Source organism: Staurois parvus, unplaced genomic scaffold, assembly GCF_062004578.1.
Source record: "Staurois parvus isolate SC_StPar_1 unplaced genomic scaffold, SC_StPar_1.0 ptg000071l, whole genome shotgun sequence".
Lineage (NCBI taxonomy): Eukaryota > Metazoa > Chordata > Amphibia > Anura > Ranidae > Staurois > Staurois parvus.
Genome location: NW_028317867.1, coordinates 5,072,659 through 5,649,374, shown reverse-complemented (window position 1 = coordinate 5,649,374; position 576,716 = coordinate 5,072,659). Strand labels below are relative to the sequence as shown.

Sequence of the window (576,716 nt, the reverse complement as noted above, 5' to 3'; positions counted from 1 at the left end):
AATTTCACTCTCCGTTCCTCCTAAGACCTCCTGCTCTCTAGTAGCCTTGTCATCTACTCCCATGCTCACCTATAGGACTTCTCCCAAGCCTCTCCCATCCTATGGAATTCCCTACACCAGTCTGTCCGACTATCTCCTACTCTGTCCATTTTTAGGCAATCCCTGAAAACTTTTCTCTTCAGAGAAGCCTATCCTGCCTCCACCTAACAACTGTATATGTATTTTCTCCATCTGCTCATCCCCCCCAGTTATTACCTTTTGTATCACTTGACCCTCCTCTTGTAGATTGTAAGCTCTAATGAGCATGGCACTCTGATTCCTCCTGTATTCAACTGTATTGTAGCTGTACTGTTTGCCCTAACATTGTAAAGTGTTGCACAAACTGTTGGCGCTGCATAAACCCTGTATAATAATAATAATACAAAAATAATAATAACCTCCAACCAAATCTCATAATAAGCTATTTTGCAAATTGTTTTGGATGGATTGTTTAGAGAAAATAAATCTTGTTCCCTGAAAATTTGATCCCCTAGCAAAAAATATTATACACAATTACATCAATCTTGAAAATGAGTTACAACTGTCAGTACCACAGTTTCTGCCCCTTTTAGCTAAAAAACACACACCCCCTAAAACACATAATCTAATTTAATGTGTTTACTAGCAACTGTAGCACTCCTTCAAGGAAATACAATTGCTAGTTAGCTTCCAGTTGTATAATAAGGTCAGACTCTGGCTAATTATGTCTTTGTTTTTTACAGTACCTAGAGGTATCCAGATGGAAACAGATGCCCTTAAATGGATTTCAGGTTAATTGTACATAAAGCTGTAGACATCAAATTAGTAAACTGGGTTTATGTCTTCAGGAAGACACAGCTTACAGTGAGCTGATTACTGTGATGACATTATGTGTCCATTTATATATACAGTACCTTTTGCTTTAAATGGCGTTCAGTAAGATTAATCAAGGATAAGAGAGTTTTGGAGCTGGCCTAAAGGTTTACAACTTTCCCTTGCCATTGCTTTAACTGAACTGAAACTTAAAATTTTGTTAACACAGAAAATACAATTCTCTTGGACCTACAGGTGAAACTCAGAAAATTAGAATATCATTCAAAAGTTAATTTATTTCAGTAATGCAACTTAAAAGGTGAAACTAATATATGAGAGACTCATTGCATGCAAAGCAAGACAGTTTAAGCTGTGATTTGTCATAATTTTGATGATTATGGCTTACAGCTCATGAAAACCCCAAATCCACAATCTCAGAAAATTAGAATATTGTGAAAAGGTGCAATATTCTAGGCTCAAAGTATCCCACTCTAATCAGCTAATTAAGCCATAACACCTGCAAAGGGTTCCTGAGCCTTTAAATAGTCTCTCAGTCTGGTTCAGTAGGAATCACAATCATGGGAAAGACTTCTGACCTGACAGTTGTGCAGAAAACCATCATTGACACCCTCCATAAGGAGGGAAAGCCTCAAAAGGTAATTGCAAAAGAAGTAGGATGTTCCCAAAGTGCTGTATCAAAGCACATTAATAGAAAGTTATGTGGAAGGGAAAAGTGTGGAAGAAAAAGGTGCACAAGCAGCAGGGATGACTGCAGCCTGGAGAGGATTGTCAGGAAAAGGCCATTCAAAAGTGTTGGGGACTTTCACAAGGAGTGGACTGAGGCTGGAGTCAGTGCATCAAGAGCCACCACACACAGACGGATCCTGGATATGGGCTTCAAATGTCATATTCCTTTTGTCAAGCCGCTCCTGAACAACAAACAACGTCAGAAGCGTCTTACCTGGGCTAAAGAAAAACAGACCTGCATCTCATTTGTAAACCAAGGACCCAGAGTATGGAGGAAGAATGGAGAGGCACACAATGTAAGATGATTGAAGTCCAGTGTGAAGTTTCCACAGTCTGTGTTGATTTGGGGAGCCATGTCATCTGCTGGTGTTGGTCCACTGTGTTTCATTAGGTCCAGGGTCAACACAGCCGTCTACCAGGATATTTTGGAGCACTTCATGCTTCCTTCCACAGACGAGCTTTATGGGGATGCCGACTTCATTTTCCAGCAGGACTTGGCACCTGCCCACACTGCCAAAAGCACCAAAACCTGGTTCAATGACCGTGGGATTACTGTGCTTGATTGGCCAGCGAACTCACCTGACCTGAACCCCATAGAGAATCTATGGGGCTTTGCATAGAGAAAGATGAGAGACATGAGCCCGAACAATGCAGATGAGCTGAAGGCCGCTATTGAAGCATCCTGGTCTTCCATAACACCTCAGCAGTGCCACAGGCTGATAGCTTCCATGCCACGCCACACTGAGGCAGTAATTGCTGCAAAAGGAGCCCAAACCAAGTACTGAGTACATATGCATGCTTTTTTTTCAGAGGTCCGATATTGTTCTATGTACAATCCTTGTTTTATTGATTGCATGGAATATTCTAATTTTCTGAGATTGTGGATTTGGGGTTTTCATGAGCTGTAAGCCATAATCATCACAATTATGACAAATCACGGCTTGAACTATCTTGCTTTGCATGTAATGAGTCTATCTCATATATTAGTTTCACCTTTTAAGTTGCATTACTGAAATAAATGAACTTTTGCACGATATTCTAATTTTTTGAGTTTCACCTGTAGTATATACATTAGAAGAACCTAAAGTAGTTTTGAGCTTAAAAAGTGAATATTTGCTATCTTATAAGGACATCTAGAAGTGTTAAAGGATAAGTTCACCTTTCATAACATGTTACACCCATATTCAGGGTGTAACTTGTAACATGTTACGAATGGACCAGCCTCCGATCTTCCCCTCTCCCCGTTGTGACAGCTAGTGAGGATTTTCTCCTCCCCACTAGCTGTCACAATTAAAAAAAACAAGTCCATGCAGGGCTCTGCTGATCTCTGGTGCAATGCTTTAGAGGCTCCAGAAAGAAAAAAAAATAAATGCACAATTGTTTACCTACAAAAAAATTAGCATTTATTATTTTTTGTAAAAAGGGGGAAATTATTCTTTCCACAAGCAAATACCTATATGTCTTGTGAGCCAAGCTATGTCTACTAAATAACCACCCTAAAACACAAATTATTCTTTAATTGTGTCCAAGCAGTATTTGGAAAACTCTGACTTTTGTCTTAAATCCCACTTAAAAAAAGCAAGGCACTACCTGCTGTGTAGTCTAAAAGCTGCATATACACAGTGTAGAATCTGCTGACTTGAAGGGGCTACCTAATAATAACTTGATCAATGCTTGTATTGTATTAAGTGAAGCAATGAGACCCCGACACCCCTGAGGATACATGAGCAAATTATCAACAATAATGAAAGGGTCACTGCAATAAACAGATACTGAAGATGCTTTAAATTGCTTATAAACCCTATCAATAAACTTCTCTTATTTGCTACTTTTTGATTTGTTGAATAAACTTTTGAAAGGATTGTTTTTCAAAAGGAATGTGCCATATAAGGAAAAGATCCGCCACCCTAGGTTCAATAGTGTTCTTTATTAATATTCAGAATTTATGCTCAAAAATGACATGCTTTCAACCACACTTTCTTATAGATGTGGGCATTACATATTTCATAGCTGTTCCTATCATAATATCAGGAAGTAGTTTAGTTTTAGTGTCAACTGAAAGCATTTTAATATGAAGTACTATGCTAACTCTCAGGGGCATCCCTAGGGTTGGTGTCACCCGGTGCTATAACAGTTGGTGACACCCCCTCCGACGATCCACGCAGGATAGTTCAGATCTGCAGATTGAGCATAATGGATCGGAGTCCGATCCATTATGCCCCCCAATTCGCAGATCCGATCCATCCTGCGAGGATCGTCGGCATGCAACCTATACGGGGTGACACCGGACCCGCTCCACGAAAAGGTAAGTTGTAAAAAAAGCCGACGATCCCCGCAGGACGGATCCAATCAGCAGGTGCGGCGCAGACCCCCCGCACCTGCCTCGGGATGCCACTGCTAACTGTAATGTGAGAAATGTGATCTATCTTGTCACATTGTGCCATGCACTAGTTGAAATTTGCAGTATATAGGATGTACAAGTTACAAAAGCCTATGAAAGGTACCAACGGAATCTCATGGGGCCCCTACTGACCCCGAGCTCTCGGGCAGTGCCCGAGTGCTTGAATGGTCAGTCCGCCCCTGACCTCTACTTATCTCATCCTCCCTCCATAACCCCTTCTTGTGCATATGCAGAGAGAAAAGGAAGTTATCATCCCACAATCTTTCTGGCAAAATCAACAGATGTTTATTGTAATATTGAGTTTTAGCAGCAAGAATAATATTGACTGAACTTTTACTTACAGTGATGAACAGAAGTATTTGAACACCCTGCTATTTTGCAAGTTCTCCCACTTAGAAATCATGGAGGGGTCTGAAATTCACATTGTAGGTGCATTCCCACTCTGAGAGACAGAATTAAAAGTAAAATTCAGGAAATCACATTGTATGATTTTTAAAGAATGTATTTGTCTTGCACTGCTGAACATAAGTATTTGAACACCAGAGAAAATCAGTGTTAATATTTGGTACAGAAGCCTTTGTTTGCAATTACAGAGGTCAAACGTTTCCTGTAGTCCTTGACCAGGTTTGCACACACTGCAACAGGGATTTTGGCCCACTCCTCCACACAGATCTCCTCTAGATCTGTCAGGTTTCGGGGCTGTCGCTGAGCAACACGGAGTTTCAGCTCCCTCAAAGATGTTCTATTGGATTTAGGTCTGAAGACTGGCTAGGCCACTCCAGAACCTTGATATGCTTCTTACGGAACCACTTCTTGGTTATCCTGGCTGTGTGCTTCGGGTCGATGTCATGTTGGAAGACCCAGCCACGACCCATCTTCAATGCTCTGACTGAGGGAAGGAGGTTGTTGCTCAAAATCTCACAATAAATGGCCCCATTCATCCTCTGCTTAATACAATGCAGTCGTCCTGTCCCCTTTGCAGAAAAGCACCCCCAAAGCATAATGTTACCACCCCCATGCTTCACAGTAGCGATGGTGTTCTTGGGATGCAACTCATCCTTCTTTTTCCTCCAAACACGACGAGTGAAATTTAGATCAAAATGTTCTACTTTGGTCTCATCTGACCACATGACTTTCTTCCATGCCTCCTCTGGATCATCCAGATGGTCATTGGCAAACTTCAGACAGGCCTGGACATGTGATGACTTGAGCAGGGGAACCTTCCGTGCAATGCATGATTTGAAACCATGACGGCGTAGTGTTCTACCGACAGTGACCTTTGAAACTGTGGTCCCAGCTCTCTTCATGTCATTGACCAGCTCCTCCCTTGTAGTTCTGGGCTGATTCCTCACCTTTCTTATCATCAGTGATACCCCACGAGGTGAGATCTTGCATGGAGCCCCAGTCTGAGGGAGACTGACAGTCGTCTTTAGCCTCTTCCATTTTCTAACAATTGCTCCAACAGTTGATCTGTTTTCACCAAGCTGCTTGGCAATTGCCCCGTAGCCCTTTCCAGCCTTGTGGAGGTCCACAATTTTGTCTCTGGTGTCTTTTGACAGCTCTTTGATCTTGCCCATGGTAGTAGTTGGCGTCTGACTGACTGTGGGTGGACAGGTGTCTTTAAAGAGCTCAGACAGGTGCTACTAAGTTAGATTAATGACTGGAGTAGAGGTGGACTTTTTAAAGGCACAGTAACAGGTCTTTGAGAGCCAGAATTCTTGCTGTTTCTTAGGTGTTCAAATACTTATGTTCAGCAGTGCAAGACAAATAAATTCTTTAAAAATCATACAATGTGATTTCCTGAATTTTGTTTTAAATTCCGTCTCTCAGAGTGGGAATGCACCTTCAATGTGAATTTCAGACCCCTCCATGATTTCTAAGTGGGAGAACTTGCAAAATTGCAGGGTGTTCAAATACTTCTGTTCCTCACTGTACATAGCACACTCCCTCAGACAAAACCTTTTGACAGCCCAATTCTATATTAAAGCAGACCTTGCAGTATAATGCAAGGCCCAATTATTAGATCAGACCCACTGCAAAATTGCTGCATGATAGTACTTAAAGTACTTCAAGACGGACACTTTCACCCCCTTCCTGCCCAGGCCAATTTTCAGCTTTCAGTGCTATCACACAATGAATGACAATTGCGCGGTCATGCAACACTGTACCCATATGAATTTTTTAGCATTTTTTTGAGACAGATAATACTTTATTTTGGTGGTATTTATTCACCACTGGGATTTTTATTTTTTTGCTATATAAATGAAAAAGTCCGAAATTTATTTTAAAAAAAGTGTTTTTCTTATAAAATTTAGCAAATAAATAATCTTTCTTCATAAATCTTGGCCAAAATGTGTTCAGCTATCTTTTTAGTAAAAAAACAAATAACCCAAATTAGTTTATAACCAAAAATTATAATTTTTCACAATTTATTTTTTACATTATTTTTTTTTTATATTATTATTTATGGGGTTTTTTTGGGGTTTTTTTTAACATACTGTCACCCTAGCAGTACAGTGTCATCATAGTGACACTGAGCTACTTGTGGGGGGTGATGAAGAATTTTTTTTCTTTTTTTAAACTGATTTCTTTTACACCCATAAAAGCTGTAAAAGCAATAATTTCTATTTCTCTCTGGCTGCATTCCTGCAGCCATTAAGAAATACTGTGCGAGCTGTGATTGGTCACAGCTTGTCACATGGTACAAGGCTCTTGTGAATAGCCTTGTACCATGTGATTTCACAAGTAGTAAGCAATGATTTCAGGAAGTGACATCTTGTTTGCTACTGCTCGTGTGATCACTGATTGGCCAATCAGTGATCACATGAATCGGGACCTCACACAGAGGTCCCATACAGCGATCAGTCACAGCGGGCACCGGATCATGGTGCTGCGCGCTCCCAGGGAGCGTGCACAGGCAGTGAATGCGGGTGATGTTTAGAAACGTCAACCCGCTTTGGCAGTGCTCCTGTCTGGCCATTTATAGACATGGGCCAGATATATTTGTATGCAGGGGTACCTTTTTTAATGTTATCACTGTCCCTTATGGCATGTGCTATGTGGTAGCCCTGGGCCCAGTGCCTTTATAAGGTGGGAGGAGAAGTTTAGTAAAGTTTATGAACAGCCACCACAATGCCTGATTATTGTCTATTTATGAAAGAGAAGCCAAGTAATATATTTAAAAGGATCCAAACAGCAGCACAGCTGAAGGAATAGAGTGCAGAGCTGAAGAAATACTTTACTATGTAAAGTGAAAACTTGGAGCTGGTGATGGTAAGGAGAAGTGTTTGTCCTCCGGGTGGGGTGAGAAAAATTCCCCATCAATGCATCATGTGCCAGGTGGCTTGGGCCCCATGTCTCATGGGCCTTCAGCGTTCAGCTAGATCTACAGATCCCTGACCTGTAATCATTTGATAGTGTGCTTCAGGCATGTGGGGAGTTAACAGGGATGTAGATCAGAGACTGGAGTGAAGAGGGTCTAGGACCCGCCATCGTGCATGTGTGTGGCAGACATGAGGTCTGTCTTGAGCATCAGGACTGGGAAGTAGTTCACAGCTTACTTGCAGGGTGACTCATTTATTGTAGGGCCTAACTGGTAGGGTCAGCAATCTGAAGTAGCAAGGGGGTACCTACACACTTAACCTGCCTCCATCTTCAACCATCAGCATCTAGGTGAGGGTGACAGCAAGATCCTGCAACTGATGAGAGCTCCAAATCTCATAAGAAAGTGCTCTTGCAATGGACTAGAGTGTCTTCTCACAAGATTTGGGGATGTCATGCCTTGCAATGCAGAAGACAGGGATTATGTAAAAAATCCAACTTTTTTCCTTACAAGTATATTTTTTTTTATCATGCAGCAATTCTTATAAGGAAAGGGGGTCTGACTCTAATACGCAGACATTATACTGCAAAGTCCACTTTAGACATTCTTCTAACAAGGGCAACCTTATCTTGGAATTCTGTTCTAAAATGGTTAGTAACAGTAGGAATAGGTTTATTTATATATCCGCCAATCTTCTTTTTTGATCTTTAAGCAGAACACTGCAAAAACGTCTTTACATGTCCTTGTTTCTGATTTCCTACCTTCAATGAATATGTCATCTATTTTCTGGTTTACTCAGTAGTTACTCTGAAATAGCCTATTTATTTTCAAATCAAAGTTAATTCTCTTTAGTTTCCTGTTTGTAAGACCAGTGGTTGCTATGCCTCCTATTCCTCCAGCCACTGGTCTTAGCACATCCCTTCTGTAGTTCTCCAGGAAGCAGTGATGTAATTCAGTCCTACTTGCAGTGGTGGGAGACTCTCAGACACATTCAACATGTACAGACCTTGTGTACCTGCCCACATTTACTACAACTCCCTGTGGTTGATGGGAACTGTAGTTTCCTTTTACTGCAGAGAGAAAGAAGAGGATATGATATAATCCCTGCTGTTACACCTCTTCCTTGGCAGAACAGATACTTTTATCTTTTGAATTACAGAGATGAGGTCATGAAAATTCAATTAGACTGTCCTCCTAAATGGTACGGTTTTTCAAAACTGTATTAACTGTTTGGTGTTTTGTGTAGGGGGGGGTGTACCAATGGGTGATTTTTTGCCTCTGCCAGAGTTCTTCTTTAAGCATTAATACGGGTCTCTTGGAGGCAAAAAAACACAATTGTAGCCCTACTCGTACCTTAGGCTGTTTTTTTGGACCAGAAGAGGATTTCTGTTGGAAAGAGAAAGACGGAATATACCACTTGCTAATTATAACAGATGGATAACAAAATCTCCTGGGCAATTGTGGCCAATGATATATTACAAGGAAATAGAAAAATAGGAACATAAGGCCCACAAATCCTGTTCCTGTGTCACAATATTGACATCCTGCTTATTGATAAGATATGTCACCCAGCACTTCAGTATCCAAAAACAGTGCTCTCCAGGTATATGGTCACATTCATGGAAATGGTGGACCCTAGTAATAGAGTGGGATCTTCCAGGCACATAAAGGACTTTTCTGTGGTGCTTTTTCCTGGGGTAGAACTTTAGTTTAAAAAAGTTAGTAAAGATGACAAGTTTACTTTAAAATGTATTTGAAGCCTTTAGTTTTTTTAACTTTGGATAGCATTACATAGTTACATAATTAGTAAGGTTGAATAAAGACACAAGTCCATCCAGTTTAACCTGTGTGGGTGTGTGTTTTTATGTCAATACAATTTCCCACATCTCTGCATATTGCATACACTAAGATGCCCATCTAAGAGGTTTTTTTAATTGACATTGCCTGATAACACCATCAACTGTAGAAGAGAGTTCCACATCCTTACCCCTCTGCCAGTAAAGAACCCCTTACGCAGACTACGGTTAAACCACTTCTCTTTTGACTTTGAGTTTTTGAGATTAACATTGAGTGCCAATGTGTCCTCTTAACTGACCTGAGACTGAAAAGTTTTCTGTAATAAAGAACAAAAAACAGCGCACCAGCCTTGCGCATTACCTCAGCGACAAGAATTTTATTGAAGGATAAAACAGATGTATACTCACAAACGTCACCATTTCATAAGCATGTGTTATCCAATACTGGACAATCAGACCAGAGTCATGTGCGAGTCCCAATTGGAGGAAGACCCTATAGAATGGCTGACGCTTTTCGAAGGGGGAGCTCCTCTCCCTCAGAACCATTTTGACCAAATGTCAGCCTCCCTTATAAAAAATGCCTTCACTTATCTAGATAACAGCTCACTTCCTCATAGAATAATACTATTCCCCACATTGGCGTTTTTTATCAATCAGCTGATACATTCCAGTCACTAAGCTGTCCAGAAAAACTAGGAATAATGGCCTGGCCATAACTTGGCTAAGTTCTTTGAGGACTCTTGGGTGTCATGTGGTCCTGGTGATTTATTTATGTTGTTTTTCAAGGCTTTTTTGGACATTGACTTCTGTTAGCCACAAGGGTACATTCTGTGTCATGTTACTAACAATACGGTGAAGGTACATGTCCCTAACGGGACACAAACTGCAAACAAATAGATATGTATTTTAACCGTTCCAACCCCATTCAAAATTAGAAAAGTTCTCAAGTTTTCACTTTAAATACACTTTTAAATTGAAAGTGATTATAATTCTGCTGGTAATTATCACAAAAAACATTGCATACAAAACATGTGTTTGCCAATTGATAATGAATCAAGCTCTAATTACATGTCATATTGAGTGACAATTATAATAGAACTAAATGCTTTGATGTATTAAGTAGAATATGGTTTACCAAGGTCACAGAGTCAGCAAAAAAGCTCAGTTTTTCTCCTTAAACACCAGAAATATGTGCTAGTATTCAGTGCAGCTGCATATTTCTATCTGAAATCTATTCATATTATGCACATACATTATGTGATTTGCTGGGCACTTAAACGCTTTGCAACAGCACACTTGATTTATTGAATTAGTGTCTAGGCATTGCTTTTACCTTATTGATTTCTCTCTGGATCACTGGGGAGCAATAAATTAGATTAGGAGCTCACTCTTACCATACTGTGCCCTTGTTTCTCACAGCTCCAATATGCAGCCCCAGCTTTGTCAGATTAGATTATTTTTGCACCTAATTTGCCACATCCCCATCATTTATATCTACACAGATATAGAGATAACCCTTTTCAGTTCCACACCAGTTAAAGCAATGTTTGTGAAAGCAAGCAAAAGCAAAGGACAATAAAATTAATTTCCAGCAGGTAAAGATAGGAGATAAGCACGTGCACGTATATTCAGGTAAAAATGCTGTTTGTCAGGAGATCTCTTAACATACACACTCAGTGCTTCTGCTCTACCTTTGCAAGTCAAAAGCCCACTCAGTAAACAAAATAAATAGTGATTGCGCAATATATATAAAAAGCCAAGTTATAAAGGACAGGTGATATTAATTAAAAGTCCATGACCATTATATCGAGTCTATAGATGGTGTCATGAATCCATGAAACTGGAAAAACTGGAAGGACTAGAAGGTGCTGGCAGCATCTGCAATTCTCATCCAAAAATCACGTTCTGGGTACCCTTGCTGAGCAACCATGTAAAACAAAGTAACAGAAGAGAGAAACTCCACTATCTCTAATTGAGATAGTGGCACTTTTTACAAGTTATTTGTTTTACAAGTCAAAAGCTCACCTTAGCAGGAAATCCTAGATGAGGGAAGGAACCCATTAAAATGGACATAACTGACTACAGCATGATGTAGTCCACATTAAACCTGATGTAATGCAGAATAAAGGGTATCTATAGCCAAAACTTTTTTTTTTTACTGTTGGATAGAGTGGGTGTCAGGAACCATAAACCGAGTGGAGACAGAAAGTGCAGTTAAAATCACACCTTTAATGAAATAGCAAAGATTACACAGTTCAGGAATGTAGTCAAAACAGAAGCCAGATTTGGTTGCCAGAGCGAGTGATCAGATGAGCCAAGGCCAGGAAACTAGAAGTCAGCATAGCCAGGAGCCAAAAATCAGGAACAGGAACTAAAAGAGAAGTCAGTCAGACTGAGTTGTACACAGGAACACAGGCAGGAACATACTGGAGATCATAGACCATGCAATGACAAGGAGGAAATGAGCTAAGCTGCTTAAAGGGCTGGCTGAAGGCTGGACTAATGAGGCAGGTACTGGTATCCAGGTGAGTCTCTGTGGAGACAATGAGTAGTTGGTAATTAACTGACAGCTGAGCAGCTTAAGAGCACTGAAAGAAAAAGCTGCTCATTAAGAAGCAGGACCCCAGCCCTGACAGTACCCCCTCCTTAATGACCCCTCCCCCTCAGGGGGCACCAGGCTTGAGGGGAAAATGGAAATGGCAAGCAAAGAAATGGCAGGAGTATGAGTATGAAGATGAAACTCAAGAGCATTCCTTTGGTGTCAGGGCAGGGCTGTGGAACGGACAGGTAGGCCTAGTGGCAGGGTAACGCTCTGACTGACGAAAACCACCACCAACAGACCGAAGTCCCTCAGGGCGCGGAGTCTAAGTCCCAGGCTGCCCTTCACCAGGGCCCCTGATGGTGGGGATGGACTTGACGCAGCCAGGAACCAGGTCGCGGCCCCCGAGACACCCCGGCTGCGGTAATGGCCGCCTCCAATGGCGTGTAGCTGGTAGGAATGACAATAGCGTAGTCAGGCAGGCCGGGTTGACAACAACGGGACAAAATGGTACAGAACAGTAGACAAGAATCACAGGTCACGGGCCGAGTTCAGCAACAGAGGGTCAGATCAAAGGAAAACACAGAGAATGGTCTAGTCACAAGCCGAGTCAGATACCTGAAGAGTCACGAGAGTATACACAGAGCTGTAGCAACACAAAGACACAAGACACAAGTGCAAAGAGCATGTGCGGATCACAGGCTTATATGTACTCAGCCACACCCCTCTGGGGGATGGACCTCAGAGACCTGAAGGCATAAAAGACTCCCACCATGCTCTTCAGAAACCCAAGATGGACGCCAGCACATGAAGCTGCACAATCTCTGGGAAAAGGTAGGACCTTGACATTTGGACCGTAATTCCTCCAGTGGACTAGATATTGTATGCGTCCACAAAGCCTACAGGAGTCAGTGATAGATTGTATCTCATATTCCTCATTATTTTCAACCTGAAACAGATGAGGGTGGTACCGATGTGCTATAGCGGTTACACACCAAAGGTTTTAATAAGGAAACATGGAATATGTCAGAAATACGCACGTTGGAAGGAAGATCTAGTGCGTATGCCACTGGGTTAACCCTACGGAGTATGTGGAAAGGCCCAATATACCGAGGCACCAGTTTTAGTGAGGGAACATGGAGTTGGAGGTTACAGGAAGACAGCCAGACCCTCTCCCCAACTTAGTAGGAGGGTGCAGGTAGGCGTCGGTGGTCAGGATGGAGTTTGTACCTATCTCTGTAGTGTTTCAAGGATTCTTAGATCTACAACCAAAGATGTTCCTCTAATGCAGAAATTCCCTGTGGAACAAATGTATCAGGCAACATGGATGGCTGGAACCCATAGTTTGGATAAATGGATATAATTGGGAGGCTTCATTGATGGCAAACTCCACCCAAGGTAAAAGATCCAACCAGTTGTTATGGTGGTCAGAAATAAAGCAAGATAGGAACTGTTCCAAGGCTTGGTTGGCCCGTTCGGCAGCCCCATTGGACTGCGTGTGATATGCTGAGGAGAAGAAAAGCTGAATTCCCAACTGTGCACAAAAGGCTCCCCAAAACTTGGATACAAACTGGCTACCCCTGTCCTAGACGGTAACTTTAGATAACCCATGTAACCAAAAGACCTCCCGGACGAATATTGATGACAGTTTTCTGGATGTAGGCAATTTCTTTAGTGGAATACAATATGACATTTTCAAAAATCGGTCAACCACTATAAGAATAACTGCATTGCCCTGGGAGTTAGGTAAATCCACAATAATATCAATAGGCAAGTGGGTCCAAGGCCTCTCTCCACTGGGTATGGGTTGTAGAAGGCCTACTGGAATGTGTTGGGTTGTTTTATTTTGATCACACACAGGACAAGCAGCTACAAAGGTGGTTACATCAGCACAGAGACTAAGCCACCAGAATTGTTGAGACTTAGGCCATTTGAGTAGATTTTTTCCTGGGTGCCCTGCTGCTTTGGAAGAATGGTAGGTCTAGAGCAAAGCAGTACAGAGATTCTCAGGGACAAAGCAGCAGTCATGAGGTTTTCCAGGAGGAGAATGGATCTGAGAAGCCAGAATTCTTTCACCCAAAGATGAAGTGAGAATAGTGTTAAGAGTGGCCAAAATGTAGTCCAGAGGTATCACAGGTGTAGAAGCAGACTCCATTTTGGAAGAGGAGGAAAACTGCTGAGATAATGAATCTGTCCTTATGTCAGGGATCGCGGCTCCGGAATCCGGGATCGCGGCGTCTTCCCCCACGCATGCGCACTGGCGGCAGATCACGCCGGGACACAAGCACTAGGTCCCGGCGAGCCGCCATCCAATGACAGCCGGGGCGCGTCCTAGCCAGCCAATGACAGTGCAGGGCGCACTATTTAAAGATGCCCTGCACTGTCACAGATTGCCGCAAGGTCTATCTGTGATCCTGAGTTCCTGTACCCATTCTAGTGACCCTGATTGACCCTGACTACGCTGCCTTCTCCTGTGATTGACCCGGATTGCCCTGACTACGCTGCCTTCTCCTGTGATTGACCCGGATTGCCCTGACTACGCTGCCTTCTCCTGTGATTGACCCGGATTGCCCTGACTACTCTGCCTTCTCCTATTCTGACACCTGGCTTGCCTGACCATTCTACGGACTGATTACCCTGCTGATCCAGCGTGTGACCTGACTACTCTTTGCCTGCCGATTCGGTACCCCGCTGTCCCCACGGGACCACGATCCGTTACCACCCTGCTAGGACCGCCGTCCTCTTCACATCTGGCTCTCCCAGTACCTGCATACGTCCCCGGAGGCTTCCTCAGCCACTGGTGGGCCTGCTCAGAGGTCGTGACCTGGCCCGGGACTGTTACAAGTCCATCCCCACCATCAGGGGCCCTGGTGAAAGCACAGCCCGGGCTTAGACCCCACGCTCTGGGTAGGTCCGTCAGTTGGCAGCCTGAGGCACCACCTGGTGGATCATAACACCTTATATTCTTTGTACCGGGTAAGAATGAGATTATGTAATTGAAGCTTGATGGAAAAAAGGCCCACAGAGCCCTTCTAAGAGATAAGCGTTTAGCCTTAGACAAGAATGTGAGATTCTCTTGGTCAGTCAAAATGAAGACAGGCACAGTAGTACACTTGAGGAGATGCCTCCATTTTTTAAGAGCTAAAATGAAGGCTAATAATTCTCTGTCCCCAATTATATAATTGCATTCTGCTGGAGACAATTTTTTAGAAAAGAAGCCACAAGGATAAACATTTTACCTGTTCACATTGAAATTCGCACTTTTCCAACTTGCAAAACAGGTTGTTCTCCCTCAGCCTCTGTAGTACATGAGAGTAGTCTGTATGCTGCCTCTCTAGGAATGTTGAATATATGAGATCACTATTGAACTAAACCACCACACATTGCTGCAGGATATCTTGGAGGACATTGTTAATAAATTCCTGGAAACCTGCAGGAGCATTGCAGAGATCAAAGGACATTAGGAGGTATTCATACTCTCCTCTACTAGTATTAAATGCACTTTAACATTCGTGGCCCCATTTTATCCTTACGAGATTGTATGCCCCTCTCAAATCGAGCTTAGTGAAGACCATTGGTCCCTTGAGGCGGACAAATAATTCCGTTATCAGTGGGATTGAATAGGCATTTTAATAGTAATGTGATTAAGACCTCTATAATCAATACAGGGTCTCAGTTCACCACTCTTCTTCTTCACAAAAAAAAAAACAGCACCGGCAGGAGAAGTGGATTTGCAGATGAACCCCAGAGATAGTGAATCCGCAACATACTCCTCCATAGCCTTATCCTCCAAGACAGACAGTGGGTAAACCCGGCCACAAGGAGGAATGGCACCAAGTTGATGATCAACTCTGCAGTAATAAGGCTGATGTGGTGGCAAAATACTGGCCTGAACTTTGTCAAAGACATCAGAGAATTCCCGATAGTTCTCTGGCAAAAAGAGACTGAAGACCCTACTCACGTTCTGAAAACAAGCATTAGTGCATTGTGGTGACCATGACAGAACCTCGGCTCTATGCCAATCAAATGAAGGATCATGCTTCTGTAACCAAGGATAACCAATGACAACTGGGTAATGAGGTGAGGAAATTACTTGGTATCTCATGGTGAAGAGCCCCTACAGCTATGGTCAAGGGAGTGGTTTCATGGGTCACATAGACAGGCTATAGAGGTCTCCCACCAATAGCCTCAATGGCAAGTGGAGAGGAAAGAGGATGCAGTGGTATTGAGTGCTTCAACTCGAAGGCACTATCTATGAACAAGCCTGCAGCCCCAGAATTGATTAGTGTCGATGGAAAATTCAGACCAGGAAAGGGTAATTGGAACTAGAAGGCTTATCTTTAAGGAAAGCTTGAGATGCAAAGACACCACCTAAGGTCTGTCCCCTACAGGACCTCAGATGAAGGCGTTTCCTGGACAGGTTGCACAAGATTTCAAAAAGTGATTTGCTTGGCCACAGCAAAGGCTCAATCTCTCCCTTTTCCTAAGGGCCCTCTCTTCGGCAGAGAGATGTGTGAAGCCCAGCTGCATGGGCTCTACTTAACTGGAGGACTCGGGCCGAGGAGGCATAAGAGGTGAGGGAGGCATGGGTGGGAATGCAAAGCTCTGAGCCAAATGTACAGGAGGCTTCTGCAACACTCTTTAAAGGAAGTTCTCTCTGGGAGTCTGGTATCAATGAGAATGGAAAACGAGATCAATTCCTCAAGATTCTTAGGTTATATCTCAGGCTGTAATCTCATCTTTAATGTTATCAGAGAAGCCATGGGAAAAAGCAGCCACGAGAGCCTTATTGTTCCAACCAACCTCTGCTGCCAGAGTATGGAATTCAATAGCGTAGTTGCCAACAGTTCTTGTACTCTGTTTAGTGACCATGAGGCTCTTGGCAGCAGAGGTGGAGTGAACGGGAATATCAAATACCCTTTTAAAGGAGGCCACAAACTCAGGGTAATTCTGGACAATGGGTTTTTGTGTCTCCCATAGAGGGTTTGCCCAAGCCAAGGCTTTGTCAGAATGCAAAGACATATTGAAGTCTACTTTGCTTCTGGCCGTAGAGAACCCCTGGAGCAGCATCTCAAAATATATTCCAACCTGGTTGAGAAACTCTCTGCAGTGAGCTGAATCCCCTCCAAACCACTGAGGAAGTGAAGCAGAACCAGTCATACCTTTTACAGTGGTAGTATGAGAGGCAGCTGCCTGAACCGAGATAGGAGCAGCAGCAGGGATGGCTTGCAACACTGATTGTACCAGAGCAGCTGGGGTAGGAGGATCCAGATGAGCAGTCCAGATTAGGAGCATTTGTAATGATATGGCAAACTGATCGAAGCGGTGGTCCTGCTTGTCCAATCTGGAAAAAATGTTATGACTAGGTGGATTGCCTGCATCTTCTGAATTCATGGCCCTAATGTCAAATGTCAAAGTGTAAATGTCAGGGACCATAAACCAGGCAGAGACAGAAAGAGCAGTTTAAAATCACACCTTTAATGAAATAGAAAAAAATAACACAGTTCAGGAACTTAGTCAAAACAGAAGCCAGGGTTTGGATGCCAGAGTGAGTAATCAGAGGAGCCAGGGTCAGGAAACCAAAAGTCAGCATAGTCAGGAGCCAAAAATCAGGAGCAGGAATTGAACGGGAAGTCAGCCAGTTGTACACAGGAACATAGGCAAGAACACACTGGAGATCATAGACCATGCAAGGGCAAGGAAGAAATGAGCTAAGCTAAAATAGTAAAAGGGCTGGCTATAGGCTGGACTAATGAGGTAGGAAATGGTATCCAGGTGAGTCACTGTGGAGACAAAAAGTGGCTGGTAATTAACCAACAGCTGAGCAGCTTCTGAGCAGTGAAAGGGGAGAGCTGCTTGTTAAGTAGCAAGAGACCAGCCCTGACAGTGGTGAACAGCTAGAACAGGTTTTGCTGCCATTGGAGAATATATTGGAGAGATTTCTTCACTTCCTGTATGTTAAAAAGGTTTTCACCAAAACAGGAAGGGAGAGGAAGTCTTTTTAACAGCAGATTTTTTTCTTTTTAAGTGGTATTAAATCCAAAAACAAAATTATTTTATTGCAGTTTGCCAGTCCTTAAATGCAGTTGCTACATTACTTTTCTTACCTGGTGATCCTGCCAGAAACACGTCCTGTCTTAGGATGTCTCCTTTCTGGATGGAGGAGCAATATAGACTCATTTGGATAGAAGTATTGTCAATCTGTGTAGGGCAACATTAAATGCACTAGGAAATTTAGATGGATTTGATTAATACATTAAAACTGAACTCCAGCTAACACTTTTAAGCAGTCACATCAACCTTTTTTTCCTTTTACATAAATAAATAAAAGCTGACCATTGTAAGCACCCCTCTCAGTGTTAAATTTTTTGTCTCAACCCTCTAACATCCACTTTGACTGGAAAGCTTGGTCTATTAAAGGTAGTTGAAAAATAACAGACTTACGGGTATCATGTATATGGTTTTCACCAGTTCTTATAATACATATTCAATACCTGGCCCCTATGTGGGCAATTTATGTTGCAATCTTGTTCTTGTCGAACTACAATAAAAGCATTGCAACAGAAAAATAACAAACTTACTGTCAGCTGCCCGGGTGAAAATAAAGGAAAAACGCCATAAAGGCTAAGTTCATCTTTTTCAGAAAATAGCTTATTCAGTCAGGGGTCCCCAGTAGATATTAATAACCTGTGCAGCTTTGTAAAATTTTCAATATTATTATTGTCATGACTGTAGGCCATTGGGTCCTCTCAGAAGCCTGGCTTTAAAACTCCCAGTTAGCAACACCTACATCCTGGCTTGTTGTTTGGTCATGAAAACCACTATTTTTCACTCCTGCAATTCTGGTTGCATGCATACAATAGTTTTCAGGATCTAGCAACAAGAGAGGAGGTGGGGGTTGCTAACTAGGAGTTTTTAAGCTAAGCTCCTGGGGGGACCCAAATGGCCTAAAGGTATAACAAAAATAATTTGAAACATTTTACAAAACTGTGCAGTGTTATTTACATTTTTTACAGGGCCCTTTAACTGCATCGGCTATTTTCTAGTAAAAGTGAACTTTGCCTTTAAAAAAAGAAAATGAATGCAGCCACCAGATCTAAGAATTGATAAACTGAAGTCTATTAGATTTATTAAGGTTTAAAATTCCTATCAATAGGAAGGCTAGAAACTCTATCAACATTTTTGTGTTGCCCCTTTACCCTTTGCAAATTTTCCCTCACTGCCTGTCTTGTAAAATCATTTTCCCAGAAAACAGAGGTTGTAACCTTTTTTATTCTATCCAAAATTTAAAAAGATAAAACTAAGAAAATACTGCAATACATTTTAGGTCAGCAAATATGGACTGTCATATTTACATTTCTATCTGTGTCCATGTTGCAGAGAACTCCCCTTAATTCCTTTCCCAGTGGCAATGTTGTCACTGAGACAGGAAATGACAGAAATCTATTCAACAGGAATGGAATCGGAATAAAGACATTTTTTAGTAGAGTTAGTGAGGGGTTATTACTACGGCTAAAATGGAACTGTGTTTGAATCATTTGTGCAGTATAAAAAGATTACAAATTGAATCATTGTGAAAACAAATTCTAAATATATTGTTTTACTTTTCATTTTTCACAGTAAGTATATTATATCAGAAGTTGCATATAATAATTCAAATAACAGTTATTTAGTTCAGGTATTTCCAGTGAAGGGTAATGTTAATGCTACAGTCTACAAAGACATTTTAGACAATTGTACACTTTTAACCTTGTAACAAAAGTTTTGGGAAGGTCCTTTTCCATCCCCTATACACAAAGACAAGTCCAGTAAGACTAGAAATAAGCACGAGTTTGGTCCAAACGTGGGTTCAAACCCGACCCCGGGAGGAAGCTGTCTCTCCCTTCCACTGCTGCCAGGGCATTCACTGACCTACAGCTGTACGTATTGAAGAGGATAGGGATGCTGGTGAAATCCTTGACCATGTGGCTATGTTTGGTCAATGATGTCACAAGTCAATTTTGGTCCCAGAATACTCTGGCTGTAGTTGATTGGATGGAAATGGATGGCAATGGGTGAGAGTGACAACCTTTCTGGGGTTTGTCTGAACCCAGGTTTGAACCAAACATTTGCTCTTCCTAAATAAAGACATGGTTTGATGAGACTAGTGTTAAGAAACTCAAGTTGTTTTCTTAGAGTCCCGACCTCAGCTGTAGTAAATACATTTGGGATTTTTGGAATGCTGACTACAAGCTGGGTGTTCTCATTCTTCATCAGTATCTGACCTCACAAATGCTCTTTCTGCTGAATGGGCACAAATTCTCACAGACACCCTCCAAAATCTTGTAAGAAACCTTTCTTGAAAACTGGAGGCTGTTATACACATGAAGTGGGAGGGGAAAGTTTACATTAATATCCATGGTTTTAGAAAGGGATGTCCACAAGTCTAATTTAGATGTCATGGTCAAGTGTTCACAAGCTTTTGTCGTCTAATGTATATTATAAAGCCAGGCTGTACACATGTGTTTTGACTGCATTTTGAGGTATAACTTTAATTTCAGTTTAACCGGCTGTGGTCTCATCTGGATGTAGCATCATGTGCATACATGGGGTTCATCTTGAGTAATAGTGCTTTTGAACCATACCATTCACTTACACTGACTGTCTTTTTTTTGTCATTGCTTTACAAATTAAAGATTTTCCAAGTTGAATAATAACACAGATTTGTTATTATGAAATATGAGTTGTCAGTTATTATTTCTAAAGAAAATCTAGGCTAAGGGAAATACCAGTATGTAGACTCACCGGTTTGTGAAAATACTAATTGCCTGGCTGTCTCTGTTTTCACTGACCCAATAGTGAGGTCAGAACTTCTGAGTTGCACACTTGGTCCAGGTCAGTACTCAGAAATTATTTTTAACACAAGGTCAGCAAAGCCAACCTACATATTTTACTTACTATAGATTTCCTTGAACTAAATTAAATGACAATAAAAATTACAATAATTAGAAAATGAAAAAATATCGAACACTGAAATTGCATGAATTGTAAAATTTGATTTATAATCCCTATTTACCTGCTCCTGTGCAGTGTGTTATGTATATTGGGAAATCTGATGAGCCATGGAGATCAACTCTAGTGAATGTGCATTTATTTTATGGATGCACATGTTTGATTAAAATCAGCATAAGGTATGCACATGGTATCACCTAGGATTGACAGCAAGGAAAATGAGCTTACATCCTTAGTAAATCAGGCCCTTAATCTAGGCACTGAGTGCTGTTTATACAGTAATTGGCTTATAGTTTTTTTTTCTAAGAGATAGAGCATGCCCTGGAAACAAAAACTACATCTTTCTTCCCACCCAATGCTTAGCAAGTGATAGAATTAGGAAAGCAATCAGTTAAAAGCTGGTGATAATAAAATTAAATCCATGCAACCCATGTCTGTGACATCATTATCTCTAGGCATGTTCCTTTATGCTCTCTCCTAACTACATGACAGAGACCCACCCTGCCTAACTGGGCTCAAGATCCTAATGTGATTTCCTAGCAAGTAGTGAGAAATGGAAGTACAGTGACATGCTCCAGACAGCCGTGCTCTGAATACATTAACCTGAAAAAGGTAGGGTAACCTTTGCAGAATTTAATATATATAAATATTTGTTATATTAATTATGTTATGTGCATAAAGATATTGTTATTAGATGCATTTACTAAGCAGCACAATATCACTGCTGTGATAGAATGGATGCAGTGTTACTCTTAGCTATACATGCATTTGAGAACTACTGATTCAAAATTAAAGCAGAATGTTTTAACAATGGCAAACCATGGCTCAATACCAGCAGCCACAGAACTATAAGATGCAGCATGATACAAACTATGTCTGGTATATTCACATCAGCTGAATAGACACATACAAAGACTACTTCTGTGCTTAAAGGTTGTTTTCTGCTCCTAGATATTGTTGTTTGCACTTGATGTAGCAATATGTCTAGAGAGGAGTGGCTCAATAGAACTTTCAGTTAGTTATTGCTAGTTTTGTATATAATCATGCTGTAATAGATGAAAAAAGAAACTTGCCAAGCGTTGACAGATGGAGAAAAGAGAAGATGTTATACACTTTGAACTCATAATCATTTTTAATGTAGGATAGAGAATTAAAGGCAAGATAAGACTGGCTATTTTGAGTAAAAAGCATATTTTTACAAATCAGCCTGGCTGGGTACAAGCATTGCATGCTGTTTTCGAGTGATGATTACAAAGCAATCAAAGTTCCACACATCCTTTCCCAGCATATTTTACAAATCAGCATTACAGACAATCCTGTTTATAAATTCACACTGTGTCCAGGCTCTTGGAGTAGCATACTGAACAGGTGTAATTGGACATATGACAAATTACTCTTATGTCTGGAATCTGGGTTGGAATTCAGTTTTATGATAAGTCTGCTGTACATATGTTATGAGCAATACCAAAAGAGCAGAGCATTTTCAAATACTAACCTAGCCTACTTTTCTGTACTTTGGTTAAATACATAAATTGGCATGATATATAAGATTTAGGGCTGTCAAAGTACAGACAGTGGATACAATAACATTGGAGTAACGAGGTAAAGCAATGTGTGAAGTTGTAGTCTGTGCCTGTATAGATGACGTGGTGCCTTCTATTCTAGCATGTATTGATCAGTCTATTATGCCTGTCTCTCCCAAGAGATGCATTAATGTATCAGACTAATTGAATAGGTTGAACCATGTCATTCACTTACACTGACTTAATTATTGCTGGTTTTTGAGGTTTTGGACTCTGGAAAATCGCCAGTTTAAAGATAGAACCTTTTTTGTATGGTTTATTTTAATGTTTTTTCTCCCTGCTTTATTTTATTGTGTATATTATAATAAAACTGTAAAAATCTCAATGATTGCTCCAGGTATAAACATTAGACGAAATGAAAAAAGTAGTTTTTATACATAGCAAACAATAAGATACTTGTCAATTTTTTCTATTCTAAAATTGGCAGTAGGCATTTGTTGAGTTGCAAAAGGCTGTGTCTGCTTATGCCTTACCTACTTATTCAATATAGCCTGCCTAATACTCTAGTAATGTAGCGTAAGTATTACTGCATATACTCTGCAATTAAAATAGCCCATCATATTACCTGAAATTGTGAAAAAGACTTGCAATATAATTTCTCCATGGGATCTTGTGTCTCCCATGGCAAGTCTGATGGGGTTCATAAACAGACTAACAAGTCTTCTTTCCAACAGCCTCATAGGGTAGAAACTGGCCACGGAGAAGCAGAGCTATGGTTTCTTTCGAAATGTATTTTGAAATATACATTTAATGTTGTAAATATGTGAAGATGTAATGCTTGTATGTACAGCTGATGATAGTATTTTTTATTTTAAAAAATGTACCCTCAGCATGAACAGTGAGATATAACGAGCAGCACAGTGGCTAAACTATATGTATACATGGCTACCCTTAGGCTCATTGACATACTCCCATGTTGACTGAGTATGTGTATGAATATTTCTAGTGATGTTAGATTGTGAGTTCTCTCATGATAAAGGGTTTGATTTGAATGGCTTTATACACTCAGTGAAGAACTGTGTAATGTATTAGTGCTATAAACTGTACATGTGGGAAATTAATATGTTCTACAATTTAAAAGTTGGAATCAGGTAATATTACAAAGTCTGCCTTCTGGCCATCAGTACTTTACTGTTTTCCCTATAAAAACTCAGCATTCACAGCATGGCACAAGAAATATAAAATAGACAAAAAAAAACCCAAAATTCTCTGGCATGCTTTTCTGGTGTGGAGAAAGTTCAGAACCTACCCCTGGGATCATGTAGACTGAATGGAATGCAGTTTTAGTTTAAATTATATATATTGCCAAAAGTATTGGGACGCCCCTCCAAATGGATTCATGTGTTCAAATCATCTCCATTGCCACAGGTGTTTAAAGTCAAACATCACTTCCTGACATCCTTGTTTACTACTTGTGAATTATGTGAATGATTACAGAGGTCACATGGTACAAGGCCATTCACAACAGCCTTGTACCATGTGATAAGCTGTCACCAATTACAGCTCTCACAGTATTTCTCAATGGCAGCAGGAATGCAGCCAGAGATTTGGAGACATGATTGGTTTTACAGCCTTTATGGTGTAAAAGCAATCACAGTGTAAAAAAAAAATCTTGATCACCCCCAACAAGTAGTACAGTGTCACTATGTGTCACTTTTAAGGGGAACACCACCTCCCAAAAATGGTGGGGAAAGTGCGTGGGGTTCCCCCTAAAATCCATACCAAGCCCTTAAGGCCTGGTAGGACTTTTAAGAGGAACCCCACCCCCCAAAAATGGGGCCACACTAATATCCCACCAGTGATCCGAGCACAGGCCTGGCAAGGCAGGAAAGGGGAGACAAACAAATGCCTCCCCCCCTTCCCTGTGGCTTACCAGACCACCTGCCCTTGGCATTGGGACAGTGTCCCATGCCGATGGGGACAAGGGCCTCTTCCCCACAACCCTGGCCTAGTGGTTGTGGGGGTCTGCGAGCAGGGGAGCTCATTAGCATCAGGGTACCCTTTTAAAAACACCCCCTGCTTGTGATTGAGTAAGGGGTACTTGTACCCCTACCCATTCACTAAAGGGTTAAATATAGTTAAAAATAAAGAGACCAGCTTTTTTAAAAAATCCTTTATTGAGCAAAAAAAACAAAACAAATATTTTTGACAAGTCCTTAATTTAAAAAAAAAGCCAAAAAAAGGTTCAATAGTTTTAATCCATCACGACGATGCCGACTCACGGAAAAAAAAAAAGATGTCCGTCGACCCGTCCACACCCACGGAGCACTGCCAGCAATGTGACATTTGACCTGTGGTTAGGTGCATTGCTTTGACCAATCACAATGCACTGTGAATACGTATCACACAAACGGCTGCTGTTCAAGTCAAACTTATGTTGGACTCGAACATCCAACCCATCACTACTGCCCTTACACGCACATGAACTTTAATGGCATCCCAGTCTTAGTCCATAGGGTTCAATATTGAGTTGACCCACCCTTTGCAGCTATAACAGCTTCAACTCTTCTGGGAAGGCTGCCCACAAAATTTAGGAGTGTGTCTATGGGAATGTTTGACCATTCTTCCAAAAGCACATTTGTGATGTCAGGCACTGATGCCGGATGAGAAGGCCTGGCTTAGTCTCTAATTCATTCCAAAGGTTTTCTATTGGGTTGAGGTTAAGACTCTGTGTAGGCCAGTCAAGTTCCTCCACCCCAAACTCGCTCATCCATGTCTTTACGGACCTTACTTTTTGCACTGGTGCGCAGTCATGTTGAAACAGGAAGGGGCCATCCCCAAACTGTTCCCACAAAGCTGGGAGTATGAAATTGTCCAAAATGTCTTGGTATGCTGATGCCGTAAGAGTTCCCTTCACTGGAACTAAGGGGCCAAGCCCAACCTCTGAAAAATAACCTCACATCAAAATCCCCCTTCCACCAAACTTTACACTTGGCACAATGCAGTCAGGCAAGTACCATTCTCCTGGCAACCACCAAACCCAGACATGTCCATCGGATTGCCAGATAGAGAAGCGTGATTTGTCACTCCAGAGAACACGTCTTCACTGCTCTAGAGTTCAGTGCTGGCGTGCTTTACACCACTGCATCCGATGCTTTGCATTGCACTTGGGGATGTGAGGCTTGGATGCAGCTGCTTGGCAATGGAAACCCACTTCATAATCTCTACAGAGATTTGAACACTTGATTCCAATGATTTGGAGGGGTGTACCAATACTTTTTGGCAATATAGTGTGTGATATATATATATATATATATATATATATATATATATATATGCACATTGAGAGAGAGAGAGAGAGCACTTTACCTTTACCAGTGGTGGCCCACCCTTTATGGTACCGACTAACTGGCAAAGCATGATTGTGGTTTCAATATTAAAATAGGGTCTAGATGTATGCCAGGGAACTACAGACCAGCTAGCCTAACATCATTAAGTAGCAGGGTGTATAAGGGAATGCTTGGGGACTCAACTGAAAAAATGGTCATAGAAAAAGATAATATTAGTACCAGTCAACATAAATTTATGAAAGCCCGCTTATTTCAGACCAACAGTCTACATAAAAGTAAGCAGTAGTTGGATGTACCAACTTCAAATGTGTTGAAACATATTGCTAAATGAAAGGCACTGCTGGCCAGGATGTTAAAATAGTAAACCTGAATCTCAGCAACCCTTGGAACTTGCATGTTCCTTGCTCAGTATCTCCCCAGGGATAAAAGAAAACCCAAGGACAGCACTACGGGAGTGCCAACATTTTATCTCAGCTCTGTGCAGGCTTGAGAGAAGATCAGGAGTCCAATCACCCAAAAAGTAAAATAGATTTATGGGGCTGATTGATGTACATTGCACCCACTGTGATACCATTATATGACATTTTGAAAAGGTCGTTTTTAACTGTTATAAAATAGAAAATGCTTGCATAGCAATGATAAACTGACTTATTTAATAAAAATGCAGAATGTTCCATTAAATTAAAAAGAAATAATTGAAAGAACGCTCCTTCTTTTGTTGTAGCCCACTTTAATTAGTCAGAATACACGGCTTTATTTCAGACTATGCATCGCCATATAGAATTTGAAATGAAAAGGGAATCTTCTTTCCAGATTTGTAATAAAAAAAGGAACCAGGCTAATTTCCTGTGCAGAGTACATACTATTGTAAGCATTCTTAAAGTAATTGGTAATAAAGCTAGGTGAATATATTAAGCTCCTAAATTAATGAATATATCATAAATATATTTTCCATAACTCCTGAGTATGTAATTGCTCAGTAAATAAGAGATAGAATGGTGTAATACTGATGCACTCTATAAATATGGAAAAGTTAAAATTAGCAAAGGTTTACATACAAAATTAATGAGATTAAAAGGGTCAACATAAACTGACCAAACTTTTTCTTTTACTATGTAGGTGAGTATGTTTGGTTCAAGTAATAATGAACATTCAGAACTGATAAAAATCAAGAGTGTGTTCACAGAAATTGTTCAAGTGTATCTATGACTCAAATGAACAATCATATATTATTTTCCACATTCAATTTCAATTATTTTTAGCCTACCCCTATTAATCTGAAGGATCATAACATTTTAAAGAATTCTCTTAAAGTATTACACAGATTTATTCCTGGAATTCAGCGACATTGTATATTTACTATGCCCTGTTTATATGCACTTGCTGTGTCACACATTTCACAAAGCCTGATTTTTGAACTACAGGAGTAGGAATATTGTTAGAAGAAAGGATGCTGCTCTTTCCGCACATGAAGTCCGGTCTATGGAATGGCCTCAGCCGTAGCACCGGCCACACCCTCAGACACGTTTCACCCCACCCTCCAGGGCTTGGTCACGATTCCTCTGTGACCAAACCCCAGTGGGCCTGGTGAAATGCATCAGAGGGCGTGGCCGGCACGATGTCTTAGGCCATTCCATAGACCAGACTTCATGAGCGGATAGAGTGGCGTCCTTTCTTCTAACAATATTCTCAATGACTGGAAGCATTTTTGGATACCGCTCTCCCTTCTTCTGCCAGATAGGTGACTATAGACTGTATTTCAGCTTGGAGCGGCGCCAGTAAGTTTTTTTGTGTCAGTATACAGGAGTAGGAATGATTTGAATGTACCTGGGTTCAGTTCAAGCAAAGCTTGGTGAATATTATATAAGTTTAGATACTGATTCCTAAAACCTGTGAAATCAATGTTGAATCCATAAAATCAGTAATATCAATTTCCTTAGATACTGGGCTATGGATTGCCAATAAAGTGATGGGGGAATGGGCACTGACCTGGACGATATGTACTAATGGAAAAAAAAGTTTTAAAAATGAAATTTGACCAGGCTGTTAGGAATGGACTGGCCAGCAATGGTGGGACTCACCTGCCTTTTGATCTGCAGTACCAGGGCTGGCCAGCGGGTGCTCCCAGCAATCAGAGACTCAACCTTTCAGCCAGCTAACACCTGGAACTGATGATACTGGTGTATTTAAGGGATGGCCAGACTTGCAGACTCTGCCTTGGTGTTGTGTTTGTCCTGGGCCCTGTATCTGTCCTGCATCCTGTTTCTGTTCCTTTGCTGACTTCTCCTGCTCTGATCCTGGCTTGTGACCCTGACCATCCCTCTGTCTGACCCTCTGTACTATGCTGCTTGCTACCTGCTGAACCTGGCCTGTGACCCCGACCATTCTCCGCTTGCTCCCCCTGTACCTACCTGCCCAATTGATATTGACCCGGCCTGCCTGACGACGCTTGCTTGTATATACTGTTATCTGTGGGTGGTTTGGTTTGGTTTGTTTGCACCGTATTATGTTTTAGTATTGCACTGCGTTTATGTTTGTATTGTTAGTGTTAATAAATTACATTGTTAATCACATATCTGAAGTCTGCGTTTCCCTGCTTCAGTCACACACCTCTGGTCATACCTGGGAGCCCTGACATTACACCAAGGCCAATCCTGACCAGAAGTGGCTGCACAGGGAAGCCATCTTGGCTTGTTGATGGGAAGGATGGATCTTGAGGAGGTTGAGTATTTATATCTGCTAGTGTTTGATGACAGGGAGTATGCTTATCAAACTCTGAAGGAGTATACCCGGGATGAATTGCTAGAATGTATACGGCTCGCTCATGTTCTAGTAGATCAGGGCACAGTGTTCTCTGAGGTGCAGCCATTGATTGAGGTTTGTGCAGAGTTGGTTTCATCTGGTTCCCCCGAACGCAGGGATGAATTTTTGCCACCATTTAGAGCAGACCAGGTAGAGTCCCTGGTGTGGTTATTAGAGGATGATGTGGGTTACTTTCTGGAGCGTTATTCCACATGTTCACCACAGACACTAAGAGATTGTATAAACGCAGTGCAGTCATTGACCAGACAGACTTTGTGTAAGCTCAGCTTTGTTCAACCCATACTGCAGACATGGACAGATTTGTTGCACCCAGCCTCAGTCAGCTTACAAAGACCCAGTCCTGCTTCTAACTCTACTCCTGTATTCCCACCAGCTCCTCCAGTTACAGCCCAGTATACTTGGCTATCTACCGCATGTCAGTACCCTGTTCCCACTCGCTGCACCTATCCTGCCTTTAACCCTGTAAAAAAGCCCTCTGTAGCAACTGCTCCCTCTCCTGTTCCATCCTCCAGTTCTTCTCTGTCTCCAGCTGCTCCATTCGTTTGCAGACCTGCGTTTACTTGCAGTGCTCCAGTAGTTAAAACCAGAAAAAAGCGAAAATTCTTTCCAACCAATACCATCCTGCCAGTATCCAAACTTGTGAGCCTGCCTTCCGTGGTTCAGACTGATGCCTGTACGCAGCCTGATGCCTCTACTCGGCCTGAAGCCTCTACTCGGCCTGAAGCCTCTACTCGGCCTGAAGCCTCTACTCGGCCTGATGCCTCTACTCGGCCTGATGCCTCTACTCGGCCTGATGCCTCTACTCGGCCTGAAGCCTCTACGCGGCCTGAAGCCTCTCCTCAGCCTGAAGCCTCTACGCGGCCTGAAGCCTCTACGCGGCCTGAAGCCTCTACTCGGCCTGATGCCTGTACTCGGCCTGATGCCTCTCTTCAGCCTGAAGCCTCTACTCGGCCTGATGCCTCTACTCGGCCTGATGCCTCTACTCGGCCTAATGCCTCTACCCAGCATGATGAACTGATCCAGCCTGACGATCCTATTAGGCCAGTTGACTCGATGCCCGCTGTTGATCCAGATGATCCGGTACCTGATCCGGTGCCCGCTGTCGTGCCAATTGACTCAGAGCCCGCTGTCGTACCTGGTGACTCGGTGCCCACTGCCTTGCCAGATGACGCGGTGCCCGCTGGCAAGCCAAATGACCTGATGCCTGGTGACCTAGTGTCCGCTGTCATACCTGATGACCCGATGCCCGCTGTCGAGCCAGACAATCCGGTACCTGATGACCCGGTGCCCACTGTCGTGCCTGTTGACTCGGAGACCACTGCCTTGCCAGATGACGCGGTGCCCGCTGTTGAGCCAAATGACCTGATGCCTGGTGACCCGATGCCCGCTGTCCAGTCAGACGATCCAATGTCTGACCCAGTGCCCGCGGTCATACCAGTTGACTCGGAGCCCACTGCCTTGCCAGATGACGCGGTGCCCGCTGTCGAGCCAAATGACCTGATGCCTGGTGACCCGATGCCCGCTGTCCAGCCAGACGATTCAATGTCTGCCCTGGTGCCCGCGGTCATGCCAGTTGACTCGGAGCCCACTGCCTTGCCAGATGACGCGGTGCTCGCTGTCGAGCCAAATGACTTGATGCCTGGTGACCCGATGCCCGCTGTCCGGTCAGACGATCCAATGTCTGACCCAGTGCCCGCGGTCATACCAGTTGACTCGGAGCCCACTGCCTTGCCAGATGACGCGGTGCCCGCTGTCGAGCCAAATGACCTGATGCCTGGTGACCCGATGCCCGCTGTCCAGCCAGACCATCCAATGTCTGACCCAGTGCCTGCGGTCATACCAGTTGACTCTGAGCCCACTGTCGTGCCTGGTGTCTCGGTGCCCGCCGCTCCGCCTGGGGGCCCGAGACCTGTTGCTCCGCTTGGGGGTCCGGCGCCCGCCGCTCCGCCTGAGGGCCCGAGACCTGTCGCTCCATCTGGGGGTCCGGCGCCCGCCGCTCCGCCTGAGGGCCCGAGACCTGTTGCTCCTCCTGGGGGTCCGGCGCCCGCCGCTCCGCCTGAGGGCCCGAGACCTGTCGCTCCTCCTGGGGGTCCGGCGCCCGCCGCTCCGCCTGAGGGCCCGAGACCTGTCGCTCCGCCTGGGGGTCCGGCGCCCGCCGCTCCGCCTGAGGGCCCGAGACCTGTTGCTCCTCCTGGGGGTCCGGCGCCCGCCGCTCCGCCTGAGGGCCCGAGACCTGTCGCTCCGCCTGGGGGTCCGGCGCCTGCCGCTCCGCCTGAGGGCCCGAGACCTGTCGCTCCACCTGGGGGTCCGGCGCCCGCCGCTCCGCCTGAGGGCCCGAGACCTGTCGCTCCTCCTGGGGGTCCGGCGCCCGCCGCTCCGCCTGAGGGCCCGAGACCTGTCGCTCCGCCTGGGGGTCCGGCGCCTGCCGCTCCGCCTGAGGGCCCGAGACCTGTCGCTCCACCTGGGGGTCTGGCGCCCGCCGCTCCGCCTGAGGGCCCGAGACCTGTCGCTCCATCTGGAGGTCCGGCGCCCGTCGCCCCGCCTGGGGGCACGATGCCCGTCGCCCCGCCTGGGGGCCCGATGCCCGTCGCCCCGCCTGGGGGCCCGATGCCCGTCGCCCCGCCTGGGGGCCCGATGCCCGTCGCCCCGCTTGGGGGCACGATGCCCGTCGCCCCGCCTGGGGGCCCGGTGCCCGTCGCCCCGCCTGGGGGCCCGGTGCCCGTCGCCCCGCCTGGGGGCGCGGTGCCTGCCGCCCCGCCCGGGGGCCCGGTGCCTGTCGCCCCGCCCGGGGGCCCGGTGCCTGTCGCCCCGCCCGGGGGCCCGGTGCCTGTCGCCCCGCCCGGGGGCCCGGTGCCTGTCGCCCCGCCCGGGGGCCCGGTGCCTGCCGCTCCGCCCGGGGGCCCGGTGCCTGCCGCTCCGCCCGGGGGCCCGGTGCCTGCTGCTCCGCCCGGGGGCCCGGTGCCTGTCGCCCCGCCCGGGGGCCCGGTGCCTGCGGCTCCGCCCGGGGGCCCGGTGCCTGTCGCCCCGCCCGGGGGCCCGGTGCCTGTCGCCCCGCCCGGGGGCCCGGTGCCTGTCGCCCCGCCCGGGGGCCCGGTGCCTGTCGCCCCGCCCGGGGGCCCGGTGCCTGCTGCTCCGCCCGGGGGCCCGGTGCCTGCTGCTCCGCCCGGGGGCCCGGTGCCTGCTGCTCCGCCCGGGGGCCCGGTGCCTGTTGCTCCGCCCGGGGGCCCGGTGCCTGCTGCTCCGCCCGGGGGCCCGGTGCCTGCTGCTCCGCCCGGTGGCCCGCTGCCTGCTGCTTCGCCTGGTAATCCGATGTGCCTCTGCCCGGAGTCCTGCCCGATGTGCCTCTGCCCGGAGTCCTGCCCGATGTGCCTCTGCCCGGAGTCCTGCCCGATGTGCCTCTGCCCGGAGTCCTGCCCGATGTGCCTCTGCCCGGAGTCCTGCCCGATGTGCCTCTGCCCGGAGTCCTGCCCGATGTGCCTCTGCCCGGAGTCCTGCCCGATGTGCCTCTGCCCGGAGTCCTGCCCGATGTGCCTCTGCCTGGAGTCCTGCCCGATGTGCCTCTGCCTGGAGTCCTGCCTGATGTGCCTCTGCCCGGTGTGCCTCTGCCCGGAGTCCTGCCCGATGTGCCTCTGCCTCTTTGATATCCCGCCAGTTGCCAGACCCGGGCGGTGGAACATTTTGCCCAGCTAGGACTGTTTGGAGCGTCCTGAGGCCGCTCCTTGAGGGGGGGGTACTGTTAGGAATGGACTGGCCAGCAATGGTGGGACTCACCTGCCTTTTGATCTGCAGTACCAGGGCTGGCCAGCGGGTGCTCCCAGCAATCAGAGACTCAACCTTTCAGCCAGCTAACACCTGGAACTGATGATACTGGTGTATTTAAGGGATGGCCAGACTTGCAGACTCTGCCTTGGTGTTGTGTTTGTCCTGGGCCCTGTATCTGTCCTACATCCTGTTTCTGTTCCTTTGCTGACTTCTCCTGCTCTGATCCTGGCTTGTGACCCTGACCATCCCTCTGTCTGACCCTCTGTACTATGCTGCTTGCTACCTGCTGAACCTGGCCTGTGACCCCGACCATTCTCCGCTTGCTCCCCCTGTACCTACCTGCCCAATTGATATTGACCCGGCCTGCCTGACGACGCTTGCTTGTATATACTGTTATTTGTGGGTGGTTTGGTTTGGTTTGTTTGCACCGTATTATGTTTTAGTATTGCACTGCGTTTATGTTTGTATTGTTAGTGTTAATAAATTACATTGTTAATCACATATCTGAAGTCTGCGTTTCCCTGCTTCAGTCACACACCTCTGGTCATACCTGGGAGCCCTGACACAGGCACAGCAATTCTAATAATGTTCAATGTAAAACATTTACACTACCCAATCCCTTTGGATAACCTGTCTTGGGGTTCCCTAAACCTACTGGTGAAGTAGCACATCTATAGGATGTTTACAAGTGTTTGGGTTTTTTTTTATTTTGTAAGGATGCAACCCTTGTACCAAGCCTCTTCTTGGTGTTCCCATACATAACAAGGAATTTGCTTTGGGTCTCTACTGCTGAATCCTGGATTTATAAAACACTACCTGTATTACAATGCATGTAAATGTAAAACTCTTCCAGGCTTAGATTTGACCAGCCATAAGGAGATGGGATTGGCATCCATGCCTTATAAAAAATTATTCATTAGTAGTCAGTAGAGAGATAGTTTCTGAGCTCAGTACAGAAGATAATTTGGCATAGCCCAGAAGAAAATGTTTGTAGGCACCAGAACTGCACCCTCAACAACTGAAAAGTCACTATGAAAAAGAGGAGAAGGCAGTTAACCTGAGATGTCATAGCAGAGGTTATTAGAGGTGAGTGAATTGAGACTCAATGTCTGAAATTTAAATTAGAAAGCACCAAAGACTGAAGTGAATATTATTCAATTTGCTTCATCCCACTAGTATTTAATTTGGCAAACCCTTTTAAAAGCAAAAATGTGTTCTGGCATGAAAACCCTGGCAGAATGTTTTTTTTTGTTAAAACGTTAGTATGTGGGAAGATCTGAAAATGAAAGATAGACCTAATGTGATTATTTTTGTGACACTTGCCCTTGTATGAGCTGCTGAATTTTGTGAGATATCCTGCTTTCCTAATGGTTACCTGCTCTGCAGCTGCCCCCAACAACACATGACCCACCAGTAGTGACAACCAGGTTCCAACTCATTCTAAGTTAAAAAGATTTATTTGCTCAATAATTCAGGTAGAGCGGGTTAGGGGAACACAGCAACATTACATATATCCCAAATATGTGCAAGACAGGTGCATATGTTTGTAAGCATTGATTTTGTTATGCCCATTGCAATACTAATAACAACTCTTTTGGATTAAAAATACATATAAACCAGGCATTTGGATAACAGAAAGCGGATAGTGGCCCTTTAAGAGCAGCCTTCTCCATAGTAGCAAAGTTGATGGCTATAATTTTTTAGTTGCACCCTCCCTTGATTCTATACAGTATAGTCACAGATATCTGGAATAGTTTTACAATAATCTCCTCAGATGTTCTAGATGGACAGCTATCTTCCTATTTTCTAGGCCTCTACTACAGGCTAACATTGATTCCTTTGGTTTCTTAGGTTTCTTTAGACCAGTGGTTCCCAACCACCAAGCTGATTAAGAATATCTGCACAGCCTTATGAAGCCGTGCAAGTCAATTTCATAGTCTAGAAACTCAAATGGGCAGTGCACATTATTATTTAATATAGATATTTACTGTATATTGTTCAGTTCCAGAGCTGCAGATAACCATTATCTTTACGTGTTTACTAGGGATGAACAGGCAATTTCCCTTGAAAAAAAAGCGAGTATAAATGATTTAGAAATATAGCCATGATCCCCATCTTTATGCCACATAGCTTTATTCTCTGAATTACTAGATTGTTAAAGTGGTTCTAAAACTGCATTTCCTGCATTAAGATAAAAAAATTTTTCACTTGCTCTTCTCCCCCCACTGCCCATAAACACCTGCCTCCTGCAGTACCTGATTTATAAGTGTGCTAAAGGGGCAACTGCCCTTGACCCCCCTGAAAGAAGGCCCCCCATACAAAAATAATATAAAACAATCTAAAAAAATTATATATATGTATATATATATATATATATATATATCAGGGGCAGACTGACCATTTGGAAACTCGGGCACTGCCCGAGGGCCCAGGGTCAGTAGGGAGCCCCATGAGATGCCCTTGGTACATTTTTCATAGGCTTTTTTGAGTTTGGGCAAGAACACAGGGGCCCCATGATCCCCTATTGTCCGGGGGCCCCATGAGTTGTCAGTCAACCCCTGATATATATATTTATTTATATATATATAATGTATAATACAATAATATAACATATTCTATATATAGGAAACAATGCTTTCTTTTATTATATGTATCTTGGGAAATAATATTTTGCCTGCCATCATCTGTAAAAGTTTTGTCCCTGGACTGGTATATTGTATCATTTTTAAAAATAAATACTGATCAAGCGAATCACACATAGGGGTTGATTTACTAAAGGCAAATAGACTGCCAGTCCTGTTGCACTCTTTTTTCTTATTAACTGTAAATGTGGTAAAGCTTCACTTTGTAAAGAATACCCAATCACGGAAAATTTCAAAATGCATTTTTGTTTGCACATGATTGGATGATGGAAATAAGCAGAGCTTTACCACATTCACTAAGCTCTGGGGGAAATGAGTGCAACTACACTTGCAAAGTGCACAGTCTTTGTTGCCTTTAGTAAATCAACCCCAAAAAGTTCTTACACTCCTGATGAAGGTGGCCTATGACTGTGTGTGTATTAATGGATTATCGGTGATCTGAGTGTGAGGTATGACAATGATGCAGCCTGCAGTATCTATATTTAAAGAGGAAAAGCACATAAATTTGTATTGCAGAATTACCATTATTAACATATAGAATACTAAACAGAGAAAATGAGTTTCATAACAAACACAAATCTGAACAAAGATAGTATAAACAAAGTGTAACTAACTTGTATTTAAAGAGGAGAGCAAAAAACACATGTTGCTAACTTGCATTCTGAGTTTAATGTGAACTGGTTGGTATAGTTACATAGTTACATAGTTAGTCTGGCTGTAATAAGACGCAATTCTATCCAGTTCAACCATAAAAAAAATTAAAAAAAGTATAGTCTTGTGAAGTCACACTAAAATCATTAGAGCTCCCTCATCAGTCTAATATTGGCATTACTGGGAGGTTTGTTCATTTACTTCCTGCATGTGCTTGTACACAACTGACCTCAGAATGATGTTGTGTCATGCATTTTGAAAATGTGTGACTGTCTTTGAGAATATAAACCTACTCTGTGTATGAGGGGCCCCCTGAAACTGAAGAGGCCTGGGCCCCCCTAAGGTATAAATCTGTCCCTGCCCATCTGCAGCACCATTCCATTGACTTCTTCCTAACAGGACACACAGGCTGCAGTAGAAGCCATAGGAAGGAGTGGGGGGCGTGGCTGAGCCGCAATGTGTGTGTCTATGGATGGGTGCCCCATAACACACAGCTTGCTTTGGGGGCACTCGTTGTAAGGAGTGGACAGCAGCACAGGACGAAGAGGTAAGAGACTGGTTCTGTACAATATCAAAGCACAGAGCAGGTAAATATAACCTCTTTTTTATTTTAATTGCATTTAGAATCACTTTAATTGCAGATCTTTTTATTAAATATGTTTGATATAACTATCAATAATGTAAGACATCCTGTGATTATGTCAAAAGGGGCAAGAAGAAAAAAATGATATCCATAGATAATCTAAGAAAGAAAATTACTTTGGGGAATAATAAAGAAAGAAAATGTCAATGTAACATGCTGTCCATTTATCAGTTTTAATTTATATTTTAATAATTTATTGTTGCATTCACTGGTGTTTTTTAATCTGAATCCAGCTTTACAAATCATGCTGCTATGGTTGGGTACAGTTGATTTTCTATGAGACTGAAAAACTAAGTCAGAAACATTTTCATTTATCTATTTTTTTTTGCTGTGTCTGTTACTTTTTTCTTGGACGGGTTCCTTTTTAAAGTAGAACTACAGCCAATACTTTTTCTTAGTTACTGTTGAGACCTCCATCAGGTTTTTTAATTGCTTTTTTTGTGTTTCCCTGTTGGGGAGACTCCATCTTTCTTCCTGTTTCAGAAGACAAAGGAAATCCAAGATTTTGCAATAGTGAACAGGGACACTTGACATTGTGACAGCTGTCATATGTATGATTTCTTTTCACTTTAGAGAGAGATTTCCTCTGACTTTCTGTTGTTTCTGTGATAAAAACTGACTGAGGCTTTAGCCTTTGCCCACTTCATGCAAGACCTACAAAAAAACTAAGTGCATAGTCTATTACATTGGGATGTGCACCCCAAAGCTCAAACACGCATGCATGTGTGTGTGTATATCTATAATAGTGTTGTTTTTTGCTTGTGCCCCACCATTCCCCTTCCCAAGGCAATCCTGCACACTTCAAAACCTGGTGCCACTTAATGGATAATGATTGCTGAGTGGACTATGTCAGTAGAGCAGAGGATGGCATCAGTAGAGCAGTGGAGGGTGTCAGTAGTTTTTATTTTTATAAAAACAATTTCTTATGTTTTACAATTTTATTTTTATTTATTTTTTAAATTTTTTTAGGAGCCTTGCTGGGGGGCATTGGTGAAATGTTAGAGATCTAAACAGACCCATGATGTCTCACTTTAGAAACAGAGATTCCCCAGTCCCTTTCGCTGCAGCCTCAGTTTCAATAGACAGTGAATGAATGGAAAGTGCTCTGTGTTGAAAAGCTACCTGATCATTCACAAACTGAAGCATGGTAAACACAGTTTGAATGGACACAGGAGCGATCGGTACTGATCACTCACTATGTTCATTCAGAAAAGGAAGGGGCAGGTAAATAGCATATTTTCTGGCCCTTTCGCCACTTTTCATCTTTATACAATCCCCTGCAGCAGCCAGCGGTAGAGGAGAGGAGAGGAGGGGAAGTCGGCAGTGCTATAGGAAGGAGGAAAAGGCTTGAGGAACAGGGGAACACACAGTAGGGCCTTGGCAGCAGAAAGAAAAGGAATAAGGACAGGAGGGTGGCAAGGGTGGCTTATACTGGTACCAATTCCTTATATTTTACTACTGTGACAGCTGACTGCTAGCAGGAGGGAGAGGAAGAGAAGCCTACTGTCAGCTGCTGCAGGAAGAAGATAAAGATCGGTTCCAGTAAATGCCACCCCCACCTCCTCTCCTGTCCAGGTTCCAGGGGTCAGCAAGGAAGGATCATGGTCTACCTGTCACCTGCCAGTGGTTGGCTGGTAGATCACAATCTATGGATTGTCAACCCCAGGACTAGGGTGTGCCCAGGCACGTCCAGCACACCCCATGTACACGCCTGTGACAATGTGGTTCAAATTTACTTGAATGCAGTTGGACAGGATGCAAATTAACAGTCTTTATATATAGACAATCATGTTTTCCCCTTAATTCAGTCCAAAAACCCATATGGGGTGACTAATGTCTGTTAAAAAATAACAGCCCTGATGGTTGATGGTTGGGTATTTGAAGCAAATCCAAAATAAGTGAGACAATTATTTTATCATGTATCTGGTATACCCTTAATGTACAGGAAAAGCCCTTTTTGGTAGGGAATAGCTAAGGCTGTTTGTCTTTCATAGATTTCTCTTCACTTCCAGTCTCCAGAGAAACAGCAGAAAGTAAGCTAAAATCTCTTCAAAGCAAGAGGACATACCCTTTAAACAGTTATCACTAGAACAGGTGCCCTCATTGGAAGATTTCTACTCACCACTTGTTTCTGTGACAATCAAAAAATGTTGGATTTCCCGAGACTTTTTGTATCAGAAGCAATGGTTACCAGGATCAATAGACAGTGGGGACACAGACAGAGATTTTAACACTATTCAAACTAAGACTAAGCTTCATGGGCAGAGTGAAACACATTGGGATGTGGCCTGATTGGAGCCCAGACTGAGGATGTGATACACCTTTTTACGGGGTTTTGCAGAGATGTGCGACTTCCAGGACTTTTCCATAAGAAAAAATTACTTTAATGCACTTTACAGTAATGTAAATTTGAACTAATGTGACAAGAGGGTTTTTAAGGTATGTATATGAAGAGAAGTGCAGCACAACTCTAATCAGTATACACAAAGTATCAATACACATGTGACTTAAATGAATATCCTTTAAATTTTCAATTATTCATGTAAATGCTATGTGTTATAAAGTACAAAACAACGTCCATCTGAAAGTGCTGAACAGAATAAATGCATATAGTCCAAGTTCATAATAAAAGAGCATAAAATCTTCCACCTTGTGACCATGTGTTTTTATCCAATATCCACCATTAGTGCTCCATCATCAGACACAGCATCTGCTCAGCTGTAAAAATTCACCTATAGTATAAATAGGTAACCATGCACCGTGCCCTTTTGGGCTTAAATAATCTTCTCCAGATTTCACCAAATGAAACAACAGCACACCTCCTCTCCTTAGAGCTCCAGGTGCAGAATGTAGCTTCTCCGATATGTATAGTATTATTGCTCAAAGACAATATCTTGGTTGGATGTCATAACACATAACAGTGTTTAGCTGCAACAGGGAGGGAATTATTTTGGTTCACATATAGTTATTGGTAGTGCAAAGAATATTTTGATTTAATTAGGATTTTTTAGGTGTCACTTTGTTGGTTCTTCAAATAGTCAACAAAGTATGTCTAAAGAATAAATTGCATTTACAATATTAATGTAAAAATGTTTTAGATACTTCTTTGTAGACTGCAAAAGGATGCAGCACGCAAATGTATCTGCACAAATTTGCTGAGATCTGACAATGTATTTTGTAATCACTGCTTAGTAGTGCTGCATAATGATTGTGCTTTACTGTTGCTCTGTTTAATGCAAATTTATTGGTTTGTACATTCTAGTTGAAGCGATAACAATGTGTGTGGTAAATCTTGTCAGCAGTTTTTCTCTCAAGAGATACTGCTGAATGCATTCATATACAGCTTCTAATCATCTTAAAAGTCTGCAGATCTTTAAAACACTAATTTCAATAGGGAATTGAAAGCAGTAAAAGTATAGCACAACCAAATTGTTATCAGGTAACATTCCAACCTTATCTGCAACGTAAAATGTGTACTTACTAAAAACACAATTGTTCCCTTCTAAAATGAATTACAGACCTATGCCCAGCAACTGGTAGAATCACTTTGTGTATATAATCTACTATCAGTATGCCAATTGTTATATTTTTTCTATTTCTTTTGAAAAAAAAATGGTTAAGTGTCAGAATATAATTGTAAATAAGATTTAAGTTTTTGATATTTCTCAATAATGTACAATTCGTAAAATGGAAATAGATAAATAATAAAAAAACAAATCTACTATTAGTCTTAAAGGGCATCTATGCCAGCATTCCAGGCAGTATTGATCATGTGATGCTAATAATAGTGATGGAGCTTACCTGCTCCCCTCTCCTTCCACACAATTCTATTTGTCATTGAGGCAGTCCATCACACAAAGGGGCCAGTATACTCATGCACCCCAAAAGGTAGGGTGTATGAGCTTTGTAATTTGTTTGTGCTGACCAAGCTCTCTCCCCTTCATGTACATTATTTTTGTTCAATCATTTTGATGAAATGACTTAATAAACACAGTCTAAGCAGGAAGATAGAGGAGCAGCCGCTATGGAATCTGGCCTGTAAGCATGTTACACGAAAGCCCAAGCGCGGAGTGCGAAGAAACGAGCAAAGAGGTACCTGCTGTTCAAGGAATACAAGCCTTTATAACATTTTCCTAACATGTTCACTTTAAAGAGTTAGTTTGTATAATTACAGTATTTAAATGCTAGTGGCATTCTCTGGTGAGTTTACTGACAAATACCATGCAAACAGTAAAAGATCCCATTGCGGTAGGTCCGGTTTAAGAAATACAGCTTTCAGTGTCTGGTTAATTTACTGCAGGTATACAGAAAAAAAAAACATTTAATGAAAGACTTCAGTGTGTGTAAAGAAAGTGGGATGAGGGAAGTTAAAGCGTCTCTGGAAAAAATGAGTTGTTCTGTACTTACGATTATGACTAACTCTACAAGCTTGACCTTCCTCTTGGAATAAGCCATAACTGATGTAATGAAGGGGCTGCAGAGGTCAGATTGCTGGACTATATTGTCACAGCCTTTTCCAAAACTGTGGTCTAAACATATATTTAACATTCTATTAAACTAGCTGGTTTCCATCAGTAATTTAGTAAAAGATCAAATCAGCAACTTATACAGATCTTTCTTGGATACTTCATCTGGCAACAGACCTGTGGGTTTTCCGATCTGTGGAAATTACAGTGTTGTTTTATTTTATATTTCTGTAGATATGGAAAACAACTAATGGAAATTTGTGACCTAATGAATTGAATCTGAATGTTTTATTGATAGCATTTGTTGGTTGTTTTCTCCCCTTCCTAGTTATGTCTTTTGATTTGCGGTTTTGTCTGCCAAGAAAAGTGTCCTTTTAACCCTTTGATGATGAATTTCACTTAAAGAGGTCCAGGAAAAAATTTGTTTTCAATCACAGCATCTTTTCAACAACCATTAGATAACAATATTCAGTTGATAGTTTACTTGCCAGTATGAAGACATTTGAGGTATGACTAATAGGTTTCCCAAACAAATGGGTAACACGTGTACCTTCAATATAATTTTAGCAGTTATCCTTTTCACTCAGCAGCAGGCTTTCATGGCAGAGTGAGTAAAGCTGGCCTTATGTGAATTGAAAATTTGTCAGATCAGCAGGGACAGGCTGGGATTCAATCCAAGTATGGGCAGGCTGAATGTACTCAAGTCAATCCATCAACTGACTTGGGTATAACCAGCCAGCTAGCAGTAAACTTTGTTCTCTGCTGGATGGGAAGGCTCCCACCCATGGTGGAAGGAAAGAAAATCGAATCTATGAGCTGCTTTAGAAAGAAAGAGCAATAAAGAGGGACTTTCCCTGGAATTCATAAAGAGCATTGTAGACACTCTTTAGACTTCTGGCACACCTCTGCACCACAAATGTTGTTGCTTGTGACAGATTCATGTAGTTATCAGGAACAGGCACATGAATTTATTGCGGGGGGCAATCAGCACTGAGACCCTCAGTGTAGCTTGGTAATGCTGTGTTTTACAGTGGGAGAAAGAAAGTGGGCATAAGACAGTGGGAAGATTCCATAGCTGCTTTTGAACTGAATTATCACTATGGAATCCACCCTCCACTGTCCTCTGTCAGGTGGACCTGATGAGGAACTAATCTCTTAGAGGTCCTCATCAGGTCCACCCTCTACTGTCCTCTGTCAATTACAAGACAGGCGGACCTGATGGGAAACTATTCTCTTACAGTTCCTCATAAGACTCCGCCCACTGACAGTGAGCCTCTGACCAATGTTATCGGTTGTAGGATGCTGTTTGCCCATTCCGCTGACATCAGGTAAATTTCTGTCATTTTCCAAATAGGGCCATTGTATGCTTTCAGCTGTTTGGCAGGGAAAGTCCCAAGTGGCAGCTAAATGCTTCACTGGTTGCTTAGATACCTGTGGCTGCTAGCTTCATAGAAACCAAGGAGCCCTGTGTGTAAAGCTGTCACATTCATGATACTTTCCTATCACATACATACACTGCTCTGAGCATTGGCATCTCAATGTATGCCAGCTCAGAGATGGTCTTAATTACTTCCAGGTTGCTTATCTGTGAACTGGTGGCAATTCTTTTTAATCTCTTTCAGCCATAGTGACATATTCTTAAACTGGTGGAAATGTCAACTACCTGAATCCAGTGCATGTTTCAGATCTCCTAACACAATGACTGTGCTCTACTGTTGCTCTGTTTTAATGCAAATATACTGGTTTGCACATTCTAGTTGAAGCGATAACAATGTATGTGGTGGTGTAGTTTTCTGCTTGAGTGCGTCTGATGCTGGAGTGTGAGATGCAGTTGAACACAGCAGTTTAACTAAAGCAGGGTAACCCAAGCAGCAGGGAGATACAATAAAGAACTCTACTGCATGCTGGATGGACTGCAAGCAAACACCCTGGGAAACATTTCCTATAAGTCTGAGTCCCACTCCATGTACCTTTTAATATGCCACCTCTACTACTCCTTTTCATATTACTATCCTGTTTTCCCAAAATCTCATCTCTTTACCCCTCTGCTCCACTTCAAAGCTTACCCTCACTGCTACCATCTCCCTACTACTGCTCTCATCACATCCTGCTGATACTTTACTCACCTGCTGACCCAAACACCAGGACTGGAAGGCATGTACACTCCTATACATCCCGCTCCCATCTTACTTTCCTCACCCTCCTTCTTCTCCTAACCTCTGGGGATATCTCCCCAAAACCCTGGTCCTCCACTATCTCACCCCAACACCAGGCACCCTCTTTCCTCCAGGAATAGCCACAATCCACTCAATTTAATATTAGTCCCCTTGCTCGCAAAAACCACCCTCCCTTTTTCATGTGCAGTCTGGAATGCCTGCTCTGTCTGTAATAAACTCACCTCTGTCCATGACCTTTTTGTCTTAACCTACTAGCTTTTACAGAAACCTGGCTTCAAGCCAGATTCGTCTTCTTCCGCAGCACTTTCCTATGGAGGCCTTCTCTGGACCAACTCACCCAGACCCAGTGATTGGAAAGGAGGTGGAAGTGGTTTGCTTCTATCCCAACTGAGCACCTTTCAAGTCCTCCCTAACCCTCCCTCTCTACCTTTCTCTTCTTTCGAGACTCACTGCATTCTGCTGTTTTCTCCTATTTCTCTGAGGATTGCAGTGATCTATCAGCCTCTTGGACCGGTGTCCCGCTTTCTTGAAGATTTCTCTACCTGGCTACCCTACTTTCTCTCCTCTGAACTACCCACTATCATTCTTGGAGATTTTAACATCCCCATTAATGTGAACAACCCGGCTACATCCCAACTCTTCAACCTAACCTCATCTTTTGCCTTAACACAATGGACACAGTCCTCCATTCACTCTGATGGGAATACATTAGACCTTGTTTTCTCCCATCGTTGTACTCCCTACAACCTCACAAACACCCCCTTTCCTCTCTCTGATCATAATCTCATCACCTTCACAGTGTCCTTGTCTTCAAACACCTATCCCTCCAAGCAGCAAACAGTTACCTGCAGAAACCTACACAACTTGAACCCTGCTCTTTTCCACTCTGCAACTGTCCGCCTCTATCACAGAATCTCTCCCCTGTCCTGCCCTGACCTGGCCACTGCTGTCTACAACAGCTTGCCTTCATCCACACTAGACTCACTTGCTCCTCTAACAACACGAAGCATCAGGCCCTGACCATTACAACCTTTGCAGACTGACCACACCAGAAATCTTAAACGACATAGTCGTGCGCTGGAGCGATTGTGGTGTAAAACCAAATCTCACCAAGCTTTCACCCTATATAAATCTGCTTTCTTAACATACAATTCCTCCCTCCATGCTGCCAGCAAGCCTACTTTGTCACTCTCATCAATAGCTTGTCATCCAGTCCTCGTCGTCTCTTCTCCACTTTTAACTCTCTACTTTCTCCACCTCCACCCAGTACCTCACTCATTGCTTACGAGATTGCAAATCATTTCAAAAACAAGATTGATGCAATTCGTAGGGGCATCTCTACTGCACAGACATCCATCCCAATTAGCATACCTTATACTAAACCTCCCTCAACACTTTCCTCTTTTGACCTTGCTACTACTGAAGAGGTCACTAAGGTTTTCTCAGGAGCCCGTCTCACTACCTGCCCCCTGGATCCTGTCACCTCACAACTGCTACGGTCATCCTCTTCTTCCATCCTATGCTCCCTCACTCACATCTTCAATCTCTCCCTCTCTAATGGTGCCTTCCCCTCCCCTCTAAAGCATGCACACATCACTCCCATACTTAAAAAGCCCTCTCTGAACCCCACCAAACTGAACAACTTAAGACCCATCTCCCTGCTCCCATTTACCTCTAAACTCTTAGAACGCTTAGTCTACAATCGCCTGAGCTCCTACCTCACTGACAACGACCTTCTTGACCCTTTACAGTCTGGCTTTTGCTCACTACACTCCACTGAAACTGCCCTACTAAAACTCACTAATGATCTACTAACTGCTAAAACCAATGGCCATTATTCTGTACTCTTACTACTTGACCTCTCTGCGGCTTTTGATACTGTTGACCATCCCCTCCTCAAAAAAATCCACTCTCTTGGCCTCCTAGACTCTGGTTCTCCTCCTACCTATCGCAGTGCTCCTTCAGAGGTACCTATAATTCTGGCTTTTCTTCTCTATTCCCTCTTTCTGTAGGAGTCCCTCAAGGTTCTGCCCTTAGACCCCTACTCTTCTCCAACTACACCTCCTCCCTTGGTCACTTGATAAACTCCCATGGCTTTAAGTACCATCTCTATGCTGATGATGCACAAGTCTATCTTTATACTCCTCACCTCACCCCTTCAGTCTCCTCTTGCATTACTAACCTACTAAGCGACATACTGGCATGGATGTCACTCCACTTCCTCAAACTTAATCTTTCCAAAACTGAGCTCTTAGTATTCCCTTCAGCCCGTGCCCCCTCCCCTGACTTCTCCATCAAGATCAATAACAAAACCATCATTTCTTCCCCTCATGCCAGGGTGCTAGGTGTAATCCTAAACTTCCATCTGTCCGTTCAGCCCCAAATCCAATCGCTGTCCAAATCTTGTAAACTTCACCTTGCAACATCTCCAAGATATGCCCGTTCTTAACCTCTACAACTTATTCACTCCCTTGTTATCTCTCGCCTTGACTATTGTAACTCCCTCCTCATTGGCCTACCTCATTGCAGGCTATCCCCTCTACAGTCTATCATGAATGCTGCCACCAGACTCATCCACCTTACTAACCATTCTGTATCTGTCACCCCTCTCTGCCAATCCCTCCACTGGCTTCCCATTGCCCAACGGACAAAAATTCAAAACATTAACAATAACATATAAAGCCATTTTTTAACTCTGCCCCAAATTACATCACCAATCTTGTCTGCAAATATCACCCAAACCGTACTCTCCGCTCCTTCCATGACCTCCTGCTCTCTAGCTCCCTTGTCTGCTCCTCCCATCCTCTGGAACTCTCTACACCAATTTATCAGACTATCGCCTACTCTGCTCACTTTTAGGCGATCTCTGAAAACCTATCTCTTCAGGGAAGCCTATCCTGCCTTCCGCTAACAATGGAATCTTCTATTCCTCCTACCACTCCATGTCCCAAAGTTATTACCTTTTGTACCACTAGCCCCTCCCTCTTAGATTGTAAGCTCCAATGAGCAGGGCCCTCCTAACCCTCTTGTATTGAACTGTATTGTTGCTGTATTGTCTCCCGTTATATTGTAAAGCACTGAGCAAACTGTTGGTGCTATATAAATCCTGTATAATAATACTGCTGAATGCATTCATATACAGCTTCTAATCATCATAAAAAGTCTGCAGATCTGTAATACAGTAATTACAATATGTAATTGAATGCAGTAAAAGTATAGCACAACCAAATTTTTATCAGGTAAACATTCCAACATTATCTACAATGTAAAATGTGTACTCACTGAAAACACAATTGTTCCCTTCTAAAATGAATTACAGACCTATGCTCAGCAACTGGTAGGATCGCTTTGTGACTATAAACTACTATTAGTATGCCAATCGTTACATTTTTTTCTACTTCTTTTGAAAAAAATGGTTTCTCTTGCTCTTTAGAATTCTGGCACACTTCTGCACCACAAATGTTATTGCTTGTGACAGATTCATGTAGTTATCAGGAACAGGCACATTAATTTATTGTTGGGGAAAACCGGGACTGAGGCCCTCGGTGTAGCTTGGTAATGCTGTGTTTTCTCAAGTGGCAGCTGAATGGGGCTGGAATACTTCACTGGTTGCTAAGATGCCTGTGGCTGCCATCTTCATGGAAACCAAGTAGTCCTGTGTGTGAAGTTGTTGCATTCATGACACTTTCCTATCACATACATACCCCACTCTGAGCATTGGCGTCTCTGTATGTTAGCTCAAAGATGGTCCTAATTACTTCCAGTTTGCTTATCTGTGAACTGGTGGCAATTCTTTTTTAATCTGTTTTAGTCTTAGTGGCACATTCTTAAAGTGGGGGAAATAACACCTACCTGAATCCGGTGCATGTTTGGGATCTTCTAACACAATGACTGTGCTTTACTATTGCTCTGTTTTAATGCAAATTTACTGGTTTGCACATTCTAACAAAGTTGTTGCAAGACGTTTTTGAATTAGGGGCAGGCCATTTTAAGGTGCCATACCTCCAGAAAGGTGTTGGAACTGCTTTATTGAATTCCCTTATTGTATCTGTCAGCCTACATATAGAAAGACCGACAGAAATCATGGCACTCATCCCCATATGTAGGTGAGAAACCTAAGTGACACATACTGTATATACCAGGGGTTAAAATTTCAAGTCCAGACCTACTAGCCAGTCACAAAACGTACTCTCCACCAGTTGCCCCATCCAACCTTGCCCAGATCTGCCCCCAACCCCACCCCCACCCCGCCCCCAACCACGCCCCTTAAAGCTTAAGAAATTACATTTTGCTTTAGAATAAAGAGTCCAAAATATAAAACTGTACACAGTAATGTATATCCCAGCTCCCCTGTACTTCAGTATAGTGATATGACATGTATACAGTAATCATTACTGTATACATGTTATCACTATAATGGAGTACATGGGAGCTGGGATATACATTACTGTATACATGTCATATCACTATAATGGAGTACAGGGGAGCTGGGATATACATTACTGTCTACATGTCATATCACTATAATGGAGTACAGGGGAGCTGGGATATACATTACTGTCTACATGTCATATCACTATAATGGAGTACAGGGGAGCTGGGATATACATTACTGTATACATGTCATATCACTATAATGGAGTACAGGGGAGCTGGGATATACATTACTGTCTACATGTCATATCACTATAATGGAGTACAGGGGAGCTGGGATATACATTACTGTATACATGTCATATCACTATAATGGAGTACAGGGGAGCTGGGATATACATTACTGTATACATGTCATATCACTATAATGGAGTACAGGGGAGCTGGGATATACATTACTGTATACATGTCATATCACTATAATGGAGTACAGGGGAGCTGGGATATACATTACTGAGTAATGTATATCCCAGCTCCCCTGTACTCCATTATAGTGATATGATATGTTGTATACAGTACTTACTCCCAGTCCCTCTGAGTCCCGTGCGGCGGTGGAGAGGGTGTCTCCTCTCAGCAGAGGAGAGCGAACCTCTCCTGCACCTGTCCCCTCAGCGGCGCAGAAGCTGGAAACCGGAAGTTGTAAACCGGAACTCGGCTTCACAATGAGGCTTGGAGCGCAGGTGCAGTCGCTCCATGCTTCATCTGTGCTCGCCGCTCGCCACAGAGGAATTTATCCTCGCATTTGGCGAGCGGGCGAGCGGCTTTTTCAAGCCCTGGTATATACCATCCACAACCCTTCCAACCAGTGCCTGACTATACATACAAACCTACATCAAGGTTACACCCACCTTCTGCAACATGTATACATAAAAATACTATATTTGATTTCCCTTTTCATACAATGACCAATCCCTTCTTTAAATCTGTCAGGATATCTATAAAAAAAAAATCTGGTTTCCTATGTACTTCCAGGTACCTAGAAGTGTTAAAGCTGGGAAATTTAAGAGATACAGAGCTCTTCTGCGATCATGAGCTGTTAAGTTTAAACTAACTATGTAGGTTGTTAGCAGCCATTGTTTGTGTTAGGCAATTCTTCTGTTGATCCTTTCTCAACACTTGCTGGTGATCCAATTTATATATTAGCCGGCAGCGAAATTATTCCCCTGAGCGTAAGAAGTGAACTGCCTTCCCTGGAAAGAGCTAAGGCAGCAGTCTTGATGATGTTTCCACCATTCTACCTAATTGCTCTTAGGCTCTTGAGGTTTATGTGCCTATGACCTCTGAGATCTCTGTTTCTTTTCTCCTGATATTAGCACTGTGAAAATCATTTAAAAAAAGTGAGTCTACTGACGTTATTTAGAGAAATGACATATGTGATTATTTGTAATGGATTAAAAAGAGTTGTCTCTAAGATGAGCAACCTCAAAGCACATGCTTTGTGTATATATGTGGTATTAATAACATACACATATTAATACAGTATATGTATGTAGAAGTTACTGACTCATGATCTGATGAGGACAGAAAATATTTTGACCCAAACCCTGTGGTTATGAATGGATAATATTTCACTACACACAGCTGACTCCATGTAAGCTTCTTCCAAGCCAGAACTGACAGGTACATAAAACAGTGGAATTCAAGTCAGGTTTGTATTTATGTTAATGCACTCATGTGCTTGTGCTTATAACCACCATTTCTGTAGTAGCAGTCAAGGATAACACCTTGCATAATATATTTACTTAATTATGCTTTGTTTGACCAGACACTTATAAAACAGAGCATCTAACCTGAAATGTTAAAATCACATGCAACAATCTTTTCTTTCTTGTGAGCTCCTAGGACTTTGTAGTGAAGTAAAAGCTCTACACGTAAATACTGTGTCCCATTCAACATTCAATAAAGCCTATAATAGTGTCTCTGGTTTTAATTTCCATAATTATAAACACATGCCATGGGTGGTAACACAAGGGGTGTAGCCTCTGTGAAAGGGTGTCATCATTCAAATAGGCTTAGCACTAACTACTCCCCTGTCAGTAACAAATGTTGATACAGTACAATATACTGTAAAATATGCCCTGTATAACAACTCCATGCATGTATAAATAAACACATAAATACACTCTCCAAACTGATAATAATGTACAATGTATTTGCCAAAGAACTGTGCTTTTATAATAGGGGCATCACATCCGATATATAAAAACCTTTAATGAGGGCAAACAAGAGCATACTCTTAAGGTACCCAACCAAACCTTATATAAATGCTGAATTTTGAATGTTCAGCATGATTTTAGCACAGTGGCAGTGTTTTGTACCTCATTGTCATGTAAAAGCAATTCATTTTTATTAATATCACAATAAAGTATAGTAAGATTACATTTCTCATAGTACAAATACAAAGATAAGGAGTATCTCCAACAATCAGAAACTCTCTCATTATCATCCTAAAGGAGCCCTATGCATCAGCTAATCCCCACCAGATTAATGCAAGTAGTCTTTGGTACACTTTTTAGCTGTGTATTTGTACAGCTAAAATGGATTCTGGCACTCCAACCCCAATACTTGCCTACCATTATGCACTTTGAAAATGATTTAACTAACTTTCCTTAACTGGATCAAAAAATAACACAACCATTATACTACTAATTAGTCATTTTTCTGACCAGGGACCATAACTGGGACACTTTATGGCATTGTTTGATGTAGGTCCCCTAGTTGGGTTTGGCCAATAGGGGTCTCCCTTTCTAGATGAAGCAGCATATAAATAGGGGAGTTGGAGGTAGTAAAGTGTGAGCGGTAGTAAATATAGATGACCGTGTGCTATTGATTAAGGTTCTCCTAAAAATCTAAGGGCTTCACTGTGAAATATCTTGTAGCATACAGGACGACAGCTTTCTCCTTTGGAGAACATCAGAATTCCTCTTCCTTTGAGTGGGCCAAACCAGGATATTTGGAGGACTATTTGTTGAAAATTGTTGCAGAGTGGGCAGAGAGAGGGATTATGCAAGTTTGCAGAGTTTCCTGTTTGTTCTACTAAGCTGTGTTACACAAGTTCATGTTAGTAAAGCAAGAAAAATAAGAACATGGAGTCAGTCTCTTCCTTGCCAATTATGGTGCATGGCCTATGTCTGTGGAACCTTTTGTGGAGCATGGTTCAGTGACAGGCTGTAGTTGAGTCCTTTTGAGTTTGTAGAAATGGTTCCACAGTCCAAGCTGCCTCAAGACCTGGTGTGTGGTATGACCTTGGAGGAGAGTTCTAACATTTCTGGAAATTTTGAAGTCATGGGAAAAAACATTTATTTCCAGGAAAAATGGAAATGTTTGGAAAAATTGGAAAATATTCAGCGTGGAATAGTTTTATAAACTGAAAGTCATTTTGTTAAGCTGGAAACGTGAAAAGCAGAATATATAAAAAATAGCATGCTTGAAAAAAAAAGAACAGCCTATTCAGTGAATAAATTATGTTTGCTTTTTAAAGTTTGTGATGGTCCAGAAGCAACAGAAAGCATTTCTGGAATGAGAGCTTTGCATAAATTGACAGTGTTATATAAGTACCTGTAATGAATAAATAAATGTAACACCCTTCTAGATAGGTGCCATGATGTAGATAGTTGAGTATAGCATAATATGGTCTTCTGCTTAACAGGAGATTGTTAAGCAATTGTAGCTCTTCTGTTTAGCAGAGAGAGCAACAAAATCTGCCTAACTAGACTCACATGCTGCTGCATCTGGGTGAAGCTTCATCTGTATCCAGGTAACCAAGGAAGGTTCTGGGTGGATAATATGAACCATGCAGATGAGCACTCTGAATATGGATGCAGCTCCAGCGAATTAAAGGGAGTGGTGCCCTGAGCATGGGATAGATTATATTCACTGAGCACATGGGATCTGGGTTCTTCTTCCTCTGCTCCTGAGAAGGGAGTTCCAGCCAGGGAGCTGGCTACCTCCCCTGGCTCATGCTGCCAGGAGACCTGGAGTGGGCAATCCGAGGGCCAAATGCTGAAACCCAGGGTGCTTCTGAGAGCTGACTGAAGGGGATGTCTACAGATCCTGTCTGGTTTCATGAAGGAAGGTGACATGCAGCAAGGGCATTGTGAGTACACACCATATAAAGGGATCCTGGGACTTGCGCTGCTAACTCCCTCAGGAAGTATATAGTCAGCTACTGGGTGTAAGCTAGAAGGACACCGGCTGGTGTCTGGAAAAGCAACTGTCCATCTAGTTCTCCATTTTTACAGAAGGACTTTGCTCTATTCTTTGTACAGTCTGCTACACAGTTCTACTAAGGAAACTCACAAATCCAAGTGGAGAAAGCTGTCCTCAAATGTGAACAGTTCAGTTTGGAGTATCCCACTACTGTATATCCGTTCTCTATCCCAGTTCTAAAACAAAATAAAAACAAAAAAGAAAATTATAGCCCCTAGACTGATTATTGGAGCAGCGAGTGGAAGTTGTGTACACCTGGCTATAGAAAATACTGTGTGCTTGGCTGTAGGGGAAAATTTAGGGGAGAGCCTGGGCAAAATACCAGTGACACTACATAAACAAATAGCAAATTGCAGCTTTGCTCTCAGCAGAAATTGTACTATGGAAATGTCTCCAAACTCTAGATGCTGGAGGAAAAGAAAACCTAATTTACTGACCAGACTATAGGTAAACATTATGCTATGATGGTGGAGACATTAATAGTTATTCAAAGGTTATTCAAAGGTTTTAAATATATACTGATTTGTCAGACAAATGTACCTTCTTACTTGTCAATTAAGGTCTGAGAGGAGGACAGAAACTATCATCTACTGTTTCCCAACAATCACCAAACTGTAGGAGGTACAAGATGGAGCCCACAAGCAAACTATACTGGAGCCTTTCCCCTGCAGTGCACCCTAGTAGCAGAACTGCATTGAGAAGTACAGTGTTACTTGAACTGTTGTCCAGGATTTGCTGTTTTTTTCCCAATATTTCTGCTTTTTTTCAAGGCCGCCCCACCTCTACCCTGGCGAGACCAGATTGGAAATCACAGGAGGTGAGACCCTGGTAACAATGTTAATCTAGTACATCAGGGGGTTCCCTTATAGGTCCATACACTGTAAACAGTGAGATGGTGCTTAGGATTACATCTTCTATGTGCTTAGGAGAGAAGTTCCTGACATATGCTCCCTAGTACAGGATCTAGTTTATCAACAATTGCTAAAGGATATTAAAAATAATTTTTAGCAAAGATTCAAACAACATTTATCCTAATAATGTGATAAATAATGTGATAATATGTTAAAGTGGTGTTTACCTTCTTGCATTCTACACATGAAAATTAAAAACCTTCTGTGTGCTGCTCCCCCTACCAGCCCCCCTAATACTTACCTGAGCCCTATCTCAATCCAGTGATGTGCACGAGAGTCTTGGCTCTCCCAGAACTCCCTCTCCGCATTGGCTGAGACAGAAGCAGGAGCCATTGGCTCCAACTGCTGTTCTTTTAATCACAGCCAGTGAGCCAATGGGGGGGGGGGGATGTGAGCAGCAGCTCTATGTACTCTATGTATCTTATGAACACAGAGAGCTGAGCTCGAGAGCGAGCACACACCAGTGCCCAATAGCAAGCTGCACTGGTCAAAGGGGAGGAGCCAGGAGAAGGGGATGGGGCTGTTCTGTGCAAAACCACTGCACATAGCAGGTAAGTATGAAATGTTTGTTTTTTGTTTTTTAAAGACGAACATTTAATACCACTTTAAGGTGTCAAGCAACTACAAGGAACAATTCCGATTAATATTTATTAGCATTGCAACAAAAAAATTATTTTCCACTTTCTGTCCTAAGACACAACAGGAAATAAGAAAACATTTCTCCAGAGTAAGGGAAAATAATTCCCTCTCAGACAGCTGTCATTTGGATAAGTGTTTTCTGCACTTTCAGGGAGTTAAGCATACTACAAAAGCCAGAAATACATCTAAATCTCAGAAGTCAACTGTCAGCTTTCAGATAAAAGTGAACTGGCAGCTGTACAGATAAGAGACCACTTCCATGGACCCCTGGAATATGTGTGACCCCCACGCCATGTTTCACGGGCTTCATTATTCCACATTTCAAGACCCTTGTGGCAGGTGTTGCCAGTAGAGGGGAGGCACACCAAGGAACATCTATGCACTGATTCACCATAGCTGGTAAAAAACATGAAGTGACATGTACTAAGTCATTTCTGGTTTTGACTGTCACACTATGTGCTTTATTAGCTTCAGTGGCGTACAAGGGAGACATCAGGGGTCTAATAGATCCCTGATGTCTTATTAAAGAGAAAGTGTCACTATTAATAAGAGTTCTATTGGTCTCCCATGTGATAGCAATAAAATTAAATGGAAAAAGTGTAAAAAATATTAAAGGTACACCCAAGCATTTAAAAAAAATTATAAATTTTGATCCCCCTGCTCCAATATACACAAACATACTGTACGTACATAAACACACACATCAGAAGTGTCTACATATGAAAATGTTGATTGGGCTACACATGTTACTACACATGTCACATATCTTCATGCATCCAGGAGTAAGAGCAACAATTCTAGGGCCATTTATAATGTTTAACTCTAAACTAATAACCTGTAAGAGCTTTTAACCACTTGCCTACTGGGCACTTCTACCCCCTTCCTGTCCAGGCCAATTTTCAGCTTTCAGCGCTGTTGCATTTTGAATGACAATTGCGTGGTCATGCAACACTGTACCCATATGAAATTTTTATAATTGTTTTCACACAAATAGAGCTTTATTTTGGTGATATTTAATGGCCACTGGGGGTTTTATTTTTGCACTATAAATGAAAAAAGAGCAAAAAATTTGAAAAAAAAGGTTCTTTGTTTCTATTATACAATTTTGCAAACAGGCAATTTTTCTCCTTCACTGATGTGCGTTGATGAGGCTGCACAGATAGGCAGCACTGATGGGCACTGATGAGGTGGCGCTGATGAGGAGCAACTGGTGGACATTGATGAGAAGGCACTGATGATGCACTGATATGCAGAACTGATGGGCACTGATAGACGGCACTGATGGGTGGCACTGACTGATAGCACCGACTGGAGGCACTGACCGGCGGCACTGCTGGGCACTAACGGGCAGCACTGCTGGGCAGCACTGATGGACGACACTGCTGGGCACTGACGAGTGGCACTGCTGGGCAGCTCTGATGAGCGACACTGCTGGGCAGCACTGATGGGCAACACTGCTGGGCAGCAATGGGCGGCACTTCTGGGTGACACTGCTGGGGATTGATGGATGGCATTGCTGGGCACTGATGGGTGGCACTGATAATTAGGACACTGATAATCAGGGCACTGATCTCCCGTCACATCTGCTAGAAAGTGCAGCCGATAACTGGCGACTGTGTTTACAGATCTGTTGTGTCATTGGACACAGCTGATCACATGGTAAAAGGTCGCTATGATTGGCCTTTTACCTTATCACATGATCAGCTGTGTCCTTAGGACACAGCAATCACCGACGGCTCCAGGTGCGTGCCGCAGGGAGCGGGATCTGGGAGGATGTCCATGAACACCCTCCCAGAACTAGACAACCTCGCTGTAGCGGTCTTTCAGCTATAGTACGGTTGGGAAGTGGTTAAAGTTGGCCTATTGAAATATCTGGGTACTGAAAAAACACACAATTTTAAAGAATATGTTATTTCATATTTCGGATACCTGTCTGGTGTGCCATGAATTTGTGTTAAAAAGTATCCTGTTCTCATTGTATTGCTTCCTTTGTGGGAAATACCTGGTGATTCTGCCAGCCCCCCTGCTTTCATATTTCAAACTGACAGTGCTAGGCATGAGAGCACATCCATCTCAGCGTGTTCAGTATTCTGGCTCTTCTGGGAGAACAGCTTGTCTGGCTACGCTGGTGCAGTGGGTCCTGGGTTCCTCCTGGTGCACAACAATGCCGGCCTCATGTGGCGAAAATATGCAGGCAGTTCCTGGAGGACGAAGGAATTGATACCACTGAATGGCCCCCCTGCTCGCCTGACCTAAATTGCCATTGCCTTCTTATTGTGTTACTTAAAAATTGGAACTATGACCAGTTTATTCCCCAAGGTCTCTAGTTTCAGAAAATGTATACCGTTTCAGGGTTTTACTTAATCATCAGGCCTTAAGTGATTATTTTAACACTTGTACAAAAAATACAAAAAAATGCTGTGGTGGCGAAAGGGCTGAAAGCAAGCAAGGCCATTTGAATCAAGTTTAGGGCAGAAAAATAATTGGAGAGGAAATCTTACTGGAACTACTGTGAAATTTGTAACTGAATTGATTATTGGCAAACCATTGTGGAGGACATACTGTACTTATAATTTGTCTTTTTCCAGAACAAGTGCATATAATAACAATGTTGTATTGCACCTGGTAAATCAATAAAAATGTCATATAGTATCAGTATATTACTTATAGTCACATCTGAAAAATCCTCCTCCACCTGTTGAAAACATTTTCCCACTTGAATTCATTGTTTTGAATCTAAAACATAATACACATACTCTTTTCTTTCTTCAAATTGGAATAGTGTTTAATTCACTTAACTTTTAACTTAGACAAAACTCTTCAACTCAGCTAGAAAGTAGGAAACTCAAAAACATGATTCCCACTGCTAACCAGTGAAGGTTATACAGTACTAGTCCTACAACCACCAACCTACTTTTTCAAACTGTCACAGCTACTAAGCACTTTCTAACACACTGTAGCCTGGCCTCAGAATCCCATTAAATGGCAATGGGTATTACCATCATGAAAGGATTTTAACTGAGACATTCTCCAAAGCAGTGCATGTATCCTTCACAGTATGGCTATGATCAGGGGCGGACTGACCATTTGGAAACTCGGGCACTGCCCGAGGGCCCAGGGTCAGTAGGGGGCCCCATGAGATGCCCCTGGTACCTTTTTCATAGGCTTTTTTGAGTGTGGGAAAGGACACAGGGGCCCCATGATCCCTTATTGCCCGGGGGCCCCATGAGTTGTCAGTCCGCCCCTGGCTATGATAAGGCTGGCTCATTTTGCACCTCTAGTCCAAGCCCTCCTGAATGTGATAACAGGTGATGTACGGGCATTACAGAGGCATAAGGGATGAAATACTCCGCAGAACAGCACTTGGTAAGCACACAAAGTATTCAAAGACAAACAAATTACACTCAAACACTCAAAACAAAGATCAGACTTGTCCATGTCCTCATCGTCTCAATTTGTCAAATACAGCTGTGAAAGCTGAACACAACAAAAAAGGGACAGAAAGAAGATCGACTCATTTGAGCTTTGGTGCTGGTGATGTCACTAGAAGCCCAAATTATGAAGTTACAACTCTCTTATTTTGGTCACACTGTTAGAAGAAAGAGATCACTAGAGAGGGAAATAATGTTTGGGAAGATTGAAGGCACCAGGCGAAGAGGGAGACCAACTGCTAGATGGTTGGACATATTGACTACAGCTGTGGAGATGACATTGGAAGATCTCACCAGACTAGCTCAAAACCAACTTATTTTTTGATCTCTCATTCAAGTCGCTAGGACTTGAACCTGAGTTGACAAAAAAAAAATTTTTTTTGTCTGGGCAGCTAATGGATTTCATTAGAATCTGTTTCTTTATTTATGAACAGTCATGAGGGAAAATGTCAGTTATAGCTTCATGACTGTAAACTAATATAATTTAGTGTATTTGCTAAAATTAGAAGCTGTCTTTGGCTATATTTATCAGCAGTTAAACACTATGTATAGCTCTCTTTGTAAAACTCCTCAGGCTACTGGATCACTGTGGTGCCCCCTATGTGGTAACTGAAATAAAAAGGCTATACTATGTTTAGGAGTGCAAGACAATATTTTTTTAAAACATTATGCATAATTGGTAGAAGACCAATTTATAGAATATAGTATAGATTTCTCACAGTAATCCATTGTTTTATTGTCATGTATCAAGCATCACAACATTGAGCATCAAAATAAATTAGCAAACTTTGCTGTGTCATAAAACATAAATATTCAGTTCATACTACTTGTCTTAGTAAGAGGATACTGAGTCTTGTTACAAGTAGCTTCACAGAAGCTCACACAGATCACACAGAAATGTGGTCTCATAATAAAAGCTTACTAGATCCCTTTTCTTTTGTGTCAAGGAGGCCAATAGACATATCTGATCTGATACCAATCTTGTTATCTCCTCTGGAAGGGGATTTTCAGTAATACCATGAAAGCAGTAAAACTGCACAGCACCCATAATGAGAGTGGCAGTACGCAAAGGGGTTGAGTTACTAAAACTGGAGCTTACAAAATCTGGTACAGCTCTGTATAGTAACCAATCAGCTTCTAGGTTTATTGTCAAAGCTTAATTGAACAAGATGAAGCTAGATGCTGATTGGCTACCATGCACAGCTGCACCAGATTTTGCACTCTCCAGTTTTAGTAAATCAACCTCACAGAGTCCTTAAAGGTCAATACACCAACTGCCGTATATCAATGACTGACATCAAGAATGGTCATCCAGACACAATACTTGCTCAATGGTCATATAACCTTAACTGTTGTTGCATGTTGCCAAATAAATTTTCCAAGCTGGCTTAGAACCTGGTTCAGTTTTCAGTATGTGTTCTTCCTGTTAGTGCCAGTTTAGTAAATGTAATATTTTTAAATTAGCTTTAGAGCTCTTGTATAATTCACATTATTTGCAATTTTTCCATTTCATTATTGGAGTATGGAAAAACATTTGAGCACTGGTTTATTCAACTAACAATGTTCTATTGAATCTCTTCTAACTGCAATCTTCAACAGATAGACATGCACATTTTATAATATTATTATACCTCACATTTCACCTCTACAGAAAAGGAACACTTTTATTCCTGAATACATATGTAGGTTTCTTCAACATTACTTTGTTTTGCCACCCTAGATAAAGTGTATTTATATTTGAAAAATTATATTTTAATATACTTATTTTTAAGGTATTCAAAGCAACTAGATAATTTTATTAAAAGGTAGCATTGTTCTAATGTTTCATTGCCTTGGACCTTTATATATAATGTATATAAAAACCTGGAGAAATTACTGCCCCAAAGAACTGTTTTGAAATAAAAACGGCATTGTTTGATTAACATGGGCTACGTTAAACATTTAGATTTTCCCTGAAGCAGTGAAAACAACCTTTATCATTGACAATCTTGCCATTTTGAAAGGCCACTTTTCTATATTTTGAACAATCGTGGCAGTCAATGTAAGGCATTTTGGAAATATGAGAAAGAAAAAGGTTTACTAAGCAAAAATCTGCAGAATAATTCTCTGTTCAGGAATACCAGGAGAAGGTTGACACTTGCCAAAAAAAATACTTAGCTAAAAAAAAAAAAAAAAAAGAGGAAGAAAGCATCACTTAGGTATGAATAGAATATTTATGTCCTGTAAAACCAGCTCAAAATCTTGAAAGTTTCATCTTGAAAATGAATCTGATCTTCCTAATGAAAGCTAATTTGTTTTGCTGCATCACAAAATGTGATATCTATGTCATAAAAGAAAAACGCCATTTACTAATTTCTTTATTCTTTTTTATAAATATTGTTGTGCTTGCATTTTTCTTTATAGTGATCACATATGAAACTTTTATGATACAGGTTTTTAAATAGTTAAATTGACTGTTCTCTTTGCAAGGGACTTATGCCCAGAGATTAGTGAATAAAGTGAATTATCCTATCCAATTTGCAAGTAAATATATGCTGTTTTCTTTTTTTTGTTTGCATATGAATAGGTATTCTTTGCAAAGTTCAATTTCATCACATCCATTAAGCTTTGGGGAAAATTCCTATGTAAAGAAAACAGTATTTTTACCTTTAGTAAATCAGCCCTACTGGACCTTTGCTAAGGTGAATGGGGTTGGCAGTGGTATCCATGATAGACTGAAGGTGACATAGCTTGCATGGCCCAATGAGGAAGGAGTTTTCATAATCAAGGTAAAAGTGAGTGAATTATTATTGTGGTGGTGTCATTGGTTAACTAGGGGCATATTTTGGATATATTTTGGAGGTGAAGGTGGCAAGATTTGGATGAAAACCAAACTAAAAGGAATTGAAAGGGTTTGTGTTGTGCTGCGAAAGGTGCAGTAGGTGGTAGGTAGTAGGTGGTTGTAGAAAAGGCTTTCTAGATGTTTGTAAATAAACAGGAGCAAGGAAATGGGTCTTAGGTCATTTAGACTGTTGGGGTCCTGCGAGTGCTTTTTAAGTATGACCAGTGCATATTTCAGAGGGGAAGGGAAGATGCCAGCACAGTGCGAGACTGAAGATGTTAGTGAAGATAGTGATGCGCAGAACAAGAGTAACCAGAGTAGTTGTAATAGAATAAGGGTCCAGGGGGCAAATGGTGAGATTAAAAAATGTAGCAGCCACCATTGGCAGTGAATGAATTAGTGGGTGGAGACAAAATAAAGAGTTTAAGGTAGAAAAGAACTGCTGAGGCCAGAGTTGTAATGATCAGGGGCCTAATTCTGTATGTAGAAAGGAGGGCAAACATGGTCAGGAAGGGAAGAGTGACCTGCTGTAGACAGAAGTGGCCAAATCAGGGAAGGACCAGGGTGAGATGTTGTAGAGATAGTCAGTAGCAGAATGGAGAAAAGAAAAATTTAAATGGTGAAGGTTTGTACAGGTTACTGTTTGATGGTTGGAGGGATAGGTTGTTAAGCACAAAATTAATGTGAAACTGGTAAGGTTGTGATTAGAGAGAGAAAAATGAGTGCTGGAGAGGTTTCAAAGAGTGCACATGTGGGAGAATACAAGTTCAAGAGTGTTGCCATCAGAGTGAGTAAGAGTGTGTGTCCATTGTATTAGGTCAAACAATATATATATTTTTTTTATCCTGACTGTCAAGTACCTTGATAGAAAACCTAAGATGATGAAGGTAGCCTCTTTAATTGTTCCAGTCTAAGCACCTGTGGGTAGGAGGACAGGGAGTGCAAGTTCAAAAGTGTGACACAAGTGCTGGTGGAGAGCGATGTCTCTGAAACTTAGGAATCTTGTTGTCAAGTGCTAAGAGTGGCAAAAGATGATGATCACTAATGAGAGGAATAGAACAGGTTATGGTCAGAAACAGCAGGGCAAAATGCTGCTGGTATTGCAGGCAGAGTCATGGACAAGCCTAGTCATCAACCTGTAGCCAAGAAAGTGTGAAGGCAGCAGGCAGTCATTGTAAATAGAGAACAAGCTGGGCTCAACACAGGAGCAGGTGAACAGAGAGAGGAGAATGACATATGAGTTAGGTAGCAAGCTGGACCAGTAACAGGAATCGGGATCAAATGCAAAATTGCTGGTCACAGGGATACAGCTGAAGAGCTCTCAGCACTGGGTTCTTGCATGCCTCAGCCTTAAATAGCCTGCTTAGTGCCACAGCTAGCAATTCATGTGCACACATGCCCTGGTGTAATCTGCAAGATGCATGCATGGACATTCCTATGAGCAGAACTATTTACATGTGCAAGTGTTCATGCTGGACTGCAGCTTTGTTGGTTGACTTGAGCTTCCTCACACTAACATACTATATAACTACGATTCCCATGTTTTAAGAGTTTGTGTACACATTGCTTGTAGGATTCAGCCAAACGCACAACAACAGTGGATGATTACAAGCTTTGATCTTGTATATACTGTATATATAAAGCTGGCTTCCTGTTTTTTGGGCAGCTTCACACATACATACCACATTTTATTCAACTCTGTGGTGGGTGACCTCTCTACAAATATGATTTATATACACCAGATATAACAGCAAGGATATGATACTTTTTCTTTATGCATCTTCAAGGCTTATTAGCAAATTCCCTGCACTGCACAAGCAGCAAACAGAAACTCCAATGGACAGTAATACAGGCCTGGTTCAAACAAGATAACAGACTAACTTCCTCTAAGCATTTAGCTTCAGTATAACATATCTTAAGGTAATTCTAAAGGCTTGTTTTTTAAGAAAAAATAACAAACATGTCTATACTTACCTGCTGTGTGCAGTGGTTTTGCGCAGAGCAGCCTGGATCCTCCTCTTCTTGGGTCCCCCCATAGGCTCTCCTGGCTCCTCCCTCGAGTGGCCCCACAGCAAGCAGCATGCTATGGGGGCAATCACTGCTCCATATGTCCATTCACACATAGAGCTGTGGCTCGGCCCACTCCCTCTCTCTTCTCATTGGCTCACTGGCTGTGATCGACTACAGTGGGAGCCAATGGCTCCTGCTTCTGCCTCAGCCAATGAAAAGAGAGAGTCCTGGCATAGCCAAGACTCCAGTGCACATCGCTGGATTGAGAGGAGGTTTAGGTGAGTATTAGAGGGGGCTGGAGGGAAGGCTGCACACATAAGGTTTTTTACCTTCATGCATAGAATGCATGAAGGTAAAAAACCTTGATCCTTTAGAACCACTTTAAACTACAGGGTGTATAACAGCCAAACTGCTTCATTGTATGTGTGTAAATGTTGGGAATGCCATTTTAGCAGAAATATTGTAGCTTGGCAGCGAATTGACTTACAGCCTCACTTCAAGGACATTCCTCCCTATTGTCTGTACAAGCTTATTGTCACTCTACTTCTCCTTAGTGATCCATTCTGTTTTGCAAGTCACATGTATGCTTTTCTGTCCAAAGTTAAACTAACCTACAAAACATGTCAACAATGCCTGATGATGAACATTTCCCTATCAGAAGGCAGGAATACCTCCACAAACCTTGAGTGTTTTCTCCCCCAGCTACAGGCTGCAGAATGGTAAAGGCAGGTTCCTTTAGCTGTTTGTACTAACATACTTGAAATGCTTCTCAATACGGTGGAATAATCCAATAAGGGTATTGAAATGGACCTTGCATGGAACAATAGAACATGCACAGTGAAAGATATGAAAATAAATCTAAAGACAAATTAAAATAATACTTGCCTTACAACCTTGCCTACAGACGTGCTTACCTAGGGAAGGTGACATCACTGGGCCTTCTTGGGGGATCCTTGGAAAGCAAAGGATCCCAAATACCATGAGAATAAGCTTTTGTATTGCATCAGTTGACCATTCCTCCTTTCTCAACCAGCCCCTGAAACGTATTGCCATTGGCTATAGAGTCCCTGGGTTTGACAGCTGCTGACAGTTCTTTCCTCATGGCAGCTCCTCAATGCCCAGTTTGACTTCCTGCACTGCTTCACTGCTGATACTTTGCTCATGGCTTCCACCTGGATAGGACTGGCTCATGGTGGCTACACATCCTGCTATTACTCACCTGTCACCTTGGACTTTTTGGGAGTGAATTTTATTGCACATCATTTATGGCTTTACAATAAACTGAGCTACACTATCGGCAGCTTGGCGCCTCTCTTTCCCTTCCTTTCTTCTGTTGCAGTGCTTTGGATCCCAGCCCTCCAGAGAAGGCAGTATCTCACAGAAGTGAGTACACCCCTCACATTTTTGTAAATATTTTATTATATCTTTTCATGTGACAACACTGAAGAAATGACACTTTGCTACCATGTAAAGTAGTGAGTGTACAGCTTGTATAATAGTGTAAATGTGCTTTCCCCTCAAAATAACTCAACACACAGCCATTAATGTCTAAACCGCTGGCAACAAAAGCGCGTAAAACACCTCTAAGTGAAAATGTCCAAATTGGTTTCAAAGTGTCAATATTTTGTGTGGCCACCATTATTTTCCAGCACTGCCTTAACCCTCTTGGGCATGGAGTTCACCAGAGCTTCACAGGTTGCCACTGGAGTCCTCTTCCACTCCTCCATGATGACATAATGGAGCTGGTAGATGTTAGAAACCTTGCAATCCTTCACCTTCTGTTTGAGGATGCCCCACAGATGCTCAATAGGGTTTAGGTCTAGAGATATGCTTAGCCAGTCCATCACCTTTACCCTCAGCTTCTTTAGCAAGGCAGTGGTCGTCTTGGAGGTGTGTTTGGGGTTGTTATCATGTTGGAATACTGCCCTGCGGCCCAGTCACTGAAGGAAGGGGATCATGTTCTGCTTCACTATGTCACAGTACATGTTGGCATTCATGGTTCCCTCAATGAACTGTAGCTCCCCAGTGCTGGCAGCACTCATGCAGCCCCAGACCATGACACTCCCACCACCATGTTTGGCTGTAGGCAAGACACATTTGTCTTTGTACTCCTCACCTGGTTGCCACCACACACGCTTGACACCATCTGAACCAAATACGTTTATCTTGGTCTCATCAGATCACAGGACATGGTTCCAGTAATCCATGTCTGCTTGTCTTCAGCAAACTGTTTGCGGGCTTTCTTGTGCATCATCTTTAGAAGAGGCTTCTTTCTGGGACGACAGCCTTGCAGACCAATTTGATGCAGGGTGCAGCGTATGGACTGACCACTGACAGGCTGACCCCCCACCCCTTCAACCTCTGCAGCAATGCTGGCAGCACTCATACGTCTAATTCCCAAAGACAACCTCTGGATAGGATGCTGAGCACATGCACTCAACTTCTTTGGTCGACCATGGCGAGGCCTGTTCTGAGTTGAACCTGTCCTGTTAAACCGCTGTATGGTCTGCAGCTCAGTTTCAGGGTCTTGGCAATCTTTTTATAGCCTAGGCCATCTTTATGTAGAGCAACAATTCTTTTTTTTCGTATCCTCAGAAGTTCTTTGTCATGAGGTGCCATGATGAACTTCCAGTGACCAGTATGAGTAAGTGAGAGCAATAACACCAAATTTAAACACACCTGCTCCCCATTCACAACTGAGACCTTGTAACACTAATGAGTCACATGACATCGGGGAGGGAACACAGCTAATTGGGCCCAATTTGGACATTTTCACTTAGGGGTGTACTCACTTTTGTTGCCATTGGTTTAGACATTAATGGCTGTGTGTTGAGTTATTTTGAGGGGACAACAAATTTACACAGTTATACAAGCTGTACACTCACTACTTTACATTGTAGCAAAGTGTCATTTCTTCAGTGTTGTCACATGAAAAGATATAATAAAATATTTACAAACATGTGAGGGGTTTACTCACTTCTGTGAGATACTGTATATACTTTTTTACCTGTATTTATACTTAGAGTCTTACATGCTAATATCCAGTAGGATTTAGACCATCCTAATTACCTTTATATTGATAGATATATACAAACCTACCCCCGATGCATGATCCAATCCGATTTGATATGATTACTGCTTAGTGACAGCAAAGGTAGTGCTTAGTGAAAGTGCTTTTTTTCTGTTGGACCCTGTCTTAAACTGGAATGTCTTAATTTAAAATTTGTGTTATTTTTGGTGGAGGCTGTAGCTAGCTTGAATGTGTTTGCAATTGTCTGTGCACTACAGGCTTCTCCTTAACCTCCCTAGCGGTATGATTATGTCAGTATTTCTGTACTCAAAGCGGTACATTTTTTTGCATGTAAATATGTTGTTTTTTTATTGTAGGCCTGTAATTCTTAGGAATAACTGAAATCTGTCTGAACAAGAGTCTAATAAACATCCCGGGTATGATAAAATTTGAAACACGATATCATAAATTATAATATAATACATAATCATAAAAATAATAATATAATAATAATAAATTTAATTCAATAATGTAATCAAACCAAAAACACTGAAATTTGACATAGAGCGCCAAGTTCGCACATCGCTGAGCTTAGTCGCAAAATCGTTTTCAGTGTCTGATGTCGAATTTCCCCACGAATCATTATCATTCAATTCTGCAAGTGGTTCTAATTTACTATCGCTGTTTTCTAGCTGGTCTAAAACCGCTTTTGACCTAAAGGGACACTCTTTGGACGCCATGGACGTTTCTCAGTTTCCAGGCAGAAAGAACAGTAAAAATGCAGGCAGGGCGCAGGACAAAGCACTAGGGACAAAATGTATGTGAAATGGTTTGATACAGTAATGTAATACTATAAGATTTTAGTGTATTGAGTGAATGTCACTTTTATAATTTTTGAATATCCCGCCGGTTCCATCCCCCGTACGTACCGTACATCCTGACACTCACAGGGAACGGAACCCGGAAGATGGATGCCGGCATTGGCCGGAAGAGATGGCCAGGGACACTGCAGAGGACATCGCGGGAGCAAAGGACAAGGTAAGTGATCGAGGGAGCCCGGAGCAGCGCCGCATGGTAAGCCTGAGTGTAGCTCGGGGTTACCGCTTTTGGTACTGAAACTTAACCCTGAGCTACACTCGGGAATACCACCAGGGAGGTTAAGACCTTGGTCATTTCCGCCTACTGTTATTGAGTTGTCACCAGTAGTTAGTGTGAGAGATACCAATGTATGTATTATGAATATGTATCTGCCTTAGTCAATCACTAAGGGTTTTTGTCCCATGGTGTGAGCTAAGGAGGACGATAAACATTTGGTACAGACATCTAGAAGGCCTTTCCCTGAGCTTCTGTTGGTGAGGATGCCACAGTGAAAGAAACTTCTTCCTTGGGCTTTACTCTAGCTTGGAGCCTGTATTAAATACTTAAGGGATTTCAGCTGCCCTGCTGGAGAGTACATCCAGAGAGAGTGGAGCAGAAAGATGACTACCTGAATGGAGAAACTTAGGAGAAGGCTTCTCACATAGGTTCAAGGGCCTAGTGACTATTTTGAGAAAGAGGAAGATACAAATCGGCTTTTAGCAGTAGACAGTGACTGGTCTGATAAGGTTTATATAATTAGTATGGCTTCCCTTAATAGACCAGCAACAACCTAACTGCTCCTAGTAATTCTGAGCTATTATTTCTATTTTTTTGTATCATGTGCCACTAATCATCCTCCATCCAGAGTTTATTGAGCAAAAATTAACCTTTAAAGTACAAAAGTGACTGGAGCCCAATTTTCCTTTTGCCCAACAATAATCCAAGGATTTTGTCCTGAAAGTTGAAATGCTAACATACCATACCATCTAGTGGATCATCCTGAAACACCCAGAGAGTGGCGCAGTGATTTTAATTTTCACAGATTGAAAGTCTACAGGTTCAGAAAATGTCCTTGTTACTGGTTGTCATGTACCTGGTTAGTGAGCCTGACATGCAGAGGAAGGCCTCTCATACAGCTCTGGCCCAGGGGCCACTGATAGTGGAACAGTAACCACGAGAGGTATGTGTGTCTGTGATCAGTCCAGTGATCTGCGTGGGTAGCTGGAAGGATGCCAGGAGCAGAGCAGCCGGTGGCAGGGAGATGTCACAGCAGGGAAGGCTGGTAAGAGGCAGATGAGCCAGATGAACTGGACTGAGGAGCTGTAGCAAGCTGGATGAGCAGGATGCAGGGTCAGACAAGTAGGGTTGGCAACAGACAGGCAGATCAGACATAAATGGCAGAGAAGATAGAAGTTGGGTCACAGGCCAGTGTCAGCAAGCAGATCAGGCAGAGGAAGTCGGCAGATGCAGAATCCAAAGAAGAAGTTGATGCCAGGGTAGGTAGTAGACAAGCAGAGTCAGGAGCATGCTGGGTCAAGATCAGAATTCATACACAGGAATCAGGGTAGACACAGACAAAAGCTGTAGACCGAACAGCAATTAGCCAGTGCAGTAACTCTGATTAAATTGGCCATTTGGAGCCAGCCTTGGTGACAGGCTCGCTCCCAGATGTACGAGTGTGCATGCACATGAGCAAGTGCTGCCCATATTTGTGCACATATGCCCGGCCAGTTGCCGGTCTGCGCTTGTGTGAATGTTTGCTCCAAGAAACTTTATTTGGGCTATAGGCAAGCTCTTCCTTACATTGGTAGTAAACTATGTCAAAGGTTCTGACACTGCCAAAAAAGGATTTAAAGTTGTACATAGAATGAGGCTTCTGGATCATTTGCTAAAGGAGGTAATAAAGGTCAAGAAAATATGTGAATGTATATTCTTAAAGTACAGTATATGTATAGCCAAAACCTTTTGTTTAGTTTTGGATATAATAGGGCATGATTAGAACCCCTGTCAATTTATTATTGCTGTCTCTGATAAGGAGACTCACCCACCCTCACTACTTCTCTTTGTGACCATTATCACTGAGACAAGAAATTATGGGAAACCCAAAAATTGTCAATTGTCACCAGAACTAGAGGTTTAACTACACGACATATGTCAAATCTTTCTCATCAGTCCTTCGCTTAAAAGGACATGATATAAGAAACATACCATAAATATAGGTATAAATAGGTTATATATTTAAAAATATTGAAGAAATAAAATAACTAGTAGGAAAAAATAAATCTAATAAATTTCAAGGAAGCTACTACATTTAGAGAGAGAACAAACACTCTTTGACGCCATGTATTGAAGAAAAATGTTTATAATATTATCACACTAGCAGATACCAACTTTTTCTACAGCAATTATCAAATAAATCTGGTGGTTATATTTCTGTGTGTTATTTCTTTTTCTATGCTTACATCTGAACATTTAAGCAGCCTGTCTGGATTTAATCAAAACCAAATGAGGATCCAAGTTCTCAGCCTAGACCAGAGCAGTCAGAAGGAAGTAATTCAACGGAGACATAAGAGTGAAAAAAAAAAGATAATAGTTGACAGTTTTACAAAGCCTGGAGACAGAGAGGTTATCCGGAAAACTTGCTGTACATATTACAGGACTTAGAACAGTGTCAGCTCAATTCTAGAGGGATCATTAAAAGGACGTTTCCCGGTACATTTCGACAACTCAAGCTGGTGGTCTCATCGAGAGGTAACGTTGTAAGCTGATGTATTAAATGATTCATGAAATATTCTTTTTCTATGTGTTGAAATATTTGTGCTTTGATAACTCCGAAAAAAGGGGATGTAGTAAAGCAATGTATATGTTTATATACATCTGTTCCTGTCTCCACTATGTAAGAGATGAGAACACAAGATATGCTAGCATATTATAAAAAAAACTTCTAGAATAGAAGAACTTGAATATTTTCGAAAACAGAACACTGTGTAAAAGTCTATTATATAAAAATATTTGAGCTGGACAGTAGAGAGTCTAAGAATCATTTTTTTTTCTTTTTCATGCTCTGCTGTTTCAGACTCGTAGGCGTAAGCACCACAGTCTCCTAAATCAAACCTCTAGACTCAGCAGAGAATATTTTTTTCTCTTATTTTCTTTTTGCAGATTCCATATTTAGTTCCTAGTTTTTCCATCCTTGCTGTTCTCTTTTAGTACATATTCCAGTACATATTTCTTCAAGGCAGGAAATACTTTCTAAGCAATCTCGACCTACTTGTTGAGGGCCCCTTTTTCTTTAAAACATCCTTCTGATTAAAAAGACAGAAGGTACTGGGGTGAATGAGCTTTAGAGGTTGCAACTTGATTTAAAGTCTTTTCCATTTAGGAAGGGTGTTTACTCAGTCAGTAGGAAAATGCTTTCTGCACAACAGCAATCTGTCGTAACACTTGCAAGCTTTCTCTAGGCAGCTAATAGGATCCTTTGCCTGTCCTAAGATCGTCATGCACCATTGTACATACTGTAGGTAAGACTATTGTGCAATCTTTCCACAAATGTTCTGCTAATGCTTATTGCTCATAACAATCTGTAACTAATTCATAACTTTCATGAAAAATACCTTGCTTGTTCCATGTGCACACTGTAAACTGTGTAGTGAATAATGTGGTCTAACATATTAAAAAAGGAAAGGAATCTAGGATCTTTAAAGAGATCTAAGAGTGCATAATTAAAGGGAGAAGTAAGCTTTGCTTTAAGTATATGCTTCCCAAAGAACATGAAGATGTGCAAACATTGTTATTACATTTTCAATATTTTATGTTCAAGGAGAACCATTTAAAGTATAGCTCTACCTTTTTTGCACCTTTCTGGATTATGGTAAACTGCAAGGAATGGATGAAAAATAGTAAACTTTGTAAATACCTACCTTTAAATTAAATATTTAGTATTACTTTATTCATTGTTCCCCATTGGTGATGTAATGAAACAAAATTTCCTTCAATGTGATTGGACTGTTGACTATTGTGGACCATAAAAAACTTTACAAGGAAATTATGAACTTGACTGTTGAAGAGTCGGTATAGAATTAGTAGAACAAAATAGGTTTGGTGTGCTATATCAGGATCTCATATAATCATTTGTGATGATTAATGAGAAAGATGCTCTATCCAATGCCAGACTTGCCTGGATCTCTGTGACTCAAATGCTTGCATACCAAGGTTGAAATAGATGAAAAAAAAATTCCTGAAATCAACATATCAGAAAAAGGTGAATAATATGAAAGACATAACTCCAGGTCTGTTTTGCTTCTTCATAGATCATTTGCTCTTTGGATGGTTTATTAAAATATGCATTGTAATACATTCATTCCAATTTGATAGTTCTTATAGGAGGCTAACGCTGGCAATACATAGGCAAATAAGACTATCCAACACTTCTTTGCGGCACACAGTCAACTTTCTAACAGGTTTAGCAATTCACAATAATGGCCAAATCCGGCTGAAACAGACCATCAGCCCCTGCAGCAAATGTTATGTTTTTTGCTCCCTGTTTGGTCAGTAAGTCAATGTTAGCCTCAAGACTGGAAGACCATGTAAAACCAGTTATTAGCAAAAAAAAAGTAAAAGTAAAACAATGCTTCTCAGACATTTATCTAGTTGTGTATAAGCATTCTATTGGCTTGTTCACAAGGTTTGTCAATATCTATTTTTGGTTTTGACAGTTTTGCAGAAAAATGAATACTGTTTTTCCAGAATAGCTTTGCACAACAGTGGCCCACGTATGTGAATGAAGGCATGTTATACTAATACATCTTAGAAACAATTGCTCCCCAATGCTATGGACACACCTCTCTGCCTGTACTTTATTGCCCCATTTTGTAAATGTACGAAGTATACAAGATCAATTAGTGCAATAATGCTAAGAAACCCCAGCACTGTATACTTCCCTTTCTGTTATCATAAAAGCATAGACAAGCTTTGTGTACGACGTACATACTAACACACGTCAAATAATGTTCGTGAAGATTCTCATTTATCTAGGTCTTGGTATATCTGGCAGCAGTTAGTTACATTCAACTGGACTTGTACTGTAATGCTGATGTTGTTACAAGAGGTAGTAGAAGTTCTAGGTCCTCATGCACACTGGATGTCTAATAACGCTGGTAGCTGTGTAAAGTCACATTAAAAACATAAGTTTTTCAGGTTTTTTTAGCGTTTTTGCATCAGCGTTTAGTGGCATTTTGCTGTGTTTAGCTGCGTTTTCCCTCATTTGCATCTTTTTTACAAGAAAATTGTTTTTTTGGTTAAAAAAGGTCCAAAAACTCCGGTTTGTGGCGTTTTACTGTGTTTTAATGCAATTTTCAGCGTTACAGCTAAAAAATTCCTCTAGAAATCCACTGGTCCTGGGTTTTTTTTCAGCCAAAAAACGTTGATTACAGTCTATATGTGCACGGACACATAGGATAACATGCTGGGGGGTTTACTAGCTGTAGAAAAAAAACGTCAAAAGCCAAAAACAGCCGCTGTAAAAACATTGTGTCCATGAGGAGTAATGAGTGTCTATTGATACAGGTTATAGTAACCAGTAGCTTATTCACCTTAAAGGATAAGATCACCTTTGGGAACATGTTACATGTTCCACCCATATTTAAGGTGGAACGTGTAACATATTCGCATAGCCACAGCTGCCGCCCGCCACCCCCCTCCCTCGGACAGACAGTACAGGGGAAAGTCACCCTGTACTATCTGTCAAATGTGAAAACTGCATGGCCGTGCTGGGTTCCGCCCACACAGCCACATTATTCATTCATTAACTTCTGTGAAGGAATGAACTGCAAGTCCAAACAGCCTTAGCAGCTGTGGGCTTGTAGTTTTCAATGGGCTATTTAATTGAAGCTTCCTGTCAGAATATCTGCTTGTTTGTATATCCCGTACGGCAAGCAGATATTCTGACAGGCCTGCAGAAGACCTGCATGGCATCAGAGATCTGCTGATCACAGGTGCAATGCTTCCCAGGCTCCTGTAGACAAAAATAAAAAATGCACATTTTTTACCTACAAAAAGGTGAACTTATCCTTTAATCCAACCACTATGGCTCATGTAATTTATCTTTTACGATCCTAGGTGTCCTAGAACATGATGGGAGATGTGAAGGTTTGTGAAACCACCAATGGTTCTATTTCCATAATTTCCAATCACCATAGTGCTATGTAGTAAATACATTAAACCTGTCGTAGGCTACACTGCACCATAGCTGGATTATTGAAATAGAACATTGTGGAGGACAGCTCAGGACTGAAGTTAAGTATTGCAGCCTGAACTGTTATTTTGCTTTTTTTTTTTTACTAAACCCACAGGTAACATTTAAAAATTGAGCCATTATTGCAACTTGCAAGCTGATTGGAGATTTTTTGCCTTCATCTCTGTGCGATATAGAAAACATGCCTCTCAAAGGATATATGCTGGAGGACCAGTCACAAAATTCAGCCATTCAGATTACAAATAACTGGCTCTAAAAGTAGACCTATTATTTTTACAAACCAGTGGACCAAAATGCACAGTTGACTATAGTAATTTAAATGTTGCTGCCCAGTAATAAGGCATCTTATTATATCTTATATTTCAGATTTGAGTAGAAGTAAAATACGTATATACCAGGGGCGGACTGACCATTTGGAAACTCGGGCACTGCCTGAGGGCCCGGGGTCAGTAGGGGGACCCATGAGATGCCCCTGGTAACTTTTTCATAGGCTTTTTTGAGTTTGGGCAAGGACACAGGGGCCCCATGATCCCTTATTGCCCGGGGGCCCCATGAGTTGTCCGTCCGCCCCTGGTATATACCTTATCTTTTCGTTAGGAAGGTACTGTGCTGTACTCATCTACTTTTCTGCCACAACAATGCAGTTCAAAAAATGTTTTTTCTTGAAGTGTACTATGCCCAGACTCCAGACAATGAAGTATTTAAATATTTTAACAAGCAGTATAACAACTGTAAATTGTATGCATAGCCAATTTTTTAAATTTTTATTTTGGTAGGGACAGATTAAAACCCCTGTCAGGGTATTTTTGCTGTCTCTGTACCACTAGGGAAAATTTCCTTCAATTCCTGTTCCAGAGACACAACAGGATGTTAGGGGAAATCTCCCAAAGTGAAGGTAATTTCCCTCAGATGTCTCAATCAGAGTGACAATAGTCACTAGCATACATAGAGGGCTGAATCTTCCCAAAGGGGCCACAGACAGCACAGAAAATTTGATAGAAGGTCTAGCTCTTCCACATTCTATCTAAAACTAAAAAAAAGGTTTTATCTATAGATGCACTTTAAAACATGCAATCACTATCCTCCCTGGCTGCTTGCGCTTGTAGTCACTGATCCTCAACTATCACAACAGAGGCACTGAAGTTGGGTTTCAATCAGACTCTAGGAGCATGGAAAAACCTGCTGTCTATTTACATTAGAGGGTTGACTGCCAAGATTCTGCCCTTGATAGAAAAGAAAAGGGAAAGGAAATTTGATCTCTCTGCCTCTGTTGAGAACTTTGAAGATTAATTGTTCCCTAATGCCTAAAGCTACAGAGGTAACTTAGGGCTCTTTAGGTGCTTTTGACAAATATGCCAATACTTTATTGTGCATAATCTGGGCACAGGTTTGTTTTAAACCTTCAACATTTTAAACAGCAGTTTGCCACAGATTTTATATGTTTTATCAATGGGATCTTCTCAGATTACTTCCTAAGAGTACTGAAATGGTTTTAAACACAAAACAGGTCTAAGTGATTACTTCAACCAACAGTGCCATTTAAATACAGATGGAGTCAGTTGGAATGAGTCCTACTACTGACTTATGGTTCTCTTCAAGAATCCAGAGTCAAATTCCCACTTCTGTTCATGGAGTTTATGGAGAGCTGAAGGGCAAAAAGCTCACTGTTCATAAAGCAAATATAAGATTCTGAGTATAACCAAGAGGGGTTAGCAGCTTTGTTAAGTTTCTATGCTGTCTATGTCTCTGTTGAAGATATTTCTGGATCTTTCCTTTCTCAAAGGAAATTTTGAGAATTTTCTCCAACAGGGACACAGTCAAAAACAGCTTTTTTAGTAGAGTGGGTTGAGGTTACAACTTCTTCCAAAGTATTTTTTCTGCACTGTCCCAGTTTCAATTATTAGCCCCATCTTTGTAATACCATCACAGGAACAGGAAGTAAGGGACAATTTTGCCATCATGATCACAGACAAGGAAAGCAATTTTTTTCCACAAATAAAAGAAAACAATTTTGGCTGGGCTAGACTTTTAACTCTCCAATATCAATCAAAAAGATATAGACTTAGTTTGGAGTGTTTGTTTATTACTCCGCAGCAAATCCTTCCCTGGAAACAAGCAAGATGATGAAATGCAGTTAAATTCCTTCTATATTTCTTTTGTGATATTTAGGGAGCCAGTGTTTAGCTGGATCTTTCTTCCTGTGCAGTCATGTCTAAAATGTAACTTACTATAGATACAGACTGAAGTTGCTGTTACTTTCTCTTAATTTACTGAAGTTGCTGTTACTGTTTTCTGATTTATTTTATTGATGTATAGCTATCTGTCCATTAAAGGGACAGTTTGTTTTAAAGAATAACTAAAAATGGCCATAGATGGATCAAATCTTGAATCTCGACCAGTTCAGCAGAAACCGGCCGAGATTTGATCCATCTGTGGGTGGGTTAATTGTACTCAAGTTGATCCATTGACTTGGGTACAGCCAGCATGTTGTATTTGTAGCATGAGATTATTGCCAGTGGCTGTAGCTGCTAGCAATAGTCATTGTGTTTTTCGGGCATAGACAGTTCCCCATTCTACCCCGCCAAGAGAACACAATAGCTCTGGGGAAGAATTCCCCATAAAGCTGACTGAGTTGATGGGGGAATCAAGCTATTTTTTTTCCTGCAACCCATGACTACAGGAAAGAAAATTGCATAATCTGTGACCTGCCTAAAGGTTCTTGTTTGGCAGTCTAACAAGTACCACATTCGGTTATAAATGTGATGAACAAGTTTCAATAAATAAGCAAAAACATATGTTAACTTCTTGACTAAACAAATCCTCCTTCATTTGTGTCTCACAGACGCCCCCTCCCAGATACTACAGCTCACTGTGGGAGGGTATCAGCAACAGATACAGTGCTGTCAATCCAGAAGGCAGTAGACAGGACTAGGTGTGGCCAGGTGCTAACTGACAAATGAAAAGCTTGTGAATCAGCAGTGACAATACTGATAGCCACTCACTCTGCAATATTTTCTGCTCCCCTTGTAGTGTAAACAGGCACAGTCTACATGAGAGTGGCAACTCACTCTTAAATCAGGAGCAGTGCAGAATCATTGACGCACCATAACAGGGTGCACTGTCAAATTCAACAGATATTATGGGACTTTTCAGGGGGACAGAGAAAGCTGTAAACACAAATGCACTTCTAAATAGCTGCTTCAACACATATTTCTTTTAATGGGAGGCCATAGTTATATTGGCTATTATAGCAGAAGGTTTTTACCTAAATGTATTTTCTGCATTAAGGGGAAAAAAAAAAAATCTGTGCTGCACCTCCCCCCTTATATTTACTTGAGCCTGATCTTGATCCAGTGATGTGCACAACAGCAGAGGCTCTCTGCCTCCTCAGAAAATCACAGCCAGTGAGTAGGAAGTGGGGGCAGGGTTGATCTTCGATCTATGTATCCTGTAGGCACACAGAGTGGGGTTCAGGAGCAACTCCGCACAGGTGCCCCCCACAGTTTGTTATGGTGGGCACTCAGTGGGGAGGAGGGTCTAGAAGTGCCAGCAGGGGACTTGAGAAGAAAAGGATCAGGGCTGCTCTTTGCAAAACCGTTGCAAAGAGCAGGTAAGAATGACGTGTGTTATTAAAAAAAAAAGAAAAACCTTTGCAATAACTATAGGTGAATAAATATTTTGAGTCATTAAAGTTTACCTACAGGATATTTAAATTGGTAACTGCTCATTGTTCCAATATACACATTCATAGATTCTCCCCTTCTGATTATCACCATGTCGAATGTCATTATTTGTCTTGAAAACAGTTTTTAAGATAATCAGAAATACAATAAAGTGCAATCACTATAAAGCACTGCTACTAGGCCAGAAGAGCGATAGACAGATAGACAGATAGACAGACAGACAGATACATACATACATACATTCAGGGCTTTTTTTCTCAGAGGAAAGGTGGTGGAACTCCCCCACCCAAACCTGGCCACGCCCCCATCAAACCCTAGGACCACCCCTTTAGAGAACAGGAATGCAAGTAAAATTTGGGAGGGGCTTCCGATGACATCATTTCCCGTACATACCATATAAGGGAAATGATGTCATCGGACCCCCGGCTGCCTCTTGCATGATCTGCATGAAACACATGCATAGATATAAAATGACTAATGTACTGACACCAGAAACACATGCATAGATATAAAATGACTAATGTACTGACACCAGAAACACATGCATAGATATAAAATGAATACCGTACTGACACCAGAAACACACGCATAGATATAAAATCAGTACCGTACTGACACCAGAAACACATGCATAGATATAAAATGACTAATGTACTGACACCAGAAACACATGCATAGATATAAAATCAGTACCGTACTGATACCAGAAACACACGCATAGATATAAAATCAGTACCGTACTGACACCAGAAACACATGCATAGATATAAAATCAGTACCGTACTGACACCAGAAACACACGCATAGATATAAAATCAGTACCGTACTGACACCAGGAACACATGCATAGATATAAAATCATGGCAGGCCGTTTGTAAACGTCCAGCATAGATATAAAATCAGTCTAGCATGCATGTGTACCCTGTCTGGTAGATGTGCCTGCTCCTACAGGCTCCCCTAGGGTTGCCACCTTTTCCTCCAAAAAATACCGTCCATCACTGAATTTATCTTTCCTGTTCCTCATGCACAGGAGGGGCGCTCTCGATCGGCGCCGCTGAGCGCTGAGCAATTGCGTTCTGAAATAGTTTAGGTGGGCTCAGGTGGGTGAGGATAGTTTAGGTGGGCTCAGATAGTTTAGGTGGGCACAGGTGGTTGGGATAGTTTAGGTGGGCACAGGCTGGGGAGAGAGTAAAAATTTAGAGCAATACATGATACTGCAGTCAGTGACAGGGAGCCGAGCGCAGCTTACCTACTCCAAGCTGTACGGCCCCTGCGTCCACGCTGTCACTGCCGTTGATGTCGCCGCGCCGCCCCCGATGTTTACACGCCGGCGGGGGGGGGGCGGTGAAGCGTGCATAGTGTCCTCGCCCATCGTCCGCGCCCCCGATGTTTACACGCTGGCGGTAGAGGGGGGGGGGGTGAAGCGTGCATGTCCCCGCTCACCGGCTGTGAGCAGCGGCAGTGACAGGTGCCGGGCACGCGCAAGCATGACATAAACAAGCCGCGTCCGGCACCTGTCACTTTCGCTGCTCTGCATAGCTTGTCAGCTCTGCAGAGGCAGTCGGTGAGCGGGGACAAGAAGAAAAAGGTGGCGGAACGCAGTACCGCCGCGTTCCGGCAGAAAGAAAGCCCTGCATACATTTATAATGTGTTTATCTTTCAGGATACCAGCCAGCCAAAGATAGATCGAAATATGGCCAATTCCTGCTGAACTGGCTGAATTTCAATCCATCTATGGGCAGGCTGGTCAACCTGTTGTTTTTTTTCTCTTTGGTCTTCCTCTTTGATTCCTGGCACCTGTATTTTTTCATTGTTTGTTTCCCCAGTCATTTCTCTTTCCCCACCTTGTGTCAATCCCCTTGTTTGTTAAACAAGGTGAGACTTTTTTAAAGTGTATTTGAAGCTTCTTTTTTTTTTTACCCCTGCAATGCTTGCAGCAAAGTCCACTATTAGTAAACAGCAACTTTGCTTCAACTTATGAGTATCACTACTTCAGTCTTGAACAAAAAAATCTTTGTAATTTTTGTGCTGTAACAAATAGTTTATTGAAATGTAAAAAATGGTGGCTTCCAGAGCTGATATAGTCAATGACGATCAGACAGTTCAAAAATGTATCTAAAGCCAAACCCTTTCCCTTTCATTTTGATTAGGGTAGAGAATAGTTAGCAGCCTTGTCAAGTGTTTATTGCTGTCTGTGTTCCCACTGGAGAAATTAACTGTCTCTATGAGTTCTAGTAACCATTGTCACCAGACTAAAAGTGAGTAATAAAACAAAATTTTGAGTTGTCATCACAAGGGGGAACACTTGTTGAAAAGACAACTGTCTATGAGAGATTTCCTCTTCCTCCTTTTGTGTCGATGGGTCAAGAAATGAAGAAAATTCTCCGGTACAGTATATGACACAGATGGCAAAAATAAAATAACAACAGTGTTTTTATCCCTTCCCATAAGACAGAAGTCAAACCAAAAATACCAAGATAAAAATGAATTGCCCTTTAAAAGTTAAAATTAAAACAGCTTTTTTGCTGCAGTACTCACCTTCAATCTAGAGATTTCCCATACAATATTTTTTTTCTGCCACTAGATGTCCCCATACTGATGGCCAGCATCATTCACCCCACTTTATCTGAGCACAGGTTGTCCTGGACAGGGGCGGACTGACCATTCGAGCACTCGGGCACTGCCCGAGGGCCCGGGATCAGTAGGGGGCCCCATGAGATGCCCCTGGTACCTTTCATTCGCTTTTTCATAGGCTTTTTTTGGGTGTGGGCTAGGACACAGGGGCCCCACTGATCCCCTATTGCCCGGGGGCCCCATGAGTTGTCAGTCCACCCCTGGTCCTGGACCTGCCCCACCATGTGTGAAAGTGAAAGGAGAAGCAGCAAAGGAATAGGCTCATTTCTCACCCTATCAGCATGCTTATTGTCAGCACATGACTGGATTAGCTCTTCTTTCTTTCCCACTCCAGCTCTGCTATACAGGGACTGTAAGGGGCTCATACCAAGTCATATTTTCTTTTAAAATACACTTGATGATGTATTAATGATTACAGAGCTGCATTCATTTGTGTCTTATATATCTGCCTAGAGTTCAGCTTTTACTAGAAACATTTTAGATATACTTTAACTCAATCAAAATGAAGACCCAATTATTTTTATTTAACAATTTTCCATTAGCTATTGATAGCATTTATTGTTGTGTACCTAAGATGGCAGAGATATGCAATGTCATGTGGATCTCTGGCTTATAAATGGGCTCATATACCCTTACCAGATATCTCAAGCCAAACTGTTGCTGAAATCTAGAACATCCAGCTCATGCAGTGAATTTAGAGGTCTCGTCATTCCAATTATATGTAATATCAAGAGGCATCCTTCTAGTTAACAAATTTTATATTGAAAAGTAATTGAGAAATTATCCTATACGTAGTTATGCCTCCCCTCCTAGACTACTGCAAGAGCTTGTAAAATGTAATGGGAACAAAACACTTAATAAATATTACAATGTAGATGACCAACCAGTCTTACAGTAGCAAATTTCCTGAGAAGGTGGAGTAGGTTTTCTAAAGTGTATATTTCCTTGCTGGTAAACAGATATAACAGTAAAACCAAAAATTAAAATGTTCCTTCTTTGTTTTGGATGAAAATAAATCGTATCTGCATTGCATTGTTAAGCATCAATAAAAACGTGTATCCTGAATTCAACTGTTGGAGAGATGCCCTATGAGCCTTTCCAAACATCAACAGAATCCCTTCATTATATCTACTTGCCTTCTGCATAAATAAAGATTTTGTGAACCTCTAACATTTGTTATCAATCCAACATCTCCTGCATGCAAGAAATACACCAATAATGGCTCCAGAACTTTCTTCCAAATAAAATACAGTTTCGTTTCCTGAAGACAGTCCTTTCTATCTGCTAATTAAAGCAGAAGAACATAAAAGAATGCTTTGTTTGGAATATGTTAGAAGACAACATCTAAAGGGCCAGTGCAGCAATGGGCAAACTACGGCCCGGCGGACCTTTTAATCCGGCCCGCGGAGCGTGATACTGTCAGGATGGCTGTCAGGATGTGTGTAGGCGGGGCAGCGTGACGAATGTGAGGGGAGCTAGGCTCCTCTCACAGTCCGCCCTGAAGACCGGAACGGCGCGGGAACACGGCGAGAGGAACGCGCGGAGCAAAGGTAAGTAAATTGACACAGGGGGGACTTGGCTTACTACTTGGGGGGGAATAGTACTATGGGGGATGAAATACTATATGAGGGATGAATTAATATGGGGGATGAATTAATATGGGGAATGAATTACTATAGGGGGGATGAATTACTATAGGGGGGATGAATTACTATATGGGGGATGAATTACTATGGGGGATGAATTACTATATGGGGGATGAATTACTATGGAGGATGAATTACTATGGGGGATGAATTACTATGGGGAATGAATTACTATATGGGGGATGAATTACTATGGGGGATGAATTACTATGGGGGATGAATTACTATATGGGGGATTAATTACTATGGGGGATGAATTACTATGGGGGATGAATTACTATATGGGGGATTAATTACTATGGGAGATGAATTACTATGGGGGATGAATTACTATGGGGGATGAATTACTATGGGGGATGAATTACTATGTCTACTCTTGGTCCGGCCCCCGGGTCCAATATATGAACCCATTGCGGCCCTCAAGTCAAAAAAGTTAAAATACAGGTTTTGTGTGCTGACCTTTTAAAGTTTAGTACTTCAGTTCACAAACTCTATTTGTCCTGGTGGCCATTGTCACCAGAATGTATAACAACAAATTATGGGAAATTCAAAATGTTATCTGATCACTGGAGCAGGAATAGAGGTAATATTTCCAAAGGTGACACTTGTTGCGGTGACAAGGGTTTCATTATTTGGTGCTTTCCTCTCACATCTTGTTTCTATTGAACAGGAGGTATCTATGGAACAGTATGCGAAAGGAAATTTCCCCAATGGGACATCAATGGTAAAAATCACCTGACAGGACAGTTTTTCCTACACTATCCAAAATATAGATATAATTTAACTATGGTTTTCTCCTCATATTGCACTCAACCAGCTTCGCTATTGTGTTGTAAATCATTAGCAAATCTGTGATTGTTTGTGAATTCAGTTAGGCTGAAAGGCTTTTTGGCTTTTCAGTGATATATGACATATTGGCAAGTATTGCTGCCCATTTAGATAATCATATTTTAGTTGGGCTGGCCACTGGCAAAGTGGGCCATCCACAGTATTCAGGACTGATCACAGGGGAAAATTGATTGCAGCCTAATTGTGTTGATGGAAGAAATATGAGACAGAAAGGCAGCTAATCATAAACCACTGGAAGAATATGCCATGCAATGACAACTGAACAAAAGTTTGAAGATGGGTTACAGGAAGCAGAATGGCAGATGACTGAAAATCAGGGAGGCATAGAGAAGGTGAAAAAGAAGATGTTAATGGCAGTGACAGCTGATTATGGAACATAATGGCTTGTAGTTTCAAAAAAGCAAGTGTGACTTTAAAAAATTACTTTACCCACCAGGCCCTTGCTATTATCTCATATAACAGTTGTTTAGCTCAATAGTAGTGCATACCATTGAGTCCAGACCACTGGACTCTTTCAGGGCTTTTCTGCCCACTTTTATTTAAAACAGAAAAAGTTCACAAACAGCTTCCCATGCAGGGGTTTCCATCATCAATTCAACGTAAGAACAATATTCAACTTCCTTGCTCTCTTTGCAGCTCTACCGGCATCGTGCCTTGGTCCTCCAGACTATCTAACACACTTCCCAGTGCTTGAGCACAAATGCTGTACCTCTCTCTGTGTCTTTCTTGCAATTCCCTGCTGCTCTGTCTCTATTTCTCAGGCTCGGGCCTCTGTCTGTCCTGTCCTGGACAGCACGGTGCAGACATGCACATCTCTGCTCCCTTGCATACACACGTACTCCCGGGAGGGTGAAGCATTGAACTCTAATCCTGTCTCTCCTAAAAAGCTAGCACACACCTGTGCTATCAGTGTGCCTGTTTTCTGCAAAACCTGGCCTAGACTGCCTTATTACTCAGTGGCATTGCCTCACCCTGCCACACATCTTAAAACACATTTAAGGTCAAGATTTAAAATCATATATTTATCTCCACGTTGTATTTTAATTACTTCTAGCCTAGTCCTATTACTCTGAACAATCTTGAAATTTGTAAACTTACTTTTGAAGATTCCTACACATTTACTTCCTTGAATTCTGTAGCACAAATGCATTATGCTTTGGGGATGATCACTGCTGTGTCACACATTTCACGGAGCCTGCCTTGTGAACTACAAATCTGCTGAGAGGAGGAGTTTCAGGAGATGGAGTCAGTACAGGAGTCACTGTTTGCAGGTAGCATGGTACCATGGAATATGTAAACTTGAGAGTAAACAGCAGAGCAGAATTTGGCAAAGCATGAAGGGTATTTAGGAAGTTGTGGAATGAGATGACCAGCAGACAGGCAGCACTCACAAAATGAAAAGATAATTATTTTCAAGTACGCTTGTAATGGATTGTAAAAAATAATTATTGCTTGTATTGCTTTGACAGTGGTGATGTTATCAAATTAAACTGTAAGCTGTGGCAATAGAACGTCTTTTATTCAAATTGTCGAGTTCAAGTGCATGCCTAAAATTGTTTTGCAGCTCCATCTTTTTGTCCACCAACTTGTAAAGTGCTGAGCAAACTGTTGTCGCTATATAAATCCTGTATTATAATAATAATACTATCTCTTCAGGGAAGCCTATCCTGCTTTCAGCTAATAACCAAATCTTCTATTCCTCCTATCAGTTAATCCCCCACAGTTATTACCTTTTGTACCACCAGCCCCTCCCTCTTAGATTGTAAGCTCCAAGGAGCAGGACCCTCCTAACCCTCTTGTATTGAACTGTATCGTTTGGTATATTGTTCCCCTTTATATTGTAAAGCATTGAGCAAACTGTTGGCACTATATACAGTCAGGTCCATAAATATTGGGACATTGACACAATTCTAACATTTTTGGCTCTATACACCACCACAATGGATTTGAAATGAAACTAACAAGATGTGCTTTAACTGCAGGTTGTCAGCTTTAATTTGAGGGTATTTACATCCAAATCAGGTGAACAGTGTAGGAATTACAACAGTTTGCATATGTGCCTCCCACTTGTTAAGGGACCAAAAGTAATGGGACAATTGGCTTCTCAGCTGTTCCATTGCCAGGTGTGTGTTATTCCCTCATTATCCCAATTACAATGAGCAGATAAAAGGTCCAGAGTTCATTTCAAGTGTGCTATTTGCATTTGGAATCTGTTGCTGTCAACTCTCAAGATGAGATCCAAAGAGCTGTCACTATCAGTGAAGCAAGCCATCATTTGGCTGAAAAAACAAAACAAACCCATCAGAGAGATAGCAAAAACATCAGGCATAGCCAAAACAACTGTTTGGAACATTCTTAAAAAGAAGGAATGCACCGGTGGGCTCAGCAACACCAAAAGACCAGGAACACCACGGAAAACAACTATGGTGGATGAGCGAAGAATTCTTTCCCTGGTGAAGAAAACACCCTTCACAACAGTTGGCCAGATCAAGAACACTCTCCAGGAGGTAGGTGTATGTGTGTCAAAGTCAACAATCAAGAGAAGACTTCACCAGAGTGAATACAGAGGGTTCACCACAAGATGTAAACCATTGGTGAGCCTCAAAAACAGGAAGGCCAGATTAGAGTTTGCCAAACGACATCTAAAAAAGCCTTCACAGTTCTGGAACAACATCCTATGGACAGATGAGACCAAGATCAACTTGTACCAGAGTGATGGGAAGAGAAGAGTATAGAGAAGGAAAGGAACTGCTCATGATCCTAAGCATACCACCTCATCAGTGAAGCATGGTGGTGGTAGTGTCACGGCGTGGGCATGTATGACTGCCAGTGGAACTGGTTGTCTTGTATTTATTGATGATGTGACTGCTGACACAAGCAGCAGGATGAATTCTGAAGTGTTTCGGGCAATATTATCTGCTCATATTCAGCCAAATGCTTCAGAACTCATTGGACGCCGCTTCACAGTGCAGATGGACAATGACCCAAAGCATACTGCAAAAGCAACCAAAGAGTTTTTTAAGGGAAAGAAGTGGAATATTATGCAATGGCCAAGTCAATCAAATTAAAGCTGACAGTCTGCAGTTAAAGCACATCTTGTTCGTTTCATTTCAAATCCATTGTGGTGGTGTATAGAGCCAAAAATTTTAGAATTGTGTCGATGTCCCAATATTTATGGACCTGACTGTAAATCCTGTATAATAATAATAATAATTATATTAACTCCAAAATTCCAAATGGAATATTATCTGCATCATTTTCAACCATCCAATGAGTGGTTAAACTTTGAACAGTTGTCTGGTACATCCTTCTAGCAGTTTCAATCTGTTTCCTGGGAGCTGTTTTTTTTTTTTTTTGCTGTACACTCTTGCTCTGTTTTGCGTTCCTGCAGCTCTTTAGCTCTCACTGCAAGGTCCTCTCACATTCCCCTTCAATTCAAAACACATTCACTAGCATTCCCTTTATGTCCCCATGAGTGATGGGGACATAATGGTAACACATTACATTGTTGAATTAAAGGTCAAAGAGTCTGTTAACCACAACTGTAAGCTCTTTCTTAGATTAACCTTTTTAACTATGCTTCCCCTGACCTTGCTCAAATTCCACTTTCTGTGACCTATAACAAACAGAAAGAGATGTTCAAAGACAGTATTCCACCAACCCAAGTGGACAAATAACAATATTTTTTAGATTTAGTCAAACATAGAAATGTATTAAACTCTTCACACCGGGGCCTCTTAAGGGGTTTCAGGAGGCGGGGTGGGGTTTTAAGGTCATGTGACCGCCGTGATTCCTGTCACTGCGATCACATGATCAGAAAAGGTCCCGATCACAAGGGGAGATTGGGACCTTTCCGTGAGACACCGACATATGTGCTGGGAGCAGGCAGGACAATCGGTCTCAGCACATATGTGTTTTCAAATGGTACGCAAATATGCGGCCACTTGGCATCAAGGCCCAGCCGCTGAGAGGCCACATATTTGCGTACAGTCGGCGACAAGGGGTTAAAATACAAATGTCAATATTTATTACAAACATAGTTAAAAGACTAAAAGGTCAATGTAATATTATCATACTTAGTTTACATAAAAACATGGAACATACTGTAGGTCCCTATTTGACTCACTGCCAAATAGTACTGGATTTTTGACACACCACATCCAGTGTCTTTGACTGATGATTCTACTTGGTGGTTACCGGGCACTGGTCTTACAGTCCCTGTAGGTGTACGATGTGTCGGGGGGAGGGGTGCCCCTTCTTACAGAGCACCTGGATGACAGAAGAGAGCAGCCTTATAAATCTGCTACTGGTTTAATGACCTTGAATGGTAGAATATTGGATATATATGGTCTTTTTTACTATGTTTGTAATAAAGATTGCCATTTGTCTTTTAATACATTTGCAGGTTTGACTCCACCTAAAAAGTCCCATTGGGGGGTTCTCTTTCTGTTTGTTATTCATCCACTTGGGTTGTTGGAATACTTTCTTTGAACATTTTGCCCTGTATCAGCTTAAATGTTAATGTTTAGTTGTGGATACCTCTGGCTATACTCCTAACTACTCTTCTGTCTCATTCTTGGCACCATACAGTTTAAGCTACACAGGCTGAGCACTATATTTTCCCTGACTAATCCTTTAGCTCTGTATTGCTGCCCTGGCCCATTTTTGGAATATTGATCCACTTGCTTCCCATAACTTGCTACTTTGTGGTTATAGTCATCCCACCGAGCTCTACAGCTTCCTGCTGATGTAGCGTGAGACAAGAGTACCAGTAAATGCATAAGAATTGTTCAATTGATGACAATAAGAGAAAACATGGTGACAAAGAGATGAGCTCTTCACCATGCTGCTTCTCCTATCATAGTCCACTAATGGGCTGAGATGGGTCATGGAATACTTGAGCTCAGAGGAAATGGGTTGAATGTTGCTGGCCATCATACAGAGAACATTTAGCAGTAGAACAAAAACTATTGCAGGGGAAATCTCTGGACTGAGGCTGTTTTGTTATTTTATCTTGTTATTTTTAGCTGCAATACATAGTCTTGACCAGCGGTAAAGGAGCTTTAAAATAAGCCATCCTTGACCTCTCTAGCTGCTTGTAATACAGAGTTTCTCTACCTTTTCAATGCAGAGGAACCCTTGACATAACTTTCCGATCTCAGGGAACCCCTGCTTAAAATGACTATATCTACAATTCATGATACATCAGTGTGATAGTCAGATGTAGGAATGCTCCTTATACTTGTGGTCTTTGGGAATAATTACCCCCTTACAGATTGCTAAAAAGTTCAATGGTGTCAGTGTGAACTTACCTGAGGGACAAAAATTGCTGATTAGTCAAGGAACAAGGAGCCCCTAGCAACCTCTTGAGGAACCCTAGGGTTCCATGGAACCATTATTGAGAAACCCTGTTGTAATATGAAGTAACTCATTCTTAAAAATACTCAGCTATCACAACAAAGACTTTGAAGTTGGTCTACAGGCAGTTTCTAACAGCTTAGAAATAGTGTTGAGCCAAACATACTAGGGTTTGGTTCTCGGCAGTTTCAGAAAATGTTACTGAAGTTTTGATGCCGAACCTGAACCCTGAGTTAATGAGAGAGGAATCTTAATCCATGATAACCATTTTCTAGGCTAATATAATAGGCAAGGGATTGTTAAACAAATTACACTGGGCTGCGCACATATAACAAAGTAAGAATTTTTTTTTTAGTTACACTTGATAAGGAGCAGCAATTTTTATAATTCATAAATTAACACATTAAAAAAGCAAAATTGCTTTAAATAATGGGCTCTGGGCTGCTTCGGTCTACTTCTAAACCTATACCAGACCTTTATCCTAGATGAGGTTCTATTAAAGATTTTAGTCGTGGACCCCAACAAAAAGTGTGGGTTTCCCCCTAACAAGGATGTCAAGGGAGACAGTGTGCTGCCCCCCCCCCCCCCCACAATTTCAATACCAGACCCTTTGGGATCTTTAAGGATTGTAAGGTAGTAGCCTACACAAAAATCCAGAAAAACAAGTGTGGTCCCCTCACAATCCACACTAGACCCTTATCCATACATGCAGCCTGGCTGCCCAAGAAAAGAGGGAGGTGAGCGTATGAGCGTATACCCTCCTTTTGAATCATACCAGGCCAGATGTCCTTAAAGTGTCATTGAACCCACATCATTCAAAACTGGCAGTACATGCTGTATTGTTTTTGTCACTCAAGAAATAAATTCTTGTATTCTGCAATAAACCTGATTGATCCTGCTGTTCACTGTCTCTCCCTATTTGTCTGTGTCTCTATTGCAGCTTGAGATTATGTAGATCAGCCATTGACACATCTACTGAGCATGCTCCAGTTTTAGTCAATTTCTTAGCTGTTCATTATCTCTTTTTTCTTATCTGTGCAGCCCACATGATTATAATGTAGCAGATATAAGAAGCGCCACATGATTATAATGACATGAATGTGGGCAGTATACACTCTAGATAAATTACATGCCCACTCCCTCCCTCTTCCTCCATTCCCTCTAAACAGCTATACAATTTAGGAGCTATTATATGTTGATTGATGGAGGCTTCACCTCCTTGTATTTCTAAGCACATACAAACAATAAACACAGGCTTGAGGAGCGTGAAACAGGTTGTGATCAGCAACACCTTCCCCTACATAGTCCACTGCATGTTTTTTGCACAACAATAATACGTTTCTCCTGCTGATGTTTTCCTGCAGACAGGCTGAAAAAGAGCTGGGTCACATGATAGCTGCATATTGATTATGAAAAAGGATACTTCAATTTTTTTTAAATTAAAATAAATACAGTGTCATTATCCATATACATAAAGAGAAGGGATAATATAAAATAAAAAGTGTGTGTTTAGTATCTCTTTAACATGGGGGGTACCTTGCCAGGGGGAAATCCCATGCAAAGTTAATGAGGACAAGGGGCCTCTTCCCCACAACCCTCCTCCAGTGTTTGTAGGGAGCTTATCAGAATCTGGAAGCCCCCTTTAAACATAAGGGGGCCCGTAGATACCAGCCCCCTTATGTGAATGAATAAGGGGTGCATATTACATAAAAACCTAATGGTGTAAAAGGGAGGGGGCACAAATTCCAGTGTGTTAGTAATGCTGCTGTTTAATGTTTAATTTCCTGCTGCAGCCAGAGGTTCACCTATTTAGTTTGCCCAATTGCCGAATAACCACACCAGCAAAATTCAGTCCAAACATGGGTTCAGACCAAACCCAGAGTTCCTCCCTATTCAGAAACACCTGCTGTTTGTTTATATTAGAAGGCAGAGAGGCTACCAAATAGTCACTTGTAATAAAAAGTAATAACAAAGGAATTAAGATTTCAGCCCTTCTGCTGTGTACTTTGAAGCCAAATTTTTGCACAATGCCTGTAGCTACAAAGATGAATTAGTGCATGCTTTAGGCCTGGCTGGAGGAGAGTAAACATAGGCAGTTGAGTGACTGTACTGGTTCATGTCCGCCAACCTAAACAGTGTTAAGGCAGCCAAAAGGTTGACTTGGTTGTGATGCTTTGCTTCAGGACACAGCAAACATTATACAGGAAGTCATGTTTGGCAGGTGGGACCACAATTGAATGTCAATAGGACCAAACACACATGGTTGTGGTGTGGTACCTTGGGCTTGTACTTGTAAAACAGATGTTCAGAAGATGAGATTTTGCCACTGTGATGCTTGTCAAATGCCTATGAAAAACAATCCATCATAGATCATCTTTCAGAGGGTAATGCACACCACTGCAAGTGTAAATGAGCCCTTAAAGTAATTTTACTGCTTGTTCAGAATATGTAAATACAGTTCTTTATTGTGCGTAGTCCAGGCACAGGTTCAGTATTTTTTTTTTTTGTTTGAAAGGTGTATTCCCTTACAACTTATAGATGTTTAATGAATCACAAAATCTGCGATTGTTCAGCCTGCAAAAAATTACAAACAATTGCCAATTTTAGCAAAATTCTTCTTTACATTTAAAAATGGTTTTACTTCACAGCACATTTCCATTTTATTTCATGCTAAAAATGGCAAGCCAAACATGTGATGGCAGTATGGTGGCCCAGTACTGTTTATGCTACTATAGCAATTTGTTCTTGTTTCCGTGGCATATGATCTAACAGCGTCTTGCTTCCAACATAATAATGCTTAACATATGCTTTCAGAGATTTTCTTTGGATGTGTATGATGACAGGATTTGATATTACAGAGAAGAGTAGCAAGGCAAGAATTGTGGGTGGTTAATCGCAGCAAACCTTTGTACCTCACATTTCACTGGAGGATTCAGAATTCATTCAGGATTATGACAGCTATATTAAGAACCAGGTCATTGCTATAAAAGCAGAGACAGCATAGGGAGGCATACAACTGTTCAAGTGAACTCCAGGCATATACATTTTTATAATTTAAGTGCAAATTCACAGAGCACCATGCGACTGGTGAATCATTCACAAACTACAGTACAAGGTGTTTTGCACTTAATCAATAATACAAAAGTCTGTGTCTCCTTTAAAAGGACATTAATCATAAATTATAACAATTTTGTAAATCAATATAAATAAATTTCACATAAAATATGCGTAATTTTAGGACAGCCTTTCTCAACCTGCTCATAATTACTGTATCTGCAGCTCACAGTACATTAATGTGAACAGTTAGATGAGACTGAGATTTAGGAATAAATAAACAAATAGGAAATTGGCACATGTGCCTTTTGTAGTCATCAAGTCTATATGACATAAATATTACTGTAGATGAAATAAGGTCAGAAAGGAGATGTAAACAGTGAAAAATGTATTCCTTCCTTGGCAGTCAATGAAAAAGTGACCCCTTAGGGCTCATTCACACTTGAATGTTTTACCAACGCTTGCCAAACGCCCCAATAGCGTTTGGCAAGCGTTGGTCCGGCGTTTGCGGAATGTTTTTTAACCCTCGGCAAATGCTCCACAAACGCCGCATGCGCGGTTTAGCGGCAGTTGCTAGGCATTTGCCCCACAAACACCTATAATGAAGTTTGAATGGTGTTACCGCTCCGCAATCGCCCCGCAACCATGTCGCAACCGCACTGCAAACGCCGTCCGGGCATTTGCGGAGCGGCAACATAGACTAGAATAGGAGGCTTCAACGCCTCCTGACTCGACCAGAGGCGTCTGTTTTGCCGTGACACAACGCGACGCTAATGCTCCCATTAGAACAGCACCATGTGCTGCAATGTGCAGAATTGTCAGAGGCGTTTGGGAAGCGGTAAAAACGCTTCCCAAACGCCTCTCTGCTGCCTGCACACAACGCTAGTGTGAACATAGCCTTACAGCAATGGTGTTTGGGAAAAAAGCCCCCTTAGATGGTGGAGTGTCACCTTGCATTGGTTGTCAGTGTAGAAAGGCCCGTGTATAATTGAGAGAAGGACCCCTTTACATTGGTGGTCATTAGGAGAAGGATCCCTTTATACCAGTGTTTCTCAACTCCAGTCCTCATGGACCCCCAACAGGTCATGTTTTCAGGATTTCCATTATTTTGCACAGGTGATTTGATCAGTTTCACTGCCTTAGTAATTACCACAGCTGTTTCATCTGAGGGAAATCCTGAAAACATGACCTGTTGGGGGTCCATGAGGACTGGAGTTGAGAAACACTGCTTTATACTAACGGTCACTGGGAAAAGGACCTCAGTACACACCGATGGTATGTCAAAGGAATTTACAGTGCAGTTCAGTGGAAAAAAAAAAAACTTCCATTGGTGGTCAGTAGGAAGAATGATCCTTACATTGGTGGAGCCACTGGGGATGTTTAAAACTGAAGCGAACAAAATCTGGTGCAGCTTTGCATAGAAACCAATCAGCTTCCAGGTTTCATTGTCAAAGCTTAGGGCACATTTACACTGCAACGCAGAGCAGCAAAAACAATTCACCACTCCACCCGCTCTGTGTTGCCGGCTGTGCTAGGGAGCAGTGTGATATGTGATTAACCATTTGAATACCGGGCAATTTTACACCTTCCTGCCCAGGCCAGTTTTCAGGTTTCAGCGCTCTCACACTTTGAATGACAATTGCGTGGTCATACAACATTGTACCCAAACTAAAATTTTAGCATTTTCTTCACACAACTAGAGCTTTCTTTTGGTGGCATTTAATCACCGCTGGGGTTTTTATTTTTTGCTAAATTAACAAAAAAAGACCAAATATTTTGAAAAAAACACATTTTTCTCTGTTTCTGTTATAAAAGTTTGCAAATAAATAATTGTTCTTCATAAATTTAGGCCAATATGTATTCTGCTACATGTCTTTCTTCATAAGAGGCATGGCAAGTTTTTTGAAGTTGTATTTTTTTTGTCATAATTTTTTGGACAATGAAAAAATTTCAAAAAATTAGTTTCACTATTTTTTTTTTACATATTGTCACCAGTGCAGTACAGCATCATCATATAACTGGCATGGTGGTGATCAGGGACACTGAGTGGTGACAGTATGAAAAAAAAAATATATATATATATATATTTTTTTTTAATAATTTTTTTTTTATATTACATTTGTTTTCTTTTTTTTAAGATTTTTTTTTTCATATTTCACTATGACCAAAGTAGTACATTGTGAAAGTGAGCAGTACATTGGGAAGTGAGCAGTATTTTTTTTTTTTTACACAATTTGCTTATAGCAAAGAATTACTTTGCTAAAAGCAAGCATTTACCTGAATGAAATCAATTCATTCAGGGTTTTTTTTTTTTGTGCTTAGCTGTGATTTGGCTACAGCTAATCACATGACATGTGCATGTGATAAGCTGTGACCATTCACAGCTAGACACTAGTATACAATGGATGGCATGAATGAAGCCATCCATTGTATACAACCGTCATGTGACCTGCTGTGATTGGTCACAGCAGATCACATGGTACCAGCAACGGGGGCCGATACTCAGATCTGTCATCGGCCCCCGTTGCCGGTACCATGTAACCTGCTGTGACCAATCACAGCAGGTCACATGACAGTTGTATACAATGGATGGCTTCATAGGGAGCCATCTATTGGGCATTCCCTGCAATTGTCTATAGTATTCTAGACAGAAAACAGGAAGTTTCACTCGCACATCACTCCAGAGCCATTTTAGCTTCCAGAAGAACTCACCAGTGAAGGCTTCCTTTCTCCCTTGATACACATATGCTTGTAGGTTCTTTCATTGTGTTTTTCAAAGTCACATACATAGCTAGATTGCATTTCAGTATATTTAAAGCGAGTTGTAGATATCAGTTTGAAAGAAATGTGTTCATTGTATGCATTTGTGAGAGACCTGTTTCCAAGCATATTGTACTTTCAGTTTGTGTAATTTTATTGCAGTTTTACAGAACTATTCACAGAAGAAAATTTAGTATTGGAAAGAAACACAATGCTTATGTAACTTTTGTTAGCTGTTTTCTAACTGTTAGTAGGACAGAATGCTTGTTTTTTTAGTTGAACAAGTCTAATAGTGTTTTTGTTGTTTATGCCTCATATTTTTAGAGTGAACTTGTCTCATGTGAAACAACTTACAATATTGCATAGCAGACTGGAATAATTGAGACATTAGTTTTAAAAGTGCAGAAACATTTTGAAGACCCCTCATATATTTCTAATTTATGATGACAGTACCAAGTAGTTAGTATATATGAGCCAATTGTTTGGCTGCCTTTTATTAAAATTTGCAATTAAGTGGCAGAGAGATGAGTAGTTAGAACACAGTGTATCTAGATTTTTCTAAAGCATTTGATACAATGCTACATAAACATATGAATAAATTAATCCTTATATAAGTGAAAAAAATAACCATCAATGCATTATCAGTAAGTTGCAAGAGCTTGACATATAAAACTCATAACAGCGTAATAAATACAAAGCATGCTCTATAAATTCAGTCCATGTACAGTCCTTGTGACCAACACCAACATAGTACGAAAGTGCCCATGCTCCAGGTTTGCTTCATCCCATCCACTGTCACCTAAGTGCTCTCAAAAACTCTCACCTCCAGTTTACTGTTAAACTGCGTTTATTCAGAGTATCTCCACTTGTTAACCTTCTTCTCCTCCAACAACTAGGGTCTCTCCGCTTTCCCTCTTCCTTATACCAGTACTCCAATATATGGTTCCTTATGAACTCCTACAGCCTCATATGTGCAACGTTACCTCGCCCATATGTGAAACGAATACGCCTCATATAGTGTAATATACACTGCTCAAAAAAATTAAAGGAACACTTTTTAATCAGAGTAAAGCATCAAGTCAATTAAACTCATGGGATATTGATCTAGTCAGTTAGGTAGCAGAGGGGGTTGTGAATCAGTTTCAGCTGCTTTGATGTTAATGAAATTAACAATAGGTGCACTAGATGAGCACAAATTAGATGATCCTCAAAGCAGGAATGGTTTTACAGGTGGAGGCCACTGACAAGTTTTCCATCCTCATCTCTTCTGACTGTTTTTCACTAGTTTTGAATTTGGCTAGGGTCAGTGTCATTACTAGTAGCATGAGGCAATACCTGGACCCTACAGAGGTTGCACAGGCAGTCCAACTCCTCCAGGATGCCACATCACTACACGCCATTGCCAGAAGGTTTGCTGTGTCTCCCAGCACAGTCTCAAGAGCATGGAGGAGATTCCAGGAGACAGTCAGTTACTCTAGGAGAGTTGGACAGGGCCATAGAAGGTCCTTAACCCATCAGCAGGATCGGTATCTTCTCCTTTGTGCAAGGAGAAACAGGATGAGCATTGCCAGAGCCCTACAAAATGACCTTCAGCAGGCCACTGGTGTGAATGTCTCTGACCAATCAATCAGAAACATACTTCATGAGGGTGGCCTGAGGGCCCGACATCCTCTGGTGGGCCCTGTGCTCATTACCCAGCACCAGAGAGCTTGATTGGTATTTGCCATTGAACACCAGAATTGGCAGGTCCGACACTGGCTCCCTGTGCTTTTCACAGATGAAATTAGTTTACCCTGAGCACGTGACAGACGTAAAAAGTTCTGGAGAAGCCGTGGAGAACGTTATGCTGCCTGTATCATCAATCATTCAGCATGACTATTTTAGTGGTGGGTCAGTGATGGTCTGGGGAGGCATATCCATGGAGGGATGCACAGACCTCTACAGGCTAGGCAATGGCAAACTGACTGCCAGTAGATATCGGGATGAAATCCTTGGGTCCGTTGTCAGACCCTATGCTGGTGCAGTGGATCCTGGGTTCCTCCTGGTGCACATCAATGCCCGGCCTCATGTGGCAAGAGTATGCAGGCAGTTCCTGGAGGATGAAGGAATTGATACCATTGAATGGCCCCCACGCTCGCCTGATCTAAATCCAATAGAACACATCTGTGATATAATGTTTCAATCCACCCGACGAGGCCAGGTTGCACCTCAGACTGTCCAGGAGCTCAATGATTGGTCCAGAGTGGTCCAGATCTGGGAGGAAATACCCCAGGACACCATCCGTTGTCTCATTAGGAGCATGCTCCGACATTGTCAGGCATGCATACAAGCACGTGGGGGCCATACAAACTACTGAGTACCATATTGAGTTCCTGCAATGAAATTTCAGCAAAATGGACTAGCCTTCTACATCATTTTTTCACTTTGATTTTTGGGGTGTCTTTGAATCCAGTCCTCTGTAGTTTGATCATTTTCATTTCCATCAAACGATGGGGCATCTTTACATTCCTAACACATTACCCAGGCCATATCAGTATAGATATCCAGTATGATATTTTTCCCCATTGAGATCTGATGTGTTTTCAAAGTGTTCCTTTAATTTTTTTGAGTAGTGTATTTAAAAAGAACTTTACTAAGGTTTATAATGCACTTACATGTAATATAGTACACATCGCTTTAAAATCAGAGGTTCACAATAGCGCTTCTGTATGTTGTCACTTCTGGTTACGTCTGGCTCCACTTACGCTTGACAAATTGCATCACTGACACGTGACTTCATCAGGGGATCCCTGAAGTCACGTGTCTGTGACGCAACGCATCGGGCGTAAGTGGAGGCAGACGTAACCAGAAGTGATGACATACGGAAGCACCATTGTGATCCTCTGATTTTAAAGCGATGTGTACTATATTACATGTAAGTGCAATATAAACCTCAATAAATCCAGAAAGTTTTTAAAAATATATTACACTATATAAGGCATATTCCTTTCACATATGGGCAAGGTAACACAGCACATCTGAGGCTGTCCTCAGGATCTAAGGAGTCCATAAGGAGCCATATATCGGAGTACTGGTATAAGGAAGAGGGAACGTGGAGAGCCCCTAGTGGTTGGAGGAGAAGGAGGTTAACAAGTGGAGATACTCTGCATAAACACAGTTTAACAGTAAACTGGAGGTGAGAGTTTTGAGAGCACTGAGGAGACAGTGGATTGGATGAAGCAAACCTGGAGCATGGGCAGTTTCAACTATGTTTGTGTTGGTCACACACACTGTACATGGACTGAATTTATAGAGCACGTTATGTATTTATCATGCTGTTATGAGTTTTATATGTTACACTCTTGCAACTTACTGATAATGCATTGATGGTTATTTATTCACTTATGTAAGGATTAATTTATTCATATGTTTTGTAGTATTGTATCAAATGCCTTAGAAAAATCTAGATACACTGTGTTCCAACTACTCATCTTTCTGCCACTTAATTGTACTTTTTTGCTTTTACTTGAAACACAATAAAAAACACTGAAACAGAAAAATAACATGTTATACCTACATGCTCCATGCAATGGTTTTGCACAGCGCAGCCCTGATCCTCCTCTTCTCAGGTCCCCCATTGGCGCTCCTGGCTCCTCTCCCCTGTTGAGTGCCCCCAGAGCAGGCTGCTTGTTCTAGGGGCACTCATGTGTGCTTGCTTCCAAACTGCCTCTGAGTGCTGCTTGGCCCCACCCCCCACTCCTTCCCCACTGACTGTGATTGACTCCCACTGCTGAGTCAATGAGGAGGGAGAGACCTAGGAAAGCCAAGGTTCCTGTGCACATCGCTGGATCGAGATTGGGCTCAGGTAAGTATTGGAGGAGCTGAGGGGGTATTGGAGGAGCTGAGCTGCACACTGCAAACTTTCTTTGGAAATTTAGGCCAAAATGTATTTGCTTAGAAAAATTCCCAATAAGTGTAAATTAATTGGTTTTGCTTGAAAGTTATAGTGTCTAGAAATGGCGGTATATATACTGAAATTTTTGTTTTTATTTTTTTATACTAGTAATGGCGGCAATCAGCGACTTTTAGCGGAACTGAGGGACTGCGGTGGGCATTCTGACATTGAGGGGAATCGAACTGACTAACTGCCACTGACATCCCCAGTGAAACTAATACAGTGATCAGTGCTAATAAAAGCACTGACACTGTACTAATGACACTTTGGCAGGAAGGGGTTAACATCTGCGGTGATCAAAGGATTAACAGTGTGCTGTGTTGTGTTTTACATAGTGTTCTCTATAGACAAGCTGATTTGTATTGCTCTGCTGTGGGGAGCAATACAAAGCAGCCTGTTCTGCTGACAGGGGAGAGATCTGTGTTGTTTACATACAGACCTCTCCCCTGTCAACTCTGCCGATGATCACCGAGTCCCAGCTGAGAATCGGACCCGGTGATTGACATGCCGAGGAGCCAAAAGCGGCACTAGTATGTAAAACCATGTATATATACTTTTGCGCATCCCTGCCACCCTGTAGCAGGGCAGTCAGGAAGCGGTTAAGTATGCTGTCCAGTTTTGGTCACTGATCCCCAGAAAGAATATGCTTGAACTGGAGAAAGTCTATAGCAGTGTTTCTCAACCTTTTTCAGTCAAGGCACCCTTTAAAGTTATGAACAATCTTGAGGCACGCTTTAAAATTATGGACAGTCTCAAGGCACCCCATTCTAAAATGTAAAAAACTATTCTAATAGTTTTACGTAATACAGCAACACCCACACATGTAGGACACTAATGTTAGAGGGGATTTATTCTTCAAAAAGCAAAAACTTTTGCACACTGATACTGAATAGAATTACAATGTTTCTCTTCTACCTCAATTTATATCTATCACTCAGCTAATTTGACTCCATTACTGACAGAGAGGGGCTGGGGAGGGTCAAAAAAGGTAAGGATGCCGTGCAGGAGAACAACATCCTTCATATCAACTGATGATGTCATTGATTGTTAAGATATCAGCGGCTAGAAGGTTGTAATGGTACACAATGAAAACCTATGGCTTTTTGTAACTAAAAGTCAAGCTTGATCCACTTGCTTGCTTGTATCCAATATTTTGGCAATTTTTAGGCATTTTGCCTAGGCACCCCTGAAGAAACTTCAAGGCACCCCAGAGTGCCTGGGCACCCTGGTTGAAAAAGGCTTGTCTAGAGAAGGGCAACAAAGCTACTAAGGGGACTGGAGGATTTCAGTTATGAGGAACAAGAAAAATACTAAACTTACTCTTCTTGGATAATATGTAACTCTGGACACTTCAGACAATTCAAAATCATTTTGCATGGATAGAATTTCTTTATTACACTGAAACTTGAATTCAGACTCTGAAAGACTTGGCAAAAAGTGTATTAGTTTAACTGTTCAGTTATGAACTTCTATAAACTTCTGCATGTCCAAGTACTCGAAGGATTCGGTATAAAATACCTAAGCATTTTAGCATGGTTTCTTTTAGATATACAGCTTAGGTTTACACAAACCCAGCTTTTTTTTTCCCTCAGACATGTGATACTGTGGCTGGATGGGCAATCTGTCTATTTCAGTGAACTAAAATGACCCATAACAAATAACTATGTAATACTAAGCAGTAGTTTGATGTAGTTAATAAGCAGATATTTAGATTCTGAGGATGTAATGCAAAGGACTCAGCTGTTGTTTTTGTACACTGAATATGCTAAAATTCTTGTCTTAGTGTTGTATAATCTCCTGTCACACAGCTTGAAAGTTTCACTGACACGTACTTCAGAAAACAAGTACAGCTGCATTTAAAGTGACATTGAGCAATATCCTTATTCTCCAAAAATAATCCATACAAACCCACTACTTAACCACTTGCCCTCCTGAGGATTTACCCCCCTTCCTGACCAGGCAAATTTTTGCATTACAGTGCTGCATTACTTTTACTGACAATTGCGCGGTCATTGAATACGGCACCCAAATTAAATTTACGTCCTTTTTTTCCCTTGAATTGAGCTTTCTTTTGGTGGTATTTGATCACCTGTGCGGTTTATATTTTTTATGCTATAAAAAAAAAGACCAACAATTTTGAGGAAAAAATAATATTTTTGACTTTTTGCTATTAAACATGTCCAGTAAAAATTTAAAAAATCAAATTTCGTCATAAATTAGGCCAAAATGTATTCTGCTCCAAGTCTTTGCTAAAAAAAAAATCCCAATTTGTGTAAATTAATTGGTTTACATGAAAGTTATAGCGTTTACAACTGGCAGTATAGATTCTGGAATTTTTTTTTTTTTTTACTAGTAATGGCGGCAATCAGCATCTTATAGCAGGACTGTGGGACTGCAGCAGACATTCTAACACTGGGGGGAACTGACTTGGTGTCACTGACATAAAAAAAAGCACTGACACTGTACTAATGGCACTGGGCAGGAAGGGGTTAACATGAGGGCCGATCAAAGGGTTAACTGTGTGCTGGGAGTGTTTTACTAGGGGGCTGTACCAGTGTGCTTCACTGTAAACACACTGCTTTGAATGGCTGTGCTGTGCCCGAGCTGACAGGGAGGAGAACTGTTAGTAAACAAAACAGTCCTCCTCCCCGTCAGAGATCCTCGATAATCACTGGGCACCGGCGAGTAATCACTGGCCAGGACCTGGTGATTGATGGCCGTGAATGGAGGTGCAGGTAGGGCGTGCATGCACCCCCTACCTGGTAATGCAAAATCACATATATATACGTGATTTTGCGCACTCGTGCCACCCTGTAGCAGTATTTCTGCTATAGGGCGGTCAGGAAGCGGTTAATGGTCCTGTAATCTATTTGTCAATAAATAGTTTCTCAATGCATTTTTCTGCCCGTGATCACGTGCCCCACTCTATACACGCTAGTTCATAGTCCCTAATCATACCCATAGTCATAACCCCTGTCATTTTTTTTTTTTTTGCTATGTCCCACTGTGCAGATTTCCCTTCACTTCTTGTCCCATAGGCAAAAGAGGAAGTAAGAGGAAATCCCTCCAAAGTGAGAGAGTCCCTGGTTTTCACCAAGGTCACCAAAGCTAGTGTACCCATTGGAAGATCTTCCCACTATGCCTGTTCTGGTGACAACCCGATATTTGGGATTTTCTTTTATTTTGACTTTCAGTGCTAATGGTAAACAGGATAAATAGAGAGAGTGAATCTCCTCAATAGCGGCACAGACAACACTAAAAACCTGGTGGGTGTTCTAATCTCTCTCCACTCTATCCAAAACCAAAAAAAAGTTTTGCTTTTCGTTATTCTTTACAGTTGCAATTGGCATTAAGGGCCCATTCACACCACAATGACTTGAGCTGCACTGATCAACCTTGCCAAACAGGGCAATTTGTAAAGTTACACAAAAGAAGGTAAACAGTGCATAAGCACTGTTTACTTTACAGTGCACACTGAGTGCTACTGAGTTATAATGCAGCCACTGGTAAGAATGGACCCTTCAGTGGTTTCTTAGAATAAGGCCTCATTCACACCGGTAACTCCTACATTTAGTTTTTCTATATTCAGGAAAAATCATCTGGGAAGTATAAACTAATTTTATGCTTTGCGTATCACTTTTCTCTGTGTATAGATGTTCCTGAGTTAAAGCAGGTTTAGCAGAATTTATCCGTGTTTACATGTGTTTAGCAATTTATAGTTTCCAATCAGATCCTGGGCTCACACAATTCTATTCAATTCTTTAAATGCAGCTAAAGTTTCTGCGCCTAAACACAGGTAAATGCAGAGGAAATAATAAGTAAATACACAAGTAAGATAAATGGCACCATTGAAAAATCAGTACATGCATTTATATGCACTTAGAAATGTCCTCTACATGCAGTACATACTATAAATGGAGGTCCTTTTTCCTTTTTTTTGCTTGTTTTTACCTTTTATATTTTCCTTTACTTCTTTTATTAACCACTTGCCCTCCAGAGGATTTACCACCCTTCCTGACCAGGCCATTTTTTGCGTTACGGCGCTGCGTTATTTTAACTGACAATTGCGCAACCATGCAATGCTGCACCCAAATGAAATTTAGGTCCTTTTTTTCCCACAAATAGAGCTTTATTTTGGTGGTATTTGATTGCCTGTGCATTTTAAAATTTTTGCGCTATGAAAACAAAAATTCCGACAATTTTGATAAATAATATTTTTGACTTTTTGCTATTAAACATGTCCAAACAATGTTTAAAAATCAGATTTCGTCATGAATTTAGGCCAATATGTATTCTGCAACATGTCTTTGCTAAAAACAACCCAATATATGTAAATTAATTGGTTTACATGACAGCGTTTAGAAATGGCGGTATAGATACTGGGATTTTTCTTTTTTTTACTAGTAATGGCGGCGATCAGTGACTTATAGAGGGACTGCGGGACAGTGGTGGGCATTCTGACACTGGAGCAGGGGAGGACTGACCATTTGGAAACTTGGGCACTGCCCGAGGGCCCGGGGTCAGTAGGAGGCCCCATGAGATGCCCCTGGTACCTTTTTTTCATAGGCTGTTTTGAGTTTGGGCAAGGACACGGGCCCCATGATCCAATATTGCATGGGGGCCCCATGACTTGTCAGTCCGCCCCTGCACTGGAGCGAACTGACTTGGCATCACTGACATCCCCAGTGACACCAATACAGTGATCAGTGTTAATAAAAAGCATTGACACTATACTAATGGCACTGGGTGGGAAGGGGTTAACATCTGAGGCGATCAAAGGGTTAATTGTGTGCTGTGTGTTTTACTATGAGGCCATTTGTGTGCTTTCCATTGTAAGCACACTGCTTTGTATGGCTGGCTTTGCACAGCCATACAAAGCAGGGTGCAAGAGCTCACAGTGGAGAGAACTGTATTGTTTACATACAGTTCTCTCTCCTGTCGGTAATGCTCGGTGATCACCGGGTAATGCGAGTAATCACCATCTGGGACCTGGTGATTGACAGCCAAGGCTGCGAATGGTGGCGCGGGACTCCCACCCTGAAATGCAAAATCATGTATATATACATGATTTTGCGCACCCCTGCTACCCTGTAGCAGTATTTCTGCTATAGGGTGGCAGGAAAGCAGTTGAAGTATTTCTTCCTAGGGGAGTGGCAGCCAATGGACATAGAAGGACATAGAAGAAGTGTTGTGGTCAGTGAATCCACTACCCAATCTAATGAAGGCCCACAGAGCCTGAAAGAAGAGAAGCCATATCTGCCAAGGGAGACTACAATAAAAAAAAAACCTGACAAAATTATAACTCTTTGATACTTTATCTAAAAAGTAAAAAAAAGGTTTTTGCTTTAGTTATAATTTAAGTCTTTTCTTTAAATTAAATTGTTATTCAGGAGTAAGTATGCTTAACCCAGTAGAGTAAATTAATTACATTTTTGATATTCCTTAGTATTTGCATGCATATTTGTTCATCTAACAGAGATCAAGCAAATATTGAACATAAATAATTCTGAATCATGCACTGATTCTCAACACAGTGGATAAATCTGTCTTCAGTCAAACCAAAAACGTAGCTTTTTTCACCCTTTTGCATGATTTGCAAATCAGTTTAGTTATCACTATTCACAACCTCGCTAGAAGTAGAAAAAAAGATTATACTAGTTTTTTCAGTTTGGATAGAGCAAGGGAGGGTTATAACCCCATCAGATTTTTTTTTCACCATCTGTGTCCCATTTCAGAGATTTCCTTTCACTTACTTTCCCATAGCCAAACAGGAAGTGAGAGGAAATCCCTGCAAATTAAGGGAATCATTTGGGCATCTACAGGTCACCAGAACTAGTATCTCTATTGGAATATTTCTCCTCTATCTATTTTCTTTACTAACAAGTTTTGCCTTTAGTTATACTTTAAGCAACTGCCCTATCTTCAAGCAATTTTGCTTGTCTCTTTTATATTAACTGGGATCAGGGGATTGCATCATTATGTCAACCAATGCATGGTCCCATTTGGAATGAGGCGATAGGAGTTATGGGTATAGGTGGATCTGTAGCTTCAGTATCTAGTTCTATAAAACCAATCCCCCCCTCCCTTTTAGAAATAGTTTATTAGCTGCAGTCTCTAGTTAGGAACCAATTGGGTGAATAGCCTCTACCAAGAGTGGATGCAGATGTTTATCATTCAGTGGTTAAAGAAATGGTTGTATGATAAGACAACATTGTCAAACAGTGGAGGTGAATAAACGCTAATGGGTAAGCAATCACATCCAACTTTGTCACTTTTTGCTATCTATAATGAGTAATTTTAATGGGATGACATTTTCATATCTCTCTTTGATATATATTACACCATGATGAAGATATAGACATTTTAGAGTAGTCCCTTATTATATTTTGCATATCTTTGGAATCTTTCGATCCCTGATATTTGTCTGTCTAGATAGTCATTGGTATAATTCTGATGACATAAGAAGAGCAGGTATATCTCCCATTTATGGTATGGTTTTTGAAGAACAAAGAGACAACATGTGCTTGATATCTCTCTGTAGGAAAATTTGAATATAACATCCCCAATTTTTGTTCATAAAATACCTAACCATCGATTAGGTAATACCTTTTTTTCCATTGGCTTTGGTGCGTGGGTATGCACACCCCCGTTCACGGAGGAAGCAAGTATATATGCCAGATGTGGGTACTTTCATAAACAAATTGATATAGCAAGGAGGTTGAGTTTATTAGAAACAAAAATCCTGGATTTTTTTCACCATGTGCATGATTTGCAAATCAGTATAGTAATCACTATTCACAACCTTACTAAAAGTAGAAATAAACGCATGCCTTTTTTTTCAATTTGGATAGCGCAAGGGAGGGTTATAACCCCTGTCAGATTTTTTTCCACCATCTGTGTCCCATTTCATAGATTTCCCTTTACTTGCTTTCCCATAGCCAAACAGGAAGTTAGGCTTCTCAGTTTCAGCGCTATCACACTTTGAATGAAAATTGCGCGGTCATGCAACACTGTACCCATATGAATGTTTTAGCATTTTTTGAGACAGATAAAGCTTTATTTTGGTGATATTTATTCACCACTGGGGTTTTTATTTTTTTTGCTATGTAAATGAAAATGTCCAAACATTTTGAAAAAAAGTGTTTTTCTTATAATATTTCATCATTAATCTTGGCCAAAATGTATTCCATTATCTTTTTAGTAAAAAAAATTACCCAAATTAGTTTATAACCAAAAATTATAATTTTTAAACATTACTTTTACATTTTTATTTTATTTTTTATATTATTATTTATGGGTTTTTTTTACATACTGTCACCCTAGCAGTACAGTGTCACCATGGTGACACTGTACTACTTGTGGGGGGTGATGAAAATTCTTTTTTTTTTTTTTTACACTGATTGCTTTTACACCCATAAAGGATGTAAAAGCAATCATTTCTCCTTCTCTTTGTCTGCATTCTTGCAGCCATTGAGAACTACTGTGTGAGCTGTGATTGGTCACAGCTTGTCACATGGTACAAGGCTGTTGTGAATAGCCTTGTACCATGTGACCTTTGATCATTCACAGATTTCACACGTAGTAAGCAATGATGTCAGAAGTGACATCTTGCTTACTACTCTGCATGTGATCACTGATTGGCCAGTCAGTGATCACATGATCGGGACCTCGCACAGAGGTCCTCTCCGACGATCGGTGTTCCACAGTGTCCGGAGGACACAGCGGGCACCGGATCGTGGTGCTGCGCGCTTCCAGGGAGTGTGCACAAGCAGGAGTGGGGATGCCTTTTATAAACAGCCACCCGACCCTGCACTGCCACTGTCCGGCGGTTTATATACATGGGCCGGACGGGAAGTGGTTAAGGGAATCCTTTGGGGATCTACAGGTCACCAGGACTAGTGTCTCCATTGGAAGATTTCACCTCTATCACTTTTCTGGGGGCAACCCAAAATTTGGGATTTTCTTTACTTTCACTTTCAATGATAATGGTAAATAAGACAAATAGAGAGGGTGAATCTCACTAACGGGGGCACAGACAACAATAGAAATTAATAGGGGTTCTAATCACTTTCCACTCTATCCAAAACAACACGTTTTGCCTTTAGTTATACTTTAAGCAACTGCCCTACCTTTGTGTGAGTTGCTTCAACTTATAGGCCTTTATTTTACATGTTCTTTATTGCAATTTATATGCAGAATTGAACAGCTCTTCCAAGAAGGACTTTTCTTCTGCTTAAAAACATTTATTGTAAATTCAAGTAAGAACATTTTTAATAGAATTTGTTTTTCTATTATAAATAGTATGCACAATGTCAAACAAATGCTGCATATTATATGTTCCTCAATAAATATAAAGGAAATGTATGCAAGACATGAATGGAACCCTCGCTGGGTTTGTTTAGTTAATTTGCAAGGTAATGGTAACTAGACGGTTTGTACAGTCATAAGGTTTTATAGAGTGTAAATGCATAAAAAGAGTTATCCTATGACTAAAATAAAATGAATCATATTGTGAAAAAGTTGGCACACAGCAATATGTGTGGCTCCACAAGAACAGTCTCTTTTCATTCAAACAAAGGTTTCTGTATTGCTAGTTCATAGTTTGTCAACATTTCAACCATAATTAATTTAACTTCTTGTTTTTTGCAGATGATACTTTACCCGGTCAATTCCCTGGTTCTTCACGGCTTTCCCATATTTCAGTCACATGTTTTGCTGTCTGCAATGTTTATCTGGAGCTTTGTTTTGTGATATGTCTGTAGTTATTCAAAGAAGCTGGGAAGACCATGTAACTCAATGGACAGGATTTTCTTCTAGTTTTGGCTGTGATACGCTATGCTGCAATGGATTTAAAGAGCATAATTTAATGTCAACTATGGAAGAACTTGGAAATTCCACAGAAGAACAAGAGGAGAAGCTTTCGTTATCAGACGATGGAGATTTACTGGACTGCGCTGGCCATCTTGGTCCCCAGGTCTCCAAGGAACTTGATGAAAATGATAACCTAGATATGGAAAATCAATGTGCATCTTCCAACATCAACCAAGAAGCCATGTTTTGCTTCTCAGCTAGTGATGGAGAACATACCTTAACAGATGACATATGTGTTCCTTGTCAGAAAGAAAATAACCCACTGGACATGACCTTATCAGAGAACAACACTACTGAGGATTGTGACAAACAGAGTAGATCCAATGATATTATTGCTGGTGTAGAAGAGGACAAGCTTGCAGAAGAGAGACATATGGATGAAACCAAAAACGATGATTTGAATGTGTTAAAGGAAATGTCTATAAAAGATTCTGGAAAATATACATGTGATGATAGAGATTTGGAGGAAATTGATTTGCCTGGCAGAGAACAGCTGCTACGTTCTGCTAGAGTTGCACAACAGCGCAGAAAATCTGATGTTTCAATAGATGGTAAGGGACAGAACATCTTTGATGAAGAGTCAGATGACCCATCTGACAGTCCATTTACTTGTGTTTCTTCTCAGCTGGAAGCAAAAACAGGGTCTGAATATTGCAGTGGGTCATATACTCTCTGCCAAGAAGGGGATAATGCTCAGCATCATGATAATACTACAAGTGATGGGTTACATGTTTCAAAAGAAGACTTTCAAGGAGCAAGCTCAAAAGATAGTGTCCAGTGTTTACAACTCAAGGATAATATTTCTGCTTATGAGGATATTTATGGCCACGTTAGGCTACGTAGAAAAAAGGTAAGAAATGGTCTTATTATGTTTGTCTATAGCTACAAATAAGTAATTGATTAAAATATGCATTCATGTGGCTACAATATTCATAACATGTACATAAAGACTATATATACTGTATATATATATATATATATATATATATTTTTTTTTTTTTTTTATTACATGTACTTACATAGTGGCATCAATTTACACAGCGCCATATATATATATATATATATATATATATATATATATATATATATATATATAGTGAAGAAAATAAGTATTTGATCCCCTGCTGATTTTGAATGTTTGCCCACTCACAAAGAAATGATCAGTCTAAAAATCAATTGGTAGGTGTATTGTAACACTGAGAGACAGAATTGCAACAAGAAATTCAAAAGAAATGCATGTCTAACAAATGATGCACTGATTTGCATGTTCATGAAGTAAATAAGTATTTGATCCCCTTCACAAAACATGACTTAGTACTTGGTGGCAAATCCCTTGTTGGCAATCACAGAGGTCAGATGTTTCCTGTAGTTGGCAACCAGGTTTGCCCACATCTCAGGAGGGATTTTGGCCCACTCCTCTTGGCAGATCCTCTCCAAGTCATTAAGGTTTGGTGGTTGACGTTTGGCAACTCAAACGTTCAGCTCCCTCCACAGATTTTCAATCAGATTAAGGTCTAGAGACTGGCTAGGCCACTCCAGGACCTTAATGTGCTTCTTCTTGAGCCACTCCTTTGTTGCCTTGGCTGTGTGTTTTGAGTCATTGTCATGCTGGAAACACCCATCCATGACCCATTTTCAATGCACTGGCTGAGGAAAGAAGGTTTTCACCCAAGATTTGATGGTACATTGCCCCATCAATCATCCCTTTGATGCAGTGCAGTTGTCCTGTTCCCTTAGCAGAAAAACACCCCCAAATTTTAACATTAATAAAAATGCTAAAAATGTGCAAGGTATGTGCTGGACAAGAAGGGATGAGGAAGAAAGAGGGGAGGGGGAAGGAGGGGTCCACAAGCTGGTTGCCACAGAACAGTGGTGAGAATACCCCAGTGTGCTGCATGATAGTCACTAAGCAACATGAGTATAATAGATATAAATTATAAAAGATATGAAGCGTATTTAGAAAACAAGACTAAGTAATAGATGGATAAACTTAATAGATAATTTATGAGAACGGATATCCATCCACTCTCACTGATGAAGCTCAATCACTCTACAATACAGGTCCCAACAACACTCATCGTCATCCTGTAGAGATGAACCCCATTATCAGATTTACCACCCAATTCCATAGTCATCATACATATATGGAAAACATATGCGGAAACACTGGTCCTTACTGTTACAAGACCCACATTTGCTCAACAGCATACTCACCAAACCCAGGTTTGCTTACCGAAAGGCCAGTAATATCAAAAGCAAACTAGCGCCCAGTAAACTAAAACCCATTAAGTCAGACACTGTCCCCCTGCGGTTATTCTCTATTTCTGGTATGTGTTGATTCAACAAACCACTTTGTCTAACATGCCCAATTGTCCAACATGGTCAAAAAGATTTCAATACCAAAGGCAAAACATACAAGATCATTGCATTCCACACATGTTCCTCAGAATTTGGGGTTTACTGTTTGGCATGCCCCTGCGTCCTATATTATCTAGGTAGAACCATCCACACTCTACGGAAACATTTTCTCGGTTCTTGGCATCAGTCTTGAAGAAGAAGCTCTGCGCATGCTCCGAAACGTGTCACCACTCCATGCCCATGTCACTTCCGGTTTGCTTTCCCCCTGGATAGCGTGCACTCCTGTGTATGTTCCAGCAGCTCCGGAAGAGCGGAGGCCATATTTGTCATCCCATCCTCAGCTCCCCCTGCAGCTGCTGGTCTGCACAGCGGGTTCTTGCTTGGTAGATAGAGCCCCCGCATCATGATGGATTATACAGAGCCTGGTTTTACTGCCACTTTGTAAGTGTTTTTAACCATTGTCATTAAAGTGAATTTGGATATACTGCACTTACAAGCGCCTTCTTGTCTCATCCTCCTAGGTTGATTAAAGTGACTGCTAGCATTCCCATTCAGATCTGTGTTTAACTTCCTCATATCAGAGCTAAGAAGGCTTTTATGCAATTTTGTCTCAAGTGATTTACATAAACACATTAAAACTAGTGATGGGGTTCAGGTATGGGTTGAGCAGCAAATTGCTGTGAATCATGGGCAATTTGTGTTGGAATGCAAAGATCTTTTTATCTAAGGCCTCTTTCACATGAGTGGTCTGATCATATCTGTCTGTCTGTTTTTCAGACTGACCTGATCGGACCCTTTATTGTCCTCTATGGAGCGGTGTATGTAAATGGGCTTGTGCCCAACCTACCTCCAATTTGATTCAATCCGGCAAAAACAAATTGGAGTGGATCTGTTCCCCTCCATCTGGATGGATCGCATCAGAGGGCAGTCGGTGTAAACAGAAAGCTGGTCTGTTTACATCTGGCTGCCCATAGAGCAGAGCAGGCTGTGTCCATGTCTACTCTTCATAAGCGGAGCAGACCTGGACCTGTCATCTGGTTTCTCAGTTCATCTCAGCAGGTGATCAGCGGACAGATCCCCTGCTGAGAAAAAAACAGATTCAGCCCATGTGAAAGGGGCCTTAATGCTACTGATGTGTGTCATGCAGCTTCTTTACAGCCTCTCCAAATGCACTACAGTTATAATAGGATGCATGTGTTTTTTCACAGGACACATTTCTTAATTTTTGTCAAGTTAAACTGATTTATTTCACAGCCTGTTCCTATCCACATACAATTCGATGATAGTTGGTTGCATGTGTATTTTTCTCAGGGCATATTTCCTAATTGCAGCTGGTAGCAATTTTTTAAAGCCTTTTCTTTAAAAAAAAAAAACATGAGATTGTGGGAGACAGGGGCAGAGTGTTGTCACCTCATAACACAAAGTGCCCATACAAGGACCTTTGTATCAGTATAGCCAGCTGTTAAAGCTTGCATGAGATTTTAGTGGTTTGAGTTACACCTACTTTAAAAAACTATGTTTCTTCTTTAATTGCAGGGCTGGCATATGCTTATTGTGCACACATTGGTACACCCAAAAATCATTTTAAGGAATATCTGTCCACATAAACGGACTGATAGCCCTTCAGTTGTCAACACTTACTGTACATTCTAATATATGGGGTATTTTCCCTTTTTGGAAAGAAAGGTACGAGAACAGTGTACACCGAAACCACCTCACATTGAATTACTCCCATTCACAGCACCCCTTTCCCCCATCCACACAGATAAAATTAAATTAAGGTATACACAAATTAGGCATACTATTCTTGATTAAAACTGCTGCTTGCCATTTTTATACTACTGTTTTATTTGTGATATCTTAATACTTGTGGGAACTATTCAGCCTTTGCTCTTTATCTCTATTAAATTTAGCCTAGCCTAGCCTAGCCTTGCTATTAAAAATGATCCTGCTGCTGGTCAGTTTTACACTGCTGTGTCATCTGTGGACTCTTGATTCATGTAGTAAAGCCCCTACCTGTGCTATTTCTATTTAATAAAGTTGGACTTAAAATTGCTACTAAAATTGTTCTGCTGCTGGCCATTTATAGTAATAAAGTAAGTATTTTAGTTACAGCCTGGCTAACCCTGCCCGGATTTGCCTGGTCAGGGCAGAGACAGCCTTATAAGAAATAATAAATAAATAGATAAACAAAAATGATCCAAAATATTAATATGTAGTTATTGTAAAAAAAAAAAAGCATAAAAATGTGGTGGTGGTAGAGATTGGGTCTAGTTCAGTGTTTGGCTCTCAGCACTATCAAAGGTCAGGGTTCTGCCCTTTCTATATTTCTTCAGAGAATGTTCACCTCTCACTCCTCGAGTAGAAAGATCTGATCTGGTTTTCTCCACATTTTGGAAATTAAACTTTTTTAGAGACATTCCTCTCTCTAATTTCACCTAGAAGGTGGGATTTCTTGTAGCCATCACCTCTTCAAAGCCATAGCAGGTGGCCTTATTTTGCAAGAAACCCATTGTTTTATTCTTCATTGGGATATGGTGGTGTTGAGGCCTGGACACCTTTGTCACCCAGATCTGCCTCTCTAATTGTTTCATTCCTGAAGGGGGATTTGAGGAAGGACAAGGCAGCCTGTTGCTGTAAGATTTATCTGTTATCTGTTTGCAGGTGTCAACCCTTACCCATGCTTTCTGTATATAATTCTTCCCACTAATTTTGCTGCTGCCTGTCTTCCCCCCCCCCCCCTTATTGTTGAAGGGTGGGCAGCCTTTGGTATGTTAGGCCTAGGACTTTATTTTTATAACGGTAATATACAGTTTGCATTGCTGTCCCTGCCTGTGTTGGCTTCACCAGGACAGGACTTAGGCACACTGGATGTTTTAAATAGTGCTGTTAGGGGTGTCTGGCAATTTTTTTCTGCTTATCAATGCCTCTGTCCATGGACACATAGGCATTTAGAGGAGCTTAGAGGCAGGGATGTTTAGAGAAAGAAAACACTGTCAGTGCGTCTTGATGCATGTAAACTCATGTAAACGCATCTAAAAATGTGTTAACTCCCCTAAATATACCTAAATGTGTTACATTGATTTACAAACATCAGCGTTTTTTTCTGCCAAAATGCTGCTGCCAGGAGGAAAGGCATCTATGAGAGATGGACAAACATTCAGTCTGAATGGGGCCTTAAAAGGAAAAACATTAAAAATTAAAATAAAAATTTAAACACTGTATATGAATATTAAAATGTGTAAAAAATTCTATATAACTGCCAGTAAATTGGGCCTAGTCTTGCTATTTTACATTTCCTTGAGGCTGACCAATTTTATACTGCTGTCATCTATAGTCTTTTAAGTTTTGCAATGTATCTGCCCGTACTTCTTCTCCCTAGTACATTTTGAGCAATTCTGCCTGTCCAGTCTCTTGCTTTTTTCATCTATCATGAATAGGACTTTGTTATAAAATGTTAAAAAGCAAACAGCCCTCAAATGTCTGTTTGATTTTACTTTTATATTTTTCTTTTATGTTCATAGAAATAGGTGAAGTTGAATAAAAAGATTTTAGTTTCTTATATCTAGTTCTACCCCTGATTGATAAGAAATACAATTCTAGTTTCATTTATGGAGAATTTCTCTCATTTGATGTTAAAAAAGTTGTCCAGCACCTTGGCCCTCTTTCTTCTCCTCACCACCACCACCCCACACCCCAATGTTCTTCTTCCTTAACACCAGCACCCCAACGTTCCTCCTCACCACCAGAACCCCAACATTTCTCTTAACTGCCACTATCCCAAATCTCCTCCTTATATTCCTCCTCAACCTCATGCTATTCCACATGTAAGAAGGCAGGGATGACCTTTTCTGGAACATAATGGCAACTGGCCTATTGCCCTCCAGAAAATAATAATGGCAATTGGGCACTTGACACTGATGGAGCACAGTGTCAAAACGCAGAGTTTTGTATGGCTGACATAAGACATGGGGTGTATGAGGTACATTTTGTTTTTGACACTGTAAAACTGATGCTTAAAAAAAAAAATGAAAAAAAGCAGTTTGTGAAGCAGCCCTGGGGATAGCAGCACTAAAATAAATATGCTGACTCCTTATAGCCATCTAATGGTTCAAAGGCAGGGAAATTAAATTGGCTACTCTCTGCCCAGAAGGACGAGGAAAGGAATTGCTATGTGCCCTTGAATAGGAAGAGTAGAAAAGGGGCATTTTAGCAGTCACTAAAAAAATGCCTGCTATGTGCCTTTGAGAAGGAGGAGGATAGGGGCAAATTAGCAGTCCTCAAGAAAATGGCTCTAAGTCCACTTGAGGAGGAGAAACTAAGTAAATGGAACTGGCAGCTATGTGCCATTAAAGGATAAGTTCCCTTTTATGGAAAAATAATAAATGTTTATATTTTTTGCAGGAAAAATATTTATTATTTTTTTACTGGAGCCTGCAGTGGATTGCAGATGCAATGTCATGTTCCTGAAGACACTGCCTTAAACTCTATGTCCAAAAGTCTGTACATGCTGTCAGTTCCAGAGCTGTAGAAAGTGTAACCAACACTTGCAGGCAAGTGAATGCTCTATGCCTGAGAGGAGTAAAAAAAAAGAAGCTTTGTCAGCCATTTAAACATCTGCTTATGGGTTGAAAAAAAAATCCAGCTCCCAAGAACTATTCCAGATTGCTTCTCTGAAACATTTGCTGTTGAAGGAAGATTTGAGGGAAGGTGTATTCAATTGATTAACTTTTGCTTCTGTTTACCTATCCCCCTGGCCATATAATTCCCCCTCCCCACCACCCCCCATTTCTTTAACTGCCTGTCCTTCCTCCTGCTGATCACTGATGCAAAGCTCCAGTACAAAAAAAGAAAAAAAAAGATATAGATATATATATATATCTATATCTATAGATATATATATCTATGCATATATAAATGCACATTTTTCCATTCAAAAAGAATGTGCATCTATTATTATTATTTTTTTTGAAGGTGAACTTAGCCTTTAATTGTCCTGAGTCATTTTATATCTTTGGGTACGATCTGCTTTCCTCCCGTAAACACTTCAAGTCCGGACACTTTCACCCCCTTCCTGTCCAGGCCAATTTTCAGCTTTCAGCGCTATCACACTTTGAATGACAGATAAAGCTTTATTTTGGTGGTATTTATTCACCACTGGGACTTTTATTTGTTAAATTTGGAAAAAAAGTGTTTTTCTTATAAAATTTTGCAAATAAATAATATTTCATCATAAATCTTGGCCAAAATGTATTCAGTTATCCTTTTAGTAAAAAAAAAATAACCCAAATTAGTTTATAACCAAAAATTATAATTCTCAAAAAAAAGTTTTACATTTTTATTTAATTTTTTTATATTATTATTTATGGGTTTTTTTCTACATACTGTCACCCTAGCATGGTGACACTGTACTACTTTTGGGGGGTGATGAAGATTTTTTTTTTTTCTACACTGATTGCTTTTACACCCATAAAGACTGTAAAAGCAATCATTTCTCCTTCTCTCTGGCTGCATTCTTGCAGCCATTGAGAACTACTGTGTGTGCTGTGATTGGTCACAGCTTGTCACATGGTACAAGGCTGTTGTGAATAGCCTTGTACCATGTGACCTCTGTGATCATTCACAGCTTTCATATGTAGTAAGCAATGATGTCAGAAGTGACATCTTGCGTACTAATCTGCATGTGATCACTGATTGGCCAATCAATGATCACATGATTGGGACCACGCAGGTCCCGTGCGCCGATCGGTGTTCCATTGTGCCCGGAGGAGGACACAGCGGGCACCGGATTGTCTATAAACGGCCAGACAGCAAGTGGTTAAGTATGATGTCCATTTTATTATGATGAATGCTGGAATATATTTTTGTATTTTGGCAGTTATTAAGTTATTTACTGTTAATAAATTACATAAGTGTATTGTCAGCTCAATAAAAAACTATTGTGGGATTTTCTCTTAATACAAATCATGTGTTATATTGATGATGGTGCATGAACTGGAAGAATAATTCTTCTTATGTAGAGATATTTAAAATGAAACATTTTAAAGTGATTAAGCTCCTTAAAGCTGAACTCTATGCACATACAGATGGCACAAAGTAAAGGAATTCTGTGGTCATGACATATACGTTTGTTTTATAACATTAACATTGTGACATCAATACAAACAGTAGTTAGATTTAACAATCCTATATACTGTAAGCTTACTTGAAAAATCTCCTTTCATGTTGTTAGTTCTGCCTTTCTGCTGGCCATCTCTTTCTATACCTTCCTGGATTCCCTGCAAGCTTTGCAGCTTCCTCTCTGCTATTTGTTTTTAATTTCTATGGACTACATATCCCATGGAACCTTACTGCCTGCAAGTTGTGATTCCTGTACTAACTCCACCTCCTGAAACTTTTCTCTGCACCTTTGTAGTTCAGAAGGCAGGCTCTGTGAAATGTGTGACACAGCAGTAACTACTCACAGGGTGAAGTGAATATGTGTCACAGAATTCAAGGTAACTGTTAGTCAGAAAGTAAATGTATGGAATATTTCATTTCAAGTAAGGCTATGTTCACACCAGCGTTGTGTGCAGGCGGCAGACAGGCATTTGGGAAGCGTTTTTACCGCTTCCCAAACTCCCCTGACAATTCTGCACATTGCAGCACATGGTGCTGTTGTAACGGGAGCATTAGCGTCGCGGCAAAACGGACGCCTCTGGTCGAGTCAGGAGGCGTTGAAGCCTCCTATTCTAGTCTATGGTGCCGCTCCGCAAACGCCCGGCTGGCGTTTGCGGCGTGGTTGCGACGCAGTTGCGGGGCGTTTGTGGAGTGGTAACACCATTTAAACTTCATTATAGGCGTTTGCGGAGCTCCGCAAACACCTAGCAACCGCCGCTAAACTGCGCATGCTGCGTTTGCGGAGCATTAAAAAATGCTTTGCAAACGCCGGACCAACGCTTGCCAAATGCCATAGGGGCATTTGGCAAGCATTGGTAAAACAGTCAAGTGTGAACGAACCCTAAGTTTTCAGACTTCAAGATCTTTTAGGGTAATAGGAGTGGGCTATAATAATTATAATACAATGTGGAAATGAATATATGATTTTACATTTTGATTATAGATAGGACATTTTTCTGCCAGAACATGGCTCCTCTGGTGCTGGCCCCTTGCTCTGCTGCTTACTGCTGTCACTTATAATAGCATAAAGGTAGAATACATAAAGGTAAAAAACCTTGAGCCTTTATGACCACTTTAACCATGGCATGCTGTTTCATTTAACTACAGGACTGTGTTATGTGACAATGTTATGCACAAACAAGAGGCAGTGTGCATTGCTAGCCTGAGGTCAGACAGTTGGCAATGTTTTTTGTTTTTAATCAATTGGCTGTTATTCAGAAAGAAAAAGCAGAACATATGAACAAGAATGAGCTACAAGAAAGCATAGCATATTATAATATCATGTAATACACAGTTTACAAATTAGTTTCGGAGCAAACTCAGTAGTATAATAAAAACATTAGGAAGCATTCAAATAGTAAAACGTTTACAATTTGCAGGTATAATCATCAAATCTGATAGAAAGAAAAGTAAGAACAGAGGAAAATGAAAAGCTAGGAAAGAAAGCAAGAGAATAACAAAAGTAAGGACAGATCTATCTCCTCAAGAGATGCCCAGAAATCACCAGCATGACCCACACGTCCAAAAAAGAAAAAGAGTTATTTGCCCATCAGCCCTTTATATCTTTCTGAAAAAGTGAAAGCATACCAACTGGAACACAATATATGAAACCTGGGAACCATGTCATCAGTCATAGTCAGTGTCCGTTCCAATTCCTGAATAACATTAACCTCTTTTATCCAGTCTTGAATAGAGGAGCTATGAGTGGTCTTCCAATGCCTGGGAATTAAGGACTTAGCCTCATTCAAAAGGTGCCACACCAAGGATCTCTTGTACGATTTAATTGAGCACTCAGAAAAATATGGAGGAGGCAACATTCAGGAGTTAAGGGTAATGCAGTCTCCGTAATAGAGTAGATCAACTCTCGAACTTCATCCCCGAATCGCTTAAGTCGTGGACATTGCCACCAAACATGGAACAAGGAGCCCTCCACTGACTCACAGCGCCAACATAAGCCTGACGTCTGGGGAAATCACCTCTTTAACCTGCCCGGTGTAGCATACCAATGCGTTAACAATTTGTAGGTTTCTTGAATTCTGGTGCTGATGAAGCATTTGTGAGCAAAAATGCAGGCTTTTCTCCATTGGTCATCGGAGAACTCTGCCTGAAAGGCTTATTCACAACCTAGCCAAAAATTGCCATGTGTGACAGAAAGATTGTTTTGAAGCCAAGAGTAGGCCAAAGAGGTGGTTTTGTCAACAGGTTTCCCTTTGAGACATAGTGTTTCTAGAGTCGTAAGAGGTCTGGAGAAGGCTGCCTTCCGTCTGTGGTTGGTCAATTAATTATGTATTTGAAAATAAGTCCAGTATGGGAAAGAAACCTGACCACATATCTATATAAAAAGAATAGCACTATCCTCTCTCAAAACAGACTCCCCATCAAGTTACCACCACAATCCTTCCCCTGAAGTACAAAAAATTCATCAAAGTATAGTAAACTTGATTACCATCTAATCACAATATAGTGTAAACATAATAGCAAACCCCAAAAATTAAATAATCATCCCAAAAAAATAATATAAAAATAAAAATAAAATATAAAATAAATAATAAAAAAATAAATAATAAAAATAAAAAAATAAATAAAATATAAAAAATAAAAAAATATATAAAAAATAAAAATAAATAATAAATTAAAATAAGAAAAAAAGTCACAATTCAAACACCCAAAAAAAATGTCCAAAAAGGAGTCCCAAATTTTCCAAATCTTTATCTGTGATATCTTAATTCTTCATATCTTCCAACATTCTTAGTGATATACTTCAAACCCGATCTTCATATACCTCAAGAAAAAAGAGCTCAACATGTGTGATATCTTCAAAAAAAAGGTTATCTAAACAACCGTGCCACACGTGTTTCATGCACATAGAGAATAAATGTGCCACCATAACCGTGAAAAAGAAGATAACCCTCAGCCTTAGGAGTCAATCCACTGCATACCACCAACGGGAGTTCATAGTTACCCTCAAAGTGATATCAAGGGTCTGAGTATTTCCTTCCACTTTATAGGTATTCTTTCAGCCTTTCCAGCCACTTCCCACAGACCTCAATAACAGACCATGGATCAGTATATATCAAAAAACTTATAGCACTTTATTGTAGCAACTTACATTCAAGTAAGATGACATCAGCTTCACAAACGGTATGTTCACAATCCTTCCTCTCATCGCAAGTGTACAGATTGCCACACTATTTCACCTCCGAAGGAGGAGCGATTGCCGTGGGTTCCCAGTCCCTCAAAACCCCATGAGGATTGCAATAAACACATCCGCATGCACCAGGATCAAAGATGGCCATCGCCGCACTTCCGGAAGAGCGTACCTACGTCACCACGTCACGTGCCCCGGGGCACGTGACGTGGTGACGTAGGTACGCTCTTCCGGAAGTGCGGCGACGGCCATCTTTGATCCTGGTGCATGCGGATGTGTTTATTGCAATCCTCATGGGGTTTTGAGGGACTGGGAACCCACGGCAATCGCTCCTCCTTCGGAGGTGAAATAGTGTGGCAATCTGTACACTTGCGATGAGAGGAAGGATTGTGAACATACCGTTTGTGAAGCTGATGTCATCTTACTTGAATGTAAGTTGCTACAATAAAGTGCTATAAGTTTTTTGATATATACTGATCCATGGTCTGTTATTGAGGTCTGTGGGAAGTGGCTGGAAAGGCTGAAAGAATACCTATAAAGTGGAAGGAAATACTCAGACCCTTGATATCACTTTGAGGGTAACTATGAACTCCCGTTGGTGATATGCAGTGGATTGACTCCTAAGGCTGAGGGTTATCTTCTTTTTCACGGTTATGGTGGCACATTTATTCTCTATGTGCATGAAACACGTGTGGCACGGTTGTTTAGATAACCTTTTTTTGAAGATATCACACATGTTGAGCTCTTTTTTCTTGAGGTATATGAAGATCGGGTTTGAAGTATATCACTAAGAATGTTGGAAGATATGAAGAATTAAGATATCACAGATAAAGATTTGGAAAATTTGGGACTCCTTTTTGGACATTTTTTTTGGGTGTTTGAATTGTGACTTTTTTTCTTATTTTAATTTATTATTTATTTTTATTTTTTATATATTTTTTTATTTTTTATATTTTATTTATTTTTTTATTTTTATTATTTATTTTTTTATTATTTATTTTATATTTTATTTTTATTTTTATTTTTATTTTTATATTATTTTTTTGGGATGATTATTTAATTTTTGGGGTTTGCTATTATGTTTACACTATATTGTGATTAGATGGTAATCAAGTTTACTATACTGACCACATATCTACTGAAGCTTTCCTTTGGACCTAACTCCCCCTAGCTTGAGACAATGAGTCACCAATAGAGATAGACCCGACTTGTGCACCGAAATCACTCTACATTACAACACAGGGGGAAACTCGGGATTATCAGCAATGGGAGTGAGGGGGCCTGGAGCACTAGCAAAACACTCAACCTTCGCAAGATCATGATACGCATCTAAAGTTGCACCAAGGGATGAGCCAGACGCTTCGAGTAAGTAGACTTTGACAACCATGGTGAAAATCTTAAAGGAGCTGAAGAATAGAAGCTTTCAAGAGAAACCCAGTGTTTATGTATGGAGTGACAATTCCAGTCTATGATTCTGGTAATGTGAGTAGCATAATAATACTTTTTAAAGTCTGGCAACCCCATACCACCAGAACTTTTAGTGCACGTGATTAGTTGAAATCGAATCTGTGGTTTTTTATTGGCCCACACAAAGGCTCTATGAGCCTGTTTTAATTGCTTTAAAAAGATGGAGGGGCACCTAATAGGGACTGTATTCATACAGTACAGTATTCGAGGGAGAATATTCATTTTGATGATCGCTGCTCTGCCAAACCAGAAGAAGGTTTTCGCATGCCAGATTTCAAGATCGTTCCGAATCTTGCGTAATAAGGGGACAGCATTTTGCTTGTACAAATCCTCCAAATTTGGAGTAAGCCAAATGCCTAAATAGTTAAGCGCTAGAGGGACCCACTTAAAAGAGCAATTTCGCTTAATGAGGGCTAAGGAGGAAGAGCAGACAGTTAAATTTAGGGCCTCTGAGTGTAGTTAATTTTCAAATTCGAGAGGAAATGGTAGCAGTCAAATAAGCTCAAAATGTTAGGCACGGATATGTGGAGTTGGGATATGAAAAATAACAGGTCATCCGCGTATGCCGTCGTTTTGTAAGTCTCATTGTTAGTGTGAAATCCATGAATTGCCTCATTTTGCTGAAACAGCCGAATGAAGGGTTCAAGGGCGAGGATGAACAGAAGGGGAGACAGAGGGCAACCCTGTCTCATTCCATTCTTAATAGTGATATTGTCAGAGAGTGTGCCATTGACTTTGATCTTAGCCGTGGGTGTAAGGGACTTCCCGTGAATAGACGTGCGCATGTGCACAGAAATGCACGATCACGCACACGCACTGTGAAGATGGGAGCCAGACGGACTATTTAAGAAGTACCTCTGCATGTGCTGAGTGCTGACTGGTCTTCAGCTCCCCCCTGTCCTGCTTGTACCTGTGTGATTCCTTTGTTGCTGACCCGGCTTATTCCTCACCTGACTCTGATTGCTCTCCTGATACTGGTTCCTGACTTCGGCTCTGCTCCTGACCTTGGCTTTCCTTCTGATTCTGCTGCCCGACTGTTGATGACCCTGGCTATTCCTATGACATTGCTCCTGTCTCTTACCCTCACTACCTGCCTTGCTCAGGTGCACGCCTGGCAATCTACAAGACCTGCTCTGCTTGTTACTACTGTGCCTGGATCAGAAGATCATCAGTCTTCCAAGGGCATCATCTGCAAGAGCTGCAAACAACTACTGGCGCTCTTGTTCTCCTGGGTCCTAGACTCCCTCTGTTCCAACTCCAGTGGGGGTCAGGGCTAGTGACACAAGTGAGGCCGACCTCATCATTTCAGTCTCCCATCAGGTACGTGACAGTACCAGTCAGCCATTGATGGAGTCTGAAAGGGAGGCCTCTGCAATGGGGGACATCTGTCAATCAATCTCTGCCTTGTCGTACATGGTGCAGAGTTTGCAAAAAAACCTTGAGCATATGGAAAACCAACTACCAACCAAGTCAGATGTCTTAACAGCCATGGGTCCTTCTGCAGTCTCAGACATAACTACCCAGACAGAGCTCAGCATGATTCATGGAACTTCTCCTCCACCAGAACCCCGAGTTCCGATACCTGAGTTTTTTACGGGAGACCGCAGGAAGTTTCGAACCTTTTGTAACTCCTGTGAGCTATACTTTTCTCTGCTACCAAGGACCTTTGCATCACAAGGCACCAGAGTGGGATTCATTATTTCACTCCTTCAGAATGAACCCCAATCCTGGGCACACCACCTTCGTGAGCAACATGATCCGGCTCTGACATCTACGGACTCTTTTATTTTTCCACAGTGTCACAACTTTACGCTGATCCCTTCCTTCTTCAGACTGCTGAATCTATGCTTAGCAAGCTACAGCAAGGCCAAAGGCCTATAGAGGAATATGTCACTGAGTTCCGTATATGGAGTTCCGATACTCAATGGAACGAGTCTGCTCTCCGCCATCAGTTTCGCCTTGGTCTCTCTAACATCTTGAGAGATGAGCTTGCCCGAGTTGGGGTACCAACCAGGCTAGAGGATCTGATAAACCTAGCCATTCAAATCGATCGAAGGCTCCAGGAAAGGCAGGGCGAAAGAGCTAGCAGGGGTGTCCTGATCTGCTCTGAAATAGAGACTCCTGTCCCCTCACCCACTGCTGTCGCATCAGACATACTCTCCAGCAAAAGGGAGCTTCGTAATTCTCCTCATAGGAGCTTTTGGAGACCACCATTATCCTCTGCTGAACGTCTTCGACGAAAAGACTCAAACCTCTGCCTCTACTGTGGAGATGCAGGTCACTATGTACTGACATGTCCAGTGAGACCTCCTAAGCCCTCTTCTAGCTGGTTCCATATGATGCACCCACAAAGAACTAGTCAAACGCACCTTCCCTTCCTTCTTCACTTGCAACTTGCTGGAAGAACTATTTTTGTTTTAGCAATTATAGACTCTGGTGCCTGTAGCTGTTTCATGGATTCTACCTTTGCTCATCAATACAATGTCCCTCTCTGTACCAAGAAACAAAGATTTTCGGTCCATCTGGCTGATGGCTCTGGTATCAGTTCTGGCCCAGTGACGCAAGAGACTATGCCAATCTTCTGCCACTCATCCTCAGGACATCAGGAACTTCTACGTCTGGATGTCATAACCTCACCAATGTTTCCGGTCATCCTCGGCATGCCCTGGCTAAGGGCGCACAACCCATCCATTAACTGGCTCTCCGGGGAAATCCTCTTACTTTCGGAACCATTGCATTCCGAAAGAACCATGCAAAGTGACTACTCTTCTTAGCATCCATCCTGATTCAGAGATGATGAAACTTGTTCCTGCTGTCTACCATGATTACTTGGATGTATTCAACAAAAAGAGTGCCAATGCTCTTCCCCCGTACCGGCCCTACGATTGTCCTATTGAACTCCGACTCGGTGCTGAGATCCCTTTTGGGTGAATTTACCCTCTCTCTGAACTGGAACTAGAGGTCCTTCAGAATTACATAGATGAAAGCCTGGAAAAAGGGTTTATTTGGCCCTCTACATCACCAGTGGGAGCTGGCATCTTCTTTGTCGAAAAGAAAGATCATACTCTTAGACCATGTGTGGACTATCATGATCTAAATAAGATAACAGTCAAGAACCTTTATCCTCTTCCTCTGATTCCTGAATTGTTCCAAAGGCTACGAGGGGCATGTGTCTTTTCAAAACTAGATCTGAAAGGTGCATACAATTTAGTCAGAATTCGGGAAGGGGATGAATGAAAGATGGCCTTTCGAACACGCTTTGGGCACTTTAAATACCTGGTTATGCCATTTGGCCTTTGTAATGCCCCAGCAACATTCCAACATTTCGTTAATGATATATTCCGGGACTATCTTAATTTATTTATCATTGTTTATTTGGTTGACATCCTAGTCTTCTCAAGCTCAATAGAACAACACTGGGACCATGTGAAAAAGATACTGGGTAGGTTACGCCAACATCACCTCTATGCCAAAGCTGAAAAGTGAGAATTTGAGAAACAGGCCATTCAGTTCCTCGGACTTGTGATTTCTCCCGATGGCATTGCTATGGATCCTCAAAAAGTGACCTCTGTATTAGAGTGGCCCTTCCCAGGAGACAGGAAAGTGGTACAACACTTTGTGGGATTTACTAATTTCATTTACTAAATTCATTAAGAACTTTTCCGGTATCATTGCACCAGTAACGCAGTTAACCAGACAACATGTTGCCTTCAAATGGACTCCCGAGGCTCAAGCAGCTTTTGAACAACTAAAGACCTTATTCACCTCTGCTCCTATCTTGAAGCACCCAGATCCTGCTTCAGCTTATGTTCTCGAAGTAGATGCTTCTGAAAATGCTGTTGGAGCTATATTGTCTCAACGACAGGGACCCAAGTCCCTCCTTCACCCTGTTGCCTTCTTCTCTAGAAAGTTAAGCTCCCCTGAAAGGAACTATGACGTAGGAGACAGGGAACTGTTAGACATCAAGGCGGCCCTCAAGGAATGGCGCTACTTGCTGGAGGGAGCTTCACACCCTATCCTCATCTTTACGGATCACAAAAATCTGGAATACTTGAGAACTGCAAAACGCCTAAGGCCATGGCAGGCAAGATGGGCACTATTCTTCTCCCGCTTTGTGTTCCACTTGACATACAATCCAGGATCAAAGAACGGCAAACCCGATGCGCTCTCATGCATGTATCATGACCCAATAGTACCATCTGAGCCTGACACGATCCTGCCAGCTAAAAACTTTTTACTCCTGCAAGCAGATCTTGTATCACAAATAAAGGAAGCGATTGTTGAGCATCCACCCCCCTTGGAAATGCATCTTCAGCTAAGGGACGGCCTGTATCTGCATAAAGAACAGATTTATATACCGGAACAACTCAGGACTCTCATTCTTAAAAGATGCCATGACTATCCTTTAGCGAGTCACTTCGGGATCCACAAGACCTCAAATTTGGTCTCCCGTTCCTTCTGGTGGCCAAACTTAATGAAAGATTGTAAAAATTACATTAGATCTTGCTCGGTATGCCTCCGAAACAAGTCTGATAGAGCGAAGACTTGGGGCCTATTGGAATCTCTTCCAGTACCTGAAAAACCATGGAGTATGATTTCTCTGGACTTTATTGTAGAGCTTCCCCCATCTGAAGGGTTCACCACCATCTTTGTTGTGGTTGATCGTCTGTCAAAGATGGCCCATTTCATACCCCTGAGAGGGACTCCTTCTGCTGCTGAGACTGCTTCTGCTTTCATTAAAGAGATTGTGAGGTTACATGGTATTCCCAGCAATATTGTATCCGATTGGGGAGTGCAAGTTCTGGAAGGCTCTGTGTGAGGCACTAGAGATCGAACTTTGCTTTTCTTCTGCATATCATCCACAAATGAATGGGCAAACTGAGAGGACTAACTAGACCCTTGAACAGTATCTATGATGTTTCTCTTCTTACTCACAGGATGACTGGGTGTCTCTCCTTCCATTGGCAGAATTTGCATATAACAATTCCATCCACTCTGCTACCAAACAGTCCCCTTTTTATGCCAACTATGGATACCATCCTTCCTTCCTCCCTGAAATGCCGGGGGAACCCACTGTCTCAGCAGTACAAGATAGACTGGATTTCCTCAATAGGAATGGTCAAATGTTACGAGAAACTATTTTGGAGGCTCAGGCAAATAAGAGATTTTTTGACAGAAAAAGAAGGGGGAATCTGAATCTGAAACCAGGAGATAAGGTTTGGCTATCCACAACAAACTTGAAATTGAGCTGCCCTTCAAAGAAGCTTGGCCCAAGGTACCTGAGACCATTTACAATCAAAAGAAAGATTAATCCTGTAGCTTTTGAATTAGTGTTACCAAAGAATATGAAGATCCATCAGCTATTCCATGTCTCTTTATTAAAACCAACAGTTCCAAGTCTATTTCCGGATTGAGGTCCAGAATCTCCTGCTCCACTGCTTGTTGAAGGTAATGAGGAATATGAAGTAGAAGCCATCCTGGACTGTAGAAAGAGGGGTGGTCAGACCCAGTTCCTCATCAAATGGAAAGGCTACGATCCAGATAATTCCTGGGAACCATCCGCTAATGTCCATGCTCCATGGTTAGTGCAGGCTTACCTTCATCTTCATCCTGAAAAACAAGCTTTAGTAGGCATCCGGAGGCTGCCCCTAAGGGGGGGGGGCAATGTAAGGGAATTCCCGTGGGACGGCTGGTGAATAGACGTGCGCATGTGCACAGAAATGCATTATAACGCACACGCACGTGCACACGCACTGTAAAGATGGGCACCAGACAGACTATTTAAGAAGTGCCTCTGCAAGTGCTGAGTGCTGACTGGTCTTCAGCTCCCCCGTGTCCTGCTTGTTCCTGTGTGATTCCTTTGTTGCTGACCCGGCTTATACCTCACCTGACTCTGATTGCTCTCCTGATACTGGTTCCAGACTTTGGCTCTGCTCCTGACCTTGGCTTTCCTTCTGATTCTGTACCGTGCTGCCCGACTGTTGATGACACTGGCTATTCCTATGACATTGCTCCTGTCTCTTACCCTCACTACCTGCCTTGCTCAGGTGCACGCCTGGCAATCTACAAGACCTGCTCTGCTTGTTACTACTGTGCCTGGATCAGAAGATCATCAGTCTTCCAAGGTCATCATCTGCAAGACCTGCAAACAACTACTGGCAATCTTGTTCCCCTGGGTCCTAGACTCCCTCTGTTCCAACTCTAGTGGGGGTCAGGGCTAGTGACACAAGTGAGGCCGACCTCGTCATTTCAGTCTCCCATCAGGTACGTGACAGTGGGGTTTTGATACAGAGCAGCGATCCAATTCAGCATGTTAGGTGCCAGTCTGATATGAGCACACGTAGCAAACATGAAATTCCAAGACACACGATATCAGTCAACAAGGCAGGGTTAAGTCTCCAGTTAAACGTCTTAGCTACCCGGCTAGGGAGAGTCAAACTAAGTGTTATTGGGGCGTGGTCTGAGAAGGATTGGATCCCAATCTTAGCGTCAAGCAGCAGAGGGAGGTCTCTCTGTGAGGTAAAAAGATAATCAATTCCTACCATAACGAATGTGCGGTGGAGAGTAGCACGTGTAATCATGGCAAGTGGGATTAAGTGTTCTCCAAACATCAATCAGCTGCAAAGATCTCAAGAGTAGCTTGATCTTTTTAGTATTTTTATATGCAATGCAAGTTGTCCCAGTAGACATGTCTAAAGCAGGGTCAAGAGGAATGTTAAAGTCTCCCCCTAGAATTAGGCAACCAGACGCGAACCCTTTAAGCTCATCAACAATTTGCTGGCAAACCTAGATGTGGGGAAGTAGACATTGGCCAAGGTGATCGACATACCCCCCCATGAGCCTTTTATGAAGATGTATCTACCCTTCGGATCAATTGATTGGTCTGTGATCGAAATCTGTGCCTCCTTACTGAGCAATATGGTGACCCCCTTAGTCTTAGCCAAGGCATTAGTAGAATGGTATGCTTTCTGTAAAGTATTTACTTGACAACTTTGGTATCTGTCCAGTTTTAAAATGTATTTCCTACAGGAACACTTTGGAAGGCTTGACTTTTTCAAGTTCCCATAAATGTTCTCGGTAACATTTAAGCCCCTGACATTGTGAGAGATAAGCAGGGTCTTGTTTCCTAAATTCGAGTAGGCCATGCCAGTGAAAGAAGAGAAGAGAAAAAAAAAAGGGGGAAAAGAGAGATGGCAAGAAGAAACCACAAAGAATGCAGGAGTGGGCCTGCTCCAAACAAACGTGCAGAGAGAAATAAATATCTTGTTTATTGCTAACCTGTAGGATACTGCATACCAATGAAAGCAAATGAAAAATGGTGTAGGGATAAAGTACCATATCGCAAGGTTAAATAAGTATCAGGAGAAGTAAGCAGAAATGTTAAATGTTGTATTGTGCAACACAAAGTGGTACTCTGCCAAATTGCAGGGCTAATGGGAGGGGCTATCGCACAAGCAAAGCCATCAGTCACTAAGAAAAAATAGTGCCTATTGTAAGATACACCCTAAGGATGGCAAAGATGATATTAAACAGATGTCAAAACATGAAGGGAGGTATGAGCTCAGAGCCAACAACACAAATATTAAATGCATGTTTCAGGTGTTTTCAAGAACTATATCATAGGAGACAGCATATATCCAAGAATCAGTTGCAAACAGTAGAAATGACCCTTATATAAATGCAACAATTAAGAAAAAAAAGCCAGTGGGCACAAAACTATTAGACTATATGGGCCCTGTTGGCCATTTATAGATAGCAGCCTGGCCATCAGGCCATAAGCAATATAAAATAGCTGCAACTGGCTGATTAAACACACAACCAATAGTTAGGCTACCTACAGTATATCAGGCAGTAACACAGGATGCTAGGACAAACACGCACTCAGAGAGGCCAGACCGCGGTGGTTAGCCGCATGAAAGACCCCCCCCGACACGCGAACCCCCATTGCCTCATCCTTCCGGAAGAGGACAGTAAGGTAAGAGAGGACAAAAATTGACTAAGCACAGTCAGGTATCATCAAAATCCTCTCTAGCTCTGCACTGTTTGGACTTCTGAGAGGACAAACTGGAGCCTGGACTGGCCTGCTTCTGGTGCTTGGTCTTCCTGAACTGTGCTTTGGAAGGGGTTTGCGAAGGCATGCATGCAGTGACAGGCACTGCTGTTGGAAGTCGAAATTCCTCATACCATTCAGGAAGTTCTACGTGCGGAAGTTGGAGGTCGTCACAAAAACCCCGAAGGTCAGCAGGCAGTCTGAGCAGATAGTGTTTGCTGTTCAGAGTTGCTTGTAAAGAATCCTCTTCTCCTGCATAACGGCAAGTAGGGGGCGTAATGCTCTTTTATCTTTCAGCATAATAGGGGAGAGATCCTGAAAGAGAGCAAGTTCATCATTGTTAAAAGTAATGAGCTCATTTTGCCAGGCTTTTTTAAGGATTTCTTCTTTCAGTGTGAAATTGGCAATACAACAAATAATGTCTCTGGGACGGGAGTCATCCATTCCCCTTTGGCCTCAGGGCTCTGTGTGCTCTCTTAAATCAATGACAGTGTCCACAGGCCGCTCTAACAGATTATTGAAGATGGATTGTAAGGCTCTAATGTTATGTCGTCTCCCTCTGTTATTTAGATCTTCTAGGTGGCGATTCACATTAGTCAGGTGTGTGGCATGTGTTTCAGAAACGTTCTCCAGCCAAGCACCAGCCTTCTGCACAGTTATCAATTGCTCAGAGATAGGTGATCTTCCTTCAAATCGGTTATGGCAGCTGTGAACGATCTCTTCAGATCTGCAGCGGTCTGTGTCATCTCAGAATGTGAGTGGTGGATCAGGTCGAGTGTCTTCTCTTACCCTATCCTCAGATGCTGGCAGAGACTCCTCACTGTGAACCTCCTCATGCTGTATGGGCACCATCTTGCTCACAGCAGGGCCGCTCCTCTGTGTGCCTTTATTCTGGAAAAGATCCTGGATCTGTCGTGCTGAAGACCCAGAATGCGAGCGGTGTGGGCGATTGTGGGAAGTGGGCTTAACAATCTTACCCATGATCATCCTGCTATGTACCGCTTAAATGGCTCAAAAGTTGACTTCTCCCTATTGCTCACTTAGTGTGCTGCCATGCGGCTCAAGCTCCAAGCCACGCCCCCAGCAATGTTATAAATTCTACTTTTCACTTGAATTCTCACTCCTAACTAAATAACCTTCAGACCGCTTTAAGGGAGGGAACACTTTAAAACAGTACTAAAGAAAAAAAATTAATAGGAGTTACATTTTTTGGCAGGAAAGACTGTTTGTGTGTGTGTGTATACACTGCCTGCATTGAATGTACAATGTGATGTACACTCCCAGTTCATTCTCAGCATCCGTAAGATTCTAATAGCAACGGCAAATCAATGTCCCATGTGAAGCAATGCTCTCCTCTCTTCCTCTTCTCATGGGACACAAAAACAGCATCAAGAGCCATTGGCTCCTGCCACTGTCAATCAAATCGTATGAGGAGGGAGCAGGGGGGCCTAATCCTGCTGTATCTGTGTCTATGGATACACACAGTCTGACTTGGGATCATACTGCATGAGTACCCTCATAGCAGCCAGCTTGCTATGGGGGCACTCAAAGAAGAGAAGGATAAGAGAGCACCGACCAGGGACCATAAAAGAGGAGGCAATAGAGTGCTCTGTGCAATACCTTTTAGCCTTTATAACCACTTTAATTTACAGTAATATCTTTCAATTGACCATATGAGTCACTTGTGGTGCATTCCATACATCGTTTCATTATTGCTGTTATACCCTGGATAGACAGCTAGTGAAAATGTTATTACATGAAGTTAGATTTAATATCGATTGCAGCTTCAAATGTGTTAAAAGGGTATGTTTTCCAATATGTAACTTCAGTCTAGGTACAAGTTAATCTGGCCATGTTTTTTAAAATGCTATTTTGGGTTTTCTTTTTGAATATCTGTTGTACTTACAATAGGAGTTTTTTTCTCTTTTTTTAGAGCATCACGTAACTCATACCTACTTAGAAAGAAATATTCCTTCATATTTATGTCCCAGCAATGCGTTCCAGATCACTTTAAATCTGAGCAATCTTAAAGCGTATTTACCATCAATACATTTTCTGGCTGAAACTACAATTTTCAGAGGCTGCCAAGTTTGTCTAGACCATTCCTCTACATCATTTTAAGAGGCCATAAATGGGAATACATCTATTATATTTGCTCATGACCTCACTCAAGGTTATCAAAGTTCTTTTATTAGAAAGCGTATTACATTTTTTTTTTAATTTTTAGGTAACTCCTACAGTATGTTTATTTATGCTGTAAATACAGTAGAAACATAATGGTTACATACCAAAAATATTTCCCTATGCAAACATAAGTGCATATTAGTTTAAGTTAGCAAATGTCTGCTTGTTTCTTAAATTAGTAATTCACTTCAATCATTCATTCAGCTCTGATTCCTGCTGAAAAAAGTTGGTGGAAAGCAATAAGGGGATGATGAGCAAAGAATGTTACCCATAGCAACCACAACTAAGTATAGTAATCTGAAATCGGATTAGTTGCTATAATATGCCTTAATGAAGCAAAAGCCAGACCCATTGCTGTTTATTCTTATACTACAGTCCAGACACCTAATCTGTGCCCACTTACATCCCACCCATTGGAGCTGTCACTGTCTAACCAAAGGTGGTGATTCATAGATGAATAATTCAGTTGGGTGGTTCACAAATGAGTAATTTGATCTGTGCGTATTGACGGTTAGCCCATTCCTAAAGAGAAACTTCCAACTCCCCAGCAAAATGAATTCAAAATACGGAAAAGAACATATAAAGTTATCCACAACTCTGCCCCATACTATATCACCAATCTTGTCTCCAAATATCACCCAAACCATCCTCTTCGATCCTCCCAAGACCACCTACTTTCAAGCTCTTGTCTCCTCCTCCTGTGCTTGTTTCCAGGCCTTCTCCAGAGCCTCTCTCATCCTCTGGAATTCTCTACCTCAATCCATCCGGCTATCGCCTACCCTAGCACCTTTAGACAATCCCTGAAAACTCATCTCTTCAGGGAAGCCTACCACATCTTCAGGGGTGGACTGACAACTCATGGGGCCCCCGGGCAATAGGGGATCATGGGGCCCCTGTGTCACCCAAAGAGCAGGACCCTCCTAACCCTCTTGTATTTTATTGTTTTGTAACTGTATTATCTCTCTTTAGATTGTAAAGCACCTGTATTTTAATAATAATAATAGACATTCAATAGTTTCAGTAACAAAGATGCACTCACTCACTATACGGAGTGAGTGCATCTTTGTAAGTCACATTGCCCACCGCAGGGGTCATTGGAGCCTTTTTTTTTATCCAATATTGCAATGAGCCTAGTACTTTAATTAAATCACCTGTATAAATACTCTACATTCATACTACATCATCAAGATGTTGCAAAGGTTTGACCAACCTAACTTTGCTGTCAAAATCAACCAAATTGGTGGCAGCTCATATTATCATTAATTGGCCATCCAGGCTTATGCGTCTTCTGCCTATTCCCCCCTGTTCATTCTGCCCATCTTTTAGCTAATTGATAGACATAGTGAGGAGATTTATCATCATTCACATGCTCCCCATTCTGCCTAAGCAGTGCTGAACAGGAGAGAAATACACCCACCTGTGGCCTTACTCATTCTGGTAAAGCTTACAATTACCAGTAAGCAAGCAAGATTTTGATAATGTTTTCATTTCAATCAATCAGCTACCATTTGCAAGCCAATTGGTTGGCTGAGTGCCTTCACTGGTGCATTGAATAGTGGAACCTGAAGAACACATAGTAGTGCTACCTGGGTACTCATTCCTCCACAGGAGCCTTGATGGTCGGAAAGGCTGGGCATAGATGAGTCAGTTTTTTTTTTTTCATTCAACCAGTGAGTTGAACAAACAAAACTGACCTAATTCCTCCATCCATACATTCAATGAATGCTTTGATCAACTCTGCAGTCTATAGCCTGTCTGCTGATCGAGCAGCTAAAATCTAACAGGGCACTTGAACAGAAGTCATTTAGCAGATTGGCTTCTGTTCAACCACAGTGGTCATACATGGATCGAAGTTCATTCGGTCCCTGCTGAACCTGCCTAATTTTGATACATGTATGGTCAACATTAGTGATGGTGTAAGCACAGTTAGGGTAGACTATGACAAAATCCTTGTTTATGTGGAAAAAAAGTATAACATGTATGTTGCTGTTTTAGTAAGTGTGCAAGGTGAAATATAATATTGATTTTTAAAACAAAGTGCAATTGTCCTTTAATGTTTGATTTAACCTCCGTGCAGATTGAGAAGTTATAAGCCAAATCGGTTTAGTCAAAAGTGTGTGTTTAGGATGACAACAGCCAACAGGAATCCTCTTTAAAATTGCCAGACATACTGGCCAGTTTAAAGCTGATTGTACATTTTTCAACATGCCTAAGCACTTCCTACTCAATCTGACTGCGTGCGCATGAGTTTTCACAGATATGATCTGACGGAAACATGTGTTGACACCTTTGTATACGGTTTCTCAAAACTATTATCTCATACAGTGTGTACAGTCCCATCAGCAGGAGGAAGAAAAAGCTGGGTAAGTATAGGAACTGTGATAGTGAAGGGATGTGAGTGGCAGATATTGATGGTAGGGTGAAAGATCTTAGATAATGTTGGAGGAGGGGTGCAAACTGATGATAGAGAAGGTTGAAATTAATAGTGGAACAGAAAAACCTAGAACACATCCGGAACTAATCTTGGGGAATGCAGGACTTCAGGTAAGGAAGGGGATAAGGATAGGCACAGGGCAATCACAAAGGTGATTTTTTTTTTTGAGAATTTGGAGAGAGAGTGGTGAATGATGTACAAGACAGAGAGATTAAAGGAGGACAATAGATTTGTGTTATGCAGAGAAAGATGGGAAAGAGCCAGGAGATAAAAGAATGAGAGGGGGATATATGAAAAAAGAGTGGAGAGGGGTCTTTGTGATGGTTAGTGCATTAGACAGAACCTTGAATGGACTCAAATAGAGTTTATCTGTGTAGGAAAGCTAATTGGTGGATCAAAAGAGTTACTGGCCAGCAGTATCTGTGTGAGCAATCATGATAACACCTCTTGCTGTGTGAGCAATCAATATGCTACCACTTATGACAGCTTGTGGGTGGGGACATCTTTGCCCTGCACACAGTGGTACCTTTTTGTGTGGAGCATGCTCATCAAGGCCTGGGACCTGGTGGAGACTGCGGTTATGTGGAAAGCCTAAATCAAAGCAGTTCCCCACTTAGAGATGAGCTTTCACAGTGAGCAGTAAAAATACAGAATTCCTCTGTAAACGTGGTAATCCATGCCACTACACACTGTAACATTAGTAGTTGTTGCATTAGGAGGGGCGTGTTGAGCCTGCGCCCACTCCACCAGTCCAGCATATCTCTGTTACCCCACTCCCAGTAACAGGATGAGGTCACACTGAGCACATACTACAGATTTCATGATTGCTCAATATTAACTCCTTCACTTCTCATCCCCAGTGACCAGGTCATGAATCTCTGTAGCGCGGGTTCGGTTCCAGTTGCTACTGGAAACCGACCGCTAGGGAGGGAGTCAGACAACAACTCCCTCACTATCGAAGGACCCATCATCTTAACAGGTACCACGCCTAACGACTGGTTGCTTCATGTCTTGAACTTGTGCTTGCTTACTCTTAGCAACATCATTATTCTTCCTTGTCTTGCTGAGTTATCTCTTTTTGTGTAGTGTTGCTTCATACCTCTTTGTGCTTTACAGATCCTGGCTCTTTAGATATGCCAGATGCACCCCACTGAATAATTTCAGTCCAGGCTCAGAACACTTGATGTAAGTTTACTGGAGAGACTTCAACATGAACAAGTCCAATCCCTATTCCTAACTACAGTTGTGTGGCTTCACAGGCATATTTGTATGTGGTGGGAGTCCATGCTGGTAGTCTCCATGGCTTGGATGTCCTCGCAAACCTCGGTGCCTTCAGTGGACTGCAAGTAGCAGTTCCTACCCAAGAGCAGGAATGGGAGCTCTAGGACCTCAGCCTTCCCCCTTTTTATATCACAGGTGGGCTGGCTAGGACCAAAAAGCCCAGGAGCTGAGCACACATAACTTAACCCTTTCCCCCCCAGCCTGGACCAGCCATTAATTTACTAACTCAGCATTAACACAACCTGTCTACATGCTTCCCTACACAGATTCACACAGGACAGCTCTATTTTGAGTCCATTCAAGGTTCTTATTTTAATTAAAGCCCTGATGAAAGGGAGCTTTTTTTTTTACCCCTGAAACATGTTGGCTGTTTTTAGTACAAACTAATAAATTAATTTGGACACTTCTATTCTTTGGTCTTGCACTCCTTCTATTCATGCATATTTCTTCTTTTTTTCTGATAAACTGCTGGGGTACCCACTGGAGAGTATATTTGTCTTTTGTGAGCAGTCTAACCTGAACCAATGAGCTCTTTGACTGTTGTTGTCCTCTCACTACATTTTATGAAGTCACATCAAAGTTCCAGCACCTTTTGGATGATTTTTTTATAATTGGAGTGCATTAAGGAGGGCCATTTTGTAAGTGGGCAGGAAGGAATGTAGGGACAAGTTACAGCATGCAGTTAATTAAATTTGTTGCCAGTCACACAGGGAAAATTTGCTATATATGTTTATCATATCTGAATATGTGGGACCCATGCCCACTACTTGCAATATTTCTGCAGTATACAGACCATCTCTGCTCTTTCTTATTAAATAAATATATCTAAAATTATTAGATCCTAAAATTGGAACTTCCCAAATGATGAAAACTGCTGATATGAATTTTAATTTTGGTCCAGATGGTGTGTGCCTTTTAGGTCTTTTATTGTTTATGTTTATTATATTTCACTTTAGGAAGAGTGAATAAAATAGCTGATCTGTTTCATTATGCAGCTGCGTGGTTATAAAATATGGTTCTTTGCTTTGGGGTTGGGAGTTAATATTCTCATGTGGTGCATTGTAACTCATTTTAGGCCAGCACATTGATAGTAAAAATAACAAAGATGTTCTTTTCTGTTGATCATCTTAAAAATTATCATAAAATCCCTGTGGAAGAGTTCATGTTTTAAGCCGTCATAAGTCCAAAGTTAAATTTCAACAAGAACAGGCTGTCATAAACTGTAAACAATTCTTTGTGTTGACTATAATAGCAAATAAAAAGCATGTAGGAGGATGAGCAAGTCTACATAGAGATGGAAAGTTTTTGCAGGTGGTAAACACATCTCTTGAATAGAACATTTTTGGAAAAATGTCTGTCAGGTAAAATCTGCCAACATTTGTTTCATGTATTTCATGTTACAACTTGCCAAGACTCTCCATGTCATTGTTTCATTGATACCTTTTATTGTGAGTTGGGTATGTACCTAATTGCACATTCATGTGTAGTTGCATATCCTATAGATACCATAAACAATTTTAACAATTATTCCCTCTAACACTGCCAAACATTTAATCTCAACTCATCTAGTATGCCATACAAGTAAAACTCTAGATGAGACCATAAAGTTAATTTCAGTGCCTTCATATACAGTATTTGCAGCATGGATGAGAAAGCCAGAATTCCTCCCCAGTTTTCATTTAGCTCATTAGCTACACAATCAAAGAAATTATAGCCTTCAAAATGTACAAGAAATGTTTACCCACCTGTATAATGAATACTTTTTATGGTAAAAACACATTAGTGGATTCAGCTGTTTTTGAAATAGTTGACAAAGCACATTAATTAGAAATGACAAAGGTGTTTTTATTTATTTGTTTTATTGTTTTTGTTATTCTTTTATTTTTACTGAAATAAGTTACTTAAACAGCTGGTTGAACGGAAAAAAAAGACCCAGTTACCTCATCCACACGTTCGATGTGGATGGGAGAATCCTCTCCATTAAGCTATTGTATTCTGACAGAAGGAAGACTTCCCTGCCATCAGAATATAGTGTTCAACACTACTATAGCCTGAGGTGCTGATCCAATGGCAAAAATCCAACAGGGCAATTGCACAGATATCAATCGGCAGATAGCTAATGTAATTTGGCATTTGTGCAACTAAATAAGACCTTTCTGTACCAAATTTAAAAGGTGTTTACTGAGCCCAATATTCAGACTTTCGTGATAGCTGAATCTGCCCAGATTTGATTCGCCAAAGGTTTACCTAATCTTGCCGAAAATATGGCAAACCTAAACTTCTCCTTGAATTTCAGTAGAGACAATTCTTGTTTTTTTTTCTGTTTTAAGGTTAATAAGCAAACTACTGTCAAAAATGGCATGGGAAGCTGGGCGCTGCTTTAGGGCTCATATATGAATGCAATTTAAATTTAAAAAAATACCATACAGCAGGAAGAGGGTCTTTTCATGAAACTTCTAGGGTGACATTGAAAATACACAAGTAAAAACGAAAATGAAACCACGCTTATGGTCACAATAAAAATTGATAATAGTATTATACAAAAAGCTGCTTACACAATATATGATATATGTTAAATTCAGTAGACAAGTGTAATGCATATCCAAAATAAACACAAATATAAATAATAAATATTATACACAAGTATATATAATAAATATTATAATATCAATATATAAGTCATGGACTCTTTTTTCACATTGTATTGGCACAAATATTTACTATTTATGCACTTGAATACTTGTGTATCTTTTGGATTAGTGCTACATTTGTCTACTGAATTTAAAGGATAAGTTCACCTTATAGACAAAAATAATAAATGCGCATTTTTTTGCTGGTAAAAAAATGTGCATTTATTATTTTTGTCTACAGGAGCCTGAAAAGCATTACACCAGGAATCAGTAGATCGCTGGTGCCATGCAGGTCTCCTGCAGACCTGTCAGAATATCTGCTTGCCATACTGGAAGTACGAGCAAGCAGATATTCTGACAGGAAGCTTCAATGAAATACAGAAGTCCATGAATAAATGACGTGGCCGTATGTGTGGAGCCCCACACAGCTGCGCTGTTTTCAAATTTGACAGATAGTACGGGGAGACTTTTCCCTGTACTATATATCAGAGGGAGGGGGGGCAGTGGGAGTTGGCTACTGCTATGAGAATATGGGTGGAACATGTAACATGTTCCAAAGGTGAACTTACCCTTTAAAACAGGGGTGGACTGAAAACTCATGGGGCCCCCGGGCAATAGGGGATCATGGGGCCCCTGTGTCCTTGCCCAAACTCAAAAAAAACCTATGAAAAAGGTACCAGGGGTATCTCATGGGGCCCCCTACTGACCCCGGGCCCTCGGGCAGTGCCCAAGTTTCCAAATGGTCAGTTCGTCCCTGCTTTATAATACACAAATACTTTAAAAAGGTTGGAAACTTCAGACATGAAATCTGAATGAGTCACTTCCAACAACTTCCTGACACCAAGAAAAAAATAGTGAAAGGGGAGGGAGCTCCAGTACACAGCTTATGATTGACAGCCCCAGCTCTGCTCCTGTGTGATGTGTGAAAGGGGTGTGTAATTTCCCTTAAATCAGCTCTCAGAGCTCTCCTCACTGACCTCTGCAGTGTGTAATTTCAGCTCTCTGCCCCCGTTTTCTGAAAACTCAGACAAGCTGTTCACTTTTTTTACTTTGAACAGCTGTAGATTAGAGAGGTCTGCAGAAAAACAGGTACAACTTCTGTAGGGGGATTTGTTTCATCTCTGTGTATCACCTGAGGTCTTTCACTTCACTGGTGTACATTTTGTTAAGGAGCAACATATATTGGCAGAGCGTACTTTGGGTGTAGAATTGATTATTTCTTTATATACAGCAGTAGCACACCATTCTGATTAATTCCAATATTAAAAAAAAAGCGTGTTTCAGGTTCTTTTAGTAGTGACACATGCTTTTTTTCATCAAACAGTAAAAATCCTGCATTGACTGACAATGAACAAAGGCTGGGGCTGTGTTACCAGAATTAAGATATTGGAGAGGATACAGCAGAAAAACACTGTGCAGTAGCAGAACCTTTTACATGAGTTGGAATTGGTGGAATAGTTCTAGAGGAAGAGTGTACAGGCTGGTGTTTTGATACAAGAATTGCAAGACTGCAGATGACACAACAGTGTAAAACTGGCTGCAGCAGGACAATTTTAAACAGCAAGGCTAGGCTCAAATTTACTAGAGACAAAGAGCACAGGCTGGAGTATCACCAGAATGATGATACAGCCGAAGATTCTGGCCAGCAAAAGGCATCTTTAAATAGGGATAATAGAACCTAATGCCTAATGCTTCTTATGTCCAAGACGATGGGGTATGGATTGAATATAAGTGATATACTGTTAGACAGTTTGGGTGAACACTGTTCTTGCACTTTTTTTTTCCTTTCAAACAATTTAGCAGCATACAGTGAACAAAAGGCAGCTTAGCTGCTTCCCCATCATCCTATAGCAGAACTACTGCTACAGGGCACAAAATCACATGTATATACAGTTGTGTTCAAAATAACAGCAGTGTGTTGAAAAAAGTGAATAAAGCTCAAAATCCTTCTAATAGCTTTTATTTCCATACACACAAATGCATTGGGAACACTACACATTCTATTCCAAATCAAAACATGAAGAAAAATATATCAAATTTGTGTTGTTCCTCTAAAAAAATTGAAGAAAAGTGAATATTAGACTGTTCAAAAAAATTGCAGTGTTTGTATTCTTCTTTACAAACTCAAACATTCACTATATAAACTGAAAAATGTTTGAAGATTTTGCTTTCCTTTGAATCACTTAATGAATATTTAGTTGTATAAGCACTGTTTCTGAGAACTGCTGTACATCTGTGTTGCATGGAGTCAACCAACTTCTGGCACCTGTGAACAGGTATTCCAGCCCAGGATGGTTGGTCTACATTCCACAGTTCTTCTCTATTTCTTGGTTTTGCCTCAGAAACTGCATTTTTGATGTCACCCCACAAGTTTTCTATTGGATTAAGATCCAGGGATTGGGCTGGCCACTCCATAACGTCAATCTTGTTGGTCTGGAACCAAGATGTTGCACATTTACTGGTGTGTTTGGGGTCGTTGTCTTGTTGGAACACCCATTTCAAGGGCATTTCCTCTTCAGCATAAGGCAGCATGACCTCTTCAAGTATTCTGATGTATTCAAACTGATCCATGATCCCTGGTATGCGATAAATAGGCCCAACACCATAGTATGAGAAACATCCCCATATCATGATGCTTGCACAACCATGCTTCACTGTCTTCACAGTATACTGTGGCTTGAATTCAGTGTTTGGGGGTCGTCTGACAAACTGTCTCCGGCCACTAGACCCAAAAAGAACAATCTTACTTTCATCAGTCCACAAAATGTTGCGCCATTTCTCTTTAGGCCAGTCAATTGGCAAATTGTAACCTCTTCAGCAGGTCTTTTTTTCAACAGTGGGACTTTGTGGGGGCTTCTTGCAGATAGCTTGGCTTCACATAGGCGTCTTCTAATTGTAACAGTACTCACAGGTAACTTTAGACCTTCTTTGATCTTCCTGGAGATGATTGTTGGCTGAGTCCTTGCCATTTTGGCTATTCTTCTATCCATTCGAATGGTAGTTTTTAGTTTTCTTCCACGTCTTTCAGGTTTTGGTTGCCATTTTAAAGCATTTGCGATCATTTTAGCTGAGCAGCCTATCATTTTCTGCACTTCTTTATATGTTTTCCCCTCTCCAATCAACTTTTTAATGAAGGTACGCTGTTCTTCTGAACAATGTCTGGAACGACCCATTTTCCTCAGAATTTCAGAGAGAAATGCACTGTAACCAGCATGTACAACATTTGCTGCCTTCCTTCCTTAAATAAGGGCAACAATTGCCACCTGTTTTTCAAAGAATGAATGACCTCACTAATAGAACTCCACACTGCTATTATTTTGAACATGCCCCTTTCAATTAGTGATTCAATTACACAGAATCAGCAGCATGCATGTCATGACTGTTGGGTCTGTTGGATTTCTATTACTCTACTACACCTGCTAGTAAATTATTTGCCATGTAGAATTATCATTTCTACCAAAAACAGTGATTGATCAGGTTAGTGATGTCTGACTGCTATTATTTTGAACACAACTGTATATACATGATTTTGCATTTCCAGGTAGGGGGCACACGCCTCCCTACCCACGCTGCTATTGGCGGCTACAGCTGTCGATCACCGGATCCCGACCGGAGATTCTCCGCTGGCACCCAGTGATCGACATGTGTAAACAACACAGATCTCTCCCTTGTCAGCATGAACAGGCTGCTTTGTATTATTATTATTATTGTACAGGATTTATATAGCGCCAACAGTTTGTGCAGCACTTTACAATATAAGGGAGACAGTACAATTACAATACATTTCAGTACAGAAGGAATAGGAGGGCCCTGCTCGTGGAGCTTGCAATCTAAAGGTATTGCTCTGCACAGCACACAATTAACCCACTGTTCGCCCCAGATGTTAACCTATTCCTGCCCAGTGTCATTAGTATAGTGTCAGTGCTTTTTATTAGCACTGATCACTGTATTCATGTCATTGGGATGTCAATAGCAGTTAGTCAGTTGCGCCCCCCCCCCCCTTGTGTCAGAATGCCAGCCACAGTCCCACAGTCCAGCTATAAGTTGCTGATGGCCGCCATTACTAGTATAAAAAAATAAAAAATTAAATTCCAGTATTTAAATAACCACTATTTGTTGATGCTATAACTCTCATGTAAACTAGTGTATTTACATGTATTGGGATTTATTTTAGCAAAGACTTGTAGCAGAATACATTTTGGCCTAAATTTTTATGATGAAATCTGATTTTTAAAATTTTTTACTGGATATGTTTTATAGCAAAAATGGAAAATTGGGGTTTTTTTTTTCAAAATTGTCAGTCATTTTTTGTTTATAGCGCAAAAAATAAAAAACACAGAGGAAAGCAAATACCACCAAAAGTAAGCTCTATTTGTAGGAAAAAAGGACATAAACTTCATTTGGGTGCAGCATTGCATGACAGCGCAATTGTCAGTTAAAGTAATGCAGTGCTTTATCGCAAAAAATTGCCTGGTCAGGAAGGCGGGTAAATCCTCAGGAGGGTAAGTGGTTAAAGAACAGATAGACAGTAACAACGTAATGTTCCACTTTAAACACCCTAAACTTTAAAAAGGCCCTATCAAAAAAGAAAAAAAAATCCCACAAAAGAAAAAAAAACCAAAATACCACCCTGAAACAAAAGCCCACCTTTTGGAAGGGAAGACTTTCAGCAGCTAAAAGTGACCTCTGACCTTAATTCAACCACAAAAAAAATTAATAACAAAAACCACACAAAAATAAGAGCACATAAAAATGGTAGTAAATTGACGGTTTATCCAAAAATCTGTCAAATTTAAAGTAAAGTTTCCTAGCTGATTCCAATTTATCCTGATCTAGCTTTTCTTATGCTTTCCCTACAACAGCCTCCAATTCACTGACACTGACTGGCTGCTTTGTTTCTGCTACCTTAGTGAGTGGGCTGGCTTATCTCAAAGTCCACTTATTGTTCCTACTAAGCTAAAACATACCATTTCAAAGCAGGGCCATCTTTAATATTGATTGGACCCTTAGCAAACATTTTATTTGCCCCCCCCCCATGCAATTTTGCTCTACACCTGCTCTGAGACATACAATAAATAGCAGCTAGACTCAAAATTAGTTTATTTAGCAGATCAGGCAGCAATTGCAATTAGTTACAGCATATCACTACAACTCACTGAGTGGACAGCACACATTACAGCTCACTAATTAGTTGCTAGAGGTTACAGCACATCATTTCTGCTTGCTGATTGGTTGCTAGAGGTTACTGCACAAATTACAGCTTATTAATTGGTTTCTAGAGGTTACTGCACATTATTACCGCTCACTGATTGGCTGCTAGAGGTTATTGCCCATCATTACTGCTCACCCATTGGTTGTTAGAGGTTAATGAACATCCTTACCACTTACTGATTGGTTGCTAGAGGTTACTGCACATCATTACAGCACACGTATTGGCTGCTAGAGGTTATTGCACATAATTACTGCTCACCCATTGGTTGCTAGAGGTTACTGCACATCCTTACCACTCACTGATTGGCTGCTAGAGGTTACTGCACATCACTACTGCTCACTGATTGGCTGCTAGAGGTTATTGCACATCATTAATCCTCACTGATTGCTAGAGGTTAATGCACATCATTATTGCTCACTGACTGGTTGCTAGAGATTACAGCAGATCACTACTGTTCACTGCTTAGTTGCTAGAGGTTACTGCATATTATTACCACTCACTGGTTGCTAGAGGTTACTGCACATTATTACTTTTCACTGATTGGTTGCTATTGGTTACTGTGCATCATTCCCACTTACGTATTGATTGCTAGAGGTCACAGTACATCATTACAGCTCACTGATTGGTTGCTTAAGGTTACAGCATATCATCTCTTCACTGCCTGCACATCATGGACTGGTAAGGTGAGGGGACCCACTAATAGACAGAAAACGCCTAGGGATTCTAGGACTCCTGGAATCAGTGGTAGTGGCAGGAATCACTTTCCTGACACCACAGAAACATGCTGCCCTTTAGCAGATACACAGCAGTGCCATTAATTGTTAATGTCTGCTGACATGTGCGTGTCACGTACCTGGTTGGGGAGCCTGACATGGAGAGAGGGCGCCCTCTTACCACTCCCGCTCGGGACCCCTGATAGGGTAAACAGAAGGCACTGAGCTAGGAGGGGCACAAGTGCCTAACAGATCTGCAGTGACAGCTGGCAGGTGATGACCCGGAAGACCAGGATGCAGGTCAGTTGCGGATACAGGTGAGCATGTGCAGCAACAGGAAGGTACAGCGGAGGTTTGGACACCCATGGCAGCTGGCAGCCAGATAGTCACAGGCAGGAAAGGTAGCAGAGTCAGACAAGCTGAGATCAATTGGGCAGGATCAATTGGGCAGATCAGGTACAGAGGAGCAGACAAGTGGATAGTCAAGGGATTAGCCAGGTCAGTGCATGAGTTCAGTTGTGATCAGGTCAAATCAAGTAGGTAACAGGAATCAGGATACAAGCAACAAGCACAGAATATAGTAGGCCAGAAGGCACCATTCTAAGTGCAGCAGGGGTTTAAATAGGCCGCCTGTGCACACCGGCGAGCGCACTCGTGTTCACACAACAGCTTGCGCATGCGCATGCACACCGGCACAGCTTATCGGTACCCGGCGTTGCCGCCAAGCTTCCTTACCATGACAGTGTGTTTCCACATGCACCAAAATTCGCGGTGCTGTGGCTCGGCGTGGGTGTGAAAAAGGGTCGGAGACTTTATTTGCACATTTCTAGAGCATAGAGCAGCACATTGAAATGAATGGGCTGCCCTACATGTGACGTACATCTTTATCCACCCTGTCAGTACACCTTTGCATTCTAAATTTCCCTGCACTCCAAACCTCCCTTATACTCTCCACTCTAACCTCTCCCACCTTAACTCCACATGCCTCCTGTGCTCATCTTTGCACCCACCTTCCTTACCTCTGTACACAGCTGAGCACCCATATTGTAATTTCTTTTCTGCCTAACTCTACATACACACACACTAACAGGCTGATGGTCGGCTCAATGACCACAGATGCAGGCAGGACTTTCAAGCATACTCCTGTTTACCTCCCCAGTGGGAAGCATTCAGCAGAGGTGATGGTGGCTGGAACCTCAGGGGGGAAAAATACAGCTATTAATGCACGTCATATTTACATACGCGTGCCCTCGCTATTTACACGTCAATGCTGCCGACCCACTTTTATTTACATAAGAATGACGACTATTTACATGTGAATGCTGGCACTGTCTGTATGTGAATCATAGTAATAGGGTAGAGCTGTGCAGCATAAGTGACAGCAACTCACACTGAGATGTTGGGACACAGTTCGGGACGAAGACTTAAAGGGACAAGTAAAATTAAACTGGGACAGTTTTCAACTATGGGGCAGCTGCTTTGGGCCCCACAACAATGCCCCTAATCCCCCCCCTTAAAAATGGCCCTGGTTTAAAGCAGGAGCCTAAGTAGGATTATGAAAGTCCTCAGGCACCCTTGGGCATCCTGGGGAGATCTGGCATGCTGCAAATAGTGGGAGTTTCCGAACTACAATGAGAGGGGCTTAAAGGGGTATTGTTAACCACTTGACCTATGGAAGGTTTTACACCCTTCATGACCAGGGCATTTTTTGCCATTCAGAACTGCATTATTTTAATTGGAAATTGTGCGGTCATGCAATACTGTACACAAATTAAATTTATATAATTTTTTCACACAAACAAAGCTTTCTGTTGGTGGCATTTGATTTGTAACTGACAATGGCATCAATATTGACACTAATACAGTGATAAGAGTTAATGCTGTACACTGTCACTGTACTAATGACACTGGGGCAATCAAATTGTGCCAAACTGTGTGCCTAACAATGTGGGTAATGTGTGCTGTTTTTACTTTCCTATCTGGCTACTTTTTCTACCTGCTTTTCAGGAAGAAGAAACAGCCAGATTGCTGTTCACAGTATACAGAGTTACAGCGGGGCAAAAAAGTATTTAGTCAGCCACCAATTGTGCAAGTTCTCCCACTTATAAAGATGAGAGAGGCCTGTAATTGGCATCATAGGTAGACCTCAACTATGAGAGACAAAATGAGAAACAAAATCCAGACAATCACATTGGCTGATTTGGAAAGAATTTATTTGCAAATTATGGTGGAAAATAAGTATTTGGTCACCTACAAACAAGCAAGATGTCTGGCTCTCACAGACCTGTACCTTCTTCTTTAAGAGGCTCCTCTGTCCTGCACCCATTACCTGTATCAATGGCACTGTATGTGTTTGGTTGGACACAGCCAAACAGCTGATTTTAGCTGAAATCAGTGACTGAAATCAGCTGCCAAACTTGTGCTGTGTCATGTGTGCCCCAAACCTGGAAGTAGGCTGATCATGTACATGTATGTGATCATGCCTGTACCTGCTGCCTGCATGCAGAATATTTACTGTGAGCAGTGGGCAGGTGGTTAACTGCTTTCCCGCCGCCCTATAGCAGATATACTGCTACAGGGCGACAGGGGTACGCAAAATCACTTATATATGTGATTTTGCAGCGCACACGCCCTACCCACACCGTCATTCTCGGCCGTGGCTGTCAATCACCGAGCATCTCTGAGCAATTACTGAGCCTCTCCGATGGGGAGAAGGACTGTTTTGTTTATTAACAGTCCTCCTCCCTTTTTAGCAAAGACATGTAGCAGAATACATTTTGGCCTAAATTTATGATTTTTTTTATTTTTTTACTGGACATGTTTAATAGGAAAAAGTAAAAAATATTGTTTTTTTCTCAAAAATTGTCGGTCTTTTTATTATAGTGAAAAAAATAAAAAAATGCACAGGCAATCAAATACCATTGAAAAAAAACTCAATTCGTGGGAAAAAAAAGGACGTGAATTTCATTTGGGTGCAGCGTTGCATGACCAAGCAATTGTCAGTTAAAGTAACGCAGCACCGTAATGCAAAAAATGGCCTGGTCAGGAAGGGGGTCAAAAATACCTAAGCCTACTGATTGTTTACATAACAAATATGTATGTCACAGTCCTTAAGACTACTAAGAAAATATACAAAGAGAGTTTCACTGACATACATGAACCTGAAGGATCATCGTTTTAAAAAGATATATGAATGTTGACAATTTGTCTGAGCTTACAATAAGAAGGCCTTATTGATGACCTATTAAAACTACTTAGCAACCTGCAACTCTTGAGATCATAAACAAAGGTGAGGAGGATACAATGTAGATCATTAAGCACTGTTGTATGTACAACACAACATAGTATGCACTGGTCAGGAGTCAATACTACAGCTGTAAGAAAAGATGTAAGGCAGAATGTTTGGTCAAGAGAAGGAAAAATGGGGGAAGAAAACTGTCTGGCATCAGTGATCTGGAGGAGGAATAAATGCCCAGTGTTTTTTGTCAGGGGGAGGAAAAATATCCAGAGGTGATGGTCAGTGTCTGTGCCCCCTACATTGGTGATTAGTGTATGTGTTCCATCGCACTGGTGGTCAGTGTCTGTGCCCTCTTAAACTGGTGGTCAGAATCTCTGCTGTCTTGCAATGGAAGTCAGTGTCTGTGTCAACCTCACATTGGTGGTCAGTGTCTGTGCCCCCATACATTGGCAGTCAGCATCTTTGACACCCTCCCCTTTACATTAGTGGTCAGCATCTGTGCCCCCCTTACATTGATGATCAGTGTCTGTGCCCCTTACATTGATGGTCAGTGTCTGTGTCCCCTTACAACGGCAGTCAGTGTCTCTGCCCACCTTACATTGGTGGTCAATGGTTGTGCCCCCTTACAGTTGTGGTCATTGTTTGATTGTTGGATAGTGGGAGCAGTTACTCACAGGACAGGCAGAATAGCCCCCAGTGGAGGAGGACAGTTGAGTAGCAGGGGAAGAAGGGAGAGGTCTCAAATGCAAACACAAGCTAAGTTTACATTTGCAATCACTGTGATTGGCCATTATAGTGATCACAAGGCACAGAGCCAATCTGTGTTTGAATGCAAAATTCAGCCTATTGTTGCTTTGCCTACAATGTAAACACATCAAAAAAAGACCTGCTATGTGTCCTTGGTCAACAAGTGGTTAAGAAGAACTATACTAGATAAGCAATGAAAAATGCTGATATGGCGGAATAAAAAAGAAAAGGGGAAGCATGTATGCAGTGAGCAGGTTTGCTTTAGGACCGCTCTGCTCTAACCCAGACATGAATCCCCAATGTTGCATCACACATTTAGGGCTATTGACCCATGCCAGATGTACAGTTTCCACCTGCAGGCATTCCAAAATGGTAATTGCAACCACTAGCACAGCAGTTATCTCTCCACACCACTTGAAGGACTGAAATCAGACTTCAGACAGTCAGAAGCAGTTTCCATCCACCTTTCAGTAACCAATGATTACCGGGACCTTGATAGTCCTTTTCTACTGAAAAAACATCCAGGAGGAGGTAGCATTGACACCCTGCCAAATTTTGGCTGATCTCTGCAAGGAATTAGACAATATAAGCCTGTACCACAATCCTTGAAGGTCATAAACAGGCTACTTTAAGCTTCACTGAAGGAATTAAGTGATAAGCTGGAGGGCGCTAAAATAGAGATTGAAGTAGAAAGCTTGGATAGACTTTGGAGTTCCCTACATTGCTAAATAGTATTCAGCTGCCCAGATAGTTCCCTTAGTTCTATAAAATGCCATCCCAACGTGATTCTTCCTGAATATGGTTGATAGCAACCTTACTTACATCACATCACTAATATGGCTCCCATAGGCACTACATCCCCATTCCTTATCCCCAATACTCTAATATTCTTTAAAATGTTGGGACTCTAGCAACCTTATGTCTACTATTCACCTATTACTTATAGAGTGCCCTCTACCCCCCCCCCCCCAGTATATGAGGACCCTCAAATGTTCAGGTGGTGGGAAGTCAAAGGCCTTACCAACCTTCAGTGAAGCTGATTCTGTATTGGTCTTCCCATCCTTATAAAAATGATACAAGGCCCCAAGAGGAGTTGTCTTTACATAGCTCAGGGAGTTCCACTAAGTTCTCAAAAACTTCTATAAAACCATGTGATGATAGTGTCTTATGCCTATCAGAATTGCCAAGTAATTTCTGTTCTATAGCTCATCATGCTTATGGGGATGCACACACCAATGCACAATTCACCATAATAATGAACTTGCCCTAAAACACAGAGTCTGTGGAAATATGTATATCGTTTTGTTAGGACTATATAACACCAAAACCTATATAAGAATTCATTGGAAGCCCTGTTACCCATTAGAGTCGTAACCAAACCTGATTTCATATTTTTGTGGCCACTTAACAGACAATCACAAGAGCTTCTTGGAGGCCATCTACCATTAATTACGAGGTAGTGCTACTAAGAATATTGGGCACTATTTTACCAAAAAGATGACTGCTATTCTTCAGGTCACCCTAGATACAGGAAGAAAGAGGCAGCACCCTCTAAGTGCAGTATGAAAGCTTTTTAATGGATAAAAAGTGTAGTATTACAGGCCACTCATAAAGCATAAGTAGGTTTGCACTTGTATAATAATAAGCGTCCGCTGTAGTGAAGGAGTGTGAAGCCTCTGGATGGATGGTGGTCACCGGCATTTGGCGGTGGTGCTGGTGGTTTCCAGCATGTCCTCCTAGTTTTCCCTAAGTTGAGATGTCACTTCCGGTCATGTGATGGTGGGGGTTGGCGTGCATTCGGAGCATGTGCACTCCCTAATCTTGATGCCATCTTGATGTATGGTATTTGTACTCTCAGCATGGGGAGGAGTAAGGGAACTCCTCCTACAGGCAGACACAGCTTGAGGAGCAATTGGCCGGCTAGCTCGTTATTGGCCGGCTGCCTCCACTACATGGTGTCGCGAACGTGTGCACCAGAGGCAGGCACAGCCCTCCATTTTGTTAAAAGTTCTCCATGTTCTCCCCTCATTCTCCCCCCCCCCTCTCTGAGAGGCACAGTGACATTTGGCCAGTGTGTGTGTGTTAGGAGCAGGGGCGGACTGACCATTTGCAAACTCGGGCACTGCCCGAGGGCCTGGAGTCGGTAGGGGGCCCCATGAGATGCCCCTGGTACCTTTTTTGTAGGCTTATTTGAGTTTGGGCAAGGACACAGGGGCCCCATGATTCCCTATTGCTCGGGGGCCCCATGAGTTATCAGTCCGCCCCTGGTTAGGAGTGTCACAGGAGGCCAGAGCCCAGCAGGGGGCTAGGAGCTATTAAATCCCCAAGGGAGCTGGGGCCTCGCTGTCCAAAGAACCTGTGCAATTTAACAACTCTTAAAAAGATAACGCAGCCTTCCCAGGAGTTCAAAAGACATTCCAAGGAAGCACGACCAGCTAACCTTTTTAAAAATCCATTTTTCCCCTATCTTGGAATATGAGAGACTTACATAAAAACCAGGCATATCGTCAGATTGGCCAAGAGGAGATGAACAGTTTAATAGGTCACTGTCAAAGCTCCCGGTATGACCAGAGGTGTGTGGACTGACACAGGGAAACGCAGGCTTCAGGTATAGTGTAAATAAGACAATTTATTAAGACTAAACAACACATAACACAGTGCAAACAACCCAACCTCCAACAGATAACCATATATACAATCAAACGTAGTCAGGCAGGCCGGGTCGGTAGCAAACGGGCAAACAGGGTACCAGGAGCGAGCGGAAGAGTGGTCAGGAATAGCCTAGGTCAGGACAGGCGGAGTTCGTTCAGAGTCAGGATCAGGCAGGAAGCAGACAGGATGCAGGTACAGGGGCTCATGGGAAACATACACCAAGGCACTGACTGCAGGTCTGGCCATTCCTTAAATACACCTGCTGCAATCAGCCTCAGGTGATGGCTGATTGCAGGAGTGAGCTTCTGGTTGCTGAGAGCACCGGCTGGCCAGCCCTGGTACTGCAGCCCACACGGCAGATGAGTCCCACCACTAATGGTGAGTCCATTCCTGACAGTCACTCTCCTTGTCTCAAATACATAGGAAAGCAGAAAAGTAGATCTCGTGAACCATTCAGTGTAGAATTTCATAATTCATATCTAATCAATCCTCAGACGTGTCTGCATAATAATCTACCTGCGGGTGGAGTGTCACTTGTGCATATGAAGAGTTATGAGCCAAATTATGAACTAGACGAGATTTTGGCTCTAGTTTAGGTCTACGCCCAGACTTTCCTGCCCTAAATGGGGTATTGGTCCTTGACTTTAGAGACACCCCCTGCTGGGGAACTACAAATTGGGTTGTCAGTCCTAAGAAAAGTTAAGTTGAAGAAGTCTCCCATTTTAACATCAGAACCACCTGGGGAGACCCGTACCCTTTGCTCTGAAACTTGATCTGCAAACCCAAGGCTGATTGGCAAGTACTTTAACCCTTTAACCTCCTTCTGTTACCTCTTTGCTGTGCTGTTGTTCTCTGTATATTTATATATATATTGGTTACATCTTTTTTCTGTAAATATTTTTATTGCACCCTTTTTGACATTTTAGTAATAAATCTTTCTTTCTGAAAGTGTTGAACTGTTTCTATAGCTCTTAATTGCAATTTATGAATTCCTGCCTCTAAAAAGAGTGCTACTGAGTTTGTTTAACCCTCTGTATAACCGGCCTGCGGTGACCGTGTTATACAGACGATTATCTCAACCATTATAGTGTTATAGCTGATATTACCGAGTTTCCTCTTTCTCTGTACAAAAAGGAGGTGGTGGCAGTGCGAAGGGTTAATTGCGTAATTAACCTGACCCAGTAACGATCGTTCAGGCTCCCGGTACATAGATTGTGGTCCAATTAGCTGGAAAATTGTTGTGCAGGCTGCAGCTGTGTGTGACATTGTTACGCATGTGACATCACAGTTTTAGATTGGTTAGTCCTTTGGTCACGAGTTTGGTGAGAAGGGCTGAGGTCTGACGCCGCGTTCGTCACATATTGGTGACAGCGATCGTGGGATCGTCACATATTGGTGGCAGCGATCTTGCGTCACATATGGTGCATCAGAATTACCTATAGGGCTCTCTCTAAGGACATTTTATTTGTATATTTATTACAGTATATTGTTCATGATTTATTTTCTCTAATTCCATCACCATTAATTATATGCTAATTCATACAATTGTATGCCTCATCTGCGGCTTTACTCCGTCTTGTAGTGCGCCAAATATTCTACTTGATTTTTTTCACCCTAGATACAGTAGCTTATACATATCCAGGTGGCCTCCAGGTCCCACTTTGGCAAATGAGGCCTGAATGAGGCCTGAAAGGGGAATGCCCCTAATTCCCTCCACACTCCCTTATCGTTTTTTCTCATCTCATCTCCTTTTTTCCTTCCCCTCTATTTCTTTCTTTCTTTCTTTCTTTCTTTCTTTCTCTTTCTTTCTTTCTTTTCTTTCTTTTCTTTCCTACCACACACCATGCCGTAGTAACCTAACCTTCTCTCTCATTTCCATATCTAGTACACTGAAGATCTACAGCTTAAGGTACAGGTAAAAACTGTGTCCTATGTATGTTTCTTTTTGCAATTCTGAAACAACACTTTATGTGTAATTATTGCATTTTCAGCATCTGATATAATATATGAGCATTCACAATGTTGAATTGCATGTCTGGCATCACCCTATTGTAATTAACCTGTGAAAACTGGTACAATTCTTGCAAGAGAAAAAAGAAAAACAAAAGTTACATATTCTTTTAGATGTGGATCATATTTTGTAGAGTGTAAATAACACACATGGACAACAATATAAGTGCATCTAATAAAAATATGTTTGCATTTGGGATTTGAAGAGCCAGAATGTTTGTGTAATATACACCCTGTTTGGAGAATAACGGAATGCACAGATGTTGATATAAACACATAGACAACAGCAGCAACTAAGGGAATTGAGCTACAGCTGTGAAATCTATTTGTAATCATTTTCCTGGGAACACCAACACATATCACTAATAAACATAAGAAATTATAGAAAGTCAGGACAACAGCTTTGGTGGTACTGCTCTGGTCTTTTGTGCAAGCTTAAATATAAAACAAGCTATAGATTTGGCATGGATGCAACCAATTAATGGAATTAGAATTTAGCATTTAGAACTGCCAGGTGCTCTGCAAAGTCCTTCACAGCACTTGCAGGTACGTCTAACTTAGCTTTAGTAGTTTAGGCCTCATACACACTGGACATTTAGCCCCTGTGCCTGAGATTCCAACATTTTTGTGTAGATAAAAGGTACCGATGCATTGGCATTCATCCTGCAAAAGTCTATCAGAGGCTGAAGGCTGCTGTGGCTGGGTGGGGTTGGACACTGTATGAGTGGTGCTAACTTTTAGGGATGAAAGCCCAACATGCAGACTTCATGGTTAGGTTAGTTAAAGTTAAAGCTATCATTATAATTTTATTTTGGGGTAAGATTTAGTTTTCGGATAAATAGGAAGTAGGGGAGACTTAAATGTTACTTGGATTCTTCAACATTGAGGTAAAGTGCTAGCCAGCTGCTTTTCACATTGGTTCTTGGTGCTGCTGGAAACCTTGCTTCAAGGGCAAGTTGCTAGACTTCAGATGCTAAAAAAACAATGATATCATCAATCCCTTCCAAAGGTAGGAGCCATTCAAAAAAATAAAGGGATGCAGCATCACTGTAGACCAGTGCTGTAGACATAATTTAATTCAGCTCTGGGAAATAAATAAAACTATTTACCGATGGCGTGTTTGAGCTGTTTGGTCTAATGCATGCTTTGTTTAGTGTGATGTGCTTCCTTTTAGGTCTTTTATTGTACCTACCCATAAAATGCTAATGGAAAACGACAATTAAATCATTACAGCAGACAGTTCGGATAGGCAAGCTTAGTTTATTTAATGACATCGTAGAAAATGGCTATGCTACGTTGTAAAGTACAAAATACATCAACCACTAGCTAGTTACTCTAAGTGCATTCCAAGTCACTGATTTTGTGCTCCCAGTATAGTGATTAGTAACTGAAAATATTTAGTGCTGTTTTCTTTTGTTAAAAAAAAAGTGAAGACTCCTTTGGGAGGTAATTAAGGAGAAGATGAGTAAAATGTTTGAGAAACAAGGATTATCCCTTTGAGGGGTCAGATTACTTTTTAATACTTTTTACTAAATACTTTAAAATAACAAGCTCCTTATTGACAAATGTGATTAAATAATATTAAGGTTAACCAAACTACCGGGAGTTAGAATGATCAACTTTGTGGCAAAGAAAGACTGTTCAAAACTAGCGATGTAAAATAAAATGTGAATTGGGTTTACTATAAAATCACACCCTCTGCTGTTTGAAAGTAGAACTACGGCAATATAAATCCTGCCCTGATCACCATTTAGGACTCAGTTACAGCAAACCACATAAGGCAAAGCACAGTAATAATGCATATATGTGCATTGCAATAAATTATTTTTTTCTTGTCTTTTATGTTTTTAATATTTGTAATGTCTTTTACATTTTATACAGTTGTATAAGTACATTTCATGGAAATTAAATTAGATACCCTCAACAATTAGAAATTACCATATAAGGATGCACTGTCTTCCATTATCTCCTTTTTTTCTGTTCTTTTCTTCATTGTCGCTTTCTTCTTGCTTTTATTTTCACTTTCTTCTTTCCCTTCCTTTCTTTTTTTTTTTAATCTAATCGTCCTTCTCTATTACGGAAATATCAGCTACTTGCAACATGTTCCTAATTGCAATCAGAGGCACATATACGGTGCATTGTGGTGAGCTGCATTTAAAAAAACAATACAACAGGACTTGTTCAGAGTGTATTAAAGTGGTTGTAAAGGCTCAAGGTTTTTTACCTTCATGCATTCTATGCATTCAATGTGCATTGTCTGAGACAGCAGTGAGAGCCATTGGCTCCCACTACTGTCAATCACAGCCAGTGACCCAATGGGGAGACACCAGGGTGGAGGGCCAAGCAATGTCTGAGTGTGAATGAACACACAGCGCAGTTGCTCTGGAGCCTCCATAGCAAACTGCTTGCTGTGGGGGCACTAGGCAGGAGGGAGGAGCTAGGAGAGCCAGCAGGGGACCTGATCGGGGATGCTCTGTGCAAAACCACTGTACAGCACAGGTAAGTATGACATGTTTGTTATAATAAAAATAGGCCTTTACAATGACTTTAATGTTTGTTGGCAACTTAATCTGAGCTGCTACTGCAATGCACCTCAATACATGAAAATACTATAACGCATTATGGTCAGCGGCATATTTACCATGAGGCAAACAAGGTATTTGCCTAGGTTGGTAATTTTCAGGGGGGAGGCACCCCCCGGATGAAGGGACACAAGTGGCAGGTAGGGGGACCTGGTCCGTTCCGCCATGGTGCTCCTGGAGGTTGCGAGGATGGGCAGCTGCTTCTTTAATTCCGGAGGTTAAGGTTAGTGCAAGATTCAGATTGGTGGTGTAGTGTGGCAGGGATGCTGGTGGTGTGGGGAGCACTCAATTTTAGTGTTGCCTAGGGCACCAAGTGAACTAAATACACCAATGATTAAGTTGTGTACACCATTCTAAACTACGCTGATTCTGGTATATCTATCTATCTATACAAAGATAGTCAGTAGAGTAACTCATTTGATGCACAATATTTAGCAAATCTGTGTAGCAAATGGACATGACAATGAGAGGTTGTGGTAATGAGGTAATGTGGAAGTCACAGTCATAGATTTAATTTTGCATCATCACTATAGATTTATTTCGATTAGGCTCATGGTGGAACGATAAGCTATTTGAATCACATACAAGGGTTAGGTTTCCAGGTGGATTGGCAGATGATCCACACATCTTTACTTGAAAGTTGTTTTATAGGGTAAACATAATGGAGCATATTGCTATGGATCTCTAGATGTAAACTATTAGTTGTTCGTTTGTGGAGACATCAGCAAACCACAAAAGGAACTTTACACATAGTCTTTTGTTGGCATCAGAATTGCTTTTCTTCTCATGCAAGTCAATAGGAATGCAAATGCAGCTTAGAAGGGGATCAAACACAGGTCAGAAGGAGGTCAGCAGCATCTCTGAAGGAATTCAAAGCAGTTTTAACCTAATCTCAATGAAAATTTAGTGCATATGAAAGTACATGTAGCACTCTCTTAGTAAGCTAGGGGTAGCTGGACTCCAATTGTTAGCAAGGAGGGCTGGGTGTGATAGCTAGCATGGGTCAAATTATGGTCAGGGCTGAGAGGCTCAGCCGATCAGCCCTCTGGAATTTCCCCCATTTTAGAACTTTGGAGAAATGTCTAGAAGCAGTGGGTGGATCTGAGGAATTTCTGGTCTGTACTCTTGTAGGATCCTGGCCAATCCCCAACAGGAGGCTTGGCAATGGGCCAGAACAACCTTTAAGAGTAAGGGAGCCTGCTCAGTTGCAGGAGAGTTGGAGGAGAGGTTGGGTGGGAGACAGAGAGCATGTGAGGCTGAAGGCAGGAGCCTATGAGGGGACCCAGATGAAGAGGGGCTCACCTACAGACAGTAGAGCTTGGAAGGAGGAAAACTCAGACCCTCACTGGCCGCCAGAGTAAAGACCACCTGTATAGCAGGAAAGGAGTGGCCCAGCTAGAAGATCTGGTAGCAGCCACCAAACCACCAGCCACACAGGAGAAGGACTGAGTGAATAAACCTGCATCCCCTGGGACAAAAAGAGGAAGGAGGCACTCTAGTTGGAAGCTGGATTAGCCTTCCACCCTGGATTGGTTCAATAAATTTGTGGCAGACACTGAAAAGAAGACCATTTATCTGAGGTCTGGGAAGGTACTACAGGAGATGCTGGCTAGCTCTCCAAAATAAACTGTTTTGCTGTATAGACTTGTAAATAGTTCCTCAGTTCCATTGGGCATCCCATACACCCCTTACCCCATCCAAGTTGAAATTCCCTTAATAAAACCCAACAATTCAATATCAAGGACTGGTTACTGACTCCTGGATGCAAGTTGGTTTGGAAATGCTTGTTGCCTGGCTGTGCAGGGCTATAGGAGGACCCAAAACTACTACAAGTCCTATGGGGGTAGATCTACATATGCTATATACATATGCTATATTTACAAGTCTCTTTTTGGCCAGGTTCACACTACAGCAAACAGCTACCACAGCGCATTACAGCTGTCCTTTCCCAGCTGCAGTAGATAAAGTAGACCAGTAGACCTGCACCAATTCATCCAAGCAAAAGTAAATTATTGGACCAGAAAACCTTTTGACTGATAATGGACTGCCTTTTATGGTTAGATGTTCAAATAACCTTTATGCTGACTTTGGTCTTCTAAATAGCAATACACTTGGGCTCAAGTACCTCATACAAATCCTAAACACATTTTCTAACATTTGTTTATAAAAACATGGTGAATATTTAACTAAAGAACATCAACAGATGGCTCAGTTATTCTAGATGTTGCTTGCACTAGTTTCTCCGCTGGTGCTCATAATCTATTTGCCTGAACACCACCAAATTGTGAATATTCTAGCCAAGAAGAAAGCATGTGATGGACTTTTATGTGTGGAAAACCAGCACAGATGGATTTGATTCCTACAAATGATGCAAACATTACAGATGCTTGGGTCTGATGCTTGGGTCTTATAGCTGTTAAAAAGGTGGCACATGAAAGTTGGTACATGTAAAGGTTTTACAATATTAGGGTCATATTAATGTCTCATTTCATAGAGATTTATTCACTTGTTGACAATCATCATTAGTACCACATTGCTTTCAGTGTGTTACAAATTAGGTGAATTCTAAAGTGTGGTTAAATCTCTCAAGAGCATAAAACACCAACCCTAGCCAAAGGCATTGCAAGAAAATCAATTCTGTAAATAGTACTCATTGTCCTTTTTAGTCCCTTATGACTATAATTTTGAGCTATGTGTGTCCAGTGAGAAATGTTGTTGTTTTTTCTGATCATTGAGCTTTACCATATATTCTACCCCACCTCTCATCATGTTTCAAGTGCCTAATTAAAAATGTAAAAAACAAAAAAAAAAAAGAATGTTCACTAATAGAGAAAAGGTTAATTGGCATAGTAGAAAGCATGTGATGGACTTTTATGTGTGTAATTATCAAAAAAGTCATGCCCAACATGAAACATGGGAACAGACATAAAAAATGGGAAGGAGTAATAATAAACAGTTCAAAATGAAATCACGTCTATAATTTATTAAGCTCTACCCGCCCGGCCTATGGCCAAATGGCGGCCGTCAAAAACACTCACCTTTCCGGGTGGACGCCATATGGAGTCCTTTCGGGCATGCGCAGTTTGCGCGCCTGCAGAGCCACGCAGCAGCGCGATCTGTCACCGGCCATGTACCTCGGACACGGCAATGACAGATCTGAGTACCGGCCCCGTTGCCAGTACCATGTGACCTGCTGTGACCAATCACAGCAGGTCACATGACAGTTGTATACAATGGATGGCTTCATTCATGTCATCCATTGTATACTAGTGTGTCTAGCTGTGAATGGTCACAGCAATCACATACACAAGCTGGGCCAATCACACGCCCAGCTGTGTCATGTGATTAGCCGTGGCCAAATCTCAGCTAAGCACAAAAAAAAAAAAACCCTGAATGAATCGATGTCATTCAGGTAAATGCTTGCTTATAGCAAAGTAATTCTTTGCTATAAGCAAATTGTGTAAAAAAAAAAAAAAATACTGATCACTTCCCCAAAGTAGTACAATGTTACTATGGTAACATTGTACTACTTTGGTCATAGTGAAATATGAAAAAATTCTTAAAAAAAAGAAAAAATGTAATAAAAAATTAAAAATAATAAAAAAAATTTTTAAAAATTTTAAAAAATCATAAATGTTTTTTTTTTTCATACTGTCACCAGTCGGTGTCCCTGATCACCACCATGCCAGTTATATGATGATGCTGTACTGCATTGATGACAATATGTAAAAAAAAAATAGTGAAAATCATTTTTATAATTTGTTCATTTTTCGAAAAATGACAAAAAAAATACAACTTCAAAAAACTCGCCATGCCTTTTTATGAAGTACGTCGGACTGTCTACTTTACAAAAAGGGGTCATTTGGAGGATATCTGTACTATTCTGACATTCTTGGACCTCAAGAAATTAGATTGGCTGTCAGTACTTAAGGATTGATCAATATTCAGATATATCCCATAGTTTGTGAACTCTATAACTTTCCTACAAACTAAAAAATACATCCTAATTTGGGTTATTTTCGCCAAAGACATGTAGCAGAATACATCTTGGCTTAAATTTATGAAGAACAATTATTTATTTGCAAACTTTTATAACAGAAACAAAGAAAAATATGGGTTTTTTTTTCAAAATTTTTGGTTTTTATTGTTAATTTAGCAAAAAATAAAAACCCCAGTGGTGATTAAGTACCACCAAAAGAAAGCTCTAGTTGTGTGAAGAAAATGATAAAATTTTAGTTTGGGTACAATGTTGTATGACCGCGCAATTGTCATTCAAAGTGTGAGAGCGCTGAAACCTGAAAATTGGCCTGGGCAGGAAGGGGGTAAAAGTGCCCGGTATGGAAGAGGTTAAAAGTGAGAACGTGTATTACACAAACACATGAAGAACGAACATGATTAGCAAGAGATGGGTAGTGTATACATGTTTACAGTAATCTATAGTTGTCTACAAGATGCTTGGATGAATACAAGTGTATCATAGAAATGTAATTGATTCCCATACAGCAGGATAGACAGGACAGGTGCCTATATACACACAAGGGAACTAAAAACGTAAATTCTGTTTCAGTTATTTTGCCATTCTGCTTTAGAACATAAAATCATGAAATCTGACTGAAAGGTGGAAAGTTGGAGTTTGACTATATATTTATTTATCACACCAAAGATGACTGTAGAGTAGAATTATACACTTCAGGTATCTCATGCTTGTTTGAGAGTAATTATTGGTCACATGAATATTTGCTGGAAGAGAAGTGTGTGAATCAAAGCTAGAACTTGGCTCCCTTCACAGGAAGAGATAATGACTTCAGATGGTTTTTAAAATTATCTCATGTTTTGATTCCTTGCAGGTGTCCAGTGCCCATGGGAAAACTGTGGGACCTGCTTTTCTTTAATTTTTTTCTCTTTACCTCTTTGAATATGTCTATATAAACCGATAGATTATATGTGTTTTACTATGTACTCTTTTTCTAAATTAATGCAGAAATATATGTAATTTCCTGGCTAAAATGTAGCATGTGAGTATGCGTATACATTACAAATAATGGGTAATAACATATGAAGATATGTGACTTGATTGCTGGGAGCTGCACATCGTGTATAATAGTGGCATTATTAAGTGTCCTTGCATGGCAAGACCATTTACTGTTATATCACATATATATTCTTATTATTAGAGCCAAATTTACCACCCTAACTCCTCCCACAGTTTTTACACTACATAGATAGTAATATACCAAAACGTGCGGATTGTTCCTGATTGGTGTGCTATTACTTTGTGGAACGTTTTTCCGAATGGTTCACGAAATATCGTTTTTTTTGTGGTGAAATTGGTCCCATGGGAATGAATGGTGGAATGTTTAAAACTAGAGTGGTAGCTGACAAAAGCTAGAGTCTGAGCTGAAAAATCAGGACATGATTTCTAAACTGCCATCACTCCCTCATTTTCAAGCCCACCTACACAAATCTTATATCAAAACGTTCAGCTATCCCTGCTGCCACTAAAAATGTCCACGGCTAAGCCATAGTCCTGATAGTTTTTACAATGTGACCATTTGTTTGCAACTCACGCCGCCCATTGACATTTATTGAAACTGCACTCTAGCCACCTCAAATTTGAAGGGCAATTTCTAAACTGCAACTGTGTCTTCATTTTTAATATTTCAGAGACATACTATGCATCAAAATGTAGGTCTGGGTCTTGTGATTCTCACAATATAAAGCTCTTCACTGTAGGATTTGTAGTGTTTAAAACTACAACCATTTGAAGACGCCAATGAAGTGAGCAATTTGGAGCAGTTTGTTTTTAACCGCTCTTCTCTGTCTTATTTGAAATCTAATTTTGAATTTGTGACAGTTTGGCCGGCTTCTGGTTAAAGGTTTGGAAAAAGGTTTTCTACAGTAGAGAGTATTTGAGGTGATAATGCTGCTAATGTTTTTATAAATGTATGTTTTAATGTAACTGTGAAGCACTTTGGGCAACAACATTGCAATTAAATGTGCTATATAAATAATTAAAAGTTGAATTGCATTTCTCACTCTACCAAGCTTGCCATGTGCACTTTTTAAATTTGATCAATCAATTGGTTAGTGTAATGTTTACTATCTTTACTCGCTCCAAACACTCCACACAGTTACTCTGCCCACTCCATAAAGTTACTCTGCCCAGTCCAACCTTTTCACAATTACTCCAGCCACTCCAACCACACAACAGTTACTCAAGCCACTCCACCCAGTTACTCCGCCCACTCCAGTTGTAGACTACTGGTGGAGGCAAGAACACTTCACACAATTTCCCCAGAAATTGTAGCTTTTCTAGTTATCATTGTTATACTGTACATGACAGCTTCCCCCTGCCAATGGTTGTGCAGGCATTGCTGAGTCCATAACAACCAGTGATGTCACTGGCCCCATTCACTTAATGGGCTGTGAGGGTGCTAACGAGAACCCTCGTGGTCTACTGACATGTCCTCCAGCATTCTAACAGAAAGTCCTACAGAGGTATGGGTAAGAAAGCTGGAAGATGTGCCTGTAGGAGCCTGACACTGCACCTCTGATTCATTAATTACATTTTTTAAAATGTTTTATTACATTTTTTTCCTTTTTTTAAAGATTTTTTTTCATAATACACTGCAACCAGAGTAGTATAATGTTACCAAAGTAATATTGTACTACTTTGGGGAAGTGATCAGTATTTCTTGTTATACACTATGATTGCTTATAGCAAAGAATTTCATTGCTATAAGCAAGCATTTAACTGAATGAAATTGATTCATTCAGATGTGTTTTTTGTGATTAGCTGTGATTGGCCACGGCTAATCACATGACACAGATGGGATGTGATTGGCCTAGTCTGTACATGTGATCACTGTGACCAATCACAGCTAGTTACACAATTGTATACAGTGGATGGCATGAAAGGTGACCTTGCTTGACACTCCTTCTTAAAATCCTTGCCAGACCTGAAGACCAGACATCATACATAATTTTTTTTACCCTAATAACATCTATACACCACCTAAAATAATGGCCATGTATAGATAAACAGAACCCCGGTTGCTTTGCTGCCATTTTAAAGACACTTTTTAAGTAGTACACTGCACAGATGTGCCACTTCACAGGCAGGCCCAGGGCATCCCTCAGGCATGTTATTTAACAGAATTTTTAATTTTAACTTTTTACTTTAAACATTGTAAAATTTGCTGTTCCCCACCAAACTGAATTATTTTTGCTGTGATACATCTTCTCCAGGTTAGTGCCCAGTCATTACTGTTTTTTAACATTCTGCCCTCATTGACTTCAAAGGAGTTTGAATTAAGCACTCAAACTTTAGTAACATTCACTGAACCCACCTCGAACTGAACCCAGGTATCATCTGCTCTTCACTAGCAGGGAACCTTTCAATTTAGGAAATAATTGGAATAGGAAAATGTGCATAGGATATGAAGGGGGGCATGTTTTCATTTTGGGAAGACATTGCATCCCAGGCCTACCCATGATGCTGGTTCTAGATAACCTAACTACCACCCAGTGTTCTAACACTACATAAATTCAAACTTGGATTAGCATAAGATCTAATAATAGTTCTACAATTAGGTTTTGATACTACATCCTAATGAACTTAACAAATGCGTCTATCATGATCATGATGGTTTGCGATGTGTTAACTGACATCTTACACAGTTGCGGTCCTCTGGTTAGGATGTCTTGATTTTACTTTGCAAAGCTTGTTCATTGCTATAGGCTCAGACAAATCATAGCCTTCCATTCCCTTTTATACTATGCGTATGCTATAAGACTGTAAAGTATGATAAGGTTTATCACTTTTGCATTCCTATTAGATATCAATAATTATTTTATAAATGCATTGAAATGGTAAATGGGTAATTGTTTACTAAAATGAGAACATTTTTATTGGATCTGAAAACCTGCTTCTTCCCAGCATTCAGTTCAAGAGAAATCTCCACCTAAAAAGAAAAAATTCCTTAACCCAGCCTTGTCTTTGAACACAGGTTTACAGGACCAGGATATATATAGTTTTAGCATATCCATAATAAGCAACAAAAAACATTCAAACAATAACTCAATAACCTCTGCAACTGCAGGTACTGTAAGGTAATCCATCATAACACAACAGTTACTCTGCAGTCAGGATTCAGTTCATTTCTACCAGCTTAGAGCATTTGGTGTTTGTTTGTATTACAATGCTGGCAGCCTGCCAAACCTCTGCTCTTCATAGAGAATATGAATAAGGAGAGAGGACAGAAAAGAGCCTTTAATCTGATTCCAGTAGTACCCTCTTAGTAGCAACTGTCTCCATTAGCAACCAGATCTTTCCAAGTGACAGCAGCAGTAGTCTTGATGATTCCATTTGCTGCTTTCCCAGGCTCTCCACAAGTTCCTCACTCAGGACCTCATGTGGCAGAGTGACCTCTGGTACTTCAACTCAGACATCATCTGTTCCTCTCCTGTCCTCAGCCAGGCTTGGAGTTTCACAAGACTCACTGGACAGACAGACGTCTTCTGCTCCAAGCATGTACAGGCCTTACGCTTTGCGTCTAATCACTTGGCTGCTTGCTCCTCACACACCCACCCCAGACCAGAGAAAGAGTGGAAGAGAGAGATCCCTTGGCTCTCCCCAAAAATGTATATTCTCCCCCAGCATGCACCAGTGTGAGATGAAATCAATTCATTTCTGATTGTCTTTGAGGTTTTTTTTTTGTACAAACATTAAAACTCGTACTTTCCATACAAAAAAAAAAAACCAACAAGCAAACATATAAAAGGTGTATGTCCTAAGTCCCCATTCTATTTTCATAACCTCCCGCCTTGTTTCCCTTAAAAGACCTCTAAATTGTAATGCATAAAATAATAGAATTACCTGGCTCTGTCACCTATTCACCATATTCTCTTATACACTCTCCTTTCCCTTCATCCCAATGTTTTCCCAACCTCCACCTATTACTTGTGTTGTAAGATTACAGACCATCTCTATTCTGCTGTATACATGTGCAGCACTGTGGCACTGGTCCTTCTGTTGGCATAATAAACAGGGTAAAATAAACCAGAGCAATTAGTAGAAATGGTCTGACCACAGTGAGCTGAAATCCATAACGTCTGATTGTTTTTGAGTTTTTTGAATGGACACTTTTTCTCATAAATGTTTAATTTCTTTCCAGAAATTTAGACAAGGTCAGTCAAGACTGGACTCTATGGTGCTGCTAATAATGAAATTGGATCAGCTGGACAGAGATATAGATAATGCTCTCTGCTCTCCTTCCTCTCCATCTCCATCTCCATCTTGCAAACAAATATTTGATCAACGACATCTCCAAGCTGCACAAGTAAGTTTCTACACTCTGGTAGGAAAATGTAAGGGTACAATAAATTTACCAAAAGCTTTTAGCATTTTTTTAGACTTTCATTTTTCTTCACGTCTAATTACAAGCTGGCTTGCAAAAGCACATATGACCATCATGTTCAACCTTTTGTAAACCCTAAATGTTTGGGCCCAAAGACAGGCAAAACAAACCCTGCAGCCAATTTTGTCTAATACTGAATTTTAAAAAATCCCTTCCTGACCCTTTAAGGCAATGTTGGCATGGCAAACCAGATTGCATTTTTTAGTAGGAATGAGCTGGGTGTTCATTCTGAACCTAAGTTTGGATCACACTTTGGCAGTTCAGGTGTTTGGATATAATCAGAACTTTAGGAAAATTTGGCACCACTTGCCCCAATGAACTTCCCATAATGCATTGTAAAAGCTGTCATTGGCCTGAACTATTTATTGGTTCAAGACACAATATGCCGATAATAATATCTGTGCTGCAAAACCTTTTCCCATCTCCAGACTGTGGATCAAGACACTCATTTTTTACTTCCAGATGCAATGTGCATACTTTCTACCTCCTATCCATTAATATTGTTTTAAGGCCTGGTGCAAATTTGTTCATGTTTTTTATTTTAAATTCAACATAAAATCACCATTCACAAAGCACAACAGCTTGCCACTGGATGCATGGACAGGTAAGTGCCCTACTATTAAAAGTCAGCTGCTACAGTATTTGTAACTGCTGACTTTTAATTTTTTGGGGGGAGGTGGCCAGAACTCTTTATATCTGTGGTGCAAATCTGTAACATTTTTTCATCTTCAGTCTCCTAAAAATACATTATTTTTATTTCTAGTTGTTATATTCTTGCCCTCTCCCTCAGAAATTGCAGCCTGTCCAAAAAAAGATACTGTAAATCTGTACAATTTTTTGGTCTCCAATATCAGGAAAAAGACAATATATTTTTTATTTTTTGGACATGAAATCTGTCTGCTTTCTCAATCTGAAATAGCAGATTTTTAAAAAGGCTCCACAAAGGTGCTAGAAATATGTTAATTTTTTTTGTCTTCAGTCTAAATTTATACACTGTTATTTGTTTCCCTATCGCTCTGATATAGCATTTAGCTAAAAAGCAGTAAAACAACACATACTGCCTAAAAAATTGGTTCTGTTTTCCTTTCCTGTGAAAATTTCACTCTATTTCAGTTACATATAACATCTGCCAAGTTTTTTTGTCTTCCATTGCGGTTTAGTAGCAACATGCACTTACATGGTGTACAGCATGCCTGTGAAATATTTCTGTCTCTTGACTGTGTGACATAATTAACAACTTTTTTTCAGAATAACAGGCCTAATCACTTCCTTTAACATAGTGGCCAAGTAGGAATGCTTGCATAATGTGCAGCACATCTATACAATATTTATGGCTGCTGTCTTTAAAATATCATATGTTTTGCTGTTGTCGCTGAAATTTGGCACTGTAATTTTTTCAATTTAACAACTGCCTTATCTCTGGAATGTGAGTTTGTGAATTTGGGTGTTTTGTGCACTCTGAGTTGACATTTTGTTAATTGTACATAATACAGTGGGGTACAGAAAGACCAGGTTTTGACAAAGTTTGATAAGTTGTAGAAGTTGATATTGTTCACTTTATTTTTTTCCAAAGTATAATGTAATTTTAAGCATTTCTGCATTTTCAATATTGCCCTTTTGGCCGCCTGTAAAGACCTTCTCCCCTCTAAACAATATATATATATTCTTTTATTTTGGTACATGTCTCCAAGGCCACTGCACAGCTCCCTGTATTCTTTGTTTAACAATCTTGCCTATTAGCCCAAAAAACAGCCATTACTAATTTCTAAGATTCGACTCTCATTGACTTTAATGAGGATCAAGATCCGAACTTCAGTAATGGTCGCCAAATCTGCATTGAACCAAACCTGGCTATTTTCAGCTCACCCATATTTTTGAGACATTCTAAGATGTTTTGAAAACAAATATAATTCAGTATCTGCATGTACTTTATCTGTCCCCTGTCCTTCTCCCTTGGTGCTTGACACCGTTCCAAATACAGCACTTCAGAGGGCATTTGTTTTAAATTTCTAAGTCATTCTACTTGCTTCTATGAAATAGGCACTTTATTCTTTAAAACTAGATATTTCTCTGTTGCCTTTTAAGTAAAAAAAAGCCACGGTAATTTTTAGACCAGTTAAATCATGCAGCATATTAAACTAATTGTGTATCTAGTTGACTGCTGTGTGCCAATTATCTTGCACTATCGCTGATCATTTTGGAGTCTCTCCACAAATGTGGCTTAATACCAGCCATATTTTAGAGTCATACTCAAAATCCTTGTTTCCCATAGCAGATTAAAAGTCTAGAGATTTACCTCTCATTAAACATCTCTGTTTTGGCAGATGCTGACAAGTCTTATGATACAGCATCATTTAGATAATTATCCTGCCATTTCTACTCTTTCCCATGTGTTTGAATCCAAATTCCCGCTGACTTCATCATGATAAGTTAGGATGATATTTTGGTCAAACATTTGCAAGGTAGCAAGAGAGCTTTGAACAAATAAATATTATTCATGACACAGCTTTGGCAAATATTTTTCAAAATTAGGGCAAATCTTTGGAATGCTTTATAGCAGAAATACTATACATTGTAAACATATTAATATACAAATGAAAGTAGAAATCCAGCCATAACTTTTTTTTGTTCTGGATAGCATAGGCAACAATTTATTGCTGAGGGGAAGCCTCCCAGTGTGTATAGAACAGTTGTCAAATTATGAGGTATAAGAGGCTGCAATTGAAGCCCTGAAAGCACTATAGGATATATATACAGTATATATATATAGATATATATATCTATATATATAGATATATATAGAGATATATATATATATATATATATATATATATATATATCATGCTACAGAAGAACGAGACTACAGACATACTAGAGGACATGGTCAGAGACCACAGGCCTGCTACAAGGAGTGTTGGGTTTTGGATGCAAGGGGACTTACCGGTACATGACTTACATGAGACTGTTAAAGATCACTGCCAAAACATTCCCTTTTCAAATCATTTCTCCCACTCTCACTTCAGGGATCTGCAAAGGGCGGCACAGCAAGTCTCAAATGACTGCATGTGGCCGTCATTCCATGTATTGGGCAACAGAAATATTGAATTAGCAACTAAAATGGGCATAATGCCAAAAAAGGCAGAACAAAATGTACATATTTCTGTTTGTCACCTCAATGGAGACAAATTCCTATATTTCTTGTCTTAATAACCATTGAGTGGCCCTAGCATAATAACGCAGCCAGCTACCTCAAAAAAACAGTAGCAAACATACAACTGTCATACAAATAAATCAACCCTATTTTATCTTGTGCTGCAATACAGTGTATTGTAGAAAACACAACTTGTATGAATCTTGTTGCATCAATGTGCAGGAAAAGAAAGGAATATACTAGGTATGAGCCAGTACATGGGTTCAATTCACAGAGGTTCAGTCAAACATATCAAAAATTTGGATGCTGAGTTCAAACCCTATTGAAGTCCGTAGGATCCAAATTTTTCTCCATTTTTAAGGCTACTAGCCAAGAAATTGAGGGATTGGCAACAAGGTGCATGGGGGGCTCGGCACAGCCCCAGGGGTCATGTACCAATATAAAAATAAATACATAATGCAGAGAGCAGTGAATTGAATAATCTTTAATGGACAACATCAAAAGTGCACTATTCCCTTAAAAACCTGCTTGGGGTTCTCCTAAATGTGGCTGTGAGTGGCATGCATTTTAGAGGAGATCCATGCAAAAAAAAATTACATAGGGTCCACCCCAAAATTAATACCAGATATTTTGAATCTAGTATGGATTTTAAGGGGGAACCCAACACACAAAACAAAAAATAAATGACATTGGCTCTCCATAAATCAATACCAGATGCTTTGAAACTGGTAAACATTTTAAGAAGGAACCCTGCACCAAAAACTAATGTCAAATCCCAAAGACCTCCTCCCCACAACCCTGGTCTGGTGATTATAGAGGTGTGTAGGGAGGAGACTTAAGAAAGGTGGTAAGGTTTCCTGAACTAAAAGGAGCCTTCTGAGTCCTCTCAACATTCCTTGCACCTCTTGCTTCATACAGTTATGTTGCTGAATTTAGACAGAAATGCCCACAGGTGGCCAGAGGAAAAATGAAAGGAAAGGTTATCACAATTTTGTGCATGTTGAGACTTGGTGATGATGGAGGAATTATCATGGTCAGTGAATGTAATCTATCTTGTGGATAGAACACACTAGTGGTTATACTGTATTTCCTAGTGAAGCTAAAGAGGGCTGGTTCTTCTACAGGGCTGCTATATAGAGTGCATTGACTTACTACATTTCTCTGTGGCAAGGGTCATGCACAGCTCAAGATCTAAAAACTTTACAGAGGGTGATAAAAATGGCACAGAAAATATTACATTTGCAAGCTATTTTTTTTTTGCTTAAACTGCTAATTTCTGGCAGGCAGTTCAGGAGTATTGCTTCCTGTACCGCCAGGCTTCAAAATATTCTTTCTCCCCAGGTAGTGTTGAGCTTGATGTTCGAGTCCAACATAAATTCGCTGATCGCCCGCTGTTCCCCACAATGCACTGCGACCTGACAGTACATTGTGATTGGCCAAAGCAATGCACCTGATCACAGGTGCAATGCTTTGGCCAATCACAGCACATGACGATGTCATGGTGACCCTGCCCCCTTGTGACATCATCACATATTTAAGAGCTGTCATCCCAGTGCAGCTGTCAGATGGCGGGATCCAGTGTTGAGAGTGGAGTGTTTTTTTTATTTTATTTTTAATAAAGGACTTATCAAAGACTGTCTACTGTAATTTTTTACACTACACTTTTTTTTTGTGAATGAGGGGCGGGCTGACTGTTTAGCCACTCGGGCACTGCCCAAGGGCTCGGGGTCAGTAGGGGGCCCCATGAGATGTCCCTGGTACCTTTCATAGGCTTTTTTGGGTGTAGTTTGAGTGTGGGTGAGGACACAGGGGCCCCATGATTTCCTATTGCCCGGAGGCCCCATGAGTTGTCAGTCCACCCCTGCATGTACCCCATACTCATTCACATACGGGGCGGGATCTGGGGGCCCCCTTGTTAAAGGGGGCTTCCAGATTCCAATAATCACCCCCACCCACGCACTCGCTTGTCCCCTCCCTTTCCTGACCTGCCTCGGATAAGGGTCTGGTATGGATGGGGGGGGGGGTAAAACACAGATTTAAAAAAAAAAAATTTTAATTGCGGGGCAATGCCGACAATTCTTTTTACATTCAGCTGTCAGCGGGGAAAGAATGTTTTTACTACTAAAATACCATATTATTTAATAATATAACTCATGCAGTATTTTAGTAGCTCTGTGGTATCTTACCACATACTCAGATGCAGTAAGATACCGCTTAGTGAATTGTCCCCTCTGTTCGAAGTTCACAGTTGAACTTTCATTAGGTTTGAATGTTCGACTGTGAACCAAATAGGAGGGTTTCTGCCTATCACTACCCCCAGGCCATGTGGCTTTTGAATTGTGGGGATATCTGGATAACATAGACTGAGGGGTGCATATTTTTTTTACTTTGTGTATGTTTTATGTGTCTCTGTTTTTATGTGCAACATTGGATGTTTTTATGTAGTACGTTGGATGGGACTACATCTTTATCTCATTTTATTATAGAATGATAATACATTTCTTGAATCTTTTATGTTGAGAACTGCTGATAAGGCATGAATCCTACCACTCTAGACACTGGTCCCTAAATGCTGTTCTAAATACAGACTTGAGGGTCAGGAAGCAGGATTTTTTTTTCTCAAAAATCATTTGTTTTATTTAGTCATTTCAAATATTTACCAGTGTATGTCAGAGCTTCTTCAGCTTATCAGCTTTTTCATTTGATTTTAAATGATTTCGCTTACACACATTCTGTGGCTGATTGAATGCGCCTTAAAGGAATTTATTCAGAACCCATATTAAAACAAATGCCATGCCGTAGGTAACTAAAATAGAAGCTACAAAATTTCCATTGCAGCATTCAAGCAGCAGAGGGAGCCATCCAAAAGGGAACCGGTGTTTAGAGGTTCACATTGCGTTCAGTGAAAATCGCTTCTATTGCAGCATGTAAATTGTGTCTAGCACCTTTCACAACATTATTAAAACACATTTCTGTTTGTCTAACATACATTCATATGGCATTTGCTGCCTTGTAATAATGAAACTATTGTACATTTACTTTTAATTCCTTACTGCTTATGCAACGGAGAAAAATGAATGTCTTTAGCATACAGCTTTCCCATGTTATTTTTCTATAAGCACAGCTTTCACACAGCCATAAATGTCTGCGCAATGACATCACTGCACATCCCTAATCTCTTACAGATGTCTACAGCTTGTAAACACTTTGCAGGTTAATAAAAGATTACAGGAACATTAAGCGCTGTTTACTGAAGAGAAAATTGTGATTTCACAAAACTGCATCTAAAGCATTATAAAGAGGACATTTCAAAGACTTTTCAATTTTCTCAACTGTTCCTCATTTGGAAGGACTGTCCCTCTTTTGAAACCAAATCTCTCTGTTCCTGATGCAGCCTCAGTTGTCCCTCTTCGTGGTCTGTACTTTTCTATACAAAATGCACTATTTTTCTACCAATGTAGTATGCTGCACTAAACCTTTCATACTCATATTACTTGATTTGTTATTTTGAAAAGCCAATATGAAGGACAAATAGAGGTTAAAAAATGTATGGTTCAGCCAATCATTTTCTGCATATTAGATCTTTATGGTTAATGTAACTGGGACCATGGCTGAGACATGTCCTTTGCCTACATACTGTGCACTAAAAGGTACAGCTCTTTGTCATTTGAGAAAAATGGGAGGTATGCCTTTTTATGTGAGGCGTCCTGACATTGAATATTTTTTGTTATATATACTGTATATTCAATAAGAGGGTGTACAGACTATTGATGAAAAACAATTTCCTTGTAACCCATAGCTATCAGATCCTCTCTTAGTAAACCTAACTACAGCAAAGTAATTCATGACTGGCTGCTATGACTTTGAACATCCTACACATCAACACCTCTCTCTGTCTTAACGAATATATTATGTCATTGGATATGTTAGCTTGGGCACAGCTGTTTTAATGCATGAGCACCACTGGGCACTGCTCAGGGGCCCCAGGTGCATGGGGGCCACATGATCATTTTCCATTACATCATACTTGCCAACTGTCTCGGATTTTCCAGGACAGTTCCGCTTTTAACTAAGCTGTCCCGGGATGGCCGCGTCCTGTACTGTGCCCTCCTGATCCTTGTATTGTGCCCTCCTGATCCCCCCTTTACTGTGCCTCTCTGCCTCCCCCCTGTACTGTGCCTGTTGTGTTGTTTAGTTTTTGATTAATGGCACATATTCTTATTGTTTAAAATTGATTTATTAAACGTACTAATAAATGTATGTTTAATTCTATCAACTATTAATACTTTACATCTTGGAAGCAGGTGCGTAAAATGGTGGCAGGCTAGTTGGGGACCCCGTGCAATACATTGCCCAGGGACCTATGATGCCATTAAGACGTCCCTAAGCTTGGTAAGACATTTTAGAGGATAATGTGGCATGTGCTGTAGCACAAACTGGATGGGCTAAACTGATTAAAGGACGTGACTGATAAAGGGACTTACAAATGCACACAAGATGTTGAAAAGGCATAGGAAGTTGTGCAGGTGCTTAAAGAGAAGCCATGAATCACTTGCAGGATGCAAGAAGAGTGGTACCATGCAACATCCATGCAGACTTAATAACGTACACATGTAAATACACTGAGCATGCAGAAAAAGAGGCGTGGTACTGTGCAATAATGACATATAAAAAAAAAGAACAGATACTGAGAATTACACCCAGCATGCAGGACAACATAAGTGGTACTGTGCAATAGCCATACATCCAGAATAAGAACAGATACTGTCAAAGTGACAAGGTATAAAAACAAGGGGACTTCCTGGATTCTAGGGTTAGTTGACATGTCTGTGTCATATATGCTTATACAGAACAAGAGTACTATATATATATGTACTATATGTCTGTGTCATATACTGTATGCCTATACAGAACCAGATTAGGACCTACTCCTGCTGAACACAATATTTAGCAATACGTTTGTAATATAACTAGCAAGTTATCCTTGTTATTATATTGTGTTTAGGTATACTCTTTAGTTAAAATTTACCATAGATGTTAGCATATAATTGCTCCCAGCAGTATTAAATCAGCGTTTTGGACAATTCTGGGGCTCGCTTATACTTGCATCCCCTGTGGAGCGCTTTTCAGAGACTTTCAAAGGTGGTGAGAGGGTGTAATGTCACCTCTTCACTGCCTGTTGTCAGTTGCGTAATGGCCCCATACACTTTGAATTGGTGGTATTCAGCGGCTATTATTGCCTGGAGAATATGACTGGGGGGATAATTTTTGCCTCTCCACCCTGAAAAATGGCATGGAGGTAAAGATTATTCAATCACCTGTTTTCATCACCCCCCCCAACTGAAAGTGTATGGAGCATTCACCCCCAAAGGGGCCTCTGGAAATAGAGAGGTCTTCATTACCTGTTCAGAGGCTGCCTAACCCAGGTACCAGTTCCAGAGCACACCAACAAAATTCAGGCTCAGTCTAGCGGTGTCTTTTCAAAGATTTATTGCAGTACTTGAACACAGGTGGGTAGGAATAAAGGTGCAAGATTCTCTTGGCACTAACATTTATAAGAGGACATCTTCCTTAAAGATCCTGGTTCAGGGGGTGCATGTGCGACCAGAGGTGGCAGACGTGTAACTCTTGAGCTCCGCTCATCCCCGGCCTTCCTGGCTCTCCCGCTATGCGCCATAGCCTCCACTTCACTCCGGGTGAGCCATATCAGCTCTGCACCTGGCCTGGCACCTGGGGGAATCATAAATAGGGAAGATTGGGTGCTGGAAGCCCCCCTCCCCGCCGCCGCAGGACCCGCGGCCTTCACCGGTCTGGCGGTTCCTTCCAGGCCGCAATCCCCGGCTTTGAGTGCCGCTACGAGTCCGAGGAGGGATTCCAGACCCCCAGCGGTGACAGAGGGTACTGCAGCTCACCTCCCATTAGAGCAGCCAACATCCCAAGCGCCTACCCATCCCCAGATGGAGGATTCTGAGCCCCTGGTCATAACAAGAGGGGCAATAGACCACCCTTTATCAGGGCATCATCCATCTTCTACCTCGGAATCTCAGCATGCATCGTCTTCTCTCACAATCTCTGCACTGGACGATAAATTGCAAGTATTTCTATGCAACATTACCGCTTCTATATCCGCTGAAGTTGGAAAATTGGCTTTGGATCTCAGAGGGGAAATAGCCCAGATCGGAGACTGCATGGAGCAATTAGAGAATAAGTTTGATGATTTGGTTCAATACGTTCATGTTTTGGAGGAAGACAACGCGTATCTGAAGCATTCCATATCCCAAATGCAGCACCAACAAGAACATTTGGAAAACAGGGAACGTCGCCAAATTATCCGTATTTGCGGTATGTCCGGATCAATTGCTGATTCTCAACTACACCGACATCTATTGTCCTTCTTCATCGCAACCACTCCCATGGTTCCAGAAGCGGACTGGTGGATGGATAGGGCTCACCGCTCTCTAGGCCCGAAACCTGTTGAAGGCACAAGACCATGTGACGTCATAGTCCGCTTCCACTTTTTTGAAAGCAAAGAAGCCTTATTATCCTCAGTCCGCCATAAACCTCCTTTGTAATTTAAAGGGGACAGACTCCAGCTCTTCTGTGACTTTTCTCCGATTACCCTGGCCAAACGGCGGTCACTGAAGCTGAATACTACACACCTTCAGCAACACCGTGTCCCTTATCGCTGGGGGTTTCCCTTCAAGCTGGTCGTTTCTAAAGATAACACTCAAGTTGTTCTACGTGATCTTAATGAGGCAGGCTCTTTCCTAAAGCAGCTGGGACTCCCACCTTTATCGGATGATGCATCTTCATTGCTGCCTACCCCATCTTGCCCTTCCGCCACCCCTAACAAGATCTGGACACCAGTTTGCGGTTGGCTGGAAGCGACTTTCTCGTACGCCACAACGCCCACATCCTCCTCGATCAAGCGATGTGCCTACATGATGTTCTTCTGGGGAGATCTCTGGGGTGGTAATTCCACTACTGACCCTTCCCCCCCATTCTTTACATTGTTTTTACATTGTTTTTCTTTAGCCGGCCGAGTCCGCATTGGGTGCACTTTTTTCTTTTGTTTTTTCTCTGACCGGGTTTGACAATTATCCAGATGTGTCAGATGTCGTGTTGCCCCTGATTTTGTCTAGCCATTGGCCTAGACGACTTGGGTCTAGTTATTTTTCCCAAGTATATATCCCTACGGATATCTATGTCTCCCGCTGTAATTTCCATGGTTTCTATTTTTTGTGTTATATTAGTGTTATCTGTTTTCTGTTTTGTTTCATCGATGGTATCTCATTTATTTTTTCTGCTGGTACACATGCTATATCCATTATTATTTTATGATGGCCTTAAGGTTTTTATCATATAATGTCAAGGGCCTTAATTCCATCCAAAAACAGTGGATGGCTTTGAGGGAATTTTGATCCTCAGGAGCAGACATTATTTTTGTCCAGGAGACCCATTTTAAATCAACTGGCTCCTTTCGTTTTGCCTCAAGATTTTTTCCCAGTCCTCCGGGAAGGCTGGAGTGGCAATTCTGATTCGGACACACTGCTCCCTTCGGGTCATTTCCTCCAAGGTCGACCAACGAGGTCGTTTCATTATTTTGGAATGTATGCTTAGTGACACTCCCCTTGTATTGTTGAATTTGTATGCCCCGAATATGGGTCAACTGCAATTTCTTTCCCAAACACTTGTCAAATTAGGTTCTTCTTTTACCCCACATGTGATTATTGGGGGTGATTTTAATTTAATTATTTCCCCCATAAAGACAGAAAAGTTCTCTTCGAGTCCACTCCCTCAAAGCAGCAATGCTCCTCTTCAAAATCTTTTCGCAGATTGATAAGGGAGCATCATCTCTTTGATGCCTAGCGGATTAGACACCCTCTCCACAAACAGTTTACTTTCTACTCCACTCCTAATTGTAGTTTTTCCCGCCTGGATCATTTCTTCATCTCTGCCCCATTGCTTCCTCTCCTGGTTGCTTCTGAAATCAATCCTATTACATGGTCCGATCACGCCTCTTTAACTTTGAATCTTTTCTTCCCTAATGTTATGCCGAAAGCATGACACTAGCGCCTCAATGAGACCTTTCTATCCACGGAACATCTCCGGGACGAGCTTTCTCGGGGACTTGATATGTATTTTAGCCACAATGTTGACTCTGTAACTTCTACCTCGCCTCTGTGGGAAGCTCATAAGGCGGTATTTCGGGGACTTTGTATCTCTATGGGCTCCCATTTAAAAAAATCCTCGGCGAGTGCCAAGACTTCTCTTATTCGCCAATTATCCTTGGCTGAATGACGACTATTGGCAAAACTGTCCATTTCTGAGCTCCACAAGGTGACCTCCCTTCGTGACCGAATCAAGGCCCTCAATTCCTGCACAATCCCTCCTTTGGGTCAAACACAAATTCTACAAATTTTCTAATAAACCTCATTGTATGCTAGTCAATCGACTTAAAGCACAATCTCCCTCTATGATGCCAGATCATCTAATCCAACCGAATGGGAACCCTACCTATGACCCCCATGTCATGGTCTCCCTTTTTGGCTCATATTATGAGAATCTCTATAACTTTTTGACCCCAGATATCCATCCCCCCCCCCTCACAAAACCATCTTTTGATAGTTTTTTTGATCCCCTATCGATAGCAAGGCTATTGCCCTCTGACATTGCGGCCCTTAAAGCTGACATCTCGTCTGAGGAGTTATTCAACACAGTTAAACATCTCCCCTCCTGCAAAACTCCGGGACCAGATGGATTGCCCTATTCTTACTATAAGTCCTTCATTGGTATCCTGGCCCCTCACCTCCTCTCTTTCTTTTCAAAGGTGTCACACCTCAGGCTGATTTCTCCCACGTGTATATTTCTGTTATCCTCAAACCTGACAAGGACCACTCTATTGTAGATAACTATCACCCCATTGCTCTACTAAACTCCTATTACAAGATTTTCACTAAGATCTCGGCTAACAGGCTGTCCAGACTCATCTCCAAGCTCATACACAGGGATCAGGTAGGTTTTGTGCCTGCCAGACATGCTGCGGATAACACCAGGAGATCTATTGATCTGGTTGACCTGGTTAACCGATCTTCTATCCCTGCTATATTATTGAGTTTAGATGCTGAAAAAGCTTTTGACCACCTCAACTGGCCCTATATGTTTATAGTCTTGGAGAAGTTTGGCTTTCGGGGCCCGTTTGTGGTAGCCTTGAAGGTTCTTTATTCTTCCCCCTCCTCGTAGGTCAGACTAGCCTCCCCCCTTCCAGATGTCGAATGGTACGCGTCAGGGTTGTCCACTTTCTCCTTTATTGTTTATTCTCTGTTTGGAACTGTTAGCTATTGCCATCCGGTGTAACCCAGATATACGAGGGATATACTTCCATGGTCGCGAGTACAAACTATCCCTGTTTGCAGATGACATCCTCACACTCTCGAACCCTCATACCTCCCTACGGGTTTTACTTAGGATTTTACGACAATTTGGGGCCCTGTCAGGTTACAAAGTTAATACATCCAAAACTGAGGCACTCCCACTACACATTCCACCCGTTGTTCTATCCTCTCTTCAAGAGTCTTTTCCTTACTGGTGGTGCACCCACTCTTTAAAATATTTGGGTACTAACCTTACTTCCTCCTAACATTCCATATATGAGGCTAATTCCCCCCCCCCTCCTATTTATAGCTATTTCCCGCTCCTTGAAATTTTGGGATACCCTACCCATTTCTTTCCTCGGACGCATCAATGTAATAAAAATGACTGTGTTGCCCAAACCCCTATATTTATTTGTGACTCTCCCCATCCCCGTCCCTATGTCCAAACTTCATTCCCTCATTTGGCACAACAAACGGCATAGAATCGCACATTCTGTACTACTTTCTCTGCATTCTGTGGTGGCTTAGGGGCACTGGATATAGTGACCTATTATTATGCTACTTCTTCGTTTTATTATGTCATGGTCCACCCATTATCCTCCCAACATGTAGACTGAGATTGAATCCTTGCAGTTATCTCTGACCCATCCATGCTCCCTCCATTGTTTGACCTCGGCAGTGGATGTAACATCTTTTCGTCATCTCTTCCTTGGTCCCATGCAATGTTCCCTGACTGTTTGGCAGAAATGTAAGGCTAAATTTGCACTGGTCTTTGACTGCTCTCCACTGACCAATATCCTTTATAATCCCAATCTCCCGTATAGTATGGCCATGTCCCGAGTGCTCCCTTGGGTCGCAGCCAACCTTTTCCAACTGCGTCACTTGGTACACCCGTTGACTTGGAAGCTACAATCATTCTGAGATCTCCAGAAAAAAATACCTCCTACCATCCCAACATCTATATGTTGTGGGAACTCGCTTCTTTGGTAGAGCTTTTCTTTTCAAAAGCACACAGCAACTCACTTTGTTTTAAGGGCCTTTTTGCCCAATTTTATTTACAAGAAAAAGTTCCATAAAGGTTCCTACGCAGGGGTATCCATCATCAACCAAATTAAACAACATTCAGCCTTCTGGCTCTCTCAGGTACACCGCTTTATGTCTGTCTCCTACAGACTCCTTCCAAAAGGTTGTTTTTGCACACAGCAAACCTCTAGCACAAAGCTAGTCTGGCTTCCACCTCTCCTTGGTGAAGCACACCTGACTCCTATCTGCCGGGGTGGAGCCCAGAACCATGGCCCGGGCCTCCAAAAAAGGCCTGCACGCACCTGTGCAATCAGCGCGCCGGCTGCTCTCAAAACATGGGCGGAGGACTGGAGACTTCCACCGTGGCAGGATACTGCACTGCCACAATGTCTATCTTCAGATACACCACTTTTTTTCTACCATGTCACCCTCATTATCCCTTGGGAAGCCTACTCCCTTTGAACATCTATGTATACAGGGTCCATACCAAAGGGGCATCATTTCTCATACATATAGACTCCTTATGGATGCTTCCCCACTATCTAATGACACTCATCTTTACATGCGCAAGTGGTCCCAGTTTTACAATGATATGAATTGATCTGATAATGTGGAAAAAAATTTGGGAAAACGCATCTAGATCTTCTGTTTGTGTGGTTTTTAAGGAAAATACATACAAGATTATGATGTTGTGGTACAAAACGCCTGAAGTTCTCCATGCCTGTAACCCGAATGCTTCTTTTGCCTGCTGGCGCTGTGGGAAGGACTTTGGCTCTCTATACCATATTTTTTGGACATGCAGATCCATTACTTTTTCTTGGGAAGAGGTTCTGTCCTTGTTACAATTGCTATTGCATACCTCTCTCCCGTTTGAACCTTTATATTTTTTATTAAGCCTGCCATTTCCGGGCCTATCCAAATCGTCCAGGAAACTCTCCGCTCATGTTCTGACTGCGGCCAGAAGAAGCATTCCTATCTGTTGGCTATCCTCTATACCCCCTTCGATGCCAATTTTATTTAAAATTATTCCTTATGTAAGACAGATAGAATATTTGACCGCCCTACATACTTGTTCGATTGCTGTGTTTGAGGCAGTATAGAACCCATGGGATATCTTTATTTCTTCTTTACCTTCCCAGAATGTAGGGTTTTAACATCCTCTACACTGTTATTTTGTGACATTATATGTTCTGTACCCAAGGGCAGACTGACAACTCATGGGGTCCCGGGCAATAGGGGATCATGGGGCCCAAACTCAAAAAAGACTATGAAAAAGGTACCAGGGGCATCTCATGGGGCCCCCTACTGACCCTGGGCCCTCGGGCAGTGCCCGAGTTTCCAAATGGTCAGTCCGCCCCTGTCTGTACCTATGCAGTTTTCTACCATCAATGTGCTTTTTCCTGTTATTTCTCTTTCAAACGTGATGTTTGTATATTTATGTAAAAATCAATAAAAATTGTTAAATACAAAAAAAAAAAAAGATCCTGGTTCCAGCAGTAAAAGAAAAGGGGACAGCTAGAAATCTGAGATTCTATAAGATCAGTCCCAGTACACAGCAGAAACTTCTGGCATATACCCTCAAAAAGTACTTCCAACGTGGAGTTTCAAGTGAAAGGGCCCCAGCCAAGTTTCCACAGGCAGTTTCCTCCAGTGAGTTCTCTTTAATACAGGCTCCTTCAGGCCTTCAGCCAAGCACATTGGCTAAAAGCAACAACTCTTCAATAACACCAGCTGCCTTCCAGGGGAGATGGAGAAGGAGCTCTGAACAGGGATTGGCTGAGGTCAGATAAATATTCATAACCCAGTGGCTAACCTTCATATTCTATTTCTGCAAACTTCTTCCAGAGGCAGACAGGAGCTTCTGGAAGTTTCTTCCAAAGGCAGGCAGGCAAGAGCAATCAGCCACCAGGCTTAGGGAGACCGGCCCAGATCTAGAAAATAAATTACTGCTTAGCTGGGCACATCAGGGCCAAAAACTAAATGTAGCCAGCCTAGGGCAAGGATGCTTATATGTATATTAGGCCTTGAAGTTTAAGAAAGGCTAATACTTCTGAACCGAGTGTGCAAACAACAAATACCCCTTTACAGCTTATTATGCCTATTGTGATTCTAGCATGTTAAATAAAAAGACGGCTGCTAGACGCTATGAAGTGTGTGCCTCCAGAGGTGCATGCACATACTTACAACAGCTACCATTCACTTCATGCTGGTCATTCTGTTACATATTTACATAGTTGGCAAGGTTGAATAAAGACACCATTCCTTCAAATTCAGCCATTATGGATGTGTGTGTTCATGTTAAAAATCATATCCCTGTATACTGTGTTCACTAAGAAGTCCATCCAAAAGTTTTTTTAAACTATCAATACTTCCCGCTGACAACACCAATTGTGGAGTTCCACATCATTACCACTCTAACATCGAAAAACGCCCTATACAGTTTAAGTTTAAACTGCCTTTCCTCCAATTTTAATGAGTGACTCTGTGCCTTCTTACACTCCCTGAGACAGAATAGTTTATTCTTTATGCTTGAATCACCATTGAGGTATTTGTATATCACTACCATATCTCCTCTGTTTGTAGTTGTTCTTCATAACAGGTCCTCCAGTCCCCTTATTAACTTTGTTGCCTTTCTCTGGACTCTCTCCAGCTCCAGCATATCCTTCATGAGGACTGGTGACCAAAACTGGATGGCATACTCCAGTAGTGGCCGAACCAGAGTTTTATAAAGTGTCAGGATTATAGTTTTATCTCTTGTGTAAATTCCCCAGTTTTAATGCATGCTAATATTCTGCTAGCTTTGTTTGCTGCAGCTTGGCATCAGCAAACACAGAGATTCAGCTAATTATGCCAGTCTCTATATCACTTAAGAATACATTAAACAGAATCAGTCCCAGTACAGAGCCTTGTGGCACCCCACTTACCACGCCAGACTAGTCTGAGTATACACAATTTATCACCACCCTTTGGACACACCCCTGTAACCAGTTTTCTATCCATGTACATACCCTATGGTCCATGCCTACAGACCTCAGTTTGTATATTAAACATTTATGGGGGACTGTATTGAATGCTTTTGCAAAATCCAAATATACCACATCCACTGGCCTTCTTTTATCTAGATAGAAACACATTTCCTCGTAGAATGTTAACAGAAATGTTTGGCAGAAATTACCCTTCAAAAAGCCATGCTGATTACTACTAATGACATTGTTTTCCTCAGAAAATTCCTGGATAAGGTCCCTTATCATCCCCTCCAATAGTGTGCATACTATAGATCTTAGACTGACTGGTCTGTAGTTTTCAGGAATACATCTCTGCCATTTTTTAAATACTGGGACTACGTTGGCCCTTCACCAATCAGCTGGTACCATTCCTGTCAGTATACTGTCCATAAAAATTAGGAATAATGGCCTAGCTATAACCTGATTGAGTTCTTTGAACTTTTGGGTATAAGCCATCTGGTCTTGGTGATTTATTTGCGTTAAGCTTTTCAAGTCTTTTCTGGACACTGAGTTCTGTTAATTACACAGGTTCTGTGGCTGATTAATGTACTAATTAAACTCACTTAGTGCCTTCTCTGTATTAAATTAACCTCAGAACCTGTGTAATTAATATGTGTTCAGTTTTGGGGAAGGAGCAGCAACCCTAGGCGTGACCCATCCTTCGAATCCAACTTTTACATCAGTTATAGATTTTCCATACAATCTATAAAATGGATGAGTCAAAGGTGTCATTTTTGATAACCAGAATGGCTATAGATCAGAATCACTGACTTACAGTTTACTGCCAGCCTGTTTTAAGCATTAATTTTAACTCTGACAGCTGTTTAGACATTGATAGCAGTTTGCAATAATTGTTAACCGTCAGATTCTAAGCATGTATCTTTTGTATGTGTTCCCTAGGCCTCCTTTTTTGGTGCAGGAGATGTTTCTCCCTCATTCTCTTCAAGAAATATATCTCAGGTATACACTACAGATTGTACATCAGCTCAGGTATATGGCCATGGAGCTAAACCAAAGATTTTGGTAAGTAAAATGACTCTTTATATATATTGTACATTCACATCTGTCCCTGCCCTTAAGGAGCTTACAATCTAAGGTCCCTAACTCACATTCACACACACACTAGGGCCAATTTAGAAAGGAGCCAATGAACTTCCCAGCATGTCTTTGGAGTGTGGGAGGAAACTCACACAGGCAAAACAGGGAGAATATACAAACTCCAGGCAGGTAGTACCATGGATAGGACTTGAACCAACGACCCTGGTGCTGCTAGACAGAAGTGCTAACCACTTAGACACTGTGCTGACCCTTTTGGTCCTGATTTAGGTAAGAGTTTAGATTAGCTGTAGGGTTTGCATTACAATACAGTGGAAGTGGCTATGCCACTTTCAATGCCACTATGACTCAAAGAGGTTGATTTATTAATGGCAAATAAGATGTTCACTTTGCAAGGGAATGTCCCTTAAGCTTAAAGCAGTATTTCCACTGAAAATAAAAAAATATAAAAGTCAGCAGCTACAAAAACTGTAACTGCTGACTATTAAAAAACAGCCACTCACCTGTCCCTCGATCCCGCGGTGTGTCCCCCCCCATCCTTGGCCCCTTTCACAGGCTGCCTTGTGTTCCCGGTGCCGGCATGTTCAGTGTGGGCACTTGGCTGTGATAGCTTGTGGCTTCACAACCAGGTGCCCACTGTCCATGCGCGACTAGTGTTGCACTTTTTGAATGGCCCCGTAGTCTTCTGGGACCGGTCACATGTCCCAGAAGACTATGGGGAATGAGAGAGGGATGACAACTTCTGTTTCTGATCACCTAGGTCAGTGGTGGGCAACCCTTTTTTTCAACTGAGCCAAATCTCGCCAAAACCACGATTGAAATTTATTTTGAGAGCCACATTTTTAAAACTGAAAATACATCCCCCATATAGTAATTCATCCCCCATAGTAATTCATCCCCCATATAGTAATTCATCCCCCATAGTAATTCATCCCCCATATAGTAATTCATCCCCCATAGTAATTCATCCCCCATATAGTAATTCATCCCCCATAGTAATTCATCCCCCATATAGTAATTCATCCCCCATAGTAATTCATCCCCCCTATAGTAATTCATCCCCCATATAGTAATTCATCCCCCATATAGTAATTCATCCCCCATAGTAATTCATCCCCCATAGTAATTCATCCCCCATATAGTAATTCATCCCCCATAGTAATTCATCCCCCATATAGTAATTCATCCCCCATAGTAATTCATCCCCCATATAGTAATTCATCCCCCATAGTAATTCATCCCCCATATAGTAATTCATCCCCCATAGTAATTCATCCCCCATAGTAATTCATCTCCCATATAGTAATTCATCCCCCCTATAGTAATTCATCCCCCCTATAGTAATTCATTCCCCATATTGTGTCAATTCACTTACCTTTGCTCCGCGCGTTCCTCTCGCCGTGTTCCCGGTCTTCAGGGCGGACTGTGAGAGGAGAGGAGTTCGTCACGCTGCCCCGCCTACATCCTGACAGCCAATGTTTGCCACGCTCCGCGGGCCGGATTAAAAGATCCGACGGGCCGTATACGGCCCGCGGGCCGTAGTTTGCCCATTGCTGGGCTAGCTGCAGAGTCCTGACTTTTGGGGCGGCCGCCCGAGAGGAGGGAGGGGAGCGGGCGCCCGGCACACAGAAGAGCCGCATTAAAGTTTGTAAAGAGCCGCATGTGGCTCGCGAGTCGCGGCTTGCCGACCACTGACCTAGATGATCGCAGTGGGAGTGGGAGTGGGTACCTGTCCTTAAAGCAGATCTTACCCTTTTGGGTGGAGCTCCACTTTAATGAATGTGGTGAAAATTTACTTTGCAAGGAATAACAAATCATGTGTGAGGTAAGTAAAAAAAACTGTATGTTTGTTTGCACATGAGTGGATGATGGAAGTCTTACAAAGTGCCTATTTGTCTTTATTTAATCAACCTCATAGTGTGCACTCTAGGTGAACCTTCCATGCATCAGAACCCATGCAGTACATAGCATATTACCCATGATATGCCTACTGAGCTTCTTGTAGACCAAATCTCTATCAAACTGAGCCTCTGGTAATCCTTTTTTCTTGGCTGCATCTTTTGAAAATGGTTACAGGGCAGCAGGATCTCATGACTAGATTTTTTAAAATATTTTGGTGGTAATTTTGCAATTTATTATAATAAGGTTAATTTTTATTGCATATATCTGGGGTTTCTTTACAAAATTACTTTTTTCTGTTGATTTTTTTTTTCTTTACGCAAAAATTTTTATATATATATATATATATATATATATATATATATATATATATATATATACACACACACAGTATATATCATTACATCAGGGAAAAATGTGCAGTTAAGTGGGGTTTATACAGATGGTGCATTCTGTCCATTAAGCATGGCTGGTCAATACACAAAGTAAACATTGTGTCTGTAGCAGTCTTCTGAGTGTCAAATTGTATATAAGACTTATGAAATCCAACACAGCTAATTCTTGCCACGCATTGGCCACAGAGGGTTTGCTGTTTACAGGATGGAAAACAGGTCATCTCTCCAGAATCTAGGCAGGATACATAAACATTTTTATGATTCTTTATGTAAGTAAATGCTTACTTGCTGTCAAAAGGCCCCTTTGTAAACTCTGTTTTAAACACTAAATTGATTTTACACATGTTATTAAGTTGTGTTTCTAAGCTACTGCTCTTTCTGGAGTTTATTTAGTCAAGCCCAGCTAAAGTATGAAATGTATTTGATTCACAATTATTTTATGAGTCTGTGGGTTTAATTCAAGCACCTTTGGAATGTTGTAAGTGTCACTATGTACAACAGTAACTGGCCAGATCTTGATCAGTATTCCCATACAAATGTTATGAATGTGTACAGTCCAGATAGTAGGCATTGCAATATAAATATTATTGAAACATTTCACACTACATGGCATTCTTCCCATAGGTTCTAAAGTTTTCTGAAATGTTGAAATCTCTTTAAAGTGGAACTTTACCCATGACAACTTGATAAAAATAATGTAATTTAGTAAGAAACATACACTCACTGGCCACTTTATTAGTGTAGTACTACCCTCTAAAGGGTCACTGAGTAATTTTTGGGTTCCCTGTCTTGCCTGATCCTGCTATGGAAGCCCAACCCCTGCTGACACCACCTTAACCACTTGCCTACAGGGCACTTATACCCCCTTCCTGCCCAGGCCAATTTTCAGCTTTCAGTGCTGTCGCACTTTGAATGACAATTGCGCGGTCATGCAACAATGTACCCATATGAAATTTGTATCATTTTTTTTAGACAGATAGAGCTTTATTTTGGTGGTATTTAATCACCTCTGGGTTTTTTATTGTTTGCTAAACAAACCAAAAACAACTGAAAATTTTGAAAAAAAAGTTTTTTCTTAGTTTCTGTTATAATATTTTGTAAATAAGTGATTTTTCTCCTTCACTGATGTGCGCTAATGAGGCTGCAGTGACGGGCACTGATAGGCTGTACTGATGGTCACTGATAGGCGGCATTGATGGGCACTGATGTGGAGGCAATGACTGGCACTGATAGGCGGCACTGACGAGCACTGATACACACTGATAGGTGGCACTGACTGACACTGATAGGTGGCACTGACTGGCACTCATAGGTGGCACTTATTGGCAGCACTGATAGGTGGCACTGACTGGCACTGATAGGTGGCACTGAAAGGCAGCCCAGATGGGCACTGATATGTGGCATTGATGTGCACTGGTAGGCACTGATATGGGACATTGATGTGGCACTGATGGGCACTGGCAGGTGGCATTGATGGGCATTGACAGGTGGCATTGATAGACACTGACAAGTGGCACTGGTGATCAGTGTACATGTCCCCTCTGAGTATTACCGATTACCGGCTCTCCTGTCAGCATGACAGCTCATGAGGATCGGAATGCCAGTAACCGACATTTCCTTATTTACATGCGATCAGCTGTGATTGGACACAGCTGATCACATGACAGAGCCGACGTCATAGGCTCTTTCTGATGATCGGTGATCTGCTGTGTCCCAGGGACACAGTGCACCACCAATCGTGCCCCCAGGTGTGTCAGAGTGGGAGGACGTCATATGATATCCTCCCAGAACAAGAGAACCGCCTTGCGCCCATCATTACCTTATATGGCGGGCGGGAGGCAGTTAAAGCTCTAGCCAGAGGAAACCTCTGGCTGGAACCACAAAATAGACTCACAGACAGTTTAGAGTGAACCGATATATTAGTAGTATTGAGATAAAATGCAAGCACAGTAAAACAGAAACGTTTGTACATAAAGTAATAGCTACAGTATCACTCATAGTAATTTCAAGTAAAGTGTCCCTTAAACTGCAGTATAAGATCTTCTGTGTGCTTGATTGGGGCCCGAGTTGTTGTACTTTAAAAATTCAAGTCTCTCTGAAAGCAAAGGTAGGGGTTCCTTAATAAGGAATGAATACAATGGAAAGTAGCTGCCCCTTTAAATGGTAGGTGGCTTGGAAGGTACCCCTGCAACACACGCAGGGTAAAATGCAGATTTAGGCAGGGATAAAAAAATAATAGCAGCAGCCCTTTTTGTAAGGAATAACTTCTCTTAGGACCTCAAAGCCAAACTGCAGCAAGGCAGGAGCTCTTTGGTGAATGTGGGAATTACTGCGGTGAAAGCAATGAAGCGACTTAGCTTGCAGACAGCAAAGTACGGCAGTTGGCTCCTGTGATTGAATTATGCTAAAGGTGTAGTAACCAGTGGGCCAGGTGAACTAGGCCTCAATATGTGTAACTTGTGAACAGTGCCTGTTAAACTGGACAGAAAGCAGTAGACTTGAGCAATGTCATTGGCAACTTGAATAGCTTGAGAATGGAACTCTCTCACCCAATCTGTGGTGGGTCAGGTAGTTGATGGTCTCTCTGCAGATGGGAGCCCCCAGTCTTCCTGCGGTTCCTCCTTCAGAGACCATTTTGGACAACAGCACTCTGGACCACCAGCCCGCAGGACAGCTCACCAGACTCGTCAGCGGTGTCAGTGGTCGGCATTCCTCCTTCTCCCTTCACTCTCTTTACAGCCTAGCTTGGCCTGTCCTCCAGCATCGTGCACTGCCTTCTCCACCACACCTGTTCTCCAGCTCTCACCCCATGCTTCCTTCTTGGGGTTCACAGACTCTCTGGACACGGATATCCCACACAGGCCCCCCACATGTAGCACTGCCTCTTTAGGAGTCGCTTAGTTTTGGTTCTCATCCCAAAACCTTTGACTCTGACCTTGACCCAAAAACTAACCCTGGCACTGACCTAGATCAAACCTTGACCTAGGTATTTTTTCTTTCTTTTTATTTTATTTTGTAATATTTATTCATTTTTCTTTTTTTTACACAAAATGTATCTCTCTCCTTCATTCAGAGAGAATGAAAACATGGGGGCGGGCTTCACAATGATCAGGTGATCCGGAATTTGGAGTTATGATCATTAGTACAGGACCCAGGGCTCTCAGTGACACCCCAGTCTTTGTGCTGGGAGCACAAAGACAGATACGCAAATATGCGGCCCTACGGAAAAAAGCCCAGTTCCGCGAGGCCACAATTTTGTGTGATGTTGGCAACAAGGAGTTAAGGCAGTTCTGAAGGCAAAAGGGGGTCCAACCCGGTGCTAGCAAGGTGTACCTAATAAAGTGACTGGTGAGTGTAATAAGTAGAGGATTTACTTAAACTTGAGTGTGCAAAATGTGGTGCAGCTCTGCTTAGAAACCAATCAGCTTCCAGGTTTCATTGTCAAAGCTTCATTGAACAAGCTGAAGTTAGAAGCTGATTGGCTGCCATACACAGCTGTACCTAATTCTGAGTGCACCAGTTTTTGAATATCTGCACTATAGTCTTGCCTATCCACCTTTGACTCCAATGCATTTCACCTCACAAAGCTGTGTTTACATTAGTGACGGCATCAGTGTGTGGACCATTCATTTTTACTTGACAGGTGGAACAGCTGACCCAGGATGCTCTCCTGAGCTCAGTCTGGCCATATACTAGTAGATTTTTGAATAAGTGTTAGTACAAACAATCATGAACATTTGTGTGAAAATTCTAACTTGTACAATCGTTGACATAACAAATGTTATTTGAGAGAACTTTAAAAAAAACTTTACTTTTATCTTCTTATTTTGAATGAATGCACTTTGCCAAATGAAAACCACATACACTGTTAGAAATGTATTTGTTAGAGAAAAATTTTCCACCCTGCTCCTTTGAATTTTCTTGTCACTACAGTTGAAGACGAACCTAAATTTGACCCCAATAATGATTGAAAAATCAAAAGAACGTTCTTAAAACAAAACTTTACTAGTGTAGTGCCAGCTTTAGACTTAGAGAGGGAAGTCAGCGCTGTGATCCAGTCAGGAATCTGCCTGCAGTTATAGGCATCATCCTGGTATCTTTTTGTTTTTTCAGGAGATGATCTTTTTTGTAAAGACAATCCTAGCGGCTAATTAGCTGCTGGATCACTGTTACAGGTTTGTCAGATGAAAACAAACCATTATATGGGGCTAATGGGGACGTACTTGGGTCTAAGCCCATATAGCCTCACAGTATGAGGATTAAGACTTTTGGACTGTGTTTTCAGAGAATAATTATAGTTGTTAATCTGTTACCTTTGACTAATTTGTTGCTGTACACTTCCAAACGCTAAACGTGAAGGCTAATATTTTTGCAAGTGTAATTATCGAATTCTATTTTTACAATTCTACTGAAAATCTAATAAACATTTTGGAAAAGAAAAGATTGCAACACCCACCATTTTATTTTCTAGGACCTCTTCTTAAAAAATAAATAATCCTTGGGGGTTCTAAGAAATTTTCTATAAAAAAAAGTACATATGTGAGAAGTGTCAGAATAGGCCTGGTCTTCAAAAGGTTAACAGCTGCTCCCTTTTTGTCCAGTCCCAGGTTGGGAGGTCCTTTGGCCAGGCTGTACTCTCTGTCTGCAGTCTAGGAGCTGCTTTTGCTGTTTGGTGGAGTGTCTGGATCAGACACTGCAGAAAACGTATACTCAGGGGCCGATATAATAATAGGACAGAAATGTGATGTTTAAATTAAAAGGACCCCAACACCCATTTCTCTGCCATTTTGTACTGAAACAATTAAAACAAACTGAGTGTCAAATCCAAATGTGATAGACAGAGACCTGAACACACCTGCGTTTAAAGATATGTGAAAGGTCACATTTGCTTGTTCTTTTGCTTTTCTTTTCCTCATAATAAGGACCCCAAATACAATAGTAAGACATGTATTATATTTCCATTATCCTGTTTGTATCCTTAGAACATGTTATTTTTGTTAAGTATCCATAGTCCAGATTTGTGAATGGACACTGTGGACTCTATTGAATTTCTTTTTTGAAATGGAACATACAGTGATAATTGAAAAGCCTACTTTCCCTGTACAAGATCAAAGGTTGATACCATTTACAAAGAGCACATATATTTGAACTTCTTAATATGTTTCTCATAAAGTATTCTACCATTCTTGGATTACATCATCCACAGCGGGTATTCATCTCCACTTCAACATACCTGCTTTGTTCTGGATCTTGCTGAGATACCACAATATACCACATTACACAAACTGGCAAACACCTTGGAAATATGAGCCTTGACTTCTGCTGACAGCTTATTTAACTGATTTCTTATGTGAAAATAGTCTAAGGGTCACCATACACATTACAATTCTACTGTATGTAGCACTACCCCCTTAGGAGTCGCTGAGTTTTTGGGTCCCCCTATAGTCCTTCACAGCCAGGCAACATGCATTTTCCTCCACACATTGCACACTGGAGACAGTAAACAGACCTTGAGCTTGTTTTTTATAGTTTTATTAAGGGATATTGAACTTGGGTAGGGTTGAGGGGTGTATGGGATGCCCAAGGAACTGTGAACATGAGGACAAACTCCTTACCAACTATGTACAAGTCCATAGACAAACAGTCTCTTCTTAGAGAGCTCTCCAGCTCTCCTGGTGTACCACCTCAGACCCCAGATAAATCCGCCTCTTCACCCAGTGCGGGAATCCCTGGGCAAGGGGAACCAGAAACTGCCAACTTGCCACAGCAGCCCCAGATGAGAAGCTAGTTGGGTTCTCAACCTGACTGCCCTCTCCCTTTATCCGGCCCAAGGGGTATCGGATTACTCAGTCCTCTTCTGTGAGGTTGTTGGGTTGGTGGCTGCCTTCAGGCCTTACACTGGACTGGCTCCTTCCCTGCTCCAAAGGTTGTCCTCTCTCAGGGGAAGGTGAAGGTGAGAGATCCTCCTTTACAGCTCCTGCCTACAATGTAAAGTCCATTGCTTGATGAAAAAAAGTGAGTTCATTATTTTAAAGTCTTTATCCTACACCTCCCAGGCTTTACACTCCAGCCTTCACTTCATCTTCCCCCTGACACTACTCCTACTGCTGATCAGGCTCATAGAAACTTCTAAAGCTTATAGAGCAGGGGGGAGGTACCAGGGAACTGACCTTCAGAGCCCTCAGTCCTTGCCCAGAGTAACCTGGCTGACTCATTCCAGGGTGATTCATCCCAGGCTGCTATTCAGCCTCTGCCTAAAAACCTGACTAGCTCCCTCTAGCTAAAGCTGAGGAGTGCTACATCTAAAACGTTTGAACATTCAGCTTTAGATTTACCAAACGTGTGATATATTAAAAAGTATTTAGGACCTATCTATACCATTCAATCTCCAGTATATCCAATCTGACAGGCCCTTACACTACATAGTTTTTTGTAATAACAAACATGTCATACTTACCTGCTCTGTGCAATAGTTTTGCACAGAGCAGCCCTGATCCTCTTTTTCTCAGGTCCCCCGCCAATGCTCCTGGCTCCTCTTCCTTGACTCGTGCCCCCAATAGCAAACTGCTTGTTATGGGGGCACCGGTGCATGCTCGCTCCCAAGCCCCGCTCTATGCATCCGTAAGACACATAGACTCATCCCCGCCCCCTGTTGTCTCCACTTTGCCTCAGTGGCTGTGATTGCCAGCGGTGGGAGCCAATGGGTCCTGCTGCTGTGTCTCAACCAATGAGGAGAGGGAGAGAGAACAAACAAGGCTCCCATGCACATCGCTGGATCGAGAGGGGGCTCCGTTGAGTATAAAGGAGGAGCTGTGGGGGAAGCAGCATATAGAAAGTTTTATTTAACTTCATACATAGAATGCATGAAGGTAAAAAACCTCCAGCCATTACAACCACTTTAAGAGTAATGCCAGCACCACGGTGATGTCATTATTGTCTTTATTCCATAGGTAGATTTTTTTACCCTTACATTTCTAAGCAAAATATTATTATGGGAACACTGTTGTTTACTCTGGTCCTTGCAGCTCTTTGTTGCTACCGTTAGGCTTATTGGCCTATTTTAGTTATATGACAGCTCCTATTGTACATTCTGTATTATGCATACTGTACATCTCTGCTAAATCTTAATGGATTTGTTCCTGAGAAATGTTGTTTGACTAGCATCATCAAAGGTACCGCAATAACATAGGGTGCTTTGGATGTTTGTGTTTTCTTTGGGATAATTTCACCTTACTGCCTGTCCTAGTGAAAAGCAAACAGGAAATCTCCCAAATGGGGACACTGACAACAATTGGACATGACAGAAGGTCTAACCCTTCCCCATTCCACCCAAAACCAAAAGGTTAGGTAAAAACAAAATTGTCTGTATTCCATTGTGTCTTTATGTATATATTAATCCAAACTTACAAAAAACCAAAAGAAATATTTGTAGTACTTGTTGAATATAATACTTGTTGAAATATTTGTACGTGTAACTGCTTTATATATTACAAAAGCAAATATTGAGTTTTTACATTATTAAAACAAGACCATTTTGCTTTGCTAATGATTGAGTCGTTTTACACCAAAACTTTGTGTGCTGGATATTTGTTATAATCCACGCATTTTTCACTATTCAGTAATGTCAAAAAAAAGAACTAAAACAGGCTACACTAATGGATTGTGACATAGTGGGGTTTATTTACTAAAGCTGGTTCACTCAGAATCTGGTGCACCTGTGCATGGTAGCCAATCAGCTTCTAACTTCAGCTTGTTCAATTAAGCTTTAGCAATAAGGCTCGGTTCACACTACTGTGTCTTGAAAGTTCTGCGACTTACGGTACAACTTTGCCAGGTGATTTCCTGGCGATTTGTTGGTGTCTTGAGTACGACTTTGCTGTGACTTGATGTGCAACTTTCATGCCATGCAACTTTTCCTGGGTAATCTTCCTTTAATGTTGATTCCAAGTCACATATACAGTGAGGAACAGAAGTATTTGAACACCCTGCGATTTTGAAAGTTCTCCCACTTAGAAATCATGGAGGGGTCTGAAATTCACATTGTAGGTGCATTCCCACTCTGAGAGACAGAATTTCAAAAAAATTTCAGGAAATCACATTGTTTGATTTTTAAAGAAGTTATTTGTCTTGCACTGCTGAACATAAGTATTTGAACACCTGAGAAAATCAGTGTTAATATTTGGTACAGAAGCCTTTGTTTGCAATTACAGAGGTCAAACGTTTCCTGTAGTTCTTGACCAGGTTTGCACACACTGCAACAGGGATTTTGGCCCACTCCTCCACACAGATCTCCTCTAGATCTGTCATGTTTTGGGGCTGTCAATGAGCAACACGAAGTTTCAGCTCCCTCCAAAGATGTTCTATTGGATTTAGGTCTGGAGACTGGCTAGGCCACTCCAGAACCTTGATATGCTTCTTACGGAGCCACTCCTTGGTTATCCTGGCTGTGTGCTTCGGGTCATTGTCATCTTGGAAGACCCAGCCACGACCCATCTTCAATGCTCTGACTGAGGGAAGGAGGTTGTTGCTCAAAATCTCACAATAAATGGCCCCATTCATCCTCTCCTTAATACAGTGCAGTCGTCCTGTCCCCTTCGCAGAAAAGCATCCGCAAAGCATGATGTTACCACCCCCATGCTTCACAGCAGGGATGGTGTTCTTGGGATGCAACTCATCCTTCTTTTTCCTCCAAACACGACGAGTAAAGTTTAGACCAAAATGTTCTACTTTGGTCTCATCTGACCACATGACTTTCTCCCATGCCTCCTCTGGATCATCCAGATGGTCATTGGCAAACTTCAGATGGGCCTGGACATGTGATGACTTGAGCAGGGGAACCTTCCGTGCAATGCATGATTTGAAACCATGACGGCGTAGTGTTCTACCGACAGTGACCTTTGAAATTGTGGTCCCAGCTCTCTTCATGTCATTGACCAGCTCCTCCCTTGTAGTTCTGGGCTGATTCCTCACCTTTCTTATCATCAGTGATACCCCACGAGGTGAGATCTTGCATGGAGCCCCAGTCCGAGGGAGACTGACAGTCGTCTTTAGCCTCTTCCATTTTCTAACAATTGCTCCAACAGTTGATCTATTTTCGCCAAGCTGCTTGGCAATTGCCCCGTAGCCTTTTCCAGCCTTGTGGAGGTCCACAATTTTGTCTCTGGTGTCTTTTGACAGCTCTTTGATCTTGCCCATGGTAGTAGTTGGCGTCTGACTGACTGTGGGGTGGACAGGTGTCTTTAAAGAGCTCAGACAGGTGCTACTAAGTTATATTAATGACTGGAGTAGAGGAGGACTTTTTAAAGGCACAGTAACAGGCCTTTGAGAGCCAGAATTCTTGCTGTTTCTTAGGTGTTCAAATACTTATGTTCAGCAGTTCAAGACAAATAAATTCTTGCTTGCAGGTGACTTCCAATAAATTCTATGGGCACAGGTCAGATAGAAGTCACTTTGAAGTAGTTCAGGAACATTATCTAAAGTCGGAGCGACTTCAGTAGTGCTAATTAAGACAGCTCTCAATGACTAACATGGGATTTCACATGTTATGCGATTTGGAGTTCCACAAGTCAGTTACCAAGTCGCGGCAGTGTGAAGTGAGCCTAAAACCTGAAAGCTGATTGGTTTCCATGCAGAAGTGCACAAGATTCTGAGTGAACCAGCTTTAGTAAATAAACCCCAGTGAGGGTAATGATCTAACCTTAACTCTCCAATCCACAGATCATTGTCCCTCAAGTTGCTGAGCAGACAAACTTTCACGCCCTACATTCTGCAGCCAGCCACAATTAGTAGGCAAAGAGTTCTATAAGTGTTTCCCCAAAAACCAATCACCTATATTACAAATTGGAGAGGCTATTATGTTTTGGCTAGGCAACTTAAAGGGTGATAATCTCTTTCTTGTGGGCATTATGGTAACTGTAATACAGTCAATTCATTTCTCTATCTTCCAGTCTGGAAATGTAGCCTATTTGCCTTTCCTAGAAATCTTATTTAAATGTTTATATTTTTATTTATCTTGAAGAACCAAGATTTAAAATGTTCTCCTTTGATTTCCCATTCACCACCCATTTACCTCTTTTAAATGCGTACATACATAAATAGTATACCACGAAACAGTATTACCTAGCAGGAAGCACACAGGTGTATGATTCATCCACATCAGTTTGGCTGGATCTAACACGTATTTGTCTATACATGATGAGGGGTGATAATAAATGCTTTTGACATTGGGAAATTTACATAGGGTTTTATTACAGCAAGGCTGATTGAGGATAAATAGGCTATGAAAGCTGACACCAACCTGGGAATATTCTAACACAAGTTCGAAGACTGCCAGCCCAGGCCTGCCTGACTCTTACAATTGGTAACTGGAGTTAGATGAACATGGTTTAGGTTTGGAAAACTGTACCTGGAAATGTCAATAGTTTGATTTCGGATTCTCTTTAGGGGCTAGTAAACTTAGGGGGTTCTTTATGAAAAAAACCCAAGTATAAAAAACAACAAATGAACAAAATTGTGTTGTCCAAGATAACCATTTAGATTCTTAATTCATGTTCCCAAAGGAACAAACAATGAAATCTGGTGATCACAATGGACAACAACTTTTTAGTTTTTTTCCTCCCTTTTTTTTGTTAATAAATACCTAATTTGAAAGTCATTGTTGCTTGAAAAAAAGTTATTTCCTTCTGTAAAAGTCTCAAGACTGATTGTAAAATAGGTCTTGGTCTGGATGGGAATTCATTCCCATGTACACATATACTGGCCATGCATTCAAAACAGAGATCTGACATTTACTAACAATTTGACCAGCACATGATCTATACATAAACACAAAAAGAAGAGTGTTTCTGTGAACATGGCGGTAATTACTACCTGGTACTATCCTTAAGGAGGAACAAGTTACTATTGGCTGACAAGCCTACAGTCAGTCTGGCATTTACTAACAATTTGAACACCACATGATATATCTATAAACACATGTAGATAAGTGTGTCTGTGTGTACTGCAGACATCAACTAGCAGCATTCTTACGAGGGATAATGGCATTGGTTGATAGACTTCTGTCTTCAGAGTCTCTGAGGAAGGCTATATACCTTATAGGCTTTCTAATTCCACATTGACTGTGTTGAATGTTGGATGCAGCTTTTGACAAAGTGTTTTGTATAAACGTTTTGTATAATTACATATAGCACAAGGTATTTTGGATGGTCATATGTGAAAGGATCTAATTGCTCAGAAACAAATGGTCATCCTTGAATGAATTTCTGTTGACATGCACTTCCATTATTACAAGTATGTCAAGCAGTGTCCGGTTTAATGTTTTTGATCAGGAGCATAGGATGAAGGATTGTGGTAGTCTCAACTATGTCTGGGGCTTCTGCTTCTACTGCTCATAGAAATAATATCCTCTACATCAGAGCTGTGCATGGAAGTTGATGATGGCTGGTATAGAGCACAGCGATGGTTCACTAGGCATCCACTGCACTTGGTCTTGTCAAAGTACATGAGTGCAGGGGAAGTGTCACTGTGCTCTGGGCTGGCCATCAGCAAATTCATTTCTTCATTGTTTCATGCAGACACAGGCCTCAAAAGTGGGAAATGGATGCTGTGAAGAGCAAAAGCACGCTACGATGGTGTACTTTTAACTGACTGTTGATAAGGTGAGCAGTTGCGAGGGTTTGGTTTGGGGTGGAGTGGGGTTAAGTTGGGTTAACAAGAGAAAGGCACATTAAAAGCTAATGGCCATTATTCAGTGCTCCTACTCCTTGACCTCTCTGCGGCCTTCGACACAGTCGACCACCCCCTCCTCCAAAAAAAACTACACTCCCTCAGCCTCAGAGATTCTACTCTCTCCTGGCTCTCATCCTACCTGTCACAACGCTCTTTCAGCGTTACCTATAATGCTACCACCTCCCCCTCACTCCCCCTCTCTGTTGGGGTCCCTCAAGGCTCTGTCCTCGGGCCCCTTCTCTTCTCCATCTACCCCTCCTCCCTTGGCCAACTCATACACTCTCACGGCTTCAACTACCACCTCTATGCCAATGACACACAAATCTATCTCTCAACCCCCCACCTCACCCCCTCGGTCTCCGTCCAAATCACACACCTACTGAGCGACATATCAGACTGGATGTCGCTCCACTTCCTTAAACTGAACCTCTCCAAAACCGAGTTTCTTGTCTTCCCCCCAGCCCGAACACCACCCCCCATTGACTTCTCCATCACATCCAACAACGCCACCATCAAACCCGCCCCGCAGGCCAGAGTACTTGGTGTCATTCTGGACTCCAACCTATCCAACCAGCTCATCCACTCCCTCATCATATCACAACTCGACTACTGCAACTCCCTCCTCACTGGCCTGCCTCGCCACTGGCTATCCCCACTTCAGTCGATCCTGAATATGGCTGCCAGACTCATTCACCTTTCCAACTGCTCCATCTTCACCACCCCCCTCTGCCAATCCCTCCACTGGCTTCCGATTGCGCAACGGATCAAATTCAAAATCCTAACACTGACGTACAAAGCTGTCCACCATACTGCCCCGTACTACATCACTGACCTAATATCCGAGTACCGCCCAGCACGCACACTCCGCTCCTCACAAGACCTCCTTCTCTCTAGTTCCCTGGTCTCCTCCTCCCATGCCCGCCTCCAGGACTTCTCCAGGGTGTCACCCATCCTCTGGAACTTCCTGCCCCAACCCATCAGATTATCACCTACTCTCCTCTCCTTTAGGCACACCCTGAAAACCCATCTCTTCAGGGAAGCCTACCCCACCCCCTGCTAACCTGCCGACCTCCTCCACTCTTCCTACCACTCCATCCCCCACAGCTATCTCCTCCTGTACCACTATCCCCTCCCTCCTAGATTGTAAGCTCGAAAGAGCAGGGCCCTCGATCCCCTCATGTTTTGCATTGAATTGGTATTGTTCTGTCACATTTTCTGTCCCCCTTTGTAATGTACAGCGCTGAGCGAAGCATTGGCGCTTTATAAATACTGTATAATAATAATAATTAAAATAAGGAGTACAGTACTAGACTCCAGCATCTATTCCATCTGCTGAGAACTGTCCTGTTATGAAACAGTTATTTCTGAGCATTAGCGCACTTATCAGACCTTGCAGGATCTAATTATCAATTGTTAAAAGCACTTATTATCTACTTTTTACACTGGAGATGGATTACTTCAATTAAAGACAAATACTGCATTTTCCTTGACCAAGTTTCTTTTTCCTGGAAAAGTAAAACTCATTCCTGTGATTAGCTGAGCTAGAGAGATGCTCACAGTAAATCTTTACATATCAATTACAACCTGTCATTTTCATTAACTGCTGTTACCATCCATGTCTCATCCATGCCTTTTCATATATTTTACCATTCTGTGTGTTACAAATATGATGTTTATGTTTTAACCACTTGCCCTCCTGAGGATTTACCCCCCTTCCTGACCAGGCCATTTTTTGCGTTATGGCGCTGCGTTAATTTAACTGACAATTGTGCGGTCATGCAATGCTGCACCCAAATTAAATTTATTTCCTTTTTTCCCCACGAACTGATCTTTCTTTCGGTGGTATTTGACTGCCTGTCCTTTTTTTATTTTTTGTGCTATAAAAAAAAAGACCGATAATTTTAAGAAAAAAACAATATTTTTTACTTTTTGCTATTAAACATGTCCAGTGAAAAAATTTTAAAAATCTAATTTCGTCTTAAATTTACGCCAAAATGTATTCTGCTACATGTCTTTGCTAAAAAAATCCCAATACGTGTAAATTAATTGGTTTACGTGAAAGTTATAGCGTTTACAAATGGCGGTATATATACAGGATTTATTTTTTTCTACAAGTAATGGCAGCGATCAGCGACTTATAGCAAGACTGCGGGACTGCAGCGGGCATACTGACACTGGGAGGAACTCGCTTGGTGTCACTGACATCCCCAGTGACACCAATACAGTGATCAGTGCTTAAAAAAAAGCACTGACACTGTACTAATGGCACTGGGCAGGAAGGGGTTAACATGTGGGGCAATCAAAAGATTAACTGTGTGCTGGGAGTGTTTTACTGGGGGACGGTGTGTTGGTGCTTCACTGTAAGCACACTGCTCTGGATGGCTGTGCTGTGCACAGCTATCCAGAGCAGTGTGCCCAAGCTGACAGGGAGGAGGACTATTAGTAAACAATGCAGCCCTCCTCCCCGTCGGTGATTGTCGGTAATCACCGGGCGCCAGTGGGTAATCAATGGCTGGGACCCAGTGATTGCCTGCCGCGGCAATGTACGGCTGCGCAGCTAAGGCACGCACGCGGTTCACGCATGCCCCCTACCCGAAAATACTAAATCACGTATATATATATGTGATTTTGCGTACCCCTGCCACCCTGTAGCAGTATTTCTGCTATAGGGCAATGGGGAAGCCATTAAAGGATAAGTTCACCTTTACAAAAAAAAAATAATAAATGCACTTTTTTGCAGGAAAAAAAATATGCATTTTTTTGTAAGGGACCTGTAATGCATGCCACCCACAATCAGCAGCTCATGGAAGTAATGCCACGGTCCTGTAGACTGTCTGTGTATCTGTCCGCCTGTACCTCCAATATGGGCAGGCAGTTGCTACACACTGACAGGAAACTTAATGAATTACCTAGAGCACTCAACAGCGCTCAGGTAGTTAATTAAAGTGGAGTTCCACTCACTGTGTAAAAAATAAAAGTCAGCAGCTACAAAAACTGTAGCTGCTGACTTTTAAAAAACAGCCACTCACCTGTCCCATGATCCCACGTTGCCCCCAGCTGCAGCCCGTTTCACCGGTTGTCCTGTATTCCGTATTCCAGGTGTCGGCATCTTCAGTGTGGGCACCTGGCTGTGACAGGTTGTGGCTTCACAGCCAGGTGCCCACTGCGCATGCGCAAGTAGTGCTGCGCCTCCTGAATGGCCCCGTCGTCTTCTGGGACCTGTCACGTGTCCCACAAGACTTCAGGGAGGAAGGGTAGGAGGACAACTTCCGTTTCCAATCGCCTAGGCAATCTCAGCGGAAGTGCCAAAGGTTCCAATACTTAATGGGGAGCGGGGGAACAATCTTTAAAGCGGAACTTCCCCTTTTGGGTGGAACTCTGCTTTAAGGACTACAAGCCAACAGGACTTGTAGTTTCTTCCTATACACAGAACACTGTAAATGGATGACGCGGCACGGCGGGTGTGTGAGGGGTGCGGCGTCAGACCCCCAGCCCTTCTCAGCAACTTGTGACCGAAGGACTAGCCAATCTAAAACTGCGCTGTCACGTGCGGAACAATGCCACGCTCAGCTGCACCCTGCACAAAGATTTTCCAGCTCACTGGACCACAATCTATGTGCCGCAGTCTGAGAGCGATTGTTACTGGGTCAGGGTAATTACGCAATTATCCCTTCACACTACCACCTTTTTGTACGGAGAAGGAGGAAACTCGCCAATCTTTGCAGTAACACTATGATGTTTGAAAAAGCGTCTGTATACACACTGTCACCGCAGGCAGATGTATGCAGACGTTTAAAACACACAGTAGTGACAGGGATTCTTAGTTTGCATTAAAGAGCTTTAGAAACAATTCAGCACTTTTCAGAAAATAGGATTTATTGCTAAAAAGGTCAAAATGGTACAATAAAAATATTTACAGAAAAAGATGTAGCCAATATATACATATAAATACAGAGAGCAATAACACAGCAGAGAGATAACAGAAAGAAGTTTAGAAAGGTAGAATACTTTCCAGAGTACTGGATTTAAGCAGATTCAAGGGTCCTGAGGCAAAAGGGTATGGTTTCTCCCAAAGTTGTTTCCTGACAGCCACAGCCCCTTTTCTAGTCCCCCAGCAGGGGGTGTCTCTGAAGCCAAGGGCCAATCGCCTCATGTGGGGAGAGGGTGTAGGCGAAGACCCAGGCTAGTACCAAAAATCCCTCCCAAGTTATACCATGGTCAATCACCTTCCATAGGTACATGTAGCATCCTATCCACTGGTAGGATAATATGCAGAATGATATTCTGAACGTCCAGACACCAAATATGACATATTTGCTTGGGACGGTTAAGGCGATATCGCTTTCTGCTCTCGGGTAGACGTAATCTAGGGATGTAAAGTATCAGGTGACTCGCATTAAACTGATCTGTCTGAATATATGTTTTATTTCATTGTATGTATTTCCTGTGAGAAGTTATGAAATTATATGAAAAGTGGTTTCCAAATGAGATGTATGTTTTACTGCTATTCCGGAATGCTTTCAAGTCCAGTGACTGGCGGGTTTATAGCTTTACGATCAGCTCGAAGCAAGAGTCTGCCAGACGCACTGGAATCATCTAATTGGGTTTACAACCAAGTGATGACTAACCATTTGGAAACTCGGGCACTGCCCGAGGGCCCGGGGTCAGTAGGATGCCCCATGAGATGCCCCGGTACCTTTTTCATAGGCTTTTTTGAGTTTGGGTAAGGACACAGGGGCCCCATGATCCCCTATTGCCCGGGGGCCCCATGAGTTGTCAGTCCGCCCCTGTTTACAACCATGAAGTGTATCCAGCTGTGCCCGATGCACTCCTGAACTCAGCCACACTAGACCACATGCCATTCAACAGGAAAGGAGGGGGGGACTGATTTGGAGTGAGAATGACACAAGATAGAGGATCTTTAGCAACATGGATGTCCGCGTCCATATCTGTACGTACAATTGCTACAGGGTGGAACCCTTTTTTATATTGTGACAGCTAAGGGAGAAAAAGATCCCCTGCTAGCTGTCAAAATGGGGGATCAGGGGGAGTGGAGGCCAATGCATCTGTAACATATTACATGTTACACCCTGCATATGGGTATAACATGTTACAAAAGGTGAACTTATCCTTTAAGGTTAACAGAAATATGACTGTGGACTTGAGAGCCTTTCATTACTGATATCATTACTATAGAGTCTCATAGTATTCTTCCTGGCTATGATTACATCCTTGTACAGGGGTATAATTGCAGATCATAACATATGACCACCTCGTATTGTATTGGAATTGGAAGTGCAATGCATAGAAATTCGAAATACAATGGAAATGTCTAAGAATCTGAATGGTAATTTTTACATAAGTATTTTTAGTGTAATTGGTGGACTGGTTATTGGCTTTAGAATTGTTCTTCACAGTGCAGTGCTCCTTTCTAACTATTTCTACCCATAACAAATGCTCTGTGCATTCTTCCTTTTACTCCATTACATTTAGTCACTCTTTTATGAATGTTTTTACAATCCTTAACTTTGCAATGTTCTTATTGCCCTGCCCTTTGTGTCAAAGTTTGCTGGTTGCTAAGACTGATCTATCAACACATGTAGTCCCTATGATGACAGACAAAATGGCTTCTGGAATCAATATTACCCGATTGTAATTACCAGTCATCCATATATGCTAGAGTTCATAAACACTGGAGTGTAGGCAGGATTTTTTAACTTAACATTAGGCTTGTACCATATGTAAACTACATTTTAAATAATGTGAATATTATATCTTATCAGGTATCATTTATATAATTTAGAAAGCCAAGATACACTAGATATTACACATCCATTAAATTGGTAATTTATAGGGTATATTCATGTTTTATTTTCTATGCCAGCACAGCTTTATAAAATACTGAATGACCAAAATACAATCTAGCAGCTAAACAGCTTTTTCTTTTTTCCCAGTATTTTTCCATGCTTTTTATGATCTCATACACTCGGTAATCATGTCACCTTTAAAAAGACACTCATGTGTTTCTTGTAAAGTACTTAAGTCTGTATAGTCAAATCAGTTCCTAACTAATTTTAATCGTTCTTGGAAAGAGAAAAACATATCAAGGCATTAAATTGTTTTCATTAGATTCTTTTCTGGAAAAAGTTACACCCATTTTACTTTCCTCTTGAATGCTTTACTTAGAATGTTCCTACAAATTATTCCTAAAGTTTCAGGTGCTTAAAAAAAATACTAAACTTTAACTATAGTGCCTTTATATCTAGTTTAGGGTTTGATTAGCAGCTGCACAACCTTTTCTAATGCCAAGAGAAGTCAAATTATAGCATTCCCAATATGCAACGTCTTTAATTGCAAATGCAGAGGCTTACATTTAGAGAACTTCAGAGAAAATATTACATTTATTAATAAAGAGTATTGTTTACTTGTGTTTGTTTTTCATTTTAAATCAATTATTATGTTTATAGAATATAAATAAGACACTATAAAGTAATTTGACTAGCGCACAATCATCAGCTTACCTGTGATACATTTAAATGCAGCATCACATTAAATGAAATTATGTTTCACATGCAAAATTTGAAATGAAAAAGAATCAGTACCACATATGAAAAAGCAAAACTGTACAAAGACTAAACTTGATGACGTAATGTGAAAATAGACGTTGTATTCACAATTGGCAGAATGGTGGACAGTTTTCAGATTACAGAAGAGGGCAGAAGCATGGAAGGGTGCATGTTTTTTTTGCATTCTTTCATCCTTCTGCATAGGATTTAAGATCTCAGATTCCTCTCCCATCATCCACCAATAACAAGACAGATGCTTACCTTGGACTGGAGCATAGCGATGTTCTTGATGTTTGAGTGGAATGTAAGTTCGATTTGAACATTGGCCGTTCGTGTGTTCGGTGCAATGTCAGGTGCAATGTTTTGGCCAGTCACAGCACAACTGAGAGAAGCTAGCTGTGACGTGACTGCTAGCTCTGCCCAATTGTTTACATCTTACCGGCAATTGTCAGGTAGCGGCGCATGTGGACGGGTCGGCTGGTGTCGGGTTTTTTTATATTTTGGCGAGGTGGCGGCAGTGCGACAATGCTGGATGCTGTGATTGATGATGGATTACAACGATGAAACCGTTTTTTTAACATTTTTTTTTTTCTTAGAAAGGACTATTTATTCACATTTTACACTTTTTTGGTGAATGGGTAGGGGTACCCCATACTCATTCACAAGGGGGGGCTTCTAGATTCCAATACGACACCCTCCACAGACCCCCACAACCACAGACCAGGGTTGTGGGGAAGAGGCCTTTGTCCCCATCAACATGGGGACAAGGTGCTTTTGGGGGGGAGCCCCCTACCCAAAAGCAGCCCCCCATGTTGAGGATATGTGGTCTGGTACGGTTCAGGAGGGGGGGCCCGCTCACCCTCCCCCTTTCCTGGCCTGCCAGACCTGTGCTTGGATCAAGCATCTGGTAGGAATTTAGGGGCACCCCATGCTTTTTTTTCCTCCCATTTTTTGGGGGTGGGGTTCCCCCTAAAAGCCCTACCAGGCCCTTTTATAGGAGGTGGGGGTTCCTTTAAAGGTCCTACCAGGCCTACAGGGCCTGGTAGGGCTTTTAGGGGAAACCCCATGCACGTTTTTAAAAAACATTTTTACTGTGGGGTCCCCCCTAACCTTGGATTTGGGGGGGAACCCCACACTATTTTTCTTTTTTTATATACCAGTCCTGACATTTAAAGGAATTTGTTGGTTTTTTTTTTTAGCAATGCAAAATGACTGCCTCTTTAAAAACAGTACTTTCTGAGTTTTTCCTCCACTGATTCATGTCTCTCAGGGCAGTACCCGAGTCCCCTTACCCCTTTTATGGCCAATATCTTGCATATAAACCTTCAAAATGGGCACTTTTGAATTTACAAGTTCAAGTCCCATAAACTTTCATTAACTTCGTTAGGTTCAAATGTTCGACCGCAATCCAAACGGGGGTGTTCAGCCCATCACTACTGGAGCACAAACAGAAGTTTACCTGTGACACATTTAAATGCAGTATTGCATTAAATGAAATTATGTTTCACATACAAAAATTTGAGATGAAGTAACAGGATCAGTACCACATAGGAAAAGCAGAATTGTACAATGACTAAACTTGATGACATAATGTGAAAACATACTGTCCTTATAATTCCTCTCCTGTCAGCCATCAAAAATAATTCACTGGAGACAGCTCATCAGTACGTATGCAAATTAATGGCTGTACTACAAACTTTGCAACATTAACATTTAATGATTATGTTTGTTGAATTGCATTATGAGTATTATTGTTTATTTACATCAATAAATAAAAACATGCAAATATTTATTGAGAGCAGCCAAATGGCAAATTAATAGCAATTTGTTACATCAATGTATAACGATAATGCAAAACACATGTAAATTTGATCAAATGAAGATTAGTAAATTACATGGCATGAATATCTATAATTGCACAGTTTACTGATGGAAATCCAAACATTGCAGAATGTGTGAGTATACAGGTATTGCCAGCAAGGAATATACTGTATGTTGAGGGTTATTACTATATATCAAGGGTATTGAAAAAAAAGGGTCGGGGACTTCGTGTTTTCTTGCGGGTAGTGCAACCCATTGAAATGAATGGGCTGATCTATCCACAATGTGTGTGCCAAATGCACATGTACAGATCTAAGCCTGTTCTTACATCAGTGTCCTCAATCCGAACTGCACATCACAGTTCCCTCCTTATTCACAGCAAGATCCCCTCTTGATGAGTCTCCTCAGCTCCCTCTTTACATCACCCCCCCTCCTCCCCTTTCACAGTAGTGTACTCACACTTCCTTGACATCACCCCCCCAACAGTACTCTCCCCTTCACTGCAGAGTACTCTTCCATTTTTTACATCATTTCCCCACATTACTGTCCTCAGCCCCCCCTTATTACTGTCTTGAGCCTCCCCCCACATTACTGCCCTCAGCCCCCACATTACTATCCGCAGCCCCCCCACATTACTGTCCTCAGCCCCCACAGTACTGTCCTCAGCCCTCACAGTACTGTCCACAGCCCCCCTCCCCCCATATTACTGTCTTCAGTCCCCCCACATTACAGTTCTCAACCCCCCCACTTTAATGTCCTCAACCTCCACACACCACATTCCTTAGACCCCACATTACTGTCCTCAGCACCCCCCCCCCACATTACTGTTCTCAGCCCCCCCCCCCACTTAATGTCCTCAGCTCCCCACCAACATTACTGTTCTAAGCCCTCCCACATTCAGTCTTCGGCTCATTTTCACATCAGCCCCCCTTTACACTAATGTCCTTAGCCCCTTTAACTTCACCCCCCCCCACTATCCTACCTTACACAGACAGTGATTGACAGACAGTGCTTGATTGCTAGGACTGCCCTTCATCCTAGCAACCAGTCACCTGCTTGTTAACCTCAGGCAGCTCCCGCCCTCCATTCAGAACTATCCTGCCTCCCGCTGTCAGCTCTGTGAGACTGGGGGAAGAAAAGGCTCCAAAATGTTGGGACCACATGGGTCCAGATGGGACAGTGACTTGGTCCGCATCTGGACCCCGGTCTGCCATTTAGTGATGCATGCTATATATGATGAGACCCCATGACAATATTGTTATAGGGTTTTCTATCTCTTAAAATCTATCCCATTATTGTGAACTGTACCACTTAAAAAAAACAGCAAGCACTCTAGTACGCTAAATGGTTTTATAGAAATCATATAGTGCTAGTTGATCAGTATATACTTACATGCATCAGAACCAGCAGTGGATTATTCCTTGACATTCTCACATCCATTGAAGGGCTACAATCCCTGCCTAGGTCCTGATGACATCATGAGCATGGTGGAGAGGCGGCTGTGGGAACCTGGCGGGGGGGATGCAAAGGATCCTGCAAGAGCAGAGGTCTGATGCCTGCTGTAACCCCTCACACTATGGTTTAGACCTGGATATGACTTTCCTCTATTTAGCTGTCAATTAATACACAGTGAATACGTGGCTGCATGCTCAGATAAGGGTCTGTATAGATTTTGGGGTGACCAAAGGGCTTGGTATGGATGGGAGGGGGGACCCACGGCGTTTTTTAATTTTTTTTATTTGCGGCAATTCTTTTTACATTCAGCTGTCAGCAGGAAACCCCGCTGACAACTGAAACATTAAAGAATGTTTTCACTACTAAAATACCACATGAATTAATAATATAACTCATGCGGTATTTTAGTAGATGTGCAGTATCTTGCCACTTAATCAGATGTGGTAGGAAGTGAATTTTCCCTGTTCGAAGTTAGCAGTCAAATTTTTATTAGGTCGAATGTTCGACCACAAACCAAACAGGGGGATGTCTGGTCCATAACTATTCTATGTGTTATTGTTGTTATTATTTTTATTATTTTGATGTGCCTTCAAGACATTGTTGACCCCTGGTGACCATTTGGATAATCTTTCACCAGAATGATCCATCTTCTATTTGGATCTTAACAATAACATGGACTTTCTGTTACATCCATTGTATTGCTGGTCATCTTATTTGTCACACATACTGTACATATTATTCTTATTATTAAAATTCTTATTTTTAAATTTTGTGCCTTCAAGGTGACCTGGTGACCACTTGGATAGTCTTTCCTTTGAAAGAACTGTCTTCTATTTGGATCTTCATAACAAATTATTTGTACTTTCTGTTAAAATCAATCGTATCTAGTTGTCCTCTTTTTCTCCCTTCAACTTTCTCAAGCATACTATTGTCTTTTTGAGTAAGTTGGATCTTCTCATAATATGTCCAAAATAGGAACATGTCAGTCTAGTCTTTTGGGCTTCTAGGGTAAAGAAGGGCTTGAATTGTTAAAGGATCCATTTGTTTGTTTTACCCACTACATAAGATTTCTTTGCCAACACAAATTCAAAAGTATCAATTCTTTTTTTGTGCTGCCTCATCATTGTCCAGTTTTCACATCCGCAGGGAGTGGACAATTGTGATCTTTGTTTTTATTGACTCACCAGTACATACTGTATGTGGCAGGTATATAATGCCTCACATATTCATTTGTTCATTTCTTCCTATCTTTGTCACCATCTAGACTAAGCTACAGCAAATATTCCTAAATATTATTGACAATGTGAATACAGTGTGTTTTTGTGTACCTTGATAGAGACTGAAATAATTTCCCAGCATGCACCACAAATTTGTGGCTGCCTGCAATTTCTGGCTAATCCTGCCTAAATACAGATATCATGAGATGTTTGCTGTGTGGCTACAAAGAGTTCTTACTGCATTTTGTTACTGGAGGCTATACTTTGCCTAACTTAAAGTATAAGTGTGACTGGAGTGACTTTAGGTGGGGGGCCCATGGAACACAGCTCACTTTGGAGAGGTGGGGAGACCCCTGTCTCAGCTCCCCATATCCCTCTTATGTGTAAGTCACTCTGTGTCTCTTAGGGGTACAGGGTGACTAATGGACGCTGAGAACGCGGTTGGAATTACTTCAGATGTGACAGTAATATTTATCAGCTATATGAAGACTATTCCTGGTTGCTGATTCTGAACTAGACGTATGGATTGAAGGAGCCGGACCATCTGCTATTTAGTAAGATCCTAATTCATCCAACCATTGTCTAGGTTTAAATTCCTATTCACCTTTTGTTTTGATCACCTAGCTAGCTAATCTAATTAACTTACTGTTTAGAGTGTTAAGTCTATTTCTGTATATAGCTATGTTTGCATATGATCATGTGAACAGTCTCAGAGTGTATTGAATAAAAAGGTTGTTTGAGTTTAAAGTAAAGTGTTCCATGTTTATACGGTCTGGTGCTATCTCGTCTTGTTTGGTCAGCGGTGGGGTCCGTGGATCTGTGTTTGGACAGGGAAGCGGGAGTCTAACGGTAATACCCTAGTGCATCGGGGTCCAGTTCCGTTACAATAAGTAAACCAAAATACATTTTTTTACCTTTTGGATAGAGTAAGGAAGGATTATAACCCCTGTCAGTTTTTTTGCCATCTGTGTCCCATAGGGGAGTGAAGGGAAAACCTTCCCTTACTGTCCCATAGCCAAAACAGGGAGTGAGAGGCAATGCCTCCAAAGTGAGGAAATCCTGGCGTGACACCATTGTCACCAAAATTAGTGTCCCCACTGGATGATTTTCCATCTATTACTGTTCTGATGTCACCCCTAAATTTGGGATTTTCTTTTACTTCCACTTTCAATGATAACAGTAAACAGAACAGATAGAGAAGGTAAAACTCCCTAACGGGGACACAGCAATAAAAACTGAGAGGTACTCCGATCCCTCTCCACTCTATCCAAAATTAAAAAAAAAAGTTTTGCCTTTACTTTAAAAGATTAGCCATGAGATATTTTCACTGGATTGGGAAAAGGGGGGTCAGTGTGCGGATATAAACTAGAATGTCAGGCCCCAGTAAGAAATGGAAACGAAATCAAGGAAGGGCATCATTTAATAGCTAATAAATGTAATGACAGGAATTGTTTACTGCCTGTTGTTTTAAAATATAGTACAGGTTAATTTTAAAGCAATATGCAAGTCTTTACTGCAAATCTATGGATTTATACACATGTAGCCACCCTGTCCAAAGCAGGAGGGGCTATTTGATTTTAGTTCAGCTGGGCAGTACCTAGCCTAAGCTAAATTGATAGTTTTCTGTTCATTTGCTCTTCTCTAAACCCAGTGTTCTTGTTCACTGCTGCCTGGTGTAAGGAAGTATCCCCATTATAAGTTCAAGAAGATGCAATAATTAGTTATAAATATAAACATCTCCCTGGCCAAAAACTATGAAGATTATTGCCAGTGGTGATGGCCGGAGGATTATATAAATGTTTGGGGTGACTTTGTGAGCTCTGTCTTGCCTCCCAGGCTTTGTCTGGGGATGGCATGTTTAATGCTGCTCTGACCTCCCAAACTGAAGCTGGATTATAGCTGAAACCCTACAAGAGGTCTGTTGACTCATTCAGGGAGTTTAAGTGCTGTGACTGCTCTACAGTCTAGGTCTAATGAATAATAAAGTGTGCTGGTCTTGGCTTAAGGGTCTTGTTTTGTATTGGGCATGAGTAGTGTCTGTAGTTTTGGGATTGTTCTCTGGATATATCTAGGGAATAAAAATGTTTCTTTGGTGCTGAGTTAGCTTACTTACTAGTTTTATAGTGACTGGTACCCAGTTATTGGCACCTCACAAGCCAAGGAATTAAATTTGAAGATGAGATATTATCCCCTCTGACATCTGGGGGTCCATAACAGCCTCTAGGGTGTAAGGGGGTGCTACATACCATTTACAGTGTACAGCCAGTGTCAGGGATCCCCTCGATCCCCGCCGCGATGGTCCCGGCGCAGGCGCACTGCACCGCCCTGTGCAGGGACACGGGCACTAGGTCCGGGCCGGCCGCGGCGTTCGAGTTCGCTCATGCGCAGTAGAAGCCGCGGCCGCCCGCTGGGCACCAATGGCAGCGCAGGGCGGGATATTTAATTGTCCCTGAGCTGTCATTTCGGTGCCTTCTGGTCTTACCTGTTTCCTGTGAATCTGAACCTGTGCCTTGTAAGTTATTTCACCCGGATTGTTCTTGACCTGCTGATTTCTCCTGCCCAGACCCTTGCTTTGCCTGACCTGTCTTCCTGGATGCCCCTCATTAGATCTGACCTACTGTTGCTGACCTGGCGTGTGACCCGACGATTCTCTGCCCGCTCCCTTGTACCTTACCGTCCTCTACGTTACCAACTCGGCCTGTCTGACTTCGCACTTGCTCAGCCATCCATCCATCCCATCGGGGTCACCCGACCTCCTCACATCTGGCTCTCCCTGGTTGGAGCCCCTGGCGAACACCCCTACCACTGACAGGTGTGCTCAGTAGTGGCGACCTGGTCCCGGGGTACTACAAGTCCATCCTCACCATCAGGGGCTCTGGTGAACAAGTACCCTGGGGCTTAGACTCCGTGCTCTGGGCACGCCTGACCAGTGGAGTGCTAGTGGTGCCGCTCGGCGGTCCCTCACAGTACCAGAAGGCCATGACTGAGCCTCGAGGAGGACCCTCCCCGATGGAGGAGGTTTGCAGGCACCTGGCTACCCTGACGCAAGCAGTAAACATGTTACAGGACAGATGTTTGCAGATTGAGAATCGGTTTCAGGTCTGCACCATATCTGCTCCTGTTTCACAGGCCCCGGCTCCTGCACCCCCAGTCGCAGCAGCCCACGAGCCGGCTCCTGGGCCTTCCGCATCACTCCCTATGGCGGAACCCCGAGTACCCTTACCCGAGAGCTTCCACGGGGATCGCACACGCTTCCGGTCATTCCGTGACTCCTGTCTGCTCTATTTTGAACTGCAACCATGGACTCTTTTGACAGAATCGGTGAAAGTGGGGTTTATTATCTCCCTGTTGCAGGGTGAACCCCAAGACTGGGCCCACCGACTAAGGGGAAATAATGACCCCCATCTGGTTACGGTTGACAACTTTTTTAATGCTATGGCCATCTTATACGATGATCCACAACGGGCGGCCTCGGCCGAGGCCACATTATACGCACTCCGACAAGGTCGGCGAGCGGCTGAGGAATACGCCTCTGACTTTAGGCGTTGGATGGGAGACACTCGCTGGAACAAGTTTGCGCTTTTGCACCAGTTCTGTATGGGCCTATCTGAGGCTCTGAAAGATGAGCTCGCCCGGGTGGAGGTGCCCGAGACATTAGAGGACTTTATTGCACTCACCATTAAAATTGACCGTAGGCTACGGGAGCGCAGATTGGAGAGGTCTGGTCAGGGTCGCGGAAATACCTGGGGGTCATTCCAAGGATCCAGTCAAAATACTAGGCCAAACATCCAGAACCTGCCGTCTGAAGATGCTCCCGAACCCATGGAGCTAGGCCTGGCATGGCCTAAACTACCGCCAGAGGAACGCCAGCGCAGACGCTCCCAGAACCTGTGTCTCTACTGCGGTGAAGCTGGTCACATGGTACGTTCCTGCCCGCAGAAACTGAGTAAGTTCACCTCATCTTCTTTATCTATTGGCAATATGAATCCGTCCCAATACTTAGTTGTCCCCCTCTCCTTTCAGCTTTCAGAAAGGACCGTGGAGGTGACGGCCATAGTTGATTCGGGGGCATGCAGCTGTTTTGTGGATATCAATTTTGCTCACCGGCAGGGTATCCCCCTCCGTCCAAAGGAGAAGGGGTTTCACATCTTTTTGGCTGATGGTTCCCGGATAAAGTCAGGGGTGGTTAACTAGGAGACCCCTTCCATTGTGACTTCCATTGCCGGTCAGCACCGGGAGCTCCTCCGCCTGGACGCTATTGCATCACCCCTTTTCCCAGTCATTCTGGGGCTCCCATGGTTGCGGGCCCATAACCCCCAAATTGACTGGGAGACTGGGGTTGTCTCGTTCCCTTCCCCATACTGTCGGGAACTGTGCCGAACTTCGGGCCCGGAGGTCCCCCAGGTCCTCCTGTGCTCTGAAGGGGATGCCAGCCTAAAACAAGTGATTCCTGCAGCCTATCATAAGTTTCTTGATGTGTTCAGTGAATGGGGAGCAGATACTCTACCCCCCCACCGCCCATATGACTGTCCTATTGATCTGTTACCCGGTTCTGAAATTCCCTTCGGGCGAATTTTTCCCCTTTCTGAGCTAGAATTAGGGGCCCTGAAGCATTATATTGAGGACAGCCTCCGGAAGGGATTCATCCGTCCCTCCACTTCCCCAGCAGGTGCAGGGATCTTTTTTGTAGAAAAGAAAGACAAGACTTTGAGGCCATGTATTGACTATCGGGAACTGAATAGGGTCAAAATCAAAAATCGTTACCCATTACCACTGGTACCAGAATTATTCCAGAGCTTAAAGGCTGCAGTAGTATTTACCAAACTGGACTTAAGGGGAGCCTACAACTTGGTTCGCATAAGGGAGGGGGATGAGTGGAAAACGGCCTTCCGCACCCGTTTCGGCCATTTCGAATACCTGGTCATGCCTTTCGGGTTGTGCAATGCGCCGGCCACCTTCCAGCACTTTGTAAACGACATCTTTAGGGACTTCCTGGATATCTTTGTCATCGTCTACTTAGACGACATTTTGATTTTCTCATACTCCCTGGGGGAGCACAGGGTACATGTAACAAAGGTGTTGGGGCGGTTGCGGCAGCATGGGTTGTACGCTAAAGCAGAGAAATGTTGCTTTGAACAGGCTAGCGTTACATTTCTGGGTCTGATTATTTCCACCACGGGGGTCGCAATGGACCCTCAGAAGGTCTCTGCAATCCTATATTGCCCTGAACCCACGGACAGGAAAAGCGTCCAACGTTTTATCGGGTTCGCAAACTTCTACCGGAAGTTCATCAAGAACTTCTCGGGTCTGGTCTCCCCCATCACTCAGTTAACCAAGCTTGGGACGTGATTCAGATGGACGCCAGAGGCACAAGAAGCTTTTGAAGCATTAAAGAAGTTATTTACCTCGGCACCCATTCTGGGTCATCCTGACGCCTCCCTGCCCTACATCTTAGAAGTAGATGCGTCAGAAAACGCGGTTGGCTCCATTCTTTCCCAACGAAAGGGCGCCAAGGAATTACTTCACCCAGTAGCATTCTTCTCACGGAAACTTACCCCTGCGGAGAAGAATTACGACATTGGGGATCGAGAACTACTGGCTATCAAGACCGCATTAGAAGAATGGAGGTACCTGCTGGAAGGTGCCTCACACCCCATCCTGATATTCACGGACCACAAGAACCTGGAATTTCTGAGGACCGCCAAACGTTTGCGCCCACGACAAGCAAGGTGGGCATTGTTTTTCTCGAGGTTCCAGTTCCACATCACATACAGGCCGGGATCAAAAAACACGAAGCCGGACGCGTTGTCACGCATGTACGAGGACGCCAAGGAGATCCCAGTACCTGACACTATTCTGCTTGCAGGAAACTTCTTGGCCCTCCAGACGAACCTTCGCTCCGAGATAATGAGAGCGTCCACAGCCATGTCTACCTCCGATGGGGCGCCCCTCCAGAACAAGGGGGGACTCCTATGGAGGGAGGACCGGATTGTGGTGCCGGAGGAAGCCCAAACCCTAGTCTTGGGACATTGCCATGACCACCCGATGGCAGGACATTTTGGCCCGGTCAAGACCTTGGAACTTCTCCGACGTTCCTTCTGGTGGCCGGACATGGCCAAGGATTTTAAGAGTTACGTGGGCTCCTGTGTCATCTGCCAGCGGAACAAGCCTTCAAGAAATAAGGCGTGGGGCCTGCTACGTCCATTACCCATCCCTGAACGGCCCTGGCAGAAGATCTCTATGGACTTCATAGTCGAGCTTCCACCTTCACTGGACCACACAGCAATTCTCGTGGTCGTGGACCATTTATCCAAGATGGCCCATTTCATTCGTTTACGGAAGACTCCATCAGCAGCCGAGACGGCGCAAGCTTTTATTCGAGAGGTTGTTAGACTGCATGGGGTCCTCGAAGACATCGTCTCGGACCGAGGGGTGCAGTTTACCTCGAGATTTTGGAGGGCATTGTGCAAAGCCCTGGATATCAAGCTATCCCTTTCCTCGGCATTTCACCCTCAGACCAATGATCAGACCGAAAGGACCAATCAGACCCTAGAGCAATACTTGCGATGCTACACATCATTCTCTCAGGACGACTGGGTGCCACTTCTCCCTTTGGCGGAATTCGCATACAACAACGCTTGCCATTCAGCAACAGGGCAGTCCCCGTTCTTCTCCAGCTATGGGTTTCACCCTGTCTTCCTCCCGGATTTAGTCCCGGAATGCCCAATTCAAGCAACACAGGATGCACTAACCTTTTTCGCTTCAAACAATAAAAAACTACAGGAAGCCATCAGTCAGGCCTAAGAAGATTACTACTACTACTACTACGAGTTTATATAGCGCCAAAGGGTTTGCTCAGCGCTGTACAATAGGGGGGATTACAAGAGGGCTTTTAATAGGAAGCGAAGAGGGGATCTGGTGTTGCGGCCCGGAGAGAAGGTTTGGCTGGCTACATCTAACTTGAAGATGCTCTGCCCGTCAAAAAAGTTGGGACCTAAATTTATAGGCCCTTTTTGCATTAAGCGGACGGTCAATGAAGTGGCCTATGAACTTGTTCTCCCTGAGACACTCAAGATCCACCCTGTCTTCCACGTGTCCCTGCTGAAGCCGGTAGTCCCTGATGCCTTCCCGAAACGGGAATCCAGGCCCCCAGAGGCCATAACAGTCGAAGAGGAAGAAGAATTTGAGGTGGAGACAATCCTGAAGTGCCGACGAAGGGGGGGCCAGACCCAATTTCTCATCAAGTGGAAGGGCTACGGCCCTGAGGACAATTCGTGGGAACCAGCCCATAATGTCCATGCACCCAGACTTGTCCGGAGGTTTCTTTGTGATCACCGTGGTGGAGAGATCGGGTGGGCATCCGGAGGTTGCCCGTAGGGGGGGGCAATGTCAGGGATCCCCTCGATCCCTGCCGCGATGGTCCCGATGCAGGCGCACTGCACCGCCCTGTGCAGGGACACGGGCACTAGGTCCGGGCTGGCCGCGGCGTTCGAGTTCGCGCATGCGCAGTAGAAGCCGCGGCCGCCCGCTGGGCACCAATGGCAGCGCAGGGCGGGATATTTAAATGTCCCTGAGCTGTCATTTCGGTGCCTTCTGGTCTTACCTGTTTCCTGTGAATCTGAACCTGTGCCTTGTAAGTTATTTCACCCGGATTGTTCTTGACCTGCTGATTTTTCCTGCCTAGACCCTTGCTTTGCCTGACCTCTCTTCCTGGATGCCCCTCATTAGATCTGACCTACTGTTGCTGACCTGGCGTGTGACCCGACGATTCTCTGCCCGCTCCCTTGTACCTTACCATCCTCTACGTTACCAACTCGGCCTGTCTGACTTCGCACTTGCTCAGCCATCCATCCATCCCATCGGGGTCACCCGACCTCTTCACATCTGGCTCTCCCTGGTTGGAGCCCCTTGCGAACACCCCTACCACTGACAGGTGTGCTCAGTAGTGGCGACCTGGTCCCGGGGTACTACAAGTCCATCCCCACCATCAGGGGCTCTGGTGAACAAGTACCCTGGGGCTTAGACTCCGTGCTCTGGGCACGCCTGACCAGTAGAGTGATAGTGGTGCCGCTCGGCGGTCCCTCACAGCCAGGCAGCAATTTAGCTTCCTATATCTCCTGTCCACCTCCAACCTACATGCTGGATAATGAATCAACATTTGGACCTCTGTTCAGTTAGGAGAAAAGTGATCTGGGAAGCAGTAAGAAACATATAGCATGCAGTAACCAATGACATGTAGTAACTGAAGTGATCCAGGAAGCAGTAAAGATGAACTAAGAAATACTAAATCTGAATATTAGCTAGCAGTGTCATCTTCCAAGGTGTGCAATGTGGCAAATATATGTATATCACAAGACAAATTTACAAATCATTTGGCAGGTATAACAGTTAGCATATATTTAGCTTTTTGCGTAATGTTCTACTTTAATGGTGGAAAAAAAGTTATCAAAACAGTTTATCCTCTTCAGCAATGGTTCAGAAATATTATATAAGCAGCATTGGAAATTTTAAGCTCCATGTTTGATAAAGGATGATGTAACACCCAAATGCCATAATGTGTATGAAGAATGCTTGGGTTAACAATGTGTTTTTAATTACTTTTTAATAAAAACAAAATTCTGATTTTACTTGAACATAACTCTATCTGAAATGCATAAAGAGTATGGTAGAATTTTATTGCGTGTTTGCACTGACATTATCAGCATTTGAGAAAGATTTATGTGTTAAGAAATGGGTGCACTGAGGACAGAGTGTCCATACCAACATACTATTCTCAGTGTAGCTGATAATATTACAGGCTCAGCATTAGTAACCTCACTTCCTGGGCAATGCACCTGGCACACAAGCAGGAGCATGGCTAAGGAGCTTTGTAGTGGGGTGGGCAAAGCCTGAAGGGGAACTGAGAGACTAGTTCTCAAACAGGTCCATTTATCTTACGATTGACTGTACATGGCAATGGCCAGACTCCATAGCCTCTGATATGGAATCCGTCCACTGCTGTATACTGTTGATAGGACACTAGTGTAACAATCACGGCGTCAGACCTCAGCCCTTCTCACCAAACTCGTAACCAAAGGACCAGCCAATCTAAAACCATGATGTCACGTGCGGAACAATGCCACGCCCAGCTGCACACTGCACAAAGATTTTCCAGCTCACTGGACCACAATCGATGTACCAGCAGCCTGAGAGCAATTGTTACTGGGTCAGGTTAATTACGCAATTAACCCTTCACCCTGCCACCACCTCCTTTTTGTACAGAGAAAGAGGAAACTCAGCAATATCAGCAATAACACTATGATGGTTGAAGTAATCATCTGTATACCACTGTCACCGCTGGCAGGTTATACTGAGGGTTAAACACACACAGTAGCGCTCTTCAGTGGCAGGAATTCGTAATTTGCATTAAAGAGCTTCAACACTTTCAGAAAGTAAGATTTATTACTAAAAGGTCAAAAGGGTGCAACAAAAATATTTACAGAAAACGATGTAGCCAATATATATATAAATATACAGAGAACAACATCACAGCAAAGAGATAACAGAAAGGAATTTAGAGGGTTAAAGTACTTGCCAGTCAGCCTTGGTTTAAGCAGCTTCAAGTTTCATAAGCCAAAAGGATTTATCTCCCACTGTCAGTTTCGATGTTAAAACAGGGGACTCTTCTCTCTTTTCTCCCTTAAATCAGCTTAGCTTTTCTAGTATCTCCACCGGGTGCCTCCCTGGAGCAGTAAACCAATCATCTCCTTTTGGGGAGGGAGGTGTAGGTGGAGCCCTAAGTTATGACTAGAAACTCTCATAGCTGCTATTATGATTCATAACTCATTCTCGGGGCATTTGGCAGCCTGGGCACTAGTATATTAATACTCAGCAGCATCTGCGGAATGGTTAGAGATGAAACATGTCATACACACTTGAATGGTTCAGGAGATATATTTTCCTGCCCTCCTATATATGCCAGCTAGAGAATGTAATATACCAAACGATTTGTATTAACTTGACCAATCTGACGATATGCCTGGTTTTTATGTACAGTAAGTCTCTTATATTCCAAGATATGAAATCATAGGGGAAAACGGATGTTGAATGTGGTGTCTTGTTTTATGCCTTCTCTAGAATGTCTTTGAACTCCCGTGAAGGACTTGGTTTATGCTCTTACAATATCCCAGATTGCACAGCTACCAGACAGCTAAGTCCCAGCTCCGTTGGGGGTTCTACAGCTCTGGAGCTCTCCTGCTGTGCTTTGGCTACCTGTGACCTCTGTCATCACCCAGACCACATGTCACTCCACAGAGGGGGGGGGGATGATTGGAGGAGGCAGCCTGCTTTGGGAGTGAGAAATATTACAACATGGAAAATTCTTAACAAAATGGAGGTCCATCTTTGTGGGCACGATTGCTACAACTAGTCTTTAAGTTCCCCATCAGACTGTGCCCACTCAACTGGTGCAGTGGCCGTATGGTTTTTGTCTAGAGATCATATCCACCTGCTGCTTTCCACTGTCAGTCAAAAGGCAGATGGACCTGAGGGGGAACTAGCCATTCTCCTTCAGGTTATGCTTATTGTCAGTGTCTGGCCTGCTGCATTGGTTGAAAGGACATTGGCAGGAAATCAATGAAGTGAATGCACTATTCTTAAAACTCTTATACTTTTACTAAAACTGTCACAGTGCTTCCCTGAATTAGGAGCAAGCCATTTTTAAGGGGCCATACCACCAGAAAAGTGTTGTAGGTGCTTTATTGAATTCCCCCTATATAGCCATTCTCTGCTTATCTACACTTATGGAATGTACACTGAGCATACTTGTACGATAGCATGCAAGTTTGCAATTCATATACAGATTTTTAGTCAATGTCTGACATATAAATGGGCACACTTTTAAGCAAACATTAGCAAGAATAAAAACCAGCAGAGACGCTAGGATGTCAATTCTGAGAAACAAAGTCACAGAATTGGAGACAAGCAACAATAAAGAAGGAGACCTATAGAGTACTAATAGTACTATAGTACTAATATAAAAAAAAGATGGTAGGGTAACTGACAGAAGTCTTACCATGACCTACTCTAACCAAAAAAAAAAAAAAGTAAGCTCCACGAAGTAGACGTCAGCACAGTCTGGTTATTTATAAAACTCAAAATAATGTCCTTTATCACATTTATCAAATATAGTTTCTGAAGAGCACATACTATGCATGTTTTGCATTTTTATGTTCAGATCACATTTGTTCATGATAAATATCTTTGTTTATGAGCTATTTATACTAAGCTAGCTAATAAAGTGTTTTTTAATAGCTGCCTGTGTTGTTGTGAGGCATTTCATTCAGTAAGTAACATGACACAGGACAGACTGAAGAGTCATGTAAATAACTAAATCATAGCAGTTTGGACAATGAGTCAGTGTCTTGTTTCCAACTTTGACCACCACATGGAAATGAGGTTTCAGTCAATTAAGTTTTTACAAAGGATGAGTCTGTCCCGATATACAGCACACCATGCCATAACAAATTAGTGTATGACACTATTCAGGGAGGCTGCTACTGGATATGTTTAATCAAATTCTGTGAATAGTGCAGAGAAGTCAAACATGCATAACAGGCAAGAATATTTCTGGAACGCGACAATCAGTTCGGTGATCACATATATTTATTTAGAAAGCACACAGTATTGTCATGCTATTATATCTAATAAAAAAAATCCTTAAGACTGTAATCTCTAGAACCATCAACTGCCATTAAAGTTAATCTAAAACATTTCGTTTTATAAAACACTGTATATCTTAACCCCTTCTTGACAGTGGTTGGTGGCCCTTTAAATGGGCTTTAAGGCAGGGAGGTGGAGCAGATTTTCAATCAGGTGGCAGCTGTGATTTGCGCACACAGTGGTCACATGATCAGGAGCCCCTATCACTAGCTCCCAATCGGAAGACATGATGTAGAGCTGTCCGAGATAGTTCAGTCAATGTGCTGGGAGCGAGCAACTTCTTGTCTACATTCACTCATAGTAATGTGTATTGACTCGGCTGCTTGTAGTAGCCACCTACATGTCTAAGAGATTTTAGGTCCCTTCACACCTATAAAATAATTTGTAGTTGACATTGACACACACATGTTAACGTGCGGTATTTCACGCAAAAGACATATGCAGTCTGCCAATAGCATTAACATAGCATTTATTGTTTTTATGCATCCTTCCTTAATATAGTTTTACTGCCTGCTGATCCTGCAAGTAGATCCATTCATTTTTCCACTTCAGCCTTGTCACCTTCTAGACAGGGTAGTTTTAGATGTACATGTAGTTTAAGTTGGACTTCATCTCAACACTAATATTTTTAAGCAGTTACAGCAGCAGTTTCTTGGGAAATAAAGTTTAAACTATGAGAATAAAATCTGTCCATTGTAATGACCGTTAGCATAATAGTTTGTCTGAACCACTGTACTTTTATTGATCTTCCCTTAGCACCCCACCCCATCACCAAGCCTTTGGTATCCTACAGAATTCTACAGTGTCCTACAGAGCAGAGGGAACTTTTTAATGGAAACAGAGCAGGTCATGTGATTTTAGTAGCTGGCCATTGATTACTATAGCACAATGCACATTCGTAATCACCTTGCTGTGCTTTATAAAAGTGGCAAGCGTGTTTTATAAATATGTTTTATAAATATGTCATACTGGTGGGTTTTTTTGGTCCCCAAAGTCTCACATATCATTGTGTCCCCCAGATATTTGCTGTGCAATCTACAGAATCTCCTGGCTGGACAGCTTCTTCTGCACATGTGCAGAAAATCCTAATTTATTCTTACAGAGAGGACTATTATTAGGCATCTCAACTGTAGACTTTTTTCCATAAGAATGAACAAAAATGTTTGGCATATATGCAGAAGAAGGCACTTCTTTGCTGCTATATTGTAGTGGTGGCTTACTATGGAACCCTAAAGATCTGCCAGGAATGGTTAGGAGAGGAAATTATAAGGCTTTGGTGGGGGCTGGGAGGGCAAGGGAGGGGAGGGGAGGTGAGACTGGTAAAGTATTACTGTACCATAACTACAGTTTTTTCTATAACTAATAATAAAATCTTCTCTTTTAGAGCCCATTCTATTGCATCATATAGCTTTTTTTTTTACTGGTCTTTATTTGAAGCTTGCACAGCTCTGTAGGGTGGTGAAACACTGTATTCTGGTCTGAACATGAAATTCCTTTTCTGTGTGTCAATTCAGTTACCTGTGATTTCCAAGAGAAAAAATACAGGTAACTGCTCATAGTGTGAATGGACCCTAAAACATTAGTCACAAATGATGGTTGATTAAGCCATGCAATTTTATTATTTACTGTGTCAGTAGAATATATTCCTTTCATTTATACTGACGTTTATCTTTTATCTACAGTGACTAATGACACTAGACTTTTTCAGCATGAAGTAAAATCATTAATTTTGGATTCAAATGACTAAATATGTTAATCAAAAGTACAATGATGTCTAGACACCCCATCTGATATGTAACCACACTGCAGACCAAGAACAAATCACAAGTTATTTTAGGAATCAAAGAATGTGACCACCACAGAACTATTTATTCATATGGCTCGGCATTTCTTTTAAACAAGTCAACTACACATCAGCTATTTATTACTCTCTTAATATGAATGCATAGTATTTTTTTAAACACAGCCTCAGGCCGCATTCACACAGGTTCTAAGGCACATACACTGTGATTTGCCCATTTGTTTACTAGGCTGGAGCTGTTAGGTGCTGTGTGCAGTCAGCCCACTTAAGTCTATGGTAATGCAGCAGCTGTATGTACACAGCTGCTGGCCCTAAATTGACCGGTGTGCAGGTACAGGTGAGCAGTCCCGAACAAAGACTGTGTCCATGCAGCTGCTGCATCCCTCATAGATATACATGGGCTGCCTGAACACTCCAGCCACTTAAACAAATGACCTATTCAGGGTTTAGGGCCTCAGCGCCCATATGAGCAAGGCGTTATATTTCTTAAAACATGATGGTGTCATGTATACAATATACACTCACCGGCCACTTTATTAGATACACCTTGCTAGTACCAGGTTGGACCACCTTTTCCTTTCAGAACTTAATTAATTATTTGTGGCATAGATTCAGCAAGGTGTTGGAAACATTCCTCAGAGATTTTGGTCCATATTGACATGATAGCAGTTGCTGCAGATTTGTCAGCGGCACATCCATGATATGAATCTTCTGTTTCACCACATCCCAAAGGTGACCTACTGAATTGAGATCTGGTGATTGTGAAGGCCATTGAAGTACAGTGAACTCATTGTCATGTTCAAGAAACCAGTTTGAGATGATTTGAACATTGGGACATGGTGCATTATCTTGCTGGAAGTAGCCATCAGACGAAGGGTACATGGTAGTCATAAAGGGATGGACATGAGCAGCAACAATACTCAGGTAGGCTGTGGCATTTAAATGATGCTGAGTTGGTACTAAGGAACCCAGAGTGTACCAAGAAAATATTCCCCACACCATTACATCACCACCACCAACCTGAACCGTTGATAGATCCATGCTTTCATGTTGTTTACACCAAATTTATAACCCTACCATCTGAATGTCGCAGGTGAAATCGAGACTCAGATAATGTTTTTTTCAATCTTCTATTGTCCAATTTTGGTGAGCCTGTGTGAATTGTAGCCTCTGTTTCCTGTTTTAAGCTGACAGGAGTGGCACTAGAAGGGGTCTTCTGTTACTGTAGCCCATATGCTTTAAGGTTCAACGTGTTATGCATTCAGAGTTCATATTATGCATACCTTGGTTGTAACAAGTGGCTATTTGAGTTACTGTTGCCTTTCTATCATCTCGAATCAGTCTGCCCATTCTTCTCTGACCTCTGAAATCAACAAGGGATTTTCATCCACACAACTGCCATTTTCTCTTTTTCAGACCATTCTCTGTAAACCCTAGAGATGGTTGTGCATGAAAATCCCAGTAGATCAGCGGTTTTTTAAATACTCAGACCAGTCCATCTAGCACCAACAACCATACCACACCCATCTGGCACTAACAGCCATGCCAAAGTCACTTAAAACCCCTTTCTTCCCCATTCTGATGCTCGGTTTGAACTGCAGCAAGTCATCTTCACCACATCTAGATGCCTAAATGCATTAAGTTACTGCCATGTGATTGGCTGATTAGCAATTTGTGTTACCAAGCAAGTGAACAGGTGTACCTAATTAACCCCTTGACGCCGACGTAACACAAATATGCGGCCTCACGGACCTGGGCTTTTTTCCGTGGGGCCGCATATTTGCGTACCTGTCTTTGTGCTGGGAGCGCGCCGCTCGGCGCGCTCCCAGCACCAAGACCGCGGTGTCACTGAGAGCCTGATTCCGGGTCACGTGATCGCTGTGATAGCCTCTGATTGGCTATCACAGTGATCAATCACTGTGCAGCCCGGCCCCCTTGTTTTCTCTCTCTCTATGAATGGAGAAGAGAGATACATTGTATCTCTCGAACTCCTGACATAGAGAGAGAAAAAAAAAGTTTGTAAAAAAAAAAAAAAAAGATAAATAAATATTAAAAAATAAAGAAAAATACCTAGATCAAGGTTTGATCTAGTTCAGTACCAGGGTTAGTGTTTGGGTCAAGGTCAGGGTCAAAGGTCAGGGTCAAGGGCAAAGGTCAGGGTCAAAGGTCAGGATTAAAAAAAAATTGGTATCAGTGTCAGTTAGTGTTAATGTCAATGTCAGTGACAGTGTGTTTTATGTAAAAAAAAAAATTAAAAAAAAGACAAAAACAAAATGCGCACTGTTGTTTCTGGGCTGTACTACGGGTACAAACAACAAATAACATACACATATATGGTATCGCTGCGATCGTCAAGAACTGGAGAATGTATTTTGGGTTGTTCTTTGGTGGTAGGTTATGGTCGTAACAAGAAACACACAGTTAAATTTAAAAAAATGATTTTTTTTACTATTTTGGCCCAGTTTTCCTTTAATAATAAAAAAAAATTAGGAGCTATCCATGACCATTTACCACCAAATGAAAGCCCAATTTGTCTTGAAATAAACAAGGTATAATCCACCTGGATGTACAAAGTAGTTGTGACGATATGTACGGTTTTACTAACATGTCAACGTTGCAGAATTGTGCTTAGGCATTTAGATTTGTTTTACCCTTAGGCGTGAAGGGGTTAAGGGGCTGGATAGTATACATTGCTCAATGTGTAGTAAAAACGCACTCACTTTTTATTATTTTTCAATTATTACAAATATAAGTGAGAAATGCTCCATATTGTGTTAGATTTAAATGAAAACTGCATTACATAGGCAAAAAGGAAGACATCAATTTCTGCAACTCTTGAGGAAGACAGTTGTATGCAGATAACTAAATGGGTGATATCCAATGCTGCAAAAGCTGTTCACTGAAAACTTTATTAAAGTAGACTTTCTTAACCTTCCACTTCCTAGTTTATTGAGGCACTGGTGACATAGAACTGGCCTTACATACTGTATGCATGCTAGGGAGGCTACATCATAAGCATTGTCACATATTCCAGGAGGCAGCCTCAGAGTTCCAGGAAGTAAAGGAAGATGGATTCAGTTGCCCTTAGTGAAAATGGCCACCATGAGAAGAAAGATGAAGAAAAGTAAAATGGGGTATAGAAAGTACCTGTTTGTAAAATGCCATAACTACACTTTTCTGAAGGTGTCTTTGATGTAGTTTTCAAGACAAAAGCGAAGTTTCTCTTTAAAGTTGAAAAATAGAAAAAGGGAAAAATCTAGTTTTGATTTATTTGATTTTTTTAATTTTAACAGATACTTTTCATGTTTAATCTTAAAGTATGTCTTTACACATTAGTACCCTTGAATACACATTAAAATGTTTACATATTCTGAACAAGCAGTAAAAATGCTTTTAAGTGAAGTCCTTATTCTTTTGTAACTGTTGGCTTTGGGGATAAATTACTATTCTATTAAAATAATTAATTTTAGTCTTAAACTTCAACTGAAACACTGAAATCACAAGTCTTTAATCTATCTATCTAAGTAGACAGTAAACAATCAGCAGGTGCTGTATGCTGTTTGAAACCAACTGAAACGTGACTGTTGTGAGCTGTAAGGGTTTGTTTTAAAGCTGTTTTACTGCTTGTTGACAGTATGTAAATGTCCATATGGGCACAGGTGTACTTTACAACTTGTGCTGAAAAATCCTTAAATTAGCTATTCTTGTAAATTGATCACTCAGATCAATATCATTTGACTATGGTCATTGGTGGTAATGCAAGAGAAAATAAGTATTGCCAACAAAAATAGGTAAGACTTTACTAGCTCTTGTGAGCAAACCTTCCATCTTAGCATATTGGGTCATATGGTTATGATTTGTATTAGTGATCAAGGTACAAGTCTTAAGTATACTTTACCAAAGACCACAAAGACCACAGAATAAAGTTTATATACAGTATATAAGCATCATAATTACATACTGTACCTCAACATTGGAATACTGACAACTTTGAAAATAAAAAGTCCTCTAAAAACATGGAAATCACAGATCAGAGAATGGAAGAATGGAAATCACAGACCAGCAAATTGGAGAGCTGTATCTCTGTGTGCACAGCCATGTTGATCATTCACAGGAATCTGTGAATAATCTAAAAGACCCGTCCACCACTGCGGCAGGTGGACTTGTAGTATCCTGATATCCTGAAGAAGTCACGTGACAGACCGTGACGTAACGCGTAGGTAAGCTAGTAGGAGGGGCTTCCGGTGCACAGTGACGTCAGATCGGGCGCGGGCACCATCTTGGTTCACCCATTCATCTTCATCCATGCAGTACACCTATAATGTGGTGTGAATGCTTGATTGTCACTACAGAAAAGTGAGTGGGCATTTTTACTTATTGTGTTTTGATAAATAAATCGGATTTACACTATGTTGGCCATTCTCTGTCTTACTATTGGGGATTTGTGTGGAGAGCAATATACACATCAGTGGCGGTAGAGGTTGGAGGCTGTACAAATAAGAGAGAGAGTACCACCACCACTTCTAAGGAGACCACCCAGTCCTGGGAGGACCACCAGAGTGATTCATAAGGCTAATTGGCCCTGTGGGGCCTGGGCAGTAAGGTGAGGGGGCATTCCAGCTACTGAGGATTGGCATTCTACCAGCACGGACACAAGGCTATCACTTGCATGAAGTGTGATTTTGTGGCATCAACGTGGACATGTTGTGGCATTTTTTACACTAATAGCAGTGGAATGCTGCGTCACTGTGTTTGAAGTGTGTTTTGGCACGGTTCACAGAGTATTATTAGTATCATATCCCTTTCAGGGACACACACACTCTCTCCACTCATTTATGATCCCTCAGATGAGGATTGAGACGGGATAGTGTGGTATCAGTATATCCATTGTGTGCTAATAGCCCAGTACATAGGGGCTTATGTTTTGCTAGACTCACCTAGTCTGTGTATTTAATTTATTCATGAACTTATTTCCTGCACTTTATGAATTATACATACTTATTTAGAGTTGTATATAGCGCTGCACTATTTGTATATATTTTTGCTTATATCTTGTGCCGAGGTTGAGGCATCTGAGTGCTGGCTGCTTATTAATTACCTTATCCATATAAGTGCAGGAGGACCATACACATTTCATTTTGGACTTGTAGTATCAATGAACTGTATGCACACTGATCAGCACGATCACAGTTCTTTGACACTGCCTACAACTCAGGAACTATCTGTCCGGGGTTATGGGCAGAGAGCTCTAGGCAGTGTGTATAGGAGCCTGTCATTGCACCCATAATTGACTGATCCTTTTTCCTGCAAAAATATGTGCATTCATTTTTTTTCACAAAGGTAAACTTAAACTTTAAGGGATTTGTGTATTTTAATGTTGCCCTTTAAACTGCATTAAAAGACCTTCTCCCCACTGAATAATATTTAAAAATATTTTTTTCTGCATGTCCTCCATGGCACCAGCTAGCCATGTCCTTTTTCATGAAAGGTTGGAAATTAATGTTGAAAAAGCCAAAAACAAAAAACAGAAAAAAGGATTTATTAGGGTTCAGCGTTATGTTTAAGGTTCACAGACTTCCCAGTGGACTAGTCAAACCTCCTGTGAACTGAACTTTGTCTGAGTAGTTTGCTCATCCCTACATATATTAAACTTTCAATATGAAATCTCTATTTTTTTTACTGCAAACGTTCTTAAATAAATACTTTACTTTTATTCACCATATTTTTCATGGATGAAGTACTGTCTGACTACTGTTCTTTTGGCATTGGCCAATTACTATTTACTAAATCCCTGCAGAATGTGGGAGACATGAGTGGTGGCCTTGGGTTCACCCAACATTCAACTGGTGTCTATGTTATCTTTCTGTTGAATCTTCTGTTGTTCCCTAATTTTACTCCTCCTGTCTTTTTGAGTCCTGCTGTCTGTTCATTACTCTTGCTGATGTTCCACCTATCCCTCTGGGTTCCTACTGTGTATATGTTGCTGTGTCTTTAGCTGCTCTCTTTCCTGCAACCCTTTCTGGCTTTGCATACAGTTTAAGCTCCCTTCCTATGTCTTGGCACAAGCGAACTTGCCCTATGGACTCATTCAGGTAAATTGGGCACATGGAGAGATGTGGCAATATGCTTGGCTCCTGATTGATCTATACAGATTTAAAAGGGTACCATAGTGCCTATTCTAGTTGTCCATTGTATTGTTGGCTTTGTTGTGAACCTGAACCTGTACTGATACTGTTCATGCTTGACTTTTACTGTGTTTTTGTCTATTTGTCTTCACCACCCGCTGGGTTTGACGCTTGGCTATGGTTGTAATCAGCAATGGCCTAATCCAAGTCTTCTTGACTACATTTCCTTTTATCCTTTGGCTCAACACTTTCCATCTGGTGAAATAATCTGGCACTTACATTTCTCAGAGCACTCAATTACCAAGGCACACATATAAATCATCCACAAAAATATCTGTTATATATGTGAATCATGCTATGGCAGTGGTTTTCTGTTTTTAACATAAGCCTGCCTCTGTTTGTCATATTCCAGTAAAGAAAAGAGCTTCTTCAACACAGAGAAAAACATATATAATTGTGCATGCTCTTGGTTGTATATAAAGTTCCCAGTAAAAGTACAAAGTAGCTGCCCCTCCTAATCCTGTCTATCTTTCCATAAAGTGTATGTAATTTCCTGCAGTTTATCTACCTAATTATTCAAATATGAAAGTATAAACACGTCCATTTAATGAACCCATCCATAAATGCATTGTTATAAAACTGCTCATAATTTGGCCTGTCTGAGATGTTTTCATGCTGAATGAAAGTCATCCAATGTCCTCTCTGCCCTCTTTCCTGACAGGTGACCTTTCTTTTTAGAGAAATGCAAACATCCTGTCACCTCACCTTGCTAACCCTTTGTTCACTAATCTTTAATTTTGGATCTGAGTCAGGAAGCCTTTTGTGCTGAGACCTGGTAAGTCAGATTAGCACAATACTTTATTTTAATTTTGTTTTTGCTTCCAGGAAATATTTTATCCAAACACAAAAAACCATCTCTGTTTTAAATCCCTAGAAAAGCCTATTCTTCTGCTCTGTTATTTTTTCTAAATTCCTGAAATGTCCATTATTTCTATCCCTTTCTCTTGATTGGCAATCTCATTATTGCAGTTGTCCATTATAGTTTATTGCACAGTTTTTGGAATAATGACCTTAACTACATCTGTGCAGGCTGAAGTGAACCTGGTCTCCCATTGTTACTTACCACTACTGTCCCAAGTCCCAACTACCCTTTTTGCTATTAGGCTGCATGGCATATCTCTACCTAGAGTCCTCTGCTACTTACTGCCCACAAGGTCAACTATGCTTTCCCTAGCATAGCCAATTACTTCCAGTTTCAAAAGACTTGTCCTTGGGCTTTAAGCCCAGATAAGAAGCCTGGATCTGGTCTCTTGGCAGTGTTTTGTCTGTTTCTGATGAAAGCTCAGGCTCCCTCTTAATTTTGATGTCCCTTTGGGTGTGTCTATGTACATAGCAGAATGTATATGCAGTATTGATGGGCTCATCTAAAAAGTTTTGGCAGGCACTCTTTGCTTCCTGCAAATATAACAGAGATAAGCCATGGTGATGTTACCTGTCATAGACTTTAGAGAACACACAGTATGAACAATTTTGGGTGAAGTGGCCTCCTTTGCGTATATGAAAATGTCTACCTGAACAGAAGCCTTGTGTATGGACACACTTAAAGTGAAACTTTAGTCAGAAAATTAAGTCCTGCTAGATCACTTTATGCTGGCCACTTTAGCAGGTATATCTATGTAAAATATTAAAAATAAGCGTCTATACTCTTTAAAATCCAGTAATACACCCACTGTCCCACCCTGCTCTTCACATGCCCAGTTGCTTTCTATTTTTTGTCACTGTGCTGAAAATGTAGAGGTTGATCTGCTAACTGCCTAAATATTTACTGCTGCTCAGAGGCTCTAGCTTCAGCAAAATGGCAGCCTCCAAAAAGAAGAAACAGGTACAATGCTGGAGGCATTTTAAAGCACACACTCATTTTGGTAGCATAATTAATAATGTGGAATGTATGTTCCTTGCTACAGAACGTTATTTTTTTATCAAGTTGTAATGGGTAAAGTTCTGCTTTAAAAGGCTGTATAAGTTTGTACACATATTATCAGTTACAAGAGTAGCAAGTGACAATGAAACTTGAAAAAAACTGACAAGAAGACATGGTTATGTGTATATGTAGCACTACTCCATTCCATTGAGGGCTGCTGAGTAATGCTAGTTGTCTAGAACTGCCATGACCTTGCAAACACCTTGAATTAGTAACCTTGTCATAAACAGTACCCAGTAAAAAGTAAAGGGAATGGAAAATAACCTAAATAAGCACTATTGTATTGAGGTCAGATGGTATTTTTAAAGCAGGCAGGTTTAACACAGATAATAATGAAAAGGCGGCTTGAATCAGACAACAATGGACCATAGAGTGGAACAATATAGATTTTAGCAGTGCTGTCTGAGAATGTTGCGCTGGCTGTGGAAAGGAGGCCCACCACCAATGTAGTCAGGCTCCACACAGCTACTGGTGCAGTATCTGGGAGGAAAGTAGTAGATATATATGGGTACAGGTATGACACCCCTGTGTGGGTGATAGATATACTTAATTGGGTCAATTCATGTCTGAAGCTGAATCTTCTGCCGGCAACAGTTGGGTCCTTTAACACTTGAGTTATAGTTGTTGGCGGTGGTTGAGTCAGATCTGCGCACAGCATGGGGTAAGGTATCAAGGTCCCTGTCACTGTCAATTTATACATAGATGTCTGCTAGCAGTATCTATGTATAAATTAACACAGAGCAAAAGCTGGGAAAACTTCCCTCTCGCCAATCCTGATTGAAAATAAGACACCAGTGCAAGAAGGTATGATGAGCTGGCTTGGATCAACAGTAGGATAGTGTAGTGAGTGTGCAGTGGACTGCAGTAGTGTTGGCGGGAAGCTGCGGATGGCGATCAGCGCTTATATCTTTATGCCTCTGGTCGCTAAGCAAACAGTATAGCTGTGATGCTTTGATGCTGAAGTAGATTGATTCAGGAACTGCAGTGAACAACTTTAAATTACACAAGTCTGTCCTTGGCTGGAATCAAATGGTGGAACAGATCATCCAATACATCTTCCCAGTCATTATTATATAGAGTGAGAAGGTCCCAAACCCACGGTGCCCTGCATTTGTTTAGGTCCTGTGATGAAGGCTGTTGTAGTGCTTTATATAGAGTAGAATGGGCCTTGGGCAAGGATTCATTCTGCAGGAGAGATTCCATACTTGTTGTTACCATATGAAAAGAGGCTAAATGAAAACTGAACAGTACATGTATGGTGTAATTGAATATAACTGAATAAATATCTATTTGGTAGGGAGTACTTCAATACATCAAGAAGTGGGAATTTACCATCTAAAGATAAGTCCCCCAAAACCCTAGTCCCCCGTCATGCCCAGGTGACCTGCTCTAGAATGTGGAAGAGATACTGGAGATTTAGATTGTTCCATAGTGGAGTATGCAGGGACCATTTATTACTAGTCCCCCTTCACGCCCAGGTAACCTGCTCCAGAATGTGGAAGAGATGCTGGAGATTTGGATTGTTCCATAGTAGAGTATGCAGGGACCATTTATTATTATCAGTTGGTTCTGCACCATGCTCTCATAGTGGAGCTTGAGTGAGAGGATATGGGGCTCAAGGGCCTCTAGCTGGAGTATTTCATAAAAGCCTAGGACCACTGCCTCTATCATGAGAGTATAAGGTGAAGAGACAGCAACTCGTTCTCCCAAAAAAGTACTATATTAATAAAGGGCACTGTGTGCAAGTTAAAGCAGCTTGCGTGTTTCGGTAAAAAACCTTATTCATAGCCATAAAACAACTCAGAACAAACAAATTTAAACACTAGACACAAAGACAGTCTAAAAACATCTCTCACTGCACATAACTCCATCAATTAAATTAATTAGTCCATTATCCATCAGGTGTCTCGGATGTTACTTGTAGATGGGAGGAAACAGCAAAAGACATCTATAAGATAGCAAGAACGACAATATATGAAAAAAGTAAAAATATAACAATATACAAAAATATAGCTATACTTTCCAAGTAGCAAGATCTTGAGCAGGGTACTTATGTTTGATGTATAATAAAGATAATAGTTACCATGCGCCAAAGGTATGTGTATATAAGAGAAGGGACAAAGCTCAAACTTTAGTGAAAGTAAGGAGATGGATATATTTTAAAAAAATCCTGACAGATTAATGTATTAGAACTGTGTCAGTGATCATGTAATATTATAAAAAAAAGCATTCACAGACTGCAGAACACAGTTCACCACAACAACCTGTTGCATATAAATGGAAAAAGAACAAGATGAAAATAAACAACATGATAATAAAAGGATAAACATTTTTTTTTAGAGAGAGAGCTATATCCCACTTATGATTTAGTCCTAAGGGAATTCTGGTCTGTAAAGTGAAAATCCATCTAGCTTCTTTCTCTAATAAGATCTTATGTACATCTCCTCCACATGCTGGTCTTGTAACCTAAATTAACTCATATTGGCAGAGTGAACATTTCTAAAATGCTAGGAAACATTAGAAATGTTCCTCTCATTTGGATTGCCAACCGATATATTGAAAGGTCCAAACTGTGCTTTTCACCACATACACTACAAAGGTAGATCTGCAATTAATAAAATCACATATAGGAAAAACCTCCCCAGTAGTGCAGGATGTCACAGCATCACATTTATGATTGTCACAATAGCGACAAGTTCTCAGACCACAGCGATAGGAACCACTAACTGAAAGCAATGTTTTGTAAGGGTGTTTATATGAAAAAAGAATGGGGAATAAAATGTTCACCAAAGTGCGAGAACGTCTACTGGAAAACCTACAACCCCCTTGTAGAATGGATGCCAAGTCCCTATCTGCATAGGGTATGGGCAAACATTTCCTCACGATGCTAGTGATCTGCCTATATTCCTTAGAGAAAGTAGTAACAAATGTAACAGGTTTAGCTGTCTTATTAGAGGTGTTTTCATTTTTATTTTTGTCTTTGGCAAGTAGTGTGTCTCTCTGTCAGCCTGAGGCAATATATTTGCCCCTATTTAAATGCCAATCTTTATATCCTCGTTGCTTCAACCTGTTACTGACTATAGAACATTCCCTCTCAAAAGATCTAGGGGTGGAACAATTTCTCCTGGCTCGAGTAAACTCATCCACAGGAACTGCCCAAATAGTGTGCTCTGGGTGACAACTTGAAGCCAGGAGGAGGGAATTTCCTGCACAAGCTTTGCGGAAAGTATGAGTATCTACTCTGCCTGTGGTAGAATCCCCTGTCAGAGTCACATCTAAAAAGTTGATGGTTGTCCTCCCAGTCTCATGAGAAAATTCTAACTTTAGTGTATTGTTATTAGCAGATTTTTTTTTTTTTGTTCCACAAAGTTTATTGAGAAAAATTCAAAACATATAAATTGTACAAAGTAATACAATGTGCCAAAGAGAAACGCGGTGAAACACCAATCGCATATGCCAAACAATAAGAAATACTCAGGTGAACAAAATGATAAAGCCATCTCGTGTCACCTGTAACAATAATGAAGTTGAACTAGGAAAAAAAACACGAACACAGCAAAAAAAAAAAAGGCAAACACTAATCATAACCACCACACAGCGTACAAAATATCACCAAACAGGCAGGATCATTTGTTTGCTCCCCCATATATCTTTTATCATAGAGCAGCAGAGTAGGGGGGAAGGGGATAGAGCTAAAGGTGCTGGGCTTCTGGTGCAAGGAAGAAGTTGCGAAAATATAGAAAGCTCGGTGCTAACCATTTTATTTATTTATTTATCGAGTTTATATAGCGCCACAGGGTTTGCTCAGCGCTGTACAATAGAGGGGGGGACAATACATGAAACAGTACAGTAACATCAAACAGCACACAAGGGTAAGAGGGCCCTACTCTTTCGAGCTTACAATCTAGGAGGTAGGGGGTAGAGGTACAGGAGGAAATGGCTGTGGGGGATGGAGTGGTAGGAGGAGGGAAGGGCAGCGGCTGTTAGGTGAGGGTGGGGTAGGCTTCCCTGAAGAGGTGGGTTTTCAGGGAGCGCCTGAAGGTGAGGAGGGAAGGTGACAGTCTGATGGATTGGGGTAGTGAGTTCCAGAGGATGGGGGAGGACCTGGAGAAGTCTTGCAGTCGTGCATGGGAGGAGGAGACCAGGGAGCAAGATAGAAGGAGGTCCTGTGAAGAGCGAAGGGTACGGGTAGGGTGGTACCTGGGAATCAGGTCGGTGAGGTAGTTAGGGGCAGTGTTGTGAATGGCCTTATAGGTCAGAGTGAGCAGTTTGAATTTAATGCGTTGGGCAATGGGGAGCCAGTGGAGGGAGAGGCAGAGGGGGGTGGCAGAGGTGGAGCGGCTGGTGAGGTGGATGAGTCTGACAGCTGAGTTCAGGATGGTCTGAAGCGGGGAGAGTTTGCACTGGGGTAGGCCGGTGAGGAGGGAGTTGCAGTAGTCAAGGCGTGAGATAATCAGGGAGTGTACGAGTAGTTTAGTGGTGTCTGGGGTAAGGAAGGAGCGTATCTTGGCGATGTTCCAGAGGTGGAGCCTGCATGTATTTGTAAGTGATTTGACATGAGGTTAAAAGGAAAGGTTTGAGTCCAGAATGACGCCAAGGACCTTGGCTTGCTGGGCGGGATTGATGGTGGTGTTGTTGGTAGTGATGGAAAGGATGGGGGGGGGGGGCACGGGAAGGGGGAAAGACGAGAAGCTCGATTTTGGAGAGGTTGAGCTTGAGGAAATGGAGCGACATCCAGTCAGAGATGTCGTTTAGGAGGTGAGTGATGCGGGCGGAGAATGTGGGGGTGAGGTGAGGGGTGGATAGGTAGATTTGAGTATCATCAGTGTAGAGGTGGTAGTTGAAGCCGTGGGAGTGTATGAGTTTGCCAAGGGAGGAGGTGTAGATGGAGAAGAGAAGGGGTCCAAGGACAGAGCCCTGGGGGACCCCAACAGAGAGGGGGAGGGAAGAGGAGGTGGCGCCGTTGTAGGAAACACTGAAGGAGCGTTGGGATAGATAGGACGAGAACCAGGAGAGAGCGGTGTCTCTGAGGAGCAACAAAGGTACCACTCAAAGGTAGCCAACGCATAGGAAAATAACTCCGTGGATTGGGAGAGGCACATGTGCAAGTGTAGTCTGGGTGTGAGATTAGGTTGCCTATGGACAGAGGAATAAACGTATGTGTAGAAAGAAAAAGGAAAAATGAAGTAGAGAAGATGTGAAAAACAGGAAAGACAGAAATGGCAGGTACAGGGCACAATGAGGAAGGAGTTGGGAGAAAATAAAAAATGGTGAGGAGCTGGAAAGCCAAAGAAGGAAGAAAAAAAGTGTAGAAAAAAAAAGGGGGAAAAAAGGGGGGAGGTAAGGGTCAAAGGGGAAGGAGACTAAGGGGGGGGGCGGTATGGATAGACATGTCATATGGGTGGAAGCTCCAAGGACAGAGCTGGTGTGCTCATCCCCAAGGGGATAGAGACATAAATCAGACAATCGGGCGCCAGGGAAAAGGAGTGTCTCACTCCCTGATCGGTGAAAGGGATATAATAGAAAAGTGTTATCGACAGCCTAGCAAGGGTCGAGGAGTCAGTACAATACAGAGTGTAATATAAAGCCACAGGTCTGGCTCAGAGTCAGGTAGAAAGACCCATGAGGGATTGGTATTCGGGGGTCGTTTGGAAGTGAATCCAACACGACCAAATATGGGAAAATTTAGTCGGGTTATCTTGGGAGGAAGCAATCAGCTCCTCCATCTCTGCAATTCTTCCTAGACGAGTGAACCAATCTTTTATTGAGGGGGGGTGAGTAGATCTCCATAGCACAGGAAGGCAGAGTCTAGCAGCATTAATCATATGCATAGCTAATGATTGGAAGTATAGACGTTTGGGGAGCGGTGTATGGTGGAGGAGAAATTGGGCAGGGGAGAAATCGAGAGGTAAAGTGGACACGTACGAGGTTATACGGTGGACTTCCTGCCAGAAGGGCAGGACGATAGGACAGGACCACCAAATATGGAGAAGGGACCCATCAGGTGCTCCACATCTCCAACAGTTATTGGGTAGAGAAGGGTTAAAACGATGAGTTCTGGATGGGGTAATGTACCAACGGGAAGCTAGCTTGTATCCGTTTTCTTGGGTCGATACATTCAGCGAACATTTGTGGGAGTATGTAAAAAATTTGGTCCCAATCTGAGGAAGAAAAATCTATATCAAGGTCTCTCCTCCAAGCTCGGCAAGCAGGGAGCGAGTTAGGATTCCCATCATCGGTTAGAAGGAGGTACATGGATGAGATTAGATGCCGCTGGGGTTCAGCCTTAGAACAAATTGATTCAAAGGGGGTGAGAGGACGAGTCCATTTGTGGCGGATGTGAGAAAATGCCTGATTTGAAGGTAGGCCCAAAAGGGGAAGGTACGATCTTTCATGGTGCTCGCCAAAGAGGAGTAGGATTTCAATTGGCCTTTATGAAAAAAGTGTTCCGCTTTCACCTGGCCATGCGGCCAATGTTCCGACAGGAAGGCCTTGTGCATGCCCGGAGGAAAGTCCGGGTTTAAGCAAAGGGAGGTTAAAGGGTTGGGGGCATCCGAGATGGAGGCCGAAATGCATTTCTAGCGGAAGAAGCTCAAGGTAGGACCAATCAGTGGATGAGTGAGAAGGGCCTGGGGGGTATGTTTCGTCATGAGCCACGGGATCGAAGCTATAGGAGAAGGAGAGAAGGAGTTTTCTAGATGCACCCAGTCTTTGGTAGTCGAATGAATATTCCAATCTATAATTCTGCAAAGATGGCAGGCCCAATGATATAGCCTGAGGTCTGGGAGCCCAATCCCACCCCTGGATTTGGGGAGAACCAATTGGCAGAAAGATATGCGCGGGCGCTTGTGGTTCCAAAGGAAGAAGGAGCACATTCTCCTACATGAAGCGAAAAAGGCGGGTGGCAATTGGATAGGTAAGGTTTGAAATAAATAGAGGAGGCGGGGGAGAATGTTCATTTTTAGTATAGCAGCTTTGCCGAACCAGGAATAGCATGGGCGATGCCATTTAGTGAGATCTTCCTGAATGGATTTAAGTGCTGGGATAAAGTTTTTGACGTAAAGGTCAGAGAGGTCGCACGTAAGCTGAATGCCCAGGTAAGTGAGGGTCTCACTTTCCCATCTAAATGGGAACTGCGATCGGCAAAATGAGACTACGTCAGAAGGGAGGGTGACATTGAGGGCATATGACTTTGAATGGTTGATTTTAAGGTTCGACATGTATTGAAAAAGTGAGAAATCTTTAAGCAAATTGGGCAAGGTGGTCCGAGGTTCCGTTAGAAACAGCAAAATGTCATCCGCATAGGCGGCGAGTTTATACTCTTGAGCAGGTGCGGAATTGCCCTTAATATCTGGGTTGGAACGGAGTTTACGCAGCAGTGGCTCTAATGATAGTACAAAGAGGAGAGGAGAAAGGGGGCAGCCCTGGCGCGTGCCATTGCTGAGAGAGAAATGGTTTGATAAATGGCCATTCACCCGAACCTGTGCCGTGGGTCCAGAATACAAGGTCATGATGAAATTAAGCATGTGTTCTCTCAAACCAATCGCCTGAAGGGTTGCCCTCAAATAGTCCCAGGACACTCTGTTAAAGGCCTTCTCAGCGTCCAAAGAGAGAAGGAACCCAGGATTCTTTGATGTGCAAAGCCAATGGATGAGGTTGAGGGCCTTGATAGTATTGTCTCTCGCTTCCCTGCCAGGGATGAAACCCACTTGATCGAGGTTAATCAAAGAAGGGAGTAAGGGGAGGAGACGGTTGGCCAGAATTTTAGCATAAAGTTTCACGTCTACATTCAGAAGGGAGATGGGCCTATAATTGGAAACCAAAGTTGCATCCTTATCTCCTTTGGGTATGACAGTGATGTGCGCTTCTAGAAGGCGATGACACGGCGCACGGATTGAAGAGAAAGTGTTGAAAGCCGAAAGGAAGGGGTTGGACAAGATGTTTAAAAACTCCTTGTAATATACTGCAGACAGGCCATCAGGGCCCAGGCTTTTACCAGACTTCATTTGTTTGACGGCCCGCGACAGTTCCTCTGCCGTGATATTTTGCTCCAGTTCCTGGGCGGATGTCTCAGAAAGTGTAGAAGGGCTATAAAGATAAAGAAAGTCAGAGATCACCGTGGCTCTGAGTTTGTTGGTTTCAGGTGTGGGAAGTTCCGGAGGGAGGTTATATAATGCCTTATAATACTGCTCAAAATGAGAAGCAATGTCAGCATTAGTGGTGGCAAAAGAACCGTCTGGACCCCTGATTTTGTGGATTGTTAAGCTCGACTTTTTCGCTTGAAGGGATCTGGCGAGGAATCTCCCGCTTTTGTTCGCAAACTCATAAAATAATTTTTGAGATAAGACATATCTACGTTTAGCCACCTTGCCCAGTTCGGTCAAAAGCTGCGTGCGGGTGTTTGTGAGTTCAGTCAAGGTTGAAGCCGCTTGACTGTGTTTGTGAACTCTTTCCAAAAACTGGATGCGCTCCATAAGTCGTTGCAGATGTGCTTGTCTCTCCCTTTTACGCTTCGTAGCCATAGCTATGAGAACCCCGCGAATTACGCATTTATGTGCCTCCCATTGCGTCAAGGAGGAGGTATCTGAAGTCTGGTTGGTCGCAAAGTAATCTACCAATTGGGAGCGGATCTCGGCTTCGTTTGTTGGGTCGGAAAGAAGAGATGCGTCCAATCTCCAAATCTTAGAGCGGGAGTGTTTTTCAGGAAAACGCAACGTCATGGTTATGGGATGGTGATCTGATAGGACCATTGGTTGAATGGAGGTGTCATGAAGAAATGGCAGATCCACTTGCGAGAGAAAAATGTAGTCAATTCTGGAGTACTTGTTGTGTGGAGGAGAAAAGAACGTATAATCTTTAACGTTCGGGTGTAGGATTCGCCAAGAATCGTGAAGTTGTAAATCCTGAAGTTGTGTGCGGATCTGTCTTAGGGATTTGTATGGTAAAAATGAACTGCCCGAGGAGGAATCCAGTAAAGGGCATAAAGGGACATTAAGGTCTCCCCCCAAGATCAGCACACCCGACTGAAAGGAAGAAAGAGAGGTGGTGATTGAGCGGCAGAAGGGAACCTGCTTGGTATTGGGCGCATATAGATTTGCCAGTGTAATGGGTCTGTTGGCAAAAGTGCCTTTTAGAAACAGGAACCTACCTTCTGAGTCAGGGAGCGACTCCATGACAGTTAAAGGGAGATGTTTCGCAATCAAGATGGCGACACCTTTTGATTTGGCATGAGGGTTAGGGGCATGATAGACTGTCGGATAACGTGAGTTAAAGAGCTTGGGAATGACATCCTGTTGAAAATGCATTTCCTGAAGGAAAACGATATCCGCTCTTTGTTTATATAAGTAGGAGAGCAGAATGGAGCGTTTTTCAGGTGTGTTCAAACCCTTCACATTAAGAGATAGAACTTTTAAGGATAAGTGTCCTGACAACGATTTGGGAGAAGACATGTCCAAAGAGGTATATGAAAGCAACCTAAGGAGAAGGAACACGGGGTACTAAGAGGATGGGAATAGGATTGAGGGGGGGGAGAAAAAAAAATTAAAGAGATAAATGAAAGAAAAATAAAATAAAAGAGAAAATAAGGAAGGGGAGAGGAGGAGAGTAGATACAGGAAAGAAAAAAAAAAAAAAACAGAACTACCAGCGAGAGGAGTAGACCAGCTAATCCACCTAGATATATGAGAAGAGGGGAGAAGAGAAGATGGGGGTGGGGGGGGTTAAGGGGTAACAGAAAAGAGAAAGGAGGGAGTAAAAACAACCGGCAAGAGTCAGTAAACGCTCTCTGAGCTTACTGTGTGGGGATCGCGGTGGGTCGAAATCCAAAATAAAAAAAAGCCCGCCGTACGGAAGACCTTAAAAAGTGCAGGGAATGGAGAGGTAGGGCAAGGATAGGGCATTCACAGAGAGGGACTACGCCCAGCCGGCGAGGGAGATGAATCAACCCTCACCTGGTAGGGCGTATGGCTCAGGATTCAGTGAGAGATTGGGGTCAAGAACAGAACGGTAGCCTGCGCTAGGAGGGAAGTGAGGGAAGTGAGACAGGCAGCAAGCCATAGCAATGTTTGTGAGATACACATATGAATAGAGTATGATGTAGGAATTCTAGAGCGGAAAATGGTGTCATGAGTATACCGTGGTGGAACTACTAGGAGTGTCGTCCTCAAAGGTATGGCTTCATAGAACGGTCAGACCGCCCTCTCCTCATGGAGAGAACAGGCAGTGTCTCACGACACATGAAGTCATAAATTATTGGCAGAGGAACAGTAAGGCATGACATGTGCAAAAAAACATACAGCGCAAATATTGCATATCAAAAAAAACACAATATACTAAATTGAAAACAACTAACATGACAGAACGACCCCCCCCCCCGGCCTGGACTCTCAAGGTACCCCTGGAATCGAGCAGCACCTCATATCAGATAGGAGGAAATGCGTGGGGAGGGAAGAAGAAGGCACAGGCAGAGTACCTACATTGGAGCCTCATCAGTGGTACTCCATTAGTATGCAGAGGGTGGAAAAGGATACAGAGCGGGATGGGAGAGACCGATCTCTGCTAGGAGTCTCCATCTGGAGAGCTTATTGAGGTGATGCTCGTTCACAGGTGCACAATAACAGTGTAATGGTAAAAAAAAAAAAAATTATAAGCAAAGGTCCCAGGTCCCCCCCCCCCCCCACCCCTCCCAATCCAAACTCAGCAACCCGCTCATCTGAGTACGTGAAAAAGGATAACTGATGCTGAGGACTTCTCGTCATCCTCTCCTAACTCGGTCATCTGGAAACGGTGCAAGGCGAGTTGAATTCGACGTGTGAGGGGGGACATAAAGTCCTTCAGTGGCGAACCCGAGATCCTCGGAGGTCCCCAGGATAGGCTCGGAGTCAGATGTGCAGGAGATGTAGGAGGATCGGAGCCCTCCGGAGTCCACCCGGTGTCTCTAGATGGCAATAGACCTATCAGAGGTGTCATGGAGGAGGTTGGGCAATAAATTGGTTGTAGACCCGATAGTCTCGTTGCGGAGCGACAGTGGTGGTGCAGAAAATGGACGGGTAGAAGGGAGGAACTTATTGGAATGTTCTGTGCCAAACAATCTTTAAGGGTCAGGAATCGTAGGGATGAGATCTCAGTGGCCCCAGATGCATAGGGCTGCTTGTGTGCAAGAGTACCATTGAGTCCAGTCCAGATCAGGTGGAGGGAAGACCCCAGGGTGATAGATCAGAAAGCTCCATAGGTAAGGCGAAATGGAACAAAGGATTTTGCAGACAAAGTCTGAAGAGTGGCTGAACAGATCCTGAGCAGTGAAACCAGTGGTAGTGTACAGTAAATTAAGGAAATCAGGACAGAGTTTAGAGAAGGGTCTCTAAGCTTCATGACGAGGCCTTCGATGTGCAGGAGAGGCCGTCGGGCTGGTTATGCTGCTAGAGCCACTGGCTGGAAGTCTCGGCGGGGTTGCGGGAACCAATTGGCGTCGGCGAGAGCCAGGGCCCTGCCATTCCATATCACTTGGCGTCGGTCCGGATTCCGGAACACCTGGGAGACGCATATTTCTGTACCAATCGGGGAGGTCGATTAGTGGGATATCTAGGGAAGTACAGAAATTAGGCAGATATTCCGGAACTCGCAGGTAGGCTGTGCGCCCCTGCGCCTGTGCGGAAAGACAAAATGGGAAACGCCACCTATATGATATGTTATGGGAACAGAGTGCATCCAATAGGGGGCGAAGGTCCCGTCTTTGTTGCAGAGTAAGATTGGAGAGATCCTGGAATAAATGTATTTCTGACCCCTGATATAAGAGGTGCCTTCTGTCCCTGGCGCACCTGAGGATGTCCTCTTTAATTGGGAAGCTGACTAGGCAACATATTACATCTCTTGGGGGATCAGAATCTCTGCCCCTGGGACGGAGTGCTCTGTGTGCTCGTTCCAACTCTATAGGTGTGGCCGGCGGGCGACCTAGCAGGTCATTTAAAGATCGCCACAACCGTTGTAGAGATGTCGTTCGGTTCCACAGATTCTGGCAAACCACGGAGTCTAATGTTATGTCTGCGTCCACGGTTATCCAAATCCTCTATTTGTCTGTAGAATTCGCGGATATGTGATGCGTGTGAGACTGTCGTCTGCTGTATTTCTGCTATGGCGTCTGCATTATTGCGATTAGCAAGTTCCACTCCCTCCAGCCTTGTGCCCAAGGAAAGTAAGTCATCTCGCAGGTCACTGAGGGCGGTGGTGAGTGTGACTTTAATGTCTGAAGATCTCTGAGAGATAATGCCTGGGAGTCAGAGGAGAGATCATGCTGCGGGACTGCATCTGTGACATTCTCAGTGTCACTGCTTTGAGCACAGGAGGAGGGAGGAGGGGGGGGAGAGGGGGAAGCTGTTTGGGACCTGTCCCTCTGCTGGGAGCGGAACAGCTCCTGTATATGCCGCGATTGCGGCTGGGTAAGGACCCGTGGGGAACGGGAACCGGGTGTGTTCCGGTCCATTTTCCCCATGTTTATGTGCCCCTGCCTCACCCGATCCTCTGTGCAGGGTGAAGAGAAGTCTTCGGCCGGCGGGAGCTCCTGGCTTAAGCGGCCATTCCGGACTGCGGCAGACCACGCCCCCCGTTATTAGCAGATTTACCAAATTCTTCTAGGGATGTGTCAGTGTAAGTCCATATTAAGATCAGATCATTTATATATCTAGCATATGCCTAGTACTGTCTCTATCACCTCTGATGCATTGGTCCTACTTAGTTCAAGACATTTATGTGCATGGATGTGCTGTTCTGGCAGAAAATATTGAAAACATTTAGAAGTTCCAACCCTCCGGAGGCCAGAGGGTAGCTAAATATGATAATACAGAGAAAACATGAAGTAAATTCATCTTGATTAAATTCACTTTCCAGTGAGAGAAAGTGGCATAGACTTCCAGGCCTCAAATCTAGCTTTTGCCAACATGGTCTGTTTTAAAAAGCCTTTAAACACTAGTATTTTACCTTTTTGGTTTCTCTTGGTGCGGTAAGTTGAAGCTTCCACCAATTTTTCTCTCCCAACAATGAGATTCTGCTGCTATTCTCATCTTTTTTCTGGCAAAAAGGATTTTCATGCCCAAATATATAGGATCTTGTTACTCATTATATGGTGCATTTTTAGGATGATCTATTTTGATAATTGAATTTGCATTTTAAACTTTATTTTGTAGATTAAAGTTCTTTCCCTGACAAAATATACTGTAACTGATACAAAAAATTTCTGTTCACAATTCTCTGGTTATTGTTTTTCCATAATTACCAGGTACACAGAGGATGTAGTCACTAGTTTTGTTCTGTAAAATGGGCTTCCATATTCAAGTGTATCTGAGGCAGGACAGATCATAAATACGGATGTGCTCACAAGTAACACACTGGACAACACATTTTTTTCAAAAGCTATGCTTTCTGAAAAGCTTGTGATTATGATACACTCACTGGCCATTTTATTAGGTACACCTGTTCAATTGCTTGGTAACACAAATTGTTAATCAGCCAATCACATGGCAGCAACTCAATGCATTTAGGCATCTAGATGTGGTGAAAATGACTTGCTGAAGTTCAAACTAAGCATCAGAATGGGAAGAAAGGAAGAAAGGGGATTTAGATGGCTTTGAAAGTGGCATGATTTTTTATGCCAGATGGGCTGGTCTGAGTATTTAAAAAACTGCTGATCTACTGGCATTTTCATGCACAAACATCTCTAGGGTTTACAGAGAATGGTCCAAAAAAGAGAAAATATCCAGTGAGTGGCAGTTGTTTGGAGGAAAACACCTTGTTGATGTCAGAGGTTAGAGGAGAATGGGCAGACTGGTTTGAGATGATAGAAAGGCAACAGTAACTTATGAGTGTATATCCCTTTAAACATGAACACAAATATAGAATGACTGTATCACATAGGAATCTTGAGAAATATGAAATTATCTTTTAATGATTATAATGTCATTAAAAGATCATTCCCAGGGTAATTAGTCAAGGGAGGGTCCCATGTGTTGTGGACTATTGGTAGGCGATATAGAGTTATGTACGAGTGGGAATTAAAACCGGGCAAGCAGGGGTTAAGCCATGGTCTATTGGGGGGGCCTAAAGTAAAGGAAGGGAACCACAAAGTGGTGTAGTAATATGTGATACTGTCTGCCAACGTGCCCCATAGTGGTGAGTGGGGCTGCACTGCAACCATGTTGTAATCATATACAATTGATGTAATTGTTAAGGAGTAAAGAGGGATTTCAGTGTAAAATCCATCTTCAAACAGGCAGGCAGGAAGCAGAATGTCACCTGCAAACTGTGAGCAAGCTGCTGCTGACAAAGCTGCAGCAAACTGCAGCATGTGCAGTTCTGAAGTTGGCTCGTGGCCATACTTTTTATGGGCAGCCACCATGCATAATGAACAATGTATAAATCAGCAGGTTTTTCAAAACTGTCCTTAAATTTACAGACAGTTGGCAACCCTGTGTGGATTGCAAGTCTGTCACTGCTTTATAAACGTATATGTGAGAAGATACATTCACAGAAACTCAGTTTCTCCAAGTTGTAGAACATTCAATCTCTGATTTTGAAAAACACAAAGTGAAAACTGTGTAAACTTGCCAAAATCTGAGGGAGAGGGGTGGGGGGATATTGAAATAGGGAATATGGGAAGAAGTTAAAAGGAGCATGTAAATCAGTACTGTATCAACTTCAGCCCTGCCCTGCCAAACGGTGCTTACTCTCATCCAGTAGAACCATGTCTAAATTAACACATCTGATCTATAATTTTGAGAGTGGGTCAGGTTCTCTAGTCTTCTGACATTGCCTACTTTGTTAAGCCACCTCCAACATTGCTCTGATACTGAAGGTGTTACTTTGGGAATCTAAACTGGGATCCTCTACCATCCTGAAAGGATCCTATGATTATATTCTTGTGCATATAGAAGATTTAATGGCCAGTATAACTTTTGGAGACATTCTCTTGTGAAGGCAGTTGTCAAATCCTCCTCCTGAGCAAAGATGAAGGGAAGGTGGTCTTCAAGTTGCAGTGAGATTAGAGAAGAATAAAGAACTGATATGGAGTGTCTTATTGATCCCATAAATCATGGTTTGTGAGAGATCATTGGGCCTGATGAACACAGGGCTTTTTTGCAGTCACTTTTAGGAGTGTCAGGCTTTTTTACTGCTTCCAAATGCTCCCCAATGTTATCCTTAGCACATGTAGACTTTTAGAAGCTTTTATTGGCAGGGGCATTTACCAGCAGAAAAAAAACCCAGGGCCATGTGTCCAGGAGCAGCAGTGTTTTGGCAGAAAAACTGCTTGCCACGTGTAAATGCCTAAATGCATGTTAAAGCATTGAGCGTTAATATTTGCTCTGTTTTTGTTTATATTGTTTAAATAGCTGTGGAGGGCATGGTTCAGCCTTTAAAAATACAGTGTGTAATGGTCATGCGTACTGAGCACACGAAAAGCTGTGTGTGTGGCAGCCATTTTGTTCAGGTCCCAAATTACCCATGCCATTTTTTCAAAAGAGGCATAGCTGCAGTGACCTTCCCCCTCCTTACACCCTCAGTTCATGAATAATACAAACTGTTACCTGGTGCCATAACCTCCTTATCAGATCCTTGAGAGGACAGATGCAAACCCTCTCATGCCTATTACTCTAATTCACACTTCACACTAGAATCCCTACTAAAAACATCATACTTGCAAGCCTGTGTAACTAGAGTTTTAACAGATATATGCCTGGTCCCAGGCCTATCAGTCATTTAACAGTCATATATAGCTCAGCTGGTGGAATGGCCTATACACATTCCTGATTGGCTGGTTATTAGCAAGGACTCTAAAACTTCTGTATATTTCCTAACTTCTGAAATAATGACAGTACAGCCAGAATAAGGGCATACTTATCTCCATCAGTTAATTAGTAATGTTTTTTGTCCAAACACCCCTATATTGGACAATATGTGGAGCCAATGAGAAATATTAACTCTGATAAGTAAAGTAGACATCTGAAACCTGTCATATTTATATCCATTTGAAAGGTATTTCCATGCTGGACAATAAAATGCACATTAGCAGACTGTGACCCATAGGTATTCAGAGATATTAATACCTATAGAAAACTGGATCTGTGGCATGATCGTAAACACAAAGGCATCCCATGACCACCCCTCAGCCTCTTGATTGGTCAGTTTCTGACAACAGCCCTAGACAATCAGCCCTAAATACATGGTGCAGGAAAAAAAACTGTACAGTTAATACTGTGGGGTTGATTTACTGAAGCTGGGAAGTGCAAAATCAGACTCACTTCTGCATAGAAACCAATCAGCTTCTAACCTCAGCTTGTTCAATTAAGTTTTGCCAATAAAACCTGGAAGCTGATTGGTTTCTATGCAGAAGTGAGTCTGATTTTGCACTCTCCATCTTCAGTAAATAACCCCCTGTGTGTCATAGAGGTGGGGGTTCTTCTTCCCGCTGTCACTTTTTAAAAACTGTGCTGCTGTGCGGGGCTCCATTCACACAGCCACATCAATCATTCACAGATTCCTGTGAATGAATAAATTACAAGTATAATCTGCCACTGCAACAAATGGACTTGTAGTTATTCATTGGGCTGTGGGGGCTCTGATGAGCGCTCTCATAGTCCACCAACATGTCCTCCAGCTTTCAAACAGAAAGCCCATACAGAGGTATACACTGAAAGCTGGAGAACATGTTTGCAGGAGCCCACATTGCACCCGTGATTTACTGATCACAGGTGCAAAGCTTTCCAAGCTCCTGCAGAAAAAATAATACATGCATATTTTTTTCAGCAAAAATATGCGCATTTTGTTATTTTTTCTTTTCCTTTAAAACACAGAACCTGGAAAATGTACCTGCAGTAAATGTTTGGTGAAAATCAGACTCACTGCTTTATAAATGTACTCCTATATGTGAGAAGAAACATTCAACTTACTCAGTTTCTGCTAGTAGTAGAACATTCAATCTCCGATTTAGAAAAATACATAGTGAAAAGCACTCTATTATTTACATTTATTCTGTATTTTGACATTAACACTGACCTTCCATTTAGAGCTTTTTGTGAGTTTGAAAAACATACTTAAAAGTTAAGGCCTAAGTGGTGAAATATGGACTCCAGACAATACGCATGATGTTCGCTTTTATGATAGCATAACTGGTTGTCATAACGGTATTTGATGAGCTGAGCCAAGTGACATTTTGCGCTTCGTCAAGTGAAAATATTGCGGTAATTTGTCCCTTTGGTATAGGTGTTGTTAAGCCTTAGTTATGTTTCCATAGTAACAACAATTTTTATAATATGGCTATATGTGCCAAGTATGAGCTCACACTTCCACTAGCCCTACTACTGAAAGTGTCTGAATTACGCACTCTGCATAACTTCATGGCATACACAGGCCATTAGCTAAAATCACTGGCTCAACCCATTTCAAGACAAGACGTACAGTATGTTGCATGCATGAAAATATTTAAAATGGCAGGGACAGTATTGGAGGAGAGATTGTCTAATATATTACCCTTTTTCTTGAATAAAAAAAACCTTTTTATTATTTTTCATTACTGCCCTTCTCAATCAGAATAAAGTCTGCTAAAATTTGTTAGACCTAAAGTGACACTAAACTCTGGTTTAAAGAAAATTCTTTTCAAGTATGTATTCTTGACTCAAAAAGTTCCTTCCATTGCTCTCAGCCACCTCCAATAAGGTAATGAGTTTTGGCACCTCCTGCCAATAATATTGGCTAAGGAAACTGAAAAAAAAAATCATCCAGGATATAATCTAAAGCAAGATGTTTTATAAGAATCATAGTTAAAATGATACAAAAGGTAAACTTAAATAAAAAATAACAAACATGGTTTTGCACAGAGCAGCCCTGATCCTCTTCTTCTCAGGTCCCCAGCTGCCACTCCTGGCTCCTTCCCCTTGACCAGTACCCCAATAGCAAACCACTTGCTATGGAGGCACTTGTGCATGCTTGCTCCCGAGCCCTGCTCTGTGCGTCCATAAACACACAAAAGGAGGCTCAGGCCGCCCTCAATCCCTCCTCCCTGGTTTGATTGACAGCATCAGGAGCCAATGTCTCTGAGCCAACGAGGAGGAAGAGAGCAGGGAGAGTTGCTTTCATGCACATCACTGGGTTGAGATTGGGCTCAGGTTGGTGGGTGGGCTAGGGAGGAGCTGCACAGAGAAGGTTTTTTACATGAAGGTAAAAATCTTCAGCCTTTAGAACCCCTTTGACTGCTTGTCATTGTCTATTACCTTCAACATCAATTGAATGGAGAAGGTTAGAAGGTAATTTTTTTCTTGACTCATGATGTATTACACTACGCACCATATTTAAACTATGCAAATAAAAGCATTTTATTTTCAGGTTTCTTTATACCTAAATGTTTATTTCATTTCATAGCCTAAATAAAACTTATTATTACTAAGACAAAGAAACATTCTATGCTGCCTTTACATGGCATTCCATCCTTCCACGTATGCACTCCCGGGGGACACACAAACCCCTTTACTTAAATTGTTGCCAAACACTGGAGTCATAATCAGGGAGTAAGACAGTCAAGTAGTCGAATTACATTTTAATGGATTTCAGATGAGTCCTTGTCACAACAAAAGACATTCATTCCAGCATTTCTCATGGGAATGGCTTTGACGTTGCAGTCTTTCCCATACGTCCAACTTAGGCCTGTATATATTGTTGTATTGTGTTGTACTTAAACACCAGGGAGAGGTCTGAGTGTTAGCAGACATGTTTTAAACTAATACTTGTGCTGATTTTTTTCTTTTGCTATCTTTCAGAATGTACATGAACTGATAACTTTAAACAGAACTTTAATGATGCTTTATTTTATTTTTCTTCTATAGTTCTATGGTCTCTGGTGTGCTATAAAGGTATATGTACATTGGTCACTTCTTATCTCTGGTTTTGTAATAACCCTTAAAGTTTACCTAAAACAACCTAAAAAAAGAATAAGCACAAGGAACATTACATACCATGACTGTGATGTTTCATTTGTGCTCCTGTGTCCTTTTTTCACTAAAATTATCCTCCTTCAATGCCCCAACCCCCACCCCAGATGCCATAATCTTCCAATGTGGCAGGGATTTATAGAACACTAGAACAGGATTGTATTTCTAGACATCCCCTCACCAATATCCTTTGGGGAAAAGCTTAAGCAGTCAAGTTGACTTTTTTCCAGTCAATGCTACTGTTTTTCTTCATGGTTACCAAACCATGGTGTCTTTCTGCTTTCCCCTCCTTCCATAGTAATAAACATGAATGCTTAGCGTATTCAATTTTGGAAAGATCTTTTTATCAGAAAAAAATTCAGTCAGGTGTGCATTAATATCCAAGTGCAATTTAACTTCAATGGATAGTTTCACACGCTGTTGCTGCTATGCTATCAAAAAGCATGTTTTTCTCTGTAGAAATGACCAATCAAAATGCACTTCACATTTGATTTTAATAGATTAGACTTTTATTACTTTAGAATTTCAAAGTTGTTTACTTCAGTTACTCTATCGGATATAACTCTTATAGTAGCATCTGTATGAAGAGTATGTCCAGCCAAAACATTTTTTGGGGGATCGCATGGGGAAGGATTCTGGCCATTACAGGTTTTTACTGCTATTCAAGGCTCTATCTTTGTTATTGACAATGGTTTGACCCCACAAGTAGTTAGGGAAACTCTCTAGCAGCAATGCAGAAATAAATACAAATTATTTTATTAGTAGCCTAAGGAAAGTAGGGTAAGGCTAGTCTCATCAGCTTTTTATTGCTACAGAGCAGCAATGGCAACTGCTCAGATCAAATTCAAATAAGTAATATAGAGCACATGGTAGGTGCATGATACAAAGCACATTTATTCATCTGTAGTGCAACACCTAAATGATACAAAGACCATATTAATCCCACTTCCCACAACTCCCTCTGTATCTAAACATGCCCAAGAAAGATAAGTTCCTCTGTTTTCCTCATTCAGTAGCTCAGAGAGGCCACACTCAATGAGATAGAGGTAGCAGAACAAGTGATTTGCAGCCAGGTGAGACCTCCCCACTGTCAGAACTGGCATGCGGGCAGCTGGGCTACAGCTAAATTGCACACAGCTTCCTCTAATGACCAAGCTACTGTGGGAGGCCCATCCCCAATTGCTACCAGTTGTAGAGGAGTGACCCTTTGTCCATTCTTCCAGCTGTTTGCCTGTGTTACCAGAGCTACCCCAGACTTCACTGAGAGAGGATCTGTTTATGAATGTGATTACAAATAGTTGTTTATGTTTTGACCTGTTTTACCCACTTGCCTTCCTGTGGATTTACCCCCCTTCCAGACCTGGCCATTTTTTGTGACACGGCGTTGCGTTACTTTAACTGCCAATTACGCGATCATTCAACACTGTACCCAAATGCAATGATGTCCTTTTTTCCCCACAGATGGAGCTTTCTTTCTTTTCTTTTCTTTCACTGGTATTTGATCACCTGTTTGTTTTTTATTTTACTATAAACAAAAACAGACCAACTATTTTGAGAAAAAACCAATATTTTTGATTTTTTGCTATTAAACATGTCCAGTAAGGCTACGTTCACACTAGCCTTGTGTGCAGGCGGCAGAGAGGCGTTTGGGAAGCGTTTTTTACCGACGGACGCCTCTGGTCGAGTCAGGAGGCTTTGAAGCCTCCTATTCTCGTCTATGGTGCCGCTCCGCAAACGCCCGGCCGGCGTTTGCGGTGCGGTTGCGACACGGTTGCGGGGTGTTTGCGGAGCGGTAACACCACTCAAATGCATTATAGGCGTTTGTGGGGCGTTATTAACGCTCGGCAAACGCCTAGCAACCGCCGCTAAACCGCGCATGCGGCGTTTGCGGAGCGTTTGCCGAGCGTTAAAAACGCTCCGCAAACACCGGACCAACGCTTGCCAAACGCTATAGGGGCGTTTGGCAAGCGTTGGCAAAACAGCCTAGTGTGAACGAGCCCTAAAAAATGTAAAAAATCTAATTTAGACATAAATTTAGGTCAAAATGTATTCTGCTACATGTCTTTGGTAAAAAAAAATCCCAATACGTGTAAATTATTTAGTTTATGTGAAAGTTATAGCATCTACAAATGGCAGTATATATACTGGAATTTTATATATATATATATATATATATACCAGTAATGGTGGCGATCAGCGATTTATAGCGGGACTGCAGGACTGTAGCTGGAATACTGACACTGGGTGGTAACTGACTAAGGCTACGTTCACACTAGCGTTGTGTGCAGGCGGCAGAGAGGCGTCTGGGAAACGTTTTTACCGCTTCCCAAACGCCTCTGCCAATTCTGCACATTACAGCACATGGTGCTGTTCTAACGGGAGCGTTTGCGTCGCGTCACGTTGTGTCGCGGCAACACGGACGCCTCTGGTCGAGTCAGGAGGCATTGAAGCCTCCTATTCTAGTCTATGGTGCCGCTCTGCAAGCGCCCGGCCGGCGTTTGCGGTGCGGTTGCGACGCGGTTGCGGGGCGTTTGCGGAGCGGTAACACCGTTCAAACTACATTATAGGAGCTTGTGAGGCATTTTTAACACTCAGCAAACGCCTAGCAACCGCCGCTAAACTGTGCATGCGGCGTTTGCTGAGCATTAAAAAACGCTCGGCAAACGCCGGACCAACGCTTGCCAAACGCTATAGGGGCATTTGGCAAGCATTGGTAAAACAGCCAAGTGTGAACGAGCCCTAACTGTCACTGCCATCCCAAGTGACACTAATACAGTGATCAGTGCTAATATAAAGCACTAACACTGTACTAATGACACTGAGCAGGAAGGGGTTAACATCTGGGGTGATCAAAGGGTTAACAGTATGCTGTGTGTTTTAACTGTGTAAGCACATTGCTTTGTATTGCTCTGCTATGCAGAGCAATACAAAACAGTGTGCAGGAGCTGACAGGGGAGAAATCTGTATTGTTTACATACAGATCTCTCCCCCCATCAGGGATACTTGCTGATCGCCGGGTGGCGGCGGGGAACACTGGCCAGGACCTGGTGACCGTAACTGAGGTCGCCAATGGCATGCGCACCCCCTACCGGTAGATGCAAAATCATGTATATATACGTGATTTTGCGCAGCCCTGCCACCCTGTAGCAGCATTTCTGCTATAGGGTGGTGGAAAAGCGGTTACTGAAGTGATTCTCAGCTAGACCCTCTGTTGTTTATAGAGTCTAAAGCTGGCCATACATGTTTTTTATTTATTTCATTCAACCAGCGGGCTGAATAAAAAACACTGACCCAATTCCCCTCTCACACATTCAATGTGGATGGGGGAATCTTCCTGGCTGTGTCATTGTATTCTCACAGTGGGAAGACTCCCTGCTGGCAGAATACACAGCCACACATGGATCAAATATCAGCTGGTATCTGCTGAACCAGATGAATTTTAAACCACGTATGGCTGGCTTTACATGTTACACTGATTGTGTCACAGAATGTTGCTATGAAGAGTCTATGTTTGTGCAGCTTTCACATGTTTGTTCAGCTTTCAATATTCTGCAGCGCTTGCATGTTTTTGCTACCATGAACCTGTTTTGCGTTATTGCTTCTAACACCTGTTTAGCAACCTTCCAGTTACTCCTAATCTGATTACTTCATTGATTATCTTTTTTGTTAAACATCTTTAACAGAATAGGTAATCAACAAGCACCATTATACCAGTTGTAAGTTAACCTGATTTGCTACTGGTGTTCATTATTGGATTTGATGAAAACATACATGGGGGTCGTCAGCTGCCTTGAGTTTGGCTGTACCTTTAAGGAAGAAAGGGATATCTGTTTTCACTTTATGTATTGTTATATATAAATGGACATTGGTTGGAAATTCAGATATTAAAGCAATATAGTTAAGTTCTTGGAGGCAAATAGCTGGGAAATGTTTGTATTGCTTTTTATTGCTGTCTGTGTCCCTGTTGCACATTTCTCCTCATTTCATATTTGATGAGACCACTGTCACTAAGTCAGAAAGTGAGCCGAACTCTCTTTAATGGAGCCCCAAATTGCAGTACAGCCTGACAAGAGTTCTAATTCTTCTCCACTCCATCCAACACAAAAATATGTCCAAATTAAAAAAGTTCTGGCTGGGCTACACTTTAACCTAAATATGGTGTTACCATTAAAGCAGTATTAAACACAATTACCAATTCTTAGATATGATGGCTGAATTAGTTTTCTTTTTTAGGTTTTCTTTCTTTTAATTTTACCTGGTGATCTGGTCAGTAAGTCTGTTGTATTTCAACAGAACAAGCTCTCCTGGAGATGTAGCAGTTACAGGGATGAGACAAATAGGGTTGCTTACAATAATTAACTTGTAGGTGGGCTACGGCCTGCCTCTATCGTGGCCACAGCAAGCAGCCAGGGAACGCCCTACTAAGTTGAAGCACTGACACACTAACTTTCCAGGGATACCAGACCTTGCCCTGTAGATTCCACTCTCTCTCTTTCTCTTGATGCACGGGTGGGGGCCAGTGACCTCTGGCCAAACCCCTAGTTGCACGACTGTATCCCTTCGCTCCCAGGGGTATCAAGACACTGGCCCACTTCCCTCAGGGCTCGACAGCCAGGTGGCATCACCGTAACTGTACTCTTTCATTCCATCCAATGTGTTATCTAAAAAACTCACACAGAGGCCGTATGTAGGTAAACTTCTTCGCAATATATACAAGTTATTCAAGTCTTGGACCAAACAATTCTTTAAGCAGTCAATACCTTCATCTGCTGGTGAGGTATCTCTTGCACCCATTTCCAGGGGAACCCCTCCAAGAAAGGGACCATTTAAGAGATCCTGCCAGGAAGCAAGTGAACTCACTCTCCTTTCTGGTAGGATTTGAAAAGCACACATTCTTAAGTGGGCCACCTAGTGGGCCCCACCTTAACCTGCCTATAAGCTTTTATTTATTTATGTAAAGGCTTTATGCCAGAAAGAAGAAAATGTTGCTGTAACTGCTTTTAAAGTATTAGCTGGAGTTTGGATTCAATTGTTTAGTATATTTAAATCTGCTAGTACATCTAACACTCTCCTCCCCCAGTCTGACAATGATGCCATCCAAAGGTGCCTCCTGTGCTCCTTCATCCAGAGTGGAGACATTTTAATACAAAAGGTGTGTTCATGGTCAGAGCACCAGGTGAAAACAGAGGGAAAACACCTAAAAAATTTAAACTAATGCAGCCACCAAATCTAATGATTGGTAAGCTGCAATGCAGTATATTATATTTTGGTTTAGGGTTTAATATTGCTTTAATATCTTTCTTCCACTTAATTCTTTTAATGGTGAGAGAAGCATTTTTCAAGTGCTCCTTAACTATAAATGTAAAATCCCACTAAGGCATGATGGAATATTTAGCATTTTTGTAAGGCTATGGGAAATGTCTGAATATCTGTATATAGTGCAACGAATGCTTTCAAAGACGAAGTGTAATCTTTAAATCTATTTTCCACTAACAGCGTGGGAGGCACAATCTAGATCATCCAGATGTTATGTCCACAGAGCTACATATAGAAATTTATTTAGAAATAGGCAGGATTGAGGACTAAACCTGGAAAGTTAAAAAACACTTTGAGAACTTTGTTAAATTGGTGCAATAAACAGTTTGATGTCACCATCTCACGTACACTATATTTTCAGAGTTCCATGTTTTAACCATGTTAACCTTATATAGAAAACACCAGGCCCAGACTGAGCAGCTCAAAGCCCGGGGACCCTTTCTTTGGAGCCTGGTGGTGGAACGTCACCAGAAAGAGGAGAAAAAGAAAGGAGCGAAAGTAAAAGAAAGGAGGAAAGAAGGAGAAAAAGAAAGGAGGGAAAGAAAGGATAGAAATAAAAAGAAAGGAGGGAAAGAAAGAGAAAGGAGAGAAAGAAAGGAGGGAAAGTAAGGAGAAAAAAGGATGGAAAGAAAAAGAAAGGAGGGAAAGAAAGGAGAAAAAGAGAGAACGGAAAGAAAAAAAAAGGAGGGAAAGAAAGAAGGGAAAGAAAGGAGAAAAAGAAAGGAGGGAAAGAAAAAGGAGGGGGGGAAAGAAAGGAGAAAAAGAAAGGAGGGAAAGAAAGGAGAAAAAGAAAGGCGGGAAAGAAAGGAGAAAAAGAAAGGCGGGAAAGAAGGGAGAAAAAGAAAGGAGGGAAAAAAGGAGAAAAGGAAAAAGAAAGGAGAAAAAGAAAGAAAAGGAGGGAAAGAAAGGAGAAAAAGAGAAGGGAGGGAAAGAAAGGAGAAAAAGAAAGGAGGGAAAGAAAAAGAAAGGAGGGAAAGGGAAAGAATGGCAAAGAAAGAAAGAAAGAGAAGTATAAAAAAGAAAGAGAGAGAAGTATAAAAGAGCCTGGTGGTGGAACGCCAGGGCCTGGTCACAAGAGCAACCTGTGCGACCCTGGTAATTTCGCCAGTAGTGTCAGTAGGTTTTTATTTTAATTTCATTTTTTACAATTTTATATTTTATTCTTTTTTTGTAGAAAGAAAGAAAGGAGGGAATTAAAAAAAAAGGAGGGAAAGAAAAAGAAAGGAGGAAAAGGGGAAGAAAGGGGGGAAAGAATGGAGAAAAATAAAGGAGGGAAAGAAAGGAGAAAATGAAAGGAGGGAAAGAAAAAGAAAGGAGGGAAAGAAAGGAGAAAAAGAAAAGCGGGAAAGAAAGGAGAAAAAGAAAGGAGGGAAAAAAAGGAGAAAAGGAAAAAGAAAGGAGAAAGAGAAAGGAGGGAAAGAAAAAGAAAGCAGGGAAAAAAAGAAGGGAAAGAAAGGAGAACAAGAAAGGAGGGAAAGGGAAAAAAAGGAGGGAAAGAAAGGAGAAAAAGAGAGAGAGAGAAAGAAAGAGAAAGAGAAAGAGAAAGAGAAAGAGAGAGAAGTATAAAAGAGAAAGAAGAGAAAAGAGAGAAGAAGGGGGAGAAAAGACACAAGGCTGGCTGGAAGTGTGGGTGGGGCAGAGAGGCGGCCAGGCAGAACATAGAGGAAGCAAGATGTACACAGTCCTCTATGTGCCGTTCGGCTGCCTCTCCTCTCCAGGCGGCCCCGTCCCACCCAGGCCTGGTGTGCCCTATGGCCAGTTCAGACTATATGTGACAACAATATTGTTTCTTTAACTATATAAAGATTGTCTTTTTTTATGTTTTTTGATAATAGCATTAAAGTCATTAAGGTACAACTAAGGACAAAACTTTGTTTTTCAGTTTTGGACATAGTGGAGATGCATTAGAAGACCTGTAAGTTTTTATTGCTGTCTGTGCCCCTGGTAGGGAGATTCTCCATCTCTACTTGTCCTGTTTACCATTATCATTGGAAGTAAAAGAAATCCCAAATTTTGGGTTGTCCCCAGAAAAGTAATATAGGGAAAACCTTCCAATGGGGATACTAGTTCTGGTGACCTGGGGTTCCCCAAGGGATTCCCCTAATTTTCAGGAATTTTCTCCTGTTTTGGGTAAGGGACAGGAAGTAAATGGGACACAGTTAGCAAAAAATAAGCTGACAGGGGTTATAGCCTTTCCTTACTACATCCAAAATGAAAAAAGGCTTTGCCTATAGATCTACTACTAATACTTTAAAGTAGATCTCCATTTTTCAAGAAGCTAGGCCCCTTTCCCCCTTGGCCCTGTTCCTCACACCCCCTTTCCATACCTTTTCTTTATAATATTCCATCAAACATCTTTATTTTCCTAGGGTCCTCTGGACAGTCACATGAAACTCTTGGGTCTTCTTCCTTTTCTCATTGTAGCAGCCCAAGGTGGTCTTAAGTACATCAAAGAGTGACATCGGTTTTACAAAATCACCACCACTCTATGCAGTATTGTACTATGGAGCCAACATGGTGAAGAACCATGGGTTGTGCGATAGTCTAGCTTTAGAGGAACTGGGTTAAATGACACTAGCCAGCATTCAGCCTGGGTAAGAACCGGTTCTGCAGAGGACAGCACAAAAGACAAGCTGAGTGTTCCATTGAGGGCTGAATTTTTAAAATTTAAATCTAGAGTTATACATTAGCTTTAGTAGCATACTGTGAGCCTGTTAGTATCAATGTGGCTCCTTTTACTCCTGTGCATAAGCTGCATACAAATATAACTACTACTATAGCTATCTGAAAGCAAAGACACAATAACAGTTTAGTGCAATACACCTGAAACAAGGGCGAAAAGAATGATTCCATGGATGCAGCATTTTAACTAATATAAATTATTTCTTAAAGCAAAATTTTCACAATCAAGAATTGTGGACTCGTGCATACTAATAAGTAAATTCCAAAAAAATGCTTTTGGTTAGAGTGGCCTACAGTGACATGCTGATAATAACTAAAGATCTTTTACAACTTGTCTTTATGTAAAAATACATAATCTTTATGAGTGGTAATGTTTTACAATGTACTATATGTCTTCCCTGAGCCTTCACTGCGGTTGTATAGCTGTAGAGAATGCCTGATGCCTTATAATATAACCCCCTTAGTGTAAATTCCTGAGATATTAGAAATCAGGGATCTTCCTGACCATATAAAGACACAACACTGCAAAGCAAAAAAGCATTCTCACAGACCTTCAATCCTAAAAGCAAACTTCTTATGTTGCTTCCATATAAAAAGGCCACAAATCTAGTATACTGTATGTAATAACATACCATCCATCAACATTGTATATGTGGAAGAATATAGCCAGGATTTAACAATGCAGGTTATGCCTGCATTAAAGATTTAATTCAATTGCAGACAGTTTCAGTTTGAATTAGATCATTTTTATTGCAATTTATTTTAATTAGAACCAGAATTTCAGCCTATACAAGTGAAATGACTACTTCAAAAAAGAAAGGATGAAGGAAAATTGTGGTCAAAATTGGATTTAAAATGGAAAAAAATTATGCCAATCCCATAGCAAGGGATGATCATATTTTTCTGCCATATTCAGTTGGAGTAATTTCTGTCCTCCTCACTATCCATCAGAACTACCAACCAAAAATAAAAACACAAGTTCAATCAGCCAATCAAATTACCACATACTGTATATGGCCAGCTTTAGATTTAAGCGTAAATACACTTTAAAGGTAGACTCTAGGCAGATATAAAAGACAGAATGAATCCAGCTCTGTATTCATTAATAGATTACTTTTTTAAGGCAAGTAGTGTAAATACTTGCATTTGGCATGATAACAGAGTTTGCCATCCCTGCACAGCAGAGCTAAGAATGGGAGAGGGAGAAGCAACACAAAGAACCAATCAGTTGTGCCGCAGTGCAAGAAGCATGGTTGTAAGAGAGAGTAGAGTTACATTTTTCTTCTTCCAGACAGGGTCATGTGGTGTCGCAGAACTGTGTAAATCTCAGAATTAGAAGAACTGAAATACAAATCCTTTGGCAGCTGAAACAGCTCCCTTATTATTATTTATTTCAGGTACTTATAAAGTGCCATTAGTTTACACAGCGCTTTACACACATATTGTACATTCACATCAGTCCCTAACGCTCAAGGAGCTTACAATCTAAGGTCTCCAACTCACATTCATACATATCGTACACATACTAGGGCCAATTTAGACAGGAGCAATTGACCTACCAGCATGTCTTTGGAGTGTTGGAGGAAACTGGAGTAGTGAAAAGTATACCTTATGAAGCCGCTCCAAGCTATGATGGGAAAGAAAAGGATTGAACAATTGGATTGGATTCCAGTGTCAGCCAATACAAGTGAAGGGATAGACGCTGCTCAACTGACCCCAGGAGTCCAATGTTGAGGAATGGCCTCAGCCACCATACTAGCCATGCCCGCTGACACTGGGGCTTGGTTCACAGAGGAAACCGGAGTACCCAGAGGAAATCCACACAAGCACAGGGAGAACATGCAAAATCCAGGCAGGTAGTACCATGTTGGGTTTTGAACCAACAACCCTAGTGCTGCTAGGCAGAAGTGCTGCCCCCTATATAATTAAAGGTGACGTTTAATCTTATATTCCAGTTGCGGAATAAGAACACATTTGTTTTGCACTTTTGTTTGCACGTTGATGAATTTATTATTATCAGTTTTTTATGGACATTTCTACAATTTTTTGGACTTTTTTGAGTAGTATATAAAGTGTGGTCACGTAATTACACTTGGAGCACTGTGAAAATTGTTTTTTCAAATGGTAGTTTATTTTTTATATTTGTTTGATTATGTGGGCACTAAGAGATAGGGAATTATACTGAGTGGCACTTTATAATGAAGATATCTCACTTAATGATTTGTTTTTGATTAATTTTGTGACACTATTGCATGTGAGCACATTTATTGTATTATTTGAGTTAGTATTGTTTCTTGAGCGCTGCACTATTTATAATTTTAATATTATTTACACTGTTTGGGTAGCAGGTTAAGTGCTGGCAGCTTCCAGTAGGTTTATTTCCCTTTTGCGCAGGAGGATCTCTGTCTGAATCTTATATTTTGCCTTCTCTGGTCCCTCCCCTTCCCATCAACATGCCACCTAAATAAATTTTAAATGAAACATTTTTGTTTTCATTACATATCTTATTAAAGACCTAGTGATGTCATCAGTGGGACTCTGTGCTTCTCTATGAAATTCAGGCAGCTCATGGTTGGTGGGAGAGGCTTTCAGGGTGTGGTACTTAGAAAGAAATTAAGGTGTTGCGCTGCCCTATATATAAACAAACTAAGACAAAATGATGCAAAAAACATCCAGTTGGTGCCTGTAAACATTCCAAACCAAAGATACACAGGTGATAAAGTCTCTGATAAATGTGTATCGTAAGCAGTCCCTTCCAGTTACTACTCAAAGTGTTATCCTGTTGGTAAGTGAGCCCACAATCCTGGTGCTGCAAATCTTTAATATCTGTGCTCCACCATACACACATGATACCTAATGGCCCTTCACCTTCATATATATACCCACAGGTTATAGTAGGTCACAGTGAGTCTCTCCCCTTCCCTTGGGGTAAAAACGAATAGCTCTCCACTGGTCTTGATCCTCCTCATATAATAGTCACTTCCTGGGAGACTACAAGTAACTGTTGCCTTGCTTCAACCAGAGCTGAACATGGGCGTGGAATGTGATGAATGATGAATTTATTAGTTATATTGTTAATCACATTCTACGCCCATGTTCGGCTTTGGGTGAAGCAAGGCGACAGTTGCTATTTGTCTTTAAAAAGATCAGCATTAAAAAAATAAAGTCACAAAAAATATATCAAATAAAACATTAGAACAAACACTTGAATTTAGCACTTTTACAGTAAATAGTAACATTGCAAAGTCCAACTTATTATTATTATTGTTATTGAAAATGGCTGAATGTCTAATTCCTTGTTGTTTATAATACAGTCTTTATTTTTTTATTATTTTAGGCTCTTCCTGTGATTTCTGAAAAAGAGAAGGCTGGTAAGTCCAATATCATAGAGATTTTAAATTGTCACTTGTGTAAGTAATTGACACAACCATTTGTTGGAATGGAAAGCATGATGAGAGCTCACTTGAGGAGAAATGGCTCTTTCTGAGCAGGAAATGCCAGACATGCAATTAAACATACCAAACGATCTCCTGGGCTGGCTAAACACAAGATGGCCTCTGCAAAATGTTTGACAAGTAAAAAATAAAAGTGTAATTTAGTATCATCCAATATCAAAAAATGGTGAAACACCTTATGTAAATAATGAAGCATTAAATATTTTTTATTTCATAAAACACTATTTTAATTACCAGCAAAAATGCCTTTACCAGGCAAAAGATATTTGCACAATACAGCATGGAAAATGATGAAGGTTCTAACTTATTCTCTGTAAAATAAGAGGTTATAGTTCTGGGTGGAATCATTTCTGTAAAAACATTTTTGAATAAAAATGTGCTTTTGATTTACTTTTTTTGAAAGCCTTGACTGCTCTACATCCGAGCTGAACGACAAATAGCAATAAGTCTACAGTAGGTGGACTTGTTACATGTTCTTGATCTCTTCTTTCTGCCCTTGTCCCTCCAACACCACTTACCTTTCCATTTCAAAACATTTTCTATGATTTTTTTTTGTGTAGGAAGCAACATCTTGGGATGCAACCTTCAGAGCTCTCCTATGTTCATACTCTGTATGACTGTATGCTACAAAATAATGTAAGGCTAAAGCATCTCAGTACATGTATGTTTGCAGGATCAGGATGCAATTCTGACTAGTCCTGCTGTACAAGTGTGGAGCACAATGGGAGAGCTCAGGACAGAGTAACTCTATAGAAAGGGTTACTAATGATGGTAAAGGGTAGAAACTAAAGGCTGGTACACACAGGCTGAATATCGTCCAGTATTGGCTGGTTCAGCAGAAACTGGCTAACATCCGGCCCGTGTGTACACTAACCTGTTCAACAGAAGCCGGTCTAATGACTTTCTTTTATTGAGCGGGCATGCTGGAAAACCAGCATTCAATCAGTGCTTGCATCCAATGGCTGTGAGCGCTGATCAGTGTGTTCTGGAAGGGGAAGGGGGGAGGCACCTTGTCAACACACAATAGCCCAGTGGGGTAGATCACTGCACTAACATCACTTAGCTAGTACAGCAACATCTCTGTTTTTTTTTTGTTCAGCCTTCTGGGTTGAAAAAAAAAAATCTCTGTGTGCCCTAGCATAAGTGGTGCAAATTGCTGAGGGGGCACTATAATCATTTACTCTGATGGTGGCATTTTTAAATCCCACCAATGCTTTCAGAACGGGACAATTGTGCTCCCAGCCTCTCCCTGCACAGAGGTTTTCTGCGCAACATGCTGGCAGGGGACAAGTTTTTCTACTCTGCGGCTGTGGCTGCTTTCTAAAGAAAACAGGCTTGAAGACTTTGAATACCATTTTTTTTTTATCTACATACACGGTATTTAAAGTGAAGGTTCAGCTGGGCTTTAAGAGCAGCATGTTTGCAGTAAAGTGTCCCTGGAAATGATTTTACAATTCTGGCAATGATGTTATCCAAGCAAATTTAAGTGGATTCCTTGAACAGGAAACTTCTGAATACTGTTGTTAATCCTGAAGTTTATACATATGTTTTCATTTTGTTAACCATAATATTTTTGTATAAAGAATGTTCTTTGTAAAGTTAACTGAGTTGGTTAACAGATACATGTTTTTGCTACTTACTCCAAAGAATGCTATATATAACTGTCTGTGATAAAAATATGGACTTGAGAAACATTTCAACCTTTGCTAGTGTTTGTCCATGGGATTTGTGTATTGTCATATTCAATGCTGGTCGCACAGAGGATTGTTGTCTTCCGACTGTGCAAAGTGATTTGCAGTGTTAATTGTATCTGCTGTACACCATTTGGATATGGCACATGTGTATGGGAGTTACTTTTTCCGTGCATCCAGCTATTCCTATAAATGCACGTGCAAGACAGTCGGTATATGATTTTTTAAAAAATGCTAGAAGACAAGGGAACGGGATTCACAGTCTCTTTTTCCGTAAAACACTACCTGATACAAATTTTTAAAATCTACTTCAGTAACTGTGCATAGAAGTAGGAAGAAGTATCAGCTGTACTCCAGTTAGGTGTTCTTGCAGTATTTTTAATAATCAGTGAATTGACAGCATACAGTGATATCTCCAACTCAAAACCAGCCTTCCTTTATGCATTTCACCACTCCTGGCTTGCTCAAAATAATAGGGGAAGTTCCCCTTCCTGGCAGCTCATTGGCTGCCAGGGTACATTGATGTTGTGCAAACTATTCTTGTTATATTAACCACTTGCGTACTGGGCACTTTTACCCCCTTCCTGCCCAGGACAATTTTCAGCTTTCAGCACTGACGCACTTTGAATGACAATTGCGTTGTCATGCAACACTGTGCCCAAACTAAACTTTAATAATTTTTTTTTAGACAGATAGAGCTTTCTTTTGGTGGTATTTAATCACCACACAGTTTTTTATTTTTTGCAAACAAACTAGAGACTGATAGTTTTGAAAAAAAAGGTTATTCTTAGTTTCTGTTATAAAAATTTGTAAATAAGTAATTTTTCTCCTTCATCTTCATCACTAATGGGCACTGAAAGGCAGCACTCATATATGGCACTGATAGGCAGCACTGATGGGCACTGATAGGCGGCACTGAGAAACACTGATAGGTGGCACTGACTGGCACTGATAGGCAGCACTGACTAGCACTGATAGGCAGCACTGAAAGGCAGCTCTTATGGGCACTGATATATAGCATTGATGTACACTGATGAGCACTGGTATGTGGCACTGATGGGCACTGACTGACAGTGCCCTGATGATCAGTGTACATGTCTCCTCTGAGGAATGCCGATTACCAGCTCTCCTCTCCTCAAACGATGTCAGCATAAAGAGAGGACTGCCGATAACCGGAATTTCCTATTTACATGCGATCAGCTGTGATTGGACACAGTTGATCACATAATAGAGCCTTCGTCATTTACTGTGATCGGTGATCCGCTGTGTCCCAGGGACACAGCGCACCACCAATCGCCATGCTGCTCTCCCCCAGGGCTACACATGTGCAGCTAAAGTGGGAGGACGTCATATGACATCCTCCCAGAGATAACTGTCACATGTCCATCATTTCCTTATATGGCGAGCAGGAGGCAGTTAAAGTGATTCTAGAGGTGTGCAATGGTTTTTGCCTCAGTCCTCCTATTCTTGGGTCCCCTGCTGGCGCTCCTGACTCCTCACCCCTGACGAGTGTCCCCAGAGCAAGCTGCTTGCTCTGGGGGTACTGGTGTGTGGTCACTCCTGAGCCAGTCCATAAGACTGACAGAGCATGGCTTGGCCCCGCCCCACCTGTTTCCTTCTCACTGGCTGTGATTTACAGTAGCAGGAACCAATGGCTTCAGCTGCTGTCTCTAAGCCAATGAGATGTGAGAGAACTGAGAGAGCCTCGGCTCTCATGCATATCGCTGGATTGGGATTTGGATCAGGTGAGTATAAGGGACGGCTGGGAGGGATCTGCACTCAGAAGGTTTTCTACCTTTATGCATAGAATGCATGAAGGTAAAAAATATGCTGCCTTTACAAACACTTTAACAATGCTGGATACTTTCCAGACGGACCTCATATTTGTTAGTTTATTTATTTACACACCAGTTGAAAACGAAAACTGATGCCATTGTATACATAAAGACTTTACAAAATTGATTTTATCTTTCAGAAATCTGATTTCCAGTTTTCACAGCTGCTGTCTAGGCATTGTTAGAAAGCTGTGAGAGAGCAGACAAAAAACATCTTATAACTCCTGGCTCACAATTTGCTACCTCTTTCAGCCTTTCCTCCCTATTGTAATAAAGTATATTATACTAAAGTATAATTAAGTATATTATACTTTGAAAAACTGCACCTTTCACCGGAGTACAATAGACAAAAACCAGCTGATGCTTCTGTGCTTGTTACTCTCCAGGAGAGGTCTGCTTGGATACTTTCAATCAGAGATCTATGTATGAATTTTACATTGTAATACATCAGGTATACTGAGCAGTCAGGATATGAAAAAGGGATGGAAATAAAAAGGAAAGAACCATGTAGTGTAAAGATCTCTCTGCATATAGCGAGAGATGACATGAGAAGAGAAGTGTCTGCAAGGGGCAGGTAAAAGTTAGAGGGTTACTAAGGTTCTTGCAGACATACAAGAATGTGAGTAGAGAAATATTTCCAGCTGTGAGAATCCAGGCACGGCAAGATGTCAGACTGGGATCTGTAACAGTGCAGATTCTGCTGAGGTGTGGAAAGAGGATATGAATGATGAGCATGGAGATAACAGACAAGTCTATGGATGTGCAGATGTGAAATCATAAGGATCAGTACACAACTGAAAGCCATGAAATCAACCAGAACAGGCTATATTTACAAGACAGTAGTCAGTGTCCTCAAGTATCAAATGTTTCTTAATGAAAAACTATGTGTTGCTAATAGAAACCAAACTTATACCAAATATCCCTCCTTCCCCTCCCCCTCCCACCACATCAAGTCAGGTTTTAATTTAATATTTAAGGTAATATTCTACTCAAAAACAAAAATGTTATATTGTGCATATCAATCCTTAGATTTGGTGGCCGCATTTGTTTTCTTTGTTTAAGCTTTTTTCCCTGGTGGTCTGGCCAGTAACACACCTCCTGCATTAGAGGATGAAGGAGCAGCAGATACACCTTTGGACAGCAGCATTGTTGATCTGGGAGAGTGGAGTTGTTAGATGTACTAGCAGATTTCGATTCTTGTGTCTAAGTATAGACCTATGTTTGTCCCAAGCATGTTTGAAATCACTGAGCTTCAATCCGCACCGCACATGTGTGAGTCAGCACTTACTGTTGATTGACTCACTACCACTGCTACATGTCTATTCCAAGTATCAACTACTCTTTCAGTAAAATAATACTTTATAAGATTAGTTTTGAACTTTCTTTAAGTTATCTTGAAGTCATGCCCCTGTGTTCTTGATCTTCAATTCATCGAAAATATTGCCCTTTTGAACCTTATTCACCACTTTGATGTGTTTAAAGGTTTCATTCATGTCTCCCCTTTCCCTTCTTTCATCCAGACTGTACATATTAAGTTCCTGAATTCTATCCTGACATGCTTTATCCCTCAGACCATTCAACATTATTGTTACCCGCCTCTGGACTCTTTCTATCTTATCAATATCTTTATGTAAGTGAGGTCTCCAGAACTGGACACAGTATTCTAAAAATTAGATCTCACTAAAGATCTATATAGGGAAATCAGGACCTCCATTCTCCTGCTGGTGACCCCTCTAGTGATACATTCTAGAATTCTATTCTCTTTCCCCACTGCCTGGCCACACTGTTTGTTCATTTTGCAATCTTCTTAAATAAGTATCCCAAATCGTTGTCCTCTGTAGTGCTGGCCAACACTGTACCCCCAATGTTGTACTCTCTCAAGGGATTCTTTTTCCCTAGGTGCAATCTTTTACATTTAGAAACATTGAACTGCAGTTTCCACTGCTTTGACCAACCATTCAGCAATGTTAAAACATGCTCCATGTCACAGACACCTCCAGGGATATCAACCCTATTGCACACCTTAATATCATCAGTAAAAAGACATACCTTGCCCAACAAACCTTTAGTTATATTACTGACATATAGATTAAATAGAACAGGACATAGTACAGAGCCTTTTGGTACACCACTAGTGACTGGTCTCTGTTTCAAGTGAACCCCATTTACAACCACACTCTGGTATCTATTCTTTAGCCAACTGCATATCCACTGAACTATCCAAGGGCTAAGTCCTAGCTTGCATAACGTTTGTATTAGATCACTATGTGAAACTGTACCAAATGCCTTGCTGAAATCAAGATATGCTATGTCCTCAGCACCACCGTGGTCCAAAACATTGGTAATATAGTCAATCAGATTTCTCTGACATGATCTGCCCTCAGTAAAGTTATGCTCTTTTGGTTCCAGCAAGCTATGTGTTTTTAGGTGATCAATGATCACTTTCAGGAGTGATTCCATCAACTTGAGTGATGTTAAACTCACTGGGCTGTAAGTGCCAGCTTCTAGCTTGCTGCCCTTCTTGTGCATGGCTAGGTACAATATTAGCTGTCTGCCATGGGGAACTTCTCCTGTTAGATCATTAACAAATCTTTTAATCAATCTCTTCTAACAACTATCAACTAAGGGTTCCCCAGGGTGCGGAGTCTAAGCCCCAGCTTACTTTTTCACTAAAGCCTCTGATGGTGGGGATGGACTTGCAGCAAGCTGGAACCAAGTTGCGACCCCTAGGTAAGCTCAGCTGAGGATGGAGAGGTCACTCATGTGTGCAGAGCACAAACAGCAGGAAACAACAGGAAATCCAGGAGACAAGCCGAGATCAGGACAGCCAGTAAACAAGCACAGATGGTGAATGAAGCCGGGTTCTGTACACAGGTAGCACAGAGAACAGTGAAGTTGCTCAGGCAACATGAGCTAAATTGAGCATGTCTTATAAAGGCAAGGAAACTAGGATGCAGATCAGGAAGTGATGGAAAGGAAGGAAATAAAAGCCCATAGAATAGCAGGTGATGCCCCTAGGTGAGCACAGATAAACCCCAATGTGAAAGGAATCAGGGTAGGAAAAGCACTGCAGCAAGGAGGTAAGAATGCACAGGCAGAAAACTGCAACATTTGAATACCATCAGGACCCATTGCTTTATTAGCCACTTGCCCTCCTGAGGATTTACCCCCCTTCATGACCAGGTCATTTTTCCATTACGGCACTGCTGTACTTTAACTGACAATTGTACGAACATGCAACGCTGCACCCAAATTAAATTTATGTAATTTTTTTCCCCACAAATTGAGCTTTCTTTTAGTGGTATTTGATTGCCTGTGTGGTTTTTATTTTTTGTGCTATAAGCAAAAAAAGACCAACAATTTTGAGAAAAAAACAATATTTTGGACTTTTTGCTATTAAACATGTCCAGTAAAAAATTAAAAAAATAAAATTTAATTATAAATGTAGGCCAAAATGTTTTCTGCGACATGTCTTTGCTGAAAAAAATCCCAATACGTATAAATTAATTGGGTTACGTGAAAGTTATAAATGGGATTTATTTTTATTTTTCTACATTTCTACTAATAATGGCAGCGATCAGCGCCTTTTAGCGGGACTTTGGGACTGTGGCGGACATTCTGACACTGGGGGGAACTAATTTGGTGTCACTGACACCCCAGTGACATCAATGCAATGATCAGTGCTAAAAAAAAAGCACTGACACTATACTAATGGCACTGGGCAGGAAGGGGTTAATGTGAGGGGCGATCAAAGGGTTAACTGTGTGCTGTGTGTGTTTTACTAGGGGGCGGGGAGTGTGTTCTTCACTGTAAGCACACTGTACTGTGCACAGAAATCCCTAGCAGTATGCTCGAGCTGACAGGGAGGAAGATTGTTTGTAAACAAAACAATCTTCCTCCCCATCAGTTATGCTCGGTAATCACCAGGTGCCGGTGGGTAACTACCGACCGGAACCCAGTGATTGACATCTGCGGCCACAAATGGCGGCGCGGGGAGGGCTCGCGCACCCCCTACCCGGAAATGCAAAATCACGTAAATATACGTGATTATGTGCACAGGTGCTGCTCTGTAGCAGTATATCTGCTATAGGGCGGTCCTTAAGCATTTAAAGTTGACATACAACCAATGCTCTTTTGGCTGTACTTCTCATGTGGATCACAGGAGTGCAGTTCATTCTGCACTCCTGTGACCCACTTTTAGCTGACCGCAGGCTGAAGCCTGCGGTCAGCTGACGTCACACAGACGGTCCAAGCTGGGGAAAGATACCAACTTTAAAGTTTATTATTACTAATTTGCCTGACATATAATCTAGTTGCCTCCAGGATGGTAGACTTTAACAGTGCCCATGATTACTTACTCCTGTCGTTTTACTCCAACCTTTCAATTTATTTTTTAGAAATTCCCTTATTTCAGCAAAATGTTACCTTTTGATATCTAAAACATTTGTTTTTCTATATAATCTTTCAGTTCTTGTTTTAATATCAAACCAAAGACATTGCTGATCACTAGAACCCACATTTTCTCCTTTCCCAACAATCGATCCCCATTTGTCTGATGTTTTATTCAGACCTGCATCCATACATACTGTAATTGCGGGGACATTCTGTAGAAGTTGCTGTAGGTATGTACTGGTACTTTAGGTGCCATATTTTATACTGATAGCAATTTTTCCCTTTTTTGTTTTTTTTTTTAATTTGCTCACTCAATTGGAGACAGAGAAACACTTACTTATGCCCATTGCAAATTTGTCATCAGAACAGAGAGGGAAGAGAAATAAACAGCACATTCACAACAATCAAATAAACAGAAAGAAAGTAGGCTAGAACTGCCATCAGTTTTTTTTAATTGAAATTTGTATTTTTATTATTACTTCCACTTCCTGTTTTAGTGGAAATACATTTTCTGGAACATGAAGTATGGGTGATTCTCCCCAACAGGTCTACAGACAACAGTGGAAAACTGGCAGAGGTGCCATCTCTTTAAGCCCTGAGTTCACACTGATGCGGTGTGGAATTTGCAGTGTTTTCCGTGCGATTTCTGCACAGCATCAGAATCACACCCCATTCATGCGAACTGCTGCGGGTGTGTATGTTAAGTTAACAACACCCCGAAAGCGGTCTGCAAAATGCGGTGCGATGTGCAGAATTGGATTGCATAGGTGTGAATACCTATGCGATCCGATTCTAGTGCGGACCCAAAAAAGGGTCCTGCACGTTTTTGGTGCAGGTGCGGTGCGAATAGAGCCATACAAAATGTATGGCTCCCATGGCACCACACACAAATCGAATGTGATTTGCACAGGAATGCAGTGTGCTTCGTGTGTGAATCACATGTAATATACCACACCGCATATTATTATTATACAGTAGGAGGAGATAGCTGTGGGGGATGGGGTGGTAGGAAGAGTGGAGGAGGTTGGCAAGCTAGCAGGTGGTGGGGTAGGCTTCCCTGCAGAGATGGGTTTTCAGGGTGCGCCTAAAGGAGAGGAGAGTAGGTGATAATCTGATGCATTGGAGCAGGGAGTTCCAGAGGATGGGTGACACCCTGGAGAAGTCCTGGAGGCGGGCATGGGAGGAGGAGACCAGGGAACTAGAGAGAAGGAGGTCTTGTGAGGAGCGGAGTGTGCGTGCTGAGCGGTACTTGGATATTAGGTCAGTGATGTAGTTCGGGGCAGTATGGTGGACAGCTTTGTACATCAGTGTTAGGATTTTGAATTTGATCCGTTGCGCAATCGGAAGCCAGTGGAGGGATTGGCAGAGGGGGGTGGCGGAAATGGAGCGGTTGTAAAGGTGAATGAGTCTGGCAGCTGTATTCAGGATCAACTGAAGCGGGGATAGCCAGCGGCGAGGCAGGCCAGTGAGGAGGGAGTTGCAGTAGTCGAGTCGTGATATGATGAGGGAGTGGATGAGCTGTTTAGTGGTTTCTGGGATTAGGAACGTGCGGATTTTGGCGATGTTGCGGAGGTGGAGTCTGTGAGTTTGTTAAAGATTGGACTTGGGGCTGGAAGGATAGGTTGGAGTCCAGAATGACACCAAGTACTCTGGCCTGCGGGGCGGGTTTGATGGTGGCGTTGTTGGATGTGATGGAGAAGTCAGTGGGGGGTGGTGTCCAGGCTGGGGGGAAGACAAGAAACTCGGTTTTGGATATATGTGAACCCAGGCTTAAACAAAACTAAGAATAAAGTTTTGGGATTTACTATTTAAATGTGAAATTTCATGGGACAGCTGTTTCTGAAATTCAGAAAGTAAAATGAAACTAGTGCAGTAAATGTTGACTTTCATATGCAGAAATTGTAAAGATAGTATTCAAACACTTACATTTTAGCCACAAGATGTGAATATAAACACTTGACACAGTACAAGCAAAGAATTAACGTTCAAGTAAACTGTTTGCAGAAGAATTTAGCTTTTGTACAGGCCAAGTAAATATGAGCTACAATTTCATTTATACAGAATTGTTAATAATGTTAACAAATATATATATACTGTATGCATGTCATATTCAGGATGTTTATAAAAACTTGAACTGATTATATTACTAAAAATATTATTACAATATGTAGTTTAGTGAGTAAAAATGAAAAAGTATCAAAGCCTGTTAATGTAATACTTTAGATCCAGAGGAAGGCTAAACAAAAACTTTGGTTAGGCAGTTGTTAGCTCTTCCTCAAGGTGTCAGTTTGTCAAAAAATCCTCTTTGACCCCAACAGTAAAAGTCACCTTAATTCAGTGGATCTGTCATTTTCTGAATGGATTTTACAAATGATCGTTTAGAGGTCTGCTCAAACTATAGACATTTTCAAACTTTTTGCAGCTGACAGTTGTTTGGAAATGAGCAATTGCATTGTTTTGAATTGGCACTGTTCACACTAGGGTGTTGTATTTGGGGTGTTTTGAAAATGTTCACCATGAAACCTATTCAAACAGTTTCACCTCCAACTGTGGTCTATGGATTGCCTGCAAACCTAAGACCTTCAAATATTCATTACAAACACTTACTAGTATTATTTTTGCCCCAATATATTCTAACGTGTTTCAGAAAGCTTTGAAAAAATGCTAATGAAACATGTCAAGAGCTAGATAACACTCTTGCATGCCCAGCTTTAAATGCCTTAAAGCGGAGTTCCACTCACCCTGTCAAAAAATAAAAGCCCGCAGCTACTTACCTGTCCCTCGGTCCCGTGGTGTGTCCCCCGCAGCCCGTTTCACCGGCCGTCCTGTATTCAAGGAGGTCGGCATCTTCAGTGTGGGCACCAGGCTGTGACCGCTTGCGGCTTCACAGTCGGGTACCCACTGCGCATGCATTAGTAGCGCTGTGCTTCAAGAATGGTCCTGTAGTCTTCTGGGACCTGTCATGTGTCCCAAAAGACTACAGGGAGGGAGGACACCTTCCACTTCCAATCGCCCAGGCGATCGAACTGGAAGTGGGATCAGGTACCTGTCAAATTCGAGTACCCGCTCCCCCTCTTCCCCCCAAAGGTGCCAATCCTTAATGTGGAGCGGGGGAGCAGTCCTTAAAGCGGAACTTCCCCTTTTGGGTGGAGCTCCGCTTTAAGAACAGAATATTCTGAGCTGCATATTTAAAGATATATTTAAAGTGGTTGTAAAGGCAAGTTTTTTCTTTTTATTAATATAAAAAAGATGTTTTACTTACCTGCTCTCTGCAAATAAATTGCACAGAGCAGCCACTTACCTCCTCTTCTGAAGTCCTTCGTCGACACTGTATGTTATCTAAAACAATAGGAAAAGGATTTGCAGACAGTTTTCAAACTGCTATCAGCATGAATCACTTTTGACAGGTTTTCCTGACTCCAAGAGAAAAATAGTGACAGAGGAGGGACCTCCAGCAGATTGACAGCCTTAGTTCTCTTCCTGTGTGCTGTGTGGAGGGAAGTGTGTCTCTACCCTTCAATCAGCTCTCCACCCCCTTTTTTCTAAATTCTCAAACAAGCTTTTTAAATTCAGCACTTTGAGCTGATGTAGATAAAAGGTGACTACAGATAAACAGGTATAACATATGTAGGATGATTTGTTTAATCTCTGAGTATTACCTGGAACCAGTCACTTCACTGAGTATATTTAAAAGTTTACAACCACTTTAAGTACTCCATTTGCACCAGGTTCCAAAACAAGTTTCAAATACCTGTCCAGATGGTAAGGTACTCCAGTTGTTATTGGTTTAAGTACAAGGGAATTTTCTAAAAATTCACTGACTTTACCATCCCAGATGACAAACTACCAGAAATCCATCCTCTGACACCTCCTAAATGCAGCTAAATCTTGCATCCCCCTAAACCAAGGAAATTCTTCTCACACTTGATATCCATGGGAATATGCAGGGTGGAAGACATTAGACAAATGGAGGATCTTAGTTTCTCCTCAAAAATGAATATAAAATTTACCAAACAGCATGGTTCTATATTTCCATTTCTGTTGGAAGGCAAGGCCCTTCTGCTCAGAGACCTAGAACTCCCCTTATCCATTCACTTCTCCCCTTAATACTACTGTAGGTATGAACTCATGGTTTGACCTAAACACAAACTCAGACCGAACTTTACCTGTTTAGGTATTCAAACAAACTTCAGACATTTAACTCATTGAGCGGGAGCTGAACATCATATATAGTAGCTGTGCTTCATTGTGATCAATATGGATCCACATTGCTGGACAATGTGATTGTGATGGATGTACATCATGGGACTTTTTTTCTTATAAAGGGCTTGTCAAAAACTACTGTATGTAAGTGCGTTTATTTATTATTTATTATTTACTGCCTTTGTAAATGGGTAGTGGTACATAGTACCCTTCTTGCAGACCCCCACAACAAGGGTTGTAGGGAAAAGTGTGTTTTCTTCATCAACATGGGGACAAGGTGCTTTAGCAGGGGGGTTTCCCATGTTGAGAACATGTTGTGTCCTGGTATGTTTCAGGCGGGAGGACGCACTCTCAACTTTCGTTTCCAGCCAGGTTGCCATGCTATGCTCAGATAAAGGTCTGGTATGGATTTTTTAGAGGGAACCCATAAACTTTTTTTTTTTAACCACTTGCCTACTGGGCACTTATACCCCCTTCGTGCCCAGGCCAATTTTCAGCTTTCAGCGCTGTTGCACTTTGAATGACCATTGCGCTGTCATGTAACATTGTACCCATATAAAATTGTTATTATTTTTTTTCCACACAAATAGAACTTTCTTTTGGTGGTATTTAATCACTGCTGGGTGTTTTTTTTTCTGCACTATAAACAAAAAAATTTAAAAAAATTGTTTCTATTATACATTTTTTCAAACAGGTAATTTTTCTCCTTCACTGATGTGCATTGATGAGGCTGCACTGATGAACACTAATAGGCAGCACTGATGGGCACTGATGAGGTGGCATGGATTGGCAGCACTGATTGGCACTGATAGGTGGCACTGACAGGCAGCACTGATGATGCTGCACTGATAGGCGGCACTGCTGGTCACTGATAAGTGGCACTGATGAACAGCACTGATGGGCGGCATTGATGGGCGGCACTGACTGGTGGCATTGCTGGGCACTGACTGGTGGCACTGCTGGGTGGCACTGCTGGGCACTGATGGGTACAAGTGGGAGGCACTGCTGGGCACTGGTGGGAAGCACTTCTGGGTGGCCCTGCTGGGCACTGATCATCAGTACCCTGATGATCAGTGCCAATCTGTTCTCTGATAATTGCCGGTTATCGGCAGTATTTTTCTCACACTGTGACAGCGTGAGGAAAGTGCAGCCAATAACCAGCAATTGTATTTACCCAGTGATCTGCTGTATCATTGGACACAGCGATCACATAGATCACCGGGTGCACGCCGCTGGGGGCGCGTGGAAGGGCATGTTCTGGAAGGATTTCATAGGACGTCCTCCCAGAACTGGACAACCGCGCTGTACCCGTCCTTCGGCTATAGCTCAGTTGGCAAGTGGTTAATTTTGTTGTGGGGGGTCCCCTTTAAAATTCATACTAGACTCAAAGGATTGAGTATGGAAATGGGGGGGAACTCCATGCCATTTTTCTTTTTTTTTGTCTATTTGCTGGTTCCCTATTAACATCTACTGTATATCAGAGCCACATCTAAGATAAGTGTGTGATAAAGATGCAGGGAGTCCCCAGCCATTTGTTTACAAACCAAAGTGAAGCAGATGAAGATGTTATTTGCATTTTTTTCCTTTCAATTTTGCTATAATAGGTTGTTTACTGTACATAGTATAGTTATACAGCTTCACAGGCAAATTAAGGGCACCCCCAGGCAAGTTATTTAAAGGAATTTAATGTTGACCTCAAAAGTATGTTTGGCTTATTCCTACTTTATACCTCCCCCTTTCTTTTTTTCTCTTTTTTCCCTCTCTCTCCACTCCACCCTGCATCTCAATACCAGGAACAGGAACCCCTCCCCCCTTTATGCCCCACACACCTTTATACTACCCCACAGCTTCTCTCCCATAACCTTCAGACCAATAAAAAAGAAGAAAACAACCTAGAGCACGTGCATCATATCTTTTCTGTTTGATGCAGGTGCATTTATTCAGACACCCTGCCAATTCGGGTAACACTACCCCAAGCAGAATAAACCTGAGACAGTGGGACAGTGTATTGGATTTAGTATTTTTATGCTTTCCAATATCAAAACTTGATTTTTTTTGTATGACTGATATTTGCACCTCAACAGTTATCCCTGATTTTTAAGTCTGTACAGGTTACTTTAGGTTAATGTTAAGATCAGGGATTGGGGTTCAGTTTACGATTAGGGTTATGGACAGGTTTTGAATGGAGGTTAAGTGTTAATAGCTAATTTTAGGGGTTAGATAAAATGTTGGGGTTGGGATAAGTGTCAGAATGTAAGGGTTAAATGTTAAAGCAAATGTTAAGGGTTAAGTATTGGGAACAACTCGGCAGTGAGCTGTATTGCTAAGAGACATCTTACCTGTTCATTTGGAACCGATCACTTGTTGGCTGGATCAGCAGGATACTGCTCCCTCAATGTTTCCTTGCTTGTGAGTGAGATTCTGCTTTGTTCCAAGCCAAAAAGGAATCAATTCCACTGGTTAAATGACTGTAGTGATTCTGTTGATTTGGCGAGATCACCAAATGGACGTGGCCCTAAGGAAGAGCAAAGCAAAAGCACATTGGCAGATTATGAGACAGCTTTATTACAAGATCACAGCTCAAACCATAAATTGGTACCGGAGTTGTCCACATGTAATACTGTACATAACATTTTGCAAGTGTATGTGGTTGATTTACTAAAATTGGAGTGTGCAAATACTGGTGCAAATGTGCATGGTAGCCAATCAGTTTCTAACTTCAGCTTGTTCAGTTAAGCTTTGACAAAAAAAAGGAAACTGGTTTCTTCGCAGAGCGAAATACATTGATTTTGCACTCTCATTTTGCCTTGTCAAGACCTCTCTGTAAAATGCAGTCCTAATTCCAGTCAACAAGAGCCTTCATATTTGAGTATATATATCACAATAGATACATTGAAGGCAAGTATGCTTGGAGGCAGCCCATTGTTCCTTGAAATGCCAGGACAGACCACAAGCACAGCACTATAGATCAGAATAAATCATGTCCATTTCTACTTCTAAGGTGTGTTTGTATTTTAACTGCTTCCTCTCCGTGCGTGCCCTACTCACGCCGCTATTCGCGGCCTCGGCTGTCAATCACCGAGTCCCGGCCGTTGATTACTCGCCGACACCCGTTGATCAAGGAGCATTACCAACAGAGAGAAAGAACTATATGTAAACAATACAGTTCTTTCCCCTGTCAGCTCCTGCACACTGGTATGCATGGCTTTGCATAGCAGAGCCATGCAAAGCAGTGTGCTTACAGTGAAGCACACACACACAGTAAAACAGCACACAGTTAACCCTTTGATCGCCCCAAATGTTAATCCCTTGCTGCCCAATGCCATTAGCAGGGGTGTATTTACCACAAGGCAAACAAGGCATTTGCCTAGGGTGGCATTCTTCAGGGGGGCAGCACCGCCCTCCTGGAAGAAGGGAAGGAGGTAGGGAAACATGCGGCTTGGGGATCAGATCAGAGAGAGGCTGCGGGCTGCTTGACTCTTGTTCCTGGGGATGTCCAGGACTGTGAAGGTGAGTGTCTTTCTCTCTCTTGCTGGGAGGGGAGTGGCCGGTGTATGGGGGAGATGGTAGTGGAACGTTCTCTCGGGTGGGGGGCATGGTTGTTGTTGGTCGATGTCAAGCTCTCTCCGGGGATGGGGGGGGGGTGGCGAGTTTTGTGTTGCGTAGGGCAGCACAAAACCTAAATACACCACTGGCCATTAGTACAGTGTCAATGCTTTTTATTAGCACTGATCACTGTATTGGTGTCACTGGGGATGTCGGTGACACCAAGTCAGTTCCCTCCAGTTCCACCAAGTCAGTTCCCTCAAGAGTCGAAGATGTTGGCTCGGTCATGTGATCAGCTGTGTGCAATCACAGCTGATCACATGTAAATAGAGAAATGCTGGTTATCAGCATTTTTCTCCTCACGAGCTGTCACGCTGACAGCTCAAGAAGAGAGCCGGTAATTGACATTCTTCAGAGGGGACATCTACACTGATCATCAGGGCACTGATGATCAGTGTGCCCTGATGATCTGTGTAGCCCCAGCAGTGCCACCTGTCAGTGTCCATCAGTGCCATCTGTCAGTGCTCATCCATGCCACCTGCCAGTGCCCATCAGTGCCACATATCAGTGCCTACCAGTGCACACCAATGCCACATATCAGTGCCCATCTGAGCTGCCTTTCAGTGTCACCCATCAGTGCCAGTCAGTGCCATCTATCAATGCCAGTCAGTGCCACCTATCAGTGCCAGTCAGTGCCGCCTATCAGTGCCAGTCAGTGCCGCCTATCACTGTCCATCAGTGTTGCCTATCAGTGCCACCTAACAGTGCCAGTCAGTGCCACCTAACAGTGCCAGTCAGTGCCGCCTATCATTGCCGCCTATCAGTGCAGCCTATCAGTGCCATATATGAGTGCTGCCTTTCAGTGCCCATCAGTGATGCCTGTCAATGCCCATCAGTGCCACCTACCAGTGCCTCCTCATCAGTGCCCATCAGTGCCACCTATCAGTGTCCATCAGTGCAGCCTATCAATGCCCATCACTGCAGCCTCATTAGCGCACATCAGTGAAGGAGAAAAATCACTTATTTATAAAATTTTATAACAAAAAACAAAGAAAAAACTTTTTTTCAAACTTTTCAGTGGTTTTTGGTTTGTTTAAGAAAAAATAAAAAACCCAGAGGTGATTAAATACCACCAAAATAAAGCTCTATCTGTCACAAAAAAATGATAAAAATGTCATATGGGTACAGTGTTGCATGACCGCGCAATTGTCATTCAAAGTGCAACAGTGCTTAAAGCTGGAAATTGGCCTGGGCAGGAAGGGGGTATAAGTGCTCTGTAGGCTAGTGGTTAATAGCAAAAAGTCAAAATTATTGTTTTTCTTAAAATTGTCGGTCTTTTTTTTTTATAGCTCAAAAAATAAAAACCACACAGGCGATCAAATACCACCAAAATAAAACTCTATTTGTGGGGAAAAAAGAATGTAAATTTCATTTGGGTGCAGCATGACCACGCAATTATCAGTTAAAATAACGCAACGCCGTAACGCAAAAAATGGCCTGGTCAGGAAAGGGGTAAATCCTCTGGAGGGCAAGTGGTTAAAAAAAAGTCACAAATTCAAAGATCAATTTGTTGCAGAGCTCTGCAAAACCATACTAGGTATGCTACTGATTCTGATTCTGTTTGTAACTTTTTATATAAACTTCTCTTTTATATAACCCCATTGCTTATAAGATAATTTTCCATGGTTAGGAAATATGTTCCTAATATAGCAGATTTATTTTAAGACTTTCTTTGGCCTTGCTCTGCCCTATCATTTATATACAGGAAGATGGTACAAGACATCTAAAATGACAAATAAGTATTCCTGGGTTAGTGGCTTTTCTTGACCATGACCCAGCAAACGACTTCCTCTTGCTCAAGATTATGAATGGTCTCACACAAAGTTTGTTGGATGCCACCCAGAAAGTAATTCTGCATGTTCCCCACAATGCAACAGCAGTTAATGGCTGGCTTCTCCAGGTTATAGAGAGCTTAAATGTATTTAAATATTAAGGAGCATTAATGTAATAACTTGAAAATGTTTTAATGGTGACTAATGGCTGTACATTTTAAATGAAACCAAATTTTCCATGCTAATGTGTATCAAGTTATGTGAATAATATAGAGCAGATGGCTGTACAGCCCAAGAACAGCTGAGGGTTGGATTGATTAAAGTGAAAGTTTAGAGTTTATGGCATCATTTTATATCCTAATTTGCTAATGTTAAAATGTGTGAGCCATTAGAAAAGTGTGAGAGAAAAATACAGTGGCCCTAAAACACAAACTTTACTTTTAAAAATGTGCAGATATTTCAGACACTGGACAAGTTAAATACAGTATATTGATTTTGTCAATAGGGGCAGTTATTTGTATAAAAAATGTATGTATGTGCCCTACATATGGGCATCTTCTGTATTTACAAAGTTCCCAGGCACCTTGTAGAAGCCTTCTCCTCTCTGCTTCCTGGCTGCCAAGCTTTGCAGAGAGGCAATGTAAGTTTCTCTGCTTCCCTTACTCAGTAGCTCAGAGAGGCCGCACTTGATGAGACAGAGGTAGCAAGGCAAGTGATTTGCAGCCTAGGTAGAGGCCTTCCACTGTCGGAACTGGTGTGCGGCCAGCCTGGCCAGAGCCTAATAACACACTGCTTCTCCAGAAGCCCCAGCTACTGTAGGGTGCACCTATCCAATAGCTACATAACAACAGGTGGATACCTTCTCTCACCCCCCACCCCTGTTATCAGAGCTACCCTAGACTTCACAGATGTCTGTTTATGAGAATAATCGCAAGCAACTATTTGCATTCTGAACCGGTTTAACCTCTTCAAGTCCGGACACTTTCACCCCCTTCCTGTCCAGGCCAATATTCAGCTTTCAGTGCTATCACACTTTGAATGACAATTGTGCAGTCATGCAACACTGTACCCATATGAATTTTTTGGCATTTTTTTGAGACAGATTAAACTTTATTTTGCTGGTATGTATTCACCACTGGGATTTTTTTTTTTGCTATATAAATGAAACAGTCCAAAAATTTTGAAAAAAAAGTGTTTTTCTTATAAAATTTTGTAAATAAATAATCTTTCTTCATAAATCTTGGCCAAAATTTATTCAGTTATCTTTTTAGAAAAAAGAAATAACACACATTAGTTTATAACCAAAAATTATAATTTTTCAAAACTTTTTTGTACATTTTTATTTTATTTTTTTATATTATTATTTATGTTTCTTTTTTTTTTTTAACATACTGTCACCCTAGCAGTACAGTGTCAACATAGTGACACTGTACTACTTGTGGGGGGTAATGAAGATTTCTTCTTTTTTTACACTGATTGCTTTTACACCCATAACGGCTGTAAAAGCAATAATTTCTCCTTCTCTTTGGCTGCATTCTTGCAGCCATTGAGAATTACTGTGTGAGCTGTGATGGGTCACAGCTTGTCACATGGGACAAGGCTGTTGTGAATAGCTGTGTACCATGTGATCTCTGTGATCAGTCACAGTTTTCACATGTAGTAAGCAATGGCCAATCAGTGATCACATGATCGGGTCCTCACACAGAGGTCCCATACAACGACCGGTGTTCTGCTGTGTCCGGAGGACACCGCGGGCACCGGATCATGGTGCTGTGTACTCCCAGGGAGCGCAGACAAGCAGGGAAGCGGGGAGGACATTTATAAATGGCACTGCTCCCGTCCAGCCGTTTATATACATGGGCTGGACAGGAAGTGGTGAATGAAGTAATCTTTCTCAATCAGATTCTCTGTTGCTGTAGAGTTTTCTACAGACTATGTTATGCATTCACATGTTACTCTGTTTGAGCCAGAGATACATTGCTGTAGAGAGCCCATGTCTGTGCAGCTTTCATAATCTGTTGTGCATTACTTTGCAGCACATACATGGTCATTGCCATTTTGCAGTATTGATTTTTCTTTGCACCAGTTTAACCTTGTAACCTACATGTTCCAGTTAGTCTCTGTCTGATCATTGGGTCAGTTAACAATCCTGTCCTGTTTACCAGCTTTTTTCCATGTTTTTCAGTCTCCTGCATTGGTGGTGGATTTTTTGCAAGCAAATTAATTCATATCTTTAAGAACAGCAGAGTTTTCTTAAAATAGAATGTATATGCATGCCTCACTTCATCATCTTAGGATAAAAGGCATAGCCCTGTAAATCATATCTTTATGCCCCTGGGCAAACTGTTCCATAACTGCTCCATAACTGCTAATTTACAGCACAGATACAGCTTAACACCTTCCCGCCCAGCCTATGGCAGATTGACGGCCGGGCAGGATACTTGCCGTTGTGACTGGGCGTCGTATGACGTCCTGTCAAAACTAGCCGCCCATGCGGGCGTGGGGCCGCGCAGCGGCACAATCTGTTACCGGCTGTGTCCATGGGACACAGCCGATGACATATCACTACACACGCCCGTTGCCAGTGTCATGTGACCGCTGTGACCAATCTCAGCAGATCACATGTGAATTGTATACAATGGATGGCTTCCTGTCATGCCATCCATTGTATACAATTATGTTGTTAGCTGTTACTGGTAAAGGCAGTCACATGATACATAATGGTGTGAACCTCCTGCGCTTCTAACTAAAAAATAAATACAAATAACCAAGAGAAGCTGCTAACATCCAGTCATATACCTAATGATCAAATTAATAAGATGAGTAAAAATTATGTAACGCTACTAAAATGGATTAATGAATAAATCACATATCATAAACTCATAAATGCATAATTAAAATAAATAAATATGATAAAAATGTATAAAGTGACACAAAGTGCAAATTTCATGAACATGACCTGATCCACATGGGATCTATAAGTGTCTGACCGTGACCTGATCCTCTACGGATCCAAAGTGAGCAAAGTGAATGGTAAACCACCAAGGTGATGGTAATAATAGAAATATGTGTACCAATACTTACAACAAGTATGGTATAAAAGTAAATAGATCCTAAGTGGGATCTAAAGTGATGGTGGATAATCAACCAGAAAATAAACTAGTCCAAATGGGACTAATAAGTAAATGTTGTCCAAAAATGGGACTCCAATCAAAGGAAAACGCACATATATGCAAGTGAATACTTCTATAAACAATTGTGCACACACAATAAATATCAGAAAATATTTCAACCCAAACACTGAAAAACACAAATAGCTCTCTATCACACTATTAGAAATCCACAAAATAAGGGGTTCAGTCCTCATTTTAAAATAGTAAGTGGACCTACCTGTATACTATCTAGTATATAACAGAGTGCCCACATACTCCACAAAAGTGGGGAACTCTAATGAGGGAGATAAAGACTAACTCCCTTGGTGGCTTAATCTTCCCTACCTTCCAGTTTGGATAGATGTTGACTGCCAGCTAACCTACAGTACCAATAGGTTTTGAAGTTTGCTATTCTCCAGTCTACACTGTTCTAGCAACAAAACATTGCTTACAGGAATATTTTTCTACACAACTCCTAAAATAGAAACCCAGAGAAATTTGTCCTGAGAAGAATAAAAGAGGTCAAACACCCTGGTTAACATAGCTGCCTTCTGTGAAGGTTCAAGGTTCTCTAACCCCGGATGGTCTTCTCTAAAAGAAACAATGAGTTTCCTGTTTTCTTACTGAAAGTGAAGATACTTTATTTCATAACTGATTTTTCAAGCTATTAACTTCATTTACCTGCAGGAAACAGTTTCCACTCTTTGAAAAAAACTACATTTTGCTGTTTGATAATGATTAATATGATCATTTTTAAAAGTTGAAGGTTACTATTAAATAAACACACGCACTGCATTCTTTCTTATTAAACAAATGCTTAATTTCCCAATGAAAAAAAATAGTGTCACTTTAATTTAAAACTGCTTTAAAGGCTCCAGCAAGAACAGCTGCTCAATGTCAGGATGTCACCAGCCCTTTAGTGTATTCAGTCTGTAATAATTCCCAGAACTATCTCTTGAATAAACATGGTGTAATTGGCGAGCTTGGCAGGAGGAGCTTGTTTTCCCAGAGAGTTCAAGCTTCTTCAGGATAACTTTTTCTCACTGCATAAACATTTCAACTGGAGTCAACTTTCTGTTATCCAAATCCCATTTGTTTTGCCAAGATATTTTTTCATTAAAGCAAAGCTATCTTTTGGGCGCTCCATAATGATACTCCTTTTGTCTTTGGCAGCCAAATTTTCTTTACGATTCAGTAATATACTTATTGTGATTACTATCAACAATAATATAATTAAATTGCAATTTCAGTTAAATTTTTAAGCCGTAAAAATCTCTTATATGTTGCTAAGTACCATGTGAGTTTTGTGTATTGCTCTTGGGCAGTGCATATGAGTATTAATGCTCATTGAAATTTTTCTGGCACAACTCTGCACTCCTGTGTTACTTATACCATCAGCAGTTCGCAAAGTGCCAACAAGTATTGATTGCTTGTATCTTTAACTACAGAGAAGAGACAGATTTAAACCCATGGTAACATTAATAGCTTTAATGTTTAGACTGTCCTTGTCACAGTGAAAAAGGGCATCAGCCCTTGCTAAAAAAAAAAAAAACAGCTTTATTTTGCAGACAAGAGGAGAGAGCCAACAGGCGCAAGGGCAGCTGTAGTGTTGTATTAAAAACAAAGTTTATTTTAAAAAAATGTAAGTTGTACTCACAACAGCAAGTAGGAGACAGGCCAAAGTGACAAGATTTGCAGCACTGGGGCTTAGCGTCCAACCGCAAGGGAAGCCGACAGCCAACTGCTGACAGCCAGAGAGATGGTGTAGGGCACTGGGTGTCACTGTATAGAACCTGGGACTCATCTATCCAATCGGGAAGCAGCTGCGATAACAGAGAATGTCCTCCTCTGCCTGGTGCTGACCTCACTCAAGGAGCATGCACAATCAGTGAATCCATTTCCAAGCATATCTTCCTCTTCATCTGTGCTTGTTTGCTCTCTTTCCTTGTGTGCATTCTAGATGGAGTATCCCCTCCTGGTTTGTGGGCTGCAGCACATACCTGTCAGAGTAGCATTTATTTGTTTAGTGTTGGCTACCCACTCAACAAATTTCATTTGTATATTAACTATATTAGTTTGTGGTATTACCTTTCCTTTTTGAGATTATTAAGTGGTACACTGCTACTTTGACATCACACATTAACCATTTGGTTTCACCATTTTGTTTTCACCTAACCATGCAGGGGCTGTTTTGTGGAGTGGTTCCAGTGGATTTCTACTGGGCAAATATTTATCTGAGCTCTATATTGCAGACCTGCTTAAAATTGAAACACATATAATTTTGAAGGGCTGTTCATCCTGTCATCACAAATATTGAAATCCTGCAAAGGTGTGACCCCCACCTAATTTATTAAATGTAACTTTTCGCAGATTGATTTATGCAGATAGTGCAGGTACCTGAGTTTGACTTGGTATCAGTCACTTGCAATCCTCTGTACTGCAGCATTAGGAATGGGCACTTGTAGGGCAGGACCAGGGGCGGACTGACCATTCGAGCACTTGGGCACTGCCCAAGGGCCCGGGGTCAGTAGGGGGCCCCATGAAATGCCCCTGGTACCTTTTGTAGGCTTTTTTTGAGTGTGGGCGAGGACATAGGGGCCCCATGATCCCCTTTTGCCTGGGGGCCCCATGAGTTGTCAGTCCGCCCCTGGGCAGGACTGAGAGCCAATCCCTTGTGTGGCATGCACTTGTGCTGACAAAGAACCTGCTGTTTTTTTTGCTGTCCAGTAAGCAGCCTGGGTTGGATTGATGACACTAGCTTCCTACTTCATTCTGTAAAATAGAAAGTTATGCCATCCACCTGGCTATGTTATGTAAATGTAAGAACTGGATATATACAATTTGTTTTATTTAGCATGTAAAATCCTTCCTGTATATGCATATTATCTGTGTATTTAGCTGTTTTCCAGAGTATAGCTTTATGTCTCCAGTCCCCGACTAAGTTTTTGTGTTGGAAGAATTAAACCCAATTCCATTGGAACTGCTTGCAGTTTTATCCTGACTAAATGAATACCATCCCACAAGTCACTATTGGCATGGATGACCAAATATAGCTATACACCTGTAAACCTGTGTCTACAGAGTGAATCGAATGTTTGATGAAAATTTCTCTGATGTCATACATACACACAGACTTGGATCATCAACCAGTCAGAGCTCAAGGTGAATACGTAAAGCAGAAGAGAACTACTGTGACATAGATTAAAAAAGTGAAATTAGCATGCGGTCAATTTACTAAAAGTTAAATAACAGTTTGGAAAATGCGGTAAAATAACTCATGCAATGAAATTTCAAACATGCAATTCACTAAAAAATTTTGGTTAAAAAAAAAACGCATGCAGTAAAGAGTCTGTAATGTGGTAACTAGTGCATATTAGTGTTCGGGATTTTATCACATGTCTCGTTTCAATTTGAAAAGTACTTGTCAATTAACTGCTGAAGGCATTCATTGCCACATGGATTCTGTGAAGCATCATGCACAGATGCAGGAAAACCCGTGACCACATCATGGATTAACAATTAGGCATCGCAAACCACTTGGATATTGATGGAATGATATCCCTTTCTATTGCAACACATATGCTCCTTGTGACGGGGTGGGAATAAGGGGATAAGTGTAAAATCTATTGCACACATTACATTGGGGATAGATGTTATGGCATATAATCCACTTTCGATTTGATCCCAGTCTTGGGTTGATGATGGCATATATATGTAGGTAGCCACTGTGGTATGGAAGCCTCCCCAGTCATGAGGGAAAGAAGCCTGCAACATTCCTACCATATCACCAGCAATCATTTGGAAGGAGTCCTTTCCTAGGAAATGGAGAACCATTAAACTTTTTGTCAGGCCAGGTATTGCATGCAAAGTATTGCTGGGTAGTGGTCTCCAACACAAAACGCAATCTGACGTAAAGGGCAAGAATGAGATCCTTCATCAGACAAGCTTACCATGATGACAACTCTTCTCTTTTTTATCCTCCTTCTCAGGAGGTAAACTGCAGCAGATAGCACTCAAACACCTCCATGGCTGAGCTGTACATGCTCTCCAACCAGACTCTAACACCCTCAGAAGTTAGGGAATTACTGCCTATGATACCACCTGCAGAACCCTGGTGATAATTATCGCTCCTTTTTTTACTTCCCATTTTTGCTTATCAAATGACAGGAACAGATTATCACTTTTTTTTTTGTGTTATTTACTGACACATTTAAAACATTTTAAACACTGCATAATCGTTATTTTGCTTTTTTTGTGAATTAAATAATGTTTTACCACATTCAATATTTTATGCAAATGAGTCACGTGACCATATTATCACATACAATAACCTTTAGTGAATTGATCCCCATGCTATTTCATTTACAATTAAATTCCAGCCAAAACTCTTTTATTTTCACTCTTAGGGGAGATCATGTATGTGTCTCCACTGCACTTCAAACCAGATCAAGAGACCTACTGTTGCTATAGAAATGTGTGGATGGCACACAACCAACAGAAGTATCATATTGCCAGCACATTGCAGTCTTCTTGAAATAAAACTGCCTCTTAAGCATTTGCTAGGCAGTCACATCCAAACTGCAATGTCTTGGAACTTATAGTAAGTTGGCATATGGTGTAATTTTCCTGATGAAGGGATGGGTTGTAGGTTCTAAAATGTTGCAATTTTTATGTGACGTGCATGACAAATGTTAATATATTTAATTTATTTCAAGAAGACTTTGGCACGCTGGCAACATATTTCATCCCTCAGTGAAGATTTGGAAAGCTTTCCAGTCAGAAGTGGGTGCAGCGGAAATTGCAACAAAAAATGGGAGAGGGTTAGAACTTTGGTCAGGTTATTTTTACTGTGTGTGTCTTCCTGTCCCAGTGACAACCATTCTCTTACTTTTTGTGCTGCCATTGCAGGGATAGCAGGTGAAGAAAAATCTCCCCGGAGACAACAATTAAAATTTAGTCTTCCTAAATCTATCCAAAATATGTTTTGGATAAAGCTGAACTTTCAAGCCCAATTCTAGCTTGAACCAGATAAAAGTAAAAGCAGTGAATCCCCAGGCAGGTCTTAAAAATAAAGCATCTCCTGTGGTGCTACTCCTCTCCTCTCCTCTCTTATTTTTTGTGTTTTTTTATGTTGCTCATAAGAACTTATTAAGGCTTCATTCACACAGTCATAAAAAAACATGTCAGTAACCAATCCATTAGCTTTTTTTTTGTTGTTTTATTTGAGGAATAAACAATTTGGATAGGGTTTAGGGGGTCTATGGTATGCCCAACTTGGCTTACAGTAATAACTCTGAGAACAAACTTCCTATTTCTGTACAAAAAGGGTAGATCCTGAACTTTCATCTCCAGCCAGAGTGGCAAAGTCTCTTAATGAATCAATAGCTTGGTCTGCGTGAGGAGCATCTGGTCCTCTCAAAGGGAAATCTCTTCAGACCCCAGCTAGCAAATGCCCATCCACCTGGCTGTCTTTTGAAAAATATCCTGGAGCAAGAGATTCAAAGGCAGGTATGCAGCACTGTCCCAGGGTGAACTGGTTAAGTATTGCACCCAGCAGCCCTCTTTCCTGTAGACCCCAGGGGTGTAGAGGTACTTGTACTCACACTGTCTGTGTATTCTGAAGCTCTGGGTAAACTGCATTAAGGTCTCTCGCTGAGTCAGTTTCTGTCTGAGCTTGCAGGCTCTCCTTCCCTGGTGGACTGTAATGCAGTGGAGCTCCCTCTGTCAGATTCCTTTCCTTCCTCCAGCCTTCAGGCAGAACCTCCCTTCTCTGGGGTCCCCTCCCAGGCTATACAGCAGCACCTTCAGAAATTCATCTTCCACCCAATCCCAGACCCTGTTGAAGTTGCTCATTTTTTATCCAGGGGCAGTCTGCCATACTACCAGAACCTCCAGCCTGGCATGGGTCAGATTCCCCTAAATATGCAGATCTACATCTCCACCCCTCCACCCACTAGCTTCTGCAAGATTCCATTGGCCTCCAGAACCAGGTGGAGACCCAACCTGCTGGATCATCCAGCCTAACCTGGGCTGACCTGGACTTGATCCCTACTCAGACATACTCACTCTGACTACTGAGTGAGCCATTACATTTTCCTAACTCTCTAGCAACACTAAAGGGTGCTACAACACATATACAAGCATTTTTTAATTTTGGATCTGAACGGAGCTGCATTGTTTTCAATAGAGCCATTCACATAGGTGTGTAAACATAAACTGCATTCAGATCTGTAACAGAATGCAAAAATGTGCATCAAAAACATGTGCTTATGCACATAAACACATGTAAAAACATTTGTGAATACAAGTCTAAACAAAGGGGAAAAAATGATTCTCGTAAGAACAAATTATGTATGCACATGCATCTTTACTCACCTTTATGCACTGAAACACATCTATATGCAAGTATTGTATTGATCATTACACATACACTTTTCTCCTAGAAAACATATAGTAACATCAGTAAACTTTATACAGCCGTGTGAATAAGGCCTAAGTATTTTCAACTTCTTGACAGGTTTTGATGGTAATAGCATTAATAGTGGGTTACATTCATAATTCAGGTGAGTACATTATCATAAACTCTGCTCTGTGCTAAGGTGCACTGTAGGTAATTTAAATATACATTCATGCAGTCAGTAGGACATGTCTCTGAGCCAGTCTGATGTCAAGAGAGCTTTCTTATAAGAGTCCAAAACTAATAATGTTTATAGCTAAATGTAATCTCACACTTAGGTCTATACATGAGACTGTTCTTTTACAAATATAAGCCAGACATTTTAGTAAATATCTACAATTGCTGGAAAAAAAAATATTTAAACTTCTGTGAGAAGTTGAGTCATGTCTGTTCTGCTACTCGCGGTCATTATAATGCGCCATGTGTACTTTGCAACCTTGTCTGGCACTGCTAATTTCCTGGCAAACTTTAATTAAAAATTTAAAATGTAGTGACTTAAACCCAGCTTGTTTTATGTTAAAGGTAATTGATAGGGTTTATAGATGTATTGTATATGAAAATATTTCAAGGGATTATCAGTGGCAGGGGAATCTGGTTTTGGAAGATATATTTTCATACACAGGATTGACCTGTAAGGCTAACGGATTGTTCCAATCCTTGACAGAACAATTTATTTATGTCCTATATTTATATCAGTCTGACATATTACTCAGTGCTTTGCAGAGCAGTAAGAACATTTTACCATATTACAGATTATACAGATCTAGATGCACACTTTCTAAAAATTCAGAGGAGGTCCCTCGACCCCGGCAGCTAAACTACAATATTATTGCAATTAGCGTCACTAACTTGACAATATAAATACAATACTTTTTCTGCACATAAACAATGATATTGCTAGGGTTATAGGCCAACCACCCACTGGTAAATTTCAGCTGGTTCATTAGATTCCAGCTGACATCTGATCAGTGGATGGCCCTGTTGGGACCAATCCACCCAACATCCATTGGTTGAAAATTGAAAGAAGCCAGGCAGAAAATTGTCATCTGAATAGAGTCAGTTCTGAGAATCACAGAGGGAGATTCTTCCATTTGTGCTGTTTAGTGTGAATGGTGGAATCTGTTAGATTTCTTTCACTCAGCCCTCAAGTTGAACAAAAGAAATCTATGTGTGTATGGCAAGCTTTACAACCTGCAGTATACTCCTTTGCAAAATTCACCAAAAATGGCGGACACATATGCCATTAGATAGCGACCCTCAAGTTTTTTTTTTAAGAAGAATGGATGGTACTTGTCTGTTAATTCACCGGATTTATTTATATATATATATATATATATATATATATATATATATATTTATATGTTTTATTTAAATATATCAAAAATATATATATATTTTTTATATATATATATATATATATATATATATATATATACAGTGGGGATCGAAAGTTTGGGCACCCCAGCTAAAAATTTGTATTAATGTGCATAAAGAAGCCAAAGAAAGATGGAAAAATCTCCAAAAGGCATCAAATTACAGATTAGACATTCTTATAATATGTCAACAAAAGTTAGATTTTATTTCCATCATTTACACTTTCAAAATAACAGAAAACAAAAAAATGGCGTCTGCAAAAGTTTGGGCACCCTGCAGAGTTAATATCTTGTACTGCCCCCTTTGGCAAGTATCACAGCTTGTAAACGCTTTTTGTAGCCAGCCAAGAGTCTTTCAATTCTTGTTTGAGGTATCTTTGCCCATTCTTCCTTACAAAAGTCTTCCAGTTCTTTGAGATTTCTGGGCTGTCTGTCACGCACTGCTCTTTTAAGGTCTATCCATAGATTTTCAATTATGTTGAGGTCAGGAGATTGTGAAGGCCATGGCAAAACCTTCAGTTTACGCCTCTTGATGTAATCCCCCGTGGATTTCGAGGTGTGTTTAGGATCATTATCCATTTGTAGAAGCTATCTTCTCTTTAACTTCAGCTTTTCACAGATGGCATCAAGTTACCATCCAAAATTTGCTGAAATTTTATTGCATCCATTTTTCCTTCTACTCGTGAGATGTTCCCTGTGCCACTGGCTGCAACACAACCCCAAAGCATGATTGATCCAACCCCATGCTTAACAGTTGGACAGAGGTTCTTTTCATTAAATTCGGCGCCCCTTCTTCTTCCCTACCTTTGCTCATTCCGGCCAAAAAGTTCAATTTTAACCTCATCAGTCCACAGAACTTGTTTCCAAAATGCATCAGGCTTGTCTATATGTTCATTTGCAAAGTTCAAACGATGATTTTTGTGGTGAGGACGTAGAAGAGGTTTTCTTCTGATGACTCTTCCATGAAGACCATATTTGTACAAGTATCTCTTTATAGTGGAATAGTGTACCACAACTCCAGTGTCTGCCAGATCTTTCTGGAGGGATCGTGCAGTCAAACGTGGGTTTTGAATTGTTTTTCTCACAATCCTGCGAGCTGTTCTGTCTGATATTTTTCTTGGTCTTCCAGATGTTGCTTTAACTTTCACTGTTCCTGATGACTGCCATTTCTTAATTACATTCCGAACAGAGGATATTGACATCTGAAAACGCTTTGCTATCTTCTTATAGCCTTCTCCAGCTTTGTGATCGTCAACTATTTTCAGTTTCAGTTTTCTAGACAACTGCTTAGAAGAACCCATGGTGCTGATTGTTGGGGCAAGGTCAGATGAGTCTGGGCATTTAAAACCTTTGATATTGACATCACCTGGTCTTCCCAGACGATGATTGAGAACAATCCATGACACTGGCAGGTCTCAGCTTGGCAAAGGGGGCAGTGCATGCTATAAATTCTGCAGGGTGCCCAAACTTTTGCAGACGCCATTTTTTGGTTTTCTGTTATTTTGAAAGTGTAAATGATGGAAATAAAATCTAACTTTTGTTGACATATTATAAGAATGTCTAATCTGTAATTTGATGCCTTTTGGAGATTTTTCCATCTTTCCTTGGCTTCTTTATGCACATTAATACAAATTTTTAGCTGGGGTGCCAAAACTTTCGATCCCCACTGTATATATATATATAATTATATATTTATATATATAAATAAATAAATCTGGTGAATTAACAGACAAGTACCGAATGGATAAACAGGTAATACTTTCCCATGTTCTACTAGTTCCAGTATTTAAAACTCACTTTATGGGTGTGCCCCACCCATCTGTTCACTAATTGATTGACATGTGAACTTTCCTTGCATTGAAAACATGAGATATGCAGATGGCTCAGCACTGCCTGTTCTTTTTTCCTCTCTGATTGGTTGCATGGCTGTGACGCTGTACTTGAACATTACAAGCCCAGGGCTCTGGGCTTGTGGTAGAGTGTAGCATGTGATAGCCTGTATCTCATTCCTTGATTGTCACTGAAAGCTTATACTAACCCTTTCCTGCTTAATGGAATACCTCCCTGGCTGCAACCTGCCTTGATGTCTTGCCTCTTAACAGCCACCCTCAGCCTTGACCCTTGCTTGGAAAATGGATGAACATGTGCAATTTGTTTTGTTATGAATCGAAAATTCAGCCAAAATTTTCTATGTATCCGAATTCTCGAATCACAATAGTAACAAATTTCGATGAATCTAGAATTAGTTATAATGAAACAAAGTATCCAAATTCTAATTTGAAAATGAATTTGGATTCAAATTCAAAAATTAATTTGAATTTGAAAATGAATAAAAAAATGAATTTAAATTCGAAATGGAAACATATTGCAATAAACACAATAAGGTATAAAAGTGAAATAAGATGATGGATCCTACTTTGGCTACTATATGGAATTGAATAGAATAAATAGAATAGAAAAGAATAGAATAAAAGAGTATAGAATAGAAAATAAAGGAATAGAATAAAATAGAATAGGATAAAACAGAACAGAAAATGAAAAAAAATAGAATAGAATAACAATAAAGGAATAGAATAGAACAAAATAGAAAAGAAAAGAATAGAAAATAAAAATGGAACAGCATAGAATGAATATAGCCGTCTTCCGATACTCAAATTTCTAAATTCGAAATTAAAAATTTGAATTTCGAACCGATTTGAAAATAACGATTATTCAAAACAAATCCAAATATACTTAACAAATTATGAAAATGAAACAATCTAACATAACGAATATGACGAAGCAAAATTATTAACTTAATGAAAAAATCCAAAATTAAATGAATTTTTTCATCATGTGCATCTCTAACAATGGACTTTGCTTCTGTCTGCTGTTAGTGAGTCCTGGCCTTAGCAAGCCCGGTGTCCAAACGATTGTTAGCCCCAGTCACACCAGCATACAGTACCTGCCATGTACCTCATCTGTATCTCAAAGTCATGTGTAATGGTATGTGAACTCTACTTCTCAGAGGGTTGCTGGGGAGTGTGCCTGTCCTGGAAATATAGCTTTGCACCCCAAGTCCCAGGTGCCAGTAATCATAATGACTTCAAGGAAAAGGCAGCTGCTATAACTGAAACTGTGCATTAGCTATGCTACTTTCACAGATGCAAAATGGTAAATCTTATCCTCCACTTCATACATTTACACTTGTAAGTCAGGTTTGACTTAGTCGGTCAGTTTTCATTCGTGGATGCAAGAAAGTTCTTTTATAGGGACTTATTTGTTACACGAGGCCTTATTTGGGGACAGATGTTCTGCATCACTAACAAAGATTCTCAGATTCCGAGATGGGCAAAAAGAACTTAAGGGGCCTGGATTGCACAGCATAGCAATGCATAGATGAAAAAGCAAAGTTCTGAATGGGTAGCTATGCTCCCTGTGTTCTTTTAAAATGGTTGTAAGCCCCCGAAATTAAAAATGAACAAAGCAGATCCTTCTATAATGTGTGCTTACTTAATAAATTGCTCTTACTGTGATTCTTGCTCTCTCTTTTCTCTGCTATCTGCATGAGTCACTCCTGACAGTTGTTCCTGACAAAAGGCAATCCTCAGAAATTACCCTGCCCCCTAGCACACAGAAGGTGATTGACAGCCTCAGCTGTGCATGTTTCCCTATGACACTGTGTGGCGGTGGGGTATCTATTACCTGCACTCAGGTTTAAGATTACACTCAACTCTGTGCTTTGTCCTATTCAGTGTGTGACATTAAATCCCCTCATCCCTGCTTACTGGAAGCTAAGAATTATCCCTTGATCTGTGTACTTTGAATGGCTGTGGAGATGAGGGGGCTGCAGATAAGCAGGTACAGCTTATGTAGGAGATTTACTTCATTACTGTGTATCACCTAAGACTAGTCACTTCAGTGGGCCCATTTTAGGGTTTATTAGCACTTTAACTTCTTCCGCGTCGCTCTATAGCAGAAATACTGCTACAGGGTGGCACGGGTGCGCAAAATGACGTGTATATATACATGATTTTTGCAGTTCTGGGTAGGAGGCACGTGCGCCCTACCCGCACCACAGTTCATGGCCTCGGCTGTCAATCACCGGGTCCCAGACAGTGATTCCCTGCTGGCACCCAGTGATCTCCGAGTATTACCAACGGGGGAGAGTCTTGTATGTAAACAATACAGATCTTTCCCCTGTCAGCTCCTACATACTGCTTTGTATGGTTCTGCATAGCAGAGCCATACAAAGCAGTGTGGTTACAGTGTAAAGCACACACAGCCCACATAGTAAATCAGCACACAGCGCACAGTTAACCCTTTGATCACCCCACTTGTTAACCCCTTCCTGCCCAGTGCCATTTGTACAGTGTCAGTGCTTTTTATTAGCACTGATCACTTTATTGGTGTCACTGAGGATGTCAGTGACACCAAGTCAGTTCCCCCAAGTATCAGAATGCAGTCCCACTACAAGTCGCTGATCAATACCATTACTAGTTGAAAAAAACAAAATTCCAGAATATATACCGTCATTTGTAAAAGCTATAACTTTCACATAAACCAATTAATTTACATGTATTGGGATTTTTTTTTAGCAAAGAAATGTAGCAGAATACATTTTGGTCTGAATTTTTTACATTTTTTACTGAACATGTTTAATGACAAAATGTAAAAAATATAGTTTTTTTTTTTTTTTTAAATTGTCTGTATTTTTTTGTTTATAGCGCAAAAAATAAAGAATACACAGGCAATAAAATACCACCAAAATAAATCTCTATTTGTGAGAAAAAAGTACATAAATTTCATTTGGGTGCAGAATTGCATGACCGCGCAATTGTCAGTTAAAGTAATGCAGCGCTGTATCGCAAAAAATGTTCTGATCAGGAAGGGGGTAAATCCTCTGGAGGGCAAGTGGTTAAAGACTCATTGTCAATTTTGCCAGTGCTAATCATCTGGCTACTAGATTAAACCAATGGAGAACTAAATTCTACACGTATACCTTCATCCTTGTGTCAGTTTGCTCTTTCAGTGTTATTCCTGTATTAATATACGCACAAACAGCCCGAGCACAATTCAAATCTTTTTTCACTTGTTCAAAATGCATAATAAATGACCATTCCACGATAGATCGGGTGGCACAATTTCTGCATTTGCCTCCAGCTTAGGGATGAGGTTAAGTGGAACATCACTCTCTTAATAAACATTGACTATTTTTAAATCTTATGCTGCTAGCATTAGTAAATACACAGGAAAGTGTATAATATTTACTTGTTTTAAACTTTTTTTTACATTTCTTTTGTTGCATCCTGGTTTCCAGGCCTAGGCAAATGATGTCATACATCTCAGGAGTTTTCTGGAGGGAAGGAGGGGTTTTCTCAGCTAAGCATACCCTCCTGTCTGCATGTCTGAGATAAGGGCAGATGGATTGCTACATGAATCATCTGCCCTTACTCAAGGCAGTCACAGCCAGAATTGCTAGTGGGTGTTTTTCAAAGTTATTTCTCAGCAAAATAAAGCATGGAGACATGGATGGATGGGTGAATTTGCTTTGAATATTTAAAATAAATGAAATGGCATTTTTGGTTTGTGGTGCTCAGATACAGTGTAGTTCCATTTTAAATGTATCTGGGTTCAGGTTGAGACAGGTTTGCAGAACATTAATAAAGTTCAGGTGCCAAAGCCAAACCCCACTTAAGTCAAGCAAATGACATGGGGGGAGGGGACTGCCCTTGGGAACATGTACCAAAGCAGAAAAAATATAAATTCTGTTTGATACAGAGTGCCAACTTTAATTTTATTTAAAAATACAAAATGTATTTAAATAAAATGTCTGGGGGTTGCCTTTAACATGTCTAGAGCTAAACTTACATCCACAAAGAAAGAAAATGTATTTTTATTTTACCTTTACTCATTCACAAAAAAAGTGAAAAGTAAATAAACACACACACTGTTTTTGACAAGCTGTTCATTAAAAATTAACCCCCCCAAAACTCCCATGATGTAAATCCGCTTTTAATCATGTCATCCAGTGATGCTGATCTACATCAATCATGATGAATGATGCCCGCTGAGCTGAAATGACCAATCCTGTCACTTGGCTCAAGACGACCCACCACTAAAGTAAATAAAGGACTTCTGGGTGACATCATTGACAAATATGTCAAGCTAACCCCACCTTTGTTTACATGACCATATCCCAGTTCTAAACCCAAAACTCAGTCTACCCACTTAAAATATTTTTTTAATGAAATCTTTAAAATTCTGTTTTTTTAATTTGAATGTTAGCAAAGCTTGCATGTTGAAAAATTCTAGATCTCCCACAGGCAAAATTGGCTTATTGGTCCCCTTAATCCTTTATTTGTGTTAGTCACCAAAATATATTAAATACTAAACACGAGTTCCAGAAAATTCTGACTGTGGTTTTGAAAACATAATAATGAATCGGAAAAGCAAACTAATGTACTGTAACACACATTATTTCCCCTAATGTGGAATTTGGAAACTATCCCCATGGCTACTTTCTCAAAATTAAATTTATTATTTAAACATTTTTTTCTTGGCTGCATATTAAGAACAAAATGTAGTTTTAAATTTTAACATATACTCTGAGAATGGAAATAAAAACCTGAATAATTGTTGAAATATCCTTTGGCAGAACAGTGGTGATGTAATTATCTCTCTGGGTATGCAGCACTAGGGTTCTGAGTTCAATTGCCATAGGACATACTGTCTGCATGGAGTTTGCATACTGTCCCTGCATCCGTCTGGAATTTCGGCTTCCCACCACATTCTAGTAATTTAGACTTCCACTTAATATTAGCCCCAGTGTTTGTGTATGTGTGTGTCTGTCTGTCTGTATGCATGTCTATCTCTATATGACTCGTAAGAACATTAGACTACATGCTTCACCTAGGGCAATGACCTGTAAGAATGTTTCAGCACTCATTATGAAGCTTAAAGCACCGTGTCTGTTGATAGTACTATATGACTGGTTGTGCTTTCCTTCAGCCAGCCTTCAGCCTATCCTTGTTTTAGAGGAACAGTTCTAATGTTCAGATACCCAAAAATATATGAGCAAAATTGGTTTGATTTTCTCAAGTCTATGGTTAGACATAAGCATGTCAACAATGAAGTACTCTTGATATCACTTATTCTCATAAGTGATATCAGCCAAGAGGGATATACGAGAAAACAAAATATAGAAGGGGTTACTAGGCTACAAAACAGAATTTTGGAAGATGAAGTTCACTCAACATTCTAGAAAAAGGCTGCCACTTAAAGCTATTTTTAAAGTCAATAACCAACCACCAATGCAAAAGAGAAAACTAGAAGGAGCCCCATTATCATTTTCTATGAGGTCCGTGATGTGTACTTATGCCCTTGCTTCATACATGCAAACCAAAAAGTGTTACAGTTCTGTCCATCTGTTAAATAGAGTGGGAGAAGATTTGAGAATGTTCTTTGTGAGTAACAGTTGTCTCAAGTATCTGCTCCTGTGGTCATTTTCGGATGAGGTCTAGCATTGATCATTTTTAAAGGTCAGTTTCAAAACAAATCCTATTATCCGTAAATTCTGCTTAGATAATAACATATAACTAGACTGCAGCCAGCCAGCTTAGAGTTGCTCCTGAGAAAATAAAGTCAGGGCAAAAAAACGGATACTGTGCTGATATTAAATGTGTATTTTATGATGAACATCTTGGAGATATAAGAACTCATCTAATTCTGTTGTATTAACTTATCTGTTGAACTGTTCAACATTGCTGTTATATCAAGAGGAACTATTTTCAGTTACTATTAACAATAACTCTGTGATAGAAGATATGTCTACATCTCTAAATGTAAAATTTATCAGTACTGAATGAAGTGTGACTGTAACTCACAAACAACAATTAGAGTTGTAGTACCCTCCTCCTTAGTTTTTGGCTCCTTCTGTAATCAAGGGAGCAGTGAGCATTTAGTCTGGTCTGTTCAGGGTTTCACAGGCTGGAGTGTGATTAATTCCCCCTATCTCTAGAAGAAGCTTCCAGAGCTTAGGGAAGAATATGCAAATAGTCAGCATTAATATTTATCATGCTCCAGCCAATTCATGGAGGGGAGTGTCCAGAAGGGGACTAGAAAGGTGATAAATAGTCTGAAACACTGGAAATCTGGGTTCCTTTTCACCAGAAGGTTCCAGAGCCTGAGGGACAGTTGCCCTTAGGAATCCTATGGACTGTGTAGCTGTTCTTGAGGCCTCAGAAGTGTCAGGGCTGAGGGTCTGGATGGATTTTCTTAGAAGCTGACAGCAGGACCTCTCCAGATTCTGGTCAGGACTGTCTCACTCACTCGACCATGTCTAGAGGAAGCTGGAAGGCATCAGCTGACTTGTGAGTAAAGACCCTAAATTGATCCTTGTGACTGTGCAGTGTTCTGGAAATTGCATTGGCTACCAGTAGATGTGCATAACCAGATGCCAAAGAGACTTGCCTCATGGTCTTCAGCCTTGAGACCTTAAACTGCTCAGAAACTTACTTCATGGTCCCCAGTTGTAATGTCTTAGCCTGTTCAGAAAGTTAACTCATGGTCTTCAGCTGTAGGGAGTTTAGATTGTCCAACATTCACATTTATTTAAAAAGAAGATTGTCTTCTAATTGCTATGTACTAATTATTTTGGAGTATCCTTTTTAAAGTTCTTCAAGCAATATATTTCAAAAAGACATCGCATAGACTGAGTTATTGGTGCAGGAGTGTATGGACTGGTGTTAGTGGTGGCTGGCAGTCTCTGTACTATTAGGGAAGAACCAGCTATCACCAGTGGCCCCTGCAGGGGTAGCACTACAGTGCTTTGTATCTGCAGCTTCAATATAAAGACACCCTGTCACCAACTTACAAAATAGCAGGAAAAGCACAGAAAAACCAAGTATTTTAAACTAAATGTTTTCTTACCAAAAACTATTTTTATTCACTTGCAAAGTGCATCTAAATTTCCCAGACATCTGACAACAAGTGTGATTTTCCTAACACAGCCCCCTCCCTCCTTGTGTGTGCTAGCCCTCTCCTCTTCTGGAAGTATCTAAGTGCAGTCTGCTCTGGCCTCTCTTCCCTTCCCTAAATTCCCTTTTTTAGCTGTCAGGGGAGGACTGAAGCAGAATACTATAGAGTGTCACTTGAGTGACAGCTCTGAGTAAGTTGGGACTGCTGACATTCAAAATGGTAAGGCTTAGCAGCTGTTTCAGAGCTTTTGGATGTCTAGGGGAGGCTTTACAGGTAAATAAAATATGTTAGATTAACATATAATCTTATGGGAAGATTATTGTTAAAATAAATGGTCTGGCAACATGAACTCTCTCAAGAAAAGAAAGTAGTAGTTTACATTATTTCTGATAGTCACTGATATTTAACATATATGCACACACTTAACTGTCCCACAAAACTGTGGTAAAATTTGGATCATTGATCATTTTGATCATTTTAGTATCAGAAACCTTTGTTGGATTGTTTAGAAGTAGAAAGGCAACATTGGACAGGAGGATATGGATGTAATGGGGTCAGAACGCAAAGCTGAACTCTGGGTGCAAATCTTTAATTTAGAATGTTGGGAGGAATGCAGCCATGCATTAAGGGTAAGTAAACATCAGTTGAAGAAGTCAGCATGAGGATTGTAAACAATGCAGTGGATGTCAGCAGTGAAATCTTGGTAAGTATAAGGCTTGGGGTGGGCTTCATTAGCTTAAGGCAGTGGTGGGCAACCTTTTTTTTCAACTGAGCCAAATCTCGCCAAAACCACGATTGAAATTTATTTTGAGAGCCACATTTTTAAAACTGAAAATACATCCCCCATATAGTAATTCATCCCCCATAGTAATTCATCCCCCATATAGTAATTCGTCCCCCATAGTAATTCATCCCCCGTATAGTAATTCATCCCCCATAGTAATTCATCCCCCATATAGTAATTCATCCCCCATATAGTAATTCATCCCCCATAGTAATTCATCCCCCGTATAGTAATTCATCCCCCATATAGTAATTCATCCCCCCTATAGTAATTCATTCCCCATATTGTGTCAATTCACTTACCTTTGCTCCGTGCGTTCCTCTCGCCGTGTTCCCGTGCCATTCCGGTCTTCAGGGCGGACTGTGAGAGGAGAGGAGTTTGTCACGCTGCCCCGCCTACATCCTGACAGCCAATGTTTGCCACGCTCCGCGGGATTTAAAGGTCCGCCGGGCCGTAGTTTGCCCATTGCTGGGCTAGCTGCAGAGTCCTGACTTTTGGGGCGGCCGCCCGAGAGGAGGGAGGGGAGCGGGCGCCCGGCACACAGAAGAGCCGCATTAAAATGTGTAAAGAGCCGCATGTGGCTCGCGAGCCACGGCTTGCCGACCACTGGCTTAAGGTAAGGTGGAAAAAAGGGTAAGGAAACTTTGTTATGTACCCATTTCTTCATACCTGTACCCTTCTGTACCCTTCAAGGCTTGCATGAATAATTATATAATTTTACAAAATGTAATGGCTACATTTCAGCATTGGGATCTATGCCTTTTGCCATACAAAAGGCATTGGGATCTATGCCTTTTGTATGCACTGCTGAGGACATGTATAACAGTTTGTATTATGCTTGTCTTCATTTACTAGCAATATTCAGTCTAAGTACATAACCTAAGAAACATGCTGTAATCAAAGTCAGAACACAAGAAATTGGCTTACAAAAAGTCATACAATAGTTTGGCAGTTATCAGGGTTTCAAAACATCTGAAACATTTCCCAGAATAAAAGTCTTCTCAGATGTGATACCTTCACCTGGAAACACCTTCAAAATGTTACTGGTGCAAACAATTTATCTTATGTCTGGACAGGCTGCCACTGCAGAATTATTCAGGTATTTTCTTTTACAGTTCCACTAAAAATCTGTATAGAGTGTATGTGGAATCTGTTAACTGTCCTAATAATTTCCAGAGTACTGACATGCCTGACCTCATAGCATAAAATCAGTGTGATCATATTCAAAACAGATGGAATGTTTACCACAGCATCTATTCTGTACTGTCTGTCTTCAGGCTTTCCATTTTTGATCACATCAGTTTCTGACATGTGGCAAACTTTTATGTTCTTCTCATGTCCATAAAGGAAAAGTCCATAGTGAAGACAAAGCAAAATCAGTCTTCTTTACACACATTATAGGGGTAGTAATCAGATTCCTTACAACTCTGAATAGCTGCTTTGGACACAACCACTACTTTCATATATTCTTCTGAATACCCCAAAATACAATGGCTGTAAGAAACCCTATACCAGAGTAGTCAAGCCATTCCCATTTTGAAAAATATGGTGTGGTTCATTTAGTGAGCCCTGCAAGCAGCACCAACAGTTTTTTATTCTATAAAGCACCAGCACAGTTTTATAACCCCTTTACTAAACAGAACTGACCCAAATTAAACATAGGCCCACCGAATACCCCTATCTGCAAATACTGTACCTCGAAATGCCTCTGAAATGGCAACATATGGTCAGTTAACTATGAAGATATTTAAGAGACTCCCCCCCCACTCCAGGCTCCACTGCAGATAGTATCAATACCCAATGCTTGAGGGTATGGGGGAGAGGATGACCTCCTTCTAGGGGACATTACTTAGGTCTGGTAGACAATTGCTAGGCCTGAGCACTGTCAGATGACCAAAGGAATGATGTCACAGCTCCGCTTACCTTTTGAGATCAGCTGACATGGTAGATCCTAATTACAGCTATGACAGAGGAAGGGTCAGCAGGAGAGCAATGGCTAGGTGAGTTTTAGTGGGTCTACCAAGCTTTCTTGCAAAGACATGGTACTTTGCCCTGAATGAGGAAAGGAAAGTCAGGGAAATTCAAAGCTGCCCTACTCCAACTTTTCTAGTGGTAACCTGCACCTAATTCAGAGAAGCATTTGCACCAGTGCTAATATTAACGACACATACAGCAAATTCAGGTAGTTCATACTACCTTCAATTTAAGAATTTGTCGCTATGGCAGCAATGGATTCTTATGGAATTACAGCCAGTTCTCAGATTAGGAAACTTATGATAAAACCAGCTCTGAACTGGCATACAAAAGTGTGCCGGTACTCAAAGCGGGCCATGTATGTGGCAGTTTACCACACAGGTACAGTGCCTTTACAGAATTCTAAATTCACCCTTTATGAATTACCCTGATTGTCTCTTCAGATTAGGAAATATTCATACATTTAAAAAGCCATCAAGTATTAGTGGAATAACTCAGAAATGAAATACTTCAAGGACAGCAAATTAGGGGCAATACATCTGTGGCAGTTATAACATAACAGAAGGTCAGCAAAATGGCTAAGTGGTTAGCGCTTCCATCTGGCAACACTATGGTTGTCAGTTTGAATCCCAACCATGTCCATACCTGCCTGGAGTTTCCATGTTCTCCCTGTGCCTTTGTGGGTTTCCTTCTGGCTGCTCCAGTGTCCTCCCACTTTCCAAAAACATGCTACAAGATTAATTGGCTCCTTTCTAAACTGGCCCTAGTATGTGTATGTATGAACCTGAGTTAGGAACCTTAGATTGTAAGCTCTTTCGAGGGCAGGGACTGAAGAGAATGTACAATATACACGTAAATCACTGCATACAATTGTTGGTGCTATATAAGTGCCTGTAAAAATTAAATAGATTCTAACCTGGTTTGAGTATGCATGGTGGATTGACTTGATCGGAGTAAATAGCTGTTGGTTTGATCATGCCCTTTGGATACTGATTCTGAATGGGGGTCTCTGTGTTCATTGCTGTATTTACATCGCTTAAAGAGTATATCACCAAAAATGAAATTTCTTTTGCAGAGGATGCTTAAAATCTGACCTGTATCTTAGTGCAGACTTCTGAGAAAATCAATGAACCAATCACACAGGCAAGAAACAACATTTCTGAAGGTGTTTTGTAAACTAATGATATACAGAACTGTTCCAGGTAGCCATATTGCATTGAAATTTACAGATAATTACTGAGCTGTAGCTTGAAATGCAAATGCAATTTTCAATAGCATTGAATTAAAATATGGCTTCTGTAGCAATTGTACAAAATTTCAAGAAAATTGAGGTACCCATTAAAGACTGAGGTTGGGAACCACTGGCCTAGCAAAAAAAAAAAAAACTCTTTGTATGTTGAAATCTATTTGTTGGTCACAGCTTTCATTCAACAGCATTCAGAATAGTGACATCTGCAGGATGGAAGAACATATTACACATTAAGTGACAAATATTTTAGCATTGTGCAGCAGTAAAGCACCTTTCTGTGCAATGTGTTTTTCTTTTAGGCGCTGTTACTTTTGTTCTATTCATATGCTGCAATATTTCATGTAAAACAATATAAAACTGCTATGTCCTAGCAATACAAACATTGCAGAATAAAACAAGATCTAGTTTTTTCCCAGCTTATAGTAAATCTAATTGCATGAAGTATTTGTCTATTTGCCTTCAAAGTCCACTTCTGTGAGTAGAACATTCTCTTTCACTAAATACTTGAAGGGGAAAAAGGATTTCTTTGAAGTTTGTCTGGTCCTTCATGCCTATTTACATTCCTTTAGTCCTTACACAGACTTTATTGACAGACAGCAGAACGGCTCCTAGTTACGACATGCAGATACCTGGGAAAGAACGTTCTCATTAGCCACAAATACTTTATTCATAAATCTGCTTTGCATTTCTGAAAATACCTAAGTAGAGTGAAATACATATATAAACAGCATGACTCAACATCTAGTACAAGTAGAAGGCCTTCACTGAATAATGACATGCTTACATGGTTGCTGTGTTCAGTGTCCGAGTAGCCAATCACTAGTTCTGAGCGTTGTCGCGTGTAAAGTGGGAGGGGGGCAATGTATGCACAACATTTTTGGGTGACTGCAGTGGGAAATGGGGTGAGCGGGCAATGGTGCTACAAAAGTATTCAGGCTCTAGAGGGTACCTAGTACACCATGGAGGGTAGGGGTTCCTTTTTTTAGTTCGAGACAGTTATGTGTTATATGTAACTTCCCATAGCTTACTAATGATGTCATTATGTGATATCATCATACCTTCTTTATTGTATAGATTCTAACATACAGTATTTTAATTAGCCATAATAGTTTTTTATACTTTTTTATTGTAATAACCAAATATTTCAACATTTTACTTTACAACGAAATATTAGTAATGACAACATAAACGTTTTTTTCATTACACAAAAATAACAAAAATACCACAAAAGAAAACTATAAAACTTAAAAAAGTGAGTAATAGTACAAAGATAATATAGCATAAAATTATATACTATAGCAATACATGTATTACTTTTTAGACCTCACAATATCCATTTGAATCTTAAAAAAGTTAGTAGAGAAGTTGACTACATCTCCGATGTATTTTGTCATTGTAGGTTTGTTTCTTTTGTACTTTCAGAAGCTTGGCTTACATGATAAACATACATTTTTTTCAGTGGGTTAGGCCATCCAACATTAATATTTTAGCACTTAGAAGATGCTGGAGAGGTAAACCACAGTTTCTTATATCTTTCAAGAAACTATTGGTGGGATATCTGCACTTGAGCTCCTGGGTCTGCACTCTTGCAGCAGTAATTAGGAGGGGTTCCCACTCCCCTTGACGTATTCAGAAGTGGCTTACTCATTCCAGCAGATTCCACCTATAACAAACATATCATTTTCCGATGGAGTGGCTTGTTAACTATGTTTTTATGGTTGAACATTTGCTGCCTGGAAGCTTGGGTATTCAACAGTTCTGGATGCAGTGGGGTTGATTTACTAAAACTGGAGAGTAAGAAAGCTGGTGCATCTGTGCATGGTAGCCAATCAGCTTCTTTCTTCAGCTTGTTCAATTAAGCTTCGACAAAATACCTGGAAGCTAATTGGTTTCTGTGCAGAACTGCACCAGTTGTTACACTCTCCAGTTTTAGTAAATCAGCCCAATTGCATATATGTGATCTCTGTTTATCAGTGTTGTACACCCTTTGTCATTGCAATATTATTATTAGAATGTTTAGGTCTAAACTAAGTATTGATATTCTTTCTCTTAGGGTATGCACTCTTTTGGACCATTTCTACAATATGGATAACAATTAAAAAAACAAACAAACTATTGCTCATTTTAAAAATACATCATAAGTTCTTTCATAAGATTAAAGCTGTCCTAAGATGGAGGGATTCTTTTCCCAACCGCAGTTTACAGGAAAGAAAATCACCCAATTACCCCATCAACACAGTCAATTTTGATGATGGAATCCCTCCTGTGGAGCCATTGTGTCCTCCCAATGGGGACAACTCCCCACGCACCCCCTGCCAGGAGAACACAATGACCGCTAGTCGCAAGCAATAATTTCATGTAAGATCAGACAGGATGGTTGTACAGCCTGCACATACATGGTTCGAACAATCTATAGTCAGCTTAAGCCCACATTGCTGTGCTTCACATATAGGACAGCTCATTCGTTTCGATGGGCTGCCCTACACAAAACAAATATGGCAAAAATGTTCATGCATGTTTCTGAGCTTTGTACATTGCAGCAGGGGTGGACTGACAACTCATGGGGCCCCCGGGCAATAGGGGATCGTGGGGCCCCTGTGTCCTTGCCCAAACTCAAAAAAGCCTATGAAAAAGGTACCAGGGGGCATCTCATGGGGCCCCCTACTGACCCTGGGCCCTCGGGCAGCGCCCAAGTTTCCAAATGGTCAGTCCGCCCCTGCATTGCACGTTTCTTAAAGCAGTAGTAAAGTCAATGAAAAAAAAATTCCACCTGCAAAGTAATACCATAATGTGCTAGTATGCATACTAAAACATTATGAAAGACTTGCCTTAAAACAAGCCCTCCAGCAGCAGTGTGCTTTCACCGCTGTAGGCCCTTCCTTCTTCAATCTGTCTTCCTTCCAGGTTTGCTGGCTCCAGCATCTTGAATGGCCAAGCAACGATGACATCACTTTTGTGCATGTGCGTCAGGAGTCCCAACCATGGCACAGAGCTATGAAGGAACAGCATGGGTATTCCGTTCCTTCAGAATGCATGCTCTGGTGATGTCACTGGCTGCTGCTCACTAGAATATCTCCTAACTGGCGCATGTTTAGGAGATATTCATACAGGTAAACTTTATCATAAGCTTACCTGTAGGTAGAAAAAAATATTTAACTGAGCATTTTGCAAAAGCTTTTCACACACAAAAAAAAACATATCTTACTTGTTGCATTTTGGGTACCATTCACAATGAATGAGACCTCAAGCATGACACATGCTTTTGCGCATTTTGTGAATGCATGCAACATCACATGATTTTGTGCGTGTTCCCATGCAACTATATTGTGAATGGAGCCTGAAGAACACTTAGAGAGCAACAAAAGTGTGCATGTGTGCTTTTTTTCTTAAAGTGGGCTTAGCATTAAAATGCAAGGCTGTTTATGTGGCTACCCCCACCCCCTAAGGTTAAAACGTTGTGTTACAGAAATACAGTAAATCAACACTTAGGGAGAAAATCCTAAAATATATTTGCCTTACTCCCAGGATTCTGACAAACTTGTGTCGGTGAGGCAACATTAGTGGGTCTTCTTGTGAAGTTTCATTTTCAATGGTTTTTTTTTTTCATTTCTGTAATGCAGTCTTTTATCAACAGGGGGTAGGAGCAGCCACATGTGCAGAGCTTTCATTGTAGTGCAAGGTTCGCTTTAAAACAAAGGTAAACTAGAGTCCTGGGAACTGACCACATTCAGCAAAAACCTGCACACATTTGTCCCAAATATTTTCCAGATGTGGAATGTCAGATTACATACAGCCTGTTTACTTGAATTATAAGATGCTGAGGAACCAAAAAAGTACAAGATAACATATTTGCTTCAATTTCTGCTCTGACTCTGTAGTTCTAAAGCAGAAAAGGCATTTTATCCAAACTCCAATTTTTCAGTAAATATATCTTCATTGCTAATAGTTTTCTAGTTTTTTTTCACCAAAAACAAAATAAATATGAATTTACTTTGTATCTCCAAAATATAATTATTAATTACCTTTAGAAGGCACTTTACATAATTCTTACATATTGATGACATCTTCACTGTAAGACAATGATAAGATCTACATGCATGGAGTGGACTGATGTGTAGAGAAGTAAAACAGCTGATGCAGAGCTTTGGATAAGTAAGAATGTTATTTCAGTGGTATGTATTTCATGACAAAGTACAGACCTTGCCTGTGAAGGCATCTGCACAAGTAAGGTAGCTAGCCTGACTTTCAGGGAAAGCTTGAATTCTGACAACAGAAAATGAGCTGAAGTATTTCAGAATGACCTATTTGTAGAGGCCTTTTGATCTAATGTGTCCAGATGCTCTCCTATAAATCAGGATTCCTCAAGTTCAGTCCTCAAGTGCAAAAACGTAGTCCATAGTTTAAATCTACACATACCTGAAGGAGATTTCCCTAAACTAATCAGAGTAAGCAGCAGATTAATTACCAAGCCTGTTCACTCACTAGATGTTGAGAACATTGCTCGATGGGTGTACCTGAGACCTAATCAATTACAGCAAGGAACCTTGTAAAATATAAGGTCAATGCTTCCATGTTAATTAACTTTGATTTTCAAAGTAAGCTTGATTATAGAAAAGGATCTGAAATATAATACGCAAAAATAGAATATTGCAATTTCCAAGCATTTCTTCCTCTTATGTGAAAATTATATCAGAGTCAAGCTGTCAGAAGCTTTGGGACCTCATAGGAAACCTTTTACATGGTTTGTCAGCTTTAGTTATTTCAGAATATTTTCTATCCTAGCAAGACACCCAGCCCTGCTTTCCTAAATTTTCTTGTCATATGTAACTGTACATTGATAGAAGACAAAATGAGTTTAACAAGTCATGTACAAAATGTTTAGGCTTTGTCCAAAAGATGTTTAAATGGGGAGCTTGGCTGATTTGCCAGATTCCATAGATCCCCTAAATGCTCAGGTTTGATAGAATGTGTTTATCTGCACTGTTCAGTACATTTGGGGCTAGTTATGTATTTTTTTGGTGTAGTGGTCCAAACAATACATGGCCCACTGATTTTTATGCCTCTCAAAATGAAACCTCCCTGCCAGGGGAGTGGTCTGTCAAAGGGAGTGCCTCCCCAATTGAATACTCTTCTGAATCAAGCTCCCATGTGAACCTAATGTTAAAGCTACATATGGTATATTTGCAAGCCTGTTGAGATGATTGACATACCCTTTAAAATAAACTCATGGCAATTTTCTATAGGATCTACAAGTTGCTGCCAATGATGGCAGACAACCTCTCAGCTAATGCATTTTTTCATAGTGTTGTTCCCCTCCAGGGTCAATTAAAGCACACCCAAAATGTTCTCCAGACAGAAAAGGAGAGCCATGTCCTGTTTCTGGACATTGGGCATGTTTGTTGATATGCAAATAACTACATGGAGCAAGTCATTATTTGCAACCATTTCAGCAGGGCAGCAGATGGCTTTGGAGAGAGACAACACTTTGAAAAAGAAAGAAATACAAAGCTTAATTTTTATTATAGGACATGGTCTCAGGTTTGCTGAAATCTGCATTTGGCTATCTAGTACTTTCCCTTGGCCATCTACTCACCAGAACTAGTGACTTTAAAATACAATTTGATAGGCATCAGTTGTGTGTGCATCAGAATACAACAACAACAACAAATTATCATGTTGACGTTGCCAGCAAGTCTTTTAAGTGAGACCTACAGAAAAATATACTAGCTGTAATATTTTGTATATATATGTAGCTTATTAAGTCTTATTTTTGTTATTTTGTGGACATAGCAAAACATCTATGTACTGAACCTATTGCAAAGTTTGCACATATGAGTAATTTAGCGATGTGTACACAAGTGTTGTATTTGTGCACGTTTTGTTAGTTTGTGCTAGCCCAGAGCTTGCAAGTGTTCTACTTTTGGAAAGAGTAGAGTGCTTTACGCTTGCAGGTGAGAATTTACTGGGCATATGTTAGAAATCTTTTGTTCTTGATTTACTCTGACATGATAGGTTGAGTCTTCGTTCTCAGAACAGTGTTCCATGCTTGTGAAAGAGAATGAGAACAATCATATATGCATTGTATGCATATAGTATAATCATGTATGCATGTATTCATATATAGTAATGTTCCTTCATACTCTATTATGTCTTTGACTGTACATTGTCTTGATCTTACAGATTGTAGAGGTGATATACTAAAGAAACGTTAAGTGAATTCATGTTCAATCACATGTTGTGCAGGTAAAATAAGGAACATTCCCTGCATATAACTGTATATTTGTAGCAAGCACATTTTCATTTCACTTCTTTTACCTTCAATAAATTAGACCTTATTTACATACTATGTTAAATAATTTCTATCCAATTTGCCCAATCTGCTTGGTGGGTGTATTTTTGTATCATGAGAGGGTAATGAAATTGTACTTTTATTTCTGAAAAGATGACTTAACTCCTTCCCGCTGCTGCCTGTCAGCCCTTTAAGTGGATCAAAATGCCAGGAGGCGAAGGCTGGCATTCTAATCTTGTGATCACTGTGATTGTCTGTCTCATGTTTGAAAGCTGCCGATTGCAAGTATGTTTTGGGAGCTTTCCATGACAGGTTAGTTATTGTGCTAGGAAATATAGAAACATAGAAAAGTGACGGCAGAAAAAGACTGAGCGATCCACCGCGTTTGAAGCTATTTACTGTTGTCTGGTTCACTACCTCTGCTGGAAGTTTATTCCAAGCATCAACTACTCTTTCAGCAAAGTAGTACTTAATGAGATTAGTTTTAAACTTTCCTCCAGTTAGTTTAAGATCATGTTCCCATGTTCCTGATTTTGTTTCATGTTGAAAATACTGCCCTATTGAACCCTTTTCACCCCCTTGATGTATTTAAAGGTTTCAATCATGTCTCCCTTTTCCACTCTTTCCTCCAGACTGTACATATTAAGTTTCTGAAGTCGCTCCTGATACTGTATGTTTTATCCCCCAGACCTTTCACCATTTTTGTTACCCATCTCTGGACTCATTTTATCTTATCAATATCTTTTTGTAAGTGAGGTCTCCAGAACTGGACACATATTCTAAATGAGGGTTAACGAAAGATCTATATAGGGGAATCAGGACTTCCTAATTCCTGCTGGTGACCCCTCTAGTGATGCATCCTAAAATTCTGTTTGCTTTCCCCACTGCCTGGCCACACTGTTTGCTCATTTTCCAATCTTCTGAAATAAGTACCCCCACATCATTTTCCTCTGTAGTGCTGGCCATAACTGTACCCCCAATGTTGTACTCTCTCAAGGGATTATTTTTCCTTGGGTGCATAATTTTAAATTTTGATACACTGAACACTGAACTGCAGTTTCCACTGTTTTGACCAATCTTCCAGCAATGCCAATTCATGTTCCATGTTACAAACACCTCCAGGGATATCATTCCTATTGCACACCTTTGTGTCATCAGTAAAAAGACATACCTTACTCAACAAACCTTTAGTTATATCACTGACATATAGATTAAATAGAACGGGACCTAGTACAGAGACTTGTGGTACACCAATAGTGACTGGTCTCTTTTCCGAGTGAACTCCATTTACAACCACACTCTGGTATCTATACTTTAGCCAGCTGGATATCCATTGAACCACCCAAGGGCTGAGTCCTAGCTTGTACAACTTCTGTATTAAATCATTATGTGGAACTGTATCAAATGCCTTGCTGAAATCAAGATATGCTATGTCCACAGCACCACCCTGGTCCAATACATTGGTAATATAGTCAAAAAATCAAATCAGATTAGTCTGACATGATTTGCCCTCAGTAAAGTCATGCTGCTTTGGATCCAGAAAGTTGTGTGTTTTTACATGATCAACGATCCTTCTTTTCAGGAGTGATTCCGTTAACTTGACTACAACCGATGTTAAACTCACTGGCCTGTAATTGCCAGCTTCTACCTTGCTGCCCTTCTTGTGAATAGGTACAATATTAGCTGTCATGACATGGGGAACTTTTCCTGTTAGAAGAGATTGATTAAAAAGATCAGTTAATGGTCCAAAAACTATACCTTGAAGTTCTTTTAGAACTCTGGGATAAATACCATCATGGCCCATTGCTTTATTAATCTTTAACACAGCCAGTTCCTTTGCTACCTCTGTCTCCAGAAATCCTAAAAATTATCAATCATTACTAGAACCAATATGATTTCCCAACTTATTATTGTTTGAATAATTTATTTCTGAGAAGATGGAACCAATGTAATTGTATAAGTGGTTTGCTACATTAAGGTTTCCTTCAATATAAGTGTTGTGCCCAGTTTTCATTTTAGTGATCCCATCATATTTTTTCTTTCTATCACTAACGTACCTAAAAAAAGGTTTTGTTTCCTTAATAGATTTAGCAATTTCCTTCTCTTTCTGTACTTTGGCAGCACTGATACTGTGTCTGGCCTTTTTTTGTCTATTCTTATATTCTTCTCTGTCAGCTACACCTTCTGTTTCCTTGAATCTCCTATATGCTGATTTTTTTTTTCCTTTACTATCGTACTTATCTCTTTAGTGAACCATATTGTTTTTTTCTTCAATTTATTCTTACTAACTTGCCTGACATATAATCTAGTTGCCTCCAGGATGATAGACTTGTGCCCACTATTTACTCCTTTTCTTTCACTCCAACTCTCAATTTATTTTTATTATTATTTCCTATGGAACCCTGTGGGTTCTAGTTATGCCCCTGTTCCTACTTTAATTTTCCAAGGCAGTTTTGAATCTGATTGGATGCTGGAGACAATACAAATGGTTCATAGTGCTTCCACCTTAATTCCTGATGTTAAGAGAAGATTGTACCACCAAGTTTGGTACAATTAACTAATTTAGAAACCAACTTAGCAGCTTGCCTTTTTTCTTTTTATCAATGTGGGCTATACTGTCCATGTTAAATATGCTAGTGGACATAACAAATGTGATATGCGCATAACCAGATAACATGTGTATTCAGCCAAAAACTGGAGAACAACCCCTTGTGAAAACTATAATGTATTGTTTTTATTATTGCCAATTCAAATTTTCAAGTAAAATTTGCATTTGCATTCATCCTACCCCTAAACCTATAAATTATTGAATCTGTTTTTAACAGTGCATTTTAAGCTACCATGCAGCTTCTCAACCTAATGAATGCACTGCTGTGTGGAACATAACATAAGACCTGGAGACTGATCTCAAAAAATTGATCTTTTAACCTGATTACATGGAAATTGATGCTGTCCATTTAAAATGCTTTGCTGTATCAGTGCAAGGCAGATGGTTCAGAATGACCACGTGGAGTTAAGACTTGTTCAAAATTGTTAAAACAACAGAACAATTTGAGCTAATAGAGCTTTGATTTAATTATTAATGATGTTAATGACTAACAACAATGAGTTTAAATTTGGTTAAATCATTGTGTGATAACATATATGTTCAATGAACCATATCAGTCAGAAACCAACTTTCAGCAGTTAAGAGTCCTGCAAGATGATTTGTTTGATTGGTTGTCTGGTTTATTTCATTTTGCTCTTTGTGTATCATGCATAAAGGAGGTGTGAGGTTAGATATTAAGATGAAGTACAATGTGTTAAGAATAGTGCCTCACAACTACCTATTCAATCTTGAATACTTTTGAATTGAAAAATTACAGGTTATAATGAGGTGGGCAAAAAGGAACCAAAAAGCTCTCCACTGAAACAGAGCATAGCAGAGCAGAACGTTCTTAGTACAGAAAGTGTTCACTTTTCTTGTCACTTGGTAATAAGCATAATATCCCTCATATTGGGATAGTGTGCAAACAGTGAAGGTCATTCCTTTATGCCCTTGGGCCAACTGTGCAGAACTGTAGTATAGAGCAGATTCATCCTAATAATATATAGTAATTTATTCCAAACTGTTTCAAACTTGTTGGTCATCAATAGTGAATTGCATAGAAAGCAATGTATTCAATGGTCTGGGAATTCAGGGACTGAAAAAAAAGTCTAACATGACAGGCTGAATTTGTGCGAAACCTTTAGCATGTTCTGGGTGCACAGTTGATCCTGAAGCATAAAGGAACAAATTGCATCTTGACACTGACTATTCCAAAAATAGACAACGTTCCCATTATTTTACGGATATGGGATGGGAAGAGAAGTTCTACTGTACTAAGATGCACACTAGTTTAGTGAAGGACATTTTCTTTCCTTTTGGCTCACCTTTCCAAAAAAAATAGATTTGGTGAGAGATACACTTTACTTTTTTTTCTGTTTAATGATGATAGCATAAAAGGTGCTGCCAGGCTTGAAATCACATGATTTTGTAAGTGCATCATGTGGAACTAAAAGAAAGATCCACTTAACTCACTCAAGAAGCTCTTAAAGAGGGGGCAAAGCCCACTCACCCCAGGAAATGCGGTATACAATAGAGTTATGTTAGAGAGAAAGACTTTCTAATTAATGTGCATAAAGCAAAGAAGAAAGAATAGTTCCTTCTGCAAGCTGTTTCTGTGTGCTTGTTGGTTTTAGCAAAGTAACTTTTTTGATTTGCTGAGTCGAGTGGTCTTACAATTAAGACCAGGTGGAGGCCAAGGTATCTCAAACGATTAACAATGAAATCTTACAATAGGAATGCTTGGCCTGAAATATCCTCAACATTTCACGTAGACTAAATTTATTGCTGAAATATGTGCTGAAAGCTAGCCCATAGTATTGGAAAAATACCATTTCAGTTGAATCACTGGCAAAATTCTAATACGGAACTGCAGAAACAGGAACAGTCTTTACACTTTACAACACGTCATGCTAAAATAGAAAGAATAAAAAAGCTATTGTGCAGATATGGATAATAAAAAACTGTATAAAAGTAATTGAAATCTAAGGGATCTTTTTATAAATGTTTAAATGCAAGATTCACACAACTTTCACCCAAGATTCACATAGTTTTCTGGTTGGATTTGACTGGAAAATGTGTGAATACTGGGTGAAAACTGTGTGAAGCTCCTTCCAGTTATATACTTTCCTGTTCTTGGTCTGGGGAGATATTGGCTAGGTAGCCTCCTTGGGTCATTCAGAACTAGTTCCCTAGAATTCTCGTTATTATTGAATGAATCATGCAAAGTGCATGTATGGCTACTGACCAGACTTTGACATATGGCTGTGTGCCACAGTGGAGCCTTCAAAGCCCATTTCTCACTGGGTTCCATACAGGTGAGTATAATACTGGGGAAGGGGGAAGGGTTGTTAAAGAAGAATCATAACTTTTTTTAATCATTTCATTTCCCATGGAACAAACATGTAGTACTTTGTCCCATCTCCCAAAGGGCCCTGTTAGCAGTCATTTCCTTGTCAGCGGTGTTGTTGGGTGGCTGTATGCCAAAAGAGGTCCAACACTGCAGCTAGTGTTACAGGACACCTAGGAAGATGAGAAAAAGTACTTTATCCCATTGAAAAGTGAATAATGTTTAAAAAAAAAAAATTATAATAATATTAATAAAGTAATAATTCTTTATTTCCTGAAAGTGTAACACCACAAAACGAAATAATTCTCCCCTTTTCAGTTGCTGCATATTCTGCAAGCAAACTGCCTTCTCCTGCTATTTGTGTTAAAAACTAACCTTCATTTCATTCACTTCATGTTTTTTTAAGTAGAAGCGTCTGTGTACTGTACTGTGCTGTGCTGTGTTAGGTTAGCAGGCCATGAGGTGTCTGGGTGTGTTCTGTATACACAGATTGTGTACAGAGATCCCTATTGCTCCCAGTTTGTAAAAATTTAGTTGGAGAAGCCTTCATTCCTAGGCCTATACCTTACCTAGAAGCCAGACCTCATGAATAAGTCTGAGCTTTCCACAGACCCTTTTTTTATATGTGAGCTCACCGATGCTCAAGTCTCTCTTACTCCTATCTCTCGTCTGTGAGAGCCAGCTGCTGGGTGAAAAGGCTGACTGCTGACGGAATGCTAAAAAGGTAAAAGAGCTGTCTTTTTGTTTTGGGAAACCCATTAGGGAGCACCCTGATAGTCAAGAACTGACAAGAGTTTTGGGGCTTGGACACCCAGATGCTTTGCTTGTTTAATGCTATTGACTCTCTTTACAGAACCTGTCTGCACTGAAACAGTTTTTATTTGCTGCCTTGTTGAATAAAAGTGCAGGACGAATCTGCATGGACTGTTCCTGAGTGTTGCTGTCTCATGCATGGTTTACTGCTGTCAGTACCAGTTGTTCCCATTTCAATATATGTGTTATACATTATACTGCATATATGTATATATGTGGGAATCTAACTCAGAGGTAGTAGCATTTTTCAGGCAGTCCACGATAGTCAGAACTGTGTCTCAGCTTCATAATGCATTCAAAGCAAAACAAGAAAAGGACAAAATACTACCAAGCCTCCTGGCCCCTTCTCTTTGCAGTACTGCTGCTCAGGCTTTTTTCAGGAAAAAGAAAGTCTGGATGGCCACACTACTGTAGATATCACCTTTAGCCCACGGTCACATCAAAGCAGGTTTTGAAATTGTGCGACTTACAGTGAAGTCGCACGATTTCAAAGTCAGGTGACCTGCCGATTTCAGTTGCAATTTGTAAGACATCTGACACAGATGTCTATGCAAACCACAACAAAAGTAGTACATGTACTACTTTAGAATTTGGTGCAGCTCTGACCCAAGTTGGAACCGCACCGATATGACCGCTCTAATAGCAGACAATAGACAATATCTTGCGACTTGGCATGCGATTTGCAAGTCAACTAACAGCACACCTGTGCTCAGAACAGTTGCAGCTTTCTCATCTTTCTTTAGTTACAGCTCCTAACTGCATGGGCCCCTCTCTCAGCTCTCCCAGCTCTCTGTGTTCTCTCAGTTCTGTCATTACGCTAGGTTCCCTCAATCCTCTCTCTCAGTCATCTCAACTCTCTCAGGCCTCTAGACAAGGAACCTCCTGAATTCAGCTTGGAGTACTGGTTCCTAAGTAAAGGACACCTGTCTCCTGATGGGAGCCCTAAGCTATGGCCAGGGCTGTGATTATAAAGCTTGCGCACACCTATAAACACCATGCTGGACCTGGACACTGGAGGCTTCTTCCCTCCCCAAAATTTTTTGAAGCCATCAAACTCTGAAACCCAATCCAAGAATGACAAAACCTGGAGAAAACTGAAAAGACACTTTTTTCTGCTCAAGATTAATATTCCAGAGCTTCGGAGCTTCACTTTCATGCAAATCCTGTGTAGCTTTTGCTTATTTTTACATAGTGGCAGGGCCTAGCACTTTCACTATATATGTAGTGCCCTCTAGTTAGCCAGGGGGAGCTAGCTAGGCTTTTTAGTCATAGGCTGGATAGCAGCCTGAGTTGAGTTTGCCAGGTAACTTTAGGTCAGGGTTGACAGCTCTACAGGTCAGTTCCCTGCTACCTCCCCCTGCTCTAAAGTTTGAGAAGTTTCCAGAAGGCAGTGGGTGGGGCAGAAGAGAGGCTGATCTGCACACTAAGGATACTCTGACCAATCCCCAAGCAGGAGGCTTGGCATGGGGTCAGTGCAGCCCTTAAGTATGGGAGAGCCTGATCAGGTAGTAGTCAGTGTCAGGTGCAAGATGATGTGTGAAGGCTGGAGTGTGGAGCCTGGGAGGGGCCTACCTGTAGGCAGGAGCTGGGAAGGAGGATCTCTTGGCCTCAACCATCTCCTGAGAGAGGACAGCCAGGGAAGCACAGAGGGAGCCAGTGTAAGACCTGAAGGAAGCCACCAACCCACAATCTTACAGGAGAGGACTGAGTGAGTAATTCTTCACCCTGTAGGCCAGATAAGGGGAGAGGGCAGTCAGGGGGCAAACACAACTAGCTCCTCATCTAGAGCTGCTTTACTATAGTGACAGATTCTGGGTCTCTCCTCAGAGATTCCCTCAGGCAGCTGGGTGAAGAGTAGGATTCATCTGGGTTCTGGGGAGGTACACCAGAAGGGCTGGAGAGCTCTTCAAAGGAGAGACTTTCATTCTCTTTATGCACATCTGTACATCGTTGCTATTGGGTTTGTCCTCAAGTTTCTACAGTTCCTTGGGCACCCTCAGCCCCATCCAAGTTCAATACCCTTTAGTAAAACTACAAAAAACAAGCCCAAGGACTCTTTACTGTCTCCACTGTGCAAGAGTGGAAGAAAATGTGTGTTGTCTGGCTGTGCAGAACTATAGGGGGCCCAAAAACTCAACGACTCTTAAGGGGGTAGTGCTACATATGTGTGTGTGTGTGTGTGTGTGTGTGTGTGTGTGTGTGTGTGTGTGTGTGTGTGTGAGCGTTTGTTTTTTAATTTCTATTATGTTGCCATGTGTATGTTCAGTCTGTGCAGTAACCCAGATTTTTTTGCAGGTAATAGTTAAACTTATGCTTCTTGCCACTGGGAAGTTTAGAAATGCTGGATCTGCGTGCCTTCATCATTGCTGACTCTTCCCAAAAATATCACAGAGAAAGCAAAATATAAGTTATATTCATATTACTCACTTGGATATAAAATGACGGGTAGATGATTGTAATTGCTTAATCTATGTATCTAAAATATATTGAATATTTTAAGATGTAAAGACAAATTGTGCAGAACTAAAGTCCAGTGCAGTTACATTTGTGCATCTTGCTTCCTTTGAAGCATATTCCAGATGTACTAAGTGTGGTGAACTTGGCAGCTTGTCAGCATTTTGCCTGCAGTATGAGCTACCCTGTGTCTGCAGTGAGGACTGCATTGCCTGATTCCTGAAGGATAAGCTGTCTGTCTAGGACTGCAGGAGCTGATTGCAATTCCTTTGCAGCTGTGCACTTGGTCCAGAGACATGGACTGATGCAATTTTTTTTTTGGGGAAGTTCACATAAAATGGAGAAGCTATTAAAAAATCCACTCAAGAGATCACTGAGTGATCATATTAGGAATTCCACTGCTAAGGCTCTGGATGTTATCTGGAAAAATGCAAGAGAAAAACGACTGGCAGGTGAGAGGATTTAAAACCCCTGTATGCACCAGCAATCCCTTTTGTTTATAATAACTTAAGTGTGCTAAGTATGCGTTTACATGGGACGAGAGCAGGTGTTTTTCAGGGTGCAGTCTGTGTATAGCTCCAATTTGGTTCAGTTTGATAAGCAGTACATAGCTTATATAGGAGTGGTTTTATTTTGAGATGATTTATAAAGCCCTTACTGTACCCTTGTGAGGAGGGATACTGCAATGATTTACAACTCGCAATAACTCTAATCTGTTTTATTGCCAAGGAGTGTGTCATTTGGCATACGTGAGCTATGTAGTGAGAAATTGATGGCATTTCCTCTGGCAGCTCCTTGATGCTTTCAATTCCAGGGTAGTGTTGACTTTGCCAAGGCCAGGCTTGTACTATTTAAATGTATGACCTCAGCATCTGCAAGATGAGGGATGAATCTAAAGAAGAAGATTGGGCTAAGAGCTCGAGCAATGATACAATTTATTTTGTATATTTTGTAACTTCTGATTGTTTTTAATATATATTTGTTTTTAACTCCAAAATGAGGTCAGAGGGGTTGATTTACTAAAGGCAACTAGTCTGCTCACTTTGCAAGGGAATTTTCTCTTAACTTAGTGAATGTGGTGAAAATTAACTTTGTAAAGGATACCCAATCACTTGCAAGGAAAAAAAAAACTGTATGTTTACTTGCTCATGATTGAATGATAGAAGTCAACAGAGCTTTGCCTCATTCACTAAGCTAAGTGAAAATTCCATTGCAAAGGAAACAGGCTATTTGGCTTTAGTAAATTAACTTCTGTACAGGGGCGGACTGACCATTTGGAAACTTGGGCACTGCCCGAGGGCCCAGGGTCAGTAGGGGGCCCCATGAGATGCCCCTGGTACCTTTTTCATAGGCTTTTTTGAGTTTGGGCAAGGACACAGGGGCCCCATGATCCCCTATTCCCTGGGGGCCCCATGAGTTGTCAGTCCGCCCCTGCTTCTGTATGTTTATATATAACTACTGCAGTGTGCAAGTGCTGAGATTTCTGTCAGTGGTGCTGAGTTCTCTAAAAGGTTAAACTTCTTTGTCTTTCTAGGCAATCGTTCTGTTTTGTATGTGTGTATGAGGGTTGGGTGGGCTCACACAGCCCGGGGCATCCTTTTTCATCTTAGCTATAATTAATCCATTTTCATTACACGGTGCTCCATTTACATCTTTTGCTACCCAATTAAGTGATTATTCTAATACAATGTTGCTGAGTCACGGGCCAGCACAGGTATTTTATTCTTTATTGCAGTTATTTTTTATCCTTTGCAATATGATTGATTATGATGAATATGATCAATGTACTTATAGTGCTACTAAACCCAGGACCCTGCATTCACTATATCTGATATCCCACAGTACACAGAACATGGAAGTGCAATTATTTTAGTCAATATAAACTGCTAAATACCTTTTCTCATCAGCAATTAGAGCAGTCTTGTGACTTCAGCAGAGCTCTGGTTAAAGCTTGTAGGAGGAGTTTTCTTTCTGCTGTAGGAGGATGTGAAACCACTGACCCTCTGTCTGGACAGTGCTGATTGGCCCTTTGCTGATCACATGCACTCTCCCAAGAAAACAAAAAACCTCTCTAGCAATACACACCAAAGTGAGCATGTGCATGTGACTACAGATTCAGTCTGTATCAGGTGGTCATTTTAACAAGAGAAAGGGGAAGAGAAGAAAGGATCAAACAGCCTTTTTACACAATGCAGAGGATTAACCTCTTAGGTTCCACAGTGAGTATAACAAGCATGCTTTACTGCATATACAGACTGAGTTTACTGTTGTGGGTTTAGTAACACTTTAAAGAATGCTTGACTAAAAAAAAGACCATACATTTCAGAGTTTATTACAAGCTTAAAGAATTTATAAACCCACCATTTCATATTCCTGATATGTGCCTGCTGTACCATGTATTTGTATGAAAAAGTATCCTGTTCTCTTTGTATTGCTTCCTTTATGTGAAATCCCTGGTATTCCTGCCAGTCCTCCAGTTATCAGACTTTCCTGAACAAGCCTCCCCCCCCCTCCCTGCAGAGTCATTCACTGGGAAGATCAGTTTACTGCTGTTTCTCCTCCAGCTCCTTATGCAGCTGAAAACAGAGGGTATGTGATCACTTATAAAAAAGGGAAACAACGTATTTATATTTTTTTATATCTATATACAAATGTTTTACCTTTCATTTTAAACTTAATGGGTTGTTTTATAAGGTGAGGGTTTACAACCACTTTAAAAACTGAGGCTGAAAACCTAAGAAATGAAAAATGGTATGTAATCCTGATAAAGAAAACATTCTTTTATAATGAGCCTTCAATCTTGTGTGTAGCTGTGGATTCATGTTCCCATCAGGTCCAGACTAAGGCCAGGTTCACATAGGTGCTTTGTGGATTGGGTGCAGCACAATTGTATCCTTGTTTTACATTTGGTTTTAGCACTGCCATTGAATTCTATTACACTGTGGGGTTGATTTACTAGTTTGTTTGTTTTTTAGGGGGGGGGGTTGTGAAAGCTTAATTGAACAAGCTGTTAGAAGCTTATTGGTTTCTATGCACACCACACCAGATTTTGCACTCTCCAGCTTTAGCAACCCCTGTGTGTTTTCTAAAAGAGCATCAAAGATGCAGCATGCAGAACTTTGATACACATTCATGTAATACACAGTCCAATATAAGTCAGTGGGAGTGCACTTAAACCCATGTGTAAAACATATATAAATTGTGCTGCACCCAAACCATAGCGCACAGGTGTGAACCCACTCCTATACACTGTACACCAAAGTATCATAGAGGCAGAACTGGTGGCAAAGTAGAGCAGATGTTGTGCGCATCTACTCTGGTCACTCTGTCAAACAGCTACTGGATGACCATTTGTTATCTCTGAGATAGGTCCTTCTGCTGTCTTGATCTGCCAGTGCCACATCATATATGAATATAAAGGGATTTCTTTTCAGATCCACTAGCAAACAGGTTTGGATACAAACCACACATTAGGCCATATCAGGAAAAAGGTCCCCTAGTTCTACAGGCTAAAGCCTAACAATCTCATCATTCTACAATACTGATGATCCACTAATGGTTTACTTCTGGGTGGGCAGTATATTATTTGCTGAAATGTGCTTGATAGAAGGGCTAACATTAGTTTCTCACAGTACAATAGAAAGGCTATTTGAAGTTACAACAGAATTCTTAGAGCCTTTAAAAGCCAGGTTCTTGTGTTCTTTTTAATCTGCACAAAAGGTGAAAATATGTTTAGACGTTCTCAAAAAGAATCTGCCTTTTGCCTTGAATTCCATGTGAAAAGTCGAAGTACACTTCCTGACATGTGACAGTACCTAGGCATTTCTGTGTCTGCAGTGTTAGGCCATTTAAAACATATCCTGCCCAATCCATCCTCTAATGGCTGCATTCATCACAAAATTTTAAGTGGTTTCCTGAATACTATAGTGCCCATTGGTATAGTCACTAGTATAATTCTAATTATTATTCCAAGGGCTGTTAAAGAGGAAGCTGTATCTAAGGATCTGCAATGCAAGGATCTCCTTGCTCCTGCTCCATTCATTGCCATTCTATAGGTCCTTGCTACCTCTATCTCTCCTAATGCCTATCAGTGTTTATCCCCTCCTGTGTTGATGCTGTGTGGGAATCTGGTTATTGCACCTCTTCTACAGCCTGTTATTATTATTATACAGTATTTATATAGCGCCAACAGTTTGCTCAGCCCTGTACATTATAATGGGAGACAGTACACGAGACAGTACAGTAACAATACAATACAATACACAAGGGGTTTGAGGGCCCTGCTCCTTGGAGCTTACAATCTAGGAGGGAGGGGAGAGTGGTACAGGAGGAAATAGCTGTGGGGGATGGAGTGGTGGGAAGAGCGGAGGAGATCGGCAATTAGATGAGGGCGGGGTAGGCTTCTCTGAAGAGATGGGTTTTTAGGGTGCGCCTAAAGGTGAGGAGGGTAGGTGAGAGTCTGATGGATTGGGGTAGTGAGCTTCAGAGGATGGGGGAAGCCCTGGAGAAGTCCTGGAGATGGGCATGGGAGGAGGAGACCAGGGAACTAGAGACTAGGAGGTCTTGTGAGGAGCGGAGAGTGCGTTTTGTGTGGTAGATGGATATCAGGTCGGTGATGTAGTTTGGGGCAGTGTTATGAACAGCTTTGTACGTCAATGTTAATATTTTGAATTTTATGCGTTGGGCAATCGGAAGCCAGTGGAGGGATTGGCACTTCCCACTGATCATCAGTCCACAGTTCATTAGATAACCAGTTAACAGGGGTCCACATCTTACATGGGAAAGCAAGCACTTTCCTATACCAAGATGGCCACCACCACACAGACACAGCTCAAAACAAAGATAAGTAAGTCAGTCCTGGAAAAAAGATCAACTTCAGGGAAGCTACAGGCAATACTAGCACCTAGTCTTTGATCCTCCGCAAGACTTTCTCCATGCACAGCCATGGTATAGATTATCTTCAAACTTTCTACTAGAGAAGGGCTAGTTTCTGGAGGTTATGGATAGAATTCATTATATTCTTACTTTCAAGAAATCTACTTGATACATGTAAAAAGTGTACTGCATACTAGGAATGAGGTTTGGGTTTGCCACTACCATTTATTTATTTAATTTAATATATTATTATTATTAGTATTATTTTATTATATAATACTTGATTGATTGATTGATTGATTGATTCAGCAAATTTACCAAATCACAAAATTTTGGCCAAAAAGCTTTCAGGTTTGTCACTAGAAACAACACCTATAATGCAGTCTTTGCCCATAGTCAGCTGGGTCACAAGAGCCAGTATTTTAAAGAAATTAATAACCCAGCCCTCTTTTTTTAAAAGGTGGGTTCACAGGAACCATGTTGTCAGTGTGAATTGTCACGGTTAGGTAGAGCTGAAAATTCTGTGTAGGGAGAGATGCCTTTTTTGTTTTATTTTTTTACTTTGGCACATATTCCCCAAGGCAGTGCCAGGCTTACAATGTCTTTTGTTTGACAAGAAATTTCTTATTAGACCTACAAATTGCCAGAATTGAATAACAAAATGTGCCCCCCATAGACTTCAAATGTGGTTTGTCACAAGGTTTGCAAACTTCAAGCAAGATTTGCAAAACTGTTTGTGACCTGAACCTATGCAGATTTGTTCATCTATATTTTATAAAATGTATGCATTTGCAAATTATAATCATTCATGTTCTTATCACTTATTCATTAAAAAAAAACAATTTATATAGTCATTTTAATTCTCATAGACCCTGATCCCTTCCTTTTTGCCTACAGAAATAATACATTATTTTATCAAACATTTTTTGAATATACAGATGTGTTTTCATATTGAGGGAACATTTTTGTACATAATATTTGCATTGAAACCATTTATCAAGCTGGTATTTTTACAATATGCATAGTCACTAATAGCAGGATAATTTATAAATTTCAGGACAGGTTAATGAAGATAACCTTTGTTCAGCTTAGTCTCAGTGGATGGCACCTGCTGTATGAGCTTCATATTTCACGAGTGGCTAAATAATGCTATCTTTTACTGTTGTCAGTCTTAATTCCTCTCTAGCATTTCAGAAATAGCTTAAAACATGAAATAGAATGTAAAGGTTAACAATACAGGATCAATAAAAGTGACCTTTTTTGTAAAACTACTTGGGATGGATTGCTTTGCTTAATGTTTCAGGCTAGAAGGAGCTTTGAGTAGGAGTGCGGGAATGAAATGAAGGCTCTACTATTGTGTTAAAGCTGTTTGCCTACACTCTAAGGAATGCTTGCCTGTCAACGTTCCTACTAATAAAAGGTAAAGGCCAAAAACACTGGATTTTGCGTCAATACCCTGCACATAATGGAGATTAAAGGGACTTTCTTTGTTTGCATAATACATTTTTTTCTTATGTAGTAAACTGTTGTAGAATTAAACACTTCTGGGGTTCTTTTAAACCACAAAAGATCAAGGATGATAATGTATTATACTATTTACAGGTAGAATTTAGCAATTTGTATATTATAAAATCATGTTATTAAAGGTATATCAAGCAATCAGACTTCACCAGAAAACAGACCATAAACAAGGACACTAAACCTCTGCAAGCCGTGCGGCTTCGTAAAGCATCACCTGCATACATAAAATATAGACTGTCTGAGGTTTCATGTTTTCAGTTGGAAGGAAATCTATACAATTGTACTTATTATTTATAAGTTTTTTTTAAATCATATATAATTTATTTATATATTTTATTTGAAAAAAATATATATCACAGTAGGATATATGAATATATATACGCCCACAGGCTCTTTATTAGGTTCACATGTTCAATTGCTTGGTAACACAAATTGCTAATCAGCCAATCACATGGCAGCAACTCAATGCATTTAGGCATTTAGATGTGGTGAAAATTACTTGCTGAAGTTCAAACCGAGCATCAGATTGGGTAAAAAAGGGGATTTAAGTAACTTTGAACGTGGCATGGTTGTTGGTGTCAGATGGGCTGGTCTGAGTATTTCAGAAACTGCTAATCCACTGGCCACTGGGATTTTCATGCACAGCCATCTCTAGGGTTTACAGAGAATGGTAAGAAAAAGAGAAAATATCCAGTGAGTGGCAGTTGTGTTGACGAATATGCCTTGTTGATGTCAGAGGTCAGAGGAGAATGGGCAGAGTAGCTTTGAGATGATAGAAAGGCAACAGTAACTCAAATAACCCCTCATTACAACCAAGGTATGCAGAATACCATCTCTGAATGCACAACATGTTGAACCTTGAAGCAGATGAGCTACAGTAGCAGAAGGCCACACTGGGTCCCGTTCCTGTCAGCTAAGAACAGATAACAAAGGCTACTGTTCGCACAGGCTCAAGAAAATTGAACAATAGAAGACTGTAAAAACATTGCCATGTCTAATGAGATTCGATTTCAGCTGTGACATTCAGATGGTAGGGTCAGATTTTGGCATAGACAACTTGAAAGTATGGATCCATGCTGCCTTGTATCAATGGTTCAGGAATGTTTCCAACACTTTGGTGAATCTATGCCATGAAGAATTAAGGCAGTTCTGAAGTTAAAGGGGGTCCAACTTGATACTAGTAATAAATAAAGTGGCCAGTGAATGTGTGTGTATGTATGTATATATATATGTATATATATATATATATATATATGTATATATATACACAGTATATATGTACTGTATATTGCTAAGTGCATTTTTTTATCCTGAAACATTGACATTGAATTACTCTACTGTAACCATGAAGATCAAAATATAGCTCCCTTTGAAGGATACACATGGACAAGATAAACCACTAAAGCATACTTACACTTTGTAGATGCAATGTAAAGTAACAACTTCAGTTTAAAACTTAATACCCCAGCAGCATGTGCTTAACTTCCCTTTGCTCTATCTATTCTGTCAGAAACTATGAAAACATTCTTTACTCACAAGATATGAGAACATGTTACTAACACCTCTGTTTTTAATACATAGTGTTTAAGGAGTTATTTCATTCCATGTATCACTTGGATTTATACAGTGCCACAGTTGGCTGTGCACTCTCCTATACTGATTTGGCAATATCATGAAACAGGATGTTAAATATTTATTACTTTGGTTGTGACTGTCACTAGTACTGTAACCACAAAACATTGATCCACTCCTGTGACATTCAAGCACACTACTGAATTAATTTGCTGACTGGCTGATAAGTGTGCTGGTATTGATTGCTGGGACACACTGGAGGTCTTCATCTTCTTTTGTCCTGAGCGTCTGGTATATCTGCACCTTTAAGGAGGGATTAATTACCTCAAAGCATACATGCCTTTAATTTATTTTAAGGTTTTGGTTGGGTGCTTTCCTAATTAGAGTTAAGGACCACACCATTCCCTACTCTGTCCAAAATGAAAAAAAAGGTTTTAGCTTTAAATACACTTTAAGGCCTTTAGGATAAAACACATAATGGAAATTGCCTTGAAAAAGCTATAGTAATTGTTAATAAAGCTAATTTTGCATGATCTTGCTGGCATATGTAGCTCATATTTGTAACTGCAACAATTGGTTGTATGTGAGGTAGAGCACATGTACTCTAGGCCGATATGCTCTAAGACAAACCTGTTGTTTTGCTTTTTGCTACCTTTTGCAGATTTTAGCTAGCAATAAGTAACCCAGTTTATAACCCCAAAATTGTTTTGGGTTGCTGCACCTGTACATTTACCAATGCCATGTCATATAAGCACTTGATCTTCGTCAAATCCCAAAAAGAGGCCAGGACTGAACCCACAGTACACACACACACACACACACACACATATATATATATATATATATATATTTATATAGATACATATACAACTACTGTCATAAAAATTGACAGACCATTAAATACCTAATAACTTACGTGAAGCCGGCAATGGCTGAATGTCTACACTGGAGAGCTGCACAGCATCTTACATCTGAGTTAGGCAGCCCATACATGAGACCAGTGGGTTGAGTTACAAAACCTGACCCTATTCCCTAATCTAAACAATTGAGGTAAGTAGGGGAATCCTCTCATTGAGCTATTTTATTTTGACAATGGGGAGACTTCCTCCCTGTCAGAATACACTAATCATTGCTACTGGCTATAACCTGCAGAGCTGATCAAGCGGGGAAAACCTGACAGGGCGATTGTACAGAAGCAGATCAGTACATTGATTTCTGTACAACCATAGTGCCCATACATGGATCAAAATTTGTCCAGTCCTTTCCGAATTTCAATCAATGTATGGCCAGCTTTAGCAGTGATAAATGAAGGAGCGTCTGGACACCAGACGTTCTTAACAGCCTCTTGGAATCTGTTTTTCACCCAGTTTATACCCCCCTTCCCACAGAATTTAGCATACATAAGAGGCCAGAAAAAACTCCAGCAGCAATATAGGAGCTGGGTTTTTGTTTTTCTGGTTTAGCCCTAATCATCTATGTTATGCTTATGAGAAATGTTCAAACCTAAGGCCCCAATCATACTTGCAAATGGGCCTTCTTGTGCTTAGCTGTGGGAGATCCAGCGGGATTAGTGATGGAAAGATCTTTTAAAAGTAATGGAAAGAGAACAGATTGGCTGCACCTAGGGTCAATCATCTGCAGGTAATCGCTGCATGACACATTTAAGAAGGGTGGTCAGGGAGTGGTAAAAACACAGATCAAACAGTTTTTGAAGCCTCCTGGCCACCCATATAAAATTAGCCTAACAAAGTTAGGGATTTTCAAAACCAATAATGTTTTGTGGTTATGTTAAAGTGTTACTAAATGGACACATGACTCAGCAGCCAAACATAGCAAATGCTTCATTAGTGGTCCAAAAGTAATTTTTGATCAGAGTTCAACTGTAAATATTCTGATATTCAGTTTTTTTCCCATTTGACAACTTTTCCCTTACTACCTGTCTCAGGATCATGACAGCAATTAAAGTCTTACTAAACTCACAACAGTAAAATCAGTCTGTATATGCAGTATAGCAAGCTTCTTATACTTACTGTGGAACCTGAGTGGTTAATCCGCTGCATTTTGTAAAAACGCTGTTTGATCCTGACTTCTCTTATCCTCCCCTTTTTCTTATCTCCTGATAAGACATATTGTGTGGAGTCACTCATTACATTTGCTAAAATAGATAATTTTTCAATGATTCTCTATATGTTAGTATCTTGTCTGCTATATAAAATTTCCTGGCCATATTTGCTGCACTTCCTATGGGTAAGTAACCATACCTGACAGATCAGACTATTTGTGTACTCAATGAACATTGGTGTTTTACCATTAGTTAAAACTGGAACATGAACACAAAATTGTGATGGAGGGTAGGCAGGACAGAACACACAGAGCAGATGGAAAACGCACAAAGCTTTATTGAGACAAAAAATGACAGTCACTCAATGGGGGGATTGTAGGGAGCGTGACCTTGCCAATAGGGGGACAGCAAGGAGGGGCTAAAACACTGGTAGTCCAGTACCTAGGGAAAAGGAAAAGTCTCCGTAGCAGATTGTAATCCAACAGGGGGAGTAGGGGGTCATCACAGGAACAGTCCAGGTAAAACAATGGAAAGCATACACTCACGGATCCGACAGGGTGCCTGGTCTCCCAGGGATACAAAAGTAGGACACAGGTACCTGTTGGGGTCCAGAATAGGCGAATGGTCTCTCCCTTTGGGCTGGGGGTCTCGGGCAGGCTGGCTTGTGCGGTCTTCCCCTAGGCTGGGGTCTCAGGCAGCTGGCAGGTGATCTCCCCCTGGGCTGGGGTCTCAGGCAGCTGGCAGGAAATCTCCCCCTAGACTGGGGTCTCGGGCAGCTGGCAGGAAATCTCCCCCTAGACTGGGGTCTCAGGCAGCTGGCAGGCAATCTCCCCCTCGGCTGGGGTCTCAGGCAGCTGGCAGGCAATCTCCTCCTCGGCTGTGGTCTCAGGCAGCTGGCAGGCAATCTCCCCCTGGACTGGGGTCTCAGGCAGCTGGCAGGCTATCTCCCCCTAGACTGGGGTCTCAGGCAGGGCTTGGGTACAGTCTCCTACTTGGCCACGAGGGTCCTGCTGCAGCTGGGCTCCCTTGATGGCTGCGCAGCGGAGAAGATGACTGGAGCGCCCGGCATCAGCCTCTTAAGCTGATGCAGGACACTCTCCGGTCATCCTGGCAACTGGGGCGGGCCAGAGCATGGCGTGCCTCGTCGCCTGGCAACGAGGCACACCCCTTGGACACGGACCACGCTTCTTGTGAGCGAACCTTTGTCCAGGGACATCCGCAAGCGCGGGAACTTCCCGTGCCCGCGCTGCAGATGACAGGGCTGGGGTGGCGTCAGTCTGACGCCACAGCCCGGAACATCCCCGCAGGAGGTTCGCACCTCTCCGCGGAGAGGTGTGAACCTCGCTACCGTCTCCTCTCCAGCCGCATTCTCGAGGAGGAGAAGATAGTGGCAGGGGTGGTGAAAACCGCACCTCTCGTCCTGAGCGGCAGGATGAGAGGTGGAGGGGGGTCATTTGACAACGGGGAGAGAAATAGGCTGGAGAAAGGGGATAACAGTGAGGGGGCCAAGGTGACAATGGCTTTTGGGGACATCAAGAGGACCTGGGGGAGGAAATAGTTTAATTTAATTTGGGGACATTAAGCAAGGTGGCAGGGAGGAGGAAACTACGTTAATTGAATTTGGGCCATTTGGCAGGATGACACGGAGGACATACAGTAATTAAATCTGGGGACGTTTGGCAGAAGGAATTAATGAGAGGATTAAGCAGAAATTAATAATAGGCAGGGCCCCTATACCGTGACAAAATAAATCATGATTTTTTTTCCCTGTGACAAATATATTTATTGGTTAAACCTATAAAACTCCCTCACATATTAGCTGAAGTCAATTCACTCACATCTGTTTCTTTAGAAACGTTTGTCTCACAACTGTAGTCTATTCCAAGAAAAGAAAAGCGGCCATGAATCAATCTCCATATATAATGTATTAGAAATGCTTTAAATGTGGAGAATCTGGCTTTTTGTGTGGGAGATAAAGATCAAATTTTGTAGAACTATTTTTACATCAACATGTTAGTCTGATCTGCATCATTATCTGTGCATATACAGTAAATATATATCTGTAGAAAACAAATTGTTTTGAAGTTCCTATGGAAGTTATAACAGCTGTAAGTAATTATTGACATACACTGTACCTTCAGCACTTATGTCTTTTTGGCCTTGCTAGCATAGTGCTAGCATAAACAGATTCCTATACAACATCTTGTTCAAGTTTGACTGGCTACAGAATATTCAGAGCACACAAAAAGGAAGGTTATCTCCAGCTACTCCCCCAGGCTTTTATTTTATTCATCTGAAATATGTGGTTTAAAAGTAGGCTGTCATGCTAGCACTCCCCCATGCTTATGGATTGGATGAGTCTGTATGACTTTTTTTAGTGTGATTAAAGCCATAATACATCAATTAACATCTGGAATGTTTCATTACATTGGGTTGGTGTTGAAGAATTCCAGATGATATAGCTTATTAAAGTATTCTACCCTCAAAGCTTTCTTCACTTAATGTGCCTAGGACAAGGAGATGCAAATGCTGAACTTAATTTTGTGTTATCGTTGTATACAGGATATGATAAATTATGGAGCTGTGTCTGTCTCTCCCTTACTCTGTTAATTTCATTCATGATATATCAGAAACATAATCTCAGAAAATGGTTTCTATGGGGTGTAGTGGTGGCACCACACTCTGACACTGCCAGTGCAATGCTGTAATGATCACATGACTTCAGTGGGAGAGGTTAAAGTGTTAATAAACTATATAAACCATTTTATGTATATATATATATATATATTAGCACTTACCATGTTTGCTGTGTGCTTTTTGTGGGTGGCTACACTGCCTGGGAGTGTCCAGTGTCCAACCCTTGCTTGGACATGGCAAGAATATGGTTTCTTTAAATAGCATCAGGGATTAGTCCCAATGACAACACAGCTTATCGTTAGGACCAAGCAATCAGTGCCTCTGCCTATCCCCCTGTCCATACGGATCAGTTAATAGCAAAGCACCTCCCTTTTTATGCCTTTTGAGTGTTACACAAAGCAAATCTCCTCCCAATATTATGTGAGTAGGTCACATGTTGCTAAAAGTCATCCCTCATTTTGGATATAGCTCTTTGTAGAGAAATAAAAATAGAATCATTTGACCTGATTTTAGAAGTCAGTTTTTTTGTATTTTTTCACTATTTTATAGCTACAATGTTTATAATTTCTCTGCTGAACTCTATCTCTGTGGAATTGTGTTGACTTCTCCAATAACCTTAGTTGTAAGAAAGCCCAAAGACCATACAGTATCTTAAAGTGGACATTTTTAATTAGTCAACAAGGAAAACTTAACAATACAAATAAGTATATTATATATAGATAAATAGGGCTGTTGTAAACAAATAGGGTATGACAAGCCCTGAAATGAGTAGGCTGTCTGAAAAACAGTATCTTAGTAATGCAACCACTGCCAGTGTGGCAAATATTATACTCACAAGCTGGGCACTAGATATGTTCTTATATGAAGTTATATGAAGTTGATAGTCTCCAGTTTTAAGGATATTTGTGACAGTGCTGATAGGTATAAAATAGGGGACATGGGGGTGCAGCAAGAGTATACTATGAGAGGAAAGATGCAAGGGAGAGTTCATCAAAGAAAACTGTAGTGAGGCCAGCTGTACGAGGAATTGTGAACAAAGTATTTATCTACTCTTTTGAAGTTATATACATTAATTTAGTATTGTTATATGCTAAAAGTAGAAAGAGAAAATAAGAAACTTTATAATTAATCGCTTGTTTTAGACTTCTCTGAGAACTTAGATAAAATGAACAGCAGACATTCCATACAAAAAACTCAGAAGCCCAGACTATTAAGAAATTCAATGACTATGGATTTTCTTATCATATGAAAAAAATCCTACTTTGTACAGTATATGAACAATGGCTATGAAAACTAATATTAATAATCATGTAGCTTAAAGTCATATAAAGTCATTCTGAAATCATTCCAAAGGCTGAAATTGGATACAGAATTTCCCTGATGTCATGAAGAACTTCATCCTGTTAATGATGACCAACTGGCCTCAGCTGTAGACCTATGATGAAATAGTTCCATGGAGCTGTCTAATGCAATTCTATCTGACATGGTGGAAGCAAACGCTGATTATCACTTTGCATTCCTACACCCTGCTTGGGAATTGTTAACCTCGTATTGACTTGGCCTAGTATTGGCTCTTGCAGACTACAAGACATGGTTATACGCTTGAAAAACTATTTCAAACTGAATACATTGGTCAATTTGGTTAAGTTTATACAGAAACATCACTCAAAGTTGTGCAAGAACTACATAGATATCTATTGTCCTAATTACATATTTAGCCTTCTAAATGTGCAACAAGTTTCAAAGAAAATGAACATTTAGAAAAACAAGCAAACACAATGGACCTTGTTAAGTTGGGCCATAGACATATGAAGATTGTAACAATGTATAAGTTACTTTCCACCAAAGCGATGTTTTACCAACTATCATTTGCAGTGGTGGTCAATGTACTAGATATATGTGTGCTTAGCCATCTCAAGAGTTCAGCGATGTCAAAAACAAAAAGACTAAATATTTTGAACAAAAATTAGTTTTTCTACATTTCTGTTATAACATTTTGCAAACACATTATCTTTCTTCATGCATTTAGGCCAAAATGTATTCTGCTACATTTCTTTGGTAAAAACAACCTGACTGATTCATTTCTGGAGGCTCTATTATGCCATGACAGTACAAATACCCCAAACATTACTTCTTTTTTTAAACTAAACATTCCAAGGTATTTAATAAGAGGTATAGTGAGTTTTTTGAAGTTATAGTTTTATTTTTTGTCACATGTTTTGAGAAATTAAGAAATAAATAACATTTGTTTTTTTTTTTACAAAGTTGTCATTTTAACTAGTTATTTCTCACATTCTTACACCTACTTACAATTACACCCCAAAACACATTCTGATATTCCTCCTGAGTATGGGGATATCACATGTGTGAGACTTATTCACAGCCTAGATGCATAGAGGGGCCCAAAATCCAATAAACACCTTCAGGCGTTCCAGGGGTGTAAATTACACATCTAGTTTCCTGACTACTTATCACATTTTTGGAGGCCCTGGAGAACCAGGACAGTGGAAACACCCACAAAATTACCCCATTATGGAAAGCAAGCAAGGTTTTTTTCTGAAAGGCATAGTGATTCTTTTAAAATGCAGGACTGAAAATTTATTTTTTTTACAAAACGTTTTGAACTAATTACATATTTGTAACATATTGTACATCATTGGCATACTTAAATTACACCCCAAAATATATTCTTCTACTCCTCCTGGATATAGTTATACTACATGGGTGACCCAAAATCCAAGGACTACCTTAGGGCTTTTTAGAGGCATAAGTTGTGCATCTAATTTCCTTATTACATTTTTGGAGGTCCTGGAGCACCAGGACCCACAAAATTACCACATTTTGGAGAGTAAACACCCCAAGATATTTTTTAAGAGGCATGGTGAGTTTTTTGAAGACTTCATTTTTGCCGTAAGTTTTTGAAAAACCTGGAAAATGGAAATACTTTTTTACACAAATTTTTCTATTTAAAAAGATTTTTCTCATATATAACATAGGCATATTTAGAATTAGAACACAAAGCACATTCGATTACCCCTCTTGAGCATGGCCATACCATATGTGTGAGACTTTTGCAGTGTCTGCACTGATTATGCACTGGACATTGTGTCTTGTGTATCACACAAATCAACCAATTATGTCAAAACCAAGTTACTGTAATGGTCACTTCTGTATGAGTTGTCAGGGAATTTAGCTTAGTGTGGCATCGACTATAGAAGTCACAGTTCTTACAAGCCAAGCAAGCTTAGCTTACTGGCATGTGGCTGCCCCCCAGGAATGCTATTCTCACTAGCCAGGAAGTATAGGAGGCTAAACATAGGAAGAACAACAGATCCCATGTGGTTTCAGAAGTGCAGTTGTCCACAGGGGATGGCTGAGACTGGTGTCGTGCAGGAACACAGTCGGTCAGACATACAGATGGGTCAGTTCAGTCAAAGGCAGAAACATGGTAAGCAAGCAGAGGATCATTTCAGGCAGCAGGCAGAAATATGATCATTAAACAGGTCAGTGTTAGTACAGGCAGTAGGCAGAGGCAGCACTGTGCTGGTGTGGTGGTGGTCAAGAACACTGTTGCTGACTGAACTGGCCTGGAGACAATGGGCCTTATGTAGTGGTGATCAGGAACATTGTTCCTTGCCTACACTGGACTGGTGACACTGGGGACTAGTGTGGCAGCAATCAAGAACACTGCTGTTGACTTACACTGGTCTGGTGACACTGGAACTGGTGTGACAACAATCAGGGACAACGTTGCTGGCTTACAGTTGTGTGGTGATACTGCAACTGGTGTGGCATTGATAAGGAACAGTGTTACTGCCATACCCTGGTCTGGTGACACTGGGATTGGTGTGGCAGTGATCAGGAAATTGTTGCTTGCTGCACTGGTCTGGCATGGTTGCAATCAGAAAATAACTATACTAGTCTGGCGATACTGACAGTGGTGTGGTGATCAGAGACATTGTGACTGGCTGCACTATTAGGGTACATTCACACGTGAGGATTGCGTGGGGTAAAACATTTTACCCTGTTCAGCTGCAAAGCATTGTAACCTTGCAGGTGTAAACTCCTAGCTACTGCCTTTGTATGCCCACCGATTGGGACCCATGCAAGTGAATGGGGGTGCTTGTGCGGAGTTCAGGGGGTTAAATAAGCAGTCAAGGAGGCAGTACAACACCTTCTCGCTGCCTGTCAAATGTTCTCTGAAGAACAATATGAACATGGATGGCTCTTCAGACAGCATTGAACATGTGAACAAGTCCTTAATGATGATACTATGACTGGTGCGGTGGTGATCAGGGACACTGGGACTGGTGTGGTGGTGATTGGGGACACTGTGACTAGTGTGACAGTGATCAGGGACACTGTGACTGGCGTAGCAGTGATCAGAGACACTGTAACTTGTGTGGCAGTAATCAGAGACACTGGTGTGACAGTGATTAGAGACAATAAGACTGGTGTGGCAGTGATTAGGGACAATTTGACTGGTGCAGTGGTGATTAGGGACACTATAAGTGAGAGACTGTCACTAGGGAAACTGACTGGTGTGGCAGTGATTAGGAACACTGACTGGCAGCACTAGTCTGGTGACATTGTACTGCTGTGGCAGTGATCAAAAACAATGGCTGGTAGCACTGACATACAGTACTACAGTGATATCAGAGCAGCCAGCCATTGTACATGATCACCGCCACAGCATACAATGCCACCATAGTGACACTGCACTTACTGTGGTATGTGTATATACATACATACATACATCTACAGAATATCTCCCCTTTTGTTATGGAGATGTTCAGTAGCCCCAAAATACTTCCTGCCTAGGTTGAGAATGCTGTTGCTCCTCCTTAGGCCTCTTTCACATGATCAGGGTTTTTTTTTTATGTGATTGCTTATACAGTTATGATGACTATATAAGCAAACATTTTGCATTCTTGCAGCCATTGAATAGTACTATGATAGCTGAGATTGGCCACAGCTAGTACATGGGTATAGGACTGCTGTGACTGGCCCTATAGCATAGGATTGCTGTGGTCTATCACAGAGATCACAGTAATAAACAATGGTATCACGAATTACAGCTGTCATTTACTACCGGTAATGTGATTGCTGTGATTGGTCACAGCAATCACCTGATATCAGGGCCAATGACAGTGACCCTGTACCTTCATCTGAGATCCACTGTGTACAGTGAACCACAACCAGTACATCCTCCCACCTGGCTGTATATACAGTGGCCGGATGAGAAGCTGGTAAATGTGGCCCCTAACATCATCAAAGGGCCACACATAATATCTAGTGTAGATCATGCTAGAGAAGACTGTCAGAGACTGCATACATACTATAGATAGACAATCAGAGACTGCAAGCATGCTACAGGAGAAGATTATAGATTGCAGACACACTATAAAAATTGCTAGACATCGAACACATGCTTCACTTCATACTTCCACATTTATGCTTTTTACTGCATTCTTTTAGTATTTCATGAGCTAATTTTTTATATTCCTCAGAGCATGATCCATAAGCCCCGGTTCACACTGATGCGGGAAACAGTGATTCCTGTGCGTTTCTCGCATCTCATAGCAATCGCACTGTGTTCTGCAATCTGCTGTGGGTGTCAAAGGAAAATTAAGTATACTCCAAATGCAGGTCGCAAATGCAGTGCGTTTGCTTCAAACAAGCGATCAAACACGAATTCTTCTGCGCTCTAGGACCCAGGCGGGTGGCACATAGATGGAACCAGAACTGGAAAAACAGCGACCACCAGTGCTTCAAAGGTTGTGCGGCTCCAAACAAGGCTGGGGAAGCCCGACCAACACTACAGAGCGAAATAAAAACGAGAAGCGCACAAACCTTGCTCATTACCTCAGTAAAAACAAATTTATTAATAAGAAAGGTGCTCACAAACAGCGAATAAAATCAGGCATGTAAGTCCTCACAGGGACTTCAGAGATAGAGAGCCAGCGCGAGTCCCATCGTGGGGGTAAGCACTCAGTTCAGCTGACGCGTTTCGAAAGCCAAACCTTCTTCATCAGAGCTGCTTTTATTTTGCTCTATAAACATGCGATGCCATTCCAGTTTGATTTAAAAAAGTGTGCAGTGCAATTTGAGCCACCCAAAATGAATGGGCTCAAATTGCACAAGACAGAATCACATGTGATTTGCACAGGAATGTGGTGCGATTCCTGTAAATTTCACATGCAGTTCACAGTGTGAATCAAGGCTAAAAGTTTAGAGAAAAAAAACAGAAAAGGGTATAAACACAGCAAATATAAGTTCAAAAGAAACCAAACTATTGCACTAGCAGAAGTACCATTGGAGGGTTTCCTGCCCTGGGTGACCTATAAGCCCTCTTTGCACCTTTATTTAAGGGCATGTAGTACAAACCCTTGATTGTAAGAGGTCACATTCACTTAGGAAGAAAAGAGGAGAGGTGGTATTTATAACTGCCATTTCTCACACATTTTAACACTTGTTACTGTTCACTGTAAGCTTTTGTTTATACTGTAGTATTTATGGTAGTTATTGTTCATAATTTACATAGGAAATCTCTATCAGAGACTTTTGCACCATGAAACTTTTGTGCTTGGATATATTACATTTTGCATATTTTGCAACTTTGTAAAGCAAAGACAAATGCTGTGCTTGAGATTTTTTTTTATTGTAAAGGGGAAACCAGAACCTTATCATAATTTTGGTAAGCTTATCTTATGCAAGTTCTTTCTGAGGAATGGCTAACCATTTGCCAGTGGAGCCTATGTGATTTGCCACTTTACAATGTGAACTATGTCATTCGTACTGTTGAACAGTATGTGCCACTTGCAGTACAATGGCTGATCTGTTCCTGAAGTGCTCACTTTTTTTTCATATGCAACAAATGTTCTGAATATTAATGATACGTTCATGCTGCAATCTCCATATATACTGATCACAGGATAGTAAAATGATAATACTAAATGTGAGCTTGGATAAAAGGTCATGGGGAGTGAAATATTAAAACATTATTATCTACAGCGGTATGTAGTATTCGAGTAGGAAGTCCAATCCAAGAAAAAACTTTCCTTTTTAACTTATTGATAGAGTTGGAAAGAGTCACAATTTCTTTGGAGTTTCTTTGCTGTCTGTTTCCTAATTAAGGAGCAATTGTGTGGATTCATAGGTATTAAAGAGAAAAAAACAAACAACCGTGTACCTCTAGTAACCACATACAACCCAGCACTAGAAGGAAGAAGAAAAATAATCAAAGATTTACAACCCATCATAACAGAGGATGGAACTCTGAAAGAAATATTCCAGCAACCACCAATACTGGCCTTCAGACAACCCCCCAACCTTAGAAATAAACTAATCAGTAGGAAACTTCCTTCTGATTATGATGTCACAAATAATGGAAGCAAACCCTGCAATAAAATACGCTGCAAACTGTGCAACCAAATCAATCCATCAAAAAGTGTCAGACACTCAAAAGGGATCTTTAATATCTCCGGATCATACAGCTGCACCTCTAGTAATGTTGTGTACCTTATCCAGTGCAGAAAATGCAGCAAAGGATCTTATGTTGGCAAAACAGGTAAGAATTTGCAAACAAGGATGAATTTGCACAGACATACCATCAAGGAACATATAGAAGATGACTTTTGCACACCTGTGGGACACCATTTCGCACAACCAGACCACACAATGGGAGACCTCAATATTTTAGTTCTTAAAGGAAATTTCAGATCCATCCAGGAAAGAAAAACTTTTGAACTAAGAATGATAATTCTATTTGACACAAGAGATAACGGCCTTAATTTGGACTTGGGATTCTTCACTCATTATCCAACAGTTTTATCACCTCAAGCATCACTGCCTTTGTGAGTGTAGTCTCCCCCCTCCCCAGACTTTGCTTTTGCTGTGTCTTATCTTATCTGTTCTCCTTTTTTTTTTTTCCTTCCAACTCCAAAACATCTCTTCTAACTCTTTGTGATCAGTACTGCTTAGACCTGAAGAAGGGGACACTCCCCGAAAGCTTGTCCTTAAAATTGTTAGTGCAAATAAAAAAAGTATCACGGACAGTACTCAATTGTTTTTTAGCTGGGGAAAAGTGACACTGAACTATAGTGACAGCAACTTTTTTTTACTTTTTTTATGACCTCCGGAACGGATTAATTGGTTTTCAGTGCATTCCTATGGGAAACCACGTTTCGGTTTACAAATTGTTCATAATACCAAACATCTCGGAGAACACATTAAATTCATAAACCGAGGTACACCTGTGTGTGTGTGTATATATATATATATATATATATATATATATATATATACATACATATATATATATACATACATTGTTATCAGCACTGTTGTGATAGCACTGTTATCGGCCCTGTCTCTCTGTGGTCTACAGAAAATCTCCCCTTTTGTTATAGAGATGTTCAGTAGCCCCAAAATACTTCCTGCCTAGGTTGAGAATGCTGTTGCTCCTCCTTAGGCCTCTTTCACATGACTGTTCCCAACATGTTCGCCTCTCAGTTTTTCAGTGGGACCTGACTGGACGGTCTATTCTTCTCTATGGACTGGTGGGTGTAAACATACTTGTGTCCCTCTACACCTCCCTACTTTTTTATCTGATCCAGTCTGCTAAAAACACATAGAAGAGCACCCATCCTCTTCTGTGTAGGCAGATTGGATCAGAGGTAGTCAGGTGAAAACGGACAGCCAGTCCATTTACACCTGACCACCTATATTGCAGAGCAGGCTTGGTCTGTGTCTGCTTTAGATAAACTAAGTGAACCTGTCATCTGCCTGCTCAGCTCTGCTCAGCAGGGGATCAGTGGACAGATCTCCTGTTGAGCAAAGATCTGAAAGGGGCCTTAGATACAGTACTGTGATTGAGTGTTGTCATTCAAAGACTGGAAATCTGTTACTACTAGGATGACCAGGTGCAAATAAAGGAAAAAAGCCTTAAAAAATAAATCTGATATGGCCGCCTAATTTAAGGACTGGTAAGCTGCATCATATTACATTTGTGTTCTTGGACTTAGATACACTAAAATACATTGTAACAAACTGGAAACATTGCAGAGAAGGTGTTCACTCTGACCTCACTTCCTGCATGATGGTTTTAATCAGTGACTCAGTTGTGAAGGCAAAGGCAGCCAGGCAACTGGTATGTTCAGAAAAAAGGTTAGTAATACACATTTGCCTTATGACAAGAATGAGATTCAGATTTGCTGCTTCAATGGCTTTGTGGTGGATCCAGCATTTTCAAAATTCATGGTTGTAGCAATTGTGCACACAGAGATGGACGCGGTCATCCATTTTGCTCCAAACCCCTCCATCTTGTATCTCTCTCTCCCAAATCAGCTTCCCTCATTCCCCCTCCCTCTCAGTTGAGTGACATGTGGTCTGGATGAGGCAGAGGTCACAGGCAGTCAAGCTCAGCGAGAGAGAACCTAGCTGGTGCCCAGATGTCTGTGAGACTCTGCTTGGAAAAAGGATCGTAAAGCCATAAACCAAGGCCTCACTGAGTTTCAAAGACATTCCAGGGAGTCGTAAACCAGACTTACATTTAAAGATCCACTTTTCCCGTATGATTACATATCTTGGACTATGAAAGATGTACATAAACACCGGGCATATATTCAGATCGGTCTCGTTAATACAAGTCGTCTGATATATTACATCCCCTAGCTGGCATCAACAGGAGAGCAGGAAATTATATCTCCTTAACCATTCCAGCAGGTATGGGTTATTTATACCTAGACGTTCAGCCAGTGATTCTGCGTATTAATCTACTAGTGGCAAGGCTGCTAAATGCACCGAGAATAAGTTATGAACCATGACATCAACTGTGAGGGTTTTTGGTTCTAGCTTGGGTCTCCGCCCCAACACCCCTCCCCAAATAAGGCGATTGGTTCTCTGCGTTAAGGAGACACCCTGCTGAGTTCCTAGAAAAAGCTGAGCTAAGCTGAGTTGAGTTGAAGTTGAAGATTCTCCCTTTTAACATTGGAACTAACTTTGGGAGATAAGGCATCCTTTTGGCTCAGGAAACCTGATCTGCTTAACCCAAGGCTGACGGCAAGTACTTTATCCCTCTAAACTTCTTTCTGTTATCTCTTCGCTGTGCTATTGCTCTCTGTATATTTATATATATATATATATATATATATATATATATTGGCTACATTTTTTTCTGTAAATATTTTTAATGCACCCTTTTGACCTTTTAGTAATAAATCTTACTTTCTGAAAGTGTTGAACTGTTTCTAAAGCTCTTTAATGCAAACTAAGAACCCTTGCCTCTGAAGAGCGCTACTGTGTGTGTGTTTTAAACTTCGGTATATCTCTGCCTGCGGTGACAGTGGTATACCGATGCTTATGCAAACATCATAGTGTTATTGCTGATATTGCCAAGTTTCCGTTTTCTCTGTACAAAAAGGAGGTGGTGGTAGTGTGAAGGGTTAATTGCGTAATTAACCTGACCCAGTAACAATCGCTCCCAGGCTGCAGATACACAGATTGTGGTCCATTAGCTGGAAAATCTTTGTGCACGGTGCAGCTGGGCGTGGCATTGTTACGCATGTGACAGCCCAGTTTTAGATTGGCTAGTCCTTCGGTCACGAATTTGGTGAGAAGGGCTGGGGTCTGATGCCGCAATCATCACAATGGTCCTGTCAGATTAATGTGGAAACTCACTAGACCAAATTCCTTTTAACCATAATGTATCTTGAACTTACTTCAGTTGGCTTTGAATGTCCAGTAATAGGGATTTCTTATGTGTCAATCTGTTAACTTTAAAGGATAAGTTCATCTTTTAATAAAAAATAAATGCACATATTTTTGCAGGTAAAAAAATGTGCATTTATTATTTTTGTATGCAGGAGTCTGTAAAGCATTGCTAATCTCTGATGCCATGCAGGTCTCCTGCTGAGCTGTCGGTATGTCTGCTGGCCCAGGTGGGATGTACGAGCAAGCATCCATGTGGAGCCGACGCATGGATCAGGACACAGTCTGCCTAAACAGACTGAGCATCGCACCCAGGTGAAGACGGCCCTTCCCATGGGTGTACAGATCAGTGCACCAGTATGAATGAGATCTAAAAGGTTGGTTCCCAGCAGCCATATGTGTGTGCTGCCAAGGTGTGTTGGTGTAGTTTAGAGAGAACTGACAATCTGTGCAGGGAGAGTTAAGAGACTCAACAATCTTTTTATGTGTGTCAGCATCAACTGTAGTTTCTGTAAAGTGGAACTATACACTCCTATCCTTTTCAGCCTAGGAATCTGCCATCATAGCCTGTTTGATCTGCAACTGCCATGGTGTAGCACATGTGATCTGTTATGACACCAGCCATTCGATGGTTTGGCAGTTTTGTTGAGAGCAATAGCATGTGTGCTAGTTGTTTTTTGAAACCATTAAATTGATAGATTTAGTTCTGCTTTAAGCTGTAGCAGGGGTTTGAATTAAAATTTACGAAGGTCCGGTCAGCAAAATTTCCTTCCAGCAGAGGTCCGAACCTCATTAGAGATATAACACATCACAGTCCCACCGGTACATTATCATCTTTAGCGTACCTTTCACACTGTAGTCCCCCTACATCACAGTGCCCTCTTTAAAGAAGTCCCACAGTGTCCTCAGTTCCCCTTCACATCACTGCCCCCCTTTACATCGCAATGCACAGTGCCCCTTAACATAACACAGTGCCCCTAACACAACACAGTGCCCCTAACACAAAACAGCGCCCCTAACACAACACAGTGTCCCTTAACACAACACAGTGCCCCTAACACAACATAGCACCCCTTAACACAGTATGGTGCCACTAACACAACACAGTGCCCCTAACACAACATAGCACCCCTTAACACAGTATGGTGCCACTAACACAACACAGTGCCCCTAATACAACATAGCACCCCTTAACACAACACAGTGCCCCCATCACAACACAGCACCCCTTAACACAGTGTGGTGCCACTAACACAACACAGTGCCCCTAATACAACATAGCACCCCTTAACACAACACAGTGCCCCCATCACAACACAGCACCCCTTAACACAACACAGTGCCCCTTTTAATGCAATCCTTCCCTTGCACAGTCCTATGGTACCTTAGGTGAGGCACTAATCCTTCTGGGGTGTCCTCTCCTGGGCCTCCAGGCAGCCACCAATGTCATCCTCATAGTGGGCAGGGGTGGGAGGAGCTGCAGATCTGGACTGAGGGGTGGGAGCTGCCCAAGTTATTATGTTAACAATTGGGCGATTTCCTGGCTTGCTAATATGAAAAGACTCTCGCTTTCTGTCTCAAGCTGCAGAGAGCGGAAGTCTTTACATATTAACAAGCTGGGTAATCACCAGCACCCACCCCTCAGTCCCGATCTGCAGCTCACACCCCGCCCACTGTGAGGATGACAGCGGTGGCTGAGTGAGAGACCTGGAAGAGGATACCCAGCCGTGGCAGTGGCATGGCAGTGGTCCAGCCAGACAGGACTGTTCCTCGGTCTGGTTCCAGTCCACCATTTAATGACCACTGAGCTGTAGGATCCACCTTGCTGGCTTTTTTTTGTGGTTGTTGCCTCATTTCACATTTATTAATATTTTTCTCTGCTAGATTCAACTAAAACAGACTGGGTTTTACTGTTTGTTGGTTTGTTTCATTTTATTTTGCTGGGGCCTTTTTTTTGGGTAGTATACACCAAAGCACCGCATATTTTTTCCCCCTAAATTTAGGTAAACCCTTTTATTAAACATCTTGGTCAGACCTAAAGAGAGAGGCAGAGGTTCAGATCATGGAGGTAGTAAATGAGAGCAGGTTCTGCAGGGTAAAGCAGTAGTTGGGCCACACCATCTAAAGGTCTGCATTTTCTTTCTCAGAATGGCTACACAGCCACATCACACACTGGAGCTTGCACGGGGGGTGCCAGAGCATCTGGCTTTCCTTGCAGACAATATGAAGTCTAGAAGGGCCTTCAGCATACCAGGTTTGTTATGAAGTGGCAAAACAGCTTTCCCTTGACAATGTGGATCAGCTTAATTTCATTAATATAAACCAGTTGTTGATTACCAATTACTACAAAACGCACACTGCTGATGTTACAGGTAAACTTTTAATTGTCATTGTCAACTCAAAAAAAAATGTGATACCTGCCACCACTAGCAGCTCATACCATGTCTCATGGCATATTCCAGTGCTCTGGCACTGTAAAGGTGTCATATAACATTTCTGCAGCAGCTAAACTTCAGATAACAAATTTATTTATTTCTAATGTTTACTGCAGGGTAAATCTTGCAGTGCCCTTTGCAGTTTGTGACCTATTTCAGTGCTCTGGTACTGTAAAGGTGTCAAACAGTGTTTCTGTACTTGGCTTTAGATGCCAAATATTTGCTGCAGGATATACAGTATCCTGCTTTGTATCAGAAAGTTTGCAGCCTCATCCAGTGCTCCAGCACAGTAAAAATGCCATACAATGTTTCTGCAGCAGCTGAATTTCTAGTGACCACTGCAAGGTAAATCCTGCTTTTTTGTCTCAAAGTTTGCAGCTTATTACAGTGCTCCAGCACTCTAAAATATTTGTAGCTGTTATCTCTAAGATAATATAGTCTAATGTTTATTTCATGACAAAAATTGCGTCATCTCTGCTTCTTATATTGCGGCCTAGCCAAGTTGTTCACATACTGTCCAGCCACTGCTTAATATTTGTGGCTGTTGTATCTCTCTTTAGGTTTATACGTGCCTCATCACTTCCTTTTACATTGCAGACTTACCAAGCTGCTTACATATTGTAAGGCCACTGTACAATATCTGTGGCCATTTTCTTTCAAATAATAAACTCTAATTTCTATTTCAAGATCAAATCTGCCTTGTCTCTCTCAAGCATGTCATTTAAAGGATTGGTGTTTTTCCATGTAACACTCAAATTCAAATTAAAGCGGAGTTCCACCCAAAAGGGGAAGTTCTGCTTTAAGGACTTCTCCCCTGCTCTCCATTAAGAATTGGCACCTTTGGGGGGCAGGGGGGAGCGGGTACCCGAATTTGACAGGTACCCGCTCCCACTTCCGATCCGATCGCCTAGGCAATCGGAAGCAGAAGGTGTCCTCCCTCCCTGTAGTCTTTTGGCATACGTGACAGGTCCCAGAAGACTACAGGACCATTCATGAAGCGCAGCGCTACTTGCGCATGCGCAGTGGGTACCCGGCTGTGAAGCAGCAAGCAGTCACAGCCGGCTGCCCACACTGAAGATGCCGGCCTCCTGGAATACAGGACAGCCGGTGAAACGGGCTGCGGGGGACACACCGAGGGACCATGGGACAGGTAAGTGGCTGTTTTTTAAAAGCCAGCAGCTACAGTTTTTGTAGCTGCTGACTTTTATTTTTTGACACGGTGAGTGGAACTCCGCTTTAAGAGAACTTTTTCCCCACTGTGTGGGATTTTTTTTTATTTTCTTTGCTTTGTTAATTTTTTGGGGGGGTTTGGGTTTGAATTTCATGAATTTTAAACAGGACTTGAACCCCCTATAGGCATTCCAAGTGCCTATTGGTGGCTGGAGGTTGACTTATAATGAAGTATTTTAATTGGGCCATTTTCATTAGGTTCTCATCAAGACCTTTAGGTGCTGCTGATGGCAAGTGCAGATTGTAAAACAGGCATGTTGCCTCAAATATCATAGCACAATTTCACTGATAAATTTCACTTTCTCTGGCGACCAGGTTATAATCTTTGTGATGGGATGTTGATTTAGCTAAAATAAAAAATATGAACATCCTGTACTTTTTATGATTTATAAAGAATAGAGATAGGCCTCTTTGAGTACAGAGTTGTATAAATAAATCAATGAAAACAAGATAAGCTTCAATTTAATTTCCCTCCAGACGGAACAATGTACTACTCATTTTTTTAGAGTGAGAGTGAGAATAAGAATGTCCTCGAGAGAAAGCTTCTGCCACCAGTGTCTGTACTCATTCCCCCTCACTTCCCTCAAGTTTTTTTTCTTTCAGCTCAATCTTTTTGTTACATTTTGATTATGGCAATGATTTGCTTTAACAGCATACATCTGGCTACTGACACATATTAAAACCCTATGGGCATATTATTTTCTGTGTCAATTAGGTCTGAACAAAAATGGTATCATGCACTGCTGCACATGAACTGTCCTAGTAAAAAGTTTACATTTCATGTTATCCGGGCTCAAATTCCTTCAGTTTCTCTGTTTAGTCTCTTCCATTAGTTTTAACTTTACTGTATTACTTGTTGGTTTTTATAGTTACCTTTTATTCACAATTTTAAAAATGCATACGGTAGCTAAGGGAGATGTGTAATTAAAAAACTACACATAGACTTCCCTTTTGAGAGATTAGCATCAAAACACAGTAAGGTTCCATGTATACTGGAACATTTTTTCACCGCATTTAGCCGTGTTTACCTACGTTTAGCGCTTGGACATTTACTCATTTAATTGGTCAGAGTACTTGCCATTGAAATGAATAAATTAATAAATATTTTTACCATGATTCTTCTGCTATCAGAAGACAGATGTTTCACTGGCCCTAAACTCTGCTGCTGTTAAACTCTGCTAAAAATCTATATGTGAAAAAAAAATGCCAAATGCTCTTGAAATCATGTTTATGAGCAGCAGTGTGAATGGGGCCTAACGATTCAGTATTGTTAAACAGAAAGGAGAGCCTGCATATTGCAACTAAATAATATGACTGCCCCCATGTACATACATTTAATGTTCATAATTATAATATAGATAAATATATAGAGATTATTACAGAAGTTAATGGAGAAGTGTGGGATTAGAAAATAATTAACATATGTATTCACCTCCATGCTGTCCATTGACAACTTTAAGACTGAGAACTGAGTGATCACATGACCGTTGGTCCCTCAGTTCTCGGTCTGCTCCAGGACAAGAGCAGTAACTGTCAGTCACTGTTCTCTGCTCTGCCTTTCCAGCACTCACTGGAGCACCTGGCTCATTAGGGGGTGGGGAAGGAAGGGTCTGCCTCCAGCACTCAGCCTTAGGCTGAAAAGTGGATCCAGCTATCAATCAAGCAGTGGGGTGGATCCTGACAATATTGCCTGGATGCATCCCAAGTTTGAAGCAGCTCTGCCACATCAGCTGTTAGCAGGCTATAACCCACTATCAGCTGACTCTGGGTCACAAGATAACAAAAGTAGTTGTACTCTTGGAACCCACAAGAGAAGTATAGCCAAAAAAACCTTTGGTCATACTTCTCTTTTAAAGCTGAACTTCATGCAGATAGAAGAAATGGTTGAAAATGTATGCTCTGCCTTAGAAGGAGCAGCAAAACATTGAGACACATTCTTAAACAGACAGCAGAGCCTGTACATGTTATGACCAAATATGGCTGCCTCCATGTACATATATAATAACTCTAAGCATTTTTTTTAAAATATTACTACATGTAAAAAAACTGTTAATTTATATTTTTTATAGCTACATCTAAAAATCATTGAAAATATTACAGTTAAACAGGCTGTGTCTTTCCTATGGGACAATAGCAAGAATCTCCAGCTACAAGAGTAGTTCATTATTGCATAAAGACATTTTCCATCTAGTTAGAATTGCTCCCTATATTAGGGAATGGTCCCTCTCTCTTCTGTGCACAATAGTAAAGAATCAAAGGAGCCTCATTCATTCCTCGAGGTAAGTCTCACATGTTGAGACTGAGATTACCTTGTAAAGCTAGAATCTCAGATCTAGGAGGCAAAAACACATATAAGAATCTAGTGGATAAAACAACCTTGTTTGATTCTGCTCAAAATATGGCCACTAGAAATATACGTATTCTTCTTCTTAGGCTAGAAGATCTATGAATACCTAATAAATAAATAAATAATCAAGTCAAATTCCAAATTTTGGAGGCTTAATGAGCCACTCTAGGGAAGAAATGATATGCCCACTAATAAAAGTGACTGTGGCCAGGTGGAGAAAGTTAATCCAGCAGTACCCTTTAAAAAAAGAAGGTCTATACTTACCTGTTGGGTGGTGTGTTGAAACATCTTCCCCTTGAAGAGCTCTGGGCAGCGCTACAACTGACACTGCAGGGTGTGTTGGAAAGCATGGAGAAATAACAGCATATAAAAGAGACAAATCTCAAACATCTCAATCTGATTTTGAAATCTTTGTGAGTTTGAACCTTGGCCTTTTTTTAAAAAAAATGAAGCTGGCTTGAGGAATATATATATATATATATATACACACACACATTTTATTTTTTTTCACAAACAGTATTATGTCGTTTGAGTTTGCTATGGACAACTGAGTCATATGTATGGATTTAATATGGAAACCCAGCAGATGTTGTAGTCCATTAACCTCCTGCCTTGCAAATGCTGTGGAGGTAAATTGATGGTGCATTAAAACTAAGTACACTGATACGTAGCTGAAAACAGCATTGTGAATTAGTGGAGTAAGCAATAATAAAACACAGTCTTGTTGGCATCTGTCCCAGCCTGCAGTGTCAACATTTCCATGTCCGCTCAATAGAGATTATGTTCTAGGTCTTCGTAAATTGATAGCTTTTATCTGGTAGCTGTGTGCGTCAAGAAAGCTCATATAACTCAGGCTACCTTGTTTTTATTTTCAAAGTCAAGATGTACTTTTACTGCTCAAAACGCATATTTCAGGAAAGTCTGCAGAGAAACATCAAGTAATGGAAATGGGACTGTTGACATCATCAAGGTTTCACATTATTTTGCAGACTATATGATCTTGCTTTTTTAAATAAGTCAGACACTGCACAATTTGCCTGCAGCCAGGCTGCATGCTCAGATTAAGGGTCTGGCATAGATTTTTAGGGGGACCTAAAATTAGCATCCCATTAACATCTATACCTGACCCAAAAAGGTTGCTGTACTCAGAATATAATAAAAGTGAAGCATTATTTTAAAGTAAATATGTCACAAAACAAAACAACTGTGTGATTAGGTATTGGTGGAAGCAGCCATTCCCTGGCAACAATTTACCAAACTACTTTATATTCCTTGCTCTTGCTCCTTAACTGGACTACCTTTACAGAAATGTCCTGGACGCATTCTGCACTTATTGCAAGCCCAACCCAACTTTAAGTGAAGTTTTCTTTTTTTGCGTCCCCCTCCCCCCTCAGTTTAAGCCACATACCTAAATATTAACCTTCAGCCCCACCCTCAATACTGAACAGGTGACTACAGAGGCAACCAACCTCTCTTAGCTAAATCCTCCTTGGTATTTGAGTTCCGGCTCAGATGAGACTCCCTCTTTGAGATTCCCATCTCTGTGGTTCCATGTGCTCCTTTTAAGATGAGTAACCATTCCCCTGGAGTTACTGTGCCTTCCCCATCACCCTGCCTTCCCTCTACCCACTCCACTCTGTTCTCCAACTCCCCCACCCATAATTCTTGTCCATTCCTTTACTTCCACTTTACCCCTTCCTTCCCTCTCTCCCCTACTCCTCCATCCAACCCAACTCGCCGTACCATTGTATTCAACCTTTTACCAGTTTACCCCCATATTTGTTTCTGTTACTGTTCTGAACAAATTTCAGGCTCTCCTCGGGCTGACTATACACACAAAACTCTTCCAGTCTTAATACATACAATAAACATTCATACATACATACAATAAAGACTACAGCAGGTACCTACTATACAAAGTTTCTTGAAAAATAAAGCCATAAGATATGGTTATGCCTCTTTTTGTTGGAATGTCTTCCTTGAAGCTCTGAATTCATATTGACTCAGGCTCCATTCACACTATGGTGTATTGAATTGCGGGCAGGTGTTATTCTGCCCACAATTTCAAAATGCTTTTCTAAAATAACAAATCACACAACAGCGTGTTCAGGTGCCATTCATTTAAGTGGCACCTAACAACGTGGTGCAATTTTGCCATGATTGTCATGCTGCAATTGCTGCAAACTGCGCTACATAGAGTATGTTGCCGAAAAGAAGTTCAGGAGCTTCTTTTAGGTGACACACTTTGCACGATGTGGTTTGCCACAATTGCAGCCAATTTATAACATTAAAATTGCGGCAGAAGCTCACCACGTTTTTTGGTGCCCTTAAAGTGAATGGCACCCAAACACACTGTTGTGTGATTTGTTATTTGGCGTTACTTTGAGTTACATGGCAATTCTGCCCACAATTTAAAACGCCATAGTGTGAATGGGGCCCTAATGTCCCACATGAATGAATGGTAATGCATTCTTAATTTAAGGGAACCATTTTACAATAATATTATGAATGGGTTTAAATGTATTATTATTAGTTTATAAGATTATTCATGTGGTTAAATTGGTTTAGACATACACCATTAGTAGAGATTTATACTTATTACTTGTAGTTATAATATGATCAATAAATCTAATTAAACCTGCTTCCCATACATAGTTAACCCTGGGAAATGTTGAATGTTAAAACAAAAATGAAAAAAATTAATGATTTAAAAATAATTAAATTGCAAGTGGAAGCAAATATGTCTAATCTACTAAAATATATATCTGTGTAACATTTTATTTTCAACCTTAAAATACTCAACCGCTGGCTAAGGAAGGCTAAGAATGAATTATTCTTACTTCATCTGTGGAGGCAGCAACTGTTGTTGACTTTGTGGCCAAACAAAATTAAACACTACATTACAGTGGAAAATTTTATCCAGAAGCAATATGCTACTCTGTACTGTTCAGTGTTGGTTTAAATGTGTGGTGGGCTTAAGCCTGCTAAGTCAAACATGGATATCTTTCTCATAGATAAGGACATGGTAGTAGCCAGGTGACACCGTGACATTATATAGATAGACTTATGTAGAAGCTTAGCACAGTGAGCTTCACCAACACAAAACAAAAAAAAAGACCTTGACATTTTGAAAGCACTCTTCACCTGGTTTATGGATGGGTCAGTGACTTTTAAACAGGTTCATTGCAGCATCCCAAAAAACATTGTTATCTTGGGCAAACTGTTTAAAGTAAACAAATGAAACTTGTTACTGGTAAGCGAATTTGCTAAACTGCAGATATCTGTACCGGTATTTAAAAGCCTTGTCTGTCCCCTCACTTTTCATACTAGCCTTATCATTATTAATATTTTAAAATTATTGATTGTACGCCAGTTCATCATACTGAAAAAGAAAATACAATTGAGGATGAGGTAGTGAAATTCTTTCAGCAATGTTTAATGCCTTAAAAGAGAACCCATATACAAAAATGTAAATAATTGAAAATTACCAGTCCTTAGATATGGTGGATGCAATATCCTTGTCACTGTCTGTATGCTAGTCTGAAAGTGTTATTAAAATGGACTCCCCCAACCTAATAAATATGACTACTTAAATAAATTCAACAACTAAAACCAATAGAATTAGTAGTACTTTCCTGCCTCTTCCTTGCATGGTTTCTCCAGTCTCAGATCTTTGTATCCGCTGCCAGCCAAAAATGCAAGACAAGACTTATGACATCATCAGTGAGCCATCAAGTGAAGGAACAGGCACCTAATCTTATGCTTGCACTATACTACCTTACTCTGCTAGGAAAAAAAAAATTTTGTTCTTTTCAGACAGATGATTGGAATGTCTTGAGGCACCTGACAACATGAGCCTTATCTTTTGCAATAGTGTCCTGGGGTATTTCCTCCCAGATCTGGACCAGGGCATCACCGAGCTCCTGGACAGTCTGAGGTGCAACCTGGTGGTGTCAGATGGACCAAAACATGAAATCCCAGAGGTATTCTATTGGATTTAGGTCAGGCAAGCATGGGGGTCATTAAATGATATCGATTCCTTCATCCTCTAGGAACTGCCTGCATACTCTCGCCACATGAGGCTGGGCATTGTGTGCATCAGGAGGAACCCAGGACCCACTGCACCAGCGTAGGGTCTGACAATGGGTCCAAGGATTTCATCCAGATACCTAATGGCAGTCAGGGTGCCATTGTCTAGCCTGTAGAGGTCTGTGCGTCCCTCCATGGATATGCCTCCCCAGACCATCGTCAACCTCATCTTTTGCATGTGTTGTATGACATTAAAATACATTATTCCCAAGATCTCACAGTTAGGGTTCGAGATCTCTATGGAGGGCACCAGTGAGGTCGCCTTCCTGGAGAGCATATGTGAGCTTACACTACCAGCGCTGCGATATACACTGCTAAAAAAATTAAAGGAAAACTTTGAAAACATCAGATTTAAATGGGGAAAAATATCATGCTGGCTATCTGGCTGACCCACCACTAAAACGGTCATGCTGAACAATGTTACACGCAGCATAACATTCTCTACGGCTTCACCAGACCCTTTCATGTCTGTCACATGTGCTCAGGGTGAACCTGCTCTTATATGTGATAAGCCCAAGGCACCAGTGGCGGACCTGCCAATTCTGCTGTTTAGTGTCTGTTTCTGATTGTTTTGTCAGAGACATTCACACCAGTGTCCTGCTGGAGGTCATTTTGTAGGGCTCTGGCAGTGCTCATCCTGTTCCTCCTTGCACAAAGGAGCAGATACCAGTCCTGCTGATGAGTTAAGGACCTTCTATGACCCTGTACAGCTCTCCTAGAGTGACTGCCTGTCTCCTGGAATCTCCTCCATGCTCTTGAGACTGTGCTGGGAGACACAGCAAACCTTCTGGCAATGGCACGTATTGATCTGCCGTTCTGGATGAGTTGGACTGCTTGTGCAACCTCTGTATGGTCCAGGTATCACCTCATGCTACCAGTAGTGACACTGACCCTAGCCAAATGCAAAACTAGTGAAAAACAGTCAGAAAAGATGAGTAGCGAAAAAAATATCAGTGGCCTCCACCTGTAAATCCATTCCTGTTTTGGGGGTTGTCTCATTGTTGCCATCTAGTGCACCTGTTGTTAATTTCATTAACTCCAAAGCAGCTGAAACTGATTAACAACCCCCTCTGCTACTTAACTGACCAGATCAATATCCCAGGAGTTTAATTGGCTTGATGCTATACTCTAATTAAAAAGTGTTCCTTTAATGTTTTTGAGCAGTGTATTTAATTTTTGTTTTTGCTTTATGGTGCATTTGGTATGTATATGTAAAATGGTATGTATGGTCAAAAACAGGATATATAGAAATGGCCTTACAAGTTAAGAAAATATCATGATAGTGTATTATCTTTTTTGTCTTGCAATGAATATTAAGGCTACATACACATGCCTTAGTTATGATACCTAAAGTGCATTTAGTATATTATATCTGCACATGTGCACTACTTTAAACAAATAGCAGTGCATAGCTGCATACAGCTGCCTTTACCCATTCATGTTTATGGGTGGCCATATGCAGCTCTAGGACATTTGGGGCATTAGAAATATGCATTATCTTTACACTGCATAGGTAAGTGTATCTATGTGCATTTAGCCTTAATTGGTAACTGATTATTTAAATGTATTGTTCTTCGTTAACTTGTGTAGGAAGCAGCATTGGTAGCTATTCTTAAATCAGCTTTCACTAGCCAGTCTACATTCCTCCCAAATTTCTGGACTAAGAAATCATTTAGGTAAGAAAAATTGGCAAGGATACACCCCTGCCACACCCCCAGTTATGTGGCCCATGAAAAAAATGATTGGTAAAATCTAGAAGTGATTTTTTCACCACTTCATTTCCTTTATGATGTATTTTCCAAATAACAAATTCAATCATTTATAGGTTAGATGAAAGGTTCAGTGTACTATAATACTTTTGATAGTACATTTTAATGTACAGGTGAAATTCCAAAAATTAGAATATCGTGCAAAATTTCATTTATTTCAGTAATGCAACTTAAAAAGTGAAACTAAAATATGAGATAGACTCATTACATGCAAAGCAAGATAGTTCAAGCTGTGATTTGTCATAATGTCCGAGTATGCAGTAGGATATCGCATAGCATTTAAAAAAAATAGTTTGAACTCACAAAAATGCTACTAAAATACTGCATGAGTTATTTTATCAAGTCATGCGATATTTTAGTAGTGAATACCATGCGATAATGAATCAGCTGTCAGTGGGGTTCCCTGGTGTGGTGTGGGGGTCCCCACCAGAATCCATACCAGACCCTTATCCAAGCATGCAGCCCGGCAGGTCAGGAAAGGGGGGACGACGAGCCCCTCTCTCCTGAACCATATAGGTCACATGCCCTCAACATGGGGGAGTGCTTTGGGGTGGAGGGGGCGGACCCCAAAGCACCTTGTCCCTATGTTGATTGAGACAAGGGCCAGTCAGGGTTGTGGGGGTCTGCGGGTGGGGCGCTTATCAACAAGGGGGCCCCCATATCCCACCCCCCATGTGAATGAGTATGGGGTACATGGTACCGCTACCCATTCACACAAAAAAGTGTAGTGTGAAAAAAGACAGGAGACAGTCTTTGACAATTCCTTTATTAAAAGAAGAAAAATAATAATGTCCCTCGAAGTAGATCCAACGTCAATCGCGATGCCCGCTGCCACCCGAAAAAAGAAAAAAAAAAGGTTCCACTGCCAACGCTGGCTCCCACAGTCTGCCTGTTCCACTGGCTTGAAAGGTCTTAAATATGCAGGGGTAGGGTCACCCAGTGACATCACGTGTCTGGCCCCACCTCCTTGTGACTTCATCAACCCGGGGTATGCTGGGTCAATGATGCCACAAGGAGGAGGGGCCACACATGTGATGTCACTGGGTGGCCCCACCCCTTACAGTCAGCAGTCAGAGCAGTCAGACGGCCGGGAGCCAGCGTCGGGAGCGGAGCCTTCTTTTTTTTTCTTTCGAGTAGCAGTGGCAGCAGGCATCATGATTGACATTGGATCTACTTCAGGGAACAATTTTTTATTTTTCTTCTTTTAATAAAGGACTTGTCAAAGACTGTCTTCTGTCTTTTTTCACACTACACTTTTTTTTGTAAATGGGTAGGGGTACCATGTACCCCATACTCATTCACATGGGGTGTGGAGGCTGGGATCTGGGGGCCCCCTTGCTAAAGGGGGCTTGCAAATTCTGATAAGCCCCCTGCCCGCAGATCCCCACAACAACAGGCCATGGTTTTGGGGAAGAGGCCCTTGTCCCCATCAACATGGGGACAAGGTGCTTTGGGGGGAACCCCCTCAACCCAAAAGCCCCCCCCCATGTTGAGGGCATGTGGCCTGGTATGATTCAGGAAGGAGGGGTGCTCACTCATCGCCCCCCCTTTTCCTGACCTGCTGGACTGCATGCTCGGATAAGGGTCTGGTATGGATCTTGGCGGGACCCCACACCATTTTTTTTACATTTTGGCGTGGGGGTTCCCCTCAAAACTCATACCAGACCCGAAGAGCATGTTATGAATGCAGTGGGGGACCCCACAATGTTGTTTTATTATTTTTTAAATAATTTTGAACGCCCTTTCTATGCAGCTGAGCTGCAATATGTAGGTGTGGTGTTGTGTGGGTTATCTCTTATTACCCGGGGGACCCATGAGTTGTCAGTCCGCCCCTGTCTTGAAGAATCATATGTAACAATGTCATTCCTGCATGTAGCAACAATTCTTTTCTGCTGGTCATTACCTATAGCTCATGGACACTGTTAAGGGCAGGGCTTTAAAGGTCAGTTCAAATTGACCATTACACAAGTTATTGCTTCTTAAAGTATCACTATCTTCAGTGTGGAGACCATTTAAAGATCCTATTATGTGTCTAATGAGGCGATCAGGGAAACATAGCTTTTTTAGGTGAAGAAACACACATAATAATTAAATAAAACAGAAATTTAAGCTTTTGATAGTTAAATATCTATTTCATGTGATAAAATAATTATTCCATACCTTGAACTATTTTTATGAATTGAACATTTTCTGAAAAACAGCATCATAAGATAAAATATCAAATGCCGTTAATATAACTCATCCTATTGAATTGAGTACATTTACTAACAGAACTACTGAAAAGAGGGACTTATGTTTTACCACCAGTGATTGGTATATTGGCCACAAAACTCCAGCCACTAACCCAGTCCACTACATCTCTGATAAACAAGATTCTGAGTTTATTCATAGAAGGTCATAGTTCTCCATGCAGTTGAAACTGTAGCTTTTGTTCTTAAAATCTTTGTGAAACAGCTTGATATTTTTCTAAAAGCAATTTTTGATGAGTGTTTCTAAGTCTGTGTCAATCTTTGTGTTTTACATCTGCAAAGCTTCTTTTCTTTCCCATGTCACACTCCTGGTGGACCTGATCCAGCTGGCAGGAAAGTCATACCACTGGAATGTGAGTTTGGACAGCAGGTAGTTTAATGTAACTAATAGCTTCTCCAAACAAATCTTAGTTGTTATTACATTTAATCGTGGTGTATTAGTATCTGATATACGTATATGTCTGTTCATTTGAAGTAATTTGGGGATTTATCAAAAACTGTTAGAAGACAGTCACTGACTTTCCTGATATACACTGACTGTCCTGAAATACATTAAAAGAGAAGTATGGGCTTTAGAAAAAAAACATTATAGTCACCTAGGCAGATGCAGCATCAATCCAATGCTGCAACTGTCCCTCGCTGGCTCTGCACAAAGAACTAAGCGATCAAACCCCACGATTGCTCAGATCTCCCCCTCCACTCTGAGCAGAGAGTGGTGACTGTCAGTCACCGGCTCTCTACTCTGCCCCTCCAGCATTCACTGGAGCGCTGGGTTCAGTTCGCTGAGAGGCTGAGCCAGCTGCCGGTCCAGGCTTAAGCAAGAGAAGCCAGGGAACTAGCATTTTCAGAGGGAGGTCGCAAATGGCAGCTCCCATATGTCTCTAAGGAAAAGTTTATTTTAAAGAATTGTATAAATACCTTTTTTCCATGGGTGTTTGGTCCAGGTCCTTTTCCTTCTCTTCTTTCTAAGGTGGGTTCTGAATGCTATAGAGGAGGGTGCTACATAACGACATATTTTGCCTTCTGCAGTATTCACCTGTGAGACCAAAACAGCTTTTTTTTTTAGTTGCATATTTGGTAAGAGTGAAGACACCAATCCATCCAGTTCAATGTGTGTGGTGTGTGTGTTTATGTCACCACCATTTCCCATAGAAACGTAACTAAAAGTTTTTTTTAAATTATTGAAACGCCCTGCTGACACCGCCAATTGTGGAAGGGAGTTCCACATACTGTACTTACCACTCTAACAGTAAAGAACCCCCTATGTTGTTTAAGGTTAAAATACTTCTCCAACTTCATTGTGAGAGACACCTAAGACTGAATAGTTTTCTCCCTATGCTAAAATCACCATTTAAATATTTGTATACTGTAATCTAGGGATGCACCGAAATTTCGGTGGCTGAAACGTTTCGGCTGAAAACACCCCTTTCGGCCAATGGACGAAATGAAAAAAAGCACCAATACAGATGCTAAAAAAACACCGCCCCTCACCGCTGCCCGCCCCTTGCCACCATCCGCCCACCGTTGCCATCGCCCGCCTGCCGCTGCCACCACCAGCCGCAGCTCGTTAGTTCTCAGCCTTACCTGAGAAACCATCGAATGATCCTGGCGCTGGGCATAGAGATGAGTGAAGGAAAGATGGCTTCCACTCATCTCTATGCCCTTGGAGGACCGGAGCGATGTCACTTTCGGCCACCTTTTAAAGCACTAGGTCAATACTTTTTTTTTATCCAATGCTTTACATTGCAGAGGAGAGATGTGGGGTCTTATTGACCCCATATCTCTCCATAAAGAGGACCTGTCACTACTTATTTCTATCGCATGCATTTCTTGTGATAAGAATAAAAGTGATTAACATTTTTTTTAAAGGGACAGTGCAAATAAAAATAAAATAAATGTAAAAAAAAAGTTTAAAGTCACCCCCCACGCTCACACGAAGTGGTGAATGCATACGTAGTCCATGCCCTCATATGTAAATGGTGTTCAAACCACACATGTGAGGTAACGCCACGAACGTCAGAGCAAGAACAATAATTCTCACACTAGAGCTCCTACCTCTAACCCATAACTTTCTTTTATATTGGGTTTATGTTATTGTGTTTATGTGTTATTTTAACCAATAAAGGTTCATTATTGCTGTCATTGATCTTTGTCAATATTCAATCACAAATGAGATTTCTCTTTCAAATATTTTGGGTTTGAGATGTTGAGCAAAAGCCATTTTTTATGTGCAAAGTATTTTTGATTTAATACAGTTGCCTTCTCCTTGTCACTTGTAACCAACTTCCCCTGATTATCCATTTTGGGGTCAATATGTTCTGACCTAGCCTCTTTACAATTAATATATTTAAATGATTTGGGGGTATTTTTTTAGTACTCTCCACTATGTGTCTCTCGTGGTCTATTTCATGTTCCTACATTTCTTATTGCAATATTTGCTTGATGACATACTCTTAGAGAAAAAGGGCCCTGACAGCCTGAGATCTCAGGAAGAGATATGAATACTGCTATGTCATTTCAGGCTTTTTCCACTTATTTTTACTTGGTGTTCTTTCAACTAGCACATTTCCTGTCTAAGGGTGGCTACGCTTACTCAATGCACTGTATCAATGGAGTAGCAGCATCAACCTATGCTGCTTTCCTGATTTGGACTACAAACATGTCCTGTTCTATTCTTTTCTACTGCATGGGAGGTAGAGATATTTGTAGTTTACAGAGGGTAGTCTGAAAGGCAGATGACATCTTTCATCTTGATTTATGGGAAGTTACAAGGGTCTTGTATTCTAGCAAAATCAACAGGTATTTTCTGAACTTGTAGAAAATGTATTTTGCATGAAAAAAGAAAATTAATGCAGCAACTAGATCTAAGGTCTGGTGTACTGCATTATATTTACTTTCTGTATGTGGAGTTAGATATACTTGTTACTAAACCCAGGACCCTGCATTCACTATATCTGGTCTCCCACAGTACACACAACATAAAAATGCAATTATTTTAGTAAATATAAACTGCTAAATACCTTATCTCATCAGCAGTTAGAGCAGTCTTGTGACTTCTATCAGTGTCCAGCTGAGCACTGGCTAAAGCTTGTAGGAGGAGATTTTATTCTGCTCTGACTGTTCTATGAGGCTGCTTAACCCCTGACCCCCTGTCTGGACAGTGCTGATTGACCTTGTGCTGATCACATGCACCCTCCCAAAGAAAAACTCTCTAACAATGCACACTAAACTGAGCATGTGCACAGCAACACCCAGAGCTCTGTACTATCAACAGATGTATTGGGGACAGTAGAAGAAAGGGAGGATGAGAGAAAACAGGAACAAACAGCCTTATTACACAATGTGGAGGATTAACCCCTTAGGTTTCACAGTGAGTATAACAAGCATGCTTTACTGCTTATACAGACTGATTTTACTGTGGTGGGTTTAGTAACACATTAAGTGCAGTAAAAACATGCGTGGTTAACTACTAATGTGTTATCCCTGGCATTACTGCTGTTTTAGGCCATTGCCTATGTTGTCTATACAAAAATCAAGCAGTGCCTATGAGAGAGTTTAAATGAAAATTTTAATTAACTGCAGTGTGCCTTTAATATAGATAGTTTTTGTGTTATGTAACAAACACTGTTTCAAGAATAGTAATACTAATATGACCCATCCCAATTAAATTCTTCCATCTATGCAGAAAAAAATTGCTATTTTCAGCCCAGCTACCTAAAAATGCACAGCCAACCTTGTGTAGCGCTCACCCCCGAAGGAGCCGCTGGAATTAACGGGCACTTCTGTCCTTACTTCAGTGATCATATATATTGGATCCACAGCACACCAGTACACCTTGTGGAAGTTTTATAACAGGTTTAATAAGACAGGTAAAATTCTGCAAAAAGACTGCAAATTAACTTGAAAAATAGCAGTTAAATGCACTGAAAACACAAACCTTCTAGAATTGGCACAATAACATCAATAAACACAATATTCATGTATATACGTATATACCGATATAGCTATAGATCAGTATTAACTCCCTGCAACTACAGCAGCAATATGTCCCCAGCTAAACTGACATCTCTTTAGGCTCAGTCCCAAATTCACTTGTATACTGTAGGATTGTAACAGTGTGTGAGTCTATGTGTTGCACAGGCCTGTGTTAGTGAATCGATGGAGCGCTCTTAAGGACTGACATGTCACTTGTTTAGTGTCTCCTGTTGTCCATTGTTGGTGCTACACAGTCTCTGAGGTGCCTCACATCGGATGGTCACACGCCTCTCCTGCGATTTCCAACACTCTCACTTCTCTCTGTGGTGGGAGATGTCATTGCTGTCCATAACTGCCGTCATTGGTGACTGGTACCAGTGATCACAGTTGCCGTTAACTTCAGCTGCTGTAGATAACCGTTGCCCTTAGCAACCACTGCCGATCTGGAAACAGTGTCAGTGTACTTCAACAGTAGGGGCTGCAGACTAGCTCCCACATGTCCTCTCCAAAGGCACACGTGGCTCACCAACCCTCCTCCTTGCAAAGCACCCTGGTCCCTGTAGTTCTCTGCAGTATAAAGTTACATTGTCTGCCTCTGTGATGAAACTGCAACTCCCACAAACACTCCAGTACTGCCAATCAAACGCTTTCTGACAGCATGCAGTCTTAAAAGGGAAACCGTTCTTTAAAAGGGAAACAGCAATGGCCCCGCTACATTTGATAAATCAAAGATAACATTTTTACAATTTTTGTATTTTGTACAATTTTTTAATTGAATGTGGTCCTTTGTTTGTGAATATGTTTGTATTTTCTATTGCATATTTGATGTATACTGAATATTTGTTATAGTACTAGTGTATTTTACTTTTTGCTTACTACTATTGGAGCTGGCTCTTAACCATGTGACTTATGTTGATTTATAATTTCTGATCTCCTCGTGTTGACATATGTCTTGCGGTATCAAAATTACAGAAAGTTTTTCAAATAACACCCTCCAGTGAAGATTGTGTAATGATTGTGATGACATTAAGCTCCTAGGGCTTAGAAACTTTAATCCTTCTTTACATCTAAATTAGTAAAACTGAGGACCTACATGGAAGAAACATAAAATGCGCAGCAAGAATTTTAAGTTGGCGCGACTATTATGTATTATGTTACTCCAATCCGTAAATATCTGTGGTAATTGTAGATGTAAAATAAGTTTTTAATTACACCTATTTGAAATACTGTCAAAGCCATAGTACTGTATTAAAATTATATTATATTTTAATATTTTATAAGTTTCAACTGTGCATACACCTGCAACTTTTGCAAAATTTGAATTTGATTATTCTTGTCTCCCTTTGGGCTTTTTAGAATAGTATAAACTGCACAAGTGACATTTAGGGTAGGTTCTCACTACCCTCAGAAAAAAACACTGCATTTTTTTCTATGGATAGTAATCACAGCTGTCAGCAGAGGAGGCGTGAGAGGGGTGCCTTGCAATTTTATATTGTAAGGCATTGTTTCCCTTTTTTTCCTAAACTTTAATGGAACGTCACAAAGTGATATTCCATTCATTTGTATGCACAGCCACTCAGCTAAGCTGAACAACAATGCATAAATATATAATTTGCAGTGTTTCAAATTTCTTCACCGCTCTGGCCCACAGGTAACATCTGCAGGGAAGTGTGAATGGAGCAAATGGAAAAGCATTCTTTTCTTTTCTCTCTGCCTTTGCAGAGATTTGCATCTTCTTATGCAGAAAAATGCCGCTCTCTGATATAATGTGAATGTGCCCTTATCTATGCCACCCACATTAACCATAAAATAACCTGTGATATATCTGGATATCCCAGAAACAATTATGGAATCTGCTTTATAGGTCAGGCTAATAGTGCTGTTTGTTGAATTTTAATCTGATCCAACAAAGATATGACCATTATGAATGGCTGTAATATTGTAACAGGAAATCTTTGTTTCTGTTGCAGGGCTTGTTTTGGTGGAGTTTCAGGCCTCTAACATTTTATGTTCTCTGATAAATGGGTGGTGGGACCATGTGAGGGTCATGGACTGATCACCTTTTGGGGTTACTAGGCCAGCTGTTAATTTCTCAGACTAATGGATTCTATGGGTTTGTGATATGGAGCGCCTTATTGCAATTGTAAGGCCATGTGCAAATTTGCCAGGGCGAATGACTGCAATTCAAAACTTGAATGAGTTCCAGAAAATCATTATGATAGTTTGTGCTAGTTAACTGGCCCTCTGGTTTGGTTTTCCCTCCCATACAGAGGGCTGTCCAGATCTGAGACTTCTGGAGGTGGCTTCTTGCACCACTGGCTCAGGTTCCGCAGCTGTGATTGTACCACAAGTGGCAACCCTTACTGGATGAAAGCTCCAGAGTCATAGCTTAGGTCTAATATTATTAGTATCTTTTCATAGATGATATGGCCTGATTTTAATTTTAAAGATATGTATGCTGTATTAGAGGTGTAGACATGTAACATTTGAGTTGTTTGGTGGAGTTTCAGGCCTCTAGCATTTGATGTTCTCTGATAAGTGGGTGGTGGGACTGCGTGAGGGTCATGGACTGCTCACCATCTGGGGTTACTAGGCCAGCTGTTAATTTCTCAGACTAGTGGATTCTGTGGGTTTGTGATGTGGACCGCCGTATTGCAATTGTAAGGCCATGTGCAAATTTGCCAGTGCGAATGACTGCAATTCAAAATTTGAATGTGTGACGGGAGTCACTTTGGGTGGGGGGCCCATGGAACCCAGCTCACTTTAGAGAGGTGGGGAGACCCCTGTCTCAGCTCCCTATATCCCTCTTATGTGTGAGTCACCCTGTACCTGTTAGGGGTGCAGGGTGAAATGTCCTGCTATTGTGTAGACATGTATAGGTGGGTGTTGTTCATTATTTAATACCATGTGGTTGTCCCATTGTTCTATTGTGTGTCTTGCTTGGGAGCAAACTATTATGGGATGTTTATGTTTGTGTATTGGCTTGGTGGGGGGTGTCTGCTGTGTGTCTCTTGTTACTAAATGTATTGCCCCACCCTGTGTATATATCTTGTATCTGTGTTAAAATAAAGCAGTCTTTTTTCTGGTTTCCTTCAAGTTTGATGCTGTCTCCTCTTGTATGGTCAGCGGTGGTGTCCATGGATCTGTTTTCGGACAGGGAAGCGGGAGTCTAACGGAAATACCCTAGTGCAGTCAGAGTCCGGTTCCGTTACAAAATGATTTACAGAAAATCATTATGATAGTTTGTGCTAGTTAACTGGCCCTCTGGTTTGGTTTTCCCTCCCATACAGAGGGCTGTCCAGATCTGAGACTTCTGAAGGTGGCTTCTTGCACCACTGGCTCAGGTTCCGCAGCTGTGATTGTACCACAAGTGGCAACCCTTACTGGATGAAAGCTCCAGAGTCACAACTTAGGTCTAATATTATTAACATCTTTTCATAGATGATATGCCCTGCTTTTAATCTTAAAGATATGTATGCTGTATTGGACGTGTAGACATCTAACATTTGAGTTGTTTGTAAGATTTTGAGCTTTGGAATGTGATTGGTGTACATTTGACAAATGCACCTACATATAGTAGTACGCTATGCTGTTAATAACACTTTTAAAATACCTTTGTTTGGTGATAGATTGGTATTCATGAAGAAACATGAAATTATCTCTGAAAAGACATGTACATATCTGGCATGGTGCCTGATCAATTTAAAAGACTGCTCATCCTTCCAGTAACATAACCTCCCTCCCCTGTAGAATGTGGAAATTGTCCAGCAATTTGTTTTCAAGCTACATTTGAAGTATGTGCCATAATTTGTCCGATAAGTGATAAAATCTCTTGTTACCAACACATGTTTTGGCAGATTATATCCAAGCTTGTTCCCATGTGCTGCATTACCTAATGAAATGTAGTGATTATTTTTACCATTTATTCCTGTTTACCAGACTAAAAAATATTTTAATTAAGATGAACATATATAATTGCTGTTAGTAGACTCCTGCCTGACATTACACAATGTCTCCAAGGCTTTGAAAGAAATATATATAAAGAAATGTAGTTAAAGCTGAACTCTGGGCTAAGCAAATATTGTCTAAATACAAGAATCATGTGTATTCTTATTTGATTCTTGGTTTTCTTTTTTGTATTTCTTCCAGACCTGTGCAATGCTTCAGCATAAAATTTTGCCTTTGTGCAGATATTTCATGTAATAAAGACTAGGCAATGCTGCTCTGTCTCCTTGTGCAGGGTGACTGGTCTTGTTTCCGCCCCCTTTGCTAGTTTTCAGCTGGCAGTCTGTAGTGGAGTGTGGCCCATATATGTCACTTTTTACAGTTGTTACATGCATTGTTCCTTCTATGCTCTGTACAAGTTTGTACCAGTTACTGTTCCTCTTTCTTATATACTGTACTTATGGATGCCTGAACTTGTTAATAAAGCACTTTAAATCCACTCTGCATCCAAGACTAGAGGATACCACAAAGTGAGCAATGACAAAGCTTGATCTATTTTTACAGCGGCCTACACCTTTTCTTCAGACCCTGGTGAGCCTGCAATGCTTTTCACTGCTTGGATTCATATGTTTCTGTAACATTGCTAATTATCAAGAGGAATTACCTACTGCTAGACAATGTGCTTTGACTATTTACTGCCTGGGAGCAGAGCAACAACATGGTTTCTATGAAATCAGTCACACTCCAGTTAGCTCTTCTTGCACTATTGTTAATAATCAGTGCCTTGACTACATACAAGTGAAGTCTCCAACCCAAAACCAGTCTTCCTTGATGCAACTGGCCACTCCTGGCTTGCTCACAAAGATATAGAAATCACTTACCCTATCCTTGTGAGCAAGCCAGGACTGGTGAAATGCATCAAAGAAGGTTGTTTTTGGGTTGAAGACATCACTGTTTGCCATCAATGAACTAATTACAAAAAATACTGCAAGAAGAGCTATTTGGAGTGTTGCTGATTTGTTCTTATTTTCAATGATGAGTGGAGATGGACTTTGATGGCCTGCAGGTTGTCCACATGCAGGAGAGGCCAGTCGTGAGTGCAGCTATGGATCTGTGTGTGTTTCAGCATGTTGTCTATACTATAACAGCAACAGAAGACACTTATGATACAGTTCTCACTGATTTCAGAATCTGCTTCTCATAATGTACACGTTTTAGGGCCAATACAAAGGTATAACAACAGACTTATGATACAGATATCATGGCATTGAAGAAATTCTCTATGCCTGGAATAAACATTGTTGCTGAATGCTAAAAAATCCAGGAATATCAACAACATAATGGTGGAATGCACAGTACAATTTACCTGTTTACCTCTGAGTTTGGTGCTCTAACAGATGAGATAAAGAGACCAACTAGTAGAAAAGAAAACTTATTAGCATAAGATTACTCTAGGAACATTATTCAAAGTGTCACTAAAGGCAAAACTTTTTATATTTGGATAGAGTAAGGACGAATTTTAAACCCCGTCAGGTTTTTTGCCATTTGTATCCAATTGGGGAGATTTCTCTTCACTTCCTGTCTCATTGACAAAACAGGAATTAAGAGAAAATCCCTCCACCAGGGTCAGCAGAACTAGTGTCCTCATTAGAAAATTTCCCCTGTATTACTCTTCTGAAGTCAACCCAAAATTTGTTTTTTTTTCTTTTACTTTCAATGATAATGGTGAACAGAACAAATAGAGAGGGTGAATCTCCCTAATGGGGGCACAGAGAGCAATAAAACTTGAAATGGGTTGTAATCCCTCTCCACTCTATACAAAAAAACTCTAGCAAAGACTATTACCATTTCAAGCCACATTGAAAATGGTGTGGTTGAGGCAAAAACCCTCAGTTAGGAGACTACTAGCACCAGTGAATTCAGAGTCTGCCTCTCATAAGGTACACTTTTTAAGCCTAGTACAAAGAATTTCTTTGTGTCTAAAGTAACCATAGCTGTAGAATGATAAAAAAAACCATCAATGTGGACAGCATTATTGTGAATCCACAGTACATTTTATAGCAGCTTGAGAGAATTGGTTGTTACTTGTGAGTTTGGTGCTCTAACACAGTGGTCTCCAAAATGCGGCCTGGGGGCCAGATCCAGCCCTTTGCTTGCTTTTATTATTCCCCTTTGCTGTAAGCAGCAGTGGGGCATAGTTCCTGCCATTGACACCATCATTGGGGCACTATTGTTCCCACTGACATCAACAATGGGGCACCATTCCTCCCACTGACACCAATGATAGGGCACAATTCCTCCCCCTAATAGAAAAGATGTGGCAATGTTTACTCCCACTGACACCAGGACATTTTCAACTCCTGCTGGTCACAGTCTGGCCCCTCAAAAATTTGAAGGACAGTACACTGGCTTGGAGACCCCTGCTCTAACAGATGTTATGATAAGAGACTAGCCAGTAGAAAAATACATTAGCAAAAGATCATTCTAGGAATATTATTTTACTATAGCAAAAATTATTAAAATTTCAAGCCAAAGTGAAAATGCTGTAGCTAAGGCAAAAACCCTTGGTTAGGGGACTACAGATGCCATACAGGCTGTGAATTTTGAATCTGCCTCTCAAAAGGTACAACAAGTGATTGATCTAAAATAAAATGAAATGCAGGACTACACCTAAACCAGGCAAATACTGCTTCAGGTATATAAATATTTGAATTATTGTGGCGCCCAAATGACTAAATAACCAAACAATAATAATGTTGCCCGCATTAAGCCAGGCAAAAAAAGAGGTTAGCAGCTGCCCATAAAAATTGAAATACGTGTTAGATAGGAGCTACAATAATTGTGTGTCAAAAAATAAAAACAAATTAACAATACAGTGAGCAGCTGCTAACCTCTAACATCATCTACAAAATGATGCTTCTAGACAAAAAACAATATATAGTGAACATTAAGGTGACAGTCCCATGAAGATGTAGTCCATAAAATGTGCTTTTTCACCACGTGCAGACAAAAATGTGAATTGCTCACTTACCAGAAAAAATTGACCCCGGTTAAGGTGGTCAGATACGCTTTTTTGTCATAAGTGTTGACCACCAGCAACAGGCTCTCCTGGATCAGACCTCCTAGTCTCCTAATAAGTCTCCTAATAAGGGATATGGGTCCAAGGAATCAGAGATAATTGCCCCCAGTTGGATGGTCATAAAACTCTGTATATACCAATAGTAGTTGGAATCACAATCCCAGGCTCTCCTCAAAATAAAGGTGATGCTCCAAGTAGCTCAAATAAACCACATTTAGATATGCTCTAAGTGTAGATATTATTCAAAAAATTTCAATACACTCACATGTAGTGGTGCCCAATTCACTGGCACCAGTATATGCAGCTTGTAATTGTTTAAGTTCCAATTGTATAGTCGGCGTGCGCTCCAAGCCTCACTTTTGATAGGCTGGATGTGACGTCACGGGAACCTGGAAGTGACGTCACGGGAACCCGGAAGTGACAGGATCACTCTTCTACATACTTTTCAAATTCTATAAAACCAATAGTGCATAAAAAAATATACATCTCTCTTTAAATATATATGCACTAAAAAGTCATAATACACCATAGACAATTGCTGATTAGGAGTACACTCTAAAACAAAAACAAAACAAAATAATACTAAAAATAAAAACAAAAACAAAAAAAGAAAAAATTAAAATAGAAATAATAAAAATAAAACTTAAAAATAAAAAAAAATTTAAATTAATGTAAACACATGAAAAAAAAATTAAAAAAGGAAAAATAATAGAAATGAAAAAATGTGAACAAAATAAATAAATATATAAATAATAAATGAAAATGAAAAATGATGAATGAAAAATAAAAATAAAATTAACAACAAAATAAATACATAAAAATGAAACCAAAAAAGTTTAAAGTTTAAAAGTATTTTTAAGAGGAATACAAATACTATAAAAATCATATGTACAAAATTATAAATGGAGAAGAAAGGAAGGTGGGTAGCAAACTAAATAAATCTATGGGCAGATGATATTATAATAAAATACTTATGTATTATGAGTGCCATATACCCATAATGCCTGGCACTCAAATGAATGTTATAAATACATGTGAACGATGATGTTAACAATCTAAAGGGTAGAGGCCATATGTATAAGGAGTAATGATAAAGGCAATCTGAAGAGTGGGAAACCATAAGACTTGGTGGAAATGAAAAACCATATGGCTTGGTAGAAGGGAGGTATAATTAGCTAAATTAAAGGTTATAAATATAAACTTAAACCCTAAGAATTTCTATATGTGAACAAAAGAGCCTTACCTATCTAAGGCTCAACCATAATGTTGGGCACTATCAAAAAGAATTACCACAGTGGGTGTATCCCTAATAATCTGTAAGAAAACAGTTTAGATCTATATCTCAATTTACCCCTTTTGGGTCCAATGTTTGCAATCTATGGATCCACTGGGTTTCCATCTGTGAAACCTTTTTGGTCATGTCAGTACTCCCCAGTGTTTAGAGATTTTATCTATTCCCCAAAACTGTAAAAATCTGGGGTCTCTATTGTGTTTCAATCGGAAATGGTTAGAGGCAGTATGTTGTTTGTATCCGTTCTTAATATTCGTAATATGCTCTCCTATATGAGTGGATAATTTCCTGGTAGTTCTTCCAATATATTGCAATTTACATGGACATGTAAGCAAATAGGTGACATATCTTGAATTACATGTGAGGAATTTCTTGATATCAAACCTTTCACCAGTAACATGAGAAACTGTCAATCCCTCTGCTTTTGTCTTTAATAGTCCTACAAGCTTTACATCTCCCACACTTATAGGAACCTGTAGCATCTACAGGGTTTGTTCCATTATATTGATATCCTTAAGTAGATTCATAAGATCCCTGCTGTCCTTGAGATAAGCCTTACCTCTCATGGCCATAGGTTGGAGACCCAAAAAAAACATCTGGTACAGATTTGGCATTTATTACAGGCTTTAATCTACAGTATAGGGAACTGGAAAAGAATATTGGTAGACACTTGTCTATCCTATTGAGGGAGGAAACTTTTAAACAGATTCTACCTCAGAAGCCCATATTTATATACAAAAAGGTCTTGGGCCTTAGGCATATCATTTCCAAGAATGTGATTGAACCCCTTAGGAGGCTTCCCACGTTCTTGGATGCTACATGTTCCTATAAGCGTACACAAAATCAAAGTGTGATCAGATGTAAAACAATTGAGATACTGACCTATCTTTATAAAAGACACATTTTCCCAATAACTTAAGACATTACCAGAACAAGATGTCATTGAAAAAATTGTTTTCAAAACTGATATTTTCAATCCTTAGTAATGTACCTGGTTTAGAGTACTATCTGGATGGTATATTCGTTTATGACCCAACTCTGGATCTTCACGATACCTACAAAACTGTTCGAAACTGCACTGAATCTGCAGGACTGAAACAGAATCTTTAAAATGCTGCTTTACATATGCTGTTATTTCTGGATCACATTATGTCACAAGAAGGACTATTGCCAGGTACTAAGCATGTGAAACCTGTGATACCAGCATCTGTTCCACATATCTTTCAGATCATATGTGCTTTCTTCGGTCTTACCTCATGGTATTCCATATTTACTACATGGAAATGCAAAGATGGTCTGGTTAGAGACTGCCAAGTACAACTCTAAACAAGGTCAAGAGCTCATCATGAGCAGTCCTGAATTAGCAATGAAACCTGGAAGCTGATTGGTTTCTATGCAGAAGTGAGTCTGATTTTGCACTCTCCAGCTTTAGTAAATAAACCCCTTTGAGTCTCGCTAAGGACTTTACATGCTTGTTATACTTCTGTGTTTGTGAGTATATTTTCAAATTCAATAAAATCACATTTTACTGCGGTAATGCGCAAGGTTTGTGCGCTTTCTTTTTGTTTCGCTTTACAATATGTAGAGATAATTCAAAAAAAGCCTTAAAGATGCTCTCTGGACTTAAAATCTTATAGGAACGCCTTGGAAGTTTTTACTAGAGTTCTTACATGTCTACAGAGCGACTAGACATGTAACTACTCAGATATCACCAGCTGAATTATTATATGGTAGACAAATGCACACTAAATTACATATTGCAGACATACAACTCCCTCAAAGTCATGTGCTTCTATAATCGTCAGTTGCTAAGATTGTTAAAAATCTACAAGATCAACATAAAGCAGATACTGATTGGAAATATAATGTAAGAAAAATATACTTTCAGCCTGGATCTGTAGTCAAGAGACGTGGCTCCAAGCTGCTTAAGCCTTGTACACACGATGAGAATATCGGACAAATGATCTTCCGTTTTTTTTTTTTGCATGCTAGCCTCATATCGAAAATGAATAGGTTACTAAAGTTATGAAAATTCTCCTAAGACAGAATACTACTTCGGAAATGATGTAATGTATTGTATTGTATTCTTTTATTTCTGGGCATGCGCAGTCTTGGTCATTCGATTTTTATGGATGAATACAGTACTGATTAAACGAAAATCATTAGTTCTGATATACAAGAAACATTTTTGTGCTCTCCCTTCGGATATTTTTGCATGAACTGTCATGATCTGTTCTGAAAAGCTGTGTACTAATGATCAGATTATCAGACGATCCCTCCAATTTTCTCATTGTGTGTACTAGGCTTTAGAGTGACAAGTCAACACAACCTTACACCTATGAACTGTTTGAGTGACACATGGAATGTTAGTCTTCTTGTGCCTATTAAGCAGAATTTGTTAGAAGTTAAAGCAGTATTAAACCCAAAAGCAAATGTTTATTATTTTGCAGTTTGCCAATTCTTAAATGTGGTGGCTGTATTCATTCCTTTTTTTAGGTTTTGTTTCTTTTATTATCAACTGGTGATTCAGCCAGCAATTCTGTTCTTTTTCAAAAGCACAAACTCTCCAGCAGAATGGTTCAGTTTACATGGGTGAGACAAACCACTTAACACTAGCAGGGTGATTAAAAATGATGATTTTCTTTATTCATGCAAAACCTTTATCCCAATAGAAAAAAACTGTTTTCTGTAACTGGTTATAAAGTCTGAACTGGAGTTTGTTTAGTGTATTTAAATCTGCTAATACATTTAACACTAACCTTCACATGCCCCAATTGACAATGATGCAGTCTGCTGTGCCTATTCATCCAGAGTTGTGTTACTGGCCAGATCACAAGGTGAATAAAGCAAACAAAAGTAAAACTGATGCAGCCACCACATCCAATGATTGGTAAGCAGCAATATAATACATTTCTGGCTTTGGGTTTGCTACCACTTTAAATTTGACAAGGATCACTTTCCTAATTCTTGTGACAAAATGGATACGAGGAACCCAACCCTCCTAGACATATTCAAAGAATTAGAAGGCCTCTTGAGGAGACCTAGGATTATGCAATATCATTGAAATGCATACTACTGTTTTGCAATATAATTCTTTACATTTTTGTTGTCTGTATTTTTCAGGATAGAGGAAAAGATTTTTTTTTACTATGAGGGGAGTACTCTATGTGGTGCTCATACATCTGACCTGTAGATGTTACAGTTTATAGTTGTTGCATGTATATTTTCTATGCTATGTACAAGTTAGTCCCAGTTTCTGCTCCTGTTATGATACTCAGAATGGGTGCCTAAAATTGTTAATAAAGCACCCTATAACTAATCTGCAGCCCAGACTACAGGGAATAACAGGATACATCAGGAAAGGGTTAGAACGTATGGAAGTGACTTTTTTAGTTACCACTTTTTGAGTTACTGCCACATTTTGCAATGGATCCTGTTGTCCTGTTCTAGTGACAAGTTAGAAATGTTGGCTTTCCCCTTCACTTCGGGGAGATTACTGCTCATTTTTTGTTGAGTCTCCAGTACAAAAAGAATGATGAGTCTTCCCATGTCCTACATCTTTAAAGCGGAGCTCCACCCAAAAGGGGAAGTTCCAGTTTAAAGACTGCTCCCCATTAAGGATTGGCACCTTTGGGGGGTGGGGGGAGCGGGTACCCCAATTTGACAGGTACCCGCTCCCACTTCCGGTCTGATTGCCTAGGCGATTGGAAATGAAAGGTGTTCTCCCTCCCTGTAGTCTTTTGGGATACGTGAGAGGTTCCAGAAGACTACAGGACCATTCATGAAGCACAGCGCTATTCGCGTATGCACAGTGGGTACCCGGCTGTGAAGCTGCAAGCTGTCGCAGCCGGGTGTCCACATCAAAGATGGAATACAGGATGGCTGGTGAAACAGGCTGCGGGGGACATACCACAGGACCGAGGGACAGGTAAGTGGCTGTTTTTAAAAGTCAGCAGCTACAGTTTTTATAGCTGCTGACTTTTATTTTGTGACAGGGTGAGTGGAACTCCACTTTAACTCACTTGTGCTTTGCTGTGCTTTTTCCATGTGTGCATTAATTTTATCCAGTTTAGCACAGCAACCATAATTGTGATGTGCTTTGCTGTCTTCTCTTGGATCACTAGCTGTAGTACAGACCTACATATGAGTATCAGTACCAGGCCCAGGGTGAAGATCTGCACCCCTCTCTGTCACTGTTGCCATATGTTGTAGAATGGGCATACCACACTGAGCTAATTTTTTGTCCCCTTGTTCTGGCCACCTGTGGTTGCCATGAAGTGTGCACTACACATGCATGGTCTATCCCAGGGGTGGGCAAACTTTTTGACTTGAGGGCCGCAATGGGTTCATATATTGGACCCGGGGGCCGGACCAAGAGTAGATGAATGATGTGTATGTGTCATCCATAGTAAGTATAGTAATATTCCCCCATAGTAAGCATAGTAATTAATCCCCCATATAGTAACTCATCCCCTATAGTAACTCATCCCCCATATAGTAATTCATCCCCCATATAGTAATTCATCCCCCATATAGTAATTCATCCCCCATAGTAATTCATCCCCCATATAGTAATTCATCCCCCATATAGTAATTCATCCCCCATAGTAATTCATCCCCCATATAGTAATTCATCCCCCATATAGTAATTCATCCCCCATATAGTAATTCATCCCCCATAGTAATTCATCCCCCATTTAGTAATTCATCCCCCATATAGTAATTCATCCTCCATAGTAATTCATCCCCCATAGTAATTCATCCCCCCTATAGTAATTCATCCCCCATAGTAATTCATCCCCCCTATAGTAATTCATCCCCCATAGTAATTCATCCCCCATATAGTAATTCATCCCCCATATAGTAATTCATCCCCCATAGTAATTCATCCCCCATATAGTAATTCATTCCCCATAGTAATTCATCCCCCATATAGTAATTCATCCCCCATATAGTAATTCATCCCCCATAGTAATTCATCCCCCATATAGTAATTCATCCCCCATATAGTAATTCATCCCCCATATAGTAATTCATCCCCCATAGTAATTCATCCCCCATATAGTAATTCATCCCCCATATAGTAATTCATCCCCCATAGTAATTCATCCCCCATAGTAATTCATCCCCCATAGTAATTCATCCCCCCTATAGTAATTCATTCCCTATATAGTAATTCATCCCCCATAGTAATTCATCTCCCCTATAGTAATTCATTCCCCATATAGTAATTCATCCCCCATAGTAATTCATCCCCCCTATAGTAATTCATTCCCCATATTAATTCATCTCCCATATTAAGTCCCCAAGTCCCCCCTGTGTCAATTCACTTACCTTTGCTCCGCGCGTTCCTCTCGCCATATTCCCGCGCCGTTCCGGTGTAGCATGAAAATCTGTCTCCTATGAGGATCTGTCCCCCTCGACCTATCTGCGCATGTGCCAGTTTCAGGCATTAGCAGCCGATCGGAGATCTCCGGCACATGCGCAGATACGTCGAGGGGGACAGATCCTCATAGGAGACAGATTTTTATGCTACACCGGTCTTCAGGGCGGACTGTGAGAGGAGCCTAGCGGGAGCCTAGCTCCGCGGGCCGGATTAAAAGGTCCGCCGGGCCGTAGTTTGCCCATTGCTGGTCTATCCCTTACTTTCTAACATCTGGGAGGTGTTTGTCCATGTGCGGTGTGTTTTCTTTGTCAGCTGTGTTTTCTTTGTTCATCTCCAAACCTGGCCCTGATGAACATATTAATCCTTTGGTGCTGGCAGCCTCCCAACTCTTTAAGGGTTCTAAAAGCCATGGAGGTGTAGGTGGGCCTTTAGTCTATTTGACCGCTGTGATTGGCTGTCACAGCAGGCACATGATCGGAAAGCTCCCAATCGCAAATATGCATTGGTAGCTTACCAATCACTGCCGGCTACCCTGCTGGGAGCATGCAGGGAGAGCACTCTCAGCTTGGTAAGTAGTTTTAAAAGGGACGCATATATGGCCACTCAATGTTAAGGCCCACATGCTGAGTGGCTACATATATCCGTGTGGCCAGCATCAACAGGTTAAAAAATCTGAAACCAAGGCTTCTGTTATAGATTCTGTATGTCTACTATGAATTTTTGAGCAACTGGGGATCCAGGAAATGAGACCTATATGAACTGGGGAATGTGGTCTTGCATACATTCAAAATGTAATTATTTTGATCACACAAGTATATTCACAGCAACCATTGTGGTAATAGCTGATTTTTTTTAAAAAATTTACCGTTATTCGCAAACTAGAAAACGTTTTCGCTGAAGTTCCACTTTAGGGTTTGAGGGTACAAATGGTTATTAAAGTGTGCATAAGCACATGTGTCTTGTATGCATTTTTTTTACACTGTAATACTAGCAGTTCCGAAAATGACATCTATATATTGTTATCATCTTTACCCGATTCCCCCTACACATTCCGTACATTCAGGATCTGTTCCTACACTATGTGTGGAGCCACAGGACATATTTGTCTGTTTACCAGCAATGAGCAAGAAAGATGCTTTATTACATCATAACTGTCACTGATCAAAGAGATTTCTTAGAAAGCTGCATTTTCACCTATTTACAGGGCTTCTATTAACCTGAGAAGTGTTATTAGCTGGAGTAGCACATTTACTTCAGGCAGCCAGATCATCAGAAGCAGATACAGCCCAGAGGGATCAAAGGTAGTCCATTCTAACAATGATTCCTGTACATCTGTTTGTTTTTATCCCTCATGTTATTTTAATAGCTCCTTGGAAACATCAAAGCTTTTCAGAACTGACCCTTCTCTCTGGCCTTTTCAGTATTGGATTGGGTTGCATTGTTCAGCAGGAGCTACCACCAAAGCATAATTAGTGTTAAAATAATAATGGACTGTTGACTTGGTCACTGGTCATGGCACAACTGAAAGGAGGAGGGACAGTGCTAGAAGGCAGCAGTAGACAATATTATGTAATTAGATCTTCAAGAACTGACCTCATAAGGTTTGCCAAGGAGTGCTAATGGTACTCATAATGGCTTTGCTTAACCAATTAGCTTTGGTAATTATGAAGAATTGACTACTTCAGTTTATAAGGAGAACTCTTTCACTCTTTGTAACAGCATCACAGGTACAGAGGCCATAAATACAGGTTAGGAAATTATATACTATCATTGATGACGGTACCATTAACTGCATCCAGGTAACTGATATGATAATACACTACTTGTTGTTTTATTCAACCTTTTTTTAAAGGTAATTACCGTAAATGTTTTAAAACACACTTGTGTAATGGGGCTTATGTACAATATAAAGAGATTACCAAAGGATTGATTGTTTTTATATGCAACTGATTCAGATTTAGCAGAATTTATTTCTATGAATAACAGCTCTCTTTTACTTTTTGTTTGTGTTTATTAAATGCAAGTTAAACTGCGTTCATATTTATCAATTGTAGGATAGTTATTACAACTGATAATGTTGTTGTTATTACTGCTTTAATATTGTTATCATCATTATCATCAGGCATGGTGCCTTATAATGTTTGAGTACCCAAGAGTTAGAATCACTGCAGTACCAAGTTAGTGGAAGGTTCTGTCCCACTTTCTTTTGCTATTATTCCTGCTGACATTTTCTGTTTTCACTGGCCTTTCCAGTTCCTTCACCACAGTCTAGAAATATATATGACAGGCTACATAATACTAAAGGTAATTATATAGCACTGTTAACCACTTGCCCTCCAGAAGATTTACCCCCCCCCGACCAGGCCATTTTTTTGCGATATGGTGCTGCGTTATTTTAACTAACAATTGCGTAGTCATGCAATGCTGTACCTAAATGAAATTTATGTCCTTATTTTCCCATAAATAGAGCTTTCTTTTGGTGGCATTTGATCACCTCTGCGGTTTTTTATTTTTTGCACTATAAACAATAAAAAGATCGACAATTTAAAAAAAAAAACAATATTTTTGACTTTTTGCTATAAAACATATCCAGTAAAAAATGTTAAAAATTTCTAAAATTTAAAATTTCTTCATAAATTTAGGCCAAACGGTATTCTGCTACATATCTTTGCTAAAAAAAAATCCCAATAAGTGTATATTCATTGGTTTACGTGAATATTATAGCATCTACAAATGGTGGTGTATATATTGGAATGTTTTTTTTTTTTTAATACTAGTAATGGCAGCAATCAGTGACTTATAGCGGGACTGCGGCAGTCACTAACTCACATTCATACATACACATACTAGAGCCATTATTTTTTTTATTAATTACAGGTATTTATACCTGGTGCAGTCAATTTACGCAGCGTTTTACACATATAATATATATTGTACATTATTATTATACAGGATTATATAGGATAATCAGGAATATATAGCACCAACAATTTTGTGCAGTTCTTTACAAAATTAAGGTAGACATTACAGATACAATACAATTTGGTACAAGAGGAAACAGAGGGCCCTGCTAGTTAGAGCTTACATTCACATCAATTAACCTACCAGCATGTCTTTGAGGTGTGGAAGGAAACCAGAGTACCCAGAGGAAACCCACGCAGGCACAGAGAGAACATGCAAACTCTAGGCAGGTAGCGTCATGGTTAGGATTGGAACTGGTAGCCCTAGTGCTCTAGGTGGAAGTGCGAACCCTTTAGCCAGTGTGCTGCTTTTTCCTAAATATGATAAATATCAATAGGATAGTTATTACTACTGATAATGCCATTGTTATTGTTGTTGTTGTTTTTACTGCTTTTATATTGTTATCATAGTCATCAGGCATGTTGCTCTTCACTGCAGTATCAAGTTAGCAAAAGGTTCTTTCCCACTTCCATTTGCTATTATATCTGCTGACATTTTGCTTTCGCTGCCCTTTCTAGCTCCCTTACCACTGTCTAGAAATATAAAAGTTAGGTAAATATATGTATTTGCTTAAATATAAGTCAAAAGACTACTCAAATTATTTTAGAGGTTAATTTAGAATAAAATAAAACATTACCTTTTAATTATAGGGATAAAATTTGTCTTAAAATTAATTGACATGCAACCACAGCCATGTGTAGGTGTCATTTGGGTTTGTAAGCATGGGGCCCTATTCTTTGATATCTGAGATTTATTGAGGCATAGTTATGTTAGTGATAATTTTCTGCTTTATAGTGGGGACTAAACTTTGCATGGACAAATACTGGTCTTCTGTCTTTTAATATCTTAGTTATTGTTAATGTTTCTATCAAACCCTATAAAAATGGTCAAGCCAGTCTTATGTGGGCTAGGTGGAAGTCGTAGTAGGGTCTCAGAATAAAGTTTTAGCTTTGAATTGTCATCACTGATGATGGATGAAGTCAGGTCAGTCACCATGGGACTAGCAGATACTGTATTATGGAGGGTTTTCAACACTATTTAAAGTGGTAGTAAAGTCTGATTTTTTTTTTTTTATTTATACCTACAGGTAAGCCTACATTAAGGCTTACCTGTACTTACAGTTAATATCTCCTAAAGTTTGGAGATATTTACTTTAGTAGCAGCCTGTGACATCACTGGTGCATGCGCACTGTACTTTCAATGGACAGCATGATGTAGGAGTAACGTCATTGCTGCTTGGCCATTCAAATGGCTGGAGCCTGGGAACCCAGCAGGAAGCCTTGTCAGCAATAATAGCATGCCGCTAGAGGGTTTAATTTTCAGGTAAGTCCAGGGGCGGAATGACAACTCATGGGGCCCCCGGGCAATAGGGGATCATGGGGCCCCTGTGTCCTTGCCCAAACTCAAAAAAGCCTATGAAAAAGGTACCAGGGGCATCTCATGGGGCCCCCTACTGACCCCGGGCCCTCAGGCAGTGCTCGAGTTTACAAATGGTCAGTCTGAACCTGGGTAAGTCTGTCATAATGTGCTAGTATGCGATGCATACTAGAATATTATGACATTATACTGCAGAGGCCCAAGCTTTTTTGTGGTTTGGTACCGCTTTAACAACAGATGACAGTAAACTTTCTGAAAAGGTGTGCATGTTGCCCATATTATCTCTTAGAGTGTTTGGAGTTGCTGGTTTCAAGATCTTTAAAGTACATTTATTGCAGTTTGATGTTGCCTTCCCCAGATTACCATGACATCGCTGCTCTTCCACAACATACATTCACATTAAAAGTAGGTTGCTAGGAATTGTTGGGGAGCAGCTAATCTTGTAATAAATTTGACACTTTATCTTACAATGCACATCTGACCCTTGTATGATGCATGTGTTTGCACTTACATCTTTGTTTGTTATTCATATGGAGGTAATGACAGGTCCAGTGTTAATTGCTGGCTATTAACTATACAATAATCACAATATGAAAGATAATATTTGCTCAGTGTCCTTTTTAGAGGGAACTATGTTTGTGCTCGCAGCAGGATTGGTTTTATTATTGCCACTTATTTTTAATGTTGCATTTTGTATTAGTATGATGGACATATTTAGAGATATTCTTACATAGCTACATAGTTACATAGTTACATAGTTACATAGCTAGTCTGGCTGGAAAAAGACAAAGGTCCACCCAGTTCAACCATAGAAAAAAAAAAGTTATAATCCTATACCAGTGGTGGGCAACCTTTTTTTTCAACTGAGCCAAATCTCGCCAAAACCATGATTGAAATTTATTTTGAGAGCCACATTTTTAAAACTGAAAATACATCTCCCATATAGTAATTCATCCCCCATAGTAATTCATCCCCCATATAGTAATTCATCCCCCATAGTGTAATTCATCCCCCATAGTAATTCATCCCCCATATAGTAATTCATCCCCCATCGTAATTCATCCCCCATAGTAATTCATCCCCCATAGTAATTCATCCCCCATATAGTAATTCATCCTCCATATAGTAATTCATCCCCCATAGTAATTCATCCCCCATATAGTAATTCATCCCCCATAGTAATTCATCCCCCATAGTAATTCATCCCCCATATAGTAATTCATCCCCCATAGCAATTCATCCCCCGTATAGTATTTCATCCCTCGTATAGTATTTCATCCCCCGTATAGTATTTCATCCCTCATATAGTATTTCATCCCTCATATAGTAATTCATCCCTCATATAGTATTTCATCCCTCATATAGTATTTCATCCCTCATATAGTATTTCATCCCTCATATAGTATTTCATCCCCCCATATAGTATTTCATCCCCCCATATAGTATTTCATCCCTCATATAGTAATTCATCCCTCATATAGTATTTCATCCCTCATATAGTATTTCATCCCCCCATATAGTATTTCATCCCTCATATAGTATTTCATCCCTCATATAGTAATTCATCCCCCATATAGTAATTCATCCCCCATATAGTAATTCATCCCTCATATAGTATTTCATCCCTCATATAGTATTTCATCCCTCATATAGTAATTCATCCCCCATATAGTAATTCATCCCTCATATAGTATTTCATCCCTCATATAGTATTTCATCCCTCATATAGTATTTCATCCCCCCATATAGTAATTCATCCCTCATAAAGTAATTCATCCCTCATATAGTATTTCATCCCCCACAGTACTATCCCCCCCCCCCTTCTAGTAAGCCAAGTCCCCCGTGTCAATTCACTTACCTTTTGCGTTCCTCTCGCTGTCTTCCCGCGCCGTTCGGGTCTTCAGGGCGGACTGTGAGAGGAGCCTAGCTCCCCTCCCCTCACGTTCGGCACGCTGCCCCGCCTACACACATCCTGACAGCCACATCCGCGGGCCGGATTAAAAGGTCCGCGCGGACTTTTGGGGCTGCCAACCGAGAGGAGGCAGGGGAGCGGCCGACCGAGAGGAGGGAGGGGAGCAGGCGCCCGGCACACAGAAGAGCCGCATTAGAGTGGGTAAAGAGCCGCATGTGGCTCGCGAGCCGCGGCTTGCCGACCACTGTCCTATACCCACAGTTTATCCAGAGGAAGGCAAAAAAAAAACCCCCAGCAAAGCACGAACCAATTTGCTCCTGCTGAGAAACAAAATTACTTCCTGATCCCCCGAGAGGCAATCGGATATTCCCTGAATCAACTTTTTTACCTAGAAATGTAAGTATCCAGTTATATTCTGTGTATCTCTTCCTACAAAAATTAAAGGGATAACCATTAAAGAGTTCTAAAGTCACAACATACTTTCATATATAACATCAAGACTGTAATAGAAATATAAATGATATATACTTGACAAATTTCCTTTCGTAGTGAGATTGCTGCCTGTCTGCTGGCCATCTTTTCCCACAACTTCATGAATTCCCTGGATGCTTTTTCTTCTCTACTGTTTACTTTGAATTTCTAAGGGCTACATATCCAATGAAACCTTGCTGTCGGCAAGCAGGAATTGCTTTACTGACTCCGCCTCCTGAAACTCCTCCTTTCAGCACCTCTGTAGTTCAGAAGGCAGGCTCTGTGAAATGTGTGACACAGTAGTGCCTGCTCACAGGGCATAGTGACTATGTGTCACAGAATTCAAAGAAGGAAATGTATATGTGATTTTCAAACTTCAAGATCATCCAAAATAATAGGTTAAGGCTCACAATAATTGAAATAAATATAAGATTTAACATTTTGTCCATAGATACACTTTAGGATGGCTGACTAGCAGAGTTATGTAATAACACAGGACAGAAGTAATAGAAACTATTTAAAGATAACCTGTCATGCTAATTAAAGATGACTTGTGTATGACTGCAATTACTTATTTTTTACATTGCTCTTTGACATATAAAGTAATCCTAGAGTTTTACATAACAGAGATACAAACCACATCACATAAAAATACATTCTTAATAATTAGTCTGAGATCAAGTGCAAAGTAAAAAGCAGAAAAAAACAGAGGAATGAGGTAGGAGAATCAGTACTTTTTCATAGCTCTGGCAACAGAAGTTGTAAAGTTACTGTACAATGGACCTTTTCATCTGTCAAATTTCCAGGACCTTGGCCGATATATAGCAAAAATATGTTAGCTACCACAATATTCCACCTATTTAACTCACTTGTAGGTTAGCATGCAGTGCTTTTTCTCTTTTTCCTATGCGGGCTTGGGCTTTTGGATCAGTAGCAGTAGTACAGACACCTCTCTCTCCCTCTTTCTTTCTCTTTCTCTCTCTCTCTCTCGTCATGTCAAAGCTTACTGAGCTTCAAAGAGGGCAAATTGTTAGTGCCCGCTTAGCTGGTGCTTTTGTGACTGAAGTTGCCAATTTATTTGCCATGTCGCGAGGTACAGTGTCAAAGGTTATGACGGCATATACACTTTCCACTAAAATGTTGTCTGATAAGCATAAGTGAGGTTGACATGGAAAGAGACAAAAAGACATTGCGCAGGATTGTGACCCAGAATAAGAAAAACAACTGCTGCAAAAATGACTGCAGAGCTCAATCTCAGTCCCAGGAAGACTTTTAATGTTTTGCGACTTATAGAAAATATTGTTTTGCATCAAATACACATGTTATTTGTCAATTTAAAGACAATTTAATGCTGAATTCAATACAAAAAAAAATTCAAATAAGTACAGTACATAAAGTTATGTTTACAAGTGTGAAGACCAGGACTTTTCTGATACTTTTTGTTTACATGTAAAAATCTGCTTTTTTTGCTAGATAATTACTTAGAACCCTCAAACATTATATATTTTTTAGCAGAGAAAATGGTATTTGCACAGCGTTTTTTTTAACACAATTTTTGGGAAAAAATACACTTTAATGAATTTTAATGTACACAAACACAATATAACTCCCAATTTAACATGTCATGCTTTAACCTCTTGCTGACCACGCTATAGTTGAATTACAGCTATAGTGTGGTCACCCAGTTCTGGGAGGGCATCTATTGACATGCTCCCAGAACCCCGCAACCTCCCACATGCCCACGTGGAAATACAAGAAATTGGGCGCGCTCTGTGATCTCTATGTCCTTCGGGACAGGCATGTCCATAAATTGTATTGAATTGTTTTTTATGATCGAAGCTGGTAAACATTAACAAAGGCCAAAGTAGTAAGAACAGATCAATATCAAACATTATTTTGTAGGAAAACTGTTTGAAAAAATGGTTGCAAAACATCTGGAAGCCAGGCTTGGAAATAACAGAATTTATGACACATCTTGATCTGGATTTAGAAGGTAATACTGCGCAGAAACAATGGTTCATGTGCTAAACAACTTTTTGAAAACTAAGAAAAGTTTCATCCTAATCCACATCAAACTTTCTGTGGCTTTTGATAAATTAAATCAAATCTACCCTAACAAAATCCAGAAGCAATATTGTGGCATAGATGGCTCAGGGCTTTAGTGGTTCAAATCCCTGCTGACTGGTAAGTGGCTTATACTCAACATATACTCCGATATCTATTTACCTTGGCCATATGATTATCACAAGGTTCAGTGCTGTTGCCAACACTGTGTGCCTTAAACAATACATGTGTCCACTGAAAAGAATGATTTAGGACCGTGACTCAAGCTACCACTGCTATGTAGATAACACCCAGTAATACTTTAAGCCAGATGCTTAAAGCCATAATGACAATGAATGTCTACCAGACATTTAGATGAGATATTAGATAGTGGTCTTAAAGATTAATATCTGTCTAATGTCTGTGATAAAATCATGTGTCTTCTCTCTTATATGTATTGGAAGAAATAAACAACCGGTACTCCCTGTCAAATGGCAGCACTATGTAGTTAGTATGCTTTTCTTGTAATTCCAGATTTATATCCCATGAAGGATGCTATTTGCAAATTTTACTATAATGTATACAGCGGGTAAAATAAGTATTGAAAACGTCACCATTTTTTTCAGTAAATATATTTCTAAAGGTGCTATTGATTAAAATCAAAATTTTCACCACATGTCGGTAACAACCCATGCAATCCATACATACAAAGAAACCAAAACAAATAAGTTCAGTAATTTGGTTATGTGTAATAAAATTAAATGACACAGGGAAAAAGTATTAAACGCATGAAGAAATGGAGGTGCAAAAAGGCATGGAAAGCCAAGACACCAGCTGAAATCTATCAGTAATTAGAAAGCAATCCTGCCCCTTGTCAGTCCAAATTAATATCAGCTGGTTCAGTCTCAACTGAAGGCCTTTAAAAAGGTGTCTGACTACCAAGACGTCACACAAGAAACATCTCATAATGGGTAAAAGCAAAGAGCTCTCTCAAGACCTTCACAACCTTATTGTTGCAAAAAATACTGATGGCATGGGTTATGGAAGAATTTCTAAACTTCTGAATGTTCCAGTGAGCACTGTTGTGGCCATAATCCGGAAGTGGAAAGAACATCATTACACCATAAACCGGCCACGACCAGGTGCTCCTCGCAAGATTTCTGACAGAGGAGTGAAAATAATTATCAGAAGAGTTGTCCAAGAGCCAAGGACCACTTGAGAGAGCTTCAGAAAGAGCTGGAATTAGCAGGTACAATTGGTTCAAAGAAAACAATAAGTAATGCACTCATCTGCCATGGCCTGTATGCACGCTCACCATGGAAGACTCCATTGCAGAAGAAAAAGCATGTTGAAGCTCATTTAAAGTTTGCTGCACAACATTTAGACATGCCTGCAAAATACTGGGATAATATAGTCTGGTCATATGAAACCAAAGTTTAACTATTTGGATGCCATAATACACACCATCTTTGGAGGTCAAATGGCTCTGCATATCACCCCAAAAACACCCCAATACCAACAGTGAAGTTTGGAGGTGGGAACATCATGGTGTGGGCTGTTTTTCAGCATATGGTACTTTCAAACTTCATATCTTGAAGGAAGGATGAATGGAAAAATGTACCAAGACATTCTTCATAAAAATCTGCTGCCACCCATCAGGATGATGAAGATGAAATGAGGGTGAACATTTCAGCAAGACAATGATCCCAAACACAAAGTCAAGGAAACTCTCAATTGGTTTCAAAGAAAGAGAAAATAATGCTGCTAGAATGGCCCAGTCAATTAGCTGACTTGAATCCAAAAGAAAATCTATGGAAAGAATTAAAGATCAGAGTTCATAGAAGAGGCCCACAGAACCTTCAAGATTTGAAGATTGTGTGGAAGAATGGGCCAAAATCACACCTGAGCAATGCATGTGACTAGTTTCTCCATACAGGAGGCATCTTGAAGCTGTCATTACCAACAAAGGATGTTGTATGAAGTATTACATTTCAGTTAGCATGTTCAATACTTTTTCCCTGTGTCATTCCATATTATTACACATAACTTAATCTCTGAACATATTTGTTTTAGTTTCTTTGTATGTATGGATTACATGGGTTGTTGCCGACATGTGGTGAAAAGTTCATGCCAATAACACCTTTAGAAATATATTTGCCTAGAAAAATTGTGATGCGTTCAATACTTATTTTACCCGATATATATATATATATATATATATATATATATATATATATATACAGTATGGGTGTGTATGTATATATATATATATATACATACACACCCATACTGTGTATATATATATATATATATATATATATATATATATATATATACATATATACTGTACATAGAAAATTGATGGCAGAAAAAAACACATGGTCCATGTCCCATTTTTGTAAAATCTATACGTGTTTTTGTACTTTTTTTGTTTGTTTTTTGAGGGGGAGATGTTTTTTAACTATTTTGTCTGAGTATGGATCTATGTTTGTCCCAAGCATGTCTGAATTCACTTACTGTTGACTGACTCACTACCTCTGCTGGAAGGAAGTCTATTTGAAGCATCAACTACTCTTTCAGTAAAATAATACTTTCTAAGATTAGTTTTGAATTTTCCTCCTGCTGGTTTAAAATCTAGTCCATGTGTTTTTGATCTTGGCTTCATATTGAAAATACTGTCCTCTTAAACTTTATTCATCCTTTTGATGTGTTTAAAAGTTTCACTCATGTCTCTTCTTTCCTCCAGACTGTACATATTACGTTCCTGAACTCTCTCCTGATATGTATTATCCATCAGAGCTTTCACAATGTTATTCGGCTCTGGACTTGTCCTATTTCATTAATATCTTTCTTCAGAACTGGACACGATATTCTAAATGAGGTCTAACTAACGACCTAACTATCAATGAGCTATGAGAGTGCTCACCAGAACCCTTATAGTTAACTGAGAACAGCCAATGTTAGTTGTAGTTCATTCATTCACAGAACTCTGTGAATGAATAATGCACCCATGTGAACTAACCCTGTATGGCTGAGCAATTTTACATTCTGACAGTGAGTGTGGAGAGAGGATCCCCTGCCCACTGTCACAGGGAAGGGGGAATGGGGGAAGAGGAAACAGGAGCTGGAACATGTTACATGTTGCACCCTGAATAATTTGGTATCATCTGCAAACACTGAAATTGAACTCTTGACTCCAACTTCTTTACCATTAATAAACAAATTGAACAGCACTGGCCTCAGGACAGAACCCAGGGACACACCACTCTTTAGATTCAACTTTAGATCATTCAGAGAATGAGACATTTATCACAATTCTCTGGGCCCATTCATGTAAGCAGTGTCCTATCTATTTACATACAATTTCATCAACTCCATAAGACTGTATGTTATACATTAAATGTTTATGAGGTACAGTATCAAATGCCTTATCAAAATCTAGATAAACTACATTAATTGGACTTTCACCATCCAATTTCTCACTTACTTCCTCATAGAATGATCACAGATTTGTCTGACAAGAATGGTCTTTCATAAATCCATGCTGGTTGTCACTGATGAGTCCCTTACCATTCCCTCAAATACCTTACATACTATTGATGTTAGGCGGACTGGTCTGTATTTTTCTGGTATACATCTCCTTTTGGTAAATTGGTATCACATTTGCTCTCTGCCACTCAGATGGTACCATTCCAGTCAGAAAGATGTCTTTAAAAGTTAGAAATAGTGGCTTAGATATAACTGGGTATGTTAATGACTTCGGGTGTAAGCCATCTGGACCTGGTGATTTGTTCACATTACATTTCTCTAGTCACTTTTGTGATTGGTTTTCAGTCAACCACGGAAGTACATTAGTAGTATTACTGTTGCTATCAAATCTGCCATGTGTAAAAACTGAAGAGAAAAAATGATTTAATACACCTGCCTCTTCCCTATGAGTTGTGACCAGCTTCTCGTGGTCATCCATTATGGGGCCTAATGCAGCTCTTTACAAACAACCCCAGTAAACGGATTGAAATACAAAAGCATTGTGCTTCTGCTCTTATAATGTCCAGTTGCAGTATGGAATGGATCTTGGATTAGCATTAATTGCGTAACTGCTGTGTAGCCTGTAGGTAGGGTACAAACCTGACTGTGCTGTTTAAGCCCCAATTCACACCAATGCGATTTTTCATGCGATTAAAACCATTAAAATTGGTGCAAGTCTGACTTGCACTGATTTTGAAAAATGTTCCTGCACTATTTTTGCCGATTTCATATGCGACTTGCATTGACATCTGTGAACAGATGTTGGCAAGCCAACATGAAATCGCACTGACCGGTGACTTTGAAATCACGCTATTTCAGCTGAAGTAGTACAATTTCAAATCCGCATTTGGTGTGAACCAGGGCTGAGTTGGGGAGGCAGCAATGGTAGGATTTTCAAAATAACATAAAAACAGTCCACATAAATGTACTTTCCCTGTGTGTTTAGCTGCTTGCCTGTTTATAAACTTTAATCTACCTGTATCTTTTTGAACTGTGAAGAAGAATAGGATCATCCAAATTAAAAATACTACATTTAGATATGACCCATAGTGGGAGCTAAACCTAGAATCCCAAGGGAAGAATACTAGTCGATGGCACAGTGCTGCTTATGTTCTTGTCTCATAGCATATAGCCTATAAATGTAGATACTATCACTAATCTTCCACAATGGAAATATAACTGTGTCCTTTTGAGAGGGAGAAGAAAGCTATAAAGGTCTTACTGAATGGCACATCACACTGAACTGTGAAGAGGAAGAGCTATATTAAACAGTTCCAGATGCCACTTCTGACCCAGTGCACAAATACAAATTTATGGTCCATTTAATTTTTAAATCAGTTCATATAAAAAAACAAATTCTTCCAGCAATTTTAAAGCAAATATTAAAATAAAACTCCATCCAAATATGAAGACAAGAGACAAACTAATACAGAAACGGGAGACAGCAATTATTTGATCTACTTAAAGCCTTTGGGTCATAGTTTCTATTTTATTTTCTGAAGTGATGACATTCAGCGGCTCTAAGCCAAAATATTTGGTCCGGAAGTTTGGGGTCTGTTAAATGTAGGTTTTATTTCCATAAAAGGCTACATGTGGTAATGTTTTACAGAAACGCTTAAAAAAAAAAAACATTTAAGGCATTTGATTATTTTGTAGTCTCATGTGTTTTTGAGATCTGATTAGTCATTTATTCTTTTTTTTTTAAAAAAAAAAGTCTGAATATTACATTGGTAAGACCGATGGCAGCAATATAGAAAAAGCAACTGCTCACTTATTGAACCCTCTGTATTTTTTAGTTTAACACATTGAGCACAATAAAATAAACAAACAAATAAAACAACTTTGGTTCGCTCCTGCTCTCTCAGTGCTGCTTTCCTGTACTTCTGGTCTTCCCAGGAAAGAGTTAACAGTGGACAGAGTGGTCTCCACTCAGTATGTTAATTGAGAGAATAGAGGGGAAAGGAGGCAGGAGGAAAGGAGAAGTGCCTTGTTATCCTGGGCTACAGGGTTGTTTGTATTGACACAAACAGTGCAGGCAGACTCAACTCCCTCTGCTCCTCCTGCATGCACGTGGGGATTCCATAGGGTGCTGCAAGAGCAAGGAGCCACTCTGAATCAGGAAACCTAGGCAGCGTTCATGGCAGCAGCCTAAACAGATAAGGATAAAAAAGTGACGCTGCATACTCAGTAAGTGATTAAATTGGGGCTGTCGATCAGCTAACAGTTGATGGTCAAGTATCATATGAATCTGTAAATTAAAAAATAATTCATGAAGAATATTTTTCCTACAAAAAAGCGTCTGGAAAATTACTTAAAAAGTGTGATAGGCAATTAAAGAGTTTACAAAGCCTTTACAAGCATTTTGTATGCCTAATGTATTTTCCCAGCTCTTTCCTGCACCCTGGGAGTGGAACCTGCTGCGCACAGCCCACCATACAAGTGAATGGCTGTATGCGTTTGGAAAATACATTGGACATGCATGTGCTGGTATACGCCAATGCAACGAAGCATCAGCATTTACAAAAGGTTGCCTGCATAAAGTCATTCACTCGTATGGCAGGCGGTACATGGCAGGTATGGTTCTCTGAGAATCTGAATTTATGCTAGGTATAGGAAATGCTTGTTAAAGCCCCATGTGAATGGACCCTTAAGCTACAAATTAAAAGCCTTTGTTGGCAAGGTTTTGTTTGCTTCAAAATGGTTTTGCATTGCTGTACAAGTCTAGAGGTTAAAGCAGGCTAAATGCAGCTCAGAAGAAGGTCAACTGCAGGTAAAATGCGCCTGTCAATGAATCCTGAATTATCTAAGAACCTCAAATTGATGTCATCAACATATACCCAAAGTTAGTCAGTATAGGCCCTACATGTGTAATCATTCAGAGATTTGTCTATAAATAAAATACTTGATACTACTAAGTAGTTAAACCCTAACTCCAGCTAATTTCTTTTTTATTTGGATAGAATTAGGAAATAATTAAAGTGTGGTGTCTAAACCCAAAAAAACAAAAATGTAATAGATTGCAGCTTACCAGTCCTTAGATGTTCTTCTGTCCCTTTGTGGGTACACTTATTTCTTTATTTTATCTATGGAGGGAGCAATGGTTGTTACACAGGCTTTACATCTCCACCATATGCGGGTTGATGGGATTAATTGTTTATAGAAAAAAAATTTGACCAGTTCTGTGACCCCAGTAGGTAGGTTACATAGTTACATAGTTAGTCTGGCTGAAAAAAGACAAACGTCCACCCAGCTCAACCAAAAAAAAAAAAGTTATAATCCTATACCCACAGTTGATCCAGAGGAAGGCACAAAAAACCCAGCAAAGCATGATCCAATTTGTTCCTGCTGGGAAAAAATTCCTTCCTGATCCCCTGAGAGAATCAGATATTCCTTGGATCAACTTTACCTATGAATGTTAGTATCCAGTTATATTGTGTGTATCTAAGAAAGTATCCAGGCCTTTTTTAAAGCAATCTACTGAGCTGGCCAGAACCAACTCTTGAGGGAGTCTATTCCACATTTTCATAGCTCTTTCTGCGAAGAAACCTTTCCGTATTTGGAGATTACATTTCTTTTCCTCCAGATGTAAAGAGTGCCCCCTTGTCCTCTGTGATTACCTCAGGGTGAATAGCTCTACACCGAGTTCACTATATGAACCACTGATGTATTTATACATGTTGATCATATCCCCCCTTAATCTCCTCTTCTCAAGAGAGAATAAATTCAGTTCCTCTAATCTTTCCTCATAGCTAATCTCCTCCATGCCTCTTATCAGTTTCTTATCTGTACTTTCTCCAGTTCCAGTTCTTTTTGTGAATTGGTGCTCAAAACTGAACTGCATATTCCAGACGAGGTTTTACTAATGATTTGTACAGGGGTAATATGATCTCTCTCTCTCTGGAGTCTATACCTCTTTTAATACAAGAGAGGATTTTGCTCACTTTAGAAACCACAGCTTGGCATTGCATGCCATTATTAAGCTTGTGATCTACCAGAACTCCCAGATCCTTCTCCACCATTGATTCCCCCAGTTGTACTCCCCCTAGTATGTATGATGCATGTATATTCTTAGCCCCCAAGTGCATCACCTTACATTTATCAACATTACACCTCATTTGCCACATAGTTGCCCAACTAAACAATGCATTGAGGTTCTCCTTCACTTCATATCTCTATGACACCCATTCAAGAAATGGGGATGTGGGTGTCACCAGGACAGAAAAGGACAGATGGCAGCAAACCATTATCAAATGTTTTGAGCATTCTCTACTGTAAGGGTTCATTTAGATTAGCTGCAGCCCTTGCCACTCCTCTGAAAGGCAATCCATGACAGATCACCTTTAAAACAGTGGTTGACAGGCAGCTGCCATAAAGGCCCAAACCACAGCACAACAACACTGTTGTGGCACAGCCCCCTTCACGTGAATGGGTCACATTCTGTGGCTATACTGGCTGCCAAACACAACAGGGGATCACTTTTGCTATGGCATGTGTACAACTCCCTCTGGCCGCTGTGTTGGATTTATTGGGGTTGATCAGAGGGTGGTAACCACAGCTCAACTGCCTATTTTTACAGCCCTGTGCCTGAAAAGGGGAAAAATGTGTTTTTGTTCATGGGACAGCCAAAGTGCATTCTTCTGTATCTTATAATATTTAGAGCCCTTTTATAAATAATAAATTGTGCTGTTTTGCTGTTATTGAGGCATAATATACTTTATATTGCAACAGTTTTGCTATGTGGCTATTTGCCGTACTTGGACTAAAAGCAAAACAAAACATCATCTGTGTTTTGCAGATCTCCAAACGTACATAGATGTGATTGTTCTACTCTTCAATTTTCCCCATAATATACACCCCCAGACAAGGGTTAGTCCGTTATTTTCAATAAGAATAAGGAAAATCGAGTGAAATACAGATATTCCTCCAACCTTTACAAAATAACCCTCTTACTGTAAATTATATTTTTGGATTCTTCTAAGACAGACATCTGGATTTTTTTTTATTTATATGGAGTGAATTGAATGCAGATGCTGGTATTGTTGTATCCTAGATTTATTTAAAGTGAACATTACTCAATGCAAGTAACAAAGTGAAATTAAATCAGAGAGGGGAATGCAAGGGGCTTTTCTGGCAAATCAGAGCTGAGAAGTGGATATTATTTTAAATATAACAGAATTTCCCTTTAAAGAATTAAAATTCAATATCAGCAGATACATTTTTTAGTTTCAGACAGCATAAGTAACATTTAGGACCTAGAATTTTATTGCTGTCTGTGTTCCACTGGGGATTTCCCCCTCACTTCCTGTGCTGGCCACTACAGTCAGTATCTCAGCAAGTGAGGGGAAACCTCTCCAAGGGGAACTCAGACAACAATAAAAGGTGATATATCTTTTACATTATCTAATTAGCTGAACACTGTCCAAAAATGATATTGGACATTTGAAATGTGTGACGTGTGTGGCTGCTGTGTTAGGAAAAAACCTTTACTTCCATTTAGCTCACATAGTGCAGTAAGAGCCAAACTTTCAATGCTGAAACTTACAGATTTGGCTGTAGTACACAGGTCATTGCAGGTCGCTTGCTCAACACCTCTTCTATTCAGAAAATGTCTTGCATTCTATCACAGGATACAAGGTGTTCTATGAATGGAGTGTAGGCTGGTGCAGTCTGCACTCCTCTCTGTAGGTGGTGCTAGACTTGAACTGCCATACAGAAGGGGAAGGAGCTTGTGAGGAACCCAGTTCTTCTATGACTTTCTGCAGTCATCAGAAGAGCAACTGTTTGATTGAACCCTGATGTGCTGTGTGACCCTGCAGGCCATCTTGTGTGAGGGCACTGCTTGTTTAGGACACGGACTCCCTGGTTTGGCCCACATTCCGCAAGTGGTTAGTGTAGAGACAGGCTCCACATCTGTCAGGGGCAGTATATAATGTTAGGGAGAGGTTCTGGAGGAGTAGGGACAGTGCAGGGAGCACTCTGATCTCCACTTTAGAAAGTCTCCCAGTTTGATCAGACTGGCCAGGTCACTTTCCACTCCTCAATGCAGAAGTTGTCAGCATTACTTCAAGCTAAAGTACCACTGCTACAGGTTCCGTAAGTGGCTCTGGATGTTGTGTATACCCGCGGGTCTTGCTGTACCTTGGTGGAACTTTTTGCAATTCGCAGTTCACCTTACCTTGTTGTTTGTGTGATTTCTGACTCTGTCACACCACTCTGCACCCTGCTCACAGGAGGAGCTGTGTATTAATGTTACTATCTCCCTTCCTCCAATCACAGAACGCCTTTGTGTTCAGTGATTCAGAATGCAAAACGTTTTCCGAATGGAAGAGGTACCGAACGAGTGATTAGCTATGACCTGTGTACTCCAGCTAGATCTGTAAGTTTTAGCACTGAAAGTTCAGTGCCCAAAGTGATTCTAAAGGTTGTAATTTAAAAAAATAGCAAACATTTTATACATACCTGCACTGTGCAATGGTTTTACGCAGATTAGCCCCAATCCTCTTCTTTTTGGGTCTCCCTCCGGCAGTTCTTGCTCCTCCTCCCTGCTGAGTGCCCCCAATAGCAAGCCTCTTGTTATGGGGCACTCGAGCAGGCTCGCTCCCAACATTGTCCATTCACACAGAGCACAGCTCGGACCCGCTCCTGCTCTCTCCTCATTGGCACCTGGATGTGATTGTGAGCCAATGTGGAGAGAGAGACTCAGGAGAGCTGTGGCTCTCATGCACATTGCTGGATCAAGATGGGGCTCAGGTAAGTATAGGGGGGGTGAAGAGGAGGCTGCATCTGGAAGGATTATTACCTTAATGCATAGAATGCATTAAGACGAAAAACCTTCTGCCTTTAGAACCAATTTAATGTACAGTACTGTATGAGCTGAAAGTAAGACTGCTTTCATAAAGCTTTGCAGCAAAAACGTGGTAAAAACACATATGCATTTTTAACACATTTTTTTATGCATTTCTGGTGCATTTACTGTGCATTTTCTGGTTCCCTGCACCTGTGAAAAATGGACACATGAATCAGCAGCCAAACATAGCACATGCTTCATTAGTGGCCAAAAGTAATTTTGATCAGAGTTCAACTGTAAATATTCTGATATTTCTGTTTTTACCATTTGACAAATTTTCCCTTACAATCAGTCTCAGGATCATGACAGCAGTTAAAGTGTTACTAAACCCACAGCACTAAAATCAGTCTGTGTATGCAGAAAAGCATGGTTGTTATACTCACTGTGGAACTTAAGGGAATAATCCTCTGCATTGTGTAAAAAATAATGTTTGATCCTGTCTTCTCTGATCTTCCCCTTCTTCTACTGTCCCCAATCCATCTCCAGATAGAACAAAGCCTTGGAGGCAAGCTGCACATGCTCAGTTTGGTGTGTATTCCTAGAGAGTTTTTTTTTTCTTCGGAAAGTGCATGGGATCAGCACAGGAGCAATCAGCACTATCCAGACAGAGGGTCAGGGTTCCTCCAATCTCATAGGACAGTGAGAGGAGAATGGAAACTCCTCCTACAAGCTTTAACCAGTGCTCTGCTGAACACTGATAGAAGTCACAAGACTACTCTAACTGCTGATGAGAAAAGGTATTTAGCAGTTTATATTTACTAAAATATTTGCATTTCCATGTTCTGTGTACTGTGGGAGACCAGGTATAGTGAATGCAGGGTCCTGGGTTTAGTAACACTTTAAGGAAAATGCCTCCAATTAGGACATAGAAAGCAAGAAAAAATTTGGCAAAGACACAAACTCTTCTGTAATCTATCCAAAGTTTTGGTTGCAATTCCACTTTTCATAAAATGTTATTTGTATGAATTAAGTTCACCAAGTACATAGATCCATAACGAAATGTACAATTAGCTAAATTGCAGCTTAGAGTTGCAGATTTGTAAAATAAAAGAAACATATTGTCAGCTACCCTTAGCAGCAGCTGTTCATGGCTGTGTGTTGAACACATGAAAAGCAGACATATTAAGCGCACAGTTGTTATGCTATGGCCTGAATAGTGCAGCATGTGATTTGTGTTATAACCTCATTGTGGAATGTTGACATATATACAGTAAGTAGGATTATATCTTGAACGAGAGTGCTTATAGATTTATAAGAGGATAAAAAATTCAGACTTGGCTCGCATTTTTGCTTCATATGGGAACACTTCTCTCTGCCTACAAATATGTCAGGAATACTTCTCCTAATGGGAAGACGTCTGCTCTGTGGCAATACAGATTAGCTGATTTCAAAGAGCACATAGAGATTAAATAAAAATGTGTGATGAAATGAAAATTGAAAAATAAGTGCACTTTACACAAAGTATCCTACACCACTTCCCTACCCTTGTCTGCTCATCAGAATGTTTTTACAAATCTAAGATGTTCATCTGTGACAAGCTGACAGCTGTGGTCCGTCGTGGTGTTGTTCACTTTTTCTGCAGCACTTCTTTGTTTTGGTCATGCACCAGCATCTCCCATAGAGACTCAAAGATCATTTCTAGTGCCTCTGGAGGCCATCTCCACCAAAGACTATCATGTAAAGCATATCTAAAGCTAAATTATTTTTTTTTAGATAGAGTGTGAAAGGGGTAGAACTTCTGTCAGGTTTTTATTCTTGTCTACATCACCCCTGGAGCGATTCACATTCTATATTAGTCTTACTGACCTTGGTCACCCATACACATGATGAGTGAAATCCAAAATGTTGGGTTATCACTGCAACAGAAATAAAGTGGAAGTTATCCAAGGTTCCAGTAATAACTGTGTAAAGGGGATTTCCCCCTTACTGTGGAAAGATTTCTTCTAACTTTCTGTTTGGTTTACAGGAGGAATATAGCTGTAACAAAAAGACAAGTTGCATAGTTACTTTCTTTCCAGGTGTCGGTTTGGCTGCATCCAATGACTTGATGGGTCCTCTTCACTCTATTCTTTTTTAGGAGTGAGCTATTTCTAAATACTTATCAAAAGACCCATCAAACATTGGTATGGCAGAGGCAGCCATGGTTTCATGTAGTTATAGTTTAGAGGAGATAGATAATGCTGCTCATTACCCTAATTACAATGAGTCTGGCTCCTTTTTTGACCATCACTGCACAAAACCACAGGCCTCTCTGCCATACCAGCTTTGGATGCATTTTTCGCTCTATCACTAAAAAGGTCATCACACCATCCTGATGTCTTCTGAGAACCTAGGACTGGGTTTCCCAAGGCTTTTAAATTGACCTCCAACATCCTGCGTGGACACGGTTTTCTACATGGTAAAGGTTGCGTTTACCATGGCACTTGATCTTTTGCAACCTTGTTATATATTATTCTGTTTTCCAGAACACCATATTCAACGATATCATTGTCACTGCCAAACCATGAGGGATATCCTGCCTTTCCTTATATTTCCTTTTTTTCTGGTGGATGCCTAGCAGTTTTTTCTCCTCTGCTCATATTTAAGGACCACCACACTACAGATAGGAATCTTAAATGCTGCCTTAACGTAATGACAAGGTGTTGTTCTCTGCAGCTTTCTCATGTGAGTGGGTGGAGGCTTGATGCCCTTGCCTCACAGGAAGTTGGTTGAATATCGCTAGGCATTATTCCACCTGGAGAAGGATCAGTGTTGCATCACCGAATCATTGAATCTGTGGGTGACAGTTCCATTCTGTTTTTTTGTGCATTGTAGGACTAGGATTTATGTTTTGATTGTTTTCTGGCAAGTTGAAAAGATTCAGGCTTTCTAACTCTCAAGAGTCCAACAATAACTAATTCCCAATTCAACTCAATTGTTGTACTAAATGTTCCTTTAAAGGATTCTGCAATATATTTGTATTATAGTCTTGTTGGGGGAGGAGACACAAAGTACTGGGAAGTGTCTCCACTAATGTTTCCGAGAGTTCTAAACTGGCAGGCGATTCAACTCTCTGGTGTCCACACAATACTGAAATATTATTTAAACACATTCAATTTATACAAGCAATATAAACTCATATTCTCCATTTTGTTTGTCTTTTATAAGTATTGAAGGATATGTGTATGCACATTTTTCCTCGAGAATTCTTATGAATTTTTCTTCATAGCATTGTTTCTTGATTATCAACCAATATTTTTTTTTCTTTTCCAAGTTCAATGATCAGCACTAAAGTGTATGTCAAGCCAATTTTTTCTTCCTACTTTTCAGTAGAGTGGGGATGAATTAGAACGCCTGTTTCTTACTCTACTCAGGGAAACCATTATTATTTCTATCTGTACTACTGTTGGAGAGTTTCCCTCCCTTCCTGTCTGGTAAAACATCAATAGAATGGAAGGTGAGGGTAAATCTTTCTAACATAGCCCCGGATAGCAGTAAAAACCTGACAGGAGCTCTATACTTCCTAACTGAATTGAAATCTAAGAAAAATGTTTTCTATGGATATACACTTTAAGGCATGTGATGTTTTTCAGAGCTATATATTTCTGGAGTGGATAATTAGTAAAAACTGTAGGTGTAATGGTTTAATATTTGCCCTAAATAGCTAAAGTGCACAACTGTAAAAATATGAAAGAGAATAAAATAAGAGAAGTTGAAACAACTTCAATCTGCACAGAGAAGTAACACTACAGTTAGGTTTACACATTTGTGTCTGCTTTTTTGGGCACTTTTTGGATATGCATTTTTATTTTTGTTTTTGCCTGTTTTGTGTGCTGCCATTAAACTTGTTTGACAGAAGTGCAGCACACAGGTGTGATCAGCCCCATGGAAAGTAAGGAAATCCTCTTGTCATGCATTATTGCGCATTAAATTGCACAGATATGTATATTTTCCTGCACTATAAACTTTATGTAATATAGCTCAAGCACTAAAATCTCATATAAATAGTTATTTTATTAATGTATATTGAAAGTAACTTTTATTTTTTTTAAATCAGTCATTTTCACTAAAATAATATCCGGTGATCCTCCAGCGCTGCCATCACTTTCCCTTCCATGCCTTTCTAACGAGCAGAGTGGTGAACAGCAATGCAGATGAAACATTTCACATGTACTCTATAACTGCATAGTGTGACCTTTTTTTATATATACTGTTTATATATATATATATATATATATATATATATATGTATATATAAATTTACCGAACACTAGAACACATTTTCTATGGCCATCTGCGTGTCACTTCTGTGTTAACAGCTCTATTTATAGGGAGTGTCCAACTGGTATTCTTCCAATATTCCATTTCCAGACAATAGTGGCGAATGCTACAATTGAGACTGGTAATGATATCCATGTAGCCATAAACTGTAGGAGATCTGTCATTAGTTTCTATTACACCAAGAAACCTTTAGGAATTTCCAATCTTGTGTATGGTAATTCTGGTCTTCTTGTTCAAATTCCCAAAGGTGTTGACAGAGTTAAAACATCTGTCTTTTATACTACTAACTGTATCATGGAAATAGGTGTGATTATCTATATGGTGGTCAGAGTTTACAAACAAATTAGGTAGCTTAAAGCTGGCCATACACTCATAGGTTTATTTCATTCAACCTTCAGGCTGATGAAAAACACTTCAAGCTGATCAAAATTTGGCTGGTTCAGCAGAGACAGACCGAATATTGATCTATGTGTGGCCAACTGCCATTGAACAGAAGTCAATCTACAAATCAGTTTCTGCTCAACTGCCCTGTCGAGTAAAATTCAGGTCATTCAGCGCCACAGGCAATGAGCTGCAGCACTGATCTTTGTATTCTGACAGCGGGGAAGTCTCACTGCTGTCAGAATACAATAGCGTACCGGGGAGGATTCCCTTATCAACATTCAACAATGGTTGAATGAATAAATTACCCATGTATGGCCAGATTAACAGATTCTTCCAACCAATGCCATTCAGTGCAGATCACTGAATCTGCAGTACCAGTTATTGTATTCTGAAAGATAGCAGAATACCCAAATAACAGCTGCATCTAATTGGTTCCAGCTGCTGTTCGACCGACAATTTTCTGTTTGATTTTTTATTCAAAAGATGTTGATGGGAGAGTGTTGATGGGGGAAAATTCTTGCTGGTTTGCCTAGAAATTCGCTCAGTGTATGGTCAGCTTAATTTCTGCTGTTTATGACCTATTTTGTCTATACCACATCTAAATTGATGGCAAACTATAGTTCTTTCTTTCTTTTTTAATAACAGTAGACCTTCCTAAAGGATCAGATCACCAAAAATAACATTTCAATTATAGGTGGGCTGCCTGGCTGAGATAGTCACTGACTTATATTTCTTTGGGTCCCCAGAAGCAAGATCAGTGTGCCATAGGTATGGCTCTTCCTAGTCACATGGAGCTTTTGCTCTTTCCATCCTCCTGTAGTCTTTTCACTTCTCCTGTTACATTCTCCATAATATAAAAAAATATATTTAAGTCCAGCAAGCAGATTGGGACCTCCCAGTACGCAAATGCATATGGAATAGTGACAATGCTACCACAGCATTAGGAGCCTGATGTTAGAGATAGCACCCTCACTGGAAGTGCATGAAACAAGGAGATACTGGCAGGACCAACAGATATGTATTTGCACTTTACAACTGATATAACAAAACACAGTTTACAAGGTATATTTAAAGTGGATATAACCCTTACATATACCCAGTGGCATGACTGGCCTCAGGTGATACACAGAGATGAAACAAATCCTCCTACGGAAGTTGTACCTGTTTATTTGCATCACTCTCTTCTCTACATCCATTCAAAGTACTGAATTTATTCAGCTTACATGAGCTTTCAGAAATCAGGGGGCAGGGTGTTGAAGTTACTCTCTGCAGAACTTAGTGGGGGAGAGCTGACAGCTGATTGGGGGAAGGGACAACCCCCACTCCCCCCATACAGCTCACAGGAACAGTGCTGAGGCTTTCAATCTGCTGGAGCTGCCTACCCATAAACATTTTTCTCTTGGTGTCAGGAAAACCTGTCAGAAATGACTCATAGGAACTGTGGCGCAAAAAAATGCCAGCAGGTGTTTTGGACTGATAAGTAAATATCCGATATGTTTGGTAGTAGTAAAAGGCAGTTTGTTCGTGAAGAGTGAATATGTTTGTTCTGAATTGTTTGAGTTGTACAAATTCACGCCAAATCTGACTGAACTGCTGCTCATGCACGGGAGTGACATCATCCCTGCCCAGCCATTGACATCGGCTGGCAATCAGGACCAGAGCTAAGAAGAGTATTGTTCCACTTTAAGAACTATGGAAGTCCTGGCAGTGATGTTTGACTCCCACAGGGCCCTGATCCCAACGTCATGGAGTCTGTCTGGGATTACATGAAGAGACAGAATGGATTTGAGGCAGCCTACATCCACAGAAGATCTGTGGTTAGTTCTCTAAGACCTTTAGAGCAACCCACCTGACAAGTTCCTTCAAAAACTGTGTGCAAGTGTACCTAGAGGAATGGAAGAACTTATGCTGTTTTGCAGGCAAAGGCTGGTAACATCAAATATTGATTTGATTTGGATTTCTCCACTTCTGTTTTCGAAAGCATTCTTAATTTACATTTTTCACACTTGCCTAAGACTTTTGCACCATAATGTATGTTCCTTGCTAAAAAAACATTATTTTTTTATGAAGGTTTTATGGATAAAGTTCTACTTTAAATACTCCGGTACCACACAAATACAAATATTAAAAATGAATCTTTTTTAATGCAAATAGGAAAGAATATATATGGCACTATGGTAATAATGTAATATATATTTTAGATCTTGTTCACATGTTGTCCTGAAGTGAATGCTTGAAATGTGTTGAGCTTGCATGTGAAATATTCTATATGATTTATATCAACTCATGTATAAGACATATGTGAGCCTTGTTGAAATAGATGGACATGGTTTTACATGAGGTTTTTATTCTTTGTATAATAAAATATTGATTTTTTAATGTATTATCATATGTATTTGTGTGGTACCAGAGGTATTTAATATGCCTTTAAAAGTAATTGGCTACACAATTTTTGGATCTGTCTATGTAATATAGCAGGTGTACTGAATTAAAAGACAGAGGTCTAGTTGGTAACATTTTCTTTCTGCAGAGGTCCGAATCTTATTTTTCTTCTATGACTCCTTCACATCACAGCCCCTTTTTCATTAGTGTCCTCAGTCCCCCCTTTTCCATCACAGCCCCCCTTACATCACAGCCCCCTTTTACATCACAGTCCCCAACATTACAGCCCCACTTACATCACAGCGCCCTTTGCAATCACCCCCCCCCACATCACTGTCCTTCCTTACATCACAGTCCCCTTTGCAATCACAGCCCCCCACATCACAGCTCCCTCCTCCTGACATCACAGCCCCCTTTCAATCACAGCCCTCCTCCTCATATCACAGACCCTTTATATCACAGCTCCCTCCTCTCACATCACAGCCCCCCTCTCACATCACAGCACCCCCATATCACAGCTCCCTCTCACATCACAACCCTCCATATCACAGCTTTCTCCTCTCATATCACAACCCACCCATCTCAAAGCTTCCTCTTTCACATCACAGCCCCCCATATCACAGCTTCCTCTTCTCACATCACAACCCCCCATATTACAGCTCCCCTCTCACATCACAGCCTGCCCATCTCACAGCTCCCTCTCTCACATCACAGTCCCCCCCCCCCCCATATCACACCTCCCCTTCTCACATTGCAGCCCCCCCATATCATAATGTCCCCTCTCACGTTACAGCCCCCCCATATCACATCACAACCCCCCTCACATCACAGCCCCCCATATCACACCTCTCCCTTCTCACATTACAGAACCCCATATCTAATCACAGCCTCCCATATCACAGCTCCCCTCATATCACATTACAGCCCCCTATATCACAGCCCTCCCATATCACAGCTTCTCCCTCTCACATCATAGCTACCCCAGTATCACAGCTTCCCCCTCTCACATCACAGCCCTCCATATCACAGCCTCCCTTCTCACAGCCCCCCTAGAGACCCCCTTATCACAGCCCCCCTCTCACGGCCCCCGCATATCACAGCTCCCCCTTCCAAGTAATACCTTAACTGGGGAGGGAAGAATGGTAGTGTGGACTCTTCTTCTCTATGTACTGAACTGCCTCCACTACTGTTGAAGTTACAGCATTGTAGAGGGCAGGAGGAATGGCAGGGTGGATGTACAGCAGCTGCAGTGACAGCAGGTGAGGACATTCAGAAGAGGAGTCCACCCTGCCATTCCTCCTACCCTCTACAATGCTGTGATTTCAACAGCTGCAGTGATGGGAAGAGAAGAGTCCACTCAGGCTGCTAAGTGGTGCAGCTGCGGTCCAAACAGGCCTATAACCCAGTCCGTGTCCGGACTGCAGTCCGCCATTTAGTGACACCTGCTATATAGGATTTGGGAGTATACATTGATATAGACCTCCCTCCTTTGTTCACATATGTATCCCTACAAGGGAAAATCGGGGATTTCAAGCTACGAGGAAACTTTGACCTAGTGACTCTTTCATGATAAAGACAGATTTTTGTGGACTAGGGAAAGTGTATAAAGTAAAGTGTACCAGAGTGCCACAGTTATTGGAGAACCTTATGAAAGGTTTGTGTTTCTAAAGACATGATTTATTGTAACACACCTCCACATCTTCCAGCATTGGGTTTCTTTGCTGCTCTTGGCATTCAGCCACATGTCTTCTCAGACCTGCAAAAGAAGTTCATGACATGCTCGTAGATATATATATATATATATATATATATATTGCCCAGCATGTGTTGCTAACTGTGTTTTCTGCTCTAATCAGCTTCTGTATGGTAAAGTATCTCTACTCAGAGCCACCAGCCCAACGTATTTCAATGGTAATTGGAGTAAATATCCTTGGCCATCCAGCCCAGTCTTTCGAGCTGTACTAACCAGATTTGTAGGCTATTGGACAACCCATCGTATGCCTGCTTCCACTTTAGTCGGATGTAATCAGAAAACTTTATGGCATTGATTTGACAATAGAAACAAAAGAGTTGATAAAAAAATATTCCCTGAAAATAAAATTACTGTTGGTAATATTAGCCTTTATTTTTAAAGAGCCAACATGTAGTGCTGCCTGATCCATGGGTGTCTTACAACCATAGCCCCTATAGAGAGGTATCCGGCTCCCCTCTAAATATTATAAGCAGCGATGTTGAATTTCACAGAACTTCACATGCAAATGTTATTTAGTATTGCGATGGATCTTGCATTCATAGAACACATAGATTCACTTGACAATCAGTACAGTAAATATTCACTCAAAATATTCCACCTAAGATCGCATAGGATTTGTGTATCATTTTCAGCTGATACTCACTTTCTTTATTATACAGGCAGCTGATGGGTGTACAGTAGAGGTTATTCTCTTATTTCAGGTAGACTTTTGGGTGAATGCTTGAGCAAATCTTATTTGAAAATGGGAATGCAAAATCTTGGGCAAACACAATGATAAAGATACCCATAACAATGTAAATGTAGCACGTTAACTGTGCCATTTACATATTTTGCATTTAGACTGAAACATGAGATGACAGACAATGTCAACCCCATCCCACCCTTTAAAGCGGAGCTCCACCCAAAAGGGGAAGTTCCGCTTTAAAGCTTTGTTCCCCACTCCCCATTAAGGATTGGCACCTTTGGGGGGAGCGGGGGGGTACCCGAATTTGACAGGTGCTCGCTCCCACTTCCACTGTGATCGCCTAGGCGATCAGAAGCGGAAGTTGTTCCACCCCCCTTGTAGTTTTCTGGGACACATGACAGGTCCCAGAAAACTACGGGGCCATTCACAAAGTGCAACACTTCTCACGCATGCACAGTGGGCACTCTGCTGTGAAGCTGCAAGCTGTCACAGCCAAGTGCCCACACTAAAGATGCCAACACCAGGTAGAGAAGATGGCCCATGAAACCAGCCACGGGGAGAGAACCGCTGGACCAAGGGACAGGTAAGTGTCTGTATTTTAAAAGTCAGCAGCTACAGTTTTTGTAGCTGCTGACTTTTTTTTTTTGTTTAGCTGGAACCCCACTTTAATAATGGTAGTATATCAGACACAGATACAGGTTTATCTACTGCCTTCTTTCTAGTCTACAATGTACAACAGCCTTCTTCACGTATATTTATACTGGAAGGGGAGGATGGACAACACAGAACTATGTGACAAAGCATTACAACCATGTACATGAGATCTTATCAGAAGACTGTTGAATATTGCTGCAAGGGATTCAGAAAAGAATGTTTGACCTTAACGATATGGAAGTTTAATGGAAAAGACCAATGTTGAACTCCAGGCAGATATAAATGACACAAATAATTGCAGCTGTATAGCATTTACAGCCTCATTATATGTATTTTTTGAAATGCAAGCAATGTAACTGAATTTGACCTAGTATCCTCAACCCATGTTCAGCAGGGCTGGAGTGTGAGATGAAGCAACAAGGAGCCCATCAGTTCTTAGGTTGACAAGAAGCATGCTTGTAGGAGGAGAGTGCAAAGTGACAGAGAAATGGGCTGTATACTGTGCTGCTTTTGCTTTTACTGTCCATTCACATGCTGGGGTTGGTCTAGTAAGGACTGAGCTTAGAGGAAGTTGATTGAACAACGATGGTCATCAGACTGAGTACAACTAGTGGCAAAAAATTACTCTGGGGGAAATCAGATTTAAAGTAGATATTGCAGCAAACGTTTGCTTTGTTATTAATCTTTTAACTCCTTCATGACCAGGGCTATTCAGCACAGTGCTAATTTAACCGACAATTTCACAGTCCTGCAACACTGTACCCAAATTAAATTTATATAATTTTTTCACACAAATAGAACTTTTTTTTTTGTGATATTTGATCATCCCTGAGTTTTTTTAATTTTTAATATATAAAAGAAAAAAGGCCCAAAATTTTGAAAACCCCCCCAATGATTTCGACTTTCTGTTATAAAACATATCCAATAAAAAAAATCTAATTTCGTCATAGATTTAGGCCAAAATACATTCTGCTACATGTCTTTGGTAGAAAAAAAATCGCAATAAGTGTTGCGTCTACAAACTATGGTATGTATACTGGAATTACGCAACTATAGATGCTATACTGTAATGGCAATGATCAGCAACGTATAGTGGGACTGTGATAGGGTTGCGGGAAATCTGGCACTAACAGACACTGGCTGGGAGGGTCAATAATTGATACTGACATTGCTAGTTACACTAATACAATTACCAGTGATAATACTATACACTGACACTGTGCTAAAGACACTGGCTGGAAAGTGGTTAACATCTAGGGGCAATCAAGGGGTTAACTGGTTGCTTAACCAGTGTAATGTGTACTGCTTTTACTTATTAATCTGGCTATTTTTTTTCTCTCTGCTTTTCATGTGGGAAGAAACAGCCAAATCGCTGTTCCTATGTACACAGAGTTCTGTGTGTTTTTAAACACAGAACTCAGTGTGTGATTGGAGACAGCCGATCAGCAGGTTTCAGCCAAACTCTTTGACAGAAATCTGCTGCTAAACTTGTGCTGTTTCCAATCACAGCAGGGGACGTGCATGTACCCGCAAACCAGGGAGAGGGGTGGTCACATACATATACATGTTTGTACCTGTACCCGCTGCCCGTATCTTTGGTTGGAGTTCTCTTTTACAAGTTCTCAGGTCACTCAGTAAAAAATAAACCAGAAAAAGCTAAGAGAGATTGAACCACAGCAAACATATACAGTATGGGAACAAAACGTATATCATGATTATAGGCAAAAAATAGCCTTTATATTAAAAAAAACACATCTAGTTAGAAGAAAATTAATTTTCCATTCCTTCTAGAAAGACACCATAAGGGAAAAAATTAAACAGACAAAAGTTGTTCCCACAATAAAAAAGGAAAGAAAACAACCAATTCTGAAGTCATCTCACATCACAACTACAGTATCTTTCATTTCCGATTATTTTACTGAAGAAATGAGAAGGCACAGATAACAGGTCCATATTCCTTATTCACCCAGATTAGAACAGTGTGTGGCATTCTGTGAACATCTTACAACTGCATAGCTAAGTAATTACAGATTTTCAACAACTCCCCCATGAGTGAATCACACATGTTTTTTCATCCCAAATTCAGCTTGGAATGTGTATTTACAGCAGCCTAGGGAAAGAATGACAAAGCTCCATTGACAGTACAAGACAGCAGCCATGTAACGTTGGTCATTCCAGTATCCCAAGGCTGGAGCCTATTATGATTTTGTATACTGCTCCTTGTTTAGAACTTAATGTTCTTTTCACTGTAAATTAGTATGTACTTCATTTTAGCATTATCAAAGAAAGGATTGTACATTTTATGTCAGGCGTGTTAATTTCTCTCCTTCATAATGGTGTTCCTTTCCACAATCCCTAACAACATCCCAAAACACAGAATTGTTTGCATACTTCATGTCCTGTCAGAAATAGGCTAGAATTACTTTTTCACACACATAAAATTGAAGGGAAAGTCATCTGAAGATGTCATACCAGCTAAAAGGAAAAGCATCCCTGTTATTCACCAGATAGATTTAAAGGAGATTCCATTTTGGTCCATAGATTTGCCCATCCACCTTTTAAACTGGCAGATTTTTAAATGATAAGGATTCTTACCTCTTCGAGCTCTAAATAGTAAAAAGACAAGAATGCCAAATTGCCGTGGTTTTTGCAGAAGTTAGGTTTTCATTCTGTCACTTATACTGAAAAAGACCTCCTGCTTTGGATATTTTTGGTGATAGTTGGGAAGTTTCAGGCTGGCTGTCACTTACCTGCTTCTTGAGGACCTAGACAATTGCGAACACATTTTATTTATCTTTATTTATTACAGGCAATTTACGCAGCATTTTACATACTGTGAATTCCCATCAGTGCCTGCCCTCAAGGAGCTTAGGATCTAAGGTCAATATCTCACTTGCATTCAAACTAGCACTAATTTAGACTGCAGCCTATTAACCTATCAGTATGTCTTTGAAGTGTTGGAGGAAACTGGTGTACATGGTGGAAACCCACACAAGAACAAGGAGAACATGCTGCCCCAACCCATACATTTCATTATTCATGTCACTTTCAGGTTTGTGAACTCTGACTATTAAAGTGGTTCTAAGGTCAAGATATTTTTTACCTTAATGCATTCCTTGCATTAGGGTAAAAAATGTCCCACTGCTTGTTCCTTCCATCCACCCCTCCCTAAACACTTACCTGAGTTCTATCTCAAGCCAGCACCATGCATGTCTGCAGCAGCACTGCTTTCTCTTCTTCTCCTCACAAGACTCATTGAGGGCAATTGGTTCCTGCTGCTGTCAGTGAAACCATTTGAGGAGGGAGGGGGGTTGGTTGTATGGACACACATAAGGGGTTGGTTGCATACACACACACAGTCCTGCTCAAGAGTGCCCCCCCCCCAGCACACAGCTAGCTGAGCAGGCACTCACAAAAGATGTGGAGTGGGCAGTGCTATCGGTGGACCCCAGAAAAGGAGTTAAGCTCTCAGTCTGTGCAATACCATTGCACAGAACAGGTAAGTATGTTTATTATTTTAAGAAAAAAAAGCTTTTAGAACGGGCTGGGCTTCATGGTTGAGTTGAACATTAGTTTGAATCAAACATGGGCTGTTTGTGTGATCAGTGAACACACCAATGGTACAGTAAGTGCCCTACAATGCACTGCACCCTGACAGTTCATTGTGATTGGCCAAAGCAATGCACTTGACCACAGGTCAGGTGCAATGCTTTGGACAATAACAGTGGATGATGGCGTCACAAGGGGGCAGGGGTGGCCTCTCCCCCTTATGACATCATCACACTATTTAAGAACTGTCATCCAGGCGCAGCTGTCAGACGGCAGGAGCCAGCAGTGAGAGCAGAGCAGTTTTCTTTTTCTTTTTTGGGTCGGTGGTGGCATTGGGCACCGTGATTGATGTTAGATCTACTTTGGGGGACATTTTTTAATTTTGTTTTTAATAAAGGACTTGTCAAAGATTGTCTCCTGTCATTTTTACATTTTTCTTGTTGTGAATGGGTAGCAGTACCATGTACCCCATACTTATTCACATGGGGGGGCCGGGATCGGGGGGCCCCATTGTTGAAGGGACATCCAGATTCCAATAAGCCCCCCTCTTGCAAACCCCCACAACCACCAGCCAATCTAGTTGGGAAGAGGCCCTTGTGCCCATCAACATGGGGACAAGGTGCTCTTGGAGGGGAGACCCCCCTTCCCCAAAACACTCCCCCATGTTGAGGGCATGTGACCTGGTGTGGTTTAGGAAGGGGGGCACTTGGTCACCCCCCCCCCTTTCCTGACTGTTGGGCTGCATGCTTGGATAAGGGTCTGGTATGGATTTTGGGGGGACGAAAAAAAATGGTATGGGGGTTCCCCTCAAAATCTATACCAGACAGACCTGAAGGGCTTGATATGAGTGAGGGGTGACCCCACGCTGTTTTTTTTTGTTTTTTTTTAATTGCCGGGCACTGCTTGCAATACTTTTTACATTCAGCTATCAGCGGGAAATCTCGCGGACAGCTGAAATATTAAAGAATGCTTTCACTAATAAAATACTGCATGACTTAATAAAATAACTCATGCGGTATTTTAGTAGCTGTGCAGTATCCTACCACATGCTCAGTTGTGGTAAGATACCGCTTAGTGAATTGTCCCTGTTCAAAGTTAATGGTCAAACTTTAGGAAGGTTTGAATATTCGACCATGAACCGAACAGGGGGGTGTTCAGCCCATCACTATTTAGAGCTGCTTTAATTCATTTTTGGTGGGCAAGCTGGTGAAATATGTTGTAGAAATCATGCATGAGGCAGTGCATTGCTGTAAACTGCTTTTTTTCTGTGATAAATTTCTACAATATTAACAATGTTTAAGTATCCACTTGTATTGACTTCTTCCAATCCTTGGGTACTGTGGTTGGACTCTGCCTACATTTAACATAGTCCGCAGGATAACGAAACCATCATCCCTAGTGGTGGTTGTTGTAATTGGGACGGCCATGGTGTATTATGAAGCTGCACTGGTGGCACAAATATTTTGCTATCAGACTGGACAGAATGTCTGAAGAGCTCTTCATGTACTGTATGTTCGAAATCCCTGTGGCATACCTTCCTAATTTATCTATCTATTCCCTGGAAGGTGGAGCCTATCAGGCAGTGTTAGTCCTGCCTGAGTCTTGGTAGTTTTGGTGACACTACCTCTCTGGGGAAACTTCACATAAGATTTTTTACATGGGACCAAGAAAGGGAGACTATTCCTCAAAATAATATGACTGTAGAGGAGCTTTGAAACCACCTTGATCCTAATCAGGTGATCTGTAACCAATTAATTTCCCAGATCTGATCAAGGTAGCTGAAGCAAGCCTTGAAGGACCAAAAGAAAACAGAAAAAGCAATAAAATTTCCATGCATCTTCCAGGAGGCTACAGAAGAGGATCAAGAGGATGAAAGAGCTTGAGTGAGAGCTGCCCAAAAACTTGAAAAATCTGCAACAACAGATTATGAAACAGTTTCTTCTCCCATCTCTGCATTAGATGAAGCTATCAAACAACTGAAAGAGTCAATGACTGCCATTAGGTAGGAGGTGACAGCTGTTAAACAGGAAGTTACCCAGATGTCACATAGGAAATGTTCTCATTGGAGGAGCTGCAGCGGGTTTTGGAGATGTTGGCATTGTGGCCAACCTGACCAGTTTGCTAGGAACTGTAGGAAAGAGAGGCCTAAACCTCAAAAATGTCCACCCCTCAAATGAAAGAATAGTGGAGTAGGGGGACAAACTGCAGGAAGTACTTTGTGCAGTCCATATCTTGGAGTTAAGGTGACCACTTAATTTCTGGAACAGACAGCAGTCATGAATGTTACAGTGCTATTGATGTAAACTGCTTTTTTTATTGATAATTCAATTTCTACAATATAAACAATGTTTAAGTTGCCACGTGTATTGACTCCACCCAATTCTTGAGTACACTGGGTAGGATCTGACTACACAAAACCATCTCTTATAATTAACAGTAAAACTTTGCTGCATATACTGTGAAAAGTACCAACAGTTTATTAATCTAACATTTTGTTCTCAGATTTGGCTATAGCTTCATGTCTATGGGCAGAAACACATGCTACTGGACTGTTCCTTAATATGAGGACTGTAGAGGTAGACAATGCCTTACCTGCTCTGCATCCACAGTAAGAGATGTATGCCCAGCTTGACCACCGGTTTATTAATGGACAAGCTAGAGGGTAGATGTGCTGTGCCTTCAAATCCAACTGTCCTCTTATTAGTCTGGCTGGCTTTTAGTTTCTCATAGACATTATTGTCTTCAGAAATTATGTTTCAGCATGTACAAAGCCAAGATGCCTAGGAGCAAAATCAGACCTTAGTCAACATACCTAGCTAAAAGATTTTGCTGGTAGATATCTATCATTTAGGTTGGATTTCGCCAGTATATGATATGTGTCCAAAAAGGGAAGAGTTGAGTATCATCAATTATATATGCATGCTTATTTGATGTAAGCAGGAATGTCTATGAAATAATAGGTAAGAAAAACAAGAATTATTGACTTTCTAATGTCTATGGCAGTGTTTCACAACCTTATTTCAGTCAAGGCACCCTTTAAAATTATGGACATTCCTGAGGCACCCTTTAAAATTATAGACAGTCTTGAGGCACCCCATTCTAAAATGTGTACAATTATTATAATAATTTTATATATACAGTGGGGATCAAAAGTTTGGGCACCCCAGCTAAAAATTTGTATTAATGTGCATAAAGAAGCCAAGGAAAGATGGAAAAATCTCCAAAAGGCATCAAATTACAGATTAGACATTCTTATAATATGTCAACAAAAGTTAGATTTTATTTCCATCATTTACACTTTCAAAATAACAGAAAACAAAAAAATGGCGTCTGCAAAAGTTTGGGCACCCTGCAGAATTTATAGCATGCACTGCCCCCTTTGCAAAGCTGAGACCTGCCAGTGTCATGGATTGTTCTCAATCATCGTGTGGGAAGACCAGGTGATGTCAATCTCAAAGGTTTTAAATGCCCAGACTCATCTGACCTTGCCCCAACAATCAGCACCATGGGTTCTTCTAAGCAGTTGTCTAGAAAACTGAAACTGAAAATAGTTGACGCTCACAAAGCTGGAGAAGGCTATAAGAAGATATTTTGGAAACAAGTTCTGTGGACTGATGAGGTTAAAATTGAACTTTTTGGCCGGAATGAGCAAAGGTACGTTTGAAGAAGAAGGGGCGCCGAATTTAATGAAAAGAACCTCTGTCCAACTGTTAAGCATGGGGTTGGATCAATCATGCTTTGGGGTTGTGTTGCAGCCAGTGGCACAGGGAACATCTCACGAGTAGAAGGAAAAATGGATTCAATAAAATTTCAGCAAATTTTGGATGGTAACTTGATGCCATCTGTGAAAAGCTGAAGTTAAAGAGAAGATAGCTTCTACAAATGGATAATGATCCTAAACACACCTCGAAATCCACGGGGGATTACATCAAGAGGCGTAAACTGAAGGTTTTGCCATGACCTTCACAATCTCCTGACCTCAACATAATTGAAAATCTATGGAAAGACCTTAAAAGAGCAGTGCGTGACAGATAGCCCAGAAATCTCAAAGAACTGGAAGACTTTTGTAAGGAAGAATGGGCAAAGACACCTCAAACAAGAATTGAAAGACTCTTGGCTGGCTACAAAAAGCGTTTACAAGCTGTGATACTTGCCAAAGGGGGCAGTACAAGATATTAACTCTGCAGGGTGCCCAAACTTTTGCAGACGCCATTTTTTTGTTTTCTGTTATTTTGAAAGTGTAAATGATGGAAATAAAATCTAACTTTTGTTGACATATTATAAGAATGTCTAATCTGTAATTTGATGCCTTTTGGAGATTTTTCCATCTTTCCTTGGCTTCTTTATGCACATTAATACAAATTTTTAGCTGGGGTGCCCAAACTTTCGATCCCCACTGTAACAGCAACATCCACACGTGTAGGACACCCAACATTAGAGGAGATGTATTAGCAAATACACTTATGCACACTGGTACTGACTAGTAATCCAATGTTTCTCTTCTCCCACAGTTTTTCTCCATCACTAAGCTAATGTGACCCCAGCAAAGATGGAAAGGGGCAGGGGAGGGTCAAACTAGGTTGCTGTGCATGCAGGTGACATCCTTCTTGTCAACTGATGATGTCATTGGTTGTCAGGATGCTGGCGGCTAGAAGGTCGTAATGGTGCACATGAAAACCTGTGACTTTGTGTAAGTCACAATTTTTGGACAATTTTTAGACATTTTTCCATGGCACCCCTGAAGAAACCTTAAGGCACCCTGGTTGAAAAAGTCTGGTCTATGGCATTCTATTTAGGTATAAGTAAAAGGGAAAAGAAAAGCAATGGCTGCATGTGGGTACAAGCCCATAATCCTGCTGATCCTCCATACTGCTCATCCACATGATAATATTGTGTAATAGTCATTTTTTCACCAATGTGCATACAAACACCGCCGCCATAGTATCTGTCAAACCAACCGTCAGATGGAACTGTTATTTGTATATCTCTGCATTTGGTAGAACATATAGATGTATTTTTCCTGCCTTGTTGAATATATGATTAAATCATCTATATTTAATGCTTAGAATGTGACAACAAAAAAGGAAGCATTTTGTTGGCACTAAACCTTATAATTACTGAATGATATGTCCCTTTCATACATAAGGGAGTGTGATCTACCATTTCCTGACATTGTTACAAAGCATGCAGTTGTGTAATATATTAGATAAATAATCATTTAGAAGTAATTGCCATCTGTAAGTAACCTTTAAAGTATATTTAACCCAAAAACAAAAAAAATTATATATTGCAGTTTACCAGTTCTTCCTTAAATGTGGTGGTTTTGTATGTTTCCTTTTTTCAAGATAAGTACATTTTCTGCAAGTACAGAAAAAATACCTGTTGAAGTCTCAAACAATGTTATTAGCTTTGCCAGCTATTTTCTGTAAATTATACAACCCCTCCTCCCTAGGTAAGGGTGCATTCATACCTGCGAATGCAACTGCACTTCACAGAACCCGCAGGGGTTTTCGTAATTAGCTGTGGGAGGCAGCCCCGATGGCTACTCACATGTAACATCATCGGGTGACCCCCGGAAGTGGAGCTGTCATTCCATGTGTGCAATGGGACTGGAGCGGTCAGATGTTGGTGTGCGGCTTCTTTTCTTTTTTTGGGGCCTTGGTTCATCATAACTAACGTGGACCTACATCACTAGATAACATGATTTATGGTGACATTTTCTTTGTCAAAACTGTGCTGTGTTTTTATATACATTTGACTTTTTTCATGAATAAGTAGGGTAAGTACCCCTTACTCATTCACATGGGGGGGTGGGATCAGACCCCCAAAACCACCAGGCTAGTGTTGTGGGCAAGAGGCCCTTGTCCTCATCAACATGGGAACAAGGTTCTTTGCCTGGCAGAGTCCCCTATGACAAGTTGCCCCCCCATTCTGAGGGCATGTGGCTTGTTATGGCTTAGAGAGGGGGCCACAAACTCATCCCCCCTTTTCTGGCCTGCCAGGCCGCATGCTTATATAAAGGTCTGGTATTTGGAGGGGTACCATACCAGACCTAAGGGCAGGTACCGACTCCTTAACAACCAATCACTCATCCCTGCTGGCTGAATGGAGAGATAATTCCCCAGCACTTTACATCCTTTTATGTCTGTTCAGGTTCATTTAAACAGAACAGGACAGAGACCTTTAACAGTTTAACAAAATGCACCTAAATGGAAACGGATGTAAATAGATGCTTATATGCTTTAATCTGTAAACCCGTAAAATGCATTGTTGTCCATTTTTCATCCAAAAACAGATGGATGAAAAACATACAGATGGAGCGTTATTTGACTGCAGCAGAGTAAAATCAGGTCCTCTGTTCTGTGATTTGTAGCAGATCTGTATAAATCCCAGGTAAAACAGATTCCTTTGTTTCATATGTGTTTTTAGCTGTTGGCCGGGAGTTCAGTTTTAACTTTTATAGTAGTAAAATTGTAATGGGGGACCTTCACATAGGGGCCTGCCCAAAGCAGCTTCAAATCTAAGCATACAAAAGTTAGTAAATCAAATATACTACATAATTCAAAGGTTGACTAAACTATTATGAAGTCAGCAGTTGGTTTGTGAGCAGGATAAATGTAGGTTCATGTGAACTGATTTATGTGATATCCCAGTACTGCCTATATACTGACGTTACTATTAGATATTCGATATTTCAAAAAATAACAAAATAAATGTCACCACTATCCCCAGAGTGTTTTGATTCTGTAAACTCCATGGCTCAGCTGTGGTATAAGAAACAAGAAAAACGTGTAAAAGCTGCTGAAATGGAAGCTGTCCAAGTGACTTCATGTGGTTGGAAGAGGAAAGTGGGATAATAAAGCTCTTTATAAAACTTTGAGAAACCGCCCTTCTGCAGATGTGAGATGGGTCCAAATAAGACAAAACTCCCTTTGCTCTAAATCTCTGTCTCCTCTAGTGACATGAGGCCAATAAAACCGAGCCTTTGGTCATAGTTATGCTATGTTTCACTGCGCTCTAAACTCTGTCTCCAGGATAATCAAGTTGCGTAAGTGTAGTGATCCCTGCACACAGTAATGCAGTCCACACCTTATCCATTATTGCGTACATGACATCATTTTACTGAATCCCAAATCCATAAGATTAACAGTTCCTACTATGCCTGATTTCTAGCAACAATAAATCATACAACTACAAAATATTCCCTGTTTAAACAATATTTCAGTGCTATGGAACATTGTATGTTTAAATAATTAGAATGAGTTTACCTAGAGTATTTTGGCATAAGTTCAACCATTATTGAATTGAATGTTTCACAGTGACTGCTGGTATGTGGCGTAAGGGGCAAGTGAAGACCCATGGAAATTGATATTAGAATGCATGAAGTGCACAACTTAAAGTCACTGTTTCTCCATTCAGCCAAATAAAACTTTGTGGCCTGCTCCTGCATCTTCTTTTTTCTACTTGCAATCCAGTAAATATTTATAAGGAAGTGTTTGATTCCCATGTGATAACAAAAGTAGACCAGAGGTACTAGAAATTAAAGCCCAACTTAGGGTTTATTCCCCCCCCAACTCACACACACTCACTCACTCCCAAATGTAACCCCTTCCTCTCCAGGGGCCTCCAGTTTACTTGCATTATTTTGAAGGCTTTAGGCCAGTAATGGAACTGGCTGTGTCCCTTTCTCTTTGGTCTTCTCCCAGCAGTGACCAGTCCTCAACAATGTAAAGAGCATCTCTGATGGGATGACACGAATGCACACTCTCTGCATTATTACCCAGTAAATAAATGGAATGGAACAGCCAATGACACTCTCTGTTTGTGGTAGAGCCTCTAGTCTTCTGAGTTGAGTAATGCTGGGTATCTCTTAATTTGGAAAACTGTAGACAACCTATGGAGAAAAATAGATACTGTGGGGGACAACTCCCAATTGAAGGTGTGTATTGTAGCTTGAACTACTTTTTTGTTTTAAGAACTTTACGGGGCTCTATTTTAAACAGTTTTCTCAAAGCTGGGCTTTTAAGGAAACCTGAAACCGGCAGTCAGAAATCTTGATTTGCACGCTTGCTCCAGGTCTATAAATTAAGAATTGAGGGGTGAGGGTCAGCATGATAATGCATTTTTTGGAATAAAGGTTTAGCAGTTGCACATTCTGTGTTCCTCTTAAAGTGTTACTAAACCCACAACAGTAAAATCAGTCTGTAAATGCAGTAAGGCATGCTTGTTTAACTCACTGTGGAACCTAAAGGGTTAATCCTCCACATAAAAAAGGCTGTTTGATCCTGTTTTCTCTGATACTCCCCTTCTACTGTCCCCAATTCATCTGCTGATAGTACAGAGCTCTAGGAGTCACTCTGCACATGCTCACTTTAGTGTGTATTGCTAGAGAGTTTTTCTTTCTTTGGGAGGGTACATGTGATCAGCACAGGGCCAATCAGCACTGTCCAGACAGATGGTCAGGGGTTATGAAGCCTCATAGGACACTCAGAGCAGAATGAAAACTCCTCCCACAAGCTTTACCCAATGCTCAACCAGACACTGATAGATGCCAAAAGGCTGCTATATACTGCTGGTGAGAAAAGGTGTTTAGCGGTTTATATTTACTAAAATAATTGCATTTCCATGTTCTGTGTACTGTGGGAGACAAGATAAAGGGAATGCAGGGCCCTGGGTTTAGTAACACCTTAAGCCAGAATTATATTAGATCTCTCCATCACACCCTCAGTCTGAGTGGAGTTGTTTTTTAAAACAAATATTTGTTAAAGCACACAACCAATTATTATAATTAGGTAGAAAAGCAAGATTTATATCATTTAAAGATCACAACCTATGGAACCTCAATAGGACTGACAGAAAGTACTTGTTTGTAGGAACACACTGTCAGTATAGCTCCATCTGCTTTGCATTAGAGTTTAGGCATATTTGTAGTGAGTCACTTTAGAAATTCCACCTTTGGGAAGCCCAGGATATACAGGGGTTGATTTACTAAAGGCAAATAAGCTACTCACTTTGTAACGGAATGAATGAGTTGAAGGTCTGCTTAGTTCCATCACTCAGTCATGTGCAGGAAATAATACTTTTTTTTTCCTTGTACGCAGTTGGATATTCTTTGCAAAGTAAATTTTCACCACGTTCACTGAGCTAAGTGAATATTCCCTTGCAAAGTGAAATCCCCGGCATTTCTCTGGGCAAGTTTCCTGATGGTGACAACAGTAGACCATGCTTGCATAACATGTGTTGAAATGACCAATTATGTTCTCAATCAGAACCAGATGTGACAAGGGAACACAACTGTGAGGCAATAAATACTAACAGCACGTGCCTGAGATTTTAAAATATTGAAAATGGCGATAACATCTTAAAGATTATACAGTATGTGATTGTGTTTACATATACTTTGAGCTATGTTCACATGGGAGCTTAATGGTTGGTCCACATGGTGAACATTCTCTCATTCTTTTACAAGAGGACCTGGTTTGGGTAGTCATTGAAATTAGTAGAATAAGAGGGCTCTTGGGTCGCTGTAAAACAATTCCTGGTGAATGAGGAAATTTTCGACCTTTCATACTTTCTGATTGCAGAGCATTTGGCAGGTTTTATAAAACATATGCTGTTCTGCCTCTCTAATCTAAGAACTGCAAGTCTGAGCTCTATACCTGATCTAGTTGAAACAAGATAGGTGTAACTTATAGTCTAAGTAGAATTAGTACACAGTGACTTGATCCAAACCTGACATCTTGGAGATCATAGAACACTTTAATACAAAACTTGTGCAGATCTTCACAGATGACCATCAGATAGGTACAAAAATCATAGTATGTCTAGCACCAGCAATGACGTGCTCAAAAGAGAACTAGAGACACACTGAAAAACAGCGTGGAACTAGCTAGACAGTGCATTAGTGATGGGCCGAACACCCCCCTGTTCGGTTTGCAGTCGAACATAACGAAAGTTCGAACGCAAACTTCAAACAGAGAGGACAATTCCCTAAGTGGTATCTTAACACATCTGAGTATGATACCACACAGCTACTAAAAACAGCCTTTATTGTTTAAGCTGTCATCGGGGGTTCACAGCTGAATGTAAAGAGAAGTGGCGGCATTGCCCGGAAATTAAAAAATGTCTTTAGAAAACGCGTGGCCCCTCCACCAACACCAAACCATTCGAGCCTGGTATGAATTTTGAGGGGAACCCCCATGCCGAATTTAAAAAAAAATGGTGTGGTGGTCCCCCCAAAATCTATACCAGACCCTTATACGAGCATGCAGCCCATTAGGCCAGGAAAGGGGGGGACGAGCAATCGCCTCCCCTCCTGAACCATACCAAGCCACTTGCCCTCAACATGGCATGGGGGTGCTATGGGGCAGGGGGCTCCCTTCCAAAGCACCTTGTTCCCATGTTGATGGAGACAAAGGCCTCTTTCCCACAACCATGGCTGGTGGTTGTGGGGGTCTGTGAGCAGAGGGCTTATCGGAATCTGGAATATCCCAGAAGATCCCCCAGGTCCCGCCCCCCCATGTGAATGAGTATGGGGTACATGGTACCGCTGCCCATTCACAGGAAAAAAAGTGTAGTGGAAAAATGACAGGAGGCAGTCCTTTATAAAAAAAAAGAATTAAAAAAATGTCCCTCGAAGTAGATCCAACGTCAATCACAAAAACGCTCCACTCTCAACGCTGGCTCCCAACGTCTGATAGCTGCACCAGGTTGATAGTTCTTAAATAGTATGATGGCGTCACAAAGGGGCGTAGTCAGGTGCATTGCTTTGGCCAATTACAATGTACTGTCAGGGTGCAGTGCATTGTGGGGCATGGAGGACGAACAGCCCGCCGAACACCCTTGCTAATGGTTGACATGAACATACAGCCCAACACTACAGAGCATCCCCTAGCTATGAAGTAAGGTAGGGACAAAATTATTAAAGGCAAACAAACAGACAATGCATATGCATGTAACATGATATGTGCCTTACGTAGTCATATTCCAACCATATTCCTACCACACACCAGAGCACAATTCTCCTTTTTTTGGATACTGTAACAACATTCAGCTTCATCAATAACATCCATAAAATATGTTACCAGCACATTAAAATGTAATACACAGAAGAATTCCTGTGAGGCTCCAAATCCTTACATGCAGCTTTGATTTTTGATGCAGTAAAATCAACTTATGAACTTCAATTAGGTAGCCATATATCTTATGAGCATGTCGTGTTTCCAATCTAAATGAATAACTTCTACAAAAAGCATTTCAAGTACAAATCCTATTCATTCATATTCCTAGTTTACATCCATGTACTGCAGTTTAGCACAGTTGGAAAAAAAATGGGATATCTTGCATTTTGTGTCTACATACATTAGGAAGCCCCATTAAAAATGACTTGTGAAATAATAAAAATGCATGTTTCAACTGTTTCTGTGAACATTTCGCAAACATAAAACTTACTGTATTAATATAGTTGTGAAATTGCCCTGAAACCTGTAGGTACAGAACCTTTTCTACCACAAAACGTATCATTTAAGGCCCTGACTATTGAGTTCAATGTATGGCACAACTGAATGTGAATTAGGTTAGCTTTCAAATGTTTTCAAAAACATACATCATAATTAACCATATCAGAATAGTCACCTCTTGACTTCAAACACCTCATGCTTCATCTTTTGAGGACTGCAGTAGTAAAATCTGTTCACTGAATTTATTTATTGTACTTACTGTATATAATGCTGTCAATTTACGCAGCGCTTTACATATACAGTCATGGCCGAAATTGTTGGCACCCTTGATATTTTTCCTGAAAATCAAGTATTTCACACAAAAAAGGTATTGCATTAACACATGTTTTGCTATACACATGTTTATTCCCTTTGTATGTATTGGAACAAATATAAAACAGAGGCAGAAAAGCAAATATGACATAATGTCACACAAAACCCCAAAAATGGGCTGGACAAAAGTATTGGCACCCTTAACTTAATATTTGGTTGCACACCCTTTGGAAAACATAACTGAAATCAGTCGCTTCCTATAACCATCAATAAGCTTCTGACACCTCTCACCCGGAATTTTGGACCACTCTTCCTTTGCAAACAGCTCCAGGTCTCTCTTATTGGAAGGACACCTTTTCCCAACAGCAATTTTAAGATCTCTCCACAGGTGTTCAATGGGATTTAGATCTGGGCTCATTGCTGGCCACTTCAGAACTCTCCAGCGCTTCTTTGCCATCCATTTCTGAGTGCTTTTTGACGTATGTTTGGGGTCATTGTCCTGCTGGAAGACCCAGGATCTTGGACGCAAACCCAGCTTTCTGACACTGGGCCCTACAGTGCGACCCAAAATCCTTTGGTAATCCTCAGATTTCATGATGCCTTGCACACAGTCAAGGCACCCAGTGCCAGAGGCAGCAAAACAACCCCAAAACATCATTGAACCTCCACCATATTTTACCGTAGGTACTGTGTTTTGTTCTTTGTAGGCCTCATTCCGTTTTCGGTAAACAGTAGAATGATGTGCTTTACCGAAAAGCTCTATCTTGGTCTCATCTGTCCACAAGACGTTTTCCCAGAAGGCTTTTGGCTTACTCAAGTACATTTTGGCAAACTGTAGTCTTGCTTTTTTATGTCTCTGTGTCAGCAGTGGGGTCCTCCTGGGTCTCCTGCCATAGCGTTTCATTTCATTTAAATGTCGACGGATAGTTCGCGCTGACACTGATGCTCCCTGAGCCTGCAGGACAGCTTGAATGTCTTTGGAACATGTTTGGGGCTGCTTATCCACCATCCGGACTATTCTGCGTTGCAATCTTTCATCAATTTTCCTCATCCGTCCACGACCAGGGAGATTAGCTACAGTGCCATGGGTTGCAAACTTCTTGATAATGTTGCGCACTGTGGACAAAGGCAAATCTAGTTCTCTGGAGATGGACTTGTAACCTTGAGATTGTTGATATTTTGCCACAATTTTGGTTCTCAGGTCCTCAGACAGTTCTCGTCTCCTCTTTCTGTTGTCCATGCTTAGTGTGGCACAGACAGACACACAATGCAAAGGTTAAGTGAACGTCTCTCCTTTTTATCTGCTTTCAGGTGTGATTTCTATATTGCCCACACCTGTTACTTGCCCCAGGTGAGTTTACAGGAGCATCACATGCTTGTAACATTCTTATTTATCCGCAGTTGTGAAAGGGTGCCAATACTTTTGTCCAGCCCATTTTTGGAGGTTTGTGTGACATTATGTCGAATTTGCTTTCTTTCCTCCCTTTTTTTGTTTTGTCCCAATACACACAAAGGGAATAAACATGTGTATAGCAAAACATGTGTTAATGCAATACGTTTCGTGAGAAATACATGATTTCCTGGAGAAATATCAAGGGTGCCAACAATTTCGGCCATGACTGTATATTGTACATTCACATCAGTCCCTAACCCTCATACACATACTAGGGACAATTTAGACAGGAGCCAATTAACCTGCCAGCATGTCTTTGGAGTATGGGAGGAAGCTGGATTACCTGGAGGAAACCCACACAGGTGCAGGGAGAATATGCGAACTCCAGGCAGGTGGTTCAGTGGTTGGGATTTGAACCAACAACCCTAGTACTGCCAGGTGGAAATGCTAACCATTTAGCCACTGTGCTGCCCAGAGCTCCCACCTCTGTCCAACTACAGTGACCATTAAACAAGTGTCTCACTTCTACAACTGGATTTTTCATTTATTTTACATTACAGTCAGTGCAGAAGGAAGAATGACACTCTTATTTTTTGCTACATTGTGACCAAAACTCTTGCAAGTTGAATTTTGCCTTTTTTAATCCTTATTCCTCTGAGAGATATAGAAATACAGGGGAGGGTTAAGCAAGTAGCGACCACCTGAAAAGTAAAAATGAGTTCTGGAAAACAATGCCTGAAAGAACCGTCATGATGGTGGTAATTACCTAGCACACAATCTCCTGGCTGGTATTAGCCAAGTACAGATTTAGTGTAGCAGATCTTACCTGAACATCTCACACAACGGTAAGAATGAGAATTTAACCTTTACTGTTGTCATGTGTTTCACATTATATTTGGTCTTGTGCTAGTTGTAGTGTTTTCAATTTTACACAGCAGATTTACTTAAAAACACCATAATATAAAATAATTTCAAATAAAATAAAAAAAAATGAAATCTAACCCTAATAAATAAACATCCATATCCCCACATCATCTCTTTTTTTTTTCTAGTGCAATATAATAGAAATTTATCAGATGAGTCTTAATTTTAGCACAGCTGTCGGGTTTGATTCCTATATTCATTTGTTCAAAATATTTACATGACATGGAAGAATTATGTTACTTAAGACCAGTATTTTTCTAGAGTAATGAGAGTGGAAAATGACATAACGAGTCTGGCAGCACGGTTTTACATGGCGTATCAAATTGCTCATCATTGCAGGCACCTGTTATTTTGCAAATGAAATCGTTCTCATAATAATGCATGTAACATAAGATCAACCCTCTGGACTTGTTCCTATAACAACCAACTTGTACTATAGATTAACAAGTTGAACTAAACATTTACTGGTTACCACAGCACCATCTGCTTCCATTTTATTTGAGTCCCTATAACATATTTGTGCCCGCTCTTTTATTTGGATTAAGACCTGCAAATAGAATTAGATTGGGTCAAACAGTAGGGAGATCTTCTAAGTACATTTAAACGATTACCTGTATAGCTAATACATTATGGAATTATCTCTGGTCTACAGGGGAATAAGTTGCCAAAGTACTGTAGTGGGGAGTTTAGTTGAAAAGAGTATCTCATATAAGGCTTTAAACTACTACTGAACAATATCCAAAATACACTGAACTTCATTTAGATTTTTAACTTGTTCAAAGAGCAACATATTACAACTGTAATTTATCGATGACAAGACAATATCAATGCATAAGGCTGGCCATACACTATACAATTTTCTTCCAATGTTCTGTCCAATTTCTGCCCAATTTCCTTTGGATTTACCTTCAACTATGTAGTACAAGGGCCTGCCTGATTGGATACAACTGAAAGTGTTGTTTAGGTTTGACCTCATATTATATGGTTTTTGGCAAATCTAAAGCAAAAATCTCAAGAAAATTGTATAGTGTATGGCCAGCCTGAGGCAGGCCATACACTATACAATTTTCTGTCCAATTTCTGTCCAATTTCCTTTAGATTTACCTTCAACTATGTAGTGCAAGGGCATGCCTAATTGGACACAATTGAAAGTGTTGTTTAGGTTTGACTTCATAATATATGGTTTTTGGTAAATCTAAAGCAAAATTCTGAAGAAAATTGTATAATGTATGGCCAACCTTAGGCTGGCCATACACTACACAATTTTCTGCCCAATTTCCTTTAGATTTGCCTTGAACTGTGTAGTGCAAGAACCTGCCTAATTGGATACAACTGAAAGTGTTGTTAGGTTTAACCTCCTATTATATGGTTTTTGGTAAATCTAAACCCAAAATCTCAAGAAAATTGTATAATATATGGCCAGCCTAAGGGAGTAAATGCAATCTATATGCTATATAGTCAAATTCTCTTGTATCATAATGGCAGACTAAGGCTGGCCATACATTATACAATTATCTGGAGATTTTTGGTTTAGCTTTACTAAAAACCATATAATAGGAGGACAAACCTAAACAACACTTTCAGTTGTATCCAATTAGGCAGGCCCTTGCACTACACAGTTGAAGGTAAATCTAAAGGAAATTGGGCAGAAAATTGGAAGATAATTGTATAATGTATGGCCCGGCTAATGCTAAATATATTTAGTAATAGTGTCTTTTAATATTACATTGATTGGACTTCAGTTTAGACGTGTTTAAAGGTTATCTAAACCAAAGAACTGTTGATGTTGCCAAAAGGCAGTGCCCTTGTCACTTGTTGTGAATTCTACTGAAATCCTAAACAGTGTTATCTTCCATCCAAGCTGTCCTTTGTAAAGTACAGGTTTCCCTGCTCCTCATGTAATGGAGATAAGGAGAGAAAGACAGGTTTGTAGTACAAGGAACAGCCTAGTGTGACTACCATGGCTCTCAATATACAGTCCCTAGAATGGAGTAAGTGAGCATAGCCTTATGACTGAACGTGTGTTATTTGCAGGATTACAAACATAGACAACAAACTTCTTAATTCTTTTATAGCCTGGATTTCCTTCACAACACTCCACAGAAACTGCTTTACTAAAACTAAAACTCACTAATGATCTACTAACTGCTAAAACCAATAGTCATTGCTCCATACTCATACTGCTAGACTTTTCTGCTGCGTTTTCAACTCCCTTGCCTCCAAGTCTCTGCTCTTTCCTGATTCTCATTCTACCTATCCCAGTGTTCCTTCACTGTTGTCTACAACTCTGTCTCCTCCTCTTCACTTTCTCTTTCTGTAGGAATTCCCAAAGGTTTTGTCCTTGGACCCCTTCTTTTCTCCATCTGTATCTCCTCCTTTGGTCCCTTGATAACCTCCCATGACTTCCAATACAATCTCTTTGCTGATGACATCCAAATCTATCTTTCTACCCCTCACTCCTTCAATCTCCTCTCACATTATTTACTTATTAACTGATATATCAGTATAGATGTCATACACCTTCATCATCTAAAACTGAGCTCATAATATCTCTCAACCTCCCCCCTTCCCCTTGCATCCATCCATGCCCTCTCCCTGACTTTGCTATCAAGATCAATAATACAGCTACCAGTCCCTCCCCTCATGCCAGGGTACTAGGTATAATTCTGGACTCTGATCTGTTCTTTCAGATTTAGATCCAATCGCTATCCAAATCGACTTCAACACTGTAACACCTCTAAAATATGCCCGTTCATAACCTAATAAATCATCAAGATACTCATAATACACTTATATTTTTATTATCTCTTGCATTGACAATTACAACTCCCTTCTCATAGGCCTACTTTTACACACACACCCCCCCCCCCCTCACTTTGTCATGAATTCTGCTGCCAGACTCATGTACCTCTCAAACCACTCAGTGTTCACCACCCCTCCCTGCCGATCCATCAGATAGCTTGTGATCACCCAACAAATAAAACTAAAAAACTAACAACAACATGCAAAGCCATTTACAACTCTTTCCCCCAGGCTACATCACCAATCTTGTCTCAATTCACCATCCAAACCATCCTCTCCTCTTTTCTCAATACCTCCTGCTCTCTAGATCTCTTGTCTCCTCCTCCCATGCTCACCTCCAGAACTTCTCCAGAGCCTCTTCCATCCTCTGGAACTCCCTCAAGTGGTCCAACTGTCGCCCACTCTGTCCACCTTTACATGATCCCTAAAACACATCTTTTCAGAGAAGCTTATCCCACCTCCACCTAACAACTGAAGTTTTAATTGTTCTATCAGCTCATCTCTCTCATCCCATCCTATCGCTCCCTACTTTTTGTCCCGATCACCTCTCCCTATTAGATTGTAAACTGTCATAACCAGGGCCCTCCTAACCCTTTTGTATTGAATTGTATTGTGCTTGTACTGTATCCCTTATATTGTACTGCACAAAATATTGGCGCTAAATAAATCCTGAATAATAATAATACTAATAGAAAAAAACTGTAATATATTGCATTTTTGCTTGTTTGTATTAGATATGCTTTAATTATTCACAGAGTTAGGATATTTGTTTTTTAAATTACATTAGCGTTCTTCTCATTTGTAACCCTATTTTCTGGCATCCATGTCATATGTGACACTGTTCACTGGATCTCAGATGAATATTTGATTCTTATCCAGTTTAGCATTCCTGTCCACTGATAAATAGGAGAGAAGTAGCGGTGAAGATTGCATAAGACTGTACATACTGAATAGTTACATACCACTTAACATACCAGCCACTCTGCACGGAGACTTGCACACCTTTTTAGATAAATATTTAATTCATTTTAATGTTCTATTTTCTAAAGTCCATAAGTATAAAAAACAAACCTAGGTATGTTTTTGGAAGGTGGATAGGCAAATAAAATAATCATGGTGCTTGGAAATATGTGGAAAATATTCTGTAAACCTACTGAATGTTAAATATGCTTTTCGTTAGACCACTGAGTTAAAGAACAGGTTCTCCCTAAACTAGTATTTGTAACCCTGCCAATCATCACAATGCAAGTATTTGATTGTGCTATCCAAGGTTCCACATCACCTTTAAAATATTTCTGACGTACGTACATTTAATCTGCCTTTCTCATACCAAGTTCCTTATGCATACCTACATAATTTGTTAAGTCTCAACTCCTTGCCTTCATTGCATTTTCTTCCTGTACCAATACATTCTTTAAAACTGAACAAGATCTTGGTGGATCTAAGGCATGCAGTTGGTATGATTTGAAATAGCATGAAACTTCTATGAATTTAATACTGCTAGTTAAAGTAGTGTGATATTTGTCCTAAGCGGTCCCAACACGTTCTGATAATTACAAGTGTGTCAAATCAGGAAATCAAATTGAAGTACATTTAGTGCAGTGGTTCTTAACCTTTTTGGAGGTACTGAACCCCACCAGTTTCATATGCGCATTCACCGAACCCTTCTTAATTGGAAAAATAAAATATGATTTATAAAATTCAAAACATAGGTATATATTTATACATAGGTGCACAAAATGAACAAAACCATTAAGAACAAAGAACAAATATAGAGTCTACAAACTAATATATGGTATACAGTATATATTTCAAAACTGATATATATATATATATATATAAATTAGAACTAGACATTCCCAATTATTTAAGATATAAGTGTGAAAAGGTTTGACAATTGAAAATATACATATAGTAATTCATCCCCCATAGTAATTCATCCCCCCTATAGTAATTCATCCCCCATATAGTAATTCATCCCCCATAGTAATTCATCCCCAATATAGTAATTCATCCCCCATATAGTAATTGATCCCCCATAGTAATTGATCCCCCCTATAGTAATTCATCCCCCATATAGTAATTCATCCCCCATAGTAATTCATCCCCCATAGTAATTCATCCCCCATATAGTAATTCATCCCCCATAGTAATTCATCCCCCATATAGTAATTCATCCCCCATAGTAATACATCCCCCATATAGTAATTCATCCCCCATATAGTAATTCATCCCCCATAGTAATTCATCCCCCATATAGTAATTCATCCCCCATAGTAATACATCCCCCATATAGTAATTCATCCCCCATATAGTAATTCATCCCCCATAGTAATTCATCCCCCATATAGTAATTCATCCCCCATATAGTAATTCATCCCCCATATAAATTCATCCCTTATATAGTAGTAGTAAGTAAGTAGCAAGTAGTAAGCCAAGTCCCCCCTGTGTCAATTCACTTACCTTTGCTCCGCGCGTTCCTCTCGCCGTATTCCCGCGCCGTTCCTCTCACGTTCGTCACGCTGCCCCGCCTACACACATCCTGACAGCCAATCACTGGCTATCAGGATGTGAGTGGCAGCGAGACTGGCCAATCATTGCATTTGAGCGCGCTGCCCTGGCTGTTTTTTTTTTTTGGATCACGCTGCAGAGTCCCTGCCACCCGAGAGGAGGGAGGGGAGCGGGCGCCCGGCACACAAGAGCCGCATTAAAGCGTGTAAAGAGCCGCATGTGGCTTGCGAGCCGCGGCTTGCCGACCACTGGGCTAAGCGATGTTGCGTGACCACCTGCAGCCAATGATGGACAAGCGGGGCATGTCATCACGAATCATATGAGTCGGGTGTGGGTCTTCACCTCCGCCGAACCCGCGAGACTGACTCACCGAACCCCTGGGGTTCGATCGAACCCAGGTTAAGAACCACTGATTTAGTGGATCTGTAGTCCAGACAAGGTTGGACAGATCTCTGACCACCTTCTAAAGATGACCATACACTGTCAGCTATCAGCCTGGTCCTGAACAAAAAAAATCAGACGAATCTCCCACTGTGCCTATTGTATTCACTTGAGCTCTGGAAGATTTTACCCCCTTTATGACCAGCTCATCTTTTGCGCAGGCATACAACACTGTACACAAATGAAATATATATAATTTTTTTTGCACATGTAGAGCTTTTTTTTGGTGGTATTTAAGAACCACTGGGTTATTTTTTATTATTTTATTGGCTGAAAATTTTGGGAAAAAACAATATGTTCTACTGTCTGTTATAAAACATATCCAAAAAAAAATAAAAAAAAAAATCAAATCAGTCAAGTTCCTCCACCCCAAACTCACTCATCCATGTCTTTATAGACCTTGCTTTGTGCACTGGTGTGCAGTCATCTTGGAAAAGGAAGGTGCCATCCCTAAACTGTTCAGACAAAGTTGGGAGTATGAAATTGTCCAAAATGTCTTGGTATATTGACACCTTAAGAGTTCCCTTCACTGGAACTAAGGGGCCAAGCCCATCCCCTGAAAAACAACCCCACAGCATAACCCCCCCTCCACCAAACTTTACATTTGGCACAATGCAGTCAGGCAAGTACCATTTCCTGGCAACCGCCATGAAGGTGATTGGAACACCTGAACTCAATGATTTGGATGGGTGTCCTAATACTTTTGGCTACTAATAATTTTTTTTTAAATTAAGAAATTAAATAAAATGTATTTTTTTTTTACATACTGTCACCAGTGCAGTATAGCGTCATCATATGACTGGTGTGGCAGTGATCAGCGATTCTGACTGGTGACAGTATGTTAAAAAAATAAATTAATAATTTTTTATTAAAATGTTTTAACATGTTTTTCTATTTTTTTAACATTCTTTCATCAGAGTAGTTCAGTGTCACCATAGTGATCTGTGATTGTCTACAGCTAATCATGTGATACCGTGTAACATGTGATAGCTGTTTGCCAATAACAGCATCACTATAGGAATTACAGCTGTTATGAATGAATTCATTGATAAAAGCTTTGTTGACATTGTGATCATGTGATTGGATAGCGATCTTATGATCCCCTGGCTGATCAAAACGGACGGGTACTTGGAGATGCAATCCACTGTGTAACGCACCAGTGTGCATGTATGTAAGCTGCCCCTGCAGTATACAGTTGTGCTCAAAAGTTTACATACCCTGGCAGAAATTGTGAAATTTTGGCATTGATATTGAAAATATGACTGATCTTGCCAAAAAATGCTCTTTTATTGAAGGATGATGGGCATATGAAGCCAATTATTATCAAATAGTTGTTTGGCTCCTTTTTAAATCATAATGATAACAGAAATCACGCAAATGACCATGATCAAAAGTTTACATACCTTGGAATATTTGGCCTTGGTACAGACACACAAGGTGACACACATGGGTTAAAATGCCAATTAGAGATTAATGTCCCACATCTGTGGCTTTTTAAATTGCAATTAGTGTCATTGTATAAATAGTCAATGAGTTTGTTAGCTCTTACGTGGAAGCACTGACTGGGCTAGATACTGAGCCAGATACTGAGCCATGGGGATCAGAAAAGAACTGCTTAACAAGGTAATGGAACTTTATAAAGATGGAAAAGGACATATAAAGATGTCCAAAGCCTTGACTATGCCAATCAGTACTGTTAATGCACCTATTAAGAAGTGGAAAGTTCGGGGATCGCTTCATACCAAGTCAAGGTCAGGTAGACCAAGAAAGATGGCAGCCACAACTGCCAGATGAATTGTTTGGGAGACAAAGGGAAACCCATAGGTAACCACAAGAAAAATACAGGCTGCTCTGGAAAAAGACAGTGTCGTTATTTTGAAGGAGCACAATAAGATGACACTTGAACAAAAATAAGGTGCATGGTGAAGGTGACAGAAAGAAGCCTTTACTGCATCAATGACACATAAAGGCCTGGTTAGGCATGTCAAGGTGTTGTCAGGCATATTGTAACCGGGCTTATTTGTGGCATTGGTGCAGTAAAAGCTTATTTCTGGCACTTCCACCAAACAGATCATTTTTGTTCAAGTATCACCATATTGTACTCCTTAAAAACAACCACACCATCTTTTTCCAGAGCAGCCTGTTTTTCTTTTGAGGTTGCCTGTGGGTTTTTCTTGGAATCCCAGACAATTCATCTGTCAGTTATGGCTGCAATCTTTCTTGGTCTACCTGACCTTGGCTTGGTATCAAGTGATCCCCAAACTTTCCACTTCTTCTTAATAGGTGATTTAACAGTACTGATTGGCATATTGAAGGCTTTGGACATCTTTTTATGTCCTTTTCCATCTTTATAAAGTTCCATTACCTTGTTATGCAGGACTTTTGACAGTCCTTTTCTGATCCCCATGGCTCAGTATCTAGCCTAGTGAGTGCTTCCACATAAGCGCTAACAAACTCATTGACTATTTATACACTGACACTAATTGCAATTTAAAAAGCCACAGATGTGGGACATTAATCTCTAATTGGCATTTTAACCCGTGTGTGTCACCTTGTGTGTCTGTACCAAGGCCAAACATTCCAGGGGAGGGAAACTTTTGATCATGGCCATTTGGGTGATTTATGTTATCAATATGATCTAAAAAGGAGCCAAACAACTATTTGATAAAAAATGGCTTCATATGATCATCATCCTTCAATAAAAGAGCATTTTTTGGCATGATCAGTCATATTTGCAATATCAATGCCAAAATTTCACAATTTCTGCCAGGGTATGTAAACTGTTGAGCACAACTGTATGTACTGTGGTGGGTCAGCAACTGGGTATTCCAGAATAGCAGCTGCATCTGTCTGAATGACTGTTTGGATTTTACATTTAGTGCCTTTGATTTTTCGAAGGAGTCGGGTGGAGACACTGACACAGCCACACATGTAGTGAATTTTGAACAGTTGCCTCAGGATGCCTTGGAAACTTATATAGTGTATGGTTGGCTTAACTGATGAATTATCTGAGTGTAGAGACTTATATTAAACTAAAATTAAACTAAACTTTTATTTCCAAATTATCAATTTCACCCTTCCTCAATATGTAATCAAACTTAGGCTCTAATTTATCCATAAAACCTTCTTAAGAAAACCTTTCTGTGTTGCTTTGTGAGTCTGAAACTCCCCTTCTCCAAGTCTTGCCTAGCAATAGTAATAGAAGCACATGTAGAGGAAAAGCATGCACTGGTGATCTTCCTCTCTTACCTCTCCTCAATGCCCTTCCTTCTCCATCTATGGGCAAGGTGGTTGTACAGAAGTTGATCTACCAATCAACTTCTGTACAGCTACCCTGTTGGATTTTTAACACTCGATCAGCGCTGCTGGCTATAACCTTGCATCGCTCATCAGTGTATTCTGTCAGTGGAGAAATCTCCCTGCTATCAGAATACAATAGCTCAGTGGGGAGGATTCCTCCATCCACATTGAGTGTGTGGATGGGGAAATTGAATCTGTTTTTTAATTTCAACCTGCTGGTTGAGCCAAAAAAATTATCTATCTATGGGCTGCTTAAGGTTGTCATCTCTGCAGCTGCCTGGTCATAAATCGACCACCTTTGCATTGAGGACATGACCCTAGAGTAGATATTTATATAACAAGATCTTATCATATGATATTCCTTTGACGGGGATTATCTATTAGCGCTGGCAGTATGCAAAAATATTTACAAATGTGGTTAACTGTATTACCCTTAAATGAACCAAAACAGTAGCACAAATGTAACCGTATATGAATAACCAGGGTCACTGGAGTGAAAGGTGAATATGCATGTTTAGCAACACTATGACCACAACACAGCTAGATACGGTCTAAAATCTGAATTAAAACAGCTGCATAAAATGGCCTAGTGTCTATTGCTAATTATAAGAATGGGAGATCAAAAGGACAGCTTATCAGAGCTGGAGACAGTTATTTCCATCTTGGAACAAAAAACAAAAGCCACAGTGTCTTGCATCTTCCTTTGAGGTTTTTAGTCTGTATTCCTTCATCCCACCCATCCACCCCCAAACACCCTTCACCTCACCCTTCCTGCATTGGCAGCCGTTCTCCTCATATACTGCCTAATATCTTACAATCGTTAGTTGTCTGGAACGTGCGAATACTTCACTTACATAACAGGAACAATCAAAATAGAACAGCATTGTTGCGAGACTTAAAAAAAAAAAGAATTAAAAATACGCTAAATGTGTCTTCCTTTTCTGAATAACTTAACAATGAATTGGCGGCATGCCTGCATAAACAGGCATTTTGTCTGTAATGTTTGACTGTGGACAGGTAGAGCTTTGTAGATGTGTTTCATTTCTTCTATTGTGCAATATACTGTATATGAAAATATTGAAATACAGATCTGCTGTTTTACTAATAAAAATGCTTTTGTCTCTTTAGTGGCTAGCATGGTGGTTAAGGGGTTAACACTTGCAGGGCTGTGGTCCTTTGGGTTCAATTCCCACCAGAGAGACAGCATGGCATTTGTATATTCTCTCATGTTTGTGTGGGTTTCCTCTGGGTTTTCCGATTTCCTACCCAAATGCAAAAGCATGCTAGTAAGTTGACTGCCTAGTTTGCCCTACAGTGTATGTGACTGTATGAACATAGAAGATTACACTGTATCCATGTTATGGGGAAGCAACTAAATGATTCTATGTTCTCCAAAGCAGTGGTCTCCAAACTACAGTCCGGGGGCCAGATGCAGCCCTTTGCTTGCTTTTATCCGGCCCTTGGGGCACTTTTCTTCCCACTGATATGAGGCCGTTCTGCCAACTGACATCAACAATGTGGCACCATTTATTCCACTGACACCAACAATGGGGCACTATTCCTCCCAATGATATCAATGATGCGGCACTATTCCTCCCACTAATACCAAATGTGTTGATGTGTACTCTCACTGATGCCAGAGAATATTCCAATCCCACTGCTCTCAGTCTGGTCCCCCTAAAGTCTGAAGGACAATAAACTGGCCCTTTGTTTAGAAAGTTTGGAGACCACTGCTCTAAAGCATTGTGAAAAATGTTGGGGCTATATACAGTTATAAAAATGATCTTAGATAGAAGAGTATTCTTTTACAGTTATGTTAAAGTTATCTTCATTGACAAGATCATTTAACGATAGTGCCTTGAAATGTCTACATAAATTTGTCTGCCATAGATAATGATTTCCTGCTTCCTCTGCTGCAGATCATGAAATTGTGATAACAAATGTGTTCCCAACTCATAATATAACACCCTTATTCTTTAAGATTCCCTGCTCTTTTTCACACAAACGTAAGCATACTCTATGCTACTTGGATGATTCCTGATGAACCAGGTGGGTCACTCTGTGGACATCCTTTAGTTGGAGAATAAAAGAAGCTGGATAGAAAATTTTGGGCTGAACAAAGGCAGAATCCAATCAGTTGCAGCTGCTATTCGGGTATTCTTACATCTACCAGCAGTGGCTGTTGCAGTACAACAGGCACAGCTGGAGATTCACCCATCTATTTTGCCCACAGGCTGAATAAAAAAAAAAATCTAAGAGTTTATGATCAACTAATCTAAGGCAGCCCATAGATGATGCAAATATTACTTGATTCTCCCATCAACACACCCAGGGAATTCCTCCCACTGAGCTATTGTGCTCTCCCAGCAGGGGGGGGGGGCATGGGAAGCCTTTCCTCCTTGGAGAACAGCAATCAGCCTGCCCATACATGGATCAAATCTCGGCTGGTTCAGCAGGGACTGGCCGATATTTGACCCATCTATGGCCGGCTTAAGAGTGTATTATCCCATATCTGATCTTGCTTGGTCACTGATATCAAAAGCTGCAGTCTATAATCAACAATTAGCAATAAATCTGACCATTCCATGGAGCGAATTTAGGCTGGTTTCTGGCCAAATCAGCTATCTCTTGTCCAACATTCCTGATTTGAAAAATTTAAGGAGCTGAGCTGAAAATTGTAGGTCAAGCAGCACCTGCATCCAGACAAATACAGCTGCTGTGCTGATATGGTGGGGTCAGCTGTCAGAAAACAATAACCACAGCAGCAGATTCGTCCATCCATGATGTGTATTGTGGATGGAGAAATCTGTTAGTGTATGACCAGGTTAAAGCTGCCAATACACAAGAAAACTGGACAATTCAATCTTGAATTTTCATTTTTTTAGTTCTCTCTTTTTTGTTTTTATACAGACATCAATAACATAGTATTTAATGGGGAGTGGGTTCCTTAGGTCTGATTTTTTTTTTTTTTTAATTTATCTGAGCTGGCTGCAAAATTCAGTTTTTTCCTTATATTTTTTCATTTTCAGTTTTCACTTTCTTATCATATGATCACATACTGTATCATACACTTTTTGGTCTTTTCATTGGGTCTATTTTTTTTTATTGATTTTTTTTAGTCTTTGTGTTTTCATGGGACTTTAATCTCTTCAACTCATAGCATTGGCACTGCATGCGTATATTAGTATTGGAGCAGTGCTTAAACTGAGTAGGAATGATTTGTTTCTTTTGTTTTTTCCCAGCTGAACTTAATTTTGTATTCACTAGGCAGATCTTGCATATAACCAAGGGACACACCTCTACAACTAAGCCCATGAGTGGGGGAAATGCGTTAGAGGGGTGTGGCTTGGAAAAAAGTGAAGTTGAAGCCTATCTGATACACGTTGAACTGGGCGTTTCCATTTGTGCACTTCTATTTTTTTATTTCATAACACTATAATATACACTTTTCATGAAGTAGCACTTGCTACAAATTAGATATGTGAAACCGAAATTCTGAACGTAGAACAGGGCTGAGATATAAAAGGAAAAAAGTTGTAATCCATAGCTTGCCATCAACTTTCCAATTATTGTTCAACAGTTTTGAAAATTATTCAAGGATTCTGACTGGCTGCTAGGGCTGCCAAGAACTTCATAAGTACAATTTTCATATAAAAATCTAACGTGGGGGATTTTAAGAAAATGTGTACTAAAAGAAGTATGACAACTACCATTTTTGACCTTGAACATACAACTTATTTGGCTCTCTCTTGCTTCAATTCTTTGATTGAATCAAAACTCAGAACAGCAGAACTAATTTGCATGATTGACCTGTAGCAGTGGCTTAAGCTGACCATACACAGTTAGTTTTTTCTTGTTCAAACTTTTTATTGATTTCAGAAACATGAAAAGAAACAGACGTAGAACAGTCCATGAACATATACAGGCATAGGTGAATACAGAAAAACATGTTGCCCTACAGGGAAGGAGGATTATTGCACAAAAATCTGTCATGAGGAACCATATAAAACATGAAGACACACTGTTGTACAATGGAACATAGCATCTAAATGTACAACTGAGAGGCACTGTTCTCAATGACCATTTGGGGGTTCTGTATGAGGCATGAGGAGGGGGGCAAAAGTGAGCTGGAAGAAGAAAAAGGAAAAAGAAGGAAAAAAGAAAAAGGCGGGAGAATTAGAAAAGTGGGAATGAAGTAGAGAGAGAGAGGGCGTGTGACTTCCAGTAGAGAATAGAAAATCTCATAACCAGCACAACGAAAAGCACAGCTCTTAGGACTAACTCGATGCATTATAAGAGGACGTCAGGGAAGGAACAACGAGTCATCAAAGTTTGATGGAAGGAAACATTCCACCCATGGGGTCCAGATCGATAGAAACTTAGGGACCGAATCTAAAATAATGGCCTCAACTTTAGTGTGAATCATTGCTTGTGTAACCTTGTTTCGAACTGCTAGCGTGCATAGAGATGGTGACTTCCACGATTTGGCCATAATCTGTTTAGCTGCGGTAGTGATTTGCAAGAGCAGTTTAAATTGGGATTTAGAGATGGAGGTGGGGCGCAAGCAGGGGCGGACTGACCATTCGAGCACTCGGGCACTGCCCGAGGGCCCGGGGTCAGTAGGGGGCCCCATAAAATGCCCCTTGTACCTTTTATAGGCTTTTTTGGATGTGCTTTGAGTGTGGTCAAGGACACAGGGGCCCCATGATCCCCTATTGCCCGGGGGCCCCATGAGTTGTCAGTCCACCCCTGGGCGCAAGTTTAAGAGTGCAACAGTTGGATCTGGTGGTATTGTTTTTACAAAGAGCTGGGATAACATATGAAAAACTTTGGCCCAAAAGGTTTGGGCAACCGGGCAGGAACAGTTAGTTTTTTCATTCCAGCAGACTGAACATAAAACAGATTTCTCTACCCACACAAAGGAGGTGGATGGAGGAATCCCCTTGCAAGGACATTGTACTCTGACAGCTGCACACACTGCTGTCAGAATACACAGAACAAACAGCAGCTGCAGCCATTGGTCAAGAACAGTTTTCCAACCTTTTCTAGTCATTTAACTACTGTTAAACAGGGATGGGCACACACTGATCAAAATCTGCTGAACTGACTGAATTTAAATCTGTCTATGATCAGCTTTAGAAAGTACTGAAGAGTAAAAATCAGCAACCTCCATGTTTTCACCCTACATGTTTTCATCCTTAAGTGTATTTAAACCCTAACAATGAACTTCTTTTATTGGCTCCATGTTGGCCTAAAATATATCATATTGGAATTTATTGTAATATTTGTTCAGTAAATACAAAACATACTTGTTGGTCTTGCCAGAAATCTTGAGCTGATAACTCCTAATTCTTCTGTCATAATATGCCCAACTATCTTCCTCCTAAAGATTCCTAGCACAGTCCTTGCAGAAGCAAATGATGGGCTGACCTACACAGGGACACCATGAGCAATCTCCAAGATTGTAAGCTCCAAGGAGCAGGGCCCTCCTATCCCTCTTGTATTGAACTGTGTTGTTGCTGTATTGTCTCCTGTTATATTGTAAAGCGCTGAGCAAACTGTTGGTGCTATATAAATACTGTAAAATAATAATAATAATAATAATGTCCACTTTCTGATGCAAGAGGGATAGCAGCAGCACACAGTCACTGGGATCTCAAACATCAGTCTATACTCACAAATGTCTCTGGATATTTGGATACCTCCTTCCAATATCAGCCAGACATTTCTCCTGTGAACTCTTAAGACCAGATCCCTAAAAGGAAGTCCCTCAATCAGCTTCAGAAAAGCTCAGTAGAATAGGCCTCCCAGCTAGTGTAGCTGGGACTTTGGTGAGCAAAAGACAAAGCACAGCTGGACTGCCCTTCAGACTGGGATGTTCTGCTCCTGGACAAGAACACCTCTGCCCCTGGCCTCAAACTATTTATGCTCTCCCCCAGCCACCAACTGGGCACCCTCCCTTAGGATTGGCTGGGACCACATAAATATTCATACTGTAGATTTGACTCTCCCAGCCCACTACTTTCCAGAACCATCCAGAAGGCTGGAGGAAGCAGCCAACCCCAAAGCCTGTGAAATTCAGAGCAGAACAGAGTAATTACAAGAAGCCACACTGATTACAGAAGAGATAAATAGCTAAATTAACTAACTTTTAATACCCATATAGGAGGGGGCTACACTTACAAGTAAAGAATGCATCTTCTTCCTGATCCAATCCATATGATACTATGTTGATTCATAAAATTCTTGCTACTAAAAACCCATCATATATGGCTAAATTAATCAGTGTAGTGAATGTGACAAGATGATTCTCTCACTTGCAGGATCATAGCCATTTTGTTTCTTTTCAGAAGGCAGTTTAGAATCAGGTTTATAAAGAGGGAGTCAGGGACTCATATTTGCAGTCAGATACTTTTCTAGAGGAGGAAGCAGTATGAAATGCTTAGTGTGCTACTGAGAAATTTATGTTAAACATTTTCAACATCTGGCTTTTTCCTGTGCAGGTTGAGTTGTGTGTAGCTCATTGTGCTCTAGAGCATTCTTCACTAAAGTCACTCAGAGCCAGAATGGAAAATTTTGCAGCAAGGATCCCCAGGCTCTTCAAATATGCACAAGTAAAAAAAATACTGTAGTTGGTCAAAATGAAATTTTCAGTTTAAGCTTCTTGCACATTTTTGGTTTGAGGGAATATGCCATCAGCTAGCTAAGGTAATCATATATCTGTGGAGTTACCAACCATTTGTTGCAGAATGCCTATGCTTTGACGGAAAATGGTAATTTTCCTAAGATGCCCCTAATTGGTTTAAGCACATTGAGGTTGGTTTACTAAAGGCAAGCAGGCTTTTTTCTTTACAAGAGAATTTTCCATTAAATTAGTGAATGGAGTAAAGCTCTGCTGACTTCCATCATCCAATTGCAAACAAACCCTTCTTTTTTTTTTATTTTTTATTTAGTTTACATGATTGAAGATTCAGCATAGAGTGAGGTTTTTTGCTAGAGCAGGAGTGAAAATCCGTGGTGAGGCTTGAAGGACTCCAATGGGGAGCTCTTGCTGCTGGCATCCACAAAAGCCAAAAGAAGCTTATCATTGATTCAGTTCACCATCATCCTTACATAACCCACACATCATTGTTTTAACCCTTTAAAATACAAAGATCACAGCCCCGACTGTAATACCGCCTGATATTTCAAAATCTGTAATTGGACTAGCAAAAAACTGGACCAAAAATGAAAAATGTCTGCAACTTGGTCAGTTGTATTCCAATAGTTTGCCCCTATATTATTTATGCATTTCCTCTCCCCCCCTCCCTTATTAAGAATGGCACGCTGGTGTATTATGAACTAGAAGAAGAAAGAAAAAACTTTGGTTGAGTGCCAAGATTCATTAGAAATCCCTTTATTAGCTGACATGGTGGCTTAGCTTGCTGTGAGTCCATTATAAAGTGAGTCCTGTGTTCTAGAGATTTGCTCTTTGATATCCACAGAGGTATTGTCAGCCAAGTCAGAAAATTGAAAATGTTGAGATGCAAGAGAGGAAAAAGGTAAATGCTTTTCTTTTCTTGAATATTCCCAACATGAAAGCTTTTTAGAGGTTTCCTCTGGGATGCAGGTAAGAATTAAGCCTTTAATTTGTAGCTAGGGGATCAAAGTTTCTAGGGTTAGCCTAGAAAATATTTGGTTTAAGAACCAAAATAATAATACTTACAATGGCTCTTACCAGGAAAACTCTCCAAACTTAACACAGAATGTTATAGTTCATTGTTTGCTTTCTCTTTTACTATACTGGATTTATTTAGCATAATGTGAACCTGTGCTTTGCCCACATAGTAAATGGTTCACTTTGACTTAGCCTTAAGCTAGCTTACTCTCTTTTACACTCTCGTCACATTGTTCAGCCACTAGGAGCTAAGGTAAGTCCTGTATAAGTGAGTCATTAGATTCATAGTTTGCACAGAGCTATGGACTTTTCATGTGACAGCACTGATTGGCCAAGCACGGTCACATGGAATTAGTCACCTGATAAACGGCTCCCTTTATATCTTTAGCTAAATCTTTGCCAAGTTTGCAGCGTGTGATTATGTGATTGTAAATCCTATGCCTATATAATTTATTGAGGAATATAATTGGCTCTGGAGTGTCACCTATTCTTGATGAGACATACAATAATCTTCCACTGTCCATACAATGATCTTCCAATGATCTGTCCATGAATCTTACTATTCATGCAACAGATTCCCCTCATCCTTGGACTTTGCCTAGTCTTGTAAAATATGAAATGACTCAAGGTTTTAGGTTTGGTTCTAAACTAAAAAGGTAATTGCTTGCATGATGGACTCATGCGGCCATTTACTAACAGTAAATTGGCTGTTCACTTTTCAAGGGAATTTTCCCTTGCAAAGTCAACAGTCTGCATCTAGCTTAAGGTTTCAACGATCTATAAGACTATAAACTTGCACTTTAATAGACATCTTACAGAATGGGGGTGATCACTGCTGTTCACTGGACTGACATTGAGGTCTGCAGTGACTTATGCCACTGTTGTTTTCTTTGGGGTCACAATCCTGCGCAATGTCCTTTTGTCTCTCTTGGTCAGTTGACCATGTCATCCTTGCTTATGCTTGTCAAACGTTTTCCTGGAAACTGTATATGCCGTCATAACCTTTGATACTGCACCTCTCGACACAGCAAACAAATTGGCAACTTCAGTCACAGAGGCACCAGCTAAGCAGACATGAACAATTTGCCCTTTTTGAAACTCAATGAGCTCTGACATGACTCCGTATTACTAGCAGCACATGTAGTGAATGACAAAAGTGAAGCTTCCCACCTTTTAGCTAAGTGTTTCATCACACAGCAGAAGTAAAAGTATGTTACACCACTTCCACTTTCAACGTAAAACATGTCGTCACTTTCACACCTGCTAATCATGTAGTGTTTCCATTTTTTTGCCTGACCCCTGTAGTAACCATCCGTCACACTCTGTGAGGATATAATTTATAATTTTCAATTCCCTTTTAAGTGGTAGAGAAATGTGTTTTTCTTAGAATTCAATGGAATATGTGCTAAATACATTGGGGTTGATTTACTAAAGGCAAATAGACTGTGCACTTTGGAAGTGCAGTTGCTCCAGAACGTAGTAAATGATGTAAAGCTTTACTTTGTAAAAAATACTAACTCACATGCAAGGAAAAGAAAAATTCTGCATTTTTGCTTGCACATGATTGGATTATGGAAGTCAGCAGCACTTTCGCTCATTTACAGAGCTCCGGAGCAACTGCACTTGCAATGTTCACAGTCTGTTTGCCTTTAGTAAATCAACGCCCATTGTGTTCATACAAGTTTGCCACTACTTCTTCTTGAATGTTTTCATATCACAGTGATATGAAACATAAAAAAAAAAGAAGAGTGACTACAGAAAAGTAGTTAATTGAGTATAGATCTTTGTTTGTTCCAAGCAAATTTGAAACAACTTGCTGTTGACTGATTTGCTACCTCTACTGGAAGTCTATTCCAAGCATCAACTACTCTTTCAGTAAAATAATACTTTCTAAGATTAGTTTTGAACTTGTTTCAGATCATGTCCCCATGTTCTTGATCTTAGCTTCATATTGAAAGTACTGTTTTTCTGAATGTTATTCACACCATTAATGTATTTCAGTCATTTCTCCCCTTCCCTTCTTTGCTCAAGACTGTAGATATGCACTCTTTGGTGAAATACACATTTTATACTTATCTGCGCATTTTACCCACTGACCAGCTTCACAGTGAAACAGGCCATAATGCATAAATGGGCACTCCCAGTGGTGTATTTAGGATTTGTGCTGCCCTGGGCAACACAAAAATCGCACGCCCCCACAGAGAGAGCCTGGACACCAACCAACACCCCCCCCACCCAAGAGAGCCTTCCGCTACCACCTCCATACATCAGCCACCCCAACCCCCATCCCACCCCCTCACCCCCATCCCACCCCCTCACCTTCACAGCTCTAGACATCCCCTGGAATAAGGGTCAAGTTCTGCATACACCGTCAAGGAGCCCACAGCCTCTCTTGGATCCCACCCGGTCCCCATGCCACGTGTGTCCCTTTTTCCATCACTTCTTCCAACGGGCAGTGCTGCCCCCCAGAAAAATGACGCCCAAAGCAAATGCCTTGTTTGCCTTGTGGTAAATACACCCCTGGGCACACCAGGAATACAGGCCTAGTTGAAGATCAAATTCCTGTAATTCCTGTAACTGTGTGTCTAGCTACAGCAGTTTCTGACTATGGCTAAATGGATTCAGTTATACAAATCATTTTAGGACCAAACATATATTACTGTAACAGTGATAATGTTTTTGTGGCACTAGAGCTTGAGACTCACAAAGTTTATTTCTGGAGAAATGTGCACTTTTCTCTTTTTACTTGAAGTCCTATATCTTGAAGGCCACTGAACTGCAGGTAAGTAGGACAGCCAGGACAACATTTAAACCACAGTTTTTCCCCGACTCGGGAGATCCAGGAACACTTCTGTGCTCAGTGCTGCTGACGCTCATGAACAAGTGGGATGGAGTAATGCCAGTGACTTTGGTTGTCTACCTGCCATTAATATAAATGACCAGAATAAACCTGGTCTGGAAAATAGCACTCAGAAAATACCAGTTTAAGGGCTCATGTACACTGCAGCTGATAAACTCATGTTTTTTTCAGCAGCCCCTGAACTCTCCCTAATGTTTTCCTATGTGTCCATATACACATCTTCATTTACAGTCATTTACAGGCATCGCTTCTAAGCGCAAACGCACATAAACGCACATAAACGCGTTATGCAGACGTGGATAAACATACGTTTTTTAACCTACATTTTCCAGCAGTCAGTTTCCATCGTTCAGAAGTGTCCCGTGTACATGGGGCCTAAAGGTTCTTGTACAGAGAGACTGTACAGGTATTTTATATGCCTAGCATAATTTTCCAGAACATTCCCAAGGCTGTGTAGCATTGCGCATCACGTTAATCCTGCCAAACTGATAAATGGCTGTATGTGGCTATACTCTTATAAACACTGATGCTTCTTTGCATTAGTTTTTATCTCTGCATTCACGTCCAAAGTATTTTCCAAACACAAAGCTTCTGTGCCTGTAACATCTATATGTGCATGAACCCTAAGACAGACTACTAGACCAACAGCACACTTTAAAACAAATGACAAATGTTGGATTGTCTTACTTCCATAATTTTTAATGTCTGCAGATAATTATAGATGCTGTAACCTCACTGACATTGCCTGACATTATCTAGTTAAACCCTTAGGGCAGCACTAATACTAGGTGTATTTTTACCCTGCCTTATGACAGATGAGATAACAGCTCTAATGCCTTCAAAATAAATAACATTTCCACCTATGTGTGCAAGCTGCCTTTCTATAATGTTGTCCATTTATCTTTGTAGACCTGTTATGTTTACATCTTCTAATTCATTATGCATTTCCATGATGTAATCTTATTATTTTATTATACTCCTGCTGTACTTCATCAATCTTTCCAAGCAGTATCTGCAGGGTGGCTCCGATTATTAATGATTATTGATTGATTACATACAAGTATTATTTGCAGCACCTGCGTTATTCAGAAAAACAATCCCCATCTGGTCACTTTCTCAGCAGGTTTCAGGAACACGGGCCATCTGCATGCTCAGCTACATCATCAAGCTGAGACCAATCTGAAGGACATTGGTTGTTTAAGAATTATAGCCACAAATAATATTGTTTTCTTTTGTGTTGTTTCCACAGCTAAAGATTAAATTAGCAATTATGCTAAATTACAAGCTTCCAGGAAAGTTACAGTCTGCATTTCCAAATCTATCATTAAAAATTGCTATATATTGTTATATAAAACCTTCACCTAATACAATTTATTATAGTAAAATCCAATTATAAAGCTATCTTCAAATAAATCCCTTAAATCATATAATTGCATTACACTTAAGCCGACCATAGATGTCCGGTTCAGCAGGGACCAGCCAAGATTTGAACTCTCAAAGGGCAGGCTGATTGTACCTAATTCGATTTTTGTAAGACTTGGGTACAACCAGCCTGTCAGATTTTTCATGTGATTATTACCAGCGGCTATAGTCGCTACCAATAATCACTGTGTTCTCCCAGCAAGGACGGCTCCCACGTGAACACAACAGCTCCGCACACAAATAGAGCTTTCTTTTGGTGGTATATGACCACCACTGGGATGGGTGTTTTTTTGCTATGCAGTGATACCTCGGTTCACAAATGCTTCTGTTCACAAACAACTTGGTTTGCGAACAGAAGAGTTCACCAAAATTTGCTCCGGTTCGTGAACTCCGCTTCAGTTGATGAACATGAGCCACAGTCATCTTCCCTGCTCTGACACGTGGTCCTGACTTCATGTGGGCAAGATTGCACTCACAGACAGACACTAAATGTGCACTTTGAAGTCACTTACAGTACTGAGAAGCTTTTTGGTGTGCTTTTTAGCACATACTATACAGTACTGTACTGTACATTCCTGGGCACACTTGCTGTAAAGCGTTTGTGTGCTTTTTAGCACATACTGTACCGGATATCCAGTATGGCTCCAAAGAAAATTTAGAGCAAGCATGGTGGTAAGAAGAAAGAGCAGAGCGGCAATGAAGGTGGCAAGAATGCGCAGAGCAAGCATGTTGTTGAAAAGAAAGCGCAGAGCGGTAATGAAGGTGACCAGAAGCACCATCGCGGATTGAAAACTCATGGGGCCCCCGGGCAATAAGGGATCATGGGGCCCCTGTGTCCTTGCCCACACTCAAATCACACCCAAAAAAGCCTATGAAAGGTACCAGGGACATCTCATGGGGCCCCCTACTAACCCTGGGCCCTCGGGCAGTGCCCAAGTTCCCCAATGGTCAGTCCGCCCCTGAGCCCAACATAACTGTAACGAACAGAGTGTTAAATCTGAAGAACGATAACTTGGTCTCTTGTTTCCGGAGGGTTATGCAGCGCAGGAAAAGACAAGTGACATTGGACAGATTTCTCACCAAAACTGAGCCTGCAGCTAAGAGACAAAAAAGAGTTCGCGACCATGTTCATAGGGGTCAGAATGGATTAACCTGATTTACATTGAACCCTATGAGAAAATTTTCCAGAGTCGTGGAACAAATTAAGTTTGTGCACCGAGGCATTACTGTATAAATTAAAACAATACCACCAATTTTGAAAAAAAAAACACGATTTTCTTAATTTCTGATATAAAATTTTGCAAACAAATAATATTTCTTTGTACATTTAGGCCAAAAAATAGTCTGTTACATTTTATTGGTAAAAATAACCCAAATCAGTGTATATTATTTATTCTGTGGGAAAGTTGTAGAGTCTACAAACTATGGTATATATATCTGAAAATTGATCAGTCCTGATGTGCTAACAGCCCAAAAATGTCAGGACAGTACAAATACCCCCAAATGACCCCTTTTGGGAAAGTAGACAGTCCAAGGTATTTAGTAAGTGGCATGGCAAGTTTTTTGAAGTTGTAATTTTATGTCACAATTTTTTGGAAAATAAAGAAATGAAATAAAAACATTTTTTTCACATTTTATTTTGCATACTGTCACCAGTGCAGTACAGCATTATCAAATGACTGGTGTGGCAGTGATCAGGGATACTGATTGGTGACAGTATGTAAAAAAATGTACATATATTTATTTAAATTTTTTAACTATTTTTTTATTTTCTTACTACGTTTTTAAAATAATGTCATCAGAGTAGTTCAATGTCACCATTGTGCTCAGTGTCATCAGGGACACTGATCAGTGTACTAGGTGGGTGATCAGGGATTTTTTTTTTACACTAATATTGTTTATAACAGTGATGTTAACTGTTATAAGCAATAGTGTTAACTGTCATGAATGCTTTCATTCATGACTTACTGTTTACTATTGTGATGCTGTGATTGGTCACAAGTGATCACGTGGTACAGGGTGCTGTGATTGACCCAGGTACCATGTGATCACTTGTGACCAAACACAACATCACAATAGTAAGCAAAATGTCATGAATGTAATCCATTTATGACAGCTTTGCTTACATTGTAATCATGTGATCGCTATAATTGCTTATAGCAATCACAGCGGTCATGGGATTGTGCCACTGTGTGCCCCAGGGGGCATGCCAGTGGGCATGTATGTACCAGTACATCATGGTGCCTGCAGCCCACTTACAGTAAAAATACTGAGGGTGGGCGGCAAATGGTTAAAATAGAAATGTAAGGCAAAACATTTATATATACATTTAAAAAAAAAATTTTAAATACCTTTTTAAGTGATCACATACCTTCTGTCCTTAGCTGCATAAGGAGATCAGAGAGCTGGGGGAGGAGAAACAGCAACACACTGGTCTTCCAAGTGAATGGCTGTGCAGGGTGGTGCATATCAGCAGAGGTCTGATCATTGGAGGAGAGCAGGCTGAGCTCCAGCACAGCTAGTAAACTGACCACACTGTGATTTCATGCCTAGTGTGGACAATTTTTTTATAGGAAAGAGTGACAGGCAGGAACACCAGGATTTTCACACAAAGGAAGCAATACAAAGAGAACAGAACACATTTTCATACAAGTACATGGAACAGGGGTGGACTGACCATTTGGAAACTCGGGCACTGCCCGAGGGCCCGGGGTCAGTAGGGGGCCCCATGAAATGCCCCTGGTACCTTTTTCATAGGCTTTTTGGAGTTTGGGCAAGGACACAGGGGCCCTATGATCCCCTATTGCCCAGGGGCCCCATGAGTTGTCAGTCCGCCCCTGCCTGGCACCTTTCATTGGCTTTTTCATAGGCTTTTTTGGGTGTGGGCGAGGACACAGGGGCCCCATGATCCCCTATTGCCCGGGGACCCCATGAGTTGTCAGTCCGCCCCTGGTCAGGAATATGAAATGCTGGGCTGATTCTTTAAGCATTTGACATTTGTATTCTCCTCAGTCTTCCACTCTCTGCGGTCTGGCCCAGCCTGGATCTCCAGCATCCCACACAGCCTTCTCCTCACACCTGCTCTCCAGCTCTCACCGTTCACTTCCTGTTCTCTGGTTCCCAGCCTTCTGTATTTATCTGCCTCCACCCATTAGCTAGCTCCTCTGGGAAATGTAGTTTGTTAGCCCGTTATTAAACAGAGAAATCCTGCTATGAGCCTACAAGTCCAACAATGCTTTTCTTCAACAGAGTCTGTATAACTGAGCTGCAGAACATTGCCATCTTGTGTCCATTTAACATCCTGCAACCAGTACTACTGCAGGGTGTTACACAAGCTAAACCCACATCTAGGTACCTGGTTACTTCTTTCTGCCAGTGATGGTTTCTTGCTGTATTTACAGTCCGTGTGTGGTATTCTTCTACAGTGATGCCCTCGCTTAGCAGTAACTTCCCATAGACTTGAAAGGGGCAACCCATATACTGTAGTTAGAGTAAGGCCCAATTCAAGTCTGTGGTAAGCTACTGCACAGGTGTGGACAGCGTGATACAACATTTTTATACTGTAATCATTACCAATAAAAAAGTAGGCACCTACAGTAGGTTAGGAGGCTAATTTCTTCTAAAGTGAACCTGCCTTTTAATAAATTATAATCAATTTAAAGACAATTGTACTATTTAAAAGTGCCATTAAATTGAAGCCTACAGTATTTACTCATTTGTGTAATGCCAATATACAGTGTCATGTTTCACATGACTGTCATATGCCTTTAAGTGTTCTTGTATTTTGTCTCTGCTCCTCCCTTTCCTCTGGTTTAGTTAATGCTGTAATGATAGCCCACCCCCTTCCCAGTAATGCATTTCAGCTTCTAGCCTCATGTCATGAAGCAGATCACATTATGATCTTTTGACCTATCAGATGTTCATTGTTGTAAGATTCTCTCAGTTTATGGAATAAACTTCACAAGATCTACAAGATGTCTTCTGGATTGAGTAACTGCCTGTGTTATTAAACTAAGATTGGAGTTATTGCTATCTCATCATAACTGTAAATTACAGAGATCACACTTTCAATGCTTAGATTGGAGAGACAGAACATACAGTGCAGTGGTTTACTGAGGATATTGAATCATTTACAGTAGTCCCTGCCCATTAGGGCAGATTCACAATATGTACAGTTACCTGCGTTTTTCAGCATATTCATTTTCTGTGTCATGTTCACACCTGAATGCAGTATTTCTCTGTGTTCCAGAGCTGTGGAATTTTATACAACATACTGCATGAAACTACACTGAAACTCACGCAAACGCATGTAAAAGTACACAATAGCACACCTATCACCCACAACAATTAGGTCAGAGGAAATACGCCTTTGGAGAAAAAAAGAATTATGCAGAAAAAACACATAAAATGCATGGAAACACATAAACATGCAAACGGAAGTGCAAATGAATACAGCTGCATTTTTATATTCGTTGTAGTGTGAATGGGCCCTTAGTGATCCCTACCCACTCTAGGGTCTATTTTGTCAGTGCTGTTTGGACTGTGTGAGGAAACCAGGGCACCCACACATACAGGAAGAACAGCCAATCTCAATGATGTGTGGCAAAACAGCTAACCTCTACGCCACAGTGTTTCTCTGGAGCACAACCTCTCATTCAACTTTTGAATCCTTTGGTCCATAATTATAGTGTTGTATTTAGGCTTCACTGAATTTGCAACAGTCTAATGGCTGCACAATCCCACGCCTCAAAGCTTTCTGGGAATTAATAAAGGAACACCTCTGAATATCTACATGTATGGGTAAAATATATTCACTGCAACCTTATTTTTATATTTCAACACCATGAGAAGGAATAAAACTGGATTGCTTAAAAGATATGTACTGATCTGTACATCAGAACTAAGGAGTCATTAACAATCCATACTGCTCTAGTTTTATTTTCCATGGTAGCATAGCTACCTTCTGTAGCTGTATAGATGGGGCAGCACAGTGGCTAAATGGTTAGCACTTTCGCCTGGCAGCACTAGGGTCATTGATTCAAATCCCAGCCACGGCACCACCTGCCTGGAGTTTGCATGTTCTCCCTGTGGCTGCATGGGTTTCCTCTGGGTACTCTGGTTTCCCCCCACACTCCAAAGACATGCTGGTAGGTTAATTGAATCCTGTCTAAAATGGCCCTAGAATGTGTATGTATGAATGTAATACCCCTTAGATTGTACACCCCTTGAGGGATAGGAACTGATGTGAATGTATAAAATATATGTAAAATGCTGCGTAAATTGACGGCACTATATAAGTACCTAAAATTAATAAAATTAAAAATGAATGACACCAAAACGGATTACACCATGATTGGTACACTGTGGCAACCTTATATTGCATGCTACCGCAATATCGTGGTGGAAATGAGCTCAATGAAAGCTGGAGAGAAGATAGTGAGCACAAAAGTGGAGCTGCTGCCAGTTGGGTTTTGCCTTACATTTTATGGATAAATTAAAGAATTTTGATAGGAGGCTATGGGCCACAATTGTAAATGTGATTTGCTTTCCAGCTATTTTTATCTAAAAGAGGAACAATTGTAGAGGGAGAAAGGAATTTGTGTTGAATAGAGTGAACAACCCTCTAAAAACATATTAATTGCTATGAATAACATGGGGCATGACTATTACAATGTCTAAAAAAGGACTTTTGCAATGTCACATTCTTCTTTTCATCTCATACCAGCATTTGAGAAATTATACATTTTACTGTTTGCCGTGGTCAATACAGGCAGATCTTCTTTCAAACACTTTAGTAAATGAGGTCATCAGGCTTTATCTATATAAACTTCTGTGCAATTTACAATCTAGGTGGTAACACATCTAAGGTCATACTTGTGCTCTTGGAGTAATAGATATCATGCTTTACTGAGCAATTGCTTTAGAAAGATTTCCTCTCTTCTGCAGGCCCCCCAAGGCTTAATCTACAGAAGCCTTTTATGTAAGTGGCAACACAGCCCAGGTGGTTTAAAATGGCTATTTCCGCAGGAGGAAATCCAAGCATAGCTGACTATTGTAACCAGGCCCTTCATAAGTAACACTCTCAGATTCATGTACAAGTTAGTATGTTCTAATTATTGTTTACTGGTGAGTTCTGTCACTTTCTATGTGTCCAAAAAAATCAACATTTTTATGGTTAACTCTTTGAGATAAAGAAAAAACTGTTTCCGGGTGACCATATATTTGAGCGTATGGAAGTCTACATTAAAAAGGAAATATGAAAACTGAGCTGCAAAATTGATGGGATAGGCTAGCTTTAAGCAAGCTTTAGCATGGCTCGAAACTTGCTAAAAGAAATTGCTGAGACCTGCTAAAGATTTGCTTAAATCTACAGTAATTTCTTATATTGAAACCTGCATATAGTACTCCCAGGTGGGAGCTGGTGGGTATTTAAAGTGACTCTGTACTGAGAGTTCATACTCACCTATCCCAAGGTGCGTACACTCTCTGATGCTGCAAAGATGGTGTCCAAGTCTAATAGTATTAAATCCAAAAGCAAACATTTATTATATTGCAGCTTTCCATTTGATGTGATGTCTGAATTCATTTCCTTTTTTATGATTTCTTTCTTCTATTTTTATCTGGTGATTTAGCTGGTAAGTCTGGTTTTCAAATGAATAAGCTTTCCAGTAGAATGTGTCATTTACAAAGATGAGACAAACCATTTAACACTGGCGGGGTGGTTAATGATCCACTTTTATTTATTTATATAAAACCTTTATCTAAAAGATAACGGTTTGCTATAACTGCTTATAAAGTATTAGCTGGAGTTTGACTTCAATTTGTTAGTATATTTAAATCTACTAGTACATTACCACCCCACCACCATTACCACTACCACCACTACCACCACCACCAGACTGACAATGCTGCTGTCCAAATGTGCCCTCCTTTATCCAGAGTGGAGGCACTGTAATACAGGAGGTGTGCTACTGGCCAGATCACCAGGTGAAAACAGGGAAAAGAAAACTGATGCTTGTCACTGCATCTAATGTTAAAGCGTAGTTCCACCTGGAAACAAAATAAAAGTCAGCAGCTAAAAAAACTGTAGCTGCTGACTTTTAAAATATAGACACTTACCTGTTCCTCAGTCCAGCGGTGTCCTCACCATGGCTGGTTTCACCGGCCGTCTTCTCTCCCTGTCGCCGGCATCTTCAGTGTGGGCACCCTGCTGTGACAGCTTGCGGCTTCACAGCCGGGTGCCCACTGCGCATGCTTGAGAAGCACTACACTTTGTGAATGGCCCCATAGTCTTATGGGACCTGTCACGTGTCCCAGAAGACTACGGGGAGAGAGGGGGGAGGACAACTTCCATTGCCAATCGCCTAGGTGATCCCTAGGCCCCCGCTCTCTAAAGGTGCCAATCCTTAATGGGGAGTGGGGGACAAAGGCTTAAAGCGGAACTTTATGTTTTGGGTAGAGCTCCGCTTTAATACTGCTTTGAGGCACTCAAAACCATGGTAAATGCTTTTTAAACGTTTGCAGAATCTGATGCTCTACAGAGAAGAGGTTACAGATTAGGAATAAAATAATAGTGTGTTTGAGGCTTAGAAGTAACTATTTTACCCCCTTCAAGAGAAACTGTGAAGAGGGTAACTGCAATTGTTGACTTCTAAGACCCAGAACTGAGCAATCAAAGACCGCTGATTGGTGAGTTCTCGGTCTTCAGAGAACAGTGACTGTCAGTCACCAGCTCTCTGCTCTGCCCCTCCAGCACTCATTGGTGTGCAGAGATGTGGAGGGGGTTTAAACAACTGGCTCAGGCTCTCAGTGGCACACTGAGAGTCTGAGCCAGCTGCCCATCAGGCATCTGAGTGGATCCTGACATTATTTTGAGATCCCTCAAGAGACTGGACTGGCTGAGACTGGGCCTCAGGAGTGCAGAACTAAATGCACTACTGTGACCTACAAGAGAAGTAGGGCTAGAACAGCTTTGCTCTTATGTCTCCTTTCATGTTGTCCAACAAACACTGTAGCTGAACTAAAGGCAGAAAATTGACTAAATCTACCTTTAACTAAGTTCCCTGTAAACCACAACAGTAAGTCCCCTGTGAAGCTGATTGTGGGGAGTATACTTCCTGAAAGCTTTCTGTATATGAAAGACATCAAGAAGCCTATAAAGGGTGTGTCTAGGAATAGCTCTCCTGCATCAAAATCCAGGGTTCTCAGATCAACAGACAACCAAAAGAGGGAGTGAGTGAACTAGTGTAAAACAGTAATGTATAAATGAAAGCCTAAAATTCCAGTCTTGAAGGCTGTGATCCCTGTATTCTTTTCAAGATTTACTATCTGGATTGTACCATCCTGATTTACATCCTAAGCAGTCACTTATCTGCAGCAAGAATTCAAAATGGTAGTTCACACTTTTTAGAATTCAATAACTGCATGCTTACCCCAGGACAATCACTTAAGCAGCCAATAGATTACTCAGTTGCTTGATTCCCTCATTGATTCCCCCATCAACACTGAATGCCTCCCACAGTGCTATTGTGTTTTGCCAGCGGGGGCGAGTGGCGCCTTCCCAGTGGGCAGAACACAAATGTTACTTCTAGAAACTATAGCCCCTGGCAGTAATCAAATGTTAAAAAATCCAGCAGGCTGGTTATACCCAAGTCATTCGGTGGATCGACTTGGGTACAATCAGCCTGCCCATACAAGGATCGGATTTCGGCCGGTTCAGCAGGGGCAAGCTGAGATCCGATCCTTGTATGGGGATGATTGTACCCAAGTCGATCCATCAATTGACTTGGGTACAACCAGTCTGTCAGATTTTGATCCATGTATGGCTGGCTTAACTAGTTAAGTTAGCTATACAACTTTAGATTTTAGATTTTTTTCGTTCAGCCCTGTGGGATGAACAAGAGAAATCAATCAATTGCCACATCCATGCTACGTAGCATGGATGAAAAAATCCCCCTTGTCAGATATTGTATTCAGCACTGCATCTGCAAGCACTGTTGGGATGATAATTTTCCACCCTGCTCCTTCAACATAAGTCAGTTGAAAAATCAATCTTTGTCAAACCTTTTGGTGCTGGCAGGGTCATCTACTGCTCACATTTTGTCTGATTCTGCAGGAGTTGGCTGAAATGTGAGCCATGTATGTAGCATCCTAAGTGTGGCAAGGATGAAAATGAAAGCCCTGGAGCCTGTACCTTTAAAAACAAGTCACCTCTAGTGGCTCCCATACCTTTCATTCCTCTATGCTCACATGTTAACTGAAATATTTACTCAAAAATTCTGCACAAGGAGAAGTGAAAAACTTTTGGCTAGAGATTGTGGAACTTCAGCTGGGTTGTTTTCCTTCTGCAGCATTGCTAACTTCTACTTCTGAAAATCCTACTTGCTTGGCTTTCATACCAATACTTTGCTTTCAATACTTTCTGTGTTACTGGCCTAAAACAAACGAGATCATTAGAAATTCAGTTTTTTTCTCTGATGGTTATTCACTGCATGCTTTTTAAAACTCAAACGCCAGGAACCTAGCATTTCCAGAAGCAGGTCAATAATGGCAGCCCTTGTATTTCTCCTATAACAGGAATACTTTAACACTGATTAAGAGGTTTTCAATGGCTGATATTACTTATCATGACTACAAATGTGGATAAATTCAAGATCTATAATATGTACAGTTTAATCATTTAATACGATTTTCTTTCTTTCATCGTCAAGTTGTGACTATGGGTAGGTTGGAGTTAATGATTAACGGATACTAGAGATTATCCTGTTATTTTAGCCTTGTAGTTTAGAAAAGCTGACAGGAGCAATGATGAAATAGGAGTAAAAAGATCTTTCGACCCTTCACCCATGATGATGAAATCTAAAATTTGTGAACATCTGCTGTGCTATATTTAAAGGAACCCTGTCACAATCCATGACAATACAACCTAAGCATGTGATCTAAGAAAATATAAAAAAATACAAATAAATTAAATAGCAAAGGGCACCATTAGTGATCAGTAGACAAGTTAAAGTTATATCATATCCCTACTTTCCTAGTAATGTCACGCTTGACCCTGCCCCCTCTATGTACAAGGCCCCTTCTTGGTCCTTTATGTGATTGGTAGCTCAGTGATCAATAGGGATATTTAGACCGTAGGAAGAGGTAGGACCAAACTTGACTTTCACAGTGAAAGGTGAGATTTACATATAATTTCTGCTGCCTATATCCTACAAGACATCCCACATATTTTTCATATGTAGTTTTACTTAAAATAACCTTTTTTTAAAGCGGATCTAAACTCTCTCAATCAATATTAACTATTTGTAGTTCTTATGCTTCTAGTATTAGTAAATAGATAAGAAAGTATATTATATTTACTTGTTTTAAACCTTTTTTGTCAGTTGCGTTCTGGACTCTGGCCTAGGCCAAAATGATGTCATGCATCCCATGAGTCTTCATGGACATTTAATTTCCTTTCATGTGGAGGCATGGAGGAGGGGCTTTCTCAGCTAAGTACACCCTCCTGCCTGCATGTCTGAGCAGAGGGCAGATGGATTCTAGGAAGTAAATGCTAAATGAATAATCTTCCCTTATTCAAGATACCCTAGCTAGAAATGTTGGGGTTGTTTTCTAAACAAAATACAGCATGGGGACATGGATGGATGGGGGGGTTTGCTTTGAATATTAAAAATGAATTAAATAGTGCTTTCAGTCTGTGGTGGTCAGATATAGTTTAGTTTCACTGTAACATAAGTTTATATTGAATTGCCCAGGTTTGAGGGATATCCAGCCATTGTCACTCTGTCATATAATATTGTCATTGCCTACTGCTGCTCTGTACCATGTGTTTTATTCTCACAAATAGCAGGATTAGAAATACTGAATTTTGAAGAACACTTCAAACTTGCTTTGATCTTTCAACTTTTCTTCTCTTTTAAACACAATAGAGGTTGTCGCTGTTATTTGAAAGGGAACACAACATCAGCTCCTGTGTACCACCAGCACCTGCTCCTTGTAGATTAACGTGTCTGCCATTTGTTGTTGGAAACACATTTTTTTGTAAATTCCTGGTGCATACTTTAAAATGATTTATCAGATATTTTGTGTGGTAAATGGAAATTGTTTTCACTGCACTGCTCACTTTCCTTTCTCTGTCTACAGCTTACATATTTTATTCTGAATTCCACTTACTGTAGATGCTGGTTCTTGTTATATTCAATGTTATAACAAACTGCCTTCTTCAGTAACAGTTTAGAAATCAAAGATGTTGTGCAGAGTTAGGTAGCCAATAGCAACTACTCGGAAATGTGCTTTTAATGGATCTGACCACAATAAACCAAAAGATGAAATATGATTGGTTGCTAGAGGTCACTGAACTCATTGCTCTTGCTCTTCTAAATACATCTCTAAAGAGTGATATATTTGAGGAAATTGGGCCAACCAAACTAACTGGGGTGACCCACTTTTAAACAAATAATACCATACTATTCATTGTCAAAGCCAAATATGCATGCAACTACGAAGCATGGTTACAGTGTTCTAGGAACCACTCACTTGAGAAGATGAGATTATCATATAATAGCCATATAGACCATCCTTTCTCAACATGTTGTGACACAGAACAACCCTTAGAATAACTTTCCAATCTCAGGGAACCACTGATAAAAATTAATTTATCTAGAACTCATGATACATTAGTCTGATGATCTGTGTGAAGAATGCTCCTTACACTTGTGCTCATTTGGAAATATTCCCATCTAACAGATAGATAAAAGGATCAGTGGCATCAGTGTGAACTTATTTGAGAGGCAGAAATTTCTTATTGCTGAAGGATCCCCTAGCTGCCCCTGGAGGAACCCTAGCGGTCAATGGAACCCTGATTGAGAAACCCTGATATAGTCAATGGCTACTATTTACTATGATCTTTCTTTGACAGATATTGAACCATTCAAACTAACTGGCGTGACCCACTTTTTAACAAATGCTACCACACTATTCATGGTCAAATCAAAAAATGCAATCATATGCAGGCAACTACAAAAAATAATTACAGTGGCCTAGTGACCACTCACTTGGGAAGATGAGATCCTCTTATAATGAACATACAGACAACGATGACTACTAAGAGCAGATCTATGTCCATTTATCTGAACTTTATATTTATGCAACCTATTTATGAACAGAGTAAAAACCTAATATGTCTGATGACCATGAGGTTGACAGCTAGGAGGTGTGAAACTCCCATTTATATTTTCTAGGTATTTTGACATCAGCCATACAGGGCTCTGTATGGATGATGTCAAAATACCTAGAAAATCTAAATTGGAGTCGCACATCTCCTAGCTGTCAACCTCATGGTAGAAAAGTCTCAGCTCTTGGACTAGGAGTTAAGTCGAAAGTACACCTATCACAAGAGATAAGCAGGTGCTGCCCATAGCTGGTCTCTTTTTGAAAATGTTAGTTGACTGGCTGTGTCAGGCTTCAGTACTTCTGAGTCAGAGCTCAGGAACAAATATGCTGTAAATTAAAATCCTAGAAGTTACTTTCTATACTTGTTCAAGGTTAGTCAACCTTTGGAAAATGTTTAAAAGTATAACTCAAGGATGATAGACAGGCAGCAAACAATTTCAGAAACTCTAAACCTAATGAATCTTCCTTTAACAGAATTGAGAGTTCAGCCGAAATGGGTCGATTTTAGGCCAACCCCATTTTTAAAACTTGATAATACTTTTTTAATATGTTTTCTTTCCATATATTGATTGTTGAAGCGCCATGGAGTCCCAATGATGTGAACATTCCATAGCTAACTGTAGATACTACAGTGCAATGTAGCTTGAACAGCTCCTAATTTAAATGAGTATTTAGTGCTTGGCTGATTTGTATATGTTTGCTGAAAAGGTGTTATTTACAGGGACCCCTTAGAACATAATTGTCAAACTATTTCAACCAGTGTGCTTTTTTGCATGTCCACAAACATGCCCTATTGTATTTAACAATGTCTTCAATTTATAAAGGCAGGCTCCATTAACAGTTAACACCAATTTCAGTGTAACAGAACTAGGAGTTATGGTACTTCAGCACAAGGTTATACTAGGTACACAGTATGCAGTCCAGTGATTTGGCCTTCATTGACTAGCATACATTCCATTATAGAACAATTTAGAAATGAGCTGTGTAGAGGGTTAGATGAGGGCTTGATTACTGAACAGACACAAAAGTTCAGGGTAAAGGCAAATTTGTCATGTTCTGAAATGGTGAAACGAAGACCTAAAATAAAAAAAGCATTATATTCTCTGTACATTTACCTAAAAGATTATCTCTCAATTAAGGCTTCTGATCCGTTTTGTGGCCTTTAGTGTTAACTATATAATGTTTATTCAAAGATTTAGTGGAGACAGAGCAGCTCATCTATTCAAGTCCTTTAATCCGTCTGGCTAATTTAATTACATTCTTTTCCCCTTCCCCCACAATAAATGTTATTTTTTTCAGTTATACCATCAATCTTATTAAGCTTTATTGTGAGCTAGGGTCACTCTACATGGAACAAATGCTAGCCAAGCACATAAGGATCTTCTAGCCTGGCCAACAAATTTTGGGATCTTTAAGTTTCGAGCATGTGCTTGTCATGATTCCGACTTTTAAATTCTGAGGAAAATAGAAAGCATTGCATGATTAATGCATATGCTCTAATTTGGTTTTTATGTGACCTAATTTTCCATCCTAAGTTGACTATACACATCGAGATTTTTCTTATTCAGTTCAGCGGGCTGTCTTAAAGAAATCATTTGATTCCCCCATCCATGCTAAACAGCAAGAATGCATTAATCTGTAGTGCTGAGTATTGTATTTGGACAGCCGGCTGTCAGAATATCTGAAGAAAGTCTGCATCTGCTTTGAAGCCGGACCTGTTTGTGTAAGAATTTTCCGCTTGGCTCTTTGATAAACGTTGATTGTGAAACCAGCTTTTTTCAAGTCTAGTGGTGCCAACAGGGCCACCCATGGAACAAATTTCTAATGTTGATTGGTTGTGAGGTCCTCTGTGAATGAATCTTCAGCCAACATGAACTTAAAATAGTTGTAAACCCTAACTAGATAGTATTTAGTTAGCTAAAGGACTGTGCATAATAAACAATTCCCAGTGTCTTTTTGTCATGAAATAGTGTGTCCACCTTTTTTCAATCTTTTGCATCTCAGACTGCTTATCTCATGTAGCCTATCTCTGCTCTTCCTGTATATGTTCATTTGCTCGAGTGTCAGCTGCACATCTTTGCTCTGGACCAGCTTAATGGTAGGCTGCAGCAATGATGCCTGTGGTTTCTATTCATCAGGGGCACATATGGCAAAACTTGAAGACAGTTGTCAGTTCATGACAGAAAGTCCCTGAATAAGGACTTTTATTGAATTTTCACCAGGTATTTAGGTGATTCTATGATTGAATTCTGTGACATTTATTCCCTATGCTTTGTGATTATGTACTGCTATGTCACACATTTCACAGAGCCTGCCTTCTGAACTACAGAGGTGCTTAGAGAAGGAGTCTCAGGAGGTGGAGTTAATCCAGAAATCACTGCTTGCAGGCAAAAAGGTACCATTAGATATATAGTCCTTAGAAATTGAAAGTAAACAACAGAGGAGAAGTTGCAAAGCATGCAGGTAATTGAGGAAGTTGTGGAAAGAGATGGCCAGCAGACAAGCAAGTCTCACATGAAAGGAAAATCAACCCAACATAAACTGGGGTTGATTTACGAAAACTGGAGAGTGCAAAATCTGGTGCTGCTCTATACGGTAACCAATCAGCTTCTAATGTCACCTTGTTCAATTAAGCTTAAAACCTGTATATAAAACCTGGAATCTGATTGGTTTCCATGCAGAGCTGCAGCAGATTTTGCACTCTCCAGTTTTGTAAATACCCATGTAAGTCAATTTGTTCCCATTACTGCCCGTTAAGGAAAGGAAATAAAAATAGTTTTCTACGATAGCATCAGTCTTTTAGATACATTTTTATGCCAAAAATGTGGTATGCACCCGACGTTGGTGTTGTGGACCAATTGTAAAGGAATTACTGATGGAAAGGTTTAAATACACTTGAAAGGGAGAAATCACATGAAAGGAGATTTTTCTCAAATATTGTGAATTACTGTATTGACCATCCAAGCTAGAAAGAGTGAAAAAAAGATAAACTGGGGTTGATTTACAAAAAACTGGAGAGTGCAAAATCTGGTGCAGCTCTATATGGTAGTCAATCAGCTTCTAACTCCAGCTTGTTCAATTAAGCTTAAAACCTGGAAGCTGATTGGTTTCCATGCAGAGCTGCACCAGATTTTGCACTATCCAGTTTTAGTAGCTTCGCCCTATTGAGAGGTCCCAACATCTCCAACAAGCTTCCTCTGTCAGTAGAATCAGGAAGCAACGTTAGGTAAAGTGTTATTGGTCTGCTATCAACATATGAAACAAATATGAACTGTAAATAACCATGTAAGTCAATTTGTTCCCATTACTGCCCCTACTATTAAGGAAAGGAAATAAAAATCATTTTCTACGATAGCATCAGTCTTTCAGATACATTTTTTGTGCCAAAAATGTTTATGCACCCGACGTTGGTGTTGTGGACCAATTGTAAAGGAATTACTGATGAAAAGGTTTAAATACACTTGAAATGTATTGAAAACATTCCTTGCCTATCTAATTCCAATTTGTTGGCAAAAAAAGTATTTATTATGTGTGGAAACATTAATTATTTTCAGCATTTTATCCTTTGTTGTAGTTTATTGTAGCAGATTCAAGCTATTTTTGGTTTTTAGTGAAGTATAGCAATGGAAAATATTGTGATTGCGCAAGACTGTAAACTAGCTCAGCCTTGAAGAGTCTGACCTTGGAGGTCATATTTTGACTCCTCTGCAGACATATTCCCTTAATTAGCTGTGATGCAAGCTATTTGATTTATAGTCTACCAGGGAAATATTACGTTCAAAGGAGATGACAGAAAATAAATGTTTGGATAGTATTATCATAGGACCAAGGGTGGCATTGTGTAGCTGAACTCTGTGGGCACACAAAGAACCCACAAAGCACAGTCCACCTTCGTTGACTTCTCAGTGTGAGCTTTTCTGATATTTTACGGCATTGTGTGTTGTCACATTTGTTCAGATGTTACAACAAAACTTAATTTTTAGGACAAGTAGCTGTAAGCCCTACACACCTCATTCTGACAGCAAAAACCTTGACTTTTATTTTCCCTTCTCTACACTCTTTGCAAGCTCTCCAACACCCCTTTTGTTAACCATATCAGTTTCACACTCAACCTGTCTTCAAGTTTCTATCCCTTCAACAGACAGAAATCTTCACGCCCATCTTTTGTCTTATCTACTATCCTGACTACCTCAAAGATAAAATCTCACCCCTGTCCTGACCTAGCAATTTCTGTTTTACAAGAGCTCATTCTATTCCACTCTGGAATTACTTGCTCCACTTAATATATGCGGGAATATAATATAATCCTTGAAAAATTACAATAGAAATCTCAAACAACATAGTCATCCTCATGAGCCAATGTGGTGTAAAACTAGATCCTTTGGAAGTCTTTGCTCTGTATAAAGGTGCCTTCCTAAATATATTTTCTTCTGCTGTGCTGTCAAGCAAACCTATTTCATCACTCTCATTAACACCCTCTTATTCAGTCCTAGTCAACTATTTTATAACATTGAAGTAGAATGTCAGGAGAAATAAGCATTTAACATCAGCTGGCATGCATGGAGTTAAGTCCAAGGAGGTGTATTTACTAGTTAACTGCGCACTGATAGTATAGCCTTCACTAAACTCCTTCCCAACCCTCCTCAGCCCTCCACATTCACAGAATGCAATGGGCAAGGGAAGGAGAGGAGTGGGCAATGCAGGTGCAACCATTACAGCTGCTGTGTAAGACGCTTGTAGCTGCGGTGATGGAGTGCCTGAAGTATAGTGATAGTTATACTATCGGTGCTATGTGAAACAATAAGTTGTAGAAAAAAAGGTCTCCAGCAGGAGTACATTTTAAAAAAAAATTTTTTTTCAGGAATTCCTCTTTCCAGGAACACTTGATTTCATCCCGCACTGCTGCCCCATGAAGTCATGAAGGATTACCACTGTCCAGTTATCTCGCACAAATATTATACCATCTCTACCACTACCTTCAACAGTCTCCTAATTTGACCCTGCCACTACAGAAGAGGTTGTTAAACTTTTCTTAGATTTCTACTTCACCACCTGCCCCTTGGACCCCATTCTCTAACAATTATTCTGCCCATGCTCTCATAGGAGCTGCTCTCTAAGTGATAACAACCTTCTTGACCCCTTACAGTCTGACTTTTGCTCACAACACTCCACAGAAACTACCCTTCTAAAAATCTCTAATGACTTACTAACTATTAAAACCAATGGCAACTACTCAGTACTTTTAGACCTTTCTGCTGCTGTTTGCTGATTTTCTCATTACCTATCTCACTGCACCTTCAGTGTCACTTAAAACTCTTCCTCCTCCTCTCCTCTTCTACTTTCCGTAAGAGTCCCTCAAAGCACTGTCTTCTGATCCCTTCTATTTTCTATCTACACCTCTTCCTTTGATCATATGATAACCTTGCATAGCTTCCAATACAATCTCTATGCTGACAACACTCAGATTTATCCCTCCACTCCTCAGCTCAGCCCTTCAGTCTTTTGGACATATTCGTTTGAATTTCAAACTGCTTCCTAAAACTCAGTCTCTCAAAAATTGAGAATATATTATTTTCTTCCCACATGCATAATTAACAATTCTATTCCCTCCTGGGTGTATTCCTGCATTCCAACCTCTCCATTCAGAACAACATCCAATGTCCAAATCTTCATCTCTGTAACATTTTCCAAAATATGCCCCTTCTTAACCAATGACACCACTATGCTACTCACTCACTTGTTATTTAGCAATTTTCCTACTGCAACTCCCTCCTCACTGGCCTACCTCTACAGAGGCTAACCCACCTTCAGTCTATCATTAGTGCTGCTGCCAGACTCATTCCTCACCATCTGTGTCTGCCATTCATATCTGCCAATTCCTCCTCTAGCTTCTGATTGCCCAACAAATAAAGCTCAAAATATTAACAACTTTCAAGCCTTTCACAACTCTGCCCTGAGCTACATCACCAACCTTGTCTAAAAATATCAAGAAAACCATCTTCTTTGCTCCTTGCAAGAGCTCTTGCTCTCTAGGTCCCGTATCACTTTCTACTTTGCTCTCCTCTAGGACTTTCTCCAGAGCCTCTCCTGACCTTTTGAACTCCCTGCCCCAAGCCGTCAGGCTATCCCCTAAAAATGCATATCTCCAAGGAAGTTTATCCCACCTCTAGCTAACAATTGAACTTTTTCGAACAACTCATTCCCACACAGTTACTGCCTCTGTATCTATTGCCCATCCCATTTAGACTGTAAGCTCTCACAAGCAAGGCCCTCTTAACCCTCTCGGCTTGAATTGTACTGTAGCTGTACTGTCTATTGCCGTATGCTGTTTTTCTGCTTAATGCAACAAAGAGAGCTTTGTGATTGGAGGAGGGAGATTTTGAGAGGTCACATGATCAGGCTCTCTTATTCATTTATATTGCACTCCAACTGTTTCAGAGTCTGCAAACCATACTGCTACTTTCTAAATAGACCCCTTAGTTTATTAAAGCACTGTTTATCATGAACAACCATATCTAAGTACTGCTGTTTAGTGGTGGTACTTTCCTGCAATAGTGGGTAACTATGTGTTAATGAGCTTTAGTATGCGCATTAGACAGGCATTAATGAGCTTTAGTATGGGCATTAGACAGGCGTTAATAAGCTTTAGTATGCGCTTTAGACAGGCATTAATGAGCTTTAGTATGGGCATTAGACAGGCGTTAATAAGCTTTAGTATGCGCTTTATACAGGCATTAAGGAGCTTTAGTATGGGCATTAAACAGGCATTAATGAGCTTTGGTATAGGAATTAGACAGGCGTTAATGAGCTTTAGTATGGGCATTAGACAGGCATTAATGAGCTTTAGTATGGGCATTAGACAGGCATTAATGAGCTTTAGTATGGGCATTAGACAGGCATTAATGAGCTTTGGTATGGGCATTAGACAGGCGTTAATGAGCTTTAGTATGGGCATTAGACAGGCGTTAATGAGCTTTAGCATGTGCTTTAGACAGGCATTAATGAGCTTTAGTATGGGCATTAAACAGGCATTAATAAGCTTTAGTATGGGCATTAGACAGGCATTAATGAGCTTTAGTATGGGCATTAGACAGGCATTAATGAGCTTTAGTATAGGCATTAGACAGGCGTTAATGAGCTTTATTCTGGCTTTTTACAAGCATTAAAAACGCTCCCCAAATGCCCTATGTGCAGTTTTGACGCATTTTATAAGCATTTGACAAGCGTTAAAACCACAACACAAACTAAATAAACTGTACTGTTATTAATGCTCTGCAACTGCACTGCAAATGTCTCGCAAATGCCTGCCAGTGTGTTTGAGGAGCATCACCATAGACTTGAATAGGAAGCTTTGAAAGGCTTTAAACTCCTCCTGACTCAACACGGGGCTTCAATTTTGAAGCAATGCAGCGCTTTGCTACATGGGTCCAATTCCGAACAATTTTTCCATCGAAAATTGAAACCATTGTTCATTCTGTAATCTTCCACCAATGATTTTGAAAAACTGTCTTTTTTCACGAATTTTCCAACATGCCTGATAAACGAAACAGGGAGGAACCATGAAAATCGGCCGGTGCCATTGCCCCATTACCAGAGCAAAATTGGTCGATTATTCTTAGGTCCGATTTTCGAAATGAAAAATCGTTCGGAAATTGACCCATGTATGGCCATCCTAACACTTCATGTTTTGATCATGTGAACAGCACTGTGTACTGCCCATAGTATCATTTGCATAGGCGTTTGAGGAGCATTAAAAACGCCCCTCAAACACTTGCTTTCAAAGCCAGTGTGAAAAAGGCCTTATGTATTTTCCAAGCAGTGATATACAGTTTTATCAGTTGCTTTTTATCATAAACTAATCTTTGTTTATTTCTGGCAAGAGAATGTACAGTAAGTTCCTAAGCAAAGTAAAATGGAAGTTACTAAACAAGCTCAAGATATTTTTCTCATTTTTGCATAGTTTTTGTGACCTAAAGTTGTAAGTCATTAAGCACAGGCAACAATATTGCTTGTTAATAACATTTGACTGAATATGACAGATTTGTATCACTTTGCACATATGTAGCACATAATTATAGCATTTGATGTTGCAGTTTAAAGTACATTGAATAAAGCTAAAACCAAGTTCTATCTAAAGATACAGTAGTTCACCATAGTTTCAGTCCCATCCCACACTGCAACTATTAAAAAATGAAATGATGGGTTTCATGCTCACCCATGGATTGTCCCTAATAATAGTATAATATTGAAAATCTATGCGCAAGAAACAGTTTCTCTTTCACTTTGTTGGAGGGGAAGAAGTGGACACTTACGTTCAGGGGTGTATTTATCACAAGGCAAACAAGGCATTTGCCTAGGGCAGCATTTTTCAGGGGGGGCAGCACTGCCCCTTGGAAGAAGGGACAGAAGAAGGGACACACGCGGCATAGGGACCTGGTGAGTTTTCATGCCCTACTCTTGTTCCTGGGTATGTTTGGATCTGTGAAGATGAGTGTCTTTCTCTCACCATGGGGGATGGTGTGGGGGGCAGTGGTAGTGGAAGGCTCGGGTGGAGGGCAGGGGTGCTCTTGGTCAATGTCAGGGGGGGGGGCGCCAATATTTGTGTTGCCTAGGGCAGCACAAAACCTAAATACACCACTGCTTATGTTTACTAGTTGAATCCCTAACACCAGGTCACATCAAAGCCAATTTTGAAATCGTGTGACCTACAGTGAAGTCATGTGATTTCAAAATCGGATGACCTTCCGATTTCATTGGGATTTGCAAGACGTCTGACACAGATGTCTATGCAAATCGCAGCAAAAGTAGTGCATGCACTACTTTAGAAAACGGTGCGGCTCCGATCAAGTCTAAACCACACCGATTTGACTGCTCTAATAGCGGACAATAGGGTGCGACTTGGCATATGATTTGCAAGTCCCACCCAATGTGACCGGGGGCTAAGAGATACAAGAAGTCAGTGGGAATGCAACCTATTAAAAAAACTGGAACATCCAATGGAACTGGAGTTCTTATTTAAAGCATAATTCCACTTTTTTTTTTAGATAAATAACAATCTCATGTGGGTGAACAATGTAAATTGCAATGTTTGTAGGAAAGTCCCGTTCTGAAGAAAAAGCTGTTTGTTTCCAGACTGATTCCTGAATGGGAGAGTCTGTGTCCATTATAACCACCTGGTGCACTTTCTGGGTTTTAATGAGAAAATCTACAGTGTCGGTATCCTTTTAGAAGTAATTAAGCCTTAGGAAGTATCTTACCAAAACAGAAATTCCTATTGTAGGGGAGGCCTAAAATGTTTCTTGTATCTTATAGGCAAACACACAAGCAGGAAATGACATTTCTGGGCATGTTCTGTACACCAGTATACAGAACACCTTCAGCTTGACATATGACATTTAAATGTTAACTAAGAAAAAACACATCTACTTCAGATTGAAATTGAAATGTAACTTTTTAATAACCTTAAATTACAAAATTACTAATATAGCAATTTTATGTGCCATCTTTGTTTTTGTTTTTTACAAAAGTAGAGTTCTCAAGTGGAACTTCACTTTCTCAATCAACACTATTTTTAATCTTTATACTGCTAGCATTAGTAAATAGATAGGAAAGTACATCTTGTTTAACATTTTTTTTTACATTTCTTCAGTTAATTTCTGGTTTCCATGCCTAGGCAAATTATGTCATACATCCCAGGAAGTATGAATCATCTGCCCTTACTCAAGATGGCCACAGCCAGAAATTCTAGGGGTTGTTTTTCAAAGTGATTTCTATGCAAAATAAAGCATGGAGACATGGAATGATGGATGAGTTTGCTTTGAATATTAAAAATTAATTATATAGTGTTTTTGATTTGTGGTGCTGAGATGCAGTGTAGTTCCACTTTAGTTGTAGATTAAAAAATAAACAAATGCAATCTTTGCAATGCACATGCATCTACCCTTTTTTCTTCCTTTAAAGACCCAGCAAGTACAGAAAAATACCTGTTGATCTGACAGAAATGCGTTTAGCTCCTAATTTCCTATTGCGGGCTAACAGCATTTTTTGGACTGAATGCTGTCAGCCCTGCCCAGTTGTCTTTGTCTAACCTACCATTTCCAAGACATAGGGCTAATAGTAATCCTTGATTGAGCACAGGAAGTGTTCCATAGGCTCTGGAAGTCGTGGGTTACCCATTTCTTAGCAGATGATTTTGACCTCCGTCTCTGTGAGTTTTGATGCTTGCTACTCATGATTGCGATTACACAATCTGGTTTACCACCACCTGGTCGAACTTCCCCTTTTCCTCTCCAAGAATCGTATGATCCCAACTTCCTTCATTCTCTCACTAGACCCTTTCTCTCTAATCCTCCATAGAACCTTGATTTCCTTTTATAATACTTTCTTACTATTATCCTACTCATAGTTGACCTGTACAATACTATCATCATCGTAATTAACTACCTAATGCACCAAGTAGTGTCATAATTACTGCAAGGTGTACATGCAATTGTTTCTTTTTTGCTATGCAAACCTTGTATTACTTGTTTTGAAAAATTATTTTCTTTGAAAAATGTAATGATAAAACACAGGAAGTGTGCACAAGACAAAGGGGGGCTCTTAATTTCCAACATGATTGCTGGGTTATTTTTTAACTTATTGTACAAATATACACTATGTTGCCAAAAGTATTGGGACGCCTGCATGACACGCACATGGGACATGCACATGAACATTAATGGCATCCCAGTCTTAGTCCATAGGGTTCAATATTGAGTTGGCCCACCCTTTGCAACTATAACAGCTTCAACTCTTCTGGGAAGGCTGTCCACAAGGTTTAGCAGTGTGTCTATGGGAATGTTTGACCATTCATCCGGAAGCTAATTTGTGAGGTCAGGCACTGATGTTGGACGAGAAGGACTGGCTCGTAGTCTCAGCTCTAATTCAACCCAAAGGTGTTCTGTTGGGTTGAGATCAGGACTCTGTGCAGACCAGTCAAGTTCCTCCACCCCAAACTCGCTCATCCATGTCTTTATGGACTTGCTTTGTGCACTGGTGAGCAGTCATGTTGGAACAGGAAGGGACCATGCCCAAACTGTCCCCACAAAGTTGGGGGGATTAAATTGTCCAAAATGTCTTGGTATGCTGATGTATTAAGAGATCCGTTCACTGGAACTTAGAGGCCAAGCCCAAACCCTGAAAAACAACCCCACACTATAATGCCCCCTCCACCAAACTTTACACTTGGCACAATGCAGTCAGGCAAGTACCGTTCTCTTGGCAACTGCCAAACCCAGACATGTCCATCGGATTGTCAGACAGAGAAGCATGATTCGTCTCTCCAGAGAACACGTCTTCACTGCTCTAGAGTCCAGTAGTGGCGTGATTTACACTACTGCATCCCATGCTTTGCATTGCACTTGGTGATGTAAGGCTTGGATGGAGCTGCTCAGCCATGGAAACCCATTCCATGAAACTCTCTATGCACTGTTGTTGTGCTAATCTGAAGGCCACACAAAGTTTGGAGGTCTTTAACTATTGACTCTGCAGACAGTTCGCGACTGCTGCGCACTGTGCGCTTCAGCATGCGCTGACCCCACTCTGTCATTTTACGTGGTCTACCACTTCGTGGCTGAGTTGCTGTTGTTCCCAGTTGCTTCCACTTTGTTATAATCCCACTAAGAGTTGACTGTGGAATATTTAGCAGCAAGGAAATTTCATGGATGAACTTATTGCACAGGTGGCAACCTATCAGGGTACCATGCTGGAATTCATTGAGCTCCTGAGAGCAACCAATTCTTTCACAAATGTTTGTAGAAGCAGTCTGCATGCCTAGGTGCTTGATTTTATACACCTGTGACCATGGAGGTGATTGGAACACCTGAATCCAATGATTTGGAGGGGTGTCCCAATACTTTTGGCAATATAGTGTACGTGACAAAGTAATTGCAATGGTGTATTTAACAGACCAAAAAATATTAAATAAGAGAAACTCAGTTTTTAGGGTTTATATTAATTTTAACTTTAAAACTGTGCTATGTCATTTTACCTTTCATCAGTTTTTAGATGTCTGAACAATGAAAGATAGTCCTTGATGGAATTCATAGGGTTGTTTTACGTTTTTGCTTTACTATTAATACAAAATAACAAAGGATAATGTACATTTGACTCTAATAAACTGTCAGCTTAGAAGTAATGCTATGAGGGTGACCTTTTGGAACGTTATTTACCAAAAAACATATGACCAAGTGAGCCATTGTTCCTAAGGAACTGTAATGAAGATGAAGACTTGAGGCTAAATAGACAGGGTCACATGTTGTGTGTCTAATAGTCAATTTTCCTTAGCAGTTGAAAAGTTCAGCAAAACACTCTTATGGTCACATGCAAGGATGAGCATTAGAAAAGATGAGGATTGGAAATATCCTGGCCATGACAGCAGTGACAGGTTTAAAGCCCCGTATACACGTTGAGAATATCGGATGAATGATCGTCTGTTTTTTCTTTTGCATGCTAGTCTCATATAAAAAATGAAGAGGTTATTAAAGTTACGAAAATTCTCGTATGACAAAATAAAAAGTCAGAAGTGATGTAATGTATTGTAATGTATTTGTATTGTATTTTCGGATGAAAACTGTATTGGCTAAATGAAAATCAAACATTTCCATTCTTGTCCCTTCAAGTACTCTCGGACAATTGCTGTGTATTAATGATCAAATTATCGTACAATCGGTTTGAAAGTGGCAAAATACACAGATGAAATAAAACAAAATTTAAAATTTTAGACTTTAGAAGGAATAAAGTGATGTATTTTATTAACCCCAGCATGGGATGTGAAAATAGCAGCAGAATAATTATTATTATTATACAGTATTTATAAAGCGCCAATAGTTCGCTCAGCGCTGTACATTACAAAGGGGGACAGAACATGTGACAGAACAATACCAATACAATGTGATACACGAGGGGTTCGAGGACCCTGCTCTTTCGAGCTTAAAATCTAGGAGAGGTTATCTCTCTGCTGTATACTTCAATCGTACCTATTTTTTTCTCATGAGAGCCCAGGAGAAACTATTTATTGGCTGAGGGATTCAATTCAAGGTGCACATGTAATTTAAAAAAAAAGATTAAAATGTTGCCGCCGAATTGGGTTAAAGCCTACTTTATATTTGTTACATGTTTTCATTTAAATAGAATTGCTGCTTACATTTTACTTGCTCCTTTCTCTGTTGTGCAGGCAGAAATCTGCTATGCAGAGGGATTGGGGAGTTAATGTTTACTATAATTAACTTGGTTTGTACTGTGATGGTAGATCTCATTATCAGTTTGCAAAATAGATTGGAACACTGTCTGTCCTAACAAAAGAGAAGTAGAAGCTGGGCTTCTGCATTCCATGTAATTGAGGGGAAACTCAATGGGGTTGATTTACAAAACTGGAGTGTGAAAAATCTGGTGCAGCTGTGCATAGAAACCAATTAGCTTCCAGGTTTTATTATCAAAGCTTCAAATGATTGTACAGGCTCAAGGTTTTTTACCTTCATGCATTCTATGCATGAAGGTAAAAAAACCTTCTGTGTGCATCATCACCCCAGCCCCCCATAATACTCACCTAAGCCCCCTCTCAATCCAGTGATGTGCACTGGAGTCTTGGCTATCCCAGGACTCCCTCTTCTCATTGGCTAAGACAGAAGCGGGAGCCATTTGCTCCCACTGCTTTTAAACAAAGTCAGTGATCCAATGAGAAAGGAGAGGGGTGGGCCAGAGCCACGGCTCTGTGTGTAAATGGACACCTGAAGCAGCGGGTGCCCCCATAGCAAGCTGCTTGCTGTGGGGGCACCTGAAAGGAGGGAGGGGCCAAGAGAGCTTGCTGGGGACCCAAAAAGAGGAGATCCTGGCTGCTGTTTTGCAAAAAACACAGCAAGTAAGTATAGACATGTTTAGAATCACTGTAAATGAACAAGCTGAAGTTAGATGCTATATAACAAAATATGTTTGATAATGCTTTGGAGGAGGGATGAAATGCGTTGATGTAATTTCCAGTTCCAGTCCAACTTTGTGACGTCACGTCTGGTGAATGGAGCACATGCTGTGTGTGTGGTGCTCCGGATCCATTTTCTGTGCCCATTGAGTGGGGATTGAGGAACATTGTTTTTTACCTAACAGCTTGAAATTTCTTTATACATGTGAGTGCAATACTTATTTAATTACTGCTAAATAAAGAGTATTACAGAGTTACATTATGTGTGTTCCTCTTGCTTTTTATAACTTTCCTGCATGCATGAGGATTACGGTCAAGTACTAAGGAAGGATATGGAATGTTGGTATTACCTATCTGAGTCCTGGTTATGCCTGAGAACACATCTCACCAGTTTAAGCTTTTTTGACTCTTATGCCGTACAAGCTGGGAGTCCAACAAATCTGCTGAGTGTGGAGTATATTAAGTGGTGAGCGTGAAGCACTGTGGGGTGACACCATTTGCAAGAACACTTCCTGTTTGGATATTATGGGAAATTTTCTTTTACTGAAGCACTGTTTATTTGGGACTTTGCTTTTCCTATATTTTCTGTCCAGTGCATTGTAGCACTGAAGCATTGTTTGTCTTGGATTTTCACACAAATTTAATTTAATAGTTGTTTGGACTGTAATATTGATTTATCATGAAGTTTGATGCTGATTGGCTGCCTTGCACCATATTTTGCACTCTCCAGTTTTAGTAAATCAACCCCAATTTGTTCCTCTTTTAAATTGTTCAGAGTAGCTTACAGTCTGCCCAAGAACTTTTTCAAACAAACATCTAGAAAGGTATGAAATATATTTTAAGGTATGCTGTGTGGTTGGAAACACATAATAAATAGTCACATTTTCTCAAATTTGACTGCAAAATGGAAAAAACCCTTTAAGTAGAGGCTATCTTCAGTAAACGCTGTATGTCACAACAAGCAGATCCAGAGTTATAGGAAGCTAAGTAATGCTGTTCCTGACTTTTTCCTTCGTACATTTGACCCCACCCCATACAGCTTCCTAAAGCTGCTCATAGATGGATCGAAATCCAACCACTTCAGTGTAACCACCTGAATTTTGATCCATCTATGACTGCTTCCACTCAACAGAACTCAATCTAACAATCGACTTCTATGAAAACAACACTGTAGGAAAACTTTTGTCTATCAGCCAGCTGCAGCCTATAGGCTGCAGCTGCTGATCAGTGTATTATGACAGCAGAGGAGGCCAGCTACCAGAATACAATGGCACAATTGGAAGGATTCCTCCATCTACCTTACTTGTGTGGATGGAGGAATCCATTCAATTTTTCCATCAGCCAGAGGGCATCCATGGTCAGCCTTAGTTTCCCTGTTGGTTACTGAGGGTGTCCAAACATTACTATAGCAGGGAAGCTTTGGAGGTGGAAAAAAAGAGAGGCCAAGATTGACTTTTACAAAAAATATAAGTCATGATTTGCACAAAACTACAGTTAGCTATATCTTTGGACCTAATGACCATTCTGACATGTTATTGTTTGATATGCTTAGTCTGAATTAAAGACATTAGTGACATTAATTTACATCTGAACACAATAAAAAATGGTACATCAAATCATTACACTTAGTAAAAGAAGGTTAAAGCTGCACTGTTTTCTATGTATAGACAACAGCCCAGTGAGGCATGTGTAGGTGTTTTCAGGCATATTATAACCAGGATTTTTTGTGGCATTGGTGCAGTAAAGGCTTCTTTCAAGTATCGTTGTATTGTGCTCCTTGAAACAACCACACCATCTTTTTTCCAGAACAGCTTGTATTTCTCCTGAGGTTACCTGTGGGATTTTCTTTGTATCCAGAACAATTCTTCTGCCAGTTGTGGCTGCAATCTTGCTGGGTCCACCTGACTTTGGCTTGGTATCAAGAGATCCCCGAATTTTCCATTTCTTAATAAGTGATTGAACAGTACTAACTGGCATATTCAAGGCCTTGGACATCTTTTAATATCCTTTTCCATCTTTATAAAGTTCCATTATCTTGTTATGCAGGTCTTTTGACAGTTCTTTTCTGCTCCCCTTGGCTCTGTATCTAGCTTGCTCATTGCATCCATGTGAGAGCTAACAAACTCACTGACCATTTATACAGACACTAACTGCAATTTTAAAAGCCACAGATGTGAGAAATTGACCTTTTAATTGCCATTCTAACCTGTGTGTGTCACTTTGCGTGTCTGTTCCAAGGCCAAACATTCCATGGTATGTAAACTTTTGATCATGGACATTTGGATGATTTCTGATATCATTATCATTTAAAAAGGAGCCAAACAACTATGTGATAATAAATGGATTCATATGATCACTATCCTTAAATAAAGGTTTGTTGGCATGATCTGTCATATTTTCAATATCAATGGCAAAATTTCATGATTTTTGCCAGGGTATGCAAACTTTGCAAGTCACTGTTGATGCGCTTCCCCACCACCCCCTGGTTCCATCTATGCTACTGCAACATACCTGGTGCTGCATGTACGTGGAAGTATGGGACCTTCTGTCATGATGCAGTACTTGAACCTGACTGGCCAATTTCAAAGCTCAAACACTGGAGGAGGTGACATCATTAACCCACTGAATGACCATTAACCCACAGGTAAGAACTGAAGAAGAACAGAGCGGTGGGGGAATGCAGGAAAGGTGAGTATGAGTGGGTCATACGTTGGGATTTAAAGAGACTTGTCACAATGTGCAATTATGCATAGCTTGCTTGTACTTCAATGCTCACTTACCCTCTAGTATGACCTCCTGCACATCTCTGCACCCCCACTCATCACTCCATGGCTGCTGACATCTTCTGCCGGTCTGCACCTTGGAGTTACATTGTCCCAGCACCCAGTTCCTTTATTAGCATCTCACAGATGCTTGGAATGAGCTGGGGGTGCTTTAACCACTAGCAGTGTGAAATATTTTGGCAGTAGATACTTCTCATGTCTCTGCTGCCAAAAAACTCCAAATCTTGCCATATACTTTAAGAATTCTCTCATCCAGCCATGCAGGCTAAATGTCCTGATCACTGTCACCTGTGCACACAATATCATGGCCATACACCATACCAATGTCCTAATCACCGCCATATCCCTTTATGGGTATGGCGGTGATTAGCATCCTGATCACTGCCATACCAGTTTCTTGATCACCCCATACCACTTACCAGCATTCTGATCACTGCCATACCAGCTTCCTGATCACCGCCATACCCCATACCAATGCCCTGGCCACCGCCACATGCCATGCCAATGTCCTGATCACTGCCATACCCCATACCAGCATCCTTATCACCGACATACCCCATACCAGCATCCTGATCACCCCATATGCCATACCAGTATCCTGATCACTGCCATGCCCCATACCAGCATCCTGATCTCCCCATATGCCATACCAGCATACTGATCACCGCCATACGCCATACCAGCGTCCTGATCACCACCATATCCGAGTCCCGATCACCACCATAATCCAAACCAGTTGTCTGATCACCGCCTTACCCCATACCAGCTTCCTGATCACCGCCATACCTTATTCCAGAGTTCTGTTAACCACCATACCCCATACCAGCTTCCTGACCACCCCATACCCCTTACCAGCATCCTGATCACTGCCATGCCAGCATTCTGATCACCGCCATATTTTATGCTAACGTCCTGATCACTGTCATACCCCATACTAGAGTTCTGATCACCAATATAACCCATGCCAGCTTCCTGATCACCCCATACCACTTAGCAGCATCCTGATCACTGCCATACCAACTTCCTGATCACCCCATGCCACTTACCATCATCCTGATCACTGCCATACCAGGTTCCTGATCACCCTATACCACTTACCAGCATCCTGATCACTGCCATTCCAGCATCCTGATCACCGCCATACTTCATGCTAATGTCCTAATCACTGCCATACCCCATACCAGTGTCCTCATCACTACCATATGTCATACCAGCATCCAATATTTTAGGGTCTCAACTGATTAATTTTCAAATATATATCCCATAGTTTTAGACTCTATAGCTTTCACACAGACTAAATAATATACACTGTTTTTGGCTATTTTTACCCCAAAAATGTAGGAGAATAAAATGCCCTAAATTTATGAAGAAATATTATTTATTTTAAAATATATATATTTAAAATTTTATAACAAAAATTAAGCAAAAAAGATTTTTTTTAAAAGAAATTTCAGTACTTTTTCATTTATATAGCAAAAAAATAAAAACCCAGTGCTGGTCAAATACCACTAAAAAAGCGCTATCTGTCTCAAAGAATGATAATGCAATTGTCACTCAAAGTGTGATAGCACTAAAAGCTGAAAACTGGCCTGGACTGGAAGGGGGTAAAAGTGGCTGCGGGAAGGGGTTACAAAAAGTATGCTGCATTTTCTTGCCTGTAATTGTATTGAAAAGCATGAGGACAAACACGGGTAAATTCAACTCAATATAAAATAAAATATATAATGCCTAAGATTGGCACCACAAATGCAGTGAAAACACAAACTCTCTGGCACTTGGAGTCAATCATTATCACACGAGGACATTTTCCAACTTGTGCTAGTTTCCCATAGTCTGTGGACAGCAGGGCTAGGCTTATCTCTGCATTTCAAAGGAGAACAATGAGGAACCTGCCAAACAAATTCCAGACTGTCAAATTTTTTGGCTGTTAGATTTATTCCTGGTCTACATACTGTCGTCAGAATGTAACAATATCAGTTATATATTTGGTTTAGGCACTTCTCACCACATAGACATTACATAGAAATTTAATCATTTAACATTTCATTTACTGGCTTTCATTCCCAGTGGTTTCATAACAGATTATAATATCACAGAATAAAAGAGAGGAAGTCAATCTTGTACTCCTTTATCCCGATTACATCACTACATGTTTAAATAAAATAGCACAATTTATTTACTGTGTAATTGTATTAATGCAGAGCCAAGGAATTTGATCTAGTAGGATATTCACATGAATCACTTACTGAGCTGACATACTTTGGCACAATGTACCTATTGTACTAGCAGACCATTCTTTATATATGTACTGTATATGTTCTTGGTTGCCTTTTGTCTAAATTGTTATAAACTGGATTAGCTTACATTTTGGAAATCTTTATCAGGATAATAATGAGTTAAATTCCCTAATATAATAGGTTCAATTCACTAAGCTGTAAAGAGTGTGTTATGGGCTGTTAGGGTTCTTATTTTTTATTATATTTAAATTCCATGTGTAGGCAAATAAAAAAGAAAAAACATTCTGCACATCCATCCAATACATCCACATTTACCCATGTTATGTCTCTTTAAAAACTCTGACAGTACAGAGAAAACATTTGATCCTGCATGCATTCCAGTGTGGTCCTAACTTCCTGTGCAGTCTGCTTGTGCACAGTTCACAGTCTGTAGACTATGGAACACCTCCTCCTCCCAGTAATGGAGATGAGCAGAGAGGGAAGTGTTCTGTGGTTCTAATACCCGTCATGTCTTGGGGTGACAACACTGCTTCTCCAGTGACTGAGCATTGTCACTCTATCACAGGAAGTCTGTTAGGGCTCACACAGATAGTCAGGAGATGGTAAACGTAGGTGGTTGAGCCACCGTTTTACTGCTTCTATATATCACCCTCCCACACACACACACACAATTAATAGGGGGGACATAATACTCTTGTCTACACATTCATAAAATAATTAATAATAAATAAAAGCACAGACACATTTGAGAAAATCCATAAGTCATCCAGTGATGTAGATGCATCATCGGTGAACGACAACCTGCCAACCCGATCACATGACCCACTCTGATGATCTGCTCCCACTGGCAGCTGTTTGTAAACAAAGCGGCCAGGAATGGTGGTGATATTTTGCCAATGGCACCAGCAAGCACACCTCATATTTGTTTACATTCAGCAGTCAGCCAGGAAGATGTAATTTGTTGTAAGAGAATTGGCGGACATGGATCCCTGAGGAACATTATATTTTTTTTTTATATTGTGGGACTTTTTTTAATACAGAACTTTATGTACAGTGTGTGTATTAATTTACAATGTATCATTTGTTATGAGTAACAAGGCGTACTATGTACTCCTTACTCTTCTCTTAGGGTTAGGCCCTTTTTTAAAGGATTTTGATAAGTTCACTTCCACTCTCTCCCTAGACCCAGACATCCCTCATGGCCAGGGAGATGGGGAAGGGGCCTTTCTTCCCATCAACATGGGAAAATGGTGCTTTGCAGAAGATGGCTGTGCGGGAAAGGGAGGGGGAGCATGTGGTAAGGGATAAATGCTCCTTACGTTCAGGGGTAAAGGAATAAGCTGTATTGCTTACCTTATTTCTCACCCAAGCAGCCTTCCTCCATGCTGTGTGACCAGTCCTCCTCAGCCTCTTCTCTAAGGCACTCTGGCTGGAGGTCACATGCAGACATCATTACATATAATGCATGACCAATAGCCCTGCATTGTATATGCTGATAGCAAGGGCCTGCCTAAAACCTGGAGCAATGGAGAGAAGAGAAGAGCACCCAGGTGGGGGAGTAAGAATAAGGTAAATATTACAGCCATTTCCTCTGCCCCCCCTAGATTTAATGTGTAATTTGGATCGTGGTGAGCAGTTAGAATCCCCGTCTACACCTCTGTTAGATAAATTCACTCTCTTATTAGTCCTCATCAACAATGTCACCAGCAATAAAAGTGAGAGTAAATCCATAATACTGAGTTGCCACTGGAACAGGCTAAAAAAAGGGGAAACACTTAGCCCTGTGACAGCTGTCTAAAGCTGACCATCCATGGATGGAAATTTGGCCAGTCCATCAGGGACCAGCTATAGCTAGCAACACTGATCATTGTATTCTGATGGCATGGACATTTCCCCAATATCAGAAAATAATTCAGTAACTCAGCAGGAAGGATTCCCCTATCCACACTGAATGTTTGGATGGAGGAATCAGCTATTTTTTTTATCATATATGGCCAGCTTTAGGGGGATTTCCAAGATATCCTCTCATTTCCTGTTGAGTCTACAGGACTGGAGATGAAGGGGCATCTCCATAATAAGACACAAAGGGCAAAAAAAACTTCCCTGAGTTCAGCTAAAGTAGTATTAAATGCTCAAGTTTCTTTTTAATTAATACATTTAGAGCAGTCTTCTAAGTATTGCTCTTTACATGATTAGCTTAGAATGTGTGGCCTTAAACTTACCCAACTGTACTGCATATCTTCGCCATCCCCAGGCCTAAATGTGTCGCTTCTCTGAACTTCCATGGAGGGCCGCATATGACCCGAGTACATCCAATGCACGATTGAGAACAGGCAATGCATATGCAGAGAGAAGTGGGAGTGCCTTGCTGCCTTACCTAGACTGCCCATATACTATTTAATCAAACAATGTACTTTAGGTCTACCATCAACTAGGTAATGCAATGGTCTGACTGATATAATACTAGAATAATGGATTCTTTAAATTTGTCCTCATAGTATTTATTACAGGTACTTATGTAGCACCATTATTTACTCAGTACTACCTGTATATATTGGACATTCACAATATTCTGTACCCTAAAGGAGCTTACAATCTAAGACCCCCAACTCACATTCAAACATACTAGGACCAATGTAGACAGGAGCCAATTGACCTACCAGCATGTCTTTGGGAGGAAACAGCATGTCTTTGGGAGGAAGAACATGCAAACTCCAGGCGGGTAGTGTCATGGTTGTGATTTGAACCACCAACCCTAGTACTGCTAGGCAGAAGTGCTAACCACTTAGCCACCCATATTACATAGTTTAGGTAAATATAAAGGAAATTGTACATGGACTGTACAATCAGATTTTATAGTGTATGGCCAGCTTGATTCTTTCTATAAATGCATGCAGCATCTGTAGGTGCCAGCTAGGAGAGTGCAAACATATACCTCCCAACTTTCTGAAATGATAAAAGGGGGCACCTTTTAGTGCACAGTATAGAGGAAAAGGACATGCTCCTGCCGTGGCTGTGATTACACGGACCACAAAGATCTAATATGCAGAATATGATTGGCCAAACCACATGTGCGTTTTTTATCTCTCTTTTCCCTTAATATTGGCTTTTCAAACTAACAAATGCAGTAATATAGAGGTTGAAGAAACTGTTTTGTGCAGCATAACACTTTTGGTGATAAATTAGTACATTTTGCTTAGAGATTCATGCACTAGACCAATATGAGGAAGAACTGAGGCTTCATCAGGGACAAAGCGATTTGGGCTCAAAAGTTGAGAGCTATGCAAACAAGGGTGGCTTCATAGAACCCTATAAAGGGAAAAGAGCCACCCTTAATCCAGGTACTTGTGGGACTTTATAAGACTGCAGGGCATCTGGGTGACACTCCCTCATGTTTTCTACACTAGTTGGGTGCCAAGTGTGATCATATTTGAGGCCTACACTGGGGTGGGTTCTTCTGGGCTACACTGGACACCTTTAACAGGACTACTCTACTTTAAACATGGGGTACCTTTACCCTGTGCCATCTTCACCAATGCCCTGGGACAAAGCTGAGACCACTGTGGGGAAATACTCAACCTTAAAACAAGCCTCTACTCTTAGAGATGAACATATACCATGTACATATGCACCATAACTGTTCTCCAGTTAACACTTGGGTCCCCATGACAATGTATACTCTCACTGTACTTGACTTACAATTAGGAGGGACATGCTGAGCATTTTCTACATCCATCTGTCCAGTGTTTTCCACTACCATTCCCAGCAGCAGAACGGGGCCCCACCGTGCATTCTTGTTCTCTTGTACTCTTCTGTACCTCTGTACAGGATGGGGACCTTGGTGGTGCAAGTCCCATCCCATTGCTTTGGGAGACAGACCACTGGCAGAAACAGTGCCGACAACATCTCCCTTGCTGCTCAAGTCCATTTCACCCACAGATACACTCTACCAACAGGCCGCATTAACCAACTGTAGACTTCAGTTATCCATGGTAACCACTTGTATTACACCAGGATGATTCTAGTGCAGTCTCTTCATACCTTAATGTACTTAGTGACTCAAAGTTGTAGAAATGTGCCAGTTACTTGCATTGCACTCCTATTAACTTCAGAGCAAGCAGAAGGCAAAGTTTCAGCGTTTTACTTACTAAAGTTCCATAGGTGGCATCCTCCAATGCTGGAACCCCAGGTCCCAACAACCTCTTACATCATGACACGTTCATGTTCACAAGGGCTCTCTCATCCCCCAAACTCCCTATTCTTGACCACTGTTCCTCTTTTAAAGCACCAGATCAGTGGGTCAGACCCAAAGAAACCAACCAAGTAAAAGATCTGGGAAAAACATTAACCCTGACCCTCCTGTCCAGGGCAGCACCTAACTAGCTCAAATACAACCCACTTACAAGACAGCTACAAAGCAATAGTTCACCAGATCAAGAAGATGTACACCCTTTCGCCAACATTTGAAAGCAAGAGAAATAAAAATATGCTTCAATGTCATTTTAAAGTGCTATTAAACCCAAAACCAAAAATGTAATATATTGCAGTTTACAAATCACTGGATGTGATGACTGCATCAGTTTTCAATTCTTTGGCTTTTTTTCCTCTCTATGGTGGTCTGGCTAGTAACCATAGGCGTGCACAAGGGTTCTGCCCTGGCACACCCTAATCACTCAGTGCGCATTAGCATCATTGCTCTGTGTGCGGCTGATAGATGGGAAAGATCTCCCTCTGACCGGCTCTGCCATAAGAGAAATGCTTCTGCACTTCTCTTTCACTATGCAGTCAGGGAGATGGGAAAGATCTCCCACTGACTGGCATTGCCATAAGTGTGCATGTATATACTGTATATACACACACACACATGTATGTTTGAGCTTTGGAATGCAGCAATAGGCTGTGCGCACCTATGCTAGTAACACGCCTCCAGTATTAGTGAGACACCACTCTGAGCATCAGAGGCACAACAGCAGCAATGACGGGTGAGGATGAGTGTTAAATGTATTAGCAGATTTAAATACAATAACGAACTAAAGCCAAGCTCCAGCTAACACTTTATAATCAGTTACATCAAACAGTTTTCTTTTACTTTGGGGATAAAAGTCTTACATGAATAAATAAAAGCTGATCATGTTAATCAGTCCTGCCAGTGGAAAATGGATTGTCTCATCCATGGAAACTGACACATTCTGCTGGAGAGCTAGAACTCCTGAAAAACAGCAGACTTGCTGGCTGTATCACAGAATGAAAATTGAAGAAATAAAAAGGAAACGAATTCAGCCATTACATCTAAGAACTGGCAAGCTGCAATAAAAGAAATGTTTGCTCTTGGGTTTAATACTGCGTTAAGAAGCCCCTGTTATATAGTGTTCATGACTGCACACCTTCCATGATACATTTCTGAAAACATCTAGTCTGGGGAGGAATGGTGAGTGTATTGCAGCCCCAGTAAGCAGGCTTCATGCTTTGCCTGGCTGGAAAACTATTTTCCGATGATGAGAAATCAGAGCTGTAGCTTTCCTCTATGAACCTTGAGTGGTCCCCCCTGCGGTTAGCACATTGCCCTGTAGGTGGCGCTGTGTGCGTGGAAAGCTATGGGCGTCCGTGCAGTGGAGGGATTGAGTGACACGCCTCGCGGTGGTGGGAGAGGCACGGAGTATGAGTGGGGAGTACGGAGCTGGACGGCTCATAGCGAGGAGCGCTGACTGCTGGACGAGGCGTAGTGTGAGCAGGACAGACACATCCCACCACCATGGCTCTTCCAGCGGACACTCTCTGGATTACCCCCGTCCTGTAACTTCTGACCGATCTCCCCTATCAGTCTGGATCCCCTTGGAATTTGGATCGTATCCTTCCCACCATACTGGCTGTTTGCAATGACTGCTTCCAGCTGGCTCCCATCACCCAGGGAGGATTGCACAGGAGATTTCTAGCTGAGCTTGCCCCAGCACTGGATCCACCTATGTGCAGAGAAAAGCTGGAGATAATGATCCTTACACGTAAGATCCCATCTTCTCATCTATGTGCATTGCTCATCCTGATCCTTGGGGCTCCCAGGCAGCGTGGGAATTCCTGTGTGGAGTGTGGCCCCTGACAGCTAGAGGGGCCGCACTTCATTAAGAAAGCTGCTGGGGGCATACACTGGGCTTTTCATTACACCTTCCACCAAGATTTAATTATTTTCTGGGAGGTGAGCAATGATGGGGGATGTGTGTATGATGCTGGGCTTTCCATCTCCCATCATAGGCTGGGGACTTTCCTAATCTACAGTCCCTTTCCATCTTTTCTATCCTAGGCTGGGGGTCTTCTACTGATCCATAGACCCTTTCCATCCTTCCTATCCTAGGCTGGGGGACTTCTACTGATCCATAGACCCTTTCCATCCTTCCTACCACAGGCTGGGGACTTCTACTGATCCATAGACCCTTTCCATCCTTCCTATCCTAGGCTGGGGGACTTCTACTGATCCATAGACCCTTTCCATCCTTCCTACCACAGGCTGGGGACTTCTAATAATCCACAGACCCTTTCCATCTTTCCTATCCTAGGCTGGGGGACTTCTACTGATCCATAGACCCTTTCCATCCTTCCTATCATAGGCTGGGGATTTCTAGTAATCTGCAGCCCCCTTCCATCTTTCCTATCCTAGGCTGGGGGACTTCTACTGATCCATAGACCCTTTCCATCCTTCCTGTCATAGGCTGGGGACTTCTACTAATCCACATACCCTTTCCATCCTTACCTACCCTAGGCTGGGGGGATTATCCACAGACCCCTTCCACCCTTTTTATCCTAGACTTAGGGGGCTTCTTCTAATCCACAGAAATCTTCCATCCTAGGCTGGGGGACTTCTACTAATCTACAACCCCCTTCAATCCTACCTATCCTAGGCTAGGGGAGTTCTACTAAAACACAGACCCATTCCATCCTTCCTATCCTAGGCTGGGAACGGGGAGGGGGTTCTTCTAATTCACAGAGCCCTTCCATCCTTCCTATTCTAGGCTGAGGGGGTTCTACTAATCCACAGAACCTTTCTGTCTTCCCTATCCTATGCTGAGGGGCTTCTATTAATCCACAGACCCCTTCCATCATTCCCATGCTAAACTGGGGGGGGCTTCTACTAATCCACAGATCCCTTCCATCCATCCATTTTATCCTAGGCTGTGGAGCTTCTACTAATCCACAGACCCCTTCCACCTTTTCAGTAAACCTTCATATTTCACATTGGTTGCTATATCTTTCTTTGGTTTTACAGAGAGTTTTATAATTTGATTTGATGGAGTATTATTGATGCATTTAATCATACCTCACTTTAGTGTATGTAAACTCCAATAGTGGCCATACACTGTGCGATAAAACTTGATCAATGTCCAACTCCAAGACAGTTTTGAACAAACTCAAGCTGGCAGGAAAAAAACATCAATCATACAAAGTCCATCAATTGTGTTTTTTGGCAGTTTTGTGAATCAGAATCTACATGTAAATAAAAATGTTTCATATAGGGCATAAAAGAACATTAATTGGCCCTGTACCATCGATTAATCATTAAAAAACGTCACTCCCTGTTGCTCATTGCTGTGACAAGATGTTTTTGTCTCACTCAATGTCCATGTCAATTACTTTGTTTCCTTTCCAAGTCGGACATCAATCGGTCAGTTTTAGTGTATCATGCATGGGCACCATACAAAAAACTCATTTTAAATCCTGTTTTTGGACCTGTTAGCCCCCATGCACACCTGAGTGTTTTAAGAGCTTTAGCACTTTTCACCAGATTTCTGAGTTATTCTAGTGTGCCTGTTCACGTCTGAGCGAAGTCCTGTTACTCAACACTCTGGAAAAGCTTTTTGGGGCATGATCATGTATTTTTGACCCCAATAGACTTTTCTGGGAGCACCTGAAAATGTGCAACTGTCTGCTCCTCCTTGTAAATAGCTGTGCAAAAATGCTTCAAGAAGCAAAAAAAAAAAAATCACAACTGCTCATGTGTAAATGAGGGCTTAAATATACAATTGAAAGGGTTTTGTTATATCAGTTCAATAAGGCTCCATTCACACCTTGGGGAGTGTAACTGAATGGGATCTAAGTGCAAAAAAGAGTTGATTCTGCCAGAAATCATAATGAGTGTCTAACTTTCTGTAGTGAGCTGTCAGGGCTGTGCTGACATTTCAAGTATCAGCCCTGACCTATGTGGTCTATAGAACACCTCCACACTGTTATGGTGATAAAGTGAAAGATGGTGTTATGTAGTTCGGACACACATCCTGTCCTGGGGGGGGGGGCAGGGGCATTCTGCTGTTTCTATGTAGGTTTTGTACAATAAGTGTTGTCAAAATAGGACAGAAAGTGTTACTGGCACCCATTTAGCTGCGTTGTTCCAGCTATCTCTGAGGACTGCAAGACACCTACCCCCCTATATTATGGAGAATTGGAAAGGTGTGGAGTTTGTAGTCTTGTCTTAGGGTGACAATACTGCTCCTCCATAAATTCAGTACAGTAAGTGTTGTCAATCCTAGAAGTGTTGGTGGCAGAATCACATGATGCCAAGAAATAGATAAAAAGCCTAAAAAAAGAAGAAGAATTCAGCCACTCCAATATATTGTGCAATATACTGCATTTTGTTGTTGGATTTGGATTGTATTTAGGTGTATATTACTTTTGTTTTTTACAAAAATAATATGCACAGCATTTGACATCAGTCATGATGCATTTCCTGGGTTACTCATCACTATAAAATCCTAATTCATAACTGACTGTTATAATAAAAAAATGAAACCTTAACAAAAGGAAACAATTGTCTGTATAGAAAAAAAAATATACACACTGACATGTATGGGTTGCATTCTGTAAACTAGACTTCAACAAGTTTATGGGCATGTGTTTCATTTAAAGGCGCAGACAAGAAATTTCTTTTGAAGTTGTTGCTAATTAGTCTGCAGCATTTTAGAAGGCAAATGACCCCCTCCCGTTTGTGGTGCCCATGATGTCATACCTTTGCCTTTTGATCCCACCCTAAAAGCAACACCTCCTGCTGGTAGTAAAAAACCCATATATATCTTGTACAAATAGAAAACACATTTTCCTTCTGTCGTGAAGCTGTCATGCCTGTTTGCTTTCCTGTGGGCAAAACATATGGGTCTTCTGGTGCTTAAAGTGAGGCCAAGTCTAGCACAGGTATTTTCTGTATGTCAGTGGGCCAGCCCTGGAGCCAGTATCTAAACGTGGCCAGTTGTGTTGATAAACCTAAAAGGAGATTGTGACAGCTATGAGGATTTCAATTGTGAAGACTGTTGGATCCATTCAGTGTTATCAGCACAGGAGTGATGAAATACTTGTTCCCATTTTTCAGAGAAAAGTAAATAATTGCGAAAAATATCTGTTTAACTACTAAGATTCATTGATGCAGTTCTTGGGACCATTATGGGGCTAGTAATATAAAGAGGTTGCCTTAAAACAAGCATTTTACCACCAACAGTCGATTTAACTGGTCTTTAAAATGACAGCAGTAACATGAGATATTGGAAAAATTCAGTTGCTACCAGAAAAACATTGACAAAAGTGATCAGATTTTTAGACCAGGTTTGATCAAGGCAATATCAGTTTGATCTCCTTCCATTTCCATGGTTGAAACTGCTGCCATGTATGTGGTGGGATGAGTGCTAATTGGCTGCTGCATGTTCTTCTGCTCTTTCATTGAAGATGTCCACAGCTGATTAGAATTTAGAACAAAAATTCTTAGGAAAATTTTTGTTTTTCTCATTTTTAGTTGTCCAAATCGACATCCTTTTTCACCCACAGTGATGAGAAAATTTGAAGGAGTGGAATGGAATTTTTTTCTAAAATGAATGAATTTCATGTATGTTGTGTTCATTTTAAAATCAAATGTTAAAAGAAAACAAAATCTTTCAAACGACATTCAGATGTCATAAGAATGTTGTAATTGTACAAATTTTCCTAAGAATTTTTCTTTTGAAATTCCATCCACCTATGGCCAGCTTAAGTGAAAGAGTAAAAGAACATGAAGCAGCCAATCAGCGCATCCCACCATACACATAGCAGCAGTTTCAACCATTTTGGTCCAATACATGGAACATGGAAAAAAGAGATTGGACTGATGTTGCCTTGATCAATCCCTGCCTAAAATTCTGCTCACTTTTTATAAAATGTCTGTAGAGTCTTTCTGGTTTCAATCAAATTTTTCCAACATCTCGTATTGATGCCATCATTTTATAGCCTAGTTCAGTTGATTGTGGGTGGTAGACTGCTTGTTTTCAGGCAACCCCTTTCAAGTGGATGTTCCCAGTTGATCAAAAGTGTTTTAAAACCACCTGAACATTTTGACACGTAAGGCCAACTTTATAACTTGTACTTCTCTAGTGTGATAAATGGTAAAATCCAATTGGTCGCTGTAGGTTGTTGTATTGTTCATCATTGTTGCTTTGTGCCAAAGTTTGAATTGGTTATTCACTCTATAAATCAAACTTTTTTTTTTTTTTTTCTTGTCTGATTTCATTCTATGTGTGTTTGTAAGCCATCTATTCCCAGCAGAGGATGGGGCGAAGCTTGTCACATCATTTTTGTGTGCCTTGTCTGAACCAGGGGAAAAATAATACCGTAACAGATTGTAGATCATCCTCCAAGTATAAATCTGTCAGCAGGCCTGGAGGGGTTACCTAATTCAGCATCCATCTGGTCCACAGGCCATCGCTAGCTCTTAGCATGGCTAATTGGTGTTAGGTGATGTCTTTAACTTCACTTTAACTGTCCAACTTTGTTCTGCCACGTTGCCCTTTTGTATGGTAGCAGATGGTGGCAGCGTTTTTTACTTTACCTGGCCCCTCTCCTCCATGCATGTCAGTGACAGGTCTGGCATGAAAAGAATGGTAGAAAATGTTTAGCAGATGTGCTCACATCACATTCCTCTGTTTAGATTTTAACAAGCATTTATCATCGCTACTTCTATAAAAAATATGGTATGTTCCTTGCATGAGATCCCTACTATGTTGCTCAGATTTCAATGCTTGCAAAGTGGAATTTTAAAATTTGCTTTGGTTTTTTTTTTTTTTTTTTGGATTTTCCTATTCTTCGGTGTATGTAACAATGTATTAAAACTTTTCAAAGGGCTCCTTTACAAAAAAAAAAAAAATTAAATAAGCCAACCATACTATTTAACTAAAGCAGGCCGTAGACGAGTCGAAAACCAAACGTTCTGTTAATCGAACAACGAAAATGGCAAATGATTGTGCCATCATTTTGTTTCGCATTTCTAAACAAAATCCAGCATGTTGGATCAGGCACTTTCGATTGCAACACGAAAATTGCATGTTGCAGCTAGCTCGAAAAAGAGCGACCAAGAATTTTCAATCTGTTTTCGACTCGTCTGTGGCCAACTTAAAGGATAAGTTCACCTTTGGGAACATGTTACATGTTCCACCAGTTTTTAGGGTGGAACGTGTAACATGTTTCCAGTGCTGCAGCCGCCACCCGATTCATCCCCCACCACCTGACAGCAGAGTTCTGTCAATGAACGAACTACAAGTCCCGATATCCTTTGCGGATGTTGGCTTGTAGTTCTCAATGAACTACCATGGCGCTGTGTTGTCATACATCCCATACGGGCAAGCAGATATACTGACAAGTCTGCAGAAGACTTGCATGGCAACAGCGACCTGCTGATCGCTGGTGCAATGCTTTATAGGCTCCTGCAACAAAAAATAATAAATGCACATTTTTTTACCTGCAAAACAATTTGCATTTATTATTTTTTGTCAAAAGGTGAACTTCTCCTTTAAGTGCTCAATAGTACTTCATTAGAAAAGGCCTGTGTTAATGCTTTTCAGCAGTTTGTCCACTAGGGGCATTGCTTCTTTCAAAATATTTAGTGTTTTTAAGTTTAATTTTTAGTATACAATGTTTCCTTTTCTAATAATAATAACAAATCATAAAGTATCAGAGAAGATATGCCTTGGATGATTTTCATGGGCATTTTATTCTCATGTCAGTCTGAAATCATTTTTGTTCCAAATGCAAAATTTGTATTCCTTTCTTGCTAATTGAGCGCTATGTGTATAATTGTGCAGCAGCGAATGAGTAATATAGGATCAGACTACAGACAACTGTTTTGTATAGCTGTTCAGACCAATTTGGTAAATAGAACTTGTTTTTATTATATTATACAGGATTCATATAGCGCCAACAGTTTGCTCAGCGCTTTACAATATAAAGGGTGACAATACAGCAATAATACAGTTCAATACAAGAGGGTTAGGAGGGCCCTGCTCCTCAGAGCTTACAATCTAAGAGGAAGGGGCTAGTGCTGGGGTAGGCAACCTGCGGCTCTCCAGCTGTTGCAGGACTACAAGTTCCATCATGCCTCTGCAAGTCATAGCTGTAACTGTCAGTTTTGTAATTTTGCAATGCCTCATGGGAAATGTAGTTCCACAACAGCTAGAGAGCCACAGGTTGCCTACCCCTGGGCTAGTGATACAAAAGATAACTGCGGGGGATGGACTGGTAGGAGGAATAGAAGATTTCATTATTAGCTGAAGGCAGGATAGGCTTTCCTGAAGAGAGAGGTTTTTCAGAGATCGCCTAAAAGTGAGCAGAGTAGGCGATAGTCTGATAAATTGGGGTAGAGAGTTCCAAAGGATGGGGGAGGCTCTGGAGAAGTCCTGGAGACGAGCATGAGAGGAGGAGACAAGGGAGCTAGAGAGGTAGGAGGTCATGCGAGGAGTGGAGAGTAAGGTTTGGGTGATATTTGGGGACAAGATTGGTGATGTAATTTGGGACAGAGTTATAAATGGCTTTATATGTTGTTAATCTTTTGAATTATTATCTTTATTAATTGGGCAATGGGAAGCCAGTGGAGGGATTGGCAGAGAGGGATGGCAGATATGGAATGGATAGTAAGATGGATGAGTCTGGCAGCAGCATTCATGATAGACTGAAGAGGGGATAGCCTGCGATGAGGTAGCCCAATGAGCAGGGAGTTACAATAGTCAAGGTGAGAGATAACAAGGGAGTGAATAAGTTGCTTAGTAGTTTCCGAGGTAAAGAACGGGCGTATCTTGGAGATGTTGCGGAGGTGAAGTCTACAACATTTGGACAGTGATTGGGTTTGGGGCTGAAAGGACAGATGGGAGTCTAGGATTACACCTAGTACCCTGGCATGAGGGGGGGACTGATGGTTTTATTATTGATCTTGATGGAGAATTCAGGGGAGGGGGCATGGGCTGGAGGGAATACTAAGAGCTCAGTTTTGGAAAGATTGAGTTTGAGGAAATGGAGTGACATCCATGCCAATATGTCATTTAGTAGGTTAGTAATGCGAGAGGAGACTTGTTTTAAAGGAAACATGTACTGTAGGTAATCCAGAGGCTGCCATTGGAAACCTCTTACAAAATACCAGTTCTCTGCCACTTTGGCTTTAGAACTATGAGTTACTGACCAGGAACAAGTATGCAGCTAGTAAAGTAAGAGGAAAGCTGGAACATCAGATCCACATACATACTTCAAGTCCAGTGATGCGATGTTTTGATGCCATTGGATCAACACACCAGCCAGGCTATGGGTACTTTTAAAAGGAGAGCTTGGCATTGACACTCAATGACATTTCATAGTTCAGGTTTCTTCTAACACTCATTAAATTCTTGTCCATTTCTTCTAATTTTAATTATTACTACTGTGCTGTATCAGCTAGTCTATCTAAATGGGTTAGTTGTGTAGTGTAAGCAAGAGGTTCAGTTACCATTTTGTCTCTGCATGCTGGTGGCCTGATGGGATCTTGTGCTTGGGATAATTGAGCAGCCCATTCCATGTATACCACACTCAGCCTAAACGTGTTCACATACTAGCCAATACATGTCTAGATGTCTTATAATTCGGAGGACCATGAAAGAGCCGTGTGTCTGTGTATGTGTATTGTACAGTACCTACAGAGAAATGTTAGTGGGTTTTTTTCTACTTGTTCAAAAATATGGTGGCTACCATTGCTGACCCCCTCTTGAAAATGTTGGCTGCCTGGCTGTCATTATTCTTCCTTGAGGAAACTTGACCTGCGTTTTTGTTAGGAGTGGATAAGACTGTATAACTCCTCAATCTGAAACTCCTTTCATGTGCCTTATAGAAATGTGGCCAAGCTACAGCATTATCCGTCTAAAGTCAACACAAGGGCTTATTTACTAAAGCTGGAGAGTGCAGAATCTGGTGCAGTTCTACATAGAAACCAATCAGCTTCCAGGTTTTATTTACAAAGCTTAATTGTACAAGCTAAAGTTTGAAGCTGATTGGCTTCTATGCACAGCTGCACCAGATTATGAGTGCTCCAGTTTTGCTAAATCTACCCAAAAGTGCACTGCCTTGTAAATGGGTCGCAATGGTTTGAAGCTGTAAATGTAAATGGTTTCTGTTTCCAAGGTCCTCTACGACATCTACTTTTTTGAATGCTCGTCAATTTAAAGCTCAACTCCAGGCTAAACAAACATTGTCTAAATACAAAAGACATGTATTCTTCCTTGAATCTTGGCATGTTTTGTGTATTTTTTCCAGTTCTGTGCAGTAATCAGTGTGAAACTTAGCCTCTGTGCAGGAGCTTCCAGTAATAAAGACCGGTCACTACTGTGGTCTCTCCTTGTGCAGGGTGACTGGTCTTGTCTCCTCCTCCTCGTGTGGTTTTTTTGTAAGCAGCTTATAGTGGGTGATGCCTGTCATAATCATTATCATAATGGTTCACATCATATAATTTGATGCACACAAAGTGAATTTATATCCTTTGATGCTATTGGGGAATATATTGAAGAGGGTGTTTTTGTGGCTAGAGATCAGTTTTAAAGTAGTCTCCTACTTAAATAGTATGTAAACCTTCACCTTATAAAACAACCCATTTTAGTTTAAAATTTAAATAAAATTCAAAACATTTATGTATACGTATAAAAAACATTATAGTTTCCCTTTTTATAAGTGATCACATACCCTCTGTTCTACCTAAGGAGCTCAGGGAGGAGAAATAGCAGCACATTGATCTTCCCAGTGAATGACTGTGCAAAGGGCATATCAGCACAAGTCTGACTATTGGAGGAGAGTAAGCTGATTTCTTGGCATAGTAGAGAACTGACCATGCTTTGCTCTCCTGCCTGGTGTGGTCAGTTTTTATTAGGAAAGCAACGGGTGTGGCAGGAACGCCAGGGATTTCACACAAAGGAATCAATACAAAAAGAACAGGATACGTTTTCATAAAAGTACATGGTACAGCAGGCACATATCAAGAATATTAAATTTTGGGTTTTCACTTTGTTTAATACTATTTCTATGTAAACTAACTCAATGACATAATACAAAGAACAAGTATTTCTGTAGCAGAATGGGCACAGGTAGCAAATAATTCTGGGTATCTAATTTAGTAGATTAGCTCATTTGCATATAGATTCTGTAAATCAGAGCAGTTTATTAACAGATTATGCTGGGACACTACACATGTCAAACATTAGATAAAGGTGACCATACATTAGTAGAATTTTGTTCAAAAACTTACATTTAAAGACCGTTTGTTTCATTTTCTATCATTAGTGGAGTCAAATCATTGCTTGTTTTGGGCCACAATAATGAGAATATTCTAAGGACATGGATGGCGAACAAATTTCTATAATTGAATGTGGTTTCATTAAGGGAGTGGATGCCCTTCCTGATTAAGTGTTTTGACACAGATACTGGTTGTGGCCTCTTGTCTCATCCTTGCAGTGCCTTTGATACCATTTCCCACCGTCTTTGGCTGGGAGCATATTGAAGTCGTCATCGCCTCCGGCGGCCTGATGGTGCCTTGGAGTGCCCATTATATACCATCTTTATACTGTCTTTTAACATTCTGTTACCTCTGCATTTCACCTCTGAAGAATCAGCAGTTTAGGCCGCAAAAAGCGTTGGACTTGGAGTTTCTAAAGACTGCAATAGCTTAAGCACATCAAGTTCTCGTGTATGACATTGAATATGTATAGCTCCTTTTGGGGGTACAAAATGGTGCACTTTTTACTGTGATTGTGAACCTGCAGAGGAAGGATCCATATGACTGTATATGGTTTTATAATGATTTGACTCCACTAATGATAGAAAATGAAACAAACGGTCTTTAAATGTAAGTTTTTGAACAAAATTCTACTAATGTATGGTCACCTTTATCTAATGTTTGACATGTGTGGTGTCCCAGCATAATCTGTTAATAAACTGCTCTGATTTACAGAATCTATATGCAAATGAGCTAATCTACTAAATTAGATACCCAGAATTAATTGCTACCTGTGCCCATTCTGCTACAGAAATACTTGTTCTTTGTATTATGTCATTGAGTTAGTTTACATAGAAATAGTATATGGTTTTATTCCTATATTGTGATTAATAGATTTTGTATATTTTATTTTCTTAATTGTGTCTACTGCCTGTGTATGTTTGGAGCTTTTAAAGTCCCTTTCTTCGATTATCCTACAGAGGTTGCACAGGCAGTCCAATTTCCCCCCCGGGTGGCACATTTTATTTATTTCAGGTACTTATATAGTGCTGTCAATTTACTCAGTGCTTTACGTATATATTGTACATTCACATCAGTCCCTAACCCTCAAGGGGCATACAATCTAAGGTTCAATACATGCCATTGCAGAACATTTGCTGTGTCTCCCAGCACAGTCTTGAGCATGAAGGAGATTTCAGGAGACAGGCAGTTACTCTAGAAGAGCTGGACAGGGCTATAGAAGTTCGTTAACCCATCAGCAGGACTGGTATTGGTTCCTTTGTGCAAGGAGGAACAGGAGCACTGCCAGAGCTTTACAAAATGACCTCCAGCAGGCCACTGGTGTGAATGTCTCTGACCAAACAATCAGAAACCAATTTCATGAGGGTGGCCTGAGGGCCTGAAATCCTCTAGTGAGCCCTGTGTTCAGTGCCCGGCTCCATAGAGCTCAATTGGCATTTGCCATTAAACACCATAATTGGCAGGTCCACCACTGGTGCCCTGTGCTTTTCACAGATGAGAGCAGGTTCACCCTGAGCACGTGACAGACGTGAAAGGGTTTAGAGAAGCCGTGGAGAACATTATGCTGCCTGTAACATCGTTCAGCATGACCGTTTTTGGTGGTGGGTCAGATGGTCTTGGGAGGCATATCCATGAAAGGACGCACAGACCTCTACAGGCTAAATAATGGCACCCTGACTGCCATTAGGCTTCAGGGTGAAATCCTTGGACCCATTGTCAGACCCTACGCTGGTGCAGTGGGTCCTGGGTTCCTACTGGTGCACGACAATGCCCGGCCTCGTAGCGAGAGTATGCAGGCAGTTCCTGGAGGATGAAGGAATTGATACCATTGAATGGTCCCCACACTTGCCTGTCCTAAATCCAATAGAACACCTCTGGGATATCATGTTTCGGTCCAGGACACCGTTCTTTGTCTCATTAGGAGCATGCCCCGACGTTGTCAGGCATGGATACAGGCACCTGGGGGCCATACAAACAGCAATGAATTTCAGCAAAATGGACTAGCCTGCTGCATCATTTTTTACTTTGATTTGCGGGGTGTCTTTGAATTCAGTCCTCTGTAGGTTGATAATTTTCATTTCCATCAAACAATGGGCCATCCTTACGTTCCTAACACATTACCCAGTCCATATCAGTATAGAAATCCAGCATGATATTTTTTCCCATTGAGATCTGATGTGTTTTCAAAGTGTTCCTTTAATTTGTTTAAGCAGTGTATATGTGATGTGGCACTGTATGATTACCCCAAAATATGGTCATTCTTCTTTATTTTCATTCGGGGAAGTCCATTTACTCCAAAATTGAATGTTAAAAGCTAAGTTATTTAAGTACTTTTGAACATTCATCAAGTCATTGATGCCTCATTCACTCCATATGTGCAGAAAAACTGATAGCAACTGACCCACAGATTTCATTTGCAGACATCAATTTATATCAGTTTTCATGCACGCTTCAGTTATAAATGTTGCAGATTCCTGCACAGAAAAAAAATACATGTGATGCTAGTGTTGTGGTGTGAACAGGGCACATAGAGAACAATTGATTTTGTTGTGCCCTTGCAGAATGCACGTAGAAAACCTCTCTGCACCATGGTGTGAATGAGCCTTTAATGCAGGGCTTGACACATTTGCTTTGAATCTAGGAGCTGGCTAAAAATAATTAGGAGCGTGGGTTGTCAGCGCCCGGGGCAAGGCAACTTTTGGGCGACAAGCTTCACATGATGTGATTTGCCGCATGACAATTGTGGCAAAACCACATTTTGCCAAACTAATGGCACATGAACCTGCATTTTGTAATCATAGCGATTTGGCCGTGATCCCCAAATGCCCAGGTGTGAATGGAGTCACCCTGGTTCACACATGCAATTCTAGATGCTTTTTTTAAACTCACAGATTCACATGACATGGGTAGATATTATGTGTTCCTATTGAGGTGGTTCACAGTGATGTGATCCACTCGCATTCTGTTTTGAATGCCATTATGAAAATGGTCCTGTGTGAGTTTGTAGCTGTGCATTCCAGACTCACAAGTGATAGAGTGGCATGTGGAGATAAGGATTGCTATTGAGAGGAGTTTTTGCATTAAAGTCTATGGGAGGCGACTTTGCATTGAAGTCTATTGGAGGCGACTTTGCATCCTGGCACCTGGGTTCACACATTGCCTCCCTTAAACTTCAATGCAATTTCCAGCCGCCATAGCAACTTGGGGCCTGGGATTTGTTGAGCCCTGCCTTTAATGTACTGATGAGAATTTTTGTATGAATATTTGTACAAACTTTCGTTAAAAAATCTACAAGTGTAAATCCAGCCTCAGGCATACGTCTGCTATTGATGCCCTCCTACTAAAATGCTGTTGGTCTGACTCCAATGTGATCTTGTGAATTCAATGTTTTCTGAGTCACTGACCTAGAAGAAGGGCACGGATTAGCAATCCTAACTTCACTTTGACTTCAGTTGCTGCTTACTTGTGTTGGGTCACTGGCTCATAGTGTTGAACTCAGAGACAGCCAGCCAATTAGCCTTATCAGAAGGAGAGGTCAGCAATGGCTGCCCACATATTTCTCACTTGACAGGTTTCCTTTAAAGTGAAGTTCTTTAATTAGGCACGTAGCCGTGTGCTCTTTGCACTTCTGTAGAAGAAGCCAGTTCCTGCAGGGTTTGTATGCAGCCTCATGTTACGTTTGTGTCCCTCATTAATGGTACCATGATGTCTATGTCCTATTGTGACTAGTGGCAGCATTCAGCTTTTGGGTGGTGTCTCTGTTTTGGCTTGGAAATTAGGATGCTGTTTTGAACAGGATGATCAGCAGAGGTAAACAAGGGCTCTTGTTCTTGTGTCCTCCCTAGTGACAGGAAGAAGGAAATGAGCCAATGCTTTTGGACTCCTAGCGGCTCCAGACAATGCCAGATCCACCCTAACATGCAATGTATGTGACAAAAAAGCATTCTAAACATAATAATAACTTCAGATGTTTCCTTTTCCTTTGCTGGTATAATAGAACACACTGGACCGACTGCATTCATAAATCAAAAACGAATTGCCATATACAATATTTTAGGAGGGGAACTTTTCTTGCAGGCAGTTTATTTTTGTGAATAAGTGTATTTAAAGTGGTGGTAAACCTAAAAGCAACCATTTCTTATATTGCAGATTACCAATACTTAGCTGTGATGGCTGCATCAGCTTTCTTTTTTAGTCTCTTTTATTTTTATTTGGTGATCGAGCCAGTAAGTCTTTTTTTTTTTTTTTTTTTTTTCAAGAGGACAAGCTGTCCTGCAAACTAGAAAGAGGATTGAGACAAACCATTTACCCCTGACAAGGTTGCATTTAATCAGATTTTATTTATTTCTGTAAACCTGTATCCCAAAAGGAACAAAACTGTTGCTGTAACTGCTTATAAAGTGTGAGCTGGCGTTTGGCTTCCATTTGTTTAGTATATCTAAATCTGCTAATACATCTTCACTCCCCCCCCCCCAGACTGATTGTGCTGCTCTACAAAGGTGTCTCTGTTGATCCTTCTTTAGGCACTAATACAGGAGGTATGTTACTGGCCAGATCACCAGGTGAAAACAGAGGGAAAGAAAAGCCTAACAAAAGACGACTAATTCAGCCACCACGTCTAATGATTTGTAAGCTGCAAAAGATTACATTTTTGGCTACATTAAACTCCCAAACTTCTTTTTATTTTTCTTGTATTTAGGAATCCTTTGCAACCATGTTTAATTGGACAAGCTGAAGTGAGAAGCTGATTGCCTACCATGCACAGCTGCACCAGATTCTGCACTCTCCAGTTTTAGTAAATCTCCCCCATAGGCTAACAAAGAGGTGCGTTTAGAGGCAGAAAAAAAAGTCCTCTCTGCACAAGGCCTAAGAGCAAAGCAGGTCATACAAACAAGAAATCCATTAAGTCCCCCATCAATGCTAGTGAATGGACAAATCGCTGCCAGCTATTGTATTCAGACTATTCTAGCACCCGCGGCTGTCAGTATACACAAAGAGTGATAAGCAGCTGGAGTACAATTAATGTTCAGCCAACTTTTTTCCACCCAGTTCCTTATTGAGTGGAATTGTGTCTGCAGGGCCCACAATTACTCAAATTTTGGTCAATTTACAGGAATTAGGAAAAATTAGAACCATATGTGGCCAACATGGCTGCTGATTCAGATATTGCTGAACTTTGACTATTGGCCTATGGAGAGAGCCATAATAAAAACTTTCAAGGATTGTAAATTCTCACTATTGCATGGACATTTTATGAAAAGAAAAATTACATTATAATACCAGCAAAAAGGACCCATAGTAGTCTCTTAGATTGTAAGCTCCAAGGAGCAAGACCCTCCTAACCCTCGTTATTATACAGGATTTATATAGCGCCAACAGTTTGCTCAGCGCTTTACAATATAACAGGAGACAATACAGCAATAATACAGTTCAATACAAGAGGGATAGGAGGGCCTGATCCTTGGAGCTTACAATCTAGGACCCTCTTGTATTGAACTGTATCATTGCTGTATTGTGTATTGCACTATATAAATCCTGTATAATAATAACATAATAAGGTTTATGGCAAGCACCCAGATTCTAGTCACCTATGCTATCGTGTTTTAGAGTTCATTCAAAGCCAGGCTGTGCTATTAACTTTGCGTAAGTTAGGCCTCTTCTACTTAAGTTAGGCCTGTTCTAGTTTGCAGCTTGATGCAAAGGTCCTCAGGAAGGGTTTTGAGAAGATTTATGGGTATGAAACTCCCTGGAGGGTCACAAGTCTCTAAGACATCCCCTTGAAAGCCCTTTCTGATATAGTTCTAGCAGTATACTGTGTGTTTCTGGCAGAGTTAGGCAATCTGAGTTGTCAAGGCAACTAAGAAAAACAGTCTGGAGACAGTTTCCTTCCTGCTTGTTACCTGGAATTCATGGTACTATTTGGATTGGTAGTATAGCACTGATTCTAAGAGGACATTGTTTGATTGAGTCTGGTGGTGTAACGGGGAATATATGTGCAAAATGCATTATATATTGATCTTGTGAGATCCAAGGTTTTACCCTTGGCTAGGTTTTCAAAGGGACCAGATATTGTTTCTGTATAAGAACATTACAACTGAGACATGTTCATTTTATTTATTACAGGTACTTGTATAGCTCTGTCAGTTTACATATGTATATATTTTACAGTCACATCAGTCCCTAACCCTTAAGGGGTGTACGATCTAAGGTCCCTAACTCACATTCATACATGCACATACTAGGGCCAACTTTGGATCCAACTAACCTACCAGCACGTCTTTAGAGTACCTAGAGGAAACCCACATAGGCACAGGGAGAACATGCAAACTCCAGGTAGGTGGTGTCGTGGTTGGGATTCGAACCAACGACCCTAGTACTGCCAGGCGGAAATGCTAACCATTTAGCCACTGGATTATTTATGTACCTTTTTGCTATACAATTTTGTTTTTCTGCAATGTGTAAGTGACTTCTTCACCTGAATAATAGCAACAGAGGCTTTTTGCGTCCAGTGAAAAACAGGGCAAGTTAATTGTTGTGTTCAGAGGTCCTGTTGAGAAGTAGGTGAAATTGTCAACAAACGCAACAAAAGTTCCAACTGTGGACTGAAATTCAGTTTGGGCAACCTGTGGTTTTCAGCTGCTAAATTACTCTGTTCTTTATTTACTCACCCTGAATATTTCCAATTAACTGTACAAATCTACATGAGACCATCCACCAATATGTGTATTGTGCAGCAGGCAGACCACCTGGATTTTGTTTAGCTGCCTGGGAGACCATTACTTCCAGGTTATCAGTGGCACAGATCAGTAAAGGCTCTACACAGACAACTGCTGATTATTCCCTCCCCCCCAACACGGCTATTGCACAAGCTGTGAACAAGCCCAGCTATAGGATTGCAGTACTCCGTCTTATAGCTTGCACTGTTTTTATGATATGGAGCAGGAGGCAAATGCCACTGGCCATTTTGGGCTTATGGTCTTTCACCAGATATCTGTTCTGACAGTAGTGGGCAGAAGTTGAATGTTGGAGCAAGCACAGCGGTCCTCCATGGTGATAGAATTCAAAACTAAATAAAATATGTTTAAAAAAAATAAAAATCACTAGTAGACATCATCAAGAATTTGCCCTCGAAATGTCAACAGGATCAGCCCAGTGGCTGTAACATTAGCCTGATTTTACTGAGAACTGCATTAAAAAAATGCAAAATCCAGATCTGCCATGAATGCGACCTGCTCTGGAAAACATACTAGTGGTGAAAGTTCAATGGAAAAACCACTGATAATCATATATTGGCAATTTGCCCTCTAAGGATTCGTTTACACCACAATGACCTAATTTACATGTGGTTGCAGTGCATTCATGTGTGTTCCCGTAAATTCCAGTGCAGAAAAAATACAGAGTTTTTTTTTTTTTGTGTGTTTTTTGTTTTTTTTAATGCTGGTGCAAGCTACATAATGGTGTAAACTAGGCTCCTACTGAGTTTAAAAAACGTGTTTGACTACATATGGTGTAAATGAACCCTAAGGCCCATTTCACATGGGTGTTCAGTCTAGATACATCTTGTCAGTTTTTCATATGGATCCGGGCTGAACCACAATGTATGTCCATGGGTGGGTGAATGTAAACAGATGATCATCCGTTTACATTCGCCTACATCCATGTCCATTTTTAAAGGAAGAGCCAACGTCCAGATACGTTGAAACAGAAAGCATATAAAGGGATGCCATCCATTTATATCAATTTTGTTTGTCTACTTTTATGCAAAAAAACATTTTTTGTTTATACTTTTGTCACCTCTGATTGGTCTCTGCAACAGCAAAGAAAAGTTGATGTAGACTGATGATGAACTGAACTGTTATGAACTCTGAACTGAACTGAAGACAGATGTACAAACTGATGAAAACTGAATTTGTGTTTTCTTTGAAAAAACATGACTGAATGGATGGTGTCTGTGTGAAAGAGACCTTAATGAGGCGTGCGTTCACAAAATGTCATCCAAATTCGCAGCGAATGTATTATGATCTGGTCAACATGTTGGTGGAAATGTGCTTTAAAAGTACAGTCCATCAGGCAGATGTGTGACTGACCCTTTCCAAGGTTTATTTTATTGCATTGTTAATATTCCTGTTAATAACGCGCTGTGGATCTCACTATTGTCTGATGAGCATCTCATAAGGCCCAGATTTTTTCAGTTGATAAAATCTATTGCAAAAAAAAAATAAATCTGTCTGCAACTGTATTTTGCACATTATTGAAGGCTGCTTTTATTTTATTCTTCAAGCTCATCCTAAATCCTGCTAGTCTCTGTCATTCCAAAAATAGTTCGTTCTTGTTCTCAAACATTGACAGACAAGGAAGCGGGGTGTAGTGTAAATAACCACGTGTGTGGTGCACAGGATGTCAGGATTGTCTTTCTTATTGTTTATTATGTTTGACCACAAGACTGATGAATATGGAAGAATGTTATAGCTGTGAGATTTCTACAGGGCTATTTGAGTTAGCAGATCAGTGCCAAGAGAAAAGCGTCTCCTGGCTTTTCAGTTCACCCGTTGCGGAATTCTGTGACCTACATCTACTCTATTACCCCATGTTCTTACTGAAGTATTTTTTTTAGGCATACTTTTTCCCTTATTCAAAACTAATGAACTTTGTCATTTATATATTAGTAAAGAGCTATGAGGCATATTTTAAACCTGAAGAAATTACCATAAACATGCTACTTTCTATTCAAAAACGTTTTTTGCCCTGTTACATATATGCTTATTACATAAAGTCTACAGCTGATCATGCTCAGATTAAGTTATGGGTGAAATCCTGCTGAAGGAGCCTGGAAAAAGATTCTTTGACAAACAGCACCTTCATCCAATGAGATTCAGTCACTGTTAGGATATTATGACAGCCAAGGGTGCAGAATCCTCCATTCAAGCTGTTATTGTTTGTATTCTAAGTCAGCCATACATGGATCAAAATTTGGCCAGTTCAACATGGGCCAGCCAAATTCCCATCCATGATTGGGCAGGTCAACGTTGAAACGTTTCCACTGTGTCAGCATCACAGCATGTAAAAGCCCAGGGAGGATTCCCCCATCCACATTGAGTGTTTTGATAGGAGAATGGAGTCCATTTTTTTTGTTAAGTTACCTGCTGGTTGAAAGCCCCATACACATAAGAATATCGGATGAATGATCGTACTTCCTCCTCTCTTTTTTTTTTTTTTTTTTTTTTTTTTTTTTTTTTTTGCATGCTGGTCTCGTATCGTAAAGGAAGAGGTTACTAAAGTTCCAAAAAAATATTGTATGATATAATACAAATTTGAAAGTGATGTATTGTATTTTCAGATGAAAGCTGTACTGATTAAAGAAAAAATCGTACGATCTGGTGAGAAACATTTTCGTGCTTGTCCCTTCTAATAACTTAAGATGAACGCTGTGACCGTACAATCAGATTATGGCATGACCACTTCGAAAGTGGTATTTTCCGTACGATTTTCTAATCTTGTATTTTAGGCTGGGGCTTGGTATCTGGTACTGAGGCTGTCAGGAGATCAAGGTGGGATGTGGGATGGATACATCAGACCTTTGTGTTTACATCCCCCTTTAAAATAGAGCTTCATGTACTCAGGACTTGTGAGTTCCTTTTTGCTATAGAGCATTTATATTTCAGTAAATTTTTATTCAAGTTTAAGATTAACAATTCCTGAGAGGAATTGTATAATGACCACTCAGACATCATAATAAAGAAAAACTGCAATGTTGTATGTGCCATATAAAAATAAAGCTTTTTTTTTTTTTTTTTTTTTTTAATCAAAACATTCCTATTATATAATTCTATTATTATTGACATTGATTTTTGTCTAACGCAACGCTCAAAAGGGTATATTATGTGTGTTGTATCTGTTGAGCTTTTAAAACAATGTCTACAGTATGTACTAGGAGACGCTTCTATTTTTCTCTAGTACTGTGTATTGTGGGTATTGCTGGAAAACCTTCTGGAGCTGGGCATATCTAGCCTAAATGAAGAAGCTTGGAATTGTGAAGATCATAATCAAGTTAGGACTTGACTGTATTGGGTGGTCACAGACTTGCAGTTGGCTCCGGTCTATAAGATGGTAACTTTGCATTCTTAGATTGTTCGATGCTTGCTTTTGGAGGGCTGGCACACATAAGAACTAAGAGAGTTTATGCGGACTTATTTTGCCATGACAAAGGCCCAAATGTCAATTGTGGTGAACAATCCTTTTTAATGTTGGAGACGGAATAGATTCATAGAGAGATACTTGTGTCAATTAACAAAGTTGGGTGTTTGGATAAAAGAGGGGTTTACTGTTGATTCCTCAATTTGTTAGTAAAGAATACTGAAACATGTTAATCTGTATTGACTTTTGTCATGTTCATTAGTTCAAGATGGTTGGACATTGGCTATGGAGTCTCTCCAGGAAGCATGTAAGCCCAAACACCTGGCTCCTCTCAGTCTAGGCAGACACTCCCCTCCAGCAGTGACAGGCATTATAAGTTCACAGAAAGAAGGGCAGTGGTTAATGAAGAATGAATGGGGTGGATAGGGCCTGGCAGCTCAATGAATGGCTCTGTTTATTTATTTGTCCTATTCCTCTATGTGGGTTATTGAAAACACTGATATCTGTGTTACAAGTAAATGACTTCCTGCTTTCTCCAGCCCATACAAATGGGTTCTGAGGAATGTTACCAACTTGTGTGTCACACGGTTATGTCGATGAAAATATGTCCCATTCCAGAATAAGAGACCTAGTGCAGACTAACTTATATTTACAACAGCGTTGTGTTCTTGGGTGTATATATTTTTTTATATTTGTATAATATCTTTCACACAGGCTACCCACAAATATAATCATTGCCCAATTTGGGCAGTAATGAGCAGAGCAGGAAACAAGTCCTATGTCTTTTTTTTTTAACACTCTGATTTGGGCCATGATAAAAAAAAGTGACCAAATGAGAACTGTTTTTTTCTTTTATAGCTCAGTACCAAAGGTGTATGGTGTCATATTTGGTTTGAATGATCCTGAATTTTAATGGATGGATCTTCCAGCTACAATCTCATGTCTAATCATTTTTATATAGAAAGGTTTTTGTCTGCAAACTTTGAAATCACAAAGAGATATATGGCAAATGACAGCAGTTTGACCATGTGCTTAGGTGGAGGAGGCCAACCATTTGTTGCCAAGGCCAAGTGGCTGGATAGTTTTCAGTGTCTTTTAAACATTTCTCTCTCTCTGCCCTAAGTTATCAGAGTGCTTTGAAGGGATCACGTTAGTCACAAAAGCCTCTTTACTGGTCATTGCGGCTGTGCACAGCATTCGCTAAATTACTCTACTGTGTGTGTTGCAGGCTTAATAGGGGACCTTACAGTAAAATGCAAGATCTACTCAAGTTGCCTGGCACCCCTCCCACTTTACAATATACCTACTGTTGTTAGATGAAAAACGTACCTGTAATTCTTGCGGTAAGATTCCTGGAGAATGGAGACCAGGCAAAATCTCAGTAGAAGCCGCTCCCGATCATTGCAAGAATGTCTGCTCATGAGATTAGATTCCAGCAGCTCTGTATTGCCCAGGATCTAGCCAGGTAGAGTGTAATGTCACCACACCTACGCACCACAGGCAGAAAATAGGGATGAGGGAAGTATAAACCCTACTTTTTTTTTTTTTTTTTAAAGATACATTCACAAATAGTAGGTCAGTTGTGAAAGGGGAGGGGACCTGAACAGCATAAGCAGGTCTTGAATTTTTTTATGGCAAGGTCCAATTCTGTTTTACACAGGAAAAAAGTGCAAAGTGCAGTTTCACCCAAGTGAGAGCAGTAGAATATATGTGGATATAAGCAATAAAGAGCACCTGTTTTGTGAACAAATTCTAAAGGCACGGATCAAGCACACATTATGGACTTTTAAGCTGTATTCAATGTATTCACCGTTGTTGCATAATCACATAATTTGGATGCTTTAATTCACATACGAGGTTATAGAGATATATGCGTGGCACTATTTTATGACCTAACTTTTGTGAGTAGAAAAGTTTTTGTTTTTGCTTTTTTTTCTAAATAAGCATCAATGTGTAACTAACTGAGCACAGAGATTGTCCCAACAGTGAGCATGGTGTTGCATATTCATTAGATGCCTGCTGGGAGATGCCTGCTCTGCAGTTTATTAGGCAGCAATTGGATGTTGCATTTGGTGTGTCTTTTGACAACTTTTCATCTTGGATGTGACAAAAGTCTGTCAGTCATTTTGGGGAATTCATCTTGACAGAATGTTCCTGGAGCCCTCAGGAGGATGGCCAGATTGTGTTTCCATGCCAGAGTACCCCCATGTCAATTTCTTTCCAACAAGTTGGTTGTTTATAATGGTTTGTCAGCAAAGATTTCCAGTTTCTCTCCCAAAGCAGCTCAATGGCAGACAGCCATATTGAAAGCTAAATCAATATTTTAGATAATGCAGTGAATTCACTCAATAGTGGTGGCATGTGGGAATTCTGAAGGAGTATTATTATTATTATTATACAGTATTTTTAAAGCGCCAATAGTTCGCTCAGTATTGGTTGAATATATAATATATATAATGGCTGTATACAATCAACAGGAATGCTTAAAGACCAACATTTTAACTTCTCTTATTTGTTCCCTTTCAGTCTGTTAAATATACAATTAGAAGCATTTTGTTAATTGCAAAAAAAAATAGAATAAAGTCCTGTTGACCTTGCCTGAAATTCAGAACAGTCCTACAGCTACAGAACTACTAGCCTTTCTGTTGTATAGCTCTGAGAATGGATGTGGTCATGTAGTTCGGCAAAGGAAAACAGAGCAGGACTGACAACACTCAGTCCAATAAAATCCCAAAATAGGACCTGGGAGCTGAGGGTATTTCTCGCATATGAATGTAATTTTCTGTATCGAAGGTTCTTAAAAAAAAAAAAAACAAAACCCTGCAGATGTATAAATGTGTATTGCAGAGATGTACTGCATTTTTTTTTACTCTGATATACACTTTAAACACTCGTGCTTTTTACAGTAGCTTTCAATACTAATAGCTTTTTTAGTAAAATAGTTCTTGTGGCAAATAGTATTTGTTATAGCATAGTGAATTGAGCTTCGTATATTTTTGTAACAAAAGAAAAATGGATATAGTCATTTTGCAAAACGTTAAACATCTTTAACAGTTTGGTGCAGTATTGAAAAGTGCAGTAACCCCTAACATCTCAATTTTGTCTTGAACTCTGGTTGTTATGTGGGTTACTGTTCTTTAATTACATAGTATCCTTCATGCTTTCTATACACAATTACATATGTTCATCAGACACTTCCCATTGTAAGAGATGGTGTTGAGTTAGCTGTACTACAGTGGTATGCAAACTTCCATACACATTGCACTGTATAGCATTCATTTTGTTGTCTACTTTCAACTGTACACGTACAGTCTTGCTAGAAAGCTTTACATGCCTGGGTAGCTTTTGAAAATGTCAGCTTTGTGTATAAAAGCCACAGTCATTGATGCAAATGAAGTAATTCTTCAACTGTCATCACGTTTCTGTGAAAGGGCTGGCATGCCATCTCCTTCTAGGGATCGTGTTATTAGAGTGTGCCTTCCTCTTCCAGGAGCTGGCTCTGCACATCTGACTCTCAAAGACGTACAAAAGCCCCTTTATTGAAATCTCTAATCTCATCATAAGTATGCTCAAGTACAAAGGAGCAGAAGGAAACGGAGAGGAAATGTCAGAAAGAAAACATTGGCTTTCTAGCATATTGGGTAAAATTATCAGCAATCCTAGGCATGCATAAGCAGAATTGTATCCCTAGAATCGGGTGATTTCCAGAGGGGGTCATGAAGAGTTGACATGTCCACAGCTCTGTAGAAAAAATGTTCCATTTTATGTGCAATTTTTCTGCATTTGTTCATTCTTAAAATTCAGCATTCATTAGTCCACCTGTAATATGTGAAAAAAAACTTAGTTTTTGTCTTTTTTTATGATGAAAAATGAAATCTAATATTTTACCAAAAGCAGAATTTCAGCAAAATACTCTTCTAATGTTTGGTAGAGTCGGAAAGGGTTAGCATCTTTGTCACCAGGATAAAAAGTGAAGGCAAACCCATGTGTACCAGGGTTCATACTTCCTTTTGATACATTTAGACCTTGCTATATTCTGTGACTGTGCTTTACTTTTCCATTCTGTCATTGCAAGTTTGTCAGTCTACTCAGATACATTGAAACCAATAGACAGTCTATTTAGCTAATTGGTTTGATCTAAGCAACTGTCCAAGATGGAGGCAGATCATGTATTATTTATCATTCATTTCCCTTTAAGCTTCCCACTGCCCATACATAGTTCATTTTTTTTTTTGTTCAGCCACAGGGCTGAACGAAAAAGACTGAACTGATCACCCCCCAAACACACACACACACACACATTCAATGTGGATGCAGGAATCCTCACCATTGTGTCATTGTATTTTAACAATGGGGCTCCTCTGCTGACCACTGATCAACTTCTGTCAAGCAAGGACAGCCACACACTGACTGAAATTCGTCTAGTCCCTACTGAACTGGACGAGTTTTGAGCCATTGGTGGCCAGCTTTAAAAATATATACAAAATACAGTATCCCTTATTGGATTGTTCTTTGGCTAAAGCAAGCTGTAGCTTCACCTTAGAAATCATTTTGGAGCCCATGGGGTAATTTTTAAATTTTGCCACTTCTTTCTTTTAATTGTTTTTTTTTTGTTTAGTTTTTCTCCAAAAATTGAATTTTAAATTTCTGTTGAAAATAGTTTTCACAAAAGTTATCTCCAGAATGAGTGTGATACCAAATTACTATTGACACGACAACACCAAGAGCACAGTTTAATTTTTTTGTAGTTTGGTTTTGACAGATTGAGTTTCTCCACTGTTTGAATTTTCAGCTTGGTTCATGATGACACTTTCAGAAGTAGAGATTTAACACCTGGAGAGGTAGATTGATATTACACAGCAGTGGATCTGCACATCCTCACAGCAGCTGGTAGGGAAGTATCCCTAAAAGAGCAAGAGGTGCTGATAAGAAAATCTTCCCCTGCTGTTCTTAGGAGCCAGGATGACCAGGAGGATGTCTGAGTTCCAAGGTTGTAAGGCCATATGTTTGATGTGCATGTTCTCATTAACCCTTACATAGCCAGGCAATTTGCTTTGGTATTTTCGAAGCTGGGAGGAGAGCAGCATACTGATTAAATACTTGAATGTATTATCCCTTAGATTAATTGTATGCTAAAGTCCACGGAAGTAAGTTGATATTGCATAATGGTTCCCAGCTCTGTATACAAAGGAGAGCTGCTAACCTTCATTGAACAAGCAGGGCAGCTTTGTGAACCCAGCTAACAAACAAGGCTGCTTCCAATAAAAATTTCCTGTTTCCTTCCCCCTCCTGCGCCTGTTGCATGTTTTTTACAATACCACATTACGTGAGAGATTTCCTGCTGAATGCAACATGCTGCATCTTCCAGAATTCCTGTTCACACAATGAGATGTTATCTGCCACATTCCAATATGGTAGATATAAATCCAAAGTAAGGATTTGAAGACCGGATATTCTCAGGGCCAAGGATTGCTTTGCTACCACTACATCATCCATAAACCTTTGCTTCTTAATATATTTTCAAAAGCTTTCACTACAAATGAGCCTGTCCACCAAAAGCATTGTTTACATATTTAAAATTGCTCTGTGATCTAGAATTTCATTTAGTCTGGAATGAATAGCAGAACCTACTGTAGGGCATTGCAGTTTCCAGAGTCTAAAAAGAATAGCCTATTCTAAAAGGGTTTTATCAAATGTGGGGGGCTTTCAGTATTGCCCAGGACTAGGATATTGATGGGTATGATTTTGGTGCTCTATCTTAATTGGGGTAGAGAAGACAAAGGGCCAAAGAAAAATTAGCACCTAATAAATAATGGGAAATAATTTACTATTCAGCAGATAAAGCAAGTAGGATTATGGAGAGGATCTTTTATTTTTTTTACAGTAGATTATGTACCATAGCTTTAATTCAATATAAACGGTAACCCCTACCCCCACCCTATATTATCATTTTGTGTCTTTTCCCTCCTTTTCTTGACTATAATAAAGCAATTTGATTGTGGGTTGACTGTAGTTCTTGTGGCAGAGGAGAATCTGATATCAACTGTTAGAAATACTCAAGTATTTTCCTGTTTGTAACAGTTGGAGAGCTTTTGTCCATTATCAACTATACTTTTGGCTGTAATCCATGAAGAAATTCTGCCTTGTAAATGTTTCTTTTTCTTTCCTGTCTCTCTATTTTTCTTATTCTTTTCATGTATGTCTGCAGACTGCCTAAATTAAATTCCTGGGTCTTTTCTATTCATTTGTTGTAACTCCTAGAGTAGGCCAGCTTTCAAAAGTGGTGCCCATGCAGCAGTCCTATGTGCTACTCATCGTGTGTTTTTATAACCTGAGGCAGGAGTAAAAAGCAGAAGATCTGCGAATACATGTCTGTTATTGAGATATGCCTTCTTCGTTTTCTTTAGTGAAAATCATTTTGCAGATCTGGAAGCCCAAACCAAGGATTACAGGAATTGTACTACAACACTTTCTATACTGTGCAAATCCACCTCGCTAATTAGGACTAGAGCGTTTAGAAAGACTGCATTTCTGCTTTTGTAGCATTCCGTAGTCTTACGAGTTAGTTGACCTTGACCTGCCCATTATTAAATATTTTAAGTGTTAGAATTGAGAGGTCAAATGTCTGAGGGTTTTTCTTTTGCCCCAAACATGATTGTGTTGAAAATGTTAAGTGTCATCCGCATATATTGGCCAGTAATCGTATCCTAACCAAGTAGGTGGTAAAATTGTCTAGTCAATTGTGTCTAATTAAGTCTTTTTGTTCTGGCCCATCAAGAAAACTGAATGTAGTCAAGGCTGGATAAACATTGTGAATTTGATTGCTCACCACCTGCTTGCTTGATTAAGCAAAATGTGAAAAAGTCAGTGTTCATTTCACTCAATAGAAATTTACTTTACACCATACCACAGACTTGGCTTACATCCACAGTTTTAGACATTCCTCCCAAGATGACTTGATTTATAAAATCTGGAGGACAGATATTTGAATGTGTTACCTTCAGAAAACAATCAACTATTTTTTTTGTCTTACTGTATATTAAAAATAGAATAGAAAGCAAATACTTAATTGGTTTCTAAGGTTGGTACACCCAGGCACGTTGTACAGAATGCAATGCATTCTTTTTACCATCAAGGTTGGCATCTACTAGTATTTATTTTTTCCCTTCAATGGTAGGTGGTAGAAGCTACAAAGAAACAGGAAATGCAGAGTATCAAGGTATACCCGGAATGACTTGCAATAGATCATATGATTTCTCTTCAGTTTGTTATAGACAGAAAAATTTTTTAAATAAGCCTTTAAAACATTAATTTTTTTGTTTAACTTTTTGTGGCATGTAAGCTATTCTGCCGCAGTGCATCTCCTAACTCCCTTTGGGTGTCCATGTTTTTAAATGGGCTCCTGAATTCATCAATTTGCTCATTCCACTCACTCCAGTCTAGTAAACAGGGAACATTTGCTTCTGTGAAGGACAAGGGAATGTAAGGAACAATCATATTTTTGCTGAAAAATGAGCACCGTTTTCTAGAGTAATTTTTGTATTTGTAGTTCTCGCTACACCTAATGAAAGATGTTGCAGGCAGCAGTTTGTAAATGGAACTACAGCACACTCTATTCAAATAGCTCCATTGCCAAAAGTGAAATTTAGATGCACTTTCTCAAGAGCGAATTGGCCCTTAGGCATCAGTAATATTTTAGATCTTTTGGTAGTTTAGCTCCTGGAAGTCCTATATTATTTCACTTTTTATTTCAAACGATGATTCCTTCAAATAGTGGCTGGCATTTTTGTCAAACTAGAACAATAATGAAAAACTATTTGATCTCCATTGCTATGATTTAACAGACTGATTTCTTTCTTCCTTTATCCCAGTCAAAATACCATCCTTGCATTCGGCATTGAATCTAAGAATCTCTGCTAAGGCATTTTTTCTCATTTTGTTTAAATTGGTATAATATTATTATTATTATAATACATGATTTATATAGTGCCAACAGTTTGCGCAGCACTTTACAACATGAGGGAAAACCGCACAGTTACCATACAATTCGATTACAATTTAAATCTTTATCTTAAAATGTCAACTTATTGCTTTGACATCAAAAAGCATCCAGAGTTACCCAGTGATGCCTTAAACTGGCCACACACTAGTAGATTTTTAAGAAAGTTTCTCTGAAAAATTCTCATTACATTTGATGACTCCTGCTTCTTCAAATGTTCCCTTTTTAGAATTTTATTTAATTTATTATTACAGGTACTTATATAGGGTCATAAACAAATGGTGATTTGAACCCACTATGAATGAGAAAATCTAAAAATGAAAAAAGCTAAACATTTCAAATGAAGTTCTACTAGTGTATGGCTAACTTTAGGGTTCATTTAAAATTACATTTTATACTGTGCATTGTAAAAAAAATGTATTTTTGCAAAATAGTGTAGCCTATATATTTAACAGAATCATGCACCTGTGTGTATTGTGTTTACCTGCACTATATATAGGCGTGCTTCTGTACATTTTTCTTATTTATTTTGAAATAAAAAACACATAACAATGGTTTAAAGCTGAACTATATCCATATAGCTGAGCACAGTTGAAATATATCTAAATTGTTTTTACCGTTTTAGAAGGTTCAGCTTTATTCAGCAGTTCTTATAATTCACAGATCTCAGTATAACTACAGTACAAAAGAGCGTGATTATGGAGAGCTAATGAGAACACATTTTATGTCCTTATATTGGCAGCATATAAAAAATGTTTTTATGATTACAGAAAAAAACATATTGATGATAGTTGCTCATTCTAACCATTTTTGCCTGGATGAGGCAACATATTCAAATATATGGGAATAGGCAGACACCATTTTGTTACCCACTTTTGGGGAACATTGATTGGGAAGGCTACTTAACCTTTCCTAACCTAACAAGATGACTCCAAAGGTGAAACATACATTTTATGGGGGCACTCCGCCTTCTTGGTTTTAAGTTAAAACTGCACAGATGACCACTCTTCTGTGTCTATGGGTGTTTTTTAATAATAAAAAATTTGATTGGGTGTCTTGGCCTACAATTGACTACTACAATTTTTTTTAAGCCTTATGATGTCCTGTACAGTTCATACAAGAGCTCTGTACTCTTACTTGGGTCTTTAAAACATGTTTGTTTAAAGCCTTTAATGTAAATCCTCCAGTTATTGCAAGGTTTGTCATACATTAACATTTAATTACAAGATCATACAACATTTTATTAATGCTTGTTGACAGCTACATCCTTAAGCAAAGTCTGATTTTCATAAAGCCTTTAAGCATTTGTCGGACTGATGAAAGAACCTGAATGATATTCACTGTTAGGAGACACGTGTATAAAATGTGATTTAATTAATAAAGGAAATAGTAAAAAGTAATCTCCTATTTAAAAAGAGAAACTACTATGAATGACAATGGAGAAAGCCAAGTCCCACTTGTAGCACATTTGCATGTTAATACTGTTTCTATAGAGTAGGAGTCCTGCTAAAGAACTTGTTACTCTGCAAATCACTAACAGTGGGGTCTTTTACTTTTTGTTCTCTTACAGAAATAGAAGCAAAGGAAGCATGTGATTGGCTGCGGGCAGCAGGGTTTCCCCAATATGCACAACTTTATGAAGGTTGGTGTTGAATGACATGGACCTACTAAATGATTTTTTTTAAATAGTTTATAATTATTTCTTTTGTATTGGGTTTTATTTTTAAGTGTTAGCCTGCAATTCTGTTATAAATTATCACTAATATTAAATGTCTAAAAAACTGTTAAGATAAAAGTAACATTAAATCATATTGAAAATGCTAGGTTAGTTTTTTTTTTGTTTTTTTTTTAGTAACTGTATAGGTGATATGATTCATAATGTTTTCAACTATAGATCTATAGGCCAAATGTGACTTATAAAATCAAAATTCACTTTAATGTTGGGTTAAAAAAACATGACATGTATGAGCACTGGCTTTAATACATAGCCAAGCCGGTGGAGAGGAAAAACACATTCCCAAACGCTGGAGGATAGCACATGATCCTGGATCCAACTGTAGGTTGCTCCGCTCAGGAGCCTCAAGTCAGTGGGAGGAGTGTGTGGATGGGGCCACCGGGATCACTGACATGATCTGAGGAAGGGGCAAGTCCCTGAATCCACATGTTGACTGGTTTCTCTCCTTTGGTTTGACATGGTTTGAGTGCTCTCCTAGGCTTCCAGTTTGCCCTCACCAGCCATTGTTTGGGTGGCCTTTCGTCTGGTGTATCACATCACATCTGGTTCCAGGACACATGACTTCTGGTGGACGCACCATGTCAGTGAGCCAACCACACACTCCTACTGTCCTGTGGCTCCTGGGCTGAGCAGCCTAATGTTGTATCCAGGATCATGTGTCATCCTCCAGCTCCAGGGAATATATGTTTCTCCTCTCCACTGTATTAGTGATGTGTCAATCTGGGCACTCCTACATGTTATGCTTTTTAACTCAACATTAAAGCAAATTTTGATTTTATCTGTTCCTGGGCTTGTGACTCTATTGACTTCCACATAGTTGGGAGTGCTCCTATCTTTATTGTTGTGTGCTCATGTCTCATTGCTGGTCGGATGAGTTGTTGGAGCTGCCCATACTGTGGGTATCTACATCTCCCTTGGAACCTTATTGTGCCTGGTATTTGCATTTTTTTCAAATGTGACTTATCCAGACTGGTATTGCGACACATAAATGCATCCTAACAACTACCTTGGGAGTCCCATTCATACCAGGTCAGTCAGGCTTTTGTGTACCACAAAAGACTTATGAAACAGGATACATGTTATTGTTACTCAAGATTGATAAGCCATAAATAGTTTGCCTCTTAAATCCTAAGACTGCCATGTATGGCTAAAACCAATTTGTGGTGAATCAGACAAAATATGAGCTGTGTGTGGCTGTGACTGTGGCACGACCTGGCTCGACAAGAGTTGGTTGAAAAATCAACTTTTGTCGAAGGAGCCTGGTGGGAAGTTGTAGGTTGCACAGTGGCTACATTAAATCAGGTACAGTTATTGATTGGCAATTTTGACAGCCATGGGTGCTGGCTGTTGGATTCTAATAGCCTGCACATGGGTGCTGGCTGTTGGATTCTAATAGCCTGCAAGGGAGATCCCTCAATCCTCGCTGTATTAGAGACATCTAAACTTGTATGGTAAACTTTAGTTAGCCTCTGAACTAGCTACAAACAAGTATGAGAGGGTCTTCAAAAAGTTTCCGCACTTTAAATAAATATATATATATAGTTTTTGAATAACCCTCTTAATGCGGCTTCTGCAACTTTAAAATATTGTTTTTCAATAATTCTGCTCCTTCTTGTACACATGGCAAGGTTAAAGAAGAAAGCTGCTATCCTGTGTGAAATAAAAGTTTGGGTCCAGCAATTGAATTATAGCATTCAAAAAATAAATTGCTACACAATAAGCATTTCTAACACAAATAATTAGTTTGACATGAAAAGGATGCATACTTGGATCCCTGGGTTGTATAGCGCAGCCAAATACCTGTAGTCCAGGCTTCTTTTCCTCTGTTGTGTCTAGCACATGTCCTCCTCATACACAAAGGATAGTGGGACACACAGAGGTGGTCGTTTGTGTGTGTGTGTGTCAATGAACGTACTTGCCAGCTCTGCGGGAGAAGAAAAACTCATTTCCTACAATTATACCCAATCATTAAAGAAACAGGCTCTTAGTTTGATAGTTTAACTTCGTGGAAAACTGTTTGCAGTTTGGCGGAAATTAGTTTATGGAGATTCATTCTAGAATTTTTTTTTTCTTATCTATTGAGACCTTATTAAAAGTAATTTTGAGAACTGCTGAAATTCCCTAAATTGAAGGGAAGAATGGACCTTGTAAATCCTGGAAAACTTTCATGCTGGGAAGAGGTTAACAACTTCTAGTGAGCCAAAAATAACTAAGAAGGGAGATGTGCCTGCAGATGTAGGTCAGTAAAGGCCACATCCTGGACAAGGCTTTAACTGTACTGCTTTTCAGTTGGTGTTCCTTTTGTTAAAAATAACTCTCTCCCATTCTATTGTATTTTGGTGAATATCGAATGATAATAGGGTGTATTTCTATGTCAACTTGTATGAGAAAATATAATTACTTTTTATTTTGAATGGTTTGACAGTAGCAACAATTCCTTTAAAAAAAAATCGTATATTACACCACACACAATCTGCAGGAAGCAGTATCATGCATTTGCAGGTCAATAGAGTGACAATGCTTCAGAAAAAAAATTCAAAGTAACAGCATGAAATAACATTTTTGGTGCTCTTTTGGTGTTCTTGAAACAGGTGCTGTTTCATGCTGTTACTTTGTATTTCCTGCATATTGAATAAACTAGAGCAGTGTACTGCAACTCCTTCATTGGACATTCAATACATTTTCCTTGAGAATGAAATCTCAATGTTTTAAATGCACCTGCATTTATTGTCAGTTATTCTTCTACAGATTTGATACAGAAGATCATTAAAAATATTATACTAAGGCTACATTGACATTAGAGCTGAGTGTTTTCAGGCATTTTTTTCAAACTGTTTTTTTCTTTTATCAGAATTGCAAATATGTCAGGGGTTCGGGCATTTTCCATTAAAGTGTGTAGGGACTAAAACACTCGTTTGCCTGAAAAATAGCAAATGTTCTTTTTTGAGCACCACAGATGACAAAACGCTCAAATGTGTACAGGGGCCATTGAAATTAATGGGGTTTTGCTTGTTGAGCGTTTTTAAGTGTCAAGCTTCGAGCTGAAAATCGCTCAAGTATGAACAGAGTCTAAAGATATATTTTTTACTCTCGGGAGCAACAAGTTGTTATGCTGGGAATCATGGCTTCTCATCTATCCCTTGGTTTGTTGGATCTGTTAAATTCCACTAATGGGACCCCTGTATACATACACTTGACTGTTTTGTAAAGTGTTCAAACACTTGACAATTTTGCAAAAGTGTTTAGCACAACGTCTTAAAAAGGTTCTGTTACTATCACTAAAGGAGACTGCACACATACCTGTGACAGCTCTGTCCAGATGCTGGACTTTTACCTTCTTCCCACCATGTTTTGTTTTTTTTTGTTCTTTATGACAGTCACTTTAGGTGGCCATTGATATTTGTCCTAAAAGTGTGAAAAAATGTTTTTTGCATTGCTTTTTTGTATAATCCTTAGGGTTCATGTAAAAAGGCATTGCTGAATGCGGCCTTCTGTATTTAAATACAACACCACTCAAATGTATGCATTTAAAGGCAAAATATAATAAACAGCTGCACTTGACCTGCAATGCAAATAGATCTCAACAGTGCAAAGCAGGTGTAACACAGCCTAAACCTGGCCGTAAACTGTGCAGATTTTGTCCAGTTCCTCATGAACCAGCCAAAATTCCCTACATGGGTAGTCCTGTCGCCAACCTTCCTCCTTATTTTTCCATCACAGGAGCTGTATGGAAAGTTGTTGGCTGAACAGCATTTGCATCCATTCAGATGTAGCTGCTGTTTGGGTATTGTATTCAGACAGCCATTGGAGCCAGCTGTAAGAAACCAAAAGTAGCAGTGGGAATTTGTCCGTTTGTGCAGTTTTTTTCTGAGTATGGCCAGCCTTAGACTTTATCCATACTACACCATTAAAACCGATTCTGCAGACATGAGTTTGGTATGTGCTTCAAGTGCATGGCAGACACATGAAAACAAGGCTCGTCTTTGTGATCACTAATGGACCCTGTGATGTATGCCATATGACTCTTATTTAAGGTTTTATTGGCAGAGAATTATGGTTAGCAGTGTTCACTGTTGAAGCTATACCCAAGCTAACAGGCCAGCATTCCTCTTTCCTTCTAATACAGACCCTCCTTTTCTGCTGCCCCTTTCCACACTGTCCATACGAACCCATTGCTATCCATTATGCTTTTTCAGAGCTTTACAGATGCTTTAACCAGCTGTTTAAAGTTTGGATACTGCCAAGTATATCACGTAAAATTCATTCTACAGCAAAAGCTTTTTACCATCAATAAGAGGAAGTGTGAATATAGAATACCCAAACATCACATAAAAAGAAGGAAACATATGGGATGGCCAGTAAACCCGGATGGAACTAAATTACTGAAATGACTTTTACAGTTCCTTCAAAATTGTAACATTATATAAATAGAGTTGTGTATCCATATGGGAATACTTACCAAATGAGCTATCCTTTTAGAGGACTAGTCTGCTTATAACGTCATAGTGATCATGAAGCGAGAAAGCAAGTTCTAAGCATTATTTTATATTTAAGATAACTATCAGGCAAATTATTGTCTAGCCATTCACAGTTTTGCCTTTGTTTCTGGCTGCAGCAGAAAACAACAAATCCTCATTAGCTCCAATGAGCCATTTTTCTTATAAGTGACCACATACCTTCTGATCTCAGTGAATTGTGCAAGGTATATCAGCACAAGTCTGATCATTGGAGGAAAACAGGCTGAGGTCTCAGCACATGCCTAGTGTGGTCAGTTTTTAAATAGGAATGCAGAGGGACTGGCAGGCACACCAGGGATTTCACACAAAGGAAACAATACATAGGATACTTTTTCATATAAGTAGTACATGGTTCAGCAGACACATATCTGGAATATGAAATGTTGGATTTAGGACATAAATCTAGACTTAAAAGAATTTCTACACAACCTAAACTCATATATATATATATATATATATATATATATATATATATATATATATATATATATATATATTAACCTCTACCTGCAAAAAGGTGTTTTTGTTTTTGGTTTAATGAAAACACTCTTGTTGTAAATGCATATTTGCTGTGCTGTTTTTCTGTATAATAGAAGGTGGGTGAGAACGTTTCTGTAGTTATTCAAACCTGGTTAATCCACACACTGCCTCTACATATAGTGAGCTCCTCTTCATAAAAAAATGGCTTCAGTTTGGTCTCCTACCTATGAGAGAACCCTCTCTAACATGTTTCACCCATTAGGGGCTTAATCTTAGAGTTCCTATGTTAGATGGGCTTCTCCAATAGGTAGGAAACCAAGCTGAAGCCATTTTTTTCTAAAAGGAGCTCACTATATGTCGAGGCAGTGTGTGGATGGGTGCTATTTTGTTGTAGTTCTCGATGTGTCTGGAAAGCCATGAATCAACCCAACCAGCACCTGCAAACATTGTAGCCAGTTGGCTGGGATAACAGATTGGGGCATTCAAGCGGTATCAGTTTTATTTATTTTTTGCACACAAACTTAGTATCACTGCTGTGCTTCCTGTCTGCTCTTTATACTACTAGGGGACATGACCACACAGAAAAAGCAATGCTTAGCTCTGCATTTCCTTAAACCTGTTGATAACCCTCACCCACCCATCAAATTACAGCACGAATGTGCCCCCACCTCAAGATCAATTTTCATAATTTATTTTTCTCAGTATTTATACAAAGTTTAAGTGATAGTAAAGGCTCCCTTTATTACCTAAAATAAAAAAGAGGTTATACTTACCTGATCCAAACCTACTCTTCTGGGGTTCTCCACTGCTGCTTCTGTCCACTCCTCTTCTTCTCCGTGTGCCCACTAGCAAGCGTTTTGCTATGGGGGCACATGTTCAGGCTCGCCCCTGATCTGGGCTGTGTGTGTTCTTAGACACACATAGCGTTGCTCAGCCCGAACCCTGGTCCTCCGTACTGGTTTTGATTGACAGCAGCAGAAGCCAATGGCTTCCTCTGCTATCAGGGTGTCCTGTGAAACCAGGAACAGAGACCAGTGCTGCTGCAGATGGTCACAAGGCTGGATCAATACAGTACTTGGGTATTTAGGGAAGTGGGGAAGCAAACAACTATGAGGTAATGCATTGAGATGAAAAACGAAAAAAACCTTGTGACTTTAGAACCACTTTAAGATAGTTACTGGTTTCAATAATTCTTTCATGACTTTTAAAGAAATACATGCATTGACCAAGAGTAATTTTTATTATATTTTATTTCTTAATCTGCACTAAAACACTTACTGATAAATGATTTCCAAACTTCTTAATAATCTTTATTATGGAAGGGATTTTTGTTTTCTTTACAGGATAAGTTCACATTTCATAACATGGTACATGTTACACCCATAGTCCTCCCAGCTAGCTGTCACAATTAAAAAAAAAAAATCGCAGCTGCGCGGGACTCCGCCGTCCTGGCCACGTCATTCATTCATGCGGTTCTGTGAATTAATGAACTGCAAGTCCCGGCAGCCTTTGTAGCTGTCTGCTTGTAGTTCTCAATGAACTACCATGGCTCTGTGAAGCACCATGGTAGTTCATTGATTCTTCCTGTCAGTGTATCTGATTGCCTGTACATCCTGTACGGGCAAGCAGATATACTGACAGGTCTGCAGGAGAACTGCATGGCACCAGGGATCTGTTAATCATTGGTTCAATGTTTTAGAGGCTCCAGAAACAAGAAATAAAAATGCACTATTTTTTTACCTGCAAAAAAAATGTGCATTTATTATTTTATTGTAAAACAGTGAACCTTTAATATATCTAAAACGTAGAGGAAGAAGCTCTTTTGTTTGCTCACCAAAATCTCTAGGAAAATAATAAAAATGAGAGATTAGAACTATTTTAATTGAAGATGACACCAATTTTACTAAACTATAGCACAGTGACTAAATGGTTAGCACTTCCGCCTGGCAGTACTAGGGTCATTGGTTCGAATCCCAGCCACGGTACCACCTGCCTGGAGTTTGCATGTTCTCCCTGTGCCTGCGTGGGTTTCCTCCGGGTACTCCGGTTTCCTCCCACACTCCAAAGACATGCTGGTAGGTTAATTGGCTGCTGTCTAAATTGTCCCTACTATGTGTGTGTATGTATTAATGTGACTTGGGGACCTTAGATTGTATTCCAATTGAGGGTTAGGGACTGATGTGAATGTACAATATATGTATGTAAAGCGCTGCGTAAATTATCGGCGCTATGTAAGTACCTGAAATAAATAAATAGTTATCTTATAGTGCTTGGCAGGTTCACTTACTTCGAGGTGTTCAGTAATTGCTAAAAGCATTTCTTTATGTACTATAATCATGCATGTGAGGTTGTTTTACAGCTGGTTACTAGAAAAGTAAGGCAGACCAGTAGATTATCCAGACCTCTTAATAGCCTGGCCATTTTATTAATTTCCTCCAGCACTGTCCACCTTGTGCTATGCAATTCCTTTCACCTAGGCACGGGTGTCAAACTGGTGGCCCTCCAGCTGTTGCCAAACTGCAAGTCCCATGAGGCATTGCAAGGTTGACAGTTGCAAGCATGACTCCCAAAGGCAGAGGCATAATGGGACTTGTAGTTTTGCAACAGCTGGAGGGCTGCCAGTTTGACACCCCTTACCTAGAGGATGTACATGTTCCATAAGTCTGCACTACATAATAGTCAAAAGTTTTTGTTCAATTGCATCTAGAGCCCTAAAGGTTGTGCTATTCTAGGATTTTTTTTCCAAGCTAGTTCCACTTGTGTGATAAATAATTGATTGCTGATTGTTTTGTTTTGCAAATATTTATCTTCAAGTGGGATATATAACATATTAAGCTTTGATCCATTGCAGATGTTTTAAATTCACTTTGCTTGTTCCCTTTCTCTTGGCTTTTATCTTTGCTTTGCCCAGCTTCCATGACCTTTCCACAGTGTCCCATGTGAGTTTTATCAATGCTGCATGTAAAGGCGCCATCCTTGTGAAGTTATGCCTCAGCGGTGGTATTTGAGATGGCACCAGCCATCATTTATCTTGGAGTTTTTTCCTACTTTTCTCTTTCATAGTTGTGTCCAGGAAGCATCTGGTTCCTTTAACTCTTTACAGCATTATAAAGTCCTCGCTAAAAGTTACCATTACTAAGGAAACAAGCCTTCACTTTAAATTCGTTTTTCAACATATACTGTAGTCATAGACATTAATCATTTCAGAGTACGTACTTGACCAAAAGCTCCTATAGAGCTGCTAATACCTTTTACAAATATGTAAAATCTCTCATACAATATGTACTTCAGAAACTCGAATATTTGAATATTGTTGATAGGGCAGCTGTCTCCCTGAGGGCAACAGATGAGCAACTTTTCTCGTCATTTATATCACCTGAACTCACCAAATAGTATAGAGGTTACAACATTCCTTTCAATTTCTCACTGAAAGGAGGAATGGGCCTGTCACACAGACTATTGCTACAAATTTGGGGAAGAAAAGACATATTGGGCTGTCACATGCTCCCCTGGTAGACATTACAAATGGCCGTGCTGACATATTGCACAGGCATGGTCTACAGTTGTCACTTTCAGGAATCCAGTCTGGAGTGATGGCCATCAGGAACTAGTTGAGAGAGGCTGGAGGAGAGGAGCAGTGCAATTCTGCTTAAAATTGTATTTTATAAAGAAAGAAAAAACATGGCAATTGTTTGATACACAATGCTTAAGCAAGCTAAATATCACCCAGTCAAGGCAGAGATTTACTTTAAGCAGACCTTGCATTTTACTGCAAGGTCTGCTTTACACTTTTGGAACCTTCTCATCTTTTGCAAATTACCTATTAGTAGGTATAAACAGTACCTGAAGAAAAAAGGGGTTATACTTGCCTCAGCCCATTCCCCTGCCCTAGATGCCTAGGTGAAGATGATGCCCCATCAATTGACTGGAGAGCCTTTGTGTTAGATTTTGCATGCTCTGCATTCCCCAGGAATCTTCCTGGAGGAACAATGTTGGGTGTGATATCAATGTGGAAGACAGGATTGAGGCAAGTATAAATCAATGTTTTTCTTTTTCATGTACTTTTTACACCCAATTATATAACAAGCCTCATATTATTAAACACCATTGTAAAGTGGGAGTGCTATCATCCCAAATGACTATGGAAAATTAAAGGGGAAAAACCCCAAAAAGAGAATGGACTATCTCGGCACCCAAAGGACAACACAGTCATAAAAACAATATATATTTATTAATACACAAATACATTTTTGATCAGACATGTACATGATTCAGTTCTAAAATCACATAGATTTAACAGCATGATCTCAGAATTCCCAAAGGTCATAATTGTTACAACTCCACCCCCGATAGGGAATAATGTTGACTCCTCTACATGTTTCACAAAGTTAATCCGCTTCTTCAGGAGGTAAAGTCAAAGAATACTCTGAAATAGAATCATAACAGTTAAAATACAAAATCTCATAGAATTGCATATAATATCTCAAAATCCACAAATAAAAAAAAAAAACTCTTTGTTTGGTTAGTATATAGTTGAGGGCTTTTTTTTCCTCTTTCTTTCTAATACGGTTATTTTGTTTTTGTTTTTTTTTTAGTTGCACAGGTGGTTTACCGGTCACTGTGCTCATTATTTTGCGCCCCGTGTCTGCCGCGGGAGAGATATGTTGGTACCCCCATCTGGCCCCTTCTATTTGGCATGAGTTCACATTGGTAAACAATTTATTGGTGGGTTTTGAGATATTATTGTGTAATGTGTTATATGCAATTCTATGAGATATTGTATTTTGACTGTTATGATTCTATTTGAGTATTCTTTGACTTTTCCTCATGAAGAAGTGGATTAATTCCACGAAACATGTAGAGGAGTCAACATTATCCCCTATCGAGGATGGAGTTGTAACCATTATGATCTTTGTGAATTATGAGATCATGCTGTTAAATCTATGTGATTTTAGGATGGATTCATGTACATGTTTGATCAAGTAAAAATATATTGTTTTTATGAGTGTGTTGTCCTTTGGGTGCCAAGATAGTCCATTCTCTTTTTGTGGGGTTTTCCCCATTAAATCTTCATAAACCCAGGTGATTTTTTTTTTTGTTTATTTTTATTTTTTGGCTTACAATATTTAGTACTATTTTACATTTAATATCTGAGGGACAAGATCTATATTTTAAGATACTATATTTGGTTTATCTGTTCCTCATCCAGATCTTCTGTTTCCCATCGACATCTCTGCTGTGAAGAAGGACCATGATTTCCTGGATAGAGATGCAATTGAAGCCCTATGCAGGTTGGTACTAATGGAGTGACTGAGAGGGGAAAAAATAACTATTTTTTTAAATCCAAGTTTCCACTTTATTTCTATTATCCATTATTGACTTTATTGCCCATAGTAGAAGGACTGATACAACTAAATTACACCACCACCACTATTTACAGATAATCCTTACAAGTAAGAGTAGCAAACCGTCCCAACATAATCCTGAAATGTTGGCTGAGAACAAAATTTCAAAGTGGTGGCTGTATTTAGAAAGACCTTAAATTCAACTCCTGTGTATACCTTGTAAATTACTTTCCAAACAAAAACAAACTAAAATTTAACACTGTCAAATCTGTTTAATTGTTACCTTTTATGGTCAGTCGTTTGTTAACCATGCATTATGTAGTATCAGGGAATTTATTGGAAATGGAAGGCATTTGTCCATATTATTACTACAGCTGTTGTTTGACCAGGTATTAAATTGTACTAACCTTAACCGATGTTATTAACATGCTGTCTGCATTATAGCAAAAGGCTAATTTCATGTGTATTTGTAAAAGCCAACAATCCTCACAGGGAAAGAATGTTAAAAGTCTAGCAGCTTTTCAGGCGTACGTTTACTGAGTAGAATAGTTTCATTGCCTAATGGCTATAAAGAAGTAGCCAGTCATGTGTCTTAAGATGATCTGTGTGCAAACTTTCCAAGAATGCCTGAGCAAGGACCTAAGATGTCCCATATTGAAAACCGCTGACCCTTGTCACACGAAGGCATAAAGAAGTATTAGTGTTTGGTTTTAGTTCTTCTGTCATAAATTACGTTCATTAGCCGAAACCCTTCAACAGACTTTGTTTTTTAATACAGTACTGCCTGTGATGGTACTTTTGGCTTTACCCACACCCTTGCCAGCTACGTTTAAAAATGCTACTCACAGTTTCAGAAAACTATTTTAGATACTGAAAGCTAATTTTACATTTATTCTTATTGTTTTTCAAATGTTCAGATTTGTTGTTTTAAGTCATAGGCAAATCTACCCTTTATGCAGGTTTCACTGCATTCAGTTTTTGGAAGATGAAAACTTCCTACACTCCTCTCACAGCAATTTGACAGCTCCAACCAATTAAGCAGTCTTCCTAATCTCATATAAATGGTCTGGAAACTTTTCTGCAATTCTTGGGTTTTTCTTTCTAATAGAATAGAATCAGCAATAGAGTGTGCACCATACATTCTATGGAGCTTACCTAACATGCTTTGCCTTGTGCGCTTCCATGTTAGGTAAAAATGGGCACCTTTTTAAAAAAAAAAAAATTATTTACAGGCGTGCAACAAACAATAAACCGTAGACTTCCTATATATATTGCAACGGGTTACAAAATGTGTAAGTCACATCTGATATGCCAGAGGTGTTCATATATTATGCACACTAAACATCCAGAGGGGTGCAACAAAATGTACACAGAATTCAAAAAATAATACAAAATGAGCAGTTTTAGGAGCAAGGAGCCTTCCAGGATGACATATCGAGGACTGGCCCTTTATGGTATGCGTTTCCCCCATACTCCTGGATGGGACTACCGAAGATAGGGCCAGGTCAAATGAGTTAACCTGAAGTATAAATAAGAAAAGGATTATGAGGAAGTCAGATGTGGAAGATCCAGCTGGGCTCTGTGCGTCCAAAGTTTTTTTTGGGGTTTTTTAATTAAGGGAAAGGTATAAAGTGGAAAAGGGGGAAATAGGAACTTGTAACAAAATGATGATAAACCTTATTCATCATAGACACCTTTTAATATTAGTAAAGTGTAGTTGGTGTATTAACTTGTATGTATTACAGTTGATTAAAGGGATTTTTTTTTTTAAGACGCTTGTGCACATGTGCTTGCTATGTCCATCACTCACTAGTATGGCACTGGTAGCAGAGCTTTAGGGAACCCCAGAAAAAGTAGGTCTATCTTTTTATGATCATGCTGAGCTAGATTCATAGTTGGAGACTGGAGTTAATTTCTCAATTTTTATTGGTATAAATCTCCCCTATCTTCTTGAGATCTCTGCATATTTTCAAAGGATTGGGAGTTCTAATTCATCTTTTTCTTCTTTTTGTTTTAAAACAAAGTTATGAACTGATATTTAGGAGAGACTCAAATTTCTTCAGAGCTGCCCAGACAATGCTTAAGGTCACAAAAAGACAACATGCTTCCCTTGTTTTGTTCTTTGGTACCCATAAAATGTGACACACCAGAAATGTAATCTGGGCAGACATGGTTTTTCTTGTAACTGACACCAGGCGTATCAGACAGATTTTAACTTGGATTTCCAGAACTATTCAGTTACACTTACAACAGTAAAAGTTTATCTTCCTGGAAACAGACTGGGCTGTATCTTTTTCAGCCGACTGTGCAGTTTCATTCGTTGTGTAGACACATTAATATAAAAGTCTTGCAGAGATTAGATGGCCTTATCAGCAAGACTGAAGATTCTCTACTGCAGATCAAAGTTATCGTGCAGGTTGTAGAAGGGAATTGTGTGCAGCTGGATGGGACTAGATAATTCCAGTTCCTCCAACATCATACATTGTTACAATTCCTGTTACCTTGTACAGTTGTGGGATGGTTAAATAACAGACGTGGTTTAGGATTTTTCTTTTTTTTTGTGCTTTTTTACAGATTGCATAGCTATGCCTCTTTTTAAGAATAATAATGAATTAGGGTGAAATTTTTTTTAATTTTCTTGTGGTAAGAACTACCTCACCATGATGAGCCAGACTTCAAAATTTTGGCAAGTAGTGTCAAAATATGAGTGCTTATTTTTCTTAAAGTAGTCAAATGAACAGTGACGCACAAAGTGCAATACCCTAAAGCAGCAAATTAGATGTCCACAGTTGTGATCAGAACAATGAATTGTGAATGGTAGGTTGTTATGGGTTACAGCACTTTCTGTGCTCTCACTGGAACTATACTCACCACAACCTCCTGATGTTGCATCCACTTTTTATGTTTAGCTGGTAAAGGCTCCTCAAGTAGAAGGAGCTGCTAGGCAGCACATGCTTGTGTCAGGTTCAAATTATAAGAGCTTGCATGCAGAAGCTGCTGTGCATCCATTTGTCAGCCAAGCCTCTGAAAAGGATAGAATTCCTGGAAACCATTTTAAGTAGGACTTTAGCAATGTCCATGTCCACATTTCCATTTTCAAAGTCCAGGTTCTGGGGCTGTTCTTTTAAAGTGGAACTTTACCCATAACAACTTGATAAAAAAAATTATGTTCTTTAGCAACAAATATACATTAATAATTATGCTACCAAAATTAATGTGTGCTGTAAATTGCCTTGAGCATTGTCCCTGTTTATTCTTGCTGGAGGCAATTCTGCCATTTTGCTGAATCCCAGCAATAAATCTTTAGGCTTTCAGCAGATTGGCCTCTACATTTTTGGCATAGTGCCAAAAAAAGTCTGAGCATGTGCAGAGCAGGGTGAGACCATGTATTACTAGATGTAAACATTATTTTTAATGTTTAACATAGCTATACTTGCAGAAGGGGCAAGCCTTAAATGATCTAGAAAGACTTAATTGTCTGACTAAAGTTCCACTTTAATAATGGTTTTACTACCTAGAGAACCATTGACCTCTAAATGAAGTATATAGGGTTAGAGTCTAGACTTTTTATACTTCAGTGGCTCCGTGCTTGTTTTAATTACCAGGAGCTGGTCAGGATTGAGATGGCAGTGTAGGAGCACCTTTAAAACAATTTGTCATTGGCATCACATTATGGCAAATCATTTTTATGGGTTAATTTTAAGTTAGGACCAACAAATCTTAGTGTCACTACTCTAGGTCTAGTCTTAACAGTAAGGGAAAAAATGTTCTAATCATTTGTTATAGACAAAATTTAGGGAGATATGCTTTGAAAAAAAAAAAGTTCTATAATTTTGCAAAGCTGTGAATATGGGGTGCCATAAATGCCAGATCTTCAGATGAGAAAGGTTGCGTAGTGTTTGACCAGCTCAAGTTGGAAGAAAATCAGCTTATCTAATTATAACATTTCAATTAGAGAATAAAAGCAGTCTTAACAAGTATGTCATGTGCATCTCTGCCCTAAAGCAAAAGAAAGCTTATTGTAAGAACTCATTAACGTTTACAACACTGACCAGGTTATCAGATGGTTATAGGTCAGCACTAGCTGGTCATCCCATCTTCCACTCGTTGAACACGAGACATTGAGTATGATTAAGGAAATAAGGCTAACTTCAGTGTAGTGCCAGGCAAATCATCCATGTTCTGTTTCAGCGCTTAAAGACTTTTAAAAAGTATTAAAGGGCCTTTTTTCTGCTGTGCATACCAAATACATTTTTGAAATAGTTTGTATATATTTGGCAGGGGAAAAAACATGAATCAACCACACAACTTGTTTGCTTAGGATTTAGCATTTGGATGTTTAAATGTGGAAGAAAGGGCAGTCTGTGCTTTTTCTGAGTACCCTATGTATCCTAGAGACTGAAGTCTTGGGACCAACATTTGCTCTATGCAAAATGAAAGAATGTTTCCCTGTGATAAACGAACATGTTTGTAGATGTTAAAGTGTGTCATTTAAACCATATCTAAAGAAATCATGTACAACACATTGAATTAAAAATTATATTTGTTTTATTTATACAGAGTTAATTAAAAATACTTGTGTTAAGAGTCCAATCTTATCTGGCCCCTTGTCGCATATTAAAACCATCCACCCCCCAGCTCTGATCTCCACATTACCATATTCCAGGTATCTTCCTAATCCCTTATATGGCATCACTCTGGGTGACTGGGAGCCAATAAGGGGTGTTGCATTCAAATGTGATGACTTGAACACTCTATAAAGAGGTGAGAGCAGAGGGAAGACCTTGACAGTCTGCTTTCTGTTTTTTTACTGTCCAGTTAGTAAGTTGTGGAGCTGGAGAAGGGACGCCACTGTATTCGATCTACAGTTACTTCTATAACATTACCAAAGTAGTGTTATCCACTTGATTAGGCTGTGTAAGTCTCAGGACTGGATATACACAAATACAAATCCTTTAGGAGGGAAAACCACTCCTGTATATGTCATCTGTGTATTCAGCTATTTGCCTGGAGTTCAGCTCTAATATGATACAGTAACACTGGATAAATTCCTCCAGTGAATTTATATAGTTAAAAATTAAACATGTTCACCCAAAATCAATAACCTTGTAGAGTGTTTCTCAGCCCTTTTTCAGTCAAGGCATCCTTTGAAATTCTGCACAATCTCAAGGCAACCCATTCTAAAATGTAGAAAAACTAGAATAGTTTTAAATAAGTTGTGTGCAGCTGCATCTACATAAGCAGGATACCCAACATTAGAGGTAGTTTACTCTTTAAGAATAATGTACCTTTGCACACTGGTACTGACTAGTATACCAACTTTTCTCTTCTCCTTCAGTCTCTCTACTTTATTCAGCTAACGTGACCTCAGTGCTGACGGGGCAGGTGAGGGGCAAACAAAGACCCCCCACATGTCCTCCTTTCAACTTATGACATCATCTGCTTTTAGGACACCAGCAGCTGACTTGTATGATGCCCAAGCTTGTAATGCTGCACAATAAAACCCTGTGGCTTTAACAAAAGAAAGGCAGGCTTGATCCACCTGCTGGCCTGTTAACTTTTGAGCCAGTTTTAGGCATTTTAGCAAGGCACCCCTAAAGAACCCGGAAAGGCTGGTTGAGAAAGGCTGGCCTATGCACAGTTTTTCCTAAACTTATAAAAAATTCCATCACACTCGTGTGGCCATTTATGCTTGCGAGTAGATGCAAGCAAGGACTGTGAATTGTGGAGCCATCTTCTTGCTACCAGTAGGAAATAACATCAGAGAAACATATTGGACAAGGGATTAGTAATCAGAATACCATTAGCCAAGTTGGAAACCGGTCTTGATGGATTTGTCCAACTTTGCTTTGGATACCCTCATAACATTTCACCTACCAAAAACCATAAAAGTATAAACCTTTGTACTGCAAAGACCTTTGTATTTGTGACTAGTATAAAAGCAACACAGTCCTACTCACTTACTGACCACTAGTATTCTCCTGGGGTTCAGTAGGGAGAAAAGTCATGGATGATTTCTTGGAAGTAAAAAATAACTAGAATTTTTAACACAAAACAAGCTTGTGAATTTTGCAATTTAATCCCCTGTTGAATAGAACTGGGAGTTACTTGGCCAGTTAGATATACATATCCTGTAAGAGCATAGCTCTGAACTTGATGGCAAAATATGAGAAGTTAATGAGTATAAAGAGCACTGTACACTGAGGCTGTGTAGTGTGTAAATGTAAAGAATTTAAACCAATGCCTGTTTGCTTTCTCGTACAAAGATGATATTAAGATTTTTGCTAGTCCAGCATATTTTATCTGTAAATAGAGAGATATTTCCTTAAACATAGAGCTGCTTATTTTGGCAATTGCTCAGGTTTTTTTTTTTAAGAATATCCTTAAAGGAGATTTGCATTGCCAGTTGCCTTCTAGCTAATAAGAAATAAGGAGGTTATTTGAAGTAATTTGTATAGGTCAGGAGTGGACTGGCAACTCATGGGGCCCCCGGGCAATAGGGGATCTTGGGGCCCCTGGGCAATAGGGGATCATGGGGCCCCTGTGTCCTTGCCCAAACTCAAAAAAGCCTATGAAAAAGGTACCAGGGGCATCTCATGGGGCCCCCTATTGACGGGCCCGAGTTTCCAAATGGTCAGTCTGCCCCTGGTATAGGTACATGTATGAGTGTGCATTTAGAAGCAGGCATTTTGGGTGTACAGATGTTACATTTTATATTCAGAAGAAAAACAAATAAAATAAGTGTTTGGTATTCCCAGATATTTCCGCTTTGTTGGGGTTTTATTTAGCTGTCCTCTGATGGATGATGTAAATATTTTGTTTAACAAAAGAATAATTTTCTTTTTTCTAATAAAAAAGCCCTTCAGTCATCAAGTCTCATTACTTTTTATTTTGTTAGTTGGACAATTATTTTAAATTTATATCTTTAATTATTTTGCAGGCGGCTAAACACTCTTAATAAGTGTGCGGTGATGAAACTTGAAATCAGTCCGAATAGAAAAAGGGTAAGTTTTACAAGAAGGCTTAAACCTTTGATAGCCATTTTAATGAAGAATGTAACCTCTCCATATTACGGTCAGCTAGTTAATTGGTGGTTCCCTTTACAAGTGATAATCCATTTTAGATTGAAATGCAAATTAAATGACTTGCCATGTTTGAAATCACCTTCTAATTTTACAAGAATCTTAATGAACCCTCTGTAGATAAGGGGATGTTTTAATGCAGGTTGGGAGGAGGGGTGTGAGGGAAATACACCAGGGAAAGCACAGCAGGATGATGAAAACTTCAATTCAATTGACATATAGACTATGAGCGGCTGCCAGTTAGGTGTAAAAGATAGGCAAAATTAAATATGTATGAAAATGTATGTCTTGGTTATTTCCATTGACCATTTTTTTCTGGTGAGGTGAATTGTATATAGATTGTATAAAGAACATAATCTCCTACCCCAACAATTATTGAGGCCTGTCTAACGTTCATAAAGTGTGTGATCTTGGCAATTAACATTTACATATATCTAGAGCCAACACATTTTTCTTTTAACTTTGCTTTGAGTTGGGAAACGTTAAAAACCTTGTACGTTTTGTCATCTGTGTTCCATTAGGGTGGTTTTCCTTCACTTTTAGTACTTCAGATTTAGTACAAAATCCCCTCTTAGATGGTTGTCACAGGAGCTAGTGTTACTGTTGGAAGAGTTCCATTCCAGTTCTGGTAACAACTTAGAATTTAGGATTTTCCCTCTCTTCCTGTCCTGGTATAAAGAGTCACAAGGACAAATACAGTAAATTCCCCTAATGGGAGTAGTTTGGGCTTTCGATATTTTTTTAGATGATTAGGTCATACCTTTCCTGGCTCTTCCTCTGGCTTCTAATTAAGACTAAGGTCCTAACTGTCTGTGTGTAGTTAGTTAATTTTCATGGACAAATGTATATAGTCAGTTTGTGGGTGTTTTTTTTCCTTCTTTGCATTTTCAGTCCTTCTGTTTGAATAGCATTGCATTGAAGAAAACTAGAGGTTGTTAAAGGATAAATTCACCTGTTGGAAAAAAATAATAAATGCACATTTTTTTGCAGGTAAAAAAATGTGCATTTATTATTTTTGGCCAAAGGAACATGTAAAGCATTGCACCAGTGATCAATAGATCACTGATGCCATGCAGGTATTCTGCAGACCTGTCCGAAAATCTGCTTGCCGTACGGGATGTACAAGCAAGCAGATATACTGACAGGCAGCTTCAATGAACTACCATGGCGCTCCACAGCACCGTTGTAGTTCATTGAAAACTACAAACCCACAGCTGCTAAGGCTGTTGGGACTTGCAGTTCCTTCACTCACGGACATCTGTGAATGAATGATGCGGCCATGTAGGGGGAGCCCTGCACGGTGCATTGTTTTCAAATTTGATAGTACGGGGAGAAGTTTCCCCATACTATCTGTCGGGGGGGGGGCGACGGCTATGGGAACATGTTATATATTCCACCCTAAAACCGGGTTGAACATGTAACATGTTTCCAAAGGTGAACTTATCCTTTAACAGATTACAAGAATATATCTATGCAGAAAAAAGAGATTATATAGTAGAGTTGATATTTTATAAAACTAGAAAAATCTTCAGGGCCAAATTCTGGAAAAACAAGTTTCCCTCTGTCTATCTAGTCGGCAAAAATATACCTAATTAAACAGGTTTCATTTTTTAGGTTAAAAACAGCACCAAAATTGCCCAACAGAACAAACAAATGTCAGTCACTCACATCACAGGAAAGGTTATAGAACATGCTATAGAACATATGTTTACTATGAACATCACGCTTTTTTTTTTTCTTTTTCCCCAGTTTTCATTTTTCTTTTCATTCCTGCTTACTACACAGAGTGAAGATTCAGATGAAGATGAGCCTTGTGCAATCAGTGGTAAATGGACATTCCAGAGGGATAGCAAGAGGTGGTCGAGATTGGAAGAACTTGATGTGTTTCAGGGACATAAAGCATTACTTGGAGAATCACACCAGATGGCAAATGCAGCAAGCCAAGACAGCATTCTAACAGACCTAAGTGAACACCAAGAAGTTTCTTCCATTCACAGTACCAGCAGTGACAGCCAAAGAGCACATGTTCCCAGTGAAGCAGGCAACACAAGAACAAACTCCGTTGTCAGCATATGTTCATCTGGAAACCTTTTTGCCAATGATGACTCATTTGGTAGCCTTCCATCACCGAAAGAACTTTCCAGTTTTAATTTCAACATCAAAGCAAATGAAAAGAACTCAAGGTCTAGAACAAAGAGCCTTCTAAAGAGGATGGAAAGTCTTAAAATCAAAACATCTCACAGCAAAAAGAAATCTCAGGCTAAAACTGGTATAACAATAAGCGAACCTATCTTACAAGAAGGCGTTGATGACGATAAGCTAAAACAACTCAACTGTGTTGAAATTTCTTCTCTGAATGGGAACCATATAAATGCCCCAAAAGTCCGTAAGAGGAGTATATCAAACTCCACACAGACGAGCAGTAGTAGTAGTCAGTCTGAGACTAGCAGTGCAGTCAGCACCCCTAGTCCAGTTACAAGAACACGAAGCTTAAGCGCATGCCATAAGAGAGTTGGAATGTACTTAGAAGGCTTTGATCCATTTAATCAATCAACTTTCAGTGATGTTCTGGAGCAAAACTATAAGAACCAAAGTTTTGGTGAGGATGTGTTTTTTATCCCTGATGACCACAAGCCTGGAACCTTTCCCAAAGCACTTTCTAATGGAAACTTGTCTCCTACGGACAGCAGTTCTTCTGTGAGCTGGAGAAATTGCAGTTTTCATGGACATGACTTCACAAGGGAAAACAGCGTCACCAGTGTAAACAGTTGCAAAAGTTCTTTTAGTAGCAGGAGGCGCAATTCTTGTTGTTCTGAAGGTAACCGATTGAGTATCTATGACAATGTCCCAGGCACTTTTCTGTACTCCAGTAATGGTGACATGGCTGATCTGGAAAATGAGGATATTTTCCCAGAACTGGATGACATTTTATATCATGTGAAAGGAATGCAGAGGATAGTCAATCAGTGGACAGAGAAATTTTATGATGAGGGGGATTCAGATTCTGCTCTAGACTCTGTGTCACCTTGCCCTTCTTCTCCAAAGCAGATACATTTAGAAATTGATAATGACTGCACTGTGCTTAGTGATCTGGACAGCACTGGGAACTCACTGAATGAGTGTGATGAGACAACAGTAATCCAAGGAAGGAGAGATTCTGGAGTGGCATCCTTGACCCGATCCAACAGGTGGGTGATGTTTTCATTTTCATATCTATTAGCAGTTGCCTGCTAATAGTCTAAATCATTCTATGTGTTGTATTAAGCTACTTTAAAGCTGATGTCCAGGTAGACAGCTAGATACACACATTGAATACATACAGGCTGTTTTATCTGCCAAACCTTTAAATTTCTGTCCAATTGGTTCAGAAGTTTATATGGCTCTGGTAGGGAGGAAACCTGAAATATCTCTGCTGCAGTTAAGTAACAATTACAGAGCTCTCTCCCATTCCTTGCCTGTGACTGGACAAAGAAAGGAGAAGCAGCAGATGGATGTTTGTCATTTTGCTCTTTGCTGTTATCAGCATGCTTCTGATACTGTACATCTGATTCACAAGGTGTACCTGGGCTGCAAGAGTCTGATAACCAAGTCATATTCCAGTACTTGCACTACTTGCATTTAAAAATGCCTTTAACCACTTGCCTACAGGGCACTTATACCCCCTTCCTGCCCAGGCCAATTTCCAGCTTTCAGCGCTGTCACACTTTGAAGGACAAGTGCGCGGTCATGCAACACTGTATGAAATTTTTATCTTTTTTTTTTTAGACAGAGCTTTCTTTTGGTGGTATTTAATGACCTCTGGGATTTTTATTTTTTCTTAAACCAAAAACCACTGAAAATTTTGAAAAAAAAAACGTTTTTTCTTAGTTTTGTTATACAGTTTTGTAAATAATTGATTTTTCTCCTTCACTGATGTGCGCTAAAGAGGCTGCAGTGATGGGCACTAATAGGCTGCACTGATGGGCACTGATGAGGAGGCACTGGTAGGTTGCACTGATGGGCATTGACAGGCATCACTGATGGGCACTGAAAGGCAGCACTGATACATGACACTGATATATGGCACTGATAGGCGGCACTGAATGGCACTGTTAGGTGGCACTGTTAGGTGGCACTGATGCGCACTGATAGGCAACACTGACTGGCACTGATAGGTGGCACTGATTGGCATTGATAGGTGGCATTGACTGGCACTGATGGGTGACATTGAAAGGCAGCTCAGATGGGCACTGATATGTGGCATTGATGTGGCACTGATGGGCACTGGCACGTGGCACTGATGAGCACTGACTGCTGGCACTGATGGACATTAACAGGTGGCACTTCTGGGGCCACACTGATCATCAGGGCACACTGATTTTCAGTGCCCTGATGATCAGTGTACATGTCCCCTCCGCGGAAAGCCATTTACCGGCTCTCCTCTCCTCTCCTCTCGAGCTGTCAGCGTGACAGCTCAAGAGGAGAGAAATGCCGATAACCAACATTTCCGTGTTTACATGTGATCAGCTGTGATTGGACACAGCTGATCACATGACCGAGCCGACATCTTCGGCTCTTTCCGTGATTCGTTGTGTCCGAGGGACACAGCGCACTGACGATCGCCGCGCTGCGCGCTCCCTGAGCCGCGCATGCGCGGTGAGAATGGAAGGACGTCATATGACATCCTATCAGAACGAGAGAACCACCTTGCGCCCGTCATTGTACTATATGGCGGGCGGAAGGTGGTTAATAATGTTTTAGTGAATACAGAACGGCATCAATTTGTATTTTTTATTCCTGCCTGACAATCAGCTTTAGGTATTTGGGGGCAGCTGATTCTATTTAAATACTGCATGCTTTTGACCAGCCAGAAGTGTTATGACAGGAGATTGCATTGCATTTGCCAAGTGTCTCCTCCTCCTGGTATTTCTAACCATCTATTCTTCTGCTGTATGTGGACACTTTGATTTAGCTGTGTAGGTGGAGTAAAACATAAACAAGCACAAGTTAGGAATCCCAAGTGCGGTGTCACTTCTGGTCTCAACACATGAATTTGAGGTTTGGAATAGTTTGCTGCTGTGTTTTATTTTCCTTCTTACAACTTACCTTAACCCTGGTACAGGAAAGCAGACCAGTTTGATGGCTAAATTCTCTGCCATTTTTGCAAAGATAGCCAAGAGCCAACATACCTTTGCAACTTGTTCTCCAGACTTTCGTTCCAATTGAAACAAAGTTCACACAGAGAAAGTGTAGTATCTGTTTCACATTAAAATAAACAGTCATGGAAATGTGGAATTTTGGATGTGAGCACTCCCTGCCACCCACAACATGCCTTTAGATACTAATGCTCAGATCAGTCACACTGGTAGGAAAAAGTAGAAACAACGATAGTAAATAAAGCATTGCTGTAGAACCAGCTTTGTGCTCATAGCTTTCCAGCTCAAGGACTCTCTCAAAGCAAAATGACTTTGAGTTAATGTGTACATATTTGGGTAACAATCACAAAAGGCTGTCCTTTTCTATGACATCATTAGAATTGCTGAACAGCAACAAACTACCAAAATTGTTCATACAAACAGTGGTCCGGTGTGATGAGCCTTTCACTGTGCAAACGTTTGACTGTAAAAAGTAGATCTGAAAATTATTCTGTTTAATTGCTCATAAAGAGAAAACTTGCATGGTTTGGAAGGTATACTTGCTTTACTTGGTGCTTGGTAATCCTTTCACACTGTAACAAATATAATCAGCCATTCTCCCAAGAAGAAAGTTACCTACACATGGGTAACATTAGCCTTGAATGAAGGCTAACCAGACTAAAAGCAGCTGTTTCCTATAGGGCTAATTGTAACACGCATACATATGTTGTTAAAAGTGGAAATGTTTATAATTCTCATGTGAAATATGTGAAACCAGGGTTATCTGTCAGGAAAGCATCATGACCTTGCTCACTTGACTTCCTGTTTGCAGAGCAGGAATTGATAGTGTACCGCTAGGAAGAACAAAGTGGGACCTCCTTGACGATGAACAAATTGCTTTTCCAAGTATATCTTTAGCTGTCCCTAAAAAAAAAAAAAAATAGAGAGATGGAATGTGTATGCATGATCATTTAATAGAAGCGTTGTTTTTTTGCTTGTTTGTATTTTTAGACCAATGTTAACATAAACGTGTACATTCAGATTCCCAGTACGTGTGCCTATAGAGCAGGAGAGAGAGAGAGTATGGCAGAGCATCTCTGATGCTGGTCTGTGGGGGGTTAACTGGGTGTCTGTCAATGATTGTTGATGGTCCTGCACTCCTGAATTTTGTCACCAAGAAATTGTCAGCAACAAATGCCATGATTGTGAAACCACCAACCTCTAAAGAGCGAGGGATGCAAGAGTTTAGGAATTTGGAATTTAGTAATTTGAATTGGTTTGCCACTATACTTTAAATTTTTTTAGGTATATCTCTTTCACCTAATTCACCATCAGTTGTTGGTGTTGTACATGCTGCCTACGTTCAGGCAGCCCAATTTCACCAAGGTTTTGTAATAACTTGCAGTTAGAATGCACATAACTGGAGTGCAGGAAACTGTGTTCTGCCTTATGGTGCTGTGACAGCTCAGCCCTTACTGCAATGCACTACTGGAAATGGGCCTTTGTTTTTGAGACCAAAGTGGCGCTGAGTCAAGCTAGTTTATTAAGCAGTGTAAACACCAACCATTTACAAGGCATTCTATAAATCTATGAGCAAACTATAAGCAGCTTTCTTGAAGTCTTTGAAATGAATCTGCCATGAGAGTATGGGAGGCCACCATTATTGGCCACCTTTTTGAAAATGATACTTTCCTTTCCGTGCCTATGAGTAACAGACAAGGATAAAGCATGCTGTGAATTAGAATTCTTTGTTTGTATACCTGTTTCAAGTCAGTGGCTCAGATAGCATAGACCTGAAAACAGTGGTCTCCAAACTGATGCCTGGGGGGGTGCAAATGTGGCCCTTTGCTTGCTCTTTTCTGGCCCTTGGGGAACTTTTACACCAATGATGGGGCACCATTTCTCCTTCTGATGCCATCAATGGGGTACGATTCATTTAATTATCAACAATGAAGCACTATTCCTCCCATTAAAACCAGCAATTGAACACTGATGCCGGGACATTTTCTACTTGCACTGGCCAAAGTTTGGCCCTCTAAAGCCTGAAGGACAGTAAACTGGCCCTTGACTTGGAAAGTTTGGAGACCCCTGGCCTAATACATCAGCAAGATATCCAGGTAGCCAACTGAAAGAGATATTTAGCCATTTTAGTCTCTATAATCTGTCATGACCATTTCCCTTCAAACATGCTTCAACTGAAACCTGGAACACAGAATGCTGTGGGAGCACTAGCTGTTTTAAATAAGCTGCAAGTCTCCCACAAGCTTCAAGCATTGCGGTTATGTCTACTAACAGCTTGTTTAAAGTGACAGCCAACAGTCCTGTTATGGTAACTACTCCCAAACTGGTGCTGAAGAGTGCTTGAAGGGATTCAAGAAAGCTGCTCAGTGCTTGCTGAAATCCTATTAAGTGTTAGCTGTGCACATTGCTCTTCTGATGAATGTTTCCAAGCTGAAGCCTATGTGAACCAGAGCCTACAGTGACAGCTGGTGAGAATCTTGTTGGGCATCTCTGAAACCACACACCACTGGGATGTGAGCCATTTTCTTTGTCTAAGCCAATGTGCGGCACATATGCCATTGAAAGATTGTTAGCTCCTTTTTTTTTTATGAACAGTAACTAGCTGTTCTGGTGCCTAGGATTGCTTATTGTCACTCAGGAGTTTACCCACACATTGCCAATATCACCAATGATGCCCAGATTGGTCACACCACTAGTGAGTGTTGGGACATGTCCAGCCAGCCTTTATAAACATCTGTGCCCTAGCTTGCATTCTGGTTAACTTTACTATTAACTGAAATCCAGACTGTGTTGGGAAGGATGTTCTGGAAATTCCATAGTGATCAGTCATAAGAGTGATTCATAAATGTATGCTGAGGCTTGTTAACCTAATCATGGCAAATATCCTGAGAACAGTAAGCTTCACTCACATCCTTATGTCTTTATACGCTACAGGCATAGATTCAGATGGCATAGCTTCCAAAGTTCACACCGCCCCAGCTTGAGGTCTGCATCACTGCAAATAAACTGCCAGTCAGTGACTCAAATCAATTTGCTGCAGAAGTTCTCACTTTTGAAGTTAACTGCCCTCCTGGAGAAGTACACCCCTTCAAATAAACACGGATTCAGCTGGTAAGTAAATGGTAGCTATGACATTATACACCAGGAGAGAGGGTAGGAACTACCTATTGGTCAGAATCTAATAGGCTTTAAACTGTGTTGCTTACTTCTACGGTATGAAGTTAAAAAAAGTTTACTTAATTTGCCATGTTTTTAATTTTACTGTCTGAGAAATGGCAATAATCATGTGAAATGTGTTTTGTTGTAATGGAAAGCATAGAAAATACAGTTGTTGGCGTTTTTGTTACTGGTGAAAACATTTTGGGTCTGTAGAATCTGGACTAGAGCAACTTCTATTTTAAACTCTTTAAAGTGGCGATATTGTCAAATACAAACTCTACTGACTTTGTTATAAAAGATCACAAAGGTCACAAAAGCCATGAAATACCTTTTACTGCAGAAACTGCGGCCTACCATGGCTGCTGGTCACAAGCCAAGGCATTTGTTCATTTCATATATACTACAGAAGGAATTCAGACTGGTTTTCTGTACATCACTGATCTCTGCACATTTTTTTCTTACATAACATACTGATTATTTAAAGCGGTAGTAAACCGCCAAGAAAAAAAAAATTCCCCTGAAAAATGTCATAATGTGCTAGTATGTATCGCATACTAGCACATTGTGCACTTGAAGACCAAACATATTCTATGACATTTTGTTTACAAGTTTAAATCTGTATTTTTTACTAGAAAATTACTTATAACCCCCAAACATTATATAGTTTTTTTTTTTTTTAGCAAAGACTCTAGAGAACGAAATGGAGATTGTTGCAATTTTTTGTGTCCTATGGTATTTGTGCAGCCTTTTTTCCAAAAGCAATTTTTTGGAAAAAATACACTTTAGTGAATTAAAAAAATACAAAACACACTACCCCATTTTTTTGTAAAATACGAAACAGGATGTTACAGTGAAAAAATAGATACCTAACATGTCATGCTTTAAAATTGTGCACACTTTTGGAATAGCGACAAACTATGGTACTTAAAATTTTTAAAATGTTTTACATGTTACCTGTATAGAGTTACAGAGGTCTAGCACTAGAATTATTGCTCTCGCTCGAACAATCGTGGCGCTACCTCACATGTGTGCTGCGAACAGCATTTATTTATGTGTGCGATTTACGCATGCCTTTCTCTTCTGCGCACAAGCATGATGGGATGGGGGCACCTTAAATTTTAGTGTTTTATTTTATTTTTTTTACACTGTGCCTTTAAATTAATTTTTTTTGTTTCTTTACCTTTATTCCTATTAAAAGGAATGTAAACATCCCTTGTGATAGGAATATGCATGACAGGTCCCCTTTAAGAAGAGATCTGGTGTCAAAAAGACCCCAAACCTCTTCTTTACCTTTTTTAAAAGCAAAAAAAAATTGCGGAATTTTCACTTTAAAAAAAAAAAAAAAAAAAAAATGATGTTCGAGTCCGCCATCATGATAGAGGCGATCAAAGACCAGAGACTCTTTCATCCCCGCCATCTTGAGGAGACTGCACCATTGGATCATTTCTCAGGCCAGCCGTGGTTAACGGTAAGCCTGAGAAACACCAGCAAACGGTGGAAGGGGGAACGCCCCCACTGCTACGGAAAGCAATCCAGAGGCTCAAGAGCCGCTAAGACTGGTTTCATGTGAAAGCCAGCCATCCACTGAAAACAATTGTTCAGCCATAACCCCAGTAAACCACTTAAAAAGCGCAATGTTTATATACGTATTGGGGTCTTCAAGTGCTTATGAAAGACTTACCTTAGAACAAAGCCCTCCAGCAGAGCGCTGTCACCGCTGACAAGGCTTCCATCTTCACCAAGTCTTCCTTCCTTCCAAGTTTGCGGGTTCTGGTCATTTGAGTGGCCAAGCTGCGATGACGTCACTCCCGCGCATGCGCTCGGGAGTCTCGGCCGTTCAGAGTTCTGAAGGAACAAACCTCCTTTGTTAACTCTGCTATTTTGACGGGTATGCGGTTCCTTCAAAGCGCATGTGCCGGTGATGTCATCGGCTGCAGGGACACTGAATATCTCCTAAATGGTCCATGTTTAGGAGATATTCCTTGTGCCTACAGGTAAGCTTTATTATAAGCTTACCTGGAGGTACAAGTGTCCAGTGGGAGTTTACTTCCACTATAATAAGTGTTAATGAGCAATGTTCGGTAAAGCTTCCCATACCTGTATAGACTGGGAAGCTCTATACTCTTCTTGTTGCAGGTAGGTAGTAGATTTAATCATCATCAAGAGTAATGAGAAAATGAGATAAGGGAGGTCCAGAAGAGGGCAGATGACCAATGTTGAAGACATGGGGAATAGCCCTTTAAAGTGTACCTGTGTAGTGCAAAGCAACAGGCTCATTTTCTAGATGTTTCTGCTTTCCTTCTCTTTGCTCCCCTGCCTCTCTGTTTGGGGTTGAAATCAGTACTAGATAAGCCTTGTATAAGTTGCAAACATTTTCAGTCAGAGCTTGCGCAAGGTGGAGGGCTGAACCACCCCCCCAGTTCCCACCTCTGGTGATTGGTCACTCGCGCAACCTCGCGCATGGTGGCGTCTTCCCCTATACCCAGATGTACCATTTACCAAACATGAGTATAAGCTGCTACAGGAGCCAGCATTAAAGTAAATATGTTGCTTTGCTCTGCATGGAGTCCCAATACTATTTCTTGGCCAGCCTACGAGTACTCACCTCTTTCATGCAACCATTCATTAGTTACCAACTAAACTCTCAATATCTGAAGTTAGTGTTCCATGCAAATTTTTTTTGTCATTTAGAGTAGTGGACAAAAGTACAAACGTCACATGGCCATTCAAGACCAGCTAATAAAAATGCTATCAATATTGCAAACTACATATTCTGGAACAATTAAGAAAATGTTTAAGGAAAACATGCATGCAAATATTCAGAATTTCATAACATATTATTGGTCTGTCTACACTAACGTAGTATTCGGTGGGCTGCTGTGGAATGATACGCAGTAATGTTTTGTTACTAAATAAAGCCTATTGTGTTCTATACACAATTGTCACAGATTCTTTTAAGTGTGCATAACTTGCAAATTGCTCACGGGTTTGCCAGTGGAACAATAAAACATGTAACAGTGTCCCATCTTCCTCTTCACCACAAATATGTGTAACCCACGGCATCAACGTTCAAAGTCATGATTATCTGAATTCCCAGAAAGGCGGCCATTGTCACAGCATACAGGGATTTGCAAAGAGTTCATGCATGTTTAAGATTCCCAATATGGCTCATAATGTTGTGAGATTTCACTACTTGTACAAAGGGAACATTATTCCTTTTCAGTAATTCTGGTAAAAACCTACACAACTGTCCAAGAAGAGAGAGTTCATCTAGAGTCTTTGGTTCTTTTTTTTTTTTTTTTTTTTTTTTTAAGTTGAACACTGAAGTGTTGGATGCATTTTAAATTGTTCCAAGCATAAAAGAGAATTATTGAGCATTGTTTTACTGTGACATTAGTCATGTTTCTTTCAATTGCCTTATTCCTTTTCAAAGAACTCATTTGTAGAAGTGATGTTTCTGGCTGACAGCCCCTAAAGCTTTACACCAGATTCCTGCTGCTCTGCATAGTGCTGGGTGGCAGACCTCACTTTGAGGCTTTGTTAACGACAGAGCTGGATGCACAAACCTCCTTTGTTAACTCGGCTATTTTGACTTCATGAAGAGAAGAGTGAAGAAGTGACATTATTAGGGGTCTTTCGCAGCAGGATTTATTGACTTTCCTTTTGGCTTCTGCACAGCCTTCATTATTTGCCACAGTTAATAGAACAGTATCCTCTTCTTACAAGTTTAGCTGAAACTCTGAAGCAACCTCTGAAATTAATTCATGGCCTAAATAGAATCCTGAACAATGAAATGTTTACTCAGTGCATTTTGGGGATTGTTTGATTTAAAACTGCTTCTATGCTTTCATTTTATCTTTAATTAAAGTGGTAAAGAAAGCAAAAGAAAAGAAAATCTCTTGCCTTCTTAATAGCTGGACAAAGACATTACATGGAGGTTGGGTGAGGAGGCTTATTTGTGCAAACAACCATTATAAATTCATGGTATTGAGGGGAGTTTGGCAGTGGATAAGAGGAAGCCGTGACAATCAACTGAAACCATCCAATCTGGCCAATAGACTGTTCCTCTTCTTGCTTTTTTTCCAATAACAAGAGATATGAAGATTGTATTTCTCCTTAGAATATTCATAAAGTTATTGTAGCCATATTAGTCAAAGTTGAGTTCTCTTCATGATACTTTTGTTATTTGCACTGCCATTTTTTAGGACAATCTTTCAGGAGCCTACTCCTTCATCTTAGTAGAAGTACTAATATTTGTGTATTCAGACATCCCTGAAAGCCTGTTCTGTAGATTTAACTGTTAGCGCATATAAATAAAGTGTCACGGACAGTACTCGCAACATTAAATATTCTTAGTGATTTTGCCTTACTTAGGTTAGTATGAATTCCAATTTTTAAATGTGCGTTTCTTGTGTAATCTAACATTTGCTTTTCTGTTACACAGGGCTGTACCAAAGTTTATGAAACGGGTTAGAGTTCCAGACTATAAGGACAAGAACGTTTTTGGTGTTCCACTTACGGTCAATGTACAGAGGTTTGGTCAGCCATTGCCGCAGTGCATACAGCAAGCTATGCGCTACCTGCGTAGTCAGTGCTTGGACCAGGTGTGTCTCATGGGGCATTATTAGTAGGGTTGTTATTTCCTTTAAGTCTACATAGGAATTCCCGTAAACTGTTGCTTTTTTCTTAAAGGTGGGGCTGTTCCGAAAATCGGGAGTTAAGTCTCGGATCCTGGCATTGCGAGAGATAATTGAGAACAATGCTGATGGGTCCTTATATGAGGGGCAGTCTGCCTATGATGTGGCTGATATGCTGAAGCAGTATTTCAGGGATCTACCTGAACCTCTACTCACCAACAAACTCTCTGAAACCTTTCTGCAAATATATCAATGTGAGTAGTTGTTTTTGTTAATAAAACATTTTCTGAGAGATTGACCAAGCATTTGTGCAAATAACTACAACAAATACATTTTTGACTCCAGAGCTGACAGTGATATAAATAAAACTTGGCCTTTAGAATACATCCCTATCTAGGTTGCCCCTAGACAGGTGGTGGGACCTGTCTACCATGCACAGCAGTATTGCTACAACTATAGATTGTATATGTGATGAACATTTCATTCTATTTTCTCCATGATAAAGGGAGGGATTGGTTCTATAAAGGTGGAAAATGTAGTAGTAACCAATTCTGATTGAAAGGAGCACTCATCACCCTCCTTGGCTAAGCCCTATATTGGTGATCCTCACTTGATTGTCATAGGTGATTTCTTGAGCAAAAGCAAGTTAAAAAACACTATTGGAATAACATAATATAAGGACATTTACTGACCTTCTTTGCCAGAGGAGAGTACTTTTACACTTGACACCCTGACAAAATATAGCTATGCCCTCCTTTCCCATACACTATGGTGGTTACGCACAGCTTGCATCTAGTATATAAATCTTTTCAGCCTTAATTTTTTCCTAGTTCGAATAGCTCCATTATGACATGCTAAGTGAGAGCTGCCATAGATTTATTTTTTTTTATTTATTTTTTAAGACATCGCTTTGTGAATGGAAACTATTGTATTAGCTCGACAGTGCTACATGCATGGTATATTGTTGTGCACAGCTGTATACATGATGTGTTCTTCTACATTGATTTTTTTGTGGTTTTTCTTTGTAGATGTTCCAAAAGATCAGCGTCTCCAGGCAATCAAGGCTGCCATTATGCTGTTGCCTGATGAGAACAGGGAGGTTCTGCAGACTTTCTTGTACTTCCTGAGCGATGTTGCTGCAGCTGTGGATGAAAACCAGATGACACCCACCAATCTGGCTGTGTGTTTGGCTCCTTCTCTGTTCCACCTCAATACTCTGAAGAGGGAGAACTCCTCTCCTAGGTATGTTATTAACATCACCTTTCTTTCGGTTTGTCCAGCAATGTATTTTGGTAGCCTCTTCCCACAGAATAGCTGCCTCCAATAACAGAGATGGATAGAACGTTGAAGCAGCTGCAGAGAGGCATTGCATTAAAACCAAATGCACCCGTGAAGTGTTACAGTTTAGCATATAATTGCGACAGTAACACCTACTTTCATGACTTTGATGTATAATAGAACTGGCTTGACTTTTTGAGCTGTAGAAATTTATATTTTTCCAAACGATGCAATGCTAGCAGAGCTTTACTATAAAGTTTGAATCAATTGTTAAAAATATTTTTTAAGTTCTTTACAGAGCACTAAAAAGATACAGGTTTGTTTAAAAGGGTTCTAAAATTGCTTTAACACATGGTAACCAAGCAGATATAGTTTTGTTTTTTTATCATTTGTTTACAATAAACTGATAATCTAGTTGCTGTAGTTTATTGTATTTTGCACTACCTTATTACAGTAAATTAATCTATCAATCTACCAGAAGGGTCAGATCTTCATATTTTTAATAAGATAATGGACAGTTTTTTCCTGTGTTTGGAACTGGAAAATAAAAGTGAAGTGTGCTCTTTTAATATTTTATTATTTCAATTATTAACTGACAAGCAAATGGGCACTGTCTACTCTGGGAGAGGCTTAGTGCTCAGTTCACCCAAGCACATAACATTCTCCCCCCCCCCCCCCCCATCCCCCCAAAAAGGTTAAGGCCTTCCATCCCCACATACACGCATGTATGAATGTAAATGCATCCGTCGGGGGCACCTACATGTTACATATTGCTGTGCACACCAGAGTAAGAGCAACAATACTACCACAAGACCACCTCCATAACACTAAACTGATGATCTGTAGGAACTTTTGAAGCATCGCCTATAGAAAATGTAGGGTACTGAAGTTTGTTGCTATTTCACGGGCACACAAAATTTAGGTTTGGCATCTATTTACTCGGTGCATCCTCATCTTTTATATTTTACCAAAAAGTGTTTTTATTGCATTTGTTTGCCTTTAAATTCACTTAAGTGATTTTTACTAAACATTTTGCCTTTGCGGTAATATCGTGTGACATAATAAATTGGAACTGCCAATATTTTATTCTCTAGGGTGTCTGCTTTCAGAAAATATATAATGTTTGGGGGTTCCGTGTAATCTTCAGGCGTAAAATGATTTTTTAAAATGTGTGCAAAAAATGCAAAAACTGCTCTGGCAGCAAAAGGGTTAAGTTATGATTTAGAAATGGATTGGGTTATTGGTCTCTGCACATTCTATTTCCCCCCATTGTGTACTGGCTTATTGAAGTAACTGATTGGTTATCTGTATTGGTCACAATATATTAACTTTACCTTTTGTGTATACATTGTTGCAGGGTCATGCAGAGGAAACAAAGCTTGGGGAAACCTGATCAGAAAGACCTGAATGAAAACCTTGCTGCCACCCAAGGCCTGGCACATATGATTGCCGAGTGCAAGAAACTTTTTCAGGTACCAGCTGTCACTTTGTGTTCAGGGTTGCTATGATCTTTGTAGCATATTGTATAACTGCAAATTAATACCATCCCCTGCTTTCTGATTCCTTCCTAAACCTGCATGCCCAGTCACCAGAATTCAGCGTTAGAGTTTGTTTTTCATTTTCTAAACCCGTTTCTTCCATTCTGCTTACATAATGGCTTAAAAGTCTTGGATTAACTGAATTGTTGCATTGTTATGCAATACTACACACCGTACACTGTCCAATACTTTTCCCTGTGTACTCATAATAATCGTATGTCAGTGATTTATTAAGTATGTTCTCAATCTTTTCCTAAACACATTAAATCTTTACAACTGTGTTATTGTTAGATGGCTTAGCTAATCTGGCCTTGATTTATTTCCTTTTTTCCATCCTAGATTCCTGAAGAAATGAACAAGTGTCGTAATTCATACATGGAACAGGACCTCAGGCCAGTTTGCCTGGATGAGCTGGTCAATGGGAATAACGAGGGGTTCTGTGACTATCAGGCTTTCCTTCAGGAGGGCATCGATAGCTTGCTGAAGGACGCCAAGGACAAGTTTAAAGGCTGGATCAGCTGCTCCACATCAGAACAGGCTGACCTTGCCTACAAAAAAGTGAGTCATGCTTCTTAAACTTTGGAATTAAAGTACACCTGATCCTGTATGTGTCAGTAGTACATCTAGTATCATCTAAAAATGAAAAGGCACCCTGTAGCCAACATTGCAGCCCCTATTTGCAATAAGCACAATTTTTCTTTGTGAGGAGTCTTCAGCCCTTCTTGGGTTTTCAAGGATACATTCAACTTTTGGGGGAAAAAAATACATGCACATTATTTTTTTTGTAGGCAAAGAAAAAATGTGTATTTGTTGTTCTATTTCTCATGAGCTTGCAGAGCATTGTACGCAGTGGATCACAGGTGCAATGTCACACTCCTGCAGACACTTGCTACAACTTTCAGCCCTTACCTCTGTATGGGCTTTCTGCTTGACAGCTGTGGGAAGTGTCAATGAACTATAAGGGTGCTCATCATCACCCTTGCAGTTCAGTTAGAACTACAAGCCATCTGGAGAGAGGATCCCCCAAAGGGGAGGAGGGGCATCATGGGGGTGCAAGGTGGGGGGGGGGGGTCAGTATGAATGTATGAATTCTTGAAGCATGATACACGTTACACCCTAAATATAAGTGTAATGAGTAACATGCTCTGAAAGGTGAACTTACCCTTCAGTGTCATGTCCCTCCTTTATCTGTAAAGTGGTTACAAACTCTCACCCTGTTTTTCGGGATAAGCAAGTTAAAATCCACCAAGCACCATCATCATCATCATCATTTAGGTTTGTAATAAGTGTGATAGACAAGCACAACTAGGAATTGTGGTGAAGATTTCTTTCCACTGGAGCTCACAAGAGAATAATATGATAACATATAATCTATTCTCCAAGCAACTATGCAAAACAATGCTGGGTTTATAAGGGGACAAAAGGTACAACTGCCCTGGGCCTCCCTGCAAGAGGGCACCCCAGACTTCCTTTACAAAAAAAGAAATGTATTTTCCCTCGAGACTTCAGCAATGTGTTCATTGAGGAAATTGTCCAGTTTTGCAGCCTTTGGCAAGCTTCGGTCATGTCTCACTCCATCTCAACAGGCAGTTTTATCACAAGATGAAGGGCTTGCTTATACCTTTCCAGGTGTTTATGTAGCTCTTAAAAAATGCTTAAACATGATAGTCAGTAGTTCGGGAGAAAGGTCATTTTGCAAGTTGGCACTGATAAAAAAATTATCTGAGAACCTCAATGACCCCTGAAAGACTAAGTGCTCTGTGCCTACTGGCTGTCAAGAACAGTGTCCTCAAGATGATACAGTATGATGAGTTTGTTTAAGATCTTGCAGTTGCTAAGATGCAGATGTTAAGTGCAGACTTTTTATAAATATTGTAGTGTGATGCACAACTGTGATGTATGACTTGCCAGTTCCAATTACCTGCATAATGTGTATTCTTAAAGTCAATAAAATCGAGAAAAAAAAAGATCAGTGACAAATTTTAGAATTCATTTTAGTTAGCTTTTTTATTTGTCGTATACTGTCATTTCTATGTTGACGGGGCACGGAACTTGTGCCCCGGGCCCCCCAAGATCTGAATTCGGCACTGATGCAACACCTTAATGCCAGTTTAAATGCCATTCATATTCATGACACCCGTTTCTGTTTCTGTAGACCTAATTCATAATCTGTTGCTAACGTTTTAACTTTTTGCTTTGCTATTTCTCCCCAAGTACATTTCATATCTATCGTAGTGTATCTACCATAGTGTAGAATGGATTACTGATAGTTATGTAGTGACTTGTCTCACCAGCATCGTACAGTTTACAGTCATTGAGTAAGTTGTTCCCCAATTGCTTACCACCATGTATTTATTTCTCAGGTCCCTGATGGCCCTCCCCTTCGGCTGTGGAAAAGCACTATCGAAATTGCAGCTCAGCCAGAGGATGTTTTGCAGCGCCTACTGAAGGAGCAGCATCTATGGGACGAAGATCTGTTGGACTCAAAAGTTGTAGAGACTTTAGATGAGCACACTGACATTTATCAATATGTACAGAACAACATGGCTCCACACCCAGCTAGAGACTTTGTTGTTTTAAGGTGAGTGTAGACAAAACCAAACAATTTTGTTGCACATCCAGTATCTAGTTGTCCATGAATGATTATCTGTAGACAAATAAACAGGCCACAAAAAAAAGTGTCAGTATATACCTGCTATGAGACATATGTGACTTAGCGTTTCAGTACTAAGTTTTTTTTATATTGCTATGTCCATTGAGTTTCAAGTTTTGTTAATGTATTTAAAAAAAATAAGTCATTTTATTCTAGTGTATTAAGAATTATTAAAATTAATAAATATGCTTGCTTTAATTTCTACAGATCATGGAGAAGCAATTTACCAAAAGGAGCTTGCATACTACAGCTTATATCAGTCGATCATGAACAAGCTCCTTTACTTGGAGTAAGAGTCAATATACTTCAGTCCAAATACCTCATTGAGCCTTGTGGCACGGGCAAATCCAAGCTTACCTACCTGTGCAGAGCTGATCTGAGGTAAGCACCACTTAGTACATGTCTAGTCACCCAACTAAGGGGTTTTTTTTTACTTTTAAAGTGGAAGTAAAGTCCACTTTTTAACTTGTATCTACAAGTAAGCCTATAATAAGGCTTACCTGTAGGTACATTGAATATCTCCTAAATTTACACCGTTTAGGAGATATTCACACAGGATGCAGCCAGTGACGTCACTGGGTGCCCTCTGAAGGGACAGAATACCCGTACCGTACCTTCAGAATTCCATGCTGGATTTCCTGCATGCATACATGGGAGTGATGTCATCAAGACTCCGGCTATTCATACAGCTGGAGCCATGGAATCCAGAAGGAAGACCAGGTAAAGATAGAAGCACTGGGAAGCCATGACAGCTCTGCACTGGAGAGCTCCACGTGCAGCTAAGTCCGTCATAATGTGCTAGTATGTGGTGCATATTAGTACATTATGACTTAAACCTGCAGGGGGCCTAATTTTTTTTGTTATATTTTGTGGTGGTTTACTCAGCTTGAATGGCTGGTAGGAATCGCACAGTGTTCAGTATATCAAGAAGGCTTTTATCATATCGGAAAAAGAAAACGCTCTGGTGTGGTACTCTTCATAGTCTTGGTACAAGCTATATGTCACCCTCTACTATATACTAGTTTGCATTCAAAAGAAATTCCATGAAGAAATCTGCAAGGGTTCTGAAAGATTTATTAGCATTAGCTGTGTTCAAGCAAAATCAAATTGCATTCTTTTCAAGAATGATGTAACAAATTTTCACTTTTGTTAGCAGTCATTTGTCTCCAAGGGGACATACTATTTAAAAAAAAAATGACTGAGTTATTCTTGTATTTGTTTGGCACTTCAAGCTATATGAATGAGACTTCCTTAGACTGTCTTTCACTCTGTCCACATGACTAGGCTTGTCACCAGCATCCCTCATCACATGCTTCACCTCCTGAGTACCTTCTGTATGTTCAGACTGTCTATGTCAAGATATTAGCTGCACTCTCTTCTGGAATCCTGTTAGGATTCAGTGATGTGGTGTATGTGTTGATGGCCAGCAGAATATGTTTAAAGGTTATTTCAACTTTTGCTGTAAATTTTGAAAAAAAATAATTATATGCGTGTGTTCCTATTCACACAGTAGTCCTAAAAAAGAAAAATGATTTCTTACCTTTTAAGATGTAAAAGGTGTCGTGGCTGATTCCAAAACTGGATATACACATATCAAAATTCAGCTGGTTTAGCAGAAACCAGACACATTAGGGTTTATTTACTAAAGCTGGAGAGTCCAAAATCAGACTCCCTTCTGCATAGAAACCAATCAGCTTCCAGGTTTCATTGCCAAAGCTTCATTGAACAAGCTGAGGTTAGAAGCTGATTGGTTTCTATGCAGAAGGGAGTCTGATTTTGGACTCTCCAGCTTTAGTAAATAAACCCCATTGTGATCCTCCTTTTTCAACATAAGCCTATTAGACCAAAATCTGTTGAATGGTCCTGCTGGAAAACCAGCATTCAATCAGTTGCTGCAGCCATTAATACACTGAGTAGTGTATTTCGACAGGGAAAGGTGAAGTACAGACTAAGCTATTCCTCATTAACATACAATGCAGGAGAGTGGTTTCTAAATTTTGAACCCATTACAACTGTTAATGAAGAACTGTTAGCACAGAACAAAGCAAGGAGAACATGTAAGGATTTTTAAGCAAATATGAATATTTTAAATTATGATTTATTAATGGGAACATGTAACAGATAAAAATGTTTATCCCTGTTTGGTTTCAAAAGTGGAAATCCACTTTAAAGCTCAGCAGAAATGTATAATGCATCAATCACAATATGCTTAGACCTCCCCAATCACAAGGCACAACTACCTCTTAAAAAAAATATTTTAGTATTTCCATACCCAGCTATAATTATTAAAATGTATCAGCAGAATAACTGTGCAAGAAATGATCCTTCTCTTCTGGATCAGTTAAATTATAAATATAACAATTTATTTTAATGATTACAAAGCTGCATTAATTTGTGTTTTATATCTAGAATTCAGCTTTAAATTTTATATATTTTTTTTTAATTTGTTTATTTTTCATGCTAGCTTGGTAAATGATTAAATACATTAAACATGCAGATTTTAATCAGACCTCTTCTTTCATGTTTCAGGGGCCACATGCCAGAATGGTACAATAAAGTTTTTGGACAGTTATGTGCTGCAGAAGTAGTTAGGATTCGAGACTCGTTTATCAATCCACAACCAGAAAGCAATAACGGGAAGTCAAGGTGACGTCGCACAGTTGTCTCAACAGGGTTCCGAAGAAAGTGAAATGAAAGATGACAGGACAAAATAGAAGATCCTGGACTTTTGAAAGTTGCTTGGAAAAAAGTCAAATCCAAGAAAAGAAGCTGCTTTTGTCTTTTATGGTGCTTAGTGCCATGGACTAGAATTCATCAGCCTTTAGGCTACCATCATATATCATCCTATATGTGTTAGTACATATCAATTGACTGCTTCTGAGAAGCAAGAGGATTTTATTGGAAAAGTATGTATTGTTAAAATAATGCCACATTCCTATATGCAGTTATCTTGTATATTGTCATTGTGTTAATTATTAAGCATACTGAGGGACTGGTGTATCCACTGGAATAATTGGTACTTATGCTTCTATGCATATCTATATACTTTGTATGTTCAGAAGAGAAATATTTGCACAGTGAACATGTGTGAATGTGTGTCCCCCTTGTGAATTTAGTCCAGTCATCTAGTGTCTGGTACACTGATAGATTACTTGTAATGGTTTTAATCTCAGGTTTCGTTGTATTGGTTAGAGTTATGAAAGTGACCAAACTATCCTTTCTGTATGACACAAGTCTGATGCACATTTGCTAATTGCTGTTGTTTAAATTTCATCTTGGGATCCCTTGCCAGAGCCGTCTTGCTATTCCATATCAGGACTGTGAACACTCTTTAAGTTGCATATACAGTATAACTATAATATGAACTGACACTTTAGTTTTTTTCATTGCACGATAAACCCATGCTTGCCAACAATCAAACCTAGTGAAACCATGCTTACCTTTGGTTTACTAACTGAATTAATGCAGTGATGCAGAGTGCAGATATGCACAACAGACATCTAGAATATATCATTTGTCTTCTGATAGAAATCTTACTGTTTGCCAAATGTGGCTGGGCTCTACACATTGTTGCTATTATTGCCATTGGCACTGCTTTACTGAATTGGCACATCTGGGAACATTTTATATGTGAATAGACAACCTCCATTCAATTCCATATTTAATTAGCCTAAGTTATATATTTTATTTTTTTTTTTTTTTTTATCTCTGGCCACAGTTCATCTCACTTGGTATCCAGGATGTGACAGATCTATGGCTTCTTAGCATCATTCTGCATGTGGTGTAAAACCCAAGTTCCTGGCGGCACACAGGTGTCGGTGGTTTCACTGAAGGCCTGTTTGACTGATCAGAGGTTCTGACCTTGTTTTTAACGCACAAAACCCCCATACTGACTTAGGACACTTAGTCACTAAGTCTAACTCTTGCCAAAGTTGTAATAGAGTGGGAAAAGGTTAACAATCTGACAACTCTTCATAGATGTACAATATGTGTCCCAAATTGAGGAGTTGTCTCTTCACATCTTGACTTTTGACAGGTGTCATGACAGAGGATGAGTAAATCACTTTAAAGGGGGTAGTAAGTTTTAAAATGTTTCTATTAAAGTAGGAAACAATAATTAATGTAGGAAACAATTTGTGAACTAGTCAATTTATTATTGTTTTTGTCCCCACTTGGGGAGATTTTCCCTCCCTGTCCTGGCTATTGTAATGGGGAAAAATAAATTCCCTCAAGTGTGATTGAAAACAGGAATTGCAGCACTTTTAAAAATCTGCTGGCTTATAAGGGGTTAAGTTCAGCAAGATGCATGCTACCTTATGGTCTTATCTCTTTTAATTATTATTTACTTTTTTTTTTCCCAATGCCCTTTTGCTGTCCATTCACAGAATGCTTTGTAAGCCAACAACATGAATATTGGCAAGTATGGGTGAAGCATTACAAACCGCTTATCTATTTATATGAGGTTAATGTTTATTGTGCTAAAATTAGGCTCAGCAAGGCAAAGGCTTATTAAGAGTAGAGCTGGACATGTCCCGAAGTAAGGTAGGCAATGCCCCTTATAAATTTTGGCTGTCTTCTAAATATTTTAAGCCTTTTATATAGCTGTAGATTGTCAGTAGGAGTACAAGATATTCCCTAGTTTCTCCTAAGTGTTTGTTGGCCTTCAGATAGGCCATACTGGCTAGTGAGTGCTATACTCTTTTCTTATTTCCAATTTAGATACTTTTATGGGGTTGCTTGTATTAATAGCGGCTGTATTTGCTAAGCTGAAATATACCTTTTAACGTGCAGCAAATACTGGGGTAGCGGAGGGCTGAATAAAGTGGGAGGAGGCTCTGGATGTGGGAGGAGCCACTGAGCTATATTGTACAGGTAGAAGAGGAATGTTGAAACTTTAAGGTAATTTAATTGTATGCAGACTGAACAGAGAACCTTGGTGAATGAAAGTTGTTGCCGTGTTTTTACCATTGTCAGTATTAATTGAAATACTTTTTAATGAAGAATTTTGTTTTATGTAACAGGCAAAATAATAGTGTTTTCATTATCAGTGTTTCCATATATATCATAAATATCTAAACCTTGTATAGGCATTGTAATCTTTTTGACTGTATAAAAGCCTCGCTGTACATACCACTTTAATGTTATGTGTAATGTTCAGTATAGTAAATGCATGGCAAAGGTAATTATTTAAGATATACTTGTATTTATACCTCAAATATGTTTCATTTTTGTACCTGGATACATTCCCTCAATTTTAAATATGCTAAACATGATAAGCATTAACGTGAAAGAGCATAGAGAATAGATTTATATCTTGATGCATATGTCTTTATCAAATATAGCCAAATGCACTATTAAATGTCTCAAATGAAGCTTTTTTGTGTTTTTTATTAAGTCAAACCATGCTACAGGAGAGATTGCTGGGTACATTTTTAGTGAGAGTTTTACAAATACACAGTAAAGCAGATCTATCAGTTACTTTACAAGAGTGGACAGCTGTGGCCCTCCAGCTGTTGCAGAACTACAAGTCTCATCATCCCTCTGCAATTCCACAACAGCTAGAGGGCCAGACTTGCTCATCCCAGCTTTACAACCTTAATAGATTTCTGACATGTCACAGCAACATATAACTTCCAAAAGCCATATCTTTTTATGAGGAAAAAACCTACCAGTGCAATGAATGGCATGTGAGGAGCATTAGGGAAGAATGATGGTACTAGTCTGCAGACAAAAGCAATGTATTTTCATCAATCTCCCTTCCCCCCACTGATCACTCACTGGGGATGGTTTAATTTTTTGTCAGTTTACAAGGTGAGAGGCTACAAAGGACATTACATTGATTCTAAAGGCTTATATTTTTTTCTTTAAAAATTAACATGTCTATACTTACCTGCTGTGTGCAGTGGTTGTGCACACAGAAGCCCAGATCTTCCGCTTCTTGGGTACCCTGCAGACTCCCCTGGCCCCTATTGTCCGCAATTACAGCAGTCAAATCAGTGCGGTTTTCAACTTGGTCAGAGCCGCCCCGATTTCTAAAGTAGTACATGTATTCACTAAAAGCTAGCTATGATCAATTTTCACTCCTATTACTCTTTGTACTTGTTGGTCTATCCCTGACACATAATTTTAGTAAAAATTTGCTGAGAAAACCTACATTTTGTCTTTAAAAGGGCCATGTCTGCGTGTAAACAGCAACTGATCCTTGATATGGTCAGTCAAGGCAGAACCACCAAACCAGTTACTGATGAACATCGAAACACCACCAGAAATTCAAACATAGTTTGCAGTCATAAATTACAAATGTACAACTTTTGACTTTCCATGTAAGAATGAAATCGGCTACTCCTACTAACAGGATGTGGATACAATTTTAGCTGCCTGTATCTCCTAAAGCTACTGATAGCTTTTGCATAAGGTTTTCAGTAAAAAGAAAAAAAAATTAACGTTTGTCGTACCTCTTTTCAGTATATGTTGAGCCTGCCTGAAATCCAGTGAGCAGCTAACTTCCTGTAATAAGCTGACAACACTTCTTCTGTCACACTGAAATCTGATGCAGTGTGCTCAGCACTGACGGAGGTCTTCCCAATTGCACTACAGAATGCTCTCATGTATATAGAAATGAAGAGAACTCATTAAAATCATTAAAATGACAGATGCCTTTTTTAAATAATACATCCTTAGCATGAAACATCTTTTCTACACAATCTTTTCACATGATGAAAATGAAGTGAAGTATTGTATAGCAACTAATAAAAAAAATATATAGTGCTGCACTGCTAATCAATAAAAATATAAATCCTACAAATCACAAGTGCATGTGAATTTACTATAAATTCAATAATATATGTGCAAATGAATGAATAGATAAACACTATATAGCCCTAATACCACAAATAGAGTAAAAATGCTAGAATTCTTAAAGCAGTGAAATCAAAAAGATAAATTACAAAACTAAAAAAATCACTCCCAATAAAAACCTGCTAGCACAAATATAGTAAAATAATTGCTCAACAATAAATATCACATAATGTTGAATAAAGTCAAATAGTAGTAAGCCAGATGTATATACAAATAATATTATTTTAAAATGTATATAGTAAACACCCTGCTGCCCTACTAACACAAGAACTAAAGGATGTATACAAAGGCATGTACATAAACAAAAAGGAGAAAAGTCAGTAAGAGTTTGTTTTTAAGTAACTTTACTGTTTCTTAAGAATATGTAAATACTGAAAAGGCATTATATGAGCAGTACAGTTGCTAAATACCACTTCCGCCTGGCAGTACTAGGGTCCTTGGTTCAAATCCCAACCACGGCACCTCCTGCCTGGAGTTTGCATGTTCTCCCTGTGCGGGTTACCTTCAGGTACTCTGGTTTCCTCCCACACCCCAAAGACATGCTGGTAGGTTATTTGGATCCTGTCTAAATTGGCCCTAGTTTGTGTATGAATGTGAGTTAGGGACCTTAGGTTGTACACCTCTTGAGGGTTAGGGACTGATGTGAGTGTACAATATATATATATATATGTATGTGTGTGTGTGTGTGTGTGTGTGTGTGTGTGTGTGTGTGTGTGTGTTAAGCATTGCGTAAATTGATGGCACTATATAAATACCTGAAATAAATAAAATAAACCTTCCTACCTGACTCTTGGGCTTTCCACCTGCATAACCTATACATTAATATAGTTTAATGGTGTCATTTGTTGCCTTGCACACACAGTCTATAGAATAGTGAACCTTCACCTTCTGGTGTCAGAAGTTTCTGTGTTCAAAGGTGAGGCGCATGGCACGGCACAGTATAGGTTAATGCATTACCTCTGTGTGTAGTCTAAAGCTGGCCATACATGGATCGAAATGCAGCCAGTTCAGCAGGGACCAGTCGACTTTCAATCCATGTATGGGCACCCTGGTTGTACACAAGTCGATCTATCAATCAACGTGTGTACAACTAGTCTTCTGGGTTTTTCCCCAATGATTAGTGCTACCGATTATAGCCAGCAACACTAACCATTGCTCCCCGCCATCAGAACACAGCGCTGCAGGAGGGATTGTTTTGATAGGGAAATCAAGCAAAAATTGCATAATCTATGGATTGGAGGACTGACACTTCTTGTTATGAAACTTACAAATATGACTGGGTCTCAGTCAAGTGATCTTCAGGTGAGAGCTAATTAATTAGATCTGATACAGACACAAACAGGCAGAGCAATTAAAGTGTTAGTAAAGCATGCTTGTTACACTCATCGTGGAGCCTAAGGGGTTAATCCTCATCATTGTGTAAAAAAGGCTGTTTGATCCTGTCTTCTCTGATTCCTCGCTTTGTTTACTGTCCCCAACCCATCTCCCATAGTACAAAGCAGCAGTGGCAAATCTGCACATCCTCTGGTGTGTATTGCTATAGAGTTGTTTTTTTGGAGAGGAAGGTGCATGTGATCAGCACAGGGCCGATCAGCACTGTCTGGACAGAGGGTCAGGGGTCATGCAGCCTCATAGGACAATTAGAGGAGAATTAAAACACCTACAGGATTAACCAGTGCTCAGCCAGAGAGTGATAGAAATTCCAAGACTGCTAACTACTGCTAATGAAAAAAGTATATAGCAGTTTATATTTACTAAAATAATTGCATTTTCTTGTTCTGTGTACTGTGAAAAAACTAGTGAATGCAGGGTCATGGGTTTAGTAATACTGTAACAGAGAGCTCACCATGGAGTCTTTAATCACAGTAGCACTCCCACATGTGTGATGCAACACAGAGGAAATGGTGAGGCATACACAGGGGTGGACTGACCATTTGGAAACTCGGGCACTGCCCGAGGGCCCGGGGTCAGTAGGGGGCCCCATGAGATGCCCCTGCTACCTTTTTCATAGGCTTTTTTTGAGTTTGGACAAGGACACAGGGGCCCCATGATCCCCTATTGCCTGGGGGCCCCATGAGTTATCAGTCTGCCAATGGGCATACATTTTGACCCAGAGCAAGAAGTTACCTATCCCTTTTGTGAACAGGGACAAGCTAGGTGAATGAATACATGAACACGGGTAATATTAGCTATGACACTACAAACTGCAGGCCTTCATTACAAGGTAAGGCAAATGACACAAGGAATATAATTACACTTATTCCTATATTGTGGTTAAAACAAGAAAGACATTGGAAATTGTACACTTACTTTAAATGTCCTTATTTTGGACGCAGGTGCACTTTAAAGCAAAACCAAAAAACAACCAATGCTTACACAGGTAGATAGCCCCCCTTTCCGGGTACCAAAAATTGTTATAGTTTTTTTTCCTTCAGATCAACTCTGGCATGCAAGCAGTCACTACTTCTTATAGTGGAAGGCTCTGCCCCCCTCCTTCTGCCTAATTTTGTATCCATCTATGATCATTAGTTCCGCCAACCAATAGTGAGGTGAGAGAGAGAGGCATAGACCATTCAACCACAGGAGGGTATTAAAGTTTGCCTGTCAGAAAAACCTATTATTACAGATATCCTTAATACTGTGCAGGAAACAAAAAAACAAGAGCGGGCATCTGGCGGTGAGGATTAAACTATGTAAGATTTTCACAAATAGGAAGTGTGAAGCATAGAACAAAAGCATAGCTAAGTGCAAATCAATAAACAGTAAGAAAAGTCAGCATTGCTTCCAACTGCAATAAGTAATAGACATATGAAATGAAACAAAGTACACAGTCTAGGTTTCCATTTCTCAAATCAGAAGTCCCTTCCAACAGAAGCAGAGGAAAGCTGTATTCAGTCTTTTTTAACCTTTTTACCCTGAATGAACCCTTCAAGTGTCATTAAACCCATATCATTAAAAACTATCAATAAATACTCTATTGCATGCTCAGTCACCATGTGATTCACTCTCTATTCTGCAAAAAATCTGGTTGATCCTGCTGTTCTCTAACTCCCCCTTTTGTCTATGTCCCCACTGCAGTTGGGGATTTTGCAGAGAAGTGTTGGAGGCTAGTGCACATGCTCAGTTTTCAGTGTATTTTCTACCCTGAGAATTTCCTCCCTATCACATCTCAGCAGCCCATGTGACTATAAAGTCACACACGTGGGCTGATATGTAGGCAGGTTACCTACAGTAAGTCAGGTAGCTTTGGCTGCCCCATCTGGGAGAAGGGGTTAATGACTTGATCGGCCTCCCCAGGTTAAGTTCACAGGCTTTTCTTGTTCTGATCCAACGATCCTGTGTCTTTATAAAAGGGACAGGGGCTCGGATCCCGAGAGGTGCTCTCTCTGAGTGTTGGGGGACAGTCTGGAAGGGAAACCGGTCACCACCATGTAGAGGGATTGCTGGGGCTGGGTCACTTGCTAGGGTGAGTGACCCTGTCAACTGTGTCTAGTGTAGCCCAGAAGAATCCAACCGGTGGAAGGTCTCTTATGTCACCCTACAGTTTGGCACTCAACAAAGGGGAACATGGAGAAAAGCCCACCCACCCAACCCCGCTCTATATATACACAGTGGTAAATGACAGCCCACTCTTTCCCTCCTCCTCCATGCCCACTATTACCAGCTAAACAAAATGGGGGTGGGATATTACATCTTAAATGATATAGGCTTCACATCTTCGTTATACTACGACACAGGCTGGAGGGATTTGACTGGCAGAAAAAGCCACCCACACCATGTTATTGCCAAAAAATAATAAAGATTTAATTTAAAATATATATTTGTATGACAATTTAAAACAGTTTATTGATATTTATTATTTATTTTTAATCTGTATCCCAAAGGCTGTTTTTTTATTTTCAACATGTGACCAACAGCAAGGACTAGAAGCTCTTCCAGTCACTGTTTCCCTGCAGACAGGCAGGGAAAGAGCTGGGTTATGTGACAGCTGTATATTGATAAGGAACAAAAAGGTATTTAGATGTTTTTGTTTTTTTTTAAATTAACACCTTTGCGCCGCCACACTCATATATGGTGGGTGGACCATAATGCCTAAAGGCCGCATACATGCATACCCAAAAAAACAGAACTGTGCCGAGAGCGCATGCTCCCACACTGCTATTGCTGGCTAATGGAAAGCTCTTGATCTCTACAGTACTTGCGATCAGGAGCTTTCTGATCATGTGACCACTGTGACAGCCAATCACAACATTCACATGATAAACCCTGCCCCACCTCCCTGCATCTAAATCCCCTTAAAGGGCCGAGAGGCGCTGGTGCCAAGAGGTTAAAATAATTACAGTAGCATTGTCCACATACAGAAAGGGAGCATGTAAATTAAACAGTGTGGGTAAATATTTTTCTGGCTTAAAGCGACCTATGTTAAAAATAATTTTACCTGCAGTTCGTGGTACATTAGTGTGATCATTAAATTTTAGAATGATTTAAATATACTAAATAATACGGCATCCTTTGCATATTTGGCACCCAGAGCAGATCAGTTTTACAACCCCCTAATCTGTACTAGAACATTTTGTAATATTTGGCATAAAAGTTTTAAGTGAATTATAAGTGAATAATCATAACAGAAAAGAAATGCAGGCAGTACAAATTGTGGTGTTCCCTAATATTAAGTCCTCATGCACACTGGATGTTTTTACAGCTGCTGTTTTTGGCTTTTGGTGTTTTTTCTACAGCCAGTAAACTCCCCAGCATGTTATCCTATGTATCCATGCACACATAGACTGTAATCAGCATTTTTTGGCAGGGGCCGCTAAACGCTAATGTAAAGATGCTAAAAACTCATGTTTTTAAAGTGACTTTACACAGCTAACGTAACCAGCGTTATTAAAATGCCCAATGTGCATGGAGACTAATGATCAGGGTGTAGAAGTGACTCCTTGTGCTGGTAATCAGTGCAAATAAGAGATCAATTTACCATTGCTCACTGCTTGAAGAACTAGCAACCTCAGTAGGAACTCTAGTTGAGAAAGGCTGCTATGTACAGTAAATAGAAAAGCACACTGGTCAGTTTTTCATTAAAAAGTATGCATGGTCAAAAATAAAATCATTATTTATTTGCACATTGTATTTCTATTATTTCTAGCCTACTCTTTAGCCCTCATGCACACGGGGCGTTTTGATAACCTTAAAAACGTGAGTTTTCCAGCTTTTTTTAGCATTTTTGCTGTAGCGTTTAGCGGCGTTTTGCTGCAATTAGTGGCGTTTTTCTGCATTTATGTTTTTTAATTGGTTTTTTGACCAAAAAAGAAAATTTTTCTTTGGTCAAAATAATGTCAGTTTGCGGTGTTTTACCGCATTTTGCCACATTTTTCAGCATTAGAGCATTTGTAAATTGTAAACTCACTTTTTGAAGATCCCCTTACCCTAACTTCCATGAATTCTGTGACACACAATCACTATGCCCTGTCAGGAGGCACTGCTGTGACGCACATTTCACAGAGCTTACCTTCAGAACTACAGAGGTGCTGAGAGGAGCAGTGTCAGGAGGCGGAGTCAATACAGGAGTCACAGCTGACAGGCAGCAAGGCACTATGAGATTTGCAATCTGAAGAAATTGAACGTAAGCAGCAGTGGAGAATCTCCAAAAAATGCAGAGAATACAGGAAGTTGTGAAAAGATATGGCCAGCAGGCAGGCAGAACTCACAACATGAAATAAGATTTTTCAAGTAAGCTTCTAATCTATTGTCAAAAATAACTATTATTTGTATTGTTACAATGCTGATGTTATAAAATGAAAGTGTATGTTGTGATCATGGAAGCCCTCTGAGGCTATTCATGAGAATATGACCAATCCAGATATTTGGCAATTGCACCAATGGCAGGGGAAGACTGGACCTGGGGGGGCATGGGGCATGGTGGCATTTGCCTCCCAGGCCTCTCTGATGCCACTGTGGGGCAGGCCCCAAGAGCCCGTTCTGGGGCTCCTCAGTGGCTGCAGGGCTCTGAGCTTAGAGTCTCTCTCTCACAGCCCAGAACCAGCACTAACAGTTCCCCCCTCCACCTTCCCATGGACGGGAGAGGAGAGAAAAAGCTAGTTCTGCTCCTCCTCCTCCCTTCTTATCCCCCTATGTCAGCCCTGTCCACACTCCCCGGCAGTGTTGTGCCTCAGAGAAGATGTGTGGGCAGGAAGTTTGAAGCCCAGCAGCCAGAAGAAGAAAGGTGCAGCCTGCTGATCCATCCACTGTGAGTTAAGTCTTCCCCCTCCCTTCTCTCTCCTGCCTCCCAGTGAGTACTATAATGTAAGGGGGACTACTTCCTTCCTTCCTTTCTTCTTCCCTTCCTTCCATTTATAAGCCAGCCACAGACTGATCAAAAATTGGTGTGTGTTTGAACTCTGAGGTGCACACCCTAATGCAAGAAGTTGCACACACCTATGCCTAAAGGCTTCCTGTTGAAGAGGAGTTAAAATTCCCTCCAGGCACCCCCTGTCGGCCAGTTCGGGAACCTGGAGTCAGTGCAGCAAGCTGACCTACTTGGTGAGCGGAGAGTACCTTGAGCTGAGCTTGGGATGGGGATTGGGAGGAGACAGGAAAGAGGCCTCTGGGTTACATAGTTAGTCTGGCTGAAAAAAGACAAAAGTCCATCCAGTTCAACCATTAAAAAAAAAAGAAACATTATAATCCTATACCCACAGTTGATCCAGAGGAAGGCAAAAAAAACCCAGCAAAGCATGATCCAATTTGCTCCTGCAGGGAAAAACAATCCTTCCTGATCCCCTGAGAGGGTTGTACATGCCCCCTGGGCCAAAAGTTGCCAGTCAGCCCCTGACCAATGGGGTTATACAAGTGTTGATGCTTTTTTTATTGCACTGCACCAACATTATAGGCTGTGCAGTATTCATTTATCCACCTATGAAACGTGGGGGAACACGTATAACTCAATTATCTTCAGAATTGACCTAAAGCAACTAAGTCAACCCTACAGTAGATTTTATATATATATATATATATATATATATATATATATATATATATATATATATATACACATACACAAACACACAATCATCTTTTTCTCCTGTCTGGATACAGCTAAATATTTTTCCATCTTATCTGGCACCACCTTCATCAATATGCTTCTTATTGTAACCCCACGTCTTTAGACATGTTCAGATTTGTTTAACAGCCAAAGAAGAATGATATTTCAATTATATGAGGGTTGAAAGTATAATGCAAAGAACAATGGCTTACTGTCAGCTATGGCAACCAATCATAATAAGACTGAGTCTTATTAGTCTCATTTGGTGTAGTTAAAATGAACTTTGGCTGAGTTACTGAAGAGTATTGCTCTTTTACACTCTCGTATTCCATAAAGCTCACATCTTTACTGCTGCTCGATGTAACAACCATAGAATGCGCACATTGTGTTCAATAGCATATGCATGACATTTATGTAATCTATATTCAAGTTTTCATTTGGCCACCCAGCCCTCAGGGAATAGACTCCTTCACAGTGGCTGCCAGTTGTATTTCATCCACCCATCCACATTTGTGTTGTGCGTCTTCTCATCAAATCTAGTAAGCAAATTACCTACTTTTTCTCCTGACAGCATGGTTTTATTACAACATGTGGAACATGCAATGATAATTAGCAGATTTCATTGTGAAGGAGTGTGAAATCAATCATTGCAGGCCTGCCAAGGAAACTGACGTGATGTAATACACCTGACAGTCTCACTGCTGTGGAATGTTTTCTCAGGCTCCAGATGTTAGCTTGCTGCTAATCTCCAGGCGTGAGGAAATTCTGTATGCAACCCAGGGGCTGATATCTAGGATATGGGGGAAGGAAAACTGGAGTTTTGCCCATAGCAACCAATAAGCTGTAAGCAGAGAAGACAAATTTAGTTTGAAAATCGGGCGCCTTGTGCAGGTCTTCTGCTCTGCTGGCCAACCGCACTTCACAAGCTCTTCTAAACTTCATATGCCTATTTTCCTGATATAGTACAAATCACAGAATCTATGGATTCCAGTGACTGGCATCTGCATTGTTATCATATCCACCCCTAATGCAGCAAATCTCAAATCCATTATCTTACTTCCAGGCGTTAAAGCAATATTAAAGGCTTGTTTTTTTTTTCCGTTTTTTTTTTTAAATAACAAACATGTTATACAGTACTTTCCTGCTCTGTGCAATGGTTTTGCCCAGAGCAGCCTCAATCCTCCTCTTCTGCCCTCTTACACTCCTGGCCGCTCCCTCCTGTCGGGTGCCCCCATAACAAGCAGCTTGCTATGGGGGCACACGAGAAGGCGCGCTACCGAGCCACTGCTCTGTGTGTCCATTCACACACGGAGCCGCGGATTGGCACGCCCCCCTCTTCATTGACTGACTGGCTGTGATTGACAACAAATGTCTCCTGCTGCTGTCTCAGCCAATGATAAGGCAGAGCCCCAGGACAGCCGAGGCTCCTATACACATTGCTGGATCAGGATGGGGCTCAGGTTAGTATCGGGGGGCTGCTACACACTGAAACAAAGTGCAAAGAATGCATGAAGGTAAAAAACCTTGAGTCTTTAGAACCACTTTAAAGCAGAACTCCAGGCACAAAAAAAAAACAATGAAAGATATTCCTCAATACAAACAAAGGACTAAGGGTCAGTTCATACCAGAACTCAGTGAGGGAAGCTTGTGTTTCATACATGTTTCCCTCCCCACGTGTAAAGCGCACTACAATTCCAATCTGCAGCAGTTGTCAGCATTAAGTTAATGACACCCCAAACATAGGTCATAAACGAAGTGCGTACAGAAGTACCATGCCATGGGGTTGCAGTGAGTTTGCAAAAGTAGTGCATGCATTCTTTTGGTGCGGTGCAGTGGGGTGCAATTTCAAGTGCACAGAACTGCATGTGAATTGCACAGGAACGCACAACCTGTGCAACTCCCCGTGTGAACCGGCCCTAAGAGAAAACTGAGTAAAGATGCATTAGTGCTGCAGCACTTTTTTTTCATTTCAATTAATTTTATTGAAGGTTTATTTTGCAGTTACAACATAATAATTAGTAAAACTATGTTTATTGGTACATTGCCATGAGATGGAAACATACAACCATCTACTGTATCACCTTGCAATCAGTACATCTCAGTTATGTGAACAGCATTAAGATGTAGTTTTTTTTTTCAGGGGTTAAGTTTAACAAACTTCGCAAGCAACCGAAAAGGGCATATACATCTAGGAAAATGGTAATATGATGAATATGAATTCTTTTTAGTGTTTAAAGTGATATTAAAGGCATTTTTTAAATAAACATGCTATACTTTCATGCTGTGTGCAGTGGTTTAGCACAGAGCTGCCAAGATCCTCCTCTTCTCTGGTCCCCCACCAGCGCTCCTGACCCCTTCCTCCTGCTGAGAGCCCCCATAGCAAGCAGTTTCCTATGGGGGCACCCAAACAGGCTCGCTCCCAATCCACTGCTCTATGTGTCCATTTGCAAACAGAGCACGGATCAGCCTTGTCCCCGCTCTATCTTCATTGACTCACTGGCTGTGATTGACAGTAGCGGCAGCCAATGGTTTCTGCTTCTGTCTCAGCCAATGAGGAGGGAGAGTCCACTGCTCTCTAACACATCTTTGGATCCAGAGGTGGCTCAGGGAAGTACTGAGTGGGGGGAAGCTGCACATAGAAGTTTTTTTACCTTGATGCATAGAATGCATCAAGGTAAAAAAAAAAACCTTGAGCCTTTAAATCCACTTCAAAGATTTTCCCTAAAATATCATTTTGCTTTTGTCCGCTTTCAACAAAGCAACCTTCACCTTGTCATTTCTTTATTTGAACATTTACTGGACGTGGGCCTGCCACATTCATCTCTACTGCAAAGGTATAACTGAAGGTACTGCAATGGTGCTAACTTTATCTGTTTACTTTTTCAGGACCATTGCATCTAATGGTGTAAGCAAAATACCATATGATAGAGAGCAAAGGAAGTTTTTTTTACTGGGGTTGAAAGAAAAAGATAGATTTAAAACAAATCAAAAACAAAATGATCCAGGATGCATCTTAGACTCACATGAGAAATGTATTTAACCACTCATAGAAGTGCATGTTGTGGTTAAGAATTTATAGTTTCCCATGTGTTTAACAATGTCCCTCCCTGAGATATTCTTAGCCGTTGGATAATTATTGGGATTTTTCTGAATCTTTTAATTAAAACTCAAACTATATGATTTTAGCTTTCTATGTGGTTTGGAATGCTACCAACTTCACAGTACTATAGGGACCATGAGTAATCTTCAAAATTAACCTTTTCCTTCCACATAAGAAATATTGAAAATTATTTACATTTTTCTGTGAATGGGAGATCTTTATTCTAATGGAGCATTCCAGATTGCCTTAAGTCCCACTTGAAGACCCACAGATTCTTTATGGGGGACAGGATGTGGGAAAGAAGCCCGAGTGCCACACGCTCTCCCAAAGCTGAGAGCATGTGGCCTGGTGTGGTCCAGGAAGGGAACCTGTATACAAACTGCCCTGTTTTCCTAACCAGTCAGATTGCATGCCTGTATAAGGGTCTTTTATGATAATTTAGTAACCCAACACCAGTGTTTATTTAAATGTAAGCTGGCCCTTTAAGAGAAAAACAAAAACAGTGTGGAGTCTTCCTAAAAATTAATAAAAGATTCTTACCCAGGCATGCAGACTAACTGGCCAAAAAAGGGGGAGGAGGCAGTGAATGTGCAGCTTCCCATTCCTGAACCATAGCAAGCCACGTTTCCTCAATATCTGAAGGGTACATTTCAAGAGGAGCCAACAAAGCCACCTCCCTTGCAAAGCATCTTGTCCTCTTGTTGATGAAGACCAAGGGCTCATCCCCACATCCTGTCCCCCGGGGGGGGGGGACTGTGAAAGGTGACTAACTGAAATATTTAGAATTCTTTAAAGAATAAGTTCACCTTTGGAAAGATGTTACATGTTCTAGCCGTTTTTAAGGCTGCCGCCCCCCCTCCCTCTGACAGATAGTACAGGGAGAAGTTTCTCCATACTATCTGTCAAATTTGAAAACAGCGCGGCCATGGGGGCTCCACGCTCATGGCCGCATCATTCATTCACGGACCAGCTTTAGCAGCTGTGGGCTTGTAGTTTTCAATGAACTGCCACAGTGCTGTGGAGTGCCGTGGTAGTTCATTGAAGCTTCCTGTCAGTATATCTGCTTGGCTGTACATCCCGTACGGCAAGCAGATATTCTGACAGGTCTGCAGGAGACCTGCATGGCATTAGCGATCTACTGATCACTGGTGCAATGATTTACAGTCTCCTTTGGAAAAAAATTATAAATGCACATTTTTTTACCTGCAACAAAATGTGCATTTGTTATTTTTGGCCAAAAGGTGAACTTTTCCTTTAAACTAAGGGGAATTCCAGATATTTGCCTGACCTCCAGGTGAATCAGTTAGGCAGGCATAGAACACACCTTGTTACTCATTCACAAATAAAATAAATAGCGAGCAAGAACCCCCTCATCGTGAAAAGAGTTCTTAAAAAAAAAAGTTCTTAAGGAGCTAAAGGATTTCTCAAAAAAATTTAATTTCATCCAATAATGTAGCTCCACAACATTACCATATTTGTGCATTGATACATGTCTCCCATGGCATTTCCCAGCTACCTATGCCCTTTTTATCATAAGCTTTAAAACCGGCCTTTACAGTTTGACTTGCATAAACTTCAGTGCTTTGTTCAGGTTTAAAGCAGTAGTAAATTTTAAAAAAACAACATTTTCCCCTGCAAGGCAATGTCATAATGTGCCAGTATGCATCACATACCTTACCTTAAAACGAAGTTCTCCAGTGGAGCACTGTCACCACTGACAGGGCTTCCATCTCCTCTCGGTCCCCCTTCCAGGTTCGAGGGCTCCGGCAGCTTGAATGGCCGACCACGACAATGCAATTACTTTTTATGGTACACTGCTCTGAAGGAACAGCACAGACATGCCGTTTCTTCAGAGCGCATGCGCCAGTGCTCTACACAGGTAAATATCTCCAAAATGGTGCATATTTATGAGATATTTACAATACCTACAGGTATTATAACCCCTTTATTATTATTACTTTAATACAACCCCTGGCAAAAAGTATGGAATCACCACTCTTGGAAAATGTTCATTCAATTGTTTGTGTAGAAAAAAAAACAATCACAGACATGCTTCAAAACTATTTTCATTTAACATTCCAACCTTCCGGCTTTATGAAACACTTAAAAAATAAAGAAAACTGTAGTCAATTGCAAATGTTTTTGCAGATCAAGCAAAGGAAAAAAAATATAGTCACTAAATTCTAAGGAAAATATTATGGAATCACCATGTACTTTGCAGTTCTAAAAGAAACATCTGCATTAAATTACATCTGCTAATTAGTCTGCAGTTAAAAAAAGAGTGCTTGCACACCTTATTTGTATATTTATTTATTTGTGTTTATTCTTTAACATATGTTTAGACACAAATTTTTTATATTTTTTCCTTGCCCTTTGATGTTTAACCGTTTCAATACCGTGCAATTTTACACCTTCCTGCCCAGGCCATTTTTCAGGTTTCAGCGCTCTCACACTTTGAATGACAATTGCGCAGTCATACAACATTGTACCCAAACTAAAATTTTATCATTTTCTTCACACAACTAGAGCTTTCTTTTGGTGGTATTTAATCACCGCTGGGGTTTTTATTTTTTGCTAAATTAACAAAAAAAGACCAAAAATTTTGAAAAAAAAACACATTTTTCTTTGTTTCTGTTATAAAAGTTTACAAATAAATAATTGTTCTTCATAAATTTAGGCCGAGATGTATTCTGCTACATGTCTTTGGTGAAAATAACCCAAATTAGGATGTATTATTTAGTTTGTAGGAAAGTTATAGAGTTCACAAACTATGGTATAGATCTGAATATTGATCAATCCTGAAGTACTGACGGCCAATCTAATTTCTTGAGGTCCAAGAATGTCAGAATAGTACAGATATCCCCAAATGACCCCTTTTTGCTGAGTAGACAGTCGGACGTACTTCATAAGAGGCATGGCGAGTTTTTTGAAGTTGTATTTTTTTGTCATAATTTTTCCGAAAATGAAAAAATGAAAAATATTATTTTCACTATTTTTTTTTTTACATACTGTCACCAGTGCAGTACAGCGTCATCATATAACTGGCATGGCGGTGAACAGGGACACTGACTGGTGACAGTATGAAAAAAAAAAAAAATTATATTTTTTTTTAATTTTTTTTTATTTTTTTATTATATTTAATTTTTTATTACATTTTTTTTAATTTTTTTTAAGATTTTTTTTCATATTTTACTATGACCAAAATAGTACAATGTTACCATAGTAACATTGTACTACTTTGGGGAAGTGATCAGTATTTTTTTTTTTTTTTTTTTTACACAATTTGCTTATAGCAAAGAATTACTTTGCTATAAGCAAGCATTTAGCTGAATGAAATCGATTCATTCAGCTTTTTTTTTTTTTTTTTTTGTGCTTAGCTGTGATTTGGTCACAGCTAATCACATGACATGTGCATGTGATTAGCTGTGACCATTCACAGCTAGGCACTAGTATACAATGGATGGCATCATGAATGAAGCCATCCATTGTATACAGCTGTCATGTGACCTGCTGTGATTGGTCGCGGCAGGTCACATGGTACCGGCAACGGGAGCCGGTACTCGGATCTGTCATCGGCCGTGTCCGAGGTGCACGGGCGGTGACAGATCCCGCTGCTGCGCCGCTCTGCAATAGCGCAAACGGCGCATGTGCGGGAGCACGCCAAATGGCGTGGACCCGGAAAGCTGCAGCGCTTTTCAAGCCGCCAAACGGCTATTGGCCGGGCGGCTAATGGTTAATAGATTATATATTTGTTATATGACTTTATCATCTGCAGACATCTGTCATCATTGGGGCGGCTTGTCCGCTTGATTCTCCATTGATGGCAGCTGATCGTTTCTTTTGCAGTGCATATTTAATGAGGTTGCGACGTCTCACATCCATCCGCTCCGTGAGGACGTCGGTGACAAAATGCGTAGGGCAGAGCTTGATCGATGTGACATCATTACGTTTCCCAGCGAGCTACTGTGCATGTGCCGAGTGGCTGGGTTCGTTTTTCATTGTGATTCCTGTATGCTGTTAACGCTGGTGTCGGCTGGGACACCTTTTGAGATAAGTGCAATGAGTGCATAATAAAGGAAGCTGTTTTTAATAATACTGCACCATGAAGTTCTTTTGTTTCTTCCGAGTGTCTGGCATTTCCCCTCTTGGATACGATTAGGGTGATCTTTTTGGAGAAGTGGATTTCCTTGATGGTATTTGATTCTAGAGCATTTGCTCCATTTGAAATTGGTCTGCTTGAATCTGGGTTCTGCAGAATATTACTCCCTGAAGACACATCCATGAATGGTTTTTACTCTAATAATACCACCGCTCCCAGAGCAATATATGCTTCAGTTTTTTATAGCTCTGGTGAGTTTATTTAGTATTTTTGGTGGTGGATTGTCACATTTATATTTTTATTTTTTTGTGCACGTTTTTGGATCTGTATTACACATCTCAAATTTTGGACTGTTTGTTTGGACATTTTTTTTATATATAAAAAAATCTTTTTATATGTATTTATAAATATTATTTACATGGATAATATTTTATATATATATATTTTTTTTTTGATTCATAGATATATTCTAATATTTATTTACTAGCGCAAATTATATTTTGTGGTATTTGTTACACTTTATTTATTTATGGTGGATTTTGCAGCTGGTATATCAATTAAGTGATCCATACACATATATTTTTTCTCTTTCTTTCCATAGGCGCCATTATATTTATTTACTTGCACACCTTGGTGAGCTGTTGCACTAAGCTGATTAACATGAATCATGGCTCCAACGTGAGAGATGGCAGTTGAAACAAAGGAGATGATTATAAAACTTCTTCAAGAAGGTATATCATCACGGAATGTTGCAAAAGATGTTGGTTGTTCCGTCAGCTGTGTCTAAAATCTGGACCAAGTACAAATCAAATGGGAAGGTTGTAAAAGGGAAGCATACTGGTAGACCAAGGAAGACATTAAAGTGTCAAGATAGACAGCTTAAAGTGTTCCCAAGAAAAAAAAACCTCTCTAGCAATACTTACCATACTAAGCTTGTGTAGAGTGACTCCACACGATATGTCTTATCAGGAGATAAGAGGGGGACACTGGAAGACGGGGAGGATCAGAGAAGTCAGGATCAAACATCCTTTTTACACAATGCAGAGGATTAACCCCTGAGGTTCCACAGTGAGTAAACAAGCATGCTTTACTGCATATACAGACTGATTTTACTGTTGTGGGTTTAGTAACAATTTAAGGCAATATACTTTGAATACAGAAAATGCGTAACAATGCAAATGAGGAACAAATGGGCAGAAAACGGAGTCAATGTCGGTGACCAAACTGTAAGACATTGCCTAAAAGAAATTGGATTTGCATGCAGAAAAGCCGAATGAAAATCGTCATTAACACCTAAACAGAAAAAAACAAGGTTGCAGAGGTCTAAAGAAAAGCAATCATGGACTGTGGATGACTGGATGAAAGTGATATTCAGTGATGAATCCTGAATCTGCATTGGAAGGGTGATGATGCTGGAACTTTTGTTTGGTGCCATTCCATTGAAATTTATAAAAGACATCTGCCTGAAAAAAACATGCACATTTCCACAATCATTAATAATATGGGGTTGCAAGTCAGGTAAAGGTACAAGGGAAATGACAGTCATTAAATCTTCAATAAATGCACAAGTTTATATTAAGATTTTGGATACTTTTTTTATTCCATCAATTGAAAGAATGTTTGGTGATGATGACATCATTTTTCAGGGTGATAATGCATCTTGCCATAAGGCAAAAGCCGTAAAAACTTTCCTTCAAGACAGATATACAGTACTGTGTAATGTCAATGGCATGGCCTGAAAATAGTCTGGACCTTAATCCAATTGAAAATCTATGGTGGAAATGAAAGAAACTGGTCCATGACAAGGCTCCAACTGACAAAGCTGATCTGGCAACTGCAATAAGAGAAAGTTGGAGCCAGATTGATGAAGAATACTGTTTGTCGATAGTTAAATCCATGCCTCAGAGAATTCAAGCTGTTATAAAAGCCAAAGGTGGTACAGCAAAGTACTAGTGGTGTACTGTAATGATTCCATAATATTTTACTCAGAATTGAGTGATTCCATATTTTTTTCCTCTGCTGGATGTGCAAAAACAGTTGCAACTGACTACAGTTTTATTTTTTATTTTTTAAGTGTTTCTTAAGGCTAGAAGATTGGAATGTTAAATTAAAATAGTTTTGAGGCATATCTGATTAGTTTTTTTTTTCTACAATTGAATGAACATTTTCCAAAAGTGGTGATTCCATACTCTTTCCTAGGGGTTGTATAAGCTTACCTGTAGGTACAAGTATAAAATTAGATTTTACTACCAATTTACCAATTCCTAGGTCCTCTGATCCTTCTGCAAATCAAACTTTTCCTGGTTTGTGTGTCACCATTAGGAAGGTTTTTGGGAACTGAAATTCAATCCTACAGATAATTCTTTACAATACATGCATTTCATTTAAACTTAGATTGAACTTTCAGCTAGAAAATGAGGAATGATCTGAATGGATGACATCATATGACAATACTCACAAAAATTTGACTGAGAATTTGCACTGCCCAATATGTTCCTGATTTTTGAGCAATCTACTGTTTCTTTGTTGACTCATTATTGACTTGATTGTTACTATGAATTTTGCCTGTGGCATGTTTGTCTTCTTAACAGAGATTATCATATGGTTATCAGAGTGGAAATGCAGAACTGTGTAACACTGTATAGTCAGAAAGATAATAGTGAGGGGGCACTAGGAACCAATGTTCTGTTCTGTTGGAAAACTAATAAGCCCTGTAGTAATTTGCCATTACTACAGTTTATATGAATAAATATATTAAGCTGATAACACACAAAAAGTTCTAATTTCTTGTGTCTATTGAACGCACCCACTGAACATTTACAGTTCTGGAGGAAAAGGTAAGTGAACCCATAGACTAATTACTTTAATGAAAGCTAATTGGAGTCATTAGTATTCACACCTGGAGTCCAATTAATGAAATGAGTGTGGAGGTGTGAATTAGAGCCACTTTGATTGGTAAAAGACACTCAAACATTTTAAGATTGCTGTCCATAAGAAGCATCAGCTGATGTGAACCACGCCAAAAAGGAGCTCTCTGAAGACATACAATTAAGAGTATATTGATCTGCATACAGTAAGCCTGGAAAAGATTACAAAGCAATCTCAAAGTGTTTAAGCATCCAGTCAACATTTAGACAAAATGTCTATAAATGGTGTGGTATGGGAGATGTTTAATGTTTGTACTGAGTCTATGTCACAGAGGTATTATAGTTAAGGGCCAGGTAGTCCACTTTTATTAAAAGAGAAAACAAAACAAAAGTCCAAAATGATTTTCCACACAGGGGTTTCAACTTCATTCAGCAAACATAAATGAAAAATACTGTGCCACCTGGCTCTCTGGTTAGCAGTACCTCTGCTTGTTTGGGTCTTCCGGACCACTTGCTATTCAGGCTCTCTTTCTGACATAGGTGCACAGAACCTTGCTGTTCAGGCCCACATGGCCTCTTGACAGGGGTTTCCCAGTATCTCCAGTTGTCACCTACCAGAGACTTCTGGATTCTCTCCAGCGCTCCTGGACTTACTGGCCTCCACAGCTTCATCAGTCCCCCAGACCCTCTTTTGTTCTCTCCAGACTCTCAGAGCTGGCCAGACTTTCCCAGTCGTTGGATCCGGAATACCCCTCACACAAATTGTAGGAACTCACAGCGGTCCTGACAGGGTTTTGTCTCCAAACATCTCCAACTCCCACCACCTACAGCGTTCACAAGCCCATCATTATAAGGGCTGTGTGCACCTGGGCACACAGCCTGCTGGTTGTCCACAACACACAGACACTGGGTTGGAGATTTTGTCCCACCCAAGACTCTTAGGAAGCACCAAACTACAGAGCCCCATCCGTCAATACCAAGATCCAGAGAAAGCTGCAAAAGCAGTTTTCTCCACTTAAAAGCTATGCTCTGCAGCCCTGCAGTCAGCAGACATGCAAAATCTGTGTCTTTTCACTGGCCATTTCCATAGTGACAGAGCCTCGCACTGTCACAACGGAGACAGTTTAGTACTGTGGCTACTCTTCTAAAAGTGGGTGCCCAGCCAAGATGACTCCCATGGCACAATGCAGAATTCTCAATGAGGTAAAGAAGAACCCACAAGTAACAGCTAAAGGCTTGAAGACATCACTGGAACTGGCAAACATACTTGTTCACTACTTTACTATACATAAGCATTTGAACACGCAGGGTGTCCATGGCAGAACAACACAGAGGAAGCTATTGCTCCCCAAAAAACATTGCTGCATACCTGAAGTTTGCCAAAGAGTACCTTGGCAAACCACAAAACTACTGGGTACATTTTTTGAGGACTAATGAAAGAAAAGTTGAATTGTTCAGGAAGACTACTTAGCACCAGGCATCCTACAAATGTGTCTGAGCTGAAGCAGTTTTGTACAGAGAAATGGTAAAAAATTCCTCCTGAATGTTGTGCAGATCTTATCCAGAGCTACCCAAAGTATTTGCTTGAAGACATTGCTAGCAAAGGAGGTTCGACCAGCTATTAACACCAAGAGTTCACTTACTTTTCTCCCCAGCACTGTGAATATTTAATAGGTGTGTTTAATGTAGGCACAAAAAATTGTTTGTGTGTTATCAGCTTAAGCACATTGTTGTGACTTAGATGAGGATCGGAGCACATTTTATGGCACATTAGTTGGAAACCAATTTATTCCAAGAGGTTCACCTACCTGTTCTTGCCACTGCAGAATTTGCAACCAGCGTGTGGAGCCCAACCTAGAGCTTTGTGACATTGGGATTCCGCTGTGGCTGTGGCAGTGACATTGTGCACAACTCCAGTTTGTCACTCTTCCAACAGGAAGCTGAGGACAAGTGATCTGCCTGCAGGTCTGTAGCTCACCCACCAAAGATCCTCCACACCGTACGGACCACCCAGCCTACTCCACTATTCACAGCAGCCGGGTCCCTCCTCTCAGCTTCAGCCTGTAGTCCCAAGGTAAAAGCCCTTTTCCTGGGGTCTCTTCCAGCATTCCATCTCCTCTTCCTGTCAGCTAGAACTTGTAGTTCACAGAAGTATTGATCTCTCTGCAAATCCAGCCTTCTGAACTAGATATCCCACAATCCTCCGCTCTTCTGTAGGGTCCTTACTTTCTCTGTGCCTCTGAACAATATTTTGCTATCACAGCTGAACTCTAGAGAGAGCGCTAGCTCAACATAGTTATTATGAATGTCTTTCAATGATACAAGCAAGTTAGCCAGCACTGGGCTATAATTATTTATAACATACAAATGAGACAACATAAACAGAAAATTGTGCTGTTTTTCTTGAGACACAATGAGCTAAAATGGAGAGTCCAAAATCTGATGCAGCTCTGCAAAGAAACCAATCAGCTTCCAGGTTTTATTGCCAAAGCTTAATTGAACAAGCTGAAGTAACAAGCTGATTGGTTTCTATGCAGAGCTGCACCAGATGTTTCACTCTCCAGTTTTAGTAAATCAACCCCAATGAATACATCCAGGGACGAAAATATCAGTGCAACTTGTACTTCTATAGGGATAAGCTTTGAGTTCATGTGGAACCCGAACTCAAGTTGTTTGCAGTTTGGTAAAATGGCAAACTAATGTGGCTGTTCTTCCTTGACTCTAAACTGTGGCCAGATGGCTTAGATAGGCCAATCATGGGGTTTTGCTTATGTTCTAGCTCTTTCCCTATAAAAGTCGGTAGTCCTTTGTCAATGTGTGTTTAAGACAACTGAAGGAGATAGGGAAAAATCAGTGTTAGCAGAAAGAGTGAGTGAGCTGCTGTTATATAGTTCTGCTGACAAATGGTAAACCTAGTGCTGTATTGTGTTACATTACTGTGAATTGCAGAGTGGTGGGTTACGTATTATTGTGTACCCCCTTTTACAGTGCATAGACCACAAAGAACTTACTAGAACTACCTGTTTTTTATTTAGTGTTTTCATATTTCTTTTTGAAATTTCAGGTTTTAAGAAACTCAAAAGAACAGGTTGGGGTTTAGTTATTTAGGGATTGGGTTTGGAGATTAGTGTCATAAGCTTAGAGTTTACTGTTTTAGGTCTTATTTCTTTAACCCCTTCATGTACAATTTTACAACTTTGGCATGTGTTAGTAAAACCAAACATATCATCACAACTACTTTGTACATCCAGGTGAATTACACCTCAGGACAAATTGGGCTTTCATTTGGTGGTAAATGCTAATGAATATCTCCTGATTTTTTCTTTTTTAGAATCAAAGGAAAACTGTCCCAACATAGTAAAAAAAATATATATTTTTTTAATTTAGCTGTGTGTTTCTTGTTAATACCAAAACCTACTACCAAAGAACAACCCAAAATAAATTTTCCACCTCTTGACGATCGCAGCAATACCATATATGCGTATGTTATTTGTTGTTGGTATCTATACTACAGCCAAGAAACAATAGTGTGCATTTTGTTTTTTGTTTTTTTACCTAAAACACACTGACACAGAAAAAAATCCTGACCTTTAACCCTGACCTTTGACTTTGACCCTGACCTTGACCCAAACACTAACCCTGGCACTGAACTAGATCAAACCTTAATCTATGTATTTTTTATTTTATTTTTTATTTATTTATTTATTTTTACAAACAGGTGTTTTTTTTTCTCTGCAAATTGTTTTTCTTTCTTTCATACAATGTATTGCTCTCCTCCATTCAGAGAGAAAAAAAACAAAGGGGGCGAGCATCACAGTGACTGACCACTGTGATAGCCAATCAGAGGCTATTACAACGATCATGTGACCCGGAATCAGGAGTCCCAGGTCCCAATCGTTAGAATGGGAACCAGGTCTCTCAGTGACACCCTGGTCTTTGTGCTGGGAGCACGCTGTGCGGCGCGCTCTCAGCACAAAGACAGGTACACAGATATGTGGCTCCACATAAAAAAGCCTAGTTTTGTGAGGCCACATATTTGTGTGACGTCGGCATGAAGGGGTTAAGGGAGATAGATTTTATTTAAATATACATTTTTTGGGGGTATTGACAAGTGTAAATTTGTTCCTGAAACATGCAAAGCTGCCCTTTGTTTGCAGCACATTACTGCACACTTGTGCGATACAGTTTAGTGCACCAAAACCACACTATTAAAGCGGAACTACTGTATACACACCTCTACGCCAGTGTTGTGGCATCCCTCTGCTCCCTGCCAGTCTGCTGACATCTTCAGGTCTCAATCACCGGCTGCTGTCATTGGCCAGGCAGGGCTGACGTCACTCCTGCGCATACACAGGTGTTCAATCAGATTTGGCTTTGCCAAATTTGTACAGTGAGCTGCACATGCATGGCTCACTGTACAGAGGTGAACAGGCAGGTAGGTAACTTTATTGCACAAAAGAAAAAGGATGTCTCTTCAGCATTAAAATTCCTGCCTCAAATTCAGCCCCTGAGATTATTATTATACAGTATTTCTATAGCGCCAAGAGTTCGCTCAGCGCTGTACATTACAGAGGGGGACAATACATGAGACAGTACAATAACAATACAGTGCGATACACGAGGGGTTCGAGGGCCCTGCTCCTTGGAGCTTACAATCTAGGAGGGAGGGGATAGTGGTACAGGAGGAAAATCTGTGGGGGATGGAGTGGTAGGAAGAGTGGAGGAGATTGGCAGTTAGCAGAGGGAGGGGTAGGCTTCCCTGAAGAGGTGGTTTTTAGGGTGCGCCTAAAGGAGAGGAGAGTGGGTGATAGTCTGATGGATTGGGGTAGGGAGTTCCAGAGGATGGGTGATGCCCTGGAGAAGTCCTGGAGGCGAGCATGGGAGGAGGAGATCAGGGAACTAGAGAAAGAGGTCTTGTGAAGAGCGGAGAGTGCGTTTTAGGTGGTATTTGGATATTAGGTCACCAAAGGGAGAGTTCACCAAAGGACCATACGTAATATTCAATACACACTATATTGCCAAAACTATTGGGATGCCTGCCTTTGCACGCACATGAACTTTAATGGCATCCCAATCTTAGTTCGTAGGGTTAAATATTGAGTTGGCCCACCCTTTGCAGCTATAATAGCTTCAACTCTTCTAGGAAGGCTGTCTACAAGATTTAGGTGTCTATGGGAATGTTTGACCATTCTTCCAGAAGTGCATTTGTGAGGTCAGGCACTGATGTTGGACGAGAAGGCCTGGCCCGCAATCTCTGCTCTAATTCACCCCAAAGGTGTTCTATCTGGTTGAGGTCAGGACTCTGTGCAGGCCAATCAAGTTCTTCCACCCCAAACTCGCTCATCCATGTCTGTATGGACCTTGCTTTGTGCACTGGTGTGCAGTCATGTTGGAACAGGAAGGGGCCATCCCCAAACCGTTCCCACAAAGTTGGGAGCATGAAATTGTCTAAAATGTCTTGGTATGCTGACGCCTTAAGAGTTCCCTTCACTGGAACTAAGGGGCCAAGCCCAACCCCTGAAAAACAACTTCACACCTTAATCCCCCATCCACCAAACTTTACACTTGGCACAATGCAGTCAGGTAAGTACCGTTTTCCTGGCAACTGCCAAACCCAGGCATGTCCATCAAATTGTGAAACAGAGAAGCATGATTCATCACTCCAGAGAACATGTCTCCACTGCTCTAGAGTCCAGTGGCGGCGTGCTTTACACCACTGCATCTGACACATTGCATTGCACTTAATGATATAAATCTTGGATGCAGCTGCTTGCCCATGGAAACCCATTCCATGAAGCTCTCCATGCACTGTTGTGCTAATCTGAAGGCCACACGAAGTTTGGAGGTATTTAGCTAATGACTCTGCAGACAGTTGGTGACTTCTGCACACTGTGTGCTTCAGCATGCACTGACCTCGCTCTGTCATTTTACGTGCCTGAGTTGCTGTTGTTCCCAGTTGCTTCCACTTTGTTTTAATACCAGTAACAATTGATCATGGAATATTTAGTAGCAAGGAAATTTCATGGATGGATTTTTTGTACAGGTGGCAACCTATCATGGTACCACGCTTGAAATCACTGAGCTCCTGAGAGCGCAATTGTTTGTAGAAGCAGTCTGCATGCCTAGGTGCTTGATTTTATAAACCTGTGGCCATGGAGGTGATTGGAGTACCTGAATCCAATGATTTGGAGTGTCCTAATACTTTTGGCAACACAGTGTATATTTGTTCAAATCCTGTATTTAGCTGTTTTACCTGGCATATTATTGCACATGGATTCTGCATTTACTGACACCAGGGAAGCTAACTCAGAAAAAAACATCTGAGTGACGTAATATCATTAAAGGGGAAGAAAACAAGAGTTCACAGATCCTCTGCATTTTTTATGTCAACACTAATAGTCAGTTTCAAATAGATCTCAGGATATTCTTCTCACTTGTTTTGACTTTAATCAGAGGTGTCACTTATACTGCAATTTTCAACATATTTTCTAATTTGTTATTTAGATGACAAAGAATGCAAGTGTTTCCTGAACTGTCACCACAGCTTCCTGATAAGTGCAAGACCTGTCTAAACGTGTTCTTTTATCTCAGCTGAGCTTTGTGTTTTTTATTCCTTTATTGAAAAGTTTATGATTATTGTAACAGGATAGACATTGCAATGTATAGGATGTTTCATTGTGTCTGCACAAGCATTGGTCCTTTCACCATGTCAGCTCCTCTCAATAAACAACCACCAGCAAGCAAAATGTGTGGCGTTCAACAAGACTGATCACTTTTGAAGTCGCCAACTGTCTGCAGAGTCAATAGCTAAAGACCTCCAAATTTCGTGTGGTCTTCCAATTAGCACAACAACAGTGTATAGAGAGCTTCATGGAATGGGTTTCAATCGCCAAGGAGCTGCATCCAAGCCTTACATCACCAAGTGCAATGCAAAGCGTCGGATGCAGTGGTGTAAAGAACGCCACCACTGGACTCTAGAGGAGTGGAGACATGTTCTCTGGAGTGATGAATCATGCTTCTCTGTCTCTGATGGACGTGTCTGGGTTTGGCACAAAGCAAGATCCATAAAGACATGGATAAGCGAGTTTGGGGTGGAGGAACTTTACTGACCTACACAAAGTCTTGACCTCAACCCGATGGAACACCTTTGGGATGAATTTGAGTGGAGACTGCAAGCCAGGCCTTCTCGTCCAACATCAGTGCCTGACCTCACAAATGCTCTTCTGGAAGAATGGTCAAACATTTCCATAGACAAACTCCTAAACCTTGTGGACAGCCTTCCTAGAAGAGGTGAAGCTGTTATAGCTGCAAAGGGTGGGTCAACTCAATATTGAACCCTATGGACTAAGACTGGGAAGCCATTAACGTTCATGTGCGTGCAAAGGCAGACATCCCAATAGTTTTGGCAATATAGTGTATGTAAGCTGGCATGCCTGCCAGTGGGTTTGTAATTCTGTTCAGCTACTCATGTCATTGTGGATGATTTTGCTGCTTAATCACTGATTTCAACTTAGTTTATCATTTCACAATTTCACTTTACCTCTCAGTTTCATTCATTGCTAATTGCTATCCAGGCATCCCCAGCAGACAACACAGACTGGTCTTGGACATCCCTGAAGACTTCACTGCAGCTAAGCCATACCCCATGCCAGCCAGTGATTGGACAATGAGGGAGCAGCAGCAAATTAATAAAGTGATCTCCTGATATTTCCAGGATCCTTTTTTGACCTTTGTGAACCCTCTCACTAGCCAACTGTATTTAAAAGAAGGATCGTTCTTTTTGTTGCTTGTTCTTCTGAGGTTACATTTAACATGCGCATGCACTATAGATTTTTTCAAACTGTTTTCAATCGATTCCACTACTAATGCTTAGAAAATCAATTGTTTTGGCTAAAAAAATTCAACATGACAGTTAATTTTTTTGTACTATAAAACTTCACATCTTGAAAATCAAAATGAGCCCACTAACGTTGTGAAAGACAAATGATCAGGCGTATCAAACGCTTTTTTGAATGATTTTCTAACTGTGTATGGCCAGCATAATACTCTACTGGTTACATTTCTTCACAGCTCATTCTTAACCATAAATCACTCATCTTCATTTACCAGGGATTTACCACGGATACATTGATTTTTAAATGTATGGTTGTCTCAAATCAACACTGGCAATCTAGTTGTACTTAATGCTAGGTTCACACCTGTGCCGCCGTGTCGGCCACGATTTGCATGAGAGGCCATTCGTTTGAATGGGCTGCCATGCCCCGGGACACGCAAGAAAGAAGTTCCTGCACCGTTTTTTAAATTTCAGCCAGCACGGGAACCGAGATTCCCAGTACGCTTGCGATTTCTAGTGTGGGCAGCGTGCCATTAGGATTAATGGCACCCGCCCATGAGTCCTGCGTTTCTCTGTGTGGGTGGTTGCAGCTGCCAGTATTTGTGTGGGTTCTGCAGCAGCTCCACCCGCACAGATGTGAATCTAGCCTTACTGTACATTCCTTGTTACAATGTTTTATGAAAATATTTGAAATGAAATTAAAAAATTTTGAAGAGATTCTTCTACTTGTGGTCATGTTTTTTTGGAACTTGGATCTGAAAAATGACTTGTATGGAAATATTCTTACTAGTTTCTGTTTAATCTAGCAGTCATGTAGTATCACACCCTCTTGTATAGTCTGGATTAGAAATAATATTCACTAACAGGGATGGACATGAGAAAGAACTGATTTTACAGCCCAATTCCAATTAAACTCATAAGTTTTGAGTAAGGTATTAGTTGAGGTTCTGTTAGGTTTTTATTGTTGTATGTGACTCCACTCACTCCCACTCACTGTCAAAGGGCAACGCATAAGAAGAACATGTGTCATCAGAACAAGAGCACCAAAAAGATACAGACCTTCTTGCAAAATATGAGTATCTTACTCACACACACACATCATAAGTGGGCGTATAGTTGGCAATAATCATCTCACAAAAGTTGTAACCCTTCCTATTCTACTTTGGAGAGTTTTCTCACCATTCCTGTTTTTTGCTCCCCTTTCACTGGAATAAGAAGTGAGGATGAAATTTCCCTTTGGGACATAGATTATATTAAAAACACATAAGAGGTTCTAACCCAATGGTGTCACTTTACTTGATATAGATGACTTCATGTGCCTCCCCTGACATCACCAAAGGACAACACATAGGGGTTGATTTACTAAAATTGGAAAGTGCAAAATCTGGTGCAGCTGTACATGGTAGCCAATCGGCTTCTAACTTCAGATTCTTCAATTAAGCTTTGACAAAACAAAAAGAAGCATTCAGGGGGCGCAAACACCTAGCACATTATCCAAGGTTTATTGAGAAATTAAAAAATGAAAAACATACTCACAAAAGGAGATGCATGTAAAAGTCTGTAAACCACTGAGATGGCCCAATGTGATGGCAGAGTACCCGACTGGTGGTGAGGCCAGCCTGCTGATGCATTTCAGGGACGTGTCCCCTTCCTCAGAGATAAAGCCGACAAAGGTTTGTGCCCTACTAAATATGTGTGTCATAGGTGCCACCTATCACATGGCCCCTTCCCTCTGCTTCAAAGGGGGAGGGGATTAATAAAAATAAAAACAAAAACAAGCTCATTATGCATACTTATTGAATAATAATATTATAATGTATGTAAATAATTCACCTGCACCTGGCACTCGAAATGTCCACTAACTCAAAACACTTGCAAGTGGTAAGATATGCATAGTTCAGATGAATGTATAAATAGATAAATCTATACACCAATCATATAAAAACAATTATATATATATATATATGTATATACATACATATATATATGTGCTGAACTGTGAAACCACACCTGAAAATGACAGCATACCTTGAAGGGAAGAAAGGTGCCCTCCACCTCCCCCAGTCCAATCACACATCTACACACATGGCTGCAAGTGCTATAGAGGAGAACAAAACCACATGTAGCTGTTTCTATGGCCAAGTATGGCTGCTGGAGTGTACGCCATAGCAAACGTGCACCCCATTGACTGGAAGTCTCCCAGCGGAATTACGTCATATCCAGTTTAACCGAAAGATGGCCGCTTGAGTGCATCCATTGTGGGGAAGGCGCTAGATGAGCGGCACTGAATGGCAATCTGCTGGCAGGAGACTACTGGCTCAAAATACAAATGAAAAGGAAAAACTACAAAAAGGAAAAAAAAAAAAGGAAGAAAAGCAAGGACCAGGTGGGATGATGTCAATCACTGTATAAATTTGTGTGTATGCACGAATGAATGAATTAAATATATAAATAATAAATTATTAATAATAAAAATGAATGATACTTGATTAACATTAATGCGTGGAGTGCGGCCCAATGACACACCAGATGCAGGGAAGTGTATACAGTTGTTACAGGGTCTCTCATCAGCCTTGTATACAACAGGCAACCTGTATATACAATATGGTATCAATGCGTAAATACCTAATAATGGATCATTTTTAACTTGTAACCAAAATTGTTACTAAAAATGCAATAAATTATAAATGTATAAAAAACAAAACTAGAAGCTGATTGGTTTCTATGCAAAGCTGCCCCCGATTTTGCACTCTCTAGTTTTAGTAAATTAACCCCATAATGTTCACTGCATGTATTGCTAAAGAAACAATTCAGATACCGGACATACCATAGGACTCGGAGATGATCAGAGACTACCTGCATGCTACAGGAAATGGTTGGCTGGAGACTGGGGGCATGCTGCAAGAAATTGTGAAAGACTGGGGGCATGTTACAAGAGACTGCTAGAACTCCCTACCATTGCAGTTCCTTCAGAACAGTGGTCTTGAAACTGCGACCATTTGCTTGCCTAGATCTGGCCTTCGAGACACTATTCCTCCCACTGACCCCAACAATAGGGCACTCTTCCTCTCACTGACACCATTGATACCAGGACATATTCTACTCCCACTGGCCACACTTTGGCCCCCTAAAGTCTGAAGGACAGTAAATGTGGTCCTTTATTTAGAAGTTTGGAGACCCCTGCTTTAGAATAAGTGCTTTGTATAGTCCCCTTAACAAATACCTAACCTGACATTACATATTACATGTTACATTCCTTTCACCAACATACATTATAACAGGTCAGAGAAACAAAATATACAAAAAGAGAATAAGAATGGACAGGTCACAAAAGTAACAAAGTACAAAGAAATAAACCAAATAATTTAGCTAGTTTAATAAATATTTTATTTCACAGTCCCCAAGTAAGCACCTAGGCAAGAAAAACATACCACACAATACATACCAGAGGGCTACATGTGGTTCTAACCTTATCAAAAACCAAAAAGAAGTTTTGGACAAAGTTTGGCTCTAAATCTTATTGAACTCCAGAGCATTAAAAAGTGAAAAGTGAATAGACTCCTATAAGCTTCGGGGTTGGAGTAGACAACTACATTAGTCTTGGCAGTAGTCAGTTTTTTTTCATCTAGGGTTTTAAAATAGAATAGGGTTGGGCTTGATGTTCAAGTCGAATATAAGTTTGACTCAAACATCGGCCATTTATGTGTTCGTTGAACACATAAACGGTAAGTGCATTTGGCGGGCTATTCGCTTGACAGTGCATTGTGATTGGCCAAAGCATTGCACCTACCCACAGGTCAGGTGCAATGCTTTGACCAATCACAGTGCATGATGGTGTCACAAGGGGGTGGGTGGTCCCGCCCCCTTGTGACATCATCATAGTCTTTAAGAACTGTCATCCCTGCGCAGCTGTCAGATGATGGGAGCCAGTGTCGAGAGTGGAGAATTTTTTTCTTTTCTTTTTTCGGGTCGGTGGTGGTGGTGGGCATTGTGATTGACATTGGATCTACTTCAGGGGACTTTTTTTATTTATTATTTTAATAAAGGACTTGTTAAAGACTGTCTACTGTAATTTTTTACACTACGCTCTTTTTCTTGTGAATGAGTAGCGGTACCGTGTACCCCATACTTATTCACAAAGGTGGGGGGCAGGATCCGGGGGCCCCCTTGTTCTGGTATGGATTTTGGGGGGACCCCCATGCCATTTTTTTTTAATTTTTGAATGGGGGTTCCCCTCAAAATCCGAACGAGACCCGAAGGGCTTGGTATGGAAGTGAGGGGGATCCCTACGCCATTTAAAAAAAAATTGCCCAGCAATGCCAGCAGTTCTTTTTACATTCAGCTGTCAGCGAGGAACCCCGCTGACAGCTGAAACAGTAAAGAATGTTTTCACTCTAAAATACTGCATTACTTAATAATATAACTCATGTGGTATTTTAGTAGCTCTGTGGTATCTTACTGCATACTCAAATGCGGTAAGATACTGCTTAGTGAATTGTCCCTGTTCGAAGTTCGCGGTTGAACTTTCGTTAGGTTTGAATGTTCGACCGCGAACCAAACAGGGGAGTGTTTGGCCCATCACTAGAATAGAACTATTAAAATGAAAATCCTTCATGAACAATCTTGTCTATCAGTTGATGAAGCTTACATTGTACAACCTGTACTCATTTATGCAATGCTTGATTTAGTACTGAGCATAACGTTTAATTATCACACTACTAGGTGTGTCTTGCAGCAGCTTAAAGTATCCATACACTTGGAGAAATGTATTGTTAATATAACATCCTCCAGGTTAACTAGATAGGATTTTTGTTAGATAGAGGCTGAGAAGCGGCCTGTGATGAGTCAGCCTGGGAGTGAGGCAGGAGTTCCCCTCAGGAGATTCTACAGGTCAGCACTTCTGGAGCCCTCCCACCCTTCCAGAAACTGTCAGAACTTTCTTGAAGAGGGCGGAAGATGGGAAGAGGCCCTGATCTGTATGTTTGAGGGACCTTGGCCAATCCCCTGGCAGGAGGCTGGGCATGGTGACCGGGGCAACCCTTAAACATGATAGAGCCTGGGGAGCAGTGCGCATTGTCGGGTGGAAGATACATTGAGAGGAAGGCTGGAGTGAGAAGCCTGGGAGGGGAGCCTACCTACAGTCAGGTCACTGGAAAGGAGGATCTCCACTGTCCCACCATCTCCTTGGGAAGACAACCTGTGCAGCAGGGAAAGAGTCAGCCAAGCAAAAGGCGTTATGGCAGCCACCAACCCACCAAGCTAACAGGAAAGGACAGTGTGAGTACTCCTACACCCCCTGAGCCCGATAAGGGGAGAGGGAGGTCAGGTGTAATACCCAACTAGTTCTCACCTGGGACTGCTTAACCACTTGCCGACCGCGCATAGCCGAATGACGGCTTCACCGCGGCCGGCCAGTTCTGAGTGGACGTCATATGACGTCCTCCCAGAACGCGCTCTCCTGCGCGCCCCAGGGGGCGCGCACCCGGCGATCTCCGTGATCGCTGTGTCCTACGGACACAGCTGATCACGAGATGTGGTGAAAGGCCGATCCCACCGGCCTTTTACCACGTGATCAGCGGTGTCCAATGACACGCTGATCACAGGAAAATGCAAGTGCCGGTTCTCGGCTGCACTTTCCTCACGCTGTCAGATCGTGAGGAAAGTACTGCCGAGAACCGGCAGTTGTCAGAGCGGGGATCGGCACCGATCATCAGGGCACTGATGATCAGTGCCCTGATGATCGGTGCCCAGCAGTGACCCCCGCAAGTTCCGATCAGCTGTGCGCCCACTAGCCCCGCCCACCCATTCCCAGCGGTGCCCCCACCTGTGCCCAGCAGTGCCCCCACCTGTGCCCAGCAGTGCCCTTACCTGTGCCACTCTGCAGTGCCACCTACCTGTGCCCAGCAGTGCCACCTACATGTACCCAGCAGTGCCACCCACCTGTGCCCACCCACCTGTGCCCACCAGCGCCACCCACCTGTGCCCACCAGTGCCACCCACCTGTGCCCACCCACCAGTGCTGTCCACCAGTGCCATCCACCAGTGCCACCCACCAGTGCTGCCAGTCAGTGCCACCAGTCAGTGCCCAGGGGTTGTGCCAGTCAGTGCCGCCAGTCAGTGCCCAGAAGTGATGCCAGTCAGTGCCGTCTATCAGTACCCATCATCAGTGTCACCTATCAGTGCCGCCTATCAGTGCTGCATATCAGTGCCGCCTATCCGTGACCCCTAATTAGTGCTGTCTATCAGTGCCGCCTATCCGTGCCACCTCATTAGTACTGCCTATCAGTGCCCTTTAGTGCTGCCTATCAGTGCCCATCAGTGCCGCCTATCAGTGCCCATCAGTGCCGCCTCATCAACGCAAATCAGTGAAGGAGAAAAAATACCTGTTTGAAAAATTTTATAAAAGAAACAAATAAACTTTTTTTTTTTTTTCAAATTTTTTGCACTTTTTTTAATTTATAGCGCAAAAAGTAAAGCGCCCAGTGGCGATTAAATACCACCAAAAGAAAGCTCTATTTGTGAGAAAAAAATGATCAAAATTTCATATGGGTACAATGTTGCATGACCGCGCAATTGTCAATCAAAGTGCGGCAGCGCTGAAAGCTGAAAATTGGCCTGGTAAGGAAGGGGGTATAAGTGCCTGGTAGGCAAGTGGTTAATTGGCAACTCTTAGAACCTCTTACCCAGGGATGCCCTCAGTGCAGCTGGGTGAAGAGGAGGACTTATCCAGGGTCTGAGGAGGTACATCAAGGGGACTTCAGTGCTACTTAAAGAGGCAATGCTATTTTTTTCCTGATCCACATTTTTGTACAGCTTTTGTTACTAAGAAGTTCGTCCTCAGGTTTTACAGTTATTTGGGCATCCCATATATACCCCTAGACCCCATCCAAGTTGTTAACCCTTTAGTAAAAACAACTAAAAACCAGCTCAAGGACTGTTTACTGACTCTGAATGTACAAGTGTGGAAAATGCGTGTTGCCTGGCCACGCAGAGCATAGGGGGACCCAAACCAAATTCAGCAGCCCCTAAGGGGGTAGTGCTACACTAAGACCCACAAAAAGACAACAAATAGCACTCTTGTAGAATATTCAGTGACTGAAGACAAGACTCCCTGGTGAAGACCTGCACCCTGCCCCTCAACTCTTAAAATGGGAAAACATTTTAAACTAAACTTTCTGTGTAAGAAATTGTGTGCAGAAAGAGAGCAGGAAAGAGAGAACAGATGTCTAACAGACATACCACTTCAGCTGTGCAACCGTATCCTTCTACTATAAAAGATCAAAACACAGAGAGACCCTGAAGCAAAGCCCCCAGTGTTCCAGGAACAACCGTAAAAATAAAGGCTACCACATTACATGTCATCAAACAGCTAAAAGAAAGGTTGAAGGGATCAGCAGACATCTACACAGCAGAAAAAAGAGCAGTGGCCAGCTCACAAAACTAAACCTTTTTACAACAGAGGCATTTATGTACACCACATCCTTCCCTGAAGTGGAACACATCTTCTTTACCCTAGGGACATGACAGATCATTCTTTCCAACACCATCACATGGTGCCTAATTCTAAATTACAGGGCTTACTAATATTAATGTACTATGGTTAGTATTTTAGATATTAAATGTATACAGAATTACATGCACCATTGACATACAAAGGCAGTACAGAATGGATCCTGACAAATACATCACTCAAAATTATGTGCCTATGTACTGAGCAGATAACCCAATGTTACTTTTATCCCAAGGAAAAAGTAGAGATTCAATGCAATAGATCAATTTTTCCCATCAGAAATGATTATTGGAGGGTCTTATATGAGGTGCTGAACTGACAGTTGCTGTCTAAAGTGGTTCTTATGTATTTATTTATTACAGGTACTTATATAGCTCTTTCTGTCAAACAACAATTACCTAATCTGTAGATGTATGTTAGTATCTAATATACACGAAGGATACAAGAACCCATTAGTGAGCAATCTTCAGAAAATTGCCATGTGTATAAGCCCTGGCTCACACAGATACATTTTGGATGCATTTTGAACTGCAGGGATTCACATGACATGAGAAATAAAATGTATTCCTATGGAGGGCATTCACATATATGCAGTCCAGCCTCAGTGATTTTTGAAAAAGGGTCTTGTGTGCGAGTTTGGAGCTGTGTGATCCAAATTAGAGGTCCATAGAGCTGAATAGGAATTGTATAGGAAACAGTTTTATGTTCAGATGTAATGCAAATCTAATACATTTCTCAATGTACCGTGTTACTGACAAGCTTTGGAGAGTAAGAGAGAGTCAAAAATCGCAACTCAATTAAAAACGCATAAAAATGCATTGGTATTCCAACTGAATCGCAGGTGAATCGGACTGCAGCTGCTACCTGAATCACACTGGAAAACTAAACACATTTGCACCGCTTATCTGTGAACCTAGCCTTATGCAGGCCATAGACGGGTCAAAAATAGGCCATTTAAAAAAAAAAATACGAAAAATCGGTCGTTTAATCAGCCGATGTTACCATTAACAGTAAAAAAAATCGGCCGATTT

The 576,716-nt window shown here is 40.7% G+C and overlaps 1 protein-coding gene across 1 annotated transcript; it reads left to right on the top strand.

The window, feature by feature from the left end:
• Positions 1-103,850: 103,850 nt before the first annotated feature.
• On the top strand, positions 103,851-541,747 carry DLC1 (DLC1 Rho GTPase activating protein). The gene is made up of 17 exons (XM_089669291.1): positions 103,851-104,879; positions 160,071-160,235; positions 177,767-177,889; positions 254,912-254,945; positions 500,387-500,458; positions 510,758-510,839; positions 517,834-517,897; positions 519,761-521,163; positions 526,045-526,221; positions 530,714-530,873; positions 530,962-531,160; positions 531,935-532,148; positions 533,542-533,656; positions 534,062-534,280; positions 536,086-536,303; positions 536,583-536,756; positions 538,905-541,747. Exons 1-17 carry the CDS (start codon positions 103,866-103,868, stop codon positions 539,023-539,025), a joined length of 4,554 nt encoding a protein of 1,517 aa, XP_089525417.1. The 5' UTR covers positions 103,851-103,865; the 3' UTR covers positions 539,026-541,747.
• Positions 541,748-576,716: the final 34,969 nt, after the last annotated feature.

Excerpts from the sequence above, each read along its gene's own strand:
- DLC1 (XM_089669291.1), top strand. The coding sequence starts at position 103,866 with ATGTTTTGCTGTCTGCAATGTTTATCTGGAGCTTTGTTTTGTGATATG. Across the intron at positions 534,281-536,085 it reads CTGACCTTGCCTACAAAAAA|GTCCCTGATGGCCCTCCCCT; the intron begins GTGAGTCATGCT and ends TTTATTTCTCAG. Across the intron at positions 536,757-538,904 it reads CTGTGCAGAGCTGATCTGAG|GGGCCACATGCCAGAATGGT; the intron begins GTAAGCACCACT and ends TTCATGTTTCAG.